The following is a 576,716-nucleotide window of genomic DNA, read 5'->3' as shown; positions in this document are numbered from 1 at the left end:
TTCTCCTCCCAGTATCTAAGTCCACGTTCGCCCCCAAAGTTGGCCTATCATGAATGTCGGCAGTGATCCTAATCGGGCTCTTAGTCCTGGCCTCAGGCTAAAAGCAAGCTTCAAGGCTCCCAGGTGACTCAAAGTTAGCAGACTCGGAAGAGTAGGGGTCCCCTAGGGCCAGGTGGATCTTTGGGATCCCCGGTATGGCACTGTTCGCGGGATCTTGTAACGTTACTTCCAAAGGTGAAGGGCAGTTTGAGGCCTGAAAGAATTGAGTGATAAGGTCTTGGGGGAGGGAATTGCCAGTGCCAGTGACCAGGTCCTGGGATTTTTGGGTACTTGATGCGTCTGGTTACCCTTCTTTGTGCTAGACTCTCAGGGTTCACTTCCACCTCATCCTCCGTGCAGGATTTAGTCTTCTTCAGCGTCATCTCTTTTTGCGCCGTTTACTGGGGCTAGGCTTGTTTGTGCCTATTCGTGCTGGGGGGAGGGGATACCAGTACTAGTGCTGATGTGGGCCCCTGTGTTGAGCTGTGTTTTTTGTTTTGAGGGCACGGAGGGGTGGGGTGGGGAGGGAGGGGTTAGCATGCGGTGCGCACGAGGGGGGCTGCAAGCTGGAGACCTAGTCTACCAGCCCCTCAGACCACACCCTCCGGCTCTTACTTAGCGGTGACCTCTAACGGCTGCCGCGCTTGCTCCACCTCTTACCTCTTGTCTCCCACGTCGACAGATGCACTTGACACTTCACGCCAGGTGCTCAAGGTGCTCCGGATGCTATTCGATAGAGACGGGAGCGGGAGCGGGGGTGTCCTCGTCTCGCTGCAAAGGGTGGCACTCAAGTGGAGTTCAGGTGATTTCGGCTCTGCTCTATGCTTGATGCTCCCTCCAGAATTCAATTTTTTAAGGGGCTCCCACACCGAGCTTAATGGTGAAACATGAAACGTGAAGCAAACCAGAGAAGGGCTGCACGTGCAATGTGGAAATCCTTGTGATGCTCCTGTCGCACACCAAGGGAGAAGCAGTAAATCGGGCTCAGCTGCTGCTGCAGACTGTCTGTTGTGTTTTTTAAGGGAGTGCCCGCAGAGTTTGCTCCTGCAATGACTACGGGGGTGGAGGGGAGGTGCTCCTGCCGCGCACCGAGGGAGATAGATGCACCGGGGGATAGGAGCTCACCTCCGCCCACTGCTCCCGCCGCTGCTCTCCTCTGCTCGTTTCTGCTCGCTGCTCACCGCGGCTGCGGCTGCACTCCTCCGGTCGCGGGACCCACCGCCGCTCTCCTCGGCACACAGCTCCTGCAGCTGCTCCTCCGGTCGCAGGACCTGCTGCTACTCTCCTCGGCTTGCAGCTCCCACGAGCTCCTCCGGCCGCGGGACCCACCGCTCGCAGCTCCAGCAGCTGCTTTCCTCAGCTCCTCTACTCTGTTGCTGCAACAGCCCATCACTTCCGGAATCCGGTAGTGGTGTGTAACAGCAGCAGCAGGTTCTCCTGTGCAGCCCGAAAGTTCCAAGCTGACACAGGAGGCGGGCGGGCGGTAGCGCTGGAGTCTCATGGTCTCGCCGGTGCTCCGTGCTCCGTGTTCTGCAGAGGAGTAAATGACCTGCCACCTGCCACCTGCCTTTGCACCTCAGTAGACCCCGATGGGGGTCCTGTCCGTGTTGAAAAACTGCGGTGTAGAGAACCAAAGCTACCGCGGGTTGATGGCGTCTTTGGAGCGTCCACCTTCTCTCCCCTCTCCTCTCGCTTGCACCGATCAGCGGCTGGTGCAGCCGCGAAAACACGGAACGGATTCCAAAGTGCACCTCTTGTTTTTCTTCAAAAATAGCATTTGTGACTCCCGCTATTAGGAAGAGGCGTCCCTTTCGAGTTGTAGATTAATATAAACTCAGTGCCCCTTCACAGGTGAAGGGCTCTTTGAAAGGTAATATCCCCCTTTTTAATTTCTGAATTCATAGAAGGGGAGGGGGAGCACCCAGGGTCACAGAGGTGAGAGTCCTGAGGAAAGCTGGAGCATTCTCAATTGCCGGCTGAAACATGTTGACACCCATGCAGAGTGGAGCAGGTGGAGTCTCATTATAAGCTCCTCTACCTAGCATCCACTCATTTATTTATAATCCTGGACAGGATTCCCTGGGACCAGCTTTTATTATCACTTTTTCTGCACCATTTCTCACCCTTGAATTTTCACTGTATGTTGTATTGTCTTCCCCTCCCTATTGCTCTACCTACAGTGTTGGGTAAACATGGAGGTGTGTCAGCAGCCTTATGATGAAGCATGACACAGCTTGCTGTGTGTGAGGGCAGTTTTTAAAGCAAGGTGCATTTCCCTTTCAATCACTTTTTGAAACCTATTATCATTATAAAAAAATGTTTTTCCTCTTCTTTTTGTGATTAAAGTCTGAGCGGGAGTTCGTAGAGGGACCTGATCCTCCCACCCCTCTGTTCTAGTGTGTTCTTTGCTCCATCCTCCAACACACGTGCTGCCCTAGTGGTGCTTGTGTAGTAGAAATGAAACATGGCTACTTTGAGATGAGTTTTCAGAATTTCATACTTTTCTACTTGTTTGCATGTACACAGTGCCCCGCAGGGAAATCTCTGCCTGAGGTACAATCTGCCATTTTACTTCATTTGCGGCACCTATGCTTTGTCAGCTATTAAAGTTAGTAATCGACTGGCCGAGAGAATGTGAATTATTTATCATATGTCAGTGACCGAGACCAGGATCTGAGGTATTATTTATTTAAGCGACGCCATAAAGCCTGAGAAAAAGCTTCCCTCTAACAAAGAATGTATCTTCAAGCCAACCAGGTCAGTAATTCTCACTTAAGGCATTTACACGTAGCCAGGAAACCTGTAAGGCATTTACACGTAGCCAGGAAACCCCTGTGTACATACAATAATGGGTACAGCCAACACTCTTTCTATTTATAAAAACATCAGTCACATGTTTTACACACTCCAACGATGTTACAAATGAATGAGGATATAAATTATGCAAAGAAGAATGACATTCAACTGCAAAGATTGATGGGACACAAAAAAAGGCAGCAACGTGCCTCCCAAAGCAGCCCCAGTGTTTATGACATTATAGTGCATTGCAATTGGCAGACGCAAGGGATTCCTTGTTCAGTAGGTAAATAATGGTCTTTTAAAACCGTGCAATTTTTTTTTGAAATCTTGACTTCAAACATTGATCTGTAAATCCAACTCAGAGTCCACTACAGAGGACACCCGCCTCGTTGAATATTTTGATAATTGGTCAGCAGCCTTATTGACTATCCAAACCAGTCTTTAATGTATCCAACCGCACTACACTAACCTTAACCCTCTCTACCTCTTTATCAGTTATGGAGAGGCTTGGTTTGTTCCGTCCCCTCCCGCCACCTCAACGATTTGCGGCGCAGGGATTGGGCGCACCCATAACTTTATGTTTAACATATGACAATACCACAGTGTGTAAGTCAAAGCGGATGGGCATTTAGCATCCAATGGCAGTCAGGTGATGTTCAATGTGATGAATTGGTACGGGTAAGAACTACACCATAATTTATCCGAGCAATCGGATATGCATATTCTTTTCTTCTGCAAATGTTATACCATGACACAACGTAGATGGGTTGTTCCACTATTGAAAATTATGGAAATTAATCGCTGTCGCCCTGCCTTTTTAGCTGTAAATAAATTGGATAACATTTTAACTATTGTATTTATTTCTTCATTTTTAAAAAATGTTTACAAATCACGTAAATCAATTGTATCCTGAACTGAGTTGAACAGACCTTTAGTACATTGGATGAACTAACTATATTTTATTATTGTGTTTTTATTTGTACTTTTATGGTTATTCTGTCTTAATAACCGAATAAAGGATTTTTGATTGATTGATTTGATGTTCAATGTGATGAACTGGTAAGGGTAAGAACTACACCAGAGCGCTCATAAATTTAGGTGGTGTATGTATGTGGGCATGAAGTTAATTTCTGGGATGCAAAGAGGGTGAGAGAACAGCAGGAATAATACTTACTGGAACAATGCTTGCTGCACCTTCAATGCACCAGCAACAACTGGGGTGCATTAGGAGCACTTTTGGCCTCTTTAACATCAATTATACTTGATGGTTCCTAAAGATGCATGTATGATTGGTTGCACCACAAATGACGGGTTGGGAATAACACTGGCACTTTGGCTGTATAAAATGAGTGCGACAACACAGGTTAGTAAAGAAGATGGGACGGGAGAAAATGCTATTTTTGTAAAAGGCACAAGGCTTCAGGCCACCTAGTGGTTGGTAGTGTGTGGTCGATGATAAAACTGAAAACTTCTTGAGCATGAACTTTTACTCCACATACCTTCTTTTCACATTAGTGTAGGGGTTGAATGGAGACAGAAGCGGCCATTCATTTATTTTACACCGAGCTGTCGAGCTCTGGCTTTTAACTGGCTAGTGCCACCCTAGCTGAATAATTTAAATGTGCCCAATTTAAGGAGGCGTTACCAGCTGAAATAATCTTACATGTGAACATTACATTACATGTTTGTTTGTTTTTGAGGAAAGCTTTTCTCCCCCCCTACCCTTACTGGTACTAGTAACTCTTGCTACTTGCAAAATTGGGTTACTTGAATATGAATAGAGATACCGCGATGACTCAACGAGAGTGTTCAGAATCTATTTCAATCCTTACAACACAAAAATATCTTTAAAAAAAATACAAGCAGCGTATTTTATTTACTTAGTGACAGCGCGTGGAAGGCTACTAATGAGAAGCACACACCTCTCAATGGAAGCATTAAGCCTGCATATCACTGATACATAGCGTTTTACAAAACAGATATACTCTCAATAAAGCAATCAACAATGATTAAATGTTTTTCTTAATTAAAAAGAAATTGCTGCCAAATTGCTGCCCCTTAATCCTTGCCACTCCAGCTAAATGTCTGGGAGTGCTACAGTGCAGGAATGGTCCTGGCAATCAGCTAGGGTGGCTGTCCACTGACCGCTTAAGAGCAGCTACAGTGAGTCCCAGGCAGTATAACTAGTAGTCTTTACTAACACTTACCAGCTTTTCATAACTTTCACAATTCTCTCTGTTATTTAAGGTAGCCAAGAATACACATTTTGACAAAGCTGTCCCAAAATATCTCCAGAAATAGGAGCTCTTTTTGAAAATATGTCCATAAGAATGTAATACCTGCTATCTCACTTTTTCTCAACTTATGTAAAAGCTGTAAAATCTTCAGTATTTTACTTACATTCAAGCTCGATGAACCAAACACCTCACAACTAAAATATCGATAAATGTACCCGTTTTTGTTTTTTGTGCAAATCGATAACACCTAACATCCTCATGAAAAAAAATAGGTATTTGTTGTTATTTCATCATCATAAAGCCTTAACTATTAGCACAGACCTAATCTAATTCTCAGTAAAATGCAGGTGTTTAAATCCCCACCGTTCCTTATCGAGCATAAGGCAAATCGACCTAATTAAGAATAACCCAAACTCCCTGTAGATTGGCACTGTGTTGTCCCACTCCAATATACTAATCACATTAAGTGGCACTGTATAATTTATGCATCTAATTAGCTAATATAAAAGTGCAGGTGCACGCGGCTCTGTGTCATATATATCTAAACAAAGGGAAAGGATACCCTTTAAGTGAAATAAATTAGACTAAATTATCCCGTCAGTGTTTCTCCAACCCTGACTGTACGCCTCACGGTGCTATTAACAGCCACAGAAATGCAAATCAATGACTGAAGTAATGAAACCAGACCGTAGAAGAAAGACTCAAAGTAAGGAACTACAAGCAATTGGCTGATCTAATGAAACCCAACCCGCAGTAGCAGAAGTCCCAGCAGCTCAACAATGAAACCGAAATCAATGCTGCACAGAAGAGGAAGAACACGGAGCATTGGGGACAAAGCAATTTCACTTAATTGTTACCCATCAGTGAAACAAAGTCAGGAGACTGAGCAAAACAGTTTTGTTTTTTTAAGGTCCAATTTACCTCCCAGCATCCTCATTATGGCAACATCATGATGCAGGGATACTGCGCGGGGGCTGTTGACAACAGTTTTGTTTTCTCGGGTGCTGTACTACACATTATGAATTCAGAAGGTCGCACTCGAGATAACGCGATACCGTGTTTTTCTCTCATTCCGAGCTGCAAACCTTCGAATACTTTGTTTTCCTCTTCAAAACTTTAGCCAGGTTTTACCCAGTGAAAGGTTTGTGGGGGAAACTGCATTCCGATAAGGCTATGCTAAAAGCACAGAAAAATGCACCAGTGGCAAAGAAGTTAAAAGTCATATGTGGGTTGCAGTGGGTATTTACACCAGCAAGAGCACCTCTGTCCTATTGGTTGGCTGCAGTTTAAAAGCAGAGTAGGGCCACGTGGAAAGGAAATGTGAATTGGCCACATAACAAAGCTTATTTTTGCATATTCGTAAGCTCTCCTAAAGTTTGCCTTGTAAGCCCACAGAGCAGGGTGCCTGATGTCATGATCACTAACTGTTTATCCATCCCAGCTGTTGGAATGATGTGGATCCCTCCACTAACTCGGTGCAGTGCGCACCATCTCTGACCAGATCTCAGTGAGAACAAGGGTGGGACACACGCCGTCGAGGGCATAGTGGTTGGGGCTGGAGGTGATGGTAGGTTTTACTGCTCAGACAGATGACTAACTCTGCTTAAGTTTCTCTCAGCTGTGTAAACATCGTCCTTAATCCTTCACCAAATGTTTCGTTGGCTCTAAAGTACGTTAATTTCTACAGGATTAGGACATGCATTATTAGCACTGATCCTGACTGCAGTTACAGATCTACACACATATAACAAAATAGGTTTTCCACTTTAACATGCATGAGTTGGCTTATACTTAGAGGATGTAGTAAATAGAAACACCTTTGTATGCTCATACCGACGTCAATATGATCTGCTCGTCTGCAATTCAGTAGGGTAATGGGATTACTGTTCCAGTTTGATTTTGGCAGATGTAGATGTTAGAAATTTAGGTTTCTGGTTGGCAGAGTATATAACCCTGTCCAAGCAGGAGCCCAATCCTAGTCAGGATAAATCAGATACACAACCTAAATGTACCTGTGCTCGCCCTCGGTAGCTTGGCACAGAACAGTCGGGCTAAACATAAGAGGCAATGTGTAAAGTATTTGTGCACACTAAAAATACAGTAACACAGTAGAAACAACACAAAAAGACTCCACAATGATGTAGGAGAATAGTGCGCTTTTTTAATACATTAGACCAAAATGACAACAATCCAATCAGTAGTTTTCCAGGTATGTCTTTTTAAACATTCCAGGTAAAACAGTGTTCAAAACGTTTCTTGTATTTCAATGATTATAGGCTGTCATGCTAGACAGATTCAGAGGGACAAAATCTTATCTGGGATCCTCCAGAGAGGTTACTACCCAGTATCTTGTTTGAAATATTCCAACACTATGGAGTAAGCAGGGAATCTGGGGTCCACTCAGTGTCAGGAATTGGAGCAATGTGTGCCTACTTGGAAGCCCACACTGCTTGGTTCAAAAGGACATTATGGACCAATTTCCTACCTAACTTCCTGTAAAGTGAGACGTAGCACTAGGGAGATTCGGTAGGGCCCAGGGAGGGGTGCCCGATGATTGGACATTGTCAGTACCTTCACGCAATTGCCGACCTGTGAGTCAAAGGGAAGGTAGCATAAGTTCTCCGGGTTCCCTCTACATTCGGCCCCCACGCATGATTTAGTCCTATGGTCAAAACTCCCCTGTGCTCCTACCTGTGATCAACTGCCTTAATGCTGGACATCTGGTGGTTGGCTCTGGTGTTATGCAGTATAGTTCCCTGTAATTCTCCCTATGGACACACCAGGCATGATCAGCCATGATCAAAACTATTCTGCAAGGTAATTACAATCATATTACACCTTCTCCTACTGGGTAGGGACCGCTTCCTACCTGCACATTAAACAGATACTTACAACATAAAATATACCCTGTCAGACAGCCAAAATAGTTAGTGGAGTCTGTCAATACAGGTAAGTAACACCAGGTTGTTTGTTATAAAGTAGCCCCAGATTAGGGCAAGTTTTAGTTTGTTGTCTCTGGAAAGCGTTCTCACCCTTTTCGCTTCACATGGTTTAACACACAAGACTTTGCAATCGTTATTGTTCCAAACATTGTTTAGGAATTGCTCAGTCCACTTTCACAAATCACTTTAGAAAACAAATGTCCAAATAAATATCACTTGTGCTGGGTACCTGGGGCCATATCCTTGCTGAACTCACTGTACTGTGTTTTTGTTTTTTTTGTTTTTCAAGAATCAGTGCACCAGTGGACTGTAGGGTCGAAGAATCCAGGATCAGAGGCTCTCCAGTACGCAGGTAAGATCGCCCAGAGGGAGCACACAAGGATGCTACCAAGTGCAAAGAATCCTGAAGGCAAAGCACCTTCTAGAAGTTAGGCGTGGTCTTAAATATGAAGGCCACCCCAACGTGGTGGTCGGATGTTATCGAGATCACGAGAGATCTCAGCCACGTTTAAATTTGGCAGATGATAATGAATGTGCCGAAAGGTCGCAACACGTGTGTCTGACAGAGTCAAATACCAGTGTTCATTTGCACTATTTGCTGAGCCCAAACCTAGCAGACAAATCCTGGAATAAACATGTGTTGATGTGGTAACAAGGACCTGATGTCTAAATACATGAAAAAAAACATATTTCAACACTTTGGCATGTCACATAACATATAGCAGTGTAATAATGACTAACATGTGTAACTAAGCATATTCACAATACTGTACCTACCACCCAACAAATGGTAGTGCTGATTGCATGGGATAGCAGTGGGTTTTACATGGAAAAATCTAGGACCAATGAGTCCTTTTCTGACTGTGTTCTGGAAGGGGTTCATGGTTCAGTAGTGGAGCTCAGAGAATCATGGCACTCATCCTGAAATAACAAAAATGTCTAAAGCTGCCCGCAAAGAAATGCAGACCCAGCAAAACATCTATTCAGGGCCTGCCGAGTCACAGTACCTTACAGAGAAGATTCGCTGATGTCAGAAAACCCTGGTCTCTGTCACAGCAAGAGTAAGGCTGTGGGGCTGTCTACAGGCAATGTGAGCGAGACCTGAGTTGTTGTGGCTTCCTGGACGGTGGCGTCGAACACTGTGCGTTGATCCTCTGTAGAGGCTGATGAGCCTCACGGCCTGGATTCACGTCTCTCCGGCACACCGCTGGTCACCTGGGCAATCCAACTTTGGAAGGCTCTTCTCCAGTATGGGCAAAGGGGAGGATCCGCACCCGCTGTCTTGGAAGCTTGCAACGTAAGTTGAAGATGAAGTGCTGAGCACAACAAAGCCCTTGGTTTCTCTCAGAAAGGTACAGTACGAGTTTAAAGATGAAGCACTGATCCTGAGCACAACAAGCGCTTGATCTGTAGCAAAATAAAGCGCTTGCTCTTTTCACAAAATGAGCTGGCAATCAGGCATGTTCAGATCCTTGTCAACGTTCAGCTGCTGAACTCACAGGTTGCAGATTGCCATGGCAATAGTAGGAAGAGGCAGTCCTTGATGGCCATGGGACTTCATGAACAGAGGGCAAGCCAGCAAGCCCTTGGAGTTACTTGGGAGTCAAAAGGTTGTAGAGATAAGGTTTAGTCCTTCTCACTGCCCAGGCAAGAGGCAGCAGGCCAACACACTCAAGCAAGTGGCAAAGTGGCACCCCCTCCATAGCACAGCAGGTAGCAGGCCAACACAGCATAGCAGTTAGCAGACTAGCAGTCCCTCCAGGAGAACAGCTCTTCTTCCTGGCAGAGTCCCATCAGGTCCCACAATTGAACTGAGTAAATGGTGTCAGAGGACCATTACTTATACCTATTTTAGTCTTTGAAGTAGGTAAACTTCGAAGAGACCTTTGAAACTCACAAGGTCCCTGCTCTTCCTTCCCTGACTCCAGACGCACTACATGGGAGTATGCAGCTCTTTGTGTGGGGACAGGTACAGCCCTTTTCAGGTGCAAATGTCAGCTCCTCCTTCTCACTCTAACTCGGGGAAACCCATCAGCCTGGTGATGGGTCATCAGGATATGCGTGGCACACCTCAGCTCCTTCTGTCTGTGACTTTTATGGGGGAATGAACAACGCCAAACTATCACCAAAACCAGCTGCGTATTCAGAGACAGTCTGAGGTACAGAATGGTTAAAGTAAGAATTTGCCAACTTTTGTTGAAGAATTGGGCCAGCAAGGGATTTTGTTTATATTATCAAATCTCAGCTAGTGCGGGACTTAAATTGATTGAGAACTCACACTGTTATGGACTAGTGGCTAAGGCAAATAAATTTATAATACAAGCAAATAATGTTACCACTCTAACATCATGAAAAATAATACAATAACCAGATATTTAGAGTCAAAAAAGTTAATCATTGATAAAATAGGGTACAGAAGAATGCATTTGAGATATACAGGGAGTGTATTAAATGTTCCACCAATATATCAGAAAAGAAAGTCTAAACTGCTGACAGATAAAAACACAATGATTTCAAATCAGAGAGTAGATGAGAATCAATCGTGGTAGGTGAATCGCGTGCAGAATTAGACACAGTTGTCGACGTTTCGGTCTCTGCGTTATTATTTCTTAAGACCATCATAAGAAAATAGATTTAGTGCATTTGAATGTTGACCCTCTGGAAAAATTTGACAAGATAACATAATATTATAACCTGGTTATATAATTAACATTTCATTTAACATTTCATTCATCGGTGATACATTTAACATTTTGAAAAAACGATTTTTAATTCCTACTTTAAAAAGTTGTTTACAAGAAAAGTTTCAAAAGTCGATGTGGCGACTTAATGTCAGGTTTAAAGTAGCTAGTTCAATCACAGTCATCCATAATAGATTGTTTATGAATGGATCTCACTTACTTAGAAAAGTATAACATACACTTCCTAGCCAGGTCAGTGATGCTGGTTGAGAATAAATCAATTGATAAGGACACTTGATCGAAGTTGAAATCTGCGACTTCAATTGAACGGACGCTATGGAACAAGGGTAACTGGTTCAAGTCAAAGATACTTTATGATTTGGCTACAACAAGTAAACCCTACTGACAGTAGAAGTTACCTTTGGAAATTGGTTCAGAAAAGCAATCAGGGCTCGTTCAATGGCTGTAAATGCGTTGTCACATTCTGAAAAGAAGGGAACGGTGGATTTAATTGTCTTGTCTGACTTTAAGTCAAATTTCACGCTAAACAGTCTCGTATCACCTTCCTGCTTTGTTGACAACTGCACGTTTATGAGCAAGACAGCATTAGCATCTCTCCCTCTTACACGGCTGTCAGACACTTTGCTCTCGTATGTAACACAGCTTGTTTTATCTTTAAGATACAACACTCTATTATTCCCTTACTGAAAATATCGATAATGACCCTCAAATCTTGGGTGTTGCCCATATACAAACGTTAGTTGCACTTGTATTTGGCATGGTTAGTCTCGATATCCTCAAACACGTGATATTCCGTGTGAAATTTGACAAGACAATTAAATCCACCGTTCCCTTCTTTTCAGAACGTGACAACGCATTTACAGCCATTGAAGCGCCCTGATTGCTTTTCTGAACCAATTTTCAAAGTTAACTTCTACTGTCAGTAGGGTTTACTTGTTGTAGCCAAATCATAAAGTATCTTTGACTTGAACCAGTTACCCTTGTTCCATAGCTCCGTTCAATTGAAGTCGCAGATTTCAACTTCGATCAAGTGTCCTTATCAATTGATTTATTCTCAACCAGCATCACTGACCTGGCTAGGAAGTGTATGTTATACTTTTCTAAGTAAGTGAGATCCATTCATAAACAATCTATTATGAATGACTGTGATTGAACTAGCTACTTTAAACTTGACATTAAGTCGCCACACCGACTTTTGAAACTTTTCTTGTAAACAACTTTTTAAAGTAGGAATTAAAAATCGTTTTTTCAAAATGTTAAATGTATCACCGATGAATGAAATGTTAAATGAAATGTTAATTATATAACCAGGTTATAATATTATGTTATCTTGTCACATTTTTCCAGAGGGTCAACATTCAAATGCACTAAATCTATGTCCTGATGATGGTCTTATGAAATAATAACGCAAAGACCGAAAAGTCGACAACTGTGTCGAATTCTGCACGCGATTCACCTACCACGATTGATTTTCATCTACTCTCTGATTTGAAATCATTGTGTTTTTATCTGTCAGCAGTTTAGACTTTCTTTTCTGATATATTGGTGGAACATTTAATACACTCCCTGTATATCTCAAATGCATTCTTCTGTACCCTATTTTATCAATGATTAATTTTTTGTCTTCAAGTAAATAACAAACTTTTTTGACTCTAAATACCTGGTTATTGTATTATTTTTCATGATGTTAGTGTGGTAACATTATTTGCTTGTATTATAAATGTATTTGCCTCAGCCACTAGTCCATAACAGTGTGAGTTCTCAATCAATTTAAGTCCCGCACTAGCTGAGATTTGATAATATAAACAAAATCCCTTGCTGGCCCAATTCTTCAATTGTTTATATGCCCAAGCCCGCAAGGGTATATTGGGTTGCTCACCTTTTCCTAACTTTCTAAAAGTGGCATTTTCAGGCTTACAATTGAAAATCAGACTTCAACATAAGTTGTGATTTTAAATTGTGAGTCCAGAGACACCAAACTCCAAATATCCATCTTTTCTATTACACTTGAAAGGTTAGTTAGGTCCCATTGCTAGAAATCACAAGCATGAAACAAAAAGTTTCATAGATATAGAAAAGCGGTTTCCAAATAGGAATTTAGATAAAATAGCTATTTGGAAATCGCTATTCCTACTTTTTTACATCTGGCCCATTAGCACACAACCACCAAAACACAACCTCTAGGCTGCCTGCTAATAAATAGGGGTGGCTGGAATTTGTGGAGACTCAGCGAAATTATGTGGAGTTATCTAAAAACTCAATGAAATTCCGCAGAGTTCCCAATGCTCCAGAATGCCGTCCAGTCCTATTTAAGAGCACCTAAAGTTGCTCGCGAGGCCCAAGACCTGTTAGGAGAGCGCTGATTTGCCAGGCTCGCTGCAGGAGACTCGCAAACTTTTTTAAGCGTGCTTGTAATTAAATCATTTGTTAATGTGTCTGAAAGGTGCAGTGTTTCACTGATACTCTGTCAGGGCTCCATATGAAGATCTGAGCTAATGAAAGATAATCAATTTGCGCAATTGAGAAATCTGTAAATGATTACATGTGTATCAGATCATCGCGTGGAGTGCAAGGGAAGTGCAATGCAATTAATACTTGTGTGTGCAGGTATCTCTGCTGCTCAATTTGTGGCTGTAATTATTTTTGCCTCCTTGTTGTGAATTTTGAGTACTTTGCCTTGGCCTATATGGCCTATATACTGCCAACGATAATTCACTGCAAAGTATTTGCAAAGCAAACTCGCCAGTGAACATATGCCTGAAAGCAGATCTAGGAGAGGGTTTAGGCCTGTAGTGTACTGTGGGGGCTGCGCTGAGTTGCTGTGTCTTGAAATCCTAGTGATTTCATCAATTTGCAAGCATAAAAAGCTCGGCAGACATGCTAAAATTAGAAAAAACTTTTGCCTTGGAAATTCTTCACATGCTGCATTAAAAATCTCAGACATATACCGCACCCATTTTTCTCCCAAGCGAAATACAAAATTAACGTGCTAGCCGAAACTGACAAACTGAATCTATGCATGATAACTGCGAGTCTCACCATCCCATAATTAATTTAATCTAAATTATACAAGGGGTGGAATTTAGTTTACAAACCAATCCCTAGCAGTGAGATTGGAGTATCCTAACTTCAATGTAAGTATTGAATAAGACTTAACCAGACTAATCCAACAGTGCTATGGAAGCATATAAAGCAGTGCAGAGAAGCATGGGCGGATAAACCAGAAGCTGAGGGGGGCAGGAAAAGGTGAAGGGAAGGGGAGCTGGGGAAAACAGATACAAACAGGAAAAAAACAGGTAGAGGATGGACACGGGGACCCACACAGATGCAGGAAGCGACGGAGCAAGGGTGGAAATGGAAAGTAGATAAAACAGCTGGAGAGCAAGAATAGGGCTAGGCTGAGGGGAGGAGCAATGATAGAGGAGGGACGTAAAGAAGACAAGAGTAGGGGTAGGTGAGCGCATGCCGGTGTTCCAACCGGTGCGCGGAGTGGCACAACTCAGCGATCTTCACCTGTGAAGCAGAGCTCACTACCCACCCCTACTAATAAATGGTTCAGCACTCTCTAAAAACAAGCACCACATCTATTGCCTACTTACGAATACATAAAGAGATTTACTCTTCATAATAAAATTATCGTTGGGAGATGACATGGCTCTAGTGTTGCTTTTTTTGCTTTTTTTTTTTAAAATATTTTTATTGATGTTAGCAGGATGGCAAAATAAGACGAAAACAGCAAAAGTTCATAGATAAATTCATGCAAATGTATACCCTAAGAAACCAGTAAATTATAAATGCTATAGACAGAATAATTCTGATGTAAAGAACACGGTAAAAAAGGAGTTCCATTTACAGAATTAAACCAGGGAGGTTTAGCAATCATACAACATTATAACAATATAAAGTTTTTAATCTAAAAAAGTGCCCCAGATTCTATTAAATTTAATCAATGAACGTGTTCCCCTGAGATTTGCTAAAGCTAGCTCCATAGCGTGAATTTCTGTTACTAAAGTCCACCACTTCCAAACCGTCGGTGGTTCTGGATCTATCCAAGCCCTGGCCTGAATTAGATTGGCGCATGAAAAAAGTATAGTAATTAGGGATGATTGTGGAGATGAAGAAGGGTTGAGATCTAGTAGGACCGAGGCAGCCGTAATGGCAGGAAGTGAAATGTTTTTTAGACTAAGTACACTCAGTATATCGCCCCAAAAGTTCTTGAGTTTGGGGCAGGAGTACAAGATATGAGCTAAATTAGCTGCTTCTATCGAGCATTTGGGGCATTTAGTACGACTACTAATAGAGGGGTTCGAGGACCATTTGGCAATTCTTTCAGGTGTGTAGTATAGCATACAGGTCGTTCTGTATTGTTGTAGCCGGAGGCTAGATGAGCGTACAAGATTGTTTATATTGACAAGGGAGTGCTCTATCTGATTAGGAGTGATATTTAAATTTAGTTGAGTACTCCATTTCACGGCCAGTTTATCACTATCGTTAGTTCTAAACATGCTGAGTATTTTATAAGATTCGCTAATAACTGATTTATTCTTGTTTGAGTAAAGACATGTCCAGATATCACATTCAGAAATATTTTGTATCTTTTTTTTGTTGATCAAATAATCAGGGATTTGCATGTATTTGAACCTTGAAGCTTCCGGTAGATCATACAACTGCTTGAGTGTATTAAAATCTAAAAACCCCTGCGAACCGTATAGGTCCTCCAAAGTCTTAATCCCAAAAGAGGCCCAGCTGTTAGTGATAGGATCTGTAAAGATAGCCGGGAGACCTGGGTTACCCCACAATGGAAGTTTTGGGTGATAGAAGGTTGTTTTGCAGAATTGTAATATATTATCCCAAATCCTAACGATATCTCTAGCAGACTTAAATCTTACCCTTTTGTAGTAGTTTGGGTCATTGATTCTGAGCAAGAAAAATAATGAGTCTTGTTTCAACATAAAAGAGTGAAAAAAAAGAGTTCTATCTCCATGCAATAGAGAACGTATACGAGTAAAAAACGAGGACCAAAAATATAGTTTAAAATCTGGGACATTCTGCCCTTCTTTATTTAAGTTATTTTTCAATATTTTTAATGACCTTCTGGCCCTTTTGTAGCCCCATATAAAGCTACTCAAGAGCCCGTCTAGATGTTGAGAGAATTTATTATTTATTGCCAGTGGAATAGATCGGAATAGGTATACAAATTTTGGTAGGACTTTCATTTTAATAAGGTTTATTCTACTAATCATATTTAAAGGTAATTTGTTCCATTTTTTCAAAATAAGAGTAGTTTTTTTGGTCAGATCATTATAGTTTATATTAATAATATCTTGTAGACTAGCTGTTAATTTAACCCCTAAATACGTGGCCTCTTTGCAGATCTCGGGAATAGGGACAGTGGGGGAGTAATTCGCTAAGACTTGCGTCTTCTGACGGTTAAGCTTATAGCCTGACACCTTCCCAAATTTCCCAGCCTCGATATAGATTCCTTTCAGTGCTTTGGCAATGTCTGTGGTATATACAGCAATGTCGTCAGCATAAGCTGTCATTTTCAGCTCCTGTGAGCTGGAGCTGAATGGGACAATCAGGTTTTGAGAGTGAAGGGCAAGTAAAAAAGGTTCAAGTGAGAGGGCAAATAAAAGGGGTGAAAGAGGACAACCTTGCCGAGTCCCACGCATAATAGGGAATTCTGATGAGGTCAGGCCCCCATAACTGATGCAAGCATTTGGTTTGTCATAAAGTGCTTTTATACCCTTCAGAAAGTTTCCCCCAAAACCCATTTTAGACAGCGCACACCAAAGATAAGTCCACCCCACTCGGTCAAAAGCCTTTTCGGCGTCTAGTAATATCATGCCGAGTGGGGTGGATTCAGCCTCCGCGATATCAAACGCTGTGATCGCCATATTTACATGCACTGTTGTATCTCTCCCAGAGATAAAGCCATGTGATTGCGGGTTAACAATCTTGGGCATAAATGGGGCTAATCTGTGTGCCATGATTTTAGCGAATATTTTTGCGTCAGTATTTATCAGAGAGATGGGTCGATATGACCCTCTCTCTTCCTTAGGTTTACCTTTTTTTAAAAAGAAGATTATTTTTGTCCTGTTCCAGGATTTTGGAGCCATTCCATTTAGTCCAATCGATTGTATAACTTCTAATAGTAGCTGTTCTAATTCTGGGCTACAAATTTTATAGAGTTCCAGGGGTATTGTGTCCTCTCCTGCCGCTTTCCCTGTTGGTAGAGAATTGATAGCCTGTTGTAATTCGATCAGTGATATGACGTTAGAAAGTGCGGCCAAGCCTAATAAGTTCCCTGTATTCACTGGGTATTCTTCTACATATTCCTCAATTAAACCTATATCGGCAGGGCTATCTGGAGTATATACGTTTCTGTAATATTCAGCGAATTGATCGAGTATATCTTGTGGCTGGCTATATAATTTGTTCCCTTGTCCTCGGATATTAGAAATTAAAGTATCTGCTCTATCTTCTGCAACTTTATAGGCTAGGATTCTACCAATTTTGTCTCCACCCTCGTATTGAGCTATTTTAAATTTATGGATCCTTGCACTGTTTTTCCTAATAAAGTCAGATTTTATATCAGTTTTTAATACGCTAAGTTTTAAATTAATTTCCATAACTGCTGGGGAGTTAAGCTGTAGAGCTTTAACTAATAAGTCTTCTTGTTTAGTTATACTATCTAGTAATGTGACCTTGTGTTGCTTCTGTTCTGCATTTTGCCTGAAAACATAGGCTTGAGTAAACCCCCTAATGCTTGCCTTGCAGGAGTCCCATACCATACAAGACCCAGTTGAGTTTCTATTAATAGTTATAAATTCGTTGAGATGAGTTTTAATTAGCATCACATAATTTAGATCGGAGAGTAAATGTCTTGGAAATGAAAATGGCCTAGGTGGTGTCCACGTGTTTCGTGTATCAAATATCATTATTAGTGCGTTATGATCGGGTGTTATCCGGGGACAAAGGATCATAGAGCCAGCCTATAATAATTTGTCGCTGACTAGGGCCATATCTAATCTGGTGCACATCTTGTGGGGTGCAGAGTAATATGTAAAACCAGGTACAGTTGGGTGCAGATGTCTCCAAGCATCTTTAATGTTATGTGTCCGACATATATCTAACATGGATATCCTGGTCCTGTGCATCCTTTGATGAGCATACGGCTTAGTTGTGTCAATTTTGTAGTCCATTTTGTAGTCCATAATGCAGTTTAAATGCAGTTGATTTCCCCCTCCCAGTCCAAAAGTTTCACATTTAATTGATCAAAGTGCTTTGGTTCATCTATATTTGGGCCATAGACTATGCATAAAACATATTTGGTATTTACATAGTTAATTTGCGCTATGGCCCATCTGCCATCCTTGTCATGGGCAGTTTGGAGTACTTCTACCCTAAATCGCTTATCCTTAAGGATAGCAACTCCTCTTGTAGGATTCCCGAAGGCAGAGCAAACCAAAACTTCATACCCCAATTGATTTAGGATTTTCCTATCTTTCCATATGATATAGGTTTCTGATAATAAGCAAAAATGAGGATTATGTAATTTCAGTTCCTCTGATACTAAAGATTTTTTGTTTTTGCTATTAAGCCCTGCCACATTCCAAGCTAGACATTTTATTAAATGCATTTAAATGTCAATTGAGATGCTGCGCCCCTCTTCAGATAACCAAATAATAAGACTTGTTCTCTCAAGCCTCTAAAGCGAACAATAATAATGCCATCAAAAAACAATAATTTGCGAACTTTATCAGATTGTTTCCCCTTGTCATCCTGCACACAATATTTACTATATTTCCACCCCCCTAGCTCCCCTTGCCCCCATCTTGTGGAGATACGATCCCTCCCCCCTCCCACCCCCCTGGCTCTCACCCCAGCCGGGGAAGAACCACCCTCCAGTGAACGCTGCCGTTGGTGAGGCAGCGCATGTGGTGACGCACCCTATGTCACTCCCACCCCCTCCATCTTCCTAAAGCAAACTTCGTTGTACGTGCTAAGAAAAAAGTAACAGAAGTCTTTTCTTTTCTTTCACATTTTCCCCCCCTCTAATTTCGTGGAATTTGTGCCCCCCAAACTCCCATTAGATAACTTGTTCGTCAGCCTTCATGCTGGTATTAATTATTTCTATGTCTAACTCTGACTAGAGGTAATGCTGGAGAGATAAATCTCTGCTTCCTTAACATCGTTGAAGGTATGTGTTCGTCCATTTCTTATAACCTTTAGGCGAGCAGGTTCTTGGAGAAATACTTGCCCGCCGTGGGCCTTAATTGGATCCATCAATTTACGAAACTGCCACCTCCTGTCCATGGTATCCCTACTGAGATCAGATCGTGCAAAGAATGAAAACTCTCCTACAGCTATTGGGGAGTTAGGGCGGGCTCTCTGCCAAACCGCTTGGCGTAGAAGAAAGTTGCCGAAATGAATTAGAAAGGGACGTGGGAATTGATTTTCTCTATTCCTTTGAAACAGAGGTAAACGATGAGCCCTTTGGATTTGTGAGTCCCAATCTACCAAGTCCGGAAAGGCCTTCTGAAGGACCCCTACAATATAGGCTCTAGGGTCTGAGCCCTCTGATCTCTCCGGAATACCAAAAAGTCTTAGATTGGAACGCCTTTGACGATTCTCCAAGTCCTCGACCTTTAGCTGTAGTACTTTCAACTGGTCGTCGTGTTTTTCCACTGTTCCTACCATTTTGGTGTTTGTCTCCTCCACCTGTACCACCCGTTCCTGTAGTTCTATAGTTTCTTGAGAAATCCCCCCCATTTTAGCAGTAAGATCTTGTAAAGAGGATTGCATCTTGTTATTGTCTTCTCTTAGTTGGAGATAGTATTCCTGTGCTTCTGCCCGTTGATTGCTCAATTGTTTACTCAAAATCGTAAGTATTTCATCCAGGGAGGGAATATCAGCTTCCGCGCTTCTTGAGTCCGTTGTAGGAGAAACTAGAGCCGGGCCCGAGGGTGTCTCCATTATAGAGGAAGAACTTGCTGTTGCATGGGAGGACGGTTGAGTGGCTGCTAGCAAAGTGTTGGCTTCATCTAATGAGGTTAGCTCCAAGTTATTAGGTGATCCGTTGGCCTGCTCTTGAGGTTGTAACTCTTCTATCTGATCCACCAGGGATGTAATATCAGGGCTGATCAAAATGCTTTTTTCCGGGAGATCGTTATTGGCAAAGAGTCTGTAGGGCTTCCACCTGATAACCTTAATGTCATAGTTTTAACCAAACCCTTTGCTACAATCCAATTTCTGAGCGGGCTTTTCTCTGAGATATGCTTCTTCAGGGTTAAATTATTGCTTGTCTTTTGTTTTAGCCGTTTGGAGATAGCGCCAGCCTTGTTGCTTTTCTTCGCCCTTGGTTTGCCCTTAATTTTATTCTTAGAAGTGCACCCCCCGATAATAGATCAGCTGACATATCATCTTCAGTTTCTGATTCAATCTCGTAGTCCTCATAGGAATCCAGCTCAGTATCCACTGAAATCAACGTGTGTACTATGTTTTCTTTTAAGTACCCCGAGCTCATTACCCTGATCTTCTGGTATCACCTCTAAGTTACTTATGGTTAAATCGCCGGAGGCTAGCTTGGGTAGTGGATTGAGTAGTGGCTCAGGGAGTGTCTGTGTTGTTTTGCCAATGTTGGCCTCTGATGCCTCTAATGCCATAGTTTGTACACACAGGGGATCAGTAGAGATTTTTTTGATGTTAGAGTCAGCATCTTGGTTGCTTAGAGTCATAAGTGTTTTTTTTTTGGATCTTGTGGGACGGTCTCTTCTGCCACCCCCCCCCCTCCGCTTTTGCCAGCATTTTTAACCCAGTTTTGTCCGTTTTAGGGTTTAAGCCCTTAATCTGTGACCCGGTTGAAAAAATGGGTGGCCTCAGTACCTGTTTAGTTGCACCGGTTGAAGGTTTCCTTTCCCCCGCTGAGGCAAAAGCTGAAGCAGGGGACTCGCTGTTTTCCGGTGAGGCACCATTGATGTGTGTCTCAGAAGTTTGTAAGGGGGTGGCGGCTACCGTCGAAATTGCCGTTGGAGATGCAGTGGCGGGAGCAATTGAAGAGGTAGAAGAGGTAACTGCCGAGATCGGGGCAGTCACTACCGCCGTTGTCGCCGTGGCCGTAGCTGCCACTACCGCCTGTTTACTATTCCGTGTCTGGCGTGGCGGCATTTGTGCAGGGTTCTTCGGAGACATCCTCCGGATCCAGTGCACGCCGGCAGTCACTCGCCGGCTGATGATGGGACCAGAGCAGCCGATCCCAGAGTTGCTGATCCGCGCTCCCAGCAACTGCCGTAGCAGCCAAGCAGCCTCAAAGAGCAGAAGCATTGGTTAGTCAGGACACAGAAGCCGTCGTTAGAGGGTCTATACGGGTCAGCTCTGGCGTAGCCCCATCAATGTTCCATCGAAGTTCTCTGGCCCCCGTAGGTTCTAGGAAGGAGAGGTGAGTGGAGCTCACAGGTGAGTCAGCCGGCACGGACCCTCACTCCGCCATTTTGGATCCGCCCCCTGACATGGCTCTAGTGTTGCATGAAGCCGTTTCTCAAGGCTATCAAACTGTCATGCATAGGTAAAAGAGGAGGTGGACTCTCTGTTATATTTAAGGAAACAATAAATCTTACAAAAGCAGGTGACATTTCCATACAAGGTTAAGGGGCCCTCAACCCAATATGCAACCCTACACCAACTTCCTCCTACTATACATACCACCACGTAACAATGCAACATTCTCAGGCATGTATTGTTTTTAATTAAGTTTCAAAACGTATGACACTACACTTCAACCTATGCATCCTTGGTGACCTAAACATATGGTTTGACAAACTCAATATGCTACATCCAAAAACTATAATCACTAGCCTAGACACAGTGAACCTTCGTCAGATCATCTACAAACCCACACACATCCCTGGACACATCCTGGATGTTGTTTTTGCGAATACAGAACTAGTTACCTTTAAAGATTGCTCCAGTCCCATGGTCAGACCACCATCTAGTAGCTTTCCAACACCAAACACCACAAATCAACACACCTAAGACTACCATACATGCATCCATTAATTGACCATGGAACAAATTCAATCTCTAATTCTGGAAACACAACTAACTTCCAACACAGATTTACACACAATCTATTCTGTTCAAAAACGTTATGAATTGCTACAGTAACATTCTTCCAACTGTCTCTGATTCCACACCACTAAGAAAAATCATCAATAATTCATTACCTACAGGGATCTTTTAAGAAGACTTAAAAACACAGTAGACCTGAAAATGGGCCACTGCCTTACTTCTCTTGGACCTTTCAGCTGCCTTCGACACAGTTGACCATTACACTTTAATTCAAAGACCCTACAAAGCTGGCATAGAGAGGACTGCTCTCAACTCAATCACATCCTACCTTCAAAACAGGACAAAAGTCATGCATATGCCCTCATTTCATCCAAACAGTACTTCTAAAAACCAAGATTCCCTCAAGGCTCTATTATCTCACCAATGCTTTTTAAAATTCTTAGAAATGGGGGACTCTAGTTGGCAGGTTGTTATCCTGTCCAAGTATGGACCCTTCTTCCAAGTCAGGATAAGGGGAGTACACTTCTAAAATAACCTCTGCTCACCCCCTTGGTAGCTTGGCATGAGCAGTCAGGTTTATCACAGAAGCAGTGTGGAAAGCATTTGCACATAACATACAGTAATACAGTGAAAACACTACAAAAGGACACCACACCAGTTTTAGAAAAAAGAACCAATGTTTTATCTGTGGAAAACAAGACCAAAAACAATAAAAATCCATCATACAGTTCTTAGCAATAACAACAATAAACTTAAATACAGTTCCTTGAAGTCGATAGCTCCTTCCGGACTACCACAGCATCATGAATAACAAATCCAAACAGTTCTGGATGACCACAAAGTCGCATGCCAGCTACCATGTGGGGGAAGACCAACTGTAACTTTTGAAATGCAGGGCGTCTGTGGCCTCACAAGGAACCTCAAAGAGCTGCTGTCAGCAGGCATCAGTTCCGGAGGTTAGTGCAGAAGTTATCGAGCTCTTGAAGTGGCGGTTGAGGTCAGGATTGCTGACATCAATGGGGGTCGGGGCTACTGTGCAAATTGCAGTGGTGCAGCCTGCTGTGTCGTCAGGTTGCAGTGCAGGCAGTGGCTCAGTGATGGGCGTCCAGCGGCATCGGTGAGACCAGCACTGCGATGCGAAGTGATGCTGTGCTCGTTGCGGTACTAGCAGGTCATAATGCAGATAGTGGCTTCTTCGTTGCTGAAGCACTGTAGTCGGCTGACAAATTGAGTTGATAGTGCCAGCGTTGGTAGGCCAAGGTTGAGGTGTTGGATGGGGTGGTGGAAAGTGTAGCTTACGAGCAATGTCCTCAAATCACGGTGCAATCAGTGGTGTAAATATACGCATGGAGCGACATTGTCGGGGATGCCAAGGCAGCGGTGAGAAGCAAGGCATGTGAAGAGCGGTGCCCACATGTCCTGATGCAAGCAGTGGCTCTATGGCAACATCGGGCATCCCCATCGGAGGTGGAGTGGCACCCTCTGTCATTCCTTCAGGGCACGGAGGCAGCAGCAGCATCAGTGACGGCTTCGGGTTTTTTGATCTTCTGTTGCAGCGCAAAACACACAGTTCCCAGTGCTGGTAGCAGATGAACTTTGCTGTTCCTGAGACTTCTTGAACAGGGGGCAAGCTCTACCTCGAGCCCTTGGAGAAACTCAAACAAAAGAAATTGCAGAAATTTAAGTGCAGTCCTTGCTCAGCCCAAGAAAAAAGCAGCCACTGCAGACCAACACAGCAGAGCACACAACAAAGTTGAAGTTCCTCCCCACAGCTTCTCTAGCTTTTCTTCTTGACAGGTCCCTTGATCCAAAAGACTTCTAAAGTCCTGGGGACAGGGCCCCAATATTTACATCACATTTTCTCTTTGTTCTCTTTGTGTAAAGGGTCTCTGAGCCCAGTCCAAACCAGTCCTACCCTCTCTGGCCCAGATTCACTATAGGAGGTGGAGACCATTCTGTAGAGGAGACACTGCCTAGTCGGGTGCAAGTGAAAAATCCTCTCACTACTCTAAATGCAGACCAGGCCTATTCAACTCTGCAAGGAGTCATCCAGGAAAGCCAGGACACCCCAAAACACCCCCTTGTGGCTGTCTACGGTGAATGCACATCCCTAGCCCCTTCCCCTGTCACTCCAAAACCAGACAGTCGACATACAAACCAGACGAGCCACACAGAATGAATAAACAAGAAAATGCCTACTTTCTAAAAGTAAACAAGAAAGTATCTAGTTGTTTTAATTCATTAAACAATTAAACAAATAAGGAGCCAATGTCTGTAATCCACAAGCTTGTGTGATTAATTCCAATTCTCTTTTTTACTTTTTAGAAAAATGTTAGATGTATTTTTATCATATCATCATAAAGGACAACTCAAAATTCCAACGGTTTAGGACATTAACATTTCACAACATTTCACAAATACACATTAGACCTAAAAAATATACATAAATACATAAAGAATGTATCCACATTTGAAGACAAAATATAGAGCACCAGTCCTTAACTGAAAAGTAGCGATCACACTTGGGCGGAGAATAACTAAGGTGTACAGACACCGAATGCAGAATATCTCCTGCCTGTGTGTGTAGCTCTGGGAGCTATAATTCTAAGTGTTGTCAAAAGGCAAACAATTAATTGTAAGCTTTCTCTCTGAGCACTCTGGAAGTGTCTTGTCCCAGATGCCCCGGTCAATGCATTTCCAACCCCGCAACCATAATGGGGTTTTCATGAGGACCTGGACATGGTGGTGTCTGTTCAAAAGAAAACAAGAAAGCGAGGTGTGTATAACTGACACCTGCCAAACAGATTGTATATTGTTCACTGCTGGACCCTAAAGTTATTCTAAATCTATCTCTTTTAGGTTGTTCTCTTCATAATAAATTTGGTGAGGAATCAAAAGCGTGGTTGTTTCCTGCCGGGAAAAATAATGAAATATTGTTTGTGCATTTTTTTCTTTGTGATGTATTAATCAAAAATGTTGTTTCTGCGGCAACTCAAAGACTTGCCTGGGTCTTCTGACAATGTAAATTCAATTGGTGGCAATTCTTTTTTTTAATTAATTTTTTTATCGAAAAGAAAGAAAAATAAGTACAGCACAGCCTCTTGCCTAAACCCAGAGGGCCGGCAGACCTTTAATCCACAATAGTGCACACAGCTTTTCGGCCAACAACCCAAAGGGCAAGCAGCGTAAATTGAGCACAGTAATCTTGAAGACATTCGCTCTTGGTAGTCATAGTGCACCAAACCCTCAAGTCATAGACTACTTACACTGTGTACAGACAGCATCTTAAAGCAATACTCGCCAGCAGCACGCTAATGTCAAAGATATGCACTGACATCCAGTAGATGGAATACCCTTCCGTACGAGTGAAGCTAAACCAAGCCTCTCTCCCTGAAATCCCGGCCCAACGACCAGGTGCATAGTTTCCCTTTTTAGCTGATTGGCCAGGGGTGTGTCACAGAATGTGTCCCTAGTGATGTAACTCAAGGTCCAGGAGCATGAGTGTTAGTGTCAGTAGTAGTATGGGCTGTCTCATCCGTGATGACCTCTTTGGTAAGCAGATATGAAGTGTATAATCCCCAGAAGTTCTTGCGTCTACTCCTGGGAGAGAGTAACTCACTAAAGGTCTCAGTTTAGGTACTGCAGTAAAGCATGTCATGTGACCATTAAGCCCTTCAGCCAGCACATTGCCACCCGTCTCTTCACCATGCCGTCTGCGGACTGCCTTAGATAGCCGTTTACAGTACCCCAAGAGGGCCAGGGCCAGGTCCGGAGTGAGTTCCGTGTCCACCACCTTCCACAGCTCCTGAAAAATAGACTCCCAATATCTATGCACTGCAGGGCACTGCCAAGCCAGATGTATAAAGTCTGCTGGCTGCACATGACACCTGTCACAAGATGAGTCCTCTCGCAGCCCATACCTGCATGGACTCTCTGGGGGGTAGTATGCTCTGTTCAAGTACTTGAAGTGGACAAGTCTATGCCTGCCGTGCAGCGATATTCACTGAGTGCTGGTACAGCAGTAGGACCACATAGAGTCATCTATCTCCAGTTGTTAGTCTCGTTGCCAAGCTAACCTAGCTTTGGTGTAGAGATTCACTCTATGAGACATTGCCAATTTGTATACGTTGGAAACCACCTTACGCAGCATTTTAATTTTAATAATGTAAGACAGTTCCAGCATCTCAGGTGGTTCTTGTAGGTCATCCCCCAGTACCTCTCATAGATCTCTGCATACCCAGTGGAACTGGAATCTCTGTAGAAGTGTGCAATCTCCGGTAGAACCCTCCACGCCCTCCTATGCCTTCGCCGCACCATCACAAAACAAGTCTCCCACAGTTAGTACTTTCAATGCCTGCAGCACGCGGATGACCCCTTTATCCCTTGATGGAGCCAGCCAAAGAGCCCATTCTATTGGCATAACCGGAGAGTACAACAGGGCCCCCGCCTGCCAGTTCAGTAAAGTATGCCAGGCATGGGGCGTCGAATTAAGTGAGTCCAGTATACCCGTCAAAAGGTTCATAGATCGTGGCTGGGAGGGGTAGCGGGTTAGCAAAGAGTCTTTCAATGCGGAGGAACGGGATATCTGGTGAGCAGTAAATCCTATAGTAAGCCTGAGCGTACTGTGCCGCCCTGTAATACAAATTCAAATCCGGCGCGCACAGCCCTTCATGTGATATGGGAGAGTGAGTATTTGCCAGCGTACCCTCGCTTGTTTGCCTTCCCAGGCTAATTTTATCAATAATGCAGTGACCTGATGGAAAAAGGAAACTGGTAAGACAATGGGGATGTTTGTGAATAGAAACAGGAAATGGGGCAGGTTCACCATCTTCATGATGGACACTCTAAAGAGTAATGATAATGGTAACTTAATTCAGGCCTCTACGTCGTCCTCCAGCTTGCTGACCGCTATACCGTAGTTTTCCCTAAACACAATCTCCGAGTCTGTATGGAGATGTATGCCAAGGTTACTGATCGCTTCAGCAGACCAGCATAGCGGGAAATCTGGTTCAAAGCGCTTTGTAGTCGGGGTGAGTGGGAAGATTATGGACTTGGACCACTTAACCCCGACAGCACTCCAAAATATACAACTTCTCTAAGGATAGAGCAGAGATTGTTCTCTGGGTCCCGGACGTACAGCAACGTATCATTCACATACATGGATACTACTATCTTATAGTTCGGAAAACTGATACCGTCGTGGCTATGATATTCTGCGCACGCCAACGGCTCAGCGACCAGTGCATGACCCATGAGGCACAGGGTCAGACTGATTTGCATATGGCCATGTCTGAACTGGGGTGGCAGAGTGGGCTACAGAACGGTGATGGATTAAACCCTGATCTGTTGACTGGGTGTGAGTGTTTGATTGGTTCAGATGCTCTGTCCATCACCGCCCCCTTTTGTACCGCTTTGTTCACCATAAGTTGGCAGGGTATGCTCAGACGTGAGTCCCTTGCTCACTTTGCCACTGGATTCAAGCAAGCCTGGCTGAAGACGGCTGTAATGCCAGAAACCGGTACTAGGAAGCTTGTTTCCGGTCCAGGGAAGGCATGGTTTGGCAGTTCGTGCTGGACTGTTCCCATGAGGCACAGGGTCAGACTGATTTGCATATGGCTATGTCTGAAAAGGTGTGGCAGAGTGGGCTAACGAACTGTGATGGATTAAACCCAGATCTGTTGACTGGGTGTGTATGTTTGATTGGTTCAGATGCTCTGTCCATCACCACCCCCTTTTGAACCACTTTGTCCACCATAAGTTGACAGGGTATGCTCAGACGTGTGTCCCTTGCTCAATTTGTCACTGGATTCATGCAAGATTGGCTGAAGACGGCTGTAATGCCAGAAACCGGTTCTAGGAAGCTTGTTTCCGGTCCAGGGAAGGCATGGCTTTGCAGTTGGGGCTGGACTGTTCCCATGAGGCACAGGGTCACACTGATTTGCATATGGCCATGTCTGAACTGGGGTGGCAGAGTGGGCTACAGAACGGTGATGGATTAAACCCTGATCTGTTGACTGGGTGTGAGTGTTTGATTGGTTCAGATGCTCTGTCCATCACCACCCCCTTTTGTACCACTTTGTTCACCATAAGTTGGCAGGGTATGCTCAGACGTGAGTCCCTTGCTCACTTTGCCACTGGATTCAAGCAAGCCTGGCTGAAGACGGCTGTAATGCCAGAAACCGGTACTAGGAAGCTTGTTTCCGGTCCAGGGAAGGCATGGTTTGGCAGTTCGGGCTGGACTGTTCCCATGAGGCACAGGGTCAGACTGATTTGCATATGGCCATGTCTGAAAAGGTGTGGCAGAGTGGGCTAACGAACTGTGATGGATTAAACCCAGATCTGTTGACTGGGTGTGAATGTTTGATTGGTTCAGATGCTCTGTCCATCACCACCCCCTTTTGAACCACTTTGTCCACCATAAGTTGATAGGGTATGCTCAGATGTGTGTCCCTTGCTCAATTTGTCACTGGATTCATGCAAGATTGGCTGAAGACGGCTGTAATGCCAGAAACTGGTAGTAGGAAGCTTGTTTCCGGTCCAGGGAAGGCATGGCTTTGCAGTTGGGGCTGGACTGTTCCCATGAGGCACAGGGTCACACTGATTTGCATATGGCCATGTCTGAACTGGGGTGGCAGAGTGGGCTACAGAACGGTGATGGATTAAACCCAGATCTGTTGACTGGGTGTGAGTGTTTGATTGGTTCAGATGCTCTGTCCATCACCACCCCCTTTTGTACTGCTTTGTTCGCCATAAGTTAGCAGGGTATGCTCAGACGTGTGTCCCTTGCTCAATTTGTCACTGGATTCATGCAAGATTGGCTGAAGACGGCTGTAATGCCAGAAAACTGTCCTAGGAAGCTTGTTCCCGGTCCATTGAAGGCATAGCTTTGCAGTTCGGGCTGGACTGTTCCCATGAGGTACAGGGTCAGACTGATTTGCATATGGCCATGTCTGAACTGGGGTGGCAGAGTGGGCTAAAGAATGGTGATGGATTAAACCCAGATCTGTTGACTGGGTGTGAGTGTTTGATTGGTTCAGATGCTCTGTCCATCACCACCCCCTTTTGTACCACTCTATTGAAAGGAAGCATGAACGATTGACGAGTGAAACTGTAATCTATTGGTTCCATGACTCTGAAGATATTGTTCCGACTCTAAGGGAATCAAGGTTGTCATGTTTATGCGGTTGTCAGAAACTCATCTCTTCTTGTTCATTCAAGAAAGTTTCTAGTGACCTCTGAGTTAGCTGACACACACACAATTAAGTTAAATGTACTCAATAGAGACATACTGACCTCAGTCCCATGTCAAATCTATAGTGTATATTAATCCAATGATCAGAGCCTATCAGGGATATAGGAACTACACAAAAGAACAATGTGAACATCAAACAGCCCCTCTCCCCGCACATCGTCCCTAACATAAACCTCAGCCTCGCAGTCCCAAGTGATCTAAACCGTTATAGTTGGGTAGAGTACCAATGGAGTAATAGAATCTATAGATCTGGTATGAAATGGCCCTAGATTCCGGGACAACTCATATCTGAAAAATCTAGGACAGGGTTTGTGTGGTCTCCGTTAGAGCGTTCCACCAAATGAACTACCCAGACTGTGAAGACTTAGTTATCGGGTGGACTCCCAGCGTAAACTCCAAGGATAGGGCTGATCTAACCTGCAGGTAACCCCATTTAGACAGTGGCAGTCCCACCGCCACTGGCCCCAATCAGCCGAGCCCAGGGGAACCAATCACCCCCCTCCGCTCCTGCCCTATAGTCCCACAGTTATACTTAGAATTCGCAATTAATTGCAAGTTCTCAAATTGCGATTGCATTTAAGGAATCGCATTTTGCAATTCCTTAAATGCAATGCAAGAACCACTTTGAAGTAGCGATTCTGCTACTAGAGGTCACAAATTACCATGAAGTTGAACTTCATGGTCATTAACAAAAACTATAAAAAATGCACTAAAGTGCATTTTTAAAAGTTGGAGGCAAAATTTGTGCCCAGATCAATTTCAGGAGTTCAACAGGGTGTCCTTTTAACACCCTTGCACCCTTGAAATTGCATGCGCAATTTGCGAGGACCTATTGGTACTCGCAAATTGCGCATGCAGTTTCCCATTCATTCCTAGGGGCCTGTAGGCCCCTAGGAATGAATGAGAAGCCATTCATTATTTGCGAATCACAATTTATGACTCGCATATAAGGAATGTGTAGGAATCACTATTTTTAAAGCAATTCCTACATGCATAGGATTTTGAAAGTCCTTAATTGCGATTTCTTAATAATCGCAAGTAAGGACTCACAAAATCCTAGCTTGATGCATGTGCCTGCATCTCCCTAAAAACATGTGCTATTACATTTTGAGTTCAGAGAGCATAAACTCCATTTCCCTCACTTGTCCCAATGGAAAGTAATACTTGTAAGATGTTACAGAGCAACTCCCATGCTAGTCTATGAGACAGATAGCCTTGCAATAGTGAAAACAGAAATTGGCAGTATTTTACTACCAGGACCTTTCACACACACCAAGACATGCCTTACTTTTCACATACACCGCACCCTAAGGTACCCTGGGCCTACTTGAGGTGTGCCTTACATGTAAGACAAGTGAAGATTAGGGCCTGACAAGTGGGGGCACTTGCTAGGTCAACATGGCATTTAAAACTGCACGCAGACACTGCAGTGGCAGATCTGAGACACATTTGAAAGGCTGCTTGTCTGTGTGACACAATCAGTGCTGCTGGCCCAACAGGCAGGATGTGATTTCCAGGCCCTGTGCAAACATGGTGCAATATACTAGGGACATAGTAGTAAATCAAATAAGCCAAACATGGAAACATCAATCCAAAAACACAATTTACAGTAAGAGCACTTGCACTTTAACATTGCACAGCAGTGAGAAAGTGCACAGAGGTACTAACCCAGCAGAACGAAGTCCAAAGTACAATTAAAAACATGAGGCCAAACGCAAAAAGACAGGTGAAATATGTCGAAAGATGCCAGATCTAACAAACATGTACATGAAGTCATTAGTCCTCAGTTCTGGAAAAGCCTAAAAATAATGCGGGATGGTCAGAATTCAAGCCTATCAGTGATCTAGACATTGCAAAGATCATCTTGACCATTAAACCAAACAATCACTACAACGATCCTTTACCTGAAAAGTGTTGGTCTTCAATAAACCAATTGCTCATCCCCTCATGTACAAAGATCATCAATGCATCACTGGCACAAGGCTCAATACCGGACTGCCTAAAAACAGGGCAAGTCACTCCAATCTTAAGAAAAACAACAGAGAACCCCTCTGACCCAACCAATTTCAGACCAGTAACAAACATCTCCATGCTAGCCAAAGCCCTGGAAAAACACCTACAACAACAATTGAGCCATCATATCTCTGAATTCAATCTGGTGAATGACTGCCAATCAGGATTTAGACAAAACAATAGTACTGAAACAGCGATTCTGAACATCGTGAATGACACTCTACTTGCCCTTGAGAGCAACGAAACCTGTCTCTTAATACTGCTCTACCTCTCTTCGTCATTCAACACGGTGAATCATGCCAAAATACTTGATCGCATAAAAAATAGGATGGGATTAGAGGGTACAGTCCAAAAATGGTTCAGAGCTTTCTTAGAGAATAGAACGCAAAAATATACAGTCAACCAAACACTATCAGCTTCGTCTAGAAATGCGATCAGAGTGCCTCAGGGCTCATCACTATTCCGGGCACTTTTCAATTTGTACATAGAGCCACTCACAGAAACCTTAAAACGAGCTAACATCTCTTTCCACATGTACGCAGATGACACATGGCTGTACATCAAGATTACATTGACAGAAGAGATAGATAGCTCTAAAGAGTATCATCCATTGGCTAACCAGTAATCACTTAAAGCTTAACCCTCGTAAAACGAAATTCCTGATGATTCACCCCCAGAAAAGCACTACGATCATCCTAGAGTGGATCAACCTGATCACAGCACTAAACTGTATGCCGAGGATTGTTGATTCTATCAAATATTTGGGAATTATACTAGACAAAAACCTGAATATGCTATTGCATATCAACACAATGGCAAAAAATGCAAAAAACTCAAATCCTTCCTAAGTGAGACAAACCTTAAAACTGCAGTCCAGGCACTAGTAATATCAAGGATCGAGTACGGTTGCACAACCCTAGCTGGTATCCCCAAGATTTCAACAGTCCCTCTGAAAGCCTGTCTCAATGCGGCCACAAGACTATAACTGGCTTCAGGAAATTCGACCACATTACCCCTCATCTGATCACGCTTAACTGGTTGCCTTAAGAAGCGAGAATACAACTGAAAATGGCATGTATTACCCATAAAGATATTCATATCAAAACATCAGCATACCTAGCCCAGAAAATAACACTATCAGGAAGATGCCGCGCATCCCTGAGTCAGGGAGATCTACTACAGAAAACGGCCCGATTCCATAAGAAAAATACTTATGACCGATCTTTCTCTGGTGCAGCGCCTACAATTTGGAACGCTCTTCCCCCTAACATTTGAAGAATTTCATCATTCTCTGCTTTCAAAAAGGAAGCTTTTTACAAGAGTAAATACCTACCATAATCATAACAGACTCGTCATTGTCGGGGATCCCCTATGATCATATGCATGCTACCTCTCACCGAACATTAACCTCTTTGGGGCTCTGTATATAAATGTGTTTTTTGTAAGCATAATTGTTTTTGCAAATAGTGTACAACTACTGATGACTTGGGAACAAAATTGTTGATACATATACTAATGTAAAGGGCTCTGATACCCCACTCACGGTCATGTCCGCGCTAAATAAAACACCAAATAAATAAATTACCGGCATTGATCAATGAGTTTCAGCTCACATGGTATAAATATGCAGAGGACCCAAGTTATACTTCTTCAACTGGAAAGCTCCAATAACAATGGAAACTCAAAGATCTTCAGTTGCCTCAGAGCAGTTGATGAGTGGATGATATGGAGCTGCCTGAAATTGTATGCCTCGAAAATGGAAATACTGACATGTGGCAACTGGAAAATTATGACCCACTCTGCGCCTGTCCTGACGATCTGGAGCTACCTCCTAAAGTATCTAAGGAAGCAGGAAACCTCGGAATTACTGTGGACTCCAAATTATTAACGAATGCCCAAGTGGACAAGTTAGCAAGATCAAACGTCATTATCATAAAACCTCTGCAACTCATCTTCCCGCACAGAGGACCTTCACACAAGATCCAGGCTGCTATCCTGTTTGCACTGGCTAAATGTGATTATAATAATGGCCTCTAACATGGATCGTCTTTATCAGCTACAAAAAATACCAACAAATTCAGAGCTCTGCTGCCAAACTACTCCTACATGTAAAGCCACAAGTCCACATCTTGCCTGCATTGAGTTACCAGTTGCCAGAAGATCCACCTTCAAGCTGCTATGTATCACCCACAAAGCAATACATGGATCAGGACCATTTTTTTCTCAGGGATAAAATCACCAAATACATACAACAAAAGAAACTTTGCTCAAGATTAGCACCTTCCCTCAAAACCCCAGCATACAAACAAAAAACGTGGGTGGTACATCTTTCTCTGTTCAAACAGCTAAGCTATGAAATTCATTATCGCCAAACATAAGAGCCACGGATAACTATCTTATCTTCAGAAGACTACTTAAGAGCTGGCTCCTACATGACCACCACACTCAAGCACAAATATAAAACATATGCCTCTAGATATGAACACATATGTAGAATTTGATTTTATGTTTGTATTTAGATATGTGCATTTCTTTGTACAAAATATATACTACTTAAGGTTTATAAAGATTTAGATTTTCTTTAGGCCTGTTTATGATTAACATACATACAAGTCACTGCATAGTTTTCATATGAGTTATTTGTGCTCATGGATCTCTGTTTATCTACCACAATATGGAAATATGATCTTAACAATTGGTATCTATAAGCTATAAGTGTTTCACTTATGAAATTTTGAGAGAAATAACATTTCTAACTATTCTAACTATATCCATACTTGCACAAATGGAACTTTATGCAATACAATGTTTTATCTCTTCATTATTTCCTTTATGCGTGTATACCCTTACTTTGTAGTTATATTTCTATATATTTTATTGCTTCACTCCTACTGTAGAAAGAAAAAAAGGAAAAAAAAACTCAACTCCCTCCAAGGCACTATTCTATGTATCATCCTATACCTCTCTCAATATATCCTCTACCTACACACTCTGGCTCATCCCTTATTGCTTTCTACTATCATGATCTCCCAAAAACCTTTCTTGACTCTTACCGCCTTTTTTCTTCCTTGTTCACCCCACACCTCAGTCTACTACTACGATCTTCAAAATAACTCTTTCTAAACTCTTCCTCCTGTAGCCCTTCTTGACACAACCCAAACCTTATTTTACGACAATGATCTTCAAAATAACACATTGTAGACTCTTCTCTCCTGTATCCGTCCTTTGACTCATCCCAAACCTCAATTTACTACTATGATCTCTCTAAAAACCATTTCTAGACTCTCCCCTTCTATCCCTCCTTTGACTCACCCAAAACCCCATCTAACTAATATAATCGAAATAACACTGTCTAGAATCTTCCCTCCTCAATCCCTCCTTTATCCTATTCAATTAAACTAACAGACTCACATGTCTGCCGCTCAAATTAACAACTTATATTTCCCTATTCTAGTCTCCCACTAATCCTTTGCGCTACAACGTAGCGCCAAAAAAGCGCTTGAATGCTTCGTCTGGGGTAGTAAGCGCTATATAAATACAATTACAATTATATATGTAACTTTGTTTTACTGCTGTGATGAAAAATAAAACAGCATCCACCTTTGGCGCAAATCTGCCTTTGATTTCCACAAAGTGTACATGTCATATAAATATTTATTTCTTGCATCACTTGTCCTTTCATCCTACTCGTTTGGGAAGTGAACCCATTTAATGATGGACACTATTCCAAAACAAAACCGTGCCGGCCAGGGAGGGTTGGTATTTAAGAAAGGATTAATACAGCTATTAAACAGTTAATTTATATTTTCTATGACTGGAATGCTAGCTTTATGGCCTATGAACTTTACACGGAATACTGTGTACAGCCACCAGGTCTCAGGTTCGAATCTCTACAGGGTAACTCATCGTTTCATGATTCTACGGTTTGAAAAATGAATTCCAATGAGTTGAATGTTAGTACTGCTTCTTATTTACATCCAGAAAATAAAAATAAACAATATACAATAATTAATTCAAGATATCTAAGAGAGATGTAAAACATGTGATGATTAAAGCAGGCATCTTGCTATTCAAGTAAAGGCAAATAAACTGTTAATTGATATAATTTCTGCTCAAATGTTAACAGATGATTTGTAAGCAAAAATCACCCCCATCCCAGAGAAGGCATTTCCTGCAAACCAGGGACTCAAACGTTCTTAATAATTTCTAAATGTTAAAAAAAATCTTTTTTTCTGCCCTGCTGGATCCCATACGCTATATAATAAGAAATCTTTTTTTAAAGTTAACATTCGTCCACTTGCATGTAGGAGCCTGAATGCAGCCGAGTCTTTTGTTGAACATAAACTGTGAGGTGAAGCAAAAGTGCTAAGTTTCAGAACACGAGCTGCAGTATTAATCCTATTAGTGGGAGCAGTGTCTCTGATCCCTGGGGCAGGCTGCTCTCTGCCACCCGACCAGCCTCTTGGCCAGTCTCTGCAACTCCAGGAAGCTAGTTAGGTTTTCCTTCACAAAAGCAATTTGAGGCGGGATTGCAGCACAGTTCAATAAAGAGGGGTTGATTGGGTGACATTTTTCATTTTACCAGAATGCTTTTGCAGCATGCAAAGATATAACATTCCGGTACCTTGGATTAGACGTCTTTTCTCGAGCTAGCCTTTGGCACTTCACAAGTCTGAAGTCTCAAATACCATTTAACCCTTAAAGAGCTGTACCTGGAGGCGAGGGCTGGAGAGATAGCATTCGACAATAACTCTGAGGACAGAATATCTCACTATGTGATATTCTGTGCTGCTAAAGAAATATATCTAGAAACATTTGATTGCCTTTTAGGAACCATTTTCCTCTGATCTGAATGCGTAACTACGAATTTTCCACAGATGTCACCAGAACAAATTATTCCAGGTTTTCAAGTTTGACAAGAAAATTAAGAAATACAACGTGAATTTGTAATTAAAAAATGTCATGATAATTGCATAGATCATATGAGAAATTGGTACGTCTGAGTATCAAGACACTTTTTCATGTTAAGACTATTAGCTATGCATTCAAATGGCTTGCTACCGGGGGGCCATAATATACGCATGACACCATCACCCACAAACAGTACACAACTCTATCCTATACCACTAACCAATACACTCATTACTAACACAACGCCAATCAACACCATAAGTAACTACATCCCACTCAGACACACTCTCCCTGCTGTAATTACACCTAACAGTCCACCTTGTATCAATAACAAAAATATAATGATCCTTCCATCAGTTGACTTAAAAAAAAATATATATATATATATTCTCTCCACAAGCGCCACAAGCGCCGGTAAACAGGTCAGGCTGTCAATGGGCGGTCCCACACGGCCACCGGCAGGCACGTAAATTATATCCAAATTTTCTCCGTATTCAAAGAAGAAATGCGGGACACCCAGAGCTTCTGTGATGGTATTTTTATTCAGGTGGACGAAAAAGGTCTCACGACGCGTTTCACCACTTAAGGCTTGATCACGCTCTTTGAATACGGAGAAAATTTGGATGTGGCGTCGTGAGCTGAAACCCTTCCTTGTGTGGTGGCTCTACTTGTGGCAACTTGTGGAGAGAATACTGAGCGGCTTGCTAGGTCGCGGAGCTGCCCCGCCGCTGTTGCGGATCCTGGGTGTTGGTTACCACGAACACCAGTGGAAAGGAGGGGGCCTGAGCCACGGGTTATTTTTGGGAAGCTGGAGCCATGTTGCAAGCACCTTTGCCCTAACGGGATAACATTGAGTGTGGTGGAATGAGCGAGGCACTTGCTTGGATGAACTACGGAGTCAGCAGGCATATTAAGACTACGACTACCAGCATGCTTGCAGTGACGCCCACATGGGCGGGACTCTTGATTTGAATAAAATATGTTCCAAACGCACCGGCTCTGTTCCAGCTCATTTGCCAGTGATCAAGAGCTCCTAAGCTCGAAACGCGTATGGCTACTGCAAAGGACTTGGGCTGGGTGTACAGCCTACTGCCTGTGGCGTCGTGAGCTGAAACCCTTCCTTGTGTGGTGGCTCTACTTGTGGCAACTTGTGGAGAGAATACTGAGCGGCTTGCTAGGTCGCGGAGCTGCCCCGCCGCTGTTGCGGATCCTGGGTGTTGGTTACCACGAACACCAGTGGAAAGGAGGGAGCCTGAGCCACGGGTTATTTTTGGGAAGCTGGAGCCATGTTGCAAGCACCTTTGCCCTAACGGGATAACATTGAGTGTGGTGGAATGAGCGAGGCACTTGCTTGGATGAACTACGGAGTCAGCAGGCATATTAAGACTACGACTACCAGCATGCTTGCAGTGACGCCCACATGGGCGGGACTCTTGATTTGAATAAAATATGTTCCAAACGCACCGGCTCTGTTCCAGCTCATTTGCCAGTGATCAAGAGCTCCTAAGCTCGAAACGCGTATGGCTACTGCAAAGGACTTGGGCTGGGTGTACAGCCTACTGCCTGTGGCGTCGTGAGCTGAAACCCTTCCTTGTGTGGTGGCTCTACTTGTGGCAACTTGTGGAGAGAATACTGAGCGGCTTGCTAGGTCGCGGAGCTGCCCCGCCGCTGTTGCGGATCCTGGGTGTTGGTTACCACGAACACCAGTGGAAAGGAGGGGGCCTGAGCCACGGGTTATTTTTGGGAAGCTGGAGCCATGTTGCAAGCACCTTTGCCCTAACGGGATAACATTGAGTGTGGTGGAATGAGCGAGGCACTTGCTTGGATGAACTACGGAGTCAGCAGGCATATTAAGACTACGACTACCAGCATGCTTGCAGTGACGCCCACATGGGCGGGACTCTTGATTTGAATAAAATATGTTCCAAACGCACCGGCTCTGTTCCAGCTCATTTGCCAGTGATCAAGAGCTCCTAAGCTCGAAACGCGTATGGCTACTGCAAAGGACTTGGGCTGGGTGTACAGCCTACTGCCTGTGGCGTCGTGAGCTGAAACCCTTCCTTGTGTGGTGGCTCTACTTGTGGCAACTTGTGGAGAGAATACTGAGCGGCTTGCTAGGTTGCGGAGCTGCCCCGCCGCTGTTGCGGATCCTGGGTGTTGGTTACCACGAACACCAGTGGAAAGGAGGGGGCCTGAGCCACAGGTTATTTTTGGGAAGCTGGAGCCATGTTGCAAGCACCTTTGCCCTAACGGGATAACATTGAGTGTGGTGGAATGAGCGAGGCACTTGCTTGGATGAACTACGGAGTCAGCAGGCATATTAAGACTACGACTACCAGCATGCTTGCAGTGACGCCCACATGGGCGGGACTCTTGATTTGAATAAAATATGTTCCAAACGCACCGGCTCTGTTCCAGCTCATTTGCCAGTGATCAAGAGCTCCTAAGCTCGAAACGCGTATGGCTACTGCAAAGGACTTGGGCTGGGTGTACAGCCTACTGCCTGTGGCGTCGTGAGCTGAAACCCTTCCTTGTGTGGTGGCTCTACTTGTGGCAACTTGTGGAGAGAATACTGAGCGGCTTGCTAGGTCGCGGAGCTGCCCCGCCGCTGTTGCGGATCCTGGGTGTTGGTTACCACGAACACCAGTGGAAAGGAGGGGGCCTGAGCCACGGGTTATTTTTGGGAAGCTGGAGCCATGTTGCAAGCACCTTTGCCCTAACGGGATAACATTGAGTGTGGTGGAATGAGCGAGACACTTGCTTGGATGAACTACGGAGTCAGCAGGCATATTAAGACTACGACTACCAGCATGCTTGCAGTGACGCCCACATGGGCGGGACTCTTGATTTGAATAAAATATGTTCCAAACGCACCGGCTCTGTTCCAGCTCATTTGCCAGTGATCAAGAGCTCCTAAGCTCGAAACGCGTATGGCTACTGCAAAGGACTTGGGCTGGGTGTACAGCCTACTGCCTGTGGCGTCGTGAGCTGAAACCCTTCCTTGTGTGGTGGCTCTACTTGTGGCAACTTGTGGAGAGAATACTGAGCGGCTTGCTAGGTCGCGGAGCTGCCCCACCGCTGTTGCGGATCCTGGGTGTTGGTTACCATGAACACCAGTGGAAAGGAGGGGGCCTGAGCCACGGGTTATTTTTGGGAAGCTGGAGCCATGTTGCAAGCACCTTTGCCCTAACGGGATAACATTGAGTGTGGTGGAATGAGCGAGGCACTTGCTTGGATGAACTACGGAGTCAGCAGGCATATTAAGACTACGACTACCAGCATGCTTGCAGTGACGCCCACATGGGCGGGACTCTTGATTTGAATAAAATATGTTCCAAACGCACCGGCTCTGTTCCAGCTCATTTGCCAGTGATCAAGAGCTCCTAAGCTCAAAACGCGTATGGCTACTGCAAAGGACTTGGGCTGGGTGTACAGCCTACTGCCTGTGGCGTCGTGAGCTGAAACCCTTCCTTGTGTGGTGGCTCTACTTGTGGCAACTTGTGGAGAGAATACTGAGCGGCTTGCTAGGTCGCGGAGCTGCCCCGCCGCTGTTGCGGATCCTGGGTGTTGGTTACCACGAACACCAGTGGAAAGGAGGGGGCCTGAGCCACGGGTTATTTTTGGGAAGCTGGAGCCATGTTGCAAGCACCTTTGCCCTAACGGGATAACATTGAGTGTGGTGGAATGAGCGAGGCACTTGCTTGGATGAACTACGGAGTCAGGAGGCATATGAAGACTACGACTACCAGCATGCTTGCAGTGACGCCCACATGGGCGGGACTCTTGATTTGAATAAAATATGTTCCAAACGCACCGGCTCTGTTCCAGCTCATTTGCCAGTGATCAAGAGCTCCTAAGCTCGAAACGCGTATGGCTACTGCAAAGGACTTGGGCTGGGTGTACAGCCTACTGCCTGTGGCGTCGTGAGCTGAAACCCTTCCTTGTGTGGTGGCTCTACTTGTGGCAACTTGTGGAGAGAATACTGAGCGGCTTGCTTGGTCGCGGAGCTGCCCCGCCGCTGTTGCGGATCCTGGGTGTTGGTTACCACGAACACCAGTGGAAAGGAGGGGGCCTGAGCCACGGGTTATTTTTGGGAAGCTGGAGCCATGTTGCAAGCACCTTTGCCCTAACGGGATAACATTGAGTGTGGTGGAATGAGCGAGGCACTTGCTTGGATGAACTACGGAGTCAGCAGGCATATTAAGACTACGACTACCAGCATGCTTGCAGTGACGCCCACATGGGCGGGACTCTTGATTTGAATAAAATATGTTCCAAACGCACCGGCTCTGTTCCAGCTCATTTGCCAGTGATCAAGAGCTCCTAAGCTCGAAACGCGTATGGCTACTGCAAAGGACTTGGGCTGGGTGTACAGCCTACTGCCTGTGGCGTCGTGAGCTGAAACCCTTCCTTGTGTGGTGGCTCTACTTGTGGCAACTTGTGGAGAGAATACTGAGCGGCTTGCTAGGTCGCGGAGCTGCCCCGCCGCTGTTGCGGATCCTGGGTGTTGGTTACCACGAACACCAGTGGAAAGGAGGGGGCCTGAGCCACGGGTTATTTTTGGGAAGCTGGAGCCATGTTGCAAGCACCTTTGCCCTAACGGGATAACATTGAGTGTGGTGGAATGAGCGAGGCACTTGCTTGGATGAACTACGGAGTCAGCAGGCATATTAAGACTACGACTACCAGCATGCTTGCAGTGACGCCCACATGGGCGGGACTCTTGATTTGAATAAAATATGTTCCAAACGCACCGGCTCTGTTCCAGCTCATTTGCCAGTGATCAAGAGCTCCTAAGCTCGAAACGCGTATGGCTACTGCAAAGGACTTGGGCTGGGTGTACAGCCTACTGCCTGTGGCGTCGTGAGCTGAAACCCTTCCTTGTGTGGTGGCTCTACTTGTGGCAACTTGTGGAGAGAATACTGAGCGGCTTGCTAGGTCGCGGAGCTGCCCCGCCGCTGTTGCGGATCCTGGGTGTTGGTTACCACGAACACCAGTGGAAAGGAGGGGGCCTGAGCCACGGGTTATTTTTGGGAAGCTGGAGCCATGTTGCAAGCACCTTTGCCCTAACGGGATAACATTGAGTGTGGTGGAATGAGCGAGGCACTTGCTTGGATGAACTACGGAGTCAGCAGGCATATTAAGACTACGACTACCAGCATGCTTGCAGTGACGCCCACATGGGCGGGACTCTTGATTTGAATAAAATATGTTCCAAACGCACCGGCTCTGTTCCAGCTCATTTGCCAGTGATCAAGAGCTCCTAAGCTCGAAACGCGTATGGCTACTGCAAAGGACTTGGGCTGGGTGTACAGCCTACTGCCTGTGGCGTCGTGAGCTGAAACCCTTCCTTGTGTGGTGGCTCTACTTGTGGCAACTTGTGGAGAGAATATATATATATATATATATATATATATATATATATATATATATATATATATATATATATATATATATATATATATATATACCCAAAAAAAATACTTCACTCTTTTGTCCCTCCACTATCCTTTTTCTATCAAAATTAACAGACTAACATGTTCACTTCTCAAATTCCATATTCAACTATACTAATATACTGCCCAAATAACTGAATAACATATCTACTACTCAAATTACTTCATATTTATACTATACTAATTTTCAACACTTATCCTTTATGCTTTTCGGAGTGGCGTGCTACTCGCCAGAAAAGCGCTTCAACACCCATCAGGGGTAACAAGTGCTATATGAATGCAAATCTTTCTTCCCCTTTTATCCATCCGCTATCCTTCTCACTCCAAAAACAGACTAATATCCACCACTGAAATTACCTCATATTTCACCATATCAATTCACCACTAATCCTTTATAGGCTCCCTGAATAGCATGTGTCAACAAGCGAGCGATAAATAAACACAAACCTTTGTCCTACTCTATCCTTCTGCTATCATTCCAAATCCAAATAACTGACTAACCTATCCACCACTTAAAATGTACTTGCATGTTTCACTATACTAATTCAACACTAATCCTCTGTGGGTCCCGGAGTAGCATGCTACCCGCCGAAAAAGCGCTTTGACGCCTCGTCAGGGGTAGTAAGCGCTAGATAAATGCACTTACAATACAATACAATGATTGTCAGGCTATTCATAACTAATAAAAGTACATGCAATCAATGCAAGTATGAAGGATGCCCGATGTCCCTGCAAGGGACCCCATGGGAGGGCAAACCCCGTAGTAGGGCGCAGGAAACCGAGGCCAGCCCTTGGGTGGGAGGGGGCGGGGAGGCGGGGTCACGCTAGTTCAGGCCACCCCTTCCCTTCCTTGGGAGGTTATTAGGTGAGCTCCTCCTTCACGGCGGCCTCTTTGCTGCTGCCCCTCCACCATTGTGGTCGCAAGGCTGTCCCTCGCCAGCCTTAGGCCCGTTAGCCCCTCCTAGGCCCTTTCCCTCACCCCACGACCCGGACGCGAGGCCCGCAATTTCAGCTCCATCTCGGCTGAGCGAGGTAAGCGGACGCTCAATTGCCTCCCCCTGGGGCCCCGTCCTTGGGCGAAACCCAAGTTGTACAAGGGCCCGGTGGCTATGACCACGGGGAGGCACGGGGTCCGTGTGTGTTGGTCGTGCGATGGGGGGGGGGGCAGTGAGAGCATGGATGCGGGGAAGTGTGGGGAACATGAGGAGGGAGTAGGTCGCGTACAGGCTGGCCTGGCCTCGGCCATGCGGCCAGACCGCGAACGGCCCCCGGGCTCTCCGGTTAAACTAACCCACCAGCACATCCGTAAGCAGATGCCAGGCTGCGGCCATGCCGCCAGACCGCGAACGGGCCCCGAGCCCTCCGGTTAAACGACAAACCCCCCCCCCCTTTTCATCACCTCCGTAAGCGGATGCCAGGCCTCGGCCATGCGGCCATACCACGGATGGGCCCCGAGCTCGCTGGTTATATTACTCCACCCACACCTCCCGATGATAGGCGCGATGTAGCGGGCGATTATGCAGGCATCGGGTTCATTAGGCGTGGGCGGCAGAGCTGCGGAATTTTCGCCTGATAGTATGCATCCCCATAGCCGCTTTTCACCCCCCCACCCCCTCCCCCACTTTGTTATTAGCGGTGTATGGCCATTTGTTTCGGTGCGTGTGGGTGAGGCGGCATGCGCCCGGGGAAATGGAGAGTTGGCGGCTCATGTTCCTGTCGGCTTACACAAGCAGGCAAGGCGTCGGCATCACAGATCATTGGTGGGATGCGACACTTCGTAAGGGGGCATAGCTGGGGGAGGTCGCTCAGCATTGCAGTGTCCGCCCTGGGTACAGCCTAGATAGCCCAGCAGTACCGCTCTCACCTAGCACTTGCGTTATGGCTGTTCGAGGCCCGTTTGCTACTCTAGCATCAAGTAAGGTTCAATGTGAGCAAATCAGAAGCCTCCAGTCACTGATCCGGGTTGCACGTGTGAAGTCTCCAGGCACTAATCGGGTTTGCACATGTGCCCACACTGGTTGGTGGTGGGTAGACAGTGCATACACAAGGTTGGGGAAAAATCCCTTGCGGCCGCCCTACCCCACTACCTCGGGGCGACCTGCACTTCACCGCGGCCCCCTCCCTCCTGGTCGGCCCTCCTTGCGCGTGCTAAATACAAACTGTCCACTTTGCGAGTGGTGGCGGGGGTGGGGGGTCGCGTTGGCAATTTGAGCACGGGTCGGGATGCCGTGAGCATTTTTGAACATCGGGCTGCCCATTCATGTGAGCCGCCCACCACCCCCCTTGGCGCGACGGAAACCAGGCAGGACCCACCTCATCTGCCTGACCAAGGGCCGTTGCGGGCCTCAGCGAGCCCCTGACTAAACAGCTACAGCGGCCTGCCCTGCCCCTTAAACTTGGAAGCAGGGGGATTCGAACTCAAACGTGGAAGGGGGGGGGATTCAAACTCGTCTCGCTAGAGAGACTGGAGCCTGGATCCAGCGTCTTAGACCGCTCGGCCACGAGGTACAGCAACCAGCAGAATGATCTAAACACTTTATAACATTGCGATAAATATATGAACGGGCCGCTAAGCCAGTCTCGGCCACACTCTCAACCATTGGAGACCAGTTGATACAGGTTAGCATTACTACACCCGAGGCGGGTCAATTATATCAAAAGCTGCCAAAACTCGGCGAGCCTAGCAATGTAGACCTCAGGGGCCGTACGGGACGGTTCGCATAATGTCGCACACCTGCATTTATTTCAAAGCAGGGAACGGGGGCCAATTTCAGTCAGGCAACACTGAAGGTTTATGGCGAGAGGAATACCGTATTGGGCCAACAATACATGCATCTAGCGGAGGGTGCGCTGCTTCTTAGCGCAGCAGGCAGCGCGTCAGAGGCATAATCTGAAGGTCCTGAGTTCAGGCAACACTGAAGGTTTATGGCGACAAAGAGCAACGCAGCATTAACAGCCCACCATCGTCCCAGCATCAGTATAAAATTTATAGGCACACCTTACGGTGCCCTGATCTGCAAATAATACAGAACAGAAGACATCTATATTAATTTGGGGGTAAACTTCCGTTAAAGCTAGAGCAACACAAAAGCAACAACAGATTCAGTTTTCTTTACTAATGTCGACCGGAAAGGACTTATCACTTAGCTTAATGACCGTATAATAGATTTATTATATTATCAGATTTTATCCAAAATCTTAGAGGCAGGAAATGCACCGGTCACACCGTAACTATTTGTTCACTGCAAAACAAGACGGACGCAGAACAGTTACACCACGCCAGGGCAAATAAACTAGTAAAAGTAACGCGATGCATCTGTGTGGCCAAGAATTACAGAGCAATAGATCAGCACATTGTCTCCGCCACATACACTTCCATAATAGAATAAAAAGCATATCCCCCAGCCCACATCGAGCCATACCAGCATCCCCAGATAGCTTCGGTACAATAAAAAAGGTACCATTTTGGGGAAATGCAGTGCTGTATATTAGGTGGGGGTGAATTACCTTCAGCTCAAAGTCATTTATGGGTTTCACAGCAAAGTCATTTATGGGTTTCACAGCCAGGCGTGTCACTGTGGGAGCAGGACGCACACCTTGTGTTTCTAACCGTCAAACTTGTCTACTTTTATCTAAAAAGCGCGTGCAGATTGTGTCAAGTGCCATGCCAAATTGGCACTGGTATAATAAACGTCTCTGTTGTGGGGCATCATCTCGCCCCAAAACAATCGCACAGCTAATTGTGCCTGCTAGGCAATTAATTGTTTATTAGTTCACCGTAATCACTATTAATCCATGTAAAAACTCTTATTATCCAATTTTATTCGAGCCCACACGCTGAGTGTACATGCCATTTCCTAATTTCTAATGTTCAAATTGTGCCCATCCGGACCTTTTGAATGATCATGAGCAAAGCATAAATTCATTGCAGGCAGCGTTTTCCTAATGCTACCCCATTTATAAAATACTGTATGATATCAAAAACATTTTTGCCACCTATAAAAGCTTTCCACAATGAATGTATTACAAAATACCAAACTGCCCAACTCATAATGGGGGCACCTACCAGCAACTTACATGAGCTCTTTCTAAATGCTCAGGTAACCATTAAACCGGTGAAAAGCTATAGGAGGTTGGAAGCCCATCCTCTCCGGAGCTCCCGGGTGATTGGCTATGGACCTCCGCTTGGAAGCAGATGGGCACACCTTAAGGGCTCATCATTATGAGAGCTTCGGGATAGGTTCGGAATAGATAGGTGCTTTAGAAGCAAGCCCTGTTTATAGCAGTCAATACTCCCAGCCCACGGCGTATGGTCCATACCATAGGCCTAGGGTGTCCACAGCCGCTGGCCAGTTTAAGGAAATAAAACGGTTTGCATTGATCTTGGAGTTCTCCATTGATGTAGGCGGTTGAGCCGCATTTCAAAGAATACCTGCAACCCAGGGGAACTAGTGGATGTCTTTGATATCTAATTTATGAGGGCTCCTAGCACAGAGGGATGAGGAAGGACTTGAGCACCTTGAGCGGCGAATTAGGACAGTGCAGCATACACTGGCCAGAAATACCCCCCAGACCTATTTGGCATGGGGCAGTATCACAAGGGGCATTGGAAGTCACTCGCAGGCGAGTCAAAGCAGTAATGCGGAAATTCAGCGAACAAAGAGGGGTAGGTTTCATTAGGCATGGCTTGCTGCACGCCAAATCCATTGGGTGTTGGGAATCTGATGGGGTGCACCTATCCAAAGTGGGCATGGCGATCTTCCTATTAGACCTGGGTGAAGCGCTAGAAAAAGCGGGGTGTAGATAGAGTAGGACTAAGGCTAGGTAGTGGGGGCCCTGGGCGCAGCGGGTGCCATGCCCAAGGCTGTGGAAAAGGTGGTAAGGCAACCCCAGGCAGGACAGGCGCAGGAACAGGACCTGAAGCCCACGTGCAAATGCACAGCGATGAGTCATATATAAGCCGAGGGGCCCTTCTCGGGGACTTGGTTCAACGGCACCCCGTTAGTCCTTAGGGCGGTTGTAAGCCTGAACAACCGGGGGTTTGCTAATAACGCCCCGCCTGGATGGGCAAGGTGTGAGTTGACTCTCCCTTGTCCGGAGGGTGGGCAGGTGGACGATAGGTCCACCGGTGGGAGGCTGGTGCCTCCCAGGATCGACACCTGGCCAGGGCCACTGTGTCCGCATCATTGGCTCAACTTCAGGCGCCCTGCCACGAGGGGTGGCGGGGCTTAGGGGGGTTGCCTGTCAGTTAACCCGCTCTGTTATTTGTATCACAAATAAACCTGCAACTTCTTATCCCCAACTTACTTGTCTGTGTATCATTTGGGCGGTGACAGTTGTGGGAGGGCGAGGTGTACCGATGCAACTACTATGAAGGATGCCCGATGTCCCTGCAAGGGACCCCATGGGAGGGCAAACCCCGTAGTAGGGCGCAGGAAACCGAGGCCAGCCCTTGGGTGGGAGGGGGCGGGGAGGCGGGGTCACGCTAGTTCAGGCCACCCCTTCCCTTCCTTGGGAGGTTATTAGGTGAGCTCCTCCTTCACGGCCGCCTCTTTGCTGCTGCCCCTCCACCATTGTGGTCGCAAGGCTGTCCCTCGCCAGCCTTAGGCCCGTTAGCCCCTCCTAGGCCCTTTCCCTCACCCCACGACCCGGATGCGAGGCCCGCAATTTCAGCTCCCCTCCCTACCGCTCACCCGCTGAAAGGGGGGAAGTGGTGAGGGGGGTTTATTAATATTGTTTATGTTTCTTTCAGGTTGCAGGAGGTGTTACAGGGCGATCCCCCAGGCAGGACAGGCACAGGAACAGGACCTGAAGCCCACGTGCAAATGCACAGCGATGAGTCATATATAAGCCGAGGGGCCCTTCTCGGGGACTTGGTTCAACGGCACCCCGTTAGTCCTTAGGGCGGTTGTAAGCCTGAACAACCGGGGGTTTGCTAATAACGCCCCGCCTGGATGGGCAAGGTGTGAGTTGACTCTCCCTTGTCCGGAGGGTGGGGCAGGTGGACGATAGGTCCACCGGTGGGAGGCTGGTGCCTCCCAGGATCGACACCTGGCCAGGGCCACTGTGTCCGCATCATTGGCTCAACTTCAGGCGCCCTGCCACGAGGGGTGGCGGGGCTTAGGGGGGTTGCCTGTCAGTTAACCCGCTCTGTTATTTGTATCACAAATAAACCTGCAACTTCTTATCCCCAACTTACTTGTCTGTGTATCATTTGGGCGGTGACAGTTGTGGGAGGGCGAGGTGTACCGATGCAACTACTATGGATATATGCATCATCTTGCAGAGTGAGGGGCTGTCCTAAAACACTGTGAGGATCTGGCTCTTTTGGACATACACTGAACACCCCTGTGCTACGTACTTGGCACAATGAAGCACTTTCCTATGAAAGATGCACCCTCTTGCTCTATTCATCAAATAGCAGAGTGTAGTTCAGGTAGAGTAGAGTGAAATGCTGAAATAATTCCCCAAACGTTCCAAAAGCAGCCACAGGAAGTCCAGTTTTTTTATTGTCTCACTGACATTATTAGTGCTAATTGGAAAATGACCTACGTGTCTATGACACATCCTGGCCTTGAAACCATTTTCTTGAGCACCTTATCTGAAACAAGACAACTGTCACGACAAGCCGACGTGTGAGGTCATATGTTTAAAAAAATACAAGAGAGTAATTACAGAGAAATGGAAGAGGATGGTAATAGCGTTCGAGCAAAAAATAATAATAATAATAATAACTTCAAAACTTTGGTACGAGGAAAATGCTGAAGAGTTTATTGATCAAAAAAATGGACACATAAAAATTCACAATGGCAATTATTTAGCTGACTAGTATTACTTACTCAGCACTGCAGGTGTTTTCCAATGTGCATGGCTCTCGCAAGGATTGTTATTTCCATGTCAGTCGTTTTTAAACAGTCAGGATGAAAATTGGTGTCTACGTACTGTTTGCTGTTTTATATTGTTGGACATGACTATTTTAACATGTCTTAGGCACGTGTTCATTCAAATACGTAAATTTGCTCTCGCCACATGGTTTCAAGCTCTCCTGCTCTTGTTCTAGTTCATCTATAAATTGTATGAGGCATCAAGGCGCTGGAACTCTAATCCCTTCAATCAGACCCGGTTAGTGGTGGAACTGACATTACTTCTTGTGTGGGCCATTGTGATGACGTCGTGCTGTTTGTACACTCTTAATGAGAATAAAACGCCACGCAAACCCAAACTACAATACCTTACACAGGAATTGTTCTGCATTTCAGGCTCGTCTAAACTTTTTGAATAGGGACAGAATAATATTCAATTCAGATTACTCTGTAATGAGACGGATGGACACATTCAGCCATGAAAGTGTATCATGAGTGGTTAAGAACGTTTATAAGAATTTCCATTGTCATAGTATAATGCAAATATAAAGGAAACCTTTCAGGTAGAGCAGGAAAATCCTTGACCTTATCCCCAAAGAAAACAGGATTCTATTTTTCTCAATCTCTTTAAATGGGCATTGAGATGGTTCGGGTATGGTTACCACCATAGGAGATAGGCTCCTCGTTCATCAAATGTAGATTAATCTGACCTCCACTGATGAGTCTCTTAAAATGATATAATATTAATGTAGGCTTATAGAGACAGTAAACACAGAAGAGGGAACTGGAGATGTTCAATTTCAGCATACAACCAGACTACATACCAAATGAAAACATGAAAGGGCCGGGCCTATAAATTCTATACCCGTTATAGAGTCCCACTCTGATGGTTCTTTTTCCCAGCATGAAAGTGTAAAGGAAAGAAAAGCTGGTCAGAAACAATCAATTAACCAATAATTCTCTTTGATATATAATTACTCAAGAAAAAATACTTAAGGTTAGTTATATTTATTACTGTGCCAAAAAGAAACTGAACATAAAGACACATCAACATGAGGGTATGAAAATACAAATAAATTAGCATGAAGCCAAATCTGAGCATCCAATTTAGTTGGTGCAGCATAAACAGAACAGTCAGTTCAAGTAGTCAGGAAGCATGAGTCCTATTTTCCCTGCATCAAGGGTTGGTACGCAAAAAGTTTAATTCAATCCCTACTCTAGCTCTAAAGTGATATCCCTAATTAAGCATTTTCAGAAAGGATAAAAGGTGTCAACATGTGGAGTCTTTCTAAGAAGTCTCTGCACGATCAATGGGTCACTTAGCATAAAGTTACCAAGACAGAGCTTGTTCCAAGATGCTCTCTCTTTGAAGGCAAGAAAGAAGTGGCGCGATATCCCTAATTCCAACATCCAGTTATTCCCAGGTAGTACTCCCATGGTGCATTTCGATTCACGCCATCTGGTTTGTGTGAAGTCCTGAAGGTATTTTTTCATAATGTCAACGGTGTACCTTCTTCGCTACAATTTGTCCTTGGTTCTCTGGCCTTCGCATGTGTGTATTGCAATGACCTCCCTTTATCGACTCAAGCCACATGATTGTAACGTCTTCTCTCCTTGCCTAGCTAGTAAAACAAAGACATCATTCTACCTAACAAGAGCGCTTCGTCACCTGCAACAGAAAACGTGAGAAAGAACAGATTCCACAGGACACATGACATTTAAACTGTTAATTCGAAAAGGAGAGTTTTCAGGGACTTGCACTACAGGCCTACAAATGTCAGCTAACATAAGAATGCACTATGAAGGCTTTACGAATTCACATAACAATTAATGCAATTTTAACTATACCTACATATGAAATAGTATTATTGGTAAGCACACGGAGGCTCTGCAGTCGTGGCTGACTGAAAGGCTGGACGATCTTGCCCCACTGGCAGCCCCGCGGTCCACGGCTGTACGGCAATCTGCGCCGTGGTTCACTGAGGCACTGCGGGTGGCCCGCAGCCAATGTAAGGTTGCTGAGCGGGCCTGGCGCCTTCAGTACAACGAGGTGGACAAACTCGCCTATAGGGCGGCTATTAAGGCCTATCATCGGGATATCCTAGATGCCAAAAAAGAATACCTTGCTAAGAGGATTGAGGCGGCGGCGAACTCCTGCAAGGAGATCTTCACGGTGGTGAAGGAGTTCACGACTCCCAGTGCCTACTCAGCCCCACCAGTGCCATCGGAGGCGTGGGCGTGTAATCTCGCCAGCTTTTTCACTAATAAGATCAAGGCAATTCAGGCCTCCTTCTCGGAGAGCGCGGAGGATGGTGGATCTGGCCCCGGAGCGGAACGTGAGCTACCGCCCATGCCTACCACAGTGTTGACAGATTTTCCAGCAGTCACTTGCGAGGCGTCGCGGGCGCTGCTTTCCAGCCTTAAATCTGGCTCGCCACTTGACCCATGCCCTGCCAAATTTTTGGCCGGGATGGCGGCGGTGGTGAATCCCCTGGTTAACCCCATCCTCAATGCCTCCTTGAAGGAGGGAAGGGTGCCTACCACCTGGAAGAGGGCGATGGTGATCCCCCTTTTGAAAAAGCCGGGCCTTGATGCCGAGGCTTTGGCCAATTATAGGCCAATTTCACTTCTCCCGGCTCTGGCCAAGATTACCGAGAAACATGTTCATGGCGTCTTGTTGAGCTTTCTTGAGACCAACCATCTGCTCCATCCTTCCCAATCCGGTTTCTGTCCTAACTTTAGCACGGAAACGGCATTGTTGGAGGTCTCCGAGATCATCAGAGAGACCTTGGATGTTGGTGGCAAGGCCATGCTAGTCATGTTGGACCTGTCGGCGGCCTTTGATACCGTCCCCCACGCGGCGCTCCTCGCCAGGCTCCACGACATCGGCATTAGGGGGACGGTGCTTAAATGGTTTACGTCTTTCCTGGAAGGCCGCCGCCAGACGATCTGGGTCTCCCAGAGCTCCGCCGAGATGCCGCCTCTGGGGGTTGGGGTTCCACAGGGCTCGGTGCTGAGCCCATCACTGTTTAACATCTTTATGTCCCCCCTGGCGGCGGCGGTGGAGATCGTGTCCTACGCCGACGACACGCAACTCCTCTTCACCTGTGGTAAAGACCAACCATTTGATGGAGAGAGTATCCGGGGTTGTTTGGGCAGGGTATTCGACTGGTTCCAGCATAACAACCTGAAGGCCAACTCCAGTAAGTCGGAGGTCCTATTCTTCGGCTGTGTCACCGACCCTGAGTGGCGGCAATGGTGGCCATCTGAAATGAGCCCTCCTGTTCAATCATCTGCGGTTGCTAAAAATCTTGGCGTCAAACTTGATAATAAGTTATCATTGAGAGCGCACATCCTGGGTCTGGCCGGAACCTGCTTTGGTATTCTGAAGATGCTCCGCAAGTTTCTTCCACTGCTTTCTGCGGAGCATAGGCGGATTACAGTGCAGGCGCTTATCGGGTCCCGGCTCAACTATGCCAATGCCCTCTTTCTTGGCCTCCCGGACTATCTGGTCCAACGCCTTCAGGTGGCACAAAACTCTGCTGCCCGTGCCATCTTTGGCCTGCATAGGCGGTCACGACCCTCTGGGCTGCTGCAGAAGCTGCATTGGCTACCTATCCGTAAGCGGATTATGTTCAAATCCCTTACGTTAATGCATAAAGCCCTGTTTGGCTCAGGGGCTGGGTATCTACGGCGTAGATTGGCCTTCTATCGTCCTGCCCGCTCACTGCGGTCCGAATCTCTTTTTACTGCCGTGGTGCCACGTGTGCGGAAGGCGCGGACTGGGGGCCGTTCTTTCAGCTTTAAGGCTCCCCAGTTGTGGAACTCTCTGCCACTGGCGCTACGCAGTACCTCTAATCTGCTTCAATTCAGGAAGAGCCTGAAGACTTGGCTTTTTAATGCTTAATTGTTTTCTTTGCTGGGTTCTTTCTTTCCTTTCTGTATTAGTTTTTTCTTGTTATGTTATTACACACGGAGCCGCCTGTGGAAAGCGCCGGGACACTCTTTTAGAGTAGCTGTGCGCTATATAAGTTTATTTTAACATAACATAACATAACATAACACATTTAATACTTAGATATTTGTCATTTGCAAAACACGAGTTCTGGACGTTAACGTTTTCTGCTAGTTACATTCATTTTCTACGTTGCTTCTCCATGCTACTTATCAATGGCATAAAAAACAACACCTAGTCATGGTAATACAATTTACAATTCTAACACTTCACGTTAATCAGTAAATGATTATATGGGTGTACGCTCTACATGTGATAATGATGTACCCCTACAAATGAAATAAGATTTCCTCTCCATCCAACCTATCTTAAAGAATGCTGCTCTCTTAGGTATGAGTCTGTGAATTAAAAAGATGAAGCAAAACAGAATCAGAGGACACTGTGCAGACTCCTAAACATAGTAGGTAGACATGGGCAATTCGGAAATACTTTCCAGTGTCTGCAAGACTTTCTAATCGTACTCCTTCTTTAAGCCAAATTTAAAATTCTGTCATTATTTCCTCATTGTCATGGTCATGATAAACTATTACACTGTGAGCCCAAAAGAGCAAGACTAGTCTAGAACATTGACACCAACACATTGCTCCTAAAGTTGGTTGTCTACCTGCTATCTGGCAGGTCCAGATATGTGATTAATGCAGGGCAATTTAGCATAGTTGAATAATGATGCCCGAGGGATCCGTTGCAGCAACAGTGGAGGTCACTCCTTCTCCCACCTCACCGCAAAGTCCTGGAACGACCTCCCACTTCACCTCCGGACCTCACCCTCTTTGCTGAAATTCAGGAAGTAACTCAAGACCTGGCTGTTCAACTGAACCCTCCCCTGCAGCAGTGCTATCAGTGCCTGAATACCCTATCAGTGATAAGCTGTGCTCTAATAATCCTAATTGATTGATTGATGTGATGAATGTTACACCACTGGTGTGACTTCACAAAAAAAAAAAAAAATAGGGACCGTGGAAGTGACTTCTCAAGCCTCTATACCTTGCTGATCACATCACATGAAGTGACATCATATGATGTTCAATTTGATAGAATAATGATAGACTACATACCATTTTCATAAATCCCTCTTTCAAAATGAGAAGCAATAGCATGTAATGCATCTTTATCATCACTGGAGGCCCTGGCTTGGTAGTTCGGGCTGGACTGTTCCACCTGGAACATGGTCAAAACTCATTTGCATATAGCTGGGTCCAAACAAAGGTGACATGGTGTGCAAAATAACTATGGACTGGAATGCGGCCTGAGAAAATTACCAGTTGCTGATATTAATTCAAGCATTCCCTTCATCCCTTTTTTGTATGCTTTGATGGGTCACTTTAATTGGGATGGGTATTCCCAGACGTTGGTCCCATGTCCACTGTCACTGGAAAAAAACTTTACAACTCTGATGAGCTCATAACTTGGGCAAAACCAGTTCTGGGTTGCTTGTGTTCTGGTTCAGGGAGGACTTAGTTTGGCAGTTCGGGCTGGACTGTCACCATTGGAGAAGGGTCAAGACTGATTTGATTTGCATTTAGCTGGGTCCAAACAGTGGTGACATAGGGGGTCATTAGGATCGCGGACGGACTTGAGTCCGTCCGCGACCCCAGAGCATGAGGGAACGTCCGCATGGGCTGCGGCGTTCCCTCTGTGCAGATTAGGATGTGACCGCAAGGGTTGCGGTCACATCCTCTATTTTTAACATTGCTGCGGGTGGAGCTTCAAGCTGCACCCGCAGCAATGTTAAAAATGCATGCACAGCATTTGCGTGCACAAAGCGGCAGGCACCGCGCGGTGCCTGCTGCATTGTGCACGCAAATGCAGGGGGGTACCATAGGTACCCCCCATGTGCACCCCCACCCCCCACTACACCTAGGGGGCCCGCAATGGGCCCCTGCAGTGCAGTTACACATGCTTTTCCTCGGCGGAAAAGCCGCCGCGGAAAAGCATGTTCCCAAGCACATCCTAATCTGGCTGACGGTGTCTAAGAGACACCTTCACCATTTTAGTGCTTTTCCGCCGCGGTTGTAAGCCAGCCGCGGCGGAAAAGCTGCGGACCTAAACCATGACCCACCAGCCATCCTAATGTGGCGGTGGGTCCTGGTGGGTCCGCAGAGGATTTTCCGCATCCTCTGGGCCGGCGGTGGCTTCCGCCGGCCCGGAGGATGCGGAAAATCCTCCATCCTAATGACCCCCATAGTGTGCAAAATGACGATGGACTGGAATGCAGGCCTGAATGATTACCAGTGACTGAGATTAATTCAAGCATCCCAGCCATCACTTCTTTGCCAACTTTGACATGTCACTGTAAGTGGGACTGGTATGCCCATATGTGGGTCCCATGCACACTGTCACTGGAACCAAGCTGTACCTGGCTAATGAGCCGATAACTAGAGTGAAAATAGTCCTGGGTTGCAGGGGTTCTGGTTCAGGTAGGACCTGACTTAGCAGTTCAGGCTCGACTGTCCCCATTGGAGCAGGGTCAAGACTGATTTTCATATAGCTGCTTCCAAACTGAGATGAAATTGTGTGCAAAATAATAATGGACTGGAATGTGGCCTGAGTAATTACCAGTGGCTGAGATTAATGTCAAGATTCAATCCATCACTTTTTTGTATACGTTGATGCATCAGAGTGAGGCAGAGGCAATTTCTATTTACCACTTTCTCCCAACATTCCAACCTGTGCTGCACTCCCATTTTGTGTTGGGTAAAGAATAATGCAGACAATTAAGAGTATTACTTCCACCACTTTGATTGCTGCTATGCTCTAGAGGATTACTGTGGAGGCAGGCCAGCTTTAGCCTTTTTTGATTGGATTGCCACATGTATTCTCCACTATGGTGGATCTGTTTAAAAGTGCTCAAATCTTGAGACACCTGTTCATGATGTGTGGATAGAGGAATGTCACTTAGGAGGTGCTGATAATTATGATGTGGACATGAGAAGAGGGGCAGTTGAGAAGGCAGTAGTGAGATCCCTGAGCATGGTTGGGCATGTGTGAGAAACTGGGTTGTTGGTTGAAGGGGGTGAAACCCTTCTCAAGCCTAGAAGCACAAGATGCCACTCGGGGATATCAGGTCATGTGAGACCGCAATCAAGTGCAGAACAGGGATCAGGTTACTCCACCAGAAAAAGTTGCCTCCTAAAGTCCAGTGTAAAGAGTTCTGCTCACAGAGGAGGAGGTCAAGGAGAGCAAGAAGAGCATTGTGAATGGTCATCGCTGTAGTAGTGTCAAAAGCAGGCTGGGCATTGTGGACAGCTGTTGTTGTAACTTGAAGATCCTGTTGAGTGTTGTGGATGCTCGTTGCTGAAGATTCAAATTGGCGTCCACCACGGTCTTTTGCTGCTGTAGTGCGAAGTGAAGATCATGCACTGCCAGTCATGGCTGGTGGTCACTGTCATGCAGAGTCAGGGTCAACGGTGCTTCTCCTTTGCGATCAGTGCAAGCACCATGATCTTGGCTCAAACAGACCTGTTCAATGCCAAGAAGACCCAAAAGATTTTTCCTTTTCTTAAGGGAGGAGCTCAACTGATGCCACACCAAGGGTCAAGGACCAGAGAGACACTTCTTGAGGATCAGGAACTCACTCCAGCAGAGGCCAGCAGGTACCAGGCAGGTCCAGTTGTATGTCCATGCAGGTCCAGTTGTAGCAGGTCAGGTGGGCAGTTGCCGAGACAACTGCCCTGTTGTGTCCCTAAAGCTCAAAACAGGAGGTCATTTCAGGCTGGGATTGAGGGTGCAGATCAAATCTTCTTTAACAGCGGGCAGGGCAGGCCTCAAGCAGCTTGGTGCCTGTCTTCTGGAGTCTATAAGTCCAGAAATGTACTGACGAGTGGGTCTGAGGGTTCTATTTTTACACCTGGTTCCCCCTTTGAAGTGGGAAAAGCTTCTGGAGCTTCCCCCTCGCAGAGGTGTCTAGGATTTCCTGTCTCCTTGCCCTGGTCCCAGCAGTGGTCAATTCGTAAAAAAATAAGTCCTGGGGCTCTCGTCAGGAGACAGCTTGCACCAATCCATTTCTCTTGTTAGCGCCACCTAAAACAGAACAAACTACTAACCATGGAAGTGGGGAGAGGATGTGGTTTAAGTTCTAGAGCTGTCAACTTAGGAGTTGGGGAATCAGGTTTGAGTCTCAGGTCGGCTCAACATCCTGTGATTGTGGGCAAATCACTTAATCACCTTGGAAATGAATGTGTCCTTAGCTGGTGCTCATGAAAAGTGCCAGTGTTGATGATTGAGTGCCGCTTCTGAGCACCGGAAACCACCGGCTCAAATTAAGCACTGGGTCTCAGTCTGTGTGGAGCACCATAGGTTACTGTGAAGTCCTTTGTGTATGAGCTGGGCCAGTGCCTTCGAAGTGCAAATGTGCTGTGTGACAGCTCTAAACCCAATCAAAGCAGGATGGCCCATGCTACTATTATTCAGACCTTCTATTATGAAACGGTCTGGGAGGAATACTCCAAGGCCAACTGCCAACTACACCTAGTCATGTAGCCCAGGAACAGGATAGAGGCACCAAATGGTTAGAACAAGAAATGCCAACTTTCTAAAAGTAAACAAATAAAACACTATACCTTGTCTGAAACAATTTAACAAGCAAAACAAGTTAGAGTATTGCATGATAAAGAAATGTGATTAGCATGACCACATTATTTTTTCATAATCTATTTTATAATATTTTCCATATCATATCATATATACCTGAATAGCATATACATACTTAAATATATGATATACTTATTCGTCCGACATCACATTTCAGTGTTATACTGAAATCTTTAATTATAAATGTTCAAAAGCAGACAATTCAAAATAAAACATCAATATTTGTGAGATATTAAGATTCACCAGTTTTCATCAATTGAGCACAAGGAGTAACATATTTTTCTCACTTGTTCATACTCCTAAGACAAAGCATTCACAGGGGTTGAGACAAATTTGTAATTGAACCATTGACAAGCACCCAATCTTTAAGAGTTGCCCCCACAATAAGAAGAAATACCTTCAACGCCCTAATGGGTAGTGTTGAAGCGTTTCTAACCCTGTAATTTTGGCATCTCCTCAGGACCAAGAACTGGGAAGAACTTCTTCTACTATCTAGTCCATTTGTGCCCGTTTTTTTACGGGGTTCAAAGCCATCGACATTATGCATTAGGTAGTAGTAAGAATCTCTTATTGTGAAAGCAACCCTTAAAGACTGCCTGCCTCTCCAACCTTGCTGAATATATAGACCCAACTCCTTGGTATAACGTTCTAAAAGTTACATTTTCAGCATTGTGACTTAAATGTAGACTAATAGTAAAGAGGGCTTTAAATTACCATTCCTCAGACTCCAAACATGATATTCATACCTGCTCCCAAACAAACGTTATCACTTATTAAATATAATAAGGTAACCAATGTTTTTCACTACCAGGATGCACAAAACTTAAAATCACATGACCAACTTTTTAACTACACAGCACCTTGCCCTCTGGGCTATTTAGGGCCTACTCGAGGGGTGACTTATATGCATTAAAAAAGAAGATTTCGGTGTGGCATTTTTTTGCCAGGTCAAAGTGGCAGTTTAAAACTGCACACACAGACTGCAATGCCAGGCTTGGGATATGTTTTGAAAGGCTACTTAAGCGGGTTGCACAATCACTGCTGCAGGCCCACTTGTAGCAATTATTTTACAGGCCCTGGGTAGCTATAGCACCACTTTACTAGGGACTTACAAGTAAATTACATGGGCCACTTGGATTTAAGCTAATTTTACCATGTTTAAAGGAGACAGCCCAAGCATTTTAGCACTGGTTAACAGTTGTAAAGTGTGCAGAATGCCATGGCCAACAAAAATGAATTCAGCAAAACATTAGGAAGTAAGGCAAAATATTTGGGGAAAGACCATCTTAAAGCTGACAGAGCTAACATATGTCTCTACCAACTGGATATGGGGAGAAATACCCAGCCTCCAAGGCGTCTCATCCCTAGGGCGGAGGAAACTGGATAGACCATCAGCACGCTGGGACCTAGGGTGGTGTTCCAACATAAAATCCATTCCCTGTAGGGAAGTGAACCATCTCAACAGTCTAGGATTCTAACAGCATTTGAAAGGCCTGCATTCTGTCTGAATCCGGGAGTGAGTCCCAAGCACATGTAATCTCAGCGTCTTCAGTACCCAGACAACAGAAAAGGCATCTTTTTCAATGGCACTCCACCTCTGTTCCCTGTGAAGGAACCTCCTGATGATGACTGCCACCGCTTGATCTAGGTCTTTCTAAGCCTTATGCCAAACTCCGAATTGTCTGTCTGCACAATCAATTCCTGGGAGAAGTCAGGGGCCTTGAGCACAGGTGCTGTGCACATGGCCTACTTAAGGGTGTCAAAGACTTTCTGGCAGGCCTCCATCCAAATCAACTTCTTGAGCTGCTTCTTAGACGTCAGCTCAGTTAAGGGGGTAACAATGGCGCCATAATCCTCTCCTTTAGTCAGTCATAAAACATCTTTATTTCAGCAATTTTGCCATAAAAAGCACAAAAATATCACAGTGGGAATAAACATAAATACAATTGGGAGTAAAAGGCGATTGTAGTCATTAAAACATTGAAAAGCCTGATTTTAAAATAATGTTAAAAAGCAGACACAACTGTAAATTTTAAGTATGCAATAAAAGCTTTACAGATTCATAAACATTTCTTATCTGAATTGCTTTCTAATAAGATATAAAACTGAAAAAAATATGTCTGTCATGCTTAACCTTTGTAAGAATTCCATTGATACCTGGAACTGTTAAGCCCTGCCTTAAGAAGCAAAGGAACTAAAAAGGAGCTTCTCAGCCCTGAATATAACAGGCAGTATAAATAAAGTGTCTCATGCTCTGTTTTGTGACATTATTACAATGACATGGTGGTGAGTCCCACTGCCACATGTATTTTGTAGGAAAGGCTACTCTAAAATGGATTAGGGTTAATCTAAAACATGTTAAAGGAAGACAATATTGTGCATTTTCAATCCAACCTGTTGGACTTGGCCCTTTTTGCAGGGTCATCCTACAACTTTTTGCCTTCCTCCTGTATATTTTTCTGACCTGTTGTTGGTGATTTTATGACTCTGGACACTTTACCACTGCTGATCAGTGCTAAAGTGCATATGCTCTCTTTTGTAAGTTGTGTTATGGATTAGTGTTTCCATGATTGGCTATTTGATTTACTTGTCAGACCCTAGTACAGTGCAAAATGTGTGCCAAGGGCCTGTAACTCAAATGCTGCTGGTGGGTTTGCAGCACTGATTGTGCCACCCACTGAAGAACCTTGTAAAATGTAACTCTAGCCTGCCATTGCAGGGCCTGTGTGCAGTCTGGGGCTGCCATTTCGACTTGGCAAGTGCACACACTTGCCAGTCCCTAAGCCTTCCCTTTTTTACATATTAGTCACCCCTAAAGTAGGCCCAAGGTACCCCTGTGGGCAGGGTGCATTGTATGTGAAAAGTAGGACATGCCCTGATGTGTGTGGCATGTCCTGATAGAAAAATACTTCCAATTTAATTTGTCACTATTGCAAGGCTACCTGTTCCCATAGGACAGAATCATGAGTTTTTGTTTATAACAAAAAATAAATATAACTGGCCCTGGGAACAAGGTAGAAAAATAAAGTTTAGTATGCCTGAGCTCAGAATGTTAAAGTGCATCTTTTGGTGTGGGTGATTTTTACATTCTGTGTTTGAAAATACCACTTTTAGAAAGTAGGTATTTTCTTGTCTAATCATCCAGTGTGCCTCTGCTAGGTTTGTGTATTGCATGTCTGGCTTTTGGATGACAGGAGCTGGAGAGGGGCAGCGGCTCCAGAAGTCCGAAGAGTCAGGGCTGGGCTGAATTGGCCTGGTCTGCATTTGGAGTGGTGGGAGGAGTAACAACTACACCTGAATAGGGCTGTGCCTACCTTCCAAAATGAGGGCTCCACCCCCCTTGGTGTGTCCCTAGCCAGGGCTCATACTGACAATGGAGGTTGCTGTGCACTTGCAAAGTGCTCCACAGAGACGGTTTTAGCTGGTAACAGACACTCTCTGCCTTCAGGGAAGAAAGGATTTTGGGGTATAAAAAGAGGGGCCCAGACCCCAGACTTTCAGAAAACTTCTGGGAAATCAAGAGGAACCTTTGCCAAGGAGAAACGCCGGAGAAACTGATGAGGAATACTTCCCTAGTACTGTTTGCTGTCTGGGGTGGGCCTGTAGTGGCTACTTGCTGCCAAGGAAAGGAGAAAAGGACTTTGCTGTTTGCTGTATCCCCTACTTGAGGAAGATCGCCAAGGGCTTGAGACTTCATCTCCAGCTCTCCTGAACTTCCTTTATTGGAGTTTTGACCTGCAAAGAGGTGGCTGCTGTTGCTTTGGACCTCTAGAGACTGTTTCCGCTGGAAGCTGAAAGAATCCACAAATCGTCCTCGGATCGTCACATTGCATCGAGGGGGCAAGTTTGTCGCATCGTTGGGGGACGCAGTAAGAAATCGATGCATCAACTCCCCACACAATAAGAAACTGACGCATCACCTCCTCTCCGGTAAGGAACCGACGCACCACCTCCCCTGTGCAGCAGTATGGAACCGATGCATCAGCTCCCCAGGAGAATGGAACCAACATATCACCTTCCCTCAGTGGGAGGAACTGACGCATCACCTTTCCTGCGGCTTGTTTAGTTTATTTGTGTGACTCATCCCTGGTACTTTGTGTGAAAGGTGTCGCATCCGCAATTTGCTTTGAACTGAACTATTTCTACCATCTGAAAGTCATATTTTTATTACTGTATTGTGGATTGATGTCATTTGGTCTTGTTTTAGGTCAGATAAAGATTACTTATTTTTCTAAACTGGTGTGGTGTCTATTTGTAGTGTTTTTACTGTATTACTGTATGTGTTCACAAATGCTTTACACATTGCCTCTGAGATAAGCGTGTCTGCTCATGCCAAGCAATCAAGGGGGTGAGCAGGGGTCATTTTGGAAGTGTATCCCCCTTACCCTGACTAGAAGCAAGGGTCCCTATTTGGACAAAGGTACCTACCTCTGCCAACTAGAGACCCCCATTTCTAACAAAACCCAAATATCGTTCATTAAATTTAACAGTTGAAATTTGCAGGCAATGCTTGACTATCTTCATGTTTGAGGAACCCCATAGGCCCTCCTCCAAACAATAATCAGCATGGTGAGATTTAACAATTGACGGTATTAGACAGCATATTATTTGGGGACGCGAACATCTCCTTTACACCCAATTTATAAAAGGCAGATTTTATGTCCATGAGCCAAGGTCTCTTCTTTGTATTATCCAGAGATAAGCAGTCTAACATGCATACTCTCCCCACACTTGCTTCCGGATTTTTCTAACACTTAATCCATAAAAGGAGTGGTGCAATTTTTAGCTGGTCCCCTATGTAAGATAGGCCCACCTTCTCATGGCATATAAGATATGCTGAGTTTTTCGGAACTGCGAGCATCCTGCATTTGAAACCATTTTCTATGAATTGGAGTATATCTGCTTTTTGGTAACCCCTACCCCTGCCCCATATAGAGTTGCGGAGATGCAGTTAGATTTATATAAAGCTATCGTCTCTGCAAGGGGTTTATGTTTTAGATTCCTTTCTAAACAGAAAACAGCCTCCAAGTTCCTTCCCATTTGCTGTGATTTTGAGGTTAGATGGGTTTTTCATTTTAATTAATTGCTAGCACTACCTCACTCACTTCAATAGGGACATTTCTGGGTGATGGGCTAGGTCTGGTTTATAAAGTGATATCTCTTAAAGAGGTGGTCATGTTTAGGTCTTCCCAGGCCTCTTCACCTATTTCCCTCTTCCTAGCCTCGATGGCACTCTGATAATCTTGTCTGGCTCTTTTGACATCCATGGGATTGCGTGGTGTTTAAGTGCTGTTTTTAAATGTCTATATGCAGCAGAGCAAGCCGCATTGAACCATCTATGTGGAGCAACCTCTAGGGCATGTCTAAGCATGACCAGGCTATCTGAAAGTGTTTCACATAGACTTTTGAATTCTGTTAAAACCAGGGTGTGGCTTGGATTATCTTCCAGGCACTTAACCCCATGTTATCATTAACAATTTTCTGTGTAAATCTAGAAGGATCCACTTTTGCCCATTTAATTTGTGGGCCTTTTTTTAAGTCCAGTGATATGCAGATAAGGTTGTAGACGCTAAGGAAATTGACCAGAGTCCGATGGTTCACCACTAGTGGGATAGCATCTGCTGGTATTAATATGAAATCAATATTACTCCCTGTGGTTTCTTCTGTGAATGCTGGAGTCAGCTTAATGGTGTTTAGCTAGGACTCAGACAAAACCAATAAATCATATTTCAAAACCAGAATATTCAGTTTGTGCCCCAATCTGGAATGTTTAAAGTGTACCATGTATATACATTCATTCCCCTGAAAGCCAAATACATGATTATTATGTGTAGAGCATAATGTGATATTAAAATCCCCTAACCATAAGAGAAAAATTTTCTTGGTCAAATGAAGGAAAAAGTAATCTAAAAAATCATCCAGGTCATTAATTCCATTACATTCTCCTTGATTAAAGATGTTGTTATGATAATTTATCAGTAGGATATCAAGATCCCCTGTTAATAAAATCAAGGTTACCAAGAATTAGGGTGAGGACCATTTGGCAACAACTTTAATCTTTTGAATTTAGAAAGAAACAAAAGTTGCAAGACCCCCTCATGCCCTTTCTGCTGTGGATGCAAGTGCAGGTTGGAAAAATGGGAAGAAAACATGTATATAGAATGGTTTGGTCATCCAGGTTTCTCCGGGGCAGAAAGTGTTAAAGGTCTAAACCAATATTAGCCAGTCTGATTTATTACTTTTTGAGGGGCACCTGCATTGCTCCATGTAGACATGATTTACCCTTCCTGATGAGAACTTGGCTTCCCTGCTACTTCATAAACTGACATTAGGTTCCCCATATCTTTGTCGGGTAATGTTGTGGCCTCGATGGCTTGTGTATTTGATATACAAGTAGATTCAGGCAAACCCCGAGACAAGGTTGCATTGGTAGATGACAGTTCAATGACACAGAGAAATCGGGAATGTTCAGAATGGAATTGAGGCTGTTGTAGGCAACTCCTTTAGAAACCAGTGACGCCCAGGAAGCTCTTCACCTCAACCTTAATTTTAGGGAGTTCAGGATGCTCTCAATCTTGACACTGAGGGCTGCACTCTGCCCCCACTCAACGAGGCATCCTAGATACACTACCTAACCTGTCTGATCAGGCACTTGCTGGCTTTGATTGTTAGACCTGTTTATTCCAGAGCCTGAAGCACACCTGGAGGTGGAACAAGTGTTCCTCCAGCTGGAGCTGTAGATAGCTATGTATTCCAGGTAGGACACACTGAACGTCTCCTTCCCCAGTGGAACCCTGTTAACCAACATCTGGAAGGTGGCAGGGGCATTATTCAATCCAAAGTGCATCCCCCTCAATGGGAAGCGTCCCTCTGGGATAGAAAAGGCAGATCTTTCTTTGGTCCCCTCAGTCAGGGCAATCTGCTAATATCCTGATGCCTAGTCAAAAGTACTCAGGAACTTGGCAGCTCCTAGTCTATCGATGAGGTCATCAGCTCAGGGTATGGTGTGAACATCAGTCTTGGTATTGGAATTAAGCCCCCAGTAATCCACATGCAACCTTAGTTCTGGGGTGATGGCTGGTGCGGCTTTTGATATTAAAACAGGGCTGAATCAGGAACTGCTAGAGTGTTCAATCACCTTCAATGCAATATTTTTGGAGACTTCCTCCTGAATGCTGGTCCTCACTTTGTCTGACAACCTGTACATTTTTCACAGACATACTGTCTCCAGTATCAATGTTGTTGGTACACAGGTTGTGTAAGCCTAGGGTAGAGGGAGAACAGAGAGGAAAACTGCCTACACAAATGGTGACTTCCTCCTGCTTTTCTGGAGTCAGAGTAGTGGAGAGGTTGACACCCTCTACTGACCGATCTTGCTCCTTGGAGGATAGAAGATCAGGTAGAGGTTTACTCCCCTCTTCCACCCCATCATCTGTCGCTAGGAGCATAGTGAATTTGGGCCTCTCAGAGCAGGGTTTAAGGCAGTCGACATAAGGGGTTTCTAGGGGTCATAAGGTCCGCCAGATAGGTGACTCCCCTGTAGGTTCCTTCATCTCAAAGGGCCCAGACCTGTGGTCTTGGAGTGCCCTGGGCTCCAGGGGCCCACAGCCCACACTTTTTGGCCAGGTTGAAGCTCAACCAGAGTGGCCATTTGGTCATAGCAGAGTTTCATAACCTCTTTGCTGGCCTCAAGATTCTCTTTAGTGTTCTTCCAGAAGCACTGCATCTGGTTTCAGTGAGCCAGTATATAGCTGAATACATCTGGGAGGGGCTTCGTCAGAGCTTGCTCTCACCCTTTCTTTACCTGACTGAGAGGTCTCCTAATTAGGGGTTTGAGGAATTTGTAATTCCACCTGAGGAATTGGGGTATTTTAGTAATTCTGCGTTACTCTTGTAACGCGGAATTACTAATAACTTCCACCGCTCCACTGGCAGAATAACCTTGTGTACTAGGCAGGGCCTGGGTAGCTGCCTGTGTAGTGGAGCCGTCAAATGCACCACTGTTTTCTTTCAGCACAGTTCACGTACACTCCTAGGTACGTATCTCTTCTATATCTATTGCCCTCTAGGGTGCGCACTTACATAACGTGAAAGTCATGTGGCATATGCTCAGCAGCAATTCAGAACTGCAGCACCTTTTCTGCATCACCCAACATGGCTGCTCTGGCTCTGCTCCTGCAGGTATTACCCAGCTGGGGTTCCTATAATACAAGATCTGCCACCGGAAGCACGCAGACTCTCTCCATTCCTCCCCCTTCCACAGACTGGCGTTGGACATCCAGTGCACTGGCAACATCTTTACTTGGCAAGCACGTGTCAAAAGCAAAAGGTTACAAAGACAGATTCCTGGAGGAGGAGGATCAAGCTAACCACAGGTATCCCCACCTCACACTTTCAGTATGCACACTAACTCAGAGTCTGAGGTCACTTCTCTCCTCTTTCAGAGCAAACCCCAGGCAGTGTTGTGTTGTCTCTATCTGGACTTACATCATAGGGTAAGGTCAGCTGAGGAAGTGTCTCTGCCCCTCTTTATGGGAGTTGTAGTCTTTTGATAAGGATATTGTGCCTCGGTAAAGAGATATCAGATGGTCTAAAAGTGAGTCTAACAGTGTATACAAATAGGTTTAGATTGAAAAATTCATGGTAACAGAATGACTAGCCCTCTTTGTCACTGCTCTTTTATTGTGAGTTTGTGCCTGTTTGTACATATAGTGTTAGCTGTACGTTTAGAAATTAGTATTTCCGTGTTATTTCACCTCTGGGCATTTGTGGTTTGCTGTATGTGTCTGTGTCTATGTCTGACTGTATGTTAACTTCGTCATGCTGAGGGGATGGGACGAGTGTCTTTTCTACTATGTTTTGACTGTGAGGATCTGCTATTTGGTGTTACACAGGAAAATGGTTGCTGCCTATATACAACCTCAATAGCAGCAGCACGTTTATCCTCCACGGTCCAATACAAAACACTGAAACATAACTAAACCTTGAACATAATGTCACTTTCACAGAATCTATGATGAATTAAAAAGAATTCCTCAAACTTTGACTTTTGGACAAGGCACAATCCATACAAAATGTACTACATGGCCAGGCCTCACCAATTGCATCACAATATTATTTTAACAGTTTTTAATATTTACTAGTGGAGACAGACTCTTTCTAAACTGGATGGGCAAGGGACACGAAGCCCAGGCAAAGGGAGTCATCTGCGGTTCAAAAGCCTTCTGTGGCTAACCGGTTCTATTGATATAATGATTTAGAGGACTATATGATATGAGGATGACTTTCCGTCAGTCTTTGCTTTAATGCTAACAGTGTCAAGCATGTTGGTACTGGTAGTTTCACAATCCCATTTAGTAGTATGGACCTACAAGCCCAGCATGCCTCTAATAGGTGCCAGAATCCATGTTGTCCCGACGGACTGTCCTGGGTGGTAGCATGCTGTCTAATGCCGGTGACAACCTCTGTCCTGTTGTCTGGCCCCTGTACCCTCACATGCTGCCCATGTGACCTGAAGCAGCCACTGAGTATTTGGTGTACAGCTGAAAGTGGTCTTCTCTCAGGGTAGGTCTGGAGAAGGACAGGCGCAAGTTAGGATTTGTGACTGCAAGGTCTGGAACCCTTTCTCATCAAATGCGCTCCTGTGTTTAAATGCAGCCTTCCGGTTCTTGGATTAATGCTGGAAACACCCAGGAACCACTAAAAGGCAGCATCTCCTGCACAGGTACAATGAGGCTCAGCGCATAGACGATGCACCTACCCTTGCTGGACCCACATGTACAGTCAGGGCCATGCTCAGCACTGGGTAGGCAAACAGCTCTCTACTATGGTACTGGTCCGGGCAGGGGACTCATGTTTAGCGCCCAGGGCAAGAGTGTGTCAGCTCTTGGCTTGTAAACAGCTCCTTATAGCGCAGTTTGGTACTTTTATGTATAGTGCTCTATAGCCAAGCCTGACCCAAACAACGAGTAGTGTTTTCATCACCGAAGCTCTAAACAACTCATTAAACCGTAACCTCATTAGGGGTGAGCTGAACTCCATGGAATCTCTCAGTGTTTTATTTAATTCCGTTGAATACTGCGCAGTAAAACTCTGCGATTATTGCCTACGTCTACTCCTAATAGGGTTGTCATAGAGGAGTTCAAATGTCTAACCCCAACTGCCTTCTGTGGTACCTCCCTGCAGGCAAAGAGCAGGTATGGTAAGAGGACGTCCCACTTCTGCCTCATGGACGCAGACAGGCCCATAATCATGTCTTTGAGTATCTTGTAATGTCTTCTTCATCCTGATGGCTTAAGGTTCTTTGGAAATCAGTTACTCGCTGGTAGCTGATGGATGGGGTGTTTTCCAATAAACCTCTTAGACATACCACAATCTTGTATGTCCATATTTTGCAGAACTGTTCATTGGCGACGAGGACAATTCGAGGAAAAGTGGTAAGAAAAGACACCTCAACATCAAGCTAAGTTTTAATATAATCGGAAAAAGAAAAATTGTGACTTTTCATGTTCTAATGAAAGGAGAATGAAAGAAAGGATAGAAAGAAAGAAGAAATCTTGTGTGGCTGAATGATGAGAGAATCTTCCCCAGCGGCAGTGTAAAAAAGGGAGAAAATTTTGTTTCCCCAGCGGCTGTTTGAATTAATTGGGAAAGTATTTGTATATTCAAAACGGAATAATCATATATCAACCGATGATTTAGTAAAATTCTTCTCCAGCGGCTGTTTTAAATAGAGAAGAGGATACTTCTCCAGCGGCTGTCACTTTTGAATTTAGACAAGAGAACATTTTAAAAAAAACGGACTTGGGATTTGTAAACAAAACAATCTGATCGTTAATTTATATATTTTAGGTTGTTTTCCGAAACTTAATGACTTGCAGCTCCATCGTGCTGTGATTCACCAAGAGTTGTGCTTGCTCTTGTGTGTAACGTCGTTTTCATTCAGGCCGTTGGTGAGCTCTGGCCATTTGCGGAGCTAGCGAGGTCTTCAAGCTTCAAGAGTCTGTGAGTAATGATGACGCATTAGAATGCGTGTTACCGTATTGGAGAACATGAACAAACGCGAGATTTGAGGAGGTGAACTGCATTGTTGTGTGGAACGCGAAAGTGATTTTATCTTCAGTGAAGTGGAACGCAGAGGAAGGGAAGCGTTCTTCGAGGTGAAGAGAAAGCGCTCTTTGAAATAAAATCTTTTAAGCGAAGGGGAGACACTCCTTGTACTGAAACCTCATCAAGCGAAGAGACGCTCCTTGTACTGAAGCCTCATTAAGCGACTGCTCATTTTCATATTGCAGAAGCAGGTATCTGACTAATGTGTCAAGAAAACATTGAGAAGAGGTTTATTTAAACATAGTAATTTTTGGTTATTTATAAAAAAACAACAAGAAGAAAGTGATATTTTTATTAATTTTAGTTTTAAAGAATCTATCTAAAAGAAATAGTATTTTATTTTGGTTTATGAAGAGGAAATACATTTTGTACTTAGTAGTGTTACGTATAAGGTTGTTTTTCTTGTAGTAAAAGTGCGTATTTTAGGTCTTTCATAATTTTAGGATGCAAAATGTTACTACTCCACCGTTTTTTCTCCCTGATCCAGGTGAACCAAAGGTAAAATGGAAAAAAAATGTGCACATTAAGCACGAGTATGTGGCACAAATCTAAGTGTGGAAAGAAAGTATTCTCTCTTAACACATTGTTTAGGAGGGGAAGGTCAGGAGGTGTTAGAAAATTTGCCTGAACTTTCTGTACAAGAGCAAAGGGGTTTGGATGAGTATGAGGTATGTTTATTGAAGTTGGATAAACATTATTTACCTCGTGTCAGTACTATTATGGAAAGGTATCACTTCGGGAAAAGAGAGCAAGGGAAAGATGAATCTATTGAAGAGTATTTATCTGCTCTACGAAAGCTATCTTCAACATGTAAATTTGGTGCGGTGAATGAAGAACGGTTGAGGGATCAGTTAGTATTGAAATGTAGAGAGGAAAAGATCAGAGAGGAATTATGGTTGAAAGATGAACCGCCTTTAGAAGAAGTTGTGAGTATAGCAAAAAGAGTGGAGCATATGTTAAAATGTGTAAATAAATTAAAAGGTGACAAGTTGAAATTTGAAACTGTTGTTGAGGACGTGAAAGAGATTGTTTGTCAGGTAAAAGAGGTAAAAAATGTTTCAAATGAACCTAGCAAAGAGAATGCTTCTTTTAATGCAATTTCATGTTTCAGGTGTGGGAAATCTGGTCATAAGGCAAATTTCAAAACGTGTCCGGCTTTAACCTTTGTTTGTCATTCTTGTGGGAAAAAAGGGCACTTTGTGAAATTTTGCAAATCAAAGGAAAGAAAGGTCTTTAGAAAAGAAATAAAATAGGTTATTTGTCAGGTTAAGGAAAGTTTGAATGATGATCATCCTGTTGACAAGGTGAAAATTGATGGTGTGGAAATTGACATGAAGTTTTATTCATGTTCTCCCATCACAATTGTATCTAAGGAAATGTATGAGGAACATTTTCAAAAGAAAAACAAGCTTTTTAGAATGGATCTCAATCCAGGAGGGTATGGTGGTTTCCCCATAAGTATGTTAGGTTATTTTATTGCTATGATTGAAATTGAAAAGAACATGATTGTTGGAAAGGTTTATGTCTCAAAGGTTGGTGATTCTTTGATCAGTTGGTCTCATCAGCGCATGTTGGGGGTGGTTTTAAATCCAAATTCAAATCCACAGATTCAGATTCAAGAAATAAGATCAGATGGGAATTCTTTTGTTAAGGAGTTCCCTCGTCTATTTAGAAAAGAGTTAGGTTGCTTAAAAGGGTACAAGCATTGCATACAAATTAAGAGGAATGCTGTTCCTGTTATTGCAAAAGTTAGGAGGATTCCTATTGCTGTTCAAGGAAAAGTAGAAGAGGAAATAAAGAAATTACTTGAGCAGAATATTATTGAAGCAGTTGAGGCAACTGAATGGTTGGCGCCAGTTGTTGTCGCCAACAAACCCAATGGGGATATTAGACTCTGTTGTGATTTGAGATCGCTCAATAAGGAGGTGGTAGTAGATACATTTCCTCTAACTAATATTGACGAGATTTTGACTTCTCTTGGTGATTCAAGAATATTTTCGACTTTAGATTTAGCTCAGGCGTATCATCAGATTGAGTTGACGCAGGAGTCACAAGACTTGACGGCTTTTATCATACCTTTGGGATCCTACAAATATAAAAGGATGCCGTTTGGTCTTGTGTCTGCTGCGTCAGTTTTTCAAAGGGTTATGGCATCAATCTTGAGAGGAGTTAAGTCAGTAAAATGTTATCAAGACGATCTGTTGATTCATGAGAGAAGTCAGGAAGAACATGATAAGATTCTGAGAATAGTTCTAAGGAGACTAGAATCTGCAGGTCTTACTCTGAAGTATGAAAAATGTAAATTTTCTGTGAAAAGGGTAAACTACCTGGGTCACAATATCTCTGCTTTTGGTATATCTCCAAAGAAAGATTTGGTAGATACTATTAGGAATTTGGAATGTCCTAAAAATAAAGAGGAAATTGTTTCATTTTTAGGCATGGTAGAGTATTATGGAAAATTCATTAAGGATTTAGCCAGTAAATCTAGCAATTTGAGAGCTTTAATTATAAAGAACAAAGAATTTGTTTGGACTGAAGTTTGTCAGAAGGAATTTGAGGGAATTAAGAATGATTTAGGAAATGCTCCTGATTTACAGGCTTTTGTTCCATTTGAAGAAACATTTGTTGTAACTGATGCCAGCTCAAAAGGGCTTGGAGCTATTTTGAAACAGAATAGAGGTGGAGATGAGAAACGTATTGCCTGTGCTTCTAGAAGTTTGCGTGGTGCAGAATTAAACTATTCTGTTATAGAAAAAGAAGCTTTGGCCATATTCTGGGCTCTTAGAAAGTTTAAATTTTTTTTATGGGGTCAGGAATTCAAGGTTTGCTCTGATCACAAGCCTTTAAATGAGATTTTCACAAAAAAAGGTTTGGATTGTGTATATTCATGTATAAGGAAATGGGTAATTGGTCTGCAAGAATTACATTTTTTTGTAAATTATATACCTGGTGTGGAAAATGTGACTGCGGACTGCCTTTCGCGATTGGTTGGAGATGCTAATGGTATACCTGAGGAAGAAGAGATCTGTCAAGACAAGGTGAATGTGTGTGAAATTACATCTGGTGTAATACTTGAGGAAGAGTGGTTGGAAGAATGAACCAACAAATCTAATAAAATACAATTCATAATTTTGTACCATGCACTTCGTTTCCCTATAGTTTTTGCTGTCACTTGTCCGGTCCTGTCCTTCATTTAAAACTAGTTCCTAATTACTTTTCTTTCAAATACTAATTGTAGAGGCTCATCAAGGTCATCTAGGAATTGTAAAAACTAAGGAAAGAATTTGTGGTTCTTTCTGGTGGCCTGGAATGGATTTGGAAATAGAAAGGGAAGTGAGGGAGCGTGTACATTGTAAAGTAAGGGATAAAATTTTACAACCAAGAACAGCACCTATGGTTTGTAGGAATTTACCCACCGGTTCTTGGGAGGATATTGCCATTGATATTGTAGGTCCTCTTTCTGGTGAACAGAAAACTCCTTTTTTAATTGTTTTAATAGATCTCTACTCTAGATGGGTTGAGGTTTCCTCTGTGTCGGAAGTCACGTCTTTTTGTGTGATTTCTTTTCTTAAGGATGTTTTCAGAAGGGAAGGATTTCCTTCGTCAATTTTAAGTGATAATGGACCTCAATTTTGTTCAAATATGATGAATGAATTCCTGTTGTCATGTGGGATTAAACATAAAAGAACGTCTGTATATCACCCAGAATCTAATGGCGTAATAGAAAGGTTTAATAGGGTTATAAAGGAGAATATTCAACTCTCAAGGGTTAATTGTTTGAATTGGAAAGAGGAATTGCAGAAATGTATTTTGGCTCATAGATTTTCTCCACAAACTACAACTAAAAGAACCCCTTTTGAACTGTTTAAAGGTAGGAATCCAAATACTAGTCTGTCTCCTGGTTGGATGTTTTGCGGTAAAGGACCAAAAGACAAAAATATAATGCTTGGAAAGAAAGAGAAGAGATAATGCAGTCTAAAAACAAGGTTTCCTATGATTCCAGGAAAAGAGTTAAGGAAAGTGTGGTGGTAGTTGGGGATTTTGTTCGTGTGAAAGCTCCAGTTGGGGCTATGTCTAGGTCAAAGTATTCTACTCCCTTGCGGGTAGTGAAATGTTTCAAGAATTCTGTTAAATTGGAGAATGGAAAAATCTGGAATGTGAATCGTGTTGTTGTGGTCAATGAAAATGTTTTTAATTCTGTTCCCAATGTAAGTAGGTCTTCTGATTTTGATGAGCCAAATGTTTGTGATAGAAAGAAAGCTACTCGTGTTAGGAAAATGCCTTCGTATCTCAAGGACTATGTAAGTTAAAGATGTCATTTCAAATGTGACTTATCTTAAGTTGATCTCTTTATACATTGTTCCTATTTATTTGTTTTTTCTTCTCATGCTTATGTTGTGGGCTAATGCTTTGTTATAAGAAGGAAGATGTGTAGTGTCCTCTTCATCCTGATGGCTTAAGGTTCTTTGGAACCTAGAATGTTATGCTTGCTGGTGTTCCCTGGAAATCAGTTACTCGCTGGTAGCTGATGGATGGGGTGTTTTCCAATAAACCTCTTAGACATACCACAATCTTGTATGTCCATATTTTGCAGAACTTTTCAGTTTTATTTAATTCCGTTGAATACTGCGCAGTAAAACTCTGCGATTTCCGCCTACGTCTACTCCTAATAGGGTTATCATAGAGGAGTTCAAATGTCTAACTCCAACTGCCTTCTGTGGTACCTCCCTGCAGGCAAAGAGCAGGTATGGTAAGAGGACGTCCCACTTCTGCCTCATGGACTCAGACAGGCCCATAATCATATCCTTGAGTATCTTGAATCTCTGTACTAGACCACTGATTTGAGGGTGATAGGGTGCGGAGAATTTGTAATTTACCCCACAGTCATTCCCACATGGACCTAACGCACGCTGACATGAAGTTGGTGCTCCTATCAGACAACATTTGGGTAAAAATCTACATCAGAGCCCTAGCCACTGCATTTACAGTTAGACCTCAGAAAAATGGCCTCTGGGTATCCAGTTGCATGGTTCAACAAAATCAGGATAAACCGTTGCCCAAGTCAGTATTGGTGTCCAGGGGCCCAGCAATGTCAATCCTCACTCTTTCAAAGGTAATAACAATTAAAGGAATGGGAAAGAAGGGAGCCTTCAGCTTTTTCCATGCTTTCTCACTGACCTGACAGGTGGGACATGACCTTCAGAATGTATCTTCATCCTGGAACGATGAGAATGGGCGACAAGTCCGGCAAAGGTCTTTCTTTTTCCAATCAGGTAGGGACTGGGTACCATTCCCTTGGAAATTATTTTGAGGGCATTCAGTAAACTCCTAATTAAAATGTTTTTTATCCCCTCTTTCTTATAGTGGTGTTCTGACCACACTTTGTGCTAAACATCACAATACAGCCCAAACGTAACCTCTAAGTTCTCATAATAAATATTTTTTCCCTTTATATAAAGTTCAACATTTTTTATTCATTTATTTTTGGGTAACGTAGTAACAAACAATCATATATTCATTTGTTAAAATTTATACACAGAAAAAAACATACAAAGTACAATACGACGATAAAAGTACACACAGTTCTCAAAGACCCACCGGAATCACACTAACGCCTAAATCAACTCATTCAAACTACCATTCACTGAAATCATACACTCCTGACCGACCTCACATATCAATCATTCTAACACCTCACACAGTTAATTGTCTATGGACAAGAAAAAAATCAATTCAGTGATAACAAATTATTCTGAATAAGCAAGAATTGTGAGATAATACATGACCAATAGTGTCTCCATTAGATAGTTGTCAAATAGGGCACTTATTTGTTTTGTTTGAGTGGTATTTGTCCCCTGAACCTGCTGGTATATCTGATTACAGGGGCATTCCTGATTTTAGTTTTTGTTGACAAATTGCGAGTAAGCCAATGTTACAATTGTTTAAAGGAGAAAGCACAATCACTTTAGCACTGGTTAGTAGTGGTAAGATTCCTAAGGCCAACAAATTCGAATTCAGCAAAACTAGAAAAGTCAAGGCAAATTGTTTGGGAGAAGGTCACCTTAAAGCTAACAGTATGTGTGTTTGTAGAACACATATATTCATAGTCTCAATAATGTATTTGAAGACTGGCCTGGCTTATCTGTCTTCAGTATTATTTAGCTAGCATGTTATGGTCACACTAGCATGCATTTTAACGTCATGGCTGTCAATAAGCGTACCAGATGCCTCTGTCTTCAGGGATACTATACTTTAGTCCATATTTTCTTCTACAAACTGTTGTTATTTAGACTTTTATTACAAGGCACGGAGGCGAGTATCATGCATTTATTTTCTTACTTAATTCTAATAGCAGACAAGATAAAAAAAACTACTTTTCCCAGGAGGCAAGGAAAAAAGCTCTATATTATGATGTTTCAAATGTACAACCAATCAAGAGAAACACACAGTAATAATAGTGTTGACTGTGAGCAGCAAGTCCTCTTTTATAGTTGCTTGCAGATAAGATAAGTATTTTTCATTACTGTCCACTGCTTTATGGTGGCTGGTTGGTTTTGTTCTAGACTTTATTTACCTACCATTCATTTGCTGTTCTTAACTTTACAAGTTCCCTATCTGTGCTGTTCGCTTTGGTCAAGCTTGCAAGCTGTTTTCTGAAGGTTCTTTAATCGAACACATGTGGCTCTTGCCTCCTGAGGCAATGTGCAGGGTTGATTTTTAACTCCACCTGCCTTTGCAGACCTTCCTTTTTGGTGATTTTGCTCTGTGTTGCAACCCAACTGTGACGCAATGCACTCCATCTCTTTCAGGTGGACCTTTGATTTTCTAATCTGCCCTAGGGAAGAGTTTCTGAGCTCCATACTGCCACTATCCAAAAAACGCTTGGAGTTTGAGTCTCCTGTCAGGATAGTCATTCTAATTGCCTAATTTTCCGATGCAAAATAAAAGTAAATATGAAAGTTATTTTGCTTTTAATTATTTTTGCTTTTTATAACTTGTTTTGGACCGTTTTTGCTTGTGAGCCTTCATACTAAATTATAAGTTCGATATTTTCTCCTGACTGAATGTCAAGGGACAGCATGTCATTAAATGAGGATAAGGAAGCGTACATTTTGAATTCTTGACTTCATCTGTGGGGAGTCGTTTGGCTCATTTTCTACCTGCATGGCAAAACATGATTTCGACCTGTGGATTCTACAAACAGCTCAAAGTTATTGCATAGATCTCTATCAAAGTTCCTTCCAAAAGCTTTCACCTCATGCACTCCTTTTCTCCCAAACACAAACACATATGTTTTCTATGGAAGGTCAAACACTTCTTCTCAAAGCGGTGATAGAGTTCTCAACTGTTTACCCTTCTGGTTTCTTAAACATGATTTTCTTGAGCCAGAAATAGCCCAAGGAATTTCGCACTGTAATAAGCCTAAAATTCCTCAACAAGTTTGTAGTGTACAAAAATGTCAATATGGAAACAATCATGCACCACAGAGACTCCCTCTCAGAAGGTGATTGGATGGTTCATCTGGACCTCAAGGATGCTTTTCCACTATTCCAGGCCATACAAATTTCAGGAAGTATTTACAATTCTCGGTCTCCCACTTCAAGACACTTCCTTTCGGTTTTTCTTCAGCACCATGATGCTTGACAAAGATAATGAGATCTACGGTACCCTATCTAATGCCTCAATGATTTTGCCCGATTGTATACCTAGATGATTCCATCAATATGGTCCAGAACAACGATCAATAAAATAATCATCTACACGTTTGTCTGCAGTTATTTCAAAATCTGGGCCTTATGATACAAATTGAGAAAGAATACTTTATTCCTTTGACATAAGTGGAATTCTTGGGCTTCCTAATACATACAGAGAAATCAATTCAGCGATCACCTCCTAAGAAAGTACTATTGAAAGAGAAAGAGATACAACAAACTTCATGTTTGTCAACCATTTCCCTCAGGTGTTTAGCATATCTGGTATGCCTCCTAGCATCATCAATTCAAGCCCTTTTCCCAGGTCCCTTTCACTATCAGGCCCTACAAATGTTGAAAATATGCAACCTTCGCAAATGCCTCTCCTACTTGGATATATCACAACCAGACTAGGAATCTAATGCCAAACTCCAATGGTGGTTAGACCACATAGGCACATAGAACCGCAGAGCAATTTCTTCAATAGCCCAGATCTTGTCTTAGAATCTGATACAAATCAGACAGGTGTGGGCACAAGATGTTTGACAGATCAAGAGTCATTTCTGCATATCCACTATTTAGAGATGTTTGCAGGCTTCTTTGCAATCAGGAAGTTTGGAAAAGCAGAATATGTTGCTCAAAATGGTTACAAATGGACAACATTTCAGAGGTGAGATATGCCAATCACCTAGGATGCACAAAATCTAAACCTCTAGCAGAACTAGCCAACAGGTTTGAGGAATTCTGTCTAAAATGGAAACTTTCTATTCAAGCTGAATATCTCCCAGGAAGCCTAAATGTAATTGTGGACTGGTGTTCTAGACACCCTCAAGATTCTAGATATCAGCATCTACACCCTTCCATACTCTGAAAGATCCCTCCCATGTCCTGTCCAATGTCAATCGATGTATCTGCTTCCCATTGGAATACATGACTCTGTTCTTCTTTCAGCTAGAAACCAGATCCCAAGCTTTAGTAACAAGTGCCTTCCTTCAGAATAGGTCCCAGAATTTCAATCACACCTTTCCTACTTTTAACACGATTGCTCAACTTTTAGTGCATATACATTGACAGCAAGCTCTGTTGGTTCTAATAGCACTCTTTTGGCATACCAGCTGTGGTCCCCTCTGTTTTTTGGGTTTTTGTTGTTGTAGAGTTATCAGTCAATTATCTGGCCTGGAAAGTTGCAGGTCATCCTGAAGAACCCTAGGAATTTCAGCATGGAATGCTAATGTTATCACTCAGTCTTGTGCTCCGGGAACTACCAAACTTTATAAATCCACTTAGATGGTTTAGAATAGCTGGTGTGTGGACAGGAATTCCAATCCCTCTTCAGGAGATATAACCATGATTGTCAATTTTCTAGCATCTCTTCCTTCCCAAGGTTAGCAGTATTTACTTACAGGTCTGCTATTTTACCTAAACATGTTAAAGTGGATGGAAGACCTGTTGGAGAACATACTATGATCTGCAAACTTTTAAAGGGAATACGATTTTCTAAACCTCTCTTCTCTAAGTATAGGCAGATGTGGGAAGATAATTTGAGTATGAATTTGTTAAATTCTTGACCTGATAGCTTACATGTTCCTTTTGTAACTATTTTTCAGCAAAGTTAACTATACAGTTATGTGTGTGTCCCTTAATATGCCTTTCAGGGAAAGCAGGAAAATGCTAACTTTCTAAAAGTCACATTTTCAAAATTGTAATTTAAAATCCAATTTCACCATAGCAGAGGATTTCTCATTACAGTTTCAAATCCAAAAACAAAAAACATGAACCAGGTACTTGTTCCCATTTGGAAGTTACATCTTATTAAACGTGATAAGGTAATTCTAATGTTATCCTATGGGGGTGGTAGGCCTTGTAGTAGTGGAAAACTAATTTAGGAGTTTTCAACTACCAGGACATGTTAAACTTAAATGTACATGTACAACTTTTAAAATACACTGCACTGTGACCTCTTGGTGGTTCAGGGCCTACCCTAGGGGTGACTTATATGCATTAAAAAGAAAGGTTTGGGACTGGAAAAAGGTTTATTTGCCAAGTCGAAATGCCAGTTCAAAACTGCACACAGGTTGCAATGGCAGGCCTGAGACAGGTATAAAGAGCTACTTAAATGGGAGGCACAATAAATGCTGCAGGTCTACTACTAGCATTTTAATTTACAGGCCCTGGGTTCATACAGTACCACTTTAATAGGGACTAACAAGTAAAATATTAAACCAATTGAGCGTAAGACAAAGTTACCAAATTTTAAAGGAGAGAGCACAAACATGTTAGCACTGGGTAGCAGTGTCAAAGTGTGCAGTTTTCTAAAGCTAACAAAATTGAAGTCAGCAAAAAATGAGGCTGGAAGGCAAAATGTTGGAGAAAACTAAACCGAGGATATCAGGTCCAACATTGGCTTGTTTTCTTTTTTTCCTGTCGTCTTCTAAATGGTCGTCTTTAACATGGTTGCATTTTGAGGGGCTACTAGCACCACAGCTCCTTACCTCGTATAATTGAATACACATAGGGAAATCAGTGCCAAACACTTACTCACATGCTCCACGTGATATGCCTTAAAAACATATAATCAGGAGTAAATCACTTCTTCCTGGAGTTTCAGGTGTCAGTAGTATCAATAAATCCAGATGGAATTACCGGGCTAATTTCTGGCCCACCAAAAATGGAGCTCTAGTTGTCACTGGGGTACTGATGCTCGCAGTCTGACCTGACTCTGGGTGTAACATAAGCCCCTGCAACACAAGGGGCCCCCAACCCTTCAGGGGTGCTCCATTTCACCCCAAGGCCATTACATATCTGTGAGATATCCATCGACTCTATGGCACTTCTTCACACTCTGCTGTACAGTATCATCATTTTATGTTACACCACTGCAACTGGCCTTGGTATAACAGGCATTCAGAGGCACTGAGATGCATTCTAGTTGAGCTCAAAATCAAACTACAATCCGCTCAGTCTCACATCAGTATCCTGACAGGTGCCCCCCGTGCCTAGGGGAGGGGCGCCCTTAGTAGCGCCACGGGGCTGAGCCTCCTCCGGGGCCCCTGGATAAGGAAGGGGGTTGGCTGGCCGGGTTGACGTAGAAATGAAACTAGCATGAGAAATGAAACCTATCAGGCAATTTAAGGCTGTGCCACGAGGGGTTTTGTTAAGATCTGCGAGGGGGCCAATGCAGTGTGCCGTGCCCGTAGTTGATGTAATGATCAGAATAATTTTCTAGCAAACTTACTGCAGGAATGGGCACGTATGCCTCGGGTGGAACCTGGGGATAAGCTGTTGCGAGATGGGGCCTGCTGGCACGCTGCACGCAGCTGACGTTTTACAAGGTATGCTTTCCACTGTGGGTGGACAAAATGGGCAGGTGGTTAAGTGATCCCTCATATCTTCTGGTGTATGTCATTTATACACCATCTGGGATGGCCTGATGGGAACATAAGAAAGGTTATGGCATAGCGAGGCCTGATGGCACACTGGGCACAGTGAATATAAATGCTAATTAGGACCCCTGGGGAAGGTTGTTGCAAGGCAGAGCCTACCGGCAGACTGTGCTCCATGAACGTTTCAAATGGTGTGTTCTATCTTAATGGTGAAGGACATAAACATATGGTAAATTTATCGCGCATATTTTCCAGGGTAGGCCATTTATACACCAGCAGGATGTCCTAATGGGAACCTGGAAAGGTGGTTGCAAAGCGGGGCCTAATGGCACACTGGGCGCAGTGAATGTAAATGCTGTTTATAAACAGGCGAGGGATCTTATTAGGACCCGGGCGAAGGCTGCGCAAGGCAGGGCCTACCAACATGCTGTGCTCAGTGGGCATTTTCAACAGGTATGTTTTTCATTAACCCCTTCGATGCTGATGACGAGCTCAGCTCGTCATCAGCCACCGGTGACGTGTGCGGATGACGTGCTGAGCTCGTCATGTAACGCGGTTAATCGAAAACAGCCGCACAGCGCAAAAATAACTGCAGCAGCGATGCGGTTAATGGTGAAGGACATAAACATATGGTAAATTTATCCTGCGTACTTTACGGTACTTACCGTTTACAAATAGGTAAAGGTGTCTAAATGGGACACATCGGATGTCACAATAATATGTGTGGGATATCATGGAAATAGAACAGAAAACAGGCGAGGGTCTACATGAGACTCTGGGTAAGGCTTAAAAGTTGTTGTAAGGCCGGGCATGCCTGATGGGAGAGGAAAGATGCATGGGGTTAAGTTGTCCCGTATATTTTCCGGGGTATGCCATTTATTCTAGTCAGGATTTTGGCGTTGTTCTGTAACAATAAAGTGCGTCTGTAAGTAAAAGGCAGTCGTTGTGAAGCATAGTCAGCGTCTGGGGGGGGGGAAGTGCGCCGGGGAGCTTCTCACCCTGTGGCGGAGCGCTGACAGTTAACAGCAAAGAAGGATGCACAACAATGGAGGTGCAGCCATTCCATGGACCCCACGTTTACAGTGGGTCGGCGGGGAGGAGGGACTGACCTGCCGGTAGTCCTGGACTCTACTGCCCTAACTCACGACACATGGACTGAGAACAATCTTGGGGAGGTTGCTTGTGGGCAGGCACCCCGGTGGGTCAGTGCGTTATGCAATGCCCTGGATCTCAAGTAGTGCAACTGTTGGCTGTAGCGCATTGGGGCCTGCCGGCACAATGTACACAGCAGAATTGAACATTGGTGGCCGAGATAGCCAAGTTCAAATGTACGGCCAAGTTCTAGTGTATGGCCAAGTTAAAGAGTTAAAGTGCAACTGTTGGCTGTAGCGCGTTGTGGCCTGCTGGCACAATGTGCGCAGCAGAGTAGGACATTGGTGGCCGAGACGGCAAAGTAAAATGTACAGCCAAGTTCTAGTTTACGGCCAAGTTAAAAAGTTAAAGTGTAAAGTTCAAATATACGGCCATATTATTCTAGTGTACGGCCGAGTTAAAGTTAAAATGTAATGTGGTACTTAATTTCCCTACTGCCGTTAACATGTTGATGCAGCTAAAGTGTGGGGCTATGAATAATTCTTATATATCCAAGAAGGATACTTTACTTGGTAATGGTCTGTGGTTAATTCCTTGGCTTGATGTGAATAAAAGGCTACGCCGTGGACAACCTACCTTGATCCTGAGATTTCTTTGGCGTAGTGGGGCAAGGTGACAGAATTTGAGGAGGAGGGAATGTCACATTGTGCGCTTACTATGTCTCAGTCAGAAGTTGCTTTAACTATCAAAATTCTGCTGTGCTTTTATTCAGAAATTCGTAATATAATCATTTCCATTGCCTTAATGTATGCTTTTTTCAGACATAAGTTTAAGAATCTTGGGTAACAGAACTTTCAAAATCAACCTGTGCAATTATTTGAGAGAAGCTACTGGTTTGCATAAGCCAGGGGACAGGTACTATTTTCTGTCGTCTCCAAAGGCAAGGAATAGCGCATAGAGCCAATTTCACTGGAATAGCTGAACCTCATCCTAAATATAATTCAAATCTCCGAACTCTTTACAGAAAGCAAATTGCGTTAAGCCTTTCGCTAAAATATTAATGCCGCATCGAGCATTCTTTCACACCTAGGATCATAATTTTAACAGTGCTTTGAAGACAAATAGGCCCAGGTACCTTACCGCCCGCACCCCCCGCTCTTTGCCCACATCTGTCTTGGCAATTAATTCTCCAAGATGTTTTTTTACGAGGTTATGAAGAGCTGTTATAAATTCTGATTACGTTCGCATATATTGTTCTGTTCTATAATGTTCGTTCTCGTGCGCTCCCATACCTTCCACCTTGATGGGATGCGCTCCCCACCAGCGGAGACGCTGTAAAATTGTTTGACGGCATTGAACGCCAGGTGATGAAAAATGCATCCTGTAACAAGGGCTGCATTATTCAGAGTTATGCCAATACGACTTACTGCGAGAGTCTCTTGCCAATATGTCACCATGGCAACCCGTTACCTGAACACCTGCTCTGGAGCTGTGCGCTAAAGGTCATGAGTGATGGCTGCGTCCCACATTTACCATTGAAATGGAGGATGCGACTCCAAAACTATCAATATTTAATAACACAATGTATTACCCAGAAAAGCGCTCTGTCTGCTTCTTAAAATGAGAGGCTGGAAGGAACTGCGACACATTAGTGTCTTAGATACCAGACGTTAACCAAGGATATCTTACACACACACGCATTTGCGCCCTGTGCTCTTTTACTGCATTTCTAAAAAAAAATATATATATATAACAATCCGGGACTGGTTTAGTTCCCGACACTTGTGGTAAATTACTCACCCACGTTTTACCATAGGATTCGTAGCATGATGCCCTTTTATGGCTGCAGCAGCAGCACAGGAGGAATCAGTAGGATCCTTTTAGCACCTGGAGTGCATACATTAACTCAAATTATTTGAAGATTCCTTCTGCACTGACGCAGCGTAGGAAATGACGTCATGTATGGCCTCAGCTGTTTCTGCTTCCTTAATGTGGTGAAAATGTTCACAAGACTGCTGTTAGGAAAGTTTGTAAACGATATTCACCATTTTATAATCCCTTCCTTTTAATTGGGTACAAATATTCATGAAATGATTGTTTGTCAAAATATTGAAGCCAAAACTAATGACCTTTCAAAAAACTACAGGAAAGTTACCAATATGCTGACTGTTTTTATCTCCACTTCTATGTACCTTGAGAGTATATGAACCATCCTATCAAGGTACACAGATGTAGCATTAAGTACAGTAAACCTATGCATACCTTTATATACGTACCTATAAAAAATATTAGAATTGAAATTAATTATCTTATCTAAAAAACATGTGCACCTTATAGGAATGTCTGGCTAGTGTAAAGTTGAAATTCTACCCTTTAATTAGAAATGAATTGAAAATGTTTCTAAATTAACTTGCACGAACATGCACGCATATTGCTGGGGAATCTTTAGAATGCATCTCGGTGTCCTTTTTTATTACTAAAACTGCCAATTTGTTTATTGAAAGTATTACTCTTAACAGTAGCGGCTCCTCGAGGGAGTGCTGCGGGGTGGTGGGGTGGGGCGGGGGAGGGTTAGGGTGGGGAGTAGTAAACTACGGCATACAGCCGAACGGAGGTAAGTAAAGAAATAAATAAATAAAACAAATTACATTGCAAACGCTGCAACTCCAAATGGCACATGAAAGCCTGCCATCTCACAGCCAAATGTTGACACCTGGGCAGGGCCCTCCTTTTTCTCACCTAGTCAGACAGGCACCAATTACACAATCACAATAGGAGAAGAGCTGCCCCCAGAACCGGCTTGAAGTCACCACACAGGAACATGTTCTCCTTGCCTGCTAATATCTGTGCACAAGAGCTCTGCCAAGGGCTTTGGTTGTAGGTAACAATGGGCACTGCTGGATTGTTTGCAGCAGGGCACACAGGAGCAGCTGCAAAAATGAGGAGGGTTACCCTAGGGAATTTTTTTTTTCTATTGGTAAGGGAGGGGCCAGAAGTCATCCCCAACACAGGCTAGAGTCAGGCACAATTCGACACCCCAGAGCACGCTCTTCAGAATACAACATTTGACTGATCTCATATTAAGCTACATGGGCACAGCAAGCTGCTAGATCTTTTCCTGAAGAGCCCAGCTGACCAGGTCCAACTGGACCTACACTGGACCCTCCTGGTGGCTTCTGTTGGAGTAAATCCTGACCTCGTAGTCCTTTTTTTTAGGTCCCGCCACCTTTGGCTCTATCAAAGTCTACTTCTCCTAACATTCTGGAAAACCTGAGACTTGGAAACTTTTGGTTCCAAAGACTTCCCGGGACTGGGACAAACCTGCCAAGTTAATCTAACAAAGCTGAGTTGTGGCTGGGCAAATGATTCAGGTGGCCCTTATTCTGAACTTTTCCAAAGTACCTAATCCATTTTATTGAGATGTTGTGGGGAAGGTATCTGGCCTCATGGAGCCCTATTTGGTTACAACTTGCAGCCTTGCCCCGATGGAAGGATCGCAGCTCCAAAAAAGTGACTTCTTCTGAATGTAGAAATCTATACCGGGCAAAGACGCTACAAGTATCTGGCTAGCAAGGGACCTTCCTCGGGTGCGAATTTTGAACTTCTCCCTCTCAGACCTTTCTCACCAAAAGTCAGTGGCTTCACCGGGATCAGGTCAGACAGCTATCTGGCGTATGAGTCCTTTTCGACCACAGCCTACTGCCTTGCTGCACTGAGGATATTTTACTTACATTTCAAAGACTAAGACAGAAGGTAAACTTCAAACCGTGGCAAACCTACTTTCTGTATCCGACCTGCACTCGTCAGCCTTAAATCATGCCTAGCTCCACCTCATTCATATCCATATGACCGTGGTTGGCACTTAAGGCTTTTAGATGCCATTTTCATTTCAAAGTTAAAAATTCTATTCTCTGGTTTCCCTTATTGGATTGTTGTCATATTGGTGTAATTTTCTTAATTTAATTATTATTCTGTTTTTATATACTGGAGTGGAATTTTTATTGTGCAGTGTTTTCGACTTCTGAACTGTTTTGGCTTCTAAATGCTTTACATATTTTCTTAATTTACCCTTATCTGCCATGTGACGGAGCAAACGGGTGAGCTCAAGTTTAAATTTCAGAAACTTTTAAAAAACCGAACAAGAATAGTCACATGTTTACTTGTTGTGGACTACCATCTACCCATTTAATAATCTACTTTTTCTCAGTGAGGTATTTAGGACTGCACCTTCATCCTCTATTTGTGGAGCTTTAAACATTAAAATGACTTTCATCAAAGTAATATATAAAGGCTAAGACGTTTTGTGGCAGCTTAAAATAACAAGGGAGTGGGCACTTTCCCTGATTGTTTCAATGTCTATTTCCGATTTTAGTATGTGAAGAAGACCAAAGTGATACGAAAACGGTATGTTTTAGCATTGTGGAAAACATGCCTGATGCCAAGCCAAATAAGTTATACCAAAGGCAAGGAATTTGGGGCTGATTCTTTCCAGTTTCACACTTCGAATTGACAATTTATAGAGTCGACCTTCTATAAAACGACTGGTACAAAATATCTCTTCTGCACTCATCAGTTGGTTGTGTCATTTCTGCCTAGCTTGGCTGTGCATTTACCATTTCAAATTGCTTCGCTCCTATTCAGAATTGTTGTACTTTTATTGCCTGTGCACTGGAAAACTTAAGAAATACTGATTGAATTAAAGGCATTGGGAGCCACATTCACAGCCTCGCACAAATCCCTATTCTGGTTCACATGTGTGTTGGCGCCCAGGTTTATTACTTTGTAATATTGAGGCGCCATGAGGGTATCTGTACGCCCCATTTTCACCAGGTAAAATCTTGAAATAGTTGTGCCGATGTCGGAAACCCAGAATGGTGCTGTAAGTGTCCACAGGGTAAATACTACAACGGGAGGTATCGCTGACACCGTTTTAGGATTTGTCGGATGTACAAGTACCCACACCAGTTTGTGCCTACACTTTCTTCTGCTGTGGCCCTTTATTCCAACTTGACACTGAATCCTTCTGTGGGCGTGGCTTGTCTATAAAAATATTCTCTCTCTCTTTGCGATCCGAGAAAGCCATGTGTACCCTTGGACAACTTTAGTTTAATTAGGGATTCCCTATAGAATGTCTCGAGAGCAATCGAGTGCTTCCGTTAGAGCCAGTGCAGTTTGAAGTTAGCAACTGCCAGCTGTTGTCAGAGCAGTAAGACCCCCCACTCGTGCTGGAGCCCCGCGCAAGCTTCCGCATCCTTCGTCCCCAGCAATAAACCCCATAGGGCCTCGGTTACCATGACAGTGCTATTCACCCCACCGTTTTATTGAGTTTGCCCAGAAAAGGCTCCTGTGAAGATTTAGTGCACATCCTGTGAAATTCTGCTTCCTACTTATGGTGTAATTTATTTACTACTAGTCCACTCTAACCCAGTCTTCTGTTCATGACACACTTAAGGAGATTGCTGAAGTGTGTCACGTCGATAAAGTATTTATTTTGCTGTTTATTGCTGTTTCTCATTAAAAAATGACATCAGTTCAGCTCTCCTTGCTGTACTTCAACGTATTTTTTTCCAAATGGTTTCTTACACGATTAGTTGTGAATCATATGGTGTCTTACAGCGAGTTGACGGCCCATTAGTTACCTCTGGCCTCTCAGCAAAACTGGGTTTGCTATATTTGCATTGATGTTCTGTATTGTAACATTTATAGCCCATTTACTACCCTTATGTGGGACGCTGAGGCACTGCCTATTTGGGTAGAGTGCTACACAATGTAGGGTGAGTGGCTGTAAGGATATTTTCTTTGTTTTTGTCCTTTGTGGAAAATGTTTCCATGATGTGGTGATGACCACCGAGGTCCCAGTTCAGCTCTGCAGGCTCCTTTATGGTATTTCTTGTGATCATAGCTTATTGATTACCCTACAGGGTTGTCCATTCTGAGATTTTGTTTCTGCTTATGGCCCTGAGCAGGCATAGTTTGAAGGGGGTCAGAACGTTCGACTAGGATAAACTTTGTTACAATCACATCTTAAAGATTGTCATTGTGAGATGTCACAGAGCGATCATAGTACATAGCTAGTTGGGGTGGCGTGTAGTAGTGGACTAAATTAGAGTCCTCCCATGGTCAGCTGTATGTGGTAGAACTCTTCAGTTACTCCATGACTGTTCAATTGATGCTGGGGGTTTGCCGCTGTGGACTGGTACACTACTAGGAGGTAGACATGACTTGCAGCAGTTCTGTGATATATGAGTGTAATACAGCCAATCAGTATAAGGGAATTATTATGCAGTGTGCTGGCACTATAAATGGCTGCACAACCGCTGAGCGCTGTAATAGTATTAGTATTAGTGAGCGCCATAAGAGGTCTGTATGAATTTGCATTACTGTTTAATAGAAAAACTAGATATGGGTCTTCCCTTCATAACTTACATGGGCACATAAAGCTGTTAGAGTCTTTTCAAAGATGTGTAGAGTGTACCGGTTAGACTGTTGCATATCAGTGGCCCCCATATCAGATGTGAAGGAGTGATTATTGTTCCCGATTCTATCTCACATTTATGGGATGGTGTAGTTATCTTGAAAACACCAATGATTTCACCTCACTTTTGAATTATAAGTGATCCTTGATGCTTCAACTCTTGGTTGGTGGTAAACTCGAGAGCTTGGTGGCACCACCAAAGCGGAACTTTCACTGGATTTCTCAGTTAGGCTATATTATGATATGTAGTGTAATCCTGGAGCACAATGTCCTAATTTGTTTGTATAGCCTGAAATAAATATGTAGGTCCTACGGACATCCAAATATACATCCTTTAAAACACATCCATAGCATTCGAAGGGGGTATAAATCACACCAATTAATCAATACATAACAGATCTAATAGTTAATACTTGATATGCAGGGGGATCTTAAAAAACATAATCAAACCGTAAAATAGAAAGAACACCTAGAATCTCAAGACTTATATCCACTGCCGCCAACAAAGCTGATCAAATGGCATGAAGTGTATTATCCCTGTTAAAATGCCAGGTTCTAAGATTCCTAAAAAGAAGGACAGATTGAAGAGATACAGCCAATTATATACTCCCTTTAAAGATACAGTAAAAATGCAGTGCCCAGATCTTCTTAAATGTCTTAAGAGCCCCAATTCGTGAAGTATAGGGTTGTTTGCTTCTTTTAACCTGGCCAATTTTCGGAACTCATTCAATTTTAGACGGAATTAAGGGCCAGATGTAGGTAAGTAACATTTACCGAATCTTAATTACCGAAAATTACCGAATTTTACCGATTCGGTAATTAAGATTCGGTAAATGTGAGGGGTTGGTATGTAGGGAATCCAGATGTTCCCTTTTACCGAATCGGTAAAAGTCGGTATTTACTGATTCGGTAAATACCGAATCGGTAAAGCCTATTGATTCCTATGGGCTTCAAAGCCCATAGGAACCAATAGGCTTTACCGATTCGGTATTTACCGAATCGGTAAATACCGATTCTGACAAGGGTGCAGGGGGTGTCACTTTGACACCCTCTAGCACCCCCAAAAAAGCTTCGGGGGCCATGTGGCAGGCATACCTGCCCTAAGGGCAGGTCTGCCTGTCATATGGCACAGGTGTGCATGCACTCATGTGCATGCACACCAGAATCATTATTTTACCATCAAATAGTATTTGATGGTAAAATACCGATTCTGTAATGCTTGTGGGACTCAGAAGAGTCCCACCTACATATCAATTTTACCGAATCGGAAAAAATACCGATTCGGTATTTTACAGAATCGGTAAATTTACCGATCGGTAAATTTACAGATTCTGTAAAATACAGGGCCCTACATCTCAAATTGCATTTACCGGTCGGTAACGGCCGAATTCGGCCGTTACCGACCGGTAAATGCCTACCTACATCTGGCCCTAAATCCTTTCGCCATCTTTGAAGTAGAAGTGATCTGGTGACAGCCATGCCAATATATACAAGTTTAGTCCGCTTCTCAGGTAACTGCAGATCTGGGTCATAACCCCACACTATCAGTCGATCGTTAAACCTGATTGATATAGAGTGTTTTGTTGCCAGATAGTCAAAAATATCATTCAAGAACTTCTGGATCAGGGGGCACTGTAATAATATATGAGTCCAGTTGGCTGCAGGATGAATATAGCATGGGAAGCACTGCCCCGATTGATTAGGATAAACCTTGGCTACAAAGCAAGGGGTTCTATACAATACCCACTTGCTAAAATATAACATCCTTCTCCAGTTAGCCACCCTGACTGAGCTATAATGAAAATGATTAATTGTAGACCACATATTTGCTGTAATTTCCAAATCTTCATGTTTACCCCATTTTGTTTTATCCTTGACTTCCAAATCTACCCCTTTAATTGCGTCTAAATATTTTTTCCAATCCCCAGCTTTTTCACTACCCTATCTTCCAGCAAGTCGAAGACTAACTGTTTCTGGCCACAGATCTGAAGCAAATCAAGTTTGCTAAAGAATTTACTAAGAATATTATATGACCCTAGGAGGAGGAAATCGCCGGGGACATTTCGCTTACATTCATCCATCTATCATTCCGGAGAAAATCGGAGAGTCTATGAAAACCAGCCATGGACCAATTTTGTGTAATTAAAAAAGAATCTCTAATACCTGCTGAGACAAGAAGATCAGCTATTGGGGTTGTGACATTAATAACTGGAATGGAATACCATCTAAAAAAATACCTGGCGTTTATGAAAAACCAGTGTAAACACTTATATTTTACTAAATTAGGAGATCTAAATATTGATAATGGGGAGTGGATCTGATTTTCTTTACATATTAAATTCATAAAAAAGTTATTAAAAAGACCAGACTGTGAACCTTGCTAAAATCTAGACATGTATTGTGAAAAGTACGCAAAATAGTATTCCCTCAAATTGGGGAGAGCTAAGCCACCATCTTCCAATTTCTCATATAAAGTGCTAAGTGCGATTCTGGGAATTTTCCTATCCCACATGATCGATGTAAACATTTACTCTAATCCCGTGAAAAAAGTATTCACTAACACACAGTGAATTGTTGAAAAAAGGAAATTGAACAGTGGAAGCACCAACATTTTAATCAGAGCGACCCTTCCTAGCATGGTTAAATGGAAAGAATTCCATTGTGTGAATAAGTCCTGGGCTTTTCGTAGCAATGGGATGAAATTTAAATCATAAATATCCGAAATAAATGGTGAAAACTAGACCCCTAAGTATCTCTTGGGGTTTGGATACAAAAACGGAAGAATGTTAAGGTGTAAAACTCTACATGCACACCCACACAAAATTGTTTCTGGTTTTCTCCTATTAATTTTGTAGCCACCGATCGACTCATAAAGATCAAAAAGCTGGAAGCTTTTGCCTGCACTTCCTCCTCCAGCTTTAAAATAAGCATAATGTCGTTGGCGTATAATTTAACTTTCCCCATGGTTGGAAGCGGAGTGCATACATCCCATTCTTCCTGATTGCTGTCGCAAGAGGCTCAATGAAAAAGTCGAATAGCACAGGGGATACTGGGCATCCTTATCTGGTTCCCCTTTTGACTTTTACTTGGCCGACCTGAGTGGCTTTGATGAGAATATTGGCCTCTGCATGCATGTATAGTTTCTCAACCAACCCTGTAATTTTGGAGGGTATGCCAAATTTTGTTAAAATACAAAATAAAGTCTCCCAAATAACCAAATCAAATGCCTTTTCGGCATCTAAAAAAAGTACTAATGCTGGAATCTTTAGAGTCTCAAAGTAGTCCAGTGCCGTCACTTAGAAATGCCTATTGGTTCCAAGCTGCCTTCCGGCTACAAAACCATTCTGATCAGGATGGATTAAATGCGAAACGCTCCCATTAAAACGATTGGCTAAGAGTTTAGTATTTAATTTGTAGTCAGAATTTGAAAGCGTTATCGGGCGATATGAGTTAGGGTCCTCACTATTTTGACCTTTTTTTTAAAAAGCTGACTACATTCGCTTTTCTAAAAGAAAGAGGTTTGGATCCTCCTTCAAGAATTGAATTTGCCAATAAAAGGAGATAATCCACAATTACACTAGCAAATGTTTTTAAAAACTCGGCAGGGAGGCCATCTGGCCCACAGGCTTTACCATTCTGGAGATTTTTAATACCCCCCCAGCTCTTCTTTTGTGGATGATCTCGCCATGTTCCTGTTTTTTAAGTCTGTTAAGACGGGTAACTCATTTTCCTGGAGAAAATCTCCCAAAGATGACATATCTATAGATTGATGTTGGCTATATATCCTCTCATATTATTGGACCATGATGTCTCCTACTGCTCCCCAATCCTCCAAACAGGCACCTGAAGTGGGGCATCTCAGTGCAACTATTTGATGGCTTACAGCCTGTTCCGTTGCCTGCCATGCCAGAAATCTGCCTATATAATTGCTTTCCTTATAAATCCTTTGCCTATCCTTCTGAAATAGAGATTCACTTTTCGCATAATATTTATCCGCCAGGTTCTGTTTACCCTGATTCAGCTGTCGACGGTTCACCACGGAGGGGCTAGAAAGAAATCTATCAAGATACCTTTGCACGTTTTGCTCAAGTATTTGTTTTTTCTCCTTCCTACTCCTTGAGTTCTCCACGTCTTTAGCTATAGCAAGCCCACAGAAAAAGGCTTTAAACTAATCCCAGACCACATGTAGTGGAGCTGAGCCATGAATTCACTCAAAGAACTCTCTGATTTCTGATTTAATAAAAGAGACCACATTTTCCTCAAATAAGTATTGTCGATTTAGCTGCCGTCTTTTGGCGGTTTTCTTGCATTCGCCCAGTTCCAACTCTAAAAAAACCAGTGCATGATCGAGAGCCCACTCTGAAGAATTTTTTGTGACTTAAAAACCAAACGCCTGGAGATAAGGAAAAAATCAATACTCAAGAAAGTATGGAATCTCCCTGAAAAGCAGGTATAAGCGATTTCAGTCGGAAATGAGGCCCGCGAAGGGTCAACTATATCAAGCATTGAGCTATAGCTTTGAACTGTTTAAAAGGTTTTTGCTTTAGCTGTTTCTTTGCATTGGTTGAGGAATACATTTTCAGATTCATTAACAAATTGAAACACCCCGCACAATTAGCTCACCTGAAACTAGAATTAATGATTGAAAGAACTCCTCATATGGGTGGGATTATCCTCTACTGGGGCATATAAACTAGCAAGCGTCAAATATCTGTGTCCTAACTTACAGGTGACCCAACACCATCAGCCACTTTGATCACTCGCCAAATTAACTACCTCAGCCTGAAATTTCTTACTGAGAAAAAAAGTTGTCCCCCTATGGGCTGCAGAAGATGAAGAGAAGCTCCTAGACGCAGCCCAGGATTTAAAGATTGAGAAATCTGCTATTTTCCCTGCTGGAATATGGGTTTCTTGTATCAGGATAGCAGAGGGGTTCTCTGTCTTAATCAAGGCTTCAATGGCCCTCATTTTCCTATTATTACATTAAAAGAAATCACCTTCAGTAATTCCTTATTTCCCATTTATCTTATTTCAGATTTGCCTTTTATGATAAAAGAGACACGCTTCTATATTCCCTGAAAGGTTAAAACATTTTTTAGAACTCCCACTTTGACACACAATGTACACCTCAAGGCAAGCAAGATAACTAGTCCCCCCTCTTCCTCCCGTCTTCATTTCTAAATAGTGATGGACAGATGTATTGAAGTCTAAAATATGTTTTTTTTCCCCACATGCTCCCTTTCAACCCCTGTGTTCCCGCCTTTGACCCATTGTCGCCCAAGCAGATGGCCGCCCCTGCTCAGAGCCAGACAACCTATCCCACTCACTCTTCTACTGGCACAATGACTTAGTGCCTAGTGCTGCTGATCAGCCCTTCCCCCTCTACCTACTAGAAGAAACAATAACAATCCTCTATGAACAAGTAGCTCTTTGCCTTTCTAAGAGAAAAACCCCACAACCACCTAGCTGAAGTCTAACTTAAAGCCATTAGGGTTTATCAATAGATATCTGCTGCAGTAATTCCTGTGCATCTGGGACACTGCAGAAGATGTGGAATCTACCCTTAACTAGCACCTTCAGCTTACTCTGCTGGGCTATCATAGCTTGCGCCCCTCGTGCCTTAAACAAATGTAACATTTTGAAAAATTATTTCCACCTTTTTTCTGCAGAGGCTGACATGACTGAAAAGATGCGACATACTGGCACGTCTGCAGAGGAAAACCAGACTGTGGAGGATGGCGGAGATGCTGATCAGTTGAGAGAGAGGCCACAACCACTCCCCCTCACTTCCCCTTAATGTCAAACACCAGCAACAGCTGCTAGGAGCCGCAAAGCCGCGAAACCGCCGACGACGACAAAGCCGAGGCTCCGGAGCCGTAGAGCTTCAGAAGCCGGTCTCTTTGATACTCTAGCGGGCAGGCTGAGTCTCAGCAACCAGCAACCTCTCTATTTCATTGAGGAGGGAAGGGATCTTTAGTGCTCCTTGTCTGGATGTCCTTTTTTTGTTTGGCTCCCAGTCTCATTAGGCGCGAGAAGCCAGTAGTGCAGCTGGAACAAAAGACTCTGGAGCTGGCGTCAGTGAAAACGCACAGCAAGATTCTCCCTGCTTTAGAGCCATGTTACTTCTGGTATTGGTTGGATTCCACAGGCGCTTACTGCTGAGGCCCCCGGACATGAGGATTGGAGATCATTTTTCTGGGGCTCCAGGTTTCTCTCCAAGAGGGGGTAAGTGAAGCTCTCGCCTTACTCACATTGGTTGAGGGTCGCTAGGGTTCGCTGGGGATGCCCCATAAGATCCCTTAAGTAAATTGGGCAGCATTGTTGGTCAGCGACTGATAGAGGGGCTTGGTAAGCAGTACATCATGCGAAAACTTACCAAAGGAGCTCAAGGGATTGCTCAGTCTGAGTCTCCGAATCTGGGCCAAAAAGCTAAAAAATGAGTCGGCCAGGTCGCGGCGCGGTTGAACAACGCAGCCGCATTCAGAAAAGACCTTCCCCGTCTATCTGAATTTGCTGAGATGGCATGTGCTGAGGTCACTAAACAAGACCTTCATGAAACAGATCTAGTAGATACGGACTCCTCCGTAAGCCCTAGTGAGATGGTTTCCTTATGGGCGGATTTACCAATCTCTGCTGCTTTGACTAAAGTAACCATGACATCTGATGGGGTAGTGGGGAATCTACAGAGTTTAGAAAATACCCTTTTTTTTTTAAAGCCAAACAGGGCGGGCTCTTGGCTGAAGCCGCGCAGGAGATGGAAGGGAACGACCTCCTTTTCGCTGATAACTCTTTGGACTTAGGCCCGGAAAACTTTAACACCGAGACTGGTAGTCATCCCTCCCTTTCAACCCTTCCATCCTCAGGTGTGTTAAACGTACAAGCTGGAGAAGGGTCCAGTGTGATTCTATTCTGGTGGCCCCAGAAGTATCTATTTTGATTTTACCAGAAGTGTCTGTGCTAGTTGATCCAAAGGTTTCTCAGGTGGAGGACAGGGCTAATGTAAATCAAATTAATCCTTCTCTAGACAGTAGGTCTTTTTCCATGCAATTGGACGCTAAGAGTCTCCTTGATTTGATTCTGGAAGAAATTCATGAGTTAAAAACCTCCCAATCTGCTAAGATCGCAGCAATCCATGCCCGCCTGACAAAGATTGAGGAAAACATGGCTCAGATCCCGGAACGGCTCTCGGAGGCCGAAACCAGGATTTCTCAATTGGAGGATCAGGTGTCATCTATCAATCTCAAAGTTGCCAACTTTCAGTCCCAAAGAACCACGCTGGAATTTAAGTTGGAGCAGTTAGAGAACCATTCCAGGTGCTTAAATCTTCGAATCTTGGGCATCCCGGAGGGCACTGAGGGTCAACAGATGCTACAATGAATTGACTCATTTATAAAGAAAAATATCCTTCCAGAATTTAATGGTGATCCGACGATAATGAGAGCTCATCGTGTTCCAGCACACCTCCCTCCTATTACCAAGTTTCCATGGACTATCTTGGTTAACTTTGGGGACTTTATGGTTAAGGAACAGATTTCATCAAGAGCCATTAAACAAAGACAGTTTTCCTCTGCAGACGTGCCAGTATGTCCACAATGGTTTTTTGAGGCCGATAATGGCTCGATTCTGCCAATCGATCAGTTTCGACAGGAAAAAAACATTTTTGTATGTGCAAATGCCCAATTTGCGATTCGGTAACCTACTGCCTATTCTTGCTTTCACTGTGTAGAAGATCATTCTTGTTGACATGTGGTATCAAAAATCGGTCTAAATCTATGTTTACCCTAGGTTTCTCAGCTTTATTGATAAAGCTGAAGGGGCACCAAGTTCCTTGGGCCACACACTATATTTATATATATAGGTAGGCTGGTGTTTGGCCATTGTCCACAGTTGATGTCTGTCTTTGCAATGTTGAGGTTTAGGTGGTTAATCATCATATACACATTTAAGGCACCAATGCATTTATGAATTCTTGATTTGTAGAGGTCTTCTGGGCCATCCATATTTAGAATAATTTGTGTATCATTTGAAAAGTTGTAACAGGTGAAGTTAAATGATCTACTTAGGTCTGGTAAGAAGGTTAGTTAGATGTTGATGGGCAGATGTGAAGGGTGGTAGGTATACCAAGCTTTGTCAATTTTTAGGTATGAGGCAGTCCTTTTCAAAGAATTCTAACGTATTTTGAGATGATGGTGTCTTTGTAGTAGTAAATCGTGCTGAACAGTGTCAAATGCTGCTGATGGCTATATAAGCAATAGAGCATCCCCCTGTTCTTGTCTATCACAAGTCCTAGGTCATCCCATATGAATGAAAAGTCTGAATCTGTTTCTCTACTTGGTCTCAATCCAGATTGTTAGTCGGAAAGCAAGTCACTTTGATCAGTAAATACAAAAATCTAAGGAAACCAAACTATTTCAAATATATTACCTTGGAACTAGCCATTAGATATTGGTCTATAGATTGCTGCGTCGGTTGGGTTGAAGTTCTTCTTCCTGACATGTGGTGTAATGTAGGAAATGTTTAATTCGGACAGGAAAGAACCTAGTTCCAGGGGCTTTTATGAGTGAGCCTCTAGCTATCTCCCCTCTGCAGGTCATGATAAGGATATCTTTCAAGATTTTTGCAGGTGCTGTGTTTGAAGATAATCCCGATGGCTTGCTTGAGATAATAATCTTCTAGAATTTGTTTTCTGAGATGTTACTAAAAGTAAGGCTTAGGAATTATGTTATTCCTTTTTTTGGTGGTTGAGGCATGTGTACGGGAGTGTTTGCTGTGTTCTACTTAATGTAGTTTTCTATTTTTAGATCATTTTAATGGAGAACTTGTCACAGAAGGCTTCAAAGATTGGGTTTTTTTTGCATTTTGGCACCCTGTGTTGCAGAATTCTGCTAGAATTGTGTGGTGTTCCTTTGACTGCCACTTCAATTATGTATCCATATGTGGGACGCAACAACAAGTTGGTGGCAAGTACTGATATACATATGGAAAAGTTGATATTTTTAATCGACGCATTGCTTTTTTAAATTTACACATTGTGATTTTAGCACATGGGACAAATTTCAATAAGTAGACTTCTGTGAGATGATTGGATTGATTGGTGAAAAAGAAACTGTATGTGATTAAAAAGAACAGGAAAGTATATATACTGTAGCAGCTGACTGAAGCAGAGGCAATGAAGGAAAGGTCACAGATGTCATCCTAAGTAAGGAATTTCTACATTTTTTTTATGTTCCACAGGCAGTATTAGTAATATAATAATAGTTAATTGTTAAAATTTTTAAAACCATTTACGATGGTGCACACAGATAAAAAATTATATTTTAAATTATAAAATTATCAACATATACTGTGCGGTATAGAGTCAAAATATCGAGTTTTTAATATCGACTACACATAATATTGAGTAAAAATATAGAATAGACATAATATCGACTAGACATAATATAGACTACCAAAATATCGACTAGAAAATGTTAATATCGAATAGAATGGACATAATATCAAATCAAAAATATAGAATGGACATAATATCGACTGGACATAATAGAGACAACAAAAATATCGAATTTAAGGTAAGTTAAAAATAATTTTTATTTTTTGTGCAATATAATTCTGTAGCGGGTTGTGGGTTTATAGGGGACTAGGGTGGAAAGTAATTTAATTATAATTAATTAAATATGTTACTTTTTTATTGCTATTTATTTAGAATTAATTGGTAATTAATTAAAATATAATTGTACTTAATTTTAATTGGTTAATTGATAAATACGTTAATTTTAGTAATGTATTTTCTGTAGCGGGTTGTGGGTTTATAGGGGAATAGGGTGGAAAGTAATTTAATTATAATTATTAAATATGTTATTTTATTTATTGGTATTTATTTAGATTTAATTGTTAATTAATTATTAATTGGTAATTAATTAAAATATAATTTGTAATTTATGGTAATTGATTAATTGATAAATATGTTACTTTTATTACATTATTTCCTGTAGTGGGTTGTGTGTTTATAGGGGAATAGCTTGGGAAGTAATTTAATTGTAAGTAATTATATATTTTAAATATTTTTTGTGTCTAATTATATTGTAAATTAATGTATTAGTAATTGGTAAATAATTAGTATTAGTAGGTCATTTTTATTATTAGTTAATTTTTATTTCTAATTTTAATTTATTAATTAATATATTTTATAAAATTGTAAAATATTTTAATTATTTTGTAATTGGTATTAATTTTTATATTATTTATATTTATATATGAAGTATTTACTTTCCCTACTATTGCACTCACTGTAGTGGGAATAGTAATTTTTACCCCTACGCTATCAAACGCTTTCCCTACTGTTGCACTCACTGGAGTGGGAATAGTAATTTTTACCCCTACGCTATCCAACGTTTTCCCTACTGTTGCACTCTCTGGAGTTGGAATAGTAATTTTTACCCCTACGCTATCCACCGCTTTCCCTACTGTTGCACTCTCTGGAGTAGGAATAGTAATTTTTACCCCTACGCTATCCAACACTTTCCCTACTGTTGCACTCACTGGAGTGGGAATAGTAATTTTTACCCCTACGCTATCCAACGCTTTCCCTACTGATGCACTCACTGGAGTGGGAACAGTCATTTTTATCCTTACGCTATCCAACGCTTTCCCTACTGTTGCACTCTCTGGAGTAGGAATAGTAATTTTTATCCCTACGCTATCCAACACTTTCCCTACTGTTGCACTCACTGGAGTGGGAATAGTAATTTTTACTCCTACGCTATCCAACACTTTCCCTACAGTTGCACTCTCTGGAGTGGGAATAGTCATTTTTACCCCTACGCTATCCAATGCTTTCACTACTGTTGCGCTCTCTGGAGTGGAAATAGTCATTTTTACCCCTACGCTATCCAATGCTTTCCCTACTGTTGCTCTCTGGAGTGGTAATAGTAATTTTTACCCTCTCACTATCCAACGCTTGCCCTACTGTTGCAATCTCTGGAGTTGGAATAGTAATTTTTATCCCTACGCTTTCCCTACTGTTGCACTCACTGGAGTGGGAAGTCATTTTTACCCCTAAGCTATCCAACGCTTTCCCTACTGTTGGGCTCACTGGAGTGGGAATAGTAATTTTTAACCTTACGCTAGCCAACGCTTTTCCTACTGTTGCGCTCCCTGGAGTGGGAATAGTAAATTTTATTCCTACGCTATCCAATGCTTTCCCTATTGTTGCACTCTCTGGAGTGTGAATAGTAAGTTTAACCCTCTCGCTATCCTATGGAATAAATATTGTATATGTTTTGTTAATAATATGTATATATATATATATATATATATATATATATGTTTATTTATTTATAGTAACATTAATTATTTATTAATTTTAAGTTTATTTAAGTATTTTAAGTATGTTTAAATTAATTATATTTATTATTATATTACTTTAAAATTACTTTTAAGATATTTAAAAAATTCGATATTTTGGAGTCGATATTTTTTTACTTACCTGTTTGTAGATAGGAAGTCGATATTCTGGCATTCTATATTTTTACCTCGATATTTTGGCAAGTCGATATTTTGACTGTCAATAATCTGTCAGTGATCCATACTGTGCATGGTTAACAAACATTTATGAAAGAGTCAAATAACATGTTTAACGTGCTCTTCCATAACAGCCACACATTTCAAAATACAACCAATTGTTTTCCCGAACTCTCATTGAGGCCAAATTTAGTCGCTTCCTTAAGTGTTCTCATTCCATAGAATTTAAACAATGGTTTTAAAAATCTTTTACGAATAAGCAATTTAGGACAAATGCAAATGCAGTAGTAACTATCTAGACAATAAGTTTGAATTTTACCTTATTTGGGAGAAGGCTCATATTAGATGGACTTCATGTATAAATTGTTCAAAATAAAGAACTTAGGGCAAAGTTTATCTTAGGAAATTTATAAGTTGTACCAAGGTTGAAGGTTATCTCATTTTTGATATGGGTCATTTAATGAAGGGGTCCAAGAAAGGATGATAGGAGATTAAAATAGGGCGATGGTATATCAAAGAAAAACCTCAGCCCATTACTCGGAATGATTTTAGGAAAGAGATTCATGGAGGGTACTATTTATCAGCGACGGCTCGTGGAGGGAGTTACGGTGGGGCAGGAGGGTGGGGAGGGGGAGGGGCAGCGCGGAGGTTGCTAAAAACCGGCATATGGATAATTGCAGGTAAGTAAACAATTTAATTAATAAAACGAATTTCGTAGCACGCACTGCATTGCATTTTGCGATGCAAGGCGCACTACGAAATTCGTTTTATTAATTAAATTGTTTTCTTACCTGCAATTATCCATATGCCAGTTTTTAGCAACCTCCGCGCTGCCCCTCCCCCTCCCCACCCTCCTGCCCCACCGTAACTCCCTCCACGAGCCGTCGCTGCTATTTATGTGCTTCTCCCGATAAAATAAATTTAGAAGGTCTTGTAAAGCCGACAGAGAAGGGTGGAGACATCAGTATTAAAGGGATATCAGGTTGAATAATAACAATGTCTAGGGCACAAGGAGAACATTTACTTAACATGATTATGGTTTCTTTGTTGAGATGCAGGGGATGCAAGTTATGGCTAAAAGTGAAGAGACACAATGGTTGAGATCAAATCAATTGTTATAGTTTTAGTAATAGTTAAATAATCCCAGAATCAAAAGTTACATTCTTATGCCACAGGACCAAGGTGCTTCCCGTAATTGACTATTGCTGTATGGTGTAACTAGGGTTCAGCAGTAATCCTTTCTTTGGGGTGGGGCACAGTGTATGGTGCTGGAATGAAAGGGGGCAGTTTTTGGACCATCCATCCCGTTACCGGAACAGAAACTAATTATGCGTTGGGATGGGAGTATTGGTTTCTGACAGTATTTGTTAAAACAAATCGTATGCATCCAAAAAGTTTATATTGTGAACGGTGTTTCTATGTTCATTGAGCTCCCAGACTAATTTTGCAATTCAAATAAACATAATATATGGTCAATATGCCGAGATTCCCCATTTTGGGTACTGTTTTTCCACAAGCCTGTTGGACCTGTCCCTTTTTGAAGGTTTATCCCTTTATGCCTTTTGCCTCCTATTTTTCCAACCTGTTTTGTTGGCTTTGGGACTCTGGGCACTTTACCACTGCTGATCAGTGCTAAGGTGCAAGTGCTCTCTGAGTAAATTGTAATTCTGGTTGGTTTTCCATGAACTAAACTGTCATGTCGACCTGGCAAGTGCACCCACTTGTCATCCCCAAACCTTCCCTTTTACTATATGTATGGCACTCCTAAAATAGGCCTGCAATACCCCTAGGGGCAGAGTGCATTGCATGTAAAAGGTAGGACATGTATTGGTGTGCTTTATGGGTCCTTATAGTGAAGTACTGCCAATTTAGTTTTTCACTATTGTGAGGACCAGCTCTCCTATAGGTTATCACTGAAGCTGCCTTGTAACATTTTACAAGTGTAACGTTCAATTGTGAAGAGATAAAGATTTGGAGTTCGGGCCCCCTGAGATCAGAATTAAAAAATACATACTTTAGTGAAGGTGTTTTTTAAGCTGTGTGTTTGAAAATGCCACTTGTAGAAAGTGAGCATGTTCTTGCTTTACCATTCAGTCTATGCCTGTCTGTGGAACCAACGTCTGGTTTAGACTGCCAGGGGCTGTTTGTGCATTCACTCTAGACAGTCACACAAAGTGAACTGAGTGAGGTATGTCCTGCATATCCTGATGACCCATCACCAGGCTGATGGGTCTACCTGAGCTGAGTGGGGGAGTTGTCATTGACACCTGATTAGGGCTGATCTGTCCTCTCAAATGCTGTCTCCACCCCCCTGGAGTGTGTCTGGAGCCAAGGCTAGGTAACACAGGAACTATAAAGACTTCAAAGGCCAAAAGGGGTATATGTACTGAACCTAAAACCCCAGACTTTTAGGACACTTCTGGATCCAGAGGAACCTCTTCCAAGACGAAGCACTGAAGAGCTGTGAGGAGGACTACTGCCCCTTTGCTGTATGTTGCTTTGCTGTGTTGGCTTGCAGTAGCTGCTTCTACCTTGAAGAGGAAAAGGACAGGACCTTTGCTGTGTATCCTGCTTGTGAAGCTTCTCCAAGAGCTTGTGTGTGCTTGCCTACTGTTTAAAGTCCCGGGGCCATCAAAGACTTCATCTGCAGCATCCCGGGGCCATCAAATACTTCATCTGCAGCATCCCTGCTGTGAGTTTTTCCCTGCCTTGTGGTGACAATTCCAGTTCTGGACTCTTGAAGGTTGTTCTACTGCTTGAAACCATCAACATTAATTTCAAAAGTGATTTTCAGGTGCTAGAAGGCACCCGGCAATATTTTACTTGAGTAGAAAATCTATTCAAGCAGCAGCAAAGAAGCAGCACTCTCTGGAGGACCGCGTGGAGCCATTCACGCAGATTTTGAAGTGTGAATCAGGGTCCTGGCGCAAATATTAATTGCAAGCAGCATGCCAGTTCCTACCCTTTTGCAGAACTCTAAGAGTTTTCATGTAACTCCGTGGAATTCCACAGAGTGAAACTCCGCGAGTTCCCCTTACCCCTTCTCAAGAGCAGGTGCTTCTGGTATAGGCCGTCTTCTGGGCTCCTCGATCGCTCAGAACACCCTGACTTTGAGAATTTGGCAGGTACAATGTTTCTCCAATACAGTCTGCAGTATCCTCTTTTATTAATCTCCAAAGTTTTTGGAATACATTTTTTATTCCTTTACTTTCTTTGATTTAGGTTAATACTTTTAGTGATGAGAACATCCGTTCGAGTTATCAACTTTGATCTTTCATATCCTCTCTGGGTGGATGCTTTTTTTAACCTCTTGAGACGTTGTTCAGTTTCCTCACAATTGTATGTAAAATTTCAAATGTTTGAACAATTTCTTTTTAGACTCAGAAATGCACCATATGGAATGTTTAATAGTGGTTTGGGAAGATAACTTGTGCCATGTAGAATAAAATTTGTAGATGTTTGTCATTTGGGCTATGATGATGTTATCTGATATACGGGAAGGGTCTGTTTTGGATAGAATGGGTGATATATGTCTCCATTAGAAATGATCATGATTGCCATCAGTGTTGGTTGACAATGACTTTTGCATACTATGAGATGGGACATGTAACTAACACATATATACACACTTTTTGCCTTAGTATATTTAATATGAAATTACCATTAGCATACAAGTGGGAATTAAGTTCTGTTTAATGAGATCATTTTGGACCTTATCCTCAAAGCATCATTTTTTATCTGTATGGCTATATTTGTACATGTTTAAATGTGATAATAATGTAAGGCTTTGTTTTAGTGTATGTCCTATAGCTGTAGCTCTGAGTCTCTCACCAGTATAGCCTCAAGTGAAGGTAGTACGCCCGAGAATAGTAGGTAAGAACTCATTGTGTGCTGATTCAGCAATGGTCTCATGAGCATTTGTTGAACCCCTCAATGGAATTTTGTTACACGTACACAGGAAGCATGACTCTCATTTTGTTTGTTTGGGGTGTACTGACCATATCTGTACACTTTGAAGGGACTATATGGACATGACATATAAACACTGATGAATGTGCGATGTTCAGGCGATATACTATTCTTTTTTCACAGGTACCCTTAGCGGTGGATCTCCTTTGCTCTTTGGTGACCACAATTTGTATCTGTATCTTTGCGATTTTACATTTCAATACATTTTATAGCAGAGTGACCTCTTATAGGTACTGATGAATTAGTTAAGGAGAGTACACAAAGCAGCCAATGTTCTGCCACTCTGAGTAAAGATTCACTTGGACAACCAATTACTCAAAATGAAGCAGCCATAGCAATGAGTTAGGTGGAAACTGCAATGCAACAAGCAAGAGAGGAAAATGTTACTTTCGAACACTTAGGCATCGATTCCGATCCAGTAAAATGCGCTCCGAATCGTTGTACGGAGCATTTTTCCCCGTACGAATCGTACCCTTAAACGTTCCCGTACGTACGACGAAGTACGATCCGTACCAGGAGCCAAAGTCCGTACGAGTCGTACAGGACTCCGTACGACTCAAATATCCGTACGAGTCTCACTCGGAACCCGCTGTACGTGACATCGCTACGGTTCGCGGCTGGTTTTTACGACCCAGCAAGTACGATTCGTGTCGGGTACGCACCGTACGACCCTTTTTTTATGGGAGCTGGAAACAGCCATAAACGCATAGTTCGCGCCGAAACAAGTACGGAACACCCCCCCGGGGACGCCGCGTACCCCCCATGATCGCCGGGGTTTGGCGCGTACCCCGGCGATCATGGGGGGTACGTGCCGTACACCCAGGGTACATGGGGTACGCACGGTACCCCATGTACGGTGGGTGTACGGCGCGTACCCCATGTACACTGGGTGTAAGACCCGTACCCCCCATGATTGCAGGGGTACGGCGCGTACCCCAGCGATCATGGGGGGTACGCGCCGTACGGTGTGTACGTGATTGTGCGCTTTTCTGTACGAATCGCCCTTACCTGGCGCGGACCGTACGAATAGCGTCCTGATCACCCGGTCCGGATCGTACTCGCCGGGTCGAACGGTGTGTTTACGAGTCGTACGGAAACGGCTACGAATACGAATCGTATGGGGGATTTTTTTTACCGGATCGGAATCGAGCCCTTAGTAGCACAACTGAACAATGAACAGAAAGAAATATATATTGAAGTAAGAGATAAAATAGAGCATGGATTTCTGGACAAGAAGAAATAATGTGAGAGTTTCTCATTTAAGCCAATGGTACTATACATCAGTGGTCAAGCTGGCACTGGGAAAAGCTTTTTAATTAATGTTCTCTCTGCTTATCTACAGAGGACTGCAGAATCAAATTTATAAAGTTTGGTACAGCAATAACTGGATTAGTTACACACAACATTAAAGGGATTACTTTATACCAACTACTTATGCTGCCTATTGAACATCGAAATAAACTGGAATACCAGAAGTTATATGGTGAAACTTGTCATGCAGTGTCAAGAGTATTGAAGAAACTGAAGCTTTTAACCATTGATGAGGTGAGCATGGTTTTGTAAACAAAATGTACAAAAATAATAAAACGAATTTTAAAAAATTGGTCTAGAAATTAATGCTTGACTATGTACAATTAAGAATGCAGCAGATTTTAAAAACAGTATGACATAATGTTTGGAGAAAAGCATTTAATTGTCTTGGGTCACATACTGCAACCTACCCCCATGAAAGGACAGCCTGTTCTCAGGACACTTCTCCCGATCTGAAAAGCTGCAATTAAGGTTTAAAATCTTACTTTTTTGTAATAGCTGGGCTCACTATAATTTAAAAAGCAGCCCGAGCCTCATCTCCAAGTAGTAATTCATATACGTCAAATGACCCGGTTTGGTTCCACTGCTCTTCTATTTTTCCTCCCATTAGCCCCCCACATTGACAGACCGATTGTATGGTTCCTGAGGCGTGAGCCGGGAACAGTGAATCTTTTTTAATGAAACTTTTTTAAATTTGTACATTGCGTGTTATAATTTGTAAAATCATTCCCTGAGCACTTCTCACCGTCTGTGCACGCTCGCACTTACCTCGCTGAAGTTGGGGCCACAGCAGCCAATTTAACGCTGCAAACAGATAACCAGCACCGCCATCTTGGGTGAGTCAGAGGGCGAGCAGATTACTTGCTCGGCCCTCCCACCCTGGCCGCTATAAAAAAGCCCATTCATTTGGTGCTTTCCACATTGACAGACCGATTGTATGGTTCCTGAGGCGTGAGCCGGGAACAGTGAATCTTTTTTAATGAAACCTTTTTAAATTTGTACTTTGCGTGTTATATTTGGTAAAATCATTCCCTGAGCACTTCTCACCTTCTGTGCACGCTCGTGCTCACCGCGCTGAAGCTGGGGCCACAGCAGCAGATTTAACGCTGCAAACAGATAACCAGTACCGCCATCTTGGGTGAGTCAGAGGGCGAGCAGATTACTTGCTCGGCCCTCCCACCCTGACCGCTATAAAAAAGCCCATTCATTCGGCGCTTTCCACATTGACAGACCGATTGTATGGTTCCTGAGGCGTGAGCCCAGAACAGTGAATCTTTTTTAATGAAACTTTTTAAAATTTGTACTTTGCGTGTTATAATTTGTAAAATCATTCCCTGAGCACTTCTCACCTTCTGTGCACGCTTGCGCTCACCTCGCTGTAGCTGGGGCCACAGCAGCCAATTTAACGCTACAAACAGATAACCAGCACCGCCATCATGGGTGAGTCAGGGGGCGAGCAGATTACTTGCTCGGCCCTCCCACCCTGACCGCTATAAAATGGTACCTCCTCCCCGGAAGCGCAGCGGACGGGTGCAGCGGGCGCGCCAGCGGCTCACCAAAGGCAAGCCCGTCTTCGCCTGTCCGAATCTATTCCGAGCCTAGGGCCACCCCCCATGGATCACAGACTCCTCATCCATCACGCTCAGGTATCTGCTATGATGCTGGCTACTTAAAATCTCTCAACATCAATAATGCCCATTGCACCTCGATCAACCTACATACTCTAAACTATGCTCCATATACCTGCCCCCATTGTTCATTTCATATTATGGACAACCCCCACTTATCAAATCTAGTTGTTACATCTTATAATAAACCCTCCAATACCATCAAACTAGCCCTTCTAAATGTGCGATCACCCCCGAAACCTAGGTATGAAATTGCATACCTTATTGAAAGTTGGCACCTCGATATCCTGTTACTCACCGAAACCTGGGGAGACCAGGCGTCCGGCCCTGATTTTACCTTAGCCACTCCGGAGGGTTTCTCTAACATCAGACTTGATGGATCGCTTAAAGTAGCAATTATATATTGCGATACTTTTCGCTTACGCACAGAACCTTTAAGAATTAACACATGCGAGGCTCTGAATTTCACCTTTGTTACTCCTTATTCCACCTCCTTTAGAAGCATTTTGCTTTATCGCCCCCCAGGCCCCAGCTCCACTTTTCTGTCCTCTTTGAGTCACCTCTTAGAGCCAATTCCTGGAGAAAACAACTTTACCATCTTGGGTGATTTTAATTTTCACCTAGAGAAGAAGGAGGATCCTGACACTAACTCCCTCCTCACTGAAATGAATGCAGCAGGTCTCATCCAACTTGTCCACTCCTCTACGCACCTAGCTGGACACACATTAGATGGAATTTTTTCTAATCTTAACTCCTTAACCATGGAGCATATAATACCACTCACATGGACAGATCACTCTGCTGTTTGCTTCAATATTCTTCCTCTGGCTCCAATCCTCACGAAATCTTGTAAACCTAACACTTTTAAATCCTGGAAAAATATTAATGTTCCCGAATTTAGTAATAAATTAGGTCCCTTGAAAGAAATTGACACTTCTGATCCAGAAGCCGCGGCCATCTATTACACTACATGTATTAAGACTGCTACTGACACATCCGTTCCCATAAAAAAACGTTCTGCCAACAGACTTTCAAACTCTGCCCCATGGTTTACTGAAGCACTCAGGTTAGAAAAACAAAGCTGCAGACGTCAGGAACGTAAGTGGCGCAATAACTATGACCCTCGTGAAAAAAGTTGCTACAAAGAGAAGCTAAAAAACTACAAATTATCGATCATCACTCAGAAAAGCATTTTCTTTAGCAATCAAATCGAATCAGCCCAAGATTCAATTGAACAACTTTTTCAGGTCATTTCCCATCTTTCCGGCCATGACAAATCCTCCACTACAGAAGCCTCTCAACCTATGTGCAATGCACTTTCTACTTATTTCCAAGAAAAGGTCTGTGATATCTACTCCAACTTTAACAAACTCACTAATGATACACATCAGACCCATACTCATACCATACCCAAATCCACACCCCCCAATCCTCCCAATTTTTCTTTCAATCACACTTTGCCTGAGCTAGTTCACAAACTTATGATGTCCACCAACTCTGGCTCACCCGAAGACCCCTGCCCACCTTCAGTTTTTAAAATGGTCCCAGAAATGATCTCAATTGTTCTTGCAGACATCTTTAATGCCATGATTACATCTTGCACTTACCCTACCATATGGAAAAAGACAGTAATCAAGCCACTACCTAAAACAACCACCTTAGATCCTTCCAAAGTAACTAGTTACAGACCTATAGCATGCATTCCCTACCCATCTAAGATCATTGAAAAAATTATGAATACTCAATTATCTGAATATATAGATACTAACAACTGCTTAGATGCTTCCCAATTTGTATTCAGGAAGGGACAGGGGACGGAAACGGCACTAATAAAAGCCTCAGATGAGATAAGAATGATCCTCGACAAAGGAGGTGCCGCGGTGCTCATATTACTTGACCTGTCCGCGGCTTTCGACTCGGTCAATCATTCTATTCTTATCGACCGTGTCGGAAAAGCCGGAGTCTCATCAAATGCCGTCTCAACATTTATGTGGCGGACTTAGCGAGGGTCATTAAAGCTCATCGTCTAGCAGTTACATCATATGCAGACGGTACGCAGCTTGTCCTGGCCATCAACAACAATGGAATGGAAGTTGCTAATAACTTCCAAAAAGGAATAATTGCCATATGTAATTGAATGAACTCAAACTGTCTGAAGCTTAACTCGGATAAAACCGAGGTGATGGTATTTGTGAAACTCATTACCGCATGGTCTTCCATCTGGTGGGCTCAAGATCTCGGCCCCCCACCTAACCCTGTCACCAAGGTTAGAAATCTTGGCGTAAGTTTTTGACAACAGACTCTCATACACTCATCAAGCCAATTCAATAGTCTCTGCCTCCTTTTTTACACTTAAAATGATCAAAAAACTTCAACCTTATCTTCCCTCAAACACCATAAATACTTTGATTTCAACTTTACTAATGTCTGAGTCGACTACTGTAATGCCCTTATGCTTAATGCTCAAGAACAAGTATGCAATAAGCTTCAGCTGGTCCAAAACGTGGCTGCAAGACTCGTTACAGGTACACTAAAATTTAAACCTATTTCAAATATCATTCGCAAACTTCATTGGCTACCGATCAGACAGCGAATTAAATTCAAAGCCCTCTGTATTGCTTTCAAACGCATTCATGAAAAAGCGCCTTCTTTACTTAAAGATGCTCTTTGTCCCTATCGGCCATCACGCACTCGCAGATCTGCTGATGTTAACCTTCTGAAAGTAATCAAAACTAATAAGGCTACTTGGGGAGACAGATCCTTCGCAGTAGCCACGGCTAAACTATGGAACACCTTGCCAGGAGATCTCAAGAACATCCCTACATTACTATCATTTAGGAAGCAGCTGAAGACCTGGTTATTTAATCACTAGATCCCACCATTTCTTGGGTTTAACCTTCAGTTTTTCTGTCAAAGCGCCAAGACACCCTTGGGTAAACGTGCGCTCAATAAATTGTATAAAAGTAAAATAAAAAATAAATATTGTAAAGCTGTGGTCCAGTATTAAAGTCTAAGAACAGGCACCCCCATCCTCCTCTCTCTCTTGCAAGTGTCACACATTGTAATGCCCCTCTAGTCTTCCCATGCACCCAGATAAACCTATTAAACATATTTTCCAACCCCTTACACCAATGATTCCTAACTTCCAAGGGTGTAGCCCTAAAAAGATATAGAATTTTGGGCACAAATAACATCTTGATTATATTGCATCGGTCTACAATGGGGAGGTGAAGGTTGTGCCACCTATTGAAAACCTTTTTCCCTTTCCTAATTATTGGGGCTATGTTTATCTCCACTATTTGTTCAAGCTCTGAGAGAATATTTATCCTTAGATAGGTGGCCACCTGGGTCACCCGTCGGCCCTCCTAAACAACTAAGTTGTTGATAACTATTTGTGTTTTCTGTTGATTGAGCTGTTATCCTGAGATCCTATCAAATGCTAGAGCTTCCTCCCCTATTGCAGCGATTGCAGTCTGGGGGTCAGGTGTAACGACCCCAGGTCATCAGCATATGCAAGAATCTTTGTCTCTCATTCCCGGAATCTCATAGGTTTAATAGTTCTATTTGCGTCAATATATGGATCAATGGGCCAATGTGTCATGCAAAGAGAAGGGGGGAGCACAGACACCTCTGCCTGGTCCCTCTTGCCAACCAACAGGGTATTATTTAAGCCCTGAATTGCCTTGATGAATCCACGCCTTCTCGGCATCAAGAAGAATCAATGCCATAGGGTTTCCTGAACAGTTTTGGGGTTTGTGAGGCGTACTCCTATTTGAACTAATTATTCACTCTAATCTATTGGTGCTGCAACTATTCAGGTTAGTCACGCCAGAAATTAGTAACAGGTTATGGTGAGTGGAGCACTCATCCAGTTGCGCACTGTGCACTTGGTGTTATCTTACACCTTAGTTATTCATACAATTTCTCCTGTGTACACTTGTGTAAATCAGTTATTTATTTTCATAATCTGATATCTTCAAAAATGTATCATACATTGTATTCCATATACATTAAACAATTATGATCACAATATTCTTACAATACATTGTTCAATGATCAACAATCTCTGCATGTACATTCTATAACCAATAATCACATTTCACATTTTATCAATTCCTGCCCAATGCATTTCCGCACTCCCTAGTGCCTTCATCAGGGGCTGATCTGAAAAATAAAAAACAAATGGTGTAAATGTGCTATGTTTAGTGTGTGCCATGGGGGTGATTACTTCTAAATAGAATTATTTCATACCTCTGTGTGTCGTATCTGTTATCAGTCAGCTGAAAATAAAAAACTGCGAAGCCTATTGTTATATTTTAAACACCATAAGTTATACGATGTCAAATCTAAACCATATAATCCATAACATCTTGCTTACCCAATGAATTCTGGGACTTGTGTTTCTCTAGGGAAAGACATATATAGAAGTAATCATACCTTTGTAACCAAGGCTAACTAGGTATGAAGAATTTAACAGGCAATTTATAATAGGTTCTACCTTGTCTTCACTGGTTATGACCTGTGAACGTATAATGGAACGTTTTAGATGTTTATTTGGCAGCTAAGTGGGATGAGTGCCCAGACTGTCGAGTTAAGGGGCGTACCTGTAAAATGACAATAATCTGCCTGGAAAGAAAATAAACGAGTAGGATAAGTAACGTTGTGTTGTGGTCGACTTATCAGACTGCACACGAAGAAACTAGAAGCGATTAGAAATACCTGTAGTTAATGCTGTCGCCGCTCGTAAACGTCTGCTCGCGTCGAGTTCACTTAGCGTACGCAAAGCATAATCCTCGCATCAAACATTAAACGGTTCACACACCGTGTTAAACACTAACGACGTACTAAAGTTTAAATGATATCGTCAACAGGTACTGTTTCTATGCGCCATTTTGAAGTGTGTAACGAACGTATGGAATAAGCGATTTCTATTGCAGAATTTACTGGATTGCTACAAAGTCCGTTCTCATTATTAAATGAAATGAAAGAACAAAGTATTCCTAATAAGATTGATCTCATGTCCGTCTCCGACTACTCAATCTCGTTTAAATTCGATTTGTAAAAGAAACCGGATTAAGGATATGTGATATCAGTCTTACGGATGATGAAAAATGTTATGGGCTACGTTTATTCGTTAATAAATGCTAGAACCAAATGTTCAAGCGTGTTAACTATATTTTGCTTGCGTTTTAACGTGAATCACGCTTTACCCGGTGTTAACGCTCAATGAACTGTGTGTTGCTAATTTTTAACAAAAGTATGAGATGTTAGTGAATACTAGGTTGTGTGTTAAATAATCCACAAAGAGATGTTATGCAGTACTATATGACATACTTATACCTCAATAAAATATCAAAAACTCATTAGTCAAATGTGAATATATTCAACATTGTCTCTAGTTCCAATATGTACAATCAATAAATCTAGTCATTTGTTCTTATTGTGCCACTTGTCGATATTACATATAACTAAACACCAGGTTACTAAATCTTCCACCTGCTTGTTGATATTGCATATAACTAAACACCAGGTTACTAAACCTACCCCCTCGACTGTGTAGTAAATTTTGATACAAATACCAATCTGTCTTGTCAGGTTTTTGGTCGGGGTTGAAACAGTGCACTCCTGTCTATCTGTTTGACTCTCTCTCTCTACTGTCCTCCACTATTTGAGTAGGGTATCCTCGTTCTTGGTATTTTTGAACAAACCTTTCCATGTTTGTCTCACAGGTTTAGTTTGTGAACAAATCCTCTTAATACGAATGAATTGAGAGACTGGTAAATTCATCACTAGTGCCCTCGGGTGAAAGCTGGTGTAGTGCAGTGCACTATTTCGATCAGTACTTTTTGTGTACAATTCTGTATTGAAACCCGTGGAGTGTTTGGTTATCCTCACATCTAAAAAATCTATTGTGTGGTGATCAATTTTATGTGTGAATTGAATCCTCGGGTTCACCTGGTTCAAATGTTGTATAGTATCCAATAGTGTTTGATGGACAGGAGTACACTGTTTCAACCCCGACCAAAAACCTGACAAGACAGATTGGTATTTGTATCAAAATTTACTACAGAGTCGACGAAAATCAAACGGATCATTAATCAAAGGTGGGAACTTCTATCTACAGAAAAGGAGTTCAATGGAATATTTTCACAACAACCTATGCATGCGTATACTAGAGGTCCAAATATCAGACAAATATTGAAGCGAACTGCATTGGATGAACGCAGGACCGACCACAAGGGTACCGCACGTTGTCAAAACTGCACACACTGCAACAACGCAAACATTGGCAAACACCTTTACACATCCAACTACGGGTAAAATCATAAAATTGAGACATACCAGTGATTGTAATGCTCAAAATGTGGTATATGGGATTAAATACCCATGTGGAAAGATGTATGTGGGGAAGACAGAGCGGAAAATCAAAACCAGACTAACTGAGCATAAGAGCAGAATACGTAACCAGCACTTATCATCACCATTGGCTACTCACTGGAAGGAAGCCAACCATAAGATTTCTCAATTGCGGTTTGTCATTATAGAAAAAGTGGAGATTAAACAAGGCATTGACAATGGAAAGGGGCGACCACTCGGTCCCCCCGAACGTATGGCAGAGTGCCTCGATCCCCCCGGGAAGCCATTTTGGGCGGGAGGCGCGTCTCGGCTGGTATGCCCGAAGCGGCGTAGCCGGGGCGCGCTTTTTCCCGCCCTAGAGTGGGCTGGCCTAGACACTGACGCGGCCGGCCACGCCCTCGGGGCAGGCAGGGGCGGGTTTACGCCCGCCCTGAAGATGGATAAAACGGACGCAAGACCAGAAGACATCCTCTTGTTCCTGTGCTCTGAAGCTGCACCTCCTCGCTGCACGTGAGCTCGAGACGGAACGAAGAGCCAATTTTGAGCGTTTTAATCGTTCTTGTTTGTTTTGCAGTTACTTTGTTGGAGAATGCCGAAGAAGGTGGGAAAGCGCATGACTACCGACCAGATGCTGCGTGTTCTCATGAAGGAGATGTCCGAGCTAAAGAAGAGGGTGGACAAGAATGAGGAAAGGGGTCCAAAACGTCCTTTGGCGGGAGCAGCCCCGGGAGGGAAAAACAAGAGGCCCAGGAGGGGGGCAGCGGGTGAAGACATCCCGGGTCCCAGTGCCCCGCTCGAGGCTCCAACTCCCGTGCCGGAGGAGGGGAATCCGATTCCCGTTGTGGTCACCCCCGTGTCCGAGGATGATATGCCGCCCGAGCTGGCAGCACAGTTGGCAGCGTGGTTGGGTAAAGGTAACGAGGGCGCCACGGCTGACGATGCACAGGCGCTGATAAAGCAATTGCGTGAGAAACGGGAAGCAGCCAAGGTGCCCGTGCCGGCTGCAGTAGGGGACAAGACACCAGGGACGATTGCGACCACAGAGGCAGCGTCAGGTGCAGGTAAGCGGCCATTGCCGATCGCGAGGGATGAGTCAACACCCTCTCGGAGAGAAAAGTTGGGGCAACATGTTCCTTTGGCAATTAAGGAAAAGATTTGGGCGGGGGAGTATGTGAACATTTTTTCATTGCTTGTCGATCATTATGAGGTAGAGCATGTAAAGAGTCAGAAGGATCTCATGCATCCGAGTGTTTGGCGCGCAAAAATGGCCGCCTTTAAAGTGAATGAGAATATCGGCAATTGGGGCAATGCTTGGGGAATCTTTACATCAATCTTGGGGGAACGTAGACCTGAGTTGCTTTCCGAGTTCCCAATCTATCAATCACGAATCATGGGGTACTCGACATCGCACCAGGGTAATCATTGGTTCTGTTATGATAATCTGTTCAGAAAGGAAAAGGAGCATAATAAAAGTTTAACCTGGGATTGTTATGATGCCTTGACTTGGGATAAAATGAAGGAGTCAGGAATGTTGAAAATGCCGTTGGTGGGAAGTAATGTTGGCGAATCCTCCCGGCAATATGCGGGGACGCCCTTTCGATCAGGTACGGGTGCCGACGATCACTCGAAACCTACCGGCAATACCGGAAAAAGGGGTTTCTGCTTTAATTACAACAGAGGTAAATGTACTAGACCCCAGGGATCGTGTAAATTCAAACATGAATGTAGTGGTTGTGGGTCGTCCCATCCTGAGGCCTCGTGCAGAGCCAGAACGGGTGATAACGGGGGGAGAGGAGGTGCCAAACAGGTCTAATATAGTCCGAGGGGCGCCTTTACCCACTCCGATTGATACCCTGGCGATGATTCCTTGGCTCAGTGACTACCCGGATCGTACTTCTGCTGGGGTGCTGCGGAACGGTTTTTCGTATGGTTTCCGCATCCCGGTAGGGGACTTTCAGGGTGTGGATAAGTGTAAAAACCAACTTTCCGTCCTGCAGCATACGACCGTAGTACAGGATAAGATCCGGAAAGAGGTGACTCGAGGTCGGGTCGCCGGCCCGTTTAGTGTACCCCCGGTCCAGAATTTTGTTTGTTCTCCCTTAGGGGTAGTCCCCAAGAAAGACCCCGGTGAGTTCCGACTGATTCATAATTTATCAGCTCCACGAGGTCTTTCCGTAAATGAGGCAATCGATCCAGAAGTGTGTTCGGTGCGGTACGCATCCTTCGATGAGGCCGTAGCCATTTTGAATCGCCTGGGGCCCGGGGCGCTGATGGCGAAGTCAGATATCGAGTCAGCGTTCCGATTGCTCCCGGTACACCCAGACGACCAGCGTCTCCTGGGATTCATGTTTCAGGGTTGTTATTACATGGATAGGTGTATGCCAATGGGATGCTCTATATCCTGTGCTTATTTCGAGAAATTCAGTAGTTTTCTACAATGGGTCTTCACAAAGAAAACGGGTTTCCAAGATGTAATGCACTACCTTGATGATTTTCTGTTTCTTGGGGCAGCCGGGGGTCTTGAATGTGGCCGGGCCTTGGCCGAATTTCGTGTGTTGATGAAACAGTTTGGTGTGCCATTGGCGCCGGGTAAAACAGTGGGTCCTACGACTTGCCTCGAGTTTCTGGGGATCGAGTTGGACTCCATTGAGGGGTGTTTCCGTTTGCCAGCTGAGAAAGTGTTGAAGTTCAGGGCTGCACTGCAAATGTGTATAAATGCATCAAAAGTTACGCTGCAACAATTACAGCAGGTGGTGGGACAGTTGAATTTTGCCTTGAGGGTAATACCAATGGCCCGCCCCTTTTCCCGTTCAATTGCCCAAGCGATGGTCGGCCTTAAAGAGGGCCATCATCGCACGAGACTATCGGCCGAGATCCGCCAGGACATGCGTATTTGGTTAGCATTTTTGGCGGATTTCAATGGTAGAATCGTCTGGAATGAACCAGCCGTGTCTTCTGAAGAGCTGGGGCTATGGACAGATTCGGCAGGAAGCATAGGTTTTGGCGCCATCTTCGGCACGAAATGGTCAGCACAAAGATGGCCGACATGGTGGCATGAGAATGGTCTGACGAGTAATATTGCTTTCCTGGAACTGTTTCCCATCTTGGTGGCCTTGAGAACATGGCCCGATGGGTTCAAAGATCACTCTGTCGTATTTTGGTCTGACAATATGACCGTGGTCGAGTGCATCAATAGTCAGGCAGCACGTTGTAAACTGATTTTAAGACTGCTTAAGGAAATTGTTTTACTGTGTATGCAATTGAACGTGCTATTCAGAGCAAAACATGTTCCAGGGGTGATGAATCAGGCGGCTGACGCACTGTCTCGTTTTCAAATGCAGGCTTTTTTGGGTTTCCTCCCCTCAGCGGACCCAGAGCCGGCACCCTTTCCCGAAGCTCTCTGGTCTCTCGGTGCCCCGAACTTCGTCACCTCGTGGGAGAGAGTCTAGCACCAAGGACGAGGAAGGCATACGAAGGGGCGTTTCGGGCCTATTTAGCCTTTTTGGGGAGTGATAGAGAGCGACTTTGGGGTCACAAGGAATGGGTAGTGAATTTCCTGATGTCCTTACGTAGGGCTGGGAAATCGGTGGCTACGGCCCAGAGGAATCGTGCTGCCATTTCCTTTGTTGCCAGAGCACACGCTATTCAGGACCCAACAGCGTCTTTCGTTGTACAGAAAGCGCTGCGTGGGTGGCAACGCCTTGAGGGTCGCAGAGTAGATGAAAGGCGCCCAATAGGTTTGGATAGATTGTCCCAGTTGTTGGCTACACTCCCGGCCACATGTTCATCTCAGTTTGAGGCGGTGCTGTTCCGAGCCGCTTTTACGCTAGCATTTCACGGAGCAATGCGGGTAAGCGAATTAGTTGCAAGGAACAAACTGGATGTGGCGGGGGGTTTGTGCCAAGAACACGTTCAGATCAGGGGAGAAACAATGACTGTCTCCTTTGTAAAGTCCAAGACTGACCAAGATGGGATGGGTGACTGCGTCATCATACGCAGGATTCCTGGGTCCTCCATATGTCCGGTAAAGTGTTTAGAGGATTACCTAGCACCAAGGGTGACATCATGGGGGGGGACTTTGTTAAGACACGCCGACGCCACCCCACTGACGAAATTTCAGTTTCAGCGGGTGCTTGCGATGTCAATTGCCGCTGCGGGCTTGAACCCGGGCAAATTTGGGACCCATTCCTTTCGGATAGGGGCTGCTACGGAAGCTACAGCCAGGGGTCTTAATGTTGAGCAAGTGAAACGAGTGGGGCGTTGGTCCTCCAATTGTTATAAAAGATACGTGCGGTTGCACATGTTGTGAAGCTGTAATAATGTACTCACGCTTCTTGTTTTTGTTTGGTTTTCAGTTACGCAAGCCTACGAGGCGGGGCGGACTATGCAGTCGACCCTACACCGGGCCAGCGGTCAGACATCACCGGCTGTGAAAAAGGAGGTGTGGGTCGTGGGCCACTCATACGTGAGGCGTGCCGCAGACGTATTCAAAGCAGGTGACATGATTCACGTAGCTGGGGAATACGGGTACAGGATGTCCTTCTACGGAAGGGGCGGTCTCTGTATTGACCAGTTTCAAACATTTTTCGAGGGTTTGTTAGGGCGGACAAGGTCACCGCCGTCTATAGTTATAGTGCATGTTGGGGGCAATGATTTGGTCACCATCGGGAGACGACTACTCCTGGAGGCAATGCTTTCCACTGTAAGTTGGTTGGCGAGGAGAGTTCCGGGGTGCACGATTGCATGGTCCCATTTGATTCCACGAAAGGTGTGGCGGGGGGCTATCTCTATTCCTGCTTTGAACCATGCTGTTAGAAAGCTTAACAATAAAGTGAGTAGGTTGTTCCGTTCCAGGACATTGCATTCTATTTCTCATAGCTGTATTAATGATGACAGTATGTATTTGGGGGATGGTGTGCATTTGTCTTGGGTGGGGAATGAGTTACTCTTAGGAGACTTCTTAGCATGGTTAAAATCGTTGAAACATGACCTTTAGGTAGGAGTTTTGTGGGGGGTCCGGATAGCCGGTCAACTATCCGGCCTGTGGCGGTAAGGTCATGATCGGTGAGCACTAATTGGAAGATCCCTATGAGTGGGCGTCACCCAACACGGATGGGAGCGCTCGGGGGAGGTGGCCTTTGGCCCCTCAACGGGGAGGCGGTCCCTTCTAAGGATGGGTCGCCGAAAGAAGAGGAAAGGCGGTCAAGGCCCCTTCCTGTGTAGGAGGGGTTACAGCCCCCTCCTGGGGAATTTCCCGGGGCCAGTGACATCTGCGACGGCAGATGCGGTAAGTTGTGTGGGGTTGGGGGGAGGTCTACGATACCTTCTAGATACCTCACACGAGTCTTCAAACGACCTTTAACTGGCGTCGAGTTGATAAGTGCCCCCGTCAAGTCAAGGGAAATTGGTAGTAGTTGCACTTGAGTACGCCTCAGTGCTGTCGCCCCTCCCAAGTGGGGGGGGTATGTCTGGTTAGGGATCTTGACACCGGTTACGACCTTGCCGTTGGCCCTTAAACGTTAGGATGTACAATTTCAATATTTCAAGTAAATGTTTTGTAGGATGTTAGTTCGGCTAGGAGAACCTCTGTATTAGAGAATCTGTTAAGGTTAGCCAAACATCGCAATGTGGTATGAAATTGTACATTAATGTTTAAATGTTTTAATTTTTTGTTTTAATAAATACGGCCGGGAGGGTCACTCCCTCCCACTTCCAAAAACTTCAAGAACTGTTTCCGGTTTCCCTCCTTTGGGGATTGTGTTGAGAGGGGGTGGCGGGTATCTCAGCCATATGGAAAGGGGCGACCACTCGGTCCCCCCGAACGTATGGCAGAGTGCCTCGATCCCCCCGGGAAGCCATTTTGGGCGGGAGGCGCGTCTCGGCTGGTATGCCCGAAGCGGCGTAGCCGGGGCGCGCTTTTTCCCGCCCTAGAGTGGGCTGGCCTAGACACTGACGCGGCCGGCCACGCCCTCGGGGCAGGCAGGGGCGGGTTTACGCCCGCCCTGAAGATGGATAAAAGGGACGCAAGACCAGAAGACATCCTCTTGTTCCTGTGCTCTGAAGCTGCACCTCCTCGCTGCACGTGAGCTCGAGACGGAACGAAGAGCCAATTTTGACCCACCCACCAGCCCCTGAGGACAGCCAGTTGTTTTAATAAAGTTGATCAATTATTCTATTTCATTTACAGGTTGTTTTAGTGTTATGTTGATATGGAATGTGTAATAAAGATTGGTCTAATTTTACAAGTTTGTGATTAAAGAACTTCGGATTTAAGGTCCATTTATAAACAGGCTTTTCGGTCATAGTGGCCAATGTAGTTTCGTTTGGTTAGCAGTTGTCGTATTTATTTTGGTTGGCCCTTAAACGTTAGGATGTACAATTTCAATATTTCAAGTAAATGTTTTGTAGGATGTTAGTTCGGCTAGGAGAACCTCTGTATTAGAGAATCTGTTAAGGTTAGCCAAACATCGCAATGTGGTATGAAATTGTACATTAATGTTTAAATGTTTTAATTTTTTGTTTTAATAAATACGGCCGGGAGGGTCACTCCCTCCCACTTCCAAAAACTTCAAGAACTGTTTCCGGTTTCCCTCCTTTGGGGATTGTGTTGAGAGGGGGTGGCGGGTATCTCAGCCATATAGACAGAGGCTCCTGCAATGTGAGTTATACTGGATAAAATACCTACAGACCATGCACCCAACGGGACTAAATGACAGATATGATCTTTCATGTTACCTATAGGATTCATGAGGGGTAGGTTTAGTAACCTGGTGTATAGTTATATGCAATATCAACAAGCAGGTGGAAGGTTTAGTAACCTGGTGTTTAGTTATATGTAATATCGACAAGTGGCACAATAAGAACACATGACTAGATATATGTACATATTGGAACTAGAGACATTGTTGAATATATTCAAATTTGACTAATGTGTTTTTGATATTTTATTGAGGTATAAGTATGTCATATAGTACTGCATAACATCTTTTTGTGGATTATTTAACAAACAACCTAGTATTCACTAACATCTCATACTTTTGGTAAAAATTAGCAACACACAGTTCATTGAGCGTTAACACCGGGTAAAGCGTGATTCACATTAAAACGCAAGCAAAATATAGTTAACACGCTTCAACATTTGGTTCTAGCATTTATTAACGAATGAACGTAGCCCATAACATTTTTCATCATCCGTAAGACTGATATCACATATCCTTAATCCTGTTTCTTTTACAAATCGAATTTAAACGAGATTGAGTAGTTGGAGACGGACATGAGATCAATCTTATTAGGAATACTTTGTTCTTTCATTTCATTTAATAATGAGAACGGACTTTGTAGCAATCCAGTAAATTCTGTAATAGAAATCGCTTATTCCATAGGTTCGTTACACACTTCAAAATGGTGCATAGAAACAGTACCTGTTGACGATATCATTTAAACTTTAGTACATCGTTAGTGTTTAACACGGTGTGTGAACCGTTTAATGTTTGACGCGAGGATTATGCTTCCCGTACGCTAGGTGAACTCGACGTGAGCAGACGTTTACGAGCGGCAACGGCATTAACTACAGTTATTTCTAATCGCTTCTAGTTTCTTCGTGTGCAGTCTGATAAGTCGACCACAACACAACGTTACTTATCCTACTCGTTTATTTTCTTTCCAGGCAGATTATTGTCATTTTACAGGTACGTCCCTTAACTCGACAATCTGGGCACTCATCCCACTTAGCTGCCAAATAAATATCTAAAATGTTCCATTATACGTTCACAGGTCATAACCAGTGAAGACAAGGTAGGACCCATTATAAATTACCTGTTAAATTCTTCATACCTAGTTAGCCTTGGTTACAAAGGTATGATTATTTCTATATATGTCTTTCCCTAGAGAACCACAAGTCCCAGAATTCATTGGGTAAGCAAGATGTTATGGATTATATGGTTTAGATTTGACATCGTATAACTTATGGTGTTTAAAATATAACAATAGGCTTCGCGTTTTTTATTTTCAGCTGACTGATAACAGATACGACACACAGAGGTATGAAATAATTCTATTTTGAAGTAATCACCCCCATGGCACACACTAAACATAGCACATTTACACCATTTGTTTTTTATTTTTCAGATCAGCCCCTGATGAAGGCACTAGTGAGTGCCGAAATGCATTGGGCAGGAATTCATAAAATGTGAAATGTGATTATTGGTTATAGAATGTAAATGCAGAGATTATTGATCATTGAACAATGTATTGTAAGAATATTGTGATCATAATTGTTTAATGTATATGGAATACAATGTATGATAAATTATTGAAGATATCAGATTATGAAAATAAATAACTGATTTACACAAGTGTACACAGGAGAAATTGTATGAATAACTAAGGTGTAGGATAACACCAAGTGCATAGGGTTTCCTGAGGCAGCTGCAACATCCAATAGCATTATCACCCTGCGAATCTGTTTAGTGGTACCTCTGCCAGGTATAAAGCTGTGCTGATGATGGTGAATCACCTTGCCAATGATTAGGCTTAATCACGTAGCCAGTGCTTTCGACAATATTTTCACGTCACTGTTCATAAGAGTGATGGGTCTGTAGGAGCCTGGTTCCCCCGAGGCTTACACTTTTTTGAAAATCTACAATTACTGTCAGGGCCCATGACTCAGGGACAGAGTTCCCTCCCTGAGCCTATCTAAGTGTTTTTATCAAGTTGAGCTTTGAAATAGGAAAGAAGGTTTTATAAAATGCTAGTGGGCTCTTATCTGGCCCCACTGCCATGCCAGAAGGAAGATTGATCAGTGCATTATATAATTCCTCATCTGATAAATAATTCTCCATGGGGTCTACATTATCAGAGGTAAATTGTTCTAATTGAACGTCTTCCAGATATCCACTAATTGCATTCTATGGTGCATTCTGCTCCTCCTGATAGAGTTTTCCTGTAGTATTTTTGAAATTCCTCCTGTATACCTGGAGACTCTGTCAACAGATTCCACCTTCGTCTTGTATCTCAAGTATCTCCCCATCACCCTTTTTTGTCTTGCCCATACTGACAGCATATGTCCTACCCCTTCATTGAACTTGTAACACCCCTGGCGCCTTGCGAGATATCTCATCACTGCTTTAGATGCCGAAATTTCCCCAATTTCTGATTTAGTTAATGCTATTTTTTGTGTTATACTCTCTGGGGGTGCCCCTAGCGCTACTGCAGTAATCAGCTCTTCTCCAATATCTGCCAAGGCTTTCAGCATTGAACGCTGTAGCGAAGTGTTTCCCCCTGACCCTGGCTTTGAATGTGTCCCAGACCACTCCGATACTTGCGCAATCCCTATTGATTTCCATGAAACCCTTAATCCAGCTGTTCATGTGTGAGATATATTCTGGGTCCTTCAATAATCCTCTCTCAAACATCCAGGCTGTCTCTTTCCTTTCCACCCCTGTGAAGTTAACAGTTAATACCAAGGGATTGTGATCCGACATAACTCAGGGATACTTTTCTATGCTGCCACATGAGGTCAGTTGATGTGAGGTGAGAAAGTAATCTAACCGTAATACCATTTTATATGGAGCACAATAGTATGGGCTCCAGGTATCGGTGGTTTTCAACAAAGGCCAAATATCCACCAGCCCTTTATCCTGGGTTAATGATACTAGGGCCCTAAAGAAATTGCTATTACGGCCTTCGTATTTGCCAGCATTTGCTCCCAATATCCCTCCCAGGCCATTAATTTTCAAGTCACCACACAATATAACTGGTGATGGCCATAATGCTAGTTCAGAATTCAAAAACTCCAAGACCTCAGGGCCATCACCTGTGGATCGGTACACAGAGCATAAACTGAAAGTATGTTTGTGATAGCATCACTCTGCCAGCACCCACCGCCCTAGTTTATCCAACTGGCAATTTTAAACCATTATGTCACTCCTCCAGGGGATGTATGTTGTTACAACGCATACTTTTACAACGTATACCTTTACAACACATTTTTTACAACGCAACATCCATTACAACGCATTCCATTACAACGCATGCCATTAGAACAAATTCTTTGAAACTACTTTTACAATGCATTCCATTACAACGCATACTACATTTACAACGTATACCATTACAACGCATACCATAACATTGCATGTATGGTAAGTATTAGATAGTGTAGGGGTAAAAATTACTATTCTAACTCCAGTGGGGTGCAACAGTAGGGTAAGTGTTGGATAGTGTAGGGGTAAAACTTACAATTCTAACTCCAGGGGGTGCAACAGTAGGGTAAGTATTGGATAGTGTAGGGGTAAAAATTACTATTCTAACTCCAGGGGGTGCAACAGTAGGGTAAGTGTTGGATAGTGTAGGTATGCGTTGTAATGGTATGCGTTGTAATGACTGCGTTGTAATGACATGCGTTGAAGTGGTATGCGTTGTAGTGACATGTGTTGTAATGGTTGTGTTGTAATGGCATGCGTTGTAATGGACGTTGCATTGTAAAAGTTTTGTTGTAAAGGTAGTGCGTTGTAAAAGTTGCGTTGTAAGTGTTGTTTACCTCCTCCAGGATAAGATAGTGACCCCTTTAGACCTAGCCCCCTGTATGGTATTAATCACAAAGTTATATCCAAGCTGTTCCATTAATTTACCCTTTGAACCATCAATATGTGTCTCTTGAAGACACACAATATCTGCCCGGAGCATTTTCAAGTCTATCGCCACTATTTGCCTTTTAGTTTGATCATTGAGGCCACAAATGTTTACTGTCGCAATTTGTATGTTCAACATCTAAAAAACAGGAAAACATTTCTTAGTATGAACAGAACCAGAGGAGTCCCAATTTCTTCTTAAATCCGCTCTCACATTGCCTGTATTTGTCTTATATCTCCAGTATCTGATGAACCACTTTTCCCCTGCCCTCAATCTCCTCTCCTCCTTCCCTTCCCCTCTTAACTCATCCCTCCCCCTCACTTATTAGCAAATAGGTCACTGTGTAACTTATGTGATGCCGCCTGTTCCACCTCCTTGAGATGCTTCCGTGTCCCAGCCCCTAAGCAAAAAGTGCACACACAAAAAACATCATCACCGATGCTTATTTAAATTTAGAAGAAATAGCTTCTCCCATAATTTAAAATCTATTTCATTATCCTTCAATCCTCTGGCCTGCCCCATGACCCATTCTCCCTCATTTTGGGGAGATCAACGCCCAGCTCTTCCGAGTCCTCACTGCACTATGTTACTGCAGCAGCAGCTTCTTTTGTTTCTTGGAGCTCCTTCAGGTAGTCTTGGGCCTTGATTTCTAAAGTTAGTATCTGCACCTTCCCCCTGTATACAACCTTAAGTCGCAGTGGGCTCATAAAATATGCTTTGCATCCAAGCGCCTCGAATGGAGAGATTAGCTGATGAAGTCTCCATCACCTTTCTATGTTGGCATGGCAAAAGTCTGGCTGTGCAAAGAAGGTATGACCGCCGAAAGAGCATTTAGTGTATAGTCTTGCTTTGTCTGATATAGCCTGCCGAAGGAGAAAATTCTCAAAGAAGACCAGGACCGCGCTGGGTTGTCCCGATTGACCTGCTGTGTTGTTTTTCTTTTGAGTCAGTGGGAAGCTGTGTGCTCGTTAAACCTCGGCATCCCAGTTCTAGTGTGATAGTTCGGGAAAGGCGCCTTTCAGGAGGTTTACCATGAATGCTCCCATGTCATTGCCTTCGAAGTTCTCAGCTAATCCTAAGAATCTGAGATTGTTTCAGCTCTGTTGATTCTCAAAATCTTTGAGCTTCCACATCACGTCCGTTGCCTGCTTGTCCTGCAGCTCCTTCTATGTCTGTAATTTCCAAATCTCACATTCTAGAACCATTGTCATTTCCTCAACATGAGTCACCCTTCCTTACATCTCTGAGCAGATTTTTCTCACTTACCGGATTGAACCTTCTAGTTGCCTGGTGCGCTCTGCGATTTTCTTGCCTAACTTCCCCTTGCATCTGCTTAAGGGTGGCATAGACCAAATCTATTATGGGACAGATTTTCAAGCTGGTAGAATCACCGGGATCCATTGTGGTTTTATCACCCATCTCTTCATTGTCGACCTGACTGGTGGCGGAATAGTCCCATCTTAGCTTGCAGGTTGTTTCCCCATTGCTGTCCAGTCGCTGCCCATTCACTTTAGATCTGGTTCTGCGTTTTTGGGTGATTACTTTGTCGTGGCCTTTAATAACAAGCAAATCCTCTGTCCCCGAGTCTTCTTCTGTGAGCCCTGGGCTTGAGGTAGACAGCTCAGACTTGTCTGTGAGGGAAAAAAAATTTCCCCCGGGATCCGGAGAGCCCATTGGATTTAAGCCAAGGTCCGACTAGTACACCCTGTGCTACTGCCCCAACCCGGTATGTGCAATGTGGAATGTTATTCCTTACCAGTGTTTCTACTGGCGGCTCTGGTTCTGTCGCATTCAGCGAGCTAGCAAATACATAAATGTGATTGCTAGCGCAGAACCTGTCTGTAGAGTCCATGCCTGAGTATCCGGTGGCTGTGCTTGCGCAGTGTCCTGATCAATCTGCTCAGCCTGGCCGGGCGAGGCAGACAGCAAGGCTCTGCCTAATCCCTCCGACCGAGCAGGAACAGCTGAGGCAGCTATGGTGGGAGGGGCGTTTACTGCATTCTCCTCCCCGGCCCCACGGAACAGAGGCAGGGGCTCCCTGGCTGTAGCTGTAGCAGCAACATGAGAGAAAGCCTCAGCAATGAGTGTCTGCCCTGCTCCAAGCTCCCCGGACATCCCACATCGCCTGCCTCGTCTTCCTTCCCACACTCTCTGGCAATTTGGGAATCGATCTCCTCCACTCATCCAGCCGCATTGCCACGCAAGGAATTACCCGCTCAGCGACCTGCCATAACTCCTACTGCTTCCGCCTCCTTCTTTCTGCACGTTGTTCATCTTTAGAGCCATATCCACAACCCGCACCAGTCTTCCTCAGGCAATGCCTACCAGACCCAAGGCGCTATGAAGGGCAGAAAAATCCAGCAGTTCCAGCCACTGCAAGCCTTTCTGTCACACAGTATCCGCAGGGCTCACATGGTAAGGGGATTCATGTTTTGTCATTGCCAGGTCATTCTCACACCCAGGCCATTCGCATTGGGGCTAAGCACAGGGGCAGCTCTCTCGTGGTGGTCAGTCAGCCGTCATCTTTGTCCACTCTGCTTTTTCTTTTAGAACAGGTTTTGGAGCGAAATATGTTTAGATGTATCAAGATACATCTAGTGCCACATGCATATTTGTTTGACATAGTCATGCAGAGAGTCTTTGTGTATAGAGAGCAGTTGATATCCTTTCCCACCAGTTTCTTTTACCAATAGGAATGTTAGAAAACTCCCCTGGAATTAAAAGCTGCTTGTATGAGCTCTGGCAACCAGTCCTAACTCACCAATGCATATCCACTTCTCCATCCAGGAACTCATGCACCCTCTCACTCACTCATATAGGCGCTCGTGCACCCTTTCACTAACTGATACAGGTACTCACGCACCTATTTACTCACCCAGACAGCCACTCACACACACTCACTCATTCATACACCAATCACTTACCCACTCACTCACCTATACAACCATTGAGAGATGCATTCACTCACTGATGCAGGCACTCTCCCATATACTCACTCACCCATACAGCCACTCAGCACCCTGCCACTGACTCATACAACCACTAACAACCCCCCACTCCCTCACCCATGCAGTCACTCATGCACCCACTCCTGCAGACACTCAAACAGCATCTCATTCACACATTAGGCTACTCACACATACTATTTACAAACATACATTTAACATATATTAATAATCTTTCTTAAACTGGAATAGGTGATTCTAACTAGAACATTTTTCCTGTATATTTTATAACACTTTTTAGTTTTTTGTATTTTGTAACAATTTTGTATTCTTTTGGTTTTCTTTTGTTACTCAGAGAAAACTAGAAGAGTGGTTTGGAAGAAGTACTGTGGTGCTACAAAACACATTTTGCACTTGTGTGAGTTAATAATGTCTTTCAGGGTAGATATTAATTGTTCTCCTACACTGAGAACTTTCTGGAATTTTGGGCAAAATTATCCAACCTTTCAGAATTGCAGAACAGTTAATCTGACATTTCAATTATGTTGTCCAGCAGGAGACGTGATTGGTTGTGTATCTCCACCAGCAGATGCATCTTGCTGGCTCTTGGTTTGTGCTCTTGCCAGACGAGTTGAGTACTTTGAGTGCAGGTGTGTACACATACTGGAAGTGCCTCAAGATAGTATTTTCTGGCAGAGATTACAAGTTCAACTAATCAATGGAGGAGGATCACTTGGGTATATGTGAATGGTTCTGTCAAACCCCAATAAAAAACCCTCATGCACGTGTTGGTTGGTGGTAACGTTTAGCGGTATATCTTTATTCTACGCTTTCCCTCACACATGTCTGCATAATCATAGGGTTTAGTGGTTATGCCACCTCCACCAGGAGGTGATACCCTTTGTTAACACAGTAGTGACCAGAAAAGGTGCTCTTGATTCAGTGAGGTGTGTTAAAAGTCTCTAGGTTCCAGACACAATTCCTTTATTCATTTTGGTTTCAAAGAGGCAATAAAATCAATATAGGTGATTTAGAGTTATTATGACTCTTTCACCCTAGAATAGTGAAGTAGGTCGGCATGTTTCAGCCCTCTGTCGCCAGTAGGTCGGTCGGGCTTTCTTTAGGACCAGGGGGTGATGTGAGAGGAAGTGAGAATTACTCCTAAGTACTGCTTAGTGTGAACGTCTGATGGAACCTTATTTAATTCTAGTTCCTAAAAGGGCCTATAGTACCTGTGAAAAATAAAAATTTTAAAATTTATATTACAAACCTTTACAATGGGATGTTTTTTTTCTTGGGTTATACAAATGTTAGGACTGGTATAGATTATATCAAGAACCAATAAAAATGCCCCTGAAGGTACATGAAATACTCCTTCATAATTCTTTAATGGTCTGTGCAAATGAAATTTAAAGAAACCCAATTATCTGAATTGTACGATAATAGAAATGCCTAAATGCTTATCGAGATCGATAAATACGATGTTTGCCACAATTGAGAGAGTTGACCTTGTCCATGATATAGGGAGTTAGATCTGATGTATCTAAAGTATACTCGCTCAATGAGTTGCTACATTTTTTGAGCATTTTTATTGGTTCTTGGTATAATCTATACCAGTCCTAACGTTTGTATAACCCAAAAAAAAAAAACCATCCCTTTGTAAAGTTTTTGTAATATACATTTTAAAATTTTTATTTTTCACAGGTCAGGAAACCAAATATAGCTACAACTGTGTCTATATTTTATTCTGCTTTTGAAATTACTTTAGCCATGGAAAACTGTTATTGATAAAGTACTAATCCCAAGGTCCATGGCTGACTTTTTTGGGTCCCATTGTTGTTAAAACGCGTAACGCTAGGCCCAACATAACAAAGTAAAACACCCAAAAAATACAAAATGGTCAGTTGCAATGATGGGTGTGAAAAATCATAGCCAATCCTAGAAGATGGAGGAAAGGGTTGCAACCTTTCTGTATTAATGATGGAAAGGTGTGTCCCCTATCAAATCCATTTGTTTATCTGTCACATGGGAGTAACAATGCTGTCCCACTTACGTCGCAGTGACAACGCAACTTCCCAAAATGTATTAAAACTACCTTTAAAATGCATTTTCTCTATAATTATATTACTTTTATTACCTAATTAGTAAACCGCTTACCTTAAACAAAGTTTAAAGCGTGTATATATCTATTTTACTACTGCAAACATTACGGCAGAGTCGTTTCCCCTGCGCTGATCCAAAAATACGTGATGGCACGGGGCGAGACGGTGTCACGGTTCTCTAGAAAGTATTAAAAAAACCTTTAAAATGTTTTTCTTCTATAATTATACTACTTAAATCACTTTTTTAGAAAACCACTTACCTTAAACTGGAGTCATTCCACTGCAACAGGTCACAAAAGGTTTGCAACTCCCAAAGGTTTTGAAGAAAAATTGTAATATTAAAATTAGCAATAATTTACTGTACACACCAGTAAAAAACCTCACCTGCAATGGTCTTCTCACCTTATGCCAGGATAAAGGCAGCTAACCAAAAGCTCCCTAATGCTCCTGATGCTGAAAAATAAGAGGATATTCTACAAAACAAAGTAGTTACCTCATATAGCTGAGAGGATGTTCTCATGTATGGTGGAGATTTACTTATTTGTAGTCTCTTTATGATCTTTCTAGGAGGATTCATGAATGTGCAGATTTTGCGGAAAGATGCAAGAGAGCACTCACATTGCCAAATGCACACAATGTCAGTGGAGACATTTGCTCATAGTCCATTACAAGGCTATAGTGTAAAATGCGCTCTGAACATTTTCCCAACAAGATACCACTTACTAACTAACCAGTATAAAGTACTCAAGTTGGGTAGACATTTCGTGTAAAAGTGTGTACTTTTGTTCAATAAACAGGCAGGTGAGATTCCATTCCAAGCCAAATGCACATTTCACAGAAATCAAACCTCAACAGGAAGCACTTACAAATGTAAACATAACAGGTTTGAAGTTCTACTTCTGTAGAGGACACATGATTCTAACTCCTGGGATTGGCAAAGGCAAAACAAGTTTTTTTTCTTGGCAAATCCATATTGAAAAATGATCTGCATTCCTTTGTGGATGTAAAATGCATTGTTGATGTATTAGAGCACAATCTGTAGTGACTGTGACGAGTGAGCTCTTTTTTGCCCTCTCCTAGCCACAGAAGAGTTGATCGTTCTCCCTTTAAATTACTAGGATTATGTAAATGTGCAAATCACCTGGAAGCTGCTACCATTTGGTCCTGGCCCACCCACATTGATAGTATGCAAAGGTCTTCTTGCCTTTTGCCAAGAAGATGGGAAGCTTACGAAAAGGCCCCCCAGTGATTTTCTCATTAATTGTTTGTGATGTATTGTGATGATGAGCAATATGAGGACATCTCTCTCAAACAAAGATGAACTTACATCATATAATTAAGAGGAAGGACACTTCTTTCTTACAGATTTATCTCTTTATTCTCCCATCATCTTTTCTATAGGAACATTCATGTTATCCCAAATTTCTGGATAGAGACGCATGAGCACCAATCACATTGCATTAGTAATGATATTTCCTTGTGCTGCATTACGTAGTTGTAGTGTAGAATGCATACTGGATATTTAGTCAAGGAGGTACTACTTAGTAATTAGCCAGCAGAAAAAGTGCTCTACTTGGATAGATATTTCAAGCAAAAATGTGGACTCTTTTTTATTAAATATGCAAATGATGTTCTGAGAACAACTAAGAGGTCTTTTGGTTTCCAGAGATGGGTGGGCGCACTTCCTGAGTATCCGCAAAGTACTATTCAGAATGTTTTAATGAGTCTAGGCAATGAGGCGGGCAGTAGTACCTCTAAACCGCTCAGTACGTTGACCGGGAAAGTGATCAACTGAAATTATAGAAAAACAGCTATGCCCCTGCACTTAGACATTTGTGTGATGACAGGTAGTGACTGTTATAGAAGTATTTCACAATTGACAGTTATTGTTTTTTAACAAATGCAAACATGTACTACATCTTCGAGAAAGAGTTCATAATCCTGAGTGTGGGTAATATCAGTAGAAACACAGTTCGTTCTTAGTGTAGGTACTTCAATTTAATGTTCCAATTCATAAGCCAACACATGTTTCATCGCAGGGAACAAGCTGTGAATCTTCAGGGCTGGATAAAAACATAAGGATACATTTTTCGGAGACATGTTCATTCAATAACACATTGAGGTAGTGACTTGGTGATGTCAACCCAATGTGAACAAAGCATGCCATGTTAAGTGTGACTTTGTACATTCTTAAATACTACCATAGTAATAACTATGGGTGAGAGATATGTTAAATGGTCATAGAGACAGAGAAAAACCGAATTTATGGGTGAAGTGGTGATGTGCAAAATTCATTTGTATAGTCAACGCGTGACCCCAAGTGACTTGTAATAAGTGCCTCCTTTTAACAAATTAGAAAAGAAAATAAATATGGACAAGTCATCGCAAATTCGAAATTGAGCATTCTTGAAAAGTTTTCAATCTATTTATTGCATAGATCTATCGTGCAGAGACCTTATAACCCTTACATGTGTGTAATCTATTGGGTACGCGTTATACCTGAATGAGGAAAAACTTGGAAGACTAGAAAGAATCCGTACAGATCTCTAGTCATCTGTCATTTAAAATTGGGTTGTTTGTTTTGAAGGTACACGGCTCTGTTCTATGTCTGTAAGTAATACAGAGAAAACAGAAAGAGAGCAAGGGAGATAGTATGAGACATGTATCTTGGATAAGCAGTTAGGAGATAGAGTGGAATTACTTAGGAAAGGCCTCTCACCCTCGTAGAAAATATTTACGGGATGATCAATCAAAAAGGAAACGCCCCGTCCGGGCGTTGCTCGAGAACTCCGGTCAAGATCCAAACCGTTAAATGGGTATCTGGGAAATATCAATTGTATATGACCCAGTAAGTACACAGTCTAGTTGTCACATTGTTGGGGACATACAAAAGCAGTGTTCAAAAAGACCATCAAAATGCAAATTCTCACGAGTGCCTACCTTGTTCTGCACCTTGAGTTGAGTATACCGGGAGGAGAAAAACGTTGCGAAGGAGGTGGGTGCGCCGTCTCGTCAACGTCGGCAAAAGTTCTGTTAAGAACATAAGTGATTTAGAATGTCCTTGTTTTCTATTATAATCGCTACTGAATCATATATCATTGCTATCATTTGTTTCTGGTTTGTGGCAAAGCACAAAAGATTTTGTGTAATTGGGAGAGAGTTCTTACTTTGTCAGTGTTAGTCTCCCTCTTTCAAGGTTCCCGGTTGCCGTGTTCCAGGTACGGACACGTGACCGGAAGTGAAACTGACTTAAGTAGTGCTCCCTCGTAGGAGAGAGTAAACAACTAGACCAGCAAGTGTGCTATTATCAATAAAGGTTGGCGTAGAGAAGAAGAAATACTTACTTCTCAATACAATAAATCGAATCAGCCTTAATTCAATTCACGATAGTAACGGAAAAGGTTGTTATTAAAATGAGCAGTGAGTGAAGTAATGAGAGTAAAAAGATATACAAACTTTCTGTATAAAGTTAAAAAAAAAGGGTGCGGGGGAAGGGGGGTGAAACAAATATTGTTCACTATTCTAACGATTCCAATGTGGTGCCGTGTAGTAAGATATCATTGTTAAAGAATAATAGGCAATGGACACTGGCATATAAAGATACGTGTATGTATCCAGTACTGTCAGTTACGTCAAAGAACATTGCGTGAAAAATAGAAATAAAGTAGCGTCTACACATATTTGTGTTTTTGAATTTTTGTTCGGATTTATAGGTAGCGTAAATGCTGGATCAAGTTTGGATAACCCGTAAGTTGCTGAGTCTTCTGGTCAGCTGAAAAAGGGAATTAATCCACTCCGAAAAAACCCATTCCGAAATCATTAATCCTATCGTGAACACCGAGTAAGTGATTACGATATAAACATTGTCAGGTTGCAAAGACAAGCGAAAACAAAGTTATTTGGAGATGACGTCGGACAATGCTACAGAAACAAAACATACTGTTGTTGTTGATAGAACATAAAGATTACTACAGGAATAGCAAATATTAGTTTATGAGTCACTAGGTGTTAGTCTCCTAAAAAGAATTGCAGTTCAGGATCATAGTTAAGACCCAGCTCTATACTACGCTAACCCATAATCCAGGTTGCTTCCTTGCGTCTAAGAGCTAGTTCACGATTACCCCCCCTGATACGGACAGGCATAGTATCAATTCTGAAAAAGGAAACTTGGAAGTCTTCCACATTAGGTTGACATTTGGCTATATGCAATGCTACTGGGTACTTGCGGTCCTGTTTTTGTATGGCCCTTATGTGTTCTGAAATTCTGTCCTTCAAAGCTCTTATAGTACTGCCCACGTATTTCTTACCGCATTGGCATTCTATGATGTAGACTACATATTTCGTAGTGCAATTGATGTTCATTTTGATTATGTAAGATTCTCCAGATGGGCCAATAAATTGCTTAGTTTTATGTTTGGCCCACTTGCACATTGTACAAAAGCCGCATTTGAAGAACCCATCGCTCCGTTGTGTTAGCCAGTTGGGGGTCATGTCACTTCGTGGAACCGTCGGACTCAACCTATTCTTGCGTGTTCTTCCTTTACGAAATGTGATTTGTGGGGTTGGAGGGATCATTTCTTTCAGTACCGTGTCGCCTGTAAGTAGACCCCAGTGTTTGGTCATACTGTTCCTGACAAAGTGGTGAAGTGCGTTGAACTCAGTGATCATTCTCATTGTATTCCCTGTCATCTCCTTGGTGCCTTTACTCTTTAAAGTTTCCGGTCTCTTGATTCTATTGAGTTTCTTTTTGGCCCCAGTCAAAATGTTTTTAGGGTAGCCACACGTCTCAAAACGTCTTTCCATGTCTACTAGGGTGATGTTGAGCTCCTCATCTTCACTGCAATTACGTCTGGCACGAAGGAATTCACCATAAGGTATGGATCTGATTTGGTGAAAGGGATGAAAACTATCTGCTCGTAAGATTGCATTACATGATGTGGGTTTCCTATATAATTTGCTACGTAGAGTATTCCCTTTTACATAGAATTCTAGATCCAGAAATTCTATTTTAGACTTGCTGTGATTCATGGTAAAACTAAGTTCCCAATTATTAGAATTGAGATGGTTGAAAAAACTCAGTAACAATTCATCTGTACCTGTCCATAACAAGATGCAGTCATATATACACCGCCCCCAAAATAAAATGGAGTCAGTATATAAGCTGCCCTTTCTGCCCCAAATGTGGTCTGCTTCAAATGCACCCATAAATAGATTAGAAAATGATGGTGAAAACTTCGAGCCCATGGCTACTCCTCTTTTCTGTCGATACCACTGTTTGTTAAAAATAAATAAATTATTATTCAGGATTAGGTTCATCATGGTAATTAACATTTGTGTATGTGCCCAAAGGGATGCCGGCCAGTTTGATAAAACCCGAGCGACAGCTTCTATACCTAAAGTGGGAATAATACTGGTGTAGAGAGCGGCAACATCCATAGTAACTAGTGTAGTGTCTTGTTGCCATTCAATATCTCCCAAAAGGCTAAGAATGTGTTTTGAATCCTGAATATATGAAGGTGGATTTCTAACCAGTGGGCCCAGAAAAAGATCCACATATTCAGCCAGTCTTTCAGTCGGGCCTCCGATACCTGAGACTATTGGTCTTCCTGGAGGAAAAGGAAGATCCTTATGGATTTTTGTTAAAGTGTAGAGCCATGGGTATGTTGGTTTAAAGACTTTTAGATACATATATTCATCTTCGTTCAAGAGACCTGCCTCTTTCCAATGTCGAAGGTTGTCGTTGATGGTTAGTGTCAGTGCACCTGTAGGGTTTTGTGCAATCGGTTCATAGCATGAGTGGTCTGCTAGCTGACTAATTATTTCTTCATTGTAGTTGCTTGCATTCATAACAACAATGTTACCTCCCTTGTCTGCCTCACGAATAATGATAGTGGGATTGTTAGTAAGTGTAGATAGGGCACTGCGCTCTCCTTTTGTTAGGTTATCTCTAAACAAAAAAGACTCATTCAGTTTCTTGGTATTGATCTTGTTTAAATCTTCCAAAACATGCCTATGGAAATTGTCAATATTATTGCCACCAGCAAGTGTGGGCGTCCATGTGGACTTGGATTTAAGACCACTGGTGACCCCAAGATCTGTTTCAATGTTAAGCTCGTCCAATAGTTGCTCCATCTCAAGAGGACTATCTTCTCTTTCAGTTAATGACAAAAGCAAATGAATTGATTGTATATCTTTTATTGTGTGTACATCACTTTCCAATAAGCTAGGAATGTTTTTGGCATTCTTTTTAGTGGGCTTCTGTCCTGCAAAGTACTTCTTTAGTTTCAAATTGCGAACAAACCTAAAGAGATCAATTTTGCTTTGACAAATGTCACCGGTGGAATAGGGATAAAAGCTAAGGCCCCTCGCAAGTAATTTAGTCATGTCAGGAGTAAGTGGGAAAGATGATAGGTTGATTACCTGGACCTCATCAATCTCATTGTTCATTTCCGTGTTACACCGGATCTTAGTTTTTTGCAATATTCTTCGTTGCCCCCCTCTGCTCCCCCTGTGGGTCTTTGAGTGGGTGCGCCTCTTTGGGATTGTACCCTGTTGCCCTTGCGGATGCGTTCCATTTCCACTAAAAAAGGAGTATTAGTGGTATCCAAGAGGTCCCCCATTTCTAATTCTGGTTCACTTGTACTTACAGTATTGAGGGATGTATTACTGGAAGATAGGGAGCTGGGTGCGAACGCATTCCCCATAGGTTTGTTGGTGTTATTGCGGGGAATCATTGTATCATATTTATGGGTGTAAGTAAAAACTCTACCATTACGGTAGTCGCCATCATCTCTTTTGAGTTGCCTTGCTTTCCTAGTCTTTATTTCTGTCTGGTGTTTGAGCAAGACCTCATCCAGAATCGTGTAATTCTTTACAGTAGGTTCTGGCAGGTTTAAGTCTTTTATTTCTTGCTCTAGGATGGAAATTTCTCCATGTAGTTTAATGGATTTGCGGTCCGCGCTTTCTATCAAAATGTCCATCAGGACAAAGGAGTTATTAGTCACAGAATCTTCCCTCTTTTTCATAAGATCCACATCGAGATCGTCATATGTAGGAAAAATTTGGGAGCGCAAGCCCCTGGGTATTTGTTTCAAGCGCATGTACTGCTTGAGAGTAGTGGCATCCCACCATCGTGAGTTCTCTTGTTTTTTCAGTTTCTCTAGCTTCTTGAATTTGTCCTTTAGACCCTCTTTGCAAGGAAGACCAGAATTGGCAGTTGCTGTGTGTGTGGGCATGCCCTTAGCTAAATTCTCGAAGAGGTCCGCAGCTACTTTGTCTCTATCCATATCAAAGATAGAGAAGTTCGGATTTGTGTAAATAATAGGTCTATATTTAAGTGAAGCAAGGTGGCGGGGGCTGCCCTGTCTGGAATTCAAAATTACAATGAGAACAACTAAGAGGTCTTTTGGTTTCCAGAGATGGGTGGGCGCACTTCCTGAGTATCCGCAAAGTACTATTCAGAATGTTTTAATGAGTCTAGGCAATGAGGCGGGCGGTAGTACCTCTAAACCGCTCAATACGTTGACCAGGAAAGTGATCAACTGAAATTATAGAAAAACAGCTATGCCCCTGCACTTAGACATTTGTGTGATGACAGGTAGTGACTGTTATAGAAGTATTTCACAATTGACAGTCATTGTTTTTTAAACAAATCCAAACATGTAATACATCTTCGAGAAAGAGTTCATAATCCTGAGTGTGGGTAATATCAGTAGAAACACAGTTCGTTCTTAGTGTAGGTACTTCAGTTTAATGTTCCAATTCATAAGCCAACACGTGTTTCATCGCAGGGAACAAGCTGCGAATCTTCAGGGCTGGATAAAAACATAAGGATACATTTTTCGGAGACATGTTCATTCAATAACACATTGAGGTAGTGACTTGGTGATGTCAACCCAATGTGAACAAAGCATGCCATGTTAAGTGTGACTTTGTACATTCTTAAATACTACCATAGTAATAACTATGGGTGAGAGATATGTTAAATGGTCATAGAAAAGCCGAATTTATGGGTGAAGTGGTGATGTGCAAAATTCATTTGTATAGTCAACGCGTGACCCCAAGTGACTTGTAATAAGTGCCTCCTTTTAACAAATTAGAAAAGAAAATAAATATGGACAAGTCATCGCAAATTCGAAATTGAGCATTCTTGAAAAGTTTTCAATCTATTTATTGCATAGATCTATCGTGAAGAGACCTTATAACCCTTACATGTGTGTAATCTATTGGGTACGCGTTATACCTGAATGAGGAAAAACTTGGAAGACTAGAAAGAATCCGTACAGATCTCTAGTCATCTGTCATTTAAAATTGGGTTGTTTGTTTTGAAGGTACACGGCTCTGTTCTATGTCTGTAAGTAATACAGAGAAAACAGAAAGAGAGCAAGGGAGATAGTATGAGACATGTATCTTGGATAAGCAGTTAGGAGATAGAGTGGAATTACTTAGGAAAGGCCTCTCACTCTCGTAGAAAATATTTACGGGATGATCAATCAAAAAGGAAACGCCCCGTCCGGGCGTTGCTCGAGAACTCCGGTCAAGATCCAAACCGTTAAATGGGTATCTGGGAAATATCAATTGTATATGACCCAGTAAGTACACAGTCTAGTTGTCACATTGTTGGGGACATACAAAAGCAGTGTTCAAAAAGACCATCAAAATGCAAATTCTCACGAGTGCCTACCTTGTTCTGCACCATGAGTTGAGTATACCGGGAGGAGAAAAACGTTGCGAAGGAGGCGGGTGCGCCGTCTCGTCAACGTCGGCAAATGATGTTCTGTTGTGGCCCAGTCACTGACACAGCTGCTACACACCAATACAGACACTTAGACAGCCAATCACGCACTCAGGCACTCACATAGCCAGTAACAGATTCACTCAGACAGTCATGCACCCACTCATATAGGCCCTGAGACACTTGCACACCCACTCACACAGCCTCTCATACACCCACTCACAGACATACTCAGACACTCTCATACACACTCATAATACTCACACAAGCTCCTGTACAGAATCCCTGAGACACTCTCACATCCACTGACAAAGTCACTCAGGCACTTATGCATACACTCACAGAACCATTCACTGAAAAAACAAAGGTTACAGGAACATTATAATTAGGAAAAAACTAAAGTTTACAGTGATGTTAAAGTTATGAAATAGAATTAAAACTTAGAAATTCACACAAAAAGTCACAGGGCGCTAAAATTAGGAAATAGAATTTAAAAAGCTTTAGAAATTCACTGAAAAAACCAAAGGTTAGAACGTTATAGTCAGGAAATAGAATTGAAAAAATCCTTAGAAATTCACTGAAAAAATAAAGGTTACGGACACGTTGTTGTGAGAGCCATATTTCACTGGTATAAAGCCACAGAAATTCAGCAGTTATATTTCCCTGAGCTAACTGTAACTTGCACCCCCGCAATGCACTGCCTATGACCTCATATATTACATCACTCATGACATGGTCAGTGACATCACTCATGACATTACTGATGATATCGCAAACTACATCACTGATCACATGGGCATGGCACAATCAGACAGTTTGACAGAAAAACATCTTCTGCATAAACATACACATCCAAATATTGCTGAATTACCTCCACAGTGGCAGGACAGGTAAATTAACTACAACAGTGTATTGCAAATCCAACCTCCAGCCAGCTCAATCACTTTATCCAGAAGATGAAAGCGTTCACTGTGGGATTCGCAGAAAAAAAATACTAGCGAATTCACCATCAGGTGCTAATCATGATCTAAATCTAGATGGGGCAAAGTGGGGTTTGGAGATGGAAGGGTGGCTAAGATTTCTTAGGTGCAGTGCATAGGTTGTAACATAGCTGACAAAAGATATAATAAGGTCTCATGTACAGCCTTACAGACATTCTGTTTGCATATGTTTTGGAGATTCCATTCTCTGGGCATTGCTGTGGTATTTTGTGGAAAGTTACATGGGTCTTTATGAAGCCTTCTATGGTAACCCATTTGATGTCCTGCCATCCTTTCAGTGTCTCTGAGCCCCACAACGCTCCCCTTCTATCCCAGTGCAGAATGTATCCCACAGCCACTTACTGCCATTCTCTCACTAACACTGGCATGCTGCTGCTTTGTTTTTTGCCGATAATTTCTTCACAAATATTTGCAAAGCTGAGCCAATCCAAAATGGCTGGCACACATGCATGTATCTGCATGGTAATCACCTTGTAATGGGCTAAAAAAGCATAAGAAAATCTAATACAACATGGCTACCATGCATGCATGGGCATGAACAGCGGCCATCTTGTAAAGTGTATCTTACTTTTGTTTTTATTATTTGTATTATGGCTGTCTTACATGTCCGCACATACTCAGCATCGATCTGGTGTCACAAAAACAATAGTAAAGCCAACAAGTTGTGCCCTATAGCAAAGGCAAGATCTTTCAGCTTTTTCAATGCCTGTTGATACGTTTTACATAACTTACGTTTTAAACAATGACTCATTTGAAGGCATTCATTTAAAAGTTTTCTTTAGACAGAACCAACAACCACTCAAATTCTAGTGACTTTTAAAAACTCTCTATTTCTTACAAATAATCTGGTCCATGTGTGCTCTGTGGCAAATGTTTGTGATTATGGTTAAAGACAGTTGGTATATATCTAACAAAAACATCACTCATATCCTCGTATCCAAGCAGTTTGTATCCATGCCAGATTTTAAAGATACCCACAAAAGATACACTATCAATCATCAAAGAGTCTAACTGGAAATCATTTACATAATCAATTGTTATTGCATTGATTATGTGTTTCACTTAAAATCTAGTGCATTTTATCAGGCTTGTTTTGTTTTGGGATTCGTGTATTAATCATTTAAAGTAGGAAGTATTAGTACGGATTGGAATTATTAGTACGCGTTGAAACATCCATTGGGAATTCTAAACAACAAACATATGTTGGCCACCGAACTAACCCACTAATGGTTCGAGCCCCCAAGATACCGCTTTTCATCGCTCATCTTCCAAGACTGCTGCATTCAGGCGGCGGAGGAGGCCTCGCAGAGCTAGGATACACGTGAACGAGCATCTGCTCCATGACAGTAAACATAGGAAAAGGTGTAGCTTCTACTTTGTATGTATGTATCTATTATTGCGATAACAGGCATTTATGAAGCAGACATAACAGAAGTTGCTCCAGCTAATGTTTTGTCTCAAGTTTAAAAATAGATTTGTTTCTGGTACAGTGCTTAATAAGCAATTGTCAGTGTTAAAATAATACCAATTAGCTTAATATAAAACCATTTAGAATAATACAATTGGGAACATAAACAGCATGTGAAAATAATGCTATCAAAATGTTCAACTAATTTATTTTACACTTACCTTAATAAAGAGTTGTTTATAACAATTACTTTGCGCTCGCCTCATAACCCCAACCCGCTTACCTGCACGAGTAGCTATTGCTTACTAGCAAGTAAATCTTCACCCCTATTTGTCGGAAAATCAATAGTAGCCATTTCCATCTTGTATTGGACAAAATACCATGACATGATCACCTTATTCGTTAATCCCATCTCAATGCACACAATTTACAGTCGTAGGTTTCAGTGAATTGTGCGCCAATAACAAAATACCTAATCTAATTTTCGTGAGCTGGGTTGGGGCCACCATGTGTTCGATTTAATCATCAACTGGATGATCTCCCCACGCTGCCTCGCTGCACCTAACACCACCAAGAGAGTGTTCTCCTGAGCTTCCTGCGATTTTCTTTCCACTTAACAACACCAAACACACAATGCGCAAATAGCATCACCAACCCACTCTCTCACACAGTCATATAACCACCTACAAAGCATTCAGCACTCGCCATGAATGCTCCTGCCCCCTCACACACTCATCAAACATGCTACAGATATCTGGGACATTCTGCATGTCATAGCCCTCACGGAAACCTGGCTGAACCCCAAATTGGTACCTGACATTGCCCCAGCCACCCCCATTAGCTACAAGATTGCCAGACAAGTCGGACCTCACAAGGCCAGAGTACAAATCACCATCTTCCACAACAACATCCTGAGCTGCACCACTTCGTAGACACGTCATCCTCCAACATGGAAAATCGGTTATTCATGCCACAGTAAACTTCGCCCTAAGAGCTGAATTCTACCTGAAAGAACACGCGGACTCTAACTTAAAAGCACTCATCGAAGACCTAGGAGGCCTCGGCCTCATTTAGTGAATAACAAGACCAATCCACTTCACCGGACATGTCTTGCACCCTTAATTGGAGCTGGCAATCTCACACGTCTCCTGGACAGACCACATCCCCATCAATTTCAGCATCCCTTTCCCAATTCAAATGCACCACCACATACCAGCGTGCTGAACAGCATCATTAACAAGGACTGGTAGAATGCTCTCAACGTCAACGCCCACAAACCCAAAGACAGCAACCGCCTTCCTACAGCTATCAAGAATTGCAAGTTTGTTGTCTGATGGAGGGCATGTACCATTATGTTTTTGTTTTTCTTACATTTTTAAATTTGATTGTGTATTACCCTGGATTTGCAGTAGTGGCCTATTTTGCATTAACTTTTTAGTTTTTTTAAAGGGAAAAACAAAATGGCCCTTTGCTTGCACACCGCATGGTGTTGTTTGCACTCCTTTTTAGCACAGAACGCACTACTAATGCTAAAATCGGAAGGCAAGCTGTGCAACATGCATTTTCCACCCATTGGGGGAAGTCAGTGGAATCTCCTGGAGTTTTTATGTAACTCCCCAAGATTCCGTGGAGTGAAATTCCATGGTCGGCGCTTGCCTGTGGCCTTAGAAAAATTTCAGTAAAACGTTGCTTGAGAAGGTAAAGTTCCGCAGGGGAAGAGTGCAGGAGGAGTCCGAAAGGGTGTGTCATCATTAGGGAGCTGCTAAACAAAGTAGCAGTGAAGATTTCTACATTTGGACTTAGGTCCTGCTTATGACTTTTGTGGTCTCGCAGTGGACCGCCACACCAGCCCTTAGGCGTTTTCTACTAGTTTGGTGGTCCTGCGACAGCAGTTCCAAAGTGGTCCCTGTCAAAGGCTCATATGTGAGCCTTAGAAAGACAGCGCCATGGGATCCCCACAGCACGTTCCAGCACAGCAAGGACTGTGAACTCCATGCCGTACTGAAAAATGGGGGTACATGCATACAGGAGGGGGCACACCATGGGCCCCTGAATGGATCCCCTGGCCCTTAGGCAACAGGGGGCGAAGTAGGGACTCCTTTGTTTTCTTACCACTACACTTTCCATTGCAGGCTCACAGCCATGAAAACTGCGGCATGAGGACATTCGAAATATGCTTGGCAGTGCCTAAACATCACCACCAAGCACATTGCAGAGCTCGGACCACTGCGCTACTGCGGGGGATCTGGGATGCAAGGTAGCTGCAGCTGTCCTTTGGTGGTCCGACCGACAAACTTGTAATGGAGCAGTCGGACTGCCGGTGTGGTGGTGCCTGCACCACCAACGCAGCTGCGCCAGTCCATAGGACCACTGTGGTCATAATTAGCCCTTTAGTCTCTTTATTGTAAGTGGAAAATCTCCATCAGGATGAGGCTGGAGGCTGCAGTCAACAAGAGTTCCACAAGGTTGGATAGCCTTTTTGCAAAGGACCACTGAAAAGGATTTTCTGCTGTGGAGAAAAGCATAGCAGAAGCCGCCATGAAGTCAAGTGGATCGGCAATGCACCTTGGGTGGATAGACGAGCAGGTTGATCCCAGTCTCCTCTCAATTCTCAGATTAGTTATTAGCCAAAATTTGTTTATACATTTGTATTTGTAGAGCGCACATTCACCCCTGACCGAGCATCTTGGCACTGAATAACAGATGTTTATTGTTACCCAACTCAATGGTACTCATTTTCTCGACCTCAGATGGATGAAAGGCTGAGTGGACCCGCCGGGATTTGAACCTGTGATCATTAGGTCAAACACTGGCCGCTGCAGTGGATGCATTAGTCCACTGAGCCACCAGTTTGGGATTTTGGCTATTTGGGCACCTTTAGCATCACCACCAAGAGTCCAGGACTAGATGGGCACCACTTTGAGGGTTTGGACTCACTCAGACTGGATCCACTGCAGGATCAAAATGTCTGAGGAGCTGGAATTGGGCTTTTCTGTCCCTGAGACTTTGATCAGGAGGCTAAACGATTACCCCTTGGAGTCACTGTTAGTCCTGCATTCAGCAGTAGAGCAGGGCTCAAGCAGCAGGAAAGTCCTCTTAGGGTTCAAGGCAGACTTCAGGCAGCATATTAGTGCTTCCCAGGGCAGCAAAGCAGTCCTCTAAAGTACACAACAGCAGGCAGTCTTCTGGGATTCCTTTCGCAGGTCCACAAGGAGAACTGAAGAGTGGGTCTAAGGATCCTATTTTTATCCCCAGTGTTTTCAAAGTAGGAGAGGTTTTTAGAGAATTCACTTTGAGGTTCTTGACGTTTCCTGACTCACCTGCTGGCTGAATGAGCAATACAGTTATGACAAGTCCTTTGTGTGAAGACAGTGCACAGCCTATTTAATTGCAAGTGGGGCTGTGCACATCTCTGTCTCCCATGCTGCAAGTAATGGCCCATCCACGCACAGCTAATCCCTCTATTGTGTGGCTGCCTGGGAGGAATACACTAAGTCTGACTTACAACTACACCTAGTCATGTGAACCAGGAACAGGCTGCAGACACCAAATAGCTAGAGCAGGAAAATGGCCCCTTTCTTCAAAGTGGCATTTTCAAAATTGTAACTTAAAACAATTTTACTCTTAAAGGGGATTTTAAATTACAATTTCTCAGACACAAAATGATTACCTGTTCCCAATCACAAGTTAGCACTTATTAAATGTAATAAGGCAACCCAATGTTAGCCTAAGCAAGAGATATAGCTCACTGAAATCAAATTGAGCAGTTTTTCACTACCAGGGCAGGTAAAGCTTCAAAGATAAATTTCCAACCTTTTAATTACAATGCATCCTGCCCTATAGGTTACCTAGGGACTACATTAGGGGCAACGTATATGCAATAAAATACATGTTTAAGGCTTCTCAAGGGGGGTATTCTTGCCAAGTTGAATTGGCAGTTTAATACTGCATCCAGGCTGTAAATGTAGGCTTGGGGCATGCTTTAAGGGTCTATTTAGTGGGTTGTGCTACAAGGGGTATACAGTTCCTAGGTGGGATGAGGAAGACAAGTCTTTCTTCGTGATGCCCTCACACACACCGAAGGCTGTAATGCTTCATCATTGTGCTTTGCTCCTCGTCGGGCCGGCGCTGCAATGCCCGACAAGCTCACCGTAAAAAAGGGCTCTTTGGCAGAGATCTTTTTTTGAAGAAGCCGTAGGGTGTGTACGGGTAAGAGGGCAAGGGTAGTGCATGGAGGTGAAAGTTAAAATAAGTCTGGAGCAGTCCTAAAGTAATCAAAATTATTTTAATGTTCAAGGTAGTCCCAGCCTGATTAAAAGTAAATGGATGCCCTATGTGGATATAATGTTCCTAGAGGGCTATCTCTATAAAAGGGGTTGACATGTTTCGTGCCTCTGTTACTCCTAACGAGTCATGTGGCACTCCATCAGGACCTAAGTAATTAGTGTGGTGCACTACTAGATGCCTGGCACCTGAATAGTGGGGTGGTAACCAGACAAAGAGAGTAACACCCTAGTAGACTTATACTGGGCAGTAGCGTAAGACCTCGAAGGGGTAAAAAAGGGGAGGAAGGCAAAAGGGGGGGGACAACACAATGGCAATTAAAACCTGAGAAATACAGGGGGTGTATCTCTGATATGACTGTGACCTAGCACCCTACTGAGAGTGCTGTGTCTGGGAATGCGCTAGAAATTGCTAGCATGAAGGTGATAAGAGAGGTTGGTGATGGCCATGTATGAGGCCCGTACTTGTTCCGAGTGACGTTGGACTGGGATTTGGGGTGCCCATTCAAGTGTGTACTTGGTTAGGTCGAGTGCCAATGTGGGCTAAAGGAACTCTCTTTAGCCAATATACGGAGGTTTTCCAAGGTAGTGCGTGAGATTATACATGCGGGGGAAGTCTCTTTTGGTTAAGGCATCCAGTGGTAATGATTGGGATGTCAAGAAGGACATAGTTCAACCAGTGCAACTACGTTGTTTGAAAGTGCCCGCAATTACATCGCGTGGGTGAGAGGCAAGAGGTGGTATACCAAAGACTCAATGTGGTTGTTCAATAGAGGAAGGGCCCCAACAGAATGCACGAGGTCTGGCAGAGCCAGTAGACAATAGTGCTTCGAGGACTTAAGTTCCAGTTACGTGAGCGACAACTAATACTGAGTGGTGCTGTCGACTAGCAGCTTAGCCCACACATTGTGCGTCATTAAGAAGTGAGGCTAGCAGGTTAGTGAGGCTTAACAAGGTATAGGGGGGTCCAATCTGGGGGTCGAGATAGACGACGGTCTTACCTTGAAGCCTCAGGTGTTGAGTCTTGTTGGCAAATGCTTCGGCATTATTAAGGTGCTGAGAAAATTTCTTCCTCTGCTGGCCCTCTGCCACCGTAAGGTTCCTGTCCAGGCGCTCATTGGCTCTCGCTTGGACTACTCCAATGTTCTTTACTTGAGCCTGCCGGAGTTTCTTCTCTCTCGCTGCAGGTCGTGCAGAATGCTGCCGCCAGAGCCATTTTTGGGCTTCATCGTAGAACCAGTGCGACTACTCTATTAAAAAATCTCCACTGGCTCCCCATTAAAAAACGAGTGATTTTCAAGGCTCTCTCACTGACTTTTAAGGCGCTTCATGGCACAGGAGCTAAATACATCAGGAATCGTCTGGCATTTTATCTGTCTACGAGGACGTAAAGGTCAGCTTCCCTGGCTCTGGCTCAAGTTCCATCAATCAGACGGGCCAGAATTGGTGGACGCTCTTTCCGCTATCTGGCGCCCAAGCTCTGGAACTCTCTGCCAGTGTCCATGAGACTTAACGCAGGTCTCTTACGTTTTAGGAGGGAGCTAGAGTTTTGGCTTTTTGTCCAGTAGGCCCACATGTCTGATCCCCTTTCGCCCCGTTGTCTGTCTCCTAGTTTTTATTAAAGCGCCGGGACACTCCCCGGAGTAGCCATGCGCTATATAAAATCTTTTAACATTAACATCAACATAGGGGTTCATCAACCATTCACAATACGAACAACCGTTGCATCATCATGTAGTCGGTACAAGAGAGTGTCAGGTGAGTGGCGCCGTCGACTCACAAATCTGCACACATATTATGCATCATTAAGGGTGATACTAGGACAGGTCGAACAATCTTAAAAAGGTATACAGGTTGTTTTATCAGCAATTCACAATACAATAACATGTCAGGTAGTTGCTATCTCGCTATCCAATGCGGCAGAGGTGGCTATCTCGTTATCGATTGTACCCAAAGGCGGAATAGTTTGGTCGAGCCACTCACCCTAAGTACAGAGGTCTACAGCCTAACGGAGACGGTAACAGAGCACATAGTTACTTTGTAGCTGAAAAAGAGGGAATTTGCATACCAGTTTTTCACAGGGCTAGTGGCAAAGCTTACCGGTGGTATCCAAGTTACGTTCTGGTGTTGTATACTCACGGCCCTGGAACAGCAACTAGATGTGTTCCTACCCTCGCTCCTCAGGGTCTGCGTCTTTATTGCACGACCATGACTAGAAAGGCTAGAGCCTTAACTCATAGACCATCTTGGTGGTAGCGGTGTCCTCGAAGAGTGTGTTATGGGGGTGGGGTACTCAGTAAGCCTGCTGTTTTTCTTTTGTAAAACTTTATTGGGTGTCAAGTACTACACCGGCATTATCAGTATTTGGTGGGTATTGGCTAGTCAACGGTGGAAATGCCTATTTACATTAAAACTTCATTGAAAGATAAAAAAACACGGGGGAATTTTTTAATCACCGACTTCTATCTTAGAGCGTGTCTGGTGGTAGGAGTGACACTGGTGGTAAGTGGCAAGTGGAAAAAGGATCCGCAAGGGGCTGCTATGTCTCAGTTGTAGACGTAGCCATCGTTAATCATGTATGTGGCAGTAATCACACCCACACAATGGTGGCTAGCTAAATGTAGGGAGCACTTTTGCGAAGTGAAACTAAGGTCTTCACTAGTGTGCAGGAATAACTTGGTAATTGTGTTTGGCTTGTGTTGAGCTAAGAAGTGCTCTTACATAGTCTGAGGAGTGATAGTAAGTGGGTCTTTGTGGCCATGTAAGGTGTACTTGGGTACATTGGCTCTATCACCGATGAGGCATGTATAGGTCCTATTTCTCAATTAAGTCCATGGGATGAGGCATGTCGAGGTCATATTTATCGATTTAGTTCTGCCCATGGGACATTGTTGTTCAATCCCACAATATGGGCGGACAGTCTAAACACCCAGCGTTGTTCTTTCCTGAAAAGTGCCTTTTTAGTAATACTTCTACATGTTTCCAAAATAGTCTTATTGAGGTCGCCGTAGTGAGCACACATCTTGGTGTTGGTCGTGTTGTCATGCCAATGTATTGGCGTCGGCAGAGACATGTGATCAGGTACACACAATTGCTGGTGTTGCTATTGGTGTGTTTGTTTTGTTTTCATACCCATGTATCTGTCAGTGCATTGTTTTGCTTGCTTTCGTCAAAGGGCATGCAACACATTGCCCACAGGGGTAATGACCCGTGACGAGTGGTAGATCTCAGAGTGTGTTCTGTGGTGTGTTATGTTTTCTGGGTGTTTTGTTAATCAGTAGGTCCTTAATGTTCGCTGTGCATTTAAATGCGAACCTTGGTTTGTTAAAAGATTGTTCCCCTACTTGTAGGATTTTCCAGTGTTTGTTAAACATACTCTTGATCATGTTTGATTCTGGGGTGTAGGTGGTCATGCAAGTTAGATGATCGGACTGTTCTTGTTTTGGGCATTTTTTTTTTGCATTTTCAATTTGGTTTGCTGGGTAATTTCTCTGTGCCAAATTTGGGCCTAGTTCAGATGACTGTCTATTGTAGTCTTCTAAGTTACTACAATTTCTGCGTATACGTAGAATTTGGCCATAGGGCAAGTTTTCCCTGAGGGCTTTGGGATGGAAACTTTGGTAGAGTAGGGAACAGTAGTTGTCTGTCAGTTTCTTATAGGTTGTGGTCATCAATTTGTCTGGCAGTTTTGTAATAAGTAAGTCCAAGAAGGGGATCTCGGTAACTGAGCTGTTTGCTGTAAAGTTGAGTTATGGGTTGAGACTGTTGATCCAGGTGAGAAAGGCAGAGATGTTGTCTCTTGCAACTTAAATAACAATGGTGGTGCACAACTTATAAAGTTCAATAGACCAAAAGTATATGAAAAAATCACTGCTTTATTGGATCAAATTGTTTCAATTTGAAACCAGTTGAATCAGACTATCAGCCAACGCGTTTCGCTCCCACATTGAGAGCTTCCTCAGGGCTGAAACCAAAGATAGACATACAGATATATAAATACCAATGTAAAAACAACACGTATAGCATATAAACATCAAAACAAATACACAGAAAAACAGCACAAGAACATCAAGAGAATCACTACAAAGTATACAGAAAGTTGTCATAATACATTCTTTTTTTTTTTTTTCATTCATTCAAAATGATGTCATGAATAAAACGAAGCATTGGTTAAAGAGACATGAAAGGCACATAGCACATGGACATGTGTTGTCATTTCACCTTATGAAGAGTAGAATTAGCATATCTCAAGAATCTGAACAACTACCAGGACTTTAAAGAAAAGGGGGAAAAATGATAAAATCCCTAGTAGGAAAACAGATCAAGAGAAATATAGATACAAGCAGAAAAAAGTGAGGGATCAGGTAGAGCCCAACAGAAACGGAAACGAAAAGAAAAAACAGAATTCCACACTAGAAGAATGTCTAGATGGCGAATTCATCTTGCTCCATCTGAAGTACGGGCACAGAACCCCGAGATCAGTTGACCCACAGTGGTAAGGATAATGCCTCGCAGCTTACCATAAATAATGACTTCAATCTGTTGGTTTCAACGAAAAAAGAATACGAATAATGATGATGCTAATACAACCAAAAGCAGCGCAGTAGGAAAGACTGGAGCCTGTTGTTGTTCAGACGGTCCTGTGCAAAGTATCAGGTAAAAAGAAAGACAACGTCAGTGTCAACTAACAATTATAGTATTCAAAGGAGGGGAGGGCGATCAATAGATCAACGGGGCACTTATTACCACTTAGAAAAGTGGAAGGTCCAGTATCAGCTCGTGCCCACAGTGAGTACCCACAGTGAGTACCTGGGAACAAAATGGGTTGCTGAACCGTTCCTGAGTGAAGAAATTATATGTATTTGGCGTGACCGACGAGGAGCAACGCCTATGATGAAGCATGACACCCATTCGGGTGTGTGAGGCAAATATATCCAACAAAATGGATGCCCAAGGGTGTCATATTTACACCCCCAGTCACGCCAAATACATCTAATTTCTTCACTCAGGAACGGTTCAGCAACCCATTTTGTTCCCAGGAACTAACAATTATAGACAGAGCACATACTCCATCCCCAAAAAGGGCAATCAAAACAAAGACGGACCTTGGGGTCATAAGAGATCAAATAACGTTCCTGCGGTTAGGGACAATAGTGGAGAAGCAGTAGTCCTGATCACACCAGTCCCACGTTTCTAAAAGGAATAAAAAATAAAAGATCAGATTGACAAAAGACTGCCCGAATAACCGGTCCACATATGAGAAAAAGATACAATTAATGTCTTGTATGCACTCAAAATGTGCAGAGGAAGACACTGAGAAGGCAAGGCACAGTTCACCGGTCAACCCACCTCAGAGTCCAACCATAAGCTTCCAAGGACAAGGTTCAGCGTTAAAGTGGTACTCGAAACATCCAATTATTTTCCTATATTTTCACACGGAGACCTCAAGGGAATCTGTGATAGGGAAAAGAAGGGGGGAGAGTAATACAGAAATGTAAAATACCAAAAAGTGACAGCAGTGGTACAGATAAGTGAAAAAAGACCTTCACAGGGTAAACCCCATCAGGCCCTATTAAATAGAAAGATGAGTTCCATATAATATCCCCCCACTGGGAACAATACCATGTCACTCATTTGAGTTAAAAAGTCAAGTTCCATACCTAATAATTGTAAAAGGAATTTGGTCCAAGTTGAAGGCTTGCAATAACAAGCACAAGTAATTCTCCTCACACTGTAGATCCACAGGAGAGACTAACGGGGCAAGAGAAAAAAGTGGCCATTCCCAATTGAAATGGAAAGAACAAAACAAAAATAATTCAGCACATGCCTTCCCCGCATTGGAAAACTTCTCAGACAAAGAATGCAACTGAGCCAGCAAGAATGTGATATACCTGTAGTGGACATGTATTATCTCGCACTGTCGATCCTTCCAGACCTATCAGAAATAAAAAGACATCCATAAGGTAATATGCATACTGTGCATGTGTAAATATACATCCCACAGTCATAGGCCATTTATACATTTGACGGGAAAACGCAAACAGTCGCTTGAACTTCAAGTCGCAGAATTCCCCATCAGGGGTGCTGATCTTGCGTATGCGATTATATGTGCCGCGCATAGCAAGCATCAAAAGTGATATATGTTTAACCCGGTTTAACAACCTGAAAAACACCTAATCAATCATAGTATAAACAAGCAAGAGGGTAGAGTACCCATTGCTTGTATGATAATAAATACAAAATCCTCAGCATTCTACTCATGATACAAAAAAGACAGAGATTACTGTGTAAAGGTTGCAATCGTGAAAGGCATATAGGTGGTTTTACTTATTATGAGAAAAGGGCAGTGAGTGCTGTAAGATGGTAACAGTCATACACAGCACATGGGGGAAGAACGGACGAACCACCATAAACCTGCTTCGTGTATAGCCGTATTAAGAAACTTGGACCAATAACATTTAACCCCAAGGGCCGCCCAACTCCCAAGCCATGGCGGTCCCCATAACGAAGGTATGGCAGGTCGACCCCCACATAGAGGGTGGCAGTCCGCAAACAATACTCAGGTCATTAACTTCTTCCCAAAGTACTTACATGATTAGTATGGCGCAGCGTGGCATGGCGTGTAGCTCCTGTGCATGAGGTAGAGCCCAAGTCTCACCCTGTTTAAATAGCATGACCTGTAATCAATTAAGAGGTCCCATCCATTCACAATGGAGTACCCGCACCCGCACCCGCCCACGGCCCCGGCCCAAACTAAAAACATCCCAAAACAGTAGTAACCATCGCCAAGGTCGAAATGTTGCGAAAAGGCAGTCAGATGACCAGGGTACTTGTAAATGTAACAGTCATCTAATAAATATGTAAAACAAATTTATTAACAGTAAAACAATCAGTGATTGAGTACACGAAATTGAGACCGAAAATAGTAAGCGTGGTTATAAGGGTTATCATGGCGATATGTACTGAGTAGCGCATGCGCCCATAATCGACTTCCTTACTATTGTTGAAGTTACCATTAACGATCCATAGTGCACTGTACATGCGCAAAAACAAGAGGGCACATGGAAAGAAAAAAGAGACAATTAAGGCAAAGCAGTCCATGTAAATCAAAAAGGACCGTCTAAGGAGTATTTCCGTAGGGTGGCAGCCTCATCAGGCTCTTGTACCTTTCCAAAACAAGAGGATGTTGTCTATGTAGCGTCGCCACAATTGGACATTGTCCCTGAATGGGTTTGTGTCGATGAGTACCTGTTTGCCCTCAAACTCTGACATGTAGAGACATGCCAGGCTTGGAGCAAAGGTACTACCCATAGCTGTACCCTTCAGAAAAGGGGGTGGTGATGAACAGAGTGTCTGAATTAAGCAGACCACTCTTACCCAGTCCAAAGATCAGGGCTTGATCCATCACCGTTATTTAGCTCACTGCACCATCCCAGCTCAGAACCTGGCTATATGCAAATCAGTCTGTCCCTGGCCCAGTGCATCATGGAAACAGGGCAGACTAAACTACCAAGCCAATTCTTCACCAGAAAGGAGACAAGCTTCCGGGGACCGGTTTCTGGCATTTCAGCCGTCGTCGGCCCGGCTTGCTTGAATCCTGATGGTGCAGTGAGCAAGGGACTCATGTCTGAGTATACCCTGCCACACCTATAGTGGCCAAAAATGATCCAGAAAAGGGGGTGGTGATGAACAGAGTGTCTGAATTAAGCAGACCACTCTTACCCAGTCAAAAGATCAGGGCTTGATCCATCACCGTTATTTAGCTCACTGCACCATCCCAGCTCAGAACCTGGCTATATGCAAATCAGTCTGTCCCTGGCCCAGTGCATCATGGGAACAGGGCAGACTAAACTACCAAGCCAATTCTTCACCAGAAAGGAGACAAGCTTCCGGGGACCGGTTTCTGGCATTTCAGCCGTCGTCGGCCCGGCTTGCTTGAATCCTGATGGTGCAGTGAGCAAGGGACTCATGTCTGAGTATACCCTGCCACACCTATAGTGGCCAAAAACGATTCAGAAAAGGGGGTGGTGATGAACAGAGTGTCTGAATTAAGCAGACCACTCTTACCCAGTCCAAAGATCAGGGCTTGATCCATCACCGTTATTTAGCTCGCTGCACCATCCCAGCTCAGAACCTGGCTATATGCAAATCAGTCTGTCCCTGGCCCAGTGCATCATGGGAACAGGGCAGACTAAACTACCAAGCCAATTCTTCACCAGAAAGGAGACAAGCTTCCGGGGACCGGTTTCTGGCATTTCAGCCGTCGTCGGCCCGGCTTGCTTGAATCCTGATGGTGCAGTGAGCAAGGGACTCATGTCTGAGTATACCCTGCCACACCTATAGTGGCCAAAAACGATTCAGAAAAGGTGGTGGTGATGAGCAGAGTGTCTGAATTAAGCAGACCACTCTTACCCAGTCCAAAGATCAGGGCTTGATCCATCACCATTATTTAGCTCACTGCACCATCCCAGCTCAGAACCTGGCTATATGCAAATCAGTCTGTCCCTGGCCCAGTGCATCATGGGAACAGGGCAGACTAAACTATCAAGCCATTTCTTCACCAGAAAGGAGACAAGCTTCCGGGGACCGGTTTCTGGCATTTCAGCCGTCGTCGGCCCGGCTTGCTTGAATCCTGATGGTGTAGCGTCGCCACAATTGGACATTGTCCCTGAATGGGTTTGTGTCGATGAGTACGTGTTTGCCCTCAAAATCTGACATGTAGAGACATGCCAGGCTTGCAGCAAAGGTACTACCCATAGATGTACCCTGGCTTTGTCGAAATAAAGTATTTTCAAATTGATTTTTTTTTCGGTGAGTGCGATCTGGGCACATTCCATGATAAAGGAAATGGGAGTGGCCGAGGTCCATGTCCCGCTGTGTAGGATGGAGTCCACTACCTCCAGTGTGCTTTGTTGGGGATGTTGGTGTAGAGGTCCTCTACATCCAGAGTTAGTAGATCATCTGGAAGTAGGCCCTCTTGATTGGCGGCCTCAATAAGTTTGAGGACATCCCTGGTGTCCTGTCGGAAAGTTGGTGTAGTGTGGATCAAGGGTTGAAAAAAGTGGTTGCAGAACTTTGATAGTGGTTTCAGAACTGACCCGTTGCCTGACAAGATTGGTCAGCCAGGTGGTGGGTTTATTCCTTTGTGTATTTTCGGCAGCGTGTAAAAGTTGGGTAGTCTGGGGTTGTCATTGATTTGAAAATTTGCCTAATTTTTGGTAATCCACGCCTGATTGAGGGCTGCGGAGACCATAGATTTGATCTGAGTGATCAGATGTGGTGTTGGGTCTTCAGTGAGGGGTGTATAGTAACGTTCGTTGTGTAGTTGGCAGATACACGCATTTCTGTAGTCGGTAGTTGCCATGTTCACCATTGTTCCCCCTTTATCTGCCTCCTTGATGGTGATAGTTGAGTCAATGGCCAGCCGTTTGGTTGCCTCTGATTCAGTTTTTGACTTGTTCATGAAAGTGGATTTTTTCCTTTGTTTGTCTGCTATCTCTTTAAGGATGACTTTTCAGGAAAGAACAACGCTAGGTGTTTAGACTGTCCGCCCACATTGTAGGACTGAACAACGACATCCCATGGGCAGAACTAAATCGATAAACAGGACCTAGACATGCCTCATCTCATGGACTAAATTGAGAAATAGGACCTATACATGCCTCATCGGCGATAGAGCTAATGTACCCAAGTACACCTTACATGGCCACAAAGACCCGATTACTATCACTCCTCAGACTATGTGAGCACACTTCTTGGCTCAACACAAGCCGAACACAATTACCAAGTTAGTCCTTCACACTAGTGAAGACCTTAGGTTCACTTCGCAATAGCGCTCCCTACATTCAGGTAGCCAACATTGTGTGGGTGTGATTACTGCCACATACATGATTAACGAGGGCTATGTCTAAAACTGAGACATAGCAACCCCTTGTGGATCCTTTTTCCACTTGCCAATTACCACCAGTGTCACTCCTACCACCGGACACTCTCTAAGATAGAAGTGGATGATGAAAAAATCCCCCCATGTTTTTCACCTTTCAATGAAGTTTTAATGTAAATAGGCATTTCTACCTTTGACTGGTCAATACCCACCACATACTGATATCCCCTGTGAAATACTTGACATCCAATAAAGTTTTACAAAAGAAAAATGGCAGGCTTACTTAGAACCCCGCCCCATTACACACTCCTCGAGGACACCGCTACCACCAAGATGGCCGCTGAGTTAACGCTCTAGCCTTTCTAGTCATGGTTGTGCACAAAAGACGCAGACCCAGAAGACTTAGATACGGGGCCCAGAGGGAGGGTAGGAACACAGCTAGTTGCTGTTCGCCACGCCGTGAGTATACAACGCCAGAACATAACTTGGATACCACCAGTAAGCTTTGCCACTAGCCCTGTGATAAGCTCGACCTAACTATTCCGGCTTTTGGATACAATCGATAGCGAGATAGCCACCTCTGCCACAATGGATAACGAGATAGCAAATACCTGACGTGTTATTGTATTGTGAATGGCTGATAAAAAAACCTGTATACCTTTTTAAGACTCATCAACCTGTTTTAGTATCACCCTTAATGATGCATAATGTGTGTGCAGATTTGCGAGTCACCGGCACCACTCACCTGCTGCTCTCTTGTACCGACTACATGATGATGCAACAGTTGTTCCTATTGTGAATGGTTGATGAACCCCTATACCTATCCTGCTAGCCTCACTTCTTAATGACGCACAATGTGTGGGCTAAACTGCGAGTCGACGGCACCACTCAGTATTAGTTGTCTCTCACGTAGCTTTTGCTTAAGTCCTCGAAGCACTACTGTCTACTGGCTCTGCCAGACCTCGTGCATTCTGTTGGGACCCCACCCCTTCTTTTTAACAACCTAATTGAGTATTTGGGATACCACCTCATGCCTCTCACCCACGTGATGTATTGGCGGGCACTATCAAACAACGTAGTTGCACTGGTTGAACTACGTCCTTCTTGACATCCCAATCGTTACCACCGGATGCGTTAACCAAAAGAGTTCCCCCGCATGTATAATCTCATGCACTACCTTGGAAAACCTCCGTACATTGGCTTAAAAGAGTTCCTTCAACCCAACTTGGAACTCGGCCTAACCAAATACGCACTTTAATGGGCACCCCAAATCCCAGATCGACGTAACTCGGAACAAGTACGGGCCACATAAATGACCACCACCAACCTCTTTTATCACCTTCACACTAGCAATTTCTAGCGTACTCCCAGACACAGCACTCTCAGTAGGGCGCGAGGTCACAGTCATATCAGAGATACACCCCCTGTGTTTCTCAGGTTTTAATTGCCATTGTGTTGTTTACCCCCCCTTTTTCCTCCCTCCCCCTTTTTTCCCCATTACAGGTCTTACGCTACCGCCCAGTATTAGTCTACTAGGGCGTTAATCTTTTTGACTGGTTACCACCCCACTATTCAGGAGCCAGGCATCTAGTATTGCATCACACTATTTACTTAGGTCCTGATGAAGTGCCATATGACTTGTTAGGCGCAACAGAGGCACGAAACATGTGGACCCCTTCCACAGAGATAGCCCTCTAATAATAATAATAATAATAATAATAGGGAGATTTATAAAGCGCCTGGTTACGCGCACCGGTGTGTTCCCGCGCTATGACAAGTGGAAGTGACAGAATCAAGCAGCCAACATCAGTTGAACATTATATCCACATAGGGCATCCATTTACTTTTAATCAAGCAGGGATTACCTAGAACATTAAATTAGTTTTGATTAGGACTGCTCCAGACTTATTTTAACTTTCACCTTCCATGCACTACCCTTGCCCTATTACCCTCACACACCTGAAAGCTTCTTCAAAAAAAGATCTCCCCCAAAGAGTCCCGTTTATGGTGAGCCCATCAGGCATTGCAACACCGGCCCTAGGAGGAGCAAAGCCCAATGATGAAGCATGACATCCTTCTGGGTGTGTGAGGGCATCATGAAGAAAGGCTTGTCTTCCCCGTCCCACCTAGGAACTATATACCCCTTGTAGCACAGCTTACTAGGAGCCCTGTATACAGGACCTGCTTAAATAACAGCTCCCGGTCCCAAACCTCCCCCTTTTTGATATTTATTTAGTGGGTGGCACAGTAGATGCTGCAGGGACACTAGTAGCATTTAATTAACAGGCCCTGAGTATATGGTATAGCACTTTACTAGGGTCTTACAAGTAAATTAAATATGTCAATGAGGTGTAAGTCAATTTAACCAAGTTTTAGGGAGTGAGCACTCTGGCATCAGTTAGCAGAGGTAAAGTGCACAGAGTCCTAAGGCCAAAAAAAACAAATTCAGCAAAGATAGGAGGGGTAAGGTAAAGCATTTGGAGGAGAACCTGCAGCAGGACAAGTCCAATAAAGTCCATCCACTCATGGGCCCATGGGACCCCACGCCCTCCTGCACCATACATCTCAGATACCCACAACCTCCTCTGTAGAGTTCATCAAGGATCCTCCGTGAGTCCAACCCTCTTTAACACATACATGATCTCTCTAGCCAGAAGCATTTGCTCTTGCGACAACAACTTCCTCTCCTATGCTAATGACATGCAAATCATTCTCTCCCTCACGGGCAAGGTTCCCTGTATCCAGATCTAGTTCAATTTCTCCATAACTGAAATCACCCACTGGAAGAAGAGCAACTGTCTGCAGCTAAACACTAACAAGATCAAAATTGTGATGTATGTATGTATGTATGTATTGGTGCTTTTATATAGCGCAATGACTGTCACCCATCGGGTATCCTGGCGCTTAGACTTAGATGATACAGACACAGTGTTAAACAGTTGCATGGCTTGCAGAGAAGAACTTTAACAAGTTTTGGGAAACAGGTACGTTTTCAAAGCCTTCTTAAAAGGAATAAAATTGTCGGTGCGGCGTAGGCCTAATGGTATAGAGTTCCACAATTTTGTCGCTGTGAATCTAAAGGATCGGCCTCCCATCCGAATCCTCAGAATCTTGGGAACTATCACCATACATGCTGAGGCCAAGCGGAGAGATCTAGATGGGACATACCAGGAAAACAGGTTTTGCAAAGAAGAGGGACCCTGTCCATGAAGGGCCTTATGTACCAAGCAAAGGGCTTTAAACTCAATCCTCTGGGGGATTGGAAGCCAAGGGAACTCCCTAAGTGCTTTTGTTGAAGAGTCAAGGCGACTACGCAAGAGGGCCAGCTTGGCGGCGAGATTTTGAACACGTTGCAATTTTGCCACCAGGGTCTTTGGTGCCCCCAGAAGTAGTGAGTTACAGTAGTCAAGCCTACTTAGGATGATACTTCTCACTACTTCTGGCCTGGATTGTACCGGGAGCATCAGTAATATTTTCCGCAACATTCACAGAAGAGCCATACAGGTGGCCACTGTTTTATTTACCAACAAAACAGGTGATGGACAGAATGTGGATCAATGTCACACATTCACCCCAGTCCAAATCCATCGTTTTTTTGCACTCCACACCACCCTGGGTTAGACAATGGTGATATGGAAATCAGCTCTGACCCTGTGCCCCATGGGAACAGTCCAGTCCGAACTACAAAAGCTGTTTTATTTACCGACACATCTAGCTGCAGACTGGGGTCAAACATCACCCCCAAGTTTCTGACTGATTCGGCCGGCAGACTGGTGTCCTGAAAAGATGGAAGCCAAAAATTCGATGGCAGAGGCCTAGGGGAACGGTCCATGGAACAGTGCAATACCTCCGTTTTGGAACCGTTGAATTGTAAAGAATTGAGACTTTACCATTCCGCCGTCGTGGACATGCACTGATGGAAAGTCTCTTGCGACACTGCCTCCTTGCCTTCAAATGAGAAGACAAGTTGGGTGTCATCAGCATAGTTGGTGACTGCTATGCCATAAGATTTTATCAACTGGATCAGGGGACGGAGGTAAAGATTGAACAGGATCGGACTGATGGCCGATCCCTGGGGTACTCCCTACCCCGCCCTTCTGGTGTTAGATTTAAAGGGCGGCAGGGCAACCATTTGGTGTCGGTTGTCGGCTGTCGAGATAGGACAGCAGCCAGTCCAGAGCCAGTCCCGATACCCCTATTTCCTCCAATCTCCTAATCAGGATCGTGTGGCTGACCGTGTCGAATGCGGCCAACATGTCGAGTTATACGGGAAAAGCATGCGATTCCACCTGGTGGCCAACAATGGAGGTGAGACACCTACCCCCAGCTCCAACGCCAAGAATCTTAGGATTATCATTAACAGTGTGCTTCCACATCGTGAGAATGCTGAGAAAGATATTCAAATGGCTTCCAAGCAGCACCAGGAAAACTATCAATGCACACCCTTGCTGCTTACAAGTTAGATTACGGTAACACCTTCTATGCTGGGATCGACAAAACAACTCACCAGAAGACTGCAGACCAGTCAGAACTCCGCAGTCACCCTCAACCCCCATACCACAATCACATCACACCACACCTGAAAGAGCTCCACTGGCTTCACAAACACAAACAAGCACAATTCCAACTCACCCACACTTTCAAGGCACTACATAACACTGGCACAGCATTCCTCAACAATCGCACCTGCTTTCACAAATATTCCAGATACTCCGCTCATCCATACTTCTATTTGTACACATTCCACACATATGGAAAACCAGATCCAGCCCTTGAGGTTTCTCTTACATCACTTTCAAAATGTGGAACAACTTGCATCTATACGCATTTTGGTCACTTCTTGGATTCAGTAAGAAGCTAAAAACCTGGCTTTTTGAGTAGACCCATTAGGTTCTAGGTTTGGCTAGACTCACACCTGCTCAGCACCAGGGTTCCCCTCAGTGTGATAGAGTGCACTACCAAGGTGCTAACTAGGTACTGTAATAACAGTGGGCTACACTGGGGCTGAAAATAATGTTTTGATGCAATCCATGCTACATTATCAATCACACCTATCAAAAATTTAGATTTTGAGATTGCATCTGGATGTTGGATGTTTCTACATTTAACTGGGGCCATTAATCAGAGATTCATTTAGAACTATTAACTTCGAGGTAGCTAATTGATGGAGTACACTGTTCAGAACAAGTCCCATTCTGGGAATTAATCTAAAGCAATCATACAAAGCCAGTGCACCACAGTGTGAAATGTGGGCACACACAATGCTGTCAAACCCCAGTTCATGATGTAATGGTACAGAAAATGTGCATGCTGAAAGATATACAAACCACTAACAGAATTAATGTTCAATACTGGGGAACTGCTGCAAGTTATATATGTTAGGGTACAGGATCAGCAACAGGCAAGGCTGTAAGCAAGAAGCAACAGAGCAATGCCTCATTAATGAGACTCCATCAAAGATGGCCCTCAAACATCAACACGATTAGAGTATGTCCCTCTATGAGCCCTGCCCCTTTTCTGTCATGTGGTTTCTATTCAGAGATCAGTCCCTTCCTGTCAGCTGGTTTCTACTCTAGCAGTGTATAAAGAGGTTCTGAACATTGTACTAGTGCCTCACAACTCCTCCAGCTCGTTCTGCTGTTGGATCCTTCACTCCTGCTCTGCTACAATAATTCTTGTTCCAGCTCCAGATCTGTTTCAATCCTGCCAGCTGTTTTCCACCTCCAGCTCTGCTGTAGATATGTTTCAATCCTGACTTCTCTAGTTGTGACAGTGTTAGCTCTACTTTAGTCCTTCCAGCTCTAGATCTTGACCTGCTTCAGGCAGGATCTTATCTAGATCCAAAACGTTTGCTTTGGAAAAGCTGTCCCAAAACTGAGACCTAGCACTTTCAGAAGTTTTAGTGTCTTTGAGCTTGTTTACCTTTTACTTTAAGGCACTACTTTCCCCAGGACAACCAATGTTGCATTCAGGACAGCCGATGTGACTTCGAGAAAGGGTAGTCTTCTCTCCAAGAAAGAGGTGAAGGATCGCTCCAACATACAGCCATTGACAGTATTCAGTTTGAAAGAGTTTCTAGTCTCTCTTTCTTCATGATAAAAATGCTCCCATGTTTCTTTTTCTAGCACCCAGCAGCAGCAAAATCTGATTCAATGAAGATGCTTCTTGACGGCCAACCCTAGTCAAATAACTACTCATGAACCCACCATGGCCATCCCAGCAGGATTCACATTCAATGGACATCCTCTCAAGGAGAGCACTCCAGGATGCCCTCTTCGTTCAGTTTACACTTCATCCAGTCCAGTTTCGATTGGATCAATCCAAGGTTGGTTATTTACAAGTAGCCTTATATGCTCTGCCTTTTCTGTACTCAACCACAGTAATCGCTGCTGAGCCCAATGTGGATGATTATGCTGTCTTCAAAGCAATATTCAAATGTATGTTTGCTCATTTTGATGCCAAGACTTTTGCAGAAGAAGCACTTTGGGATCTCTAACAAGGCACAGTGGATGTCATAATATATCAAAAATAATTATTCCTTTATGTCTAGTAAGGATTATCGAACCACCCAGAGACATGTTGGATGAGACTCTGTTAACGTTACTGGTGCTTTTATGCTATTTATGGGCACTGTATGCAAGTGCCAGCATTTCAGTGACTACTTTCATACATATTAACCTGATCTGGTTGAAACAACAGTCCAATTCTACTATCTTAAAGAAAATTGCAGACTTGGTACAGGAAGTGGATGGTGCACGGTTGGCTCAAGTCCTGTAAATATCCAAATAAAGTCCTTATGAGTAACCTTTAGAAACTGCAAGGAAATTCTTTCATTTGAAGAAATTGCCACATGCAATCATCCTCTGATTTTTGGTTTGCCTCGGCTTGTAAGCCACAGCTCATATATTATTTGGATGGCCAGGATCATGGTTATGTTTTTGTTTGAATGTATGTGTTGGACTAGTCATTTTTGGCTTGGTTTCCCCCTAACTGTTTGCCTTTAGACTTCCTTTTTGGCTGGCCTTAGGAGTCTGCACGCTTTACCGCTGCTAACCATTGTTGAAGTGCTTGTTCTCCCTCCTTAAAACATGTTAATTTGGCTTATACCCAACTGCCATATTTGATTTTCGTGTAAGACCATAATAATGTGGCACTACCTTTGCTCGGGCATGTACATTAAATGCTACAAGTAGGTTTACAGCATTGATTGTGTCACCCACCAAAGCTGCTTTTAAACATGGCTCAGGCCTGCCATTGCAACTTGTCATTGTGCATTTTTGAACTGCCATTTCTGTCGTAATTTGACGATGGCCGGGTTAGCGCTTAGCTTTGCTACACGTTTTCTCTTAACTTGGCCATATTAGAATACGCCATTTTGTATGTTACGGTGGCCATATTAGGAAATGAGCGGCCTCGTGGTCAGCATGCCCTTTAGTCCTTTGTCCGTGCCGCTGACCACTCGAGTTTGCCCAGCAACAGGCTATTTTTAGTAACGGTCAAGCCTGTACATGCGCAGTCCCAACTGACCAGTCACCCCTCAGGAATGTTCCGCCAAACTGACCAGTGGAGTTGTAACCCCTCCCATGAGTTGGCTGTGTTCCAAAAATGACCATATATGTACATAAAGCACTATAACCTTGTACCGCCTATCTTTTATTACCTGTAAAAATGTATAAAAGAAGGATTCGCACCAACGTTCGGTGATACTTCTTGCATTACCGAAGGGTGCTGTAGGAACGTACCACCACCCCATGGGGTCTTAATAAACTTGTCTTTTGTACTTTTCAGTTTCCGTGCCAACAGTTCTTTGGTGTAAGTGGGTATTTCTGCGGAGCATGTAGGCCTTGGGAACCCAATACCACAAATTGGCGACCACGAAGGGACTCCAAACCGTGAGATGTACGTGAAATTCGGCCTTCCCCCTATACTGTACAGTAAATTGTGGCATAAATACACTAGGGCTGATCCCGAGTTGCAATGGCCACTACATGGGTCGTTTGATTTACGAAAGGTTCAGTTTGTGGAGCAATGTTTGTTTCAGCGCAGGTCTAGACAGAATATGTTTGATTGTGTATGAATGTGGGAGAAAGCGGTGCGTGAACGTATGAAACGTGAAGTTGCCTTGGCGGACAAAGAGCAGCGCAAGGCTGCTCGAGATAAAGCTTTACAGCTTGAGGAAAAGGAGGCACAGGAAAAGAAAGAGAGGGAGGAACGGGAACGTAATTTGCAAACGACCGGTCAATTTCCTATTCGACGACCACTTTATCCTGTCCTTACTAATGAAATTGATGATTTTTCGTTATTAGATCGATCACTGCCTCCGTACGTTCTTCCTACGGCTCCGACTGCAGATTCTGATGATGAAGGACAGGATCAGTCGGAAAAAGGGGATAAGTCCGGTGTCAGGTTATCTGCGGAGAAAGCCGCGGACTTGCTTAGTTGGGCCCGTAAATTGAATTTAAATTATGTAACTGTGTCTGACGTTGTTGCCGAGAGGGGTAAATGGACAGAACGAGAACTGATGTGTTTTTTGAATACTTTTGCTGATGAAGTTGTTACTGCATTTCGTAAATATTCAGATACTTTAGAACCTAAGGCTGTGTCGGTTCATCGTGAGAATCTAGATAAAGGTCTATTTGTTGTTGCAGATGTCGATACATTTTTCAAACAACTGATCACGCTACGGGATGAGACGTCCAAGTTGCGGGAAGAAAAGAAAAAAGAGTCCGCGCCGGGGCCAACAAAGCAGACTAAGCAGTGTTCTCTCCGGGGTTCAGATAAGAATATTAAAGTGCATGTTATGCCCATGCGTGAAGCTGCACCTTTGTATGTTCCACCAAAAGGGGACGGTACAGATGAGGATAAAACATCGAAGGATGCGAAGGGGTATTTTATATATAATTGGGTGTATACGCCCTGGAATAGAGCAGATGTTATGGCGTTAAAAAATTCCTTACCCGATCTTCGTAAAAATCCAGCCGCATTCTATGAAGGGGTGGAGGGGGCCATTTCCTCCTGTGTTATGACTCTTGTTGATATAGATCTCTTTTTTGGGTTAATTCTTCCGCCTGATATGTGGAGATTGATTCGTAAAATTATTGATGAAACAATGCTTGGGGGAACGTGGAAAGAAATAAACCAGGCTGATTTAGACAGGGAACCTGCATGTAAACCATGTGATTTGATTCTAGACCTCCCAGCGGCAATCTTAACTAAACTAAAAACGCTTGTTCCTTCTAAAAAGATTGATTGGACCATGCTAGCTTCGTGCAAACAAAAGTTAGATGAAACGGTATCTGATTTCTTTACACGCTTCGAAGAGGCGTTTCACGATTACAGTGGTCAATCGTTAACCGATGATACGGGTAGGCATTTGTTTGTAGATAAGTATGTGGCTAATCTCCTACCGGAGATTGCAAAACGATTAAAGACGAGTGAAAGTTCCTGGGCCACGGCGACCCCTGCGTTTTTGCTAACTATGGCTCAGTATTATGAGAGGCAGGAATTGGAGGCTAAAGAAAGTGTTGATAAGAAGGTGAAGGAATTGAAAACGAAGGTGATGTTGGCACAGGTTCGTGGAACGCAATCAAGAGGGAATGATAGAGGTAGACGAGGAGGGAGTAATGCGTCGTATGGTCGTACGGATATAGCGGAGGACCAATGTGCCTATTGTAAGGAGTTTGGGCATTGGGCTGAAGATTGTCCGGTACTTCGTGAGCAACGTAGTCAGCGTGGTCGAGGAGGTGGAAGGTCGAGGAATAGTTATTCGGGAGCGAGAGGTGGCGGAAGTGATCGTGGTAGGTTTGAAGAGAGGGGCCGTGGCCAGGATGAACGTAATACCTTTGATAGACGAAATCAATATCAGATATCGGAGGGTGAGAATGTGGAGCATCAGGATTATGTGCATGCATAGGACTGCGTAGGATGGGGTACGGAATCAGTTGAAGTGCCAGTAGATCAGAGAGGTCCATATGTATCAGCGGGCATTTTGGGTTCTACTGATCAGTTTTTAGTCAACACAGGAGCTACTCGTAGCGCTTTGTCCAAAAACTTGGTTCCGAGGGCTCCCCTGTCTGGCGAAACGATAACATGTATAGGGTTTGATGGCACACCCTCTCCTAGCCCATTATCACAACCTCTTGCACTTTGTATTTACAAATTCTTTAGTTTTGGTCCATTTTTGTTGTCACCTCATACTCCAGATAACATTTTGGGCATTGATTTGCTCAAATATTTTCGAGCAACGATACGCTGCGCTCCCGAGGGAGTGCGAGTTATTTTGAACGATAATTATCCAGATTCAGACAGATTTTGTACTATACAAGAAATTGAAGCATTAGCCTCTCTCCCGCACACGTTATGGGCGATCTCAGACACGGATGTGGGACAGATGCTTATTCCACCTATTCGAATCACTGTAAAGGAGGGAGTACTTTTGCCACGTGTGCCACAGTATAAGATTTCCAGGGAAGGTGAGATTGCCCTGACGCACATTGTTCAAGATTTGATGATTGCAGGAGTAGTGGAGGAGGTTCCTTACAATGTTTGCAACAGCCCTATTCTTCCGATTCTTAAGAAAGATACTGACGACAAGGTCTATCGATTTATTATTGATTTGAGAGAAATTAACAAAATTGTCATTCCCCAATATCCGGTGGTGTACGACATCACGACATTTCTCACATTGGTTCCCCCAACGGCCACGACCTTTAGTGTCATTGACCTCAAAAATGCGTTCTTTTCCATCCCCATCCATCCTGATAGCAGATATTTATTTGGCTTTATGTTAAATAATAAATCGTATAGATTTTGTCGTGTTCCTCAAGGGTACACTGAGAGTCCTAGTATCTACAGCCAGGCGTTAAAAAGACAGCTTGATTCTTTTGAATTGCAATCTTATACAGTATGTTGACGACCTCTTGTTAGCTGCAGACACCTATGTACGATGTGAGGAGAGTACTCTCGCTTTGCTTTCCTTCTTGGCTCAGAATAATCACAAAGTTTCGAAGAAAAAGCTTCAATACTGTAGACCCAAGGTGACCTACCTCGGTCATCTTTTGTCTAAGGAGGGGCGTGCATTAACATCAGATCGAATTCAGGTGATTTTAGATACACCAGTCCCCCGCACTCAGAGAGATGTACGTGCCTTTATAGGATTAACGTCCTTTTGTAGACAGTGGATCATGGGGTTTTCGCACATTATAAAACCTTTGTTAGCGTTACTGTCCAAAACTACACCAATGTCCCTTGAATGGACAGATGAATGTCAGAATGCGTTTGAAAAATTGAGGCAAACCCTTTGCTCTGCCCCCGTTCTAGGTACACCAGATTATACAAAGATTTTCACATTGTACGTGCACGAGAAAGATGGGTGCGCGTTATCAGTGTTAGTGCAAGCACATGGGGACAAGCAGAGGCCATGTGCGTACTTCTCAGCCATTCTTGATCCTGTAGCACGAGGGTTACCTGGGTGTTTCCGAGCAGTTGCAGCAACAGCGGTAGCTATACGGCAGAGTGAGGGAATAGTTTTATCGCACAAATTGTTGGTGTTAGTTCCCCACGCAGTAGATGCCCTGTTGAATCAAACGAAAACACAGTATCTCATGAGCACACGTTTGACAGGATATGAGCTCACACTTCTGGCGCCACACATCACATTGAAAAGATGCGCTACCCTGAACCCTGCCACTTTATTGCCTTATCCGGTGGAGGAAGGTCGGGAAGAAAAACATCATGATTGTGTTTTCCTGACCGAAGAACAAACAAAGGGTCGTGTCGACTTACAGGATATGCCACTTCCAGATGTGGATGGGGAACTGTGGGTTGATGGATCATGTTTAAGGCTGCCAGATGGCACGATTTCTGCAGCATATGCGATCACGACACTTAAGACGGTGGTAAAAACAGCACGAATACCACAGAAATCGGCTCAGGCAGCAGAGCTGATAGCTTTAACAAGAGCCTGCGAATTGAGTGCTGGCCTATGTGTGAACATCTACACAGACAGCCGGTACGCTTTCGGAGTAGCGCATGATTTTGGCTTGCTCTGGAAAGAGCGTGGGTTTTTGACTTCTCATGGAGTACACATTATGCACGGAGAACTGGTGCGTGATCTCCTTAACGCGTTGCTTTGTCCAAAGAAAGTAGCGATAATTAAATGTAGTGCTCATAAAAAGATCACTGATAAAGTGGGTCAAGGCAATGCTTTTGCAGACAGCATAGCAAGACAAACAGCTATGTCCCGAACTGACTCTCCCATGTATGTAACAAAATCACAGGCCGAGCGATGGTATGATGCTAGAGCGGAGATACTATGCATCCAAAAATCAGCGACTGAAGCAGAACTTTTAGTGTGGGCAGCAGAAGGGGTGCTGGATGACGAGGGTTGTTGGAGGAGCAAGGACATGGAGAGATGGAAATTGCCTGCAGCTTACTTGCAGGCGATGGTCCAGATGACACACGGATTAGCGCATGTGGGAGCTCTTGCAATCACTCGATTGTTAACACGAGTTTGGGAACATCCAGAGATTGCCAATACTGCTAAGAGAGTAGTGCAGACCTGCTTGATATGCTTACAGCACAATCCTGCAAAAGGGACCCATACTCCGAAAGGAGGGTTCGTTCCACCTTCTGCACCATTCGAGGTACTCCAAATGGATTACATCCAGCTTGAGCGTTGCAATAACCTTAAGTATGTCTTAGTGGTGGTGTGTGCTTTTAGCAAATGGGTTGAGGCCTTCCCCACGAAAGATAATACAGCTTTGACAACAGCTAAGGTGTTGCTCAAGCAGTACTTCCCTCGATTTGGAGTTTGCACATTTTTGTGGAGCGATAATGGGCCTCATTTTGTTGGAAAAATAGTGGAATATGTGCTAAAAGGACTGGGGATTCAGCAGAAGTTTCATGCTGTGTTCCATCCTCAGTCCGCAGGTCTTGTTGAGCGGTATAATGCCACATTGAAGCTTAAACTGGCTAAGATTGTGGCGTCCACGTCATTGAAGTGGCCGGATGCCTTACCACTAGCATTGCTCTCTCTTAGATCCGTGCCCCACTCTCGAACTGGCCTCACACCGTATGAAGTGGTGTTTGGGAGGCCTATGAATATATGGGGAGTTCCTAAGCCGCGATTGTTACATGATGTGCCGTGTATAATGATGAACGATTATTTGGCACGATTAACAAATGATTTGCTTTCCATTCATCAACAGGTTCGAGAAGCGCTCCCTGACAACTCTATCGGAGAGGCACATAGTCTCCGTCCTGGAGACTATGTGATGATCAAGTCGTTTGAGAGGACGAACAGCTTGGAACCGAGGTGGTGTGGCCCTGAGCAAGTCCTCTTAGCAACTCGAACGGCTGTACGAGTGACCAACAGAAAGCGGTGGGTGCATTCAACTCACTGCCGCCGCATCTCTCCTGATTTGGTGAATCCTACTGTGCTGTCCGACTACAAAGAGATCTTGGATAACGAAAAGAGCCCAGCTGTGACGTCGGCCGAATCTGAGGGAGCCTTCCCGGACCACACTGTTTCTGGACGACAACGCTACGATTTGCGGCCAAGATAGGAGGAAGATTTTCTTTTTGTGCGAGACTGGTTGGTTACCGCTCTGGGGTTTGTGAAACGGAAGCCGGGAATCTCAAGGGGTGGGGATCAGTTCTGCCAAGAGTAGCGACACCCGTCTTGACCCCGGAGAAGAAAACAACGGCTACATCGGAGCTCAGCACCATTGTTTTTAATTTTTGTAGTCAAACATTTGAGACATTGTGAACTCTTGAACTATGGCGTCTTCTGCATCACGAGATAAAAGAATCCTTGGTGCCATTCTGTTCGTACTGACAATCGTGGTGATAGCAGTAATAGCCTGGGTAGTAGAACTTGTGGTGCCTGTATGAGAACATTTGCTGTCGACTACCCCGGCTCCATCTGAACATTTTCACTTCACCTTGCCCTACCATGAAGAACGGCACCGACAGACTTACCTGAACAATATCTTCATTCAGATCTTGCATCATACTCATAATATGACGAACACTTCAAATTGTTGGGTGTGTGGGATGTTGCCTGGTCATCAAAAGAAAGGGGGCACCCCGCTCATCCCACTCCCATTTTCCCATAATGGTTCCTGTAACGCCTGGTATACTCTCCTATTCACTTTACGATGGCCAACGAAAGGGGGGGTGCTTTTCCATCTGAATAAAATATGCTACCATGACAAGGATGGTTATCAACGAGCTGAGGGTACACGATTTGAATGGGAGGAGTATCGCCCTGATAATATGTCTGCACCCCGAATTTACAGTAATCAAAGGAACATTAATATGTCTAGCTCACATGTTATAAATGTTATAAATACTAAGGCTGATCTGTGCATACGTAATAAAGGTACACTCCCGGTTGGAAAAAGTGAATGTAACACTACACTAACATCTGACAGTCCGAATGGCATCTCGTTTGTGGCATCCCGTAATACCTACTTTATTTGCGGAACTAAAGGTTATCATCAGCTCCCTTTAGGGTGGTTAGGTACGTGCTATGTATCTTTTGTATTGCCCCCTGTATTCATTGCCCCACCAATGTATCACCATGATTATGTGCTTTACCATGATTTTGTGCTGAATCGAGTTAAACGAACTGTGGTCCTGGACGATATCGACCAGACCGATACTGCTTTACAGCAATATGTAGACTTTAATTTGGGACTGTTTTCCTTTGTGGGGGCTGCTTTGAATAGTCGGAAAATACGACGACTGACTCGCGTTGTCGAGGCTGTAGCCAATGACACTGCTATTGCATTGGGAAACATAACGGAAGAACTGCAGATTTCTAGAATTGTTATGCTCCAGAATCGTATGGTTCTGGATGTGGTTCTAGCCGACCGTGGGGGGTGAGGTTCCGTGACGATTGTAAGTGGTGTTTTTTTAACTCGCACGAATATGGTCGAGTCTGGTATCTATGAACCGCAAATGATGAGTTCAGTAAGTGTGCGCAGTTTCGCTGTGCTAACTTAAACCGTTCGTTTGTTATGTGGGTTTTTCATCTGTACCCACAGGTTCCATCTTAGATACGGCATCCATTTTGTCTCTTGCCCTCAAGTAGCCAGCGAACGGACGTTGTCCGCTTCGCGACCCTGGGACTCCCAAGATATTTGCGGAAGACACATGTTCTTTGTAAGTGTCTTTATGACGAGGGGGATGCTACTGTAAGGCAGATGGTGCCGCTCGAGGCTCATCTTGCCGCACGGACTTATTGTCTCAGCCGTGCATCTCATTAGGCACGTCCCTTTGATGCCTGTATCTCGTGTTTCCCGATACCTCCCCTTTTACACCCTTTCCGATCTCCCCACTGTCTCCGTCTTCCTCTGCACCTGTCTTTGTTCCTATTTTCGATCTATTTTACTGCTGATTGGAATTTGCTAATGGTGGGAAGATGGTTTTTACAGTTGGGAACCGCCAAATGTTTCCGCACTTATGTTCCGGACCTGATGTGTTTCAAAGTGACCAAAGTGACCCCTCTGGGGGATAATTGTGGGAACCGGGTTGTAAACTTTTGTGCTCAATGTAATCCTATGGGTAAAAACTGTATAAAAGGAGCGATCCACAGAACCAATTTGAAGCAGTCTCCCCAAGTTGCACGTGGTGTACTTGTCGTGATCTCTGTGTTCCCTGCAGCAAATAAACCTTGAATCTTTGACGCCGAAGGAAGTGTCCCGTGTCTCTGTGACTTGTACGCCGGAGCAGGTTACCCACGAAGGTTTCAGGTGTTGTGCCCTGGCACCGCTGGGTCTTAAAGAACCCAGTCCTTCAGTTGGCGCCCAACGTGGGGCTGCATCAGTGGTACCGGTCCAAGCCCGACGATCGTGAGGAACTTCGTGTGAAATCTCCGAGGGAAGGTGCACTCCGCTTCATCGATCCTGTTGTCGAAATAAGTGGCCCGAAGACTTTTCCCGCGAAGATTCCCGCCTCCTGACGGCTGCGACGGACTGCTGCCCTGACTGTAGACCTGTTTTGGCGCCTGGCGTAGACCTTGGTATAGCGAGACGATTGACGGGCCTTCCTGGTGACGCCATCGATCTTTGAGTTAAGTATTTGTGGGTCGCTCCCAGAGTTCTTGGTTGTGGTTACTTAGTGGTTGCATGGTTCCATTGCATTTGTGGTTCTTGGTACTTTGTTGTGTTGTTTGACGACTGCAGCCGCCAAAAACCGAGGGTTTTGTTCTTTGCTGGGACTTGGTAAATCCCGTAACCCTTGAAGTTTGTGAAACTCGGCTAGTGTGCAAGATGCCTGGTCGCAGTACTTTGTTCAGTTGTTTTAGACCTTGTGGTGCGGATTCCCGACTGGAGGATTCGTGTCCGATACCTCCGGTTGGAACTCCTACTTATGACTTGTATAGTAAACATGGGCTAGGCCCGATTACCTTTAATGATTATTGGATTAAATATACAAAGAAAGACGGCGACCTTCGTTGGCCACCTCACGGTAGCTTCGAGGCGTCGATCTTAGATAATCTAGAAATGAAGTTGTTCGAACGTAAATCAAGGCCGGCCATGTTTGATGCCTTTCGGTTGTGGCGCAAAGAAGCCCGACAGAAAGAGATCAGACAGAATAAACGTAGTCAGCGAGATAATGTTGCTACCATAGTGAAGAAAGCTGAGCAGTTCCAGCGTGATAAGGAGAACAAGGATAAGGAAGTGTTTGAAAGACTACAGCGTATGACCATAGATAAATGTTATCCTGCTTTGCCTACGGAGTCGGATAAGAAGGAAGAGGCAGTTGAGGATCCTTTAATGTCCTATCTTATGAAGTTGCCACCTCCGTACGTACAGGGTACCGCAGTTCCTGTGGTCCCTGCCGTACCTGTTCTTCCACCTATTGTTCCTCCGCCTGTTCCTCAACCTGCACCTGTTCTTCCGACTGTTCCTGCTCCTTTGTCTGTTGCTATTCCTACTGCTCCTCCGCTTCCACATACTCCTGTTCCCGCTACTGCTCCTGCTACTGCTCCTGTTTTGTTAACCCCTGCTGTTGCTACTGTTTCTACTCCTTCTCTTGTTAGTCCTGTATCGTATGCTTCTCCTTCTGTTCGTAGTCGCAATTCTCCTCTTGCGGCTAGCTTCTTTCATTCGCTCGGACCTGTTCATGGGTCCGCTGGTTCTGATGGTCCTCAGAGACGTAGTCAGCTTCCTGGAAACAGAGAACGCGTTGCGTTATATAATATGGCGATGGGTTGGATGGTAAACCCTCTTAGAAATCCACCCCGTGTTGTCCTCGAAACGTTTTGTCAATTTAATATACCAACCCAGAGATACGTGTTTGATGAAATGTGCAAGTTCCTTCATGATCAGATAGCGGCCGATGCGCCTGACGAGGTGCTGACCGCCCTGTCCGAGCTTCGACTTCAGTTCGCAACTGGACTGATAGTAGATACTAACGTCCGACGTGCTATTGAGCGGTTACTATCTTTCCGTCCCGCTCCAATACCTCATGCATTGTTTGTCGAGGATATTGAACACCAACCAGACGAGTCTGGCCAATATCCTATGCGTGAAGTTCCGCCGGTTTGGATACCAGCTGATCCTAATGCTCAACCCCCGGTATTGGCGCATTTCCAGCAAGTGTGGATACATCTCCCATGGAAACGATCGGAAGTGCTACAGGTGAAGCAATCTTTGCCCGATCCTCGCAAAAATCCTACTGGGTATTACAAGGAATTATCGCAGCTCGTAGATGCTACGGTAATGAATCTTGCCGATATCGACATGTTGTTTGGCAACGTCGTACCGCAACCGGTATGGGCTAAGATTCGCCAGCAAGATCACGCAAATGAATTAGGCGGTGATTGGGCTGCCATTATAGCAGCAGATGCTGGACAAGTGGCTGCTACTAAACCCGACCAATTGATTACTGCTCTTCCTCAGCGAATAATAACATTAATGAAGACTCTTATGCCAGCTATGAGGGTAAATTGGGACAAATTGTCAGCTTGCAAACAAAAGAAAGACGAGAGTGTTTCCGACTTCTTTACGAGGTTTGAGGAAGCGTTCATTGACCACAGTGGACAGGATATGGGTACTGAGGGTGGACAAAGGTTGTTTGTGGATAAATTTGTGTCAAATTTGTTGCCCGATTTGAGCAATAAATTAAAGAATTCAGAGAGTGCATGGGCCGTTTCTACCTCAGCTCAGATATTGGCTACGGCACAATATTATGAGAATAGGGAGAAAGAGGAGAATGACCGTGCTGACAAGAAGACGAAAGAACTGAAAACTAAAGTGTTGTTGCAACAAGCGTATCCGCCGCGTTCTAATCAGAATGCGCCCCAACAGAATAGATCGCAGTCGCAATCGAATCGATCGCAGTCGCGTAATGACTCCTCCTCCCAAAGATCCTCGTTAGGGTACAATCAATGTGCTTATTGTAGACAGGAAGGACACATTAAATTCAATTGCCCTGTTTTAAATGAACGTAATAGTGGTAATTCGTCCAAAGGAGGTCGTGGTGGTTCACAGCAGGCATCGCGTGGTAGAGGTCGTGGTGCTCAAAACGATCGCTCAGACAACTCATCTAATTCTAATAACTGTTTTGATCAACGCGGATCGTCGCAAGGGCGATCTGCGCAGTACAATGTGGACGATTATTACGTCGATCAGGGAACTGACGACAGTAATTACTAGGACAGCCAAAGACAAGGAGAGGGAGTGGTATCAGTTCCGGTTGATCAGAGAGGGCCTTACGTCGCAGTTGCTACATCGGGCGTCGTTGAGCCTTTTCTGTTGGACACTGGTGCAGCGAAAAGTTCTATCATGCATTCGAAACTCCCTGGCGCACCTTTGTCTGGCTTAACAAATGTTTCCGTTGGATTCTCTGGCGCCCCCGTTAGCAATCCAGTTTCGCGCCCTTTGCCCCTTCAAATTGGGCCACGTGAGCTCCAAGCTCCGTTGATTTTAACCACAGGTTGTGGCGAAAATCTTTTGGGCCTGGATTTGCTTAAACGTTTGTACGCAACTTTGTATTGTTCTCCTGCGGGTGTAAAGCTTACGTTAGGAGAGAGGGTAGTCTCTCCCATGTATATGTCTCTCGATAAGCTCCCACCGGAATTGAGTTCTCTTCCTGCGTCTTTGTGGGCAACAGGTCCAAATGACGTGGGCCTGCTTGATATCTCCCCTTATGTTGTTCAGTTGAAAGCTAATGTGCGATTGCCACGTATTCCCCAGTATCGTATCTCCCTTGATGGTGAACGAGCTTTGTTAGCGATCATTTATGATTTGATCGAGAAAGATGTAATTGAAGAGACTCGGGGAAACGTGTGCAACAGCCCTGTGCTGCCCATTCTTAAACGTACTGATCCTTCAAAACCGCCTGTTTATCGTTTTGTTATCGATTTACGGGAGGTAAATAAAATTGTGGTTCCTCAATTTCCTGTTGTGCCTGACATCACGGCGCTACTGACTCTGATTCCAGCTACTGCATCATGGTTTTCGGTGATTGATTTGAAAAATGCGTTTTTCAGCATCCCGATTGCCGAAGAGAGCAGGGACCTTTTCGGTTTCTCTCTCGGTGGACGTAGCTTCCGGTTTAAACGCGCTCCTCAGGGCTACTGTGAAAGTCCATCTATTTACAGTCAAGCCTTGAAGGGTCAACTGGATGCGTTTCGGTTGCCGGTTGGTGCGGCCTTAATCCAATACGTCGACGACTTATTGGTGGCTGCTGATACTCAGGACATTTGTACAATTGCTACGGTGTCGTTGCTGCAACATCTCTGTGAGTTAAATCACAAGGTGTCACTTTCTAAACTCCAATATTGTTGTCAAGAAGTAACCTATCTAGGTCACTTATTGTCAAAGGAGGGAAGGAGATTGACCCCAGAGAGAATTGCAGCGATTGCGCGAATGGCTGTGCCAAAAACCCAAAGAGATGTGCGTGCCTTTCTAGGTATCACGTCGTACTGCAGGCAATGGATTCCTAATTTTTCATTGCTAGCGAAACCATTGGTGGCTCTTACGTGCAAGGATGTTTCAACTCCTTTACCATGGACGGAAGAATGTCAGAAAAGTTTTTCTGAACTGCGTGATTCATTGTGTTCGGCTCCTGTGTTAGGTACCCCTGACTACGGTAAGCCGTTCACGTTATATGTTCACGAGAGGGAAGGTTGTGCTTTGAGTGTTTTAACGCAACCTTTTGGTGGTAAGCAACGTCCATGTGCATATTTTTCCTCGACCTTAGACCCAGTAGCTAGAGCATTGCCGAGTTGTTTACGAGCAACAGCGGCAGCTGCGGTCTCCATCCGACAATCAGCAGGATTGGTCATGGATAATATGCTTACGGTGATGGTTCCGCATGCAGTCGATACTCTTTTGAATCGAACGAAAACTCAGCACTTGACGAGTGCGAGGTTGTCTGGGTACGAATTGACGCTCTTGGCAAGCCACATTCAGATAAAACGTTGTAATGTCCTAAATCCGGCAACTTTGTTACCAATTAGTGCAGAGTCAGATGAAGTAGCAGAACATGACTGCTACTTGAGGACTGAAGAGGAAACGAAAGGTCGAGTGGACCTTAAAAACACCCCATTGGAAGATCCGGATGGCACTCTGTACGTGGATGGGTCATGTTTTAAGTTACCGAATGGCGATGTGACTACCGCTTATGCTGTTGTAACATTGAATACTGTTGTTGAGACTGCAAGGTTGAATCAGAATTCTGCCCAAGCTGCGGAGCTGATTGCTCTCACTAGAGCATGTGTGTTAGCGAAAGGGAAACGTGTGAATGTTTTTACCGACAGTCAATACGCGTTTGGTGTAGCGCATAGTTTTGGACGATTGTGGCGAGAGAGAGGTTTCTTGACGTCGCACGGTACGAAGATACAGCATGGCCAGCTTGTGAACGATCTTTTGGATGCATTGACTTTGCCTACGCAAGTTGCGATTGTTAAGTGTAGTGCGCATCGTAAAGTGACGGATGATGTTGGTCGTGGTAATGCGTTTGCGGACGAGACTGCTAAGGAGACTGCCCGGAACCTTAGCACTCGAATGTATGTGACGAGTTCGGTTAGGTGGCCTACAGAATCGAGTATGTGTGAAGATACTATCGAGAGCGTGAAAGCAATTCAGAGTGAGGCCACTGAGATTGAAAAGACGAAGTGGAGAGAAAGTACGGGAAAGTTGGATGCGAATGGTTGTTGGATTGATTTGTCGGATCAGAAAAGATGGATGTTGCCTGATGCGTATGTGCTGGCCGTTGTGACAATGGCACATGGGTTAGCACATATTAGCGCGAAAGGTATTTGCAAGTTGCTGGCTGCTGTGTGGAAGAATGATGGTATTACGAAATGTGCTGAACGTCTGGTGAAGAATTGTATGGTGTGTATAATATACAATCCTGGCAAAGGAACCCCAACTCCCCCTGGCAGTATTGCTCCTCCTTCGTATCCCTTTGAGGTGATTCAATTGGACTTCATCCATATGGAGCGATGCAATAACCTGAAATACGTTTTAGTTGTGGTTTGCGCATTCTCCCGATGGATCGAGGCTTATCCCCTCAAAGACAATACTGCTTTGTCTACTGCGAAAATCCTACTGAAGGAATATTTTCCTCGGTATGGAATGCCTAGAGTCGTGTGGTCAGATAACGGAAGTGAGTTTGTTGGAAGTGTGATGAAGAGTGTGTGTAAGGGCCTTGGAATAAATCAAAAATTCCACAGCGCCAATCATCCCCAGTCCGCTGGATTAGTTGAGGGGTACAATGGCACCCTTAAACTAAAGCTAGCAAAGATTCAGGCTACGACTGGTCTTTCGTGGCCTGACGCTTTACCTCTAGCATTACTGTCAACTAGGGCGACTGTACACTCCCGAGTAGGGCTTAGTCCCTATGAAATAGTGTTCGGCCGTCCTGCGAATGTGTGGGGGGTTCTTAGGCCAGGAATGTTTTCTGATCTTGAGTATCCAATGTTGATTGACTATTTACATGACTTGACTGCTAAACTGAGGTTAATTCACCAACAGGTTTACGACGCATTGCCGACGCAGACGGAGGGTCCAGGCCACCAGCTCCAGCCCGGAGACTGGGTGGTAACACGAAACTTTTCACGCAAGAATAATCTGGACCCGAGGTTCACCGGACCTTACCAGGTGCTCCTGGCCACGAGGACTGCCGTTCGTCTTGAGGGGCGTAAAAACTGGGTGCATGCCACCCATACTAAGCGAGTCCCTATCCCTTTGCCGGCAGACCCGTGGGTAAGGAAAGGCATTGCATCAACAGAAACAGAAACATTGCCGGCGTTTGTGCCTTTCAGCGACGCACAGCCTGTTGGAGAATCCTCAGCGCAGCAGAAAGCCACTGTTGAAAAATTGTCAGCAAAAGACTCAAGACCGGAACAATCAACTGATCAGCAGGACGCTGTCCCTTCGACGGACCCTTTGTTCGACGAGCAGACACGTCCCGGGAAACACCGATATTCTTTGCGACCTCGCACTAAGGACAAATAAAATTTTTTCTTGCTTTGCTGAAATTGACAACTGCATTATCCTCGTTTCCCGTGATCAGTTTTGAACTTTCGTATCACTGTAATTATTTGTGTACATATAGATATTGAGTTTCCTCCCTTGTATTCTTTTTTACTTCCACAGCCGAGAGACTTTGTGCGTGTATATACATATTGTGTATTGAAGGCCGTAGGGCCGCGCGCGTACTTCCTTCTGGATAGTAGGTCTTGACGCTAGGTTAAAGGCCGTCGGTTCCTAGGAACTCCTAGGGATTGACTATTGCTACACAGAACGAAGTGCGTCAAGAAACGTTGCGGACGGTCGTAGGGAATGGCATTCTCGAAGCTGAATGATTTGGAGGGAGCTCAAGTCCATAGATTCAAGCTGCAGCAACTCAGTCGTACCAAATGCTTCATATTCCAACTGTTTGTATTGTTTTTGACTGCTTCTGCATTATTGGCGGGTGGGGTGTATTACACGATGTCTTATTTCTTACCTGCTACACCTACTCCTACTCCTTACCCTAACCTTACCTCTACTGCTTCTCCCCATTCCTTTCACATGTTACCGGAACACGAGCAGGCTAGACGTGTAGAATTCCGCAACAATTCCTTTATTCAGCTCCTTCATCAGCATCAGTTAGTGGTTAACACTACTAATTGTTGGGTGTGTGGGTTGATGCCACATACTACGGATAAGGGAATTCCATATCTGGTGTTACCGTATAGTTCCCAAGGGTCAGCTCGTGCATTTCAAACAATGTTTCGAAGCGCACTGGGTTTCCACCCCATTCGAGAACCACGTTCCCCCTACTCTGGTCCTACCTCGTACCAAAAACCTTTGTCGATAGCAATAGAGGATTTAGATAGTGAGATCTATGATCCTTCGCTTATTCCCGAAGAAGAGGTACAGGCCTATAGAGTCCTAAGTAGAGGTGAATATAGTGTGTTCACTAGCGAGAAGCAGCTTAAAAGCTCGCCTCCTATATGGGTCATACCCCACACTGGTAATTTTTGTCTTATGGGTCGTGGCCGAAGATCGCAAGCCCGACTTGGAGCGAGTGCTTGCACTGAAAATTACATTCTGCCGATGTCCTCGTCCCCTGTGTTTCTGGCTGCCAAGGGTACATACTTTATCTGTTATGATCGTGCATACACATGGTTGCCCGCAGACTTCATGGGCTCATGTTTTATTGCAAATTTGTTGCCTCCGACGTTCACTGTAGATGCCGATTATCATAAGACTAGAGTTGTGCGAGGCGTAATTAGTGAAGAGGATACTGCTGGTCAAGAGGCAGGAGACTTTTTCAAGGGTTTCCTCCCGTTTTGGGGACCTATGGTCAATAGTAGGAACCTGAGACAGTTGACTCGAGTGGTAGAATCGACGGCTAATATTACTGCCAGTGCCCTTGGTAATATCACCACAGAACTTCAGGCGGAGAGACTTATGACGTTACAAAACCGTATGGTTTTAGATGTCATTTTAGCAGATCGCGGTGGGGTATGTAAGGTGATCCATTCGAGCTGCTGCATTTTCATTCCAGATAATGCTCCTACTGTCTACCAAGCCATCTCGAGGTTGCATAAGATCTCCGAATCCATACACGTGGATGTAGGGGATTGGACGCTACTTGGATGGTTTTGGGGCCTGATGTCGACTTGGGGTTGGAAAATTCTGATGATCATTGGAGTTGTGATAGTGTTCCTGTTCACGTGTTGCCTTTGCGTGCAGTGTGGTCCTGCCTTATGTGGCCTCTGTGCTACGACGTGTATGAGACAACCATCTGCTACCAAGGGGACTCGGTTGGACAGAGCTATGCTACAGCAACATCTCGATGGTGTGATGAATATCGAATATGATTCCGACTAGTGCTTGCCTACATGAGGGCAAAAGGAGCGTCTGAGGTTCCGTGACGATTGTAAGTGGTGTTTTTTTAACTCGCACGAATATGGTCGAGTCTGGTATCTATGAACCGCAAATGATGAGTTCAGTAAGTGTGCGCAGTTTCGCTGTGCTAACTTAAACCGTTCGTTTGTTATGTGGGTTTTTCATCTGTACCCACAGGTTCCATCTTAGATACGGCATCCATTTTGTCTCTTGCCCTCAAGTAGCCAGCGAACGGACGTTGTCCGCTTCGCGACCCTGGGACTCCCAAGATATTTGCGGAAGACACATGTTCTTTGTAAGTGTCTTTATGACGAGGGGGATGCTACTGTAAGGCAGATGGTGCCGCTCGAGGCTCATCTTGCCGCACGGACTTATTGTCTCAGCCGTGCATCTCATTAGGCACGTCCCTTTGATGCCTGTATCTCGTGTTTCCCGATACCTCCCCTTTTACACCCTTTCCGATCTCCCCACTGTCTCCGTCTTCCTCTGCACCTGTCTTTGTTCCTATTTTCGATCTATTTTACTGCTGATTGGAATTTGCTAATGGTGGGAAGATGGTTTTTACAGTTGGGAACCGCCAAATGTTTCCGCACTTATGTTCCGGACCTGATGTGTTTCAAAGTGACCAAAGTGACCCCTCTGGGGGATAATTGTGGGAACCGGGTTGTAAACTTTTGTGCTCAATGTAATCCTATGGGTAAAAACTGTATAAAAGGAGCGATCCACAGAACCAATTTGAAGCAGTCTCCCCAAGTTGCACGTGGTGTACTTGTCATGATCTCTGTGTTCCCTGCAGCAAATAAACCTTGAATCTTTGACGCCGAAGGAAGTGTCCCGTGTCTCTGTGACTTGTACGCCGGAGCAGGTTACCCACGAAGGTTTCAGGTGTTGTGCCCTGGCACCGCTGGGTCTTAAAGAACCCAGTCCTTCAGGGGGCATGTAGAATCATCGGAAGTAGCTGCTGCGTGTACGTGCCTGATAATTCGCCTTCTGTTTATGATGGCATCTCAAAGCTCCACAAAATAGCTGCTGAAATACACCCGGACAATGGTACTTGGACTCTTTCGGGGTGGTTCTGGTCGCTGCTTACCACTTGGAGTTGGAAACTGCTGACGATTTTATGTATCATTGTTGGGATATTGTTCTTTGTATGTTTATGTATACAGTGTGGCCCTGCCTTATGTTCTATGTGCTTATCAGCTTGCATTCCATCCAGACGAACTCTTGCTCAAAATGAAATGATGCTTCATAAAGAAGTTGCTCAAATAATGTTAATTGATATCGAAGATGAGTATCCCGACTACGTTCACTATGAGGTAGCTTCAGCTAAACGCTAAAAGGGTCGTCTGTCGTAATTTGACGATGGCCGGGTTAGCGCTTAGCTTTGCTACACGTTTTCTCTTAACTTGGCCATATTAAAATACGCCATTTTGTATGTTACGGTGGCCATTTTAGGAAATGAGCGGCCTCGTGGTCAGCATGCCCTTTAGTCCTTTGTCCGTGCCGCTGACCACTCGAGTTTGCCCAGCAACAGGCTATTTTTAGTAACGGTCAAGCCTGTACATGCGCAGTCCCAACTGACCAGTCACCCCTCAGGAATGTTCCGCCAAACTGACCAGTGGAGTTGTAACCCCTCCCATGAGTTGGCTGTGTTCCAAAAATGACCATATATGTACATAAAGCACTATAACCTTGTACCGCCTATCTTTTATTACCTGTAAAAATGTATAAAAGAAGGATTCGCACCAACGTTCGGTGATACTTCTTGCATTACCCAAGGGTGCTGTAGGAACGTACCACCACCCCATGGGGTCTTAATAAACTTGTCTTTTGTACTTTTCAGTTTCCGTGCCAACAGTTCTTTGGTGTAAGTGGGTATTTCTGCGGAGCATGTAGGCCTTGGGAACCCAATACCACATTTCGGCCGGAAAAATAAACCTTTCTCAGGGCCCTTTTTAATGCATAAGATGTACATCTAAGGTAGGCCCTGGACAGCTCTGAGTGCAGGAAACAGTGTAATTAAAAGGCTGGACATGTACTTTTAAGTTTTACATGCCCTGGTCATGAAAAACACATACATTCCTATTTCATTACTGCAAGGCCTACCTCTCCTGTAGGATAACATTAGAGCTACCATATTTTATTTTATAAGTGTCCTTTCCGAATGGGAATAGGTAATCAGATCATGTTTGGTGTCTCTGCCAACTTTGAGCGAACAAAGCAAACACAAAGAGATGATGGACAGAGCGCTGAAACTTTTCAAACATTCACCCCCAGTCACAGATCTGGGTTGAATCCATCATTGTTCTTTCGCTCACTTCGCCAACCCAGTTCTGACACAGCTATATGCAAATCAGTCTTGACCCTGTGCCTCATGGGAACAGTCCAGCCTGAACTGCCAAGCCATGTCTTCCCTGGACCGGAAACAAGAATCCTGGTACCGGTTTTGGGCTAACAGCCCTTATCAACCAGGCTAGCTTGAATCCAGTGGCAAAGTGAGCAAGGGACCCACGTCCAGGCATACCCTGCCATTTTAGGGCGAACAAAGCAAACACAAAGAGATGATGGACGGAGCACTGAAACTTTTCAGACACTCGCCCCCAGTCACAAATCTGGGTTGAATTCATTATCGTTCTATTAGATTTTGGCATTTTCTCTCCGTAGCCATTTGTTGCTTGCGGCCAGTTTTGGGTCACATGACTGGGTGTCGGTGAAGATGGCCTTTTATGTATTCCTCATTGACAGCCACACACAATGGGAAGCTTACGTGTGACTGGATGGGCCGTCGCTGGCAGGATGGGAGGGAGGAACCAGGACTAGCCTCATATACACTTGAATAGGCTGTGTCCTGTTTCCACACAAAGGGCTGCATACCACCTGTAGATAGTCTGTAGTCAGGGCATCTGTACACTTCAAAGGCATGCCTCTAGATACTTCACCACACATCAAAGCCACAACTGTGGATAAAAGAAGGACTGTTGTGCTGTTAAAAGGACTGCCACTGTGATGGACTGCTGATCTGAAGGAACTGCTTCCCTGCTGTGCTGGCCTGCTGCCCTCTTGCCTGGGGAAGAAGAACAGGACCTTCAACTTCATCTTGAAGTCTGGGTCCTAGAATGACACAAGGGCTAGTCTGCTGGCCTCCTGATCTAAGCCTCACGAACATAAAAGGCTCCCCAACATGCTGCACTAGCCCCTGGTCCCAGCTGAAATGAGTCATGACCCTCATGTTCTGGGCACTTGATGTGCCTCAGGGGTGCTGAAAGCAAGCTTTTGGTCCCATTTGCACCGAGATCTTGTTGCTCGCACCACAAACCAACTCTTCACACTGAAGCATCGACCACTTGCGGGGTCCAGCAACGTGAAGCTCCAGCAATGCCCATCCATGACACTGGCTTCAAGTTTTGCTGACTGCCTCTCGCGACGCTCTTCCTGCTCTTCACGACCCTCTTTAACATGAATGGGACTCTTGCCACGAACTTGAGAAGATAGAATTTCAGCAGCCCTAACCTGTTGACTGTATCCGACCAGCACTCTGTTGCGATGGGTCTGAATGTGTGACTTTGAGCCAGACCATATATCCTGAGTTGGCTCTTTGTGCTTTTTGGCAAAATTTTTACTAAATTCTTTAAAAATTCATATATTTGGTTCGACTAATTGGATTTTTGTTGTTTGGACCCTGTTTCACTTATTAAATTCAGCTCTAGATTTGTAATCATGCATGGATCCTTTTGTGTGGTATTTTATTGCATTACTGTTTGAAGTGTTGAATTAAATACTTTACACAATGCCTCTAAGCTAAGTCTGATGGCTCTATACCAAGCTACCGAGATGGGAAGCATAGGTTAATCTGGGGTTCGCTTGTGCCTTACCCGAACAAGAAAATTGGGTTGCTGCTTGATCAGGGCTTAGGCTTCAGTCAACCAGTAACCTCAATTTCTCAAAGTATGTATGTATGTATGTCTGTCTGTATGTATGTATATATGTATGTATGAATGTATTTATGTGTGTATGTATGTGTGTGTGTATCAATCAGTCAATCAACCAAGGATTTAAAAAGCGCTGAAAATTGCCTGTGAGGGTCTCAAAGCGCTGGAGTTGCTAACTTCTTCGTGGTGATCTGTTCATTCGAAAAGACGGGTCTGGAGGCCTTTCCAGAATTCCCTAAGCAAGGAGACGTTCCTGAGGTGCAGGGGAAGGTCATTCCAAGCTTTGGCTGCCAGGCGTGAGATGGAATCTCCTCCGCTGTGGTGTCGGCAGATCTGGGGTATGTCTGTGATTAGAAGGAAGGCAGATCGTAGGTGTCTGGTTGGTTAGTGGAAGATCATTCGTTGTTTGATTCTTGTCCTTCATTGTGCAGGTCTTTGTATGTGTGGGTCAGCATCTTGAACTGACATTTTTTCTGTATTGGGAGACAGTGAAGCTTTTGAGGCGTGGTGTAATGTCGGCCTGTCTCGGGAGGTCGAGGATGAGTTTTACAGCTGAGTTTTGCATTGTCTGTAGGCTCTTCAGGAGGCATGTGGGACTTCCTACCCAGAGTCCTGTAGTCCAGCCTGCTGGTGACGAGGGCCTGCGTGGTGGTCCTTATGATGTTGACTGGGAGCCACCTAAAGATCTTGCAGATATGTAGCATGTGTTTACAAATCAAATATGAAAATTAGAAGAGCTTTTTCTTGCTGTTTTACATTAGACATATCTGTTGTTCTACTGTCGTATTAATTTGGCTGTTTAGTCCAGAATATAGAGTTTATTTTCATATTCAGGGACTTTGATTGGAAGATTATCACTCCCCACACTTGGAATGTCCATGAAATCACCCTCGTTCACTGTAGATCCTTCTGGAACATGAACATTTTTGGTATTAAATATTTATTCATTTTGATAATCATTAGTCTCACCATGTTCTGAAGAGAGATATTGGTCCTTCCGAAAATAACAATTACACAAGTCACACTGACAATCCTGCCAAATCCACAGACTACAGGACAAGCTAGATTTTTTATTGCAAGCCTGTGATTCAAGGTCACTGCACCCTTTTCCATGCAAATATATCAATGGCTCTTTATCTACATAGAATTCGGTTTGGTCATTCAAATAGTCCAGTGCCATCCTCTCTACTGTCATAGTTGGTGAAATTAGCTGTTTTCAAGTTTATTGCACCTAAGTGCTCGATTTAAATTCTGGAGCTGCAAAAAGTCAGCCCATTGCAGAGGATGACTGACGTAATGCGGTTGCTGTTGGTTATGATGTAGCAGGTGTATCTTGGAATGGGGATTCTTTTACCACTGGCAGTTGGTGCTTTTTCAGTTCTGACATGTATCTGGGCTTGGAGACACCACCGGGCTCTTCAGAAGATGGTGAAGACAGCACTTCAGTTCTTCTGTACCCTCAAAGTTGCCGTTTTTTTTATCTTCCAGTTCAATCACTTTCTTTATAATTCAGTTATTTACTAAAAAAGGAATGACAGTAGATAGCCCTTGTTTGTACCATCTATGAGGTATAGTATTCATAAGAGAGTATGTAATCTTTTGTTGCAATCTGAGATTTGTATCAAGACAAATGATTCTGTTGTTGACCAAACCAGTGATCAGTATCTCGTGGATAACTACTTCTGTTTAGCGGAAATCCTGTACAATTAGGCTGACACTAAAAGCTAATCATAGCAGTTTAAAGTTTCCTCCATCTGTCATGGCTTTGACAAGATTACTGTCACTTTCAGTAGCAACATATCAAATGCTGAGACCTCTGGGTTGAAGCCATTCATAGACTTTTGTTTTAAATTCTTGCGGAGTGTTGGTTGCTTTGTGTGCTTTCTCCAATGCGAACATTGCAAGGGTTGCATAACCTATAATGTTTAAAAAAGCATCATTAATGGTGGCACCAGCAGGTAGCCTTTGTTTAACCCTCAGTGCAGAAGTCACAGTGATGCACATTTAGTTTGTGGCTGGAAAATGCTCTGTAGTGAGATATATGGATGGCCCGGCAATCTCTTTTTTTGCGTCTGCAACCAATCCTAGCACCTGAAAGTTCAACTGTGGTACAGCAACAGCTGAAAAATAGGTCTAGCTTGGACCCTTCCATTTTAAACAAAAGGCCATTACAAATGCCAGAAGAACCTCTCCTGCCACCAATGAAAAAGGAAGGAGGTCAAACACTAATAATGTGACAGTTTCCCACTGTATAAATAAACTAGATTATGAGTTTGGTGGTACAGTGAATCCTTGCTGAATGTATCCTTGATAGCGGCTCTTCTGTTTGTATTTGTGTGACAATCTCACCTTAAGTGACCTCTCTGAAGACAGAGCCGCATCTCATGATGACCTCCTTCCATATGTCCAGGGACTTCTCTCTTCTAAGGTGCTGTTCCCACGAGATTTGTTTGTAGTTTTTCATTTGGGCAATTGGCTCCTATACCATAATGTCCAGCAAGCTTTTCACTATCTGCTGGTCTGTGCCAAGCTGTGCAATTTGCAACGTGTTCTTCTTTCGGCCTAAATGAAAAGAAGTCCAAAACCTGGGAGGAGACCTTCCTAATAGAGCCAAAGCAAGAAGTGGAATTAAATAACATTTGCAATTCCTTTGGGCTGGCTGTGACTGTGATATGAACTGCTGCTGCTGTTTTTGGGATGTTTTGAAAAGATAGAAGCAAGTGGTGAGGCTACAGGAGAAGGAGGAATAGAAGGGATCTATACTTCATCGGGTGTCTCTTGACAAGAAAAAATACTGGTCCATCTTTCTTACTGCCAACTTGGCTTTCTGGATCCTTCTTTTCTCCATGTCTCATCTGGAAATACTTAGTGATCCACTTCAAGTCATCTTCATTCAAGGATGGGTGAAAATGAATGGGGGAGGTAATTTATTTAAAAAGTTACAAACGAGTGGCTGGATGGTTTTTTCTATTAGCAGTATCACTTTCTAGCCTGTTTGAAGTCACAAGGCCGCCCACCAATAAAAAAAGTGTTGTTGCAAATGAGCCATAAAGTACTTACCTGTATTCGTTTTTTTAAAACAACGATTATTCTAGGTGTTTAGGAAAAAATAATTAAACTTTTTAACATCACTATTTGCGCTGTGGCGTCCCTCAAGAGTAGCCATACAGCTACAACAGATTACAGTGTTTATTTTTCATCGTTACAAATGTATGGTTAAATAAATAAAACTGGGCTCCATAAAACTTCGGTGCCTCGTATGAGCTGTAGTTTAGGTTCTGCGGAATCATGTAAAGACATTATTTCTTTCCATTTTATTCTATTGAAAAAATCTTATTGGCCCCAATTACTGTAAATAAACTGAACAGTAACGTTTTCATCTGATCTTTATATTTATCCAATTTTAATATCTGTGTGTGTTACAGTTAGATGTTGTAAGTAGTTCGAGAAAATATAATGGTTAGGTAAACATTCACCTTTTTTGCAAATGCGACTAACTTGTGCACTGTGCAATAACTAAAACAATCAGATTTGTGACAGTTAACCACATTAAATTAATTGGAAGTAGGCAACATTGGCACTGAAACATGTGCAGAATGTTTTATTTAGTAAAAAGGGTGTAAATGCATTCTCCTTTTTAAAAAGAGATTACCCAACTACGAACTTATCGTCCTTAATTTGAAATGTTGCAAATTAACTTAACCGCAGTCAGCATTTACAAAAATATTGTATTATAGAAAAGATCTGTGTGTCAACCTTGCAAGCAGGATCATAATGTGTTAGGAGTTATAAGTAATGCACTGGGTATTTTTCAATTAGTCTAAATTTAATTTATTGTAGGTTCTGATTGCTTGCACAGCAACACCAAGTCACAAAAAACGGTATTTCATTACAAAGTGTGATAGTTCAAGGGACTTTTCCGTTTCAGTTTACTAAAGTCTAATAGCCTCATGCATCATTGTAGGAATTTGCGATTCCTAAATTGCGAAAATTAAGGAATCGCAATTTAGGAATCGCAAATTCCTATGCATCAAGAAAATGCATACGTTTTTGCGATTTCTTAATTATCCTTATTTGCGATTCCTTAATTGCGAATCGCAAATAGGGAATCGCATTACATTGATTCCTATGGGCCTCTAGGCCCATAGGAATCAATGGGAAGGCATTCTCATTTTGCGAATTCGCAATTAAGGAATCGCAAAATGAGAATGCAATTTCAAGGGTGCAGGGGGGTCCAAAGGACCCCCCCCCTGCACCCCTGGAATGTCATGTAAGTACATTTTACTCACACACATGTCCCAAGGGAATGTGTGTGTGTAACATGTAAGTTTCAAAAATGCATTTATTTGCATTTTTGAAACTTTTCGCAAATTACCATGAAGGTTTACTTCATGGTAATTTTTGTCTTCAAAATTGCGAATTCGCAAATTAAAATTAATCATGCATAGCATTTAAGGAATCTCAAAATTTGCGATTCCTTAAATGCTATCGCAATTTGAGAAATCGCAAAAAATTGCGATTTCTTAAATTGTGATTAATGTAAAATGAATGATGCATTCCAAAATATGATTTTGGAATCGCAAACGGCCGAATTTTGCAATTCGCACCGTTTGCGATTCCAAAATCGCTTGATGCATGTGCCTATAAGTACTGATCAATTGGGTCAAAAAGAATTTGTAACAAAATGTGTACACTGATGTGAGGTAATGATAAACTGAAATAAACAAGTGTTTAAAGACTATGTTCTTATTTTCAAAACTTTCCCCCAGATTCATCATGCTCCTCTTTTGCGAGTCCTTAATAGCAATTATTAAGGAATCGCTATTAAAGACTCGCAAAACGGGATGCATGTAGAAATCGCAAAATTTATAGCGATTTCTACATCTTCCTTATTTGCGATGCGCTAATTGCTAATCGCAAATAAGAAATGACCCCCCATTCATTCCTGCGGGCCAAAGGCCCATAGGAATGAATGGGGAGTCAATCCTTATTTGCGATTAGCAATTAGCGAATCGCAAATAAGGAAGTGATTTCAAGGGTGCCATGGTGTCCAAAGGACACCCTGTAGCACCCCTGAATTGGTGATTTACACTGGTGTTGCGCACACACATTTCCAAAGGACATATGTGTGTGTGTAACATCCAACTTAGAAAAATGCACTAAAGAGCATTTTTCTAAGTTTTCGCTATTTACCACGAAGTCAGACTTCGCGGTAAATAGCGGCCAAAAATTGCGTATTCGCAATTCTAAAATCGTTCATGAATTGCATTTAAGGAATCTCAAATAGAGATTCCTTAAATGCAATTCTTTGCAATTTAGCGATTTCAGATTTTGCGAATAGTGCATTTGGGATGATGAATAAAAGCGCTCGCAAAGGGCCAGATTCGCAGAATCTGGCCCTTTGCGAGCCGATGTTTTCCTTCATGAATCTGGCTGAGAGTTCTTTTAAAAGGCATTAAATAGGTAACTGAGTTTCAGAATTTAACAAATATATGTTGAAAAATTGATTTAAAAATAAATGTAAATATAAAAAATTAAGGGCTAGATGTAGGTAAATCTAATTTACCGATTCATAAATACCGAATTTTACCGATTCAGTATTTATGAATCGGTAAATTAGAAGGAGGCAGATGTAGGTAATTATTAAATCACAATTACCGAATCTGTAAGATTCGGTATTTACCGATTCGGTAAATACCGAATCGGTATTGCCCATTGATTCATATGGGCCTTGAAGCCCATAGGAATCAATGGGAAATACCAATTTTGTATTTACCGAATCGGTAAATACCGAATCCTGCAAGGGTGCAGGGGGTGTCGCTTTGACACCCTCTAGCACCCCAAGTACAGGCTTGTGTGGCATGTGGCACACATACATGCCCTAAGGGCAGTGGCGGTTTTACCGTGGGGGCGTTTGGGCGCCGCCCCCCCTGTTTTCTCGCCATGCGAGAAGAAGGCAGAAACAAATGGTAGTTATTTATTTATAACTACCATTTGTTTCTGCCTGCCCTTCTCGCACGGCGAGAAATCAGTCAGCAAACTTCCTCGAGCTCGAGCCTCAGGCCAGGGGGGGAGTGGCTTGGGGGAGTGGCTTGCCCACTGTTGTGAATACGGACTGTTTGGACAGCCTGAGAGGCTGTCCAAACAGACAGTATTAGCAACAGTGGGCAAGCCGCTCCCCCAAGCCGCCTCCCACTCTCCATTCTGCAGCATGCAGACCAAGAGGAATGACGTGTTTAGGGCAGCCGGCCGAACCAATCAGCGCCGGCTGCCATGGAGGGGAGGGAGGCTGCCTGCAGCCTTCAGTGACAACGAGGCATTCAAAAAAATCCAGGATGGCGCGCGGGAGTCTACAGTCTCGGCCCTCGGGACAGCACTCGAGTCGAGAGCCAGAGCGGGAAGCCAAGCCAAGGTACGTTTTTTTTTACATTTATTTTATTATTTTATTATTATGAGGCTGTCTGTTATTATTGTCCAGCCACCGCCAATTTTACGCCCGCCTATTTCAAATGTCACCAGCCGCGACTGCCTAAGGGCATGTCTGTGTGTCACATGGCACAGGTGTGCATGCACACCTGAATTCAGTATTTTACCACACAATAGGATTGGGTGGTAAAATACCGACTCTTAAGGGCCTGTGGCACTCTTAGGAGTGTCATCTACATATGGATTTACCGATTCGGTAAATATACCAATTCGGTATTTTATCGAATCAGTATATTTACCGAATCAGTAAAATTACTGAATAGGCCCCCTACATCTGAAAAGCCAAATACCGGTCGGTAACGGCCGAAATCGGCCGTTACCGACCGGTATTAGGGCTCCTACATCTGGCCCTTAATCTTGCTTATTTCCCTTCTTAAACATATAGTGCTAGAAAGGGTTGACTTATAATAGACCTGATTTGAAATTTATAATAGACGTGCAAAGTATTTCTGATTAGGTCTGTGGATTGTAACACATTCTGCACTTAAATTAGATGAATGGCAATGTGCCTGGGGTGGCTCCTCCGCTAAGACGGAGGAGACTCGCCCCACTGCCTTGCAGCAGTAAAAAAGGAAAAAAGAAAATGATAATAACGTAATGTTATTATCATATTGTTGCAACAGCTTTGTGTGAGGGTGCGGGTGGGTTTGCAGAGCAGGAGAGGAGTGATGGAACCCTCCTGAGTGCACTATGACTGTTTGGTCAGCCCTCTCGGGCCACCCAAAACAATCATGCGCGCTTTCCCTGTTCTCCATAGAAAATATGCCTAGGCCCCCAGTCCCTGGCTGAGAGCTAAACCACAGCTAAACCACAGCGCTCAGACCAATCACAACACTGCATTGCAGCATTGTGATTGGGCAGGGGAACCTGGGTGCTTACCAATCACAATGTTGCATGGCAGCGTTGTGATTGGTCAGGGGTGCGTGGCTGTTTCCTGAAGTCCGAGATGGAGGGAAGCAGAGAAGCAGGACCCTGAGCAAGGTAAGTGTATTTTTAAATTTTAAAATGTGCCCCACGCGGCCCTCCGGCTGCTCACCCCCCTCGCCCGCACCACTAGCCACGAGCCGTGCCGGCTGCTGCTGCAATGTGCTGAACTATAAACAGGTTCACCAAGGCTCAGCTGTGCAACTCAGGCCAAAAAGATCTACAAAACAGTGTCTGCAAAATTCCTGTGAGTTCTATCTGTTCTGTATGGCCATAGCTGAGGCCCTTCTTGAACCTTCTCTATCATAAGAGGCTACATCTTTAGCAAAAGTCTGCCGCTTGTGCTTTGGTAACCGAACCCCACCCCACTGGGGTCCTGGAGGGCCCCTCCTTCTCTTAGAAGAACAACAGCAGGCCCACACAACACTGTATATGAAACAACAAGACCAATTCAGCCTGCATGGTTTGAATCTCAAACTCTGTAACCAATGGGGCCACACCTCATATTGGCTCACCAAGAAAAAGTTAAATTTAACCAGTGCTGTGTTACAGGTCCGGACATGCCTTAAGATATAACAATGTAGAAGTGTACAGGATCACCCACAGAAAGAAAAAATGTGAGAAAGCAAGGAAAGTGCCTCACGGACGTAACACCCGAGGGGGTTCCCGGTTTGATAAATCACCGGTATACCCACTTCTCATCATCGGTTACTTTCCTTGCTGGGAGGATGAAACAAGTGCAGAAAGAATATGCACAGGACAGAATAGAGAAAGAAACAGACAAGGAGTGTACAAATACACTGCCTGGTAGGACAGAAAAAAGTGCTCAAAAGAATAGCGTATACCTACACCCAACAACCAACAGATATAAAAATGTGAGGTTTGGCTGCTGAATCGATTTTATTCTGGTGCTGCCAAACATCACCTTTAAAAAATGGTTATGTTGTTACCATTTATTTCGTAACTGAACCGACATGCTTCATTGCCTTGTCATTGGCAATTTCGTCAGGGCAAATGGGTGGGTCTCTATTCACAATCCTCCATTTTTCATATGAGGACCTTATGCTCGAGAATGGTAACCGTACCGTCGAGCATCAGAAGACAGCGCTTCCGACGTCGGAAGCACCGGAGGGTCTCGGCAGCGGTTACTCACACCTAGGAGTTTCCGTGACGGCTCGTGATCTTTGACACGCCATCTTCTGATGCTCGACGGTACGATTACCATTCTCGAGCATAAGGTCCTCATATGAAAAATGGAGGATTATGAATAGAGACCCAACCATTTGCCCTGACGAAATTGCCAATGACAAGGCAATGAAACATGTCGGTCCAGTTACGAAATAAATGGTAACAACATAACCATTTTTTAAAGGTGATGTTTGGCAGCACCAGAATAAAATCGATTCAGCCAGCCAAACCTCACATTTTTATATCTGTTGGTTGTTGGGTGTAGGTATACGCTATTCTTTTGAGCACTTTTTTCTGTCCTACCAGGCAGTGTATTTGTACACTCCTTGTCTGTTTCTTTCTCTATTCTGTCCTGTGCATATTCTTTCTGCACTTGTTTCATCCTCCCAGCAAGGAAAGTAACCGATGATGAGAAGTGGGTATACCGGTGATTTATCAAACCGGGAACCCCCTCGGGTGTTACGTCCGTGAGGCACTTTCCTTGCTTTCTCACATTTTTTCTTTCTGTGGGTGATCCTGTACACTTCTACATTGTTATATCTTAAGGCATGTCCGGACCTGTAACACAGCACTGGTTAAATTTTACTTTTTCTTGGTGAGCCAATATGAGGTGTGGCCCCATTGGTTACAGAGTTTGAGATTCAAACCATGCAGGCTGAATAGGGCTTGTTGTTTCATATTCGTTGAGTGGGGGGCTGCCCTATATAGCCTTTCTTCCCCCTTACATCCCTCTTTGATCGATCCACACAACACTGTAGCAACCACCCACCAGATCGCTAAAGAGAGTGCACTCCTGTTGGCAGCTCCTACCCCTGGGCCACTGTTGAAAATATCAAAATGTACAGCAACAGATATGAAACATGGGAAACACTGCAGGGCCTTTTTCCCACTGCCTGTTTGGCCTGATGTAGGCACAGGAGACATCTATAGGGCCAGAATTAGACTCAAACCAGGCAGCCTAGAATGAGACAGTAAATACAATTTACATCATTATTGTTTCTATTAACTATACTCAGGACACTTTAGAATCCAAGATAAATGCAGTGCCATTGGATGTAGGTCTCCTGAGGCAGGATCCATGAAAACTAGTATACTGAGGGAGCCAGACAGAAAATATGCTCCAGACACTCAACTTCCATGCTTTAGGGATTTTACCGGCAATACAAGACCTCACAAACAGGATAAGATTTCTGGAGGGCAAGATGGAAAACTCTGAGGGCAGGTCCTGAAAAAGTAACATGTGAGTGGTGGGCCTGCTTGAGGGGGTGGAAGATAACGACTTGGCTACTCAAGGGTTATCATCCTTCTTGTCGCTGAAGTGAACACATAGGGTTCTAACACACTAATTATCCCTGGAAAGACCCCAATATTGACTGAGGCCAAATTGCAACACTTTAAGGATCACAATATCATCTTGCAATCGCCAGAAAGAGCAGGCCACTTTATCAGAGAAGACATGACTTTCCTGATTACACACTGGCATTCCAAAGTCAAAGAGCCTCCTTTATGGAAGTGAGAAGAGGCTTGAAAAGATGGGACTGAAGCATGCACTGCTCTTCCCATATAGGGCAGAAGTCCTTGTTTTCACAGAGCCTGAAGTGGCTTGGGATTAGGAAGAGCTACAACCCCCCAACAGAACATACAGGATCTTCAGCTGAGTGGGAGCCATCAGAAAGAAGAAGAGATCAGTTTGGACAGAGTCCTGGGCACATATAAAATGAAACAGGAAGGCTAGCAGCAACTGTGCAGTAGTCCAGAAGGCTAGTCAGGTAGCTCTGTTGACAACAGCAACTCAACAATAGGCAATGGCGGACGCATCCACAAATCCAGGAGCAACAAGTGGGAATGACACACTGACAAAATCTGGATCATCTGTTGAGCCCAAATCACTAGCAATGGTAGTCAGGGCACACTCATAAGGAACATAAACAACAAATCTGAATACAGATGCTCTCCATAGCCTATCCTGTCAAACAAGTGTCAATGTTTTGTGACTCCAAATCTTTGAGTGAACCCTAATGTTGATAAAAAAACCCTTGCAATAGCTCCAGCACACATCCAGCTTGAAAGGTCTAAAGGAATATAATAAGCCAGCTCAATCAAAACCAGTATTAAGGCATTCACACTCTAAACCAAAATTACGGACACAGCCCATGTCTTGAGAAGACCTCACAATTACAAGATCGAAACACATCTACAAATTGAAAACTACAAAGATTGAGGAGATTGAGGAAATTGGGCCAAAAACAATCACTGATGAAGTTTCCTAAGATGATCCTTGATAAATTATAAGAGGCCCTCTACCAAATATCATCCTCCCAAACTGAGGACATTAAAAGTGAAGATATAGTAATATATGAACAATCCACACATGAAGTTTTAAAACTTAGAAATGGTGTTTGAAAATAACATTAATTGCCCTAGCCGTTGTCCTATGTGTACATAGCATCTTCCAGAATTATTTTTCTGCGATTTATGTCCTCATAGGTTTTTCACTTTGGTGATTTTTTTTCACTTTTTATGGATGTTCTCTGATTGTATTGTTTGGAGCACACAAAAAAGTAGCACTATAAATGTGATTAACAACAACAATGTACATTATGATGAATTGACATATTCATATGACTTCTTCTGTCTGTATAAATGGAATGTAAATTTAAATAATCCAATGAAATACTAAACGTTGGTTGTGACATTTAAAACAAGATACAATAGAGTCATGTTTATTTACAGAAAATATCACAGAAGCATAGAGGAGGAGGGAGGCGCCCATATTTTCCTTATATTCTGGAAAAGGAAAATGCATAAAATGTATGAAGAACAAAGATAATATGACTGCTTATGAGGCACAGACCGGGTTCACAAAATGTAGATAAGTTCAAGGCATTGAGAACAAAAAATGGCCTCCTGTGAGGTACACATTACTCACACAAAATGATGGATAAGAACATAGCTTGGAGGGTGCATTGAAGCCAAAGAGAACATGGCTGCCTGTCCTCACTGGAGCACCTTTATCCTTCACCACCAACAAACAGTTACAGCATTGCAGGGAAATATTTGCATAGAAAATATACCTAAAATATGCCTTTTTTATGTGATCGGCATTTCAGGTAGATTGTTTTACCCAAGCAGATTGATGGGGCAACTTTTCAGTGTGAAACTACAAATTCAAACGGCAGTGCTTTGAAAATGAGTGGTAGTTCCCTTAATGGTGGCTATCAACAAACATTTCAGGTAGACTTTTTACCTGAGTGGACTGTTTGGGTAATTTTTTTATGCAAAACTATAAATCCAACCAGGAGCCACAAAGTTTGGTAAGCGAGCAACCAGAAACTAGTTGAAATTACATTTTCAAGTTTTTCATTTCATTGCATCTCTATTTCAGAAAAATGCCAAAAAAGCAGGTGACACAAAACATGAATGAAATTGAATATAAGAGTAGTAATAATCAATTAAACACATTCAAAATTTATATTAAACATGTATCTCTAAAATCCAGGCAAAGGTTAGTTCTCACTTAAAATGAGTCCTCAATTAAATTTTACAACCTCATTATGGCCTCTAATCAGGAACGCACTCCTAATAAAATTTAGCAATGCATGGCACATACCTATTGTGATTAGTTTTTGCAAAAATTCCATAGGAGGGCGATATGGCCCGATCTCTACCTGGCGCAACAAAGCAATCAGAAAGGTACTTTGGACCTGCATAAAGTAGAGAAAAAAGTGACGTGCTTTGTTTGATGTCTTATCTCAGGGACACGGGTAATTCCCACTGCCAAACACCTTGTAACAGAAAAGCCACTTTAAAGTGAATAAAATTAAGTCTAAAGTGTGTAAGAGGAGCAGGTTAGTTGTATTCTCAATCCAGCCCAGATATGGTCCAATTAATTTGGCTGTAAAGATTTGCAAGTAATGTTCAACTATTTTCATATCCAGGGTGCCTGGTAACCTTTCCTCCACACAGTGGTTGGTGTACTTGGTTTTCACAATCATCTTGGCATTTCAATGGGAGAGGGATAGGAGTTTTGAACATTTCTGTTAAACCCAATTTGCGAAACCCTGATTTTATATACATCAACCAAGGTTTCTTGTTCACATTATCTAGTGTTAAATAGTCTGACAAGCATGCTCTAACCAGAACCGCCTGTGGGTTTTCCAACACGTAATTTGCAAAAAAAGTGGTGCCATTTTCATTTGGTTATCTATATAGGAAAGGCCCAACTCCTCATGGCATATACAATTTACAGTATCTTTCAGGACTGCAAGCAACCTTTGTGTGAAACCATTCTTCATTTATTGAAGGTTGTCTGTTTTTTTATATCGCCATACCTCCGCCCCATGTATGGCAAATGTAATACATTTGTCTTTATACATGGCTATCATCTCTGTCAAAGGTTTGTGTTTTAATGACCTTGCAAAGAAGAACATACCATCCATATTCTTTCCAATGTTTTGGGCTTTGTTAGAACTGGGGGTCTCTAGTTGACAATGGCTTGCACCTTTGTCCAAATAGGGACCCTTCTTCTAGTCAGAGTAAAGGGGCTACACTCCTAAATAACCCCCGCTCAACCCTGTGGTAGCTTGGCATGAGCAGGAAGGCTTATCTCAGAGGCAGTGTGTAAAGCATTTGTGAACACATACAGTAATACAGTGAAAACACTACAGATGGACACAACACAGGTTTTATAAAAATAAGTATTCCTTATATCGACCTAACTCAAGACCCAAACGACAAAAATCCACAATACAGTATTAAATAAATGACTTTAGGATAGTAGAAATAACTCAGTTCACTTTGGATGGTAAATGCAACATGTTTGCCACAAAGTACCTTTGGATGTGTCACGCAAGATAAACAAAAGGTTTGCAGGAAGAACAATGCGTTGGTTCCTTGCTTCGGGGGAGGCAATTCATCTGTTCCTCAGTGCTTGCGCAAAGTAGGCGATGCATCTGTTCCTTACCGGAGAGGAGGTGATACGACAATCTCGAGGTGTGGCCCGGTTGCGATACGACAAAATGGCACCTTGCTGCGATGTGAGGATCTGGTGAGATGCGAGAAGATGGCGCCCTTGATGCGATGCAACAACGTGAAGATGATGCGTGCACACTTGGCGGCCATGCGGCGACTCTGTAACTTTGGAACTGCGACCGGCCCTGCGACACGCTTCTCCGGTGATGCGACCAAGCCCTTGCAGTGGCAACACGCTTCTCCGGTGATGCAACGACACACAGCTGCGACGGAGACAAGCTTCTCCGGAGATGCGACGGCGACCCTTACGGTGGCGACATGCTTCTCAGATGAAGTGACAGCGACAGCTTAGGATGCGACACGCTTCTTCTCGTTGAGTCACGCTTCCAGCTCCCAACAACACGCAGGCTTCTGCAGATAGAATTTCCAGAAAGGAAATTCAGGGGGGAGCTGGTGGTGAAGTCTTGTATCCCTGAGACTTCAGCAGGAGGTAAGCACAGTTCAAGTCCTTGGAGATTCTTCTTCAAGATGATGAAAGTTGCAGATAAAAGTCTTTCTCCTTTCCTTGGCAATAAAGAAATCACTGCAAGCCAACCCCATAAAGCAACACACTGGCATAGGCGAAGTCAAAAACATCTGCAGATTCACTGGTTCTTCTCCTTGGCAAAAGGTCTGTCTTGATGTCCAGAAGTGATCTAAAGTTCTGGGGTCTGGGTCCCCTGTTTAATACACTCAAATCCTTTGTCTCTGAAGGCAGAGAGTGTCTGTACCTAGTCCAAACCAGTTTTGGGTGCATTTTGCCAGGGTACTACTTCTTCCTTTGTCAGTGTGGGCCAGGGTCATCAGACGCACCACATGAGGTGAAGCCAGGATGTGGAAGGCAGGCACAGCCCTATTCAGATCCAGGTGCTACTCCCCCCACCACTCCCAATGCAGATAGGTCTATTCAGCCTTGGGCTGACTCACCCTGCCTACTGTAGCCCCTTCAGCCCCTGTCACTCACAAACCAGACATGGAATACACAACTTAGTTGGATGGCTAGGCAAGAAAATACCTACTTTCTAAAAGTGGTATTTTCAAACACAGAATGTTAAAACCAACTTCACTAAAAGATGTATTTTATCATTCTGAGTTTAGGCATACTAGATTTGTTTTCCTACCATGTTCCCTGGCTCAGTTAGGTTTATAAGATGTTATAATCAAACTGCCCATTCTGGCCTATGGGAACAGGTAGCCTTGCAATTGTGAAAAACGAAATTGGCTGTAATTCAATATCAAGACATGCTACACACACCAGGGCATGTCCAACCTTTCACATAAAATGCACCCTTCCCTAGGGCCTACCTTAGGGGTGGCTAACATGTAGAAAAGGGAAGGTTTAGGGAATGGTAAGTGGTTGCACTTACCAAGTCGACATGGCAGTACTAGACTGCACACAGGCTCTGCAATGGAAGGCCTGAGACACACTTTACAAGCTGCTTCTGTGGGTGGCACAATCAGTGCTGCAAGCCCACTAGCAGCATTTGATCTACAGGCCCTGGGCACACATGGTGCACTGTACTTGGGTCTGACAAGTAAATCAAAAAAGCCAATCATGAAGTCACTAATCCATTACAGTAATTTACAATAGGGAGCACTTGCACGGTGGTACTGAATAGCAGTGGCACAGTGCCCAAATCATCTAAACAGCAAAAACATATCAAAAACAGAGGAGACAACAGCACAAAAATGGAAGGGAGACTCACGCCAGTGATACCAGGTATAAAAGCATTGCATAAGAAGGTGTCATTTCCAAACTAAAGATAAGCTAAAAACAATGCCTAAATAGCTCAAATCATTTTTTTCATTTTAGGATACCCCCCATTTTAAAATGCTGGTATTTTCTGTGTGGTGACCACATGTCATAATGTATAATTTTAAATAATTCACTTTCAGATCCAGGCCTTCCATATACTTGGTGAAGAGATCTTGTAACTTCAGCAGTGTGTTTGGGGTATGTGCAATCAGGACTGCTTCATCTGTGTAAATGTTCTATAATACTTTTGATATATACCAGAAACAAGAAAGGTGCTAAGATACAACCCTGTATAATGCCTCTCGAGGACCTTATTTGGGACGATAATTCTCCTTGTGGGCCCTATCAGACCGATACTTTACAGTCATGATGTAAGCATTTTATTAAAATAAGCAGATTCTGTTGCAACCCAATTTTCTGCACTATCTCCCATAATTTGTCCCTATTGACTAGATCAAAAGCACTTGACATGTCAATGAATAGCACATAGATGGCACTCCCTTTATCCCTCTCATATTTACTGATGATCAGGTTTAAGTTTAATAAAATTTGTTTAACAGTCCCTAAACCGGGCCCGAGCCCATACTGAATGGGCGTTAAAACCTTGTTCGCTTCTGCCCATGTCTCAAGTCGGGCAAGAATTATCCGTCTCATGGTTTTTGCTGTTACATCTATTAAGGAAATTGGCCTTTAACAAGTTGATTTGTCTCCCTTTTTGAAGATAGGGGACAAGGATGGACGATCTCCATGACTCAGGGATTTTTACCACGAAGGTGCTTCCTAGGACATTTGTTAATACTGGACCTCCTAGATCCGTGTTTGATTTTAACAAGTCCACTGGGGCCCCATCGAGCCCTGGAGCTTTTCCAGGGACAGATTTACCTAGTTGAATTTTAACCCATACAGGTCATTCCGGTAATGGTAACTTTTTGAGTAGGAGATGCACTTAATGTAATTTTGCATAATTGTGTCATTTTGCTGTAAATACGCTACAGGAAATTAATAATGATTCACATACCGCTAATTAAAGCAAATGAAAAGGTCTGGCCAAATGACCCTGGACTCTGGGAGGTTCTCCCATTCACAGCCATCAACAGGCATACACAGGCAACAAAATAGCTTATATTTGGCATGGAATCGAGGCAATTCATCTACCCCTAAATATCTCTAGCTCAGTGACAGTTTAATGTTAAAATTCTACTACAAAACAACATCCTTGGCCTACAACAGTATACATCCGCCAACAGTAAAACACCACATTACAATTATATATCTGTACAAAAGCATAAGCAAAAGGAGATGAGTTAATCCTTTGCCTCCAGCTTCTCATTATGTCCAGTACCCTTACACCTTTATCCATTAAGCTCCATATGAGCCTGCCCTGTGTACCTTAATCCAACCTCTAATCTATCCATTAAAAACGCATTCAAAATGAATCCAAAAAATTGAATAAATGGTTGGGCATTTCTGCCCTAATGTATTACACATTTAGCAAGGTATTGCATTGAACTTACTTGGTTTTCAAAACACATGTAAACATTCTAAGGGCAGATGTTGCAGAAGAAATTGCACACAAAGGATAAGTGATGTGTTTGACACATGGAAGGAGCATTTACTAAGTTTTGCAAATAATGTGTTTTCCTGCAATTTCAGTAGCACCTTTTTAACATGTAATACATGCTCTTTTCCATTCTCAGAGTAGATCAGAATGTCACTGATGTAAATTATGACAAATATATCCTAGCATTCTCAGAAAAAATTCTTCACAAAGAATTGGAACACAACTGGTGCATTGTAAAGCCCATATGGCATCCCTAGGTATTCATAAAGATCAAATCGAGCCTTAAACGTCATCTTCCATTCATCTCCTTCCTTCACTCAAATCAGGTTGTGAGCTCTGCAAAGATCCAATGTGGTGTAAATAGTTGCAGATTTCACCTGATAGAGAAAAACTGCGATTAGTGGAAGCAAGTCAATGTTCTTCACTGTTACCCTGTTCAAGGCCCTGTAAACTATACAAGGTCTCATCTCGCCATTTGGCTTGGGCACAAAGAATAATGGAGAGGCTGTGGGGGACCGCGTTGGCCTAAAGAAACCAATAGTAAGATTAGCTTAATGATACTTTTTAAGTAATAATTTTCTGCAGCACTTAAGGTGTACACTTTAGTTGAAGGGATTCGTGCCCTTTATGCCAAATCTAAATGGCAATCAAAAGGACAGTACTAAGTTGGATATTACGAGAAGCCAAGAAAGACATCAGACGCCAACCTCCTTAACCCCTGCGCTAACCCACTTTCCATTTTTGAGTAAGGACCACTTAGGGGCGCTGGCTGTCCTTAACCCCTGCGCTAACCCCCTTTCTACTTTTGAGTAAGGACATTGTTCACATGCTCATGGGGAAGATTAGATCAGGCGCTCCATTAGACCCGGCCTCTCCCCACATACTTGCTAAGGCCATGGAGGCTATTCTGCCATCAATAGTGGATATTCCGAATCGTTCAGTACAGACAGGCAAAGTTCCGAAAGCCTGGAAACATGCAATAAAAAAAAACGAATGAAGACTCTGCTCTACTAGAGAAGTTTCAACCTATAGCACTCCTTCTATTTAGTGGTAAATTGTTGGAGAAACATGTAAATGGGATCCTGTCAGAATTTCTGAAAGACCACCTTCGGCCTCATCCCATACAGATGGGTTCCCGGGCACAGTACAGCATGGAATCTGCATTGTTAGCAGTATCCGAAGAATTAAAAATGACCCTGGATCAAGGTGGTTGACCCGCGATGCTACTCTTAGATTTAAGCGCGTCATTCAACACGGTTGATTACTCTTCTCTATCTAAACGACTTGGGGAAATCGGCATCCAGGGCAAAGCACTGGAACGGTTAGGATCCTTCCTGGAGGAAAGATCCTTCCAAGTCACGGAAGCCAACGTCTTCTCAGACAAAAGCCGCTGACATGTGGGGTGCCACATGGCTCGTCGCTTAGCCCTACTTTGTTCAACATTTATATGCAGCCATTGACTGACATAGTCCAGGTATATGGCATCGCTAAAATATCATACGCTGATGATACTCAGTTAGTTGTTTCACTTAATTCTAGGATCAAGGATGAATCAGATCAGCTGGTTCCATGTCTGAAAAGTGTGGAGAAATGGATCACAGGGAGCTGTCTGAAACTGAACAGGGACAAAACTAAACTGACGGTCCTCGGAAACTCAGGAGTCCCCAGGCCTGTAACTAGATAGCCAAGTTCCTTAGGGATCGCACAAGTCCCGAGTGCTGCTATAAAAAATCATGGATTTCTGATGGACAAGGAGCTGACCATGGAGACACAAGCAAACAATGTGGCAGGTACTAGCTTTGGGTTGCTCAGAATGCTCCGCAAGATCCTTGAGCGTATTCTCTTACAGCTAAGATGGTTATACATGCTCTAGTCACATCACGTTCGGATTATAGCATCTCCCTCTTTCTGGGAGCATCTAAATATGTTATCAAGAAGTTACAAGTAATACAGAATACTTCGGTCAGACTTCTGTGTAAGATCCAATTCAGGAACCAGTGGGAAAGCATCGAAGAACTCTACATTGGCTCCCAATTGAGGTTAGGGTCACATTCAAAGCACTCTGCCTAATGCATAGAGCCAAAAATAACAAGGGACCTTGTAAAATCAGAAATCTGGTGGGCCTGGTGTCTTAGATCTGGCACTGAGCGCCTAATAAAAACAACCAGAATAAAAATAGCCAATTGGGGTGGAAGATCTTTTTGCAATCTGGCATCCAAGCTATGGAATTTACTACCTCTGGAACTCAGATTCCTAGCCACAGATTCAACCTTCAGAAAAATCTGAAGACCTGGTTGTTCCACCACTTCTGCTAATCTCATTTCCTGCTGTCTGTACCATATTTTATGCTTAGCACTGGGAAGCCTTTAGGCAGCAATGCGCTCTACAATACATAACGTAACATAACAGTGAGGCCAGAATGTCTCAGCCTCTTTTTTGTCGAATACATCCAGAAAGGAAGCATAGATGGCTGGATGCTCTACAGTAGTTTCCTCACATGCGGCTATAACAAGTTCCACTCCATGAGTTTCAGGTAGAACTCCTGAAAAATATTACTCTTAATAAAAAGACCTAAAAACTTTGGATCGTGAATCCTGTGGAATATCAGGATCGTGACGGGTTAGCCAAGGAATACCTACCAGAATTTTAAACTGTGGGGCATCAAAAACCTAAAAGGCAACAACCTTTTGCTGAGCTTGCTCTAGACAACAAAATATGACATTAGTTGTTTTAAACTTTATCAAACCACAGAACAGTTTGGCTCGTCTTACTGCCCTTATTTCTGGCTGTATTTCCTTAACCAATGGGAAATATATTGACTGAGCAACTGGGCATCAATAAAAACTCTTGTTACACCCAAGTGAGCCATTATTACAACTTTGAGTTCTTTTTAAGAAACCTCTAATATTCCAGGTAAGGTACGAATGGCATAGTATCTGGGAGAATGGCTTCTTTAGCCTCCCGACTCTCCCTCTATGATCAGGAGCTGGAGTTTCCTATTGTGGTAGAGTTTTTTGGTTTGATGGGACATTTAAATACGAAATGTCCCCCTTTACCATAGTATAGACGTAACTTATATCTTTGTCGGCATTCCGATTGTCCTTAGTTAAAGGGTTATTCATTACAGAACCTTATTGCATTGGTTCCTCTTCAGATTTTTTCTCTGGTTGCAGTGGTGGAAACTGGAGGTCTCTCTTATGCCATTCACTCTTCCGCTCAAATCAAGGCACAACAAGGTTAATTAATTTGGGACAAGTTTGAGGTTCAACATGAGAGCCAGCATCTTTTAAATCATCTCTCAACCATCCATAGAATACATATGCCCGCTTTTATTCAGACCAACCAAATTGTCTATGAACTGTAAAACCAACCATCATTCAGATTCAACTGAATTCTCAGAAGAATTTAGCCCAAATAAAGAGAATAGGGTCATCATTAGATTGAACAAATGGCACTGCCCATGATTAGGCATCACCAGATAAATAAGAGATCACAAATGCCACCTGTGTCTGATCATCAGGGAACAAAAGGCCCTGCATATAAAGTGAAGCTAAATTTTGGTCAAAAATTGTTGAAACTTCTTAGCCTCCCCTGAATAACACCCAGAAGTGGCCAAAGGCACAGGAGGAACATCCACCTCCACAGGATTGGTGACACATGTTCCTTTGTCCCAAAACAAAGAAAAGAAGGGGAGGCAGCAAGGTCTGCTGCAAAAAAAACGAGGAGGGCTGCGAAGATCTGACAGTCACTAGGTGTAAACACCAGGCATTGTGGAGGACAGTGCAGCTGAGAGCATGCAGGTTGAAGTGGTGTAAACAATGATCACTTTGCAGGTGTGAGTCATTTCCTAAGGAGCAGGGAGGATGCAGGGACAGGTATCAATGCAAAGGATTTCTACCACAGACCTTTCTTTGAAGTGGAGTTTACAAACGAAACAGGACAATTAATTCCTAGTTTCCAACCAGTCATTCGTCTGTGCCCAGAGCAGTTTACAACAGAGGGATGGGGAGGTTCTCTCATTTCCCCGAGTATGTGTGTGAAAAAGAATACCAGTCTCCTACAAGGGAAAGTAGACTAGGGCCATCTTGGAAGGAAGAAAAGAAGTGAAGGAAAAGGATGCTGATTTTTGGTGGAACAGGTACCATAATTGGCTATAGGAAAATAAAAATGGTACCTCACCACCACCATCAGAACATGAATGAACCTTGTAGAACAGTCCAAAGAAGAATCTTCTTAACTGAAGATTGAAAGATAGCGGAGTCTTTCTAATACATACAGACTTACATTATTCTCCAAGGGTTGCCTGATTGGTCTCCTGCTGCACCTACAGGGAAGGAAAAGATAGAAAGAGTGGACTTGAAGACCTGGCTGCCCATAAGTTGACGTTGTGGTCCTTGTGCTATATGTAGGACCAGGAGTGATTTTCCCAGCATCTAGAACTTTTGGGATTTAGACATTTTCTCTAGGCCACCAGAGAACCAGAACAAAATGTTGCAATTACCGTTTCAGGTAATGCTTGAGTAGCAAGTGTACTGTATTTGTCCCACTCGCTGAATTATCTGTGAAGCAAAATGATTCAGCAAAACCTTGCAGTGAAAGTAACAGGCCTCGTTAAGCCCTACCTAGATACAGTGTCCTGCTTCAACTACTGGAGGAGCTAGAGAATTAAAAAAGTAACTAAAGCAGAAGGCACAACTTGGACCTAGGGTGAGGGGGAAAGTGTCCCAGTGGTGATCAACCTTGAAAGCTACCAAATTGATTGTGTACAGCTTGGAGCATTGGAAACCAAAAATTATGGTTTTAGCAGAAACACAGCTACAACTTATTCAACTTCGAGGGACCCACAGCAGCTTAAATATAAAGCTATGTAGGATTTAGATAACCAAAATATTAACAAAGCTCACGGGTACAATCTTTGATCCATTCAACTTGATAGGCGTACTCAACCTCTGCTCCATCATAATCTGCCAGAAATCACACCAAGGTACCAGTCTACAGTGAATATTGACAAAGTAGCATGATAAAAGTACAGCTTCACCCTTCATGCTGTTCAGTGCTCTATATTACAATATATAGTTCACTCCATAGGCTTCCCTGTAACAGAGAAAAATATGAAGGAATACAATCTAGTAGATGGGTAAGGATGAGGTGGCATAAGGAAGTTGTGAGGGAAGGAAAAATAGGTCACTTCTATCAAACAGACCTCTGAGAGTTATGGATAATCTTTCGAAAAATCTAATTGCCACCTAAGGAGGATAGACCAATATGGGTTGAAGGGAAGTTTAAAACATTGTTGTTAACTTTTTGAGTTTTCAACTCAGTCAATCAGAGATGCAGCAACAAAGCACACCTAATATGGAATAGAAAAGTTCTCAACAAGGGACCTAGGCAGTGTGATGGAATGGAGGATTTCTGTGTCTATCAATAATCCTTTATCCATGTGTCCTCCGTAACACCACTTTTAATCACTTTAGGGGGGTCTTGAAAGGACATTGATCAATTTTTTTCTTGTTCTGTTTCTTTTACCGCTAAAAGAACCTCCTAATGAAAACACAGCTCAGTACTCCCCTGGCCACACACTCTGAACCCCTATGATACTGTGAAACCAACGAATCTCTAGTCCTGTCAATTCAGATAAATACAACCTCTAGAGTAGTTTCAAAAGCAAGTGTGTTGAAAGATGATTCCCTTCTGTTCACCAAAATGCTTAAGATTTGCCAGGAAACCCAGCCCCACCTGGTGGGGAAGACCTAAGGCCTGGCTGTAAAGTGGCAGAGCTCTCACCTAAAGTCACAGTTCCCCCAATTTCTTTAGAGGTGGCCCACCTCTAGGTTTCTGAATGTGGAGGCTCAGCTAGCTCTGCTGTCATAAAAAAACTCTTTGACTGCCCACCCACCCATGCATTGTCACTGAGGAATGACCATCGAAGCCCTTATATGGTTAGGGCAATATTTTTTATTTTCTAGAACTATCATGAGAGGCACAGTGTGCCTTGGGAGAGTCATCAACAGCTCTCATGCGCAGTAAGAAAACTCCCCCGAGAGCCAAGGCCTTTATTGTTTTCTTCAGAAAGAGATACACCCCCGTTTTAGGGGTTTGCTTCAGGAGAACAAAAGAGTACTCTGCGTGTTAGTTTTACATTTTGGATAAAAGCGATCCACTTGCTCGGCAGGAGCGCTTACATCATACATTTCAAACCGGAACCCTAAGGTCGGGTGTCAGCAAGGTATTTGCCAGTCCAGAGACAACTTTCCAGCCTTACTGCATCAGACCCCTGTGGTGCCTTTAGTTAGTGAGTAAGTGGGGCAGAGAATTATTGTAGCAATGGAGTGGTCTTGAACCTTTGAATTTACGAGGAGTATTTCTGTTTGGTAAGAACCAAAAATTGATATTAGACTCAATTATTTAATAAAATGCTGTCTCCTCACATCACAATAAAGGTCTGTCATTTCTATATGCATACTGTTAAAGCTGAATTTAGGACTTTAAAACAGGTTTGCATTTCTACTACATAAATAACCCACAACTTAAATTTTGTTTTCCAGGAGAAATGTTGAGGTAACCATTTATATACTGATTTGTCACCCACTTGTCATAGAAATGTTTATTGGTGAAGTTGCATTCACAGCTCTGACTGCTGCAGCTGAAATGTAGCCTGAACATACTCACCGTACCGTAAATGCCAAGCATTCCTGCATGCGAGCTGCTGGGCTGGAGACAAAGAACTCTAGTTGTCTCTGCTCCCTGCCCTTTCCCACGAGTTCACACAAACATCCCCTGACATTTACGGTTGACGGTGCACTTAGCCTGCATGCAGGATAACTGAGGAATGTAATCAACAATTCCCATGTACACAATTAAAAAGGAAGACCCATCAATTACTGGGGTGTTTATTTGCTTAGCTGTTAAATTGTAGCGCTGGTGGAATATTGAGCGGATTCATGTGAAAGTGACTTCTTGCTGCTACTTGCACCGTACACGAGCACTACACAAGCACAGCAAAAAACACACGGTGCGGATGGTGTTCCACCAGAGGAGTGTCCTCATAAAAAGATGTACAGTAACAATCATTTAAGTCGGATTCAAGTCCAAAACAAAAAATATTATGTTACAAATAAAAGAAGGCATGTCTTGCCGTGTTTATTTGAATAGAAATAGGTGGCCTAGTGGCCACTGGGAATCTGTTTATGCTTTGTCCAGATGTTACATTGAGGCAAGTGTGCAGTATTGTATACTTTTCGAAATATGTTGTAATTGGTTCTGTTATGGAAACTTAATTAAAAAAAATAATAATCTTTGCCCTTTGTCCTTTGAAATGTGAGAGATGGTATGCGATTATGAGTCAGGGATTTCTATCCGAAATCCGGTCTTAAAACGTTGGAGTTGTTTGTTGATGTTGAAAAAGTCGGTTAATATGAATAACGATACATTCATGTATAATAACGAAATCATATCTTTATTGATGATTTTGCCCGTTGTGAAATCGACGTCAACCTCAAATCAGAAATACATAGTAGGGGAGGCCCTGAGACCCAGGCGTGAGGTCACTGATTGACAGATCACAGGTGGGGTGACACATAGCTGCAGACAAACACGCAACCAGGAAATGCCATATCAATCCCACAGACAGGACCAGCGACACCACAATGGTCCAGGAGATTGGCGGGAAGAAAGCACATATGGCACGCGCACACAGGGTGCGCGTGTTCCTAAAACACCATAAAGTCAGATGCCATATGAAGGTAATACCACTTAGCCCCTCAGGACACTGCACACACAGTGATCACGCACTCCCCATACTGGCCATGTTACCCACTGGCCGCATTGTGGACATGCAAGGTCGTGGCCCACCTGGATTCCACATCCAATACATTCATTTATGGCTGACTCACATTCCTTACCAAAAAAGGATTGCATTCAGTGAACAGTATAAATCTATGTTAGTCCGACAGCAAATTGAGACAGTCCTCCTATCCAATACCTGTGACTGTGTTCCCAGCCGCATTATTTAATTAAACAACCTCTTCTTGTTGTGCCAAATGCCTCTTGTCTCTTGTTCTTTCAAGATATTTCATGTTCAAGCAACATGTTAATGGCAGAGTAGTTCTATATTGAGGATCTCACCAAGTGATGCGTGCATCTTAGGCTACCCACAATGTGTGAGAATTGATGGCTCTTACGACCCTTTGATGCATCTACTGTGTGTGACATTCAGAGGGTGCTCCAATCGTGTTGCAGAAAATTGGTGGCTGTACTTATTGAATGAAGCAGTGGTATGTGGGAGAGATAGTGATGTGTTGTTAAGTACGTGACATTTTTCAAGTGATTGAGTAAGGAGACAACCCAGTTGTCGTGTCTATTAGAAAGAGCATGGGCCATTGGTTTAGAGGGTTGTTCCTGGCTACACTTCAGAATGGTTTGTTTCATGGACTTTTTGCTCAATTACGTAATTTGTTCTTAAACTTTTATTGAGTCTTTGTTTAAATGCATTATTGTCTGCTCACACAGAAAGAAACATAATATGGGGCTGACTCCATATCCTGAAGCAAGGGAACTTTCAATAACCACCACAATCAGATTGTAGTGCACAGCATGCTCAAACAGACACAATTACACATTACAATTAGGGGTTTAATAATTCTGTTTCAGTTGCAAGCTCCCATTTGCATCTGGAATGAGATTACAGGTCTGGTTTTAAATGCCTGTGCCCTAATTGTAGACATAGGTGCTATGAACTCATGACTTAATTGAATAATTTGCACTACCTCAAGAATCGGGTTGGCAAATGGTGTGAAATTCTAGACCCTGGCACACTGTGAGTTGGTTTCACAGTAAGAGCAAATGCAATGTAAGATTCCACGGGGCTGCTGTATTATTACTACACAATTGCTCAGAGGGACAGGCCATGCATTGGGTACATGGACAAACAAACAGACTCAGTGGTTAGTTTAGAAATGTGATATATGCATCAAAATGCCTAACTCAGTGATCTTTATAACCCCAAGTCAAATTGTTATGGGGACCACGAAACAGCTAACCTGTGCTGAAAAGCTCTCCATACTGTCAGTCAATGTGTTTTCTGCTCCTGTGAGTGTGAAGAGACAAGGCACAATAATGATAGCCAGGCAAGAAAATGCATTGTAATTGGATAGCCACGAATTCCTTCCTGCCTGTCAATGTATGTCTTTACTTGCCTGTCCTGTATGTTTGTTAGGCCACTTAGAGAGCTAACATCAGAGTATACAGTTGCATTCTGCATTCATATCCTCAGCCGAACTAATACCCTCTGCCAATCTTCTCTTGAAATCAATGTTTAGATGGTGCATGGGCTGCCTGGTGTAAGGTTTATTTTGGAGACTGATTACTAAATGTAAATGTATGCATTTTATTTGTTTGGGAGAAGAATATGAGGAAATGTGCCAGGGTTTTTTTTGGGAAAGGGTGTTGGCAGAATGATAGGCATTTGTTTTGCGGGGGGGGGGGGGTGTCTGGAGGGGTTGGGGGTGATGTGGGAGCTGATTCCAAGTACTAGTGTTTTCTTGTCAAGATGTGGGCTAATATGTGCAGTGAAAGGTCAGGTAATGTGTGTGGCATGGGGGACGGCGCAGAACACTAGTCGTGGGGCGTGCGCTGGGCCAGGGCACTAGTACAGGGCTGTGTTTAAGAATGGTGCAGGATGGTTTCTCTTGGTAGAGTCAGACGCCATAAATGATGTTTGTTTTGAGGTGCGTGTGAGTGTGGTCTCTAAGCAATGGAATGCATGGGATTAAAAGGGACATCATGCTAGCTATATGTGTTGCTATATGTGTGGCTGAGGTTAGGAATCAAAAGCCATGTAGCAGGTTTATTGGGGAAGATATCCACATTTGGGGTTTGAGTTGGATGGGGAAAGATATCACTTATGTGAGTGTTTGAAGTTGGGAGTGAGGCAGAGGTAGAACAGCATGAATGTGTGAGTCATAGTATGGGGATCCATCATGGTGTTAGGTATAATGCTTGGGTGCAACATGTCAAGAATGGGGAAATTTGGGTGGTTGAAGGAAGAATAGATTGCTTGTGGATTGAGAACAGGGCACCCGGAGAGTGATACGTTGACATTGACAAAGCAGGACACTTGGGTTTGTTTATTAAGTGTGGGACACGAAATACATATTTGTTTCAGGTATGAGGAGTGGTAGGATGCTAGGTGTGATGCTTGTTTATGGGACACTCAGGGGGAAAGTATTAGACGCGCCTGTGGATGGTAGAAGAGGGAATGCCAGTTATCTGTATGTCTTAGGTGCTAGGGGGGTGCAGGACATAGACAGGTGTGTTAAAGTTTGTGTGAGGGTTACATTTTGTTTCACCAAAAACCATTGTCTTATGATACTTGTAGTCTTGGTTCACTTCAATCCAACCAAATGAACGAGACCCTTGATATTTCCTTGCCTAATTAACATCTTGGTGATATGGTAATCATAGACTTGGGTGTGCTGACGGTTACAGTAACAAAGGTTGCCAAATGCCCTGTAAAATATTATTCAGATCTAGAAATGTTAAAATTTCGTGCTTCACCTTGCTGCAAGACATGTTCAATGTTAAATTTGAACTCAATTTCATATCTCTTGAATTTAGAGCTTATCTTGCTTTGGTATACAGAGATGCGCCAAGACACAAATAATGTTTCAGAATAAATTACACTATTTTGAGATGTTATGTTATGTTATTTCCATTTTTAAAGTGCACAGCTGCCCCAGCAAAGGGGCGCCCCGGTGCTGTGTCTGGAAAAGAAACACAACTCAGTCAGGGCGAGAAAAGAAACCAAGCGGAGAAACCCTAAGAGCCAATGGGAAAGATGAAGGTCTTAACGGCTCTCCTAAATACCAGTAACTCATCCAGGGCGCGATTATGGGCAGGAAGAGAGTTCCACAGCTTGGGTGCCAACACTCTAAAAGAACGACCACCTGCTCTGCTTCTCTTAAAACGTGGAACAACAGGCAAATTTTGCCCAAATGACCTCAGCTGCCGAGGAGGAGCATAAGGAGTAATAAGATGCTCCAGTATCTGAGGCGAAGATTGTTTCAGAATTTTAAAAGATAGACATAAAGTCTTGAATTCAATCCTCTGAATCAGGGGTAGCCAGTGAAGCTTATGGATAGTTTCTTTTGCCGAACAAAATCTAGGAAGGCCTACCAGAGCCCTGGCAGCCGCGTTCTGAACGCACTGCAACCTGGTAATTTCCACCAGGTTAGCTCCGAGCAAAAGTGAGCTCGCATAATCAAGTCTAGATAGTATGGCAGCCTGAATTATCAGCTGTCGAGTAGGGGCGTCAAATAATTTCAGAATCGGCCTAAGGCCGCGTAAGATCCCAAAGCAGGTGGCTGCTACTTTTTTTGTATGGATGGAAAAGCTAAGGGAGGGGTCGAGCCACACCCCCAGATTTTTCACCTCAGCTGCCGGAGTGGGGATGGGTCCCAGTTCTAACGGCCACCATTTGTCGCCCCAAAGATTGCTCTGCTTGCCCACGATCAAGACCTCGGTCTTTTTAGCGTTAAGCTGTAAGCAATTGGCTGTCATCCATCTGCACTGAGACCCTCACCAAATCTGGTAGCCTCAGGGTCTGAATCCCCACTAAGTGCGACCGCCAGCTGCGTGTAATCAGCGTAGGAGACCATAGTCAGGTCCCAACGCTTGGCGACAGCAGCCAGTGGCTGCACATAAAGATTAAACAACGTGGGGCTAAGTGCCGAGCCCTGCGGGACTCCCTGTTCAATGGTATAGGGTTTCGACTCGAATAGTGGAGTAGCGACCCTAAAGGTGCGATCGGTAAGAAACGACCGAAATCAGTCAAGTGCGACACCATTGACACCTGCTTCTCCCAGACGCTGCAAAAGTATTGCGTGCAATACAGTGTCGAACGCGGCACTGAGGTCGAGTAATACCAGTGCCGCAGTTTGACCCAAGTCCAACACGGAGCGCAGATGTTCTGTAATGGAGAGAAGTGCGGTCTCTGGACTGTGTCCAGCACGAAAACCATTCTGCGAAGGGTCCAGAATGTTAGCAGACTGAAGATGGTTAGACAGAATGCCATTAACATGGGCTTCTGCTACCTTCGCGACCCAAGGGAGTAGGGAGATGGGTCGATAGTTCTCTAGTTTGAGAGGGTCCAGTGCAGGTTTTTTCAAGATGGGAGTGACATAAGCATGTTTCCATTTGGAGGAATTATGCCCGAGGAAAAAGATAGACTTATAAGTTGGCTTATAGGGGGTAGGCATAGTGAGGCTAGTTCTTTAAATTGTGCTGGTCTAAGGGGATCCGCAGGTGACCCAGATTTGACTTTGGCTACCAGCTTGTCAAACTCCTCCTCCGATAAGTCAGGGAGTGTGGATAGGGCCAGGTTAGCACTAGTAATGGAGCACTGATCCTCCATTGTCAAACTAGTACTAGGAAAAGAGCGATATATATTAGACACTTTTTCCACGAAGAAGGCCGCAAGATCTTCACAATGTGAAATTGAACAGATCTCAACCACAGGTATTCTGTTGGCTGTAAGATCTTTTAACACTTTGAAGATCAACTTTGTGGGATTAGAGATAATATTAAATTCATAAGAGTAGTAGGCTGCCCGCGCCCTACAAATAGCTCTATGATAGCTCTTAACTTTTGCTAAATAATAGGTTTTTTGCCCAGCCTCATAGGTCTTACGCCAAGCTCTTTCTGCTTGCTTACACATTATCTTTAAAAGCCGAAGAGAGTCATTATACCAAGGGCTAGGGTCTAACAAGCGACTTTTGCTCCAAGCTGCAGGAATCAAGGAGTCAAGGGCATTAGTGACCCATTCACAAAAAAGGTCGTAGCCAGACTCGACACCCTCAAAAGAGCCTAACAGGAAACCACCGAGAAGATGATGGAAATCAGCTAATTTAAGTTTCTTCCAGGGACGCCTAGAAATGGCTCTATCTGATACCTTAAAAGGACGATCCTTGATCGTGACATGAAGCTCTATCAGATGATGATCAGTCCAAGCTATAGGTCTTGGCAGGAGGACCTTAGCCATAGTCAAGTTTGTGAATATCGGGTCCAGAATATGCCCCCCCCCCCCCACGTGAGTCGGGTGAGTGACCAACTGGGGAAGCTGGAGGGCCTCCAGGTCCGCGAGAATGCTACTAATCGCTGGGGTGTGGGGAGTGTCGAAATGAAGATTTAAGTCCCCGATAATGCTAAAAGTAGCCGACCCCAGTGCAAGAGAACTTAGGAATTCTGGGAGAGCTTTCCTAAAAGACACATCACTACCTGGTGGTCTTTAGATCAGCAAACCAGACATAGTGAAATGATGGCTGATCGTGATGCAAAAATATGCACTTTCACAGCCAGCTATGTCCAGAATTTTCCAGGTACAGGGGTAGCATGATTTAATTGCCATAGCAATCCCCCCTCCCCTTGAGCTTCGATTGTGCGTGAAAATAGAATATTCCAAGGGGAGTGCTAGATTTGGCACAGCCATGACCTCATTGCAATCATGTCTCGGTCATGAAGAAAATATCGGGTGTCTCATCAGATAGCAAGTCTAAAATGGCCTGATGATGCTTGGCCAGAGATCTGACATTAAAATGCCAGATTTTTAAGTCACAAGGGAACTGAGAGATTATAGGCGGGGCGACTACCGGGGCGTCACCTAAAGAAGGATGCATCGTATGAGCGGAGATGGGAATACAACGAGGAAGTGACAGCTTACCACAAGGGCACAGGAAAGGGCCACAAAGTGGATCAAGGGGTGCATGTTTACAAGGTATAGAGAGGCTCCGTAGCCTAAGGAGGTCCACCCTAGAGTACATGCCTACCGTCGAAGAAATGTGCAGAGTCTCTGGCGCCCGGCGCTTCCTTAGCGCTGACGGGCGCAGACTGGCAGGACTCTGGCATGACTCAGGCGCGATGAAGGCGCGCCCACTGCGCGCTACCGCTGCGCGCTAGGCAGACTGGTTTAAGTAGGCTGTCCGCGTGGCTACCGGAGCACTAGAGCACTCAAAATGGCGCCCAAGAAACGTCCCCTCTACTAGCAAGATGTCGGCCGATTCTTGCAAAAATCAGAAGCCCCAGGCACGGACCGGCTAAAGCAGCGGTGATCAATCGATTATAGTGCGAGTAAGTGGGAGAATGCCAAGTACATAAAATCAGTTGATACAGAAATAAAAATAAACCAAAATACAAAAACGGGTAATTTAAAATACCAAGCGCGCCTACAGCACAGCGCTAGGAGCGCGAGAGTCCTGAAATGCTCTGAGGTGCTAGGGTACCTTGTCCAGAGATGTAATGGTAATTCTGTATCTCCTACAATATGTGCTAGTTCTCAGTGGCTACATGTAATGACAAGTGTACACGTTATCTGTCTGAGGAGAGTAGAGCTGAAAGAAGAACAAGACACTGACCACGCTCTAGATGAGCTTCCACAACATAAATCAGGCATTCAACGCTGCCCCTAGATCTCCTTTCAGTGGTTTTGGAGGATCGTAACGCATGGTACTCTAAGAGATCCTCTGAGATGCAATAATCACCAATCAAATTACAGTATATGTATAGATAAAGAGCTTAAATTACAATCAAAATCTATGACTTAGTTAATGCAAAACTGTTTGGGTAGAAACAGTAGTTATCAAAAAAGACATGGATATTTGTTTTGGAGGCACTACGGGAGTATAGAAAATGTTAATCATTTCTTTCAATTCTGGCATCAATTGCAATCCACAGAAACATGAGACTATGTTTGAAAATGTTACCTGAGACTCTGAGGAATTCTTGGAGTAGCATCCCCACAAGTGGTGACATTTCATTGAAATTGTCAAAACCATACCAAAGGCTTCAGACTGGCTGCTGAGAAGCATTCAGTGAAAATGTGTTGAAGTGACGGAAGGATGTGAATCCACAGAGGGGGCAGTAGCATGATACTCAACTAGTAGATATGCAAGATATGTTTCCGGTATTTTCTCTATGGAAGGCACTACATTAAAAAATATCACTCGGGCATGGTGTAAATGGTGTCAAGAAAAGGCCCCACAATAGCCAACCAGCTCTGCAGGACCTCGCAGAGAAGGATCTCACAGTTGAAGAAAGTTTTTAGAGTGGGCCATTCCTTGACAAGGAGGCTCCTGTATGCTACACTCTAGAATAGAAGCAGCTCTCTGTCACTTTATCTTATTGGTGTTTTGAGACAAAGTTATTTTTTAAGCGATTGCTGGATGACCATTGTTCAAAGCAATTTTAAAACTTTTCGAATCTGCTCTTTAATTGACCTTGGCTGAAGGAAGTGGGAAAAGAGTAACACTTTTGAATAAAGTTGACACCTCCAAGGACAGGATAATTAATAATTGCATCTGATTACAGTGTTTAAATGACAATATTTGCCCTAACCTCAATCCACCTATTGACAGTTCCTAGCTCGGTATGTGTTCTGGGCATCGAGCCTGCAGGCATCATTATTTCTGGACATGGAGGAGCTCATCTGCTAATCTCTATGAAGTTTGCTTTTATCCTAAAGAGCCTGGCACCAACATTACCATGCACTGCTCGCTAAGCTTACATTCATTTGGGCTTAACAGTAAAGTAGGTTCAAACCTACATTGTAGTGCTGAAAAACTCAACGGCCATAGATGTGGCTCTAAGGAAGAGGTTATGGAAGCAATCATTATTCAAGTAGGCAAGTGAGATAACCCTTATGCTGGCAAGAATGTTTGGAACCTCTCTTTCAAAGCTTTCCATCTTCAAGAGTCATTCTATACCAGTGGTGGCTCCTCTACAATGGCGGAGCAGCGCCGCCGCCCCCTGCAAAAGCCAGAAAATGAAAAATAAAATGATACTTAAACAACCTTATTATCATTTTATTTTTCACTGTCTGTAACCTGATGTGAGCATACAGCGGGGTGGGCCAGGTTAACAAAAACAAGGACTGCGACTGTGAGGAAGAGAAGTAGGTGCACTTAAGTGCGCATGTCAGTTTGGCCGACCACCTTAGGCTGGCCAAACTGACCTGCGCACTTAGGGTTCTCCACCCGAGCTCTGCTGAATTGCCGGGTAGAGAAAATACCCAGGCTCCTAGTCCCTGACCGAGCATCAAAGCCGCCTGCTCAGGCCAATCCCCACGCCCCTCTCATGTTTGGTATGTATAGCATGAGAGCAGAGTTAAGATTGGGTGGGAATTCTGGGAGCCTGTGCCAGGAGCAGAGGAGCACCGAGGTGGCTGGCAGCATAAGGTGTCTATTTTTTTATTTATTATTAACCCCCCAGCAGCCTCTAACCTGCCCACCCTTGAGCCCCCTCCCACCCCCTCCCTCGCACCCCCACCCACCACCTATTACATGTATTAGCTGCCACTGTTATATTCTTTGACAATGGGATGTCTAAGTTCCTAAAGTAATGAAAAATTACAGTTTCCAACCTGCGGAAACCATTAACCTTTTATGGCCAAATGAGTGTGAGGAAACTGCTTATGAGCAGAGTATGTGGATGGAGTTCGAGCAAATCCTGATCCTCCCCATCAAACGTGTGCAGGGATAGAGGGTACAGGTCTCTGAACAAAGGCATTAGGAGAAAATAGAGGAGGGGAAGCAAACAGTGCAGCCAGCTCTGTAGAGGGCTAGTCTTCACCCACTCCCAATGCAACCTCAAGTCAGTTTTGTATGGAGGCAGAGCAAGATGTGAATCTCGAAAGGAAAAATGCAAATTAGTCAATAATTAATAAATATAGACTTTAATGCTATAACAAGTGCAGAAGAAGATCCTCAACTGATAACAGCCTGCATGGAAACAGAAGAAAGAAGGTATAAGGAATAAAAAGGAACCCCTAGCTGTTAGGGACCATAGAGAAAGAAAGGATAAAATGTGCAATAGAATGCAACAAACAGATGTGAAGAGATGTGCCCTACACAAAGTTATAGTTTCCAGACAAGGAGGGACCTGAAGAGGAGGCTTATTCTGTCCCAAAAGAACTAATGTACATCACTTCCCTCTGATTGTGAACATGCCATGCAGTCTTACCATGACTGGTAGCCATCTCTGCCAGTGTGTAGGTCTGTGCCGCAGTCTTCCGTGCCGAACTGTTCGAATGCTTCTGCTTCCCATCAAATAGTTTGGTCAGTCCCTACAGCCCTTGTGATCCACATCACCTTGCAGCACTTCATATACCATACACTTTCTGTCCAAGAGGAGGTCTGTTTGGCCTCGCAGCACTGGACACTCAAATCCAAATTCTTAATATATTGCACTAAAACTAAACAAGCAAAAGAAAACATGCTAAAAAACATACTTTTTGAAATAGTTACAAATCCCTTGATCAACTGGTACATGTATATCAGCTTTGCATTGGAAAAGCTAGAGGTCCAAGAGGTATGATCTAATGGCCTTCCAGTGCCAATAGTCTCTAGACTAATAACCAAGCAAGCAAAAGCAATCTCCATAGAACAGGAAGTCCTGACCATTAAGAAATTGGCCAATGGCTTCTGTGCACCCATACTGTGGGAACCAGGTTCCCTGCAAATGTGTCTTTCTCTACTTTTTAGTTTGTCCCTAAAACAGTAGCTAATGAGCTTGGCTTAATTTCACTAAAAACGTACTGGTATGGCAAGAGAAATCTTGATGAGTTTGACAGACAGTGCAGAGCAGGAAGAAACATTAACTCAAATCCTTTGCATTTGTGAAAAGCTGCTCCATCTGAGGATATTTTGGATGTGTCCAATACGACATGCCTAACATTAGAAGTTGTTGAGCAGCCATCGAAGGATGCCTGAAAAGTGAGTCCTCACAGTTGACAGCTCGATTCCTGAAGTTCCTGAGAGCAGTTTTGACTTCTCCAACATGTGTACTTCATAATACACCCTAATAGACCAGGTAGAGCAGTCAACCTCGAAGCTGGGGAACTGCGTTCAAGTCTCAGCAGGGATGCTCAACATCCTGTGATTCTGGGCAAATCACTTACTCTACCCTGCCTAACAAAATGAATGTGTCCATCTGTAATGCATCTAATGCTCATGTAAAGTGCTCTGATACCTTCGGGCCGAGTTTGCACTATATAAAACTCTTCCCAAAAAATGTCTTTCAATGCTTAACTTCGATGGTGAACCCTTTCCCCTTCTTTATTTTGGCACCATTGAAAGACAATTCACTTGAGATAAAGCTTGCCCCCTATGTTTTTGTGACGCTACCTAGCAACTGCATTTTCATATGGGCATAGCTAAGAGGCTCCGCACATGGACAGATCACCTTTATGAGCTCCTGGCTCTTTCCCCCTTTATTTTTAACTTCTTATGAAGACTATTAGTGATAGCATTTGTACTCCTAGATTCTATGACATCATTTAGCAATTGCATTTCAACCAGGACTCTGCTAAAAGGTACTGTGCATGGATAGCACCGTGATATCCCAAATCGGGTGAATGTCCTGCTTATAAATAAATAGATAAATAAATAAAAATAAATACATAAATAAGCTATCTTTTTGACTTGACCTCCAGCCAGGTTTTGACTTTGCAATTGCACTTTACTCCAAGGTGTCAAGCAGTACTATGGATGGTTATGGGGCCAGCCCTGTACCACATCCAGAGAAAAAATTGCACTTTTGACTTCTCGGGCACCGTAGTATCTGCACATTATATTTGTGTATTTTTTTTAAGGCATAGTGACCTTTTTAACCATGTTCTCTAAATGTTATTGATTTTTCATTTGCTCAAGTTTTATGTCCCCTCAGGCCTTCGTAACCACTGTTATATAGTTGATATGTACAAAACAATACATCTATGGCTCTTTATTGTAATGATTTTAAATAATCGCACAAAATAATTTACTTTTTACTTCACTTTCTGTCAAGGTCTTGCTTATATAGAAGCAAAAGTTGATTGGAAAGCATTAGCAACATTGTCGATTACTAATGTTGAGCTTGGATATGTTGTGGCCTAGCTGTTCTTCAGCTGGGTGTCCTTTCACAGCACAAGCATACAAATACTGTCTTATATTAGGACATCAAAATATACAAAGCTAATCATGTTAAGGAAATTAGTGTGAGAAATATATGTTTTGTAATAACTATGATTTTAGCCGAGTATGTCTTAGCAGTAGATTTTGTTGACTAGTATCTGCTGGGGAATTTAACCACTTAATGGCCCTGCACTAATTTCCTGCAAAAGTCATGGGACAGCACTAGTTCACAGATACTTCCCACAAGTAGGAAGTACAACAAAGAGAAGACAGCAATTTGGTCATCGCATCATGGTAACTGAACAGCAGAAAGATAATTTGCATTGAATGACAAAGATTTGTCTAAATTATTCCCCCTTTTAGGGAAGGCAAAGGAGGCATTGTGCAGAATGAGTAGGCCCGATTCACAGAAAAGGGTAGTAAATAAGCCAGGGCAGAGTTTGCAGAGTCCCCCTATGCGGAACTCCGCGAAGTGATAAAAAACTCAGCTGCACTTCGCAGAGTTCCACAAGTGGCAGAGTGCATTAGGGTCATGCCGTTCGCAGCGATTTTCAGTGCTGGGTGTTTCTCCCATGCTGGAAAATCATCGTAAATGGCACCATGCGCAGTGCAAGAGGGCACTGCTTTCCTTCTGCTGCTCGGTTAGATTTTCTACCTGAGCAGCAGCTTTATCAACGCAAATGGAAGGTTCCTCAACACGAGCGGTCACGAGCATACGCGACCACTCTGATTGAGAAATCTGACCGCCTGCGTTGAGAAATCTTACCGGGAGGTTGATTTTCCTCACTCCCTGTCGCAAACTAGACGCTAACGAGCATGAGCAAAAGCTCAGCAGAACCTGGAGTGTGGCAATCTCCACAAACTCCGCAAATGGAGTGGAGTTCACTATCCAGGCTTAGTATTAAATCTGCACCCGTCATAGTACTCCTATATGCAAGTGCAAACTTACTACTTTTCAGAATTCACAAACATTACAAGTAGCACACCTGGAAAGTTGCACTAAACAATTCACGTTCATGTTCCTTGATTTTCAATTTCCCCTATGCAGGAACCACACAAATAGTGTACATCTCCCACCTGGGAAAATGTGCCACATGTGAAAATGCACATTTTTGCATTAATTTCTCTACATGTAAAACATTTTCCCCTTTGAGAAGCCCTTCTCCTACACCTCACCTTGTTTAGTTGTGATCCGTTCCCCTTCCCACCCTAAAAAGGGAGTTACTCTAGCCCTTTGCTGAAGTAAAATTCCATTCATTTCCGAGGTGGGAAAAGTGGGTGAATCATTGGTTTGGACTGCGCACAGACTCATAGGTTTACGGGGGTTCAAACAAATAAAGCAAACCACTGCTTGATTCGCACACTCACTGTCATTTGAATATAGTTTACTATTGTAGATTTCTCAAAATTCGAGAGGCAGAGAATGAACTCCTGAGAGACATAAAACGAGTTATTTTCGATCTTTTTTTTAGTTTAAAATGCTTTATTGAAATGATAAGAACAATGTAAAACATCATTACAAAATATTAGCAGAAAATAGGAAAAAATAACAACTTGGAATGCATAACAAAGGCAAAGAGATACAATATCATATTAATAAAAAAACTGCACTTAGTAACAAGAGCATTTTGGAAAAAAAAATTAACAGAGAAAAAAGAAGATGAAAAAGAAAAAGAGAAAGAAGAGAAAGGGAGAAAAGAGCGAAAGAAGAAGAGTAGTAGAAAAGAAAAAATAACCGTAATCAAAATTGCAGTAAGAAATATGTAACAATTAAGAGATAAAATCAACATAAGTCAAGTTAACTTCCAAGACAACAAGGTAGTTAGGGGTAACCATAATATCTCTCTTGATTAACAAGGAGGTGGAGTTTGCATAAGCTCTGTCCATTCTATGATGATGACATAATAAGTTCCACCAAGCTTGATAAGAAATTTTAGAAGTGTCCTTCAAATTAACAGTAATGCTCTGAAATGAGATTGCTAAAAAGAGGTTAATAAAAGGGGCAACCTCTTTATGGTTGGCAAAAACTGGAGAGAGACTGCCTAAGAACACATTGTGAAAATGAAAGGGGACATGTAATTGGAGGATATCATTGAGTTTACTTCAAATAGTGGTCCAAAAGGTGTTTGTCAAAGGACAATGGAAAAAAATGTGTAATAAGTCTGCCTTAACATGGGGACATGACCAACATTTAGGGGAAATGAAAATGATGAAGGTAACAAGGGGTCAAAAAAAGTCTATTATAAAAATAATATAGGGTTTGTGTTGTACTAGCAGAATGGGAGGTAATATGAATCCTGGACCAAAGCAATTCCCAAGTATGTATAGGAAGATCAAGGCTTAAATCTTTTTACCATTGTAATTCTAAGGGAGATTTAACTCTTGTGACCTGGGGATGAGATAATAGTTTATATATAGTAGCTGCTTTAGATTGAGTGGAAATATCAATAGGGTTGGGGGGTGAGGTAACTGGTCAGGAGAGGTAGTGGGAGTGGAATGCGCAGGAGTATAATAACAAGTGAGGACATCAGTGAGTGCATTATAATGAGAAGCATAATGTGAGGAAATGTGATAAAGAGATTGAAGAGCAGAGAAGGGCATGAAAGCACCATCTTTCATCAAGTGTTGAGGGGTTAAGATACCTTTATCAATCCACTCCTTCCAAAACAAGGCGCGATTATTAATCTTACAATGTTTATTATACCAGAAAGGAATGTTAGTGGAAGTAGAATTAAAAGAGGGATGAGCACGTAATGAAGAAAGAGCTAACGCCTTAGTATGAGCAAAAGTGGGGAAAGAGAAACATTTTGTAGGTGCAGTAATCAAAATAGCAGAGACAAGAGAAAAGGGAGAGTACTGGGCCTGTTCTAAAGAACTCCATGAAGTACAAGAAGAGGAGGTAGAGTCGGAAAGGAAAGTCCAGATTTGTTTCAAAGTGAAGGCTGCGTGACATCTTTTAAGATTGGGAAAATTAACTCCCCCAGAAACCTTAGGGAGTTGGAGTCTAGCAAGGTGCGAAAGCACTCGATGTCTTTTAATGGGATTACGCAATCCCTTAACATTCCAGGTTATAATGCGTAAACCTTTCATAAGAAAGGAGTAGAAAAAGATAGATGATTAAAAAGAGGAAACATTTTAAAAGTAAAAGAAAAAGTGAATAAAGTCAAATAAATGAGGTAAAAATAAAAAGAGAAAGATGAACGGTAAGAATGAATAAAAAAATGCAGAAATGCAAGGAGAGAAGATAGTCATAAAGAGTCATAAAGAGGTAATACAGCACACGTAGGACTCCTATGAGGGCAACAATGAAGGGGAAACCAGCAGCAGGACTAGGAAAAAGTACCTGAAAAACAAAAAGGTAATGGTGAGGAAAAACAGAACAAGAAACAGGGAAACAGCATACAACGAATAATAAACAATGGCAGGAGGCATAAGAAACAACAGCAATTAAGACAAACTACTGAGTCATCATGGCTTGCTGAGTTCCATCTGTTCCCCTTTATGCGAATGAATAAACTTGCGGAGGTCTGCTGGATCTTCAAAGCTAAAAAGTTCTTTCTCTGTAGGTAACCTTGAAGAAAGCGGGATGAATCAGTCCGTAACGAGCATTCATTGAGCGAAGTACAGGTCTCAGATCAATGAATTCCTTCCGACGACTGGCACTAGATTTGGAGACATCTTGGCTCAGGAAGATTCTGTGACCGGACCAGACAAGTTGTTTATGCTGTTTCACTGCATTGAGAATAGCCATGAGGTCTGAATAGAGGAGAAATTAAGCAATTATGCAGCTTTGTTTGGAAGGAGTAGAGGTATTCCGAGACCCAAGCCTATGCGCCCTCTGGATGTTGAAGTCCATAGTTTTAGAAAAACCAACAAGCAGAAGAATTTGTAATTTCAAGAATGTTATTAAGTCATTACCTCCGGAATTTTCTGGAATACCATAAAAGCGTGGATTATTGCGCCTTTTTCGATTTTCCAAATCCTACGAAGTCTTTTGCAACTGACTGACTCCTTCTTTAGGTTTTCGACTGGAGTCACCACATCTTGGACATCACTGACCCTCTGCTCTACATCAGATAATCTGGAGTCAAGGCCAGTCCATTTGTCCTCAATGCGCTGTATGGTAGCGGCAGTATCAGACATAAAGGGCTTGAGAAGGCGCAATTCTTCCATAATGTCTTCCAACGTGAGTGGGAGAGGCGACTTGGAGGGAGATGGCGGGTCGTGTTTAAGGCGTTTACTAGTGCTAGCCTTAGTGTCCGTAGGACCCCCAGTTGAGGAACCCTGAGATTTCTGTGAGAGTTCCATGGTAACAGCAAATGTAGAATGACAAGCAAAGCAGCGCTGCATCGGAGTCTAATAAAAGGGCAACAGTGAAGATCCAGAAGAAAATGGGAGGATTCCAAGACATTATGAGGAAAAACAAGATTATCCAGAGGAGCAAGCGCACAGGAATACACACAATGAAGGCAGAAGCAAAAAAAATTACTGCGCCATGGTAAAATACGTGTGATCCTTCAATTGCAGCAATGAAAGTCAAAAAATGAAAGCTGGGGACAGAAAGAAATGAAGAACAACCATGTTGCCCCACAAAAAGTACCAATATTGAGCGTTAAGAGGAACAAAATGGGGCGAAAGAGGAAAAAAAGCAGCACCGCAGCATCACACTGAGGAAGGGTTAATTGAGCAGATAGAAATACCTAAGATGGCGGCCGCTGAGGCTCCGCAAAAAACGGGAGCAAAAAAAGGTACAAAATGACCTCCCAGAGGTCTGTTAGGTGAAGAGAGCAGTCCCCATATGTTCCGACGTCCGGAACCACTGTCAGAGAGATGTGAGGGGGTGCCGAAAAGGTCCCTGTCAGCCGAGCGCTGCTCGAAGCGGCGGAGACTCCCTAGGTGGTGGCCATCTTGCTTCGCCGCGTGCCGCTTCCCCAGTTATTTTCGATCTTAAACGCACTTTTCAACTGAAAATGACACTGTGGATCTGCACACCTAATGCTTATGTGTAGGTCGCTGTCCACGGCTCTGAACTGTGTTCCTATCCATATTCCCAAATGGTCCTTTAACAAATATCCACAACAATGTCCCACGTCCTCTTGGCTTTCCCATAGTGGGCTGCAGCACGACCATCCAGCTTCGCAAGAAACTCCCCTTATAGTCTCCAACCTCTTTCACTATCACTATTCTGCAGTCTAAATCTCAGTGTCACTCAATTCAGAATTATCCCTTATAAGTTGTCCGAGAGGTATTATTATTTGGATAATAAACACCAAACACGGATTTTATTTTACACAGTTCCGCCTTGATATGGCCCATTTTTAGCAGCGTTTCCCAGGACAGGCTCCTGTTTGCTACGATTCCCTGTTGCCATTGTGATGCTGCCTCTACCCAATCCACAACGCACTTCATACTGTTTTGCACATTATATTGCACTATAAGATTTCGTTTTTTACGCCCCATTTTAAGCACCAAGAATCTCATGTCATATCAAGAAGGATTGTATTTTTTCAAAGCTTGTCCACCCCTACAACTTGTTCTGTTTTAAATTATATTCTTGCTATTTTAGAACTGAAAATGCATCTTATAATTTCGTCCCAGCTACAATGTAACTTGAAATATTTGCATGACTTAATATTGTAGGATTATTCGCCTATATTGAAAGACCTTTTGTAACCTGTACACTAATCTAATAAATTTAAAATGTTTATTCCGAGTCTCAATTTTACAGGAATTACTTTTTATCTTCTCATTACAATAATGCTTGGCCTGTTTTATAAGCTGTCATTTAGAATGATTTCCTTGACCATATGATGTATCTATTTTGAAAACATGCAATATTATTATTAATTTTATGTTCGTTTAATTATGTATTTTACTCTGTGCTTTTATGGTCAGGTTCTGACTGAATAAAGTTTGTAGTAGATAGTGTAAGTGAAGTCGGAGGATGACGGGCTGGGAAAGAAGAAACAAGAGCATTATTAAAGGAAAAGTTTGGGTCAGGAGGAGCGGCTGAATATAAGTGCAAAAGGAGAAAGACGAAAATAAAAAATGTGAGTGCAGGAGAGAGAGGTACAGTGAATGTGAACATAGGGAATGGGTGTGAGTACATGGGGAAAGTGTGTGATGATCGGTCTATAGTGAGGTGGAAAATAAAGAGGTGAACATTCATTACACATCAGTTGTAAATGGGTATACAGAATGGGGAAGCACAGCTTTAGGAGGGAGAGAGCCTTAGTGCAGAAGGAGAAAGTGAACATGAATGCAGGAGCAGAACACGTTCAAAACGAAAGGCAATTATTTAAAATTTGGTGGATGGCCTGCCATGCTGCCACTGTGGCTGAGGTACGACCTCTGTAAGCCTTCCAGAAGACCCCCATCCAGAGTTAGACACATCCATCTGTTGGGGAAAACATCTGTGCTTTTGAAGCAGCCATTGTCATGGCAGCTCTTCTGAAAGTGCTGCAAGTTTGCTAAGTGTCTCTAAGGGTGCGGGAGCCATTTGTTATTTTTTTTCCTTGCGGCCATCAAGCTTTTACAGGTGGTCAGAAACAGGAAAAAAAGTAGGCCATTCATAGGGCAGCGGTCTATGATACCTACACTGATAGGATGCTGCTCCGGGGGCCATTGGCCTAAGGTTTCCCGTGGTCCAGCCAGCGAAGGCTAAGCCAGAAGAAACATGATGGTGCACCCAAGTCTAAGTAGAGGAACTGGACTGTCGGTTTGGCAGAAGAGTATTTGACCACTGTTAGAACTGGGGATCTCTAGTTGGCTGAGGTAGGTACCTTAGCCCAAATAGGGACCCTTGCTTCCAGTCAGGGAAAAGAGGGACATACTCTTAGATAACCCCTGCTCACCCTCCGGTAGCTTGGCATGAGCAGCCAAGCTTATCTCCAAGGCAATGTGTAAAGTATTTGCAACCACACTCCCAGTAACACAGTGATAACACCACAAATGGACACCACACTGATTTAGGAAAATAGCGCTATTTTCATCAAGAAGAAATACGATAAGACCAAACGATGAAAATATCCAGCATATGAGTATTCGTAATATTTCAGTGGGCTGGTTATTAGGCCAACAATCACTTGTAGGTTCTCGTGGTATTAATGAGCAGGTCACGATGATCTAATGCAGTCCTAATACAATGCTATGCAGTTCATAATGCAGTTCGTAATGTAGAAATAAGGCAGTCCTTAATGCAAGTACTAATGTGGTTCGTAAAGCAAGTAATAATGCAGTCTGTAATGCAAGAACTAATGCTGATCGTAAAAGCAAGTAATAATGCAGTTCGTAATGCAAGTACTAATACAGATCGTAAAAGCAAGTAATAACGCAGTTCGTAGTGCACGTACTAATGCAGATCGTAAAAGCAATTCAGCACTGATCACTGTGCTAGAGAAGGTCTCTATGCAAATCTTGGCTGACTCGCGGTCAGTGACTTCCAAATTTTGCCCCCAATACTGCTACCAAGGAAACAAAGTGCATCTCCACAATCCGACCCAGTACTGCTACTCCTTGGCGAGTACGGGCCGCTATACTGAGTAGAGCGGAGGCTTGCGCTGAAAAAAGGGAAAGGCCAAGAGCGGTCTCTCATAGCACGCACTTCGCCCCAGGCGGAGACACACACATGCTCGCTGAGCGTTACCTGGGGGGGGTGCAGTCTCTCTCGCCTCTCCTCGCAGCTTGGGCGTCATGCTGTGCGGCTTTAGGTTGGCGGCGGCTGCTCCTCGCAGTGAGAGTCGGGCTACCAGTGGCAGCTTGGCAGCTGATCGGCTCCCAGTGTGACTCCGTTGATCTTGGTCAAATGACCTCGGACCCATGATGGTGAAGTTTCACAGGTCTCTCCTTGGCAAAGGCAGGCTCGGGCTGACGGCAAAAATTTCTCACGCCTCCCCCTTGAGACGACGGTCTGGGCTGATGGCGATAATGATCACAGCACTTCTGGTCACTCTGTCAATCGAAGCAGACCGCCAGACTGCTCCGTGGCACATGGCCACGGGGCAATTCTTACGAAGGTCTCAGGCTGCAAAAAGCACACGCACACAGCGTTGCTGAGACACATTTGGAAACTTTGATGTTCCTGAGTTTCCACAGCAGGGAGCCAGCTCCTCTCGGGCCCTTGGAGACAAGTTACTTCAGTACACAGCACACAGCACAGTCCTTTCAAGCAGGGAGACACAACACACAGCAAGTCCCTTGTCCTCTCCTAAGTCACATCAGCAAACTGCAGGCCAGCTCCCAACAACACAGCATGGGTAGTCCTTCTCTTTTCAGCTGTTCCTCTTTGGCAGAGGTTCCTCTTGGAATCAGGAAATAGTCTCAATCCCTTTTTAGGCTTGAGTTCAGTCTTGAGCTCAAGGGTTTCAGCTCTCACATTTATACCCCAAATGCCTTTGTGTTCAGGGGGCTCTAAGCCCGGTCCAAACCAGTTCTGGGTGTCTGCCTGCCAGGGCACACGTTCTTTCTTTTTTTAGTGAGGGTCTGGCCTCAGACACTCTGCAGGAGGTGGAGCCATTCTTTTGTGGCAACAGCACAGCCCTCTTCGCATCAAAGGGGCTACTCCTCCCACCACACCAAAACAGGCAATCCTGTTGCTGCCTCACCTACTCCTCGTTGGTGTCAGGACATTCCCCAGACCCTGTCACATCTAAACCCGCACAGGCAATACTCAACCAGGCAGAGGCACGCAGGATGGTTAGGACAAGAAAACAGCCACTTCTAAAAGCGTGGCTTCTAAACACACAATTTAAAAACCATTTTCACAAAAAGATGGGTTAATAAATTCTGAGTTCAGGCACACTGAACTCCATCCCTCCATCTTATCCCTATGGGAAGATATGCTGGAAACATGTGACACAGATTTCCCCATTCTGTCCTATGGTCAAGATGGGGAACATCACTTACAACGCATTTTTTACAACGCACTACCATTACATCGCAACCATTACAACGCATACCATTACAACGCATTGCGCTGGGGGGGCGCTCTAGGATAGGGAATATATTTAATTTACTATCCAACACCTTCCCTGCTATCCACGGGGACTGGAGTTGGAATAGTAAATTAAATAATTCACTATCCAGCGCCTAAAAGCATTATGCGTTGTAATGGACTGCGTGGTAAAAACCGCGTTGTAAAGGCATGCGATGTAAAAGCATGCGTTGTAGTGACACCAATCCGGTCAAGATGGCCTTGCAACAGTGAAAAACAAATTTGGCAGTATTTCACTGTCAGGACATGGTACACACCTCAGTACATGTCCTACCTTTCACATACACTGCCCCCTGCCCAGTGGGGTACCTTGGGCCTGCTATAGGGCTGTCTGATGTGCATAAAAATAGAAGGGTATGGCCTGGCAAGTGGGTGCACTTGTCAGAACAACAAGGCAGTTAACAAACTGCAAGCAGGCACTGCAATGGCAGACCTGAGATCTCTTTTTAGGGCTACTTGTGTGGGTGGCACAATTAGTGCTGCAGGCCCACTAGTAGCATTTGCATTACCAGCCCTGGCACACATAGTGAACTTTACTAGGGACTTTACTAGTAAGACAAACATTCCAATTATGGACAACCAATTACCATAAAACTTTATACAGGGAGCACTTGCACTTTGACACTGATCAGCAGTGGTAAAGTGCCCAAAGCACCTAAGCCAGTGAAATGAAATCCATCACAGCATCAAAAATAGAGAAAGTAGAGTTTCAAGTTTCAAGTTTCAAGTTTATTTTATTTTGATTTGGAACTCCGAAGAGATCCACAAAATGAAAGTACATAGTCACAAAAATACAGGTTGTATAATAGAAAGACGCAATTACAAAGTATCATTATCTGTGCGGAAGGACCAATACGGATTTCATAATCATAATACCTTAGTTCATACATTGCAGGGAAAGGCCCCTCAATAAATATCTAAAAAACATTTTAAAAAGTTAAAAACATTAAAACAGAACATCTCATTGGGAGGGTTATTAAGGGCAAGTACAAAAGCATTGACGGTTAGAATACTCAATTTCAAACAGATGTGGCGCAACCATTTGCGTCGGGAAGGAAGCAGAGAGGGACATACAAATAGTACATGTGTCAAATCTTGCGTAGGGAAGTTGCAAAAATTACAGGCTGCGGAAGTACCATACCATTTGGCCAAAAGTCTGTTTAAAGGTAGAAGATCCTGTCTTAGCAGGAACCAGAACCGCCGGACACCATGAGATAGGTTCCAGGATATATAGGGTTGCCTGTATGTAGAGGAAGTAGAGGCAAAAAGTCAGGGGTAACCATGCCAAGAAATGCCAGGTCTAACAACCACATTTGTAGTGAAGTACCTAGTTCAAGGAACTCTACATGACCCTCAACGTATGTAATTGTAGAGAGATTTACTGCAAATTCTGAAGACAAAAGAGAATGTAAGCTCATGAGGAGAGAGTGAGTGTATGAGGGTCAGTGCAGAGGTAGATATTGAGGGAGCATAAGAGAAGGGAGACCATGAGTACAGAAGGAACATGAGTGTGAGAGAAGGAGGAGGAGGAGAATTTGAGTGCTGAAGTAGCCAGGATGAATTTAATTTAGAAAACACTTTTTGGAGCCTCAGCACATTTATTTTATTTATTTATAGAGTTTTGTATAGCGCGAACATGACCCAAAGGTATCAGAGCGCTTCACAGTTACATGTGTTACAGTTAGAAAGCAAAATGTATAGTATTGTTAAAATAAGTTAGATTCCGAAATGTATGTCTTTCTTAGCATTTTCAACAGAAACACATTTAGGATCTGTTTAATTTACAGCGGTGTACCCCTTATCCTCTCCAAATGGTCTCGATTTGTATTTCCATTAAGACCCAAAGTGGTACAGAGGAAAGTCTTGTTTAAGAGAGGAATTTGTTCATTAAGAAGATCTTCACTTCCCTCTTGAATGCTGCCGTGTTTGGAATTTTTCTAATGAATGGAGGAAGTGAGTTCCAGATTCTGGGGGCTGCTCCGGAGAACGCTCTGTCATACGTTTTCTTCTTCCGAAAGATGTGTGGTTTCAGCAGCATCTCCTTGGCACTCCTAGCTGGTCTGCTTCCCCCTGATATCTCAATTTTCTGGGTTAAATACCTTGGTGTTTCGTAGTGGAGCGCTTTGTGGGTAATACAAGCCATCTTAAATTGGATTCTGGCTTCGTATGGTAGCCAGTTTAATGCTTTGAGGTATGGGGTGATATGGTCATATTTTCTAGACCTAGTAACGTGTCTTGCGGCCGCATTGAGACAGGCTTTTAGTGGTGCTGTAGAAGTGTTTGGAAGCCCTGCTAGCGTTGTACATCCATATTCAATCCTTGAAATAACTAAGGACTGAACCGCCAGTTTGAGGTCCGTCGCAGTGATGAGTTGTTTCATTCTTCTGATATAGTTCAGGTGAAAACGGGCACTTTTCGCCATTGCATTGATGTGGGCTTTCATGTCTAGGTTCTTATCCAGCGTTATTCCCAGTGATTTAGCTGAGTCAACTAGGTTAGGGGTGCAGTTTAGCGCTGTGATAAGATTGGTCCATTCCTTCACATTTGTGGGGTTCTTTGGAGGTCAAATTAAAAGGAATTCAGTTTTTTGTGCATTTAGCTTCAGGTGATTGTTAGTTAACCATTGTAGTGACACGTTTAAGGCCTCATTCATCGTCTTGATGTCTTCCAGTGACGTGATCTTGAGGTAGATCTGAGTGTCATCTGCGTACATGTGATGAGATATGTTTGCGTCTCCGAGAATTTCTGTAAGGGGTTCAACATACAGGTTGAACAGTGATGGTGATAGTGTTGATCCTTGAGGAACTCCAATCGAATTCATGCACAAAGGGGACAGCGTCTGATTGACCAGGAACTTTTATGCTCTGTTCTGGAGGAAGGATTCAAACCATTTCAGAACATTTCCAGATATTCCCATCCTGCCTTAAAGCCGTGCTAGCAATTTTACATGATTTACCGTGTCAAATGCTGACAACAGGTCAAGAAGGACTAATAAACATGTTTGATTGTGATCTAGGGCCTGCAGCGCATCATCCACTATATGTAAGATTGCTGTTTCCGTACTGTGGCCTGGTCTGATTCCTGATTGGCAGTCGTCCAGTAGATTGAAATTAGTAATGTGGTCACTCAGTTGATTTTGCACACATTTCTCGATAAGTTTGGCCAGGAATGGAATATTTGTTACTGGGCGAAAGTTATTTGGATCTGCCGGGTTTGCTGTAGGTTTTTTAATCATGGGGAGGACTTGACCTGTTTTCAGGCATTCTGGTAGGATCCCTTGAGATAGTGATGCATTCATTATTTTTGTCCATATAGGGACGACGACATGGTTGATTCTTTTTAGGCATTTTGAGGGGAGAGGGTCATTGTAGTGGTTATTTGGTTTGATCTTCGATATAGTTTTTGAAATGGTATTCTGGTCATAAAGTTTGAAGATTGCCCATTGTGCATTGTTTTTTGAACTCTCAGGATCGTTTTTCGTGTTAGCATTGTACAGCTGTGGTATTCGGCTAGCGAGGTTGTCGGCTGCCATCCTAAGTTCTCTTTCCAGATTGATGGCCTTGTCCGTGAAGAATGTTGCGAATTCCTCGCAGCTTAGTTGCGTTTTAGCTGTCTCTTGGGCAGATTTAGCTAGCATATAGTCTAATAATCTAATAATCTAATATAGTTTCCGGGGTCTGTTTTTGGTGTCATCCAGACTTATCTAAAAAATTCCTTTTTGAAATTGAGGACACTTTTGTTGTACTTGTTTCTGATTTTTCTGAGAGTTTTTAGCTGGGGGGATGATGGATGCTGCCTCCATTTTCTTTCTGCTAGTCTAAGTTTCCGTCTGTCTTCATTCAGTGCCGCATTGAACCATGGATGTTTATCTTTTTCTGAGATTCTTTTTAGTTTTAGAGGCATGGTGGAGTTGACTATATTCGTCATTGATGTAGTGTAGTGATGAGTGAGTTCGTTGAAGTTTAGCAAGTTGCTGGGCGGACTCAGGTCCTTCTCACATCTTTCAACTAGTAGCTCCATACTAGGGTCTTTGGTGTCTCGAGTCCACTTTTTAAGTTTCACCTGTTGTGTAGTCCTGGTCTTTTTTATGGTGGGTATCCAGAAGGTTATGGCATGGTGATCCGACCAGTCGCACGGTATAATCGAGTGGATTGTAACATCCTTCGTTCTTGATATTACCCAGTCTAGGTTTGCCCCTTTTGAGTGTGTTGGTTCTGTACAGGCTTGAGTAAGGTTTAGATGTCCTAAAAATTCTTTAAGTGCGTTGACTTGTTTGTCATTATTGTCGTCCCAGTGTAGATTAAAGTCTCCTAGGAATATGTTGTTTGTGTGACTGTTACAGTTGGCTGTGATAATCTCCATTAACTGGTCTGTGAAGGTGGTAATATTGCCTGGTGGATGGTAGAGCACATGCAAGTTGCACCTTTGATTATCTGCAGTTCTTATACCGATACCAAGGTATTCACAGTATTTAAGAGGGTCCGATTGAATTCGGCTAATTTCGATGTCAGATCGGTGTATACAGGCTATACCGCCTCCAGTCTTTTTTTGTCTGTCTAATCTCACAATGTTATAGTGAGGGGGCACCAGTAGGTCCATGACTGGGGAAGAAGATTCTATAAGCCATGTTTCTGTTAAGATTGCCACAGCAATTTCCTGGTTAATGATGATGGCAGCGATGTCTGACGCATGTATTGCTGCGGATCTGCAGTTGAGCAGCAGGCATAGCAGTGGTTTCCCTGAGGCACTAGGGTTTATCTCCTGAGTATTTGTGGTTATCTAGACTTGTTTTAGGTTGTTGAGGTTCGGTTTCCTGTTCTTCGGCCAAGATGTTCTATTTGCATTGATCGGGACTGATCTAATTTCCTCACCTCTGTTGTCATATGACTGGAGTAGGGTTTCGGTTTCAATCTACGATAAATATTTAATATTTCTGTACGGTCGATTATGTCTGTTGGATAATGGCATAGCTTTCACTTTATTCTTTCCTAGAGTATCATGTACTGATTTTTGAATGCGCTCGACTTTGGAGTGAGTACTTGTGGTGATTTTTAGTATTTTTTCCATAACTTGCATTGCTCTTCGAATATCTTGTGCCATATTGTGCACTTGAATTTGAAGGGCTTCAATTTCTTTCTGTGCCTGAGTTGATCTATTAGGAGCATGCATCTGCTTATTTCGAGGTTTGTTTGTGTCCCAGTGCTCTAGAACTGCGGAAGTGATGGAAGTGATGTCGGCTTCCCCATCTTTCATTGTTAGATGGTCGTTACCATTGAATGGCATACGTGTGTGATTAAGCAAATCCTGAGGGGGATGCGCTGATTTATACCGATGTACCGGCGTCGGGGCGGTGTTTGCGTCAATTATTGGTTCTCCTCCTATCTCTGCAGCACTCCCGTCCACTGTGCCTCCTTTCAAATTTGATTCACCTGACTGCATTGTAGGTTGCAGCTTTAGGGGGTCTCCAGGTATACTGATTGTGTTAGCAATGCTGATGGTAGATAGGGTGGTAGCTTGTGTGGACTGTTGTTGTTTAGACCTTGTGTTATCTACACATTCCTTTAAGGTTGAAAACAGGTTGTCGAATTTTTCTAACTCGTCGTTGGCTGCTTGTATAAGCACAATATCGTTCTTGTAGATGGTTATGCATAGTATCACTCTTAATCTTGGTGATGGGATGATGGCAAATCATGTAAATGTATTTTCAGTGGCAAATGATCTAAGGCATTAGTTGCAGAAGGACTTTCAAAATAATTTATAAAATGTCCCCTTGGATACTGAGCACTGACTTTGGTACTTGCACATCTGAGTAAATTGATAAACTCCGAATTAGATATTCCAAAAACTACAGAATATAATTTAGAATACAATAATCCTATATGCTTTTGACTATGTGTACGAAGTTGGTTTGTGCTCAACCCCTCTATTCGTGTATTGCACTTATATGCTACACTATTTCCTCTTGCCTTGGCATACTTTACGCTCCTCTATCGTTTCCATTACTTTTCTTATCATTGTTGTTGTTTTTTACCTGCAACTCTGTTTGTACCTCTGTACATCTGTAAAGCGCTCTGATACCTGCTTGGGTCACGTCGGCGCTATATAAAACTTTATATAAATAATCCTTGACTATAACTCAAGTCGTCTTATTTTTGCTAAAAAACAATGGTTCATACAATGGTATACTTTCAGTGGCTTCACTGACACATGGTAAGTGCAGGTAGCAGGAAGTGTGCTGAGAGCTGCTGTACCACATGCAGCCCCATTTGCATGAGTGTCATGATGGTGGGAATATTGTTTTTAAAAAAAATCATTTTAGCACTCCTACCCTAAAAGCAGTTTTAGAATCTAATGTTCCATACCCACCCTTTTTTTTTTTTTATGGGGGAGGGTTGAGCTGTGAAGGCCACCAAAGTCCAGGTTGAGGGGGGGATGGCTGATTGAAAAACAGTACTTCTGATTTATCGGCATTAAGCTGCAAGCAGTTTTTGATCATCCAAGTAGAGATATCTATAAGATAGTACTTGAACTTAGTAAATGCAGCCTCTGAATGATCTTTGAAGGAAAACATCAGCTGTGTGTCATCAGCATATGAGATGACACTAACGTCATGTTGCTCAATGAGTGGGGCCAGGGTGGCAAGATAAATATTAAAAAGGGTAGGGCTAAGGGCCAAGCCCTGTGGGATTCCGCAAAACAGGGGGCGGGGTGACGAGACGTGCGGCTGCATTCTTATTCTTTGGAATCGCCCCTCAAGAAAGGAGTTAAACCACACCAAGACCGTCCCAATAATTCCTAAATGCCTGAGCCTGTCGAGGAGAATCTTGTGGGACACCTTATCAAATACCACCAATAGGTCAAGCAGCACCAGCATTGCACAGCTGCCTTTGTCCAGGGTTTCCCGGCTAGTTTCAGCTACCTCTCACAGTGCTGTCTCAGTGCTGTAAACAGCCATTAATCCGCACAGCGTATCGTGCAGTAGTTTATTGGATTCTAGGTAGCTGGATAGCTGTTTCTGTACCTCTTTCTCCAGAACCTTAGCTGGTGCTGGCAGTAAGGAGATGGGTTTAAATGTTTTTAGTATGGCTGGGTCAGCATCGTCTTTTTTGATGATAGGTTGAATCAGTGCAGTATTCCAGATGGACGGGTAGGTGCCTAATTTTAATGATGCATTCCAAAGCAAATTTAAAGGAGGGTTGATCAAATGGGCGAATAGTTTGAAAAACTGGGGGGATACAGATTTCGTTTTTTCCAGTTGCCTGAGAGAGATGTCAGCATTGATTCGGCAGAAATCAAACCATGTTTCTGTGGGCGAGGGTGAGGGTGTTTTAGGGGTCTCCGTCTCAGTGAATGAGGCATAGATATCTTGGATTTTTTCTTGGAAAAAGATCGAAAGATTCTCATAGAGGGTTTCAGACAGGGTGATGTTACTTTTCATACCTTTGTGTAGAGCATGTAAATATATCCCAAATCACCTCTAAGGCATCACCGTTTACTTGGATGAGGTTGTGAAGGGCAGAGGTTACCCTGGTCTCATTGTGATTGGTCAGTCTAGAGCAACGCCCACTGACCCTTAAGCGTGGTACCGATGCCCCAGCAGTGTGAACTGACCGGAGCCCATCGATCTGGCCCTACCCAGGTCCTCTCCCAGGTCATAATTCAGCACAAAAAGCCTGTAAGCAACAACAGTTACACTTCCCACCTACCAGTCACAATAAACAGTATCCTAACATGTCCAGCCCCAGGTGTGAATGTTTAATCATCCACAGGGTTTTTACTACTCGGGGTCTTGTTCGCACTAGAGGGGATTATCGAAAGCGTCAAACACCGAGAGACCATGAAATCCAGCGTTTCCTTCATATCTGCGAACACAGGCGCCAATCGCTGTTGATATGTATTTCTTTCAAGCCAAAGTTATCATATTGTCATTCCGGGACACCACAATGGGATCATTGGCATATTTCCAGAGTCCTTCTGGTAAGAAACCTTTGAACACATTTAATAAACTATCACGCAGTGACAGGGAAAAACAAAATGTCCATTTACAAAGCCGATGAAACAGTCTATTTTTACAGCCTCTTATCAAGGATATGCCATCTCAAAGAATTGCAGAAAGCATACCCACCAGAGTGAGCAGAGGGAGCAAAACATGATTGTAAGCACTGCTAAATGCACACGAGGAATAAAACAACAATGAAGAAAACCCCACACAGGCAAATGCAGGGAATGCATAAGCCACAGAGTCACCAGAACAGAAGCTCAGCAGGTGCACAACAACATGTAGCCACCTCGTATAGATAGCTGCACAGAGGGAGAACATCAACAAAAGGAGGAAGCGGGAAAATCAGGAGGAGCCTTAGCCAGTAAACACACACACACACAAAAAGAAAAAAACACCCTCTGATGCACCGCGTACAGACAGATAAGGCTAGATCATTCATAGAGTTAGACAGTATATACATCCAGCTGGAATAAAAAACTAAGGGTGCGTAAAATCACATACTTTTTTCATTCACATTTTCATGAAATCCTATGAAAATAGTATGCAATTATGCTTTTCGTAGCAAAATGGGGTGTATCAATATCTTGTCTCACTTTTCTTTTACATGAGCATAGAGTCTCGCAAGATACTAGAAAGAGAATGGTTCTAGTAGAAAATGTCTCTCTTCAAACCTGCATTTGAAGGGGCTCCCATGTGTACAGGTTGTCCAGTCTACCAAATCTAGATAGATGATGGACTGCTGTGTGTAAGATTTCTCACGTGTACCTCTACCCTTGCTTCCATCTTTTAACATTCTAATTCATCTTTGTATTTCATACCGACTTCAGCTTTTTTCTCCTCCAAGGTTAAGGCTAGTTGGATTGTTTTGCCCACAGTTGTTCTTGGTAAGAAATTATATTACAGTTTGTGTGGGGTGGAACCCTACTCAAGCAGCTACCGAAATTCTTGTCAGGGTGAAGTCACAAGCAAACCACCAAATTAACCCTTGCATAATCGTCATGCAGCTTGCCACAGAAGCAGTCAGGCTTAATTTAGAGGCAAAATGTAAAGTATTTATGCAGCACTTCAAACAGTAACAAAGTGAAACACAACACAAGAAAAATCCCACACCAATTTAGAAAAATAAGTACGATGTAATAAATATTTTGAGACCAAAATGACAAATATCCAATCCGAAGAACTGTAGTTATGCAATTTAAAGTTTTACGTGTAAATAGTGCCAAAAAACATAATTGGGCCATCATCTCCTTTCCCTTCCCACAAAGCCTGCATTTGACCCTTTGGCTGTTCTAGACCAGGGAGGAGCCTGGTCCAGGGTTGGCTGGGTGCTAAGGTGCAGACATCCAAATGCTAACTTCAAACGAAATGATTATCATTTATCAAGATAAGGATGATGGGAAAAAACTTTGTAAGCATGCGTTTTCTTTGCCAGGGTAGCTTTATCCCCCTGTAAGGAAAGTAAATTGGTGATTCGACTAATATGTCTGATAAATTCTTTAGGCAATATTTGTAGATTCCATATGTTTCCTGCATGGAGGGAGTAAATTGCTTCTTTTTGATAGTCATTGCAGGAATTAAGTTCCTGCCAGACCCGGGCTGAGACAGTTTTGTTTTCAGCAAGGGGAAAGGTGTGGAACATCTTCTAGAAGGATTTTTTAATAGCCCAGCTTTGTTTCATAAGGCCAAATTAGAGGTGCAGCTGAGCAGTTTGAAAGTTGAGTGAAGGTCTTGGCAGTTAGTGTGTCTAAAAGTTGTGCCATATACTCTCCCATGATTTCGAAGCTGTGTGCTACGGTGGGCAGGAGTGTATCTGCCATCACCTGCTGTACAGGTCTAAGAATAAGACTATGCATGCACATTTTTTGTGACCTGCCAAAAACCTGATGTTAGGGAGGCTACATTTAACTTCATGTCTGTCATATGCAGGGTAAAAGAGCCTCTGGAGTCAAACACCACTCTAAGATACTTGAACTGTGAGGTACACACAAAACCGGAACAGGCAAAAGTCCAGGCGAAAGGAGCTCTAATTTTCTTCATGAATTTCACCACTTTAGTTTTGGTATCGTTCACTTCTAATTTGTTCTGTTGTGTGTAGAAAAAGAGATTATTTAAAAGGCGCTGTAATCCTACCAGTGTCAGGCTTAGTAGTAGCAAACCGTCAGCGTACAGGATGTACGTCAAAGATAGACCACCATGTTTTGTGGGGTGACCATTTAAGGAGTTTAAATCATGTTATAAGTCTGAGATGTAGATGTTGAACAACAACGGAGTGACAACACACCCCTGTTTGAAGGCTGTTGTCGTAAATATCTTCAGAGAAACTGTGGTGTTGTCTCCCAGCTCAACACGGACCCATGTTCAGTGTACAAGAGTTAAATAGCTCCTCGAATATTGGTTGGAATCCCGGTGTAAGTTAATTTTAACAATAATAAATTATGTGGGCCTTGTTAATAGCCACCTAAAATCGTCCGAAACGTGTAAAGCATGGTTTTAGAGGTGAAGGCGGATCTTACCCAGGTGTTAAGGGCAGTAAGATCTGATGACGTGCCCTGTCCTGTGCAAAAACCTGATTGATTCTATGGAATAAGGTCAAGAATGTAGCCCATGCTGCTAGGTCTTGCAGGACTTTGCGAGTATTTGGAGCTAGGGTCTAATAGGGTTATTAGTCTGTAATTTCAGGGATTGCTTTGCTTTGCAGCTTTTATCGGTGGGTGTATTATTGATGTAGGCCATGAATGAGGAATCAACTAGTTTTCAAACACTGAATTATATAAGATGTTGAGAGTGATTGCCCAGTATTATATAGTGTGCCCATGGAGAGTGCCTGGATACCCTCATGGGTGATAAGCCATGCTATAAAAATCTACTAACTTAACTAACTTAAGAGGACAGCAGTCAGCACATTGGGACCCGGTGCCCTGTCTTCCTTGCTCTTCTTAATAATGTCTTCCAGGATTCTTAGATTTTGGTCAGAAAACTCAAAAAGGCAGTTTCCTAGCCAAATACCGACAATGGCCTCTCCTGAGATTATGCTTGTTGGACTGTGAACTTGCTGCATATGCTTTTTTTACAGCAGCGGTATCGAATGTACTGGATTACCTGAGCTACTCTATATTTTAATGGCAGGTACTTTTTTGTCGTCTTGTGTGGATTCCATAATAGAATTATGCTTCCTCAAATGCTGAAGGCATGATTCGTTGGGACTATTTGTGTTGTTGGAGGATGTTGGGTCCTCGTCAATTTAATTTATAATTTTCCAAAAAGTTTTTGAGTTATCTGCTTTGCATGTATGGAGCACCGTAGCTCAAAATGTTTCCAAGTGATCTTTTTAACTGTCAACACGGCCCGCCGAGGTATGTTCATATTATCCTTTTTTAGTTTTCGATATTCTCTGTATTATGGTTTCTTTGTTATAATGAGGTGTTTGGTTATTTAAGAGTAAGGTTTATTTTTGATGGTTACCGAATACGCCAAGATCTTCTTCTTACATAATTGCTTTAACAACATTTCGCAGTATGGTTCCCACATTGTGACCAGATTGTGTTCTGTGAGCTGCAGCTTCTCTACCAGCTCTATGTTGTTCGCACAAGTTGTTCATGCAAGTTCCCTTGCCGCCTCAGTCGCTCCAAATTTTGTGCAGTGGAGTTAGAAGTGAAACTGTTAGTGGAGTGCTGTATGCAAGTGCAGAGTAATAGCATTATTGTCTTAAGGTTATGGTCATTGCCCTTGCATTCCTCAATCCAAAAGCTGCCAATATATTTGAAGAGAGGTAGAGTTGCATCGGAGTAATCTATTATGGACGTTGACCTAGCTGCAAAATGTGAAGGGTGTATATCATACTCTATGTACCTTCCATTCAGAATTCAGAGACCGGAGCTGTCAAGTGAACATGCAACCTGCAGGCCCGGGGATCCTTTCATCCTTATGCAGGTTTTTATTTGTTCCGGAATGTTCCAGAGTAAATATCGATTGATTATGTTCTCGTCTTGTGTCTCTGATTGGAGCAGTTTTGAATAAAGAAATCTCCTGATATAATTAGATATTGTGCTGTAGTGTAGTTCCTATTTTCTGAATAGGCTCTGCGCATTGGAATAACATAAACAATAGTTTAGACGTAGGACTGAGGTCGACTAGGTCTCTATTGAATATGTTAGACTTAATTTAGGTTTGCCAGCTAGCTCAGAGGTCACTAGAAACGTTCTCGAATGAACAGGGAGGAGTGAACTTCCCTGATTAGACAAGAAGAGATTCAGCTTCTGACAACCGCATAAACATGACAACTTTGCACCCCCAGAATAAGGAGTATATCTTCAGAGTCGTGTGAAAACAATAGATAGCTATTTCACTCAGTCAAGCATGCATACATAGTTTCACCAGAGTGCCGAGAAATAGAGAGACGGGCGTTTTCAATAAAAGGTGTTATTTATTGAGCAGTCTTCTTTCTCATGCAAGAGAAATTAATTGCCACAATTGCAATACTTCTTATAAAGTAAAGTGCGTACAGTACAAGGAGTATTATGAAATAATACTGTAAAAGCATTGATATGGTTTCTGAGCCATATGATACTTAAAAGGTATAAAATATATACAGTTACATACAATGATAAAAGTTTGACTAAAAGTACTCAACTGGTGCTTCTAAATACGCCTACCCCCGTGTACCTAACCTAAGCCTAGTACGTGGGAGGGAGTAAATGAGGTGCAGTTTAAATTAAGTTAGTTATAGCCAAGAGTCTGACCCAAGAATTCTCTAAGGATCTAATCAGCTCCGTACCTTGGCTTTAGAATGAAGGAGGTCTTGTATCTCGCTCTCAGGACCGATCTCCCAGTAAACCGCAAGGGTGACTGGAAACACTGGAGCTGGATTTTCTCGGCAGGAGAAAAAGACAGCGTCTTTCTCAGTGCGTCAAATGGGAGAGACGGCTTCCTTCGGCACTCGCATCAGCTGAGCTTTGGATAAGTAGATAGCCGCTCTGCTCCACACCACCGTGTGTTGCTTAAGGCAAACGCTGATATATTTATACCTGGAAGATGCCGTGTTTGACGTAAGGTTGGACATAAGACGTCAATAAAAGATGTCACTAAGAACTGGCCGTTCTTTCAGTGCTCGCAGGAGTTCTAGGACAAATCAAAACAAAAGCATGGGGAATTCCCAGGTTGCTGGAGGTTTGGTCTGTTGAAAGAACTCGTTGTACTTTCTAGGAGTCTAAGGAAGAAGCCTTGCCATATTTGGTTTGCATTGGCTATTACTAAATATGGATTCGATTCTTATGCCTTTATAAGGGTATGGTTTGATATAACCACATAAGGGCATAAATCGGGAATATTTAATTAGGGTCCTTGATGCGTAATACATAAACATATAGGTATGCATGTGTTTTCCAGCCCACCCCAAAATACATCAAATGCATTTGAAATGGTATAAATACACGAAAATGTGTATTATACTGTACGCATTCAAGCAGTTGTATCATTCAGATAATGCAAATATAAATATCAGCTGAATGAATTGCGAAAATTACATTTATAAAATGGCTCTTAATACAGAAGAGAAGGTTGAGACCATTTCATCACATATTTATACAAGATTGTAAGTGTGCTAGAGGCTGATTCAAAATATTGTCTCTAGAGTCTCTAGGAATAGAAGCTCTGTTCTCTAAGAATAGGTCTACTTTAAGCAGAGTACCTTGTGCCAAAAAAAGGTAAATATTTTGGAATTTGGGAAAAATAATTTTTCTTTCAAGGAAAAAAAATAGTTCCAAGTGTTTTCAGCAGGGTTGTTTATATAAGCTGAAGGCCGAATTCAGAGTTCAGGGAACGCTGTGTGCTCGCTATTTTAATTGTTATTCTCGTTGTTAGGAGAGAACATTACCTCAGGTAGACCGGCAAAAAATTGGTCTACAACAGTAGGTGAAAGTTGGGCCAACGCTGAAAAATCAGATATAGTGCATATATGCGATGCATTGCCATCATCTGTGTTCAGATCAACAATGTTCACAGAAGGTTGTACCTGTGTGGTGTCGCTTTCATCTCTTACTCCACCGCCACCTAATCGTAATGGTGAAGTCTCAATGAATGCCGTCATCAGAATCGGTAGCCGCTGGGGACAACAAGTTGCGTGAGTCGTTACCGGACAAAGCAAAGCATCGACATCCATTGGTACTGTTGATGGTAGTGTAAGACAGACGTCCAACACGCATTCTTATCCGCATAGCAGACATCGAAGCACAGGTAAGATGCAATTTTGCCAGATCGGTCTGAATGAAAGAAACCAGGTAGTATTCAGATTTCTTAGCCGGGCCAATCCGAGGACCTTAGTGATACGGTCTTGGTATCGTATTGCTAGGATCGTTTCTTCCATCGTAGCCTAAGTTTTGTCTGTGACTTGGCTTGCCATATCGGAGCAGAAGGAACAAAAATAAAATTCCTGCTACGAGTCCCAAAATAAGAGGCAGGCCACCGAAAAGAGAGTGCACAAAATTTGGGAAGATGCCCTGAACCGTTTCAAAACGTGTAAAAAGTCCTGAAAATATTGTCTTATATACATGTGCGATTCCACTGGTATCTGACATGTTTAAAATTTGGTCTAACATTTCTACGAAATGCACGGGCAGTTTGTTGATAATAGGGTATGTATCTCTGCTGCTGTCCTTGCAGCCTGCTGGTTATATGCCTCTTTGGACGAGGTTAAAGGCACAGTTGTCTGTAAAAGAATAGACTTCATTCAGTTTAAAGTATCAATTCGAATAGAAGAGATATTCACAGAAGGCCACAATGCCGCCTCCATGTCTGTATTGCTGTTTGGATACAATACTTGCATACAACAAATGACCTTGGAAGTAACGCTCACGAGATAGGGTTTTCCTGGCATCATGCCACAACAGCTGTGGTCACTTAATATAACGTAGCTACCGTTGGAAAGATGTCTGAAAAATGGCTCTATCAGTGTAGCCGGGGTACCGTGCAGATGACATGAAAGGTTGTTTGATGAACCTCTGCAAGATCCATGCAAGTTTATACCTTCGCATAGGAGTGTACCGCTCAGTGATGTTTTACAATTAGTACCACTAAGAAATACCTCTTTCTTGCCCCCACGCCAACATCTATGTGTAAAAGGTAAATTCCAGGTTGATTTGATGTATCCATTACCCAACCTTTCATACAGGCCTGCTGGTATATACTCTTGGCAGTATTGAAATTGAAAAGTTGTTATTGAGATTGTAATGGTGCCATGTATTATCCATTCAATGACAGTTCTTTCTGACATTGTCAATGGTAATCTCTCAAGTTTTTCAATGCTGAGCAACCCCATATAGTCTTCTCCTTTTTGTTTCAACGAGACTTGTCTATCAGTAAGGTTAAAGTAAGTAAGGTTAAAGTAAGGTTAAAGATAGAAAATAATGATGTTATGTTGATTAGACGCCATGGCATGTGACCTGAATGGAGGTTTTGTAACGTCCAGCCTAGCTGTACAATAGAACGCAATTGGGACTGACCATGTTGTAACATTATCATATCCTGTTCTATTATATCAATAGCAGATGATTCAATGCTGTCCAGTGAATAGATTCTGAAGGACATAGTTGTTAACCTATTGTCCACTACAGAAAGTGTTTTTTCCAAATTAATACGATCAATTTCTCGTATTTTTTCAGCAGTTTCAATTTGATTTAATTTCCAAGCTTCATTGTATGCTGCGTATATACCGGCGCATTTGAAATGTTTTTGACGCTGTTTGCGAGGTCCCAGTATGAAATCTCGCAAGTCAGCACCTTCTTTAAGTAAAGTTAAGTGTTGCTTAAATTCTGGAAGTGTGGCTCTCTGTAGCCAGTCGAGGCATCGTTTTCCTACACTGTATGTTGTAACTATCCCTGGATGTTGTCTCTGGGAATATCTTGGGTCTGGCCTGTTCTGTTTGAACCCCTGTATTTTGTTCAGGAATCTATCATGACAGTTATTAGTGTCTGTGGGCCAGATCAACAAATTATTCCAGTCAGGAAGTGTTCTGTTTTGTTTTAAAATATAGGCCACGTCTAACCCTTCATCTGTAGTGGTGTTTCTATCAGGCACTGGCTTAGGTATAGACGGGTTGTTTAAATCTTTTATCTTGGCTAAACCAAGACAGGTTGTTTGCTGAATTGTGTCATTCAGGAACATTATTTGTTCTGGGATCATGCAGGCTCTGAACAATGCTTCTACACCTTGTACCTGCCATTCTTTTGTACCCCAGATGGTTTTTGTCTCAATGTTGTGTTTCCAAAATTCAAAACCAAATGTAGACATTTTCTCATAAAAATTTTCAGAATAAATCAGTTTAGTGTTTGTCAACATGTTTTTCACTCCTGTCTTATTTAACATTTTAAAATAGAATGTGTCAGGATGACACTAAACCCCGAGAAGTATGGGAATTTCTCATAACATATTTTTGAGCTGCCTTTTAGCGGGGTTGGGCAATGTTCCCATTGATTATAACTAAACATATTTCTAGGATTTGCAGATTTATGTAGATAACGATGCCCAAAGTGGTTGAAACAGTACATTTCCTCATAATTCGACAAACCCTGTAAATAATCATGTGCTGTAAATTTGGTTGACATTTCTAAATCTGACATCATATTATTAATATTTTCGAAGTCCCAATCATCAGAGAAACTACTAGGTGATACAAAGTCACTTAAAGAAATCTTAAATTGGTGTGGATATTTCAAGAGCTCAACCGGGCCATAAATTTCATAGTCAGTTTTGTCACATGCTATACCACTAGGTATGGGATGGCTGTGATGTTCACTGATGACAGTTCTCTTTTTTCGATGTGTGATGATCTGTGTGGTTTCAGGACCAAGTTGATGTTCTGACTTGCTGTGTCCATTGAACTATATTTTCCATCAATAAATCTACCCAAACATAAAACCAGGATGAGCCATAGAAGGAGGAAAAGTACGCCTAGCACAATCCATATTTTAATCCATTGTGGAGTTAGATATGTTTCTCTGAGTTGTGGAAAGAGTTCTGTAATTTTTTTCTTTGAATGTTCTTGTTGCTGGCTTGTCTCCATGTTCACTTGGATCATCGGAAAAGTCATCAAAGTTGATAAAGTAGCCTGGTGCAGTTCTGTCAATTGGTGGGATTGCTTCTGAGTTTCCATTGATCTTTGCATTTTCTTTTGTTACATTTGTATAGTCCGAGGCTACATTGTTGTAGACTGGTGTTTCTTGTTGAACTGTTGCAATTTGGGTTTCAAGAGGCACAAGTTACATGGCTTTGTTGCATAGTCCTTTTTTAATTACTGCAGGTTTGTCAAATGTGATTAATCTCTCAGTTTCAACCTCTTGGATTGTAGCAAGATTTGGTCTTCTGCTATTTCTTGGGAGTCCACTGGGCCTACTACTTATTATTGGCCACATGATTGTGGTTTCACCAGGTCGATTGATACAACTCCGTTCTCCTTTTTTCCAGCAAGTGGCCGCAGTACAACTGATCTTGTTCCGCTGACAGCTAGGACAGGTACTGCTTTTCTGTAAGAAGGCCCAAATTCCTTCTTCACCGCGATCTTCTCTCTGACCAGATCCCCAATCTTTGGAATCCAGACAGGTCTTGCTGGGACAGGTGGTTTTTCTTCAGGGGTAGTTGGCTTTAGCTTTTCGTTACTCAGACTTTTTCTTGTTTCATTTAAGACCTGCCAAACGATCTTTGATATCAAAGGCTTTTTGTTGCGCCACTGAAGTCTGACAATCCAAGTCCTGAATGATCATTCTGGTACCAAATAAAAGTTCATACGGACTGATACCTCCTAGAGAATTTCTTGGCATATTATTAAGACTACGCTGTCCAGCCTCCCCGACCCCTACTTAATGGCGGCCACTGCGGGGACAGGCGAGCAAGACCACTGACTCATTGTCAGTGAAATTGCTCTCCCACCCTCGCAGATCCACCATTAAGTGAGGTGCCCCTGCCCCTGCACTTTTGAGTGTTAGTGATCGAGGCCCTCCTCCACCCGCATGTTTCCCTGCGCCTCATCCCTGGTGGTCCAGTGGACCTCTGTCTCCTTTCTCTCACTCTGCTCCTTCACTCGTTTTTCTACCCTTTCTATCTTTCACCCTTCTGCACCTTTCTGCATCTATGCTCTTTTGTGCCTTTTTTCTGCCCATTTTCCCTTTCTCTCCCTCTGCTCCTTCACTCGTTTTCACTCGTTTTTCTACCCTTTCTATCTTTCACCTTTCTGCACCTCTGCTCTTTTTTGCCTTATTTCTGCCCATTTTCCCTTTCTCTCCCTCTGCTCCTTCACTCGTTTTCACTCGTTTTTCTATCCTTTCCATCTTTCACCTTTCTGCCCTTTTCTGCATCTCTTCTCTTTTGTGCCTTATTTCTGCTTATTTTCCCTTTTTTCTTTATCCCTTCTTTCCTCCCTTTACCTTTCCCTGCCGCTGCTGCCCCCGCGGCCCCTCCCCCCCAGCGCGACCGGCCCAATCCAGCTCCTCTCCCCGCTCCCGCCTCCCAGCTGTCCAGCCCTCCCCGACCCCTACTTAATGGCGGCCAGTGCACGGCCGCGCAGCGGCCGCGGGCTACGGGCGCCCCGCTGGTGCACCGAAGGCGCGTCAAAGGCAAGCACGTCTGCTCCCGTCCGCGACCAGTCTGCGACCAGCACCAGGAACCCTGGACCTCCGCCCGCCAATGCTATGACCCAGCAGCACTCCACGCACTCAACTCAAGTTGCAACAACAACTGCAAGCTAGCATCACCAGCCGACACCCATGGACCCTTCAGCTGTCACCGCTGCCGGCACACCTGCAGCACCGCCAAGAACACAGATCCAGCACAACCCGCCCACAAGAACACAACGAACCGAAGACCCTGCAATCCATCCTCCTCAACGTCCGATCCCTCCACAAACACGCCACAGAAATCTGGGACCTCCTCGACAGCACCACCCCGGACGTAGCATTCTTCACCGAAACCTGGACCAACGCCACCTCAGGACCGGACATCGCCATCGCCATCCCCCAAGGATACAAGATCTACAGGAAGGACCACCCCACCCACCCAGGAGGAGGAAACGCCATCGTCCACAAATCCAGCCTCCACCTGAGCACACTCCCTGACGAGTCCACAGAACTGATGGAACACCTTCGCTTTAAGATACTGGCCAGCCCCACTGCCGCCCTCCGACCCCCTGGACCCAGCGGACCCTTCGCCAACTCCATCACGGACATTATCTCCCCGCAGGCCATCGCATCTACCAACTACACCCTGCTGGGAGACCTCAACTTCCACCTCGACAATCAACTGGACCCCAACACCACATGCCTCCTGGACAACCTCCACAACATTGGACTCTGCCAGATCGTGACCGAGCCCATGCACTCAGCAGGACACACCCTCGACCCCCTTTTCACTACAGGAAACTCCATCACCCTCAGCCACACCACGGAATTCCCATGGACCGACCATCGTTGCGTCCACTTCACCTTCAGAACACCCACCATCCACAGATACCAGCACCTGCTTCCACAAAGAAACTGGACCAAAATCACCGACGACCAGCTCATCTCCTCACTCAACAACTCCACCCCAACCATTGCGGAAAACGACGACCCCAACACCGCAGCCCGACACCATAGCCCCCCTCAAGAAAAACAACAATACCCGTGCCAAGAAAGCCAGATGGTTTACCACCGAACTTCGAGAGTCCAGGCGCACATGCCGCCGCCTCGAAAAGACCTGGAGAAACACCAAATCCACAGAAGCCCACAACAAATTCAGAGCCGCCACCAACGCTCACCATCAACTCATCAAAGAAACGAGGAAAAAAGCGATTGAAGACAGAATCTCCACCCACTCACACAACAGCAAGGAACTCTTCAGCATCATCAAGGAGTTCGCCCAACCCACAAGCGAGTCTACCTACATCCCTCCCTCACAAGACCTCAGCGACAAACTCAGCACCTTTTTCCACCACAAAATCAAGAGCATCTACGACAACTTCGACGAAGACAACCAACACACTGAACCCTCACCAACCACCCCCGACACCCGGAAACCAGCGATTGATGACTGGACAGCCCTCACCACCTAAGACACACTGAAGACAATGAAGTCAATCCACTCAGGGGCTCCCACGGACCCCTGCCCCCACCACATCTTCAACAGAGCCGCTGACACCATCGCACCCATGCTCTGTCACACCATCAACCGCTCCCTGGCGACCGCCTCGTTCCCCGACGACTGGAAACACGCCGAGGTCAACCCCCTCCTGAAGAAACCCTCAGCGGACCCCACCGACCTCAAAAACTACAGACCCATCTCCCTGCTCCCTTTCCCAGCGAAAGTCATCGAGAAACCCATCAACAGCCACCTCGCCACATTCATTGAAGAACACAACATCCTCGACTCCTCCCAATCCGGCTTCAGAAAAAACCACAGTACGGAAACCGCCCTCCTCGTCGCAACAGACGACATCCGCACCCTACTGGACAAAGGAGAAACAGTAGCCCTCATCCTCCTAGACCTATCAGCGGCGTTCGACACAGTCTCCCAGCGCACCCTAATACGCAGACTCTACGACGCAGGAATCCAGGACAAGGCCCTCAACTGGATCTGCTCCATCCTCTCTGGAAGGTCGCAACGGGTCAGACTCCCCCCCTTTCCTCTCAGACCCCACACCTACCACCTGCGGAGTCCCCCAGGGCTCCTCCCTCAGCCCGACGCTCTTCAACGTCTACATGGCTCCACTTGCCCCCATCGTCAGAACCTACGGACTCAACATTGTGTCATACGCAGACGACACCCAACTCATCCTCTCCCTATCCAACGAGCCCAACACCGCCAGACGCAACTTCGAGAAGGCATGGAAGCCGTCGCCAAATGGATGAAAAACAGCTGCCTACAACTAAACACCAACAAAACAGAAGTACTCATCATGGGCCCAAACCCCGACTCCTGGAGCGACACCTGGTGGCCCACCGCCCTCGGAAACTCTCCAACCCCCACAGACCATGCACGCAACCTGGGAATCATCCTGGACTCCGAGCTCAAAATGGACCGCCAGATCAACTCTGTCTCATCTTCCTGCTTCCACACCCTCCGCCTCCTTCGTAAGACCTTCAAATGGATCCCCCTCGAACACTGAAAGACAGTCACTCACGCCCTGGTCACCAGCAGACTCGACTACGGCAATGCACTCAACGCCGGAATAAACAAAAACCTTATCCGCAAGCGACAGAACATCCCGAACGCCGCCGCAAGACTGGTCCTCAACCTGCCAAAACACTGCCACATCTCCCAGCACCTGCGCACACTCCACTGGCTCCCCGTCGAGGCGAGAATCACCTTTAAGATGCTCACCCACGCACACAAGGCCCTCCATGGCACCGGACCAGCATACCTGAACAGAGGGCTCAAATTCCACGCACCCCAAAGGACCCTACGATCAGCCCAGCTCTCCTTACGCCGAGGTCACCCGCACCAGAAAGACCAGATCGGGAGGCCGCTCCTTCTCCTTCCTCGCGGCCAAAGCATGGAACGCCCTTCCGCTCCACCTGAGACAGACAACATCGCTCCCCATCTTCGCAAGAAACCTCAAAACCTGGCTCTTCGACAGACCCCCTCCTTGATGGAATGGAATGGAACCCCCCCACCCCTAGCGCCTTGAGACCCTTACGGGTAAGTAGTTGCGCTTTAACAAACTCTGAATGATTGACTTATTAGATGTTTGACCCGCCCATCACCCGAACCTAATACCCTCGCTGTTATAGATTGCTTTATGTTCCGGTTTTTTCTCTCCACTACCGCATTTCCCTCGGGATGGAATGGACTAGAATACCGCAATGCAATGCCCATGCTAACCATGGCCTCCTTGTAAGCCCGAGAGCTAAACGCAGGACCCTGGTCAGAATGTAGCATGCCAATTGCGTATGTGCCGATAAAGACTCGCAAATCTTTTATAACAGTTCTGGCGTCAGCCGAGCGCTGGGGCCACATCCAAATGAATCTCGTCTTAATTTTTATGGGACTGCATTCGTCCGGTCGGACATTTGTGCATAAATAGCCTGATGCTGTCTAATAGTGGTGTCTGGGCTGGTGTCTGGTCCGGTTCACAATTCATTGCAAATTTATAAATGTCTAGGCTCATCCCATCCACCAGTATTGTGATTGTAATTCTATTAGAGATTTCAGGATCTCTTGGTGCCTCAGACCCAATCCCATGTGTGCCTCTTGTATCAAGAAGACTCTCCGGTTCGTGTTTGGAATTACTCTATCCCCCACTCCAGGGATTTGAGCAAACGGAATGGAGTTCGCATCATTTATGTATGTATTGCAGAGTGGATAGTTTAGAGGTAACGCCACATAATTGCCTTCCATTAAGGTTTTCACAGCAAGCAGCGTTTTGCCATCTATTTGTTTTTTCTTACGCTTTTTTGTGGCTATGGAAGGCGAGTGATCAGCTGCCGCTGTGGCTCTGTCAGCCAATGAATTCCCTGCAACGTGAACGCCATCACGTTGAAGACTCTGCGTATGTATCACGTGAGTCTTTTGTAGTTCTTTCCGCAAAAGAACTATTTGTTCCCATAGTTTTTTATGCTTTAATGTGGCACCTTACTCATCTTTGTAACCATTTTTTATCCAGGTCTACATGGAATTATTGTAAGATCGGACGCAGTAATGTGAATCGCACACTATTAGTGTAAGGAATTCGCAATCAGCATTTTCCAGCGCCATCTTTAGAGATCTTATTTCAGCTCACTGAGCTGTGCAGTTTCTGAGAGATTCAGTTTTAGTGACCATCGGTCTGAATTTACCGAAGCGCCAGCGACCTTTAAAAATCGGTCATGCTGCATTGTAAATCTGTTTTTCCACAACGTAGTGTTGTGCAAATCTGTCTGTGTAGATTATACAGGTGTACTGTTCGAGAGGCAGAATTTCGATCGGTAGAGGACATTCATTTTCATATTCCAGGTATTCTAGTTTTTTCATTTTCGGATCAAATGCGTGTGTCACGTCTTCTGTTTCAAGAGAAGTTTCCCATTTTATCCAATTTTTGATCTAGAGCTTTAGCATTACGATTGCCTGGTATTGTTACTGCCTCAAGGGCTGATAAAGCTGTTAAAACAGATATCCTTTTTCCCTGGGCTAGGGCTCTTTCTTTTGCTAAAGAAGTTTGAACCGCAGTTCAAATTTTTTCAGTTGAACTGAATTTCATTTCAGCTTGTGTGTACAAATGTGATCTGTAAGCTATTGGTTCCGTTTCTCCCTCATTAGAGGTCAGGTATGTGAATCCGAATCTTCCTGGGATTACTCGGATTACAAGGTTGCGTTCATTTGCGCGTGTTTGCAGTTTTGTTTTAGTTAACATATCTGCCTGTAATGATCTTAAAATTTCTGTGTGTTTTTGAGTCCAATTAATTGGTTTAAAATCAGGTTTTATTAGTTTGTAGAGAGGTTTAACCCTCTTTGCATAATTTAGAATGTATGTTCTTCCGAAATTCAGGAAACTTAGTATTGATTGTAAGTTTTTCAATGTTTTTGGAGCTTGGAGTACTGCACACTTCTCTAAGAAGTTGTCTGCCAGGCTTTTGCCTTCACTTGATAATTCATATCCTAAAAATAGGACAGTTAGATGGGCAATTCGTGATTTATTGAAGTTAAATTTGTACCCTTCAGCTGCGAACCCAAGTATTATGGTGTTCACTCTTTCAAGTGAGTCTCCAGGTCATCGTCTGTAAGATAGATGTCATTGACATAGGATAATGCCTCATCATCATACATTTGTAGTAACTTTGTTACCCCGGCTGAAAATAATCCTGGGCTGTTCTTGAATCCCTGTGGGAGACGACAAAATTGTTTTTGGGTCCCTATGCTTAAGAAAGCGGTCAAATATCTGCTTTCAGGTGCTATGTTTTGACAGAAGAAACCATTTGAAATATCTAATGTCGTTTTATATTTTTTGCGCACAATATTATTCATTAGTGCTGCACTGTGAGAGTTTTGCACTGCAAAAGTTTTACATCAGGAGTTTAGATGTCTGTAGTCCAAAACTAGATGATCTAAAATTTCTTTTACTTTTTTTAGCTTCTTGCTTAACAGGATACTGCCTCTGTGCAGTAGGTTGATATTTTAACTGGATTTTATGGTGAGGAGAATCCACATCCCATCCTACATGATTTTTATATAATGCAGGGGCTTGGGCCACTGCCATTTTCTAACAAGTGTGTATTTTTTATGAATTGGAATGTGATTTGAGAAGGCAGGCATAATCATTTCTTCGCCATGTGGGCACTCCCTGACAAACTCTGGTGGCCAGTCTTTCTCTGCTAGAAGGATTTCATAGCCTTTAGATAGATTCTCCCAAAAGAGACCTTTTATTTTCCTAGTTTTATCTCCCTCTATACGAAATGTTATTTCATATAATTTATGGGGCACGCTCACTCGGGTGTCTGCAGTTTCCACTTGAATGTATTCATTCGTGTCCACTGTCTCCAGAAGATTCATCAGGATCTTGCGAGCTATGCTCACTTCTGCTGTGCTGTCTAGAATTGTCTGGGCCCACTCTCCGTTTTTCAGTTGTGTCCTCAAGATTCTCGGCATGTTTTATTTTAATACTCGCTACCTTCTTTCTGGGAAATTGTTTTTTTTTACTTTGGTAGAGCAGGTTCTTTATCTTTGGACTTGACGTGCTCTTCTTTATGTTCTTTGCTGAAATCTGAAAAGATTGAGAGGAACGTGTATCAATATCTTGATATCTGTCAGGTTTTCTCAAATTGTCCCTATTTCTAAGGTTGTATCTTTTTTCAGAGGGCTCCCTCTGGGGAGACTTGCCCCCCCCCCTTCTGGAGATCTATTTCTCCGTTGGGGAGACCTACCTCTGGACTGAAATTGTTTTTCTCTGGGAGTTGTTTGTTTGTTACCCTCCCACTTCTTCTTTTGAGAATTGAGATTATTTTTAATAAAAGATTTTTCAGGATTTTCAATTAGTTGGGGTTTTAGTGGTTTACCACTCAAACTATCATCATCAACACCTCCTTCGACACCGCTACCTTCCCTGAGAGCTGGAAGCACGCTGAACTCAGCGCTCTACTGAAGAAACCATCAGCGGACCCCACCGAACTCAAAAACTGCCGCCCCATCTCGCTCCTCCCGTTTCCGGCCAAAGTCATCGAGAAGACCGTCAACAAGCAGCTGGCCGCCTTCCTCGAGACGAATGGATCCCTCGACCTCTCGCAGTCTGGCTTCCGGGCCAACCACAGCACGAGACCGCCCTCATCGCTGCCACCGATGACATCCGAGCCCTGCTTGACAACGGAGAAACAGCGGCCCTCATCCTCCTGGACCTCTCAGCGGCATTCGACACTGTCTGCCACCGCACCCTAGTGCAGCGCCTCAGCAACATCGGAATCCAGGAGAAGGCACTGGAGTGGATCATCTCCTTCCTCGCCGGAAGGACACAGAGAGTCCGCCTTCCCCGTTCAGATCAGAAGCCACCGAAGTCATCTGCGGCGTTCCTCAGGGCTCATCGCTCAGCCCCACCCTCCTCAATGTCTACATGAGCCCCCTTGCGGCCATCGCACGCCAACACAACCTCAACATCATCTCCTACGCCGATGACACTCAGCTGATCCTCTCCCTCACCAACAACCCCGCCACTGCCAGAGCCAACCTACACGAAGGGATGACTGACGTAGCCGAGTGGATGACGACCAGCCGCCTGAAACTGAACTCAGACAAGACGGAAGTTCTCATCCTGGGCTCCTCACCCTCCGCCTCGGACGACTCCTGGTGGCCCCCCGCCCTGGGCAGCGCACACAAACCGACAGACCACGCACACAACCTGGGCTTCATCCTGGACACCTCCCTCTCCATGACCATACAAGTCAACGCCGTCTCCTCGTCTTGCTTCAATATCCTGCGCATGCTACATAAGATCTTCCGGTGGATCCCCACCGAGACCAGGAAGACGGTCACCCAGGCCCTCGTCACCAGCCGTCTAGACTACGGCAACGCCCTCTACGCCGGAACCATCGCCAAGCTCCAGAAGAGACTTCAGCGGATCCAGAACGCCTCAGCAAGACTCATCCTCAACATCCCCCGACACAGCCACATCTCCGAACACCTGAGAGACCTGCACTGGCTCCCGGTCAACAAGAGAATCACCTTCCGCCTCCTCACCCACGCTCACAAAGCCCTACACAACCAAGGCCCAAGATACCTCAACAGCCGCCTCAACTTCTACACTCCCACCCGCCAGCTTTGATCGACCAGCCACGCCCTCGCCGCCATCCCCAGCATCCGAAGAGCCACAACAGGAGGAAGGTCCTTCTCCTACCTGGCCGCCAAGACTTGGAATTCCCTCCCGACCCACCTCCGCCTGACCCAAGACCATCTCGCCTTCAGGAAGCAGCTCAAGACCTGGCTGTTCGAGCAGTAGCGGACCCTCCCTCCCCAGCGCCTTGAGACCATCCGGGTGAGTAGTGCGCTATATAAATGTTCTGATTGATTGATTGACTATCTCTGCCTAATTCTTCATAGGATTTTTCAATTATTTTAGCAAGCTCAAAAGGTTGGTCTGTTATATCTGTCTCCTTCAATTTTTGGCGGATTGCCACACATGCTGCTTCTACTTTTATGTTGGCTAGTAATATAGCCGAGACCTGCTTAAAGTCCTTCAGTAATTTCATACCCAGAGTTAAAGCAGGTTCTGGACCGTATTAGTTTTGAATCTCTCTTAGTACATCTGGTATAACCGCCATGGACGGAACACCATGTGTTTTTGTGTAGATAGAAGCAAAGACTGTGCCCCAAGTGTCACAGTCCTCCACATGTGGTGCGATCTACATTGGAAGACAGATAGTCAGAATTCTGTGTTTTTCGTGAGGGGTAGTATCAGGAAATACTGCCTCGATATGAGTGATTTTTTGCGCTAACCAGAATGGAATTTGTTCCCGTTTTGCGGGTGTTTTACCAATACATGATTGTATATTCTGTGGTGTAATCTTGTTTGCGTTCCACTATTGAGGGGTGTTTTGTGGAATTTTAATTGCAGGTTGGACTGTTGAAGTCCGCATGACATATTGGACAAATTGTCTATGAATTTTAATTAGTTGTTTTAACTGAACTAACAGTTCTCTGTCTGACATTGTTTCAATGTCCGGATGTGGTGTGTAGCTGGCTAGAACCGGCCATGTGGCTCCTGGTCTACCTAGTGGACCGAGCCTGCTAATGTGATTTTGATGTTTTAGGGCGCCATTAAACAAGAGCAGGTGCTCTTGGTATGTTAGTGGATTTTCAACTTCCTCAAAAGGAGAGTATTCCTCTGGAGATTCCGCTATTTTGTAGTAGTGGAACTCATGTGTTACAGCGTGTGCTGCTGGAAAATTTATCCAGGAATAGAATACCTCTGTCTGCCGAAATTCATGTGCCTCTACCAAAAATATGACTGTACCACCTCTTGATGATACTCCATTTTCTATAAGTTTTATAGTTATGGTTTTCCTTATATTGACCGGCATGATTATTGCATCATGGTGATCTTCATTGAACCCTGTAGGGTCTGCACCCAGTTGATTCGCATTTACTGTGGCTTCACCGGTTTCGTTGTTGTCACTGTGATTTGACATTGTTTAATGAAAGTCTCTTGCAGAGCAAGCTTTTGAGGAAACAAAGATTAGGTGCACAATATTTTGGAACACTGTATCCTTCAGCGTTGACTATACCGTAAACTAATACATAGGATTCTCATCCTACTAAGTTTCGGTGGATATTAACCTTTCACCCATTCCAGACGTCTATTGGAGTTTTTACAGGAAAAGGGGTCTGTGTGAAAAAGCACGACTGAGTTACTCTAATATCTTGCGTTAGATTATCGCCTTACCAAACGTTGGGCGCCATGTAGTGTAGTTCCTTTTTTCCCAATAGGCTCTGCGCATTGGAATAACATAAACAATAGTTTAGACGTAGGACTGAGGTCGACTAGGTCTCTATTGAATATGTTAGACTTAATTTAGGTTTGCCAGCTAGCTCAGAGGTCACTAGAAACTTTCTCGAATGAACAGGGAGGAGTGAACTTCCCTGATTAAACAAGAAGGGATTCAGCTTCTGACAACTGCATAAACATGACAACTTTGCTCCCCCAGAATAAGGAGTATATCTCCAAAGTCGTGTGAAAACAATAGATAGCTATTTCACTCAGTCAAGCGTGCATACTTAGTTTCACCAGAGTGCAGAGAAATAGAGAGACTGCGTTTTTAATAAAAGGTGTTATTTATTGAGCAGTCTTCTTTCTCATGCAAGAGAAATGAATTGCCACAATTGTAATACTTGTTATAAAGTAAAGTGCGTACAGTAAAAGGAGTATTATGAAATAATACTGTAAAAGCATTGATATGGTTTCTGGGTCATATGATACTTAAAAGGTATAAAATATATACAGTTACATACAATGATAAAAGTGTGACTAAACGTACTCAACTGGTGCTTCTAAATAAGCCTACCCCGGTGTACCTAACCTAAGCCTAGTACGTGGGAGGGAGTAAATTTGCTGCAGTTTAAGTTAAGTTTGTTATAGCCAAGAGTCTGACCCAAGAATTCTCTAAGGATCTAATCAGCTCCGTACCTTGGTTTTAGAATGAAGGAGGTCTTGTATCTCGCTCTCAGGACTCAATCTCCCAGTAACCCGCAAGGGTGACTGGAAACACCGGAGCTGGATTTTCTCGGCAGGAGAAAAAGACAGCGTCTTTCTCAGTGCGTCAAATGGGAGGGACGGCTTCCTTCGGCACTCGCATCAGCTGGGCTTCGGATAAGTAGATAGCCGCTCTGCTCCGCACCACCGTGTGTTGCTTAAGGCAAACGCTGATATATTTATACCTGGAAGATGCCATGTTTGACGTAAGGTTGGACATAAGACGTCAATAAAAGATGTCACTAAGAACTGGCCGTTCTTTCAGTGCTCGCAGGAGTTCTAGGACAAATCAAAACAAAAGCATGGGGAATTCCCAGGTTGCTGGAGGTTTGGTCTGTTGAAAGAACTCGTTGTACTTTCTAGGAGTCTAAGGAAGAAGCCTTGCGATATTTGGTTTGCATTGGCTATTACTAAATATGGATTCGATTCTTATGCCTTTATAAGGGTATGATTTGATATAACCACATAAGGGCATACATCGGGAATATTTAATTAGGGTCCTAGATACGATCACAACAGCGCATAATTCTCCAGTTTTGTTTTTATTACCTCTATAAGCTTCATTGCATCACCTTGACCTTGGAGCTCGGACTGAATTATACATTAAGTGAAAAGAGTTGTTGTTTAACTCCCTGCGTCCAATTCTCTATTTCACCAGCCTGCAGTCAGTTCTGGGCGACGTTGATTTGATCCATCTTAATTTTGAGAAACAGTGAAATGTATATCGAAAGGCCCCCTTTGGATCACCCTTTGGGGCTTGTCCTCTGTGCGTGCTTATAGAATTCCACATACCCTATCATGGGTATCAACTGCTCAGCCCAGCTTTCCTGCGGAAGGATGTTGTAGAACTTACTGAGATACTGCATGACCACGATATCGCAGTCTGTTTTGGGGAACCCAGATGTATTTCATGAGCAAATAAGTATTGGAGTTGGTAGTGAGCTGAGTGTGGGCATGGGCACTGATTCCCCATTGAGCGGAATGCCGTCCCCTGTTCATAAATTCCTGTTAACTGACATGGCTTGGGGGAACCCCGACCAGTCATATTTTGCAGGAGTTGTGGGCAAGTATAACCCTCCAGTAGTCAATAGCTCACTGTTGCAAAGTCATCCTGTGTGCCCTGTGCATCCCCATTTTTTGTATACTGGTACTGGTGGTAACTGCCTGTGGCTGTCCCAGGGCCCGTACTATTGTGAGAACACAGTGAAAAGACAGACATACATAAGTATGTAATAGGGTACACTTATAATTGGCATGACCTACCCTATAAGGCCCTAGTACATAATAGGGCAGGAGGATTAAAACTACCTTTAAGTCCCTAGTAAATAATAGGGCATGGACATTTAGAGGCCAGCAGCCTTTGCTGCGCTTGCATGTGTGAACTGCTGAGAACCTGAGGTCATTTTAAAAGCAACTCTCTGTTACAACACTGCTTTTAAATGTAAATTGTGCCCAAACTTGACTTCGCTGGTAGGGAAACATAACATGTGTATTTGCAAAGCGCACGTTAACCCTTGGGTATCTTGGGCGCTGAATAACAGATGTTTATGTTACCCAACTCAATGGCACTTAAAGAGTGATAAACCACACTATTTTGTCACATTAGGTACCCACAGGGTCTCCTAGATGTCCCAGGGATGGGGGGTAATGTACTTAGAAGGAGCACCCTTTTAAAAAAGTTTTTATATGCCCAGGGGATAACAAAAGTGCACACTTCACTCCCCTCATTGTAGTAAAGTGCTTTTCAAAATCTACTTATGTACTAGGAGCACTGTGGAGTGAGGATCCACACTATTTCTGCATATTCTGAGCCCTTATAGCCTCCCCTAGGTGTTGCAGCAGTGGGAGGGTAATGTAGCTGTGAGCAAGGTCCTTAAAAAGATGTTTTATGTGCCCTGGTGTTGGAAAAATTGCACATTTCATTTCCCCCATTATAGATCTACACCCACATAGGATAACATGGCAATAGTTTATTGATGCATAACTACCACTAGGATTTAAGAGAAAATATAATTCAAGGACTTAAGAGAATGGTATTGATAGATCCAACAATATGCTATTGTTCAATGTATCCTAAAATATACAGAAAATAAGTGACAAGACTTTCTTGAATGTACTTACAATCCAGCCTTCCTGCAGCATCCTCTGATTGGTCAGAGTTAACAGGAGTAGCCAGGCTGCTTTGATGAAGTGATGAGTGGTTTGCCCAGAGAGAGGCTATCTGTTAAGGAGAGCTCTCAGATCTGCTGCTTGAAACTAAGAGAAAATGAAGGATTGCCAAGTTGGAAACTTCATTTGCACCTTCATTCTGTCTGACTTCACCTGCTGCATTATCTGGAATTACAGCCCTTTGAATGTACCTTGCTTCAAGAGGAATAAAGAGTGGACTCCCCACAAGCTACAGGTTAACAGAGTTTACCTGGGCCATCACCACCAAGAATCCCCAGCCTGGAGTGCATCCAGTGAATTGGTAAGGGTTTTGTCCAAGTGGATTGTGGAAACTGATGTCTCAAACTTTCAAGGACTATCTTGGAGATTCCAGACCCTTGGATTGTCTTTTGGACACTTAGGATCCCCAAGAAGAACTTCAAGAAGAAGTTCCAGAAGTTTGGAGATGTTTGGAGCAACTTTGGAAAAAAACTCCATAAGGGGGACCAACACAACCGTGAGAACCAAGACGGCCACCATCAACTGAGAGCTGGCCTGCCCTGTTGGCTCATTCCACTGAAAAGCTCCGGAGATCCAACTTCCAGAGTTTAACTGAGAGCTCCATAGAAAGCCAGCCGGTGAACCCTCACCGAACCCGGACATGAAGAGCATTGAGCATCAAGGGACCCCAGCAGAAAAAGCTCCAGAAAAGCTTCTAAGTCCAAAGGTAAAATCTCGAACGAAGCCGACCGCGAGGGGTATACAAGCAGGGCTCCATCATGTTTGACCTGAAACACACTTTTTCCCAGTCAAGCACGACCACATACCCCATTGTGGCGCTATATGTTTCTCAGTGCTATATAGTGCTAAGGGCCAGATGTACGACCATTCAGTTTAGTGAGTTACAAATTGTGCAGAATTGTGACTTGCAATTTGCGACTCGCTAAACTGAATGTACAGCAGTGTCTCAGACACTGTTTGTTATTCCCAATGGGGTCGCAAATTGCCTCATCAGTATTCATGAGATAAGCGCAATTTGCGACCCCATTGGGAATGTCTAGCACTGACAGGGATAGTGGCCTACTGGGGTCAGCAGACCACCATGTCTGAGACTGATTTTTAAATAAAGCTGTTTTTTTTAAAAAAAATGCAGCCTGTTTTCCTTAAAGGAAAAAGGGATGCATTTAAAAGAGAGAAAGGAAAGTTGTCAGTTTCATTTTTTAAGGGCAGGCAGTGGTTAAAATGTTCGCACCCAATCACCCATTCGTTTGCGAGTGGTTTACCACCTACTTGAAGTAGGTGGTGAACTGTGATAGTTTTGCGACTGCAAATTTGGTCGCACAACAATCATACATTGGTGTTAGACTCGCTAATAGAATGGACACCCTTGTCATGCCCATGCCTAATACTGAGTCGCTAACCATATTTTGCGAGTCGCTAATGTGTTAGTGATTCACAAAATATGGTTTGTGCATGGGGCAGACCAATTTTGCGGTCGCAAACGGGCCAAATTTCCGTTTGCGACCACAAAAGACGGTCGTACATGTGCCCCTTAATCTTTACAAATTCATATCTCTGCTTCTCTATATTAGATTTTTGTTGTTTTGGTGTCATTTTAAAGATTACTATTTCCTATTTTTATCAATTGGTGTGGGATTTGTATTGTGTCTTGTGTCTTGATTATTTACTGAATTGGTTTATTTAAATGCTTTACATACCTCCTAAGTTAACCCATTCGTTGTGTGCATCGGCCAACGGCTGTCGCGAACACTACCTCTGTACTGCTGCGCACGTCCGTTGGCTGACGCGGTCCCGCCCACGCACGGAAACGCCTGCACGGCGGCGGATTCTACACCACGCTTAAGGGATTAAGCATGTCTGCTCACAGCCAGCTACTAAGGGTTGAGCATGGGAAATGGTGGGTGGGAGCAACATCTTCTATTTTTAAGTACTGATTTTTTAACCTTTAATATTTTCGCTCTCAATTCTCCTTTTATTGAAACAAACATGGACAGCTCGTGGGAGGTAGTAGAGGTTAGGGATGTAGTCACCAGGTCCAGCTCAATCCTATTCATTTTCTTTTAACAGTGAATTAGGATTTTTTATGTATAATTCAAACAATTACTCCTTGATAGCATAAATGAGATCTATGATGCAATTATCCTACAATAGTGCTCTTTACATTCTTTAGACCAAATTGATGAAGAGCACCGTCGAATTAGGAGAAGAATTGGGTGACATACTAAGAGGAAGACATTAAATGAAACCATTTTAAATAGTAAACGCCACAAGACCTACGATCGCAGGTAGGAGAGCCTCTTCTTGCTTCTCTAGGTTTTAGGCAGATATTGGATTTCACATTATTTAGAGACTCATGGTCCTTTTGTATCACGCAGATTTTATATGTAAAATTTTGGGCGTAGGAGAGTGGCCGCCTTCATAGCGAAACCAAACGAGATGATGGACGGATGGTTGAACATTGCAAGCACTCACCCCAGTCAACTGACCTGGGTTTAATCCATCATCATTCTTTAGCTCACTCTGCCACCCCAGTTCAGACATGGCCATATGCAAATCAGTCTGACCCTGTGCCTCATGGGAACAGTCCATCCTGAACTGCCAAGCCATGTCTTTCCTGGACCAGAAACAAGCATCCTGGGACCGGTTTCTGGCTAATCAGCCGTCATCAGCCAAGCTATCTTGAATCCAGTAGCAAAGTGAGCAAGGGACCCACGTCTGGGCTTACCCAGCCAACTTAGGGTGAACAAAGCAAAACCAAAGGGGATGATGGACAGAGTGTTGAACATTGCAAGCACTCACTCCCAGTCAATTGATCTGGTTTTAATCCATCATCATTCTTTAGCTCACTCCGCCACCCCAGTTCAGACATGGCCTTCATAACACCCTTTGAACATAAGCCACAAGAAAGGCATCTACAGAAAACTTTGCCATTTCCATTTGACCTAACCTCAAAAATGACAGGTGTGTATTTAAATAAGTTCTCCTTAGATGTAACTAAGCCATAATGGAATATTGACATCCGCGTAAATAAAGTCTAATGGTGATAGGTCTGCTATAATAATATTGATTGTGACCAGTACAGCTGAAGGGACCATTTAGACCTTAGTGTTTTATCTGCCACAGGTAGCATCTAAACATCTTAGCACAGAATATAAGGTGAGAACATTTTCAACCAGCCATTGGAGTATACCCAGTATTGTGGCTCTCTAATAATAGAGGAAAGCATCTTCAATGGACAATCAGGCCAGTGTTTTAATAGCATGTTTTGGAAAATGAATGTGTTGTATGTGTATGAATGGTGGAGAGTGGTGTTATGAATCGGGGGAGTCCAAGTATGTATGTTCAACCATCGGGCTAACACAATTAAATAGTTATGGTATTCTTTTTTTATAATATTTTGTTTTTTTAATACAAAGGTGATTTAACGTGGCCTTGAAAAATACACATATATAAATGTGATGTTACAGCACCAGGCGCAAATGAGTTGGAGTTGCTGTCTTCTGTTTATATGTCATTTGTTGTGAACACAGTATGTGAGAAATGTATACTTATACATGTGTTTCATAATACAGGTATACAGCCTAATACTGGCATCATACAGGTGTTGTGTTAGTCATATTTTGGTCTTGGCAAAGATCGTCTAATTGGAATTTCACCTTCGAAACGCGTCAATGCTTGGGTAAACAATCCGTGTTGTGGCTGGAACAACAGGTACTGAATAAGGGACAACTTTCGGGTTCCAGGCCCAAACACGGATGTGTTTCTTATGTGTACTCTCCATGACAAATTGTGCTATCTTTTCTTGGGTACTTTTCTTGCTTTTACTATGTGTTATCTTGATGAGTTGTCTATAGATATATTGATTTTTTCTTCTTAGCCACAATGAAGTAGAACTTAGTCAAATATATGTATGAATTTGAAATTCACATAATTTTTATGTGTAATACTTTTTATCTTGTTTTTAATGATCAATCGATTTTGATATGTTTTGTATAGGCTTTTAATATTAAAATATAGATATATTGTCTATTTCTTATGATTTGGACGGGTCTGCAACAAGAGTCCCCTGTGTATAGCTGATGTGAAAATAAGTGGATGGTGTCTATTTGTGAGTGGTATATGCAATCACGCAAACCAAAGGAAGCCTTGATTTTTAATTGTTCTACGGGCCCACAAGGGTTTCATAATACTGAAAAAGTGCAATGGAGGGGGCTCTCTTTGATGGTTTGCAGGTTTGCAGAATTGTTCTTTGTGTTTTTCTATTATATGTAGGGGTGGCCCCACTTGATGATTGCGGTTGTTGCAGCAAGCACCCTGGTGAGTCTTGCGTTAATGGTTCAGGGGAGGATGTTTAAAAAATTGTTGGATAGTGATTGGTAAAATATGGCATGATCTTAATGCCCCATCCCAAAATGTGTCTTTGTCTTGTAATACTCTTTGGGGCCCATTATGATGTCGGGCGGATTGCCTCCACCAGGCTGGCGGTGGCCACCACCGGCCTGGCGGAGGCAATCCGCCCGACATCCATGTCCTGATTCCCCCCCGCCAGATTAGGAGGGCGGAGGGGACAGCAGCGGACGGAAAGACCGTCCACCGCTTTACCGCCGCAGTCACCTTTCGACCGCGGTGGTAATAGATCAATATGGTGGCGGTGTCCAATGGACACCGCCAGCCATATTACAATGGCTATATGCAGAGGCCTTTCCGCGGCGGCAATGCTGCCACGGAAAGGCAGGCGGCAATTGCTGCGGGGGTCCCCTGCGGGGCCCCCAGGTGATGACAGAGGTGGAGGGGGACATGGGGGGTACCTATGGTACCCCCCCACATTTGCATATGCAAGGCGGCAGGCACCGCGCGGTGCCTGCCGCTTTGCATATGCAAATGCGCAAAAGCATTTTTAGCATTGTGGCGGGCGGTGCAGAGTGCACCGCCCGCCTCAATGCTTAAACTACAGGATGTGCCCGCTACAGTGGTGGGCACATCCTAATTCCCCCCACGGGACCCCCGCCCTTATGGCGGGCGGTCCCGTTCTCCGATAGGGTGACGGGCGGACGATGTCCGCCCGTCATCCTAATGGGGCCCTTTGTGTGAATTCCAGGGTTGCATATGTTATCAAGGCTGGCCTTGTCACTTGCATTCCCCCAGATTAGAGGAATGCAACAGATAGAATATCTGCTGATTTTACATTTTCTAGGATCATACTATAGTTGAATAGTTTTAGCACATTGCCGCGATTCAGCACACCATGTCTCCTTTTTGAGACATACTGCAGGGCAAGTATTAGTTTATTATCAGTTAACCATGTGTGCTGCAGCTGATGGAGGCACCTTAAAACTGTCCTTCCATTGCCCTATGGGGTGTGGTTAATTTGCCTGACATGCTATTGTTTTCTGCAAGGGCCATGTTGGAGTGTCCTTTAACAGCTTTAAAAAGTCAGGTTTCAGAACTTGATTGATATGTAAGTTTGGATGTGTATTTGCTTCCTGTGGGGCTGAGGTGGAGACAATATTGCCATTGTTGTAAGGGGTAAGATGGAGTGAGTCACAAATAGATGAATTAGAGTACTCTTCAACTGGTTTTATGTCTTGATCGGCAGGCAGACCAGCCTTATTGTCCTTGCACAAAGTCAGCGATATTTTCTGGAGTTCAGGTGACAATGGGATGCTGCCGCTTGGCACCCGGGCCTTCCTTTTGCCCTCATTCACCCCTTCCAGTGTGCCCTCTTTCTTTCAGAGTGCAATGGAAGTTGGTCCCATCATACTGGACGTGATTCCAGTGGGGTGGCCTTTGGCGAAATTCAGAAAAGGTTTTCTTTGAGGGTCCTTGCCCATTTGTGGGATGTATGTCACTACAACGCATACTATTACAATGCATGCTATTACAACGCATTTTTTACAACGCAAGTACCATTACAACAAATGTTTTTACCACGCATACCATTATAATGCGAAATACGAAAAGTAAAGGAAAAATACCAATACAACGAGAAAAAAAATACAACGCATACCATTACAACGCATATTTAAATTTAAAAAAAAAAAAATTGTAAAATAACTCCTGGGACAGGTTGCAAGGAAAATAGGGGTTTTGGGTGGGGAAGTGTATTAAAAAATAGTAGAGTACTGAACGTATATTTTTAAATTAGCATGCTTAAAATAAAAAATACTCCAGTATCAAAAAGGGTACTCGAGTAATTAAATAAGTACTCAAGTATTAAACGATTTTTAAATAATGTAAACATTTGTTGAAATCATTATCAGTAATACCGAAAATAATATTATTAATCAGAAGACCATGCAAATTATTTAAGAAAACAGCAAAACAAACATATAGCCGCCATTTTGGAGATAATGCCAAAAATGAGTCATACAACTATTTTCATGAAACAAACGCAGAAGCATAGTAAACAAAATGGTGGTCAAAACGAGACACTGCAACATATAAAACATATAAATACGAGTAATACTCCATTTTGAATTCAGTAGTAATTCTACTATCAGAGAGAGCAGTCGCGACTTTCGGACCCTCTGACCTCTTGCCACAGTGTCGAACTCGTACTTAAAAGATACAACTCCTATCGTACAAACAAGTAAGTTTAAACACAAACCCAAGTAAAGATCTGTAATTGAAAAATGAATTAATAACATATTATTAAAACAAAAACATTATTGTTTCAGATTTTGACTAACATTTGCCATCACTGTAAAAAACTCTATTCATTTTTACAAAGTGAGAAGAGATGTAAGTACGTTTATATTTTAATAAAATATTATTTCAACAATTTTTTAAAGTGTCACATAATAAAAAGTTTTCGTTGTGTATTTTTAAATTACAACGTGATTAAAATAAATCCAAAATCAAATCTAATGTGTTACAATCAAAAACATAAAAAATATTTAGTAAGCTTTACGTTGTTTAAATTTTAATTTTTCAGCTTACTGAAATTTTCTATGAGGACAAAACATCGCCATCCTTAAAAGATTAAAAGAAAAATGAACAGATTCTAAAATGTCTTCATAAACTAAGGTAACCAATTGAAAGTATTGGCAATGAAATTATTTTTTCAAAAAATGCTTATGCATGTCTCTAAAAAGTAAAAAACTATGTTTAAAAATAAATAAATATTTTGATTAATATTTCTCAATTTCTCACACAATTTTAACTCATTTCAAAATGTTTACAATAACTACGACATTTTTTACTCAAAATAGTAGGGTTTTTAAAGAACGAAAATAACCTCCATAAACTCATTTCTATCCCACGCAGATAATACAAGTGTTTTATAAATTTTTTAAGAATAAAAAGGACCCTCATTTTCGAAGCCTACAAAGACTTAACACACCAACATCAAAAGGACTATTTGTAATCAGGTAAAAAATTTTGAAAAAGTACCATAAACCTGTTTTTTATTAATAGCTTTTTAATCCACAAACAGTTTGCAAACGCTATTACACCACAGTAAAGTAAAAAAAAAATTCTAATATATATATTTTTCAGATTGTGAAAACCCACCATTTGCAATCCATTTATAACCAATAAATCCTAAGAAGCTATCAAGAAACGTTTAGTAATATATAAAAGAAATCCAATTTATAAGCTTCTTTAAAAAAACAGACCTAGCAAAAAAACAATGCCAATAGTTTTTTTTAAAGTAAATGTTGTAAAACTCTTTTGAAAACAACTGCATATTCCGTGAACATAAATCAAAAGAAAAAGAACATTACATTTTCGAAAGTCCAATATTTTTTTCAACCTTATGTAAAGAATATTTTTTACAATGCAGTACATTAATTACATTTTGTATATAATATTACAGACTAACCATCATTTGAAAAAAGAAGTGCAACCAATAACAAAAACAGAAAATATATTTGCCAGCAAAGCGTCTACAAATCCATTCCAAAAAAGTAAAATTATCAATTTGAAATGTAAATGTGATTAAAAATCCTATGTAGTTTAAGAGTGTCATATACTATTGTAACACCAGAAGAGTGCAGCATTAGAGAAAGTGATGGACAGTGTAGGGGTATGATTTACTATTCTAACTCCAGGAGGGTGCAGCAGTAGGGAAAGTGAGGGATAGTGTAAGGGTATAATTTACTATTCTAACTCAAGGAAGGTGAAGCAGAAGGGAAAGTGAGGGAAAGTGTAGGGTGTAATTTACTATTCTAATTCCAGGAAGGTACAGCAGTAGGGAAAAGTAGGGATAGTGAATAGGTGTAATTTACTATTCTAACTCCAGGTAGGTGCAGCAGTAGAGAAAGTGATGGATAGTGTAGGGGTGTAATTTACTATTCTAACTCCAGGAAGGTGCAGCAGTAGGGAAAGTGAGGGATAGTGTAAGAGTGTAATTTACTATTCTAACTCCAGGAAGGTGCAGCATTTGGGAAAGTTAGGGATAGTGTAGGGTGTAATTTACTATTCTAACTCCAGGTAGGTGTAGCAGTAGGGAAAGTGATGGATCGTGTAGGGGTGTAATTTACTATTCTAACTCAAGGAAGGTGCAGCAGTAGGGAAAGTAAGGGATAGTTTAGGGTGTAGTTTACTATTCTATCTCATGGAAGGTGCAGCATTAGGGAAAGTGAAAGATAGTGTAGGGGTGTAATTTACTATTCTAACTCCAGGAAAGTGCAGCAGTAGGGAAAGTGAGGTATAGTGTAGCGGTGTAATTTACTATTCTAACTCCAGGTAGGTGCAGCAGTAGGGAAAGTGATGGATAGTGTAGGAGTGTAATTTACTATTCTAACTCCAGGTAGGTGCAGCAGTAGGGAAAGTGTTGGATAGTGCAGTGGTGTAATTTACTATTCTAACTCCAGGAAGGTGCAGCAGTAGGGAATGTGATGGATAGTGTAGTGGTGAAAATTTTGAAATGTTTAAAAATGTACAAGACAAATAAACATTTTATCACAAAATCTTTTTCTTTCTCTTTACAGATAATGTCATCTGACAAAACAGCAAGATACATCAAATCCAACAACGGAAACAGACTACTGAAACATGCAGGATATATATATTGTAAGGAGAGAATAAGTGAACCACGAAGGCATTGGAGGTGCGTGCAATATTACTCAAGCCATTGCAAAGGCAGAGAGGTTACTCTTGATGAAACAATCATAAGTACACCTGAGCACAACCACTCTGCCTCTGCAATGGACAATGAAATTAGAGAAACTATAAATGAGATGAAAGATATTGCAAGCACCTCCAATGACACTTCAGGTTATATTTTAAAGGAGGTTGCTCAGCATGTCCCCAGTTATATAGCTAGTAGTATGCCTATAATTACAAATCTGAGAAGAATAATTCAAAGACAAAAGCAGGCAAGTAACACAAATGCAACCACTCCATATACCTTTTCTGACATTAACATTCCACAAGAACTCACTATTTCTTTTTCTAATGAACTTTTCCTCCTACACGACAACCAAAACCTCAAAAACCTATACTTATCTTTAGTACTTCCGGTAACCTTGTCAAATTAGAGAGTAGTGAAATTTGGATGATGGATGGGAGGTTCTAAAGCACACCCCATCCATTCACTCAAATTTACGCTATTCATGCTAAAATTAACAACAATGTAATCCCCTTAGTCTACAGTTTGCTACCTGACAAACAATTTACAACCTACACTGAGCTTTTATCAGTGATTAAAGCAAAACCTCAAACAAAAGTCCTAGGAAAATCATTATTGATTTTGAATTTGCAATGATCAATGTGATCACCAAAATGTACACGGATACCCAAATTCAGGGATGTTTTTTTCATTTTTTCCCAGGCATTTTGGCGTAAACTACAAAAAACATCCTTGGTTGTAGATTATTCTAAGGATAGCAAACTACAATACGAACTAAAAAACTAAGGTCTCTTTGCTTTGTTCCTCCTGAAAGTGTAGACGAGTACTACACTGCAATTACAGAATATGATTTTTTTTACTGAAAATGAAGACAAATTGGCACCCTTACTAAATTTGTTTGAGGACACATGGATTGGGCATCTAAGCAGGTCGGCCACAGGAGGAAGTCACGTTTCCATGTTGAGTGGTGGAACTGCTACACAAGCTGTTTAGAAGGAGAAGCAAAGACAAACAGTGCCATAGAGGGGTGGCATAACTCCTTCAACCATACAGTTGGAAAACCTCACCCAAGTTTCTATCATTTTTTGGAAACTTTGAAGAAGGTGCAAAGTTTCCAAGAAATGAGAATCTCACAAACATTAACAGGTAGTCGAAATCCACTAATCTCCAAAAGATCAAAAGAAATGTCTGAGAGACTATTAGCTTTTAAACAATAATTTTCGTTGTGTGTGGCTTTAGAATACCTTTATAATGTTGCTAACATACTAAATTTCGAACAAAAATAAAAACATTACTTTCCTACTTTGCCCTAAATTTATATACCATTTCAATATAATTGGCATTTTTCTGAAAACATTTTTCTAAATATTAATGTCGGGTCACTTTACCTGAAGATGTCTTCTATCTTCATTTTTTTCTTCTTTTTCCCCAAAATATATCCATAGAAAAGAGTAATCCAACAAGAAAACCACTCCATATTTTCTTAAATTCGATTTTCTAAAAAATGCCCATGTTCTGTATCCTTCTTTACATTCTCCATAGATGAGAACAGCATTCCTTGTGTTTTAAAAAAAAAGGCATTCCAAGATCCAATTCCATTTTAAGAAATTAAAAACAAAATCCATAATGTTTTTTAAGTCTTCCTTCTTCCAAAACCATCTTCCAAATCGGAAAAAAATCCATCTCCAATCCTTTGAAAAAAATGAAAAAAATCTTCTTCCTTACCAAAATGATCTCCCAATTCGGAAAATAATCCATCTCCAATCCTTTAAAAAACAAATCCAAAAGAAATCTTCTTTTCCAAATTGATCTCCAAAATGGAAAAAAAAATCTTCAATCCTTCGAAAAACAAATCCAAAATCCATCCCGATTCGGCCAAATAAATCTTTGCAAACAATCATCTTATAATTGGTTTTATCCAAAAAGAATAATCCTTTATCAATGTCCATTAAAAATAACTCAAAAACATTCCAAATCCACGAATACGAACTTCTTTTTGCCTTTTTATTTTGTACGCATGTTAATTTCACCGTAAACATTACATTTCATTATATAAAGTATACTTTAAACTTTTTTTTACAACAATAAATAACATTATTTAACAGTTCAAACTCTAAACAGGAGACCCGACAAAAGGCATACTCTAGCTAAATGAATGGCGACGTGCTGAAATAGCAAGCATAACATAAAACCTAACATTTGTAACCTCCCCTTATTCTCTCCTTACAAGATATATAGTTCTAATCAATAAATTGTTTATAAATAAAGTTTTAAATGTTTCCTACCTGAGCGCAGATCTGCTTGCTGCTGCATTGTGCAACAACGCTCTTCAAAATGTCCGCGTCTATGCTCGTTTACGCGTCTACGTCATCTTTTGCAACTAAAAGAAAAAAGGACAATTTATTATTAATATGTATTATTATACATTAAACTTGAATTAAACATTTATTTAAATATGAAAAATACTTTTTATTTTTTGCAAATGTTCCAATAAAATTATTAAAAATTATTTACAAACTAAATATATATTTTGTTAATAAAAATAAAGTAAAATAATTAATTTGTTTGTGTTTTAATATATTTTTTACGATATTTTCTATTTTAAAAATGCAAATACATCTTCCTTAATTAATATTAAACTGTTCTTATCTCTTTACTTAATCAATTTGGTTCTCATCTGTCCCGCAAGTAGCTTCAAATGAACTTAGTAAACTGCTCTCTGGAATACATACAAGCTGCTATAGAAATAAATGAAGGACATAACTTTCCATTGAGCTCTATGATTAATTATAATATATGTATTATTTTTTCAAATTCTAATAAAATCTATAATTCCTTTACTTTTAAACATAGATTCATTTTTTTGTTTAATATTTTTTTTGATAATTTTTTTTGTAATTTTTTTTTTATAATTCTAACTATGTTTAATTTCATTCCCTAATTTTTCATTATAAATAGTAATAATTTATATATTTACTGTTCATTTTTAACGTATATTAAACAAGAATATTAATACTTTAGTATTATCTTTTTAAATTAACTCAATTTTATTTATTTTTTATTTAAATTTATTTTATAATTTACTTATCAAATATATACATTAATTAAACAGAAGTATTAATACATTTTTTTATCCCTTACTTTTTAAATTTCTAAAATAAATTATTATTAATTTTCTTTTTTATATTTACATATTAATACTTATTAATATTTATCATTACATTAGTATTTTTTTAATTTCTCAATATATAAATTTTTTATACAGAAGTATTAATACTTTATTATTATTATTTTTTTAACCCTTACTTTTAATATTTATTAAATAAATTATAATTCATTTTTATTTTTATATTTCTCAATTTAAAACACAAAATACATTATTTTAAATATAATATAATAATAATACTATTAAATTAAAAAACAATAATACTTACGTTGTAATAGCATGTGTTGTAATAGACTCTGCGTTGTAAAGGCACCTGCGTTGTAAAGGATGCGTTGTAAAGGTACTGTGTGGTAATAGTTGCGTTGTATGTTCCCCCATTTGTGTGGTTGGACTCAGATCGGGATTTCTTGTCTTTTGCTGTCTTTTATGTTGTCTCTTTGTCATCAGTACTGGTGGTTTTATTGTCATCTGTTCGGTGGATCCTGTTGGTGCATCAGTCATTTTGGAGTTGTTGGTCTGGGCTTTATGTGTGAAGTCTTGACTGGAGCCTTGTCAGCAGGAGGTACGTTGATTTCTTTTTGTATTACGGCTCGAGTTGCTCTGCTTGTTCAGTGACACGCGATTAGAGGATGAGAGAGGACAGCAAGGGAGTGAGAGAATTCGATTGAAGAGGTCCAGGATGAGGAGAAATGTGAATTGCCGAAGAGAAGTGGGGACACGCAAGAAGTGAGTGTGAGCCAAAGATGAGGGCTTCTGTTAGAGCAAAGAGGAGATGTGAAAGTTGAATAAGAAGACTGGAGAGGTGTAAGATACAAATAGACAAAAATTTGAATGGAGAGACGAGGTGAATGAGAAGTGCTGAGGGGCACTGAAGGTGACGGGACTAAAGAGGCCATGAGATAATTGCGAGAGACTGTAAGAGATGAGGGCAGTGAAAAGAGAGAATGGCAAGAGGTGATTAAAGGTGAAGTGAGAGGTTGAATGGAGAGAGGTCAGAAGTTGTAAAAAAGGGTGAAAGAAAATGGCCTGCAAAGTGAGAGAGGGACTTGGGGTTAGGAGAGGAGAAAGGTATGGAAGGGAGGGGTGAGACGAAAGCTGCATGGGTGAACTGCGTAACTCTGCACAAAACCGCCAGGTTTTTAAAGGACCCCTGCTTCTCCCGGCCAGGGCCAGGTGAGCTTCTAATGTGGCAGAATGTATTCCTGCAGAGTAAAAGGCCCTTCTCAAAGGTTGACTAGAAATCTTTCTGATGTTAATTGCTGTATTTTGGTTATAAACGGGTGTTGATGGGGTGAAATGTTACCATGTGTAAAAAACGTCAAAATAATGAAGCAATGCTATCCCAAGATACGCGGCATCACATAACATCACTTACATTTTCTTCCCTCACAGTTTAGTCAAGCCTGTCGCATAATTTGGTCCTCACCTGCCTCATAATTCTAGTAGCCCTGCCTACAGGTTTAGAAATTTTTGTCAGGAGGGGGTTCTTACGCCTCAAAATGTTGACAGGGCGGTCTCGGCATCCAAAAGTTTGAAGACCTCTGCTCTAAGCAGTTGTCTGTCCACAACTGGGGAGGTTGTCATTGTCCCTGTTGATGGATGACACGAGGCCTTCAGGGGCTGGTACTGCTTTCCACTTGTATGGGGAAGAGGCGCCTTTAGAAAAAAGATTTTTCCGATTGATGTATGACCTTCCCTCTCCAACACACTGTCTATTTTTGAGGGAGAGGGTATAAGTGTTTCTTTCTGAACTACATTCGCATGAGACAGTTTTTCTTCATGTTTTGAATTGCAATCTACGGAGTAGCATATTTGGACGCTTTGTAAATGTGCTGCAGGATGGCAGTCATTTGCAGCTTTTGTGGCTTCCATCAGTTGTATGGATTTTTGGAGACAGCCTTTAGTTCATCAATCAGACTGTTAAGAAATTGTGGGAGTGTGCTCAACTTTTCCAAAATTCGGGTGCAGTGGCACATGATGAATTCGGTCCCTGAGTTTCTCTGGACTCTGGAGATTGCACTATTTAATGCCTTTAATTCAGTGTCTGTGCCTGAGATAAAGACAACTATTGTGTTTAACAGATCAAACTGCATGTCAAGTTTTAAGGAGTGAAAGTTCATTGCTTCAACTGTGGGTTATAATGTATCCAACATGGTTTCCCAGTACTAATGAGTATTGGCAGAATCCATCTTAACCAGACTCTTAAATCCCTGCTCATATACCTCCTTTAAACTCTGGTGCAGAGGTGATGTATATCAAGGCATTGTACTGATCCTAATGAAATCAGACTAGGCTGATGAATTTAGGTTCTGGCTCATGAGTTGAGTGGATACTGTAGGAATGCCTAATTTTCGAAATGCCCTTCACTGTTGCACCATGGTATTATGTTATGTTAAAATGTTTTGTAAAGTGCTTGCTTGGCCAATAGGGTGTCATGGCGCTAGCTGAGTAAAAAAACAGAATTAAGATGACAGTTATCCAGTAGAGAAGAGCCAAGTCTTTAGGGCCTTTATAAATGCCAAAAGATTTTGAAGGGACTTGATGTATAAAGGGAGATCATTCCAAGCCTTGGCTGCTCCATTAACTAAGGGGCATATGTATGAAGCCTTTCACCCATTCGCAAATGGGCCGATTCACAGAATCGGCTAATTTGCGAGTGGAAAAAAAACTTTTGGGATGTATCATCCAAAAGGCCCTCGCAAAATAGGGAATCGCAAAATTTGCAATTCCCTGTTTTGCGAATGCATTTAAGGATTTGCACATTTCGATTCCTTACATTCAATGCCTTAAGAAATCGCAAATTACTACCAACTTCAAGTTGATGGTAATTTGCGTGTTGTTTGAAAAATTCACTTTTTAGCATTTTTCAAAGTGCCATGTGGCGCACATACATATTTCAGGGGTCCAACAGGGTGTCCTTTTGACACCCTTGCACCCTTGAAATTGCATTAGCAATTTATGAGTACCTATTGGGTACTTGCAAATTGCAAATGTCTTCTCATTCATTCCTAGGGACCTTTTTTGCCCACAGGACTGAATGGGAAGGTATTCCTTACTTACGAATCACAATTTGCGATTCTCAATTAAGGAATATTAAGGAATCTCAATTATTATTTCGACTCCTACACACATAGCATTTTGTGAGTCCTTAATAAAGATTTGCTAAAAATCGCTATATGGGACTCGCAAAAAAGACTTTTGAAACATGTGCCCCAAAATCTCTCCCTCCCCAGCTGGCATATCTGAATCTAGGAATAGTGAGTAGTTTGGCAGATGAAGAACATAGAGATCTACCTGGTACTTGGTGCACTTGAAACATGTGGCTTGAGACTCACTCGCCCCCTTGCTGTCCATATCTTATCTGCCATCCTTACTCAGGGACAGGGCTTCTCAAGTGTCATGTTTAGGATTTTGAGAGGGTGAACATTGGTCTCTGGTAAGAGAAGAAAAGTTTACCTTTTAGTGCATTTCTGAGATATTTTTTTCGAGTGGCATATTGGAATCCATATGTTGATTAATTCGCGTCAGTCATGTAATACTGTGTTGTTCTTTTTTTCTGGTTGTGAACTAGACATAGTAGTCTGTATCCCATGGGTATTTATTGTTTTCTGCGTGTCACAGTGGCCCACTGGGGCAGTGTAAACCAGGTTTTTTGTTGATCTTGATTATCACTGATTGCAACAGGGCTGTGTAGCTCCAAATTGGTTTGTGACTCGTCGCCCTCACTTCTTTTGTACTTCTCGCTAAGGGCGCACCTGCACCCTCATCCTGGTGTTTATCTGTTCTTTTAAAGAGGTTAAGTACGGAGTAAAAGTAGGGGCTGTTCATGTGCCAGCAAACTACCCTTGGAGGCACTGTGGTGGTCCTGTGCTTATGATTCAAGTTCAGAGCTTCTCACTCAAGCAGAAGGGCAGCAGGGCAGCACAGCAGGGTAGCAACATGGCTGTCCTTCTTGCAGCAAAGCAGCACATCATTCCTTCTTCCACAGGTCCAGATGTGTACTTAAGATTTGGGGGTCTGAGGTCCAGTATTAATATATGGTGTCTACTTTGAAATAGGAGAGGTTTCTAGAGACTTCCATGCCTCCTGAGGTGTTAGGCATTCTCTTCCTCCCTTCCCTTTGCCCTATCTTTTCTGGGGGCACAAAATACTAGTGACAAACCATTTATGAGCAGGCTCAGGCAGAGCCTTTGTGGTGTGGAAGTGTGAACTGTGACAGCTCCTCCGCCTCATTAAGCTAGAGTGGCCCATCCTGACCATCCTGCTATTTATATAGTACTTTTTCCCCTGTTGCTAACCAGCAGGATTGGGACTAAAAGTTTGAATTTACCATTAAAAAGAACTGTCAATTGCAATTCTTTAGACACCAAATTTGACTGTCCGCAGCTCCCAATTGAAAGTTATTACTAAGTCAATGTAATAAGGTAACCCAATGTTATCCTAAGGGAAAGGACAGCCTTCTGGCAGTGAAAAACACGTTTAGGAATTTTTCACTACTAGGGCATGTAAAACTTGAAAGTACATGTCCAACTTTTTAAATACACTGAACCCTACTCTCTGGGCCAGTCAGGGCTTACCCTAGGGGTGACATATGTATTGAAAATGAAGGTTTGAGCCTGGTAAAAAGTTATATTTACCAGGTCGACATGGCAGTTAAAACTGCACACAAAGACTGCATGTCAGGCCCTAGACATGTTTAAAGGGGTACTTATGTGGCTGGCACAATAAGTGCTAAAGGCCCAATAACAGCTTTTAATGTATAGGCCCTGGGTACATGTAGCACTACTTTACTAGAGACTTAGAAGTAACTTAAATATGCCAGTTGGGTGTAAGCCAATTCTACCATGTTTAAACAAGAGAGCACAAGCACTGTACTACTGGTTAGCAGTGGCAAAGTGCACAAAGTCCTAAGACCAACAAAAATGAGATCATCAAAAATAGGAGGAGTAAAGGCAAAAGGTCTAATTTTCTCACTTATTTTTCTGATCATAGGACATGCCACCCTTTGAGGAAGAAGGTCCAGAATACCACTGCGGAGTCACCATTCACCCAAAATTAAGGAGCTATTCTCATACTCTTGAAAATCCAGAGGTAAAACCTCCACACTAGGATTTGATCCGCTAGGGACTCCAAGTGATATAATGAACATCCCAGGTCTGTTTTTTCAATTTACTGTGTGAATAATGAGAGGCAGAATGTGATGAGACTCTTGTAATTGGGCTGTATGTGGGAGCAATGAATGGGGCTAAAAGTTAAAACATGCTCAGGAAGGGCCATTACTATAGATGTGTACTCCACAGAGCATGAGGGGAGCTAGGTATTCTGAATGTAATGAGTGCCCAGCAGGAACAGTAAATGCAACTGGGGGGGAACACCTTGTCAAAGATAATAAATGCCCCCCCCCCCATATTATTGATAGTGGGACACCTTTTTAGGCCCATCTCCATTTTGAAAAAATAGTGCACACGTTCAAGAAACGTCATGAGCTGACCCATATCTTGACAGACAGCTCATAGACCACAGCCTAAAGGAACCTCATCCAAACAAGTCAATGGCTCAAGGGGATGACCCAAAGCTACTGTTCGGGCTATGTGCATCTTATATGTATGTTATTTGTGTTGTATGGTAATATGAGTTCTTGCCAGAACGCTAACAGTGTCTGTAGCAAGATCCAAAATTTGGGGACCTCTACAAAATAATGGCCTTTCTTTATACCAGCAACCTACAACTAAAGTTGGGGCAAATCTAACCATCCCCCTGGGAGTTGACATCATGAAGATGGTATAAAGTGTATATCATCATCAGCATTGGGGTGATCAGCCTCATGTCAGTGTTCCACCATAGTCCAATCCCAGACGTGAGATGGACCACAGCAACACTGTTGAATTATCTGTTGTATCAGTATCGGACATTCGTGCAGTTTACAGTTTGTCAGACTTGCAAACAAGCCAAAACAGGTATGGCGTCAGTCTCCTGAGGGAAAACATGACCCAAAAGTAATCTCTTTTAGTGTCTTTCCTCTGGTGTTTCTCAGGTGGTAGCCAGGACAGGTAACCTGTCAGGGAAATGCTGCTAAAAATGGGCCATATTATGTCGGAACTGTGTAAAATAAAATCTGTGTTTGGTGTTTATTATCCAATTTAAAAAAACGTTATTCTAGTAGAAGTAGAAATAGGGACATAACGAATACATAAAACCATATCAAGTGCCTTAACTATTCTAGCCATCTCTGTGTCCTCAAAAAACCTTTCTTTTATCATCATCTTTGACTGGGAGTTAATACTTACTGGAAAGTCAATAATATTGCTCAACCCCAAATTAGAAAAGGTGTTCCTAACATATACTAACCAGGGGCTAGCAATCATGTGACTAGAATTCATATAATCCTCTACTACTTTACATGAGCAACTAGTTTCGAGGGTAGACCATAATTTAAGCCACAGTAAAAGGGGGACAATATACTCGGTCCTCAAAGTAGACGAGGCCAAGTTCTTGATGTGAGATGAGACTTGGTGTGGCTTTAGGAATAGCCAAAATTCTGCACAGAAATTTATTTTCAGCTGTCTGTAAATCACCCAAACCTGCATATCCTCATACGTCCACTCTATATGTACCAGATGAGAAACATATACTCTTATAAAGTGTGGATTTCTCCCTAAGGGACTTGTGGCCTAACTGTTTTGCAAATCTACAGATCAATTCACATGAAGCCACCATATTCTGTGCTTTTAAAATATTTAGCCTTTCCCAGCTCGAATTTGCATCAAATAAAATGCCCAAATAATTACAACTAGGCACCTTAGCAATAGGAGTTGTTCCAATGAAAACACTCTTACATCTTGTTTTCTTTGGTCCACAGGTCAGTATAAAGGATTTTTGATGGTTAATCTTCAAATTTAGGTTTCCCATAAAATCATTAAAGACATCTAAAGACAACTCGCTGTACATTTGCTGTACGTGCGATAAGAGCCATAACATCTACGTACAAAAGTACAGGGACCAAGCAGGAACCTATCTTGGAAATATCTTTTACGCAATATACTAAAACTGACTCAGGGGCATTAATATAAAATAAGATAATAAAGAGGTGCCAGAATGCATTCCTGCTTTAACCTTCTTGTGACATTAATAGAATGGGTACAATCACCATTTTGTGTATAGCGGATTTTTGTGGGTGTGCCCCAATGGAGATGCCAAAGAAGATCCATTGAAAAGGGCTCAATACCAGCTTGGTCCATTAGCACCCTTAGTTCCCCCTATCGTTTAAGTCAAAGGCACAGGAGAGGTCCATGAAAGTCATATGTAAGATACCTCTCTTGGCCCTGTCCCTGGCGCATTTTCATAGGATTAGGGATAGATTAAGTGCCTGTTCAACAGTGCCTAAACCGGGCCGGTACCCACATTGACCTTCAGAGAAAATTGAATTTTCATCAGCCCATTCTTTCGAATTACAGAGAATTACACACCCTAAAATATTTGCAGAGGAGTCTAATAATGAAATAGGGTGGTCACTGGCTGGGAGGTTCCTGTCACCCTTTTTGAGTGTGGGCGCTCTAATTGATTCACTCCAGGAGTCAAGGGGACCATTCTGAAACACAACTCTCAATACATTAGTTAATAAAGGAGCCCAGTAAGCTGGGTTGTGCCTAAATAGGTCAATTGGTGACCCATCCGGGCCCGGGCCTGGGTATTCCCAGCCACTGCATTCAAGATAGCTTTTGACACATCTGCTATGTCAATTGACACCTCAAGCAATTTGCCATCAACTAGGGGGAGATCTACACCACCTATCAGGGAAGATTGTTTGCGACCAAAGTACTTGGGTTAAATATTTGGGGGAAATTAGCATTTTAATTGCCCTTGGAATGTGACACTCTATGTCTGTAACCAGGCGGTCTGAGAAAAAAGGGCGATTTATGATCTCCCAAAAGGCTCTATTGTCCTTCATCTCCCAAGCTACCTAAATGTCCTCAGGATTACATGGTATCAGTTAGTAGCTTTTTAAGGGCTTTAAGAGCACTAGTGCATGCCTATTTAGGTCTTATGTACCATCACCAGCACCACAAATCTCTATAAACTTTTTGCAGATTTTGGTGGGGTCAGCATAAGGAGAGAGACAACAGGCAATGTCCTCATAAGTATCTTTAACAATATCTTCAAAACATTTGATCGACTCCACTGATTCCAATTTCATACAAACCCCTTTATTAACACTACGTTCTTCTGTACTCAGCCATTAACTTCCACTTGCCTGTCTTCTCCCCACTACTCTCTATTCCTGAGCATACTCTATTCCTATTGTACTGTATCTGGAGAGCCTGTGAATTACTTAGATCTGGAATCGTGTGTAAATTCAATTAAAAATGTAAATAATACATTAAAGGCCTTATTTATGAGGCCCCTTGCACTGCTGTAAAGTCACTTTTTGTGACATTACGTGGCACAGGAACTTGCTCCATATTTACGAGGCACAACTAAGTCACTTTTGTGGCGTAATGCTGTCTCGTGAATATCGTTCCCTTTAACACCGTTTTCTGCATTAAAGGGGTGTGCAATGGGTGTTGCTGGGGTCATTCCCAGCAACATACATGGCTTTTTGACACTGCCCCAGATTTACGAGAAATTGTAATTCTGAGACAGAAAGTGGACATATTTATTTATTTCTCTTCGTTTTTCCATTTTCTAGGCCTGCTGCATTTTGCAGCACACATAGAAAGAGGAAAAAGCCTCTTGTGATTGGTTTTGTTGAGGAAGGTTTCTCTTCCTGCACAAAGCTACTTATTCTCGCAACACAAGCACCCTTGCACCACGGTGCAAAGGTGCCTGCGATGGCGCACAGCAGCTCATTGTGCATTGGTGCACAATAAAAGGACAGGAATGCGCCATATCTGATAGATATACGGTGCATTCCTGCCCTTTTCCTTTGACGTAGGGCAGCACAGCAGAAAGGCCTGATGCCCTGCCCTACAGTAGAACCTCATAAATTAGGCCCAGAGGGGCTTATTTATAAGCCCCTTGCGGCGTTGGTGCGTCGTAGATTGTGACGCTGCGGCAGCTTAAAAAATATGCCATATTTACAAAGTGGTGCATCTAGGCAGATGCATCACTTTGTAAACCCCTGCGCTACATTATACCTGTGACAGGTATAATGTATGCAGGGTGGGGGTTCCAATGCAGAAAAGTCTCGTGCAAGTGTTGCAGTGAAATCTACAAGATTTCACTGCGTCACTTCTATGGCGTCACTGCATCAAATCCTTACGTCTGCTTGAATCAGATTTAATGGGTGACGCAGGCCTTTTCACATGGGGATAGAGTTGCGTCTGTTTCCAGACACACTCCAGCAATGTGCTATTTTTGCGCTGACAGATATGTCAGGATTCCTGAAGTATCTGTCAATCCTTGCAACATGGAGCGCTGTAAAGTAAATACTGTACAAAAGGGGGTGGTGATGGACGGAGCATCTGAATCAATCAAACACTCACACCCAGTCAAAAGATCTGGGTTTAATCCATCACCGTTCTTTAGCCCACTCTGCCATCCCAGTTCAGACATGGCTATATGCAAATCAGTCTGACCCTGTGCCTCATGGGAACAGTCCAGCCCGAACTGCCAAGCCATGTCTTCCCTGGACCGGATACAAGCTTCCGAGGACCGGTTTCTGGCATTCCAGCCGTCTTAAGCCTGGCTTGCTTGAATCCAATGGCAAAGTGAGCAAGGGACTCACGTCTGAGCATACCCTGCCGCACTTATGGTGGCCAAAAGTGGTACAAAAGGGGGTGGTGATGGATGGAGCATCTGAATCAATCAAACACTCACACTCAGTCAAAAGATCTGGGTTTAATCCATCACCGGTCTTTAGCCCACTCTGCCACCCCAGTTCAGACATGGCTATAGGCAAATCAGTCTGACCCTGTGCCTCATGGGAACAGTCCAGCCCGAACTGCCAAGCCATGTCATCCCTGGACTGGAAACAAGCTTCCGAGGACCGGTTTCTGGCATTCCAGCCGTCTTCAGCCCGGCTTGCTTGAATCCAGTGGCAAAGTGAGCAAGGGACTCACGTCTGAGCATACCCTGCCACACTTATGGTGGCCAAAAGCGGTACAAAAGGGGGTGGTGATGGACGGAGCATCTGAATCAATCAAACACTCACACCCAGTCAAAAGATCTGGGTTTAATCCATCACCGTTCTTTAGCCCACTCTGCCACCCCAGTTCAGACATGGCTATATGCAAATCAGTCTGACCCTGTGCCTCATGGGAACAGTCCAGCCCGAACTGCCAAGCCATGCCTTCCCTGGACCGGAAACAAGCTTCCGAGGACTGGTTTCTGGCATTCCAGCTGTCTTCCGCCTGGCTTGCTTGAATTCAGTGGCAAAGTGAGCAAGGGACTCACGTCTGAGCATACCCTGCCACACTTATGGTGGCCAAAAGCGGTACAAAAGAGGGTGGTGATGGACGGAGCATCTGAATCATTCAAACACTCACACCCAGTCAATAGATCTGGGTTTAATCCATCACCGTTCTTTAGCCCACTCTGCCACCCCAGTTCAGACATGGCTATATGCAAATCAGTCTGACCCTGTGCCTCATGGGAACAGTCCAGCCCGAACTGCCAAGCCATGTCTTCCCTGGATCAGAAACAAGCTTCTGAGGACCTGTTTCTGGCATTCCAGCCGTCTTCAGCCCGGCTTGCCTGAATCCAGTGGCAAACTGAGCAAGGGACTCACATCTGAGCATTCCCTGCCACACTTCTGGCGGCTAAAAGCAGTACAAAAGGGGGTGGTGATGGGCGGAGCATCTGAATCAATCAAACACTCACACCCAGTCAAAAGATCTGGGTTTAATCCATCACCGTTCTTTAGCCCACTCTGCCACCCCAGTTCAGACATGGCTATATGCAAATCAGTCTGACCCTGTGCCTCATGGGAACATTCCAGCCCGAACTGCCATGCCATGTCTTCCCTGGATCGGAAACAATCTTCCGAGGACCGGTTTCTGGCATTCCAGCCGCCTTCAGCCTGGCTTGCTTGAATCCAGTGGCAAAGTGAGCAAGGGACTCACGTCTGAGCATACCCTGCCACACTTATGGCAGCCATTATGTTTCCGGTCCTCGGAAGCTTGTTTCCGGTCCAGGGAAGGCATGGCTTGGCAGTTCGGGCTGGACTGTTCCGATGAGGCACAGGGTCAGACTGATTTGCATATAGCCATGTCTGAACTGGGGTGGCAAAGTGGGCTAAAGAACGGTGATAGATTAAACCCAGATCTTTTGACTGGGTGTGAGTGTTTGATTGGTTCAGATGCTCCGTCCATTACCAGCCCCTTTTGTATCGCTTTTGGCAGCCATAAGTGTGGCAGGGTATGCTCAGACGTGAGGCCCTTGCTCACTTTGCCACTGAATTCAAGCAAGCCAGGCGGAAGACAGCTGGAATGCCAGAAACCAGTCCTCGGAAGCTTGTTTCCGGTCCAGGGAAGGCATGGCTTGGCAGTTCGGGCTGGACTGTTCCCATGAGGCACAGGGTCAGACTGATTTGCACATAGCCATGTCTGAACTGGGGTGGCAGAGTGGGCTAAAGAACGGTGATGGATTAAACCCAGATCTTTTGACTGGGTGTTAGTGTTTGATTGGTTCAGGTGCTCCGTCCATTACCAGCCCCTTTTGTACCGCTTTTGGCAGCCATAAGTGTGGCAGGGTATGCTCAGACGTGAGTCCCTTGCTCACTTTGCCACTGGATTCAAGCAAGCCGGGCTGAAGACGGCTTAAATGCCAGAAACCGATCCTCGGAAGCTTGTTTCCGGTCCAGGAAAGGCATGGCTAGGCAGTCCGGGCTGGACTGTTCCCATGAGGCACAGGGTCAGACTGATTTGCATATAGCCATGTCTGAACTGGGGTGGCAGAGTGGGCTAAAGAACAGTGATGGATTAAACCCAGATCTTTTGACTGGGTGTGAGTGTTTGATTGGTTCAGATGCTCCATCCATTACCACCCCCTTTTATACCGCTTTTGGCCACCATAAGTGTGGCAGGGTTTGCTCAGACGTGAGTCCCTTGCTCACTTTGCCACTGGATTCAAGCAAGCCGGGCTGAAGACAGCTGGGATGCCAGAAACCGGTCCTCGGAAGCTTGTTTCCGGTCCAGGGAAGGCATGGCTTGGCAGTTCGGGCTGGACTGTTCCCATGATGCACAGGGTCAGACTGATTTGCATATAGCCATGTCTGAACTAGGGTGGCAGAGTGGGCTAAAGAACGGTGATGGATTAAACCCAGATCTTTTGACTGGGTGTGAGTGTTTGATTGGTTCAGATGCTCCGTCCATTACCACCCCCTTTTGTACCGTAAAGTAAATACGCCACCATCCATGGTGTCGCAATGAGGGCGCACTGAATAGTGTTGCATCGCTGTTTTACTGCAGTGTTGCAACACTTTTCCTAAATGAAATGAGGCAATGATGTTTTTTTCTGTTCTAATGGAGATTTAATTGCAGTCTGTTAGCTGTTAGCCTCATTCATTTATCATCTTTGTTTATTTGTTGCAGTTGCATTATCAGCATTTGTAAAGTCACTTATGCTACGTTTTACCTACTGTAAAGACACAGGTGAGCTTCCTGCATGACAACAATCCTCTGAGTAATTTTCCTCTTTCTGCTTGTGATGCAGTATGCAGAATATGTAGAAACAGGAAACAATAAGGGAAAATAAATCTATTTCTCCTCAGTATTTGTCCCCTAATAAAGTGCTTTATTTAGCCGCATGAGAACACCCACTCTCCACCTATGGAATGGCTCACTGGACAGGCTAATGCAAGTCCTGTAAGATTAAAGACAGCCCAAATGTCAGGGGCAACGTGATCTCAATGCAGTTTCAGATGTGGAGTTATGGAAATTGCTCCAGCTCACAGGCTGTCATCACTCTCAACATACTTCATACAATTGCCTATAACACAATGGCCCGATTCACAAAGGTAAACTTACACTTTGGAGTTTGCAGCCCCGACTCTGGAGTCTCTGTAGTCGTAAAGTTACTATTAAATCATTTATTTCCGAACACCTGAAGAAAAAAATACTTACAGACAAGGGTATGTTTATTTTTGTGAATCAGGCCGATTATACCCTCAGCTTTCTGTTTGTAAGACCTAATTGGTGGGTAGGGAATTGTGTCATCTTGATATGCTTTTCTCCAGTAGGCAAAACCAAAACGGATGATGGACGGAGTGTTGAACATTACAAACACCCACCCTCAGTCAACTGATCTGGGTTTAATCCATCATCATTCTTTAGCTCACTCCGCCACCCCAGTTCAGATATGCAAATCAGTCTGACCCTGTGCCTCATGGGAACAGTCCAGCCCGAACTGCCAAGCCATTTCTTCCCTGGACCGGAGACAAGAATCCTGGCTCCGGTTTCTGGCTAATAAGCCGTCATCAGCCAAGCTAGCTTGAATCCAGTGGCAAAGTGAGAAGGGACCCACGTCTGGGCACACCCTGCCAACTTAGGGCGAACAAAGCAAGACCAAAGGGGATGATGGACGGAGTGTTGAACATTGCAAGCAATCACCCCCAGTAAACTGATCTGGGTTTAATACATCATCATTCTTTAGCTCACTCTACCACCCCAGTTCAGACATGGCCAAATGCAAATCAGTCTGCTCCTGTGCCTCATGGGAACAGTCCAGCCCGAACTGCCAAGCCATGTATTCCTTTGACCGAAAACAAGTCTTCTGGGACCGTTTCTGGCTAATCAGTCGTCATCAGCCAGGCTAGCTTGAATCCAGTGGCAAAGTTAGCAAGGAACCCACGTCGGGGAATACCCTGCCAACTTAGGGCGAACAAAGCAAAATCAAAGGGGATGATGGACGGAGTGTTGAACATTGCCAGCATTCACTCCCAGTCAACTGATCTGGGTTTAACCCATCACCATTCTTTAGCTCACTCCGCCACCCCTGTTCAAACATGGACATGTGCAAATCAGTCTGACCCTGTGCCTCATGGGAACAGTCCAGCCCAAACTGCCAAGCCATGTCTTCCCTGGACCAGAAACAAGCATCCTGGGACCGGTTTCTGGCTAATCAGCCATCATCAGCCAGGCTAGCTTGAATCCAGGGTCAAAGTGAGCAAGAGACCTGCGTCTGGGCATACCCTGCCAACTTAGGGCAAACAAAGCGAAACAAAGTGAAACCGGTCCTCAGATGCTTGTTTCTAGTCCAGGGAGGACCTGGCCTGGCAGTTCGGGCTGGACTGTTCCCATTTGGCACAGGGCCATGACAGATTTGCATATGGCTGGGTCCAAACTGGAATGGCATGGTGAGCAAAAAACGATGGATTTAGGCCCAGATCTCTGTACTGGGGTGAATGTATGCCATTGTTCTGCATTCTGTCCATCAATAGTTCTTTTTGCATTTCCCCAGGAAGCTGCAATAATCTATCTCAAGTGCAAAATTCAAATGGGTACATTGGTAGTCTTGTAAGCTATTTTCCCCTTAGTCCCTGATTCTGATATGCACAGTCCTGCTGGGGAAGTATATGTGCACAGAGATCTACAATTACAATACAGTATCCACATCAGTACTTTGCAATTACAAGTTGAGCCCCACGTAAAGGGGAATGGCCGCCTGAGAGTAGAATTACTGGTTTTGAAACAAACAGAATTCTCAATTAAGTGGGGTTTAACCCATACATTTACCACCTGTTATGTGCAGATAAGTTCAGATAAATGATTATCCAACTCCAGGCTGTACTATGGCTCACACCTGTTACATAGTTTGAATGTTATAAAAGTGAATAAGAAGCACAAAAGTAAGTTTCAAGCTACATCAGAATATATTGTGAATTAATAAGGGACTGTGCCCTTAGTAGCTGTCCTACTGTCAAGATACTATCTGCTGTCAGTAATATTGTAGACTATATATATCTAGAGACAATAACTGTTTATGAAATACACTTTAAAATGTTATTATGTACTTTTTTACATTTTTCACTAGTAACTGACCTTGTCTGCTATTACGTAGCAGTTGCACAGTTCCTACAGATGCACTTGTTACTTTGGCCCTTATTACGATAGCGGTAGGTTTGACTGCCACCGGCTGTTGTGGTGGTCAGAAAACCACCCGACAAGCAGGCGGCGGTCTGACCATCACATTACGATGCGACTGCCGGGCTGGCAGTCATAAAGTATTTATTTTCATGGCGGCTTGTGCTTCGGCCCAGGAAAAGTGATGCAGCACTAGCCGCCGTGAAAAGGAGCACTTCCTGCACATCCATGCACAATGTGCCATGCACCATGTGGTGATTGGCACGCGATGCATGAGGTGAGTGGGGCACAACATGTGCCCCCCTGGGACACTTCATAGTGGCCCGGGATGGACATGGGCCCTGTTTGGGGCCCCAAATTGAGTTACCAACAGCCTTTCCATGGTGCTGTTTCTGATATGAAAAGGCTTTCGGAAAGGTATATCTTAAACCAGACGATGGTGCCTGCCTCGGTACGGCCCCCATTCGAGACTACAATTCCGACAAATGCCCCGTCAGGATCCCTAATCCAGGCAAAGGCAGCAGTCTTCCCCCCAACTGCTGTTGGTCTGACGACTGATTTTGTAATAAGACGGTCAGACGGAGGGGCTATCGGCAGTCAGACCTCCACCATCGGCCTGCCGGTGGCGGTCCAACCACTATTGTAATAAGCCACTTATTTTGGACACTATCAGACTGCAGACTAAGTGGTGTAAAAAATTTAATATTAAGGCACTAGACAGTTTCCATCTATATACCCAGAATATGGACTAACATCCTCATTTCCATCAGAATTCCCAACGTTGCTCCAATTAAAAAAAAAACTGAAGACTCCCCTCTTTAAAGAACACTACATCACAATGCATTAAACGACCATTACCCAGGTACTTCTTCTGTCACTTGTTGACTTTATGCTTGACGTTGACCCTATAAAGTGCTCCAATGCCTTTTGGCTAGGTTTATACTATAGAAATACCATAGATATACATATGCATACACACATGAATACTAGTTTGAATCTTGTAAAAGTGAATACCAAATCAATAAGCACGTTTTAATTTGCATTAGTACATATTGTTATTTAATAAGTGACAGAACTTTGAGCAGGTGTACTATTGGCAAAATATTTTCTGCTCTGAGTAATATTGTAGTGTACTTTATAGAGACTATAACAGTTTATGAACTGTACTTGAAATAAATATGTAATGCCATGTAACATACTTGTTTAATTTATCAAAATTATGATCCATGTTTAGGGACTGGAACATCGGCTAAGTTGTTTACTGTAACGTTTCACATGCAGACCATTAAACAGCCCACTGTGATAATACCATATGCTGATTAGATTTTATAGAACATTGCAGTCATTTCGATCTCACTAATTTGCAAAATGAATCTGCAGGGATTCAAATCAGTGAGAAAGAGACGGTGATCATGGAGCTCCCATTTAAACACGTTTGTGTCTGTGAAATAGCTTGTTGGCTTGAAGGCAGGTTTGTACTAGATCAACTGCGTCAAATAAAATTAAAGTTGCAAGCACAAATTGTTCTGTATTCTATGATAAAGTAAATGTCTCTGTGAGTCCTCGTATTTGGCAGCGTTATCTGTAAAGAAATCTGATCATCAAGAACATCCCTGATTGCAGCAGTCGATGCATCCTCTCAAGTTGGACTTCTATTAGATTGTCAACAGCTTTGTCAATAGTTGAAGTGCCTCAGGACTACTTTCAAAGCTACTTACACAAGCTATTACACTGATGTAGGAGTGAAAAAGCACATTTCAAAATCAGAAAAATTATTTTCTTATGAGTAAATCTAGGTGAAGGGTTGGTAATTGGTCAACGAGTTGGTGCTATGGGTGCTACGGGTCGGGAATGGCAGGTAGGTTTATGAATAGTGTTTCCCATTGAGAGGAGGCCATTATCAGAAGATGTTGAACATCGAGTGGCAGTTGAGGACATCCCATCAGTGCCAACCACCACCAACTCTAGTACACATTCCTAAAAGAGTGGCGGTAATGGAATCAAGTCATGTCATGCTGCAGGCACAGTCACAAGATTGTGTAAGTGCAATCCAGACATTGGTACACACTTACAATCGTTCTCTGAATCCCTAGGGCAGTTTGTTGAGAGCTCAACATCAAGAACAAAGAGCTTCGATCCGCTGTCTCATTGAAATGTGATGTGGTGTTTTTGAGTTCTGCCAAAGGCAGTGCCAGATCGATCTGGCCGAGCAAATACCCAATAGAAGATCTATCTGTCAACTGACCCTGGCTGTCTGATAGGTTACCATTACCACAATATTTGGAGAGGGTCAGTTGTTGCTGCAATTTTCCAGTGATGAGACATATGTGCATGATCATGATAACAATCAGCGAGTACATGAATGGTACTACTTGCAAACATTTTCCCCCTTGTCGACTACTGTGTGGACACCATGACATTTGGCTGGTCTGTTTTCATTTCTTGCCTGTTGTTAGCATTTCTTTATCTCTAATAGAAAGTGTGAAGTTCCTAGAGATAACGTAAAATGCAGATATTGTCATTGTCGGCCACTCTGTAGGCTATGTTTTTTGTTTATTTTAATGGATGCAGCCATTACAATGTAGCTTCCTACAGTGTAAGCTTATCGTTTACTATGAAGGAGGTTTACTATCAACATGTGGATAAGGCTGGCGTATTTTGTGGCATGTTAGCTTAATCAGTAATCTCAGGGGTATATTCACAAGAACGTGTGATAACTACCGCAAGAGTAGCGTAACACAGCTTTCAACATCACAGCCTATCGTGGGAAAATAACCCTGTGTCAATGTGGAATTCACAACACGGCGGTAGCATGCAAGATAAACACCTAATAACGCGGCACATGTCCGCGCGAAAATCAACACCAGGCCACAAAAATGCAATACGCGAATGCAAAAAAACATGCGATGAGGCCAACCGCGATACAAAAAGTAGTGAAAACCAGCCACAGGCCTGCAAATCCCACACATCTGGCGGGACAATGCACCATAAAAACCACAGAAAAATACGACAGTAACAAGCCAAAGCACGTAGCAACATGGCTGCACTCTGACCCAGCGATGAGGCCAACTCGAACGCCACAACCCCCACAGACTACCAGCAAGGAACAATGGGGTCGGGAAAGGCCAAGGAGAAGAGGGAGAGGAAGACGAGGTGCAGACCGCAGGAAAACAAGCCCAGCGCCATGGAGGTGACAGAACACTACCAGCAGCGGACCCACTAGCAGACCACCTGGATTGCAATCAGAGTGCTGAGGAGTCCAATCCAGGGGGCCAATAGGCGCCAGCATGACGTGACTACCAAAACCAGGCATCAACCCGCTGCCAACAAGAAGGCAGCAATGGCGACAGGAATTGGAAGTCCAGCACCACCAGAGGAGCTGGAGGAAACCCAGGTGTGAGAAAGTGCAATCTTTCTTTCATGGTATGCCCCCACTTTTTGCTGAATTGCTGATGTGCTTTGACTGAGTGTGCCCTGGGCTCCTGCCAATGAGGTGCCCAGGGCCTGTGTTCCATCCCTAAAACTGTATTGAAGCTAAAACCCAATTGGCATCTCTGGCCACATGTCAGCCCCTGATAAATGGTACCCTGGGTACCCAGGGGATTGTTACCAGAGAAGGCCACTAAGGGCGGCAGCACTTATTGTACCACCCTTAGGGGCGCTGCACCCTGAGACCCACACCCTGCCTTTGCAGACTGAGTGTTCTGGTGCAGACCTAAACAAAGAGTCGACATGGCACACATCCCTGTGTGCCATGCCCACAAATCCACTGCCCTGGCATACCTCAGTCACCCCCCTAGCAGGATGCCCTATGCCAGTGGTGTGGGCACAGGGACATGAGCCCCTACAGTACCCTTTCCTGGGCACTGTAAGTGCAGTGATGCCATTAAAAGTATGGGGTGCTGGGAGGTTGTCATTACGAACTCCACAGCACCATAATGGCTACACTGAAGACTGACAAATTTGATATCAAACTTCTCAGCACATTAAACCCACACTGATGCCAGTGTGGGATTTAATGTAAAATGCACTACTGAGGGCATCTTAGAGATTCCCCCTGAAACCTAACCTACAATCCACGTCTTGTCTGAGAGGCTGCCTAGACTGCCACACAGCAGCGATGTTGCTGGACCCCAGGGTGGAGAGCCCCCAGTTTCCTGGGCCTGCAACAAAGCACATCCTGGGCGAGGTGCTAGGTCTCCTCCCCCAAGATGGGCAGGGGGAAGCTTCAAAGGCATACCACCTTTGGAGCTTCTCCAGACCATTTGCGGTACTCAGCAACTGGCCCCCACCAGTTCTGACCCCCACTCTGTGCGGAAGACTGGCAGGAAAACCTACATGAGGAAAGGGGGTGTGCCAGCCTGTGCCAACTCCACCCCTCAGGTGGAAGAGGCGAGGTGAAGCACAACTCCACGCTCTGGCCATCTTGAGGATGGGGAGTTCTGCCCAATCAGAGATAGGCTTCTGCCCCCCTCCCACAGGAGAGGAGCAGGATAGGGGGTGTACTCACCCCAGGACAGGAACCGATTGGTCCCTGCCCCTCACCTACCTGTAACGCCCCTAAATGTAGCATTTAGGGGAACCCTGAACCTTCCTTCCTCAGATCCTGATTTTGAAACAAGAAAGAAGACCAAGAAGAAGAAGACCTGCTGTGCAGCTGCTAAGAAGAGGACGACACCAACTGACTTGGCCCCAGCCCTACAGGCCTGTTGATCCTTGAACCTGCTCCTGCGAAATCCCGGCATCTCCTGCGGACAGCAACCTCAAGAACCCCGGAGGACCTCCCTGCCTTCACCCTCTTAGAGACTGAGGCTCCCATGAGCAGTGGTTCTGCTCAAACAGCAATACCCCTGGTGCCAGCCAGGAACCGCAAATCCAGCCCACTCTGCACCCGCCTAGCTCGGCCTGTGCCCAAGTGGATAAAGACCCTGAGGACGTCCCCCCGGCTATTCTGACCTGGAATCCAGTGTCCAGGGACCCTCCTCAACGACCCAGACACCTACAGACTCAGAACCAGGGACCCCTACTACCGCGACCAGCAGAGGGTAAGATGTCCCGACGTCCAAAGACACACCTGCACACGGCGCCCCCGGCCTCCTGTGCCCAACTCCGGGGTGCCTACCTACCCTCCGAGATCCCAACTTACCCCTCGAAGTGTTGGTCGCTCCAGAAGATCCACTGTCCCCGAGCATGCTGCCTTTATTCCCTTCTCAAGATCTCCATTGAATAACATTGAGCACCCAATGGCTCAAACGCACCCTGCACCCAGCCTCCTGAGTGCCCCCGGCAGTGCACCCTTTGTCCTATCCTACTTCCCCATTTGCCCTGAGCAAGTGACCAGGAGCCCAGCTCCCACAGCTGCGTGGCCTGCTAGCCAGCAGCCCCCAACAGAAGGCCCCCTGCCTCTCATTGGATAACATTGGGCCTAACTACCTCTGCACCCGGCTGCCCCTGTGCCGCTGAGGGTGTACCGACTGTACCTACCTGACCCTGGGAGACCCCTGAGTCTATGCCCAGAATCTTAACTCTGCCAGTGGAGTACTTACCTAAAAGCCGATAACCCACTTTCCTTTCATAGGCTAACATTGACTGGTTTCACTTGGAAATTCTTCAAAGTGTGGAGCTTTGGAACTTTAAAATATTCATCTAAAATCAGCCGAACTACGAATTCCGATTTACTCACCCGCTTTCAGGAGAGACCTCAGTGCTACATCTTTGAGCCCAGTACTGACCCTGAAAAGTAATTCTAACCGTACTTACCAGTAACTTGCATTTAATACAATAGGATATAATTGTCTGTTTTTTGCTGAAAAAGTTTTTGGGTCGATTTTTGAAACTAACAAATATTCATCTAAAATCAGTCGAACTCCGAATTCCGATTTACTCACATGTTATCAGGAGAGACCTCAGTGCTGCATCAATGAGCCCAGTACTGATCATGAAAAGTAATTCTAACTGTGCTTACCAGTAATTTGAATTTCCTTCCATAGGATATCATTGCCTGATTTTTGCTGAAAAAGTTTCTAATTGTTGATTTTTTAAACTTACAAATATTCTCTAAAAACCGTGTCAACGATGAAAACGTAATTACTTGGTTGTTTTAGATAGAGGTCCCAGTGCTGAACCTAGGAGTCCAGCACTGGATTAAAAAAGTAACGTGAACATACTTTACATGCAAATTGAAATTCCTTCAATAGGATAACATTAATAATTTCAACTGAAAAAGTTTTTGTCAACTTTTAAAATACAATATTATTCCTTAAAAATCACTACTGTAACCAAAACGCTTTTACTTAACTGTTTACAGCTCATGTGCCGGGACTGAATCTAGGATCCAGTCCTGTGGTTAGAAAAGTAATCTACAAAGTAACTAAATGATTTAACCAGAAATTCCTATTGAGTTCAATGTTGCATTGTGTTTGAAATTGTGTTGCCTATTGCAACAAACTGTAACTATTGCATGCAAAAAGTCTATTTCCTATTTGACAAGTATTTAACTAAAGTAACTCATCCTGAGAAAGTATATTTTGATACCCTGTTCGTTCTAAAATAAAACAACTATCCCATAGATTCATCAAGCATCCATTTTGCGATTCAGTATTAGCGAAAAATAAGGATTCACTAATAAGGAATAGCAAAAGGCTATGCAGGAAGAACTCGCTAAAAAAATAGCGATTTCTTAACATTCCTTAATTGCGACTCGCTAATTGCGATTCGCAATTAGGTAATACCTCCCCATTCATTCCTATGGGCCTAGAGGCCCATAGGAATGAATAGGAAGACAATCTCAATTTGTAATTCTCAATTAGAAAATCACAAATTGAGATTGCAATTTCAAGGGTGCTAGGGTGTCAAAAGGACACCCTGTTGCACTCCTAAAATCTGCATATGGGTACATCTTGCACACATACATGCCCTAAGGGCATGTTTGTGTGTAAAATGGAACTTTGAAAAATGCACTTTAGTGCATTTTTCAAAGTTTTTGCAAATTACCATGAAATTCAACTTCATGGTAATTTGCTCCCGCTATTAGCGAAATCGCTAATTATTTTAACTTTAATGCATTGCATTTAAGGCATCTCAATTTGAGATTCCTTAAATGCAATAGCAATTTAAGTAATCGCAATTTTGCGATTTCTTAAATTGCGATTTTTGCATTTGGGATGATGCATCCCAAATGCAAAAATACCGTTGCAAAGGGGCAGATTCTGAGAATTTGCCCCTTTGCGAGCGTATTTTAGCTTGATGCATCTATGCCTAAATCTTTTGATACAAAACCATTGGCCTAGAGTTCAGTTCTTGAGTGTGTATGACCATTTGCTGACTGGGTGTGTACAACAAATGCTTTACACTGTCCTCTGATACTGCCTTACTGCTCGACCAAGCTACTGAGGAAACAAAAAATTGTATGTGGCCAGTCTGTCCCCCACTCGCACCCTATCCATGTACCTATGCCCCATGTATGTCCATATTATCATGTGGTTCCCTTCTCATGCCTGTAATAATAATGTCTCTGCATTTCCGTTCAACATTAGCATGTCAGTTATTAGGCCCTCCATGAATGAAACGTTAATTTCACATTGAGGCCTACGTTGCCAATGCATTTACATGGTACACGTTTAAAAGTCGAGATGCACACGTTTTTGTGGCCCAGCCGAGCCAGGCCCTGAATTCAGGCTCCGAGCCTCTTCTGACTCTGAAAGCTGCAGTTTAGTTATGCATCCCTGACCTCTCCCTTACTCCCTGCTCAGCCGAGAGGTGCCCGGCCTGGCCTGCCAAGACGGTATTTTGCCTACAGTTATCTGCTCAGCTCTGCAAAAACACATTCCAGTCTAGTGAAAGGGGTAAACATATTCTGCCTGCAGAGCATAGGGCCTAGCCTTCCTGTCTCCATTCAAGTGATTTACTGAACCCGTTGCCATAGAAGGCCCATGGCCCCCACGCAGTGCACGAAGAAATATATGCACACACTAGCATTTAGTGATGAACAGCTTTTGCTCGAGAGACCTTTACTTCAGACAATACATCCTCCAAACACAAGATATCAGATATGCCAAAGGTGCAGGTCGTTCTGACATCCCAGACTCCTCTTCTAGTGCTAAAGTCAGCTCCCCCCAGCTCTCCCCAGTTACACGTCAGTTACACGTCATGACCAGTTTTGCGCGCACAAGTAGGGTAAAGGTTCCTGCTGACCCTGCAGACCTCCTCTATGCATCCACCCACCTATGACTCATCAAGTGAACACCCACGTGTACGCCTCCTTACACGCCTTCTTTCACGCCCATGTGTTCTTATCTCTCTCTCTTTCACTTGCTCCGCCTGGAGCGCTCCGCCTTCTCTATTCAATGCAATTGTATGGTTTTACTATATATAATGTGTTATGTGAATAAAACTTTAGATGACGACCCTTCCTGAACCTTAGTGGTGATGGAACCCGATTCTCCATTGACTCGAGTCATTGTATTAAAGCCCTTTTGAATCGGACACCACGGACTCTGCCTCTCATTTTATGAGCTATCCTTATTCCTTATTAATGTATAGAAATTATGACAGGGTAATAACTTTATTTACCACATTAATCTGGCGCCCGAATAGGGACGAGTCCCCTTCCCCACACGCCGGCGATGTAAGCGCAGCCCCCTGACCCCTTCTATAGCCATGACGGACTTCAAGTGTACACGTCAGCGGGATTTCCTGCCAACTCCCTCAGGCCCACGGAGGAGACGGAGACTGCGACCAGGCATCCACACGAGGCGGTGAGGATTGCGGACCATCCTGACCAGAGCCCAAACCGAGAGAGCAAGGTCCGAGGTATCCCGAGGCCCACCTGTTCCATGGCGCATGCGCAGCAAGAAGCCGTAGCAGTCCAGTCCAGTATCGAGTTTTCCGAGGCCTTCAGTTTTGCTTCCCGGTGAGTACCGTTGTTGGGAACGCATAGAGACGGGTTCATTTATTTGAGCCCGGTCAAGACGGGTCTCGGTACACAGATCCGGTACAGACGTGTCCATTTAGGTGGATGCGGTAAAGACGTGTCTCTTCATAAGACCGGTATGACTGTACTGTTCTAGCAGTGCATACAGTAACAAGTAATTCAGGATTGTGTTTATCTATGTACTAGTTAGGATGTATCTGTTTTTAATGTTTTAATGTCGTGGTATGAGTGATTGTTTCCAGTCTATTCTTGTGCTCATTGTGTTTTCGTTCAAGTTAGTTCAAACATGCCGCTGTTTCCGAAATTACGTCAGATAGGGACCAGGAAAGGGATACTCGAAGAGGCAGTTCCCGTCCCGCCTAGGGACACTCCTGGTCATGTACCAGCAACATGGGCTAGATGCCATACTGTATTTAGATTTATGGGTAGATTACACGAAGGATCTGGAAGAGAAATATAGATGGCCTGTCTCAGGGACATGGGATGCTGATTGCATCATGAGAGTAAAGGAAGCACTGTGGAAAAAGAAAGCTAGACAATCCCAGAAAGATGCCATAGAGTTGTGGCGTAAAGAAGCGCATAGAAGAACAGAGAAAGAAATCCACAAAGCAGAGAGAAGTAGAGAAGCATTAGAAAAAGCCAAGGAAAAAGAGCTAAAGGAAGAAGGTGAACGGGTTAAGGCAGAACAAGTAGATAGACAAAGAAATGCTCTTATTAAAGGCATGTATCCTGTCCTCGCCGAAGAACTACCTAAAGTGACCCCGGAAGTACCCAGTAACTTGCCGCCACCACTGATCCCGACAAAAGTCCATTGTCATAAACAGACAGCAGCGGACATTTTTCTTTCCTCCTATCTAGAAGACGCTGCTCGGGATTATGTAAATGCAGATTTTCCTCCTCCTCCTCCTGTCAACAACCCTACCAATCCTTTTCGCCAACCACCCGTAGCACAAGATCAACCCGCATTAGCAGTAGCACTGACAGTCAAAGACGATTCAAGCCAAGGCGACTCCAGTCTAGGGGCATCGGGAGGGGGGGCCACTAGAGACATACCACACACACCGCACACCCCACCACCACCATCACGAACACTATGAGAATTAGCACTACAACGCACGCCAAAAACAACAATGACAACAGCATCTCTTAGACAATCACTTTCCAATTGTATATATGCTCCAGTACCAGGTGTGGGCGCAATGCTCACATACTCAATACGTTTAAGACGCGTTGCAGACTATTTGGTCACTTTGCCAGACATGAAGGAACATTTAGACAGAATATACCACTTCGTTAGAACGGGTGAGGGACCAGAAAGTATACATGAGGCCATGGCAAATAGAAAGGTGGAGCTTCAAAGCATGCTTTTACGATTTTTGATTAATTGTTTGATCAGGGAACAAGACCAGCCAACTAGAGAAGTAACTAAAGGTATGATTACTTGGAGTGACAACATAGCTGTCGGTAAACATGACACACTGTCAAAAATAGAATGCATGTACAGGAAAATTCGTAAAGAAATTCTGAATATACACAAGAAAGAGCAGGCAGAGAAAGAAGACGAGGTAGTCACAGATGAGGAAGATACAGAATCAGAGGAAATAAATAAAATGAATTACGTAGGCAGGACAAGACCGTTTGACAGGCCCATAGGCCTAGATTACAGTAAACGTTCCCTCTCTCCAATACCAGAAAGATATTCTCTCGAACACCTATTCCAAGCTACTGAACATGCACTGAAAAAACGAGTAGGGAGTAGTGAACTTTGTACTATGCATGAACAGGAACTAGCCCGGTCAGCAGTTCAATGGGCTTGTAATTCTAACATATATAAGGATGACATAGTAGCGCAAACATTTTTGAGTCTTCCTCCGGAAGAACAGCGTTTAGCTGGTATTTACATGGTTCAACATCTCATCACATTGTACGAGAGTCAGCATTCTGATCCAGGTCCCTTGTATAAATTACTGGACGATTTACTCCTAGCAAGATGGAGAGGCCTAGGTGCCGAGTTAATTAATGTTATTCTAGATCAACGACATAAATATTTGACTTTTCTGACCCCGCACTTGATTCCTGCCCCCCACCGAGAAAGAAAGACCTTCCACATAGACAGACAGAACCCCCTACAAGAGGTTCATCCCATTAGAACTGCAGGGGGTGAGCTTCAACGAGTATATGTTTACATCCCCTTGACGAAAATGGAATTATTGGAAATGAAAAAATTACTGCCCTGTCATGATAAAGACCCAGGAGGGTTCCACCGTGAATTAAAAGACATGCCCCGCATAGGGGATTACACAAACGCTGATATCATTAAATTATTGAAAGTACTGTTACCAGCAGGCCTTTACGAAAAGCTTAAAGAAAAAGATTGGGAAGTGGGAGAGAAAAAGATCAGTTGGACAGAATTAGAAGACGAGGATAAACGCCGAGGCCCTGGTGTTGGTCTTGGGGACAAAGCTAAAGAACTACCCGAACTATTGATACAGGTTTTGCCGAGATTATTGACTACTAAAAAGGAAGATTGGGATGCTATTTCAGCTTGCAAACAGAAACAAGATGAAGACACTAGTGATTTTTATTCTAGATTCGAAAAATGTTTTACTATTAACAGTGGCCTGAAGCCAAGTAGTGAATCGTACCCACATCTTTTTGTGAGCAAATTAGTAGAGAATTCCTTACCTCAGATCAAAAATAGAGTACTGAAGGTTGAGAGTACCTGGCAAGCAAATAGCCCTTCCCAAATGTTACAAATGTTACAGTATCACCAGAACCGAATTAGAGAAGAACAGGAACACGAAAAGAGACGCATGAAAGATACGAAAATGAAAGTACTAGTTGCTCAATCAGTTCCAGCTGATGGCCATAAAAAGGGCGCGGCACCTGTCAAAGGGAACTGTAATTACTGCAAACAGCCAGGTCACTATATAAATGAATGTGCTGTCCTGAAACACAATATAGCTACAGGCAAGACGAAAGAAAGACCGCGTCCTCCTAGACAGGATAACATCCCGCAGAACACGCAAACGCCACAGAACACGCAACAGACAGTAGCTGTACCCCAACCCATTGCTGCCACACAACATGTCACGCAACAAATGTACCAGTATGCACAGTCAGACTATCCAGACTATCAACAGTACTCATGAAACAGCCTAGAGAGGGAGGTTGGCTTGCCCCTTATTGAGGTTCCTGTAGATCAAGAGGGTCCCTATGTACATAGTCGTGTATTGGGAAAAGACAGAAAATTTCTGATTGACACAGGGGCGAGCAGAACTACCATCAGTCATGACGAGGTTCCAGGGGCACCCCTCTCAGGCTCACAGAATGTTTCCCTGGGATTTTCAGGAAAGCCTATTGTTAACGAAGTGTCAAAGCCAGTTTCCCTAGGAGTCGGTCCATTGTCCCGCACTACAGACTTGTTGCTTACTAAATCATGTCCAGAAAACTTGCTTGGTATAAAGACATTGATAGAACTAGGAGCAGTGATTTGTTGTTCTCCGGAAGGAGTGAGATTGTTTTTACGTGATTTTAAAGGACATTATGTGTTGAGAGATTTTGACTCCAGAATGTACCACAGCATTTATGGGCGCAAGGTCCGACTGATGTAGGTTACATGCACATTACACCACACCGTGTCACACTCAAGCAAGGAGTTGTACTGCCACGAATCCGACAATACAAGTTACCACCTGATGCTGTAGTTGTATTACTGAAAATTGTTGACGAACTCATTGCACAGGGAGTGGTTGTAGAGACTAATTCCAATGTATGTAATTCTTCTATCATTCCGATTCTTAAACGAACTGACCCAAATGCACCAACGGTCTACAGACTAGTGATTGACCTCCGAGAATTGAACAAATGCATAATACCCCAGTACCCAGTGGTCCCAGACATTTCTTCACTATTGACTGCAATTGATTCCGAAGCGACGTTCTTCACTGTAATAGATCTCAAGAACGCCTTCTTTAGTGTCCCGATCCATCCAGAGAGCCAATACCTCTTCGGATTCTGTTTAAATGGACGAAGCTTCAAATTTACGAGGGCTCCTCAAGGGTTCACAGAAAGTCCTAGTATTTACAGTCAAGCATTGAAAAGACAACTAGACAGTATTCACATGCCTACTGACACTGCATTGCTCCAATACGTGGACGATCTTTTGATCACAGCACGAACAGAACGAGACTGTGAACGTGCATCACTGACAGTCTTATACTTCCTGGCAGAAAAGGGACACAAGGTGTCCCCTTCAAAGTTACAATTCTGTGCCCAGCAAGTGGTGTACCTTGGACACTTGCTGTCCAAGAGGGGTAGACAGTTGACACCTGACCGCATTCAGTTAATTGCACATCTTCCACAGCCCAAGACACAAAAGGAAGTACGGGCCTTCATTGGCCTCACTTTTTACTGCTGACAATGGATCCCTCAGTACGCATATCTAGCCAAACCACTCATACAGTTGACAACACAGGAGGCAGCGACTTCGACTGTCCTCCCTTGGACTCAAGAACATACACTTGCATTTGATGAATTGAAAAAAGCTCTATGTCAAGCACCGGTTTTAGCGACACCATGTTACAGCAAACCTTTTACACTTTTTGTCACTGAACGCGAAGGCACAGCATTATCTGTCCTTACACAGGATCAAGCAGGAAAACACAAGCCTTGTGCTTACTTTTCTAGTACATTGGATCCAGTGGCCCAGGCTCTGCCTGCGTGCCTAAAATCAGTTGCAGCAACAGCTCTAGCAATCAGACAAAGCGATTCCAGAGTGTTAGGACACCCCCTGACAGTACAGGTTCCACACTCAGAGGAAGTTCTCTCGAACAGGACACAGACACAACACCTGACTATAGCAAGACTGACAGGATATGAACTGACATTGTTCCAGCCACACATAGAGATCAGACGATGCAATACTTTAAACCCTGCTACACTCTTGCCCTCAAGCACAGCGGACCCTGCACCACATGACTGTGTGGAAGTAATTAACACAGTGACGAAGCCAAGACAAGACTTGACAGACATTGCACTATCCGACCCAGAACAGACACTTTTTGTAGATGGTTCATGCATGAGAACAAGCACAGGAGAGTTAGTGGCCGCATATGCAGTGACCACTGATACTGAAGTCATAGAGACACATCGAATTGACACCCTGTCAGCCCAAGCAGCAGAGCTCATCGCTCTGACCCAAGCCTGCATACGAGCCAAGAACTTGGAAGTAAACATAAACACAGATTCACAGTATGCCTCCGGAGTCGTACACGACCTCTCATGGGGCCAAAATTCAGCATGGTCCCCTCATTCAAGCTCTGTTAGATGCAATACACTTACCTACAGCCATAGCCATCATGAAGTGCAAAGCACATACGAAAGTCACTGACACTATTTCCCAGGGTAACGACCTGGCAGATCGAACAGCTAAACTTACAGCCCAGACTCAAACAGACATTCCAGCTGACACGACAAAGACTGAAGTACCATCACTGACGAATTGCATGACAGTCAGGGATCCCTCACAAGATGTACTCGACATACAGACACATGCCACTCCAGACGAAATCAAGAAATGGACTCAACAAGGAGGGGTCCAGACAGATCAGGGATGGATGACAAAAGGCAAAGCCACGTGGTTTCTCCCTGACTCCATGGTTCAAGCTATCATAAATACAGCACATAGTCAGGCACACTTAGGAGAAAAGGCCATGTTAGACAGTTTACAGAACATCTGGTTCAACAAGCATTTACGTGCAGCAGCGAAACAGAAAGTGCGTACCTGTATGATCTGCTGGCAGTTCAATCCAGGCAAAGGCATTCCCGTGGAACAAGGTGGATTTCATCCTCCTGACCATCCTTTTGAAGTCCTTCAGATGGATTATATTCAGATGGACAGATGTCGAGGATTCAAGTATGTCCTCGTAGTTGTATGTGCCTTATCTAGATGGACAGAAGCGTACCCAGTCCCAGATTACACTGCTGTGACCACTGCCAAGCAGTTGGTCCGAGAATTCTTCCCGCGATACGGCTTACCCCGTGTTGTGTACTCAGATAACGGGCAGCCATTCTCTTCTGAATTGATGAAACAAGTATCTCTTCTGTTAGGGTACCAGTGGAAATTCCATTGCGTACGACACCCAGAGGCAGCAGGTCTCGTAGAGCGTCACAATCAGACACTCAAATCCAAGTTAGCGAAGGTCTGTGCAGAAAAAGGCGTGGATTGGATGGTAGCCTTGCCAGTTGCCCTCTTTTACATGCGTATGGTAGCTCATTCCAGAACCGGACTATCCCCGTACAAGGTGGTTTTTGGAAGACCGCCGAATATGTGGGGTACGCCTATGCCGAGAAAAATAACTGATGTCGACAGTACTGTGTTGACAGATTACCTGGCTTCCTTGATGTCTGCACTCCTTTCTTGTCGTTCACAGGTTGCAGCTGCCTTCCCCGACAACACCCAGGTGAAGAATCATTCGATTGTTCCGGGAGACTTGGTGTTTGTTCGCAATTTCGATCGTTCAAGTCCTCTGGAGCCCCGCTGGCGCGCACCCAAGTTGGTTCTTCTCACAACGAGGACCGCCGTCAAGGTCGAGGGGAGGAAGGGCTGGCTCCATGCCCATCACGTGAAACGCTTCCATGGACTTGGTTCAGTAAAAGACTCTAAGGACTGCTCTGAAATAATTGACTCTAAACTCCCTTTGCTAGAAAAGACTCCGCAACAAGAGTATAAACAGAAACTACGGTCTAGTAAGTCAGACAGCGTTTAATTGTTTAAGTCCCCCTCGGGTGAAGCGGTTAGACAGGTTCCTGACATGTATAAGATCGTAGACCCAAATAGACAGAGAGATAGGCAGAAAGAGATGAAAAAGAAATACTGCAAAAACTTACGCAGCAGATGCATAGTAACTCTGATCATTATGTTTTTTCTAAGTATATCGATTATATGTGTAAGTTTGACGCTACATGTTTTCTTTCCTCCTCTTGGTTCACATATACATTCTTCCTTCAATGACACTGTAGAGCACACATTTAGTGACCTGCCACCCCATGAATTGTCATATCGACTAGCACTGCGCAACAATACTTTTATTCGTATGTTACACCATTCTCATCAGACCAGCAATGTCACAGTTTGCTGGGTGTGTGGCCGACTCCCACCTTATCAGAAAATGAAGGGAGTTCTGCCCCTCTTTCCTTATCCGTTTTCGCACAATGGTTCGTGCGGAGCTTGGTTTGCTTTAATGTCCTCAACACAAGACAGAAAGTTCACAGATTCCCAGAGTGAATGGATTTGGGGGGACCTGAATATAGTAATGAATAAGGCATGTTTTCCCGATAAAGATGGTTTTCCCCAAAGGAAAGGAACAGATCTAGAAAATGAAGTGTACGAATTAGGAAATGTTTCCCTTAGCCTCATGATTCTGAACGTCCAGTCCGAGACAAATACAGGTTCACCGTTTATAACAGTCTTACCAGTAAAAGGTGAATTATGTGTTAGAAAGAATGGTTCAGTGCACTTGGGACACAGTGATTGTAATACTGTGGTCGAATTTAATGATAAAGGAAAGTCTACTTTCAAAGCTTCCCGCCATTCCTATTTCATTTGCGGTCAGACAGCCTATGTACGTCTGCCCTTAGACTGGGGTGGAACGTGTTATATTGCGTTCCTACTGCCACCTGTTTTTCTAGCCCCATCCCATTATCATCGAGACTCCCGACTCGTACATGTAAGACACAAGAGGGAGACCGAGTCCCCGGTTGTCGATCAGACTGAGACAGCGTGGGAGCAATATACAGATTTCAATAAAGGATTCTTTTTCTTCATAGGTCCCGTCCAAAACAGTAAATTAATACGGAAATTAACCAGAACTTTGGAAGCAGTAGTGAATGAGACTACTTCTGCCTTAGGTAACTTGACAGAGGAACAGTCTGCTATGAGACTTGTTGTTCTTCAGAACCGCCTTGTTCTTGACGTCATCCTGGTCGATAGGGGCGGGGCTTGTAGAGTGATCGGCTCCAGTTGTTGTGTGTTTATTCCAAATAACGCACCATCAGTGTATGCAGCAATAACAAGGCTCCATAAGATAGCTCACGAGATACACCAGAATCCAGGCACCTGGACTTGGTCCGGTTGACTCTGGAGTGTGATATCAGCCTGGGGATGGAAAGTATTGTCATTCCTAGGAATAATACTGCTCGTAGTATTCAGTTGCTGTCTCTGTCTGCAATGTGGCCCAGCGATTTGCGGCTTGTGTGCCACTGCCTGTATTCCCCGTCCATGTTCATGTTCCCGTGCACAAATGAAAAAGGATGAGCAAATGATGCTATATGAACAGATAGATGGTCTCATGAATATAGATGTGTCCTGAAGGGCACAGTAGGGGACAAGGAGGGAATGAGGAAACAGAAAATTTTATGTGGCCAGTGTGTCCCCCACTCGCACCCTATCCATGTACCTATGCCCCATGTATGTCCATATTATCATGTAGTTCCCTTCTCATGCCTGTAATAATAATGTCTCTGCATTTCCGTTCAACATTAGCATGTCAGTTATTAGGCCCTCCATGAATGAAACGTTAATTCCACACTGAGGCCTACGTTGCCAATGCATTTACATGGTACACGTTTAAAAGTCGAGATGCACACGTTTTTGTGGCCCAGCCGAGCCAGGCCCTGAATTCAGGCTCCGAGCCTCTTCTGACTCTGAAAGCTGCAGTTTAGTTATGCATCCCTGACCTCTCCCTTACTCCCTGCTCAGCCGAGAGGTGCCCGGCCTGGCCTGCCAAGACGGTATTTTGCCTGCAGTTATCTGCTCAGCTCCGCAAAAACACATTCCAGTCTAGTGAAAGAGGTAAACATATTCTGCCTGCAGAGCATAGGGCCTAGCCTTCCTGTCTCCATTCAAGTGATTTACTGAACCCGTTGCCATAGAAGGCCCATGGCCCCCACGCAGTGCACGAAGAAATATATGCAAACACTAGCATTTAGTGATGAACAGCTTTTGCTCGAGAGACCTTTACTTCAGACAATACATCCTCTAAACACAAGATATCAGATATGCCAAAGGTGCAGGTCGTTCTGACATCCCAGACTCCTCTTCTAGTGCTAAAGTCAGCTCCCCCCAGCTCTCCCCAGTTACACGTCAGTTACACGTCATGACCAGTTTTGCGCGCACAAGTAGGGTAAAGGTTCCTGCTGACCCTGCAGACCTCCTCTATGCATCCACCCACCTATTGACACACCTATGACTCATCAAGTGAACACCCACGTGTACGCCTCCTTACACGCCTTCTTTCACGCCCATGTGTTCTTATCTCTCTCTCTTTCACTTGCTCCGCCTGGAGCGCTCCGCCTTCTCTATTCAATGCAATTGTATGGTTTTACTATATATAATGTGTTATGTGAATAAAACTTTAGATGACGACCCTTCCTGAACCTTAGTGGTGATGGAACCCGATTCTCCATTGACTCGAGTCATTGTATTAAAGCCCTTTTGAATCGGACACCACGGACTCTGCCTCTCATTTTATGAGCTATCCATATTCCTTATTAATGTATAGAAATTATGACAGGGTAATAACTTTATTTACCACACTACCACTTTAGGGAGTAAGGTTATATCTAACTTTAGCCTCTGCCAAACCTCTGGGGACTTACACACTGTACCTTACTTTGGTCCAGTATATATAGAGCCACTTTCCTACACCAGGCCACAGTCATCAGTGTGGAGACGGTGCAAGGAGTAGGGAGTACGGACACAGCTCGAGAGGACCTGACACAACCTCAACAGGGAGTGCAACAAACAGGGACTAGGGTGACGGAGGGAGATGGGCACAATGGCATATATGCACAACGATGTGTAGCACACTGCACGCCCACAATCACCCAGGATCATGTCCCAGATCCCCTTGGCATACTGCAGCACACACACATAGCACGAACAGCACACCCACATTGACGACAACGTGGAACAACACGCATAGCTGACACTGCAGAACAGAGGACACAACAGGCTCCACACATGTACAGAAACATGCCTACTACATCTGACAGAGCAGGAAACTGTGAAATGGAAATGTACGTGTACGACCTCACATCCATCATGTAGTCCAAATGTACACTGTCCCGCAGGAGAATCCAGCACTTCCCAAACAGTCACAATGTACATTGCCATACAGTCTACATGCAAACCAGCACAATGGGCAAGCATACATGTCAACACAAAGTCAACATGCACCTCCCCTTCACATCGCAGAGGGGCACACAACACCTTCAGCAGACCACAGAATACAACACATCAGTGATGCCTGAGAGGACCACCAAACCCACAACACCAACGCCCTACAACAGCCCACAGATATCTCGCACAACCACCCACCAGGACCCAGCCAGCCAAGCTATTCAGAGGGGAACACCGAGCTTGCAACAGACCGCACAGCAGGAAGTACCCACAAGCACAGCTGGCTCACAACAATTCACCCACCCACACATGGCACCCCAATGCCATGTATCAGCACACCAAAAGGAGGTGGGCCAACAGGTGTGGGTGGGGGCCGAACCCATGGAATGCAAACCATTAAATATACGTAGGTGTCTATCACCCTTCAGGGCCCACTCAGACCCCACTAAGGAGACCCACACTGCCATGGAGACACATGCTGATGCACATTCACAGTATGGAACCACGCCCAGGGGCGTTCAAATAGCAGTCACTCACCCATGTTTGCTATACGTATAACGGCCCTTGCCTCTACCCTCATGAATTGTTTCGGTGACAACAAAGCTACATGTCCAAGCTCCAACCAGCTGCCTGCGGTGACATGTCTGCATCAGATGTACACAGCACAATGTAATGTCGTAGGTCCCAGGACCCTCGTGCATACAACAAGACAACTGGGACACACGCAGATATCAAGTTGAACTGGCTACGGGCACATGTGCCCGGCCCCTTTATGGCAGGGCCACATGTACAGTGACATCTGTGCTGGATGTGTGTGGGGTGAGTGTAAGCCGTTCTGCAGGGAATGTCTTGTGCTGGCAAACACTTGAAGATTAGACACCAGGGCAACGGAAACAGAAAACACATGCATAACAGAGTCAACTGCTGAGCAACATGGAGTGAGCTGGAGAAAGTCCAGAGGACAGTCAAGATGCAAACAGAAGTGTTTGTGAGTTGCAGTGCACTGGGGTTGGCACACTAGAGATGAGCGTGCTCATGTGAAGAAGTAGCCTCGGATTGTGTCCTTTCGATATGTTCCCAATGCAGATGCAGTGGTGTGTGTTAGACCTGCATCATCTTCCCCATCAACGTCTCAGGCCCCCCACAATGTTTGAGGTGACATAGCTGCGCAACTGCTCCACAGCACAAAACACAATCAGCAATGGTCAATGACCTGGGGTGCACTGAGTCTCTGGAACCTGGAGTGCTGAGCGGGGTATCAGGCTGATGATGGCATCCACGACAGGCCTGAGCCACTGCATAAGTCTGTCAGGACCACCGTTTCAACTCTGGCAGATTGTGGTAAATTTTAATTACCTATACGGAATTTATGCGGTAAAGTTCAATAAGAATAACTCAGTTAAAATAAGAAGGCAGAGTCCGTGGCATCTGAGGTTTAAAAGGGGTTTTATTCCTTAAAAAGGAATTGGTTCGAACCAGGTACAATGACCCGTCGCCATGAGGGTTCAGGGTGGGAATTGCAACGGACATGTACAATGATTTATTAACAGGAAATCATATATATAGTCATTTCATACAGTAATATTGAATGCAGAAGGCGTAACAGCTGAGAGAAACGAGATAAGAGCAGAAATACGTAACAGAAGGCGTGCACTAGGGCGTACACGGAGGTGTGTGCTAGAAACGTCACATAAAAATGTCATAAGTGGGTGGATCCCTAGAAGGATCCTGCAGAGTCAGCAAAAACATGTGGCAGAGATGCGCGCGCAGCAGCATGACGTATGATTGACGTGCAATTGGAGGGTGAAGGGGACTTGACATTTAGCCCTACATGTGGAGACAGAAGTCTGGAGTGTCAGAACAACCTAATCCTAAATCATATCTAATATCTTGTGTTTGGAGAACTGTATTATCTAGAAAGAAAGGTCTCTCGGGCAGAGGCTATTCTATACTGACTGCTAGTGCGTGCATATGTGACTGCGTGTCTATGTGTGAAGCAAGGGGGCCATGGGCCTACCATGGTAACGGAGGCTATGAATTACTTGCATGGAGACGGAAAGGCCGGGCCCTTTGCTCTGCAGCTGGGAAGGATGTTTACCTAAACTACTAGACAGGAATGTATTTTTCGAGGAGCGGAGCAGATAACATGAAGGCTGAATACAGTCTTGGCAGGCCGGCAGGCTGAGCCAGGCACCGCTAGCCGCGCAGGGAGTGAGTGAAAGGTCATGGATACAGATGCAGGTCTAGGCTGCAGCTTCCAGAGGCAGAAGGCAGGAGAAAGCTTGAATGGCAGAAAACAAGGCCCAACTCGCCAGGGCCAGAATAACGTGAAAGTGTACCATGTAAAGACGTTGGCAAGGCACACTTAGGAACTGAATATCGGACCCATTCATGGTGGATCTGAAAGAGGACATGTTAAAGTTGGACGCAAATGTATTTGCGTCTTCATAGCTGGTTGTGGAGGGAACTTACATGTACTAGAAGCGCGTACATGGAGCCGTTGGGGTCTACGATAGGGGACACAATTGACCATAAAAAGTCATATTACCTCATTCCCTCCTTGTCCCCTACGGACCCTTCATGATATATCAATCCTCATTAATCTATCAATTTGTTCATGTAACATCATTTGCTCTTCTTTCTTCTTACGACGTTTTGAAGGTGTACTTGAATGAGGAATACATGATGTGGCGCACAAGCCGCAAATCGCTGGCCCACATTGCAGACATAAGCAACAACTGAATACTATGAGAAGGGCTATACCTAGGAAGGATAGGACTTTCCATCCCCAGGCTGACAACGTGGTCCAGAACCAACCGGACCAAGTCCAGGTGCCTGGATCCTGGTGTATCAGACTTGCAATCTTATGAAGACGGGTAATGGCTTTATATACTGATGGCGCGTTTTCTGGAATGAAAACACAGCAGCTCGATCCGATGACCCTACAGGCTCCGCCCCTATCGGCCAGGATGACGTCAAGGACAAGACGATTCTGAAGAACAACAATCCGCATAGCAGACTGCTCCTCTGTTAAGTTGCCCAGGGCAGAAGTAGTTTCATTCACTACAGCTTCAAGGGTTCTAGTTAATTTTCGTATCAGTTTACTATTAAAAACAGCACCTAAGTAGGGAAAGAAACCTTTATTGAAATCTGTGTATTGCTCCCATGCCGTTTCAGTATAGTCGACAATCGGGAGATCTCTCTGCGGTCTATTGTGTACTAGATGAGTGTCTTTATGATAGTCAGGAGGGGCTAGAAAAACAGGTGGCAGAAGGAATGCAATGTAACAGGTGCCATCCCAGTCTAGAGGTAAGCGTATATATGCGGTATGTCCACAAATGAAGTAGGAATGACGTGAAGCTTTGAAGGTAGACTTGCCCTTATCACTGAATTCGATCACAGTAGTACATCTACTATGACCCATGTGTACTGAACCATTCTTTCTGACACATAATTCACCTTTGACTGGAAGTACGGACATGGCGGGCAAGACTGGTTCTGTTTCGGATTCAACACTGAGAATCATGAGGTTAAGTGTAAAGTTACCTAGTCCATATACTTCATTTTCTAGATCAGTTCCTGTCCTTTTGGGGAGACCCTCCTTGTCAGGGAAACATACTTTATGCAAAACAGTGTTCAGGTTTCCCCATACCCAGTTACCCTGGTAAACTACGGAATCTGAATTCAAGGAATTAATCAAACTAAACCATGCGCCACAGGATCCATTGTGTGTGAATGGGTACGGAAAAAGAGGCAGTACTCCTTTGTATTTCTGATAGGGAGGAAGTCGGCCACATATCCAACAATTAGTAGCATTGCTGGACTGATGGGAATGATGTAACATACTAATGAATGTATTGTTGCGCAGCGCAAGTCTGTAAGACAATTCATGCGGGGGCAGTTCGCTAAAAGAATGCTCGGCAGTAACATTGAAGGGAGACTGTGCACGTTTGAATATAGGATAGTATATGTGTAGAAGCACACTTGCAGCAATAATCATAAGTCTCAGAAAAAACATAATCAATAAAGTCACGATGCAGTGGCTGTGAAGAGATTTGCAATATTCACGTTTCTTGAGCTGTTTCTGTCTATCTCTCTCTCTATTGGGGTCTAGGGGATACATGTCAGAAAACTCGTTCAACCGATTCAAACAATTAAACTGTCTGACTTGCTAGACCTCAGTTTTTCCTTATACTCCTGCTGTGGAGTTTTCTCTATCAGGGGAAGTTTAGAGTCACTAGAATCTGGACAGTCCTTAGAGGGGGAGGGTGAGTCAGTCTCTGGCAATGCATGGAATTTCTTCACATGACTCGAGTGGAGCCACCCTTTGCGGTCCTCGACCTTGATTGCAGTCCTGGTGGTGAGAAGTACCAACTTCGGCGCCTGCCAACGGGTGAAGGACTGGGTTCTGTAAGACCCAGCGGTGCCAGGGCATAACACCTGAAACCTTCGTGGGTTACCTGCTCCGGCGTACGAATGACAGAGACACGGGACACTTCCTTCGACGTCAAAGATTCAAGGTTTATTTGCTGCAGGGAACACAGAGATCGCGACAAGTACACCGCGTGCAACTTGGGGAGACTGCTTCAAATTGGTTCTGTGGATCACTCCTTTTATACAGTTTTTACCCATAGAGTAACATTGAACACAAAGGTTTACAACCCGGTTCCCATCATTATCCCCCAGAGGGGTCGCTTTGGTCACTTTGAAACACATCAGGTCCGAAACATAAGTGCGGAAACATTTGGCCGTTCCCAACTGTAAAAACCATCTTCCCAACATTAGCGAATTCCAATCAGCAATAAAACAGATCGAAATAGGAACAAGGACAGGTGTAGAGGAAGACGGAGACAGTGGGGAGATCGGAAAGGGTGTAAAAGGGGAGGTATCGGGAAACACGAGATACAGGCATCAAAGGGACGTGCCTAATGAAATGCACGGCTGAGACAATAAGTCCGTGCGGCAAGATGAGCCTCGAGCGGCGCCATCTGCCTTACAGTAGCAACCCCCTCGTCATAAAGACACTTACAAAGAACATGTGTCTTCCGCAAATATCTTGGGAGTCCCAGGGTCGCGAAGCGGACATCGTCCGTTCGCTGGCTACTTGAGGGCAAGAGACAAAATGGATGCCGTATCTAAGATGGAACCCGTGGGTACAGATGAAAAACCCATATAACAAACGAACGGTTTAAGTTAGCACAGCGAAACTGCGCACACTTTTTAAACTCGTCATTTGCGGTTCATAGATACCAGATTCGACCATATTCGTATGAGTCGAAAAACACCACTTACAATTGTCACGGAACCTCAGACGCTCCTTTTGCCCTCATGTAGGCAAGCACTAGTCGGAATCATATTCGATATTCATCAGACCATCGAGATGTTGCTGTAGCATAGCTCTGTCCAACCGAGTCCCCTTGGTAACAGGTGGTTGTCTCATACACGTTGTAGCACAGAGGCCACATAAGGCAGGACCACACTGCACACAAAGGCAACACGTGAACAGGAACACTACAACGACTCCGATGATCATCAGAATCTTCCAACCCCAAGTCGACATCAGGCCCCAAAACCATCCAAGTAGCGTCCAATCCCCTACATCCACGTGTATGGATTCGGAGATCTTATGCAACCTCGAGATGGCTTGATAGACAGTAGGAGCATTATCTGGAATGAAAATGCAGCAGCTCGAATGGATCACCTTACATACCCCACCTCGATCTGCTAAGATGACATCTAAAACCATACGGTTTTGTAACGTCATAAGTCTCTCCGCCTGAAGTTCAGTGGTGATATTACCAAGGGCACTGGCAGTAATATTAGCTGTCGATTCTACCACTCGAGTCAATTGTCTCAGGTTCCTACTATTGACCATAGGTCCCCAAAACGGGAGGAAACCCTTAAAAAAATCTCCTGCCTCTTGACCGGCAGTATCCTCTTCGCTAATTACGCCTCGTACAACCCTAGTCTTATGATAATCGGCATCTACAGTAAACGTCGGAGGCAACAGATTTGCAATGAAGCATGAGCCCATGAAGTCAGCGGGCAACCATGCATATGCACGATCATAGCAGATAAAGTATGTACCCTTGGCAGCCAGGAACACAGGGGACGAGGACATCGGCAGAATGTAATTTTCAGTGCAAGCACTTGCTCCAAGTCGGGCTTGCGATCTTCGGCCACGACCCATAAGACAAAAATTACCAGTGTGGGGTACGACCCATATCGGAGGCGAGCTTTTAAGCTGCTTTTCGCTAGTGAACACACTATATTCACCTCTACTTAGGACCCTATAGGCCTGTATCTCTTCTTCGGGAATAAGCGAGGGATCATAGATATCACTATCTAAATCCTCTATTGCTATCGACAAAGGTTTTTGATACGAGGTAGGACCAGAGTAGGGGGAACGTGGTTCTCGAATGGGGTGGAAACCCAGTGCGCTTCGAAACATTGTTTGGAATGCTCGAGCTGACCCTTGGGAACTATACGGTAACACCAGATATGGAATTCCCTTATCCGTAGTGTGTGGCATCAACCCACACACCCAACAATTAGTAGTGTTAACCACTAACTGATGCTGATGAAGGAGCTGAATAAAGGAATTGTTGCGGAATTCTACACGTCTAGCCTGTTCGTGTTCCGGTAACATGTGAAAGGAATGAGGAGAAACAGTAGAGGTAAGATTAGAGTCAGGAGTAGGAGTAGGTGTAGGAGGTAAGAAGTAAGACATCGTATAATACACCCCACCCGCCAATAATGCAGAAGCAGTCAAGAACAATACAAAAAGTTGGAATATAAAACATTTGGTACGACTGAGTTGCTGCAGCTTGAATCTGTGGACTTGAGCTCCCTCCAAATCATTCAGCTTCGAGAATGTCCTTCCCTACGACCGTCCGCAACGTTTCTTGACGCACTTCGTTCTGTGCAGCAATAGTCAATCCCTAGGAGTTCCCAGGAACCGACGGCCTTTAACCTAGCGTCAAGACCTACTATCCAGAAGGAAGTACGCGCGCGGCCCTACGGCCTTCAATGCACAATATGTATGTATGCAAAAACAAAGTCTCTCAGCTGTAAAAGCAAAAATACAAGGAATGAAGCTCAATATATACACATACAAAAATAATTACAGTAATACGAAAGTTCAAAACTGATCATGGAAAACGGGGTAATGCAATCGTCAATACAGGAAAGCAAGATCTTTTTATTTGTCCTTAGTGCGAGATCGCAAAAAGTATCGGGTTTTCCCAGGACGTGTCTGCTCGTCAAACAAAGGATCCGTTGAAGGGACAGCGTCCTGCTGATCAGTTGAGTGTTCTGGTCTTGAGTCTTTTGATGCAAATTGTTCAACAGTGTCTTTCTGCTGCGCTGAGGATTCTCCAACAAGCTGTGCGTCGCTAAAAGGCACAAACGCCGGCAATATTTCTGTTTCAGATGACGCAATGCCTCTCCTTACCCACGGGTCTGCTGGCAAAGGGATGGGGACTCTTTTGGTGTGCGTGGCATGCACCCAATTCTTACGTCCCTCAAGACGAACAGCAGTCCTTGTGGCCAGGAGCACTTGGTAGGGTCCGGTGAACCTCGGGTCCAGGTTATCTTTTCGTGAAAAGTTCCTTGTCACCACCCAGTCTCCGGGCTGGAGCTGGTGGCCTGGACCCTCCGTCTGCGTCGGCAATGCGTCGTAAACCTGTTGGTGAATTAACCTCAGTTTAGCAGTCAAGTCATGTAGATAATCGATCAACATTGGGTACTCAAGATCAGAAAACATTCCTGGCCTAGGAACCCCCCATACATTCGCAGGACGGCCGAACACTATTTCATAGGGACTAAGCCCTACTCGGGAGTGTACAGTCGCCCTAGTTGACAGTAATGCCAAAGGTAAAGCGTCAGGCCACGAAAGACCAGTCGTAGCCTGAATCTTTGCTAACTTTAGTTTAAGGGTGCCATTGTACCCTTCAACCAATCCAGCTGACTGGGGATGATTGGCGCTGTGGAATTTCTGATTAATTCCAAGGCCCTTACACACACTCTTCATCACACTACCCACAAACTCACTTCCGTTATCTGACCACACGACTCTAGGCATTCCATACCGAGGAAAATATTCCTTCAGTAGGATTTTCGCAGTAGACAAAGCAGTATTGTCTTTGAGAGGATAGGCCTCAATCCATCGGGAGAATGCGCAAACCACAACTAAAACGTATTTCAAGTTATTGCATCGCTCCATATGGATGAAGTCCAATTGAATCACCTCAAAGGGATACGAAGGAGGAGCAAAACTGCCAGGAGGAGTTGGGGTTCCTTTGCCAGGATTGTACATCATGCACACCATACAATTCTTCACCAATCGTTCAGCGCATTTCGTAATGCCATCATTCTTCCATACAGGGGACAACAACTTACAAATACCTTTCGCGCTAATATGTGCTAACCCATGCGCCATTGTCACAACGGCCAGCACATACGCATCAGGCAACATCCACCTTTTCTGATCCGACAAATCAATCCAACAACCGTTCGCATCCAGCTTTCCCGTACTTTCTTTCCATTTCATCTTTTCAGTCTCGGTGGCCTCATTCTGAATTGCTTTCACACTTTCGATAGTGTCTTCACACATGCTCGATTCTGTAGGCCACCTAACCGAACTCGTCACATACATTCGAGTGCTAAGGTTCCGGGCAGTCTCCTTAGCAGTCTCATCCGCAAACGCGTTACCACGACCAACATCATCCGTCACCTTACGATGCGCACTACATTTAACAATCGCAACTTGCGTAGGCAACGTCAATGCATCCAAAAGATCATTCACAAGCTGGCCATGCTGAATCTTCGTACCATGCGACGTCAAGAAACCTCTCTCTCTCCACAATCGTCCAAAGCTATGCGCAACGCCAAACGCGTATTGGCTATCGGTAAACACATTCACGCGTTTCCCTTTCGCCAACACACATGCTCTAGTAAGAGCAATCAATTCTGCAGCTTGGGCAGAATTTTGATTCAACCTTGCAGTCTCAACAACAGTATTCAATGTTACAACAGCATAAGCAGTAGTCACATCGCCATTCGGCAACTTAAAACATGACCCATCCACATACAAGGTACCATCCGGATCTTCCAATGGGGTGTTTTTAAGGTCCACTCGACCTTTTGTTTCCTCTTCAGTCCTCAAGTAGCAGTCATGTTCTGCTACTTCATCTGACTCTGTGCTAATTGGTAACAGAGTTGCCGGGTTCAGAACGTTACAACGTTTTATCCGAATATGGCTTGCCAAGAGCGTCAATTCGTACCCAGACAACCTCGCACTCGTCAAGTGCTGAGTTTTCGTTCGATTCAAAAGAGTATCGACTGCATGCGGAACCATCACCGTAAGCATATTATCCATGACCAATCCTGCTGATTGTCGGATGGAGACCGCAGCTGCCGCTGTTGCTCGTAGACAACTCGGCAACGCTCTAGCTACTGGGTCCAAGGTCGAGGAAAAATATGCACATGGACGTTGCTTACCACCAAAAGGTTGCGTTAAGACACTCAAAGCACAACCTTCCCTCTCGTGGACATATAACGTAAACGGCTTGCTATAGTCAGGGGTACCCAACACAGGAGCCGAACACAATGAATCACGCAATTCAGAAAAACTTTTCTGACATTCTTCCGTCCATGGTAAAGGAGTCGAAACATCCTTGCACGTAAGAGCCACCAATGGTTTCGCTAGCAATGAAAAATTTGGAATCCATTGCCTGCAGTACGACGTGATACCTAGAAAGGCACGCACATCTCTTTGGGTGTTTGGCACAGCCATTCGCGCAATTGCTGCAATTCTCTCTGGGGTCAACCTCCTTCCCTCCTTTGACAATAAGTGACCTAGATAGGTTACTTCTTGACAACAATATTGGAGTTTAGAAGGGGACACCTTGTGATTTAACTCACAGAGATGTTGCAGCAACGATACCGTAGCAATTTTGCAAATGTCCTGAGTATCAGCGGCCACCAATAAGTCGTCGACGTATTGGATCAAGGCCGCACCAACCGGCAACCTAAACGCATCCAGTTGACCCTTCAAGGCTTGGCTGTAAATAGATGGACTTTCACAGTAGCCCTGAGGAGCGCGCTTGAACCGGAAGCTACGTCCACCAAGAGAGAAACCGAAAAGGTCCCTGCTCTCCTCTGCAATCGGGATGCTGAAAAACGCATTTTTCAAGTCAATCACCGAAAACCACGATGCAGAAGCTGGAATCAGAGTCAGTAGCGCCGTGATGTCAGGCACAACAGGGAATTGAGGAACCACAATTTTATTCACCTCCCGTAAATCGATAACAAAGCGATAAACAGGCGGTTTAGAAGGATCAGTACGTTTAAGAATGGGCAACACAGGGCTATTGCACACGTTTCCCCGAGTCTCTTCAATAACATCTTTCTCGATCAGATCATAAATGATCGCTAACAATGCTCGTTCACCATCAAGGGAGATACGATATTGGGGAATACGTGGCAGTCGCACATTACATTTCAGCTGTACAACATAAGGGGAGATATCAAGTAGGCCCACGTCATTTGGACCTGTTGCCCACAAAGACGCAGGAAGAGAACTCAATTCCGGTGGGAGCTTATCGAGGGACAAATACATAGGAGAGACAACCCTCTCTCCTAACGTAAGCTTCACACCCGCAGGAGAACAATACAAAGTCGCATACAAACGTTTAAGCAAATCCAGGCCCAAGAGATTTTCACCACAACCCGTAGTCAAAATCAACGGAGCTTCGAGCTCACGTGGCCCAATTTTAAGGGGCAAAGGGCGTGAAACTGGATTGCTAACGGGGGCGCCAGAGAATCCAACGGAAACATTTGTTAAGCCAGACAAAGGTGCGCCAGGGAGTTTCGAATGCATGATAGAACTTTTCGCTGCACCAGTGTCCAACAGAAAAGGCTCAACGACGCCCGATGTAGCAACCACGACGTAAGGCCCTCTCTGATCAACCGGAACTGATACCACTCCCTTTCCTTGTCTATGGCTGTCCTAGTAATTACTGTCGTCAGTTCCCTGATCGACATAATAATCGTCTACATTGTACTGCGCAGATCGTCCTTGCGATGATCCACGTTGATCGAAACAATTATTAGAATTAGACGAGTTGTCTGAGCGATCAGTCTGAGCACCACGACCTCTACCACGTGATGTTTGCTGCGAACCACCACGACCTCCTCTAGACGAGTTACCGCTATTACGTTCGCTCAAAACAGGACAATTGAATTTAATGTGTCCCTCCTGTCTACAATAAGCACATTGATTGTACCCTAACGAGGATCTTTGGGAGGAGGAGTCGTTACGGGTTTGGGATCTGTTCGATTGCGGCTGCGATCTATTCTGTTGTGAATTATTCTGATTCGAACGTGGAGGATACGCTTGCTGAAGCAACACTTTAGTTTTTAACTCTTTCGTCTTTTTGTCAGCACGGTCGCTCTCTTCTTTCTCTCTATTCTCATAGTATTGTGCCGTAGCCAATATCTGAGCCGAAGTAGAAACGGCCCATGCACTTTCCGAATTCTTTAGTTTATTGCTCAAATCGGGCAATAAATTCGAAACAAATTTATCCACAAACAATCTTTGGCCACCCTCGGTACCCATATCCTGACCACTATGGTCAATGAATGCTTCCTCGAACCTCGTAAAGAAGTCGGAAACACTCTCATCTTTCTTCTGTTTACAAGCCGACAATTTGTCCCAGTTTACCTTCATAGCTGGCATAAGTGTTTTCATTAATGTTATTATTCTTTGAGGGAGAGCAGCAATCAACTGTTCAGGCTTAGCGCCACCAACTTGCAACCCATCCGCCGCTACAATGGCCGCCCAATCACCACCTAGCTCATTTGCGTGATCTTCCTGACGAATCTTAGCCCATACCGGTTGCGGTACGACATTGCCAAACAACATATCAATATCGGCAAGATTCATTACCGTAGCATCTACGAGCTGCGATAATTCTTTGTAATACCCTGCAGGATTTTTGCGTGGATCAGGCAAAGATTGCTTCACCTGTAGCACTTCCGAACGTTTCCATGGGAGATGTATCCACACTCTCTGAAAATACGGCGGAACAATAGGAACAGCAGTAGCATCGCCTGGCATCCACACTGGTGGAACTTCACGCATAGGATACTGACCAGACTCGTCTGGCTGTTTTTCAATATCTTCAACGAACAATGCATGAGGGATTGGAGCGGGACGAAAAGATAGCAATCGCTCGACAGCACGTCGAACGTTGGTATCCACTATCAGCCCATTTGCGAACTGAAGCTGAAGATCAGACAAAGCGGTGAGCACCTCGTCAGGCGCATCGGCCGCTATCTGATCATGAAGGAACTTACACATTTCGTTGAACACATATCTCTGGGTTGGTACATTGAACTGACAAAACGTTTCGAGGACAACACGGGGTGGACTTCTAAGAGGATTTACCATCCAACCCATCGCCATATTATATAGCGCAACGCGTTATCTGTTTCCAGGAAGCTGACTACGTCTCTGAGGACCATCAGAACCAGCGGACCCATGGACAGGTCCGAGCGAATGAAAGAAACTAGCCGCTAGAGGAGAATTGCGACTACGAGTAGAGGGAGAAGCATACGATACAGGACTAACAAGAGAAGGAGTAGAAACAGTAGCAACAACAGGGGTTAACAAAACAGGAGCAGTAACAGGAGCAGTAGCGGGAACAGGAGTATGTGGAAGCGGAGGAGCAGTAGGAATAGAAACAGACAAAGGAGCAGGAACAGTCGGAAGAACGGGTGCAGGTTGAGGAACAGGCACAGGCGGAGGAGGAATAGGTGGAAGAATAGGTACGGCAGGGACCACAGGAACTGCGGTACCCTGTACGTACGGAGGTGGCGACTTCATAAGATAAGACATTAACGGATCCTCAACTGGCTCTTCCTTCTTTTCCGACTCCGTAGGCAAAGCGGGGTAACATTTATCTACAGTCATACGCTGTAATCGGTCAAACACTTCCTTATCCTTAACCTCCTTATCATGCTGGAACTGCTCTGCTTTCTTCACTATGGTAGCAACATTATCTCGCTGATTACGTTTAGTCTGTCTGATGTCTTTCTGTCGGGCTTCCTTACGCCACAACCGAAAGGCATCAAACATGGCCGGCCTTGACTTTCTTTCAAACAATTTAATCTCTAGATTATCTAGGATCGGGGCCTCGAAGCTACCATGAGGTGGCCAACGAAGGTCGCCGTCCTTTTTCGTGTATTTAATCCAATAATCGTTAAAGGTAATTGGGCCTAGCCCATGTTTACTATAGAGCTCATAAGTGGGAGTTCCAACCGGAGGTATCGGACACGAGTCCTCCAGTCGGGAATCCGTACCACAAGGTCTGAAACAACTAAACAAAGTACTGCGACCAGGCATCTTGCACACTAGCCGAGTTTCACAAACTTCAAGGGTTACGGGATTTACCAAGTCCCAGCAAAGAACAAAACCCTCGGTTTTTGGCGGCTGCAGTCGTCAAACAACACAACAAAGTACGCTAGCAAAGTGTCACCGACAAAAACACTCACACAGCGTTAACAACAAAAACACTCGCTAAAGTGTCAACAACCAAGAACCATGGGAGCGACCCACAAATACTTAACTCAAAAATCGATGGCGTCACCAGGAAGGCCCGTCAATCGTCTCGCTATACCAAGGTCTACGCCGGCGCCAAAACAGGTCTACAGTCAGGGCAGCAGTCCGTCGCAGCCGTCAGGAGGCGGGAATCTTCGCGGGAAAAGTCTTCGGGCCACTTGTTTCGACAACAGGATCGATGAAGCGGAGTGCACCTTCCCTCGGAGATTTCACACGAAGTTCCTCACGATCGTCGGGCTTGGACCGGTACCACTGATGCAGCCCCACGTTGGGCGCCAACTGAAGGACTGGGTTCTGTAAGACCCAGCGGTGCCAGGGCATAACACCTGAAACCTTCGTGGGTTACCTGCTCCGGCGTACGAATGACAGAGACACGGGACACTTCCTTCGACGTCAAAGATTCAAGGTTTATTTGCTGCAGGGAACACAGAGATCGCGACAAGTACACCGCGTGCAACTTGGGGAGACTGCTTCAAATTGGTTCTGTGGATCACTCCTTTTATACAGTTTTTACCCATAGAGTAACATTGAACACAAAGGTTTACAACCCGGTTCCCATCATTATCCCCCAGAGGGGTCGCTTTGGTCACTTTGAAACACATCAGGTCCGAAACATAAGTGCGGAAACATTTGGCGGTTCCCAACTGTAAAAACCATCTTCCCAACATTAGCGAATTCCAATCAGCAATAAAACAGATCGAAATAGGAACAAGGACAGGTGTAGAGGAAGACGGAGACAGTGGGGAGATCGGAAAGGGTGTAAAAGGGGAGGTATCGGGAAACACGAGATACAGGCATCAAAGGGACGTGCCTAATGAAATGCACGGCTGAGACAATAAGTCCGTGCGGCAAGATGAGCCTCGAGCGGCGCCATCTGCCTTACAGTAGCAACCCCCTCGTCATAAAGACACTTACAAAGAACATGTGTCTTCCGCAAATATCTTGGGAGTCCCAGGGTCGCGAAGCGGACATCGTCCGTTCGCTGGCTACTTGAGGGCAAGAGACAAAATGGATGCCGTATCTAAGATGGAACCCGTGGGTACAGATGAAAAACCCATATAACAAACGAACGGTTTAAGTTAGCACAGCGAAACTGCGCACACTTTTTAAACTCGTCATTTGCGGTTCATAGATACCAGATTCGACCATATTCGTATGAGTCGAAAAACACCACTTACAATTGTCACGGAACCTCACGGGGCTCCAGCGGACTTTTCCTGTCGAAGTTCCTTACAAGTACGATATCTCCTGGAACAACGTCATGCGGTTTCACCTCGGTGTTGTCGGGAAAGGCTGCAGCTACCTGTGAACGACATGATTGTAGTGCAGACATCAAGGAGGCAAGGTAATCTGTCAACATATTACAATCGACATCAGTAATTTTTCTAGGCAAAGGCGTCCCCCACATATTTGGTGGCCTCCCGAAGACCACCTCGTACGGGGATAGCCCTGTTCTGGAATGTGCGACCATTCTCATATAGAAAAGGGCGACTGGCAAAGCTACGATCCAGTCGACACCCTTCTCCCTACAGATTTTGGCAAGACGAATTTTCAGGGTCTGATTGTGTCTCTCTACGAGACCTGCTGCTTCAGGATGTCGGACACAGTGGAACTTCCATTGGTAGCCTAGCAGGAGTGATACCTGCTTCATAAGCTCGGACGAGAATGGCTGACCGTTGTCTGAGTATACGATACGGGGCAAACCATATCGAGGGAAGAATTCACGAACCAGCTGCTTGGCAGTGGTCGGAGCAGTGTAATCTGGGACTGGATATGCTTCTGTCCAACGGGAGAGTGCACATACAACTACGAGGACATATTTGAAACCTCGACAGCGTTCCATCTGGATATAATCCATCTGGAGGACTTCAAAAGGGTGATCGGGAGGATGAAAACCACCTTGTTCTACGGGAACGCCTTTACCTGGGTTGAACTGACAACAAATCATGCAAGTACGCACTTTCTGTTTGGCTGCTGCTCGTAAGTGTTTATTGAACCAGAGGTGTTGAATACTGTCTAACATGGCTTTTTCTCCTAGATGCGCTGGACTGTGTACTGTATTAATGATAACTTGAACCATAGAGTCGGGGAGAAACCATGTGGATTTTCCCTTCGTCATCCATCCCTGTTCTGTCTGGATCCCTCCTAGTTCAGTCCATTTCTTGATTTCGTCTGGGGTAGCATGTGTCTGTATGTCAATTACATCTAGGGCGGGATCCTTAACTGTCATGCAATGTGTCGGTGTCCCGACTATTGTCTTTGTCAGATCAGTGGTGTGAATCTGATTCTGAGCTGTATGTTTTGCGGTTCGGTCTGCCAGGTCATTACCCTGGGAAATAGTATCTGTAACTTTTGTATGTGCCTTGCACTTCATGATGGATATTGCTGTAGGCAGATGTATTGCGTCTAACAGAGTTTGAATGAGGGGACCGTGTTGAATTTTGGCACTGTGAGAAGTCAAAAAACCTCTCTCTCGCCAGAGGACACCGAAGTCGTGTACAACTCCGAATGCATAACGGGAATCTGTGTATATGTTAACTCTCTTGTTCTTGGCTTGAATACAGGCTTGTGTCAGAGCGATGAGCTCTGCTGCTTGTGCTGACAGGGTGTCAATACAATTTGTTTCTATGACTTCAGTTTCTGTTGTGACTGCGTAGGCGGCCACTAATTCTCCTGTACTTGTTCTCATGCATGAACCATCCACATAGAGTGTCAGGTCTGGATCTGGTAATGCGGTGTCTGTCAAGTCTTGTCTGGGTTTCGTCGTGATAGTAATGACTTCAATGCAATCATGTGCCAATGGGTCTGTTTCAGTTAATGGCAAAAGTGTAGCAGGATTCAATGTATTACAACGTCTAATTTCTATGTGTGGCTGAAATAATGTCAATTCATAACCTGTCAATCTTGCTATAGTCAAGTGTTGAGTCTGTGTTCGATTTAAAAGAACTTCCACGGAGTGTGGAACTTGTACTGTCAATGGATGTCCTAACACTATTGAATCACTTTGTCTGATTGCTAGAGCTGTTGCTGCGACTGATTTCAAGCATGCAGGCAGAGCCTGGGCTACTGGATCCAATGTACTAGAAAAGTAAGCACACGGTTTGTGTGAACCTGCTTGGTCTTGAGTGAGGACCGACAATGCAGTACCTTCACGTTCTGTGACAAAAAGTGTAAAAGGCTTACTATAGCATGGTGTCGCTAAAACTGGTGCTTGACATAAGGCTTTCTTTAAGTCATCAAAAGCTTGTGTATGTTCCTGAGTCCAAGGGAGGACAGTCGAAGACGCTGCCTCCTGGGTTGTTAACTGAATGAGTGGCTTTGCTAGAAATGCATACTGAGGGATCCATTGTCTGCAGTAAGAAGTGAGGCCTATAAAAGCCCGCACCTCCTTTTGTGTCCTTGGTGGTAACATGCCTGCAATTAACTGGATGCGATCAGGCGTTAGCTGTCTCCCCCATTTGGACAGCAAGTGCCCAAGGTACACCACTTGCTGAACACAGAATTGCAGCTTCGAAGGGGACACCTTGTGCCCCTTGTCAGCCAAGAAGTGTAAAACCGTCAGTGACGCTAGTTCACATTCAGGTTCACTTCGGGCGGTGATCAGTAGATCATCGACATACTGGAGTAGGGCAGTGTTCTCAGGCATGTGGATACTGTCGAGTTGTCTTTTTAGTGCTTGGCTATAGATGCTGGGGCTTTCTGTGAATCCTTGAGGTGCGCGTGCAAATTTGAAGCTTCGTCCATTTAAACAGAATCCGAAAAGGTATTGGCTTTCCGGATCAATAGGGACACTAAAGAAGGAGTTCTTCAGATCAATAACAGTAAAGAACGTCGCTTCAGAATCAATAGCAGTCAATAGAGATGAGATATCTGGGACCACAGGGTACTGTGGTACAATGCATTTATTCAATTCGCGCAAATCAATAACTAATCGGTAAACTGGTGGTGCATTGGGATCTGTACGTTTAAGAATTGGAATGATAGGAGAATTACATAAATTCGAGTTGGTTTCTACAACCACTCCTTGTGCAATGAGCTCTTCAATGATTTTCAGTAAAGCCACTACAGCATCTGGAGGTAACTTGTATTGTCGAATTCGTGGTAAAACAACACCTGGCTTGAGTGTGACTCGGTATGGTGTAATGTGCATACAACCTACATCAGTGGGGCCTTGCGCCCATAAATGTGCAGGTACATTCTGTAATCGGGGATCAATATCTCTCAACACATAGTGACCTTTAAAGTCACGTAGAAACAACCGTACTCCTTCCGGAGAACAGCAAATAACAGCTCCTAGAGCTTTCAGAGTCTTGATACCTAACAGGTTTTCTGGACATGACTTTGTGAGCAATAAATCTGTAGTACGTGTCAATGGACCAACTGCAAGGGGAAGTGGTTGCGATACTTCATTAATGATAGGCTTGCCTGAAAAACCAAGGGAAACATTCTGTGAGCCTGAGAGGGGTGCCCCTGGGACCTCGTCATGACTTATCGTTGTTCCGCTTGCCCCTGTATCAATTAAAAACTTTCTGTCTTTCCCTAATACTTGACTGTGTACATAAGGACCCTCTTGATCTACAGGAACTTCAATAAGAGGCAAGCCAACTTCCCTCTCTAGGCTGTTTCATGTGTATCGCTGATAATCGGGATAATCAGTCTGGGCATACTGATACATCTGCTGTGATGCATGTTGAGTTGCAGCAATCGGTTGGGGCTGTGGTACCGCTACTGTCTGTACTGTCTGTTGTGAGGCTTGCATAGGCTGGGTATTCTGTGGTACTTGTTGTTGGACCTGGTCCTGTCTAGGAGGACGCGGTCTCTCTTTAGTTTTTCCAGTAAGTATATTATGTTTCAAAACTGCACAATCGTTTATATAGTGACCTGGCTGTTTACAATAGTTGCATGTCCCTTTAACAGGAGCTGTTGAGTTATTAGACTGTGTCGTGCCCTTTTTCTGACCGTCAGCTGGAACTGACTGAGCAACTAACATTTTCATTTTCGTGTCTTTCATGCGTCTCTGTTCGTGTTCTTGTTCCTCTCTAATTCTATTCTGGTGGTACTGTAACATTTGTAACATTTGTGAAGGCGTATTTGCTTGCCATGTGCTCTCGACTTTCTGTACACGATTCTTAACCTGGGGCAGAGAATTTTCAACTAACTTTGTTACGAAAAGATGTGGATATGGCTCGCTACTCGCTTTCAGGCCACTATTAATACCAAAACATTTCTCAAATCGGGAATAAAAATCGCTAGTGTCTTCATCGGGTTTCTGTTTACAGGCTGAGATTGCATCCCAGTCCTCCTTTTTAGTTGCTAATAAACGTGGCAATACTTGCACTAACAACCCTGGTAATGCTTTAGATTTGTCCCCAAGCCCTGTTCCTGGGGTACGAGTCTTTTCTTCGTCTTCTAATGCAGCCCAATCAATCTTTTGTTCTCCCACCTCCCAATCTTTTTCTTTGAGTTTCTCGTAAATACCGGCAGGCATTAACACTTTTAATATTTTCATAATGTCGGGATAGGTATAATCCCCCATGAGTAACATATCTTTGATTTCGCGGTGGAAACCTGCTGGGTCTTTGTCGTGACTGGGCACTAATTTCTTCATTTCTAACAGTTCCATTTTAGTTATGGGCGTGTACACAAACACGCGTCTAAAGGTATTATCAGCATTCTGGACTGGATGCACTTCTCGCAAGGGGTTCTGTCTGTCTATGTAATACATTTTTCTATCTACGGGTGGAGCTGGAACAAACCGTGTATTCAGAAAAGTATTATACCTGCGTCGATGTTCTAGAATTACTTTAATCAAGTCGGTACCTAGACCTCTCCATTGTGGTGAGAGTAGTTCTATTAAAATATCAGGTAAGGGACCTGGATCGGAATGTTGGCCTTTGAATAATGTAATGAGATGCTGAACCATATAGATACCAGCTAATTTCTGTTTGTCAGGGGAAAGGTTTAAAAAGGTCTGCGCTAAACCATCATCACTATATTTATCAGGATCGTCAGTCCATTGTACGGCTGACCTGGCCAATTCTTGTTCATCCATGGAATTGAGTACATGGTACCCCATGCGTTCTTGAAGTATTCTATCGGCAGCCTGAAATAGATGTTCAGGGGTCTTTGGAGTTGACATAGCAGCTTGAAAGATTCTTTTACTTTCCGGACGTACCGGACGCATTGAATTATTATAGGGTCGTCCCTTACCTACATATGCTATCATTTCTCTAACTGGCAATTGTGATTGTCCTGTTGCCGTTTCTGGCTGTTCCTCCTCCGAAAATTCATTCTTGTCTGAATCTATTTCTGGTGCAGTCTGTCTTCTTTCGTGTATCTGTTCTACTGCCTTCCGGATCCTTCGATACATATTTTCTATGCTACTCCGTTTATCATGTTTTCCATCGGCTATATTCTGACCCCATTTATTAAGTGCTTTCATTTCTTCCTGGTCTACACCAGGCCTATCTTGTTCTCTTATTAGGCAATTTATGAAAAACCGTAATATCTTGCCTTGAGTGTCAACTTTCTGGTAAGCCATGGCCTCGCCAATACTTTCAGGGCCTTCCCCCGTTTGAACAAAATGATATATTCTGTCTAGATGATCAACCATTCCTGGTAGTAACAATAAAAAGTTTGTAACTCGTCGTAGACGTACTGATGCGAGCATCATTCTGTCGTCTTTACCGGGTACTGGGTCATATCTACAGTCTGTGAGACGTTCTTTAAGTATGTCATAATCGGCTGATTGCGGTGTACGTTGTTGCGCTAAATCCCTATATGTCAGTCTATGTGTTTGTGGTGGCGTTTGAAAACCTCCTGTCGCACCTCCCGAGGTGCCAGGTCCAAAAGGATTTAATGGGTGAATGATCGGAAGAATAGGTGCAGGAAGGGTTGGGAGAACAGGTGCAGGGGGTAGACCGGGAGGGGGAGTTCGTTGCGGAGGTGGGAGTAGATTATTTCGGGGTGGAGTACCATCAGCGGGTGGTGCTTGAACACGTCTATTTACATATGCGGGAGCTACGTCGTCAAAATAGGAAGAAAGGAATATGTCTTTTGTGGTCTTGTGATGTACTTTAGTCGGGAGCAGTGGAGGGGGCAGATCCTTCGGTATTTCCGTAGTGGCCTTAGGTAAACCCTCGGCCAGCAGAGGATACATACCATTCATAAGAGTGTTTCGTTGTCGGTCTACTTGTTCTGCTTTTACTCGTATCCCCTCCTCAACTAATACGTTTTCTTGGGCTTTGTCTGAATCCTCTTTATGTTTCTCTGCTTTTTTGAGTGCTTTCTCTGTGCGCCTGTGCGATTCTTTATGCCATAGTTCAATGGCATCTTTCTGTGACTGTCTGGCTTTCTTTTTCCATAACGCTTCTTCTACTCTCATGATGCACTCGGCATCCCATGTCCCGGTAGCGGGCCATCTATGATTCTCTGCTAAATCTTTAGTATAGTCTACCCACAAGTGGAGATATAATACAGCATCTAGGCCGTGTTTGTGGTACATAAAGTGCCCTGGAGTGTCCCTAGGTGGAACGGGCACTGCTTCTTCTAGAATCCCTTTTCTAGTTCCTATCTGTCTTAGTTTGGAAAACAGCGGCATGTTTCAGCCGTGCTACTCTGGACTTGATACTTACTCGAGTTTGAACACAACTACATACAGTAAACACAATAATACAGATCGAACAATCACTCATACCACGACATTAATACATACTAAAACATTTCGGAACGAACAATAATGATTAGAATAAAACTAGCTAATATCATACTGGATATACTGCTAAACAGTACAGATACACCGCTAAACAGTGCAGACCGGGTCTGCGTACCCAAACCCGTCTTGACCGGCACAAATTAATGCGCTCGTCTAGATGCGTCCCCAGCAACGGTACTCACCGGGAAGCACGGAACAGAAGGCCTCGGAAACTCGACACTGGACTGGACTCGACTGGACTCGACTCGTGACGTAAGCACTTTGGAACTTCGGAACTGGTGGGCCTCCGAATACCTCGGACTTTGCTCTCTCAGCTAGGCTCTGGTCGGGATCCTCCGCACTCCTCACCGCCTCGTCTGGGTGTCGATCGCAGCCTCAGTCACCTCCGTTGGCCTGAGGGAGATACAGGAAATCCTGCGGGTACGCGTAGTTGTCCGTCAGTGCTGTGGCAGGGGACCGGGCCTGCAACGCACCGCCGGCGCGTGGGGTGGGGGAGGGGTCCCTATTCGGGCGCCAATTATGTGGTAAATTTTAATTACCTATACGGAATTTATGCGGTAAAGTTCAATAAGAATAACTCACTTAAAATAAGAAGGCAGAGTCCGTGGCATCTGAGGTTTAAAAGGGGTTTTATTCCTTAAAAAGGAATTGGTTCGAACCAGGTACAATGACCCGTCGCCATGAGGGTTCAGGGTGGGAATTGCAACAGACATGTACAATGATTTATTAACAGGAAATCATATATATAGTCATTTCATACAGTAATATTGAATGCAGAAGGCGTAATAGCTGAGAGAAACGAGATAAGAGCAGAAATACGTAACAGAAGGCGTGCACTAGGGCGTACACGGAGGTGTGTGCTAGAAACGTCACATAAAAATGTCATAAGTGGGTGGATCCCTAGAAGGATCCTGCAGAGTCAGCAAAAACATGTGGCAGAGATGCGCGCGCAGCAGCATGACGTATGATTGACGTGCAATTGGAGGGTGAAGGGGACTTGACATTTAGCCCTACATGTGGAGACAGAAGTCTGGAGTGTCAGAACAACCTAATCCTAAATCATATCTAATATCTTGTGTTTGGAGAACTGTATTATCTAGAAGGAAAGGTCTCTCGGGCAGAGGCTATTCTATACTGACTGCTAGTGCGTGCATATGTGACTGCGTGTCTATGTGTGAAGCAAGGGGGCCATGGGCCTACCATGGTAACGGAGGCTATGAATTACTTGCATGGAGACGGAAAGGCCGGGCCCTTTGCTCTGCAGCTGGGAAGGATGTTTACCTAAACTACTAGACAGGAATGTATTTTTCGAGGAGCGGAGCAGATAACATGAAGGCTGAATACAGTCTTGGCAGGCCGGCAGGCTGAGCCAGGCACCGCTAGCCGCGCAGGGAGTGAGTGAAAGGTCATGGATACAGATGCAGGTCTAGGCTGCAGCTTCCAGAGGCAGAAGGCAGGAGAAAGCTTGAATGGCAGAAAACAAGGCCCAACTCGCCAGGGCCAGAATAACGTGAAAGTGTACCATGTAAAGACGTTGGCAAGGCACACTTAGGAACTGAATATCGGACCCATTCATGGTGGATCTGAAAGAGGACATGTTAAAGTTGGACGCAAATGTATTTGCGTCTTCATAGCTGGTTGTGGAGGGAACTTACATGTACTAGAAGCGCGTACATGGAGCCGTTGGGGTCTACGATAGGGGACACAATTGACCATAAAAATTCATATTACCTCAAGATGGTGGTTGGAGGTGGCGTGTGCCTCCTTTGGTGATGCGATGTCTGGACCGGTCTGTACTCACTTTGGTGTGTGAGCCCTGGTGGGACGCATTTGAGCCTGGTAGCTGCGTACAGCGTAAGGCCACAGAGAAATTATGTTGATGACCTCAAGGCCTACACTTCAGGGGCCATCCAATGTCTCCGGAGAAGGGATCCTGGACCTGACCAGCACAGAGTTAGTGGCCCAGGATGCACTGCGGAGGGCACAGGCACCCAGCCACGGGACAGTGACTTGCGGGGCAGTCAGATGGGCCATGCGACCTGAGCGGGTCACCATCAATGTCTGAGGTGTATGTTGCAGAGGAATACAGGGGACAGTGGAAGGTGCCCTCCAGGCCATGACGCCGAAAGGTTGGATTTTATCCGGAAGCAGCAAATGGAGGAGTGGAATGCGACAGCCTCGTTGCCACCACCAATCCTATATCAGCTACATGAGTATGAAAACTGCCCCCTAGTCCATAGGCTCAGACGCCACCAAAGTTCGACCAGAGAGTGTCCATGGATGTCGGGGAACAGACTTAGTGGCCACGAGTCTGAGAGAGGATGCAGTCTACGATGATACCGGTACACTGATATGAACTCCACCATTGCTAAATCATGACTCCGTGACCTACTGGACCGTAGTGTAGGCCGGAGGCAGCTGTCAGCAGTGGCCCAAAGCCATGTGTTGTTGGCTCACGATGCACAGCGCTAGTGACACCAGGGCAGTTGTTGGTAGAGTACGAACACCTCCGTAACGATGATCTTTTTCTCTCCACCAAGATGCAAGGCGTCATCCTCTTACACCTCTCCTTGCATGCAATGATATGTTATCTGCCTTTGCATACTCAATGTTCAGTTCCAAATTTGTGACCTACTCAAGTGCAGCCTAGGCCGAGAGCAGTGTAGGCTGGTGGCAGCGCTCAGCACGGGCCATTCACCGAGTGTTGCTGGCATATGTTGGTGGTACCACTGGCCTGTGTAGTTCAGGTTCAGTGGCACCATGTGTTCGGTCACCTCTGTGACAGTGACCCGGCTTTCATCCGGACTGTGCCACATCATCCTCTAACTCCTCTCCGTGCTACCACTTGTGTGGACTCTGCCATTTGTGATTCGCAACTAGGTGCTGGATGTGAGACCTACTGGTCCTCAGAGTGGTCCTTGTCCCTCATCCATGTGTCGCCGGCTGGCGTTGGACAGGGTTTGTGGCAGCACGTGTCGCTGTATGGTGTTGAACAGGGTTTGTGGCAGCATGTGTCGTCGGATGGCGTTGAACAGGGTTAGTGGCACCACATCTCGCAAGATTCCCATATGGAACTATGCCTCACGGATTGAAGGGAGTCTGGCGCTGTGGCTGCTGGACTGGATTTGGGGTCACTGCCATTCAGGAGCCAGGACACAGTTCCACATATGGGATCCACTGGGCCGCAGAGGACCACAGTAGAATAAGTCAATGAGGAAGGAGTACTGTGGACCAGCATCGGGGGCCAGTGATGGACTGAAAGGCTGGCACGGTCACAGGCCTCAGGCTTGGAGATTTCACAGACACATAGTGGGCCCTCCTTGACACACGCTGCTTTTGACTGCTGATCAGTGTGGCCTGGCTGTGCAGGGGCGGGCCCGACTGGTTTGTGGTCCGGCCGCCAAGGGTATGACAGGCGCAAAGGATCTCAAGCAACTCCACTAACGAGGACGGCATCGGCCTTGTGGCGGGGTGGGAGGTGCTGCCCTGGTAGAGATGTTGGGCTTTCTAGAAGAGGACCACGCCCAGGGCTATGTGCTTTTTATTCACACCCCTACGCTGGCTTGGCGTATGCCGGGCCATCCCACTCAGCTCATGCTTACAGGGGTCGTAACAGGCAACATTTCCGCGAGGACCCCCACTGGCTGGTGTGACATAGTTGCGTCCACTACACTCCATACACCATCAGTGTATGTCGCCCTGGATTTGGTTGTGTTCTGCATTCTGTGGTGTGTTCAGCACATTACCGCCACTCTTGGCATTGTGTACTTTCCCAATCATGGGTCTACTGCATCCTTCACACATGCCTGGTTGCCACCACTCCCCACATTCGGATATTGTGGGGCTGAGGTGCCATGCTCTTGATTGGTCATGTTCACGGCTTGCCCAGGTTACCATTGTAAGTTGTTCTATCGTGTCTGGTGGGTGGGCATGTTGTTGTGCATGTTGGTTGTGAATTTGTGACATGTGCACTGCCAGAGTTGTGGATTGCATGGTTGTGAAGTTTAGATGAGTGGGGTGTTAATTGGGAACTTACCAAGTTGCTGTGCATTTCCCTTGGTGCCATCCTGGGAACACTGGTTACTGATGGACTGTCAGAGGATGTAGGAATCATGCACACTGGCTGTGTATTTGGAGGCAACATTTGTGAAGGTCCCAGGGTGTTGGGATGTTGAATGCACATTGATGTGTGACGTATGCTTCCTGTTGCACTGATTGTGTGCTGTGTCACAAGGGGGCACATGTGGAACATGTGTGCAGTGGGTTGCCCCCAACACGTGTGTGCATCTGGCTATGGCGTACAATCCATGCTTGGTGTCCGGCGTTTCCTGCGCATTGTGTTGGACGTATGAGGCCTGGGGTGCCAGGGTGATGGTGATGTCCAGAACAGGTGTGGGGGACTTGGATGTGGCTGGCTGTGAGACTCCTCCTACTCTGGCTGGTGTTGGTTGGGGTGTGCCAGGGGCCAACAGGTGCAGCACAGCCAGCAGCTTGGTGTGGAGTGGGATGATGGTTGTCCGCTGTGTTGGTGCCGTTGGCCTGTTGGGGGATAATGGCCAGGATGCGTAGGATGGTTGTCCCGTTCAGCCTGTAGTGGACAGTGGTGAAGTAGTGTGGCTCACTGGTTAGAGGCGGCAGACCCGAGAGCAGAGGACGGCCCGGGACCAGGGTTCGATTCCCGGCGTGACAGGTTTCGGGACCAGGGTCAGCGGACTCGATAATTCTCTCGCCTCGGTGCCCACTCTGATCAGCGTTCACACTCGGCAACTCTGGGCATTAGCTTGCCTCATCTTCACTAACGGCCCCACCAGACCGCCGGGGATGCCTGGTCTCACCCTGGAGATGCCCATTAAGGGACCATCTCTCAGGGAAGCCAGGAAGGGTTTCGCAGCGGTCGAAGCGCCTTGGGACCCTATGGGTAAGTAGTGCGCTATATAAATGCCTATACATTTACATTTACATTTACATTACAGTGACATTGTCAGATGTTGGGCCTGTGAGGCGGTTGCGTTTCCTGGGGTGCCACTGTCTTTGTCTGTGCTGCCTTTGTTGTGGTCCAGGGGGTTCCGGGTGGGTGTTGTGGCCCTCTTGGGTGTCCGGGCTGCATGATGTGTGGCTCCATGGCATCTGTTGCCCTTCCGAAGGTACCCTGGGCTGTGCTCCCTTTTGTGGTGCAGGCTCTGGTCCGACTTTACACCAGGTTAGAGCAGGTGTTAATTTCCTGCTGCTACCGCGCCTTATCGCGTGTTTTGTGTCGTTTTCGCCGATCTGGCTGGTCCTTGTGAATGTTGAGGTGTCGTGTTTATGTAGCTTTTTGTACGGGACGCCTTCTCTGCATCTCATTAGCGATGGTTGCGGAGGTCCTCTGTGGCGATGTTTTTTGCGGCTGCTATCACAGGAAAACTAGTGTTGTGAGCTGTAAGCACCAGCTTGTGAATGGTGAGGTAAATTTATCATGACTTTGGCTGCGCTAAAGTGCCGTTAATTCGGCAATCACTCCTTGTGAATATGCCCCTCAGAGTCTCAACCCCCGCTATATTTAAAACCATGTGGTAAAATCAGTGACGGTCAAACAGTATATAAACCCCGGGACTTGGTCATTGATTAGGAGATGTGCTCATGCTAGGATTATTGCAAAACGTCATACCAGGTTAGCAAGCCAGCTACTCTCAGTCAGATAACTGATTTCAGAAACCATGCAGAAGGTGCCCTTCACCAGGAGCACATATTTTGTTACTTCATCAGAACTCTGATAAAGAATAGCTGAAGCCAGCTTTTCAAAGGGATGATGTGAGATCCATCCTAAAAAACTCAAAAAGGAAGGCAGGTTTTCTATTTAACACTTTAGCTAAGATTAACCATAGTGCTTAGAGATAGCTTTAGGCTGTCAGAAACTCATTAAAATGTTAGAAACGTTCATGTTGTTTTTATTGACCATTACATCTCTGACTGCTTTTATTTTTGTATTCTGTGTGGTTACCATTCAGGTTTTATGCACTAAACTAAGGTTTTTAAAATAAACATTTAAAGTTCTACGTCCCGATGTCTTAGTGCTATCTCTGAATGTGTTATCTGTAATTGAAAGATTGCTAGGATTTCCACTGTGACCCTGAACCCAGCAGAAGGGACTGATAGTAACCAAAGAACACTGCCTCCTTAAGACTGCTTAGCAGGCTTCTTCAGGGCTGCTGTCCAACCGCCATTTTAATTCAATGTTGGTGCATTGAACTGAGTCCTTGCTTCCGAGGGTGAGAAATCTGATCCCTACGGCTCTGCTGATCCCCCATATTTATTATCAGCACCATTTTAACATTATCCTGACAGGTGTCTCCAGTTTGTTAGAAGGAGGCGTGTACATGTAGCACAACATTCTGACCACTCTGCTCTCTCTACTTGAAAAAAGTTAACCCTAAACTATATTTACTTGATATAGGTTTTGGTGTATGTAAGTATATTTGTAAAAATATTTCATATTAGTAATTTTCTAAATTATTTTCTAAACATTGTATTGCTTTAAAAATTAATATTTCTGACAAGGGGAGGCATCTCTTTGGCATTCTTCACATTCAAAATAATAATGTGTTTAAGCAAAAGATTTGTTGTTTTCTTAAGAAGAAGTAATGGTTTAAAATCTGGTGTCTTACAAGAAGAGCATGGAGAGCCTGTTGATGGTGTTGTCCTGCTACATGTGCTTAATATTCATCAACATGTTATTCAGGTTGTTCATGGCTATCTTTATATTGTTGCAGTATAGGCATGCGTCTACACATGGGAATGTTATGTAACCTTGGTAGTAATTATTGACAGGGGTGACTTGGGAAAGTAATGCTCTGTGGCAAATGGTGGGGTATGACATCCTATGTAGATACTCAACCATACTGTAGACGTTTAATGTTGTTTGGTACTGTTTTAAATTAAAGTAAAAAAAAAATTCCAAAAATTTAAAAACTAAACATTTTCAAAACAGATAGTCAAAATATAAAAATGTAAAACATTTTAGTTTGTATCAAATCATTTTTCATTTTTTTATCTACTTTTGAAACATTTACCTCCTGCTCTGTGAGGTGGTAAATTTAGGTGATAATTCACCATGAGGAAAAGGTTTTCTCCAAACTTGTAAATCAGTTTCATTTACGGAATGTGATTTTACTGCACATGAAAACCACATGTGATTTTTTTTCTTTTTTCTTTTTTTTGTAGGCAATTTTTCCGCATTGTAAAATTGCATACCGAAAACTGTATTCATAGTGAGAAAAATTAATGCATAAAAACATACAGTAATGGCATTCTGTGTGACCCATAACAGAATACTACAAAACGAGTACAAAAGAAGTGCAGAAAAAAGCAAAAGAAGTGCAGAAAGAGGCAAGAGGGGTGCAGAAAGAGGCAAGAGAGGAGCAGAAAGAAGTAAGAGAGGTGCACACAGAGGCACAAGGGGTACAGAAATGTGCAAGAGAGGACTGAGAGAAGCAAGAGAAGTGCAGAAAGATGCAACAGAGGTGCAGAAAGAGACGAGTGGGGGCAGAAAGATGCAAGAGAAGTGCAGAAAGAAGTAACAGAGGTGCAGAAAGAGGCAAGAGGGGTGCAGACATAGGTAAGAGAGGTGCAGGAAGAGAGGAGGGGTACCGAACGAGGCAAGAGGGGTGCAGAAATTTGTAAGAGAGGTGCTGAAAGAGAGAAGAGGGGTACCAAATGAGACAAGAGGAGTGCAGAAATTTGCAAGACAGGTGCAGAAAGAGGCTAGAGAAGTGCAGAAAGAAGTGACAGAGGTGCAGAAAGAGACAAGAGAACTGTAGAAAGAAGCAAGAGAGTTACAGAAACAGGCAAGAGATATACAGAAAGAGGAAACAGAGGTGCAGAAAGAGACAAGTGGGGTGCTGAAAGAGGGAAGAGAGGTGTAGAAAGAGGGGCGAAGGGTGCAGAAAGAGGCAAGAATGCTACAGAAAGAGGCAAGAGGGGTGCAGAAAGAGGAATAGAAGTGCAAAAAAGAAGCAACAGAGGTGCAAAAGGAGGCAGAAGAAGTGCAAGGCAAGAGAGTTGCAGAAATAGGCAAAAGAGGTGCAGAAAGAAGCAAGAGCAGTGCAGAAAGAACCAACAGAGGTGCAGAAGGAGGCAAGAGGGGTGCAGAAGGAGGAAAGAGGGGTGCAGAAAGAAGCAAGAGAGGTGCAGAAATTTACGAGAGGTACAGAAAGAAGCAAGAGCAGTGCAATAAGAAACAACAGAGGTACGGAAGGAGGCAAGAGGGGTACAGAAAGAGGCAAGAGCAGTGCAGAAAAAAACAAGAGACATGCCGGAAAAGGGAAGAAGGGTGCACAAAGAGGCACATGGGGTGCAGAAAGAAGGAAGAGAAGTACAGAAAGAAGCAAGAGAGGTGCTGAAAGAGGCACACAGGGTGCAGAAACAGGCAAGAGAAGTGCAGAAAGAAGCACTAGAGGTACACAAAGAGGCAAAAGTGGTGTAGAAAGAGGCAAGAGAGGTGCAGAAAGAGGCAAGAGAGTTGCACAAATTGGAAAGAGGAGTGCAGAAAGAGTCAAGAGGAGTGCAGAAAGAAGCAAATGAGGTGCAGAAAGAGGCAAGAGAAGTGCAGAAAGAGGCAAGAGAGGTATAGAAACAGGCAAGAGAAGGGTAGAAAGAGGCAAGTGAGATGCAGAAAGAGACAAGAGAGGTACAGAAAGAGGGAAGACCAGTGCAGAAAGACACAGCAGGGGTGCAGAAAGAAGCAAAGGAAGTGTAGATTGAAGCAACAGAGGTGCAGAAAGAGGCAAGAGGGGTGCAGAAAGAGGCAACCGAGGAGCAGAAGGAGGTAAGAAAACTGCAGAAAGAGACATGAGAGTTGCAGAAACAGGTAAAAGAGGTATAGAAAAGGGAACAGGTGTAGGAACAGGTAAGAGGGGTGCAGATATGGGCAAGAGGGGTGCAGAACTTTGCAAGAGAGGCACAGAAAGAAGCAAGAGCAGTGCAAAAGAACCAACAGAGGTGCAGAAAGAGGCAAGATAGGTACAGCAAAAGGCAAGTGAAGTGCAGAATGAAATAAAAGAGGTGCAGAAAGATCCAACAGTGGTGTAAAAAGAAGCAAGAGGGATGCAGAAAGGGGTAGGATAGGTACACAAAGAGGCAAGAGGGGTACAGAAAGAGGCAGGAAGGGTGCATCAAGAAGGAAGAGAACTGCAGAAAGAAGCAACAGAGGTGCTAAAAGAGGCACGAAGGGTGCAAAAAGAATCAAGAGAGGTGCAGAAAGGAGCAACAGAGATACAGAAAGAGGAAAAAGTGGTGAAGAAAGACAGGTGTAGAAAGAAGCAAGAAAGTTGCACAAAGAGGGAAGAGTGATCCCCAAAACAGGCAAAAAGGGTGCAGAAAGAAGCAAGTGAGGTAGAGAAAGAGGCAAGAGAGGAGCAGAAAGAGGTAAGAGAGATGCAGAAAGAGGCAAGAGAGGTGCAGAAAGAGGGCAGACAAGTACAGAAAGAGACAACAGGGGTGCATAAAGAAGCAAGGGAAGTGCAGAATGAAGCAACAGGGATGCAGAAAGAGGCAAGAGAAGTTCAGAAAGAAGCAACATAGGTGCAGAAGGAGGCAAGAGAACTGCAGAAAGAGACAAGAGAGTTGCAGAAACAGGCAAAAGAGGTACAGAAAAGGGGAACAAGGGTGCCGACAGAGGCAAGAAAGGTGCAGAAACAGGTAAGAGGGGTGCAGAAATGGGCAAAAGGGGGGTAGACATTTGCAAGAGAGGTGCAGAAAGAAGCGAGAGCAATGCAGAAGAACCAACAGAGGTACAAAAAGAGGCAAGTGAGGTGCAGAAGGAGGCAAAGGAATTGCAGAAACAGGCAAGAGGGGTGCAGAAAGAGGGAATAGGTGGGTAGACTGAGGCAAGAGAGATGCGGAAAGAGGGAAGAGCGATACAGAAAAAGGCGAGAGAGATGCGGTAATATGGAACAGTGGGTCAGAAAGGAGCAAGAGCAGTGAAGAAAGAACCAAAAGAGGTGCAGAAAGAGGCAAGAGGGGTACAGAAAAAGGCAAGTGAAGTGCAGAATGAAATAAAAGAGGTGCAGGAAGAACCAACAGTGGTACAAAAAGAAGCAAGAGGGGTCCAGAAAGGGGTAGGAGAGGTACACAAAGAGGCAAGAGGGTTACAGAAAGAGGCAGGAGGGGTGCATAAAGAAGGAAGAGAACTGCAGAAAGAAGCAACAGAGGTGCTGAAAGAGGCATGAAGGATGCAGAAAGAGACAAGAAAGGTGCAGAAAGAAGCAACAGAGGTACAGAAAGAGGCAAGAGTGGTGCAGAAAGAGAGGTGTAGACAAAGCAAGAAAGTTGCATAAAGAGGGAAGAGGGGAGCAAAAACAGGCAAAGGGGTGCAGAAAGAAGCAAGTGAGGTACAGAAAGAGGCAAGAGAGGTGCAGAAAGAGGCAAGAGAGGTGCAGAAGTAGGCAAGAGAAGTATTGAACGATGCAAGAGAGGTGCAGAAGGAGGCAAGAGAACTCCAGAAAGAGGCAAGAGAGTTGCAGAAACAGGCACAAGGGGTGCTGAAAGAGGGAACAGGTGGACAGACTGAGGCAAGAGAGATGCAGAAAGAGGGTTGCAGAAAGAGGCAAGAGGGGTGTAGAAAGAAGCAACAGAGGTGCAGAAAGAGGCAAGAGAAGTGCAGAAAAAAGCAACAGAGGTGAAGAAAGAGGCAAGAGAATAGAAAGAGGCAAGAGAGGTGCAGAAGCAGGCAGGAGAGGTGCAGAAAAAGGGAACAGGGGTGCAGAAAGAGGCAAGAGGGGTACAGGAAAAAGCAAGTGAGGTGCAAAAAGAGGCAAGAGAGGTGCAGAAAGGCGAGAGAGGTACAGAAAGAGGCAAGAGAGGTGCAGAAAGTAGAAGAGATGAGCAGAAAGAGGCAAAAGAAGTGCAGAAAAAAAAGAAAGGTGTAGAAAGAAGCAACAGAAATGCAGAACGTGTCAAGAGAGGCGCAGAAAGAAGCAAGAGTGGTTTCCACACCATTAGTACCAATTTAACACCCACATTCAGCAATAAGTAACATGTGACCATTCTAGGTTTGCAAAGGGCCTTCCACCACGCTGTAACACTTGTCACTGCATTTTTGGTAGAGTTTGAACAGTTTTAGCAAAAAACAAGGTTTTTTTTGTTGAAATCTGCAGATTATGGATTATGTGGCAAATGCATAAAACTGTATAATCATGCGAAAGTTGGTGCAGCCAAATAGTAGCATAATTCCAGTGGCCCTGCTCATAGCTCTGACTAGACCTGGAAGTGCTCTTCAGCGGTTCCTTCTTTTTTTGTCTCATTGAGTTTATAGTTTAGTTTCTATGGAAATAAGGAAGACTAAACCACACTCCACAACACAGACTACCATACCACATGATTACTCTCCAAAACACATAATACCACTCTACATAATTCCTATACACTAAATACCACATACTTTCTATCCACATAAAAGTCAAAGTCACAACCAAAGCCTATCCACAGAATTTCACTGCACATCATACCATATAATTCCACTATACACAATCTACATCCACTCCACTCCAAGAAACATTAGTAAAACACTTTTACATTCACAATGCCAATAGCTCTAACTCTCGCAAATGTTAAACCAATTACATTTCAAATGCTTCTTTAAGTATTAGTCACGTTTGCAGAGAGGTGAAGAAAGGGGGCTGGACCTCCAACCAGCGCTCAGGAATTCCACTGCGTAGGACTTACAGGAGGTACCAGGAGTGCTTCCACGCCGAGCTGTAAAATGACAAAAGCCATTTATCACTCCAGGCACAATATTACAGCTTTGAATTGGTAAAATACCATCCAAGCCAACCTGATATGAATAAAAGCAACCCCTGACACAGTCTGGGGCTGCTAATTTTCTGCCATTTTTGGGGACCCTAAACAAATTCCACAGAATTATTTTTGGGGCTTTGGGGTCCCTGTAGGACCCTGTGAGCAGCCCTAGGGGATCAGGGTGTTTCTACACTGCCCCTTTTCTTCATTGTGTATATTTTATGACCTTTTGACCACAAGATGGCTGCCAACACTTCTTGGTTTGGAGTGTTGACAGCCAATCAGAATGAAGCTCGTGATCGGGAGGGTTTGCAGATCCACTGCGGTAACCAGATATCAATATTATTTCTCAGGAACTACTAAACGGATTTACACCATTTAAAGGAAAAAGTGCACTCTGGACCAAGAGCTACCTTTCCGCCAAATTTGGTGTAATTCCGTTCAGTGGTTCTGGCTGTAGCCTCAACAAAAGTTCCTATTGAAATTCGCATGGAGAAAATGCATTTTGGGACCCCCCTTTTTTCTCTGCCCCGACTTGACGAATCTCCCTGAAACTTTAAAGACAGGAGGTAACCAGAGCGCCCCATTCATTTTGACAATTTCACGAAGATTCGTCAAACAGCTCCAAAGATATTGGCAAACCAATAAAAAAAACACTTTTCGTATGGAAACTTGGTCCTGACTATATATATATATATATATATATATATATATATATATATATATATATATATATATATATATATATTTAGAACACAAGGAGGGCGGCACAACCGGATACTCATTCAGAAGCCTTTATTAGCACTTCACAAACACTCCACTGAAGTGCTAATAAAGGCTTCTGAATAAGTATCCGGTTGTGCCGCCCTCCTTGTGTTCTAAATTGAAATTCGGGCTCTGATCCAGCCTTGGGGACGAGCACACACTGTTGAGCGCTCTCTTGCATCAAAAGGATCGTTTTTGTGTGAATATATATATATATATATATATATATATATATATGTATATATTTTGACCCAGTGACTGTTTCTTTAATACAACCCAGGTGTGCACTTTCACTATATGTGTATACAAAGAAAAAAATGGCGCAGTTTGAGCTGAATGTGATCAAGGGAAGTATAGCCTGAAACGCGTCATCGTGAGAGGTGATCAATAAAGTATTTCTTAAACTATGCTGCAGGGGCCTGAGTCTCCTTCCTCGCCAGGTGCCTTCTGGAAGTGGTCGGGGTTATCTTCGGATATATATATATATATATATATATATATATATATATATATATATATATATATATATATATATATATATATATATATATATATATATATATATATATATATATATATATATATATATATATATATATGTTGTGGATTTCATATGGTAGCTAGGTCCTACCTATATATACCTACTGGCTATCGCTAATATATGGAGAAACTGCATTTTGGGACCCCCCTTTTTTCTCTGCCCCGACTTGACGAATCTCCCTGAAACTTTAAAGACAGGAGGTAACCAGAGCGCCCCATTCATTTTGACAATTTCACGAAGATTCGTCAAACAGCTCCAAAGATATTGGCAAACCAATAAAAAAAAAACTTTTCGTATGGAAACTTGGTCCTGACTATATATATATATATATATATATATATATATATATATATATATATATATATATATATATATATATTTTTCCACCAAGTTCCCAACGTTTCGAGAAGGCACTCGACTCTGCTCAGCTATCCGGCAATTAACTGCAGCCTGCTTCCATGCCCCCACTGGTTTGTTTTTGCCAACGCGTTTCGCGGTCCTGCGCCGCCTCTTCATGGGCTGCTCCTGAACAAACACTGATGCACGCACTTTTGTTGTCAGCTGGGCTTTATTAACATGCTCGCAGTGGGCGTGTGCTAGAGAGCATACCTTTGTTGTTGCATGCTGGGCTATTGAGTTCCCAAATGCGTGTCACGATTCAGTGTGTGTCCACAATTTTGAAGCAATTATTGTTTTAATCCTTTAGTAAGGGTCGGAGCATTTCTGCAAGCTCATGTGCATTTTTAAGCAGAGTGCTTGATGATTCCGAGCGGTTCGAAATCCACGCCTCTATCAGCTGGATGTTCTGTTTTTCCAGCTGGTGATGGTGCCCCCTCCACGGCAGGGATGCCGTGCAATTAGTTTTCCACCAAGTTCCCAACGTTTCGAGAAGGCACTCGACTCTGCTCAGCCATCCGGCAATTAACTGCAGCCTGCTTCCATGCCCCCACTGGTTTGTTTTTGCCAACGCGTTTCGCGGTCCTGCGCCGCCTCTTCATGGGCTGCTCCTGAACAAACACTGATGCACGCACTTTTGTTGTCAGCTGGGCTTTATTAACATGCTCGCAGTGGGCGTGTGCTAGAGAGCATACCTTTGTTGTTGCATGCTGGGCTATTGAGTTCCCAAATGCGTGTCACGATTCAGTGTGTGTCCACAATTTTGAAGCAATTATTGTTTTAATCCTTTAGTAAGGGTCGGAGCATTTCTGCAAGCTCATGTGCATTTTTAAGCAGAGTGCTTGATGATTCCGAGCGGTTCGAAATCCACGCCTCTATCAGCTGGATGTTCTGTTTTTCCAGCTGGTGATGGTGCCCCCTCCACGGCAGGGATGCCGTGCAATTAGTTTTCCACCAAGTTCCCAACGTTTCGAGAAGGCACTCGCCTCTTCATGGGCTGCTCCTGAACAAAATTGTGGACACACACTGAATCGTGACACGCATTTGGGAACTCAATAGCCCAGCATGCAACAACAAAGGTATGCTCTCTAGCACACGCCCACTGCGAGCATGTTAATAAAGCCAAGCTGACAACAAAAGTGCGTGCATCAGTGTTTGTTCAGGAGCAGCCCATGAAGAGGCGGCGCAGGACCGCGAAACGCGTTGGCAAAAACAAACCAGTGGGGGCATGGAAGCAGGCTGCAGTTAATTGCCGGATGGCTGAGCAGAGTCGAGTGCCTTCTCGAAACGTTGGGAACTTGGTGGAAAACTAATTGCACGGCATCCCTGCCGTGGAGGGGGCACCATCACCAGCTGGAAAAACAGAACATCCAGCTGATAGAGGCGTGGATTTCGAACCGCTCGGAATCATCAAGCACTCTGCTTAAAAATGCACATGAGCTTGCAGAAATGCTCCGACCCTTACTAAAGGATTAAAACAATAATTGCTTCAAAATTGTGGACACACACTGAATCGTGACACGCATTTGGGAACTCAATAGCCCAGCATGCAACAACAAAGGTATGCTCTCTAGCACACGCCCACTGCGAGCATGTTAATAAAGCCCAGCTGACAACAAAAGTGCGTGCATCAGTGTTTGTTCAGGAGCAGCCCATGAAGAGGCGGCGCAGGACCGCGAAACGCGTTGGCAAAAACAAACCAGTGGGGGCATGGAAGCAGGCTGCAGTTAATTGCCGGATGGCTGAGCAGAGTCGAGTGCCTTCTCGAAACGTTGGGAACTTGGTGGAAAACTAATTGCACGGCATCCCTGCCGTGGAGGGGGCACCATCACCAGCTGGAAAAACAGAACATCCAGCTGATAGAGGCGTGGATTTCGAACCGCTCGGAATCATCAAGCACTCTGCTTAAAAATGCACATGAGCTTGCAGAAATGCTCCGACCCTTACTAAAGGATTAAAACAATAATTGCTTCAAAATTGTGGACACACACTGAATCGTGACACGCATTTGGGAACTCAATAGCCCAGCATGCAACAACAAAGGTATGCTCTCTAGCACACGCCCACTGCGAGCATGTTAATAAAGCCCAGCTGACAACAAAAGTGCGTGCATCAGTGTTTGTTCAGGAGCAGCCCATGAAGAGGCGGCGCAGGACCGCGAAACGCGTTGGCAAAAACAAACCAGTGGGGGCATGGAAGCAGGCTGCAGTTAATTGCCGGATGGCTGAGCAGAGTCGAGTGCCTTCTCGAAACGTTGGGAACTTGGTGGAAAACTAATTGCACGGCTTCCCTGCCGTGGAGGGGGCACCATCACCAGCTGGAAAAACAGAACATCCAGCTGATAGAGGCGTGGATTTCGAACCGCTCGGAATCATCAAGCACTCTGCTTAAAAATGCACATGAGCTTGCAGAAATGCTCCGACCCTTACTAAAGGATTAAAACAATAATTGCTTCAAAATTGTGGACACACACTGAATCGTGACACGCATTTGGGAACTCAATAGCCCAGCATGCAACAACAAAGGTATGCTCTCTAGCACACGCCCACTGCGAGCATGTTAATAAAGCCCAGCTGACAACAAAAGTGCGTGCATCAGTGTTTGTTCAGGAGCAGCCCATGAAGAGGCGGCGCAGGACCGCGAAACGCGTTGGCAAAAACAAACCAGTGGGGGCATGGAAGCAGGCTGCAGTTAATTGCCGGATGGCTGAGCAGAGTCGAGTGCCTTCTCGAAACGTTGGGAACTTGGTGGAAAAATATATATATATATATATATATATATATATATATATATATATATATATTAGCGATAGCCAGTAGGTATATATAGGTAGGACCTAGCTACCATATGAAATCCACAACATTCTATTGGGAATAACTTTTGCGCCGGTTGGGGAATTTGCGTGTATTTTCCAAAATTTTGGCCAGCTCCGCTGCGCTCCTTCCCTGAAAGTTTCGGGGGGATTCGTGAAGTGGGGGCTGAGACAAAAGGGGGGTCCCAAAACGTGTTTTCCCCATGTTCATTTCCATAGGACGGTCTGACAAGTCTACAGCCTGAACCGCTGAACGGAATTACACCAAACTTGGCAAAATTGTAGGAACTGGTATGCAGATGTGCCTTTGCTATGTTTGATGAAAATTGCTCCAGTGGTTTTTATGAAAATTAACTTCAAAAACACAGATATATCTATATGAGCTTACCCGTACGCGTACCGTACGCATGCGGACGGTACGCATACGTGCGCGTACCTCTACGTGCACGAGCGGCATGCTGATTGGCTGCCACTGTCTGTAAACACTCCAAAACAGAAATTGTGGGCAGCCACTTTGTGCCTCGGTAGAGTGAGGTACAGGAAAGCAGAAAAACAAATGTGTAGAACTCAAAAAGGGGGAAGGGTAGAAGCACCCTGACCCCCTAGGGCTGCTCAGGGGGTCCCACAAGGATACCCAAGGCAAAAAAAAATAATACCCGCGATTTTATAAAAACAATATATATATTTTTTGGGCCTGGAGGGTCCTTGTGGGACCCCCTGAGCAGGCCTAGGGGGTCAGGGTCCCTGTGGGACCCCCTGACCAGGCCTGGGGGGTCATGGTACTTCTACCCTGGCCGCTTTGCGAGTTTCACACCTTTGTTTCACTGCTTTCTTGTGCCTTGGTTCTACCGAGGCACAAGATGGCTGCCAACACTTCCTGGTTTGGAGTGTTGACAGACAGTGGCAGCCAATTAGCATGCCTTCCCGAGAAAGCTGCATGCTCATTGGCTGTCAACACTTCTAACCAGGAAGTGTTGGCATCCATCTTGTGCTAGTGTTGACAGACAGTGACAGCCAATCAGCATGCCTTACCGAGAAAGCTGCATGCTCATTGGCTGTCAACACTTCTAACCAGGAAGGCGATTTAAAAAAATATATATATATATTTTGGGCCTGGAGGGTCCTTGTGGGACCCCCAGTGATGTCACTGACCATGTCATGAATGATGTAATATGTGACATCATCAGCAGTGGATTGCGGGTACGCGAAATATAGTTAGTCCAACTAACTATAAAGGAGCAATTTCAATGGTTTTGTATGAGTGAAATGTCCAGCTAACTATAACACCCCTAAAACTTATAGTTTATTGAGTGAATTTCAAAGGTTTTTTAAATGCTAATCGTAACTATATAAGGCCTGAAACCTATGTTTTTTCAGTGAATATATATATATATATATATATATATATATATATATATATATATATATATATATATATATATATATATATATATATATTATATATATATATATAAATATATTATAATTTTACAGCTCGGCGTGAATAGCACTTTGCTAATCCTATGCTTAACCCCTTCTGTGCTCATGACGAGCTCAGCTCGTCATTAAGCACAGTGGTCGTGGGCTCATGACGAACTGAGCTCGTCATGACCGCACCCGTTTCTATTATGGTCCAGCACATCAGGCAAATATCTCAAGCAGCCAAGGTGTTAAAGACTTTGCTGTACAAATGGCAAAAGACTTTGTCCATTTCTATCTCGGCATGGATAGCACTGTGCTAATCCTATGCTTAAAAACTTTGATAGAAAAGCAGACATTTGAGGTGAGCAAATTTAGAATGTCACTGGTGTTGAGGGTGCTCTACACAGGAGCTGCCTTCCACCTAAACCTGGGAACTACCCAGAGTTCTCTCCTCTTTTGCATAATGTATGCGTCACTCTATGCCTGCAAGGGTATTGCATTGACTTATACTGGGTGCTCCCTTGTGTCTGGACAAAGCTAAACCTCTGTGAAGAGCTGTAATGACAGCGAAACACGTGTCAGGGGTTGCTTTTATTAATTTCAGGTTAGCTTGGATGGTATTTTACCAATTCCAAGCTGTAATATTGTACCTGGAGTGACAAATGGCTTTTGTCATTTTACAGCTCGGAGTGGATAGCACTTTGCTAATCCTATGCTTAAAGACTTTGCTGTACAAATGGCAAAATACTTTTTCCATTTCTATCCCGGCGTGGATAGCACTGTGCTAATCCTATGCTTAAAAACTTTGAAAGAAAAGCAGACATTTGAGGTGAGCAAATTTAGAGTGTCGCTGGTGTTGAGGGTGCTCTATACAGGAGCTGCCTTCCACCTAAACTTGGGAACTACCCAGAGTTCTCTCCTTCTTTTTTGCATAATTTATGCGTCACTCTATGCCTGCAAGGGTATTGTTTTGACTTATACTGGGTGCTCCCTTGTGTCTGGACAAAGCTAAACCGCTCTGAAGAGCTGTAAGGACAGCGAAACACGTGTCAGGGGTTGCTTTTATTCATTGCAGGTTGGCTTGGATGGTATTTTACCAATTCAAAGCTGTAATATTGTGCCTGGAGTGATAAATGGCTTTTGTCATTTTACAGCTCGGCGTGGATAGCACTTTGCTAATCCTATGCTTAAAGACTTTGCTGTACAAATGGCAAAAAGACTTTGTCCATTTCTATCTCGGTGTGGATAGCACTGTGCTAATCCTATGCTTAAAAACTTTGATAGAAAAGCAGACATTTGAGGTGAGCAACTTTAGAGTGTCGCTGGTGTTGAGGGTGCTCTATACAGGAGCTGCCTTCCACCTGAACTTGGGAACTACCCAGAGTTCTCTCCTTTTTTTCGCGACTGATCAGGGTGGTTGCAGCACCTTGCTATATCGTTTGGGAAAGGCGAGCAGACTGCGAGAGACTCTCTTCTGCTCACTCGCTCTTCGCAGCATTACTGCAATAGCTCATTTTAAAAAACAGTGTTTTACGACCAATTGATTTAATAATTGTGCTGTGTGCTGTATAATTCATTGTACCGTTTTTAATACTTTGTACGCTGCCTCCCGGCCTCCCTGTGCCCCGTTCCACCGCGGCTTGCTGGTGCCGATTGCTGTGGAGGGCCAGGTCGGGCGCCATCTTTGGGGAGTCCCGGACCCCTGCTGGACTCGAGTTAGAGGTCCAGCTGGGGGAGGGGCTTGGGCCTCAAATAGCGATGCACCATCGAACGCGCAGCGGTCTCGCACAGCGGGCGCGCCGTCTGTGCGCCGAAGGCCGTGCCACGGACGGGCCCAGGGCCAGCCATTCTGCCCCATATCCACCCAGTCGTAGCTTGCCCGGCAGGATCAGGTACTCCCGCTAAGACCTTTTGAAGCTTAATTTGCCAGCTGGAGGGGGCCTCTGTATGCGGGCGGGGTGAGATTGCACTATTGTGAAGTGCAAAAATTGTGATTTTCTGCCCCAGCCTATTTTACCCACACGATTAGGTAGTGGAACAGGTGCTATGACGATTAGGGCTGGGTTAATCAATGCTAGATCTATGGTAAAACACGCGGCTGATATTTTTGAAACGCTCGCTGATGGACAGCTAGAGCTCCTTTTCATCATGGAGACATGGCTTACCAACACATGCGCTCCGATCATGGAACTCGCTGTCCCCAGAGGTTTCAAGATTGCCAGAGTTGATAGGATTACAGGCAGAGGGGGTGAACTAGCAGTAATTTACAGGGAGGGGTGGCACTTCTCCACTGAGCAGTCCGATGCAGTGGCCGATGGAGAAGTTCTCCACTTCTCTTTAACCATCAATTCTCATTTCACCCTGGGAGGTTCATTGATCTATAGGCCTCCAGGCTATGCTAGCCACTTTATTGATGTCTTGGAGGAATGTATAGTGCAATGGGCCCTGAGCTTTCCGAAATTTCTCCTGGTTTGGGACCTCAATATTCATGTAGATGTATCTGACTCTACTCAGGCCCGCCGCTTGGGGGGAGGTTTTCGACTTGGCTCAACTTAAACAGTGGGTGGTTTCTCCAACCCATGTTGGTGGTCACCTTCTGGATCTAGTCTGCTCTAATTTCCCCATCAAGGCACCAAGTTCAGAGAAAGTGACGTGGTCTGATCATGATCTGATTAGGTTTTCATGGGAGTTGGAGGATGTAGGCAGATCAGCTTCTGCACTGCCCATAAGCCACCCCCAGAAGGTCAATTTGGTTGCCTTCGGCCAGGCTCTATCTAGAGCCCGCCCGGCGCTTATCCCTGAGATAAGCGAGGCGGTTGGTGGCTTCAATGGGTGGGTGCTGCAGGCGGCTGATGCCTCTACGAAACATACTACTATGTCAAGGCTCCGCCGCACTCCTTCTCAACCCTGGTTCTCACCCGAGTTGAGGGTGTTGAAACTGAGGTGTAAAAAGTTGGAGCGAGCATGGAGACTCGAGTATAGTTCGGAGACAAAGGCCGCCCTGCGCACAGCCCAAAAGGACTACTATACCGCTATTAAGACAGCTAAAGGCAGCTACTATGCAGGGAGAATCGCCAGAGCCGAAAATAACAGCAGAGAGATTTTCTCCATTCTTAAAAGCTTTTTATCCCCTGTTGCTGACACAACCATATTACCTTCCTCGATTCAATGGTGTGAGGAATTGTCTGACTTTTTTATTAATAAAATAGCTAAGATTCAGAAGGACCTGCTTTCTGCGCTGCCAGTGGCGAGCTCACCGGCTGGCTCCTCCCTTATGCCATGTCACTGTGATATTCAACAGTTTACGGATTTTTCTGTAGCTGCTAAATGTGACATATTGCCACTTCTTCAGTTCCTCAAATCGGGCTCACCTTCAGACCCTTGCCCTGCCCGGGTACTCTCTGAAGTAGCCAGTACAGTTTGCAGTGAGGTCACCCAGATAGTGAATCTTTCTCTATCCTCAGCAACAGTTCCCACAGGTTGGAAGCAGGTAAAGCTTTTGCCGCTCTTAAAAAAAACCAGGGCTGGACGCTGCTGTTCCAGGGAACTACCGTCCTATATCCCTTTTGCCAGCATTGGCCAAAATCTGTGAGAAAGTGGTTTTTCGCAAACTCCAGAACTTTGTTGAGACCTCTAATGCCCTGCATCCAGCTCAATCAGGTTTCAGGGCGGCCTACAGCACGGAGACAGCTCTGGTCGAAATGGGGGAGGCAATCAGGGAGTGTTTGGACGGTGGCGGCAGAGCGGTCCTGATTCTTCTGGACCTCTCTGCCATGTTTGACACCGTTCCTTACGAGCTCCTCCTCGCCAGGCTGTCTGCGATTGGCATTGGTGGTTGCGCCCTGGCCTGGCTGTCATCATTCTTAACAGATAGGACACAACAGGTCTAGATGCTGCCCCATGCCTCTGAGCCTAAACCACTTCTCAGGGGGGTCCCTCAGGGCTCCACTCTTAGTCCCCTACTGTTCAATGTTTACATCACTCCACTGGTTTACCTGGCGGAACAGTACGGGGCTAAGATTATTGGGTATGCCGATGACACACAATTGTTGTTCACCTGGCTGGACGACCATCTGGATACCACAGCAGTCCAGCTCTGTTTGTCCTCAGTCTTTCGCTGGTTGACTATGGCCCAGCTGAAATGTAATGAGGACAAATCTGAGGTCCTCTTCTACGGTTCTTTCCCTTCCAGCTTTAAAAACTCACTGTGGCCCCCGAACATTCGAAGTCCCAAGGTGATGGGTGGCCCCGCAAAAAATCTTGGTATTTGGTTTGGGGAGGACCTAAGATTCGAGGACCACATAAAGAAACTATAAGGGACATGCTTTGCTACTCTGAGAACACTACGAAGATTTTTCCCATTGCTCCCCAGAGAAGCAAAAGAGACTGTTGCCCGAGCTCTCATCTTAGCAAGACTGGACTATGCGAACGCTCTGTTTAGCGGTATCCCTGCTTATTTGGTCAAACGCTTGCAGGTTATCCAGAACGCCGCTGTCCGCCTCTTGTTCAATGTTCCAAGATGGAAGAGCATTCGCTCTCACATGCGCAGCCTTCATTGGCTGCCAGTGTCTCAGCGCATCTTGTTTAAATCCCTAGTGCTCTCGTTTAGAGGAATCCACGATCAAGGGCCTGCCTATTCGAAGAAACGGTTTACCTTCTATGCCCCTCCACGAGCTCTCAGATCGTCCTCACTGTTCAAGATGACTCTTCCTCGCTTCGAGTGAACCAGACTAGGGGGTCAGTCTATAGCCGTGGTTGCTGCCCGGGCCTGGAATGCCCTTTCCCTCCACCTGCGCTCCATTCAGTGCGTAGGGCAGTTTAAGAAATGTCTGAAAACCCATTTATTTACCAGTGTGGCATAAGCTGGTCTCTGCTCTGTCCTCTCTGCCTTTCTCCATCGCGCCATGATACTCCCAAGTAATAGAGCGCGCTATAAAATGGTTTATACATACATACATATACATACATAATTTATGCGTCACTCTAGGCCTGCAAGGGTATTGTTTTGACTTATACTGGGTGCTCCCTTGTGTCTGGACAAAGATAAACCTCTCTGAAGAGCTGTAATGACAGTGAAACACGTGTCAGGGGTTACTTTTATTCATTTCAGGTTGGCTTGGATGGTATTTTACCAATTCAAAGCTGTAATATTGTGCCTGGAGTGATAAATGGATATTGTCCTTTTACAGCTCGGCGTGGATAGCACTTTGCTAATCCTATGCTTAAAGACTTTGCTGTGCAAATGGCAAAAGACTTTGTCCATTTATCTCGGCGTGGATAACATTGTGCTAATCCTATGCTTAAAAACTTTGATAGAAAAGCAGACATTTGAGGTGAGCAAATTTAGAGTGTCGCTGGTGTTGAGGGTGCTCTATACAGGAGCTACCTTCCACCTAAACTTGGGAACTACCCAGAGTTCTCTCCTTCTTTTTTGCATAATTTATGCGTCACTCTAGGCCTGCAAGGGTATTGTTTTGACTTATACTGGGTGCTCCCTTGTGTCTGGACAAAGCTAAACCTCTCTGAAGAGCTGTAATGACAGTAAAACACGTGTCAGGGGTTACTTTTATTCATTTCAGGTTGGCTTGGATGGTATTTTACCAATTCAAATCTGTAATATTGGGCCTGGAGTGATAAATGGCTTTTGTCATTTTACAGCTCGGGGTGGATAGCACTTTGCTAAATCTATGCTTAAAGACTTTGCTGTACAAATGGCAAAAGACTTTGTCCATTTCTATCTCGGCATGGACAGCATTGTGCTAATCCTATGCTTAAAAACTTTGATAGAAAAGCAGACATTTGAGGTGAGAAAATTTAGAGTGTCACTGGTGTTGAGGGTGCTCTATTCAGGAGCTGTCTTCCACCTAAATTTGGGAACTACGCAGAGTTTTCTCCCCTTTTGTATAATTTATGCGTCACTCTATGCCTGCAAGGGTATTGCTTTGACTTATACTGGGTGCTCCCTTGAGTCTGGACAAAGCTAAACCTCTCTGAAGAGCTGTAATGACAGCGAAACACATGTCAGGGGTTGCTTTTATTAATTTCAGGTTGGCTTGGATGGTATTTTACCAATTCAAAGCTGTAATATTGTGCCTGGAGTGATAAATGGCTTTGGTCATTTCACAGCTCGGCGTGGATAGCACTTTGCTAATCCTATGCTTAAAGACTTTGCCGTACAAATGGCAAAAGACTTTGTCCATTTCTATCCCGGCGTGGATAGCACTGTGCTAATCTTATGCTTAAAAACTTTGAGAGAAAAGCAGACATTTGAGGTGAGCAAATTTAGAGTGTCGCTGGTGTTGAGGGTGCTCTATACAGGAGCTGCCTTCCACCTAAACTTGGGAACTACCCAGAGTTTTCTCCTTCTCTTTTGCATAATTTATGCGTCACTCTATGCCTGCAAGGGTATTGTTTTGACTCATACTGGGTGCTCCCTTGTGTCTGGACAAAGCTAAACCGCTCTGGGCTGGGGAGGCCCTCTGGGGGGCCCCTGAGCCCCCTGCATATATTCAATTAGAGCCCCGGGGTGGTGGTCCCCGGGGCTGAGGGGGTGGCGGTCCCCGTGGCAGTGTGGGGGGGGATTAGGACCCCCCACTTTTTTTTCAATAATGCCCCCAGGATTTGGCCCCCCGAGGCCAAATTTACATATTTTCCGTGGGAGTCCGCGTTTCTTTTTTTTTAATATCTCTAGGATTTGCGGATCCTATGCGAATCTCGCGAGTTTAAAAAAAAAAACATGTGGGACCCCCTGAGCAGCTCTAGGCCCCCTTTTCTCGTTTTGCGGCGTTTGTTTTGCTTTTCTTGTGCCTCGGTTCTACTAAGGCACAAGATGGCTGCCAACACTTCCTGATTTTGACAGTTGTCAGTCAATGAGCAATCAGCTCATACACAGCAGGGTTCTCGTAGGCTGAGCGCAGGGTTTACGGATACTATTCCGGATGCTCTGCGTCCATAGATATATAAAAGACTTTAACCGTAATTTTCTCAAAAACACATGAACAGATTGACACCAAATAAACGAAAGACACAGGGATCGGAGGACTACCTCTCTGCCAAATTTGGTGTAATTCCGTTGAGCCGTTCGGGCTGTAGCCATGGCTAAAGGTCCTATGGGAAACTGCATGGGGAAAACACATTTTGGGACCCCCCCTTTTTCTCGGCCCCCGTTTGACCAATCAACCCCAAATTTTCAGGCAAGGAGCGAAACTGGGCTGGCCAAATGTTTTGTGCAGATTCATCAACCGGCGCCAAAGTTATTGTCAATAGAATGTTGCGGATTTCCTATTGATAATAGGTCCTAACTATATCTATCTACTGGCAACCGCCATTGGGTAATATATATATATATATATATGTAGTCTTTTTTGAGCTTTTTCCGTTGGAAACAATTTGAGATTTTTTCTATTAACTTCAATGAAAATTTTTTTGTAAATATAATACACATATTTATTTATTTAATGTAAATGGCTATTTATTCATAGTCTTTCGTTTGTTTCATGTGAAAAAGCCTAATGAATTACTAGTAGGAGGCGGTAATGTTGAAGTCCGCCCTTTGTGTTGATTATTTAAATCCAATGCAGGTAATGTGACCTTACCATGTGATCAAGACTGTAGGAACAGTCGAAACGCGTAATGGCGGACAGGCTCAGCAACATACATCAATAAAGCACCCTGTTGTTTAGCACTGAAGTTGGGTTCAGCTCTTCGTTCTTTTGACCGATTGATTACAATAATTGGTGGCGCAGACTTGTGCCGGGACGAGTTGTGTCTCACATATATATATATATGTATATATTACCTACTGGCGGTCGCCAGTAGGTATATATAGTTAGGATTTTTTCCCTATGGCATTTTTGAAAATTCTATGTCTAATAACTTTGGCGTTTGTGGACGGAATCGGCTGAAATTTTCAGGAAAATGGCACATTTTGTTTCTGAGCAGCCCTTGAAAATTTGGGGGGGTATCCTCAAGGGGGGGGCGAGAAAAAAGGGGGGTCCCAAAACGCATTTTTCCCATGTTAATTTCCATAGGGCGGTTGGACTCACTTTTAGCTCGAACGGCTGAATGGATTTGCACGAAACTTGGCAAAATTGTAGGGACTGTTAGCCCGATGTGCCTTTGCTAGGTCTCAATATATGTGCTCCAGTAGTTTTTGAGAAATTAACGTTCAAAACAAGATATATATCTGTAACAGCGCTCCGGGCAGCGATCCGGTCCGCTTACTTTTCGCGAAACGGAACTTTGCGCGCAGAAAGCTGATTGGCTCTCCGGTGTCTGTCAACATTCTAAACAGTCCGGAGCGGCCGCCATCTTATCTCTCGGTAGGATCGAGAGAGAAGAAGAGGTGAAAAACGAAGGGGGAATTTAATGAGAGGGGGCAAGGTATACCCCTCTTGACCCCCTAGGATTGTTGTTGGGGTTATTAAAGGGTCCCGTGGGGAAAATAAAAAAAAAATGATTTTTCACGGTAGAAGCGCTTCACGGGCCGCGAACTGGGCCGCAAACTGGTAGCGAAACGGGAATTCGCCATTTTGTGCTTCGTTTTAATTGTTTAGAGACAAAAATTATCGCCGCACATTGGCCACAATGCATGAATATCGCTGTAAAGTCAGCGATATTCATGCATTATCCAGCAAATGATCTTAGCCATGTTATCCACCTTCCATTGGATAACAGAAAGCTGATTGGCTCTCCGGTGTCTGTCAATATTCTAAACAGTCCGGAGCGGCCGCCATCTTATCTCTCGGTAGGATCGAGAGAGAAGAAGAGGTGAAAAACGAAGGGGGAATTTATTGAAAGGGGGCAAGGTATACCCCTCTTGACCCCCTAGGAATGTTGTTGGGGTTATTAAAGGGTCCCGTGGGGAAAATAAAAAAAAAATGATTTTTCACGGTAGAAGCGCTTCACGGGCCGCGAACTGGGCCGCAAACTGGTAGCGAAACGGGAATTCGCCATTTTGTGCTTCGTTTTAATTGTTTAGAGACAAAAATTATCGCCGCACATCGGCCACAATGCATGAATATCGCTGAAAAGTCAGCGATATTCATGCATTATCCAGCAAATGCTAATAGCCATGTTATCCACCTTCCATTGGATAACATGGCTAAAAACTGCTCTGTGCGTGAGCTTTTTTTTTTTTTTTTGCTGCGTGACGTTTGTTAACGTTCGATTCGATGGAAATCAGGAAGTGTTGACCACCATTTTGTCACTGCGAGTAAATATTTTGTTATAAATGAATCCTTATTGATAAACATTGTCTGCGCCATCTTGCGTTTTTGTCCAATGCCACAATTTTGTCGTGCACGGCAGCCATTTTAGATGCCTTGACCAGGGCCACTCTCTGCACGCCGCCGATCCTCAGCATGGCTCCCCACCCTCGCAAGCATCTCTTCCACGCACTGGTCACCCCCGCTGTTTCTCTCATGCATGGGCCATATACTTCCCCCCATCTGCGCTGCTCTTCTCTGAGAATCACACCCTGTGCCCGCCCGACACCTCCCTTTCACCCTATTCACTACCGCACCCTCTGACACTTCTCTTCCTCTGTGTCCGATTGTCCAGGCCGGACCTAGGCTATCACCTAGCCCTGCGGATGTAGTTTATGGCCCCAGCTGTAGAGTATCCAGACATGCCAACCCTCCCGATTCAGGCGTGAGACTACTGATTTCAGTGCTAGTCTTCCGCCTCCCGATTCCTGCAAGCAAAAAGCCGGGGGCATATTACCAACAACTAGCGATAATTTTTGTCTCTAACTTGTTTAGAGACAAAAATTATCGCCGCACATCGGCGAATTTTATCGCACATAAACCTTGCTATTAGCAAGGTTTATCGCAAATGCGATAAAAAACGGCCGCAATGCATGAATATCGTTGAAAAGTCAGCGATATTCATGCATTATCCAGCAAATGCTTTTAGCCATGTTATCCACTTCCCATTGGATAACATGGCTAAAACTGCTCAGGGCAGGTGTTAGGTTTTGGAGATATTCGCGCTTAGCGCGAATATCTCTAAAAGTTGGTAATAGGAGATAGCGATGGTTAGGGACTGTTTCCAGTTGCTAAAATCTTGGCACGCCCACTTTGCATGTCATTAGTGATAAATATCACTGATATGCAAAGCGGGGCCCAAGATGGTCGCTATCTCCTTTTAGCTGGTGTTAGCGACAGCTTGGTAATAGGGAGATAATTTTATCTCTTTTTTTTTTGGCTTTTAAAGCCAAAAAAGCGGAAATAACCCCCCTTGATAATATGCCCCATGATTTCTCGGGGGTTTCAGCTGACAGGGCTTGGTATTGTGTTACGTGCTAATTCTTCCAGGAAACGTCAGAGGGTCGATGCAGGGGTTCTAGAAGGGGTGATAAACCATTTAAGCCTCATGAACAAGCGCATGGTCTTTTAAAGATTTATGAAGTACTCGGGGCGGCGGTGTGTGTGTGCCCTCTTTCAGGAGCGGGCGGGGGGGGCACTGCCAGCAACTTGCCAGGCCAGGCAGTGTTCAACACGTGCATCACCCTTTCTCTGCCTGCTATTGCGCTCCATGCTTCGGAAAGGTAAGAAAAAGAACGTGCATTTGAGTTTGAAATGTCCGATCTTGTAGCAGTACACTTGCAAAGCCCACACATGACAATAACCCGATTCAAGGCCCCATTCACTCGATTTTTTAAACATATATAGCACTCCAACAAAGTTAGATTTTAAAACTTTATTAACATTTAACTATAATGAACGGAACAAAAACTGTAAAAACATTTAAACATTTTTCACCCAAAAAAGCAACAATGGTCAGAAGCTGTCTTTTGTGCGAATAGTCCCAAGGCAGCACAACGTGCAGAGTTCTGGACGGCACCCAGGTGATGTCGCCTGGGTGCCGCACTGGTTTTGGGATCCTACAATGCTGCTCCGAAAATTGGCGTGGGGCGTCCCGGGTGGGGCGGGGGGAGGCCTTGTCAGTAGCGGTCTGTTGTGCGAATAGTCCCAAGGCAGCAGAACGCGCTGAGATGTTGATGGCACCCAGGTGATGTCCAGTAAACTGCTGCACTGGTTTTGGTATCCTACAATGCTGCTCCGAAAATTTGCGTGCGGCGGCCCCGGGGGGGGGGGGGGGGGGCGTGGGGGAGGCGGCGTGAACGGGCCTCCCCAGGTGGCGGCCATCCAGCTGAGTTGCGCCCGCTCTTGCGGCTACAGCGTCTCGCTCACCATGTTGTTGAGTTGCTCCCACTCTTGCAGTGCAGCGATAGGCGCCTGCCACATGACTCTTAAAATGGCGGACGGCTCTTCGGTTTTGGGCCTGGTCCACTGAAATGGCCCTGGGACACCTTGGAACTCGGACGCTTGCCTGCTAGGGCTTGGGCTCCATTCTCGAAAAGCGTCCCCTCAGCCGTGAAGATTCTACAAAAGTCTTGGGGGTCCCCGACTCCCGCAGGCTTCCGGTGGGGAGCGGCTGCCATGATTGCTCGCGGAATGATGGTGGTGCTCTCATGCTGACGCCAGCTTCAGTCTGAATGATCCAGAAACACGGTGGGGCTTTCATCGTTTGGGAAAAAAAAAATTTCTAAACCAATGAAAAGTGTTATTTTTAGGTCATATGACCAAGCCTTCCATCTTTAGGAAACCAAAAGTAAAATGATCCAATGAAAAGTTTTATAAACAAGTCACATGACCTGTTATGCGGCATAGGGCTACAAAAAGCGTAGAAAATCCGTTGGCACGTGAGGCGGCGTCAGTAGCGGACCGATGTGCGAATAGGCCGAAGGCAGCACAACGCGCTGAGATCCGGATGGCACCGAGGTGGTGTCAAGCAAATTGCCGCACTGGTGTGGCCATCCTACAATGCTGCGCCGAAAGACGGCGTGTCCAGCTGAGTTCCGGTCACTCTTGCGGTACAGTGACTCGAACGCTCCGAGATCCGGATGGCACCGAGGTGGTGTCCAGCAAGTTGCCGCACTGGTGTGGCCATCCTACAATGCTGCGCCGAAAGTCAGTGTTGGGTGCCCCGTTGGCTTATGAGGTGATGTCAGTAGTGGACCGATGTGTGAATAGGTCGGAAGCAGCACAAGGCGCCCTGCACTGTTGAGCTTTTTTCAATGCCTGTTTTTTGTTGTTTCCCCTCCATCAAAAACAACAAAAAAAATATAAAACTGTGCAAAAATACAAAAAAATGTTTAGAAAAGCAGTGCTTGTAAGACTGTCTGAAGCTCTTTTGCACCTGCTGCAGCTTCACTATTGCCCTGGTGTGGACAAAGATCGCCCATGACTTAGGCTGATTGAGAGTTTGTAGAAAAATGGCTTCAGATTTTCCACATATTACTCTACAACATTCTTCCTAAATGTAACAATGTGAGACTCACTAGGAGAACGGCTGTTTATCTTTCCTTTCAAAATGCTGCCAACAATATTTTCTGAATGGAAGACACCATCTTGTAGCATAAAGGGCCGAAAGGGGTTCTGGTCTGGCCGATTGTTGGTGAAGACATTTTGACTATATCTTGGACCTGCCCGGCCTCGCCCAAAATGGCGCCGGTATAAATGGGACTCGTAACTCCTTGCCCGCAAATGTATATCTAGAAAATGTTATTGTAAGTGGCCCTGTCTTATTTTAATTACAAAATGTACGTCCACCGATTCCGCAACTGTTAGACACCTTAGTTCTTGCAACCTAATGGCCCGCTCGTTACGTTCCTCTACAGTGTAAATGTCTCCTCATCATATACGATTTCAGTTTGCTCCGTGGCCGGCCCACGTGGTTATAGGCCCGTATTTGTATACTGATATTTTCACAATAAAGGTTTTTAAAACAAAACACGGTAGTAGTATTTACATTGGTAAAGTTTTTACTTTTAGTCACTGTTTTCGAATCAGTAAAAGGCAAGTGAAATAAAGCAGTCCAATTACATGACGGATAAAAGGTATAATATGTAGGAACGCAGTAAAGATAAATGGTCAAGGGCAGTTGTGTTTTTCATTTCTGCAACATAAAGTGATCGATAAGAATCTGATAATCAGGCGTATCGGCGACTAAGACAGCAGGCCGAGTCTCTTTTACTCAACGGCTCCGTCATGGAACGAAGAAACGCCCTTTTTCTCGAAAAAGGAATATATTTTACTTGCAGGACAGTTGTAAATTTTCCGGGAAAGTACATTAGCCTGGAATATTATAACATATATGTTTTAAAAAAAATAATGTTCGAAAAAAATAAAAAGCGTCATTTTTAGGTCATATGACCAAGCTTTTCATCATTAAAATAACAAAAGTAAAATGAACCAATGAAAAGTTTTATTAACAAGTCACATGACCTGTTATGCTTACGTTACGCGCTGCGCGCCGCGCCCCGGATCACTTCCGGGTGCGCTAACGCAGCGTGTCATATAACGCATTACGCGACAACGTAGGTCAAGAATATAGTCAAAATGTCTCCACCAACCAGCGTTCGGAACACAACCCCTTTCAGCAGTCCAAAAAGTTCTGTTAAATGACAACAGAGGGGACAGGCAACAAGAACCATCAGTCAAAGAGGGGAGGGCAAGTTCTTCTCTTCCGGGTCATGTTGGGGCGCTACCGGAACTGATCGAATTGGTAGTCTACAGTGTTTCTGGATGTTTCAGACTAAAGCTGGCGTCAGCATGAGAGCACTACCATCTCGTAGCTCCGTCGTGGCCATTCCACGAGCAATCATGGCAGCCGCTCCCCACCAGAAGCCTGCGGGAGTCGGGGGCCCCCAAGACTTTTGTAGAATCTTCACGGCTGAGGGGACGCTTTCGAGAATGGGACCCAAGCCCTATCAGGGAAGCGTCCGAGTTCCAAGGTGTCCCAGGGCCATTTTAGTGGACCAGGCCCAAAACCGAAGAGCCGGCCGCCATTTTGAGAGTCTTGTGGCAGCCGCCTATCGCTGCACCGCAAGAGCGGGAGCAACTTAACTACATGGTGAGCGAGACGCTGTAGTCGCAAGAGCGGGCGGTAAACAGCTGAATGGCGGAAGAGGCACAGTGTAGCAAAAGCGGGCGGAATGGCAACTAAAACGGTAAAGGGGCGCCCCACTACAGCGTGTCTTCAGGTCAAACGGATTGTGGGACAAAGTCCAGAATAGAAGAGTCATCAAAAGGCAAAAAGTTCCGCCGGACCCCGGGAGCCGGCCGCCTATGTCGGGGGCGATCTCAGGCTACACCAGTGCTATAAGACTTGGGGAGGGGGTCGGAGACAAGCGTCTTCTCCGAGTCCGTGTCATCACACCGCCCCTCGGGGGCCTCCGTCAAGCGGTTTAGGGAGGTACCATATAACATTGTTTTCAAATGCAGTCAGGTCCACAAACGACCCTCACTTACTTTGGAATAGTGAAGCTGCAGTAGGTGGAAATAAGCTTCAGACAGTCTTACAAGCACTGCTTTTGTAAACATTTTTTGTTTTTTTTGTATTTTTGCACAGTTTTATATTTTTTTTTTGTTTTTGATGGAGGGGAAACAACAAAGCACAGGCATTGAAAAAGGCTCAAACTCAGAACTCTGAACTATGGCACCCAATATCCAGGACTTTCCATCCGGATCTTGGCGCCTTGTGCTGCTTCCGACCTATTCACACATCGGTCCACTACTGACATCATCTTATAAACCAACGTTATGTAAATAGTTATTTAATAAAATGTTTTACCCTGTTTCTTTGCTGGTGTGTTGTCTATATTTTTAATATTTGCATAGGGTTTGTCGTTATTTTGGGCGGGGTGGGTGACGGAGCCGAGCTGTCTTGCAGCCCTCATGGTGTGGAGCTCAGTTCATCTCACTATTTTCGTATTTCTCATGAAGGGTTGTTTATAATATTTCTATTTTAGCGAGGTCAAAAAGAGATCCAATTAGTGGTCTACTGATTTTGCTCGATTACTTTTATTTTTTTACACGATTTTTCACGATCTGCAAAGACTAAACAGAGTATTGCGACTTTGTGCTTGTTTGTAAATAGAGAATGAACCAAAGAGAATCAATTGAAAAACAGTAAATGCTTGGATAATAATCAATCAAATGGAGAGACAAGCAGGCAGGACGGATTACAACGGGGGTAAAGGCCTGCGTTAACTACTCTTCACTATCTGCAAAGAGAGAGTACTACTAAGAGAAAAGAGGGGAGGGGGGCAGCGTTCAAAGCACATCAGCGTGCATAAATACGAAAATGTTTTTATCTATCACGTACTTGACATTTTAAAGCTTTTCATATTTGCTATTAAAAAACCAATGAAATTCACAGAAAAAACCATAGGTTATAGTGGATATATAGTTAGGAATTTGCATTTACAAAACCTTGAAAATTCAATGAAAAAACCATTGGTTTTAGGCCATATATAGTTAGGGATTTGCATTTACAAAACCTTATTTTACTCGCATAAAACCATTGAAATTCCATATATAGTTATAAGCGCTAACTATATATCGCGCACCCGCAATCCACTGCTGATGATGTCACATATTACATCATTCATGACATGGTTAGTGACATCACTGATGACATCACTGATGACATCTCAAATGACATCACTGATGACATCACTGAAAACATCTCATTTGACATGACTGATAACATCACTGATGATATCATTCATGTGATAATACCATGAACCTCTTCAGACTCTAATATAACCTTAGATACAATCAGTGTAAACAGACAGTCACAGACTGTCACTCATCCATGGAGTTACTCACACACCTAGTCAGTTATGCCAAAAATCAATCACACCTCCATTTTCTCAACTATACAGTTATACACACCTTACTTATTCAAACATATACTAACACATATTTACTTTACTCTCTTATACAATCTCTGATACATGTTCACAATGATCCATACAGCCACTCACACATTCACTGGCTCTTATGCACAGTTATTTATAGATGTCAACTCTCACATGTACTGTGTTTTACATATGTACTTAATTTGACATGTAGCACTGAGATATCCATTCACTCACTAATACACTCATGCACAGTCAACCGCCCATACAGCTGTTTGCACATGCACTTTTAAATCTATACATATAGTGAATCAACTACTCGCACATCTATGTACAGAGTCACACACCTTCCAGCCACCCATACACACACACTCAGTTTCCCATACAAATACTTGGACAACCAATCAATAACCCATACAGTTACTCATATAGCTACTGATCAACATATGCAGCAGTTTGTAGAACAACAGATATAATGATGCACAAATTAAAACAGTTTAGTCACTAACCCATGCACTCAGTGAGACACATTTAATCACTCACTCAATCAGTCAGTCAGTCATGCACCTAGTAAATCCTTCATCCAGACACTTATATATCCACTCATTCTTCAATATGTAAAACATATTTTAACTTTACAGAAACATACAGTCACTGGATGTTGTAATCAGTGATGTCATCAGTGATGTCATTTGAGATGTCATCAGTGATGTCATCAGTGATGTCACTAACCATGTCATGAATGATGTAATATGTGACATCATCAGCAGTGGATTGCGGGTGCGCGATATATAGTTAGCGCTTATAACTATATATGGAATTTCAATGGTTTTATGCGAGTAAAATAAGGTTTTGTAAATGCAAATCCCTAACTATATATGGCCTAAAACCAATGGTTTTTTCATTGAATTTTCAAGGTTTTGTAAATGCAAATTCCTAACTATATATCCACTATAACCTATGGTTTTTTCTGTGAATATATATATATATATATCAAAGCTTGTTCCAAAACTCGATTTCAAAAGAAGGAATGTCCGGGCCAGCTTGTGCAGTTTAACGAGCTTTTAATAATAGCTCCACTCAACGCGTTTCGATGAGATTTCCTCTTGTTCGTGAGTGTGAGTGAACAGGTGATTTAAATACAGTCACATGACAGTTCGAAATGGTGAACAGACTCCCAGGAATTAAACATTGCGAGCTACAATGCACAACTCACATCAACAATTTAAACAATACATTTTCAAATAAACATTGGCATACACGTTTAAAAGTTCTGGCAGACAAAATGTTTAAATAAAGCGCATATCGCGTCTCCAAAAACAAACATTGTGTGTGAGTAAAACACTTAAATGAACAGTGTTAAATCACAGTGTGTCTCTTGCCCAAGTGGGCATAGTATTTCGCTGGATGCCTGAAAAAGATTGTCCCAGCCGCATGATGTATGCTCATGCGAGTTCATGTACAAAATTCAAGCAATTCCAGTGTAGATAACCACTTTGAGGAAAAAATGCCACCATGAAGCCCAAGTGGGCAAAATATTACCAAGTTCATGCATGATTCCACTGTCACACCAGTGGGCAAACAGCTGCATATTCACTCAGGCATCCTAAAAAAGTGGAAGAAAAACCGCCAGTTCTCCAATTCATACGTGCTCAACTGCCATACGTGAAGTGAAGTCAGATGACCGTGCAATGAAATCTCTTGTTACTCCTCACAGAGATCTGATAAAAAATAAAAAAACATAGTGACTTGATGTGCAAAAGTGGAATAGGTCAAAATACACAATGTAAAACACAAACATCTCACAGACCATTAAAATTGTTACGAGCTTGAATGGCACAAAATCACATCTAGTAGTGATATGAAACAGAACAAACAGGCAGCTACCCTAGGTGTACTTCCAGTTCCTCATCATAATTGTGTCCTTCTGGCTGCATAGTGTGGTACTTTATGATGAGTTTTGACTCGAGCCTCCGAAGTTCCTGAAGTCTGTCCCCTCCCCTCTCTCTGAGGGGGACCGACGCCAGGACACAGAAAGACAGGAGGTTGGCATTGCTCTTGTGATGGGACTCAAAATATCTAGCTATAGGATAACTCCTATCTCTTTTCGTGATGGCCCTCATGTGCTGCAATACTCTGTCTTTGGCTGGAAGTTTGGTGCTGCCAATATAGTTCAATTTACATGGGCATGTGAGGGCGTAGACAGCATGATCGGTGTGACATGATGTGTGTGTCCGGATTTTGAAAGTGTCAAGATCTTTAGACAGTTTGATCATCTTGGTGCTACCACTGTGTTTGCAGGCCTTGCATTTCCCACAAACAAAAAATCCCATCACTGGATTTATTGTCGTTTTCTTGGGAATCAGTGTGGTGCAAACAATGTCTTTCAGCGATTTGGCCCTTCTGAATGTGATCTGGGGATAGGATCTGATTCCTGTGGCAAGGTCTTTATCCAATTTGAGGACATTCCAATATTTATCAAAGGCTTTCCTAACCTCTCTCACTTGACCGTGGTAGTCAGTGATGAATCTGGTTGTGGTGGTTGCTGGATCACTCATGTCATTGCTCTTTTCTTTAAGAAGATTTTCCCTGTCTAGTGTGTTGACTTTGGTGATGGCTGCTTTTATGCATTTGTCGCTGTATCCCCTAATTTTGAACCTTTCTGTCATAACCATGACTTCTTTGGTGTAATCTCCTTCATTGGAACAGTTACGTTTTGCTCGAAGGAATTCACCCACCGGTATTGAATTGACAAGGTTCATGGGATGGCAGCTACTGGCGTGGAGGAGACTGTTGCCTGCTGTCTCTTTCCTAAAAAGAACTGTGGTCAGCGCATTATTAACCACCTTTACCTTGAGGTCCAGAAAATTAACCTCTAGACTGTCAACATGGCACGTGAAAGAAAGGTTGAGTTCATTTTTGTTGAGAGTTTCCACGAAATCCATGGCTTCGTCACTGGTGCCATTTCAGATGACGAAGATGTCATCGATATATCTAAGCCATGTAATGACTTTGGATTCAAACTCCTGGGACTGTCGGACTACCTGCTCCTCCCACCAGCCTAAATACAATCCAGCAAAGCTGGGAGCGAAGCAAGATCCCATTGCAGTCCCAAGGAGTTGACGGAAAATCTCCCCATTGAAGATGAAATTTTTTTGGGTAAGACACAATAGGGCCATGTCCAAAATCATTTCTGTGTGCATCAGGTATGATATTGATCTTGCTTCTAAGAAGTGTCTGCATGCCTGTATCCCCAAGTGATGTGGGATACAGGTGTAAAGGCTGTTGACGTCAAGGGTTACAAGTTGCCACCCTGGCGTCCATTCAATGTCATTGATCCTTCTCAGGAAATCTCCAGAGTCTTTTAAGTATGAGGGGAGATTTTGCACAAGTGGTTGCAGGAAAAAATCGACATACCGTGAGGTATTCTCCCAGCAACTTCCCCTGGAAGACACGATAGGTCTGCCCGGGGGTTTCGTGAGACACTTGTGCACCTTGGGTAAAAGGTAAAGAGCAGGCAGTTTGGGGTTCTTACATTGGAGAAAATTAAATTCTTCTTTTTCAATCAAACCTCTGTCTTTCCATTCACACAATTGATCCTGATATTTGTTGCAGATTGCTTTGTAGGACACTCTATTACTTTTTTCATACTTCTGTGTGTCACTAAGTTGGGAGAGACCCTCATCAATATACATTTGGAGTGGCAAAATCACTATATTCCCACCCTTATCGGATTTCTTGATTATGATACTTTTATCTTTACTCAGCCTATCAATTGCTTCAAATTGTGCCTTGGTGAGATTCTTTCTACCATATTTGATTTTTTTAGACAGTTTGTCAAATTCCTTAATGACACCTCTTTCAAACACATCAATTGAATCATTTACAATCTGGGGAAGGAAAGCAGACTTAGGTTTAAACCCACTACGTGCACTCTGGTTGATGTCAGTGTCATCATTAATAAAATCAAGAATCGGATTGACAACTGGGTTGGAGTTGTCTCCCATTTCATACATTGTTCTTAAAAATTCAAGATCTTCTACAAGAATATTACTGGGCTACCGCCATTAGGTAATATATATATATATATATATATATATATATATATATATATATATATATATATATATATATATATATATATATATATATATATATATATATATTCCCACGTTATAGTTAGTCGGACTCACTATAACTTGCGCGTGCAATGCACTGCTGATGACATCACATATTACATCACTCATGACATGGTCAGTGACATCACTCATGACATCACTGATGACACCATCCTTGTGACACAGTCACAGACCTCCTCTCAGTGTAAAGTAACCCTTGAGACACATATTCAAAAATAGAAACTGAAATTTTTAAAAAATGGACATACCTATATCAGTTACAACAAGCAATTCTGTACTTCCACTATCTATATACACATCCACTCATTCACCAACAGTTCTATATAGTCACTCATACATATACTCACTCATCATAGGAAGAGATACACCTATACATCCTGTTACACACCGACATTCATCCAAAAGTTACTCACACACATATTCACACGTGCAAATAAACTATTGAACAACCATTTATTTGAATATAGAGTTATACACACACTTCCACCTTACTTCTACTGAAAATTACACATATTTATTCTCTTAAACAATCACTTATAGAAACACATACTTATTTAAACAGGAAATCTTACAATCTCTTACTCTCACATATACTCACTTATATACATCAATATTCATATATACTAGATTAAAACATATGTAGTTACTGATAAAGACACTAGTGAGACAGTCATTCACTCACTAACAAACACATATAGACACTCATCCACCCATACAGTCCTGTACATATGCTGTCTTCAAAACACATACAAACAAAGAGTCAGTCACTCATGCATCTATGTGCTAAGTAATACCTCCACCAAACCACATAGACACTCATACTGATACTACTAAAAATATCAAATAACCCATATACATACGCATGTAGCTACTTATCAACACATGTAGCCACTTATACACAAAGTGAAACACTAATATATGTATTTAAATATTTAAACATAACTCACTAATATTTATTTTTCAGAAAGACACATATTCACTGGATGGTGTCATCAGTGATGTCATGAGTGATGTCACTGACCATGTCATGAGTGATGTAATATGTGATGTCATCAGCAGTGCATTGCACGCGCAAGTTATAGTGAGTCCGACTAACTATAACGTGGGAATTTCAATGGTTTTATATCAGTAAAATTTCCAGCTAACTATAACTGGTGTGAAACCTATGGTTTTTTCAGTGAATTTAATAGGTTTTTTAAATGCTAATTCCTAACTATAACTGGTGTGAAACCTATGGTTTTTTTCAGTGAATTTCAAAGGTTTTTTTAATGCTAATTCCTTACTATAAGTTTCACTTTATAAATAAGACTGTTAGCACTCTAGTTGTTCTTTTTAACACTCTGGTACATTCTGTCATTGGGCTACAGTTGGGCTACATCTAGTTGAATTTTGGGCTACATTTACAATTTTTGATCTCTGGTGGCCATCTTTGGGCTACATTGGGCTACTTTGGGCTACATTTGGGCTACATTTTGGCTCTAACATATATTAAGCCCAATGTAGCACAATACATATTTTTATAAAGTTAATTTTTTTACAAACCACTTCAGAATAGGGCTACCTGTCTCTACAATTATCCCATTTTTTTTTTTTTAATTTTTGGGGGGAGCGCTCCCAGAGCGCGCCCCGGAGTGCGCCCCGAAAAGCGTATTTCTGAAAAGCGCCCCCGGGCGCGCTCCGGGGAGCGTCTCGTGAGCGCCAATATCGCAAACGAAAACATGATCGTGACGTATCGCGTAGCCGCGACCGCGTGATACGCACGGCATAAGCGCACCCGGAAGTACTCAAACGAATACGATCGCAAAACGTAAACTTCCGACGCGCTTACGCTGCGCGCCCCCGTGCGCGTAGCGTAAGCGCGTCGGGTCATGTGAGCAGAAAATAACACTTTTCATTGGTTCATAACAGTTTTAGTTTCATAATGATGAAGCCCCTGGTCTTGTGACCTGAAAATAACACTTCTCATTGGTTCAGGACAGTTTTTTTTTCTAAATGATGAAAGACCCCACCTTTTTTCCTTATTCTGACTTTGTCCTTTGACTGAGGAAGACCTGTTTGTTGCTCTCTCTACTTTTTTGCTCCAAATAATGGCTTCAGTAGTAGCATCAGCTGGTGCATCTGCCCCACCACCACCACCACCACCACCAAGAGGACCAGCTCCAAATGATATTGGTGGTCAAGAACAGGAGGAGGAGGAAGAGGAAGAGGAGGAGGGGAGAAGAAGATGGCTGCCAGAAGAAAATACACCTTACAAACCCAAACCACACATTGTTTGGCAGTTTTTTTCAATTCCAGAGGGGAAAAAAAAGGTGAATGCTCCCAAGGTGACTTGCCTCATCTGCAATGATGAACTTTCACGGGGCAACCCAAACAAGAAATATTCTTTTGGTAACTATACCATGATTCGGCACATGACAAGAAAACATCCAAACAACTACTCTCGTGCAGAGTTCCGGGAACTGGCCAGTAACCTCCCCCAGTCATCAAGGACCCCCTCCCAAAGAAACCAACCCACTTCCTCGCAACCAGAAACATCTGAGGTGATGCCTTGCATTCAGCCGAGATTTGCTGATTTTAAAATTACTTGTACTGCTTGTGGCAAGCTTATCTCCTATGGGGAACAAAGTATTAAGCTCATCGTCCTTGCAGGTGATAATCACAAGTGCCCCAAAAAGAAATAATTTTTTGGGTTTTTTGTTTTTTTGCTCCAGTTGAGCCAGTTTCAATTCCCTTTTTTTGTTTCTCCCCCTAAAAAATACAAAAAAATATATAAAACTGTTTTGAAAAGCCAAAAAAAGTTCAAAAAGTTCCAAAAACACAAAAAAAATATAAAACAACAAAAAGAAGAAAAAAAAAAGTTCTTTTAAGAACTACCTCCAATTTCTAAATAAAAACTTCATTTTTTTAAAACTCTGTCATCTTTTTCCCTCATTTTACGCTCCCCGGTGCGCTACCTGGTGCGCGCACCGAGCGCTTCCCCCGCGCAAAATGAAAAAAAATATATATATTTTAAATGCCCCGCGGGGCCCTTTTATAGCCCCCACATCAAACCTAGGGGCTCAAAGGGGTCTATCCCTGACGCCTTATGGTCAGTTCCCACTTTGTTTTAGCCACCTCTTATGTCTCGATTTTACCGAGACACAAGATGGCGACCGCTCTGGACTGTTTGGAATGTTTACAGACACCCGAGAGCCAATCAGCTTTCCATGCGCACCTCGCGTGTCGCGCCTGGAGCGCACTCTGGTGCGCGCACCGGTGCGCTGCTATAGATATATATATTTTTTTGAACCTAAATTACTCAAAATCCACTGGAGCACATATCTTGAGACATAGCAAAGGCACATCGGGCTACCAGTCCCTACAATTTTGCCAAGTTTGGTGTAAATCCATTCAGCCGTTCGGGCTAAAAGTGAAATCGACCGCCCTATGGAAATTAACATGGGGAAAACGCGTTTTGGGACCCCCCTTTTATCTCGGCCCCCGCTTATTGTATCCCCCCCAAACTTTCAGGGAAGGACCGGAGCTCGACGAGGCCATTTTCATGAAATTTTCAGGCAGATTCGTCAACCGGTGCCAAAGTTATTCCAAATAGAATTTTGAGATTTAACATTGAAAAAAATCCTAACTATAACTACCTACTGGCGACCGCCAGTAGGTAATATATATATATATATATATATATATGTATATATATATATATATATATATATATATATATATATATATATATATATATATACACATTACCTACTGGCGGTCGCCAGTAGGTAGTTATATTTAGGACCAGCTACCATAGGAAATCTGCAACATTCTATGGGGAATAACTTTGGCGCTGGTTGAGGAATTTGCGTGTAATTTTCAGAAATTTTGGCCAGCTCCGCTCCTTTCCTGAAAGTTTTGGCGGGATTCGTGAAGTGGGGGCTGAGAAAAAAGGGGGGTCCCAAAACCTGTTTTCCCCATGCAATTTTCCATAGGACGTTCTGACACGGATACAGCCCGAACCGCTGAACGGAATTATGTCAAACTTTGCAAAATTGTAGGGACTGGTACGCAGATGTGCCTTTGCAATATTTGGTGAAATTTGCTCTGGTGGTTTTTTTGAAAATCAACTTCAAAAACACATATATATCTATAGGCGCGGTCCAAGCGCTCAGCGGTACGCATACCGGGGAGTGCTCCCGGCGCGCTACGGGAGCGCGGGAGCGGAAAGCTGATTGGTTGTCAGATGTCTGTCAAAATTCTAAACAGTCCGGAGAGTCCGCCATCTTGTGTCTCGGTAGAATCGAGACACAAGAGGTGAAAATAAAAAGGGGGAAATGTTTAAAAGGAGGCAGGGTACACACCCTCTGACCCCCTAGGTTTTCTGAGGGGGGCCTAGAAGGACCCTGAAGGGTAAAAAAACTTTTTTTTGTTTGCAATTTTCGCGAGGTAAGCGCTGGGTGCGTTCCCATGTACGCTCACCGGTACGCGCACCCTGAGCTCACCACTTCACTCACTCCTTCACAATATATAATGAATATAGCTCTTTTTGGAGAATTGGAGGTAATTCTGGAAAGAACTGGTTTTTTTCTTCATTTTTAGTTTTTTTTTTTTCTTTTTAGGAACGTTTTTAATTTGTTTTGGTATTTTTATCAGAACAAAAACAAAAATAGGGAATGCCAAATTGCTCAACAGTAGCAAAAAAAAGGGGAAAAATTGGGGCTGGGGAGGGCAGCGGTGTTCTTCCCTTTTGCGAACAATCAGGAGGATACTCTGTTCTCCAACACAAAGCAGTTTATTACACTGCTTACAACGAATTTTGCACTCCACTTTTGGAGCATTAACCTTTTTCTCTCCTGGTGGAATAGTAAAAAATTTCCAGATAAAGTGCTCCTTCACCTTTGGTTGAGGAGTTTCTTCCTGGATAAACCCATCAGAGTCCTCACTGCTGCTAGGTGATCTTGCAGCCATTCTTTCTAAAGTGATAAAGAGAAACAGAGAACAGGTCTTGCTCTCTCCAAAGTGAAAGAGGTAGTGTAGGAAATGGGTGGGGTTTTCATTAGTTGTAAAAAAAGCTGTAAAGAACCAATGAAAAGTGTTATATTAATGTCACATGACTTGACGCGCTTACGCTGCACGCACCGGAGCGCTTTCGGGGGCGATTACGCGGCATGAACGTAGGCGCTTCCGGGGGCGCTTATGCGGCACGAACGTAGGTGCTTCCGGAAGCGTTACGCGGCGCGCCTAAATGACGTTTTGCTAGCTTTTCAGAAATACGTTTAAAGTTAAAATACGGGTATTTAAAAATCAAAAATAGTACTTTCATAAGTATGCCACTAAATGTCTTGCCTTATTTTTTACTTTAAATACAAACGTTTTTTTCTCGCACGCAGAAATAGCGCTTTCACTGCGCTCTCGGGTAAGCTCACCGATGCGCGCACCCTGAGCGCTCCGAGACAAAATGATTAAAAAAAAAAACCTACATGAAAAATACATTGAAAAATAAATTTTAGAAAAAAAATTATAATAATTAATAGTTATAAAAACAGCTACTAAAAAAAAAAATAATTCACTTTAAAAATCATAGGTTACAAACTCGATATAGTAAGGAATTAGCTTTTAAAAAACCTTTGAAATTCACTGAAAAAACCTTAGGTTTCACACCAGTTATAGTTTGCTGAACATTTTACTCATACAAAACCATTGAAATTCACACGTTATAGTTAGTTGGACTCCCTATAACTCGCGCGCCCGCAATCCACTGCTTATGATGTCACATATTACATCATTCATGACATGGTCAGTGAATTCACTGATGACATCTCAAATGACATCACTGATTACATCATTCATGTGATAATACGATGCACCTCCTCACACTCTAATCTAACTTCCCTTGCTCACTGCACCATCAGGATTCAAGCAAGCCGGGCCGAAGACGGCTGTAATACCAGAAACCGTCCCCGGAAGCTTGTTTCCTTTCCAGTAAAAGAATTGGCTTGGTAGTTTGGTCTGCCCTGTTCCCATGATGCCCTGGGCCAGGGACAGACTAATTTGCATGTAGCCGGGTTCTGAGCTGGGATGGTGCAGTGAACTAAAAAACGGTGATGGATCAAGCCCTAATCTTTTGACTGGGTAGGAGTGTTCTGCTTAATTCAGATACTCTGTCCATCACCACCCCCTTTTCTGAATAGTTAGGAATTAGCATTTAAAAAACCTTTGAAATTCACTGAAAAAACCATAGGTTTCACACCAGTTATAGTTTGCTGAACATTTTAATCATACAAAACCATTGAAATTCCCACGTTATAGTTAGTTGGACTCACTATAACTCGCGTCATGAATGATGTAATATGTATGCTGATGATGTCACATGTAATATGTGACATCATCAGCAGTGGATTGCGGGCGCGCGAGTTATAGTGAGTCCAACTAACTATAACGTGGGAATTTCAATGGTTTTGTATGAGTAAAATTAAAATGTTCAGCAAACTATAACTGGTGTGAAACCTATGGTTTTTTCAGTGAATTTCAAAGGTTTTTTAAATGCTAATTCCTAACTGTAACAATTGTGAAACGTATGTTTTTTTTCAGTGAATATATATATATATATATATATATATATATATATATATATATACATATTTTTATCAACATATTAAAAAATAATATAATGCAAAATAAACACTTTTATTAATTATGTTACAATATATGTATATATTTATATGTATATTTCTATCAATATAAACACGTATATATGTATGTGTGTGTGTATAGTAGTATATATTTATAAATAGCATTACATTTTTATGGAATATATGTATTTTATGTTATATTAAAATTATATATTAAAATATTTAACAATTATTATTTTAACTCTATATGTAAAAACTGATATTTTTGTCTATTTGTGGACAATATTAGTGTCAATGATATTATTTTTTCTGATATATTTGTACTTACCATTAACAGTACAGGATCATATTATTTTGGTAAACAAGCAAGCATGCATTAGATTTATATAACCTACTCTCTGATGTTAAACCCATCTGTCTGTTTCTCACGGAGACATGGCTGGGCGATTGCTCGGGTCCTGACATCGCCACGCTCTCCCTCCCAAATATGTTATTTTCAGGAAGGATAGGGCCATTGGCAAGGGTGGAGGTGTTGCAATGGTGGTGGACAAGAACTTTGCTTGTTCTATCATCCCTACAGATGATATTCATGGGTCTGAGGCCCTAGGATTCTCCCTGTCATAGTCACTGCATCAATCATGCATGGGACTATTGATTTACAGGCCTCCCGGCCCGTGGGCTCTTTCTACGAAGATCTCCACTCGGTTGTTTCATCCTTATGCCTAAGATCGAAGCACTGTCTACTTCTGGGTGATTTTAACATCACATGGATGCGGCGAATGCGGTCGACACTATTAGGATCATCGACAACACCACTCCACTGGGACTTATTCCTTATCTTTCTGAACCCAGTCACAACAAAGGCCACTTATTTGATCAGATCTTCTCAACCATTCCCATCGATGTAACTACTCCATTACCAGTTTTGTGGTCAGATCACTATCTGGTGACATTCCAGATCACTCGTCTGGACAGAATATCTTTGACTGCGCACGGCCGTTTATCCCTGACTTCACGAGCCTTCCACCGAGTATCCTCTGATATGCTGGCCCAGGCCTTGTTATCTTATCCTTGCCAGTTGTCGGGCAATCTTGAGGCCGATTTTGACCTCCTGCAAATATAGTTCAGCCAGCTCCTGGACGAATTAGCCCCTCCCTTGGCTGCCCGATAAAATTCTTTACGGGTTTCAGCCCCTTGGTTTACACCAGCTTTGACCGAGAGGCGACGGCAATGTAAGAAAGCTGAAAGGTTATGGCGCTGTCATTATGACTCATTATCCAAAGAGGCTTATAGGGAATCCATTAAGATTTATCACAGAGATATCACCCTAGAAAAAGTCTTACTTTGCTAGAAGAATTGCGGCAGCAAATAACACCAGCAAAGAAATTTTCTCAATAGTAAGGGAATTTACTTCTCCCTCATCGAGCATACCCAAATCATCCCATTCTGAATTATGGGTCACTCAATTAGTCGATTTCTTTGCTAGCAAAATCAAAAATATACAGGCATCTTTTCTGCCTTCTGGGGCTGCCACGGTCTCCTGTGTTCCCCCCCCCCGTACCCTCCTTGGCTGTCAAAGGCCCCACCCTCTCGAGTTTTCCTTCTCTCTCTTTCTCAGTTTCTTTGGATCTCCTCACTAAACTAAAGTCAGGCTCCCCTCTGGATCCCTGCCCGGCCAAACTTTTTGCAAAAACGGCGCAAGTGATTAATCCTTTAATCAACCCAGTGCTTAATCTATCTCTCAGCACTGGAGTGGTTCCTCAGGCTTGGAAGCAGGCCCTTATTCTACCACTATTAAAAAAGCCCAAACTTAATCCTATGGTTCACGCCAATTACAGGCCCATTTCTCCTCTTCCAGCCTTTTCCAAGGTTGTAGAGAAGCACGTTCACTCTTCTCTCTCCGATTTCCTGGAGGCTAATGACATCTTATACTACACCCTGTCTGGTTTCCGCGCAAACATGAGCACAGAGACTGCACTGCTGGAAGTGACGGAGGCAATCAGGGAGGTTTTGGACTCTGGGGGAAAGGTGATGCTGGTGATGCTAGATCTCTCGGCGGCTTTTGACACCGTCCCCCATAGCCGTCTCCTCTTAAGACTCCGTGAGATCGGTCTGAGGGGGACGGTGTATAGCTGGTTTGAGTCCGTTCTGATGAACCGTCAACAAACGGTGTGGGCCCCCCCGTACTCAGCTTTAGTGCCACCATTGGAGGTAGGAGTTCCTCAGGGCTCAATTTTGAGCCCTACTCTTTTTGACATCTATATGGCCCCTCTGGCGGCGCTTGCTGAGTTCTACGGTACCCAGATCGTGTCCTATGCGGATGATACCCAGCTCCTCTTTTCCTGTGATAAGAATTCAGATTTCAATGGAGAGAGCATCAGAAGATGTCTTGAGGCTGTTTTCAACTGGTTCAACTTAACAGCCTCAAATGTAACTCAGACAAGTCGGAGGTGCTTTTCTTCGGTTGCCCTCCCGACGTGGGCTGGAAGTCCTGGTGGCCAGCGGCCATGTTTCCACCTGCTGCCGCTACTTCTGCGGCCAAGAATCTGGGAGTGAAGGTAGACAATGGTCTTACCTTAAAGCCCCAGATCCTTGATCTGGTCGGAAAATGCTTCGGTATCCTAAAAATGCTCAAGACGTTCTTGCCACTACTATCTTTCGCTCACAGAAGAATCACTGTTCAAGCGCTGATAGGCTCACGTTTGGACTACGCCAACGTATTGTATCTCGGCCTTCCTGAATTTCTGTTATCGCGCTTGCAAACGGTGCAAAACTCTGCTGCTCGAGCAATCTTCGGTCTTCATCAGAGATCTAGTGCTAGAGATCTTCTGAAAGCCCTCCACTGGCTTCCAATACGCAAACGTATCACCTTCAAAGGTCTTACTTTGGCCTTAAAGGCACTCCATGACAAAGGTGCCAAATACATCAGGAAAAGACTTGATTTCTATTTGCCATCTGGGTCGCTTAGGTCGTCCTCTCTGGCCTTGGCTTCTGTCCCGGCAATTAGACGAGCTCGGATCGGAGGTCGCTCTTTCAAACGCTTGGCGCCACAACTATGGAATGCTTTGCCTTTGTCCTTAAGGAAGAATGTCAATCTCTTAGCCTTTAGGAAAGACCTCAAATCGTGGCTTTTTGTACAGTAAATTTGTCTATCTCTCCTGCTCTGCACCTCCTTGGGTTTTAAGCGCCGGGACACTCTTCGGAGTAGCTGAGCGCTATACAAAACTCACAGTAACATAACATAACATAACACAGTTCTGTCTATTTGCACTAATCGTCTATGAATATTCCCATTTTAGATGTTTTGGGAACTCACAAAGGCATGTAACGATGCGTAAAAGATCTGCAGGAGCTCTAGTTTATGTACTCCAAAACTCCTCTGTGAACAGTCCCACTTGATTCTGTGACCGGATTCCATTACTACCGCTCCCACCTTAGGACAGACAAGGAGCAGAATTCAAGAATGCAGAGTAACAGCGAACAGTTCATACCGCCGCTCACCATAGTTAGTACAGCATTAAAAATAAACTTTTCTAATTTGTTTAAAGTCTCAGCGTGGCTCCGCCACACAGCATGACTGAACAGTAAAATGCAGAAAAAGAAGAACCCGGCGAGGTGTCTGCTAGCACAACTAGGAAGATGACAGGTGAATATTGAAGCTGGCAACTGGAGGCAGATCCGAACAGGTGCTGCGGATGTTGGTGGATAATCACAAATGCCAACAGGCAGATGGGGATGCTGGCGACAGGAAGCCTGCTTGAGACGCATGCCAGCTGAGATGAGGTAGAAATAGCTACACTGGGTGATGGGGGTCAAGAGCCAAGAGCTGAAGAAAAGACTAAATCAGAAGACATGTCTTGGGTATTTCAGGAGAGCTAATTAGTGTAAAGGAAGTTGAATGAACTGCATATCATTCCCAGAAACGCAAACAATTCTGTACATAAAATTCATTCTAAAGCCCTTCTGCGGTCTGGTGACATTGGGGTACAGGTGCTGTAGGCTTGTGCTCTGTTGGGTTGCTGTACTTAATCACTTTTACTTAGAAAAGTCTTAATAGGAAGGTTTGGCTGTATTTATCTTTTATGTTACATGCAGATATAAAGCAAGGCTTAAGAATGTTCCTAAAATCGCGCTTTTATTGTGGATTGAATCGCGGCATCAATAATAAGCTTGCCTGAGAAAATAAAATAGCTACTACATCAAACATATTACTGTTTTCATATCTCATCTGGAAAGTAAACTTTCTTGTTTAGAAAAAAGCAAATCAGTATTTTTTATGGGTTCCTCGCTTGAAAAGGGGAAGAAGAATAACTAGTAGTGTAGCTGAATAAGGCTGTTATGGCCTCGCTTTCCATTGGTCCTGAAAGGAAATATTGCATCACCAAGAATGTAAGATTCACAGTCCAGGTATGAAGAAGGTGCATAGGCACAGTCGCTCGAAGACTTACCCGCCACCAGTCCTCTGCCCGATCTGGGCCCTTGGGGACCTGGCTCCAGCTCCTCAAAGCACCCGCTTCTCCTCTCCCTCTTGCTCACGCTCCCTCTTTCTCTTCGGTCTCTTTCTCTCTCTTTCTCTTTCTCTCTCTCTTTCTCTGACTTGTGTGCCACTTATCACACTCTTTCTGCATTTTCTCTTACTGCAACGTTTTTTGGCCTTTTTTTAACCGGGTTTTGTGCCTTCTCTCTCACTCTTTGTACCTTTCTCTCTTCGTGACTTTTCCTCTCATTTTTACTGTGACTTTTCTGTGTAGGTTATCTCACTCTTTTTGTCTCTGTGTCATTTCTTTCACTCTTTTCTCAATCTCTCTATGACTTTTATGTGGATGAGAAGCCAGCAGTTTATCTCAAAGCTGGCTTCCACAACAGGCCCAGGAGAGCATGAAATAGATGTCCCACAGATTCTTTTCACATAATTGTGCTCAATTTATCCCTTCCTATTACACCCTTTCAATTGTAATTTTTTTAAATGTACAACTATTTACAATATCTATGAACCTTTGAATGTATTCATATAATTCCTTAAGTTATATTATTATTACCTTGAAGATTTTTGTATATCAATAGTTTTCTTAAATATCCTTTTCTGTTTACTATGCATCAGTAAATGATTGCCTGTATGAAGTATTATTTTTTGTAATTACAATAATTTCTAAATAAACCTGTACTTAAACTTATAAAAGAAGTCCCACGGATTCCAGATCACATCTGCTCGCAAATAGCCCCTGTGGCAGGTACTTCTCTTGAGCTGGGGAAGATTCCCCACACTTTCAGAAGGAAATGTTACTAGAATAAGAGGGGGATTTGGGGGAAGGTTTTCTTTGACATTTAGGGGGTCATTAGGATGGCGGACGGAAGGACGTCCACCGGCATGAAGTAGGCGGAAAATGCATTTTTTCAGTCCGCCAGCCGCGGTCTGTCCGTCTGCCACATTAGGATGGGAATCACTGTCAAATGTACGTACGCTGCAGAAGCACCGCCGCGAAAATACACCCGACCCCGCGGCGTACGTAACCAACTAGAGACACCGCCGTACGGAATGACGTCTCCGACCGTCCACGTAATTACGATAGCGGATAAGACACAGCAAATCGCAGCGGAAAAACCACCAGCCTGAACACGGCAGATTCACCACAGCGGAGAGCCAAAACATTGCAGAGAGATACCCACCACAGGCAGATCTCCGTCATGGACCCAGCTCTGAACGCATTTCCGATCCTCTTCGTGCTCCACCACCACCAAGTCATGGACCGTCGCCAACGACGCCGCAGGTACGCAAACACAACAATCAATGCCGGAAGGGGAGTACCTGCCGGGGCCATGACGTGGGGAGGGGGGAGGTGTATGTTGGGTAAACAGCATTTACGATACCACCAATATATCAACAATGCAAGTAGACAACCAGGAATGACACACAGAAACCACTACAAACGATTAGATCGTTTTATTGCACATATTACTAAATAACTCCTAGAGTAGGCAGGAGCATGGGCACTGGATACAACAGAAAAGGAACACCTGAGGTAGCACATGAGAGGGCACAATGCAGTATCATAACAGCAACAGGGAAGTGTACATAACAGAGCAGAGGGGCACAGAGCATCAACAGTACATGGCAAGGCACAGAGCAGGTACATCAGAGGCAGCACATGAGAGGGGCACAGTGCATCAACAGTCCATGGCAAGGCACAGAGCAGGTACAACTGAGGCAGCACATGAGAGGCACAATGCAGCATCCTAACAGCAACAGGGCACTGTTCGTAACAGAGCAGGGACATCTGAGGCAGCGCATGAGAGGGGCAAAGAGCATCAACAGTCCATGGTACAGAACAGAGCAGGTACATCTGAGGCAGCACATGAGAGGGCACAATGCAGCATCGGAACAGCAACAGGGCAGTGTTCACAACAGAGCAGGTACATCTGAGGCAGCACATGAGAGGGGAAAAGAGCATCAACTGTGATGGTACAGACCAGGTACATCAGAGGCAGCACATGAGAGGGGCACTGAGCATCAACAGTCCATGGCACACAGCAGGGACATCTGAGGCAGCATATGAGAGGGGCACAGAGCATCAACAGTCCATGGCACACAGCAGGGACATCTGAGGCAGCACATGAGAGTGGCACAGAGCAGCAACAGTCCATGGCACACAGCACGGACACCAGTGGCATCACATGAGAGGGGCACAGAGCATCGACAGTCCATGGCACACAGCACGGACACCAGTGGTAGCACATGAGAGGGGCACAGAGCATCAACAGTCCATGGCACACAGCAGGGACATCTGATGAAGCACATGAGAGGGGTGAAGTGCAACAACAGTCCATGGCAAAGTACAGGTACATCTGAGGCAGCACATGAGAGGGGTGAAGTGCAACAACAGTCCATGGCAAAGAACAGGTACATCTGAGGCAGCACAAGGACGTGTGTCAAGCGGCCCGTCCCATGGACATAAATAATGCAAGGGTGTTAACAATGGACTATCTACTCACCAAGTAAAATGACATGTGAGTGATGTGAACTACACCTCACAACACTGAATCTAGTGGACTGCTCGACCTAGTAGCCTCGGACACAGTGGCAGGATCTGATACCGGATTGGGAGACACAGCCATAGCTCTAGTGACTGACACATGAGCCATAGACCCAGACACACTGCCAGCACCAGAAACAGGAGTGTGGTACACAGCCACAGCTCTAGTGACTGACACATGAGCCATAGACCCAGACACTCTGCCAGCACCAGAAACAGGAGTGTGGGACACAGCCACAGCTATAGTGTACCGCTTTTGGCCGCCATAAGTGTGGCAGGGTATGCTCAGACGTGAGTCCCTTGCTCACTTTGCCAATGGATTCAAGCAAGCCGGGCTGAAGACGGCTGGAATGCCAGAAACCGGTCCTCGGAAGCTTGTTTCCGGTCCAGGGAAGATATGGCTTGGCAGTTCGGGCGGGACTGTTCCCATGGGGCACAGGGTCAGACTGATTTGCATATAGCCATGACTGAACTGGGGTGGTAGAGTGGGCTAAAGAACGGTGATGGATTAAACCCAGATCTTTTGACTGGGTGTGAGTGTTTGATTGATTCAGATGCTCCGTCTATCACCACCCCCTTTTGTACCGCTTTTGGCCACCATAAGTGTGGCAGGGTATGCTCAGACGTGAGTTCCTTGCTCACTTTGCAACTGGATTCAAGCAAGCCGGGCTGAAGACGGCTGGAATGCCAGAAACCGGTCCTCGGAAGCTTGTTTCCGGTCCAGGGAAGACATGGCTTGGCAGTTCGGGCTGGACTGTTCCCATGAGGCACAGGGTCAGACTGATTTGCATATAGCCATGTCTGAACTGGGGTGGCAGAGTGGGCTAAAGAACGGTGATGGAATAAACCCAGATCTTTTGATTGGGTGTGATTGTTTGATTGATTCAGATGCTCCAACTATCACCACCCCCTTTTGTACCGCTTTTGGCCGCCATAAGTGTGGCAGGGTATGCTCAGACGTGAGTCCCTTGCTCACTTTGCCACTGGATTCAAGCAAGCCGGGCTGAAGACGGCTGGAATGCCAGAAACCGGTCCTCGGAAGCTTGTTTCCGGTCCAGGGAAGACATGGCTTGGCAGTTCGGGCAGGACTGTTCCCATGAGGCACAGGGTCAGACTGATTTGCATATAGCCATGTCTGAACTGGGGTGGTAGAGTGGGCTAAAGAACAGTGATGGATTAAACCCAGATCTTTTGACTGGGTGTGAGTGTTTGATTGATTCAGATGCTCCGTCTATCACCACCCCCTTTTGTACCGCTTTTGGCCGCCATAAGTGTGGCAGGGTATGCTCAGACGTGAGTTCCTTGCTCACTTTGCCACTGGATTCAAGCAAGCCGGGCTGACGATGGCTGGAATGCCAGAAACCGGTCCTCGGAAGCTTGTTTCCGGTCCAGGGAAGACATGGCTTGGCAGTTCGGGCGGGACTGTTCCCATGAGGCACAGGGTCAGACTGATTTGCATATAGCCATGTCTAAACTGGGGTGGCAGAGTGGGCTAAAGAACGGTGATGGATTAAACCCAGATCTTTTGACTGGGTGTGAGTGTTTGATTGATTCAGATGCTCCGTCTATCACCACCCCCTTGTGTACTGCTTCTGGCCGCCATAAGTGTGGCAGGGTATGCTCAGACGTGAGTCCCTTGCTCACTTTGCCACTGGATTCAAGCAAGCCGGGCTGAAGACGGCTGGAAAGCCAGAAACCGGTCCTCGGAAGCTGGTTTCCGGTCCAGGGAAGACATGGCTTGGCAGTTCGGGCTGGACTGTTCCCATGAGGCACAGGGTCAGACTGATTTGCATATAGCCATGTCTGAACTGGGGTGGTAGAGTGGGCTAAAGAACGGTGATGGATTAAACCCAGATCTTTTGACTGGGTGTGAGTGTTTGATTGATTCAGATGCTCCGTCTATCACCACCCCCTTTTGTACCGCTTTTGGCCACCATAAGTGTGGCAGGGTATGCTCAGACGTGAGTTCCTTGCTCACTTTGCAACTGGATTCAAGCAAGCCGGGCTGAAGACGGCTGGAATGCCAGAAACCAGTCCTCGGAAGCTGGTTTGCGGTCCAGGGAAGACATGGCTTGGCAGTTCGGGCTGGACTGTTCCCATGAGGCACAGGGTCAGACTGATTTGCATATAGCCATGTCTGAACTGGGGTGGCAGAGTGGGCTAAAGAACGGTTATGGATTAAACCCAGATCTTTTGATTGGGTGTGAGTGTTTGATTGATTCAGATGCTCCGTCTATCACCACCCCCTTTTGTACCGCTTTTTGCCACCATAAGTGTGGCAGGGTATGCTCAGACGTGAGTCCCTTGCTCACTTTGCCACTGGATTCAAGCAAGCCGGGCTGAAGACGGCTGGAATGCCAGAAACCGGTCCTCGGAAGCTTGTTTCCGGTCCAGGGAAGACATGGCTTGGCAGTTCGGGCGGGACTGTTCCCATGAGGCACAGGGTCAGACTGATTTGCATATAGCCATGTCTGAACTGGGGTGGTAGAGTGGGCTAAAGAACAGTGATGGATTAAACCCAGATCTTTTGACTGGGTGTGAGTGTTTGATTGATTCAGATGCTCCGTCTATCACCACCCCCTTTTGTACCGCTTTTGGCCGCCATAAGTGTGGCAGGGTATGCTCAGACGTGAGTTCCTTGCTCACTTTGCCACTGGATTCAAGCAAGCCGGGCTGAAGACGGCTGGAATGCCAGAAACCGGTCCTCGGAAGCTTGTTTCCGGTCCAGGGAAGACATGGCTTGGCAGTTCGGGCGGGACTGTTCCCATGAGGCACAGGGTCAGACTGATTTGCATATAGCCATGTCTAAACTGGGGTGGCAGAGTGGGCTAAAGAATGGTGATGGATTAAACCCAGATCTTTTGACTGGGTGTGAGTGTTTAATTGATTCAGATGCTCCATCTATCACCACCCCCTTTTGTACCGCTTCTGGCCGCCATAAGTGTGGCAGGGTATGCTCAGACGTGAGTCCCTTGCTCACTTTGCCACTGGATTCAAGCAAGCCGGGCTGAAGACGGCTGGAAAGCCAGAAACCGGTCCTCGGAAGCTGGTTTCCGGTCCAGGGAAGACATGGCTTGGCAGTTCGGGCTGGACTGTTCCCATGAGGCACATGGTCAGACTGATTTGCATATAGCCATATCTGAACTGGGGTGGCAGAGTGGGCTAAAGAACGGTGATGGATTAAACCCAGATCTTTTGACTGGGTGTGAGTGTTTGATTGATTCAGATGCTCCGTCTATCACCAGCCCCTTTTGTACAGCTATAGTGACTGACACATGAGCCATAGACCCAGACACACGGCCAGCACCAGAAACAGGAGTGTGAGACACAGCCACAGATGTAGTGACTGACACATGAGCCATAGACCCAGACACACTGCCAGCACCAGATACAGGATTGTGAGACACAGCCACAGCTCTAGTGACTGGCACATGAGCCATAAACCCAGACACACTGCCAGCACCAGATACAGGAGTGTGAGACACAGCCACAGCTCTAGTGACTGACACATGAGCCATAGACCCAGAAACACTGCCAGGACATGACCGTGCACAGTGACCAACAAATACCATGCCAGCATCTGAGATATGAGAGTGGCGGACACACACATTGGTAGCACCTGAAACAGGAGAGGGCACAACTGACATAGTGCTACTACATGAGGCATGACAGCGAACAACAGACACAGTGCCACTATCTGACACATGAGAGTGAACTGCAGCTGACCCACTAGGACCACTGAAATGATGAGCCACAGGGCTGTATGGGCCAGGAGGCAGGGTGGGTCTGGTAGCTGGGGACAGTTGTACTTGAGCGACATTAGGGTAGGCAGGTGTCACAGGTGTGTGTCTCCGTTTCTTTGGGATATGGAAGGGCACCCTGGACATGACTGGACTGGTAAGTGGTGTGGCTTCATCATGAACATCACCCATCAAAGGTGGATCATGTGCTGGTGTGTGTCTGCTCTCTGGGGGCGTGCTGGACCCTGCTTGACGTTTGCTGTGGCCCTGCCTTCTGCCCTCTGCATCATGTGTAATGGGTGATGCAACAACAGTGTACTCCTTCCTCTGCTTCTGCGGGGTATGGATGGGAGTAGAGGTATGGGGGACTCCACTGCTGACACATGTGTTTTACGTTCCTTCTCCAACATCAGCCTCAGGGCATCCAGGGGTGATGTATGCCTGTCCTTGATGGTGCTGGTGTCCATGGGAGAACCCTTGTCCCTGGGAGGTGCCTTGCCTGTAGGATGTGTCCTGTCTCTGGAATGTGCCTGAACCGTGGGCGGTGCCCTGTCCCTGGGAGTTGGCTTGTCCTTAGTAGTGTCCCGGTCCATTGTAGTCTCCCTTTCCTTTGCAGTGTCCTTGTCCTTTGCAATGTCCCTGGCCTTGGGAGGTGCCCTTTCCTTTGCAGTGTCCTTGTCCTTGGGAGTGTTTCTGGCCTTGGGAGGTGCCCTTTCCTTTGTAGTGTCCTGTCCTTTGCAGTGTCCCTGGCCTTGGGAGCTGCCCTTTCCTTTACAGTGTCCTTGTCCTTTGGAGTGTCCCTGGCCTTGTGAGCTGCCCTTTCCTTTGCAGTGTCCATGTACTTGGGAGTGTCCCTTTCCTTGGGAGGTGCCCTTTCCTTTGCAGTGTCCTTTTCCTTGGGAGTGTCCCTGGCCTTGGGAGCTGCCCATTCCTTTGCAGTGTCCTTGTCCTTGAGAGTGTCCCTGGCCTTGGGAGGTGCCCCTTTCTTTGCAGTGTCCATGTCCTTGGGAATGTCCCTGGCCTTGGGAGGTGCCCTTGCTTTGGGAGTACCTTTGGAGGGGATGCCTGTGTGACATGTGAATCCCTGTCTCCCAACACCCCTTGATCATCCTGTGTGTCAACTCCAGGGTAGCTGATGTTGTGTTCTGTGAAAGATTTCCCTGTCCTAGGGGATGGTGTCTGTGCCCTCCGTGCCCTGCCTTGCTGCCTGTGGCTGCTTCTAGTGCAATATCCCAAAAATGAGCCCTGCTCAGAAATGTCACTCTCCGCTGACACATCAAGTGGTGTGGATGGGGGAACTGAGGTAGAAGCTTGTGCCTGCAAATTTTGAATGGCTGCAGACACTGTGTTGGTTAACTACTGAACTGTTCTGTGTAGACCAGCAACATCGCCATGCATCCCCTCCATGAATCTCATAAATCAATTGGGGGTGGGATCACTTGTCCTGCCTAACCTGGGTATACAGGTGAATTGTATGTCCCATGGTAAAAAACCCTCATGCACGTGTAAAGTTGTTCGTATTAGCGGTATATCTTGGTTCTCCGCTCCTTTATTCATGTGACTGCATAATCAATGGGTTAGTCGATATGCAAACTCTACCAGGAGGTGTTTACCCTAGGTTAAAAGCAGTAGTGACCAGTGATAAGTGGTGAATGTGAGGTTTAACATAACTCGGACAGCCAGATAGTTAAATTTATTGTCCTGGATTCGAGTTAGGAGTGAAAATATTGTAGATATGCGTAGGGAGAATGGTTAGGATTTTTACGCAATCAATTTTCGTGTTCTGAAAGGTCGACATGTTTCAGCCCTCTGTTGCCTTGGTAGGTTGGTCGGGCTTTCATCAGGACCATGTGGTATGTGTGTAGTAAAGTGACGTATTAGTCCTCTACTTCATGGAGGTCAATTTGTGCCTGTGGATACAAATAGTGTAGATAACCAGGGGAGGGGTAGTGGGACATTGTGAATAAAACATTTCAAACTGTAAATGCAACTTTAAGAATGGCAATACTTTATTGATCACTCGCCTCCATGAATGCTACCACCTGCCCAAACTTCCTATTGTGGTATAGAAATGCATTGATCATGTTGGTCTGCCCTACACACAGCTGTTGAAGCAGATCAACTGCCTCAGCACAAAGGGCACTTTGTGTCACAGGGGCAGGGGCAGCGGTGCCTGCACTGAAGGCCACTCTGCTCCCCTTACTCTGGCGAGCACGAGCAGTACTTGTTGCAGTTGTTGGCATTGTTGGCCCTGTGTGCTGTGTACCGACTGAAGGTGTATATTGCCCACTCCCTGTGTCTACCAACAGTGCTGACTCACCAACACCGTCTGCAGATGAGGACGATGGTGTCTCCACATGGGAGTGCTCAGGGACAGTCCTGTCCCCCTCTCCGGGGCTGCTCTCTTCAGTCTCAGTCTGCATGTGTGTGTTTCCAGATTCTGATGCATTGCCACCACTGAGCTCTGTCGTTTGTGGTTCAGTGCCCTCGGCCAAAGCTGAAAGAGAGAAAAGAGGTATACGTAAGTGCCACACTCACATACTGAATATTGCAAAAACAAAACACCTTGACTGCTGACCAACATGTAGCCCCCATCCTGCACAAGAGCCACCCCTACCATACATCTTTATGTCAAAGAACGGGGGTGCCTGTGAAACATGTACTTCTAACTAACAGGGGAAGTGCATGCCGACCACCACACAAGTGTTGCCATGAGAACGCAGACCTCAAGGGCATGTCCTGAGACCCTGCACTACAATGCAACTGGTATGTCCACCTGGCTGACATGGATGTCAACACACACTCCGATAATGGCACCAACATGCTATTGCAGCACAACATACACACAAGGATGTCAGGACTGCATCTGGCATCAATACATGCATGCACTCACAAGTCACAAACACATTCAGCCTGCTTACCACTAGTTTGCTGCTGACCCCCTCTCAACCGGGCGGACAGGTCAGGATGCGTCACTGCAATGATACAGAGCATCAGAGGGGTCATGGTGTGTCGTGTAACCAGGACGTATGTGGAATCTGCCCCAGTGTCATCTCCACCACATTCTTGCTGAGCCTGGAGATGTCGTCCCAGCGCTTGTGGCAGTGTGTGTGTCACCTATTGCACACCCCCACTGCCCGTACATCACGTGCTATGGTCCTCCACACGGCCTTGCGAAGGTGCAGCTTGACCTACCATGATGGGAGACACAATGGGAAAGTCAGTGGACATATGGACAGCCACACAGATAGGAGCAACACGTATCCTGCAGCAGCCATGCACAGTACAGCACATGTACCACAGCACACTGCCAAGATTGCAGAAGCCATGAGTCAGTGACCACCTCATACACACCAACATGTCCCCCACTGCACTTACACCCTGTCAGGGGGCACCATAGAGCCGGTCATAGTGGCGGAGTACACCGTCCACAAGGACATCGAGCTCCGCTGCGGTGAAGGGACGAGACCAGATCTCTCGCATTCTCGACATGGCAGGGTCCCGGACTGTGGCACAACAGCAGCAGTTGGTAGATTGGTCAGCAGCAGTAGGTAGAGGTGATGGTTGCAGGCAGCAGTTGGCGGATTGGTCAGCAGCAGCAGTTAGAGTTGATGGTTGCAGGCAGCAGTTGGCGGATTGGTCAGCAGCAGCAGGTAGAGGTGATGGGTGCAGGCAGCAGTTGGCGGATTGGTCAGCAGCAGCAGGTAGAGGTGATGGGTGCAGGCAGCAGTGGCTGGAAGCAGTGAATGTGTGCTACAGAGATTCACACATATATAGGTCCCTGAGCTGATATTAGTGGCACACTTCTGCAGCAATTGGTTTTCCCGGGCCGCCTCTTTCAAAAAGAGCCAATGACCGGCCCTGCTGTGGCGGTGCACTGCTTCCGCAATTTTTTGAAATCGCTTACGCGCCCCGCGTAACCTGTTTCCATTGGATACATGTTCGAGGACCGTCACGGTCACACACCGGCAACCGCATGTGCGCACTACTGCGATGGTGCATCATTTGAAATTCAACACTCACTGGCGTCGCAATGGCGGAGCACGCATTCCGCGGGGGCGGGGCAGGCTAACACATACATTGGAATGTGCAAGTGGGAATGGCAGTTGGTACCCCCCTTAGAGTCACATTGCATCACCCACCGCACACTGCCGGGCCTGGCCGCTCAACCACTGCCGGGTGCAGGCGGTGGGTGACTGTGGGGTGCAGGCGGTGGGTGACCGCCGGGTGCGGGCAGTGGTGAACCGCCCTGTGTACAGATATCAGCCTGGCATGGTTGCCCCTGGCCACTCACACACTGCCTGCACCCGCCGGTCACCCACCGCCCGCACCCGACGGTCACCCACCGCCTGCACCCCGCGGTCACCCACCGCCGGCACCCGGTGGTGGGTGAGTGGCCAGGAGCAACCATGCCAGGCTGATATCTGTACACAGCGCGGTTCACCACCGCCGGCACCCCGGCAGTCACCCACCGCCTGCTCCCCGCGGTCACCCACCGCCTGCACCCACCGGTCACCCACTGCCCGCACCCGGCGGTCACCCACCGCCTGCACCCCGCGGTCACCCACCGCCGGCACCCGGTGGTGGGTGAGCGGCCAGGAGCAACCATGCAGGCTGATATCTGTACACAGGGCGGTTCACCACCGCCGGCACCCGGCGGTCACCCACCGCCTACACCCCACGGTCACCCACCGCCGGCACCCGGCGGTGGGTGAGTGGCCAGGGGCAACTATGCCAGGCTGATATCTTTACACAGGGCGGTTCACCACTGCCCGCATCCCCCCCGGTCACCCACCGACTGCTCCCCGCGGTCACCCACCGCCTGCACCCGCCGGTCACCCACCGCCTGCACCCAGCGGTGGGTGTGCGGCCAGGCCCGTCGGTCTGCGGCGGGTGCTGCTATGTGACTGTAAGGGGGATACCAACTGGCATTTCGACTTGTCCATTCAAATGTATGTGTTAGCCTGCTCGGCCCACGTGGAATGTGTGCTCCGCCATTGCGTTGCCAGTGAGTGATGATTTTCAAATGATGCACCGTCTTGGTAGTGCGCACATGCTGTTTGCGGGGTGTGACCGTGATGGTCCTTGTCAACTCAGCAAATGTAATGCACTATTGCAGTGTCAAGGATCATCTCATGTGTTGTGAGAAGGCGTACCCAGATGTTGTGTGTACACACAATGCATGTCTCCACACACATGTTATGTTCATAGTTGCACATGTGTGTCAGGACATGTCCGGAAATCGACAGTAATCATTATGTAATGTCAATGGCATGTGTACACGTGTATCAGTTATGTCCATTGTTGACATGTGTGGCCATACTATTGACCTAGCCAGTGTTGAACATAGGCCCGTGATGTGAGCCCAAGTTGTGTCAGATGTTCATGGCTATGTGTTTACGTCTTGGTTTTGAGGTAACACGTTTCTATTGGTACACATTTACACATTACATCACGGCTGTGTACCTACATCCAGAAGCTGTCGTGAGTGTGGTCTTTGTGTGCAAGTCGCATTGATGGTGGTATACATGCATACTGGGTGTGCATCTGAGTGTCGCTTGTTGTATGCCCATGCCTCTCATGTGAGTATGCAGAGCATTGTAGGTGGGGTAATGGGTGCATGATGTCAATGAGGATGTGGTCCATGTTCGTGTTGTGTGTGCACGTCATGGTGTGTTTTTGGGGACGCTTCTCCAAACTTGGGCAATCTGTCATGTTATGTTGGCAGTCCTTTCAACAAGTCTGTACATGACCTTTGACATTTTAGCAAACCGGTTGTTGTTTCTGGATGTACGTTGTGTGTGTAGTCAGCTGTAGTGCCTTATATTTTGGTCACTATAATTAAACAACAGGGGGTGGTGATGGACAGAGTTTCTGAATTAAGCAGAATACTCTCACCCAATCAAGAGAACAGGGCTTAATCCAACACCGTTTTTTAGCTCACTGCACAATCCCAGCTCAGAACCTGGCTATATGCAAATTAGTCTGTCCCTGGCCCAGTGTATCATGGGAACAGGGCAAACCAAACTACCAAGCCAATTCTTTCACTGGGAAGGAAACAAGCTACCGGGACCGGTTTCTGGCATTTCAGCCGTCTTCGGCCCGGCTTTCTTGAATCCTGATGGTGCAATGAGCAAGGGACTCACGTCTGAGTATACCCTTCCACGCTTATGGTGGACAAAATAATTAAACAACAGGGAGTGGTGATGGACAGAGTTTCTGAATTAAGCAGAATACTCTCACCCAGTCAAGAGAACAGGGCTTAATCCAACACCGTTTTTTAGCTCACTGCACCATCCCAGCTCAGAACCTGGCTATATGCAAATTAGTCTGTCCCTGGCCCAGTGTATCATGGGAACAGGGCAAACCAAACTACCAAGCCAATTCTTTCACTGGGAGGGAAACAAGCTACCGGGGACCGGTTTCTGGCATTTCAGCCGTCTTCGGCCCGGCTTGCTTGAATCCTGATGGTGCATTGAGCAAGGGACTCACGTCTGAGTATACCCTTCCAGGCTTATGGTGGACAAAATAATTAAACAACAGCCATCACCACCCCCTGTTGTTTAATTATTTTGTCCACCATAAGCCTGGAAGGGTATACTCAGACGTGAGTCCCTTGCTGGACCAACCCCCGCCCCACCCTCCCTGTGAACATGGGGGCCTGTTGGTAGTTGTAGTGCTGGACCAACCCCCCCACACTCCACCACCCTCCCTATGAACATAGGGGCCTGTTGGTAGTTGTAGTGCTGGACCAACACCCCCCTCCACCCTCCCTGTGAACATGGGGGCCTGTTGGTAGTTGTAGTGCTGGACCAACCCCCCCCGCCCCACCCTCCCTGTGAACATGGGGGCCTGTTGGTAGTTGTAGTGCTGGACCAACCCCCCCACACTCCACCACCCTCCCTGTGAACATGGGGGCCTGTTGGGAGTTGTAGTGCTGTGTGATAGTGGTCATTGGATTGTCCTTACCAGCCTCAAGTCCCTCTTCTATTCCTTCAAGGCTCTCAGGGTGCAGTATGCCCTGCACCTTCTCCTCCCATTCTGAAAATGGTATGGGCTCCGGGGGAGTGCCGCCGCCAGTGTGGTGTGCCCGCAGGTGGTTCTTCGCCCTGATGCCTTTCACCCTTGCCTTGAAGTCGTGCCACCGCCTCTGGATCTCGTGTTTGGTGCGTGGCACGGTCCCTGAAGCATTCACTCTGCTCACTATCCTGTTCCACATGTTGGTTTTGGTTGCCAAGGTGGTCTGCTGGACTAGGTTGCCGAATAGATGTGGTTCCACACGGATGATTTCATCCACCATTACCTTCAACTCAGTGTCTGTGAACTTGGGGTTTTTCTTGGGCGCCATGGTGTGCGTTGTGCAAGGTGTGGGTGGTGTCTGGTGGGGTGTGCAGGTGTGTGGTATGTAGGGATGGTGTTGTGGAGGTTTGTGTGGTAGGTGTGCTGGTGTGCAGGTTCTATGTGTGTGTGTGTGTGTCTCTGCTGTTTGTGGTATTCTGCCTCTTTCTTCCAGGTGTGCTATGATGCAAAGGATTGTGGTAATGGGAGGGATTCCTTTTATACTCTGTGTGGTTCTTGTGACCCAATGGTTGTTGGCAATCAGGTTTTCTGTGGGTGTGGTGACTTGGGTGCTCTTGTTTGTGTTGGGAGGGGGGTGGGCCTTGGGGCGTGTAGTTGGTGGTGGTGGGTGTTTCAGGTGGGTGGGTGTCCTGTTTTGTGTGTTTTGTATTTACTTCCATCCGCCATTTTAGAATCGGTTTGACGGCAGGGGTGATGTTCGTTTGGTCCTTCCGCAGTCATGCTCCGTTTTCCGATCATTCCACGGCGGTCGTGGGAGCTGGTGAGTTCCGTTGGGGTTGCGGGGTTATCCTAATCGTGCGGCCAGACCCTCCGCAGGTCGTGCGGCGGTTGGCCCTGTTTCGGCGGTGTTTGCGTCCACGGTGGAGGGAATTTATGTAGCACCGTCCGCCTGTGGCTGTCTTTCATGAGATCCATCCGCCACTGTCGGTGTTTGATGTGATCCGTCCGCCGCGGTCGTTGTTTGCTGTCAGTTATATCCTAATCGCTACCGCGGATTATCCACGGAGCGGTCAGGAGTATTTTTACCGCGTCCATGGTGGATGGAACACGTTTCCGTCCGCCATCCTAATCGGCTTCTTAGTTGGGGTAAATGGGTTACTCCAGGTGGAGTTTTGAAAATGAGGGAGATGAATATAAGGAAACCAATGTTCCACTATTTAATGTTTTTTATGGTGCAAGGGACTGTGGGATAGATTTTGCGCAAAAGCATATCCTTTAACAAGGCACCTGGTTGTTTAGCTGCTCAAGATGGAAGGAGAAGCCAGGAAGCATCAGTTTCATTTCCTTTGAAGTGATCTATGGTTTAGAGTCAGTTCGCACTCCTAACTGCCCTTCCTAATCCATGCTCAGCAGATTAATCAAAGGAATGAAGCAGTTTCACTGCCTGCTCCATTGGAGAATCTCAGTGTACCTGCCAGAAGCCTGTCGAGAGATTTAGATCTCATTTTCTCATGAATCCGAGGTCTAGGGTCAATATTCTTTAGCGGACCCCAAGTGAACAAGGGTCCAGGTCATGCTAGTAAAGCTTCTTCTTTTTTACGATATTTCTCATGCAACTGGAGAATGAGGTTAGTCATGAGACAGGGAAAGCTGTGGCTTCGTCTTCCTAATCCATGGCTTTTTCAATCCATTCTCATCAGATTAAACCTTCTTAATCCATCATCAGCAAATTAAACAAAGGAATGAAGCATCTTAACTGCTTGCTAAGAGTCATATTGTATAAAGGTTCCAGTGAATACCAACCATTTACAACTGAAAAGGTGGAAACATACCTTTGCTGCAGCTTGGCCAACTTATATGACATCAATCAGTCTGATTCTATGTCACAGACTGACACACCCTGCTCGGGGGCCATGTGGCAAGCAGGGGTGACTGGGCCTCAACCGTGGAAATTGAGACTGATTACCTCTGATGTATCCAGATCCAGCCAACTGTGGCTCTCCAAAACTGGGCCAAGTACAACCCTTCAGGGTAAAAAATACTATTCCCTCCAGTGAGTGCAACAGTAGGGAAATTGCTGGATATAGGAGGTCTAAAAATTACTTTTCCCACTCCAGTAAGAGAAAAAATTGAGAAACCGTTGGATAGCGGAGCGGAAAAAATTACTATTCTGACTCCAATGAGTGCAATAGTAGGGAACGTGCTGGATAGCGGAGGGGTAAAAATGACTATTCCCACTCCAGTGATTGCAACCATAGGGAAAGTGCTGGATATCGTTGTTGTAAAAATTACTATTCCCACTCCAGTGAGTGCAACAGTAGGGAAAGTGCTGGATAGGGGAGGGCTAAAAAATTACTATTCCCACTCCAGTAAGAGAAACAATAGTGAAAGTGTTGGATAGCGGAGAGGAAACAATTACTATTCCCACTCTAATGAGTGCAACAGTAGGGAAAATGCTGGATAGCGGAGGGGTAAAAATTACTATTCTCACTCCAGTGAGTGCACCAGTAGGGAAAATGTTTGATAGCAAAGAGGTAAAAATTACTATTCCCACTCCAAACAATGCAACAATAGGAACAGTGCTGCATAGCGGAAGGGTACATTTTTTTATTCCCACTTCAGTGAGTGCAACAGTAGGAAAAATTTTGGATAATGGAGAAGTAAAAATTACTATTCCTACTCCAAAGAGTGTAACAGTAGGAAAAGTACTGGGTTGCAGAGAAACAAAAATTACTAATAACATTTAAACAGTATAATTTCTTTTTAAATCATAAAAATAAATAAACACTATTTAAAAAATATACATTTAAATATATTAAACATATAAAATAAACACATATTATAATATAAATTACTTTTAACAAAAAGCTACAAATATTATATAAAATACATTAATAAATACATTTAAAACCAATAATTATTTCAAAGGAGCAAATATTAACAGAAGTATGTAAAACATAAATGTATTTATTTTGTTTTCCTACCCTAGAAAACCACACCAATATTAAACATTTTATTTAAATGTATTTCCATAATTAACATAATAATAATAATAAATTAAAAAATATTATTAATAAAAAATAATTGAATATTCATTAAATACACATGCTTTAACACTATAATATCCACAACACACAACTAAAACTAATTAAACAATTAGCATTTTTCATTTCTAATTAATTAATTTAAATTAATTAACTAATTATTAATTTACCAATTACAAATGAATTACTTCCTACCCTTCCCACCATTTATACCTATAAACACCACAATACACACTAAAAACTATTTTAAAAATGACCATATTAATTACTAAATAATTATTTAAAATTAACTAACAACTAATTATTAAATCATAAATTAAAAGTAAATTACTTCCCACCCTTCCCACCATTTACACCTATACATACCACAACACACACCTAAAACTAATTTCAAAATGACCATAATTAATTACTGATTATTATTTTAAATGAATTAACAAATAATTATTAAATCATCAATTAAAAATAAATGACTTCCCACCCATCCCACCATTTACACCTATACATACCACAACACACACCTAAACCTACTTACACAATTACGATAATAAAGTACTAAACAATTTAAAAAAAGAATTCACAACTAATTATTAAATCATCAATTAAAAATAGGTTACTTCCCACCCTTCCCACCATTTATACCTATACATACCACCACACACACCTAAAACGAATGACAATGACCATAATTAATTACTAATTAATTATTTAAAATGAATTAACAACTAATTATTAAATCATCAATTAAAAAACTTTACTTCCCACTCTTCCCACCCTTACCACCATTTATACCTATACATACCACAACACACACCTAAAATGAATTACACAATTACCATAATGAATTAATTAAAAGTTATTACCAGCAAATTATAAATTCATTCATAAAAAAATTACTTCCCATATTTAGCACTATAACATCTCAATTAAACAAATATTCCTAAATAAAAAATATTCAATACATTTAATTTAATTATTTTAATACCTATTTCCCTATAAACTCCCAACCCGCTACAGTACTAAAAATGCAAAATTCAAATATAAAAGATGTAATAACTACTAAAAATAATAATACATGTAATATGATTACATTTCATCCCCCCATTCCCCTATAAACCCACAAGCCGCTATAGTACTAAAAACAAAAAACAAAAAATAAAAATAAAACAAATGATTAACTACTAAAAATATATCACATATAATAAAAATACAAACAATTCTTATACAAAAAACACATCACATACATATAAAATATATACTAAAATACATAACATTAATGAAAAATCGATGATTTTAACAGCTATATATTTGCAAACGATATTAAACAGGGGGTCATTAGGATAGCGGGCGGAAAACCACCCCGACCGCCATGGAGGCGGAAACCAACCGCCCTCCTGCACCGCGGATACACCGGCGGCCACATTAGGATCAACAGCCACTAAAGACTGACCGCGGCGGTAGCGGGCCAAGCAAAGCCGTCCGACGCGGGCGGTGACGGCCAAAAATCGACCGCGGCGGTCAGAAAAGCTGCGGAAAAGCTACAACCCGCAGCAAGGACAGCGGACACACCGCACGGGAAATTGTGATAACCCAGAGGGTGTCGTGGTCGGAACCGCTGTTACCGACCGCCGCGGTCGCACACAGGAGTGAATGGGAAAAATAGCGGAAGAGCTGCAGCTTGGCCCTGGCAGCGGACGGGTCATGAAAAACATGGCGGATGATGCCAAAACACCGCAGTGATGCCAAACAGTGCACAAATAAAATCAGCCATGACCCCCAAATACGTAACACACATACAAATAAAACAAATACAGCAAAAATTTTAATTAAAACCCTGGACAACTCCCACAACACACCTGACACCCAAAATCCACTTGGACACACCCACACAGCTGAATATAAATCCACCCCCTTCACAAACCACAATCCTTTGCAACACTCCAGAATAGAAGGCCATACCCCACATCTAACAGGAGAGGCAAAAGAGCACAGCACACACACACATCCACCACCACCATCACCTTTACACCAGCACAAATAATTCCACAGCACACAACACACCTCACCCCTCAACACCATAGCCCTGCACCCATACCCCTGCACCCACAAACACCTCAACCACCACACACCATGACAACACAAAAAATGCCCAAATTCACCGAGAATGAGTTGACAGAATTGGTCAATGAGATTGTAAGAGTAGAGCCACAACTGTTTGGTAGCATGGTCCAACAGACACCATTACCCACGAGGACACAAATGTGGGAAAGGATAGTCCAAAGGGTGAATGCAGTAGGGACCATCCCAAGATCCAAGAAGGAGATCGTGAAGCGGTGGCATGATCTCAAGAGGGATGTCAAGCAGAGGAGGAGTAAGAACTGGACGCTGGCGACCGTGACTGGCAGTGGCCCTCCCCTCCCACAGAAAACATTCACACCATGGGAGGAGAAGGTGCTTGCCATACTGCTTCCTGAGAGTCTCACAGGAGTAGCGGGGGGAGCGGAGGCTGGTAAGTACAAACAAATGCCAAACAACACACTGAGAACTACTTCCTTGCAATACCAAAACACCATTACAGTGTCCACCCTCACACAACAGGTAGCTAGCCATCTTGCTTAGGAGGCCTGTATGGGGGAGGGAGGCCTGCACTACCACTCCCAACATGCCCCCTGTCCCACAGCTGAGCAGGATACAGGCCTCTCCCACCCAGGAGCAAGTGTCAGCCATTGCACAGGTCAACAAACAGACTTACAGGTCAGTATCCATTTTGTATTGGAGCACAGTTTGGGGGTGGGAGGCCCTGAATCACCACTCCCAGCATGCCCACTGTCCCAAACTCCAGCAGCATGGAGGCCTCTCCACCCAGGAGCATGTGTCAGCCATTGCACTGTCCACCCTTACCTAACAGGTAGGCAGCCATCCTCACTGGGAGACATGTTTGGGGGTGGGAGGCCTGCACTACCACTACCAACATGCCCCTGTCCCACACCCCAGCAGCATGGAGGCCTCCCCCACCCAGGTGCAAGTGTCAGCCATTGCTCAGTTCAACAAACAGACTTACAGGTCAGTATCCATCTTGTATTGGAGCACAGTTTGGGGGTGGGAGGCCCTGAATCACCACTCCCAGCATGCCCTCTGACCCATACTCCAGCAGCATGGAGGCCTCCCCACCCAGGAGCAAGTGTTAGCCATTGCACAGTTCAACAAACAGAATTACAGGTCGGTATCCATCTTGTATTGGAGCACAGTTTGGGGGTGGGAGGCCCTGAATCACCACTCCCAGCATACCCTCTGGCCCACACTCCAGCAGCATGGAGGCCTCCCCACCCAGGAGCAAGTGTCAGCCATTGCACTGTTCTCCCTCACTTAACCGTTAGGTAGCTATCTTAACCCTTACTGATGTGTGTGTGAGAGACCTGCATCCCGAAACGCAGCAACACTTGCATGCAATGCATTAACATCCAACATGTATGAGTAAATGATGTTCCTCTGCACTATGAAATTACACGCAGTGTTGCCATGAATTGTACTACTGGTTACTTCATATTTGTGTAGTGTACAGACAGTTGTTTATACGCAGCTGACACAATACTTGCACAGTGCCCAACACTGACCATTCCCCATCTACTCCACAGGTGATGAAGTACTCACTGCAGAGGACCACACCAACGATCAGCAGAGCCAGTCTCCACCCCTGGCACATGGACTCTCAGATGTGGACTCCCATTACAGTTTGGAAGATGAGCTCCAGCCCGGCCCATCTGGTGTGCCACAGACCCAGAGGTCCCAGGCCCCCATCCTCCCCACCACCACGTCTGCTGCAACAACAGCGCAGCAGACCCCTGCTGTCACAGCCTCTGCCTCCACCGCAGCCACCACCATCACCACCGCCACTGCCACTACCACTAGTACCACCAGTACCACCTGCAGCACCCTCCCTGTCCCAGGGGATGACCAGCCCACAGCAACTACTGTGGAGGGCAGGGAGAGAGCGCGTGGACTGACAGTGGCGAGGCAAGAGGTCCGTGGCAGAAGAGCAGGTGGTAGGGCCAGGGTCACCACCAGACCTCGGGAGGAGGGACACCATCCCTGGACCACTTCACCAGAGTAGTGGAGGCATACCAAGAGGTCCAGGGACAAAGTGGCTGGTCGGATGAACTTTTAAGGGAGCTCATCCTGCTGATGAGGTCCATAGACAACCGCCTTACACAGATGGTGGACCTCATGGGCCAGCAAGTGGCGTTGCAGAGGGACAGGCCTGTGTCCCAACCACCACCTCCCTCCCCTCCTGTTATGACGCAGGATGACAGTGCACCATCCTCCCCTGCGCCAACAGAGAGGGGCGAGTCCCCTGACGCCGCTGGCCATTCAGCAGGCCCCCCACTGCCAAAAAGACCTAGGGGGCGTCAAAAGAGGAGCCTGGGAGTCTCCGGAGGCAAAGCACCTGCCACAAGCCAGTCACGGAGCCAGCCGTGATGACAACCCTCTTCCCTACTGCATTGACTGTTTGGACTGTCTTTACCCACATTTCCTTGGCAATTTCACCTGTCTGTTGGACTGGGTCACCACATCCATGTGGACTCTACTCTTGCATCTCAGCGAACAGGACTGTCAACTCACTGCTCATTCCCCACTGTCATGTAAATACCCCCGCACAAATCACATGTCCACTGTCAAAATAAAATACCTGATGCACCAGATGTTGTGCTGTATCGTTTTTAGTGCAATATTTACAATGTAGACAATGCCCATGATGTGTCCAAATGATGTACAGTATGTAGTGCAGGATTCGTCTGTAGCACCTAGGGAGACACAACAGAACAACAGTCACTGGTCTCATTGTGCCATCACAGGCAGAACACTACACAACACATACACAAGACACTACAGGCATACTAGACAATGGGCTGCAGGTGTGAACAAATAGGGTCCAGCATACGTTCACATATGGAACGTCAATGTCACTTTTACCACACACAGGTGACTAAACGTGTGCCTGTCTGTTACATCCGCGCCTAGCCCTTCACAACAACAGCAACCACACCACACAATGTACACCTTGTACCTCGTCACCCACCTTCAAGTGAAGAAGCGTTCGATGAGCTGCTGGCGTAGGTCTACTCCTTCATCCTCTTCATTGTCCTCATCACTAGACTTAGGTCCTTGACCAGGTGGTGGCCTTGGTTCCTCACCATCGTCCAGGAGCAGGGGGATCCCCTTGTGGATGGCCAGGTTGTGCAGCATACAGCATGCCAAAACTATCTTGCATACTTTCCCAGGCGAGTATGCCAGTGCACCTCCTGTCCTGTCAAGGCAGCGGAATCTAGACTTCAGCAGGCCAAAAGTCCGTTCGATTACCCGTCGGGTCCTTCCATGGGCGTCATTGTAGCGGATATCAGCCGGGGTCCTGGGATTCCTGAGGGGGCTCAACAGCCATGGTCGACTGGGATATGCAGAGTCACCTGTGAATGACAAACACCCATTGCAATGTTGCACAGCCAGAGTGCAGCAGGTAACACACAGCACACCATATCAGTAGGCATACTCACCCACAATCCAAGCACGCTCGGGATGCAGATTCTCCATCATCCGGGGCACCATGCTGTTCCTCATGATGTACGAATCATGCACCGAGCCAGGATACTTCGCACACACATGAGAAATGATCATGTCTGCAAGGCTAACCACCTGCACATTGATGGAATGATAATGTTTGCAGTTCCTATATGTGCTCCATTGCCTGTGGTGCCACCAGACCTACATGGGTGCAATCAATGACACCAACAACATGTGGGATGCGCCCAAGGGGATAGAAGTCACCCTTCACAGCAGCCAATTCTCTTCCCCTAGGGAAATGGATGTAGCGATTCCGATTACAGCATCATGGCAGCAAGAACATCCCTCAGCACCTTGCTGAACATGGGCTGTGACATCCCTCCAGCACTAGCCACAGTCTACGGGAAGGAACCTGTCGCAAAAAAGTGGAGTGCTGCCATCACCTTGTATGCCGTAGGATAGTGACGGCGAGGCTGCAGGTGTGGCTCCAATAGATCACACAGGATCTTCAGTGTTGGTCCGTCCAGGAGGAATTTCCTAATTAATCCAATATTCTCCATGTCCTCCAGCACTGTCAGGTGACGTAGGAGATTTGGCCTCCTCTTAGTTGATAGGTAAAATTGAAAATGTTAGTGACAACCATCATGAGATGGCCACAGCACATACCATCAATGATGTAATGGAAAAACATCGACTGCCTGAGAGATGCATGGCACACCAGGTTACATGGCTGGCCTTTTGATATACACAGCGGGTACACCTCTCCACTGTCAATACACAAGTGCCACAAACACATCGGAGAATGTGAAAGCGCACATACTGAAGATCACAATTCACATGTGCAGGCAAGGTGCAGCAACATCAGCCAATGTTTTGGAAATTACCATGCCTGTATCACACCCATCTGCTGTACCTGTCACACCTCAATGCATCATCTAAACTCTGCACACATCCATCAACACAATGATCACAGTATCAGGAAAACGTTCAGTTATGTGCATGAGCTGTTGTGAATGCACCAGTCTAATACGATACAATGCAGTGACACAAGCCTTGTCAAGGTCATCACTGACCCACAACAAATGGATTTGTACCACATCATGAACACCACCTCAAGAGTGTCAAGCATTATCAGCCATGAAATGCATAAGTAACATGGCAGGGACCACAGACCAAAGTGTGTCACACTGAACGTGCCTCCACCTGTGGATGACATGGAAGTATGGCATTGTGTGTACAATGATGTGCCCTTCACCATGTTGCTGCTGTGTACTGATACAGTGTTCCGGATTGACATAGCCGTTAATGGTCATGAAAATAGCGGTACCTACCGCCTGTCCCCGGCGGTGTGACACCAGCACCACCCCTTCACAAGTGCAGAAGCCATTGGCATATGGACATGTGTACATGGCGGTGGGCATGCTCCGCCAACGCGTAGGCGGTCATTGGATGATTTTGAATGATGCACCATTGCGGCAGTGCACCCCGGGCACCCGCGGTGCATCACCATCATGAAGCATTGCCCACAGCCAATGGGAACGATGATCACGGTGGCATGATGCACATTTGAAAAATGCAGAAGGTGTGCTCCGCCAGCGCGTAGGCGGTCATTGGATGATTTTGAATGATGCACCATCGTGGTAGCGCACCCCGGGCACCCACGGTGCATCACCGCCATGGAGCATTGCCCACAGCCAATGGGAGCGATGATCGCGGTGGCATGATGCACATTTGAAAAACGCGGAAGGTGTGGTCCGCCAGCGCGTAGGCGGTCATTGGATGATTTTGAAAGAGGCAGACCTGGACAACCAATTGGTGCTGCTTTGCAGCTTACAGACGATGCCAGGGGGCTATAAGTGTGTGGGAGTGAGCCTCACATTTCCACTGCTCACAGAGCTTGCGGCCTGGGACCCTCTCCTGCTGCTGCCTCCTGAGCCTGCTGCCTGGGACCCTCTCCTGCTGCTGCCTCCTGAGCCTGCTGCCTGGGACCCTCTCCTGCTGCTGCCTCATGAGCCTGCTGCCTGGGACCCCTCACCACTCACTTCCGCCACAGGTGTTCCATGTCCACAGGGATGGCAAGGACAGAGAAGATCCATGCCAGTCCATTCACCAGCGAGGAGATAGAGGTCCTTGTGGATGAGGTGCTGGCACAGTACCCAAGGCTGTTTGGTGGTCCCAATGTTGTGGTAAGTCACCATGAAGGTAGCTGTCGGTCAGTGGGGTGTCAGACGTGTAGTTGTGCTGCTGCAGTATATGCCCGAGGGTGTGGGGTTGTGTCAAACACTGACAGACAAGCTGTCTCCAGGGCAAGGGAGTGTGTGTGTCACAATGTCACTCTTTGCCATGCCTGCTCCTGTATGTGTGAGTGGGGAGTGTCACAGTGTCAGCTATACAGAGTCACCGAATGTTTGCCATGTAGGTGCTAGGACAGTAATTGCTTGTGTGAGTATTTCTGTGTTCCCCTGTTGTCAGACTCAGTGTGACCCAGAGAGTCAGACCAGTGGCTGCCCACACAAACGAAAAACACCACCATACTTACATGTTCCTTGCACCAGTTCCTTCCCACTGAATATTACATATGCCACATCTGTGCCCTGTGTAATTGCAGACTTACACACTTCTGTCGATGCATATTATGTTAATGCTTCTTGCATTTGTGAGATTATCCTGGACCCTCTACGCCCCAATGTGTGCATACAATTATATCTGTGTGGGCCATGCTAAGTGCCCTTGTGAGGGGTCCCCCAGTTTGGGAGGGAGGGAGGTTACAATAGGTCCTGAGTCTGGGTCTTGCTGTTGGTACCTGACATTGTGGAACTGGTCATTAACCCTTCTTTTCTCTCATACATGCAGCTCAAGGTAAACCAGCGTAAGGCCGTGTGGAGGGCCATTGCGGCAAAGGTGCGAGCCCTGGGGGTATCCAACCGCAGACGCACAGACTGCCACAAGAGGTGGGACGAAATCAGTCGGCTTGCAGAAACCGTGGCTGAGATGACATTGGGGATGCTACCACGCACAGGGCGTTTGGCACAGCATGACTCCAGTGATGGCACGCATCTTGGCAGTGACTCATCCAGACCTGGATGCACGTCTGAAAGAGCATGGCAAACAAGGCAGCGCTGGTGAGTATCTGGGGAGCGTGACTTTTGCTTGGTGTGGATGCATGTGTACAGGGCCTGTGGCAGCGGTGAGCCATGCGATGTGCGTGTGTTGCTGTGCTGTGCTATGTCATGTGAGTGGCTGCTGTGATGTGTGCTTGTATCAGGTACTGTGCCACCCTGGCCTTACTGAGCAGATCCTCCCTGCTGGACTTTCCCATTGCTAGATGTGTTGGGCTCCACATGGTCATTCAGCGTTGGGATGGTGTGGGTGATCTATTATGGGGTGAACAGCAGTGTCCACTTGCTGATTGTAAATTTATGTATGCCGACTTTGCCTGCACCAGGAACGTTGGTGCCCCAACATCTGCAAATCATGTGCCCCAGATTACCAGATGGTGCTTGTTGTGGCCTACGTGGCATTGGGGGCTGTGATGTCCTAATAGGTGTGTGTGTTGTCCCGTCCTGTTCCCTGAAGGTCTGTTAGTGGTAACAATTGTTGTACCCTCATCATGCCCCAAGGTGTGGGCAGGCCAAGTTGTGTGTGTGGTACACTTCATCTACGGGCAGGGTGTAGTGCTGTGTGGCATCAACATGGCTCACTCATGGCAGATATTCAGTGTTGCAGGCACTGTTGTGGTCTATGTTGTGTGTTGCTGCACAGTAATTGCAGGGGTGGTGGTTACCATGTAGATTTGGGCCTCTACTGTAATGCATTGTCTTGAATTCGTGTGACCAGATGAGGACACTTACACAACCCTGTATCTCTCTCTCATGCAGATTCGCAAGAGACCATGGAGGAAAATGAGCCCGAACCCAGTGGTGCCAAGAGTAGCACTACAGCTGCAGCAGAGGCCAGTGATACAGAGCCCACCAGCGCATCTGAGGGAGACAGAAGTATGCAGGAGGAATCCGTGACTGAGACACAGAGTAGCACTTCATCTGATGCCAGCGGGGATGCATCCATGCTGGCAGGCACAGGGGATGGGCAGTCTGCATCATCATCTACCACCCAGCGACCAGTGCCCAGCCTCCCATCCACTTCTTCTGGTGCAGCCCGTATCCGTGTCACTAAGAGGTGACGGGTCACATTCACACCTGGCACCACTGCCCCTGCACCTGTCCCCCCTGCTGCCCTCACTGCAGAGTGTGTAGAGCTCCTGCGCCAGCTCTGTGTGGGCCAGACCGCCCTGCTCAATGCCTTCAGTGACCATGACAAGAAATTAGGCCAGGTGGTTGCATACATGGAGGGCATACACTCTGACGTGGGTGGGCTACACAGTACAGTACAGGCATTGTCATCCACAGTGACGTCAGCCCTTCGACAGGCACATGCACCCATTGCAGCTCAGGTGCCTTTGTCCACCCCCCAGTCAATGGACACATCAGGCGACAGTGACCACGGTTCGCCTGCGTCACCAAAAAGATACAGCACAAGGAGAACACAACAGACACAACCCAGGCACTCCCGCCCACAGACACCATCCCCACTGAAGAGCAGGGCCACCCCACAATGCACAGACAAGAGCCAGTCAGGGAAGATCAAGGCCAGGCAATCAATGAGGCAGACATCAGGCTCACATGCCGCAGAGGCATCACCAGCAAAAGACTCTCCTGTCACTGACACTTCACACAGACGACCTACATATGCAGTGTCTGTGTCCATTGAGGAGGTATTTCATATCAGGGGTACACCTAGGAAGAGCATAGGGACACATTCACCCACCACATCTACCCCAATTCCGAGTCCATTGAAGCAGGTGGAGGAGGGCACTGTAGAGACCACCCCTGGCAAAAAGTCAAAGCAGGGCACTGTAGACACCATCCCTGGCAAAAGGTCAAAGCAGGGCACTGTAGACACCACCCCTGGCACAAAGGCAAAGCAGGCCACTGCAGACGCTACCCCTGGCACAAAGGCAAAGCAGGGCACTGTAGACACCACCCCTGGCACAAAGGCAAAGCAGGGCCCTGTAGACACCACCCCAGGCACAAAGGCAAAGCAGGCCACTGTAGACACCACGCCTGGCACTAAAAGCAAAGCAGGGCACTATAGACACCACTCCTGGCACTAAGGCAAAGCAGGGCGCTGTCGACACTAAGTATGAGCGTAAAATCCGTTCCACTCGCAGAATTTGTGGATTTTCGGCAAATTCGCAATCCGCGAATTCTCGCGAATTTGCCGACAATTCGCAAATTCGCACGCAGCGGATTTTTTTGCTTGGTCGCGCTTGAAAAATACAATATTGTGACGCGTGGCGTTCACTTACCGTCATTCAGCGTTTGAAGAGTTGTTTTTTTCCATGTTTGCGTGTGCTGCGCCATTTTGGATCTTGCTGCGTGATCCCGCAGGAGTTTGTCAACCGCGATTACGTTATCGCGGCTCGCCACCTTGCACAGCGAGAGTTTGTCATTGCGAGTACGTCATAAAGGCTTGTGATCACGTATCGCGGGAGTAAACAATTGCGAACTCGAAGATGCGGCGGGCAGCAACAATCTCGCACTCGCGCAATTGCAGAATTTGCAATTCTGCACAAGAAATCCACCAGCAGGCAGCATAAACCTTCTGAAAATGATGATTTTGATCAGAATAACTCCTCAGGTTGACATTTGCCTGCACTTTTTTTTGCAAGGAGTTCATTTTGGGGGGGGGGGGGAAGTGCCCCACAGTCTCCAACTTCCTCTTCCTGTCCAGCAGGCTCCTCCCAGTGCTTTGTTCATGTCCTGGTCACTTTGATTTGGATCTTGACCTGAAAGGATTACTTTTTGTGGATGCTGATGGATATTTGGATTTGAGGCCTTTTTGACTTTGTTTGGATCACTTTTGGATGAGAAATTTCACAAGTAAGTTGATGTTGTTTGTTTGGGAGCATGGATGGCATTGGGTTGGGGTGATTTTTGTGTGTTTTTCGATTTTGTGGCTGTTGTTGGGACCTTTTGCCCAGGGTTACTCAGTGGTGCATGGACTGAGTCTTTCTGTGCGGTGTCTTTAATTTCAACATGATTGAGGGCATGGATGGCATTGGATTCTGGTGATTTTTGTGTGTTTTTCGTTTTTTTGGCTGTTGTTGGGGCCTTTTGCCCAGGGGTACTCAGTGGTGCATGGACTGAGTCTTTCTGTGGGGTCTCGTTAATGTAAACATCATGGAGGGCATGGATGGCATTGGATTGTGGTGATTGTGTGTTTTACGATTTTTTGGCTGTTGTTGGGGCCTTTTGCCCAGGGTTACTCAGTGGTGCATGGGCCTAGTCTTTCTGTGGGGTGTCTTGAATGTAAACATCATTGAGGGCATGGATGGCATTGGATTGTGGTAATTTTTGTGTGTTTTTCGTTTTTTTGGCTGTTGTTGGGGCCTTTTGCCCAGGGGTACTCAGTGGTGCATGGACTGAGTCTTTCTGTGGGGTCTTGTTAATGTAAACATCATGGAGGGCATGGATGGCATTGGATTGTGGTGATTTTTGTGTGTTTTTCGATTTTTTGGCTGTTGTTGGGGCCTTTTGCCCAGGGGTATTCAGTGGTGCATGGACTGAGTCTTTCTGTGGGGCCTCTTTAATGTAAACATCATCGAGGGCATGGATGGCATTGGATTGTGGTGATTTTTGTGTGTTTTTCGATTTTCTGGCTTTTGTTGGGGCCTTTTGCCCAGGGGTACTCAGTGGTGCATGGACTGAGTCTTTCTGTGGGGTCTCTTTAATGTAAACATCATGGAGGGCATGGATGGCATTGGATTGTGGTGATTATTGTGTGTTTTTCGATGTTTTGGCTGTTGTTGGGGCCTTTTGCCCAGGGTTACTCAGTGGTGCATGGACTGAGTCTTTCTGTGGGGTCTCGTTAATGTAAACATCATGGAGGGCATGGATGGCATTGGATTGTGGTGATTATTGTGTGTTTTTCGATGTTTTGGCTGTTGTTGGGGCCTTTTGCCCAGGGTTACTCAGTGGTGCATGGGCCTAGTCTTTCTGTGGGGTGTCTTGAATGTAAACATCATTGAGGGCATGGATGGCATTGGATTGTGGTGATTTTTATGTGTTTTTTTATTTTTTGGGGTGGTGTTGGGACCTGTCCATGTGGGTGCGGGCCATTTTGAGGCCTGGTCCAGGCAGGGCCTGGCCATGTGGGTGGGGGTCTAGGGGCCATTTTGAAGCCAGGCAGTGTGCTTTGTTGTGCCATAGGCCTGCACCCAGTCTGCCATGCTTTCATCCATTATGCCCAGGGGTACTCTGTCAGTGGTGCATTTTATTGGTCTTTCCATTTTGGGGGGTGGGTATAATAAAAATGCTTACTTGCAAACTATTAATTGAAGCGCTACATATGCAACATTTATTTAACTGATGTTCCTCTGGCTTCGTTTGCTTTTAGGTGCAGAAAGACGAATCATCGGCCTCATCTTTCCTCATCAGTGCCAGGAACAAGTCCTGCTGCGGTGTGTGCAGCACAACGTCACGTGTGGCCACAGACAACTCTGCAACTTGTGCAACTGCGGCCTGCTGTTCTGGCATCTGAAGAAGATGGCCCCCAAAAAGTTGCCCGTAGCTCCTCTAGCAAGAAAGTTGCCAGTAAGGAGCAGAAGAAGCAAGTGGCACCACTTACCAAGGAGACTGGTGTGCCGACTGCCGCATTTTTTTGGGGAAAAAAAGTGCGCCTGCAGCAGCAGCGGGGTCTGCTGGGGACCAAGCTGGGAGCAGCACTTCCGCTCCATTGGGCTCAATGCCACCACCTCCACGCCAACTTAGGTCCAAGCCCTTGAGTGCTGCAGAGGCAGCCAGTATGATGACGCTGAACAAGAAGTGGCGTATACTCCTGCTGATGAAGACTCTCACAACGACGACGCAGTTATCATAAACGTCACTCCAGGCTCAGCGGGCATGCAGCAAACAGACATTTTTACCCTATCCCGAAATGCTGCTGAGCGTGATGTTGGTGACGTGGCAATGGGACCACCACCAATGCAGTTAACTAGTACACCACCACCTACCACTTCCACACTTTCTCGCCAGCAGGGACCTCCATCCACCTCGACCTCCATTTCCTCAATTAGTGGTGCTGCAAGTGCACAACGTAGTAAATTTCGGCAACACACATCCGCCACTTCATCTGGCAGCAGCATTCCCAGTATCGCCTCCTCCGCCCCCCACAGACATTTGAAGTCTGCAGTTTGGGACTTCTTTAGTGTTAGCCCAACAAGGGAAAGCATAGCCATTTGTACCATTTGTAAGGTTCGAGTTAGTCGTGGTAAGCTTGTCACCAACTATGGTACTGGAGGCCAGAGAGGTCATCTTGAGAGACAGCACACTGTCAAACGGCATGCGCACCTAAAGTAGATCAAGGCGGCCCGAATTTCAAGTCAACAAATTGTATCCGTTGATGTTTCATCTGATGATGATGAGGAGGAAAAGCGTCAAACATTTCTTCACTTACACCCAGTACCCCTGTCAGCAGCACACCCCCTGCAAGATATATGAGCCACACTAAGAGTGTGGGAGAGAGTGAGACACCAATGAGAATAAGTTCATAATCACTGAGCGTAACTGGGTTGAAGAAGTCATCATCATCCCGTAAAATGGTCCAGCCCACCATTAGAAGCATGTTGTTTTCAGATGCGCCATTTGAACGCAACCACCCAACGGCGCGTCTGTATAACACTAAGCTGGCTAAAATGCTAGCGCTGGACCTTCTCCCTTTTTCTTTTGTGGAAGGGGTGGGTTTTCTTGAATTAGTGGCAACGCTCTGCCCTAAATGAAAGGTTCCTAGCCGGTTCTATTTTGCCAGAGTTGCGGTTCCAGCACTACATGAAGATGTGCTGGAGGTGATTTGGGCAGCTTTTCAGAAGAGTGCTGTTCACACTATACACCTGACAACAGACATGTGGACCAGTTGCCAAGCCGTTGATTACATGTGCATCACTGCACACTGGGTCTCTTTTTCAGGGGTTAGAGCAAAGGTAACCGCAGGTGTTGACACGGACAAAGTTTATAAAGCTGCTCGGAAACATGCAACACTAGCCATGTTTGCCATGGAGAAAAATCATACAGGAGTAAACATTTTGCATGAGTTTAACACAAAGGTCTTTCAATGGCTGTCCCCAAGAAAACGCATGATTGGTTATGTTTCCACGGATAATGGTGCCAATGTAGTTAAGGCCATGGATAAGGGTAACTATTTCAGAGTGCCGTGTTTGGCGCACTGTATAAACCTGGTTGTTAAAAAATTCTTGAGTGAAGAAAGTCCAGTGTGCGAATTACTGACCACCTGCCGAAGAATGTGCACACATTTCAACCATTCTTTTAAGGCCCGGAAGCAGCTGAGGTGCCTGCAATATGAACGTAAAGTGCCAGTGAAAGCACTCATCCAGGAGGTGGTAACACGTTGGAACTCAACCTTCTACATGCTTGAGTGTCTGTATGAGCAGTATCCGGTAGCCGATCAGTATTTCTTTATACTGGGTACACCTATGATTGGCCTGAGGAGGATACAGGGGGAGCAATGGCAGCTAGGTAAAAGCCTGACAGGCATGCTTCCTCCTTTTGAGGTCTTCACGCGTGCAGTCAGCAGGGAGGACTGTAATTTGGGAAAAGCTATCCCATTGTTTACGGCCCCATCACGCCCTCTCAGTGAGAAGCAATGTCAAGATTTAGCCCAATTCTTCTCAGACAAAATCAACAAACTAATTGTTGAGATTGACAAAAACAACTGCAACACCACCTCGACGGAAAATTGGGAATACAACCCCATTATAAATCAAACTCTACTAAATTGGCCGCCCATTACAACTGATACCCTTACCTCTCTCCTGAAATCAATCAAATCTGGTTCCCCACGTGACCCTATCCCTGTCAATATAATAAAACTTCTTGAAACTCCTGCACTTAATATTATTGCAGATACCTTAAATTCATCTCTAGAGTTAGCCACAGTTCCTCCCCTATGGAAGCACGCCATAGTGACCCCACTGTTGAAAAAACCTACTGCTGACCCAGAACAATTAGCCAATTACAGACCCATATCACTCCTTCCTGCATTTTCCAAATGTCTGGAAAGACATGTACACACAGCCCTCAACCGTTTTTCTGATGAAAACGCCCTCCTTCACCCCACCCAATCTGGTTTTCGAGCAGGTTTCTCCACGGAAACGGCTCTGTAAGGAATTTCTGAAACCATTAAAAAACTCCTTGATGACGGTCAAACGGTTGCGCTTATTTTACTTGACTTAAGCGCAGCCTTTGACACTGTGTCACACAATAGGCTACTTACCACACTGGAAAAGAATGGAATTGGTGGAATGGCACTGCAGTGGATCAGATCCTTCCTGAGCCAACGTACATATCAAATTACATCTGCCACCGCAAGCTCGGGAAACTTCAACTCCCCTCATGGGGTTCCACAGGGCTCCATTCTTAGTCCGCTCTTTTTCAATTTATATCTGAGACCCCTGGCAGACTTAGTGGAGAAAGCTGGACTCACTTTTATGACTCACAAATTGTCTTTTCACTATCCAAACCCTAATCTTCTTCGTCGTCTTCTCTCAAAAACGGTTTTCTGAACATCTTTAACTGGATGTCAACTAACCAGTTAAAATTAAATGGAGACAAGACGGAGATCCTCCTCTTGGGCAAACAGCCAGAGCTCTGGAATACAACACACTGGCCTACACAGATGGGTGATCTTCCAACGCCAGTGACCCATGCAAGAAACCTGGGAGTAATTCTAGACAACTCCCTGTCCATGAAGCAACAGGCAAGCAAGGTAGTGGGTCTCTGCTTGACCATTATCAAATGGCTCAAAAAGATTCTGTGGATGCTGCCAGTCCCCATGCAAAAAACAGTAGTCAATGCCCTAATTACATCCCGGCTTGACTACGGGAACATCTTGTATTTGGGGGCTAACAAAGCAGTCATAAAAAGACTACAACTTGTTCAAAACACGGCTGCCCGACTTCTCTGCCACATCCCCAAAAATACTAACGTGTCTCCTTACTTACGGGAATTACATTGGTTGAAGGTAGAAAATCGCATCAGATTTAAAGCCTTAAACTACATGTTCAAAATTAAATCAGGTGCCGCCCCGAAATATCTTCAGGCACTTGCACTTCCCTATGTCCCTACAAAAAACCTACGGTCCCTATCAGCAGAAAAGTTCTGCGTGCCAAGATTCAAGCTCGCCAGGATGGGAGGAAGATCCTTTTCCCACTTGGGCCCCACTATATGGAACTCACTTCCATTGCACATACGCAAGGAGGGTAGCCTCTCCAAGTTCCGTAAAGCGATAAAAACATGGTTGTTCGATCAGTAACCTGAATGTGCCAGCTATACTCGTCCATCCTTGAGGCTGTGTTATCAGGCGCCGGGAAACCCTTCTTGGGTAGCTGTTGCGCCATACAAGCTTACAAAATAAAAATAAAATAAATTGTTGCGCATGCTAGAGCACCAACTGAAGGCGGTGTCTTCTACGTTTCAAAAAGATGGAAAGCAAGAAGCATTTGAGTTGGCGGGGAAGTTATTACGGCGCCTACTTTACGATGAACGTCTTCAAAAGATCCACACAGAACAGCATTACATTTCTGCTACTATTCTGGATCCACGGTACAAAAAGGCAATGGCAGGCAGAGTATTCTTTCCTTTTGATGACGCAGATGTTACAAAGTACAAACATTGGCTATCTGTGTCAGCCAGTCGGTTTGAAAGAGAACGGCAGGAAATTGAAGGAAAAGGCAGTACATCAGCATCAGCAGGCCATCCGTCAAAAAAATCCACTTCTGCATCTGTGGCTGTGGCAGAAGTGAGTGATTTTCCCTCTCAGCCGTTAACGACACCAGCAACCGTATCATCTGCACCAGACACAACAGTAACATTGTGTGAAGAAGAGGATTGGCTAACTCAGCTTGGGTTTGCTTCTCAAAAGGTCCCAGAAAAAAGTAAGCAAAGTGGAGGAACCCTGGAGAACCTTGAGTCGATGGTGTAGGACTATCTGAATGACTCAACAGAGGTCTATGTTCATGTTGACCCATTGGCGTATTGGCATGGGAAAATAGATGTGTGGCCAGAGATCACCAACCAGGCTATAAATTACTTGTCTTGCCCACTCACAAGCGTGTCTTCTGAACGTGTTTTCAGTGCTGCTGGTGGCATTGTAACTTCCAAAAGGACCCGCCTCTCGCCCAAAAATGTGGAGAGGTTAACAATGATCAAGATGAATCAGCACCTCATACCACCAGATTACAAAATACGAGAATGCACGCAGAAAGAAGATGAGGAGGACACCAACTTAGAAGAGGGAAGTTCTTCTCTGTTAACTGACCTACTCCCGTCTGAATTCGCAGAGTTTGAGGACGAGCTCTTCTTCCCTTACACCGAGCCCTGAAAATGAGTCAATGAATCACTAACTTTCTTTTTCGTCCTTATTCACTTTTTTTTCCTGTGTGTCTGTCTTTCTTTGTTTTGCAAAATCTATATAAAAAAACTTTAATCACCTAATCACAAAAACATGCCCATCAGCAGAACTGTCTTCACTTATTTGCTTATTGATTTGAAGGTGCCACAGTCTGCATTCCTCAGGTTCACAAGTTCAAGAACATGCTCCTCTATCCTTCTCCTCCAGACTTCTATTTCCCTCAAAGCAGATGGCTGGATTACGCCCAATGAAGAAAGACTCTGCACCGTTGGGGGTGTTCCACTTCTTTGCGGGTGAGTTGACGGGTCTGAGGCATTGCTGTGAAGGTCTAATACCGGATAAAAGTGGTTTGGAGAAAATCGGAGCAGAAAAAGTTTTTGCGCTTTTGATCACTTGCCTGTCTATGGGGTGCTGTTTGGGGCGGGCTTAGGTTTTTGGGGGTGGGTTTTGGGGTCTGGGAGCACTGTTGGCACAGTCTAATGTTGATGGAATTTGTTTTTCAGGAAATCCATGGTGGAAAAGGGGAGTTAGGGCCTAGCTGCACAGCGTATTTGGACTGAATTGAAGGTAGGCCCATGTTTGCTTTTTGCCTGTTTGGGGGTGTTCTGCTTTTTTGCAGGTGGCTGCAGGGGTCTGGGGGCATAGCTCGGAAGGTCTAATATCGGAATCAAGTGTTTTGGACCAAATCCATGGTGAACACGTTTTTGCGTTTTTGCTCACTTGTCTGTCTTTGGGGTGCTGTTTGGGGGGCTTCCAGGTTTTTGTGGGTGGGTTTTAGGGTCTGGGAGCAATGCTGGCACAGTCTAATGTTGATTGCATTTGTTTTTCATGAAATCCATGGTGGAAAAGGGGAGTTAGGGCCTAGCTGCACAGCGTATTTGGACTGAATTGAAGGTAGGCCCATTTTTGCTTTTTGCCTGTTTGGGGGTGTTCTGCTTTTTGCGGGTGGCTACAGGGGTCTGGGGCATAGCTCGGAAGGTCTAATATTGGAATCAAGTGTTTTGGACCAAATCCATGGTGAAAAAGTTCTTGCGTTTTTGCTCACTTGTCTGTCTTTGGGGTGCTGTTTGGGGGGCTTCCAGGTTTTTGTGGGTGGGCTTTGGGGTCTGAGAGCACTGCTGGCACAGTCTAATGTTGATTGCATTTGTTTTACAGGAAATCCATGGTGGAAAAGGGGAGTTGGGGCCTAGCTGCAGAGCGCATTTGGACTGAATTCCAGGTAGGCCCAAAGATTTTTAAGCGTGGCTTTTCCCGGGTTTTGCCTTTTGGCTTGTTGGGGGTGTTAAACTTGTTTTCGCCCGGGTTGACAGTTCTGGGACCATTGCTAGGTCTAATACCCGAAAGAAAGTGTTTTGGAGACAATTCCTGGGGAAAAAGTTTTTGCATTTTCTGAGATTTCACTCACTCTACCGTTTTCGGGGGGCTGTTTGTGGGGGTTCCTGGTGTTTGTGGGGGGGTTTGCGAGTCTTGGAGCAATGCTGGGTATGGATACTTTTCCTTGCTTGCAAGTGGTTTGAATACAATCCATGGTGGGTAAGGGGGGATTTGGACCTACTTTACTTTCAAAGTACGTTTTGTCACCATTTTCTACTAGGCCTCGTTTTTGGAGATCTGATTGGGGGTCTTCTACATTTTTGCGACTGGGTTTAGTAAGGGTCTGGGAGCACTGCTGGGAAGGTCTAATTTTGTTCTAAAACACAGTTTACAGTACACCTAGCTTGAGGGTAAAGATCCGCTAAATTAATTCGCCCATACTTATTTATCCTTCAAAAGGAGACTCAGACGCACTTTCAAAAATATTGTACTGTCTATTAGAAAACTAAAAGTGTGACTTTTTGCACTACTCAGCGTACATACCTTATTTTATTTTATGCGATTTTTAGAGCGCGCAAATACCCAGATGGGTGTCTCGGCGCTATCGTAACAGAACTCTCACAGTGGACGGAAAAAAGTAAATTATACTGAGAACAACCAGGTCTTGAGTTTTTTTCTGAAGTTGAGGAGTGTAGGAGCAGTTTTAATGTGGAGGGGTAACGTATTCCAAAGTTTGGCTGTCGAAGTGGAGAAACATCTGTCTCCCCAATTGGCCCTTCTTGTACCTTATATTTATTTGTCAGTGGTTCTAATATCACTTCCTGTTTTTCCATCTATAATTACAGGCTGGGTTTCAGCCTGTGCAATGGGAAAAAAAGGATGAGGTCAGGCTTCACATTAGCGAGCCGCAATTCAGCATCCGCCAGGCAGGCAGTGAACAGGGTGTCTTCTGGTCACCAACATTGATGGACGGAGCATCAGATGGAATGGAGGAGTCCCGCTAATAAGAGGAATGGTTGGATGCATACAACTTACCAAATTCAACAGGACAACTACAACAGCATACACATACAGTATCCGTTCTTTTCTAATTATATTTTAAGTAATGTTAATGTTATGGGTGTCTTATATAGCGCTCGGCTACTCCAAGGAGTGTCCTGGTGCTTTCTACCCCACAACAGACTGCAGAGGGCAGGCAAAAAGGGGAAAAAGAGCAAGCAAATTACTGTCCATAAAGCCACGTCTTCAGACCCTTTCTGAAGGCCAGCAGGTTCGATGTACTGCGGAGTGACAGAGGAAGGGTATTCCATAGCTGGGGCGCCAAGCGTTTAAAGGAGCGTCCCCCCACCCTTGCTTTCCTGACAGCAGGGACAACGGCAAGGCCAAGAGATTCCGATCTTAAGGATCTAGTTGGTTTATAGAAAGCAAGTTGTTTCTGAATATATTCAGCTCCCACAGCATGGAGTGCCTTATGCGCAAGCGTAAGTGCTTTAAAAACAATCCGCTTCCGAATAGGCAGCCAGTGTAGGGAATGTAAAAGGTCCGAGGCTCTCGCACGGCGATGTAGGCCAAAAATGGCCCGTGCCACCAAGTTTTGGACCACCTGGAGTCTTTGGAGTAGGTATTCGGGTAAACCCAAATATAAGACATCTGAATAGTCCAGCCTTGAGCCAATAAGGGCCTGGACCGTAGTCTTCCTATGCACCAGCGGGAGCAGGGGAAGGAGCTTACGTAACATTTTAAGGAGGCCATAACATGTGCCGGCAAATCCAAGGATCTGGGACTTAACCGACAAGCCGTTGTCAATCTTGACCCTCAAGTTCTTGGCAACCAGAGAAGAAGACGCTGGAGGGAACATGTTCACCGGCCACCAATCCTGCCAGCTCGGGTCAGACTGACACCTGAAGAAGAGATTTATCTGGGTTGCACTTGAGGCTGTTTCGCTGAAACCATTCGAAAACAGCCCCAAGCCACCCACGGATGCTCTCTCCGTCAAACTCGGCCCCCTTCCCACAAGTGAAAAGGAGCTGGGTGTCATCGGTGTATGACACGATCTGAGCCCCGATGGACTCCGCCAGCACCGCCAGAGGGGTCATAAAGATATTAAAGAGAGTCGAGCTCAGCACCAAGCCCTGCGGGACTCTGACCTCCAGAGGCGGTACTTCGGCTGAGTATCAAGGGGCCCAGACCACCTGCTGGTGAGTGACCGGCTAAATAAGATCGAAACCAGCTCAACACCGTCCCCCTCAGACCGATCTCATGGAGCCTGCTGAGGAGACCCTCATGAGGGACGGTGTCGAAAGCCACCGACAGGTCTAACATTACCAACATGGCCCTTCCTCCTGCATCCAGCACTTCCTTGATGGCCTCATTGACCTCCAATAGCGCTGTCTCTGTGCTTAGGTTGGACCGGAAGCCAGACTGGGTGGAGTGCAGCAAGCTATGGGTTTCAAGGAAAGTAGAAAGCACAGTGTGCACATGATTTTCTACTATCTTTGTGAGAGCCGGCAGGAGGGAAATCGGCCTGTAATTGGCATGTAGCTCAGGGTCTAGACCCGACTTTTTAAGGAGTGGGACAACCATCGCCTGCTTCCAAACCGCGGGAACCACACCACTAGTCAGTGACAGGTTAAGGATGGGATTAATCAGCGGGTTCAAAACCTCCGCTACCCTAGCCAGAAATTTAGCAGGGCAAGGGTCAGAGGGTGAACCTGACTTAAGCTTGATCAGGAAATCCTGAGAAGCGGAGTCAGAGAGGGATGGAAACTCCGAGAGAAAGGGTCCAGATCCAGCTGTCAAATTCAACTGGTCCCCCGGGATGGTGACATCGCTCGGACCCAAGGAAGAAAAAGAGTCCTGAATCCGCTTGATCTTAGTGGTGAGAAAGCTAGCTAGCGAGATCACCCACGGCTCTGAGAACTCATGATGCGACGCATTAGCCTTAGGAGTTATAAACTCCTTCACAATAGTGAACATTTCCCTGCAGGAACTTGAAGCAGTCTCAATTCTCGCAGAGAAATAATTCTTCTTTTCGATCAGAATGTCCACATGATAGACCTTGATGGCGGCCCTATAGGCAGCCTTGGCCCTAGGATCATACTGCTGGCGCCAGAGCCTCTCTGCTACCTTACAATTGCACCGTGGCAGCGCCAAAGCCTCCGTAAACCAAGGAGCAGAGGTCCATCTAGAGGTTTTCCGGGGAACAATCTCAGGAGCTAATTCATCTAATCGCTCCTCTAGCCACTCCTGCAGCAAATCGAGATCCCTCTCTAGGTCTCCTGATAGAGGACAGGGATGAACCAAGCAGGCCTGGGCCAAACTTTCAGGGGTCACCCGATGATATGCCCGACCAGTCTGCCTAGGATGACTCGACGTTGCACAAGGTGATTTACTAGTACCCAAAATCTGAAACCTAATCAGAAAATGGTCCGACCAAAGGACAGAGACAGGGCTGGCCATATCAAGTGGAGTGGTGGAGAACACCTTATCAAGGGTGTGGCCCTTGTTATGAGTCAGAACAGCCAGGTGGGGGATGAGGCTCAGGGGGGAGGTGACATCATTGATTTTAATCGTGTCACCATCTGTCCCCACGTCCATATGAATGTTAAAATCCCCAAGCACAATACAGTGTTCTATCTTCAAACAAAGCGCCGATGCCAGCACCTGCAGCTTCACATGAAAAGACCCCAGCTGACCTGGTGGTCTGTAGACCAGGAGCCCAGAGAAGGATTGATGGGGAGATAGGGCTATAGAAAATGCCAGGGATTCGCAGCCGGGAATGGTCTCCATAGGGATAACCACACATAAGGCAGATCTCCTGACCACAATCGCCACCCCTCCACCCCTCCCGTTCAGTCTGTCGTGCCTAAAAATCACATAATCAGGAGGAATAGCAGTCGCAATGTCCGGATTGGAGGACTCCCCCAGCCAAGTTTCAGTAAGCATTAAGCAAACAGGCTTTTCGACATCTAAAAGCTTGTGGATATCAAGAGCATGCCTGCTCAAAGAGCGAGTATTAAGTAAAAGGCACAGATATTTAACATTGGCCTTAGGGCTGGCAGCCCCCACCACCGGGAAATTGCCTGGTATCCAACCGCATCCCTGACACCGCCTTTTGCCTCTGTATCGCCCAGGAAAGACCACACGACACGAATCCTTACCTTTCCTAAATGAGAGTAGATCCGATGCCGAATACATGAGACTTTCGCCAGCCCCTCCCGCCACTCCGTCCGCCTCCGGGACGTCGACGGGCGCAGACGGGCTGAACTCAGGCATAACTCCGGTGGTACTTCGGCTATCTCGCTGCGCGTCAGCATGCCCGCCTTAAGTGAAGGTCAAGCGTCCTACAAGCGACTAGCCCGGCAACCAAGATGGCGCCGCCAGGCGTCCTACTATCCCCCTAAGATGTCCGCCGAAGTTGAGGCGAAGGACCAGGGCCCGCCAAAAAGCGGTGGGTAATCGATTTTTAACGTGCAAGTCAGAGGGCTATTAAAACCAGGGGATACAGCAAACACAAATAAAATTATAAAGAGACAAAACAGGAAGTTTAAAATTTCACGCCGCAAAAAGCACTGTTGCTCCTCCAGGCGCAGCGCGCTGAGCAGTACACTGCAGGTTGTAAATTCTAAGTAATGTTATTGCTGTGAACTTCTATGAGTGTCACTCTGCATTTCTTTGATCTCTGCTTCTAAATTCATCCCTACAGCCATTGTATAGGTTTTACTTCTGCTATTTTTCAAACCTAATTTAAAGTACGAAGTGTTTCTCTGAGTGCAGAGATAGGTAAGTGAAAACGCATAATTATTACTTCAGCCCTGTACTGTCGCATTCTTTCATTCACGGTTGTCGAAAGTACTACTTACTTTTCAGTAACCATGAATGCAGTAGTGCATGCACTTCCTTTATGTCACTTAAAAGATTTATGGATAGCTTTGTACCCAAAGATTTGTTTATCTTCAATTATTGTTTGTCCATGCTGTGCTTTTCTTTTCTTCTCTCAACAAAACTTTCCCAAAAACCCCCATTCCCATCCATTTTCCAAACCCTAACCCTCTTCCCCCGGGCTGTGTAGTTTTGATTGATGTGTGACTAAATGACAGCAATAATTCCACACACTTGCTGGGGAGGATAAGGTCATAGCAACAGGCTGGTTAAGGAATCTGAGGATATATTCTTACTCAGCTTGACACAGAGTCACTATTGGTAAATAAAAGCAGATTTTCATGTGCGCCATCAACTTGATCGGTCATCAAGAACATCCTCCTCCTAGACGTGGCAAATTATTACGCTGCTGTGTCCTTCACCTTCAGTACTATTTCTTGTAGTAGTAGCCAATGTCAAAGAAATTCAACGGAAGTACTAGTTATACTTTCAATACTTTACCATTTGTTAGGCTACATTGTGGCACTGTTCTAGTGTACTGTCACCTGCTATATTCTCTATCGTACCGTTCTGATGCTATGGTAAGGACAAACAAGGTTTCATTTTCTTTTTTTTCATATGCTGCAACTGCCACTGTGTAACACCACTAGTACCACCGCAATGATGACATTTCATCCGCCCAGAATTGCCACCCTTAATCGCCATTTCCCGTGCAGCCAGCCCTGTGCCTAGCCCTATTTCCAAACACAAATTACAGGTAAGATAAGTGTTTGGGGGGAGGTAGTATAATGGAGTATTAGGAGAGACGAGAGACTGACGGTAGTACTAGTAAAGTCCTAGGACTATTGAATTCACTTACTCTGTGAGAGGCACTTAGTTTTGAAAACAATTGGTCAATTAGTAATTACTTACACAACTTGAATCAAGATGCCACTTACGTTTCTGGAAAACAAACTTACTGTTAAACCCCCACCCACCAGCCTCAAAAGCAGTAAAAAACATGTATGCTAAGATAAAGTTTAAAGTATATTTATATCCCTAACATAAATAATCTCCCGCAATACCCAACCCACCCCCATCCCTAACCCCAATGAATGTCCGTGAAAAGTCCAAAAAACCCAACTCCCAATTCCCACCCCCAGAAGTCTTTAAGAAGGGGCAAGGGACAGTCTCCTCCTACTGCTGGCTGCTGTTCACTTTTCGGGCCAGGTCGGCATGCTCCTTGCGAAGGGTCTCGAGCAGGGTTTTGGTGTTCAACAGCTCCTGCTCGAGGTAGGACACCCTAAGTGAAAGGCGGTGCAACCTTTTTTTGGTACTGCTGTGGGGGGCAGCTGATTTGTTTGCAGCTCAGCGGTGGCGGGTGGCTGCGGTACCCCGGCTCCGTACCGCTAGAGACCTACTGCGCTGACTGTCTGACCCAGGGAGCGCGGACGAGGATGCAGCTGTCCCGGTAGATGTTGTGGTCGACTGCATGTCCCCCTCCTCCTGGGCCACCAGCCGCAGATTTTCGGTGACAGTTGCCTCCAGCCTCCGTTGCCGGGCCCTTTTAGCCAGCTCCTTCCGTGTTGGTTTGGAAGGAGCATCTATATGAAGAAAGAAAGACATAGTCTGTAACCAATGCTCTTTAAGATTAACACAAATTGATTCAGCAGAAAGTTGTGTCACAGTAGAACTAGTAACTTGCAAGCGCAGTACATAACTATTGTGGCCAGTATCTATCTAACCTCCCACTTCTTCATCCTTGCTCTAACATTAGTGGGAGTTTAAGGAATCAATTCTACGAGCACTATGGACTCACTCCATTAGAGTCGACTATGACAGTACACCAGTCTTCTTCTTCTTCTCTCTTGTTTACCAAAATTGGTACGTTAACTTCTGCAAGCCGGCATAATGCCAGCGCAGTCAACTTGCACCTGAGAAAAACAGACGCCCGCCCTGATGATTGAGACAGACTTGCGTTACTGTACCAGTCCAGTACATGCAGGTGGTGATGCTCTTACTTTTCTATTACGGGTGGCACTGAGAATACTCTGTTACAAGGGCTACTGCTTTATTAATTTAACTTTCACCCTACAGTGCCAATGAATACTAGAAAAGGAAAATGAAGAAGATAAATAATCTGATTATCTATCACTGCACATGGTATGTATTTGCTTACATATGGGATGACTTTAGGTGCTTTGCTTTTTATTGAGTGAACAGTGATACATCCACACATGAATGACCGAGTTCTACTAAACTTATTAACAGAGGTAGTGAGTGGCCATCGTAATAGCCGGATATATGCTGTGATTGCAATACAAACTACTGCTACTATTCATGGTAGTATTCGGACAAAATTATAACTTCTTTTCCTTGCCTTTCCTACACTGGGACGGACGTGCGTGTGCGGTGTTACATGCTCTTCAAAGTAACACTTAGTTCATCCAGTGACCGTCTACTCTCTTTAGATAAACATATGCTATCTAAGAGTCAGATAGTACCATGATCCAGGCATCCATCTATTCAAATTATATGTCAATCATTCTTCTTCATGTCTCTCATCTGGACAAACCTTAAATTTTCTCACGGGAAAACAACCTTTTCATTTTATTTGGGAAACCGCAAGCCATGCATCCGTGCTTGACTTGCATTTGAATTTCAATCAAAGCGTATATTGCGCACACATACAGTTTCTGTGTCACCCACTCAGGCTGTTCTCCTTCCACCCATCCTTGCTTCATCCTTCACCCAGCCATGCATCATATTTCTTCCCAGCCACCTCGGGCACCAATCAAACACGTATCATTCTTCTTTGTCAGTCATCATTACTTTTAACTTGCTCGTCCTTCCACACTTACTTACACCCTTCTTTCACTTTTCGTTCATCCCATCCATCAAGTTCATCTCAGATCTGATTTGGATTCTCGAACAAAAATTCACAGCTGAGTTGAAGTAAATTAGAGGAGGCTACTACCTGGTTGATAAAAACTTTGTTCTAAATTTGAAAGTCTGCTTAACAGTATAGTAACTCAACTGTAGAACATATATACTACACCCGTGCAGAGAGCATACTCTGCAGTCTGCAATCTCAATAAATAAGGAATATAAGAGCTTACCACTCCCCGCCACTATCGTGGCAACCCGCACAGCAGTTTCCTCCGGCACTTGCACCGCCTCCTCCCCAGAAGTGTCCTCCTCCACCTCCGCGCTGGGCCCATCACCAAATGTTCCACCTACAAAGTACATTTAAGACTTCTAGATGTCATAGACATACACCACTCACTAGTATTTTGTCTAGGAATGAAGAAATGTGAATACAGAAACCAATCTAATAATTTGTAACTGTCTACTCTAAAGTAAAAATGTCCCTTTTTCCAGGGAAGGGTGTTGTCTTGCTGCACTTTTTGGCACAACTGATGAATGCTTGCTTTTTAACACGCACCATTTTTCTCATAACAGACAGAAGCTTCACTTCTAAGAACAAATCATCATCACTAGGACGGAGTGACCAACGATTCAGCACCAAAAAGAAAAATTAAAGTTCAAACCAGGTGAGGGCTTGGCTCACCCACAATAAATGTGTGAAATAAATCACTAAGCACTTTTCCATTTTGAATCAACCGTTTATGTTTTAAGACAAGCTTGATTTTAATAAATATTTTTACTTTTAATAAAGCTTTAAAACTTAAATAGACTCTGTGGTTTTTGGTCAAGAGTGAATGAGCAAAAGGTTTTGCAATTTGCAAGCATGAGTCCGTGCCTCTGACACTTCTGGACTCTGACTCCGTACTCTTGTCCTGAATTTGGGAGCTAAATGACTCTGCCACACTATCTAGTCAGTAAGGAGATTGGGGGTTCTTCAAAGTCTGATATCACTGAGGTATGTGGAAAGTCTACCTGTGCCTATTATAATTGATAAACAATGCACTATTTAGTGTCCATAGCTCTGTTTGTGCAGATTTGTCCCTGCAACAGTAGTAGTATGGATTGTCCTCCTATCCAAACCAAAAGTAAAGTAGTATCTTATTCTTTCTTGGTGGTCATTCACATTTTATTGCTGGTAATTGTCAAAGCATAAACATTTAGAAGACTTATGGACAATCCCAGAGGACTGCACTGCACTGCAAGAATAGGCGTCGACGCGTTTCGATGGACTCATTGGATGTGGGCCATCTTTTTCAAGACTCTATATTGTACAGACTGCTATCTACCCCCCCTCCCCATACAGACTGAAGGTGTGTTCAATGATACTGAGGAACTGCAAAAAGAACAGATCTGACTTCAAATAATAACTGCGATGCAAACATCTTCTGACAAGGAATCTATCAGAATGAAGTTCACAAGGACCATGCTATAAGGTTCTCCAGGCATAGGCAACCACCCAGTGCCTAAACAGGAGAGAAGTACAATATAGAGTCTTGAAAAAGATGGCCCACATCCAATGAGTCCATCGAAACGCGTCGACGCCTATTCTTTGCACAATTTAATAACCAACTCACCCCACGAACATTGAAAAAAAGACAAGTCTGGGTTTGAGTAACATTGAGGGATATAATGTGCACTATCATATGACAAACTGTGAATGTCTGTGTCTTTTCTTCTCTCCCCCTCCCTTTCCATCTCACACTGTATGAATTAGAATATGTTTATAGGTGTTTATTTTATACATTTTTCCAGCATTTATGTCTATATAAATTGTGTATGAACTGTAGGATAATTATTTGATAATGTCTAAATGAGTAGCGTAAAGAGTGACAAACTCTATTTTAAGCTTTGTGTATGTGTTTTTTAGAACTATGAAAACATTGTTTTAATAAAATTATTTTCTACCTTTTTACATACAGTGTTGTTGATGTTTATATTTGTATTGATTTGAGTTTTGTGTCCAAGATCAATATTTGGGCTTCAATTCTTTAGACACTTGACCAAGGGAAACTGTTTAACTCTACGATTTGGTAGCACCCTATTCCCCTGGTTTCCTAAGGGGTCTCTCTCTAATCATTTTAAGCTCTGCTGTGTTGGCCTCTCCCCTGCCATGGACACTGGGCCTGTTGCTCTGCTGTGTCGTGCTCTCACCTGTGCCTTGGACACTGGCCCTGTTGCTCTGCTGTGTTGGCCTCTCCCCTGCCATGGACACTGCGCCTGTTGCTCTGCTGTGTTGTGCTCTCACCTGTGCCTTGGACACTGGGCCTGTTGCTCTGCTGTGTTTGCCTCTCCCCTGCCTTGGACACGGGCCCTATTGCTCTGCTGTGTTTGATTCTCCCCTGCCTTGGACACTGGCCCTGTTGCTCTGCTGTGTTGGCCTCTCCCCTGCCATGGACACTGGCCCTGTTGCTCTGCTGTGTTGCCCTCTCCCCTGCCTTGGACACTGGCCCTGTTGCTCTGCTGTGTTGGCCTCTTCCCTGCCTTGGACACTGGCCCTGTTGCTCTGCTGTGTTGGCCTCTCCCCTGCCTTGGACACTGGGCCTGTTGCTCTGCTGTGTTGGCCTCTCCCCTGCCATAGACACTGGCCCTGTTGCTCTGCTGTGTTGGCCTTTCCCCTGCCATGGACACTGGGCCTGTTGCTCTGCTGTGTCATGCTCTCACCTGTGCCTTGGACACTGGGCCTGTTGCTCTGCTGTGTTGGCCTCTCCCCTGCCTTGGACACGGGCCCTGTTGCTCTACTGTGTGGGCCTCTCCCCTGCCATGGACACTGGCCCTGTTGCTCTGCTGTGTTGGCCTCTCCCCTGCCTTGGACACTGGCCCTGTTGCTCTGCTGTGTTGGCCTCTCCCCTGCCTTGGACACTGGCCCTGTTGCTCTGCTGTGTTGCCCTCTCCCCTGCCATGGACACTGGGCCTGTTGCTCTGCTGTGTTTGCCTATCCCCTGCCTTGGACACTGGCCCTGTTGCTCTGCTGTGTTGGCCTCTCCCCTGTTATGGACACTGGGCCTGTTGCTCTGCTGTGTTGGCCTCTCCCCTGCCTTGGACACTGGCCCCGTTGCTCTGCTGTGTTGGCCACTCCCCTGCCTTGGACACTGGCCCTGTTGCTCTGCTGTGTTGGCCTCTCCCCTGCCATGGACACTGGGCCTGTTGCTCTGCTGTGTCGTGCTCTCACCTGTGCCTTGGACACTGGGCCTGTTGCTCTGCTGTGTCGTGCTCTCACCTGTGCCTTGGTCACTGGCCCTGTTGCTCTGCTGTGTTGGCCTCTCCCCTGTGCTATGGACACTGGCCTTCCTGTTTGTGTTTCACCTGTGCATGGTATATAGCATTTTTGCATCATTTTGAGCTTTGCTGTTGTCTACTATTGTTGTACCGCTGCATCTGTGCAATATGTGAATAAATACAGTTACTTCTGGTGTGTGTTTTGTTGGAGTCCTTGCTGATTTAAGTTCTGTTTCTGTTCGCATTTGATTGCCTGTGCACCATGCTCCATGTATCACTTCAACATTGCAAGGCTCTTTGCAGCCATCATAATTTTGGGCAGGGGTGACAGGGTCTTGAGTCCATTCTGAGCCTGAAAACTGTGTGATCTGTGAGGGCTATTTTACCTGGAATGCAGTCATCTTGTTAGTGATTTGCAGTTGTTGCCTACACTGTTCACATGTCTGGTTGGCGGACACTGCCAGCAGAGGGTGTAATGCTGTGCAAATGTATCGAAGCTGGGTGGGATATGTAATGAAGTATGTGTGTGGATTGCTTTCTGTGTGCCCAGCCTTGTATGTGTATGGTCATCTTGTGTTGGGCCTTGGTCCTGGTGCCATGGCCTACATGAGATGCTTGGTGTTGGGTGTAGCAGAGGTGTGCAGTGGGAAGGGTGTCAGTTTGTAGTGGATGTGTGTGTACCCCTGTATTGTGTGAGACACATGTTTCACCCAGGAGTAGTATGCCTGTTGTTTGTTTTGTCTTGCCCTGTGTAGAGGATTGTATGCACTTGTGTGAGCTGTTTGTAGTGCACTGTGCTGTGTGTTTATGTGTTCATGGTGTTGTGTGTGACTCCTCCTTGTTGTGTTTGTCAGTTTGGAGTGTACAAAGTATGTGAGTTGCACATCAGTGTTGTGTTTGATTGATCCTCAATGTGTCTTGGGTGTTTTTGTGTGAACTGTGTGGTCCTGCTGCTCTACACTGGCATTGTGTTTGTGTTTGTCATGCATTGTAGGCACATGGTGGTTTGGCACACCTGTATGGCATGGTGTGTGTGGTTTTAGGCCATCCCCTATGTGTGCCACTTGTGCCTGCCCATTGTGGGTGTTCCATCCCTCTATTTATGTGTGGTCACCCCTTACATGTCTGCTACTGACAGGCAGGCTGTTTGACTTAGATGTCAGCTTTCCCCTTGGTTTCCATGTGTGTGTGCCTCATATGTGGGCTTGTGCTTTGTGGTGCAGTTCTTGGGCCATAAGTGTTGTTCCACTCTGGACATGGCCCCAATGGTTTATGTGTGCTGTCCTTGTGCTATTGGTCATTCTGTAGTGGTCATGTGCACTTCAGCTGTGTGTGCTGGCCAGTGCTCTGGTGGAGGTGGCTGTGCTCTTGTATTCCAGAGTGGTGCATGTGTAGTTGTTGTGTTGGATGTGTGGATGAATGTCTGACATATTATCGACAGAGAGAATATCTACATACAAAAAAATCGATACAAAATTATTGACAGCAAAAATATCGGAGTGATATCTTCATCAAGGTAAGTACAAAAATATCGGAAAAAAATATCGTAGTACAAAAATATCGAAATTAAAAAGGTAGTTTTTTTTATGTATTAATAATAATTTTAAAATAATTTAAAAATACATATAATTTTACTATTATTACTTTAAAACATTAAAACATATTTTAAAATTAATACCTAATACATATACATTTTAAATTAATTAAAAAGTGTACATCTAAATTAATATATATACTTACTACACATATTGCAACAGTAGTAAAAGCGTTGGATAGCGTAGGGGTTTACATTACTATTCCCACTCCAGAGGGTGCAACAGTAGGGAAAGCGTTGGATAGCGTAGGGGTAAAAATTACTATTCCTACTCCAGAGGGTGCAACAGTAGGGAAAAGGTTGGATAGCGTAGGGGTAAAAATTACTATTCCCACTCCAGAGGGTGCAACTGTAGGGAAAGAGTTGGATAGCGTAGGGGTAAAGATTACTATTCCTACACCAGAGGGTGCAACAGTAGGGAAAGCGTTGGATATCGTAGGAGTAAAAATTACTATTCCCACACCAGAGGGTGCAACAGTAGGGAAAGCGTTGGATAGCGTAGGAGTAAAAATTACTATTCCTACTCCAGAGGGTGCAACAGTAGGGAAAAGGTTGGATAGCGTAGGGGTAACAATTACTATTCCCACTCCAGAGGGTGTAACAGTAGGGAAAGCGTTGGATAGCGTAGGGGTAAAAATTACTATTCCCACTCCAGAGGGTGGAACAGTAGGGAAAGCGTTGGATAGGTTAGGGTTAAAATTATTATTCCCACACCAGAGGGTGCAACAGTAGGGAAAACGTTGGATAGCGTAGGAGTAAAAATTACTATTCCTACTCCAGAGGGTGCAACAGTAGGGAAAAGGTTGGATAGCGTAGGGGTAAACATTATTATTCCCACTCCAGAGGGTGCAACAGTAGGGAAAGTGTTGGATAGCGTAGGGTTAAAAATTACTATTCCCACTCCAGAGGGTGCAACAGTAGGGAAAGCGTTGGATAGCGTAGGGGTTTAAATTACTATTCCCACTCCAGAGAGTGCAACAGTAGGGAAAGCGTTGGATAGCGTAGGGGTAAAAATTACTATTCCCACACCAGAAGGTGCAACAGTAGGGAAAGCGTTGGATTGCGTAGGGGTTTAAATTACTATTCCTACTCCAGAAGTTGCAACAGTAGAGAAAAGGTTGGATAGCGTAGGGGTAAAAATTACGGGGAACATCACTTACAACGCATTTTTTACAACGCACTACCATTACATCGCAACCATTACAACGCATACCATTACAACGCATTGCGCTGGGGGGCGCTCTAGGATAGGGAATATATTTAATTTACTATCCAACACCTTCCCTGCTATCCACGGGGACTGGAGTTGGAATAGTAAATTAAATAATTCACTATCCAGCGCCTAAAAGCATTATGCGTTGTAATGGACTGCATGGTAAAAACCGCGTTGTAAAGGCATACGATGTAAAAGCATGCGTTTATAGTGACACCAATCCAAAAATTACTATTCCCACTCCAGAGGGTGCAACAGTAGGGAAAGCGTTGGATAGCGTAGGGGTAAAAATTACTATTCCCACACCAGAGGGTGCAACAGTAGGGAAAGCGTTGGATAGCGTAGGGGTAAAAATTACTATTCCTACTCCTGAGGGTGCAACAGTAGGGAAAAGGTTGGATAGCGTAGGGGTAAAAATTACTATTCCCATTCCAGAGGGTGCAACAGTAGGGAAAGCATTGGATAGCGTAGGGGTAAAAATTACTATTCCCACACCAGAGGGTGGAACAGTAGGGAAAGCGTTGGATTGCGTAGGGATAAAAATTACTATGCCTACTCCAGAGGGTGCAACAGCAGGGAAAATGTTGGATAGCGTAGGGGTAAAAATTACTATTCCCATTCCAGAGGGTGCAACAGTAGGGAAAGCATTGGATAGCGTAGGGGTAAAAATTACTATTCCCACACCAGAGGGTGCAACAGTAGGGAAAGCGTTGGATAGCGTAGGAATAAAAATTAGTAATTAATTTATTTAAATAATTAATATTATTTAATTACTGATTAATTATTAATTAACAATTTAAAAAATGTACATAAATTAGCACAATAACTCTAATTATTGTAATTACCTAATTAATAATAATTAATTACCAATTAATTATTAATTACCAATAACAAATAATTCTTTTTATTTGCACATTAACTCTAATTACTGTAATTAACTAATTAATATAAATTAATTACCAATTAATTATTAATTAACAATAACAAAAATACATTATATTAGCACATTAACTCTAATTAATTTAATTAACTAATTATTATTAATTAATTACCAATTAATTATTATTTAAAATATTTTAAAATATGTATTAATTAATTATTATTAAATTACTTCCCACCCTATTCCCCTATAAACCCACAACCCGCTCTGATACTAAAACGCAAAATGTAAACAAAATTACTATTTTTCAAACATACATTTAATAACATATTTAACAAACATATAAACAACATAATAAAATACAAAACACTAAACATAATTTCGATATTATTAAATTTTGATATTAGTAACATACATACCATAAAAACGATATTCTGTCTGTCAATATTCTGGACATCGATATTCTATACCATTGAAATTAAAACATCGATATTATTGTATATCGATATTTAAATTTCGATATTTTGTCTCCCCACCGTGTGGATGTAGGGTGTGGTATTGCTTCAGTTCCTGGGTGTGGTGTTGTATTTGTGCAGCGCTGATTTGTGGTGTGTGATGCAGTTGTATCAATCATTCCTGTTCTGCAGACAATGGTTGTCTTGCATGCGGTGCTGTGTGTATGTGGCCTTGGCATTGCCTGATGTGCACCCCCTGATGTCTTGTGGTGTTTGTTGATTGAGGTTTCATGTGCATCTGTGATGGGTGTGCTGTGGCTGTGTGTGTTGGTCCAGATGCACTTCTTGTGTGATTTGTGTTATTGTGTGTTTGTTTTGTTCCTGAGTGATGTTGTTGTGTACTCCTGTTGTGTGTGTTCTCCCATTGACTTTCCCCAGTTTGGCTGACAGGGTATGTGTGTTTCTGTTGGAGTTCAGTATGTGTTCCTGTATTGTTTGTGTGTTGTTCTTGTGCAGGCATCGGTTGAGGCATCCCTGTGTGTGTGTTGTGTTTGTGGCTACACCCAGGGTGTATGTTTGTTTGTGTGTGTGTGTGTGCTGGTAAGGATTGTGAGCCTTGAGTGTGTGTGGCAGTGGTGTTGTGTGTTCCTTGTCGGCCACACCTGCAGTGGGTGTCTCCCTGGTTGTGTGTTGTGTGATGCAGGGAGTGTATATTGTGCTTGCTGTTGCAGTGCTTGTTGGTGTGCATGGGAGTAGCCCTGGGCGTCCGAATCGGCTATGCCCGCGGAGTAGGCGTAGTGTTGCCTCCTACGCATTTTGCGTAGACAGCGTAGCCGGGCAACACTACGCCCACTCCGTGGGCGTAGCCGAGTCGGCCGCCACCCGCCTCCCTCCCGCCCTCCCCTACATACATTATTTAAGCAAGATACCCTAAATAAACAAGTTTAAAGCAGTTACCGTGTCCGGGGCTCGTCCGGGGCTCCCTATTGGAATAGCGTCCCGCCATAGACACCAATGCGCTTGCGCGGCCGCCCGCGCATGCGCATTTCTCTGGAGAAATGCGCATTTCTCTGGAGAAATGCGCATGCGCGGGCGGCCGTGCATGCGCATTGGTATCTTTGACGGGACGCTATTCCAATAGGGAGCCCCGGACACGGTAACTGCTTTAAACTTGTTTATTTAGGGTATTTTGCTTAAATAATGTATGTATTGGAGAGCGGGAGGGAGGTGCGTAGTGGGGCTACGCGGAGTGCGGGAGTGGGCGTAGCTTCTTGCCTATTCCGCGTAGCTCCGCGGAGCCCCACTACGCCCACTACGCCCAGGGTTACATGGGAGTGCACGGGATGGGCACCTGGCCTGTGGGTTGATTGGGTGTGTTGCTGTGTGGTTGGGGTCTGTGCGTCCCTGTGGTGTTTGTGCCCTGCCCATGCCTTGATGTGGCCCTGCCTTCTGCATAGTGCGCATGTGTTGACCACGGCGGTGACGTGCCCTGGACCAGGACGTTGCTGTTGGTTGGCAGTCGATGTGTGTCCCGGATGCTGAGGGGTGCCTTGTTGTGAGGTGGGTGATGTGCGGTTGCCCGTGTGGATATGTTGTGTCCCCCAGCAGGGTGTCTGTGTGGTGATTGAACCCTGTGTCGGCCTGTGTGTTGTGTGTTGCATATGTGTATTGGCGTACCTGCAGCGGCATCCACGGCGGACCATCTGACGATAGTGTTGTAGGAGGAACATCACCGGATGCATATGGAGGGCTGGGTTCATGGCGGTCAGGACCGGGTATCGGCTATCTTGCTCCGGTGTCGAGTTTCCGCCTGCTCAGGCTGGGCGGTGTCTCCGCTGCGGTGCATCTGCTTGTTTGGGCCATCCTAATTTGTCGAGCGGGGCGGACGTCATTCGGCACGGCGGAGAGTCTCGTTTGGCTCCCGCCGTCACGGTGGCGGGCGCCCTTTGATGGCGGTGCGCGTAGCTCCGCAGCAGATGGGAAATGACCTATGTTTACCTATCCTAATGTGGCGGACGTGAGTTCCGCTGGTCGCGGACGGAAAAAGCTGTTTTTCCGCCCCGCCACCACCGCGGTGGTGCCACCGCCCGACATCCTAATGGACCCCTTAGATATTTTAAACAACAATATTTCTGCAACGATATTAAACACTTCGATATTTTAAACATTGAGATTACTTACCTAACAATCGATATTCTTGATCACAATATTTTTTCTACCGATATTTCTGACCCACAATATTTTAACATCGATATTGCTTAAAGTTGATATTTATACATCGATATTAAGTCTCAGCACCGTCTGGGCCTCTGTCCACGTTTATATATAGTATTTGTAATTGTATTTATACAGTTCTTACTACCACTGACGAGGCATCAAAGTGCTTTTCAGCAAGTAGCACTCTACTCTGGAACCCAAAAGGATTAGGGGTGAATTAGTATAGGGAAATATGAGTTAATTTGAGCAGTGGAAATGTGAGTCTGTTAGTTGGATTGAATAGGATAATGGAGGGATAGAAGAGGGAAGATTCTAGAAAGTGTTATTTGGGAGATCAGTTTGGGATGATTAAAAAGGAGAGATGGAGGAGGGAAGAGCCTCTAGAAAGGGATTAGGGCGATCATAGTAGTAACATGAGGTTTTGGATGAGTCAAAGGAGGGATACATGAGGGCTGAATTTAGGAAGGGTAATTTGGGAGATCATAGTAGTAACATTAGATTTGGGGTTTTCCGGGGAAGTTAGAGGGGGGAAGAGTCTAAAAAGGGGTATTTATGATATCTTAGTAGTAGATTGAGGTTTGGAATGCGTGAGAGAGTAGAGGTAGAGGATATATTGAGAGTGGTATAAGGTGAGACAGAGTAGTGCACAGTGGAGAGTGAAAGTATATATTTGTTTTTCTTATTTCTTCTATAGTTGGATAAAAGTAATGGATATATAGCATAGATACATGACTACAAAGAAAGGGTATACATGTATAAGGAAGATAATATATTTCGATTTAAAGTTGTACTGTATAAACAGACTGTCATGTGTTTCTATGCTTGAAGCTAATATATTTTCTATTTTGTACAGCTCAATTTTCTATTAATTTTATCTTTTCCTCAATTTTTCAGTAGTGAGGCACTACTGTTTCTGTTCTTCAAGCTAATTTATTTTTGCATTTTGTATAGCTCAAGTTTAATTTAATTTTATCTTTTCCTCAATTTTTCAGTAGTGAAGCACTTGTAGATAAAATAGTTATGATAATATTTACATATTGATATATGTAAAACTGAGACCCATAAGCATCTAATCAAATAATTTGTATGAAAAATATGCGGTGACCTATAAACATGTTAAGAATATAATACTGTATGTATAATACTATATCTATATTTAACCATAAGTAATTTATACATTTGATAAGCAGACCTAAAGAATATATATTTTAAAAACCATATTTATTATAAATATTTATATAAAGAAATACACATATCTAGATACATACATATAGTCACATTTTAAATTTTAGTTTTGAGGTGATGTGCCAATCCTGAGCGAAGGTTCCTTTGTTGAATGTATTTGGTGATTTTATTACTGATGAAAAACCATTGTGTTCTATGTATTGCTTTGGGGGTGATACAAAGCAGCTTGAAGGTGGATCTTTTGGCAACCGGTAACCAATGTAGGGCCCTCAAGGCAGGGGAGATGTGCCGTGTGGCTTTACATGTAGGAGAAATCTGACAGCAAAGTTCTGAATCTGTTGTAGTCTTTTCATAGTTCATAAAGCCGATCCGTGGTAGAGGTCATTGCGGTATTCATCATGCCAGGCACAGAGTGGGTCATAATTTGTCTGCACGCCACATGTGAGTATTTCAGTTTTGGAAGCATTCAGTTTGAGATAGTTTTATGTCATCCACTGAGCAATGGCTCTGAGGCAACTGAAAATTTTTGAGTTTCAAATGTCTTTGGGGCACATGATAGATTAGCGTGACACCATGTCTAAAATCAAAACCCAGGAACACTGATGTATGCAGTCTGGCACTCAGGGTACAGGAACGTGATGTACACAATGCAAGGGACATTTCATCCCAACACAGACCATATCTTAAAGCAGCACTAGGCAAGCTCACTTTTTGATACCTACAACTACATGGCACAACTAATACCCCTTACCTCATCTTTAATTGTAATGCACCACATTACATTCAACTCAGACCATTACTAACTTTATTAGTATGTGTATATGAAAAATTTTGAAATATTTCCTAGAAATGATATATAATCTTCATGTCTCACCAGCAAGCATAAATAGACTTCAATCTATATATATAAAAACGAAAGTATGTCTGTTTGTCCTTTATGCATTACTACACCATTCATCCGATCGCCATGAAACTTTGCGAAATTGTTGAGTACACTCCAGCGAAGGTTTCTGGCAACAACAAAAAAAAGAAAAATGTGTTAAATATTGGCCCCCCCGGCCCCCCAGGGCCCTCATAATCATAATCATAATCTTTCCAATAGTGAACGTTTACAGTTTACGGTGCGACTCGCTTTTGCAATGACAGTCAACAAAGCACATGGACAATCGCTGCAAGTGTTGGACTAGATTTGGAGAATCCGTGCTTCTCACATGGACAACTGCATGTGGCCAGCTCACGCATCAGAAAACCTTGATTTATTCGTGTACGCACCAGACGGAAAGACAAAAAATACTGTGTATCCACAAGCACTCGTATAAATAAACAGAATTAAAACAACACTTTAAAATGTTTTCCATATTAAAATGAATAGGTTTCAATAAAAATGACACAATGTAAATTTAATGTTATCTTAACAAGTTTCCTTAAATTTCCTTTCTTCTGAAACCGCAGCAACACGCGACGGGTAAGCTAGTGTTTTATAAGATACTATAGAAAAATGGTCATGGGTTCTGATAAATCTGCGCAATATGCCATGTTTACTTGAAAAGGGATACCTATTTTTTTTTTTATATATTTATATTGGTTTTTCATCACAACCTCAAGCAGTTAATGCAGAATAATAGTACTCAGTAATCATCATATCAAGATCCCCCATCAGTCAGCAGTCCCACTGTACATTACCGTCATGATCATGTGGAGTGTATACATACATTCTATAGGCTAGCTCTCGCCGGCCACATACCGTTATAACGGACAACATTCCAGTGGAGTCCCATCATTTGCTTGAAACTAGGGCGTGTCTTTGATATTTAACTGAGTAATAGAACAAAAAAATAAGCCGACCCATGAGGGATACCTCATGGGTAAACATTTGTTTATTTGTACAGCAAGGTCAGCAACATCTGGGATTGCTGTGATTCTCAATTAAATCATAGAATTGTAAAGGCTTTGTGAGGTAACCTTAGCTTTAGTTTAATCTGCCTCTCAAGCTGGCTTCTGTCCACCTGACTTGGTGTGCCGCTAGATTATCATTCTGATTTCTTCCCTGTCAAATGGACAGGGTCTTGAATCTCCAATATTACCATCTGTAGGAGTCAGAAGTGGTATTGAGAACTAGTATAAGATAGAGATGTTTTAGTAAATGTCCAGTGGTTGTGATTCAATATTTTATGCAAGATTAACATAATCAATTACATGTATATTAATTCATTATGAGGTAAAGGTCAACTTCTTTCAGGGCAACTATGCATTCCACCTAGTGCTTTCATAAGGATATAGATTCATCCCCTTCACCAAACAGTTTAGCCATCTGAATTAGAATAGGAAGAGTTTGTTGTGGATTATTTGTTAACACTGCAAGATCGTCAGCGTAGGCCAGTATTTTACTTGAATAATCATTGCATATCACTGGAGCTATCTCTGGGCAGTCAAGAATACACTGTATAAGGGGGTCAATATACAGCGCGAATAGAATAGGGGAACAGGGACAGCCTTGCCGAGTCCCTCTTTTTATATGTATAACCCCTGATTTCTCGCCCATTGCTGTTACCTTAGCTGTTGGTTCTACATACATGGCTTTAAGGGCCCCTATAATATTGGGACCAAATCCCCTTGCCTCTAAAATAGCCCAGAGAAAGCTCCAGTCCACACGATCAAACGCCTTCTCTGCGTCGAGCAGGATCATAGCGACATCCCCCCCCATGGCAGCCTGGGCATCAAACAAAGATATTGCCCTACAGGTATGATCCGTTGTACCCCGACCGGGGACAAACCCATGCTGCCATGGGGATACTAGACCGCCAATGACCCTGCCCAACCTCTTTGCCAAAATTTTAGAATAAAGCTTAGTATCGGAATTTATTAATGAAATGGGTCGGTAGGACCCCGCCTTTTCCGCTGGTTTCCCCTTTTTATGGAAGATTGCTATATATGGCTAAACTGTTTGGTGAAGAGTCAGGCTATCTTCTAAATGAAACAAAAACGCAGGTTATTTGCTCTAAAAATATAGCCAAAACTGACTATAGATTCGTCGACTCTGCCATATATTTAGGGGTTAAAATTAATGCCAATGTTGAGAAAATTGTAAGTGAGAATTATCTGCCACTTATTAAGGATATTGAGAAGGAATTAAAAAGAATAGATGTGCTACACCTCTCATTAATAGGAAGGGTAAATGCAGTTAAAATGTCTATGTTCCCTAGAGTTCTCTACTTATTTCGGGCTATCCCTTTAGCAATAGAGGACAGGATCATGAAACATCTTGAATCTATGTTTATCAGATTTGTATGGCAATATGGAAGGGTAAGGCGATCTACAAACTTAATGGCACTGCCCAGAGAAAGGGGTGGGATGGGATTGCCGAATCTAAAGTTATATCATTGGGCCTGCTTGCTAACCCAAATGACTACTCTATTTCAATCTACATCTGTACCTGCTATAACACCTGGGTTTGTAGATCAACAATGTCCGCCCCAGATATATAGGATGTTATTGGGTGAAAAGACTGTAAATGTATTTCAGTGTGAATTGGAACGAAGCTTCTATAAAAAAACAAGATTGAAGACACTGATTGGCGCATGGAAGGTTTGGAAAGCAATTATGAAAATGTTTAATATCCCGAAAATCAACTCCTTTTTGCAACTGTATAATTCATCTCTCTTTCCTCAACTAAAAAATGATAATAATTTGCTGATGTGGAAAAGGCTGGGGCTTAGATCCTTGGGAGATTTAATGGAAGAAGGTGAAATTCTGGGGTTCGAAATGCTGCAGGAAAGATTTGGTATTCCAGACAGTCAATGGCTGGTGTATGGTCAAGTTACCAGGGCAATTAAGGCAGTCAGGCCACAGACTTCACATACAGCGGATTTTCCACTGATTGAGTTATTAAATAGAGGCTGTAGGAAGATTAAGATTTTATATAATTGCTTATTGGACCAAATCCCGGATGATATTGAGAAGGTTGAGTCTAACTGGGCGACAAAATTAGGAGATTCTGATGTCGATCTGGATCTTGCGCTTGTATTGAATAAAAAAATATTCCGGGCATCAAACCTTCGCGCACAACACTACAAGACTATTTTTAATCTTTACCATACACCCGCGAAGATATTCGCCTGGGGTCTAAGCGAGAATGATAATTGTCCCAGATGTAATGAAAGTCATGCTGACATTATACATATGTTTTCTTCCTGCAATCAGTTGGAAAATGTTAAAAAAGAAATAATTAAATTTATGGAGGGGCTGCTAGGTCAGTCCATCGACTTATCCCCTACCTTAATTTTACTGGGTACAGACTCTAAGTTGTGTTTAAGCGAGGCGGAAAGAGATCTAATGTTTTTATCTGTTGCAGTACTTAGAATTTTAATTTCTGCGGCGTGGAAAGATACGAACCCTCCATCCTTTCAGATGTGGCTCTCGAGATTTCTAGGAATTCATAACATAGAATCCTGCCTCTATGAATATAAAGGCATGAGGCAGCGTAAGGAGGGTATTCGCCTATGGGCTCCTGTAACTAATTGGAGAATAGATAGAAATGGATAAAAAAATTTGTTCGTCTCCAATTAATTGAAACTGATTTCTAACCCTATTTATCGATTTATTTTTCTCGTTCCCGCTAACAAGATGTAATTAAAAATGTATGTAAATATATCAAATATTAATCAAATTCTTATCATGTATGTAATAATTGCTGAAATTTGTCCATCTATGTACCATCTTTATCAAAAATAAAAAAAATAAAAAAGGATATAGATTCATCATCTACACAAATCAAACGGTTTTCCAAGGGTGTGTGCGAGGCCTCACAAAGGGCAAAAGATTCACCATATACATGTATCTACACCTTCTGCATTCAAGTCAGGATATTTTAACTTGTGGCCTCTCTAATATTATAATTTTCAACAATTAGGAGGGGATATAAATCTCTGCAGCATTCATGTCATGCCAGCAGCTTGCCATCATGTAGAGTCACAGGTGAATGCCATGGATGGTCTCTTTGCAGATCTGGTGTGTCTCTGGCATATGGTATGTTATATTAACATTATTCAGCACAATTACATGCCATCAGTGGTAGGTACAGACCCTTTTTACTCCTGTATCATGGAAATTGGTTTGAGGTGGCTGTATTATGAATCAAGAGCCTGTTTGCATGTTAATGAGCTAGGCAGAAGTTAGCTTACACTAAAGCATCCCTAAATTACAATACCACAACAAAACACACCATAAAATAACACCAACAAAACACAACCCGCCAGTATTACAGCGACGATACAATACACCGACACAATAGCACAGCCACAGTCCTTGCAGGTAAAAGAGGGGGGTGGTGCGGTGGAGCTGGATGGGGGGAGATTTCGGCAGATGATGACGAGGGAAAATTATTCATTTATTTACTTACCCTCGTGGGAGTCTGTCGAATCCCCCCCAACCTGGCCCCACCTCTCTTACCTGCAAGAGCCGCGGTTGCAATAGCACAAGGGAAAAATGCACTAACATGACAAAATATAACAGCCTTCAACAACACATCAAGACAACACAACATCCTAACACACCATAACAACAAAATACAATACATCAAAAATATGACACAAGAACACACCACAAAATCATAATAAAAAATCAAATCACAACTTACCAACAAGACAAGACAATAGCTGAAAAAAGACATTTAGGGTACCCCTTCTTCAGAAACCTTGTGCAGGTCCTTCAACACAATCTAATTTCAGATCTAGATTTCAGAACTACGGGGTCTCTATTCCTGCTAAAGAAATTAAACTGTAGAAAATGTGATTAATGAGCAATTTCCACAATTTATTTAGGCCAGTTCAGTCCTGGACACTTCCCAGGCAGGCTACTGAAGTGGTTCTTGCTTCCGTCCTAATTTGTATAAGAATCTCATCCTATTAGATTTACCCACATCTCTTGATACAGTCTCCCACCGCATTTTGCCTAACCACTTGTGAAAGAACAGTGCAACAGGAAAACCTCTTGCCTAACAGATAAGGTACAGGTTTCCTCCACTTCATTCAGGTCTAAATTTGAAAACCTTCAAAATGAATGTTGGGGAATGGATCATCCAGGCACAATATATGACGATGAAGGCACCCATTTATGGGGCAGTGCAACACCAAGCCTTAGGAAATTTAGCAGTACACAGAATAAATAACTGAAGAAACCACAGTTCAAAGTACTTTTTATAGTAGGTAATGGGATAAATGCCTGTCTAGGAGTTTAGCCGAAGGTGTCAACAATTGGGGTCTCTTTTCATCACATATCAGTACAATATTTGCCTAGCATCTAGTAGTTGCCCAGTAGACCATAAAACATAAATTCTCATTCCAGAACCTAGCTTAAATCTTTTTTGAACTTCAGAATTTGTCCAATAACAGTGCCAGGCAAAATAGGTCCCAGAAAAAAGTTCTGAAATGTGAAAACGAGACGTGGACATTGGGGGAATCAATCTGACACCACACCTTGTTATGTGGAAAAGGCCACTTTGGACTCACAATACATACATCCTTTGATCATGCTGTACACTTTAAAAATCCCTAAACAACATACTAACAAATAATGACTTAGCCTTCCTCCTATCTTTCAATTTCTCACCCCTACAAATCCCAGCACCTCTCATTCTTAACAAAATAACATTAAACATTTAACTAACTTTAAATGTTCGTATTCCTCTAAACTCTTTATCAGTGCCTACGTCTACTACACCTAGTGTTCTAGCCTTACCTCCCTGCGACCAGTCTTATTTTTAGACATGCCTATATGATACAAGCAAGCCGGGCCGAAGAAGGCTGAAATGCCAGAAACCGGTCCCCGGTAGCTTGTCTCCCTTCTGGTGAAGAATTGGCTTGGTAGTTTAGTCTGCCCTGTTCCCGTGATGCACTGGGCCAGGGACAGACTGATTTGCATATAGCCAGGTTCTGAGCTGGGATGGGGCAGTGAGATAAATAACGGTGATGGATCAAGCCCTGATCTTTGGACTGGGTAAGAGTGGTCTGTTTAACTCAGACACTCTGTTCATCACCACCCCCCTTTTCTAAATCCTCCCTTCCCCACGGCACCGCCCTGCAGGAACTCCTATTGCCGACCGCGGCTGAAAGGGAATCTCAGAGGAAGAAAGAGAAATATAGGCATGTCTAAAAATAATACTGGTCGCAGGGAGGTAAGGCTAGAACACTAGGTGTAGTAGACGTAGGCACTGATGAAGAGTTTAGAGGAATAAGAACATTTAAAGTTAGTTAAATGTTTAATGTTATTTTGTTAAGAATGAGAGGTGCTGGGCAACTTTGCATTTTATTACCCATTTTCTGCTAATTTAAGCCCTATCATTCCATACAGTATTGAATACTAACATTGAAGGTTGAGCTAAAGAAATAGACATGGGAAACATGGAGAAAGTTCACGTTCCCCGGAGTTGCCCATTTCTTAAAACATCTCTCAATTTTCAATATTTTTATTGATACTTTTTTTTAAATAAAATCACAAACTCTGACCCACCCTCCCCATCCAAGCAGAAAAAAATTCAAAGCTGGCATACAAAAAAGACACTAAAGGGTCTATTATGATGTCGGGCAGATCGCCACCGCCTGCATGGCGATGGCAATCTGCCCAACATCTTCCCCCGCCCGCCACCCATTTCCCCTCGCCATATTATGATGGCGGGGGACCGCGGCGCACCAGAAGACTGTCCACGGCTTTTCTGCTAGACACCGCATCCATATTATGTTATGTTATGTTATATGTTATTCTGCATTTCTAAAGCGCACAGCTACTCAGAGTGTCCCGGCGCTGCTACCATGAAACCCCCACCAACCAGCTAAGCAGGAAGAGCCTCTAAAAGAATGGGCTCAGAACAATAGTGTTTTTAAGTTCTTTTTGAAGACAGCCGGATCAGAAACCCTCCTGAGAGCAAGAGGAAGCTCATTCCAGGCTAGGTCTGCTTTACGGGTGAAAGAGCCGCCACCTAACCTCTGGCGCAAAAAGCGCGGGATCTGGATGAGAAGTTGGCCCGAAGACCGCAGAATCCTAGAAGGGATATAAAAAGCAAAGCGCTTCTGCAGATCGAGTGGGCCCAATCCATACAAGGCACGTTGGACAATAGCCAGCATTTTGAATTTCAAACGGGCCTCAACTGGGAGCCAATGAAGGTGGCGGAGATGGACCCGCACACTCTGCCTGGAAGAGAGACCCAGTAGGAGCAGGGCAGCTGCGTTTTGGACTACCTGTAGCTTTTTTATCAGATAGCCTGGACATCCAACTAAAAGCGAGTTGGAATATTCCAACCGAGAAAGAATCAATGCCCGGACAACTGTTTCTTTGGCCTCCGCAGGCAGAAGGGGGAGGAATTTTCGCAGGGTTTTAAGTATGCCAAAACAAGTCCCTGTAAGTTTTTTGACATGCGTCGCAAAAGTCAAATATTCCTCGAACCAAACCCCCAAATTTTTTGGAAGGCCCTTATCTGATTGAGGGGGCGGAAAGTCCGGAGGCCAAAGTCTGGCTCTAACTGACGTCTGGCTACGCTGACGATACTCAGCTGGTGGTGACGCTCTCCCACCCCAAGCTAGAACCTTCCAACCTCCGTGACTGCCTCTCCAATGTACATCAATGGATGAGTGATTCAGACCTAAAACTAAATGGATCAAAAACGGAGATCCTGCTCCTAGGACATAAAACCATGAACCTCCCCCCCAACATCTGGCCCGCCTGTATGGGTGAACCCCCTACCCCCAAGACGGAGGTTAAGAGTCTGGGAGTGTGGTTGGAGACAGATCTCACCTTTAGAACACAGGCAAGAAAAACAGCCGGCATCTGCTATGGCCTACTCAGATCATGCAGAAAGGTGCTCCCCCTACTCCCATTCCAGTCCCGACTTCTGCTGATCCAAGGCCTAATCTTATCCAGGCTGGACTACAGCAACGCCATTTACCTAGGAGCGCCGGAATCCACTCCCCAGACACTACAAAAAACCCAAAATGCCGCAGCCCGATTACTCACGAACACCCCAGCCAGAACATCAGCCAGACCTGCACTGAGGAAGCTACACTGGCTCCCAATTAGGGAAAGAGTAACTTTCAAGGCCCTTTGTCTGGTCCACAAGGTGCTGCACAATGCAGGCCCCCCTATTCTTAACAACTGGATCACACCCAACAGACCGGCAAGAGCGCTTCGGTCAGAACAGGGAAACTTTATCATGATCCCCAGGGTACACAAGACCCGCGTAGGCGGCCGCCGCTTCTCAGTCAATACAGCAAAAAAATGGAACGCACTCCCCTCGAGTCTCAGAGCGGAACCAAACCTCCTACGATTCAGGAAGTCCCTTAAAACCCTACTCTTCCCCTGAGTCGTCAACAATCCCCTACTTCCAACCCTTAGGAGCCTGAGGTTTAGCGCTGGGATACTCTTGGGTGACTACGCGCTCTACAAAAACCTAAAATAAATAAATAAATAAATAAAACCCGCAGGAAACGCTCCAAACAGGAGCACCTCCGATTTCTCCTCATTGCACTTAAGTTGTGCATTGGCCAGCCAGTGAAACACCGCAGAAAGACAGCGCTGAGCCGTGTTGACCGAGTCCTCGCCCCTTCTCCGGGTGAACAATAACTGCGTGTCGTCCCCAATGACTCCGCCAGGCAGTGGGAAGCAGCCTTTCCATGGCGGCAATGAAGGCATGCAATTTCCTCAGTTGGGGATGTTGGAGAGGTAGGGGCACATGGACAGCACCTATAGTACCACCCTGTATTTGCATGGACGACGTAGCAGTCGCCTGCCACGTTGTGCATGCAAATGCGCACATGCATTTTTTGTATTGTGGCGGGTGCTGCAGACAGCACCGCCCACCGCAATGCAAAGAAATGCTGGATGCGCCTGCCAGTGTTGCGGGCGTATCCCAATTGCCCTTGCGGGACCGCCGTACCCTTAGCGGGCCGTCCCATTTCCCAGGGCGATGATCATAATAGACCCCTATGTATTCTACAACCATTGAGAATTCATCACATATTTTAAAGTTCAGATATACATAACTTAACTTATCTTAATACACCACTACTCTCATCATAGGGATTTCCCACTCATCAAAGTGTGTTTGTACATCACTTCCTGTTAGCGGGATTGTGTACTCAATAACCCACACCACCATTGCCTTCAGACATAGTCCTTGAAGTTTCTCCCACAAATTGTGCCACCATCCATCCATTTCCTCAATGGTGCCCAGGCTCGTAAACCTCTTTTTTTTAACTGTCTGCCTTTTCGAGCATACACCGCCATTTCTATATGATAAATAGATATAAGCTGGGCCAACCATTGGTTGCAAGATGGAGGGACAGAGTCTAACCACGCTGTTGCTAGACACAACCTTAATACTGCCCTAGTGAGGAAGATAAAGGGTTCAGAATAGTGGGGGCGAACCTCTTCTTTTTGAACACCCTAAAACATCAGTGTGGCTCCCAGCAACAACATTCAAACAACCAAAAATCCTCATCTAACCTGCTGATAACAGCTGGGACAGAAAATTCAACCAGACGCCAAAATAAAGTGGCCCCCATTAGTGGATTCGATTACTTTAAAAAGTGTCCTACATTTGCTAATTGAGACAGTTTTAAACTTGCAAAGACATGTTGTGTTTATGTTTTGCAAGGTATGGAAGACTGCATGGAGTTGAGCTTGCTGCAGGCATTGTTTGTTTTAATATCAGAAAAATCATCAGCAAAAACCGGTCCAGCAAACCATAGAACCGGCCCACAAACAGTCCAAAAAAATGTCCCACACACTGATCTGTCAGACCAGCCCATCGAACACTGCCTGATTGGTCTGTAGGCCAGCCCGACCCTGGATAACAGCTTCATTCCATGCACCAGGGAGGCAGGTCGGTGTCTTACTTGCAGAGGGGGAAAGGGAAGATCCCTGCTGCAACGTGATGACTTTATGCAATGTCTGTCCTGCCATCGCGTCACCACTGACCCCATATGCCCTCTCCTCTGAGGTTTCCTCCAAAACTCCTGAGGCAGAGAAGGCAGTGTGGCGGCCTGCTTAGGTCTAGTGTGGTAACTATGCTGTCTGTTAGCTGCGTGCAAATGACGACACTCATGCACCAGTCGTTGCTGTACCGGAAGTAAACCTCGAGCGGTTCACTACTATTTATTAACTCACCACTGGCCAGAGGAGAACGTGCCTGTACATCTGGTGGGTGGCCCTTGTGACGGCTTGGTCCATTTCGTTGGCTTGTGCTACCAACAGATCATGCGTTTGCGCCAAGATCCGGATGTCTTCTAGGCTGATGTTGAGTTGGTTCAGGATTAGGCCTCTGAGCACCTTGTCTCAACATCCTTGGATGACCTGCACCCTGATGTCCTTGGGCTGGTCATCCGCTGTGTAGGTGATGGCTAGTTCAAGGAACCTAGCATAGAAGGCGTTGATGGACTCTCCTTCTCGTTGTCATGCTTGGTGCAGCTTGAACTTCTCGAACTCCGGGTTGAGCTGTGGGTCGAAGTGGGCATTGAGTGCTCCCACTGCTGCATTGTAGTCTGTGGCAACAACTGAGTTTGGTAGGTGTTTGAATAATTTATATATTTCTTATCTGACATAGTGGAGGCGCAGCGACCTCCTGATGGCTCTCTTGTGGCGACAAAGTAAATCTGCTCAATCCAGATTTTCTATCTTGGGGATGCTGTCGCCGGTTCTTCAATCTTGTTCACTGAATGGTGGCAGCACCCCAGTGAGGGCGTATTGCACCGGGGTTATCTGCTTGTGCCGGCCTCGAGCTTCATCCGCCATGAGAAGTCATCCCTCAGAGTGTCGCCTTGACTTGTTTGATTCGGTTACCTTCTTGCTTTATTTTTCCCTTCATGTTCCTTTCCTTCTCCTGCTTCTTGGGGCCTGAACGAGCTTGTTGGTTGTTGTGGGGCTTGCGCGGTCATGTTGTGACATGACCCTTGTCTTCGAGGGGCCTTTTCTACTGCGTATTGTTATTTTCCCTTGTTCTTTTTTTTTCTTCACTTCTTGTCCTTTCTTTACTTTGTGTGCTTTATATATATATATATATATATATTTTCTTCCCTTGCTTCCTTTCTGCTCTGGTTCTCCTCCTCCTCGCTTCAGGCAGAGAGGTCGCTCCCAGTGTCTCTTGCAGGCATCTGGTATTGTTGCGCTGCACTGCTTAACTTGCTTTTAAAAAGCGCCTTCTCATTGCCTGCTGTGTTAATTTTATCGTAGCGCTGCTTTGCTTAACTGCTTACTGTGCAATTTCATACCATTTTCTTGTGTGGTTTATATCGTAGCGCCGCTCCGCTTGGACTGCTCTAACTGTGCAATTTGATTCAGATTTTACTACATTTCGCCAGCTGTGTAGCTTATTCCCGCTCTGCTTCGCTAGCGCTTGATTGAATAATTTCCCTCTGCTATTTTAGCCCTGTTAGCGCGTTTGACTCCAGCGCTCCGCTCTGCTCCCCCCTCCGCCTCCATTTTGTTTGTTGTTGTCCTCGTGTGCCCGCCCCGCCTCCCAGCTGAGACGCCCTCCCACAGAGTAGAGATAGCGCTCCTCTCCCTACACTCGTTGTGACTCGCTCCTCGCTTCAGGCAGAGAGGTCGCTCCCAGTGTCTCTTGCAGGCATCTGGTATTGTTGCGCTGCACTGCTTAACTTGCTTTTAAAAAGCGCCTTCTCATTGCCTGCTGTGTTAATTTTATCGTAGCGCTGCTTTGCTTAACTGCTTACTGTGCAATTTCATACCATTTTCTTGTGTGGTTTATATCGTAGCGCCGCTCCGCTTGGACTGCTCTAACTGTGCAATTTGATTCAGATTTTACTACATTTCGCCAGCTGTGTAGCTTATTCCCGCTCTGCTTCGCTAGCGCTTGATTGAATAATTTCCCTCTGCTGTTTTAGCCCTGTTAGCGCGTTTGACTCCAGCGCTCCGCTCTGCTCCCCCCTCCGCCTCCATTTTGTTTGTTGTTGTCCTCGTGTGCCCGCCCCGCCTCCCAGCTGAGACGCCCTCGCCCCTCCCCCTCCACTCTCCATATATGACAGGAGTTCCCGCGCGCAGCGTTTACGCGCAGCGTCCGCGCCCAACCCGCGCCGAAGGTGCGCCAAAGGTAAGCCCGTCTATGCCCGTCCGCGCCTGGACCGCGCCCAGCGCCAGACCCCCTGCCCCTCGCGCTGCCCAGCCCTCCCGCATTACCTACGATGCCGCTTCCCTCCTAGCCCTTAACCCCGGTCGCGCCCCCAACTGCGTCCAAGCTGCTCCTGGACACACCCATGGACCTTTCTCCTGCTACTCCTGCAAATTCATCGGCACCGTCAACATCTCCGCTACGACCACTCCACAGATTCCCGACCCAAATCACCTACAATGCATCCTTCTCAACACCCGATCAGTCCACAGGCACGCCATTGACCTATGGAATCTACTAGACACCATTTCTCCTGACATCGCCTTCCTTACGGAAACATGGATGAATTACATCACCATTGCCATCCCTGAAGACTACAAGATCACTCGCAAAGACCGTACCGGCCACACAGGAGGAGGAATCGCTATCGTCCATAAGAAATCAATCCGCATCTCAACCAGCTCTGACGCCAACCTCGCCAACTCCGAACACCTTCACTTCCAGATCCACATCGACCCCAAAACCACACTCAGAGGCACCCTCCTCTACAGACCACCAGGACCCCGCGCAAAATTCAGTGAAGACATCACGGACTTCATCACTCCACACGCACTCCCCTCCAAAGAATACATCCTTCTGGGAGACCTCAACTTTCACCTTGAAAAGATCAACGACCGCAACACCGCCACCCTCGTGGACAACCTCGCCAACCTCGGACTCAAACAACTGGTCACTTCCCCCACCCACATCGCAGGTCACACACTCGACCCCATCTTCACCTCCAGCAATCATGCCTCCTTCAGCCACACCACGGACCTCCTCTGGACTGACCACAGCTGCGTCCACTTCACCTACAACAAGCCAAAACCCACCAACCACCTCCAACCAACTCTGCAAAGAAACTGGAACAAAATCACCGCGGACCAAATCTCCGCATCACTCCTTTGAAACTCCCCAGCCCTCTCTTCTAACGCCAACGAAGCCGCCGCCAACCTCACCCTATGGTTATCCAACACCGCCGACACCTTAGCACCTCTGAAAAAACGTCAAAGCAAACCTGGCAGCAAGAAGTCCTCATGGTTCAACGATGAGCTCAAAAAGTCCAAGAAACTCTGCCGCTCCCTTGAAAAGGCCTGGAAAAAAGACCCAACCACTAGCACCAAGGACGCCTTCAAAAGCGCCACCCGCACTCACCACCAACTGATCCGAAAAGCCAAGAAAACAGCATTCAAGGATCGACTTGACAACAACGCACACAACAGCAAGGAACTTTTCAACATCGTCAAGGAATTTTCCAATCCCTCGGCCAACTCCAACGACATCACCCCCTCTCAAACCCTCTGCGACTCCCTAGCCTCATTTTTCCACAACAAGATTGCAGACATCCACAACAGCTTTGACAACCAACCCGGAAACCAACCCACCCTACCATCTGCTGATCATCTTCCCCCCGTGAACACCCTTAACGACTGGAACCCAATCTCCACTGAGGACACCATCCGCCTGATGAATTCCATCCACTCAGGATCCCCCACAGACCCATGCCCTCACCACATCTTCAACAAAGCAGACTCCGTCATAGCACCGCACCTCCGAGACGTCATCAACTGCTCCTTCAACTCCGCCACCTTCCCGGAAAGCTGGAAACACGCTGAACTCACCGCCCTTCTGAAAAAACCAACAGCGGACCCCACCGAACTCAAAAATTACCGCCCCATCTCGCTTCTTCCATTCCCGGCCAAAGTCATCGAGAAAGCTGTCAACAACCAGCTCGCCGCCTTCCTCGAAGCCAACAAATCCCTCGACTCCTCACAATCTGGCTTCCGAGCAAAACACAGCACTGAGACCGCCCTCATCGCAGCAACAGACGACATTCGAACTCTACTGGACAATGGAGACACAGTCGCCCTCATCCTCCTCGACCTCTCTGCAGCTTTCGACACAGTATGCCACAGCACCCTTTTACAACGCCTCAATAACATCGGAATCCAAGGAAAAGCTCTTGAATGGATCACCTCGTTCCTCACCGGAAGAACCCAAAGAGTCCGCCTACCACCATTCAAGTCCGAGGCCTCTGAAGTCATCTGCGGCGTTCCACAAGGATCCTCACTCAGTCCCACCCTCTTCAACGTATACATGAGCCCCCTCGCGGCCATCGCACGCCAACACAACCTCAACATCATCTCTTACGCGGACGACACTCAACTGATCCTTTCTCTCACCAACGACCCCAGCACCGCCAAAACTAACCTACACGAAGGAATGAAAGAAGTTGCCGAATGGATGAAACAAAGCCGTCTGAAACTGAACTCAGACAAAACTGAAGTCCTCATCTTAGGTACATCCCCCTCTGCATGGGACGACTCCTGGTGGCCGGAAGCCCTCGGAAAAGCACCCATCCCGACAGACCACGCACGGAACCTAGGCGTCATCCTGGATTCTTCACTCTCAATGAACAGACAAGTCAGCGCCGTATCCTCTTCATGCTTCAACATTCTTCGCATGCTCAGAAAAACATTTCGCTGGATCCCCTCCGAAACAAGGAAAACAGTCACCCACGCTCTGGTCACGAGCCGACTGGACTACGGAAACACCCTCTACGCAGGTACTACCGCAAAACTCCAGAAGAAACTCCAACGAATCCAAAACGCCTCAGCCAGGCTCATATTAGACATCCCACGCAACGAACACATCTCTGGGCACCTCAAAGACCTCCACTGGCTACCCGTCAATAAGAGGATCACTTTCCGACTGCTTACCCACGCACACAAATCACTCTACGACATCGGACCAGATTGCCTCAACTCACGACTGTCCTTCTACACCCCCTCCCGCCAACTACGTTCTTCCAGCCAAGCGCTCGCCACTGTACCTCGCATCAACAAGACCACCATGGGAGGCAGATCCTTTTCGTACCTGGCTGCCAAAACATGGAACTCACTCCCCGCTTACCTTCGCCTCACCCAGAACCACCTAGCATTCAGGAAGCAACTTAAAACGTGGATTTTTGACAAGTAATCCTCCTCCCCTCCTAAGCGCCTTGAAACCCTCTGGGTATGTAGTGCGCTATACAAATTTCTTGACTTGACTTGACTTGACTCCCTCTGTCCTTGGTGGTGCTGGATTTCAGGCTCCCTCCCTAGGGATTCAGGCTGTAATCAGCACCTGTTGCGTACCTGCAGGGCCTTCTCCAAGCCGTTGCTGCTGGCAGGGGGCCATCGGGAGTGTACGCTGCATTTCGCAGGGTGGGGCTTGCTCACTGCTCACTCAACAGGAAGCCACTCTCTCGGTAAGGGTCGGACTGGCTGTACCGGGCACCGGGCGTTTCCCCAATGGGCCGCCAGGGTGGGGGCTGTTTTGGGCCCCTGGGGGCCGTTTTCGTTAGGGGGGGGGGGCAGCAATATCGGCCCCTGTAACAAAATCAGCCGAGACCGGCCCTATCAAACAGTTCGGCTGCACAAACCCCTGCCCCACAGGGATGGCAGCCGAGCAGTTTCCAGGGCCGGTTTCCGTTCCCAGTCCGGCCCTGCTCTCAGTTGACGGGGAACCGGCTGCCTCTGAAGCATTCCTGGCCTTAGCTGAGTTTTGTCAGGTGCGGAGGGTACTCGTGGCAGCAGCGTGGATGCGGCCACTGGCCAGGATTGTGCTCCGTTCTTCACAGGTGGGGAGCACTGCACTTTTCCTTGATGAGGGTGCACGACCCACCCTCATCGCCAGTGTGGGGGCCTGCTTAGGTCTAGTGTGGTAACTATGCTGAGTGTTAGGTGCATGCAAATAACGACACTCCTGCACCAGTTGTTGCCGGAGATGAGCCTCGGGCAGTTCACTCCCATTTATTAACTCCCCACTGACCACGCCTGGCCAGAGGATGGCGTGCCTGTACATCTGGTGGGTGACAGCGGCAGCTTGACCGCTGACCTGCTACAGACAGTTCCCTCCCTTCCTCCTGGAGTGCATGTTGGTCCAGAATGATGACTCCCATGGTAATGCCCTGTTCTGTGGGAATGTCTCAAAATTACCGCACCTCACATTACAATACTTTTCGAGTCTGATGTTACAAAACTGCGAATCTCAAAAAAGTTAAGATGAGCGTAAGAGGGGAAAACATGTGAAGATGTAGAGAATATTCAAGAAGGGCAACTAGTCTGAGCAAAACTATCGTCCAGATGCCATGTTAACAGTCGAGGTGTCCATAATCCTCTCTGCTTATTTCCCGATAATTGGAACATTTCAAACGATTTCGTAGGTTCTCTTTATTGAAATGCACGATATGAACAGTGAAGTGGCTGTATTTTGTAATTTTTGTATCGAGGTAAACAGCTCCGAGTACACTTACAAAGCTTTATCAAAATAAATCATTATAATGCTTAGCCTTGAAACTGAACACGGAAGTAGGTTGGTACTTTGAAAAGGCAGACTATTTATTGCACAATTAAACTTCGCAATTACTTTGATTAATATGTTTTGTTCTAGTCCAATAATGCTCAAAGGGTAGAATCAGAAAACAAAAAGGAATACAGTTTTTGAATGTCATTTGGATCAAGTGCAATCACAAAGCAAAACTGGCTTAAATTAAGGACAAGTATGCCCTCTGCAGTTTCTGCGCAGCATTTATTTTAACTTGCAGAAAGGGGTTTGCTTTTCCTCGGCAGTTAGTTAAATAGCACATGCAGTGCCACTGGGGCCCATTGGCCTTAGGCCCCCCTGAAACGTTTTGGTGGCTTTCATTTCCTAGCCAAGCAGTGGACACATTTTCTTGCTTGCACCAGAGCTCTTGGCACCCCTGTTACATCTCAGCTGTTAGTACTTTTTTCTCCTGAACACTTTGGAAGTATGTCATGCACACGGGCAACTCTTGTAACTGAGAGGAATGAAATTTCAAAGCATTGCAAAAGATCCAATTTTTATGTGAAAGCCCAATTCACATCCAGCTTCTCGGCCTTTGCATGTGTTTTGCGAAAAACATGCACAGGTGGCCGGAAACTTCAATCACCTCTCCCTACAAGTTGCAGCGAATGCAATTAAGATTTAAGAAGCCTATTTGCCGGAGTTATTTAGTCAGAGTAAAGTTGTTTCGAATCATGACAGTTTAACTAGTATATCAATGGGGCATCTCAATAAAAAGCAATATATTCTAGAATTATATGAAATGTTGTAATACAGGGCATTCAAATAATCGGATTCTAAAACAAGTGTAAAAACCACCTAATATATAATTAGGCTAAATGTTTTTAAATAAACATCATTTGATACAAGCCTCTTATGCACTTCACAGCATTTTTTAATTAATAATTAATTACATGCTGTCGTTTTCATCGTGAGTAAACAGAACGGCTGCTAGGTTGCTCCTCGGAATAGCGGGCCCCGGGTCATCAACTCCTAAATGCATCGTGTCTACGAAAAAATGTAAAATAGCAGTAAATTTGCCGAGACAGAAATATTTCCATTTTGAAAATCGTCAAAGCCATAGTAAACTAAACATAGGGGCAAATATAGGGCCTTTTTCTTTCCAAAGATATTATATTGGTTTTACAGGTGTCAAGTTACAACACAAAACCATTTTCTGGCCCACAGTTCAAAAGATTGAAAAAAAACAAATACCCTCGCTTATTATCTCAAATTACATCTTGTCGTGAAGGTCCTTACATTCTGCCAGTTTCATAGATCTCAAGGATCTCGGGCACATCACATTTATCACGTGGCCCGCTAACAAGTAATCTGGTAAATATTTCATATTTGTGACTCACTTCTTGTAAGGGACCACAATTTACTCGCCCATGTGTCTGGATGATGGCCGATTTCCATTTCTGTAGGATCAATTCAAGATAACGTTGGCTGCTCTGCTCCAATCCGTGTTAGTAAGCGGCTTTGTAGTCTGTGGGTGTGAGGTGCTCTCAATGATATCAAGGTCAGGCCTCAATGAAAAACCCAATGTACTGTTGCATTGATATCTGATACTGCAAAATATTTTACTACCTCCTCATAAAAGGGCCACCATGGTCTCTCGGGATATGTAGTCGTTAGTACCAAGTGGATTTTGGAGATAAATCTCTTCGGGGATGTATAGCTAGGGAAAAGTTTTTCCCAATCTGTAGGCGGTCTAATGGCTGCAGCTCCGTTTACAGGGTAAGTGCCTCAACTGTCTGTGCTTTATGTAATTGTTTCCCTCTCTTTTAAATATTGCACTATATTTTAAAAATGTTAAATGTTTTTGTCTTCGTTGACAAAAGCATATAGCATCCTTCCACTGCCCATTTGCCCATGCGCTCCCTCAAACTTACCAGTGTAGCGTTCGGGTCTCCCCATTGAGGAGTATATGGGGATAAGAACAATGTCAAAGCCTGCTTTATAGGTCTCGCCTACGAAGCGCGCATGCTCAGCTTAGGAGAACCTTTAGCCGTCGTTCTGCTCTTTTTCAAAGCACATACTCGTACTTGTGGCGGCATTCACCTTGCGGGAGCAAGCAGGGGCGCACCACAAGCACAAGTATGTGCTTCAAAAAAGAGTAGACTGCGCGTGCACCACTCCTGGGCTTGTTAGGTCTGGTCTAGGCCAATCGAGACACTCGCGCTTTACTTTGGTAAAACTCGGATGTGCACTTGCTGCAAAAGTAAAGAAAGAGATGTTTTTTTCTATTTCTTTACTTTTGTAGCAATCGCAAGGGAATCCCGGCACCCACGCTTTACTTTAACCATGTTAAAGGTAAAGAGCGGGTGCGGCGATTGCTACAAAAATAAAGAAATAGAAAATTGCAGCAATCGCGGCACCAGGGCTTTACTTTTCATCTTGGCAATATACCTAGCAAACATATTTGTATTGACCCAGGGTAGATCTTTGATAACTTTTTAGGCGTCAAGTGTCTTCTATGTAGGAAATTAAACTGCATGAGCTTTAATTGTGCATTAGGAAACACCTGTTTATCTTGGTTCCATGCTTTTTTTCATCCAGCACAGTTAACTCCTTTAGGCCAACACTCCAAGGATCTCTCATTAATCAGTTTAACCTTCCTACTTCCAGGTGTTACTAAGGCCTCATGTAGGTGAGTTATCAGTCACTTGCAAACTGATAGTTTCAGTAGCTGCATCTTAATGGCATGTCCTTGTGGCTTGTCAGGGAATGTGCTCCAAATCATACCAATAGTGTGAACCAGCCGAGGTGCATCCATTGGGGCGTAGGGGCGTAGCCCCACCAGCCCATGGACCCGCCGCGGCTGCAAGTATAATAATAATTGTCAAAACTCACTAATGTATTTTTATAATTAATTAATCAGCGATTATCCGCCTGGAATCCGGGCAGCACCTGACTGAAATGGGATGCGCAGGGGGATGGGCCGGCCGGACAGTCGAGCGAGAGTCGAGACCAGGTCTACGTCAGGATCTACATCAGAGGAGTCAGACACAGCAGGGCATGTAGGCATACTTAATGCGCATATGCTGCGTGGAGCTGAAACTAGCCCGCGCATGCGCGATGAAAGTTCCCCCATGATATATAGTGACATGGGGGTGCTGGTTAAACCAGGCAGGAGCCCCGGCGTTAACAAGGGCGACAGGGCGAGCAGCTAGTGTGCCCCCCAAGCCAATCCTGGCACTGCATGCAGCGCCAGGATTGGCCGGTCACCGTGCAGCAGGGCAGGGCAATCCATCATTGGATGCCGCGCGTTGGTGGCTCAGCCACACTGCACCATGGCCAATCACTGTGCCTGACTTCATGTAGTCATGCAGTGATTGGCCATTTGCGGTGCGCGGCGCTGCTGACAACGTGGTTCTGGGCTGGGCCCTGGGACTCGCCTCGTGGTGTGCTGTGGAGTGGTCGTGTGCGCTTTCTACTAGAGTGCTCTCCGAGTATCATCGTCATCACGATCACGAATCACGATCACCACTACTAGAGTACTCTCGTCTCGACTACTCTTATTTTAGTGAGTATATTGTAGGAGGCCCTCTGGCCGCTGTTTGCTAATATATTCAATGAGCACCGTCCACCACCCCACTCCCACTTCTTACTCCAACTAGATTCGCTCCCTTTCTTCCCTCGGACTATATGGTTTTCTAGGAAATCTAAAATCATGACCGTCTGTCTTGCATTATTTTATCGCCAGTTTGAGAAGGATGAGTCTTGTAATATATGAGCTAGTATAACGTAACCACTGGATTACAATGTAATTAGACGGCCAGCATTGTAATATCGCAAGTTAAGCACCCCTCTTTCTTTTACAGGATGAGGGTGCTGAGGTGAAGGGGGCTGGCCGACCCCGCAGGCCGTGCACCGGTCCCGGTAGAAGGAGGAACACCTATCTTATAAAGATCACATTTTTTAATTTTGTGGCATGCTAAATTTACACAATTATGCACATTTTGCTGGTGTGAAATTTTCCACACTTTCCCCTGTTGGAGGCTGCCTCGAGAAAAAAATGTCTTGAACGAGACATTATCGACTTGTACCTCGAGCAAACATTTGACTACAAGTTATGCCCCTGAAATGTATTTTACAAAATGTGCCGTACTTTTGTGTCGTTCTTGTGAAATATTATAAAACACTTGAAAAATATTCACAATTGTGCACACTCCCAATTGACATTCTATTCGTGAAAGTTGAATTCATTGCAATTAGCTCAGAAGTAGCTTGAATGAGCACTGATTTTTAACACAATATTTCAGTGCTTCGTTCTCCTCTTTACTAAAGGCAAACCGTACAATCTCTAGTAGTTCACTTACATGTACACGCGGATGAATTAATGTGCATGGTTCTGTTTAGCTTTCATAAATAGATTGTTGTTAAAAACAAGTCTCCATAATTATTGATTCTGTGACTGCAGTGTTTACAGAATATTTATTGTGGAACTGAACTTAACTTGACACATAATTTGCCACATAATTTTCAGATACGAACAAAAAATGGTTTCTACCTCAACTGGATCAAATTAGTTCTACCAGAGACTACCACAGAGAGCCATAAAATTATCCTTTTTTCTTGACAAAAAATGTAGATAATCCTGACATTTAATTTCATCTTCGTTTCCACATAATCCTTGTGGCACAGACAATGGTAAATTTCTGCACAGTTGGGCCGGTGCTGTCATTAAGATGGCAAAAGTAACCCACGTTTCACAGAAACCTTTGAAATATGTTCAATAATTCACAGTTTACTATTTAATTTTGTGTAATATAACCACCCTGACAAGTTTCTATGTGTAGCGCTTGTACCATGGTGTGTGTGTCTGCGCGTGTGCGTGTATGAGAGAGATAGCGCCTCTTTAGTTACCTTTATTTTGCTATGCATATAGTAAAATCATTTCTATTTGCTATTAACATTGGCTCACTGTGACATGCCTGTATTATCATATTTCACTTTACTTTGATTCTTTTAAAAATTAGTGCAGTTTAGTTTGATGGCGGCGGAATTTATTGCAAATGGTCCAAAAAGTGATGTTTCCATTTTGATTTCCAAAGGGAAGAAATACTGGTCCTAATGAGACTAAACCTGGAAACCCCCTTATTCAGTGTATTTTTGAATGTGTGTGGGTTTGATTTTAAACAAGTGAAATATAAACTAGCAACAAATCGAAAATTATACAGTATACACTTAGCACTCATCATCGTCCATGGAACACTCCCTTTTAGTCGTACAGCAATGTAGATGTGGACACAGCCATGGGGTGCAAAAGGAATCTTCAAACAGAAAATAGCTAGAGGAATCAAAGAAGTGCTGCCTTCACTTCTCATGATGTGAGTCCAGGGGAACAAGCCATTGCTTCAGTTCATGAGGAAATAAAGGGTGTTTGGGGCTAATACTATTTGTACCTGCCCATAAGATCTAGCATAGCCATGTCCTCCCAATTAGTAGCCCAGGGATCAGAGTCCAGCTTGGCTGTCCAGTTAAAATCTCACAATGCTAACTCATGGGTTCTGGAATGTCAGATTGAGCCTCAAAAGCCTCATAATGGGACAGTTGGAGAGACAAATCAAGGTGACAGTTACATATTCAGTTATAAGATTGGACAAGAGAGAAAGAAAGGAGTTGAGTTGCGGAGCTGCTGAGCAGTTTGATAATTTAGAGAAGCAAATAAATCTACTACCCTTTGTAGAGATTCATAGCTAGACATGTCATGTCATTCTTTTCTAGACCTCTGACAATTGAGAGAGGGTTTTCTTCAGTAACTTTGACAGACTTGTTGAGCTGTTTGTGGGGAGCCAACACGTAGGGGTGGAGAGTAAGCATGGGCCGAAAATCCGTTTCGCTCGCGGATTTTGCGGATTTTCGGTAAATTCGCAATCCGCGAGATTCGCGAATCTCCCGCAAAATCCGCAAATCCGCGAGCAGCGGATTTTGCTCGCACTGCTCGCACTGTTCGCGTGAGTTCGCGGCTTCCCAGTACAACTTCGCGCCCCGCGAATAAGTGCCAAATTGCAGAAATACGATCTAATCAAAACTGAAACTACTTACCAGGTTCAAAAGTTCAGGCTCATCATTAGTAGCCATTTCCTGTAGTGCTTGCTGAGGGGCCCCTCCAGAGTTCAGTTGCCAGTTGCAACTATTATGTTACCCTGCTCTGAACCTCAGAATAGTTACACATATGCCACAAAGGTCCTGAATTACAGCTAAGGGAGACAAGCAGGAGCCAGGCTGGCAGTTCAAATCCATTAATCAGCCCCTAATTCATTATTGTCAGTTGGGGCAGGGCAGGTGTTGTAACTAATTTTGCAACAATGAAAGCACTTAGCAAGTGCAAATGTTCACTAATCAGGAAGCACTAAGGAAGCAGGTGCCGGCTAAAAAAATATTCTGTGACACATTAATCAGCCCCAAATTAATTCAGGTCACTTGAGGCAGGGAAGGTGTGCTTGCGTTGCCACAATAATGTACACTGACTGGACAACCAGAGGGTGCTGTGATGAAACAGAGGGTGGCATGGGTGGGCCAGAGGGTGGCATGAGTAGTCAGAGAGTGGCAGTGGTGACAGAGAGTGGCAGTGATGAAGAAGAGTGTCCCAAACAGGCTGGACACGTAGAAACAACAAGTTCGCGAAACTTGCGACCCGACAGGTAAGTTCGCAAATTGCGAAATTGTAAAAACCCTCGCGAACTGGCAGAAACACGGGCGAACACAAAAAAAAAAAATCCGCAAATTCGCGGGAATTCGCGGATTTTGCGGATTGCGAGTTCGCAAATCCGCAAAATTCGCGAACGCGAGATCCGCAAAATTCGCCCATGCTTAGTGGAGAGGAAGAGTGAGGAATGCCATGTCCTCCACTTAGAAAAGGAGAAAGGGTGAAAAAAGAATCTCCCTCCACGCAGATAGCAGAACGCTCTAGCGGATTGTCCCCACCTTCACAAAAGGTGGATCAGCATCAATCAACAATAATCTTATACCTCTGACCACGGAGCTTTTGATTTATAAATATCAAACCCTTCCCGGGTCTGATCATACTTTCATCAATTTCTTCATTGGTGAAGTGACATTCAAAATCAAGACACCCTTCCAAAGCGAATCAGTCTTGCAGCAAGACATTGATCTATATTTAATTCTTCTTCTTTAATCATGCCTTTCAAGCTCCCAACAATCTTGATACACCTTCAAATCCATTAAAAAAAGTTCTACTTTATGGAATTAACAAACAAATCTGTGAGATTGCGCGGCATTCTGCCAACGGGTGCAAAATATGCAACTTGTGCTGCAAATCCTCTCAAACGGCAGCCCTCTGACCATGAATGCTAACAATACTTGCAGACACCGGCGACCGCCCACATAATAAAAGCACACTAGGGTCGCCAAATCTTACTCACGCTTGCCAGCTTACATATCTTGGAGCCTTGCAGGCGAACAATTATGCCACATAACCACTTGTAGAATTTGGCCAGAGCTCCATGTTAAAGAGTAACACAGAGTAGCCAAAATTCCATCAATTCTGCGGGCATAACGGAACATGCTGCCCACCCTACAAAAGACTATACAGACTCTTTAGGCCCCATGGCAAAACAGCTCTAAGACTTTTTCACAGGACTGCCCCAGGCCTCTCTTCGGTTGCCTTCAGGCCCTTCAGCTCTAGCTTAAGCTAAAACGACCTCTATAGCAATCGCTTTGGAACATCCTAAAGAAGCCTTGCTAGACTTGTGGAGAAGTGTGGCTCACTGGTTAGAGGAGGCAGACCTGGAAGCAGGGGTCAGCCTGGGACCAGGGTTCAATTCCCCGCTCGGCGGAGTCTTGAGTCCTAAAATATCCATGGACTCGACAATTCTCGCTCCGGTGCCTACTCGATTCACGGGTTCACACTCTGTGACTCTGGGCAATAGCTTGCTAAATCTCCACAACGGCCCATCACGGCGGGATGCCTGGCTTTCACCTTATGGATACCCTGCTGGGGTTATCTCACAGGGGAATACCAGGACGGGTTCCCTAAGTAAGCGCTTAGAAACCGGTGGTGATTTGCGCTATATAAATTCCTGTACATTCACATTTACTCCCTGGCCATCAATCCGGAGGTGGTTGAGGAGGAAGGGTCTCTGGAGAATAGAATATACCTACAGAAGCCTGATGGAAATACTGATGAATTGGACACTAAAGATCTCAAATCCTAGCTCCCAGGCCCAAAGGAGAGAAGACAAGAAGAGCTTGATGCAGGGGACGGCTGCTCAGATTCCCAATCTTAATATCCCCTGTTGCTTGATACTTTCGACTCAAAGGATATCAGTCACTTTTCTAACTCGACATCATCCCCTAAGAAGGCAGTGCATATTCAAAGCAGGCTATGCAAGTCAATTTCCAAAGAATTCCAGAACCTGTTAAGGACGGAATGTCCCCGACTTTCCCTGTTGGACAAAGTAGCCATGACTCCCGACATAGACCCTAAATGTTCCTCTTTTCTGGGGAAGCTTGTAAAGAGCCCACAAAAAGGTATAGATGGATCCTGGAAAGCGTGCCAGAACAATCTTTTAAATATATCGGGTTCCCAGGCAAAAATCTTAGACATGGCCTTTACGGCCTAAGAACAAGGTTCCACATTTGACCCAAATGGGGGCGAATAACACAAGATGCACAAGTTCTTCAGAAGACAGCACAGGGCATCCATCTGAAGTTCTAGGCGACCCCTTCCAGTCCTCAATTTCAAAACAACTGCATTTCACTACTCACAAACAACAATTCATGGAACAGGAGATAACATCCCTTCCTTTAAAACAAGCTATAGCTCCATCTGCTCCCCACCCCAGAGGCTTCATAAGCAATATCTTTCTAGTGGACATAAAATCCTAGTGGACACAAAATGTGGAAGGTTCAGCCTAGTAGTCAATCTAAAGGAATTCAAAATCTGAATCCTTTACAGACATTTCAAATTGGAGGGGATCCATATGGTGAGAGAACTTTTAACTTTATGATCCAATTGTACTTGAAGGACACCTATCTGAGAGGTTTGGTTTTCCCACCACATCAGTGCTTCTTGCAGTTCTAATGGAGACAGTTCACTTACGAATTCTTGGCAATGCCCTTTGGACTCTCTTCAGCTCCTTGGAAGTTTACAAAGTTGCTCAAACATATGTGGAATACTTGAGAACCAGAGGTATTCGAATCATCATCTTCTTGGGCGACTTTCTTTTGATGTCACACAATCCAACCTTACTCAAACAACTCTTACAGTTTACAATCTCCTTCTTAGAAGGGCTCGGCTTTGTCATCAACAACACCAAATTCAACCTTCTTCCTTCTCAACAAATGATATTTCTAGGTTTCACTACAGACACCATTCTTCCACGCTAGTGCTCCTGGTCCAGATCAAGGTGATAAAGAAAGAAATAGACAGAGCTCTTCTGCTGTCTTGCGAGACTGGTGGGCCTTCTGGCATCTTCCATACAAGTGATTTTTCCGGGCCTCTTCATTATCATGCCTTGAAAATCTCGCACTTGCAAAAAGGCATGTCTTACTCAGATCAGTTGGGACTCTTCCCGGACGTGCATTTGGAACTACGATAGTGGCTTGATCACATGGACACATGGATGAGAAGGCCATTTTTGTTCTTGTTCCGGACATGGCGATAGAGCCCGACACCAGCTTGTGGGGCTGGGGAGCTCGATGTAGAGACTTGACAACAGGTGGCAGGTTGTCCAAAGCCAAATTCTTATTACACATCAATTATCTAGAGTTAAAAGCAGGTTCCTTTGCAATTTGGTCTTTTTCTCTCCATCAATATCAATGTTGTGTCCAATTGAAAATGAATAACCGCCTAAGGAGGATGAAACTGTGCCTTCTAGCATAGATTGCAAAAGATCTCTGGCATTATTGTCTCCAACATCAAATCTCGGTGATAGATCTTCATTTCCCAAGCAAACAGAACTCAGTAGTCAATTGGAATTCTCGCCACATTAGAGTCTCCATAAAATGGAAGCTAAATCCGTCCTTGTTTTCCAAGATCATGAAGAAGTAGGGTCTGTGTCAGATATATACTATTGCATCTCAACTGACATACCAATTATCATTGTTCTTGAGTTGGAGACCAGACCCATGCTCTAGCTTTGGAGGCTTTCATACAGAAATGGACAGGGCCAAATTACTCCTTTCCCCGTTCTCCATGCTCCTGAGAGTAGCCATCCAGGACAGGAGAAAATTGGCAGAGATGGCTCTGATCTTTTCCCTTGAATAATGCAGAGTTGGTTCCCAATTCTTCTGGAACTGTCTTGTGACTACTCCTTTATGCATCCTTAGTTCCCAAATCTTCTTCTTGGCCCTATGTGACAGCAACATCCTTAAGTCAGAGCCCATCAGTTGATGTTGGTAGTATGGAGACTTTCGGAGATGCTGACAAGATCTGGGACTTTCAGAACATGCTTTTGACCTAGCTGACAGAGCCTGGGCAAACTCAATTCATAAGAGGTACCAGGCAGCTTGTAGAAGGTGGTCATGCTGGTGCATGCAATTGGGTTTGGATCCAGTGGCAGCAGAAATAATTCACATTACAAACTTTCTAGTATCCTTAGTTTCAGACTGCCTTTCCTACAGAACTGTAAGCTCTTACAGGTCTGCAATTTCCACTGGGCATCTCCCTATTGCTAAAGACCAGTTGCAAAACTTCCTTTAGTGTCTAAGTTGTTGAGGTGTGCTAGGTTTTCTGCTCCACCTCAGCCAAAATAGTCCTGTCTTTAGGATGTTTCCCTAATCCTAAATTATTTTCAGGCATGGTCAGATATTTCTTCCTTATTCAGGAAACAGCTTCCACCAAACTCACTCTCCTCCTCAGTCTGGTCTCATGCAAGAGGGTGTCTTACGTTCAAGCACTTGATTTGGCAGGCAAGACATTCAGCCCAGAAGGAATGTCTTTTATAATTTCCAAAGAACTACATTTGCTACTAGACATGTTTTTTTCCCAGCCCTTTGCAAGGCCTATTGTTTCCGTGACCATGAGAGAGTTACTGCATGATTTAGAAGCTCCCCTGTAGGTCAACTATTACTTTCATTACTACTTCCTCCTATTCCTTTGTCTTGTCCTACACAAGTATATTGGGAGAGATGGCTTTTATCAAAAGGAAGGGATGGACTCTTCCATTTTTGATGTTCATTCAGTTAGACCTCAACATTTTTTCAGGTGGGGGTGCAGTTGGGAGAAGTTATTCCTTTAGTATATTGGTCATCGGACTCCATGCTTAAGGAGTTCTACAATAAACCAGTAAGTAACCTTTTTCGATGGTGGTAGATAAGCTTCCTGCCACAGAATCGAAATTTAATAACAATTGTGATCAAGAATGTTCAATTTTATTAAGGACACAGAGGTGAAGATTATTCCACATGTCTGTTCTATGTAAACGTTAACAATGTATGATACTAGAACAGTGAAGATAGTGCTCATTATTGGTAACGCGTTAATGCCTCATGACATTTCTTACATAGTGGAGTGGTTATGTCTGCTTATTCTTTTCAGTTTAAGACCAGAAGCAATAATGAGTGTTGGATTTTCTATGCACTGTAGAGGCCTTTCTCCTCGCAGCAAGAAGAGGAGGTGTTACTCATCCTGTTCATACAGCCTCCTAGAGCCTAACTGGTTAATAGATTGTCTACCATTGCGACATGTATTTTTGTTTGGAAATATGGGTGTTGTAGTTTTTCCAACAAATTCTGTTAATATATTACTGTGTACATGGCTGCTGTATATTAATAAAACAAGGAAGCAAATGCATAATCTTCGCCCTCATGTCCTAAAGAGCAGAAACACCTCAACACAAAGAAGACCAACTGACTACCACAGGAGTCACAACATGATGCAAGAGGAGGGGATAAGAAAATGAACCCCCAACTAATGATCAATCTCTCTAACAAATTACCTCCGGAACATCAGACCCAAGTAGTAAAATAAGGACTATCCTTGACCTCTTTAAATCACTTGAAACTCAAACTGGAATCATTCTTCAGTGACAAATCCTGACAATCAATACGAGAATTACACATTGTTTATAGTACCTCACAGTTCAAGACCTGGAAGACATACTCTTTCCAAAACCAAAATCAAAACCACTAGTTCAGCATTTACCAAGGCACAGTATATGGGAATCTACACCATCTATGCCATGATTAACATCATCTAAAGTAAATTGAGTTTTACCCCACAACTACCACCTGCGAATACTACATATGGTTGTCTCACACGATTTGGGCAAGGAATTTAAGAATTACAAAAAAAGAACCAAATTCCTGCATAAAAAAAGGAGTCATAATGAGAGAATGGCTATAAAATCATTGCAAAATAATGAGGAACTGGTTATCAAGGAGCCAGACAAAGAAGGCAACGTGGCCCTTTTACATAGAGATGCCTATATTGGATAAACGCAGAGACAATTGTCTGATAACAGCTGCAATTAGAAATAAAAGACAACCACACAAGGAACATCCAAATGACACTAAAAACTAAACTTGAAGAAAGCTACAATCAGACCTTCTTGACATGGGAAGGGAAAAAAGACATTTACATCAAACATCACACAGTGTCAACTTTCTACCTACCTAAAGTCCACAAAAGGGGCTTCCCTGCCCCTGGATATCCTATCATTGCAGACATCATTTAAAGCTGCTCAAGCATAAGAGGGTACATAGACCACAATCTTCAACCATTTCCGAGGAATATTCAGGATTCTAAAGACATCTTAGGGAGGAAGATTATATATTAAAGATGTTAGACCTGACAGCCTTAGGGTGGTCTACCCTTAAAGCTTTTGCCTCCCTACCTCCAATTTTGCTGAATTCTTTTCGTTGGCCTTAGGACTCTTAGCACTTTACCACTGTCAACCAGTGCTAAAGTGCATGTGCTTCTCCCCTAAAACATGGTTTGATTGACTTATCCACAATTGACACATTTAATTTACCTATAAGTCCAGAGTAGAGTGTACTACATGTGCCCATGGCCTGCAAATTAAATGCTACTTGTGGGCCTGAAGCATTGATTCTGCCACCCTGACAAGTAGCACTTTAAACATGTTTAGGGCCTCTCACAGCAGAGCCATTGTGTGTAGTTTATATTAACATGTCAACTTGTAAACAATACCCATTTGGGGTGGATCAGCGCTATATAAATCAATAATAATAATAATAAAACATATTGCCAAGTCTTAAACTCCCCTTTATTGCATATAAGTCACCCCTAAGGTAGGCACTAGGTAGCCCACAGGGCAGGGTGCTGTGTAATCAGATAGTAGGACATGTTCTTTTCAGCTTTGCATGTCCGGGTAGGGAAAAACACACACATTCGTTTTTCATTGCTGTGAGGCCTACCCCACTCATTAGGTAACAATGGGAATTCCTTATTACACTTATAAGCTGTAATTCCTGATTGAAAAGGAGTAGCTCTATCATGCTTCAAATCATTGGAATGGTAATGATAAGTCCTCTTTACTGGCAAAGATACATTTATCACTACCCTTTTAAAAATGCTGTCTACAATACACGTCTGGGCTGGGTGACAGCTGGGTGATAGCTTGACTTAGTGTGTGTCTAGACAGCAACACACAAAAGGAGCTTAGGTGTGACTGAGAGGCCATCCACATCCTGATGGGTTATCCTGGGCAGGATGGAAGGGAGAAACTGACACACCTGAATAGGCTGTGCGCTGTCCCCACACAAAGGGCTGCATAGCCCCACCCCTTGAATGAGTCTGAGCTAGTGCCGGGAGGGAGGACCTCTGTGCACTTAAAGCCCTTTTTGAAGCCACCCCCACAGAGGGCTGCACCTGGGCATAAGTACAGGGTCTCTGACCCCACCAAATCAGACACTACTGGGCCTGTCAAGAACTCTGCCAGAAGGAAGAACTCCTGTTCTGCTACAAGGACTGCCACTTTGGAAGAACTACTTTTCTGCTGTGCTGTCCTGCTGCTTACTACCCTCCGCCCTGCTGAGAAAGAACTGTTAACTGGCTACCCTATTGGAACCCAGAGTGATCTCTGAGGGCATGCTGGCTTGCCTCCTGCTTTAAGACTAAAACAATATCAATGTATTTCACCCTGCTCCTGTGCCTGGTGATTAGAAGTGGATCCAGGTGCTTGCTCCAGTGGAACCAATGCATCTTATGCTGTGTGAGCAGAATCAACGCATCATTGCTGTTGCAGGAACAGAACCGGTGCATCGCACCTGAAACCAGTGCATCACCATCAGAACCGATGCATCGAAACCACTGCATCACTGCCACTGCAGTGAGAGACGATCAACACATCTCTTTGAGTGCATGGAGAAACCCGGCGCTTCAGCTTCAGAACCAACGTGTCTTGGAGCAGGTGCTTTGTCTTCGGAACTGGTGCATTGCCATTGTTGCGCTGAGAAAATAGATGTATCCCCTTTGAGTGTGGGATTGACATCGGTACATCACTCAGCTGCACCCCGCATCTTCCTGTTCAGGATCTGGGTACGTTAGTTCAGTGGGCCTTGCGTGGCTCCTGTATCTGGCCCATGCTCCACCACTGTCAGCCTGAACTCTTGACTTTGCCCCGGTCCAGCGTGACCAGATTACCCTATAGGCAATTATTGCTTCTAAGTGCCATTTTTCACTTATTTTCTTTCACAATTCATGTCTTGACTTCTACTTATTGCATTTTTGTCTTTTTGGTCTTGATTTTTTTTTAGAAAATCATAATCTATTTTTCTAAACTGATGTGGAGTGGTTTTTTGGCGTTTTCAATGTCTTACTCTTATACATGTTGAAGGACTGGGTTATTTAAGACCCAGCGGTGCCAGGGGACAACACCTGAAACCTTCGTGGTTAACCTGCTCCGGCGTACGAATGACAGAGACACGGGACACTTCCTTCGGCGTCAAAGATTCAAGGTTTATTTACTGCAGGGAAACACAGAATTCACAGGAAATACAACGAGTGTAGTTCGGGGAGACTGCTTCAAATTGGTTCTGTGGATCACTCCTTTTATACACGATTCTCCCATAGGTTAACATGGTACACAAAGGTTTACGACTTGGTTCCCACAATTATCCCCGAGAGGGGTCGCTTTGGTCACTTTGATACATTCAAGGTCCGGAATATAAGTGCGGAAACATTTGGCGGTTCCCAACTGTAAAAACCCATCTTCCCACCATTAGTACATTCCAATCAGCAGTAAAACAGATCGAAGAAGGAACAAGAACAGGTGTGGAGGAAGATGGAAACAGTAGGGAGATTGGAAAGGGTGTAAAAGGGGAGGTATCGGGAAACACGAGCTACAGGCATCAAAGGGACGTGCCTAATGAGATGCACGGCTGAGACAATAAACCGGCACGGCAAGATGAGCCTCGAGCGGGGCCATCTGCCTTACAGTATCATCCCCCTCATCATAAAGACACTTTCAAAGGACATGTGTCTTCCGCAGATATCTTGGGAATCCCAGGGTCGCGAAGCGGACAACGTCCGTTCGCTGGCTACTTGAGGGCAAGAGACAAAATGGATGCCGTATCTAAGATGGAACCCGTGGGTACAGATGAAAAACCCACGTAACAAACGAACGGTTTAAGTTAGCACAGCGAAACTGCGCACACTTACTAAACTCGTCATTTGCGGTTCGTAGATACCAGACTCGACCATATTCGTGCGAGTCGAAAACACCACTTACAATTGTCACGGAACCTCAGACGCTCCTTTTGCCCTCATGTAGGCAAGCACTAGTCAGAATCATACTCGATATTCATCAGACCATCTAGATGTTGCTGTAACATAGCTCTGTCCAACCGAGTCCCCTTGGTAACAGGTGGCTGTCTTATACACGTCGTAGCACAGAGGCCACATAAGGCAGGACCACACTGCACACAAAGGCAACACGTGAACAGGAACGCCACAACAACTCCGATGATCATCAGAATCTTCCAACCCCAAGTCGACATCAGGCCCCAAAACCACCCAAGTAGCGTCCACTCCCCTACATCCACGTGTATGGATTCAGAGATTTTATGCAACTTTGAGATGGCTTGATAGACAGTCGGAGCGTTATCCGAAATGAAAATACAGCAGCTCGAATGGATCACCTTACATACCCCACCTCGATCTGCTAAGATCAGGTCTAAAACCATACGGTTTTGTAACGTCATAAGTCTATCCGCCTGAAGTTCTGTGGTGATATTACCAAGGGCACTAGCAGTAATATTAGCTGTCGATTCTACCACTCGAGTCAACTGTCTCAGGTTCCTACTATTAACCATAGGCCCCCAAAACGGGAGGAAACCCTTGAAAAAGTCTCCTGCCTCTTGACCGGCAGTATCCTCTTCGCTAATTACGCCTCTCACAACTCTTGTCTTGTGATAATCTGCATCTACAGTGAACGTCGGAGGCAACAAATTTGCGATAAAGCATGCGCCCACAAAGTCGGAGGGCAACCATGCATACGCACGATCATGGCAGACAAAGTACGTACCCTTGGCAGCCAGAAATACAGGGGACGAGACCATCGGCAGAATGTAATTCTCGGTGCAAGCACTCTCTCCAAGTCGGGCTTTCGATCTTCGGCCACGACCCATTAGACAAAAATTACCAATGTGGGGTACGACCCATATCTGAGGTGAGCTTTTAAGCTGTTTATCACTCGTGAGCGCACTGTACTCGACCTTACTCAAGACCCTATAGGCTTGTACCTCTTCCTCTGGGATGAGCGACGGCTCATAGATATCTCTATCTAAATCTTCTATCGCTATGGACAAAGGCTTATAATACGAGCCAAGGCCAAGGTAGGGAGAACGTGGCTCTCGATGGGGTGAGAATCTAGTGCGGTTCGAAACATTGTTTGGAATGCTCGAGCTGAACCCTGGGAACTATACGGTAAGACCAAATATGGAATTCCCTTATCCGTGGTATGTGGCATCAACCCACACACCCAACAATTAGTAGTATTTACCACTAACTGGTGCTGGTGAAGGAGCTGAATAAAGGAATTATTGCGGAATTCTGCATGTCTAGCCTGCTCGTGTTCGGGTAAGATATGAAAGGAATGAGGGGATGCAGTGGAGGTAAGTTTGGGGTCAGAAGTAGGAGTAGGTATGGCAGAAGGTAAGAAGTAAGACATCATGTAATACACCCCACCCGCCAATAGTGCAGAAACAATCAGAAGCAGTACGAATATTTGAAACATAAAACATTTGGTACGAGTAAGTTGTTGTAACTTGAACCTTTGCGCCTGAGCTTCTTCCAAGTCCATCAGCTTCGAAAACGCCATCCCCTATGACCGTCCGCAACGTTTCTTGGCGCACTTCATTCTGTGTAGCAGTAGTCAATCCCTAGGAGTTCCCAGGAACCGACGGTCTTTAACCTAGCGTCAAGACCTGCTAACCAGAAGGAAGTACACGCGCGGCCCTACGGCCTTTATTCACAATGTATATGCAAAAAAATGTCTCTCAGCTGTGGAAGCAAAACACATATGGAACGAAACTCAATATATATACAAAAATGATTACAATGTTACGGGTGTTCGGACTGATCGTGGAAAGCGGGATAATGCAATTATCAAGGGGCAGAACGGGATTTTTTATTTGTCCTTAGTACTGGAACGCAAAAAGTATCGAGTTTTCCCAGGACGTGTATGTTCATCAAACAAAGGATCCGATGAGGGAACAGAGTCCTGTTGATCAGCCGAATGTTCTGGTCTCGAGTCTTTTGATGACAAATGGTCAACAGTGTCTTTCTGCTGCACTGAGGATTCTCCGACAGGTTGTGCGTCGCTGAAAGGTACAAACGGCGGCAATCCTTCGGATTCAGATGAAGCAATGCCCCTCCTCACCCACGAGTCTGCCGGCAAAGGAATAGGAACTTTCTTCGTATGGGTGGCATGCACCCAATTTTTCCGGCCCTCTAAACGAACGGCAGTTCTCGTGGCAAGGAGGACCTGGTAGGGTCCAGTAAACCGGGGTTCCAAGTTCTTCTTGCGGGCAAAATTTCTGGTGACCACCCAGTCTCCGGGCTGGAGCTGGTGGCCTGGACCCTCCGTCTGCGTCGGCAATGCTTCGTAAACCTGTTGGTGAATTAACCTCAGTTTAGCAGTCAGATCATGAAGATAGTCAATCAACATTGGGTATTCGAGACTGGAGAACACACTCGGTCTAGGGACCCCCCACACATTCGCAGGACGACCGAACACTATTTCATAGGGGCTAAGCCCTACTCGGGAGTGTACGGTTGCCCTAGTTGATAACAAAGCTAAGGGTAAACCATCAGGCCACGAAAGACCAGTCGTAGCCTGAATCTTCGCTAGCTTCAGTTTAAGGGTGCCATTATACCCTTCAACCAAACCAGCTGACTGGGGGTGATTGGCGCTATGGAATTTTTGATTAATTCCAAGGCCCTTACACACACTCTTCATCACACTCCCCACAAACTCACTTCCGTTATCCGACCATACAATCCGAGGCATTCCATACCGAGGAAAGTATTCCTTCAGTAGGATTTTCGCAGTAGACAAAGCAGTATTGTCTTTGAGGGGATAGGCTTCAATCCATCGGGAGAACGCGCAAACCACAACTAAAACGTATTTCAGGTTATTGCATCGCTCCATATGGATGAAGTCTAATTGGATCACCTCAAAGGGACATGAAGGGGGAGCAAAACTACCAGGAGGAGTTGGGGTTCCCTTACCAGGATTGTACAACATACATACCATACAATTCTTAACCAATCGTTCAGCACATTTCGTGATACCATCATTCTTCCACACATGGGACAGCAACTTACAAATACCTTTCACGCTAATATGTGCTAACCCATGCGCCATTGTCACAACAGCCAGCACATACGCATCCGGTAACATCCATCTCTTATGTTCCGACAAATCAACCCAATAACCATGCGCATCCAACTTTCCCGTACTTTCTTTCCACTTCGTCTTTTCAGTCTCGGTGGCCTCATTCTGAATTGCTTTCACACTCTCGATAGTGTCCTCACACATACTCGATTCTGTAGGCCACCTAACCGAACTCGTCACATACATTCGAGTGCTAAGATTCCGTGCAGTCTCCTTAGCAATCTCATCCGCAAAGGCATTACCACGACCAACATCATCCGTCACCTTACGATGCGCACTACATTTAACAATCGCTACCTGCTTAGGCAACGTAAGTGCATCCAAAGATCATTCACGAGCTGTCCATGCTGAATCTTCGTACCATGCGATGTCATAAAACCTCTCTCTCTCCACAACCGTCCAAAGCTATGGGCGACGCCAAAAGCGTATTGGCTGTCGGTAAACACATTCACACGTTTCCCTTTCGCTAACACACACGCTCTAGTTAGAGCGATCAGCTCTGCAGCCTGAGCAGAGTTCTGATTCAATCTCGCAGTTTCAACAACAGTATTCAATGTTACAACAGCATATGCAGTAGTCACATCACCATTCGGCAATTTAAAACATGAACCATCCACATACAACGTTCCGTCTGGATTTTCCAAAGGAGTGTTTTTAAGGTCCACTCGACCTTTTGTTTCCTCTTCAGTTCTCAAATAGCAGTCATGGGCTGCTATTTCATCTGACTCTGTGCTAATGGGTAACAAAGTTGCCGGATTCAGGACATTACAACGTTTTATCTGAATGTGGCTTGCCAACAGCGTCAACTCGTACCCAGACAACCTCGCACTCGTCAAGTGCTGAGTTTTCGTACGATTCAAAAGAGTATCGACTGCATGCGGAACCATCACCGTAAGCATATTATCCATGACCAATCCTGCTGATTGTCGGATGGACACCGCAGCTGCCGCTGTTGCTCTCAAACAACTCGGCAATGCTCTAGCTACTGGGTCCAAGGTCGAGGAAAAATATGCACATGGACGTTGCTTACCACCAAAAGGTTGCGTTAAGACACTCAAAGCACAACCTTCCCTCTCGTGAACATATAGTGTAAACGGCTTGCTATAGTCAGGAGTACCTAACACAGGAGCCGAACACAATGAGTCACGTAATTCAGAAAAACTTTTCTGACATTCGTCCGTCCATGGTAAAGGAGTTGAAACATCCTTGCACGTAAGAGCTACCAATGGTTTCGCTAGCAATGAAAAATTTGGAATCCATTGCCTGCAATACGACGTGATACCTAGAAAGGCACGCACATCTCGTTGGGTTGTTGGCACAGTCATTCGTGCAATTGCTGCAATTCTCTCTGGGGTCAACCGTCTTCCCTCCTTTGACAATAAGTGACCTAGATAGGTTACTTCTTGACAACATTATTGGAGTGTAGAAGGTGACACCTTGTGATGTAAGTCACAGAGATGTTGCAGCAATGACACCGTAGCAATTTTGCAAATGTCCTGAGTATCTGCGGCTACCAACAAGTCATCGACATATTGGATTAAGGCCGCACCAGCCGGCAACGTAAACGCATCCAGTTGACCCTTCAAGGCTTGACTGTAAATCGATGGACTCTCACAGTAGCCCTGAGGAGCGCGTTTAAACCGGAAGCTGCGTCCACCAAGAGAGAAACCGAAAAGGTCTCTGCTCTCTTCTGCAATTGGAATGCTGAAAAACGCATTCTTCAAATCGATCACCGAAAACCACGATGCAGAAGCTGGAATCAGAGTCAGTAGCGCCGTGATGTCAGGCACAACAGGAAACTGAGGAATCACAATTTTATTTACCTCCCGTAAATCAATAACGAAACGATAAACAGGTGGTTTCGAGGGATCAGTACGTTTTAGAATGGGCAGTACAGGGCTGTTGCACACGTTTCCCCGTGTTTCTTCAATAACGTCTTTCTCGATCAAATCATAGATGATCGCTAACAGTGCTCGTTCACCATCAAGAGAGATACGATACTGAGGAATACGTGGCAACCGCACATTAGATTTCAGCTGAACAACATAAGGGGAGATGTCAAGCAGGCCCACATCATTGGGACCTGTTGCCCACAAAGATGCAGGAAGAGAACTCAATTCCGGTGGAAGCTTATCGAGAGACAAGTACATAGGAGAGACAACCCTCTCTCCTAAAGTAAGCTTTACACCCGCAGGAGAACAATACAGAGTTGCATACAAACGTTTTAGCAAATCCAGGCCCAAAAGATTTTCACCACAACCCGTAGTCAAAATCAACGGAGCTTCTAGCTCACGAGGCCCAATTGTAAGGGGCAAAGGGCGTGAAACCGGATTGCTAACGGGGGCGCCAGAGAATCCAACGGAAACATTTGTTAAGCCAGACAAAGGTGCGCCAGGGAGTTTCGAATGCATTATGGAACTTTTCGCTGCACCAGTGTCCAACAGAAAAGGCTCAACGACGCCCGATGTAGCAACTGCGACGTAAGGCCCTCTCTGATCAACCGGAACTGATACCACTCCCTCTCCTTGTCTATGGCTGTCCTAGTAATTACTGTCGTCATTTTCCTGATCGACGTAATAATCGTCTACATTGTACTGCGCAGATCGTCCTTGCGACGATCCACGTTGATTGAAACAATTATTGGAATTTGATGATTTTTCTGAACGGTCATTTTGAACACCGCGACCTCTACCACGTGGTGCCTGCTGAGAACCACCACGACCTCCTCGAGATGAGTTACCACTGTTACGATCGTTTAAAACGGGACAGTAAAATTTTAAATGACCCTCCTGTCTACAATAGGCACACTGATTGTACCCTAACGAAGATCATTGGGAAGAGGAGTCATTTCGAGGTTGTGACCTATTTGATTGCGACTGCGGTCTCTTTTGCTGCGAAGCATTCTGATTCGAGCGCGGAGGATACGCCTGCTGTAACAACACTTTAGTTTTGAGTTCTTTCGTCTTTTTATCAGCGCGGTCGTTCTCCTCTTTCTCTCTGTTCTCATAATACTGAGCCGTAGCCAATATTTGAGCCGAGGTAGAAACGGCCCACGCACTCTCAGAATTTTTCAATTTATTGCTCAAATCGGGCAATAAGTTAGAGACAAATTTGTCCACGAACAACCGTTGACCACCCTCAGTGCTCATATCCTGACCACTGTGATCGATGAATGCCTCCTCAAATCTCGTAAAGAAATCAGAGACACTCTCATCCTTTTTCTGTTTACAAGCTGGCAATTTGTCCCAGTTCACCCTCATAGCTGGCATAAGTGTTTTCATTAAGGTAATTATTCTTTGAGGGAGAGCAGTAATGAGCTGTTCAGGCTTAGCCCCACCAACTTGTCGCGTATCGGCCGCAGTAAGAGTAGCCCAATCGCCACCTAATTCGTTTGCGTGATCTTCGTGCCGAATCTTAGCCCATACCGGTTGCGGTACGACATTGCCGAACAACATGTCGATATCGGCAAGATTCATTATCGTAGCGTCTACAAGCTGCGACAATTCCTTATAATACCCTGTAGGATTTTTGCGAGGGTCAGGCAAAGATTGCTTCACCTGTAAAACTTCTGATCGTTTCCATGGGAGATGTATCCATACTCTCTGGAAATGTGGCAGGACAATAGGAACAGCATTAGCATCACCTGGCATCCACACTGGTGGAACTTCCCGCATAGGAAACTGACCGGACGCATCTAACTGCCTCTCAACATCCTCAACAAACAAAGCTTGAGGTATAGGAGCGGGACGGAAAGATAACAACCGTTCAACAGCACGTCGAACGTTAGTATCCACTATCAGTCCATTCGAGAACTGAAGCTGTAGATCAGACAAAGCGGTCAACACCTCGTCAGGTGCATCGGCCGATATCTGATCACGCAGAACTTTGCACATTTCTTCGAACACGTATCTTTGTGTCGGTACATTGAATTGGCAAAACGTATCAAGTACAACACGCGGAGGATTTCTAAGAGGGTGCGTCATCCAACCCATCGCCATATTGTATAGCGAAGCACGTTCCCTGTTACCGGGAAGCTGACTACGTCTCTGAGGACCGTCTGAACCAGCGGACCCAAAAACGGGTCCGAGAGAATGGAAAAAACTAGCCGCAACAGGAGAAGTACGACTACGAGTAGATGGAGAAGTATAGCACAAGGGACTAACAAGAGAAGAGGTAGAAACAGAAGAAGCAGCAGGAGTAAGTAAAGCAGGAGCAGTAGCGGGAGCAGGAGTATGTGGAAGCGAAGGGGCAGTAGGAATAGCAATAGGCAAAGGAGCGGGAACAGTCGGAAGAACGGGTGCAGGTTGAGGAACAGGTACAGGGGGGACCACAGGAGCTGCAGTACCCTGCACGTACGGAGGTGGTGACTTCATAAGATAAGACATTAAAGGATCCTCAACTGATTCGTCCTTCTTATCCGACTCCGTTGGCAAAGCAGGATAACACTTATCTATGGACATACGCTGTAGCCTATCAAACACTTCCTTTTCCTTAACCTCCTTATCACGCTGAAACTGCTCTGCTTTCTTTACAATGGTGGCAACACCATCTCTCTGATTACGTTTAGTCTGTCTGATCTCTTTCTGTCGGGCTTCTTTACGCCACAACCGAAAGGCATCAAACGTGGCCGGCCTTGACTTTCTCTCAAACAATTTAGTCTCAAGATTATCTAAGATCGTTGTCTCAAAACTACCATGAGGTGGCCAACTAAGGGCACCATCCTTCTTAGTGTAACGGATCCAGTAATCATTAAAAGTAATCAGGCCTAGCCCGTGTTTGCTGTACAGCTCATAAGTTGGAGTTCCAACCGGAGGTATCGGACACGAGTCCTCCAGTCGGGAATCCGTACCACAACGTCTGAAACAACTAAACAAAGTACTGCGACCAGGCATCTTGCACACTAGCCGAGTTTCACAAACGTCAAGGATTACGGGATTTACCAAGTCCCAGCAAAGAGCAAAAACCCTCGGTTTTTGGCGACTGCAGACGTCAAATATCACAACAAAGTACCAAGAACCACAAATGCAATGGAACCATGCAACAACTAAGCAACCACAACCAAGAACTCTGGGAGCGACCCACAAATACTTAACTCAAAGATCGATGGCGTCACCAGGAAGGCCCGTCAGTCGTCTCGCTATACCAAGGTCTACGCCAGGCGCCAAAACAGGACTACAGTCAGGGCAGCAGTCCGTCGCAGCCGTCAGGAGGCGGGAATCTTCACGGGAAAAGTCTTCGGGCCACTTGTTTCGACAACAGGATCGATGAAGCGGAGTGCACCTTCCCTCGGAGATTTCACACGAAGTTCCTCACGATCGTCGGGCTTGGACCGGTACCACTGATGCAGCCCCACGTGGGGCGCCAACTGAAGGACTGGGTTATTTGAGACCCAGCGGTGCCAGGGGACAACACCTGAAACCTTCGTGGGTAACCTGCTCCGGCGTACGAATGACAGAGACACGGGACACTTCCTTCGGCGTCAAAGATTCAAGGTTTATTTACTGCAGGGAAACACAGAATTCACAGGAAATACAACAAGTGTAGTTCGGGGAGACTGCTTCAAATTGGTTCTGTGGATCGCTCCTTTTATACACGATTCTCCCATAGGTTAACATGGTACACAAAGGTTTACGACTTGGTTCCCACAATTATCCCCGAGAGGGGTCGCTTTGGTCACTTTGATACATTCAAGGTCCGGAATATAAGTGCGGAAACATTTGGCGGTTCCCAACTGTAAAAACCCATCTTCCCACCATTAGTACATTCCAATCAGCAGTAAAACAGATCGAAGAAGGAACAAGAACAGGTGTGGAGGAAGATGGAAACAGTAGGGAGATTGGAAAGGGTGTAAAAGGGGAGGTATCGGGAAACACGAGCTACAGACATCAAAGGGACGTGCCTAATGAGATGCACGGCTGAGACAATAAACCGGCACGGCAAGATGAGCCTCGAGCGGGGCCATCTGCCTTACAGTATCATCCCCCTCGTCATAAAGACACTTTCAAAGGACATGTGTCTTCCGCAGATATCTTGGGAATCCCAGGGTCGCGAAGCGGACAACGTCCGTTCGCTGGCTACTTGAGGGCAAGAGACAAAATGGATGCCGTATCTAAGATGGAACCCGTGGGTACAGATGAAAAACCCACGTAACAAACGAACGGTTTAAGTTAGCACAGCGAAACTGCGCACACTTACTAAACTCGTCATTTGCGGTTCGTAGATACCAGACTCGACCATATTCGTGCGAGTCGAAAACACCACTTACAATTGTCACGGAACCTCAATGTTGCACTGGTAATTTACACATTGCCTCTTACGTTAAGCTTATCTGCTCTGTACCAAGCTCCCAGAGGGCTAGTACTGGTTAATTAAGAGTGTGCATCTGACTTACCCTGTGGCAGGGAATGCCAAACAGTAGTACGCCACTGACCTTCTGATGCCAACCAGCAGGGACGAGGGTGCAAAGAAAGCCCCCCTACTCCCCTCAGTGTAATCTCCCACAGAGTACAGTCACACTGCCTCGAGAGTGAACACTGTGGGGAAAAGGGAAGTGGATAAAATAATAAACGATGCTGCATAGGCCGGTGTCTTCTTGTACCTATCTCTGGTCAAGTGCATAGGTGTATCTTCAGAACCACACCATCCAACAGGAAAGTACTATAGGTAGGAAAGAAGATAGAAACGTGAGGCACAGTACTGTTGACAACATACACACTTAATATTAAGTTGCACTAGTATATTACGCATCCTCACAAACAAATTAACAGCAACATTTTATTTATTTATTTAAAAGGTTTTATATAGCACTTGCTAGACCCAGCTGTATCAGAGTGCTTTAAATGGGTATCAGACAATAAATTGCAGGTTACAGCTTTACAAAAGTTATACAGTTATTAGAGCATGGCAATTTTAGATACACGTAAGGTTGAGACAAACAAAAAGGGACATATAGGTAGGGAAAAAGCTGGCAAGTGGAGATATTCCGGGGAGTAGGGGGGTAAGAGCAGGGACAGTAGACAGACGGTGGAGGAGGGAAAGAGGAGGGGAGGGTTAGAGACACGACATGGCAAGAGGAGGGGAGCTGCCTGCTATCCTCTTGCCAGGGTAAGAAGAACTGGACCTGCAACTTCATCTTGAACCCAGGACCCCAGAGTGACTCAAAGGTCTAGTCTGCTGGCCTTCTGGTCTGAGCCTCAGGGACAGAAAAGGCTCACAAACAGCCCTGGACTCGTCTTCAGCAAGTTCCTGGCCACTAAGTCGTGTTCCTCAGGTCCTGAAACTTTTGTGTAGCTCAACAGGCTCTTAAATCAAGCTTTTGGGCTCTTCAGAACCACACGCAGGCCCGTTCGCACATGAACTGTGCCACTCGCACCGAAGTTCAGCGGGAGCCAAAGCTCCAGCCCGCCCATCCATGACACCTGACATGCTCTTTGCGTTACACTGACCACTGCCTGCAATGCTCTCCTTGCTCTCTGCAGCCCTCTTCAGTGAGAACGGGACTCTTTGCAAAAACATGAGAAGGTAAAACAACAGCGGGACTAATCAAGGTCAGCCTGAACTTTCATTTTGACCCAGTCCAGTGCGAACAAGATAGCAGCAGTCGGTGCTTTTTGCTTTTAGGTGCCATTTTGCAGTTTATTCTTTAAAATTCAGAACTCCAGTTCTACTGATTTGATTTTTGTTGTTTTGGTTTCATTTTAATTACTACATGGTGTGGGATCTTTTTGTGGTGTTCGTGTTTTCACTGTATTACTGTTTGAAGTGTTGCACAGATACTTTACACATTGCCTCTAAGTTAAGCCTGACTGCTCTGTACCAAGCTACAAAGGGGTAGAGCACAGGTTAATATTGAGTTTGCTTATGCCTTACCCTGAAAAGGATTGTGGTTGATGCTTGACCGAGGCTCACACCCCAGTCATTCAATGACCCAATTTCCAAAATTAATTCAGTCAAATGATTCAATCTTTTGATAAGTGGTAAAGGTGGCATCAATTAAAGTGAGTTTTCAGATTGGGCCTTCATGACAAATTTGACACAACCACTGTTACAGTGTTGCAAACAGGTCATCATAATCGCTCATCGATGGCAAACTGCATATGTGATGTTTGTAGCACGTCTGCATTGCTTTACAATTTGTTGTTCTACATATATAGAATGCTACCCTGAATGTTAGCTTCCAAAGTAGTCCTACTGCTTGGCCACCTTTACCTCTTTAAGAGGGAGAAGCAGCAATACAGCCAAATGAGCAGCACAATTTCCCTTGAACCAAGGACTTTAGGCATACAGGACCTGTCATAATATGGTATCACATAGCTCAATGATGCAAAATGTTCACACAGTGGCCATTTATTATACTAATACACAGGCTAACCAGGAGAATAACCACATTCTTATATCCATTCTGAAAATAATTACTTGTTGTGAGATTAGTACATATACCATATTTTTCTCATAAACTAAAAAATAACAGAAAGCAAGCAAGAAGAAAGGCGATTTTGAGATAGGTGTGATGAAAGATTTCCTAAATTTGTTTGAAAGGTGGTGAGCAGCATTTTTTTTAATCAAATGAAGAAAATGTCTACAAAGACGTAATATCCAATGCGTCCAGACGTAAGACTACAGTTGAAAAGCAATTGTCAATTTAACAATCTATCTTTTTATTATATTGCCAATTTCCTCCGTGCAAAACATTCTACATCCACAACTCCACTTTGCACTAGCTTTCAAGTCATAGAACATATTATGCACTAAGGTGGATCATAAGCCATATCAAAAAGTCACTAGCATGTTTTAAATCCCAACAGGTTATATATACGTGCCCTTTTTTATACAACAAAACAAGAAACTCAGAAAACGTAATCATGAGAAATCACAGTGGACATGCACTAAAATGGCACGTTTTCACTTCAAATAAATATAAATTGGTTTCCACTTGAAAGGGCAGCTCAATCAATCAACTAGTTCAATATAAATTGACAATGATGTAAAGTAGGTTGAAATTGGATGTCAAATAGAACCAGGTTAATGGCCGAGATAAATGTATACATTGTAAGTGCCCAGGAGTCCATTTTACAGTACTGGAAAAATGTTAGACAAGAAAACGCTACAAGGTTAAAGTCACCGACAAAATGTAAACTTTGAATTTGCTTGAGATTTCGGAATGGTTAGTGTGTCTAAGCCTGCCATTTCCTTCCTGACGTCCAAAAAGATATTTTGTTTAAAAGCTTGAATGAGTTTTCAAAAATCAATTCTTAATAGATGGCGATATATACAAAGGCTCGTGGAGGTGGAGAGATAATTTTCAGAGGCACTGGACATTCAGTGAGAGGAGACTGATGCTATTGGAGCGTGCCCACCGCTGAGACGTGTGTGTACCACATGTAGGATCATATACTAGTCTCCATCTATGAAGCAAATACAACAAATGTTCACGCTCAGGATGAGAGGTCAGAAAACAGAGCACTCTGATTTTTAGTGCTCATACCCTGTGTATGTTCCAAGTACCTACAAAAATAAACAAAACCAGATGATTTTTAGAGTACATTTTGGGACTAAACTCGTACTGTAGATGATCCTTTATACTTTTTTTACGTTTAGAACAGAAAGATGAGGGTACACTGTTTGCATATCTTAGGTGTTGGACCTTGCCCTTTCTACAGGGCCATCCCCAAATTTTTTGCCATCATCCAACTGTTTTCTGAAACCAGTTTTTGCTGTCTTTTAGTACTCTGCGCACTTTACCATTGTAACCATTGCTTAAAGTTCATGTGCTCTCTCCTTTAAATGTGGCATAATTGGCTTACACCCATTTGGCATATTCAGCATACCTGTAAGTTCCTAGTAAAGTTATACTACACGTACCCAGGGCCTGTAAATTGAAGGCTACTAGTGGGCCTGCAGCACTTATTGTTCTACACATTTAAGTAGCCTGTCAAACATGTCTTAGTCCTGCCATTGAAGCCTTTGTGTGCAGTTTTGAACTGCCATTTCGATCTGGCAAAATAAACTTATTGCCAGGTCCAAATCTTCCTTTTTAATACATATGTCACCCTTTGGATATGACCTGAACAGCCCAGAGGAAAACGTGCAATGCGTTTAAAAAGAAAGATATGGACTTCAAAGATTTACATGTAGTAGTAGTGAAAAACTCCTACATTTTTTTCAGTACTGCATGGCCTACTTCTCTTGTAGGATAACATTGGGTTACCCTACTACATTTAAGAATTGATAACATTCAATTGGGAGCAGGGGGACAGGACAAATTTTGTGTCTAATGAATTGTAATTAAAAGCCCTCTTTAATGATAAAGTAGAATTTTAGTCACAGTTCTGAAAATACCACCTTTAGAAAGTTGCCATTTTCCTGTCCAAACCATGTGGTACCTGCCGTCTGTTCCTGGCTAGTTGTAGCTGGTAGTTGGTATCTGTATATTACTTCCAGACATTGAGACAAAGGGAAGCTAGGTGTTGGCAGGATGGGCCACTCTGAGTTAACGTGGGGGAGGAGTTGTCACCTACAACATGTGCACATCCAAAGGCTTTGCCTGAGCACTCCCACAAAGAGTTTGACACTGGTCTTTTGTGCCCACAGACAAGCTGGGGCCAGAACAGGAAGGATGCGAGAATGCCTGAAATATTAGAGTGGTAGAAACCTCTAGAAGCTTCCTCTATTTCAAAGTGGGCACCACACATAAATATTGGGCTCAAACCTCAACTCTTCAGTACACTTCTAGACCTCTAGACTCTATAGGAAGAAGGACTACTGTTATTCTGAAAGACTGCCACTGTGCTGGACTGCTGCTCTGAAGATCTGCTGCCTAATATGCTGATCTGCTGCCCTCTTGCCTGGGGGAGAAAGATGGCATATGCATCTCTAAACTGAGTAACACGGAGAGACCCAAAGGCCTAGTTGGCTGCCCTCCTGATCAGAAGCCTCTGGGACATAAGAGGCTTATAATAACCTATAACCCAGCACCTGGACTCCGCCATCTGTGAGTTCTGTGATACCAAGTGGTGCCATTCCAGTCTTGGACCCCTAGAAGTGGACCTGAAGGGGCTTTGGTAGCCCATCTTTGAATTCAGCTGTACCAACACATCTCATCCATAGCGCATCTCCCACAGAACCTCACATTGCTTTTGCTGCTCAATGCATCACCTATGGAACCGATACATCGCCTCCGCTGCACAAATTTCCCTTATGCAAGGACTTCACATCACTCATTTTAGCCCATCAGACCCGGTGCATCTCAATGCAAGGACATCGCCTTGCCCTTTGCAACTCCCTGGAACAACCACTTTATGGAGTAGCTACACAGCAGGACATTGCCTCTCAGCTACTCTGAACTACTGCTGCACAACGCATCTCCTCACCCGGACCTCACATCGCCTCTGCTACACAATGCCTCCTCTACCCGGGACTCCGTATCTGTTTGCAATCAGGATTAAGGTACTGTGTTCAGTATTCTTAAGTGGGTCCCTGTAGCCAGCTCACACTCCATTGTGGTCAGCATGAACTTGTGACGTTGTCCCCGTCTGGCGTGACCTGATAACCACAGTTGGGTCTTTGTGCCTTTTTGACGCTCTATTTACAGAAATCTTTAAACTTGCATAGCTCTGCTTCTATTAATTGGATTTTTATTATTTTTTGGCTTGATTTCTTTATTAAACTTGACTCTATTTTTCTAGATTGGTGTTGGATTTGTTTCTTGTGTCGTATTTTCCTTTTAGTCCTATTTGAAGTGTTGCCCAAATACTTTATATATTGCCTATAAGTTAAGGCTGACTGCTCTGTGCCAAGCTACCAGTGGGTTGAGCACAGGTTAATTTGGTTTTTTTTTGTGACTTTTCCCTGACAAGGATTGTGATTGCTGCTTGAGTAGGGTTTCACGTCCCCAACCAGTATTTCAATAACTAACATTGGTAATCAGCAGTGAGGATTAGGACTTGCGTTTGTGCAATGCCTTACAGTGGTTTTGTGTTACACTGCAAATCCAGATAAATGACCTGAGGCCATTTAGAGTTTTATTTTATTCTTCTAGATTGACGTTTTGCTTTATCCAAGTTCCCTCTAATTCTACTTGACTGTTATGCCTTACACTGAACATCCCAAATAAATAACTTGAAACCAATTTATTTTTTAATTTTTCCTTGATTGACATTTTTGCTTTTTCCAGATTTCCTCTCATGCACTAAAATGGCACATTTTCACTTCAAATAAATATAAATTGGTTTCCACTTGAAAGGGCAGCTCAATCAATCAACTAGTTCAATATAAATTGACAATGATGTAAAGTAGGTTGAAATTGGATGTCAAATAGAACCAGGGTAATGGCCGAGATAAATGTATACGTTGTAAGTACCCAGGAGTCCATTTTACAGCACTGGCAAAATGTTAGACAAGAAAACGCTATAAGGGTGAAGTCACCGACAAAATGTAAACTTTGAATTTGCTTGAGATTCGGGAATGGTTAGTGTTTCTAAGCCTGCCATTTCCTTCGTGACGTCCAACAAGATATTTTGTTTAGAAGCTTGAATGAGTTTTCAAAAATCCATTCTTAATAGCTGGCGATAAATACAAAGGCTAGTGAAGGTGGAGAGATAATTTTCAGAGGCACTGGACATTCAGTGAGAGGAGACTGATGCTATTGGAGCGTGCCCACCGCTGAGACGTGTGTGTAGCACACGTAGGATCATATACTAGTCTCCATCTATGTAGCAAATACAACAAATGTTGACGCTCAGGATGAGAGGTCAGAAAACAGAGCACTCTGACTTTTAGTGCTCATACCCTGTGTATGTTCCAAGTACATACAAAAATAAACAAAACCAGATGATTCTTAGGGAACATCTTGGGACTAAACTCGTACTGTAGGTGATCCTTTATAATTTTTTACTTTTAAAACAGAAAGATGAGGGTACACTGTTTGCATATCTTCGGTGTTGGACCTGGCCCTTTCTGCAGAGCCATCCCCAAATGTTTTGCCATCATCCACCTGTTTTCGGAAACCAGTTTTTGCTGTCTTTTAGGAATCTGGGCACTTTACCATTGATAACCATTGCTCAAAATTCATGTGCTCTCTCGTTTAAATGTGGCATAATTGACTTACACCCAATTGACATATTCAGCATACTTGTAAGTTTCTAGTAAAGTTATACTACACCTACCCAGGGCCTGTAAATTGAATGCTACTAGTGGGCCTTCAGCACTTATTGTTCTACACATTTAAGTAGCCTGTCAAACATGTCTAAGGGCTGCCATTGAAGCCTGTGTGTGCAGTTTTGAAATGCCATTTTGATATCGCAAAATAAACCTATTGCCAGGCCCAAATCTTCCTTTTTAGTACATATAAGTCACCCTTTGGATATGCCCTGAACAGCCCAGAGGGAAACGTGCAATGCATTTAAAAAGAAAGACATGGACTTTTAAGTTTTACTTGTAGTAGTAGTGAAAAACTGCTAAATGTTTTTTTTCAGTACTGCATGGCCTACTTCTCTCATAGGATAACATTGGGTTACCCTACTACATTTAAGAAGTGATAACATTCAATTGGGAGCAGGTGGACAGGACGAATTTGGTGTCTAATGAATTGTAATTAAAAGCCCTCTTTAATGATAAAGTAGGATTTTAGTCACAGTTCTGAAAATACCACCTTTAGAAAGTTGCCATTTTCCTGTCCTAACCATGTGGTGCCTGCAGTCTGTTCCTGACTAGTTGTAGCTGGTAGTTGTATTTGTATATTGCTTGCAGACAGTGAGACAAAGGGAAGCTAGGTTCTGGCAGGATGGGCCACTCTGAGTTAACGTGGGGGAGGAGTTGTCACCTATAACATGTGCACATCCAAAGGCTTTGCCTGAGCACTCCCACAAAGAGTTTCACACTGGTCTTTTGTGACTCCAGACAAGCTGGGGCCAGAACTGGAAAGACGCTAGAATGCCTGAAACATCAGAGGGGTAGAAACCTCTTCAAGCGTCCTCTACTTCAAAGTGGACACCACAGATAAATTTTGGGTTCAAACCCCAACTCTTCAGTACAATTCTAGAACTCTAGACTCTATAGGAAGAAGGACTACTGTGTTGCTGAAAGACTGCCACTGTGCTGGACTGCTGCTCGGAAGGTCTGCCGCCCTAATATGCTGATCTGCTGCCCTCTTGCCTGGGGGAGAAAGATGGCATATGCATCTCTAAACTGAGTAACACAGAGAGACCCCAAGGCCTTGTTGGCTAACCACCTGATCAGAAGCCTCGGGGACATAAGAGGCTTATAATAACCTATAACCGGGCACCTGGACCCCGCCGTCTATGAGTTCTGTCCTACCTAGTGGTGCCATTCCAGTCTTGGACCCCTGGAAGAGGGCCTGAAGGTGCTTTGGTAGCCCATCTGTGAATTCAGCTGAACCAACACATCTCATCCACAGCGCATCTCCCACAGAACCTCACATTGCTTTTGCTGCTCAAAGCATCACCTATGGAACCGACACATCGCTTCCGCTGCACGAATTTCCCTTATGCAAGGACTTCACATCACCCATTTTAGCCCACCAGACCCGATGCATCTCGATGCAAGGACATCGCCTTGCCCTTTGCAACTCCCTGGAACAACCACTTTATGGAGTAGCTACACAGCAGGACATTGCCTCTAAGCTACTCTGAACCACAGCTGCACAACGCATCTCCTCACGCAGACCTCACATCGCCTCTGCTGCACAATGCCTCCTCTACCCAGGACTCCGTATCTGTTTGCAACCAGGATTAAGGTACTGTGTTCAGTATTCTTAAGTGGGTCCCTGTAGCGAGCTCGAGCTCCATTGTGGTCGGCATGAACTTGGGACTTTGTCCCCGTCTGGCGTGACCTGATAACCACAGTTTGGTCTTTGTGCCTTTTTGACGCTTTATTCACAGAAATCTTTAAACTTGCATAACTCTGCATCTATTAATTGGATTTCTATTATTTTGGGGCTTGATTTCTTTATTAAAATTGACTCTATTTTTCTAAATTGATGTTGGATTTGTTTCTTGTGTCGTATTTTCTTTTAGTCCTATTTGAAGTGTTGCCCAAATACTTTATATATTGCCTATAAGTTAAGGCTGGCTGCTCTGTGCCAATCTACTAGAGGGTTGAGCATAGGTTATTTGGGGTTTTCTTGTGACTTTTCCCTGACAAGGATTGTGATTGCTGCTTGAGTAGGGTTTCATGCCCCCAACCAGTATTTCAATAACTAACATTGGTAATCAGCAGTGAGAATTAGGACTTGCGTTTGTGCAATGCCTTACAGTGATTTGTGTTACACTGCAAATCCAGATAAATGACCTGAGACCATTTTGAGTTTTATTTTATTCTTCTAGATTGACGTTTTGCTTTATCCAAGTTCCCTCTCATTCTACTTGACTGTTATGCCTTACACTGAACATCCCAAATAAATACCATTAAACCAATTTAAGTTTTTTTAATTTTTCCTTGATTGACATTTTTGCTTTTTCAAGATTTCCTCTCATTCTACTTGACCGTTGTGCCTAAAACCACACCTGCAAGGGTGGAGTTTGAGCTTGCCAACATATATGCCTATACTATATCTGAGCTCAGGGAGTTTTGCAAGGAGAAGGGACTTCCAGCTGAATGCAACACCATAAAACTGGAGTCCCAAAAGGCAATGAGAGGCTGGGCGGAAGTCCTTCACTTACTGGTTCCAGCAATAGAAGCTGATGATGATGTAGAAATTGTTGTGTAAGTTATGACTTTGGCGTAACTCTACAAGGTGTGTTTTCCACCCACGGGTGGCACAGGTTGACTTGGATCAATGCACCAACGATGAATGTGAAAGACAAGTTATTGTAGACCTGAAAGATAATATTCAGGCTGTAATTGATATAGAAGTATTGCTTTTGAGTTACTAACAATACCTTAAAGGGATCAGGGGCACCATGGAAACAGCAAAACATCATTTGTTGCTATTCACAATATCACACATACTGCACTAAGAAGAATGAACACTTTTAAGTTAAAAGCATTTATTGGTACAGGAACAATCTGTTTCTTAGTACATCTAAAACAACTACACAAAATACTATAAAAACAGCAAAATACACCTTATAAATAACAACAACAAAATGAACATTTCCAGCATTGCGAAAATGTCATTTAAAATGTAATCTAGAGCCTAACACCCTAAAGACTACTTCTATGTACTATACTATGAGAGCATGAAAGGCAGAGCAAATTGCAGTCTAGAGTTTCTTAGGGAGTTGAGTTGGATTGCTTACCTTGTTGACAACAAAGGCTGTCTTTATTAGCGGAAGCGCGAAAACCCACTTTGGTAGTCAGTCGGTCTCCCTCTGGGATTTGGCTTTATCAGCTTCAGTCTACAGAGGAGATGTACCATATGCAAAGTGTGAGCTGCACTGGCAGCAGCTGACACCATCTCTGCCAGCATCTCAGGTAATAATCTGGGCAAAGGACCTCTCCTGACAAGTGGTCAAGTGCAGTACTTATATATTAAATTGGAATTCCTGACATAAGTTTAGGAGTGTCTGTCCAATACAAATTTGACTAATGTGCAGAGAAATTCATGCTCTCAAGTTATCGTCTACAGTTATGCAGGATAAACTTCATGTCTAAAAAATGTATGAGTAATATACTTGTATAATATAAAAAGCTATTAGTGCATTGCAAATATAAAAGACAAATAAAGCATATGTGATAATATATAGTTTACATAGAGAAGCATGAATATTTGTAATCCTTGAGTTTCTTCTAATAATAACAAAATCGTATTTCATAATCTATCTACAGCATGTTATACGTGTTGGTGAAAAATCATACCAGTGATAATATGGATAGGCCAAATTAAAAATAAGCGATATAAAAACCTAAAATTAAAAGAGTCCATTAAAAAGTTTTTATTTTCAGTTGTTAGTTCGTATAGACTTTATGGTACAAATTTTGGTACAGATCATGGTTTGTAGGTCGACTTACTTTTGTGTTCACTCCTCATCAGAGGACATGTCGACATCGTCAGGTGCACCTGCAGCATATGTGTGGTCTTTGCAATTACCATATAGCTCTTTTTTGCAATTGACAGTTAATGTGTTAGCTGGACCAGAAATTGGTTGCTCATCTTAGGCACTCTATGTTAGTTGCGGCTCCTCACCAGGGGGCTCAAAGAATCACAATGAGTCAATATATTTGTCATGAGCTGTGTTGAAAAGTGCCACGGGTGATACTGCTCTGTCATAGGTGGCATCCCGTAGAAGAGACAGGTGAATTGCTCGGCATTGTTTCTGGTACTCATGTAACGTTTGCAGGATCATTTCCATATCAAGATAAGCCACTGGGGGCTGCTCCAGCTGTAAGTCCAAGTTGGTGTTAGTTGGCCAGTTTATGCACCGAAACACAAGTTTTACTTCTTTAACATTCACTTTACGAAAGGTGAGCATCCAATGCTCGCTGAGTGCAGATAGACAAGCATGTCCTATGTAGCATGATAAAGTCTCTCTCCACCTTTGCTCAGTTGGATATGGGTACTTTATTTTGTTGAATTCCTTGGTGGAACAGGAGAAAAATTATGATACCACAGTCAATTAGCAGCATTTTTATCGGAAATCCTCCAACAATGCTGGATAACAGAGAATGAAAAAATTACAAAATCTGTCCAACTGCTGCCTTAAATCCAGTCACTAGACCAGAACCAATATCCTTAAAAAGATGCACAACACCAGTTGTTACAGATGAATTAAATATCTTTTGTTCGATATCTGGACAATGTGCAGGATATTGTGTGTGCAACAGTCACTGAATCTTTGAAGCAGTCCTCGATTCTGCAGATTATAAACTTTAACTGCTGAAGTCAAAGGGTCTTCTATTGGTAAGAGAACAGACAATAGTTTGTTCACGTCTCCAAAATGCTTAGATTTCATGCTTTTACTAGACCAAGGGATGTTCCTAATACCATTTCTAGGTGGACAATACAAGGTCCTTCTACAACACTGTATTGTTTATGAAATCGTTATCAGGTACAGCTGGACAGGTTCCAGCCAACAGCAAGTAACATTTATTCAAAACAAATAAGAGCCGTTATTCAAACGTTCATGATGCAGGAGAATGAATGCACGGGGTAAACAGATAAGATACAACTTAACCCTGGCACTAAAACGCTATTAATTGGATGTATGATAGTACAACTCGATCATTTTGATCGCTGTACTTTACATCGCAGATTTTACAATGCAAGTCGTTACAACAACTTGCGTTGGAGGGCGCGGATTGAGGATTATTATAATTTTCTATTCTAACACCAGTCCACGTAACAGTAGGGAAGGTGTTGGAATAGAAAAGTACAATATTCCTTAACCAACAGTGCCATCCAGCGCAAGTCGTAGTAACAACTTGCGTTGTAATGGCAGCGTGGTAAAGGTCATGCGGTGTATTTCCCCTATTAATTCCATGCAAAGATGTGGTGTCACACAGAAGGGAGTGTCCAAGAGGATTTCTGCAATTTACGGTGCTCATATACACTGGGTCATCCTCCTTTTCATTTAAACAGATGTGGGAAAAAGGACATTTCCATGAATATACCAGTTGTGTATTGTGCATGGTTTCGTACCAAGCAATAAATTCATAGTTTTGACAACCATGAAAATGAAAGGTTTTTATGGGTAAGGAAATAATATCATGTATTAGCCAGGTAAAAGGTGTTGTGTTGCTGACTGTAAATGGTGCCTTTTTAACATGTTCTTACTTAATAGAGTGTATGTGGATTCTTTCTTTGTCATCGTTTTTTGAGTCTGCGTCAAATTATACGATTCAAATAAGGCCATTTCATTAAGGCTTTGCCAAGGCACAAAGCCTGATTGAGGTGTTTGTATTGCCCAATTTAGTTGTATAATTGTTCTTAACTGAGCCTGCCCATTTTGTAACAATTTCAGGTCTCCCTTCATGAGGATTTATGCTGAGGAAAAATTGTGATTTAGTGAGTACACTCTTTTAGAAAGTGGATGCATTCAATTGTTAATAACTTTAAAAACAGTTTGCATGTTTTTTAATCTATTTACCTAATTCTTTTTTGCAACTTCTTTCTCTGAATACCTATTTATTTAATTGTAGATGGCATATATTGATGTATCAAGGAATCTATTATTTCTGATGCGCAGATAATCCAGGCTGTGTCTTTATAAGGTGTATAACACCAAAGGCCCCAACCACACCAGCAGCCAAAAACAGGTCGGCTTCACCCAGTCTCCTCCAACAGAATTCTACATCCCAGGAATGATGCAGTGGTTACAGAATCAGGCAACATCACCTGGTTACAGAACGCCACTTCCTCTCTCTCACCCAGTACAACCACCCCAAAAAAAAATTTAACAAATTAAATTAACACTTAAAATAAGTATCTACAACTACATTAAATATCTCACATAAGATACCAGAAGCGATATAGAAATACAGAAAAACATCAAGACCATGAAAAACAAAATAAATTTGTACTTTTAGACATAGTCTTATAAATGCACCAGCTTTCTTCTACTACATTGTGGTCTCACATTTTGATTTTCTAAAGGGCCCACCAACAAACCATCAGCCTTGGGCAAGGGATTCACCAATGAGCCACCAACCTCACGCTCCACAAGATAAGATCTTGCTACCCTGTTGAGATTCCAAATTCTGTGATCACTTGTTTTTATTGCATTTTTAAACAACTTTAACACCTTGAAGGGTTGACTAAATTTGGAATCTTTACCATCCTGCCAGGGAGAATTAATTTTTATCCAGGTCTCCAACTTTCACAGGAGTCTCCTAGCACAGCCTTCCGCATAGAGCTTTTCACCTTATGCCTACTTTACATGCTCTCGCTCTCCACAATTCAACATTTCCCACCCGATCATCCACTTCCTTTCTTAACTTATTCACCCACCCAGGAAAAGTTTCACAACTGGGAACCCTTCCTTGGAACAATTGAAATGGAGAAACCACAGTGGTGGAGTGTAGTGTCAGGCAGTATTCAAGCACTTTCCCACTCATCTAATTTTCTCAAGCTGCCCCACCCACACTAAAGACTCAGGGTGGTACCACAATGCTTTCTTATGCTTAATGCCTCTATCTTTCAAAAATATTTTCACCGCCTCAGAGGTTAGTTGGACACCGTTGTCAGTGGGCATGAAGGAAGTGAAACTATTGCTCTCAAAAAGTTCCTCTAAAAAACCTATGATCTCCCTAGACTTTACTGAATTTACAATCTTGATCTCTGGCAACCACAAGAATATGTCAATGCAAACAATAATATATCTATTACATGATTTCACCTTGACAGGGACTCATATGTTAACCACTGTATCCACCGAAGGCCCGGTAGCCTCCTCTCTCACCACCATAAATGGTGTCTTACATTTGAGTAGTCTGTCGCTTCGTACACATTCCATACAGTATCTTACCTCCTTCTCTATCATCAAATCCATGGCCGGCCACTAGTAATTTTCTCTGACCCTTTCTTTAGACTTGGATATGCCACTGTGACTGGCCTTGACATGATCTACCAATATTTTCCTTACACTATGCAGCGGAACCAACTTACTGCCCCTCAACAACAACTCATGTCCTCCAACTAACTCACTCTTCACTTGCCAGTACCCAAGAATTTCATCATCACACCTGTCTTAAGTACACCAACCCCCAACACCATCACCACCATTTTTTGCAACACTTCACCTTTCTGAAGCTCTTTCTTTCATTCATCTTCCTGAATCACCCATTAGTTATCAAACACACTTTCACCTCTTCATCATAATCTTACTCAGAAAATAGTCAATATCCCCTGAATTATCTTCCTCGTATTCATGGCATAACCTTGAGAAACAGTCAGCTTGTAAATGACATGCACCAGGAATATTGGCTACTTCAAATTTAAATGCCTAAAGTGCAACCATCTATTTGTGGATGCAATGAGACACCAAATCATTTCTTTAGTGGGAAATACCTCCCTAAGAGGCTTGTGATAGGTCTTGATCTCAAACCTTCGCTGCTTGGAAAAATTCCTGAGCTTCCTTACTGCCCAATACACTCCCAAGCCTCTTTCTACCCTCAAGACAAACAAAATCATTCTACTCTGGCCACCTAACCTGTGTCAAAACCGCCCCTAAGACTTTTGAACTGGTATTTGTCATTATCACAGTTTCATCATTGGTGTCAAAGCTATCCAAATCTAATGCATCCTTTAGGCTGATGTTTACATCCACAGACTCTTCTTCACATGAATTGTACCAAGCAAAGTATTTCCGCTTGCTAAGTTAAGCCCTCATTCACAATGTTCTCTCAGCTAACCTGGAAACAAACATTTGTGACAAAAGGTGGTCAGCTCTTGGGAAGAGGGGTGAAACTTAATCTGGTGATATGCTGAAGTTGCTGGAGAGAAAAAATGCTTAGCACTATTGAGGTAACATAACATCTCATTGATATTGGGAAGTGGATAATTGTCCACCACCACCGATTTGTTGAGTTCCCTAAGATCGACACAGATCCTAGCCTCCTCAATGGCATTGTGTGCCAACACCACTGGTGCAACCCACTTCATAGCTTCAATTACCTGAATAATCCCATTGTCAATCAACTTGTCCAATTCCTTCCTCATGCTTTCTCTCACCAACAACAGAACACCCTGTACTTTGGCAGCTTTAGGTTAAGCCATAGACTTAAGCCTGATCAATTCATGTGGTCCTTGAGGCATTCCAAACTCTTCCTGAACACATCAGGAAACTTACCCAACAACACATTACATCTACTTGAGATCCTCACAACAGTGGGAACATCCTTAATCCTCCTTGTGATTCTAAAAAGAATGGGGGTACAGTGAAGTTCAGGATGACACACAGGAGAAAATAATAGAAAACAAAAAGAAGTGAAAAGTACATTGATATTGAACTTAGACCACACCGGTATCCAACACTATACCAGAGACTTTGTCAAAAGGGTCCCCAAAGGAATCCCAAACTTTTCCTGAACACATCAGGAAACTTACCTAACCACACATCACATCTACTCGAAATCCTCCCAACAGTGGGAACATCCTTAATCCTTACCAGGGATCCTCATTAGGATCCAGATAAACATTCAAGTCACGTTAGTGGAACGAACTAATGAGGGAATTCCCTTTGATTGAAGACATATATTTTCCCAGATACAATTTGGTGATTAAACTAAGTGGTTCCCCAGAAATAATCTAGTAACTTAATCGGTTCTACACCATACCGTTAGGTTTCACATCTGGTTGCACTAGTTTCACTTTGGTTTTCAAATTTCGTTCATAAATCATTTTAGGAATAAACGTTATTTTAGCACCTGAATCAAACAAAATCCTGACAGATTCACCATTAACCTGCACTGTATCAGAGGGCCTATCAGCTGTACCCTCCTTAGTTTGGAGTGTACTGACCTCCCCAAACAATTTATCTTCATCATCATAATACTCAACCTCTCTCACTATTTTAGACGTTTGTAGATTTACAACACCTTGCGAAGTGACCCTTTCTCTCACAATTGTTGCACACCATCTTCCACCCAGGACATTCCTTCAAATTGACCATGTGACCTGCATTTCCCCACTGGAAACATTTCCCTGCAAATGTTTTTGTGACCTTAGCACCAGCTTTTTCCTGTGTTACCTTGCCTTTACAAGATTTGTCTTGTACTAATTTTACTGCTTAATTTTCTGCCTTATCTGTATCAATAGCACTACCACAAATAACCTCCACGCACACATTGGAATGCTCATATGTTTTTGCCGTTATGAGCACTTCTTATAAATAGGAATTGTTCGCCTGCCAAATATTCTCTTTAGCCTTTTCTAACTAACACCCCAACATAAATTGGTCTCTCCTCACAGGTACTACCAAAGCTACTGGTTAATGACAACCTGTGCAGTTCCGTTAATTATTGCTCGATTGATTCCCCTTGTTGATGAACTCTCTTACCAAATTGGTAGCGCTCGAGCACTGTGCTCAATTTGGGCAGAAAATGCAGGTCCAACTTTTTTTGGCAGATTTCATAGTCATTAAGATTAGCAGAGTCACTATCCAACATGTTAGGGAGATACTCAAAGACCTCCCGACCTTCGGTACCCAGACAGTGCATCAACAACGACATTCCATGTTCAGCACTGAGTGATGTGCCACAAGCCCTTACATAGTGCCTGAACACTTTCTTCCATTTCAGCCATGGTAGTGGTGGGTTATCAGGTGATACTAAAAAGAATGAGGGTGCAGTGATGTTCTGCATGACACACATGAGGGAATAATAGAAAACAAAAAGAAGTGAAAAGTACATTGATATTGAACTGAGACCACACCGGTATCCAACACTATACCCAAGACTTTGTCAAAAGGGTCCCTAAAGGCACACAAAGTACTGACAGAGCACAAGCAGTACCAATAATGTGCACTGTGTCAAAGTATGAATCGAAGATGCTCCAGGTGTGGCATACGATCCAGAGTCAAAAACAGTATCACTAACATGCCTTGTGTCTATGTAAAAATAAAGGATACTTCAGGTGTGACAAACGATCCAAGAAACACTGTTGTAGTATGTAGTATGCAAATGCAGTGAAACTTAAATTTTACCACAACCAGTTTGATCAAAGTGGCACCTTTTCAAAAGGAACACTAAAGAACTGGCAAAAGGCAGTCACCTTGAGTTAAAGAACTCCCCTGAAACATACACGTGCAGCATACCCACGAAGAACTTCATTGAAGCGCACACGAAGTGCAAGTCACACTAGGCTACAGAGAGTGCTGACAAAGCTCTACCAGCCATGCACTTCAATACTTCATGAAGTTTCCACCAGAGTTGCTAAGCAACCACTTGCCAGGGCACGTTGTTATGATGTAACGCGCCATGCACGCCGATGCATCCTGGAGGTTCACAAAGCTTCTGCCAGAGTTGCCCAGAAACTGCTTGTCAAGGTGCATTGTTAGGACGTAACACACCGACAGTCCCTGGAGGTTCCCTTGGCATTGCTATGGAACAGGACGCAGCCGCCGTTAGGCAGCCAGTGAAGCTGAGTAGAGAGTTGTGATGCCAGTGCACAGTGTGCGTGTACCTCCCCCTACTACACTCATGCATTCCTCGTGCCACAAATGCTGTCTCAAGTGCCTTTTAGCTGTTGGCTTTTTCTGCCACCCATGGACTTTCAAGGACTCTGTTAAAGGGTACCGCTCCAAGTCTTGTTATAACTTCCGCCAGGCTGTTTTGCCGGTTGTGGTGGGGCCCTGAGTAGCAGATCAAATCGCAGTGCGTCAATGCTGTCGATGTCTCAAATCGCTGTGAAATGACCACTCACACATTGCGAAACCAAATGTGAAAGTATACTCCAGAATCAGCAGATAATCCATGCTGTGTCTTTATGAGGTGTATAACATCAAAGGCACCAACCACACCAGCAGGCAAGAACAGGTATGTCTCTCCCAGTCTCCTCCAACAGATCCTTAGGCTTTCCTGTTTTCAGTTTTTATTTTTGGTAAATTCGTATAGGGTTTTTTCAGTGTTTCCATACCTTAAAAAACAGTGGTTACACATTTTTGCACCATTGAAATAAACAGAAACAGTGCTTTTTTGGTGTTTATGGAATGTTTTGCTTTTATTAGTGCTTGCTTTCTGCACTGATAGTGCATAGTATATAGACAATGTGGGTACAATGTATCTAAGGTCCAAATACATTTTTATGAATCCAACTTATTGTAGTACGCCATTCAATACTTCTTTAGTGAGCACTTGGTCATGTGCACTCGCTCATTCCTTCCCACATAAACTTTTCTCTGTGAAAAGGCCCTCTCAACTTTTGGCACTTATGACGGGCAATGCCAAAACAGCCAGTACACAATTTGCTAACTCTGGCCACTGACATAGTTTTCCATGCCAATACTGGTGTACCTGAAGATTGGGATTCAATGGGACAGGTTCTGCAACATATGCGTTGAACTGGGCGCATATGTCCTCAGAGATATTGAGGTGGTCAAAAATGAAGCAGTACTTTTCCCTTTACAAAAAGGATCTAAAACTTGTGCAGAGTACCACAATGAGGCTTCATAGACCTCAAATGCCATGGTTGATAAAGGGACATTTCTAAGAAAAATCAATAGGAGTGGAAGAGTAGTTCGGAAAGGAAGGGGCAACACCAAAATTGTTGTAAGACACTCAACAGTGCTGTTCTGGCAGAGGTATATTTTCCGCTGGCGCACTTAATAACCGATCGTCACATCATTGGGTCTTTCCTCCAACATGAGGGATTGTCTCTGGAGTCAGAGACTGTGTGGGATCAACTGTGTGAGGATTTTTTCTTTAAAATGCCTCCTATCTTCAAGAATATACAATTTATTCAGACGATATGATTAAAAGAATAGATGATGTGGATGGAGAGATAGTAGGTGTCTCTCATATCTATCTCTATGACATTTCTTTGCATCATTGAAAGCCATTTCTCATGCATTGTAAAATAAAATGTCCTGAATTGCTCCTCAATATTTCTTTTCTTACCAAGTGGCAAGCATTCTAACATGGAACATGTTGCAGTGCCAAAGTCCCTAAGACTCTCAACTAGCTTACTCTCAAGGAGATGTTTCACATGAAAAACAATTACGCCGAACACTTGATAGACAAGGGTGTTTTTAGACTCTAGTGATTTTTATTATGTCCACTACAACAGTCATGTTTTCTGTAAAATTCTAAGAATACAGTAGGGTGTACTTTTTTCACATCACTATCAATATGCAAGTGAAGATCTTCACATTTCCTGCCTTTGGCATCACCACTAAGCAAAAATTCTGTAAACGGTCACCGCCTGGATAACATGATTCATTCTTTGATGCCATACAAAATGAGAAATATTTGTGTTTTAATTCCTGCGCATAACGAAACAGTGCACCGGAATGGACTACAAAGTCAATAGCATTCTTCATTAACTCTGAAGATTGTAAATATGCTTTCAGCATACCATCTAACGAGTGGCAAGGATCTCTTACAGGAATGCATTTCAGCTCAGGTATCGATTTTGACAGGACATCTCAAAACTTGGTTGGTGACTGCACTCTTTTCACATATACCTGTCACTACACCTTGTATGAATGTTTAAAGCCTGGAGTGTTTGGCAATGTACCTACTATCAATACTGACGCGCTGAAAAAGGGGGCTGATGTATCAAAGCGTTTCACCCATTCTCTGCCTGAGGGTAAATGTGATGGTCCATATTAGGAAAGATTCCTATAAAACCAGCTATTTTACCTATCAGTTAAAGAATCAAATATAGCCAAAATATAAAATATGATTTTGATATTGCCTGATCCTCTACAGTAAATAATTAAATAGAACCTAAAACATCTGCATGCTGCATGCTGCATCTTTAGACCAAAGACCACAAAACTGAAAAAGCATTCTCCCTTCAGTGGGTTTTATCAGTTATTATAGGTTTAAACCTAAAACAGGATACCCTACCTATGTTTCAGGGATGATACAGCAGTTACAGAATCCCTATTATGTCGTGGTCAGGACAATTCAGTTTTGGTTCCTAGAGTGTTGGAAAGGAAACGCTGTATTCATGTTTTAGAATTATAAGGCTGCACCTTCAACAGAGAATTGTGTTGAATGATAGGTTTCATTCTGTATCATATCATTTATATCTGATTCAGACATATTCATTGAAAATTGCCAATTTTTAAACATAGTCAGATTGACTTTTGAAAAAGGTTTATTTAAATCATTCATTGTTCCGAATCTCAGACATGTAGTCTGCTTAATAGTTTTGTTTAGAATGATCATTTCCTTTGGTAGTATACAGGCATAAAATAAGACTTTTTTACCTTGAATCTGCCAAAATTTGGCTCCTCAAAGACTTTTCTCATCTACATTTGCTTTTCAATACTCTTATCCTTGAATAGCCTTGTTTTGACTAAAATCAGTGGAGTAAATCAGCCTGTTGGTAGTGATTAGATTTTTTGGAAGCTGCTGTGGCTTCTGTGTAAAATAGAAGGCTAAGGGGTATGAGGAGTGTGAACTTTCAGCATTCTGAAAGTAAGGGAATTTCGTTAATAAATTAGAATTGCTCTCTGGAGGTGGAGCCTCACAATTATCCCATTGTGTCTAATTGTGAATGTCTCTAAGATAACTAGTCCTATGTATGTAGTTTGTAATTTGCTGGATTCAAAAAAGGATCTTCATTATTCACAGTGGCATATCCCTGTAAATTAGACATCATTTTTAACAGTTTCAATGTCCCAATCATCTGAAATAGAACCAGGTATTATGACATTATTCATTGAAACTTTTATTACATAAGGCAATTGCAATCTCTCAGTGGGTTCCATAATCTGATATGGAACCTTTTCTCAGGCTCTGCCATCGGGCACAGACTGTAATGTTTGCAGGGTAGAGTCATCTTCGGGTTCTGTGGGATGAAGAGTGAGGCAATAGTTCTTGCATGTACGAAATGTCTGCTGAGTAGCACTAGAAAGACGAATATTGTTGTCAACCACTTGATGAGAAGAAAAGTTCTAAAACGGATCCAGGCATAGAACCATGGAGAAATCATATACTTGTCACGAAACCACTGACAGGCAAGAAGTAGCCTTTGAAAGTCGTTGAAAAATCTTCTAAGAAATATCCAGAGTCATTTTCATCATTGTTGATTTCTCTGGACTCTCAAAAGGGTACCAGTTCAAATGACACAGCGACAGATGGAATTTCATAGTGGACCATGGAATTATGTTGGACAGTAGTCAGTGTCATATTGGCAGCATCAGTTGTGTTTATTGCATGAAGTGTTCTGCATAGAGTGTTACGCTCAAACATCCACGGGTAGGAAGTCGAGCTAGGATTGTTACTGCTTTGTTCAGGGGGTAGATTATTCAGAGTATGGAGAGACTGGGAGATACTACTCTAAATCCTTCTTGTTGTCTGCAGTGACTGGCTTTAGAGGACTGGACACATAGGGACATATGCATGAACACATTTTCCCATAGACACAGAATGGGCAAAACCCTTTGATGTATCTGGCCCATATTGTTGATTAACCTGGCCGATAGACACCTGATTGTTTCTTCTTTATCCAGATAGAGGAGGCAGGATAACCATGCTGTTGTCTTTTACCACAAGAACAGTGACAGGTGGTCTGTAGGATGGGTCAAAAGCTTGCGTGTTGTGGATTTTCTCCTGAACTAGGTCCCTAACTATGGTAAGCCACCCATTGGCATCAGTAATATCCTTCTCTTCACAGGTGGTGGTGTCAGAGTGGTTTGTGTTAGATAGATTGTCTCTGAATTTTGGAGACTCAATAAAACATTCAAACATTTCTCCAAGTTAATTTTACCTTCATCCGCCACCCTCCCAAAATTATCTAACCCAGGCCCATACATAGGAGCTTCGAAGAGAACTTTGTACGGAGTGTGTCACCCCAATACTCATCTAGGCAGGTTATTCAATGCTCTCTGAGCTCCCTACAGATTATGGTACCAACTAAGACCTGAACTTAATACCCCAGCAGTCAAAGCATGTTTAATTATGCTATTGAACCTCTCCACAACACTATTTGATTCAGCGTTGGATGGGTTGTTGAATTGCAGGCAAACTGAAATTGAATCCCTGTAAGACTTGGAAACAAATTCAGGACTGTTATCCGAATAAAATTAATGAACTGCTCCCATTGACACACAACCCTGCAAATCATTTATGACTGCTAAAGCATTTGCATTTCTCTGTGCCAACCCAATACGAATTGAAAACATGAATCAATACCTACCAATATGTTCTTATATCGGTTAACGTAATTTTGGGGACAGATGTGGTCCAAATAAATTATCCAGAAGGGGATATTTGAGATCATTAGGCCAGCTGGCAACGGTCTTTTGACAGTGGAGGGTTTAATCTGCTGACAAATGTCACATTGTCTAACATAGTCCCTAGTCTGTTTATGTAAACTAGGTCACCAGTAGTGCTGCTGTAGCATTGCTATGGTTGCATTTATTCCTGCATCTGCAGAGGCCAACTATTAGTGCGCTTCTATGGTTAATTCTAATCTAGACAGATTATTAGGTATTTTTCGCTCTACCACTCCTGGTATCATAACTACCAAATGTTTGGGGGGCGTGGCTAGGCACGCAATGGTGGAAGACGCACTTGGGTAGAGCTCCGACCTGAGCTCCCCTTCCCTGGGCCAATTCTCCGTGCAATTTCCCTGTAACTGGCTGGGAAAGCAAGCGGAGCACTGCGGCCACGACATCTACCTGCCAGCCGACTTTGGTGCCGATAGCTTGCTCACGGCCGCACCGGCACATCTCGGAGGCTTCCTGTGGCATCCTGTGCTGCCCGGACGGCTGGCGCAACTACGTGAGATCGCTGTCTCGACCTGAGCATTAGGCCTGAACGCGCGGCCCACGAACCGTAGTGTTGGAGACCTCCTGCCTACCCGCGTCTAGACCTGCAGGTATGTCCGGACTCCCTCGGGGGCTCGCTAAAGATTTGACTCTGTGGGAGGTGGCGGCGTCTACATCCTGGCTGTTTGACGCTCTGGTGGAGGCCCGGGACAAGGGCACAGCTGAGCGGCCGATGAGACTCACGGCTGGAGACATCGCGACCCCCTGAGAAGACGTGCCCACACCTTTGGCAGGACTGGGGCGCCATGATTGGAGACCTGCCTTGTGATATCGCCTGTACATTGCCAATGTGGAGAGAGGCCCCGTGCTACGCACTTCGCCATGAATTGAGGGCCGCACACTAGACGACTTTCCCGGCCTGCCCGCCCGACCGGATGCTCTGGGGGCCCACTGGACAGACCTGGACCCTACGCATAGCCTCTTCGGACCCCTGCGAGCCGCCTGGTTCACGTATGGAGCTTGAGTGACCAGCGATTTCGTCAGGCGGCTGGACTTGGTGTCGCGGCCTGTGCTGAGTGACACCGGAGGCCTACTGGAGCCTTTACACTGGAGCGGGCCGGGCGCTCGCAGGCCTCGGAGATTCAGGGTGCCCTCCGGAACACACCGACACTCGGATCCTCTGATCCCCCTACGAACTGATAACCTGGGAGAGCTTGGAGGATAGTATCCCACCAGACGCCGGCTGTGAACCGTGGTTGCCGAAGATACGTCTGCCTGACGAGCACGGCCCTCATGCTGGTGAGTGAGTAGGGGCCCCGCGTTGACAGAAGTGAGCCGCGACACTGATAATACTGTCGACAGCTGTGCAGTGTGGCTGCCTAACTCCCCACGGCCTGCCACAGAGCTACGATGCTGAGACCACCCGCCTCGGATTCCCCTCAGACTCCCTCCACGGACCTTGCAGCTGCAGTGGCTCCTCCGGCTGGCACCTGTTGATCACAATGAAGGGCCACATTACTGAACATCGCCACCATTGCATTGGTTGCGTGATCCCTCCGCACGCCATAAGGCCACATCTCGCCATTGCCTACTTCTAAATGTCAAACGTAACTACCTGATCCACTCACCCACTGTGCCTACTGTTGCCTAACCACACGGCGACACCCAGCAAACTGCGACAGAAACGCTGTCTGCCTTGGTGGCCCTCAGAAGCCACTACATCTCCTAAAGCTGCAACCTAGGGCGCGCCCTGCTGCTGAGGCCCCTGCAGACACTGCCTCCCCCTTTAACCCATCGCCTTGCTCATGTCTGGAGGGGTGAAAACGCGCACTGGCACTGGGGGAGCTCACAGAAAGGGAAAACTGACAAGACATCGAGGCTGATGACACCGATCACGTGATGACGAAGCTGGACAATGTGCTTGCAGCCATGGAATGCCCGGAAGAGTCGCTCCAGCTAACCCGAACCTCACTGGAAACCAAAATAGACAGTGTTGCGATTGACCTCACCCATCTGAGGGAAGATCATAAAAAACTAGCGGACCGCACCAAGGCCCTGGAGGGAGCGGTGACAGACCTTGAACTCCGAGTCTGACAGATAAACAAGTAAAAGACCTCTTAAATAGGGTTGAATTTTTGGAAGACCGTGCTGAGGAGGCGGAAGGGCGGGCACGTAGAAACAACATCAGACTCGTGGGAATGCCTTTATCTAACCAGTCAGAGAGAGCAGTGAGCCGCTCCCCGCCTGCAGATCTGGTTATCCTGGAACAGCAAGATGCACTCCGCAAAGTCACCGAAATTAGCAGTTCCCCAACATCGAACACCGCCCAGGATGCCAGCCCACGGACGTTCCCAAGCGATGATGAAGCAATATATGGGATACCAGATTCTCAACTCTCCACGGACCCACCGGACGTCACACCACAGACAGCAGACCATCTGGACAGCGCCGTCTTGGCCGAGGCCCGGACACACACCGCTGCGAGGCTGCGGCTTTGCGGCATTTGAGGAAGCGTCCCCACCCCGCAGAGAGACGGCGGAGATGAGACAGAGTGAGTACTACTCTTGCAGCTCGAACACTGCCACTGTGCTGCAGTGCGGGAGCCTCCCTGTAACCCCCCTGCCTACCGAACTTTGACTATTGGTGGCTAGCCGCACACATGGCTTGTGGCCTGCGGCCTGCCTTGACCTGCTCCTTAATGGCTGGCCAGGACGAGACTTTTGCACAATAGGTCAAGACGAGATAGCCAGTGTATTTTAGCTGCGCGATGCCTGAATCGTAAGGCCTAGGGAAGGACGATGCCTCCTTCTTTGACCACGTTGTTGTAACGCTGTGACTGTGCCTAGCACGTAACACCCCCTAGAATTGAAAGGTTACTCATCTCGCTTGAGAGTTTGGACGGTGGTATGTTTGACTACTGCCCTTTTGGTATTCCTTATTGGTTTGGCCTCTTCTGGCCAATTCTGTTTTTTGATCTGTGTTCCTTTACTGTTTTCGAGGATATTATACTAGTATGAATGGAGATGTCTTTAAGTGTAGACGTTGAGGCTGTGCAGAGAGTCCGGGGGAAAGCTGATGTGGTGGGGGGAGGGGGATTGCCTAAATTGCTACAATGACCGCAATTAAGATCTGTACCTGGAATATTAGGGGCATGCACACGCCATCACGTAGATATTAAATACACTCCTACCTTAAACGCCACCGGGTCCACATTGCACTTTTACAAGAGACACACTTAAGCAGGGCGGAAGTGCTAACACTACGCTGTTGATGGCGTGGATAACTCTACGCCACGGAATACTCCTCAGATGCACGCGGAGTACTGCTGTGGGTGAGACCTGGAACACCCTTTGCGATGACACATTCCCACATTGACCCGGAGGGTAGGTTTGTGCTTGTACATGGCCGGATGTATGGGCAGCCTGTGGTTCTGGCTTCCCTATACTCCCCCAACACAGACCAGGGGGGGGTTTTCACACACTTATCGGCGAAACTGGCGCCCTGGCATGAAGTTCCTTGGATACTAGTGGGCGATTATAATTGCATACTGGACACAACACTGGAACGTTCCACCCCACCCCGAGCCGGTGCACCGACATGCGGTGCTATGAAGGCGCTCATTACCTGGACGACGCAATGGGGCCTACATGATGCCTGGTGCACTCGCAACCCTACTTCTAAGGTGTACTATTACACTGGAGCACACGCCCTACATGTGCGCCTGGACAGATACATGGTGTCTTCAGAACTCCTACCGCTCATTACAGACACGCACTATATGGGTTGCACCGACTCAGACCACAACCCACATATACTGGATATAACATGGGAACGCCCACATCTGCCCATCCCTACTTGGCGGCTACAGCCCGCCCTACTGCTAGATACCCCTTTCCGAGATTCTCTACTGGCCCGTGTAGCACAGTACTTTGCGGACAACTCTGGCACAGCATCCTCTCTGCAGATCGAATGGGACGCCTTCAAGGTTGTGATCAGGGGGCACTGCTTAGGTGCGCAGGGACATATGCAGAAACAATTAGAGGGAGACTTGCAGCGTGTGGAGGTTGACCTGCTCCGACGAGATTACTGTATCAAGGGCCCACTGTACGGGTGCGTATGGGCAGGCTGCTCTCGGATGCGGTTGGAGTGCGAACGGCAACTAGACAAGGCTGCCCCCTGTCGCCGATCCTTTTTTCCCTGTCCATAGAGCCTCTTGCGGCGTTATTGAGAACACGAGGAGAGGACTGGGGGATCCCATTAGCAGACGGATTGCATGTGGTCTCGCTTTATGCTGATGACCTGCTCCTGTACGTGTGAGACCTAACCTGTGTGCCGCAATCCTTATCAGATATCTTTCAGACTTTTGAAAACATGTCGGGACTAAAGGTCAACTGGGCCAAGTCAGGTGTATACTCCTTTAGCCCTGACACACAAGAATGCGACATCTGTATCAATGGCGGGAGGCTCGCCTGGTACCCCACTACGTTTAAATATCTTGTGATACACATCTACAGGAACCCGTCTGACATAATGGAGGGAAACCTGACGCGTGCCATCTCTTCGCTACGTGCACAGATAGCTTTCTGGAGGACCCTGCCCCTGAATGTGCCTAGCTGGATAGTGCTATCCAAGATGATAGTACTGCCGAGATTACTATACCACTTTGCCAACATTCCATTATACGTCCCTACCCGAATGTTGACAAAACTCTACGCGTCCACTGAGGCTGGAGGGTTGGCAGTCCCCAATTTAGAACTATATTATCTGGCAGCGCAGCTGCAATGGGTATCATGCTGGCTGGGTGGAAGAAATCTGGAGGATACCGCCACGGACGCCACTGTCTGGACCCACACGCAAATCTGCACATTGTTTCACCCCCTGACCAAGGGGCCCTGTCCGTCACAATTGCACGTTGCGGTGGCTCGCAGATGCTTCCTGCGTAGCCTGAAATTGACCCGAGAGGTGAAGCCTTACGCTCCTGCATTCCCCCTGCTGGGCACTCCCAGGCTGGGTGGAGTGGCAAATCCGGCTATGCTGGAGAGATGGACGGAGGCTGGTGTGGAAACCATGGGAGATCTTTATGTAGATGGAGCCCTGCTTCCTTTTGAAGAACTGGCAGAGAGCACTGGCCTACCGGCCGGACAATTTCTCCTACATGCATCGATATTACGCATGTACACGGACTCCTGGGGAGACATACATGAGGAGTCGCAAATGCATCATCTCATACAGTACCTACATGTCATGAGTAACGGCTCCCATATTATCCACTGGCTAGGCACGGGCCCTCCTCGTACACACACAACGCTCCACACAGCCATTGCGAGATAAATGGGCGACGTCCCGAGGGGGGGGATGGATGGACAAGGAGTGGGCAATGGTGTTGGCTAGCCCTGTTCACATCCCGCGCAACTCCCGTTTCAAAATTATACAATTTTATATCCTACATCAAGCATATATATCACAGGATAAGATTAACAAATATTTCTCAACCACCACTGCTGGCTGCCACCGATGTTCATTGGTTGGTGCGGACATTTTACATATGCCCCACCCTTGTCACATATTGGAATGTGGTGACGACCCTATTAACACAAAGCGCTGGCGCGGGTCTCCCACACACATGGGAAGCCTGCATCCTGGGGTTGTATAAGCGAACTAAATTGAATAAAGTGCCAGCTAGATTCTGGGACCTAGGACTTATCACTGCCAAACGCATGTTCACCAAATGCTGGAAAAAGGGTGAACCCCCACACGCTAAATACTGGTGCACCTCCTTCACTAACTGGGCAAGAGCTGAAAGCATCACACTACACCGAGAGGAAACAGCAGGCTTGAGGAAGTTCCCAATTGCGCAACTCTGGGATGATACACTGAGATCCTTCCAGCAGGCAAGCTTCGATCAGGGAATCACTTAGCTGTGACCACACCTAGGCTGGCCCTAGTCGACAGGCGCACTGGAGGGCCCTGTTCCTGCCCCGTCGATGCCCCACTGGAGGTAACCCACGGCGTATACCTATACAATGAGGCACTGCTGTGCAACTACGTCATGTTATCTCCCTGGTACCCGCATACCCCCAGCGTTAGCGCCTTGGCACGGATAGCTCGGCCTCCCCCCCCGTCCAATAGAGCGGGGCTCTCATCATACGGAACACCTGACACTCGTCATATTGATCTCGGGCTCGGGCACTTGCCCTCACGGCTGCACACTGACTCACCTCGCGACACTACAGTTCTATTGACACGACTTGTTCCCCCCCTATTATTTCCATCTCCCTCAGCCATCACCTCGTGATGCTAGAGACCCTATCCCTTTTCCCTGTTTTGTCCTGTTTAGTTTTTTGTCCCCAGCGGTTTTGTTTGGATGTTACGGTGGTTGTTTCCACTTACATATTTGCTGAAATATTGGGTATGTTGCATTGGTGGATGGTATACGTCTGACATTCGGTACTCCTGTTTACACATCACAGCTGGTGCTACATCACACACTGTCTATTGGGAAATATGTGAATACAAAACAGAGCCACTAGAACAAGCCACCTCCTACTGAACCTTGCCTCACAACACCCTAAGGTTGCATTGCTCTGAATACAGAGTGTCTTCACACCCGTTGCAGCCCTACCGCCTATCTATATTGTCCTAGCATTTCTGCTACACGAACTGGTATGCATACTGATTGTTTTGCTTGGCGCTGTCGTTGTATTGTATTGCTGTACCATTATCATGCAATGTATGTGACTTATTCCCTTTTCTGCACTGCATATCTGTGTATTGATTGTTTGAATACATAAACCAATAAAATATATTTTAAAAAAATAACTACCAAATGTTTTCTGAATTGAGGGAGTAGGAGTATATCAAAGGAAACCTTGCAGGAGGTTTCCCAGCTTGCTTGGTTGCATTTATGGCTGTTAAAATATCTGTGTCGAGCTTTGTTTGAGATCTGTTTAGGACTGCTACTCTGACAGTCTGAATTGAAGCTTTTGCCACTTGGTCAGTTGCACAGTTCCCTTTAGTGTGAATACCACCACACTGATGGTCCAAAACCTACCTCAAATGGACCAATGAAAGCTTGTTTTGTAAAACAGCTACTTTTCCCCAAAGCTGTTTATTATTTATAGGCATGCCCTTTGAATCCTTGTATCCATTCAATCACCAGTGTTACAAATCAGCATTGAAGCCTTGCACACGGAAATCTGGGACAGACTCAATGAGTCTGGGACATGCCAAATTAGTCTTTTGTAATACAGGTAGCAGGGCATGTAATTCTGCATGTTGTGCAGTACTATAAGAGTTTTGTGGGAGAGCATTGTGGGATTAACTCAACATCCTACACTACAGCTTGCACTGCTTTACAGGCTGCACAGTACTTACATTTGGTTCCTACCATAGTTTGGGCAGAGACATCTATGTGAAAGAGGCTCTGGTAGGACTCCACAGGTAAAATGTCTGGAGTCGGAAAAGCATCCTGTTCATATTGGAGAAAAGCTTGTGTACGGAGAGAGGGATGATACTGAAAATGTACATCTGCTGCGCTTAAAGAAGAGGCCCACTTTACAGATCTTGTGAGAAACAATAATAATTAGGACCAGTTTATGGTATTTCTTTTTTTTAACATTTGCGTCTTCATCCATATTTATTTTTATGCCATCTTATTGGTATTTATCCATATTTATTTTTTACTTTGTGAATGAATGATACGTAAAATTGTATATTTCTACATGTGTTTAACTGATAAATGTGCACTCATACTTATGATGCCTGCCGAGTTTTAGCAATTTAAGTAGCCAAATATAACAAAACAATACATAAACAGCTAAATGTTAGCATTTTATTTCAAATATTGACATATGCTGGAATTTATGGATATCGCATTCTCTTTTTTAACTCCCCATGCCATCTATCTACTCAGCTGTTGGCCTGGAATTTATCAAAGACAACATGGAGAGTCACTTAAAAGAAGTCTAATTTTCTGACTTTTTCCACTTTTAAAAGTAAGTGTAGATAGAAAAACATTGTTTTCTGTCTGTATTTATCTATAAAAATCAGTAAAAACAAAAAACTAAGGACCTTAATAATAATGTTTTGCCTGTGCCAAGGATGCTCACAAAGCTTCACAGTATTGATGTACTGATACCTGGTTTATCTACCTTACTCTTACTCACCTCTACCTGATACCCACCAAATAGCACTAATACATTCAAGGGCAATCTAATTTCAATACTACAGACTCACCTAAAACTATCTTGGTTTGGCTAACACTTCACTTTGATCCTGCATTATCCAATGCAACACCCCACTTTTGCTTAAATATCACACAAAATATCAAACACAAATATCATTCGCAAATTGCTCTGTGGGTACACCATATTAGCTCTTACCCACCTTACACTTTGACAAAGAGAGATGCCTCAACTCCTTGAATCTTGGTCCTTCCACTTTTGGCCACCACAGCCCATTCCCTACTTTAAGCCCACTTGGTACCACCTTACGTTACCCAGGTATATGTTACATTTTCTGACAATACTTCCATACGATCTACTTCCTCTTTTCACTTATACTCTTACTTTCTTCCTTCCTCTATACATCTCTCTAATCCCCTTCTCTCAAGCTCTTACCTCCTGCCCTATGCATCCCTCTTACACCTTTAGACCACCAACCCCTCCTCTACTCTGCACCCACACCCTCCCACCAACCCCCAACCCCTCTCCACTCCCTACTCCCCAGCATGATACTTGGGTCAGCTCTAAAATAATCCACACTGCCCCCTCAAGCATAACCTAAAGATTCTCTCTATGGATTTTAAGGGATTGAACCACCCAACAAAAAGACAGAAAGTTCTGGACTACACACATAAACTCAAGGGTGAAGTAATACTCATACAAGAGACAAATACACCCCTAAAAGAAACTCTACAACTAAAGAAAGCCTGGTTGGGTTACTTTTCCTGTGTCCCCACAGTCAACAAGAAAAATGACCTAATTGCTCTCATCTCCTCTGGTCTCCATAGTACCTCATCTGAAGCTGGACCTAAAGGCAAATGTCTGGTCACTAAATTACAAAGACAATACTGACTTTGCAGTAGTGAACATCTACGCTCCCTATAGCGATACCCCAGGCTTTTTGACTAACCTTAGCAAACAACTCTCACTTCTGCCTACCCACTGCAGACTCATTATGGGTGGTGATTTCAACATCCCATGGGATGGAGTACTAGACAGAAACAACGCTTGCTCTTTTAGACCTAAAAAGTCTCACAAACAAATGCTAAACCTCTATAATACACATGAACTTAATGACGTTTGGAGACACTGTAACCCTACAGGCAAGGACTACCTGATCTTCTCACACCCACATTACTCCTTCTTGCATATCGATTACATTTTAGTAGATGATCTACATGTTGCAGCTACCTCAAACCCCACCATTGAACCAATAATGGTATCCGATCATGCTTGCATTTACCTACTATATGATATCTCTTGTGCCACATCTACAACTAAAATGTGGAGAATGAATGACCTCCTTTCAGAAGACCCCATACCTAAGGATTCAATCAAAAAAGAAATTGAACAATACATAGAAACCAATGAATACTCCGTCTTTAATCCTTAAATCATGTGGGATGCGTTGAAAGCCACAATTTTCAGGCCATATGATTAAACTAATGTCTAAGAAAAACAATCTAGCTAATAAAACTTAATTTTGAATAGCTCATTTTTATTATCTTGTTTTGAAGACATTAAGAATTTTAGATGATTTAAAGCAGTTATATTTCTCTTGTCTCCTTAGTTCAATCGCCGTCGCTGATTAAAGCAAGGGGTTTGTTTCAATGTAAAGTTGTTGCAAGTTTGACCTAACAAAATTGCAATTATCTGCAATGTAGAGGGATAAATGATAAACTGGTTCCATAGGAAAACAAAACTTATAAACAAATTATATAATCAGAGTTGCTCTCTTTCTGAGTGCTACCCCCTGTCTTTAAATGAGTTCTCTGGAGAAAATGCAAACTCTTACAAGTTTCTGTAGTGAACGGCATCAAACGAGTGGTTAATCATGGTACCATGGGGTCTAGGTCTCCCCCATACATAACTGAGGATGATTGTACTAAATACAACTGGTTGACCGTTGCACTTAATGGTGCCCATACATCGAGCCCACTATTTATATCTTACAGTTAATAATAACTTAACAGTGGTTTGATGGAATGCAGTGGGTTTAATGAGCAAACCAGAGAAATTGAAATTTCCAAAGCTCTAAAAGCAGATTTAATCTGCATCCAGGAAACTTGGTGCTCCCCTGATTTTGTGTATGTTGGATACTTTGTTTTAAACTGTAACTCAATGCCATCCCGAAAAGGACAATCTAAGGGAGGGATAGATATTCTTTTAAATAATAATATTAAACAAAAGTATAGTAATTCTCACAACTGTGTGTGAGAGTATGAAGAATTCTATTTTGACAGTAAATGCATATATCCCCCCAAACTCATATTATAATAAATTGCTATATGACTTCTTTACTTTCATAGGTGAGATTAGGGTCACAGGATGAACTTCAGTTCATTTTTCTGGGAGACTTAAATTGTAAGGTCTCTAACCATTTGATCAGCCTGTTTACTGGAGTTGAAATCGTAGAAGCGTTAACCATCTCTCAGAACCATTTCGCATCAAAAGTGAGAACAGACAAGAAAGGACAGTTACTTCTTGGCCAACTGAGAAAGCATGATTTTGGGATTGCAAATGGTAGATTTGCTCATGACTCTCCTGCCGAATACACTCATAAATTTCAGTTGGACTGTTCCATAATTGATTATTTTTTTGCTTCACACACACCGCCTTTATTCTTTTATCTGATCTGAAAATTATAGATACTCATTTAAGTGATCAAAGAATTTTAGTCTTTTCTTTTGAGGTCAGTAGGGCCTCGGAGGCCTCATAGATAATTGACGGTTCCAACTCGAAGTTTAATTAAAAAAATACTGGTAAAACACAGTGGTCCCCTATCAAGGTTTCCAACCTAAAAGGGGTGTTGGGAAGGGAAATAATGACCTAGGCCTCTGGAAAAGTGATGTTTGTAGCTTTTTTGTCAATTCATGAAGCAGATTATTAATAACATGCCCCCAAAATTTACCAAGTCTGCTCATGATCCTATATGTCCCCCTCTTCTCTCTTTGAACAGGAAATGAATCTATTGATTAGAACTCAGTTTCTGTCCTTCTCAAAGGAAAGAGCTAAACAACTTTCACTACTGAAGAGGAAAAGTCATTTAAAGGCTGGTATAAAAAAGCATAATATAGATCATAGAGGGATTGATCTAAGGGAAGCAGCATACAGGAAAAACACAAGAAAATTCTGGAAGAATATTGCAGACTGCTCTGGGTCAAGAGTAAGATCTTACCTCTCCCTCATTAGTGAGGACATATTGAGTAGTTTTTTTCTGGAATTAAAAGCAGACAATCTGGGGATTGAATTTTACTCCAAACATTGCCCAGTAAGCCCTGAGTTGGTAACTGCTAGTTACGCACCTCTTTAGGTGAGAGTAAAGCATCCATCCACACAATGCAGACATCGGGTGCAATGGGTCCAGACGAAGTCCTGATCTCAGTCACGAAGTTAAACTTTGGGCAATTATACTATTTCCAGTCTTGGAATAATGTTATTGTAATTTTACCATACCCTCCTTGTGGACCAGAAGTGTACCGCTATATAAAAAGGGTGACTGTAATTAGACTTGCAACTACTGACAAATTGCACTAGTAGACGAGGCAGACAAGGTTTTCACTAGATGGCTATTGGAGCAAATTAATCCTGGGTTGAGGCAATATGATTATCCCTTTAGAACAATCAGATTTTAGGAAACATCATGGCACTTTAGATAATATTGTAGCTTTGCAACTTATTAGTAACAAATATGTGCCTATTAAGGGCTTCCCGGTATATGTTGCTTTCATTGATTTCTCCACAGCTTTTGATAAAGTTGATCGTCCAACTCTGTAGAAATGTTGCTCTAGTCTGATTTCCTTAGAAAAACAGAAGAAGCGTTTGTGAGAAGTTGGCCTGGTATATTCTGTCCACTAATTAAAGTGGGCACCTTGCACCAGTCCAAATGACCCTTACTGATGATTAGGTCAAAGAAAACCTTTAAATAAAGCTATCCTAGTGGTAGCTGTGGAGAGCAGCCTTCAGGCTAAGTCTCGAAGGAATGTAAAGCAGCTTGTTTTACCAGATTAGAACCTCCTGGATAACCAAATAAAAGGAGAACCACACAAGAGATATATAACATATATGTATTTATTACTAGACCCTCTCTAATAACCTCTATACAAGATTAGAGCACAAGGCACACAATTATTAATCAATAGAACAACAGTAAATAGCACAATACACAGCGGGCTTCAGGAGGAGACCGAACCATATACTAAGAAAGTGGTATAACAATCACGACTTGACTATACACAGTGTCTAGATCACATAGAATCGCTGGGACCCCAAGGAGCCACCCAAAGTAGTGACACAGGGGATCCACGAAGGACGGGTGCAGTGTGTGATAACAGGCGAGAGTTCCGTGCAACTCTATGGGAAAGCCGCGGTTGGAAAATCACATATTAACCACATCGCTGCTGTGCATTTTCCCCCCCGGTGCTGAAATCTCAGATTCCCCAGTGTTCATGACGAGCTCAGCTCGTCATCAGCACAGCTCAACCGTGCCTCATGACGAGCTGAGCTCGTCATCAGCATGGAAAGGGTTAAGGACACTTCGGAGAAGGATTCACGCAAAGACTTTGAAACATAGAAGGTTCTAAGGCCAGCACCCTTGTGAGTACTGAAGTACCTGTGTTACCTATCCCAGGGGATCCGGATGAAAATATGTCAAGTGATGTCGGAAACCTTTGTCGTTTTCAACGGCATGACTCAAAGAAGTGCTGCTGCTGGGAAGATGAAAAGAGTCCGGTGGAATCCAAGCCTGGATCCGAGGTGAGAAGAATCTGAAAGCAGAGTGGACAGAGTCTGGGTCACTTCAGGTGACCAGGGTCTCGGTAGAAGAATGCCCACCGATGTCGGGTGCTTCAGGTGACATGACAGGATGCTTGGCTCTGCAGCCACAGGGACTAGGAGATGTCGACAATGACCAAAGTCCGGAGGTGAGGTGTCCCATAAAGGATGACAAGTGCTGAGGGATCATTGTCCGAATTGAACACCAACAAGCTTTGGCAAATACAACCCAAGCAGGCAGAAGAAACCAGTCACGATGTGGACCAACAAGGTCTAGGAGACTCTACAAGGTATGGGGAGTCAGGGCATGTCTAGAGCAACCAGGAAAGCCCAAGAGGAATCAGTTACCTTCACAGGGACCCACAGGCCAACGGACCAGGGATTGCGAAGGGACCTCAAGCTGAATCACAAAATACCAGCCCACGGAACACTCATGGAATGTAGGCCGGATATCTTCAGTGCAATTACTGCTCGGGGTCAGGACTACACGTAGCCCAAAGCACAGCCTCAGGGATTGCCAAAAAGCATATGCTTCTGCAAAAGTATATGGTGCACAGGGGTTCGGGTTGCACGGTCCCCATGAGGGATACTGGTCTTAGAATTGCTGAGAGGGCAGATCAACCGTAGGGACACTCGGGAACCCACCTCCTGTGTTGCAGAAATCTTCAGGGTCCTGAGAAGCTTGGGACATGCAAACTGGTCAGATGCGTTGAAGGTGCCTGCCTTGCAGGGGAGTAACTCCTTTACTCCATGGGAGATTCTTCAGTCATCCAACACAGTGTAGATCGTCATGTCATATAGCTAATTCTTTTCTATATACTGTGTTAAGTCAGCATGAGCTTATTAAATGTTTAAACGCCATTTTACCTTTCTGCCACATTTTGCACATGACACATAACTGTTGTTTTAGCTTTCAACCCAGAAGAGCTTCGTGATTTACTTGAGAAATAATATGTTATTGCTCTGATATCAGTTTTGCTTGGTACACTGTCTGCACAGTGAGTGCTGAAGGCTGCAAGGATAACTAGACACGATATTGTTGTGAGGTCTGATCTTCGCACCTCCATAGACATAACGCACATGCTGCTGCCAAAATCTGGCTCTTGGCGGGTTTTATATTGTTGTGCTGAACACACACAGAACACACTTGATGGTGCTTCGCATGCAGAGAGCTGGTGGAAGATGATGTGATCCTCTGCCACTGAGATTTTGAGGTATGGGCCCGCCCTGCTAAAACCCAAATGAGACCTTCATAGATATAAAATACTATGCTAAATAGGGAGGGTGTGAATTAGGTATTGTTAATTCCTATTCATTTCAGCATCTTAGTATGCTGTCACCATTCGCCTTTTATGGACTTGTAACTATGCTGATAACTTTGTTGCTTATAATATGTTTGCTAGTATTGTACAAGATACTGCGTTTGAGAACCATGCATTAGTAAATAAATATTTCAAACATGCACGTATCCTCATTTACTCCATGTTCTGGTTTCAAATGATTATATAACAAAAGAGTGTTCATGTGTTCCACGATACCTGAGGTAATCTAAGTTCATGTTCTGGTCTGTCTAAGCATTGGGAGTTCGTATGACCAATGAGACACTGTAGCTAGCTCGGTAAGGGGATTTTGGGTACTGAGGTGAGTTTTGGGCCATCCTAATTCACCGAGGTTCCAGGTCTCTATGCACACATCTGTAGGAGAACGGAATTCCCGCTACAGTCAAAGTACTTTACTTTCTGCTTGCAGAGTTTAGTCCAGGTAAAATCTAAAGTCCTGTAGTCAGGGTTCCTACTTTATACCAAAGGAAGGGGTTGGACAATCTTTGAAGACCCTCCTAGGGAAGGGACAGGACAGAGGGGTGGTTACACCCAGGTACTTTGTCCAGTTTTGCGCCAGAGCAGGAGAAATGGCTCCTGCAACCGGTTTGAGCTAGACAATGCACAGGGACACCAATTGTGCCCCCAGAGCAGACTTTCAAGCACTCACAGAGTGCACCCACCCAGCCCCAATACAGTAAAACCTGTCTGGGAGGTGGTCACACCTCCCTGTGACAGGAAACCAATTGTCCAACCTTCCCCTGCTCGAGTGCAGCTCAGCAGCAGGGGGGCAGACTTGTGTCTGTGGCTAGCAGCATCCATTTTGTGTTCCCCAGGTTGAGAAAGCTGGTACCGGGTAGACCGATGCTCCATAGTAGTGGTTCTACAAGGGAGGAATCATGCGTATGATTCCAAGGTGTTTGACACCAAACACGACATGTTTCTAAGCAGCCGTTTTAAAGTTGCAAACACAACAGGTGATGGACCGAATGTGGATCAATGTCACACACTCAACCCAGTCCAAAGATCTGGGCCCAAATCCATCGTTTTTTTGCACTCCACACCACCCTGGGTTAGACAATGGCGATATGCAAATCAGCTCTGACCCTGTGCCCCATGGGAACAGTCCAGTCCGAACTACAAAAGCCATGTCCTTCCCAGAACGGAATCAAGCATCCGAGGACCGGACCGGTTTCGAGGTAACACCTCTCATCAGCCCGGCTAGCTTGACTCCAGTGGTGTGGAGTGCCTGGGACCCACGTCTGGGCATCCCCAGCGCACTTAGGGCGGAATATGCAAACACAACAGGTGATGGACCGAATGTGGATCAATGTCACACACTCAACCCAGTCCAAAGATCTGGGCCCAAATCCATCGTTTTTTTGCACTCCACACCACCCTGGGTTAGACAATGGCGATATGCAAATCAGCTCTGACCCTGTGCCCCATGGGAACAGTCCAGTCCGAACTACAAAAGCCATGTCTTTCCCAGAACGGAATCAAGCATCCGAGGACCGGGCCGGTTTCGAGGTAACACCTCTCATCAGCCCGGCTAGCTTGACTCCAGTGGTGTGAAGTGCCTGGGACCCACGTCTGGGCATCCCCAGCTCACTTAGGGCGGAATATGCAAACACAACAGGTGATGGACCGAATGTGGATCAAAGTTAGCATTTACTGCAAGGTAATAATGCACTTTAGGTATATATGGTTTGACTGCATCATAGACAACCTCAGAGAATAGATTCCGAAGGCTCCAGAGAGGCTCTGCTCATGCAGGAGCACCCTCTCACACAAAACCCAGCACTCTGCCTTCAGGATTGATAAGGTCTGCCATAGGAGTTACTGATAGGCTTGTATGTGCAGTGATTAGAATAGATATAGGGAACCTATATCTAAGTATGGGGTGCATGCACCACCTTACACAGGCTGCAGTAGCATTCATGTGGTGTCAGTTTGAATGGTCTCTCAGGGTGGCATAATACATGTTGCAGCCCCTGGGAGGACTCTGGGGTACCTATGCCCTGGATACATGGTGTACCATATACCAGGGACTGATAAGGATACCCCAGTATCCAATCTGGAGTGTATCTAAAGTACATGCAATCAATTTAGTGGAGAAAACAGCTAGGCTGGGGTCCTGGATAGCAGGATTCCTGCCAGTCTAAGTCGAAAACAGTGAAACATCAGCAAAAAGTGGGGGTAACTATAAGAAGCAGATCCTACTCTCCTACAGCATTTGGCAAAACAGGAACAGTTTGTTTAATTAAACAGTTAAACCAGGAAAACAATTGCAGGCACCATGTCTAAGGACTGTCTCAATTTACATCGAGTTTGAAGCTTCAATATACTTTTACAAAAGCCATAAAAGGTTTCTGGTGTACCATATATGGTGAGGGATGTTGGTTGCTACCTTTAGGGTAATAAATTAATGGTCAATGGTTACTACAGGTGGGTCTTGACCTGTGTGGACACAGTGTGGCCAGTTGTGAATGTGTCCTGATGTCCATCAGGGGGACCACATGTTCAATACGAGTGCTAGGCCCTGATTGGTTTAGGGTTTCTAACTTACATGACGTCTCACTTTGGGGTGTTTTTAGGAGTGTGTACCACTCCCCCGGCCATGTGTGCTTTATTGTGGCAATCACCCTTGACCATTGTAACATTGCTGAGCCTATCTGTGGAATTGATCGAGAATTTCCCGCCTGAGTGTTCTCCTGCCAGCTATACATCCTCGCACCTGTGACCCACCAATCAGTAATCCCAGGCCTAGGTTGCATGGCTTGCCTGGCTACATACTTGTGTGTTGAGGTAGATGTGGAGTTCAGAATGGGTGATACTATTAATAAGGACAATAGCTCATTTTTGTAAACAAACAAATAGATATCCGTATTAACATTCCACCCTCTGGTTGATTCTTCAGCACTATCTAACTTATGCATTTGTGCCAGTATTTCATTTGGGTCCTACTGCGCCTTATGCTCACTCTTGACTATGGAAACCTTCCTAATCACATTAATTTTACCTAGTATGAGGACTGTGGTTTCACAGTAGGTGATCCCCAATTGTATAACCCTGCAAACCAAAAGAACACAATAAATGGCAACAGTGATTTACACAGACCGGACATCCGCTGCAGGAGCCCGGAGAACCAATTTGAGAACCACTCCTGCTCAGGGACACCTCCTTCGTCATGCATGCTTCTCTGTAGGTTATACAGTGCTTGGAATGCAAGTGTCAATGTTCCATTGTCCATATCATTCCCTGGCACAAATGTGCAACAGGTGGAGCCTATCTTGGTGCAGAGTCCTCCCTCCATTGCGGTTATTAAGTCCAGCACATATCTGTGCTACATTACCCATGAGGCGGATGGCTCGCATTTCTTCCATGATTGAATTGAGGCGAAGTGCAGTGCTGTTCATCATCATGAGCATTTCCCACCAATTGATCTGGAGCCAGTGGACGTTGGCTTTTGTCTGTAGGGTGAAGAAGGATATCGACCCCTGTGCACCCCTGCTGTGCTTCCGTGAACAGCCTGAATTCTTCTGGAATGTCTTTGAACTGAGCCCAGACAAAATAGTCCACTGCTCTCTTTTTGCAAGGTTAGAGCAGCAAGGTGTTCTTTTCCTTTAACGAGTGCTGGTACAACTGTGTTAGTTTTTCTCCAGGAATGGGCAGAGTTGGGGTGTGCAAGGTCACAAGGGAGTACAGTCCCCTCCAACCGGGAACCAGGTGGGTATAGGCGTGTTCGCCACACTGCCAGTATAAATCCATCTGCGTGGAGGTGCCCCATTGCATATCTGGGATGTGCGAAATCACTCTGCAGTTAGCATTTGTGCCCATTGGAAGTGTTCCATTTCCTCTGAAACATAAGGTTTCCATACAATCAAGAGTTGAGCCTTTCCTTCTAGCCAAGTGTATCCACCCTCCTCGATGTCCCAGATTTCCTGACAAAAGTTAGCCATACTTTCATTGAATCCTCCGCCATATTACCCTTTCCCCGTTTATCCCATTTATCCCCGAGCTGGAATTCCATGTGGGGAGACCACTTGTTGTTAACGAAGACTGCCACAAATATGCTTAGGCCCGCCTTCAGTCTACAGATGGATGCTGAAGTGAATGTGTTTGTGCACTTATTTGGGGCTTTTGCTACCTCCTAGAATCTCTTCTCTTGGAAATCTTGAGGCCAACCAGTATCTTCCCCTGTGGTTCCCTTCCTGTGCAATCTATCCAGCTCAGTTTAGATATCATTGGGTTCAGTGAAGAGGTATAACGCTGTTGGGTTGCTGTTGAAACATGTTACAACTACCCTATGTGGTTCTATCTTGTTAAGCTGGATCTTGGCCCTCATCCTACATAAGTAAAGGTGAATGAGGCACTTTGTTTTTTCAGGGGCTACCTCTTGGGAAAGGTAAAATCTATCTGTGCCTACCACATGTGGGATTATCAAACAGACATAACATGACCTAGCAGATACTTGGGATCCGACTGTGGTCATGTGTTGGTACCAAGTGTTGTGTAGGAGAGCGCTATATAGTACGTGGAGGAGGCTAGTGTTCAGTTTAGTGTAATGGAAGTTGGCGCACAAGAGGTCCCCATGCAGCCACTATAGTTCCCCATTTGTAAATCTCTTTTGACCGAGCAGTTCCTCAATAGTAAGGTGTGGAACTACCCATAGTAGGCAAATCATACTCAACCATACAAGTAAACATAACTTTTGTTGTGAAATCGTAGTTTGAGGGGTGAGTCCCATTGGAGCCATCTGTGCTCCTCTGGTGGATGTTTTTCTCCTGACCAATTGGTAAATGTTTGCAGTTTTTATTTCAAAGGCATCGCCGTCATAGAAGAGTCCCATCGTAATTGGGACGATGCACCCATGCAGGTGTTAACCACTGAGGGCCCATTAATACAAGTTTGACAATTTCCTTTTTCCTTCACGATCGTGAAGGCTGATAAGACAACAGCTTGGTGCACTTACTGTTTTGGTTGTTACATATTTTGAAACAAGATTATTGTTTGTTAATTCAGCTAGCATTCAGTTAGTCAAACGTGCTCTGTTAGTAATAGTTTCTAGAGACCCTGTATTTTGCCATGGAGGGTGGTCCCATCAGCCTATTAGATGCAATTTAGTGATGTATCGGAATGCAACCCCTGTTAAACCATCTTTTGATGGTTTGGGGAGTGAGGGTTATTGTTATATCTAGGATGATCTTATTAGGTCGAGGCCCTGAGCCAGCGTGCAAGCGCTGCTCTGAGGTTGATCTGTGGTAGTTCAGTACATGAGGGAAGCCCCACCCACTCCCCCACCCATCTTTTTATTGGCTTGTGTCTTTGTCCTTCCTAAATGCTGCCTTCCGATTGGTTTATAAGCTTGTTAGTCCCTCCTTATGACGGCCATGTCGTCATTGTATCCTTTAATGGCTACTGGCGGTACGTGTTATTTAGATTGTGAGCACTATTTTCTTTAATGAGGTTCTCTTATTGCCCATGCCTCCTCCCCTCCCTCCCGCAGTCTATGCCTTCTCACCCCCTGCCCACACTCCTGTTGTTCGTGCCTGCACTTCCGTTTGCAATGCAATAGGTCTCGCGTAAATGCGAGTCCTATTGCATTGCAAATGCTTGTTAAACTTGTCCTGAATTTTTTGTCACTCCCGAGAATTTGCCTTCATGCCATAAGGTCACCATAGTTGAACATTTTATATTGACTCTCCCGGAGGAATTTTTGATTAAATGCATTGAATAATTCTGTTTTTTGTTCTGCAGAGTCACAAGGTGCCTGGGTGCAAGAGCTGCCTTGAAACACTGCTGTCCCTTCAGAAGGCGCACGGGTGCCTGGTGCTGCTGTCAGATCTGCCTCATATAATGTTACCCACTCCTGGTGGTTGCTGTAACGCGCTCTATCCCTTCCCCCGGTTTGACGGCAGGCCGGTGGCACACAGTGGGCATGAGCCAGAGCCGGAAGAGGCACCCCCAGGAGCTGCCGCGCCCGAGAAAGAGGGAGCACTGCCAGTCTCAGCAGCTACCCGAGCCGGGGTGGAGGAGAGGAGACCGCACAGCAACATGGTGAGTGTCCGCCACCCTGTCTACCCGCTGCCGACCCTCACCGCCTGTGCAGGGAGGCCTAGAACTGGAAGGATGCATGAGAGCCATCAGCGGGGGGAAAAGATTCACTGCGTCACATCAGCAGCCTCGACTAGGCCCAGAGCGCTGGGTGCAGGCACCGCGGAGGGGGGAGAGGTGAGGGTCAGGGTCCGTGTGTCCACCTGCTTGGGGGCATTGTGCCCCCAAGCCGAGAGGGGAGATGCCCCATCTATGCTGCACTCCAGAGGCGGGCTGTTTTTATCCATTCACCAGAGAGGTGGTTGTGGAGCCTCTCAGGTTTAATGCAGAAGGATTGCTTGCCCTCTGCCATAGAAAAGGCCAGCGCTCTTCACCACCACCTCTGCAGCAGACCACGATTCTCCTTTAAGGCTACCCGTGCTGACAATTAGGACAACAAACCCACTGTACAAGTTACCGGGTAACTCCACATTTCACCCCGGACATGGTGTTCCACGCCTGGAGGCCGATTCCGACATCTGTACGGTTCGCGGCTGGTTTTTATGACCCAGCAAGTACGATACGTGTCGGGTACGCACCCTACGACCCTTTTTCTAAGGGTGCTGAAAACAGCCATAAAAGCAGAGTTCGCCCCGAACAGGTACGGAACGCCCCCCCCGGGTACAGTGCGTACCACCCATGATCATAGGGGTACGGTGCATACCCCTGCGATCATGGGGTGTACGAGCAGTACCCCATGTACGATGGGTGTACGAGCCGTACCCCATGTACGATGGGTGTACGAGCCGTACCCCATGTACGATGGGTACACCCATCGTACATGGGGTACGGCTCGTACATCCCATGATCGCAGGGGTACGCACCGTACCCCTGCGATCATGGGGTGTACGGATCGTACGGTGTGTATGTGTTTGTGTGCTTTTCCATACGACTGGCCCTTACCTGACGTGGACCGTACGAATCGCGTCCTCATACCCCGGTCCGAATCGTACTCATCGGGTCATACGGCATGTGTACGAGTCATACGGCATGTGTACGAGTCGTACGGTTCACAGTTTTAGCCTTGCAATACGTACGGATCGCGACGATTCGGACGGATTCACGGAATACGGATCGCACTACGCGACTCGGACGGACGGGTATGATTCGTACAGAGAGGGCTCCGGATACAAATCGTACGGACGTTTTTTTTCCAGAATCGGAATCGGCCCCTTGGTGTTTAGTTTAAAGCAGTGCCTTCTGGGAGTTGTAGTCTTTCATTTGATCCAGTGTACTAACGTTTCCAAAAATAACGATCTGTAAAAAAAAGCAAAAGACTCTACCATTGCTGTTTGGTGACATGGACACATCTGGTACCCTTCCCACTCTGCGTAATATTATAAAAGCCATAAGCCCACATAAAGGGGACTACCATGCAGGGCCGGTTCTAGGATTGTTGGCGCCCTAGGCAGAAAAGGAATGTGCGAGGCCCCTTTAAATTGCCCCTGCTCCTGAAGCTGCAGCTCCTCCCTCTCAGCCACACAGCCACATTTCAGCACCTCTTAACAGCTCATCAAGGGCTGAAGGTGTGAGGGTTGCTTATCTCCAGAGAGGGTTAATACTGCCAGGGAGCTAAACAGCAGGGCTCTAGCCATCCCGCTGTGATTCTGTGTGGGTGGGGGCCTAATTGCTGGACAAACCTGAGGCATGTGTCTTCTTGTAACTGGGAATGGGGGTCCCCCTCGGGTTCCCCTTGCTACACCATAGCAGTGAGGCCAGGGGATGGGGGCCCTTTTAAGGTGGCTCACTTGCACAGTGGCACAGTGGTACCTTCCTGCAATGGTCTGACTGTGTTGCACTGTTGCGAGGCCCCAAGTTGGAGGGCTGACTACCGGACCCTGGGGAACTACCCATGCCTAGCCCCGGCCCTGCTACCATGCTCCGATATACCTGCCACTGACCAATGTTATGAGGACCAGCCTCTTTTATAATGGATTTTTCATCCAACAACGCCTTGCATGCTGTGGGTTGTAATGCTGATGTTTCCATAATAAGTATGAAGAGACAGGTCCCAGCAGGCAATATGTTTCTGGATAAAAAGTCAAGACTGGTTCAAGGTGGCCCATGTGACAAAGAATCAGTGCACAGCTATTTTTCCACTTCATATGGGCGCAATTTGCTCCTTGTCTGCGACTGCAAAGTGGCGCAGCCTAGTACCTACCACAAGCAAGCATTTGCAATGCGATAAGTCTCGCATTTACGCTAGTTTGGGCTATTGGCATTGTAAATGACTATGCCTTTTATTTAGGTTTTGTTTTAAAAAACATTAATAAAATTCATTGTCATTCACAAAGCCAATAGCTTTAACTTCTGTGAATGCGAAACCTATTGCATTGCAAATGCTTGCTTTTTATATGACTTTGAACCGCCCTGCTCCTGCTCCTACTTGGGTGGTCTTTTGGGCCTTTAACATTTCTGAGTGATCAGGCTGATGTTAGGTATGTTTGCTAGGGAGTTCGCATGAGGACAGGGAGTGATGGGGCTGTGGCTTCTAGGAGTAGTACTATGAAGGAGGATCAGTATCGCTATAGGTGCATGGAAGTGTAAGAGGTGGGGGAATGTTGTCGCATGTTGTTGCTGATCTCTGCAACGTCCCCAGTGAACACATTTTTATGCCTGGGTAGCTCTCTATTCCCAGTACATGGTGGGTAAAATGGCCCTTCCTTTGTGGCCTCAGATAGCTGGTTTAGCTGATCTCGACCCTGTCTTAGATCTAGAATCTTCCTTTTGGGCTTGTTTTTGGGCATTTCAATTTTGACCATTTTCCTTGAGCTGCAGTATTCATTGTTTTCTATTACCCTGTGTAGAGAGGGTCTGAGGCTGCTCTGAGGTCCCTTCCCCCTCTCCTAAACTGCAGCTGTGGTGTTGCAAGTTCGGGCCATGTTTCCTGGATGGTGCTTGCAGGGTCGGAGCGACATGAGTGGACTATGGCCATAAGGGTTTGAGTCTGGCATGGGGTGAACCCGATACCCTGCTATGCTTCTGGTGCCCAGGGTAGAGACTTGGAGGCCTCTGACCCTGGCACCCCCTCCCCTTGGACCATACCCCTCCTTTGAAGGCTCGGCAAGCCTCCGACTGTAGTCCTGAGCTCGCTATTATGTTGAGGTACGGCAAGCAAAATCTTCTCCAATTCCAAAATTGGATTTTTTTTACAAAAAAAAGTAGGAATAAATATGGGCTAAAAAGGCCGGTCCAGTGACCCCCCCTCACCAACAGGACCATGGAAAGATTGGCAGGTACGGATGGCTCAAAAAGAAAAAATAGAACTCTCTGAGCATATCTGAGACGTCTGGTCACCCTATACTGATGGTTCTGGGTTTATTGACTCCTATGTGGGGGTGGCCTGTGGAGTTTTACGGTTTTGCCATCATAGGCACAAGACGGCCATTGGTTCCCGACACCGAGGATGGATTCATTCATAGCTGAGAGGGAGGCCTGCATTGCATTGGAGGTTTTTGGAGCAATTATGTGGTGCTGTTGGAAACTGCACGCCATAAAGGAGACGACGAGCCTGGGCGCGAGGGCAGATGAAATGGTGCTCTATTTGGAGCATGTCCCCTTAGACTTTGACTACGGGACCTGGATACATACTTTCCACACCATTTTTTGTTTTTTTTCTTATTCTGCTCCCTCGCCGCACTGCCCTGCCCATGGAGAGGTGGCCAGCCAACCAGTCCCTGGAGAGTGAGTCAGCAGAGTGGGGCCTTGTTTTCTGTGGGGCACTTTGGGCATACTAGGCTATTCTGTGTTCCCATGGACTCATCGTTTATAGCTGGACTTGGTGTGGCTATCTGGTCAACTTGGCCCACAATACCCCTGATTTCCTGGAAATTAGTAAAACTTTTGGGCCCTCGAATTCTGTCTGCAGCTTTTTTCTTCTTTCTGTTCTGAAAAAGAGGAAATGAGATGCAGATTGTCTTTGCTATTGCGCTATACTACTGGGGTTAGGGCATTGATATTATTTATCTCCTGTCTTCGTCTACTGAGGGGAGGACCAACTTTACTGTTGATTTTGGTTTTGTGAATGCGAGAAGGTGTGTGTGTGTTTGTATTTTATATAGCGCCTTCCACCCAGAGGTATTGTAGCGCTGTATTCATACCGCTGTGAAACCCTTCCTGACTTTTCCTGTGAGATGTCCACTCCTGGGCACCCCCAGGGTGAAGCCAGGCATCCAAGCGCTGCTGGGGCTGTTCTGCTACCTCCCCTCACTGTCATCCCTCCCTGCTGGGGCTATGGCCCAGTGCCTGTTGTTCTAGGTTTTCTGTCTGTGGCTGCCACTGTTACAAGTTTGCTGGACCCCTGCTGCAGTTTGTGAGGTGAGCGGTGGACCTCTCTGTGGCTGAGCATAGGTCACGTTCTGATCACCTTGTGCTTGGTACTGAGGGGCGTTTGTGGTGGTTTGTGGTGGCTGGCCCTGGTTCACTGACCTCTGGTGTTTCTGCTTCTCATGGTATGCCTTTATCTGGCACCTTTGTACCAGGTGACCCCACCTGTGGCAATAGTAGCATTCTCAATGGTCTGGTTGAGACCAGCCCTCCTGGCTCACACTACGATAATTTGGTTGTGCTCCTGGACTGCCTGTTTGATACCCTCTAAAGTTTTGCCCTCATTGTGACTGGTGACATCTGTACAGTTGTGGTCATCAGTGCCCCCTAGAGGACGGTCTTTTTCAACTTGTGTTGTACAAGTTTTGTGGTGTCTCTTGGCCCTTCTCCTGTTTCTCTCGATCCTTCTCTTCCCTTTTCTTGTGGTAGGGGAGTATATGAGCTTGTATCTCCTGTCAGGGTTTGGTGTCTAGCCACACTACTCTGTCCAGTCCACTTTATATCTCTGTGGGTAACCCTTTTTTAATAATATTGTCCAAAAATGTGACTTATAGGCCTTAATCCCCATATCGCCCTCATTCTATTTAGGAAATGGTGTATGCTCGGGCTGGTCTGGGAATAATTGCCCAAGGGCGGTCTCTAGACCTGGTGCTGGTGTGTATTAAATGTGGCCCTGTCATGCTGGGAATCTGTTAGCGTGTTTGCTGTAATGCAAGCTTGGGCGTCTGCTCCACAATTACACTGCCCAGCAGTGTCTTAATATCTCTTATCACTAGGCAGATACCTCCTGTGTTCTTCTTGCAGCATGTAACCCACTTCCCTGCCCCATCCAGCAATGGCAGTAACTTGGTTCTCAACCCCTCTTTATCTATCTGGGCCCATGACACGTATACAATCGGTGCTGCACCCTTCTGTAGTAATGGGCACACTCTCACGCTAGGCGACTCTAAGGGTCTACCCTCCATATAGCGTTCCCATCTCGCAAGGCATCGCTGCATTTAGAGAAAGTCCCACTTAGGGTTTCTTCCTTCATGCCTGATGCAGTCCTCTGCCACCGCCATGTCTTCTGGCTCAAACGATCCTTTCCTTGGCCAAGGCCTGGCATAGTTGGCCCTCTCCTCATTCCAATTGGCTAACATGTCGCAAAATTGGTGCACAAAGATCTTGCCTTACTAATTATTTTCCTTGGGGTTTTCCTACCTTTGGAGTGCGGAACAACGCATATCCTCATTGCTTCTTCCCTTGTTTTTGCGCACTGGTGCCATGTTGTTTTTTCTGCATCGCTAGTAAGTAAGTACCAGGCTGCCTTGTTCCTTTATCTCTTGGTCAGCCTCTTTTCAATTCCTGAAAAATGTGGCTCTGAGCCCTGCTAACAGCCTTTCATGCACCTCAGACTCTGCCCAGTGTGGCCTCCTGTTCCTGACGTTGCTTCCCTCATGAGGAGAATGTGCTGGCCAGTAGCCTCGCTCAAACTCCCTGTTACATGACCTTTCTCTCGAGCCTCAGGCACACCTCTCATCTTCGTGTTGTCTGGCCTGCTCCCTTTGCTCGGGCTGCATGCTACTTTAGTTAGTCTGACTTCATCCTCAAATGTGTGTTCCTTATCCTACTCGGCTCCCTGGCTAACCTTGTGACCCCATCCTCATCGTCAATTCCCGGGAGACTGGGCCTCCCTTCATCTCCTGAGCTTGCTGCATCACTGTTGAGGACCGCAACAAACTTCCCTGACACACTTTTGCACTTGCCCGACCTACTGGGAATGCATATTTTGCCTACCTTTGAGATGTGGTGTGTCAAGTGTGGTGAACGGGGAGTCGGGCTTTTGGGGACTTTGCCTAGAAATGTGGGTATTGTTGGCGGAGTCTGAGCACACTTGCTTTTAGATTTTTCCAGCTTGAACCTGTCTGACCTTCTTCCGGGGGGGGAGGGGGGGGGGGGTTTGTTGGCTTCTACTACTATTGGGTTTTAATATCCTAATGCAGGGAGCGGCTGTGAGCACGTCCATCCCTGAATATGGTGGGGGAGGTACCAATGTCTTGCTTTCTATCAGCATAGTTGGATTGAACTTCAAAAATAGCCCACAGTTCTAACACTGCCTCCCTTTTGTCTCTTTTCTGACCTGTTTATGTGGTTTTAGATGTGTTTTTGTATGTTAATTCTGTTTGTGTCACATGTTCCCCCCATAGGCCAGGGAAATGTGTGTGCCTTTGTGTGTAAATGCCACTCTTGGCCAAATTTATTATGTCTTTTTATTTGTTTGGGGAACGTAGTCCCCATGTGCTTTAAAGGGGAATCCATTGCAAGATTAGTGATTTGGATAATACAATTCAATTGTTGTCGTCCTAATTTTGGTTTGTCAAAGTGTAGGGGCAATTCGTACGTGGTGCACTCTTCCAAATTACGTACAATGAGCTCGGCGCTTACACTTTTCACATCAAAACAGTTTAAACTAGCATTTCAATGAAACAAAATAAGATTGCATATGTAGTATTGTAACATGGGGCGAATATCCTATGTGTTAGAAAAAAACCTGCATAAACTCCAATTGTGATTGATTTAGTTTTTAAAGACAATCAAGGCAATATCATCACATAGAATAACACATACAATGACACAATTCAATAACTATTGACAGAGAAAAATTACTTTGGCAAAAAAACTCAGTTATTCATTGCAATGTATCCTCTAGCAAGAGAAGACAAGTATAGAACACTTTCCTAAGTGGGCTGTATAGTCTGCCACTATCCGCTCCTAGACAAAGGTGATAATTATAGACACAGTTTAGTAATAACTCTGGAATCACCGGCCCCTCTTGGCCACCCACGAGTTACGGCCAGTTTTCTGGGTTCACGTTTTCTCCATATGTATTCCGCCTTCTAGCGCCAAGAGTCAAGCTAGATACACCTCCCACACTCCTTCCAGATACAACAGGTGTTAAGAAACCACATTAGCACTGGTAAACTGTCTGGGTGGGTCACCTTCCTTCGACTGCAGTAGGGTATGATTTGATTTGATTTGACTATTTGTAAAGCGCAACTATCCCTCCGTAGGGAGCATCCTGGCGCTATAGGTCCAGATCCTCCTAGGATGGCTCACCAAAATGTTGCCCGTATCGGATTTCTTCACAAACAGAAGACAAGAGGCATTTAGCAACATTGGAACAGTGTGTTTAATTAGACATTTCATCCGGGAGAAGAGTTACAGGCACTAGGTCCAAAGACTGTCTCAATTCACATCAAGTTTGAAGCTTCTTTAAATACAATATTACAACAGCCATAAAAGGTTTCTAGCCTAACTTACTACAGGTCGATCTTGACCTCCATGTATCCAATGTAGCCAGATGTGCGGCATGAGGAGCCCATGTTCATTACATGTGCCAGGCCCTGATTGGCTAAGTGTTCCTAACTCATATGGCATCTGACTATATGTTGCTTTTAGGTGTGAATATCCCCCCGGGGTATGTGCATTACAGGGACAATCTCCCCTGAGCATTGTAATGTTGCTGAGCCTATCTGTGGAATTGATAAAGAGTTTCCTGCCAGAGTGTTTGAATGCCAGCTATACACCTTCTCAATGGAAACCATCAATCAGTAATCCCAGGACTGGGTCGCAGGGCCTGCCTGACCACGGACTTGCGTGTCGAGGTAGATGTGGATTTCAGAATTGGTGATTCTAGTAACAAGGACGTAGTTAATTTTTTTTCGACAAACTCATCGATATCCATTCTAACAGAAAAAGCTATCCTATCTCGGCATTCATGGGGCCCTATTACATCTAATTATTTGCCTGCATTCTTCACTTCAACTTGGTGCCAAGTCCTGTTTGGTGGGGATCGGGGGTGAACTGCGAGTTTCCCTACAAAAAATGGCTTGAAGCAGGAGTGCCTGGTAGCGCCACTGTTATTTTCTCTCTATATATATATATATATTTGAGCTACTTAGTTTTCTTCAGAAAGATCCGGACTTCCCCTCAAGTATCAGGTGTCCTGTTTATTATATGCTGATGATATTTTACTTTTTTGACATAACCCTTAAAGGCTTAAATAGCTATTTGTCTGAGTTAAAGCACATTGCTGGTTTACACTTTTTGAAGATGCATTCTTTGAACAGCGCAGTTCAATGCTTTCAGGGTAAAAGAGCATCCAAGTATTGCAGAAATTAGAAATGGTTAGGTCTTATACTTTGTTGCAGGGATTATGTTTACAAACAGAACTATGCCTGAGATCCTAGAACGTCAGCATGTAGGGACTGAGTCCCCATACAACATCAGTACCTGTGGGACCGAATACTGACTAGCTCATAGTGCCTCACCTGTCCTCCTAACCTTCCCAGAGTCTCAGGTAAGTTGAAACTCCAGAACACAACACTCTAGTCCCTTCATTGAACTGTGGCAATGGGTCATTACCTTTCATTCTTTCACTCATACATGTCCATAACAAACAAAAGAAAGTTACGAGGAACATCACCACATTTATTAAAACTATTCTGGTCTATCATGTAGAAACTGTGCTACACTTAGAAAACATATGCAACTGAGCAAAGTAATTAGCATTAGTAATAAACTGTAAACAATTAAAAGCCCTATCATGGCAAATGACCAATTTGCCTAGGCCTAACCTCACTACATGAGCACAGAGATATATCAGAAATCTCTGGGAATAAAACCAAGCCCCAAACCTGGCATTTTCCGCTAGCTGGTCTGCATCTCAGATTGTGCAGAGCTGGTGCATTCATTCCGGGACCTTTTGTCTGCTAAAAATCCTCCTCTCTATGTCCAAAATGGCAAGTCCCGGCTTATATGATAAGAAATGCCATGCAAGAAAATAGCAGCTGGGTCTATCTATTATGTCTATGTGTTAGAATGTATTAGTGACCACCTACAAAAAAAAACACATTGTTGTTCGACCTTGTACTAATTGGAACAACAAAACACATGCAACCTATTTTTAAAATAATCGTGTGGCACAAAAACAAATGTGTTACTTCGTAACGTGCGCAAAGCAAAAGTGGCCTACAACCTGAAGTTAGGCTAATGATAGAGCACGCAGGTCACCCGACTATAAATTTACCATACTCACCTGGGCCCATAATCAATTTTCACGTTTACTTAATCCAGTAACCCGCGCTCTACTACCAGATACTTTAACTAATAGGTCCTATACCATTGACATACCAATCCTTGTCACTGGTACCTATAACCTCTTGGATCAGGGAGTTAGTTTTAAAGTAGGCAGTCAATAATACAATAACATTTGCACTCATATAATAACCACAGACTCGGGAAAGTTTTAAAATCTTTATCTAAATCTCATCATAAGTCATGATCCAAAGATTAAAAGCAATAAGACTATCAATGACCAAGATCAGAAATAGTGTATAACTATGCAAAAGATATATTATGCCAATCATTTAGCAAAATGAGATAAAGGGAAGGTAAGAACAAGGAACATGCTATTATATTTCACAAACTTGCAGAATTTTATTAAGGTGGGTAAAGAAAAGGAACATACTAAATTATACAGTTTAAACGATTATTCAAAGGGTAGGTAAAAAGAGAGAACACAATATGCAATGGCAAAAACAATATTCACATATAACTATAGGGAAGGTAAGAAATGGAACACACTATTAAATCGAATAACCGAATTTAATCACTTTAAATGGAGGGTGAAAAAGGAAACACTTATGCAATTATGAGAAACGATTTAGCATTCAACTATAAGGAGGGTAAAAAAATGGAACATGCTAATAAACTGCAAAATACAAATTTATCATTTACCAAGGGAAAAGGTAAGAAACGGAACATATGTAATCAAAGCTTTAGCACATTTAGGGAGGGTAAAGAAAATGACGCAAAAATATATTAACGATTACCCACACAGATTTATATTTACCTAGAATGGTGTGAAGACCAACCCTGGCCACAGGTCAGTTGAAAGGACAGAATAACCCCAAAGAATACAGTTGCCAGGAGGCCAGCAGGTGCAGATTGAAAATCAGGACAGGATAAACCAGATTTGAATCAGGACCGGACCACCAAAGGTTAAGACCAGCACCCGCAGTTCAGTTGCAATGCCTGCGCTACTCCCTCTCTGCAAGGAATCAGCTAAAACCCAGATTGGGTTACAGCATTCACCAGCAAAGTGCTTCGCCAGCACTTCAACTTCCCAGAACCCCGATTGGGTCAGCAAATCTTCTGACAGAATGCTCCGCAGCCCTCAGCTCTTAATCACCTATTGAGTGCGTTGGGTCAGTGACAGGTCAGCTATTCGGACAAGTTTGACAAATTTACTAGCTCAGCCTACTCTAGTTATACTGTTTTCCAGGTCAGTGTACCACCCCCCAATGTTGCAAATGTAAGGATCCCCAATTTCGATTGGACAGAAAAGGAGGACAAGTCATCACACCACCTAAATTTTAGACTTTTACCATCTCCTATTCAAATTTCGTTCCCGCCCATCAAATTTCAGGTTCTCGTGAAGTTTTTTATTCCACTCAACAATGGATGTTCTATTGACCAATACATTGTTTAATATTGTATAAACTTGGGTTCACAAGTGCACTTTCCCAGGAGCATCTTCTAGTCAGTCAGCTCCTTGGCTATAGTCCAAAGGTCACTGTTCCCGAGACTTGAGAATTTCGCGTAGCCTCAGTTTTAACAAAGATGGAGTACAGCGGTACTAGCCAGGCCAGTTTTCAAAGTGTAACATGAAATGGAAAAGAAACAGTTTTAGAACACAGAAATAAATGAATTCACTGTATACCATGTATTTCTACACTATACCCATTACTTTATAATAAACTATAGCATTAGGATTAGACAGAACGAACAGCTTAGCAAAAGCAGCAGTGCAAGCTTCTCGCGTGTGAAAACACAGAGCAGCCATATTAACACTAGCGCGCAGAAGCGACAGTTTCCCTCCAAAGCTGAGAGTACGTCATGTCACGTGAGGATGACAGACGCATGCGCAGTAGAAAATCCCGCGTAGCAGCAGCTATTTTAGGTGCAAGCGCATTAGGATTAGTAAAACACATAAGCAAGCTTCACTCGGACACCCAATTTCAATGTAAAAGGGGCAGAATTAATTAGACAAACATGTTGGTTAATTCGTTATTGTTATTTGAGGCTCATGAATACGAGCAAGTCGCTTCACATGCGAATCTTTGCTCCATCACTAACAGAGGTGAACTACAGTTGACCATATAGGGAGCTCATGACAATTTTCTGTGTCAAAATCATGTGTAGCACATTAAATGATTCAGAGCACATTTTGAATAATGTCAGTATGGCACAATCACAGGTGAAGGAATTGGGTGCATTTTGTAATGCTGTAGGTCAGAGACATTTTTCCCATCTTTTATTTGTGTATCAGGCCAAAATACCTCCCACCTTACTCTATGTAATGGAGTTAATTTACGTGGCAAATAGGGATATCTTGATAAGACTGAATGGCAAATATTAAGGAGAGTGTCAACATGCAATACACTAGCAGTCACTGTAGCTTTAAGATTAGAATTTGGGATTAAACACTCATTTGCCCAAGGCTTGTTGGGAGTGGTGCTCATTGCCTCCTGAGAAGTGAAAAAAAACTCCCTAACTTATTTTATTTATGTGTAAGGAAATGTTTGAAAGGAAAAACTAATTATGTTTTTTTAGGAATTGTAATTATGAACTAGAGCAACTAGATTTAGAGCAAAGTATGGTAGTATCTACTTAACCAGGCCAACTAAAAGTCCATCTTAAATAGACCACTTAATCTAAGCCTTTGTTTGGACATTGAGACCTTTACTAACAAAGGGAACCAGGAAGTAGTAATGAACTCCACTATCCTGAAAAAGCCACAACCATATCTGCCATGAAAGTTGGCCCATGAGGTCAGGCTTTTCTGGATACTAATGCATTTTGATATATTACCACTAAATATAATGACGTCTAAATGGTATCGATCATCAAACATATATCATTTTTGTCAACAGGGAGTACAGGATCTGAAACGCGCATTCTTTGTTTGTCCTGCCTTGCTGTTACATCGTCGCAAGATGTTGAGACCTCTTTTCTTGAAATTCTCTGTTCGAGCGACTGTTGAAGCTCTGCATTCATTACTTAGTCCTCCACATGAAATGTTTTGTATCCAAGTTTTTAACTTTTTTAATGTTTTTTACATTTGTACTGTAAGGTTTTTTCTGCAGTTGGGAATTGGTTTAATAGGTTTCATTGAACAAGTTTTATGTGGCCTATCTTCTTTACTCTTTGTATTCTCTTGCTTTATGTGGACCTCTCCGGAGGGCCAAATCTTGAATTAAGCTTGATTAGGAGTGGCTAGGAACACAGAACACAGGGCAAGGTGTCTGCTATAACAGGCGCAGAAGAGTGCAGACAGGAGACTATGATTAATGGCTAGCACTGGAACAGAGATGCAGGAAAACAAGGGACAAAAACAGCTACTAAATATAGCCAAAACAGGAAAATGGGTGCAGGGAAAATTGGAGACAGAATCAAGGAAAAAGCCTCTAATAGCAGCAGAAGGAATACAGCAGAGCACAAGGAGACTCAACTGAAGTCAGTGGCAAGCCGCTACTCTCTGCGCTCACAGGGCGTAAAATAACTGGAGATCCAGGGGAGGAGCAAAGGTGCAGGAAGAGAGCCACTTGCAAGGAATTAACCAGGTGAAAGGAACATGGAACCACTAATGAAGGGAAGGCTCAACTGGGAACCTTGAGACACAAGAAAGGGAATAGGAAAACCTGGAATGCAGTATGAATTGGTGCAAACATAGAGAAGGGCCCAGAATGCAGGTATAAAGGGGTCAGAACAATCATAGGGTCCAGGAACAAATCCAGTTAACAGAAAACCGCCACCAGGAAGTGATCTAGGAAGGTTCTGAAGACAGAGGGAACTACAGGGACCATAATGCATCAAGGAAGTGGAGCAGAAACCTGGACTAAATGGTGATGCAAAACTAAATATGGTAAGTGGTTATGTGCATGTTGTCCTATAAAGATTTAAAGGTGTGTTCTCAAAGGGCCCTACTGAGTGACATCTAGTGCAGGATGGCAGAATCCTGAAATTAGTCAGATAAGGGAGATAACTTGTCTCTATAGCTGGAGCACCCTGCCACAGCAGTGAGCAGTGTGTGTTCTCAATGCCTGTCCCCAGTGAGTTGGCAGACAGGAAGGCCAAAAGGGAGTTTAAGCTGCAGATAGTCCAGTTAAGAATGAAGGAAAATAAACTGGCTACGGAGGCAGAGCAGAAGCAGGCTGAAGCTGAGTGGGCCTTAGCAAGGGAGAAACTGGCCTTGGAGGACAAAAAATTCTTAGAAGCGGTTGGCCCGTGAGAAAAGCCTTAAGGAGCTGGATATCAAGGCCAGACAAGCAGGATGCAGCAGTGATGTTGGCAGCATACCTACAGTGCCCTCTTGAGATAAAAGACCACATTCCTAAAAGTCTGGGGCCTGACTTTTTTGAGGTGGCAGCATTGACAAATGGTTTGAAGCTTATGAAGTACCTTTACAGATGCACAGAATCCCCCAGATGGATTGGGGGGTGTTAGCCTCTGGGCGTATATACCTAGTGGGGAGGGATGAGCTACCAGCCCTAGAGAAGGGGGGCAGGGTGAGGTATTCCCCCATGAAGGAAACCCTTGTCAGGAAATATGGTCTCAACTCTGAAAAGCATAGACTAAAGTTTAGGGACAGTCAGAATCGGGCCCATTAGTCCTGGGTAGATTATGTACATTCCTTTTGCAAGGCACTGGATGTGAAGGATTACCAGGGTCTGTATACCTTTGATTGCAAGAGAGTACATGTTTAGTCCTTGTTTGGAAGATCTGCACCAACACCTAATTGATAATAAGCTCCCTAGTACCAGGGAGCTTGCTAAGAAGGTGGATCACTGACTCAGCACCAGAAGGAGTGACCCCCTGGAAGGCTGGTTCAGGTTCACCCTATGGATGGTTCAGGTTAACCCCAGAAGAGTGAGGGGGAAGTTAAAAGTGAACCAGACAAACCCAGAATAAGGGAGAAGAAAATGTTTTCCATGCTCCTTCTGAGAAACAGGGAGGAAGTTTTGGTGGGAGGTGGATCAGAGCACCCTGTTTCATACCACACTGCTTTGAATGTTCCCAACTAGGACACATGCATTGGACTCTGTCTGTCCTAAGAAATCATCCACTGGTGGGACCTCTACAGGGTAGCCAAGGGTTAAGTAGTCCGCAGGGCCCGGTCATAGACCATGCCATGATTTACCTTAGTTAGGAGGTAGATTCTGAGGATGAACTGCTGATCCATGAGGGAGTCCATGGGGGAGGGAGTTACCACTTCCACCAGGTTGAAGTGAACTGGATCCCTATCATTGCTCTGAGGGACACCAGTACTAGCCAGACCATGGTAGTGGAAAGGTTAATTTTCCCAGAGCAGTACACAGCCAGGTGTGTAGGGTAACTCAGGTCCTGGGGTAGGACTTTTTCCACCCCTTGGCCCTGGTATCCCTGGAGTGGGGTGGGGAGGGGAGGTAACCCAGAGAAGGGTCATACCCATTGACAGCATTCTGAGGAATGAGCGTCCCTGGTGTCAAGAGAGCTGGAAGGGGTGGCCAACCATGGCGCCCTGATAATTCAGTATTCTGGGAGTAACCACTCCTAAAGAGAGGGTATAGAGGCCGCGATGGAGGGGCAGGAGGTGGAAACAGTCCACAGTGAGAGGACCAGTGGATCATGAGTTGCCAGATCTGAGAATAAAGCACCCCAAGACTGACTCTGTTGAGGCCACTCCTGACCAGGAGATGCTCCCTGCTCTGTCATGGAGACAGAGAGTTGGAGACCTGCACCAGGCAGACCACTGCATGAAACAGACAAGGTGTGTCACAAATGAGTGAGGTGGTGGTTCACCCCTAGTAGTCCTGGCTCGTCAGGCAATTTTTCAGTATCAGTGTATACACCCTGAGCTGAGTAGCCACCCCTGTATTGGTGGGAAGGAGAGTAGAAGTAGATTCTCCAAGTTTCCAAAGGAGGGCTGGCATCTCTTACAAAACATGCAGTGGGCTCTGCCTAAATGAGCCTCAGGCCAAAAGGCTCAGAGCAGACTCATATGAGAAGCAAGACTTGGGTAAAAAGGGAGCTATGTCCAGGAATCTCTTCATGTAGCTTTGGCACATTCGTGTTTGTTGTCAACTTGAGTAAAGGATGAACTTCATTGCACCTGCAAATAGCAGGCCATTATACATCGTCAGATAGAATAAGATTATAAAACAGTGGAAAGATGTCAATAAGGCTGCTTCTTCTCGCTTTCTGAAAAAGAGATACTTGATTAATACATTTGATGAGCAGTTTCATAAGATTCCTAACACAAATATGATTCTCTACTAAATGGCGTCCTTCTCCTTTTTGGCCTCAGAGAATGCTACCCTACCGAATGTCAATGGAAGAAAAGTAGATGCTTCCTTGAGGGGTAGTACTTATGCAGTTTACACAGCACAGGTACTTCTGAAGGGCTTTCAGACACTCTTTGACTGTTTGCAGGAAGGTTTGGATCATGTTTCAGTCCTGGTAAACATGGAATTTCTTTGCCAGTTTCTATTGGATGTGACATTTGATACATTTTGATCCAACACTTCTTCTGCATGTACAGCTATCCACGGGAGAAGGCTATGGCTCAAGCTTTGGAAGCTAGATGTAGGCCAGAGCTCGCTGATTGGTAAGTGACCCTTTTCAGGGCCAAAGTTATTTGGTGATGACATCAATGTCATTGTGCATAAGCTGGGTGAGGAAAATAAGATTCTAATACCAGTTAAGCTCTATGATTGCAAGAAATACTATGTGCAAAAAAGGATAATGCAAAATCAGAGAGAGGCCAAACCTTCCTTTTGTGGCCAGGGGCCGCCTTTGGGAATAAATCCCTGCTTCATCCTTCTCAACCCCAAGAACAAGGGCAAAAATAACTATATTAAGGTGGGAAAAAAGTTAAAAGATATTTTTCTTCAAAGGTCAAATGTATTTGAAGATGGATGAATGTTCACCAGTATGCAGGAGGGTTATCACAGTCAGTTCAAACAGAACCCTCCAGAACCTTGATTCAAGTGTACAAATACAGCCAGTGAAGAAACAGCAATGCTTCAAGGCATCCAATTTTTTTCCCAAGGGAGCTCTAGGATTCTACTCAATTCTGTTGTTAGTACCAAAAAGGAATGGACGTTTCAGCCAGTACTCAATCTCAAAAATGTAAACAAATTTCTGTTGGTCGAGATTTTCAGGACTCTAGACTAACAGGTCACTTACTTTTATGTACCCTTTCATCCAGAAAGCCAGATCTATCTAAGGTTTCCAACACAAGATGATCATTACCAATTTCAAGAACTACATTTTGGCCTCTCCACATCACTGAGAGAATCCAGGATATCAGTGCGTTGTGCTGCTTTCTTTATTTTCCAAGTTTGCTAATTGTGTATTTTTAAGAGCAAGAGGCTATGTTGCTATTGAGCAGGATTTAAGTGTTTACAGTTGTACAGTCTTCAGGAAGTCTGAAGGTGCCACAAGATTAATGCAGGTGGGCAAAACATAGGGAAAGTGCGAGATATCCGGGAATGTGAAAATACAAACTTTTGGGGTAAACAAATCACCAATAACTTCTACCTTTTGCATTCCAGCATTGCCCAGACCTGATCCTATACTCTTCCTCCTACACACTATTAAATTAACACAAAGAATTCACATATATATATATATATATATATATATATATATATATATATATATATATATATATATATATATATATATATCAAGTCTTGCCAAACTTATCCGATAAGAAGAAGGCGCTGACACCATGAATCTGAATCCAAACTCGATTTATTCACTCAATATCTGCTATATATATATATATATACTGCCAGGAGTGTTAGTATTCACAGTTTGGGGTAATTCTCTTTATATTGTGTTTTCCTAATGTCCAGCTTAGCGTGCTCAAACATTGACGTACTACAGCAGTGTCCTGGGTGGTGCTTCTTCTGCAGTTCCGGGGTTATCACGGAGGAGTGTCTTCCCATCCTTCCCTTGTTTCCCTTCTTCTCATGATTACCTTTTGTTGCCTAGTTTCAGACGGGCACAGGAGGTGGTTGAGGGAGGTGGTTGAGGGAGGTCGTGGACCTTTCTTCAAGTTCCCTGACGTTCCTGTAGAAAAAACAGGTGAGACCCTGACAGATTAGCTCTTATAAGCTTCTGCATTTCTGAGGCCTTGCAATATTTAGATATAGCTTGCAGCCTTCTTCTTCGCGGTTGGGCCTGGTAGTCAATCAAAAGAAATCCAGATTGCGGCTGCACAGGAAGTGACTTTCATAGGTACCTTCTTCAACACGGAAATTGGTCAAGTCCTCCTAAAGAAAAGGGCTTCTGCTCTTTACGCAAATCTTGTCCAATTGCTCTCACATCAACAAGCTCAGGATAGGACTTTTTTATAAGCCCAGAGATTCATGGCAGCAACACATGCAGTGGTTCCCTGGGCTCAGTTCCACCGAAAGCCAATTCTAAATCTCCTCCTGGATCAGTGGGATCAGTCACCTCGGGATTTCAGTTGCTTGGTGTCAATCATTCCCAATTTTTTCTAAACCTTCAGTGGTGGTTAGGGGAGGAACATTTGTTAAATGTGTTAATTTGTTGTAATGCTTCATTGGTATTACCAACTGATGCAGATCTTTTGGGTTGGGGAGCAATACTTTAACATGAGGAGGCGAAGGCCAATGTCTGAGATGGAGATGGGCCTGTCATCTAACTGAAGAGAGTTAGCTGCAGTATCAGAAACGATTCAGGCATTTCACCGTCGGCTGGAGGGGCAGCTGGAGGGGGAAACCTTGTAATAAGGGCAGCCAACCAAGTTACAATGTGTGACCTCAACAGTCAATGAGATGAAGAGCTGGAAGCTCAATGAGTTGGCAAGATAGAATTTTTCTTGGGCAAACGATCATCTAGTTGCATTAAGGGCATTGTATATTCCGGGGAGACTGGATTTACAAGGGGCCTCTCCAAGTCTCAAACTTATGTCATCAGTAACATTTCACATCTCTCAGCTTCAATTCAACCAGATATGTACCCGATTAGGGGGTGCCCAAGATAGAACTGTCCACATCTCTGCAAAATTTGATGCTTCTTCTAATTATGCACAGAAATGTTGTGCCCTGAAGTCAATGCAGTAGATTCCTGTCGGGATCCTCCGTCCGAATCCTCAGGATCGTGCTGATGCTCAAAGGGGGCCCACCTCTGAACTACCCCAAGTCTGGATTACAGATGAGCACACAGACTGTTGAGGTAATTGAGTGTGGGGAGGAAAGGGAAGGAAATGTGGGGAGGGAGATCTGTGAAGGAGACAAGAAAATAACGTGAGACCTCTTTTGTCTACTCTCCCTCTCAAGTACCTTATCTCTACACAGCCTTCTCCTATGAACTACAATCCCTTCCTGTAACAAAGGAAAAAATGAAGCGATGATCTCAGAAAAGAGCAGAGGGTGATGACACATTTCAGAACACCTTCTATATATGTAATATAAAACGAGAGACACAGTTTAGTAAAGGCTTCTTGTTCCCTTCTAAGCCCTTGCTGTGCTTTCTTCGCAATGAATGAAGAATCCACCTACCAAGACCTTACGTCCCTTGTACTGTGATGTCAAGTCATGCCCTCTGTAAAAGACCTCTCTCCTGAACGAACTACAAAGAAAGAAAGAACAACCAAATGACACGAGTCAGAGGGTGTTCTCTGGCTCAATCACAGCTTGACTTCTTTACCATTAGTGAAAACCACGCAGGGAAGTAAAAAATCACATGGATCCCAGACTTTTTACCAGCCTTTTAGGATTAATAAGGAAGTTCAAGCAATAGGAATGTCGGGCCCCAGGGAAGCACAATCGCAGACTAGTCTTCCCCCGGGGTCATTCGCGCAGGGATAGGACAGGCAGGGTAAGGGGAGGAGTTTAGGTGGGGGGTATAAGGCACAGGGGAGGAAGGGAACTTCCTCTTCCTGTTGCCTGGCACCATCGGGAGGGTTGTTCAAGAAGGATAGCGGGTTAGTGAATTAGGGTAGGCCGAGGGTCTTTGGAAACTTTTGTCATCGCAAGCTGTCTGCCGGCAGCTAGGGTCCCAGCTCACGCTTGTTTCTGTCCATACGGCCATGTCGGGCGTTTCCGCGGAAGAGTTACGGGCGGCCTTATTGCTGTTGGCCCGCGCCGGCAGGGAAGACCTGCTGCCGCCGGGCGTTTTGGGACAGGCGTGGGTGGGGGCTTTGGGGGCCCCGCGCGCGGCCTCGGCCGGGGTCGCTGCGGCGGTCCTGGCATGTCAGGACGACGTGTTGTCTCAACATGGGCAGGTGACCGAGCGGAGGGGGGGCGGAGTGCCCAGAGACTCAGCGGGGGCGGGAAGCGCAAGAGCCTGCCCCCGCGAGTCTTCCCTCCGCTCGAGTTCCTGCCTGGGGCCTCTGGGGCTGTGTCCGGGGGCGTGGAGTCCCTGGTGGCATCGCCTCAGCACACTCGTGGGCCAGAGGGCCCGGTTGAGGGGGCGGGGCTAGGAGCTGGGCCTTCCATTTTTCCTGAGGTCTGTCCTGAAGCTGGGGGGGCGGCCATGGGCATCGGGGGTGGGGAACCAGGGGCAGGATAAGACTAGTGTCCAGATCAGGTTTGGGGCACTGAGGTGGTAGGCGAGGGGCAGTGGGATGATGCTCCCATCAACCTGTCCACCAGTTCCAGAGCGCCTACCCCGCCGGGGCGGGAGGCGGCAGGGGGGCTAGGGGATTCAGTTGGCTCTGGGTTCCTGGGGGTTGGGGGGGTGGGCTCCAGGGCTGGTCCATGGGGCGTACAAGCAGCCAGGTGGGGCGTTTACGAGCTACTGCCCGCCCCAGCCCCTCCCAATCTGGGGTCCCATGTCCTGGGAGGACAGGGCCAGGGAACAGATAGAGCAGATCCAGGAGGTCAGGTGGGCGGAGCAGACCAGGTCCAGGGTGGGTGCAGTGTGGGGGATGGAGATAGAGGGACCACCTACCCCGACCTCTGAGGAGGAGAGGGCGGCAGAGTTAGAGGAGGCGCAGAGGCATGCAGGGGACAGGACAGTGACAGTTGAGTGTCCCAGGAGCAAGATGGCAGGGGTAGGGACGGCCAAGACGGCTCTGAGGCCCGATGGTGCTGGGGCCCGCTCAGGCTGGAGCAACCTGAGGGGCGGGAGGGGATCCAAGCCGGCGGCTGTGGGCAGAGCCCGGGGGTGCCTGGCGCGGCGCAAGACGGCCATGAGACGCAGGCCGGAAGCAGTAGGGCAGTCCGCGGCTGCTGTCCCTCCTCCGCAGGCTCATGTACCGGCGGCGCATGGTGCAAATGTGTCTTGTGTGTCAGTCGGAGTGCAGAAAGGTGTTAAGCGAGCAGTGAAGGATGTGTTGAGTGCGTCTGTGGAAGTGGAACCGGTGCCTAAGTTGGACTATGGCGACGAGAGTGAGGAGCTTGAGGAGGGGGAGGTGCTGGATGACGCAGATGGCTCGGGCGCGTTGGACAACGGCGCACTTGGTGTCTTGCAGGCCCCGACTACAACGAAGAGCAGAGACAAGGCGGTGGCGGTCCAGGCGGTGGCTCCCAGAAGACGGCCCCAAGAGTGGATCCCTACAGTCACAGGTGAGGGGTCATGGTGGATGGCCTGGGACGACGGTCCACGAGGGGGGAGGAAGAGGACATGCAGGTCAGTGGGCGTGGGGGAGGGGTCGAGATGGGAGCCGGAGAAGCCAGCGGGCGGTCCACCTGTGGAGGGTAAGAAGTTGGATGGTGAGTCGGTGACTACAGGGGTGCAGACGGGCAAAGGAGACGGTAAGGAAGAGAAAGGGGGTCAAGCTGCCGAAGAAACTCCCCTATATGGGTTTGGCGATGCCCTTGGGGTCGCATCTTTCAGAAAAGGTCAGGACACGGATTTGGAAGCACGAATTTGTAGATGTGTTTAAGCTGCTGCATAGGGAGGTTCACGCCAAAGAGGGCTCGAAGGAAGAGGAGTGGAAGCTGACGAGGCGGCCCAGGGTGCCAGTGACAATGGAGAACTGGACCTCGGCATTCTTGATTTATGCCAGCATTTATTGTGAGAGGGATTTGGATCGGGCTATTGCGTTGTTTAAGGAACATCATTCGCAAGGCCCAGATGCAGTTTGGGGGTTTCGCCTGGTTGAGTTATGATGAAGAATTCAGGGCAGGCGTTAGTGCGTATCCAGACAAGAATTGGGGGGAGGTGGACCCGGAACTCTGGGTGCAGTGGATGGCGTCCACGCACTCTACTGCAGCCACACACACGGCCAGCGGGTTGCCGGTGGTGTATCAGTCCTTTCTGCCGCGTCCCGCCCACAGCGGGGTGGGGGGAAGTGCGGTGCCTAATACCCTTATCTCTGGTCAGCCCAACAAACCAGGGGGATATTCGACGGGGGCCTGTTGGAGCTACAACAGGGGGTACTGCTCGAGATACCCCTGTAAGTTTAGACATGAGTGCTCCAAGTGCGGTGGGAAACACGCCCTCTCTCAATGCCTTACACTTGTCACCCCCTCGGAGCAGTGGCGGAACTCCAAAGGGCGGGGCCACCCTGGGCAGAAGGGTGCCTACACCGGTTAGGGTGGAAGCGATGGCCCCGTGGCTCTCGTGTTACCCGGATCAGGAGGAGGCATTGCGGCTTTACCGGGGTTTCACGGAGGGCTTTAGGGTAGGTTATCAACGCCCCAGGGTGCGTCGGTGGGGGGACAATTTGCGGTCAGCGAAGGAACTGCCAGGAGTGGTAGCCCATAAGTTGTTGAAGGAGGTTGAGGAAGGAAGGGTAGCCGGTCCGTTTACTTATTGGCCTTTGGAAAATCTGTTCATTTTTCCACTGGGGGTGGTGCCGAAGAAGGAAGAGGGGGAGTTTCGGATGATTCACCATCTCTCGTGGCCGGAGGGCCAGTCAGTGAACGACTTTATTGCTGAGAAGGATTCGAGGGTACTATATGCTTCCGTGGATGACGCGATCCGTTTGGTGAGGGTGTGCGGGACGGTGGCTGAATTGGCGAAATGCGACATCAAGTCGGCCTTGCGTCTGCTGCCTATACATCTGGCGGATTTCTCGCTCCTGGGAATGCAGTTTGGGGGGCCATCTACGTGGACAAGGTTTTGACCATGGGGTGCGCCATCTCTTGTGCCTTGTTTGAACTCTTTAGTACTTTTCTTCAATGGGCAATGGTGAGAATTAGTGGGTGCCGTGAGGTCACTCACTATTTGGATGATTTCCTCTTCCTGGGGAGGGCGGATTCTGGTGATTGCGGCAGGGCCCTGTCGCGGTTCCAGGAGATGGCTTTCCATTTCGGTGTTCCTTTGGCGCCAGAAAAAACGGCTGGTCCCAGCTGTCGCCTGACGTTTCTGGGGATTGAGTTGGACTCTGTACAGTAGCTGGCGCGCCTTCCGGGGGTCAAGGTGGCTGAAATTCTGGCATGTCTACAGTGGGCGATCGAGGAGAAACGATTCCCTTTGAGAGCGGTGCAGAAACTGTTGGGTTTCCTGAACTTTGCGTATAGAGTGGTAAGAGCAGGGCGGACATTCTGAAGGCGGCTCGGCATGGCCATGTCGGGGGCGGTGCTTCCACGCCACAGAGTCAGGATTTCCATGGGGGTGCGGGCTGATTTGAGGACCTGGATAACATTTTTGACTGATTTCAACGGAGTGTCCCTGGATTTTGATGAGGAAAGGGCGGTTTGGCAATGTCAAATTTTCTCTGATGCAGCTGGGCTTTGGCATCTTCTGGGACGGGAGGTGGTGCGCTGAAAATTGGCCTGCTCACTGGTTAAAACAAGGGAGGAGCATTGCTTTCCTGGAATTCTTTCCTTTGCTGGTGGCGCTGGAGATTTGGGGGAGTGAATTTCAGAATAGATCAGTGCTCTTCCACGTTGACAAAATGACGGTGGTGGAACTGGTGAACCGCCAGAGAGCCAGGGACCTGAGAGGCCTGCATTTGTTGCAGAGATTCATGTTGGCTTGCCTGCGGCTGAATGTGGTGTTTCAGGCAAAGCATGTCCCTGGGGCGAATAATGACATTGCGGATGCTTTGTCTCGTTCGCAGTGGCAGTGGTTCCGGCACCTGGCACCGGGAGCGGATATGTGCAAGACCGAGCTGCCGGGCGGCATCTGGGCTTTGGGGGAGTGAGGATGATTGGCCTGGTGGAACGTTCAGTTGCAGATACCACGAGGAAGACGTATCGGCTGGCATGGTCAGAGTTTGGTGCATTCATGGGTTGGAGTCAGGAATCAAGTATGGGTGACCGGTCCGAGCTGGAACAGGGTGTTAAACGTTTTGTGCTGTGTTGCACTGATAAGGGATTGACTGCGGCTACAATTTCTGGAAAACTGGCAGGGATCTCCTTTTACTGTACTTTGTTTCTGGGGTTTGATCCAACGAAAGATGTGATTGTGAGCAGGATGCTCCGTGGATGGGGTAGGGAGTGTGGGGGTGGGGGGAGACTGCGTGAGGCAGTTACATTTGAGCTGTTGGTTCGGCTGGTTGGGGTGTTGCCGGAATGTTGCTATGATCTTTTTGAAGCGGGAATTTTCCGTTTGTGTATGGTGTGAATGTTTTTTGGAGCATTTCGGGTGTCTGAATTGTTGGGTACGAGGACGACGGCTGGTAGGGTTTTTGAGGAGATTCGTGTGGATGGGGGGCGCCTGGGGATTTGGTTGGGGTGCTCGAAGACTGATCAGATGGGTAGGGGTAAGTGGGTGTGGCTGAATGAGGCGGATGGTGGGGTAGTATGCCCGGTGGCCGTGTGGCGGGCTTTCCTGGGGGCTGCGCGTGTGATGCAAGGTGCATCTGGGGCACGAGTGACTGCTGGCCAGTTGTTGGCGGTGTTGCGCATGGCTTTGCGAAGGCTAGGTTTGGATGCTTCTGGTTTTGGGACCCACTCCTTTCGTATCGGGGCTGCGACAGCTGCGGCCCGTTTGGGTGGTCATGGGATAGGATTAGGCGGATTGGAAGATGGAAGTCGCGCTGTTACAAGCGGTATGTGAGGAAGTGAGGCGGTCGTAGGTAGTCAGTTGGCTTAGACGTGGGTTTGTGTTTTTGTGCTAACATATTTTTCTTTCGTAGGATGCGTGGGTGGACCGGGGTCTAAGACGGTGACCTGGATTGTGGGGCACTCCTTCGTGCACTGGGCATCTAAATACGCGGAACAGCAGGTGTACGGCCGTAACCTGGGACTGAAAGGACAGTTACATGAGGTACACTGGTGGGGAAAAGGAGGCATGCAATGGGGGGCACTACTGCCCTGGCTCGCGAAAATGGTCCCGCAAAAAGGATGCCCGGACCTGTTGATTATTCATCTGGGAGAGAACGATCTGGTGCAGCTGTCAGGTTTGGAGCGTGTGCAGCTGATGCAGAGGGATCTGGAGGTATTGAAGTCAAGGCTTGCAGGGACTTGCATTGCCTGGACGGAGTTGGTGCCCTGGAAAGTATGGAGGGGTGCAATGAAGCACGGGGCAATTGAGAAAGCATGGTGAAAACTCAACAGGGCAATGAGACTTTTTTGCAGTGACAAAGACATTAAAGTGATCTCGCATGGAGGCATTCAACTGGAGGAACCTTTAGTTTTCAGGGATGACGGAGTGCACCTGTCTTGTTTGGGGAATGCGTATTACATGATGGAGAGGAGAGATGTGGTGAGCAAGTTGTGGAATTAGGCGATATGGTGTTGCAGGGAGTGAGTGTGGATGGGGAGCTGGTTGCGTGGAACAGCGGACCCGTGGGGGTTCCCTGGTTGGCGGTACTTGAAGGGAGAGGGGGGTCAAGAGCAGGCACACCCATCCCTTGGGGGGGAAGTTCGAATGGCAGCTAGAGGCATGACTGGAAGGTCACAAGGACCGGGCACGATGACAGGTGATTGGTGGATATGAATGAGGTACGGTATGGGGCATGGAGTGGTTCATGATGATGTAGAACGGGTGAAGCGTGTGAATAGTGAAGTGTTGAGTTGGGGTTTTGAAGTTATTTATTTGTTGATGTTTATTGTTATGTAAGATTACGCAGCCTGGTCTAATAAAATGGCCTTTTACGCTAGACACTGTGTGGTCTGTTTATTGGGCGATGTCGGGCCCCGGGGGAAGCACAGTCGCAGACTAGTCTTACCCCGGGGTCATTCGTGCAGGGATAGGACAGGCAGGAGAAGGGGAGGAGTTTAGGTGGGGGGTATAAGGCATAGGGGAGGAAGGGAACTTCCTCTTCCTGTTGCCTGGCACCATCGGGAGGGTTGTTCAAGAAGGCCACCCACCCGCCCTGCAGTTTGGGGCACGGTTTTGGGTTGGTTTGTGGCGTGCCAGTTTAGGCCAGTGCTGCACTAGGCGGTACTTGAAGGGAAAGGAGGGTCAAGAGCGGGCACACCCATCCCTTGGGGATGGGGAAGTTCGAATGGCAGCTAGAGGCATGACTGGAAGGTCACAAAGACCGGGCATGATGACAGGTGATTGGTGGATATGAATGAGGTACGGTATGGGGCATGGAGTGGTTCGTGATGATGTAGAACGGGTGAAGCGTTTGAGGAGTGAAGTGTTGAGTTGAGTTTTGAAGTTATTTATTTGTTGATGTTTATTGTTATGGTCTAATAAAATGGCCTTTTACGCTTAGACACTGCGTGGTCTGTTTATTGAGCGAAAACACAGCGTGAAATATGAACCTGTAATGCCTCGGAGCTTTCCAAATAGCTGTGAGCATAAACAAGGTTGTAAACAATCCCGCAATATTTCACTCATACCGTGGATCATCGCGGGTGCTACGTCTTTCCTGCAAGAAACGGGTGTGCAACTCATGGTTTCGCCAACCGGGAAAGAGCAACCCAAGTGCCTCAACCGGCACCTAAGCTCCCCTGCAAGAGACCGCAATTCAGATGGTGAGTCTCGTCCAACGGGGAGTACTTGGAGCAAACGGTGTACTCACCACTGTTCTGATGCATATACTGACGGCTAGAAGGTTGGTGCACCAGCACCCTTACCGCCAGACTAAACCCGTAGGTTTCTCGGAGGAAACCACATCTGTGTCCCCAGTTGAATCATCGGCGGCGATTTTAGACTTCCGCCGTTCTTTATTTCTTCAGGTGTAACGTCTGAGTCATGTGATCGTGACTTAGCATGGTATGCCGGGAAATGTAGTTCTATCGCAGGTGTCTCTAGACGGGTCCGCACTAAGAGGGCAGACAGTGTTTACCAGCGTACTGATCCTGACAATGCCTTATTAATCCCATGGCCCAATGACACTCTACATGCCTTTCCTCCAATTTCCTCCTCCCAAAGGTACCGCATAAGATTCAGGAGGATATGCTGATGGTGATTTTAGTTGCTCCTTTTTGGCATAGGCTTAGGTTTTTCAGATACTGAAGATGTCCTTGGAATTTAAGAGGGATGGGCTTGACTTATGAGGCTCTTCAAAACAGATAGCCCTAGAGTTCCAGGCATGAAAAAATCCATCTACCTTTATGCTTTACATCAAGTCTGCAGACTTTGAACTCATTCCAATCTTAGTGTACATAAAAGATTTTAAATCCCACATCTAAAGATCCTTTTCGAATCCTGGCACTTTTAAGGGATGGTTTTCTTAAGGATTTAGCCTCAGACCCTTTAGCATCATAGTGGGCAGCAGACAAAGCCTGCGGTGATTCATCTGATGACCTGCCAACAATTTCACCCTTAGTTAGTCACCTCCTTAATATGTTTTAGGCTTAAGACACCAGAGATTAGTAGAGCATCAACCTGGTCAACCACGCATACTTTTCTTAATCATTATAGACTTGATTTGACTCAATCCTCTGTGAAAAATGTTGGTTTTGTTATTATTGATTGAGCAATGAAGTAACTTTTGCATTCATAAATACACCTTATTTTGGTATCAGCATCAATTTCTTGTAAGTGCGAATGTTACACTTGATATTCCTGCAATGTTGTTAGGAATGTGACGAGGAGGATGGATGACGAGTAATGAAATACATTACTTACCCATAATCTTCAATACCTTGAATCATAGTCCTCCTCGCCCCAGTCCAAGTTGCCTCCCCTCTCCCCATACTTTCCTCCTCCTATAATGTGTGTTTTACTTCTTACTGACTGGAGGTTGGGAGGGGAAGTGGGAGGTCTTACACAACATGGGCGTAGTAATAGAAATAAGACTAAAAGCTTCTTTTAGCTTTAATTGTTGACTTCTGTATGGGAAGTGGGACTCCTAAATGTTGTTCGGACAGGTTAGAGGAGGACTATGATTGAAGGTACTGGAGATTACCGCTAAATAATGTATTTAATCAACTACATGCTACACAATACAATGAGTGCAAACAAAAGTACATTTATAACAACAAATGCACTATCTGCTCACCATCATGCACCTGTGAGAGTGTGGTATCACTTGTGATGTCATCGTTGACAGCTGTAAAGTCATGAGCAGTGCATTTCCACACGTTCAAACTAGGGCTTCTTTGGGTCACTGTTAAAGTTTTATTTTTTTTAAAGTACCATGCAACTTCACCATAGTAAAAAAATATATACACAAGACGCTCAATCTTTCTTTAAAATAAAAACAAATGAACATAAAAATAATGTTTAGTAATAAATGTGCGAGATTGCAAGTTTCCTGCTGGAAAGCCAAAGCAACACAGTAGGTGCACACATATAAGGACAATGAAAAGAAGTGTTGCACATCGAATAACCTACAGAAGAATGGAGCTGAACCGAAATGATAGCTGTAAAGGTTCTCTCTGCCCACAGCACTGGCGTTTCGGGATCATTTGGGAACCGTGCTCCCATAACGCACAAACCAACCGCTGGGTCTGTGGAAGCAGAGAGGTGATTACGGCATCTGCTCAAAGAGACCCTGGCAGGAAGTCACCACAGAACCTGCATCCCTCTGGCGGTGCAGAAAGCCCCCTTACCACCTTCCCGCCCCTCCCACCACCACCCACAGTCCCCAACTAACAGTGGCAGCAGCGTGGCACGCCAGGCTCGTTGTATTTTATAAAAGTGGCTGTGAATCAAAATGTGCTGAGGGGCAGAGGCGTAGCTTCCATTGGTGCAGCAGGTAGAGTGGCACCAGCCCCAGAGGCCCAACTGAATCCTGATTATTGCTGTACTTTATAATTCAAACAACGAGCAGGGAGTCTATTTCCTTCCTCGCGCGAGGGCTCGTGACACACTGGCTACGCTCCCGCGCAAGGGGGAAAGGGTGAGCTCTGTGTGAAGACGTTAATTGCTAGTCTGTCTTTTTCTGTAGCACATGAAGTCACAAGAGGTATCATCAGTGCAAATGAACAATCAGCAAAGTTATTGCAAAAAAGAGCTAATGTCGACTGTTAGTGCTATTAAACCCACACATCTGAAAACTCATAACGTAAATTGTTCTTCAGGATGATTATGCATATTAAAAATGCATATGCCTAGAACTGGAGCAGGTCGCGGGCTGAACTATTCATTTACCAGATTTGCATGTTTTCTCTATTGTGTGTTGTGCTAAAATGACCTTACTTTTCAGATAATCCTTGATCGTCTCCCCACATGGGAGAGTGAGGTCTCAGCGAGACAACTACGGATGTCCAGATTCCCACTTTAAAGAACAGCATTGATCATTCAGCGGAACAATCCCAGGGCAGATACGCTCTTCAATGCAAACAAAAGGAAGGCACTGGCAGAAAAGGTCAAATAGACACTTTATATATACCATTTATCCAGAACAAAGGGTACTCTAAGAACAAAATAAATAGATTTAACATGAGAAATGAAGAAAAAGAAATGTAGAGAACAAACAAAAACAGAAGGAAAGAGAAAAGTAATGAAAAGAGAATGAGAAAAAATGGACGTGGGGCAGAAAAGTGTGATAGGAAATATAATGAAAGAAAGCAGACAATAAAAGGGAAAGAAAAAGAAAGAAAGACTGTTCAACGGAAAAGAGAATGGGAGAGTGACAGATAAAGGAGAATATATTAAAGAAAGAGTGGAAATGGACAGCAAATAAGAGAAGGAAAAAGTCACAGTGATAGAAATAAAGAAAAGGAGAATAACAGAAAAACAGAAATGGAAAAAAGAGAGAAAAAGGTAAATGGAAGGAAGAAACAAATAATTAAATGAACAAAATAGTAAAACAAAAAAGAAACAAAGAAATGAGAAAGAACAAATAAAGGAATTTAATAATAGCAAGGTGACATCCGAAAAATACATGCGTAATTTAATTAAGTAATTAAATATGGATTAATGAAAGAAGTACAATAACAAAAAAGAGAAATTTAATATTTACTTCACCTACCATTTTATTGGCCATTTGAGGTAGTGGCAGGAGGCATTACAAGTTCAGTCGGGACCAGAATGTTGAGAAACCTTAAGCTCATCACAGCACATGTCCCATTTCTCTCTCCGGTGAAATAGTTGTGTCCTACTCATTTTCGTGTCCGTACCTGCAAAAGCAGAGGGCTCACCTGGTTCGAGAGTGTATGGGAAGGGTTAATAGTAATACCCCTGCACACAGGTGTTTGCAGTCAGCAAGGTATGCCCGGCCACCATGCAGTGCTCTTGTGTCGCTGCACGTGTCCCCATCCGGACAGGACAGCACTTCCCCACACTCTGTGGGATTTCAGGTAAGGCAAACGAACGACTGGAGCAGGACCCTAGGTGCTGCTGACTTTTACTGACTTGGATGGGGGCGAGGCTGGTTCTTAAAAAGGGGGCTTCATTACTTAGCTCCGTGTATAAGACAAAGCGGCTTGACATTAAACAATGAAACTGTTTCTGGAAAAGAAGTGGCGCTCCACAGCATAGTCCGATTGTGTTAGCATACACATTTTAGCGTACAAGTTTCTTGTAGATTTACTACTGTGCGTGCAAACTGTCTGAAAACATTTCTAATAACCTTCTGAATGTATCCAAGGAGCTGACGAAGGCATGGAATATATAATATATATATATTTAAAGTTTAATGTAAAGAAGGGGAGATGCAGTTTTCATGGAGTACTATAGATGTCAGAAAAAAACATCGATTTGTAAACTGAAAACAGGGCCAGAAGGTGCAGGTAAACATCATGGAGCCTGCTTGAATGTAATTATCAAATTTATCGCAGAAGCGGGTACCTTGATATTCAAGATCAATGCACTGGGCTTCCTTGAACAGGAAGTTAAAGATAATCAACGTGTTTCAGTGCTCTCATCACTATCAGTCAGGTCATAGAATGGATTAAAACATTTATTGATTGCGTTTTGTTGGGAAAACAATTAGCTTTTGCACATATTAGTTGAGAATTTTGATTATGCTGTCCCCATTATGATATTGGGAGGAAACCTGTTCACCTCCAAACCCAAATGCCCGGTTGTGTACTCACTGGTAATTTTCATTACTCCAAGTCTTGGTCTTCCCATTCCATTCCTTAACAATGAGCAGCTCGTCTGCTCCGCAGAAACCTTATACCGAAGAGAGTTCAATGACACCATGAAAAACCTGAAAATACCAACGAAACTCATAGAATAAAAAACACTAAGCAATCACCAGAACCAACAACAGAAAGGGAGGGAAGAGCTCAGGAATGGAACGGGAAGACCAGAATTCAAGTAATGAATATTACCGGGCAGTAACCGGACTTTACCTCCTCGTCCATCTTCCCGTCCCATTCCTTAACCCCTTCGATGCTCATGACGAGCTCAGCTCGTCATGAGGTACAACTCTCGTACACTCATGATGAGCTGAGCTCGTCATGAACAATGGGAATAAATAAGGGCCAGCACAGGAGGGGAATACCATCAGCATTGATGGTGTTAACAATGAGCCCATACTCAAGCACATGGTGATTGAAACACAAAGGTCAGAAGGATGCAGCAAATCAACGGGTAAGTTTAGTAACAAAGCAAGCAGTACAAATCACAACTCATGTACAGCAGACAAAACATGAGCGCCAGAAGTAGCCAAAGTTGCCATCCCCAACTTAAGACAGTAATGGGAAACAAATGTATGGGGAGAAACCCACGTAGCAGCATTACAAATGCTACATAATAGAGACCCCTGAACATGGCACAGGAAGAGGAAACCCCTGAGTAGATCTGCCCTGGACAGAAGAAGTAAGAGCACAGTGAGCAGCCTTGTAGGACAAAAGAACAACACGTTTCACCCACTGAGTAAAAGTGGACAAGGAAGGTCTGAGACCCTTTCTTTAGAGATCGTAGGTAACAAATGAGGAATCCACCTTCCGAAAATCACAGTGTTGATTCAGATATATGCAGAGAGACCTCAGCACATCCAAAGAATGAAGAACCTCCTCCTCGGGAGAAGAGGGTCAGGAAAGAAACAGGAAGGTCAATATCCTCTTGACAGTGGAAGGAAGACAAAACCTTGGGCCCAAAAAGCTGACTAGGACACAAAATCACCTTAGCAGAGCAAAACTGCAGGACAGGTAGAGGAGCAAGCAAAGCCCCAAGCTCACCTACTCATCGATCAGAGGAAATGGCCACCAAAAAAAAGAACTTTGACCGAAAGAAACTTAAGGTCAACAGAAATCAAGGGTTCAAAAGGAGGACAAGTCAACGCCTGCAGAACCAATGGAAGATCTCAGGCTGGAACTGGAGGATGTGAAACAGGATGCTGAAGTAAAAATCTCATGAAAACAAAAAACTCCTTCTCCTGAGTTTGGCAAATGATTAGTGATGCTGGATTCCCATGGGGGGCTGTTTGCATCAGAGAGAGGGTTTTAAATATTGCGTAGGTCACCAAATTTACAACTTAATATGTATCAGACCACAAGATAGCATAAAAACATTGCATACACAAAAATTAAAAGTTTCATTCATTTATTCAAATAATTTAAAAATAATAACACATTATTTCATAAAAACAATCTTGTGCACATTCGACTTTGCTGTTAGTCAGCTTTAAAAAAAACTCCAATTTAAAAAAAAAAATGCTGTTTAAGCATTGTTACACAAGTCTACATATACATCATATTTATTATACAATAGGAACAAACTGTCGACGCGGATTAAATGTTAGATTAAATATTGGACCTAATGAAATGCATTGTGATATGTTTTTTATAGATATGATTTAAATGAACAAGTCCTGAAGAAGGTGCAAGATTATTTGAGGCATCGAAACGCCGCGTCGACAGTTTGTTCCTTTTGTATAATAAATATGATGTATATGTAGACTTGTGTAACAATGCTTAAACAGCATTTTTTTTTTAAATTGGAGTTTTTTTTAAAGCTGACTAACAGCAAAGTTGAATGTGCACAAGATTGTTTTTATGAAATAATGTGTTATTATTTTTAAATTATTTGAATAAATGAATGAAACTTTTAATTTTTGTGTATGCAATGTTTTCGTGCTATCTTGTGGTCTGATACATATTAAGTTGTAAATTTGGTAACCTACGCAATATTTAAATCCCTCTCACTGATGCAAACGGCCTCCATGGGAATCCAGCATCACTAATCATTTACCAAACTCAGGAGAAGGCGTTTTTTGTTTTCATAAGATTGTTGACCCAATCCTTTTCCTGTCAAAAGGGTAGCTCCCTCTTTATCTTTTGAAGTAAAAATCTCTGAAAAAGGAGTGCCACCAAGTGAGAGACATTGGCCACATCAGAACCCAGGAAGGCAAGGATGGCTGTCTTCAACTCCCGCCAGTTTTAGGACTGGAGAGAGCCTCGACACGGGACCACCAGCCCTGGTCCTTGGAAACCACCAGAACTGCATCCCACCATGTGAAGAAGATCAAAACCCCTGGAGAGACTCTTAGGTGACAACCACCACTGAAGGGAAGCCAGAATCTCCAGAGACACAGGAATAAGGGTGTCATAGGCCTGAGAGGCAGGATCCCAGTAATTCAGAATGTGATGCAGGAGGAGATATAAATGAAGATGGGACCAAGTGAGGATATGAAGGGTGGAGGTCATCTCCCTTTTACTCCACAACTAGAGCCGGGCAGACACCTGAGACTGAGAGAGCACCCAAGAAAGATGTTTGAACAGAGTCAATTGTCTTTCCTGGGACAGGAACACCATCCCCAGATCCATCCAGAAGAAAGCCATGAGGAACTCCAGAGTCTGGGAGAGCAGAAGGGAGGACTTCCTGTGGTTAATGAGGAACCCAAAAGGATCCAGAAGATGGCAGATCTGAGCCACATCCTCCGTTGCCTGAGAGAAAGAAGGAAAAACAAGCAACTAATCATGAAGGTAAGGAAAAACATGAATGCCCCAGGGATGGAGAATACCCACCGGGTGGGGGGGAGGGTGGCAAGACCTTCGTGAAAACCCTTGGTACCAATAAAAGGCCAAAAGGAAGCACCTGGAACTAGAAGTGCTGGGTGCCCACCACAAAGTGGAGTAACCGCTGATCCACAGGATGGAAGGGAACATGCAGGTAGGCATCCATCAGGTCGAGGGAGGCAAGGAACCATCCCGGGTGCACAAGCTAAAGGATAGACTGCAAAGTCACCATTTTGAAATGACGATGAGAAACATAGAGATTCTCCCACCTTCAGATCCAACCCAGGGTGCAAGTCCGTGGTATCCTTGTTTGAGAACAGAAATAGGATGGACTAACAACCCAGCCCCCCTTTCCAGGGGTGGAACCTCCACTATCACAGCCTTCTCCAAGATAAGCCAAATGCCCTCCAGCAAGGCCAACTGCATGAGGATGATTGGCAGAGGAGTCTCCCTGAAAACAGGAGGGGGCAAGATGAAAACTCGATTCAGTAACCAGAGGTCACCAACCGAACTGTTAAGGCATCGGAAAGACCCAGCCAGCAATGACAAAAGAAGCAAAGGTGACCCCCAACTGGAAAAGGTGGCTGGTCACTACTTTAGAGAATGAGTTACGGCAGAACCACCGGACTGGGACAGGGACTGGGACTTGTCAGCTCCATGGGCCCCCTGGCCACAACCACTGCCATGAAAGGTCTGCTGGACACCCTTGGCTGAAGGAAAGGCGAAAGCGCTGCGACAACCAAACCCCAACCCTTAGTCGGAGGCCAAACGGGAGCTACAAACCTACAATTTTCAGCTGAGTATTTGATTAAGTCCTCCAGGTGGGGGCCAAACAGTTTGAAATCCTCAAACTGTAATTTGAGCAGGACAGACTTCTGAGAGGACTCCGCCTTCTAAGTCTGCATCCAGATATGAAGACGAGCAGCAATGGTAGCCTTGAAACAGCTTCTGCGGAACACAAATTATCAAAGGAAATGTACAGAGCCTTGAGTTCCAAGAGAGCCAACAGAGAGGAGGCATCCTTCTCCTCATTCAACCAAAGAGCCAGAGTCTGGAAATCCTTCAACTGGGACTGGACCATGTAGTCAGAATAGGCCAAAGCCGGAGCAGAAAAGTTGAAAGTGGCGTAGAACCGCTTCACAGCACCCTCCACCTTCTTATCAACTGGGTCGGAAGGAAGGACATCATCAGACAGAACTATGGCCTGTGAGGAAAGGTGAGCCATCAAATTGTCAGTCTTGACTAATTGAGGGAACTGCACAGAAAAAAACCATCCAAAGGATAACGTTTACCCAAAAAGCGTGGAAAGACAGACTTGTCAACATCCCACCATTCATGGGTCAGCACTTTGCAAACAGCAGCATGCAAAGGCAAAGAGTCAGCACCAGGCTGGTGATACTGAGGGAAAAAATCATCCTCCAACCCATCAATCACAGGTGGAAGAAATCCCAAAATACTGCTGACTGACCAAAAAAGTCAGAAAGCTCCGCTCCCTGGACAAAGCGACCCCTCACACCATCGTCATCCTCAGGGTCAACAGCATCAGGCCAGGGAACAGGGCGAGGTACTTTCACAGGAGAACGCATAAGAGGAGAAGGCAGGCCCTGAGCCAAACAGGCACATGGACCCTCAGCGCCGCCGCCTGAAAAGAAATACAATGCCCGCTGGAGCGGGTGAACAAGGAGCAAAGCAAACAGAAACACGGCCACTAAAGCAAGTCGCAGACACGGACAAAAACAAGTAAGAGCAAAACACTTACCCGACCTCTGCAAGGAGCGATACTGCGAACGCAGAAAAAAAGTACAGGTTGTCATTGTGACGCACATTCCCCTTAATGCATGCCAGGTAGGTAGCGACATATTGGGAGACGAGTTTGAACTGTGCTAGGCATAAAGTTTCTGTGGAGCAGAAGAGCTGCTTATTGTTGAGGAATGGGATGGGAAGGCGGATGAGGAGGTAATAATTGTTGTATAGTGTTCACCACCACGGAAAGGCAACCAGAAGTCACGCTTTATACCAGAAGTCAAAGATTTTCCTTCTCTACAAACTCACATTTTCCCAATATAAGAGGCCTTACTTGTTAACATTGTTGTTCCTACATGCAGGGCCAAATGAGATGCCATCAGTGGCCAGGACAGGATGCATGTGCCACTCAGTTTCAAAATCCAATACGATACCTACCAGCATTTGAGCTACTATACAGCAACTATTATATACATGCATGGCTAAGGTAGGAGTAAACTTTAAAACACAAGACTGTTGATTAAATAGGCACAAGTTGAGAAATTAGGAACAGATGTCAATGGACCAGAATTACATTTATAGTATTCAGATTCGGTTTCTTTCAAATATGTGTTTTATTCCACTGCATTTTGTGCAATCAAAGCCTCCAAATATAGAATGCATTGTAAAATCACTTGACAAAGAAGCCTCCTACACTTGACAAAACAGCATTGCATACATTCTATATGTAGATGTTCCGAGTGTAATATGCAGTGATTTACCAATGACACCAGAACCTCGAGATGGTAATAAAGAACCATATCATGTGTTACCCTTAACTTTATTTCGTGTTGTTAGCTTTAAAAAATGCAATTACTGCAAGAGCAGATATAATAAAAGCGCACATCTGGAAAACTTCTCATTCACCTAACGAGAAGCCTTATCTCAGACAATGAAGCTAACCCCCAAACCTGCTACAAGCAGAATGATCTGAGACACTGTCATTATAGACTATATAATCTGTAAACATGGCAGAAAAGGATCCAGAAACCACTCACAAGAAATGGGGCCTCTCTCTAGTTAGCAGAGGTATACACCCTGTCCAATTAAGGACCACCACCCTCGTCAGGGTAAGTCAGATACACATCCTAAAATAAACTGTGCTCACCCTCCGGTAGCTTGGCATAGAACAGTCAGGCTTAATTTGAGAGGCAATGTGAAAAGTATTTGGGTAACACCTAATACAATAAAACAGTGAGAGCACTACACAAAAATAATCCACACCAGGTTAGAAAACAAGACCAAAACGACAAAAAGCCAATAAGTTGAACTGGAGTTATGAATTTATAAAGAATATCTTGAAATATAGTGCTTAGAGTCTTAAAGGGTCAACCGGGGCTATCTGGTCATGCTGGACAAGGTAAAATCTGAAAAGTCATGTAGACCGCGAAGGAGCATGGGTTGCATACAGAAGCCATGCAGGCCCTGCTGAAAGAGTACCTTCACAGAGAAAAGCGTCGACATCGAGGAGCAGCTGCGAGGAACGAAGGAGGCGATGCATCATTGTTGATCCAAAGGATAGTATGCAATGTATTGATTCCGAGTCGCCCCAGTTGGGTGTGCGTCGCCGTCGAACACTGGGAAGTGAAGGCATTGCGTCATCATCTAGCCATGCAGTCAATGCAGTGGAGGCTTTGAAGCAGTGCTGCTATGGCGTCGAAGGCGAATGTGTCAGTTCCGAATGGCGCAAAGCAGGTGATGCATGGATTTTTGCAGAAGCAGTGGCAGATTCCAGAGACTGCAGCACGATTGAATGGAATATTTGATGTTTCTGAGATTTCAGAACAGAAGGCAAGCAAGCAAGTCCTTGGAGTCACTTGGTTCTGGGGATTTAGCGATTTAAGTCCAGTTTTTCCCACCACCAGACACCTGTAGGCAGCAGGGCAGGCACATGCAGAGCAGGAATCTAGCAAATCCAGCCAAGTGTCAGTCCTTTCATCAGCACAGCAGTTCTTCTTCCTAGTAGAGTGTCCTCAGGGTCCAGAGTGTTTCTGAAATGGTGGTGTCAGGGTCCAGTACTATTACCTACCTTTGAAGTGGGGTTCATCAAGATGTGAATGTCGCACCTCAGTTCCCTTTCTGTGTGATTGTCTAGAGGGAATGCAATAAGGCAATTCAAATGTTAACCTATGTGCAAGATAGGCCTTGAAGTATTGAACAAGGACTGTATGATTTTTTCACTACCTGGACATGTAAAACTTAAAAGTAGATGTCCAACTTTTTAAATACACTGCACCCGGCCCATGGGGCTGTCCAGAATCTACCTTAGGGGTGGCTCCTATATATTTGAAAGGAAGGTTGGGGCCTGGCAAGAGGGTTAACTGGCCAGGTCAACATAGCAGTTTAAACTGCGTGCACAGGCTCTGCAATGGCAGGCCTATGACATGTTTTAAAGAGCCACCGAAGTGGGTGGCACAATTAGGGCTGCAAGCCCACTATTAGCATTTAATTTTTAGGTCCTGTGGACATATAGTGCACTTTACTATGAACTTATAGGTAAATTTAATAGACCAATTGTGGATACGTCAATGTTACCTTGTTTTAGGGAAAGAGAACCTGCCCTTCATCACTGGACAGCAGCTGAAAAGTGCCCAGAATCCTAAAGCTAGCAAAAATGAAGTCAGCAAAACAGTAGGTCAGAGGGCAAAAAAAAGTCAGGGGAAATCATACCAAGCACGCAAGGTCTAACATGTGTCCCAACAGCTGAAAGTGGGTAGAGCTACTCAACCCCTTGGGAGATCTCTTTGCTAAGGCAGAAAAACCTGGAGAGACCATCAGCACAAACGTGTTCTGTTCCAGAACAGTGTTCCACTGTAAAGTCAATTTTCTGTAGCGAGATGGGCCACCTCACTCCTCATCTGTATTAACCCTCTGAGGGATCTGTGGTCTGTCTGAATCCGGAGGTGAGCACCAAACATGTATGACCGTAGCTTCTTTAAAGGCCAGACCACAGCAAACACATCCCTTTCTATTGAGCTTCACCTCGGTTCCCTTGGAAGTAGCCTTCTGCTGATGAAGACTAAAAGTTGATCCAGGTCCTCTTTATTTAGCAGTGAGAGCACGGCCCCTACACCATGTTTAGAGGCATCTGTCTGGAAAATAAGTTAGTGGGGGAAGTCAGGGGACTTGAGCACAGGTGCCATGCACATGGGCTCCTTCAGGGCATCAAAGGCTTTTTGGCCCGCCTAGTCCAGATCACCCGACGTGGCTGCTTCCTGGAAGTCATGTCTGTCAAGGGGGCAACAAAGGTGCCAGACCCCTTGACGAGTCTCCTGTAATAGGAAGTGAGGCCTAAAAAGTCTCTCAATTCTGTTTGGGTCTTGAACTGGAGGGGCTGCACCTTGCCACCTCCCACTTGGTGATCCAAGTAGATCACAGATCCCTGCCCTGTCTGGCACTTACTGACCTTGATAGTCAGACCTGGCCTCTGCAGAGCATAAAAGAGTTCCCTGAGGTGACACAGGTGGCCTTCCGAGCTGGAGCTCAATACCACAATGTCATCTAATTAGGCACCATTGAAGTTCTCTAACCCAACCAGGACCTGGTTGACCAACCTCTGAAAGGTGGCAGAGTCATTCTTTAACCCGAAGGGCATGATTCATAACTGGAAGTGTCCCTTGGTGTTGAGAACGCTGGCTTCTCTTTTGTCCCCTCGGACAAGACAATCAGCCACTACCCAGACATTAGGTCAAACGTGCTGAGGAACTTGCCAGTTCTAAGCCGATCAATCAGTTCATCAGCTCTGGGGGCGTGGTGTGTTTCAGTCTTAGTGACTGCATTGAGTCGACGGCAGCCTTGGGGATCAGCACCACTATGTTGGAACAGGGACTGTTTGAGGACTAAAAAACCCTGAATGCAAGCATTTGGGGACCTCCTCCTTAATGTTAGCTCTCACTTTGTCAGACAACCTGTACATTTTATTTTTCACAGGTGGACTGTCCCCAGTGTCAAAATCATGGGTGCACCATGTAGGAGCCCTAGGGTAAGTGACAAGAGAGAGGCAAGCTTCTCCAGCAACTGGCAGCAGTCTCTCTGTTTATCTAGGATCAGTGTAAGGGAGAGGCTGACACCGTCCATGGACCCATCCTTCTCTTTGGAAGATAGGAGGGCGGGGAGAGGTTCACTCTCCTTTTCCACCCCATCCTCAGTTACCAAGAGCATGGTAATCTCAGACCTCTCGAAGTGGGGCTGGAGGCAAATAACATCAGGACCCTCAAAGGATCCTAGGAGTTTTGAGGTCCACCAGGTAGGTGACATTACTCTTGTGCTCCTTTACCTCATAGGGCCAAAACCAGTGGTTTTGCAGAGCTCGGGACTCCACGGGCTTCATAATCCACACTTTTTGGCCAGGCTGAAACTCCACAAGAGTGGCATTCTGGTCATACCAGCATTTCATGCCCTCTTGATTCGTTTTCAGATTCCCCTGGGTGAGCTTCCCAAAGTGGGCTGTTTGGTTGTGTAGGGCCAACATTTAGCTGACCACAGCCTAGGGGGCTCTCCCTGAACTTGCCCCCAGCCCTCCTTTATCAATCTGTGAGTCCCTCTCACAGGGTGCCCAAATAGAAGTTCAAAGGGTCTTAAACCAACCCCTTCTGCGGTACCTCCCTTTATGCAAACAAAAGCCATGGCAGAAGGACGTCCTTCTTAGGCCTCATGGTGTCTGAGAGACCCTTAATCGTGCCTTTGTTTGAACCTCTCAACCAACCCATTGGTTTGGGGGTGATAAGGAGTGGTGAATTTGTAGGTCACCCACACTCCTTTGTTTGACAAGGCCTTCATGCAGCAAGACATGAAGATGGTACCCCAGTCAGATACCACTCACTTGGGGAAATCCACATGGGTAAAGAGCTCCATTAGCGCCCTGGCTATGACGGGTGCAGTCATCGTCCTCAGGAGGATAGCTCCGGGTACCGGGTGGCATGGTCCACCAAGACCATTATGAATCTGCTGCCCATGGCTGTTTTGGGGTCCAGAGCCCCATTGATGCTGATGCCCATATTGTCAAAGGGGGTGATAACCACAGGAAAAGGTTGCAGGGAAGCCTTGCACTTCCCCTCGTCTTGCCACTCATCTGCCAGGTAGGGCAGGACCTATACAATGCCTCTGATGCCTTCTTCGTTTGGGGGTCAATAAATGTGGGTGACAAGCCTGTCAAAGGTCTTGTCTTGCCCCAAATGACCTGCAAGTGGCACATCATGAGCCAGACTCAGTAGGAAGGTCCTGTAGCACTAGGGGACCACCAGCACGTGTGTTGCACCAGGTTCAGGAGCCTTAGGCTCACTGTGCAGGAGACCATCCTCCCAGTACATCAGGTTGTTCCGAGAGGTGTCATCAGCTGTGTGGGCCTCTGTCTGCTGCCACAAACTTTCAAGAGAAGGACATTCCTTCTGCACCCTGCAGAACTCCTCTTGGTGGATCCCCCTTCCTGCTGCCAATTGGTCAGCTCCACCAGGTTACCCAGTTTGGCAATTTCCTCCCCAGTAGTTACCTGGGCGTCCCCCTCATATTCAGCTTCTTCCTGGCTGGCACAACCGGCCAGGCACAACTACCCAGGCAACTCCAACATCTCCATGTGGGACCTGAGCTCCACCTCTTTCCAGGCGGTATGCTCCAGCTCGTTACCCAACAGACAAGCTGCTTGCATGGATGGACTCACAGCTACCGTAGGAAGACCTGAGACCCCCCACTCAAAGGAAATTAAGGTTATCAACCGCAACCACCTCATGGAACACATTAGGGACTACCTGCTCTGAAGATACCAGATGACACCTAACAGTTTTCATGCTGGCTTCTATGTCTCTCAGAGCCTCCACCCTCTGCCCATTGATGGGGACCCACTGACTGTACTTCCTTGTATTATCAGGCATGTAGGTTCTCTGCACCATCTCTCTGTCACCTAGGAATACTAGAGTAACCTCTGCACTATCCCGCAAACTATCTGGGACCATCTCCTCCCCAAGCCCTACACTAGTCAACACCAGTGACTGTCCACCATTGGAGGGCTCTGCCCGCTTGGGACACTTGGGATCACCTCGAAGTGCCCTTCCTGCTGACACTCAAAGCACTTCAGGGGACTCTTCCCAACAGACCTACTGTCAGGGAACCACTTCATCTTTTTCTCAGTAGGGCTATGGGAGAACAGACCCCCAGAAATAGTTTACAGTCCTTGTTATGATTTCTGTCCCCCTCTCCTTCTTCTAATGAGGACCCTGCTCACTCTTGTGGTGATCCCCCCAATACCTTCTTATGGACCCTGATGCTGAGCCAGCGGTCCTCCTACTTAGGAAGCTTCCTGGGGTCAGAGAGCCTAGTGTCAACAAGGTATTGGCACAGATCTGGTGCTGTACAAAAGGAATCTACACAATCCACCGAGGTCTGTTAGAAAAAACCTCTGACTATCCATGAATTTCTTTCCTTATTTTTCTTGGGTCAGACAAAACGTCTTGATTTGACCCTCCTTCTTGATCGGATACCTCATCTTGTCATCCTCTCTAGGGTCAGCACAGTGTCCATAGACACCAAGCTTCATATTTGTATCTTGTCCCAATGTTAATCTGTGCGCAAGATAGGCCTTGCAGTAGTGCAACACGAATGTAAGTCTTTTTCACTACCTAGACATGCAAAATGTAAAAGTATATGTCCAACTTTTTAATTGCACTGCGCCCTGCCCTTGGGGCTGTCTAGGGCCTACCTGGAGGATGACTTATATGTATTAAAAGGAAAGGTTTGGGCTTGGCAAGAGGGTTTACTTGCCAGGTAAAATGAAAGTTTAAACTGCACACACAGACTTTGCAATGGCATGCCTGAAACATGTTTTAAAGGCCCACTGAGGTCAGTGGCACAATCATGGCTGCAGGCCCACTAGTAGTGTTTAATTTACAGGCCCGGGGCATATGTAGTGCACTTTACGAGGACTTATAAGTAAATGAAATGTGCCAATTGTGGATAAGCCAAGGTTACTTTGATTTAGGGAAAGAGCACCTGCACTTTAGCACTGGACAGCTGGGGTAAAGTGTCCAGAGTCCTAAAGCCAGCAAAAACAAAGTCAGCAAAACAGGAGGCCTGAGTCAGGCTGAAACAGAAATGGCAATAAATAAACTTGTGCTCAATCCTCTGGTAGCTTGCCACAAAGCAGTCAGGTTTAACTTAAAGGCAATGTATAAAGTATTTTTGCAGCACTCATCCAGTAACACTGTGAAAACACAACACAAGAAATATCTTGATTCCTAAACTAATTTAGAAAAACAGAGAATGTTTTCATAAATAAAGTGGCACCCACATGATAATAATTCAATCAGCAGAACTGGAAATATGATTTTTTAGATCTTGACTTTAAAACAGCGCCAAAAAACGCACAGCACAAACCGCAGTTATCTGGTCGCACCAGACTGGGTCAAATTCAAATATTACAGCTGACCACAATGAAGCACAGGCTGGATACAGGGATCAGTTTCATCTCATGGGAACGTTTACCTTCTGATTTAGAACCTTCTTGGGAGAAAAAGTGGTCACAGGCAAGTCAATGGCAGGGCAAGCTAGATGTGACGTGGGGCTCAGCAACAGCTGGTTGCTGAAGAGCACAGTCCCGGTGCAGTCTTTGACGAAGGTAGGAAGGTTCCAAGCTGGTGAAGTACAAAGTCTATGTCCAGGAAGACCTCGAAGGGTTGCTGCTCGGCATCGGTCAAAATGAAGGCCTCTACATTCGGACTTATAAAATAGTAATATATAATCCAATTTTACCACTAAGGGCCTGATTCCGATTCCTTTAGGGAGGCCTACTAATGGCATTTGCTCCGTCCACATCGGATCAGGAACGTGTCTTTCCGACCGACTCAGAAAGGTTTCTAACCGACCGAGTATAATGCGAGTTAGGTGTTAGAAATATCCCAATCTGAACCCGACAGCATTTGGTATGACCGAAGCATACGGAGCAGAATCGTACGTCTCTACAGGACATGTTTCCGAATGACCGAGTACGATGCTTGATTTGGACAGCCTTTTCAAATCATGCCGTCCAACTCGAATTGGCAGTCGGAATCAGACTTTGGGGCCTGTAGTGGACCCCCTGCACCCGGAGCCTTCCCAGTCAAGCACGTGGGGGTACCCATGGGTCCCCCCTTACCAGCCATGGACAGTGTGGCTGGCACAAGGGGGTGCCCGCCACAGCGTGCCCGATTCTCCCCAGTCACCCCTTTCTTCAATAGAAGCCTATGCATTTGGTCGCAATAAAGGCTCCCATTGAAGTCAATGGGAGTCCAACCAAATTGTATCTGGAAGCATCCGGATGCATCGTACTCAGTCGATTGGACTCTCCCGATCTGATTCGGTCAAAAACCATTCCCAAACCCATTCGGTCAGGAAGCTTTCCAAACCGCATCAGAATCGGGCCCTAAGTTGGATTTTAGACCACCATTAAAATGAGACCGTGAATCATTTTCCTTGCTGCTCCCAAACTGAAATCAAGAATTATAAGTTATTATAATGTAACCCAGTGTTTTCTAAGGTGTAAGGCAGCCTTGCTACAGTGAAAAATGACATTAGGGGGTTTCACTGTCAGGACATGTAAAATATTAAATATACATGTCCTACTTTTTAAATGCCACACACCCTGCCCTATGAGCATTTGGGAAGTACCTTGGCGGAGACTTATAAGTAATAAAAAGTAAGGTTTAGACCTGGCAAAGGGTTTACTTTGAGAGGTTAAAATGGAAGTTTAACACAACATACCCGGGCTGTAGGGTCAGGCCTGGAGGCATGCTTTACCATGCTACTTTAGATGGTGGCAGAATGTGTGTGACATCCCACAAGTATCATTTCATTTACAGGCCTGGGGTACATGTCATACGATATACTAAGGAAATATATATACATTAACTATGCCAATTAGGAGTATGTCAATGTTACCATATTTAAAGTTAGAGCACAAGCACTTCACGGCTGGTTAGGAGTAGTAGAGAGTGAAGAACTTGCAAATAGTCTAACCACAGGAACACATCATGACTAACAAGTCATTAAAAGGCTAATTACTGTCTGCGGTTGCTTGTGGTCCTTTTTGGATGGGGCCTTTCCTGGCAGTTTGGGGTGGACTGTTCTGATGAGGAGCAGGGTCAAGGTGAAATCGGCTCTATCTAGAGTGGCACAGCAGGTGAAAACCAATGGATTGGAATGCTACCCCAAGTGATTGCCCGTTGTTAGACTATTTACAAGCATTTCTCCCGCCATTAGCTCTTGTGTGTTTGATGAAATGCCCTAAGTGACCTAGGGCATTCCCCAACATGGGTTCCTTGCTCACTGTTACACAGGATCCAAGCCATACCTCCTTAAGGAGGCCTAAAAAGGCCCAAACTGGTCTAGGGTTTCTTGTGGTCACTCATGGAGGGGATTGTGTCTGGCAGTTCAGGATGAACTGCTCCCATTAGGAGCAAGGTCAATACCAATTTGCTTAAGTCGGGGCTCAGTAGGTGAAAAACTATTTGTTGTATTTCTACCATGAGCGATTGCTATTGGTAAGACTATTTTCCATCACCTTTCTTGTGAGTGATAGTATAATACCAGATTATCACAACCACAATATTGTCTCACAGAATATGGTGTCCCAAATGCTGTTTATAAAAATATTGCACCATTGGAGTAAATACAAGAAAATCTATACCCAGTGAGACCATTTTTTCGTAAATGGTTTTAGGACATACTAGTTCTGCAAGATAATTGTGGAGTTTTCTAAATGTAGAATGTAAGGCTTGTTGCTAGGGTAGAATTTTAGTGTTTGAAGTGGCAGGAGTTAAAGCTGGGAAGCTGGTGGAGGAAGCTGGAGGTACCTGCTCTCATCTTCTACAATAAAGATGTCTTTCTTCACATCCTGCGTGGAGTGGATCTTTACACTGGCGAGGAGTTGAACCCAGTCTGAGCAGGGGGCAGACAACTTGTACCTCCACCCCTGGATAAACCTTCAAAAGGAACTGAATACTCTCCTCATTGTGAGTACCTACTGTGCTTTTCTACTTGCCAACATACTTCAGTGACTTGTTCCCCTACTCCCTCTCTACTGACCACCTCTTTGCCATACTCTGCGGAGCTCTTGCTACGCTGTGGTCTAATTTATGAACTGCAGTGATAGTGAACCCATCAACGATTTGTAGCACCCTCTGCTGTCCTGTGATACTCTGCTCACGTTATGGACTGCCTCTCTGCGCTTACTGCCTTGTGACTGTGTACTTGTATGTATACACTCTATTATTATTGTTCATCGTGGTTCCTGGTGGAGAACGTGGGTTTTTGGTGGGGAAATGTTTGGTGCATCCTGCCTCTACGCTTACTGCCTTATCACTGTGATTGCATCTATGGAGTACAGTGTAGTTGGATGAGTGTAGCGTGTGCACAAAGTTCGTTGTTACCATTCACCGTGATTGCCAACAGGTTTGTGATTGTTTGTAAAATAATCTTGCCATAGCAATTTAGAACCTTATCTCACTCATGCGGTATCCGGTGTTTATGCCATGCTTCTTGACTCGCGCTGAGTCCAATGCACTGTGACCGCTTCTACGTCTGTTTTATGCACAACTTCCTTCAAAAAATCTGACGCAAGTGGCATACAACTGCGGCCATTTTAAGAGGTTGGGAAAACCTCTCTCCTAAATATACAAGTTACGACATTCTCCATTACAATGAACTTAATCATCGCAAAGGGCATTATCTACTCGACGAAACTACTTGAACAACTGCACAACTATTACTTGAGTTGACTGAACTTTACTCCAACATAGCAAGGTTTTTATTTTTTCTTTGTTGTGTTAATTTGTTTTGTGAACTAACAATTATTTCTTACAGGTGGGACTTTTGATATCTAACATTTTCCTTACAGGTGAACTTTTTTCATACAAGGTTTACATTAATTACTGCCTATTCTTAAATGTATTGCACTATATTGCGAGTATGGCTGACCAGGGTTTAGCTGCTCCTCCTTCTTTTCTTCCTACTCCTGGTGATTCTACTATTCCTTGGAAGGAATGGAAAAAGCTGTTTCTGATATACATATTAGCAACTGGTGCTGATAAATATGGTCCTGTGCGTAGGCAAGCCATTTTGCTCCACCATTTGGGAGTTGAGGGGAGTTGCCCATGAGAATCTTCCTGAAATTTCCCTTGGTATGGGCGATGATCAACCAAGTGATGTTTATGACATGACCATGCTAGGTTGGCACCATCAAAAATACCTGGGCATTGTACTGAATCCTAATGCTACTGAGACAGTCAAATCTACTGTTGTGCATGATGTTAATAGTTATAAAACAACTGTGATGAAGAAATTCTCCAAGGTTTTCTCTGATGAGTTGGGGAAACATAACCTTTTCTCACAAAATTATTCTTAAGAAAAGTGCAATACCTATTATACATAAAGAAAGGAGTGTACCACATCTCATGAGAGGTCCTCTCCAAGAAGAGCTTGAAAGAGTATTGAGCCAATTGAGGCTCCACAATGGTTGGTGCCCATTGTAGTTGCGCCCAAGGATGGGGGAAGATTTGTTTGTGTGTTGACTTGCGTGATCTGAATAAAAATATATGGGTTGACAGAAACAGCCCCTGCCTAATATTTCTGAAATGTTGACTGCCATGGGTGGAGGGCCTGTGTTCAGTACAATTGACATGTCTGCAGCTTACTACCAAATTGATTTTAGTGAAGAATCAAGACATCTTACCCCATTTGTAACACAGGTGGGTGCATTTCCCTATTGTAGAATGCCATTCGGTGTGGCATCTGCCTCAGCAGTGTTTCAAAGGGTTATGCAACAGATTTTTGTCGTATTGAAGGATGTTCTGTGTTTTCAGGATGGTGTGTTGGTTGTGGGCAAAGCCTACGAACACCATGACAAAGTAATGAATGAGGTTCTGACTCGTATGGAGGGGCACAGATTGACCATAAAAAAGGAAAAATGTCAGTTAAGGGAGGATTGTGTGACATATCTGGGATATTTCCAAAACAAGACCTAGACCGACCAGGCATAGAAAAACCAATCAGTAGCTGGTGCACCATCAACTGCAAAAAGATTTTGCACAATACTCCTCTCTTTTAATTGTTGAGGTAGGAGGTACATCCAAAGTATGCCATAGTATAAAAACAACTGCCCAAACCCTTGAGAAAACAGTAAACAGTTGTGAGACAACAGATAACACACACCTATGTGCCTAAATAGGTAAATGAAGAAAGGTAGAAAAAGTGTGTGTGAGCGAGATGGCGCCTCACGGGCGAACCACCAACGGGAACCTGGCAGGTACTCACCAGGATTTCCCTGATCTCATCATTGGCGCCATAAAGCGCAAAAGAAAGATAAGTGTCCACAAAACAAACAAAACAGTGTTTGTGAGGGAATGCAGTGTGTGGGATAAAACAAACAACCACTAAACGTGTGAACAAACGAGTACGTAAAAGACAACAAGCAACACGGAACTTATCTTTATTCTGTTACTTTAGTATTGGTCATGGGATGTAAAAAAGTGAGAATGCCTAATCCCTATATAGCCATACTCCACTTGCCGATATGTTTCATTGCCACTTCCATCTCGGGCAATTTCTTCAGGGCGTCACAAATTTTTGAGTCACTGCATGAGGACAAACATTGTCTTCACAACCTCAAACGACCACTTGTGCTCATACCAGTCGCGAGGTCCAAACCAAAAATGGTTTCAGGGTGATTCCAGATGATTTTTTTTATTTTTGTGTTTGCAAGGGTTTCTGCCAGTTCGCGAGGGTTTGGTACCAGTTCGCAATTGCGAACTTACTTGTCGGCTCGCAACGGTCGCGACTATGTTGTTTCTACGTCTGGTTCATCATCACAGGTTCCCAGCACCCTCTGTTTAACCACTGCCACCCTCTGTTTCATCCATGCCACCCTCTGGTACATCAATGCCACCCTCTGGTACATCAATGCCACCCTCTGGTTCATCATCACTGTAGATTATGGGGGGGGGGGAAGCAAGCACACCTGCCCTGCTTCAACTGACATCAATTAATTTGGGATTGGTTTACTAATGTGTCACTGTTTTAAAATTCCAGTCTGGCACCTGCTTCCTTATCTGTAATTTGCTTTCTGTTGCAGTGCAACTTTTTTTTCCAGGACCTTTGTGGCCTACTTGTAGCTATTCTATGAGCCTATTGTGAGGGTCGGAGCAGGGTCATACAATTGTTGCAACTAGCAACTGAACTCTGGAGGGGCCCCAGTCAGGAAGCACTACAGGGAATGGTTACTATTACTAATGATGAGTTTGAACTTTTGCACCTGCTGAGTGCTTTCATTTTTGAAAATTCATTTTTCTGCAGAGCAGCAACTGTAATGTCCCAAACAAACATAGGCAACTGAACTCTAGAGGGGGCCCTCAGGAAGTACTACAGGGAATGGTTACTACAGATGAGTGAACTTTTGCACCTGCTGAGTGCTTTCTGCAGAACAGCAACTGTCATGCCCCAAACAAACTTACTTATGAAAGTTGATTTCTAATCCAAAAGTGATCCAAAGACAGTCAAAAGGCCTCAAATCCCAAAAAGTGCAGGCAAATGTCAACCTGAGGAGTTATTTTGATAAAAATCATCATTTTCAGAAGGTCTATGCTGCTTGCTAGTGGATTTCTTGTGCAGAATTGCAAATTTTGTAATTTCGCGAGTGCGAGATTGTTGCTGCCCGCCACACCCACATGTTCGCAATTGCGAACTCTCGCGATGCGTCGCCAAACTCCCGCGGGATCCCGCAGCAAGATCCAAAATGGCGCAGCACTCGCAAAAATATCGAGAAAAACAACTTGGCAAATGCTGAATGACGGTAAGTGAACGCCGCACGCCGCAAAATTGTATCACCAAGAAAAAAAAATCCGCTGTGTGTGAATTTGCAGATTTTGCGGGAAATTCGCGAATCTCGCGGATCGCAAATTTACGAAAATCCGCAAAATTCGCGAGCGGAACCGATTTTCCACCCATGCTTAGTTACATTTAAATGGGATATCATATGTGACAAGGCGTTCAACAGGGTAAAAGCTGGTATTCTTCATGCACCTACTCTCGGACATTTCAATGTTAAGGCTAGGACTTTTATTACTATGAATGCTAGTGCTGTGGGAATTGGTGCTGTCCTGACTCAGGTGCACGATGGAGTGGAAAAGATCATTGGGTTTGCATCTAGGAGACTTCAAGGAGAGGATGCATTGTAATCTGTATTCGCGAAGGAGGCTCTGGTGTGCTGCTGGGGGATTAAGCACTTTAAGTATTCTGTCTGGGGCTTACCTTTTAAAGTTCGTACTGATCACAAGCCTGTTGTGCATTTGTTTAAAGGAGGCAGATGTCTTGAGGGGAGTGTAACTCCCAGGATTTCCAGGTGGATATTTTCAGTACTTGAGTATAACTTTAAAGTCGAGTATGTGAAATGTGGTGGCTGACTATTTATCTAGAATGCTAGTGGATGTTGTTTGGGAGGAATTGGAAGTTGCTTTTGATGTGATTAGGTGTAATGAGGAACAAGCCTTTGACAAGGAGGAGTGGGACGCTGCCATGTTATGTTATGTTATGTTAAAATTTTCTTCTATAGCGCAACGGCTGCTCCAAAGGAGTGTCCCGGCGCTTTGGCGAAGAGGTCAGCAGAGGGCAGCAACATAACAGAAAATAAGGAAAAATGGGGGGGCCCTAGTTGGTGAATAGCCAGGTTTTTAAGGCCTTTCTGAAGGACATAAGGTTAGGGATCTGTCTCAGAGAGAGGGGAAGCTCATTCCAAGCGCGAGGAGCCAGGTGGCGAAAAGAGCGGCCACCCAGTCTAGCGCGTTTGATGGTCGGGACTACCATTTTGGACAAGGAGGCAGACCTTAGAGCTCTATTAGGTTTATAAAAAGCAAGGCATTTTCTGATGTAACTGGGGCCAATGTCATGTAGGGCTTTAAAGGTCAGCGTCAGACTTTTGAAAAGGACTCTCTTAGCTATAGGAAGCCAGTGCAATTCTCTTAACAGATCAGAGGCACCAGTACGTCTAGGGAGCCCGTAGATGGCATGGGCAGCTGAGTTTTGAACTACTTGAAGACGCATCAAAAGGTATTTTGGGAGTCCCAAATACAGAGCATTTGCATAGTCTAATCTGGACCCAATGAGTGATTGAACAATGACCCTTCTATGATGGAGTGATATCAAGGGGAGAAATTTTCTGAGCATCCGAAGGATGCCGAAGCATTTCCCAGAAAGGCAAGATATTTGGGGTCCAAAAGCTAGGTCACTATCAACAATGATTCCCAAATTTTTAGCTTTGATGGACGCATTTACAGGCGGAAACAAGTCTTGCGGCCACCAGCATTTCCAATTCGGTTCAGTGGCACAGCCAAAGAAAAGCAGCTCCGACATATCGGAGTTGCATTTCAGTCCGTGCCCTCTAAACCACCCAAAAACTGCCTCTAGACAGCTTCTGATAAGAGTCCCGTTAAACATCTCATTCCTGCCACATGTAAACAAGAGTTGGGTGTCGTCGGCGTAGGACACGATCTGAGCACCGAAGGACTCCGCCACCTCTGCCAGGGGGGCCAAAAAGATGTTAAAAAGCAGGGGGCTAAGAATAGACCCCTGAGGGACCCCTACCTCCAGAGGTGCCATGTCGGCGGAGTGCGGGGGCGCCCAGATCGTTTGTCAGCGGTCGGCTAGGAAGGATTTGAGCCAATTCCGCACCGTCCCCCGAAGACCACACTCCCAGAGTCGTAAAAGAAGGGTGTCATGGGGAACGGTGTCGAACGCCGCCGACAGGTCCAACATGACCAACATGGCCTTTCCTCCAACATCCAGCACCTCTCTGATGGCGTCTGTGACTTCAAGTAACGCAGTCTCCGTGCTGTAATTAGCACGAAAACCAGATTGAGTGCTGTGCAACAGATGGTTCTCCTCGATAAAATTAGAGATAGATCTGTGCACATGTCTTTCTGCCACTTTCGCCATAGCAGGGAGGAGAGAGATTGGCCTGTAGTTGGCATGGACGGTAGGGTATAGGGCTGGTTTTTTTAGGAGTGGAAGAATGAGAGCACACTTCCAAGCCCGAGGGACTACACCAGAAGACAGCGAGGAGTTGAGAATAGGATTGATGAGTCCATTTAGGGCCGGAGCTATTTTGTTGAGACATGAGGCTGGACATGGATCAAGGGGTGAGCCCGACTTCAGCCCAGACAAGAGGTCTAAAGAAGAATCAAGACTCAAAGGGGGGAATTCCCAGAGAGTGGGAGCCAGATCAAGTTTTGAGGAGGTGTGGACGGCTGGTAGGTCTACATCAGTTTGTTGGGAATAAACAGCAAGGGAAGCTTGGATGGACGTTATTTTATTAACAAAGTAAAGGGCCAGTTCACCCAGCCAAGATTCTGAATGGGACTGGGTCGGGGTGCCTAGGGACGGTGATGTAAAGTCTTTGACAATTCTAAAGATTTCCTTACATGTGTTTCCAGATTCATCGATGCGACGATCAAGATAGAATTTTTTCTCTTTCCACATCAAATTATAGTAGGATCTAGTCATATTTTTGAACTTTACTTTCTCCAAGGGATTATAGTCCCTCCTCCAAGCTCTCTCAGCTCTCTTACAATTTTGGCGAGCTTCCCTGAGCTGAGAAGTGAACCAAGGGGCTGAGGGCCGTCTGTCTCCGGACTTAGCTATTTTCTCTGGGACAAGAATCGACAGTCTCGTCGTGAGCCAATCGACAAAATAGGCTAGGTCATCTTCTAAGTTGCCTGACAAGGTACAGGGTGCACAGTCAATAGCCTGCAGCAGCATCTCATTAGAGAGAAGATGGAAAGGTCTGGAAGTACGCTTAGGAGAGGCAGTGGGTTTGATCCTAGAAGATGGAACACTAGAAAGGAGAAAAGTAATTAAATAATGATCCGACCATAACACCGGCTGCGGTGCTTGGATGCCAATAGGAATAGTGGAGTAGACTTGGTCCAGAGTATGACCCTTGTTATGAGTAGGTTATTGAATAAACGGTAGCAGTCCTAATGAGGTAGTTATATCCATTAGTTTCATAGTGTCTGGGTTAGTGGCATCGTCCAAGTGTATATTTAAATCGCCTAGAAGGATGCAGTGCTCCGACTTAAGACAAGGGACTGAGAGTGCAACTTGTAATTCGTCCAAAAAGGAGCCCAAAGGGCCAGGGGCTCTATATATAAGAATACCGGTACAAGCCTGAGAGGGGGAGAGGTGGAGAGTAAAACCAAGGGCCTCGGTGTTCTGGATGTTATCAACCGGAAATGTAGAACAATGCAGCTGTTTGTTAACTATAATAGCCGCACCGCCCCCTTTCCCAGATGATCTATCCCTCCTAAAGATGGAATAGTTGGGAGGGATGGCATTGGCCAAATCCGGGGCAGAGGAGTGCTAATATACTGAATGCTAATATACTGAAGCGGGTCATGAGTGGTGTGTCGGAAGGATGGAGGGGCAATCTTGTCCAAGATACCCGTTTCAGAATCTATTGCAATGTTGAAACAGAGTTAAGTGTGAGTGAATAGAAGTTGTGGAGAAGGAATCAGTTGGTGCCACCAGCAGCTCTTGGGACTAAGGTTGTAAATATTGCTCATGAGGGACACCTGAACAGGAGCATGACAAAAAGACATGTACATCGGTCATTTTGGTGGCCTGGCATGGACAAAGATATTCAGAAGTTTGTCAAGGAGTGTTATGCTTGCACTATGAGTGACAAGACGAAGAATGTGCGGCAGCCTCCTCTTGCTTGTGTGGAGTTTCCTAAGCATCCATGGGAAAGGGTAGCAATTGATTTTCTTGGTCATATCTCTAAACTTGGTTCACGTTGTAAGTTTTTGATGGTTCTAGTGAACTACCCCTCCAAGTGGTTTTTTGTTGAGACAGCTGATTGCCTCGAAACTGAGAAAGAGATTGGCTTCATGGAGAGAATTTTTTTGAATGAGGGAATTCCCATGGTACTTGTATCTGATAATGGAGTACAATTAGTGTCCAAAATAATACAATAATTTCTCTGCAAGTTGGGTGTTAAGCATGACAGCGTTGCCATGTTCAAGCCTCAAGGGAATGGCTTGGTCGAGATAATTAACCGTCTGATCATGGAGAATATTCAACTATCAATTTCTAATGGATTGTCGTGGTCCAAGGCGCTTAAGAAATTGGTGTCGTCCTACAGAGTGATGCCACATTCAGTGACTGGGGTGTTGCCCTTTGTCTCTCTCAAGGGGTGTGAACCCGGCCTGAAAGAAGATCCTGGATGGCATAAAAGTAGGGATTGTGTATGGGTGGATCGTGCTGCAGTTGAGAGTGATGTTGAGAAACAGCAAGTGACTGCCTCAAATCACTACAATATTAAGAAAGGTGTCAAAGTTTCTGACATAAAGGATGGTGACTGGGTTGTAGTAAGGCATGGGGGAATAGTTACTAAAGTTGACAGCAAATTTTCTAAGCCTATACAGGTTAGAACAGTGAACAAGAACATTCTCATTTGATTGATGGGTCTGCTTGGAGTATTGGGAATGTCTCTATATGTCGTGCTCCCCAGCCAATTCTTTGTGATTAATGTTCATGCGATTAACTCTATGTTCTCTTGTAATATTGTTATAGTAGCACATTGTGATAGTGTAAGTAAGTAAGAGAGTAAATTTTTACTGTTTGGTCAATTAAAACTTTAACAATTTAAAAGACATGTTAAAAAATAAAAATAAAGACATTAAAGAAGAGGAGAGACAGTAAATCAACTTTACATCTATAAGAAACACATAAAATGTCATTGTTTGGAAATTTTTAGCCAAACTATTGACCCCCTTTTGTTTTTTTTCACTGCCAGAGTTCCAGTCCTATTAACAAACTTTCATTTTTTTCTTCAGTCATTACCACCTTCGATGTCGCTTTTTTTATGGTCAATTTTATGAGCCTGGTCAAAAACTTTGAGGAATTTGATCAATTTTCAGTTCAGTTGTGGATCCGATGGATTTAGACACACAATTATTGCGGCTCTGCAGGACCTGATGCCTCTTACATTAAAAATGTGTCTGAGTAGGGTGGCTCAAGCATTGTAGAGTTTTTTGCACATACAGATTACTTGAATGAAATCTTAGTTGTGGTAGCCACAGAGTCGACATAATTTTGGCCCTTTGTGAACCCAGGTAGGTTTATCCGCTGTTGATGGTAAATTTCCGAAGCGTATTGCTATTAATTGCTTTTTAATAGAATTTGAAAATGTTGTGTTCAAGTAATGGGCGGGTGGCAGTGTCTTGTAATTATTAATCACCATCCAGGAATGTGACCTTAACATGAAGATGTTTTTATCAATTTGCTCCTTTATTTATTGCTTGTTTAAAGGACTGGTATGGCAGGTTTTTGTTCCATAAATCATTTGTACAGGTTGTTGACAAGGATTTGTATAGGTATTGGTTAGAGGGTGATTTTCAGTCATCATCTCCTTCGATCCAGAGGGCTTTGTTGATTGATGATGTGGCCGCATTCAGTTGCAACCAGTACCAAAGCTTTACAGTGGCATACATTCTCCCTATCGTTTCATTTGTTAGGCCGAATTAAAGACGAACCTGTTCCGGAGAAGCTGACCATTCTACCTGGAAAACTTTTTTATACGTAGAAACTATTAGTTGGTTTAAAAACTCTGCATCTTTGCCATGAAAAGCGGCACTAGCGTAGGTTATCGTAGGAAGAATTTTTGCCGCCATCACCGCTAGTAGTGGTTTATGTGATGGACCATTCAACTTTTTTGCTAGTTGACTGAAGGCAATTGTAAGCGCACTAGTTTTCTGCGTCATGTACTTTTTTTGCTCTATGTGGTTTTGTAAATTGTCTAAATACAATCCTAAGTATTTATAGTTCTTTACTTCCTCTAATTGATTGCCACTGAGCCAGATGTGTTGCTTGCGTCTCCGGTGACTTCCAATCACCATTGTTTTGGTTGTTATTATGTTTATTTCTAGATTGTTCTCTGAGATGTAATCTGACATTCCATTTAAAACTCTTTGTAGGCTGATCTTTGTTAGACTCATTAACACCACATCGTCAGCATACGAGAGGTACGTGAGTGCTAGCCTACCAAGTTTCGGCAGATGAGAATTAGTGCAGTCTAGCCTCTGTGCAAGGTCGGACATAAGCAAATTAAAAAGGTGTGGTGCCAATACACAACGTTGTTTGAGGTCTTTTGTAGTGATCAGCTTTCTTGATAATCTGGTGCCGTCTCCTATCTTGATTCTTATCCATGTATTGGAGTAGAATAACAGTATTCCCTGCATTAACCTTTCGGGAACGTTCCAGGATCGCAATTTTTTCCAAAGGGGGTGACCATCTACACTGTCAAATGCTGCCTTCAAATCTATAAAGCAGAGGTAAAGTTGTTGCTTCCTCTGTTTGCATTTGTTTGCCATTAAAGATAGGGCTAAGATGTTTGATATTGTCCCTACACCTTGCCTAAAACCTATCTGATTAACTGGAATAAGATTGAGGTTGTCTAACCATTCCTTGAGGTCTTCCAAAATGAGTGTGGTGTGGTATTTGGCTTCGACATCCAGGAAGGCAATTAGCCTGTAGTTTGATGGATTCGTTCTATCTCCATCTTTAAAAATGGGTGTCAGTATTTCTTTGTATAGCTTGAATAAATGCTTGCTCCAAAAAGATGGACCATTTTTAAAATTAGATTGTGGAATTCCATTTGGTCCTGGAGCGCCATCTCCTCTACCTTTATTAATTATGTGTGTTACTCCATCGGCTAGCATGGAGGACTCGCTTGTCTTTGCATTTGGGGAGTTGGTGCCATTTTATTCCGGAGTTTTAGTTTTGCCTCAATTGACTTCGATCCTGGGACCTTTTTATGTCACTGACCCGTTGTTGACACATTTTTTTCCCCAGGTTGCTCCTTGGTGTTTGCCTCTAATATTTCATGGGTTGCTATTTAAGCAAACTTTGTGGTTAGAAATCTAGCCCACTCATGTTCTTGAATGTTTGATGATAACTCATTCACCAGCCTATGTATTTTATTTATGATTGCCCAAAATGTGTTCGAATTAGTTTTCTTAGCACTATAATGCAATTCAGCCTAGAATTTATCGTTGCTTGATCTTTTTTCTTCCCATTGCTGTTTTTTATAAGTTTTCCTCAGCTGACGTACATTGTCCCAGGCTACTTGGTCGTGGCACGTTGTTTTTAGCCTCCTAATGGCTTTTTTGAGTTCGCTTTTTAAGGTTCTCAGCCCAACCGTTGATTTTTGATTGATTTCATTTCTATTTTTTTTCATTTTTGGTCTGTTGTTGTATACTTGGCATTAATGTTGTGAGGTCCGAGGTGAATTTTACTCAAGCTTGAATTATGTTTGGGACCTCTAGTTCGCTAGCCGTTATCATCATCTTTAAATTGGTCTGAAGTGTATCTATCATTTCATTTGACCATTTTAAGCGTTTTAGGTCAATTGTATGGATACTTCCTTCTATTTTCATGTTCGCTTGATGTTTTACGAGTTTTAGCCTGAACTGTATGTGCTGGTAGGAATGATCACTCTTGGTTGTGTACTCTGTGGAAAAATGAGCGAGAAATGGCATCAATGCTACTGAGATTGCTGTATAATCCAGTCTTGATCGTGTCTTGCCTCCGTGAAATGTGTGGTTTGGTGGGAAATCATCTGTTGTTCTACTGTTTATCACTCTCAGACGAAGGAATTCTAGAGCATTTGCCAGTCGTCGACCTTCAGGGTCCGGTGTTGATCTCTTTAGCTGATATTGCTGTGGAACATTCCAGTATATATTGTCGGTTGCTAACTTCTAATCTTCATCCAGGGTATATATTAGGTTAGAATTAAAATCCCCTGTCAGTATCATGTCCCATGTGGGGTGTGTACTCCTCATATCTGTAATTGTGGTGATCAGCTGGGCGTTGTGGGCTATTTCTTTCTGTGCTAGCAGATGTGCCTATGTATTAATCAGAAGGACGTTTTTTGTTCTGCCGGCGGTCCCTGGGGTTAGTTTTATCAATTGAATATTTGGATCTGAAGAGACAATCTGTTCCGATTCAATATTTAGTGCTGTGGATATATAAACTGCAAGTCCCCCTTTGGGCCATCCAAAAATTTTGGTTTTTATTGCAGGGACTGTGTAGTGTATGTATTTTGCCAGGGGGAAATCTTACAGTGCCCATGTCTCCTGCAGTGCTATTAAATCACATTTTTCCCAGTTATAAGGTTCGCAGCCATTTTCTAGCCATTTTTTTGCCCCCACAATGTTCCATCAGAGCAGCTATATATTTCCTAAGACTTGCTTGTCTGTTGTCTCTTCCAATGGTCAGTGTCCTTTATCTGAACTAAGCGCTCCTGACAGCTAGCTCCATCTTTCCTGGCATGGGTTAATTTCAATTATCTGATCATTCTGCAGTTCTCTCCTCAGCGAGGTTGGGAGGTTACTACCTTTAGGTCCTTTAAGGACTGTATATTTGTACTGGTTATTTTGCCTTTGAATTTGTCCATAACTCTTTTTGTAGTTAGAGTTTACGGTTAAAGGGCCTGGATAGCATGGTATTGTTGGCCTTGATAGATTAATTCCCCAAGCTTCGAATTGCAAATTGGAATTCATGATGAGCTGGGTGTCTTCTTCTGACTGCTAGTAAGTGTTTGTTTTATATTTTTTTAATTTCCTTTTCATATAAATTCAACTGCCAGTAAGTTTGATGAGTTCAAGTGTTTTAAGGCTGGAATGTTAGCTATTAGTTTCAATATGTTCCTCCTATTCAGTGTGTCTTGTGTAAGGTTTGGGCGTAGTCCGTGTAGTGGGGCTACGCGAAGCTCCGCGAAGTGGGGTGGGCCCTAAGCCCACCCACACACTTCGCGTAGCCCCACCACTCGCCGCCTCCCTCCCGCCCTCTTATTTTACTGTATGTAATATGAAAAATAGGGTTGTAGAAGAGGGCGGGAGGAAGGCAGGTGGCGGGCAACTTCGCACCGCCACAGTGTGGGCGTAGTGTTTCCTACTATGCCTACTTTGTGAAGAGCGAAGTAGGCAACACTACGCCCACTCCGTGGGCGTAACGAAGTGCTACGCCCACGGTTTGTCTTGTGGCCCTTTTGAGTCATATTTCAGTGTTAAGAGTGTTTGCTATTTCTGGAGATAATGCCATTGCTCTATTTGAAGGAACATCCTTTACGACACAAATTTTACTCCGCAGTACTTTTACAACGCGTCCGTTACAATGCAAGTCCTAACCACGACTTGTGCTGGAGGGCGCTAGAGGATAAAGAATAGTATATTTACTATTCCAACACCTTCCCTAGTATCCACGGGGACTGGTGTTAGAATAGTAAATTATACGATTCACTATCAGCGCCCCCCAACGCAAGTCGTTGTAACGACTTGCGTTGTTAAAGACGCGTTGTAAAAGCACGCGTTGTGACGGTACGCGTCGTACCATCATACATCCCTCTATTTGTAGCGTTGGGTCCTCATTCTCGTTAACAGCTTTAATTTGTTTCTTTTCATCTTTTATTTGGACTCTTAGGTTTACGTATTGGGTCATGTTTCCCATTCTGGTGTTTTGAGCTGGGAAGTCTAACAGTGCCATGTGCTCCTGATTGATCTCTTTGTTGTGGTTAATTGCTAATTCCTACCCTGAGGTTCCTTGGTTGTTCTCACGTCTATGTACCAGTTGAGGTTTTGGTTGTACTTTTTCTTTGGGCTATTTTCTCCATCGTCGAGGTCATGGGCCGCAGATTTTTCTGTTATTGGTCCTGCCGAGATGCAATTTCTGTAGTTGGCAGCATCTGGGTTTAAGTTCTCTATTTTTTCATATTCCATTTTAGGTTCTCGCCCTCCAGCCTCACGGGTTTCTGTCGATCCGTGTCCGTTTTTCGGGCTTTCTTTGTTTTTTGCGGCCTTATTGTCAGCATTTTTTCGAGCAAGGGCACTGTGATCCGGTGGTTTCCTCTCTATTTTTTTTCCGTTGTTTGGATCGATGCCTTGCCTACTTTTATTCCGTGGCTGTGCCCCACTAACTTCCCTCATCTGAGTTGGTTGCTTTTTTCCTGTTTTATTACCGGTTGCTGTGTGTTTTTTCTCAGATCCATATGTTTTGTCCTGAGATCCCCTGCGGTCTGAACCTGATACTGGGTTTATGTCTGCTCCACTTCCTGGTGTCTGGTTGGCTTCACCAGTTTTGTCCTTGTCTACCTTTTCCAACCTTTTAATGCTTATTAAATCCTCCTTTATACTTGTTGTTAGACTAGCCTGGCCTGTTGCGGCCTTATTCGTCCCGGCCTAGCAGAAAATTGGATAAACCTTGGTGGTCTGTTGTTTCGTTAATGAAGCCATTTTGTTTCTTGCTTTCCTATCACATTTGTTTTGTTTCCATGACAACTTTGGTACTTTTTTTTTTTATCCAGGTTTATTACTTCAATGCTTTTCGATAACTGGTATAGAATTTCTGCTTTCCGTTGAACCTAACTTGTTAGATCTTGCATATTTTCTGATTTAAAGTCAGTTTTAGTTTATTTGAGCTCCTCTTTTGATGGAGGCTTACAGAGTTGCGAGATATTGACTATATTCTTTTTTTGAACTTCAGGGTTTGTGATAGTGTATCTATGTGTAAAGCGGGATATGTGTGGAGTTTTCTAAATATAGAATGTAAGGCTTATTGCTAGGATAGAATGTTAGCAGTGATGTCATTTGAGATGTCATCAGTGATGTCACTGACCATGTCATGAATGATGTAATATGTGACGTCCTCAGCAGTGCATTGCGGGGGCGCGAATTATAGTTAGCGGAACTAACTATAATGGGCAAATTTCTCTGGTTTTGTACGAGTGAAATGTCCAATTAACAATAACATCCATGAAAGTTGTGGTTTTTTTTGTGAATTTCTATGGTTTTTTAAATGCTGATTTCTAACTATAACGTCCTTGAAACCTATGGTGTTTTTAGTGAATTTCAAAGGTTTTTAAAAGCTAATTTCCAACTATAACGACCCTGAAACCTGTGGTTTTTTCAATGAATTTCAAAGGTTTTTTAAATGCTAATTTCTAACTATGCCTACAGAGGAAGGACATGTGCAGAAAGAGGAAGAAAGGTGCAGAAAGAAGCCAAAGAAATGCAGAAAGTACCAACAGAGGAGCAAAAAGAGGCCTTTATGCAAAGTCATCCTGTGCCCCCAACTTTTTGCTGATGGGTACTGGTGGTAACTGACTCTGACTAACCAGGCTCAGAGCCAGTGCTATACTGAAAGACACTTAGAATACAGTAAAAACACCTATCTAAACCAGGGCACACTATCAGTTGAGGTACCCCCGTGATTGGCATGACCTCCCCTGTAAGGCCCTAATACATAATAGAGCAGGTGGGTTAAAACTACCTCTAACTAAGAGGTACATAAGGAGGCAAGAGAAGTGCAGAAAGAAGCAACAGAGGGGCAGAAAGAGGCAAGAGAGGTACAGAAAGAAGCAAGTGAAGTGCAGAAAGAGGCAAGTCAGGTGTAGAAAGAAGCAAGAGCAGTGCAGAAAGAACCAACAGAGGTGTAAAAAGAGGCAAAAGGGGTGCAGAAAGGGGTAGAAGAGGTGAACAAAGAGACAAGATAGGTTCAGAAAGAGGCAGGAGGGGTGCAGAAAGAAGGAAGAGGTGTGCAGAAAGAGGCAAGAGAATTGCTGAAAGAATCAACTGAGGTGTAGAAAAAAGCAAGGGAAGTTCAAACAGAGAAAGTAAGGTGCAGAAAGAAGCAAGAGCAGTGCAGAAAGAACCAACAGAGGTGCAAAAAGAGGGAAGAGGGGTGGAGAGATGCAAGAGGGGTACAGAAAAAGGTCGGAGGGATGCACAAAGAGACAAAAGAGGTACAGAAAGAGGCAAGAGGATGCAGAAAGAAGGAAGAGAAGTGCAGAAAGAAGTAACAGAGGTGCTGAAAGAGGCACAAGGGGTACAGAAGGAGCAAGAGAAGTGTAGAAAGAGGCAAGAGAGGTACAGAGAGAGAGACAAGAGAGGTACTGAAACAGGCAGGAAAGGTGCAGAAAGAGGGAACAGGGTGAAGATAGAGGCAAGATAGGTACAGAAAGAGAAAAGAGGGGTGCAGAAAGAGACAAGAGATCTGCAGAAAAAAGCAACAGAGGTACTGAAGGAGGCAATTGAGGTGAAGAAAGAAGCAAGAGAAGTGCAGAAAGAAGCAATGGACGCGCAGAAAGGAGCAGCAGAGGTGCAGAAAGATGCAAAAGGGGTTCAGAAAGAGGCAAGAAAAGTGCAGAAAGACGCAAGAGAGGTACATAAAGAGGCAAGAGAGATGCAGAAACAGGCATGAAAGATACAGAAAGAGGGCACAGGAGTGCAGAAAGAAGCATGATAGGTGCATAAAGAGGCAAGAGATCTGCAGGAAAAGCAACACGGGTGCTGAAAGAGGCAAGTCAGCTGCAGAAATAAGCAATAAAGGTGCAGAAAAAGGCAATAGAAGTTCAGAAAGAAGCATCAGAGGTGCACAAAGAGGCAGGAGAGGTGTAGAAAGAGCAGAGAGAAGTGCAGAAAGGAGCAACAGATCTGCAGAAGGAGGCACAAGGAGTGCAGAAAGAAAGAAGAGAAGTGCAGAAAGAAGCAATAGAGGAACTGAAAGAGGCGTGAAGGGTGCAGCAAAAGTCAAGAGAAGTGCAGAAAGAAGCAACAGAGGTACAAAAAAGGCAAGAGTGGTGCAGAAAGAGGGAAGAGGGGTGTAGAAAGAAGCAAGAAAAGTGCAGAAAGAGGCAAGTGAGATGCAGAAACAAGCAAGAATAGTACAGAAAGCGGAAAGACGACTGCCGAAAGAGACAACAAGGTGGCAGAAAGAATAAAGACAGATGCAGAAAGAAGCATACAAAGTGCAGAATGAGGCAACAGGGGTGCAGAAAGGGGCATGATAAGTGCAGAAAGAAGCAACAGAGGTGCAGAAAGAGGCAAGAGAACTGCAGAAGGCAAGAAAGGTGCAGAAAGAGGCAAAAGAGGTACACAAAGAGACAACAGGGGTGCAAAAAGAAGCAAGACCGGTGCCTGAAAGAAGCATGGAAAGTGCGGAATGAAGCGCCAGGGGTGCAAAAAGAGGCTGGAGAAGTGTAGAAAGGAGCAAATGAGGTGCAGAAAGAGCCAACAGAGGTGCACAAAGAGGCAAGAGAGGTGAAGAAACAGGCAGGAGAAGTACACACAGAGGAAAGAGAATTGCTGTAAGAAGCAACAGAGGTGTAGAAAGAAGCAAGAAAAATGCAGAAAAAGGCAAGTGAGATGCAGAAACAGGCAGGAAAAGTACAGAAAGAGGTAAGACGAGTGCAGAAAGAGACAACAGGGGTGCAGAAAGAAGCATGACAGGTGCAGAAAGAAGCCTGGAAAGTGCAGAATGAAGCAACAGGGGTGCGGAAAGAGGCAAGAGAAGTGCAGAAAGAAGCAACAGAGGTACAGAAGGAGGCAAGAGAACTAGAGAAAGAGGTAAGAGAGTTGCAGAAAGAGGCAAAAGAGGTACAGAAAGAGGGAACAGAGGTACAGAAAGAGACAAGAGATGCAGAAACAAGTATAAGGGGTGCAGGTAGAGGCAAGAGGGGTGCAGAAATTTTCAAGAGATGTACAGAAAGAAACAACAGAGGTTCAAACAGAGGCAAGTGAGGTGCAGAAGTAGGCAAGCGTACTGCAGGAAGAGGCAAGAGAGGTGCAGAAACAGGCAAAAGAGGTACAGAAAGAGGTAACAGGTGGGCAGACTGAGGCAAGAGAGGTGCAGAAAGAGGGAAGAGGAGTGTAGAAAAAGGCAAGAGTGATGCAGAAATTTGGAACAGAGGTGCAGGAAGAAGCCAGAGCAGTGCAGAAAGACCCAACAGAGGTGCAGAAAGAGGCAAGAGGGGTACAGAAAGAGGCAAGTGAAGTACAGAACGAAGCAAACGACGTGCAGAAAGAATCCTAGAGAGGTGGGAAAAGAGGCAAGAGGGTTGCAGAAATGGGTAGGAGAGATGCACAAAAAGGCAAAAGGGGTACAGAAAGAGGCAGGAGGGGTGCAGAAAGAGGAAGAGAACAGCAGACAGAAGCAACAGAGGTGCTGAAAGAGGCGCAAAGGGTGCAGAAAGAGACAAGACAGGTGAAGAAAGAGAGAGCAGAGGTACAGAAAGAGGCAAGAGTAGTGCAGAAAGAGAGAAGAGAGGTATAGAATGAGGCAAGAGAGTTTTACAAAGTGGTAAGATGTGTGCAGAAACAGGCTAAAAGGGTACAGGAATAAGCAAGTGAGCTGCAAAAAGAGGCAAGAGAGGTGGACAAAGAGGTGAGAGAGTTACAGAAAGAGGCAAGTGAAGTGCAGAAGGAGGCAAGAGAACTGCAGAAAAAGGCAATAGAGGTGCAGAAAGAGGCAAGAGATGTGCAGAAAGAAGCTAGATGAGTGCAGAAGAAGCAACAGAAATGCAGAAAAAAGGGAAGAGGGGTGGAGGGAGAGGCAAAAGGGGTGCAGACAGGTGCAGAAAGAAACAAAAGAAGTGCAGAAAGAAGGAACAGAGGCGCAGAAAGAAGCAACAAGGGTGCAGAAAGACATAAGAGGGGTACAGAAAGAAGCAAATGAGGTACAGAAAGAGGCAACAGAGTGCAGAAAGAGGAAAGAGAGGTGCAGCAAGTACAAGAGATTTGCAGAGGAGGCACGAGAAGTGCAGAGAAAGAAAGAAACGTGCAGAAAGAAGCAACAGAAATGCAGAAAGAGGCAAGAGAGGTGCAGAGGGAAGCAAGAGTGGCTTGCACACCATTAATACCAATTTAACACCTACATTTAGCAATAACTAACAGGTGACCATTCTAGGTTTGCAAAGTGCCTTCCACCACGCTGTAATACTTTTGGCTGCAATTTTTGGT

Source organism: Lissotriton vulgaris, chromosome 1_1, assembly GCF_964263255.1.
Source record: "Lissotriton vulgaris chromosome 1_1, aLisVul1.2, whole genome shotgun sequence".
Classification (NCBI taxonomy): domain Eukaryota; kingdom Metazoa; phylum Chordata; class Amphibia; order Caudata; family Salamandridae; genus Lissotriton; species Lissotriton vulgaris.
This window is presented reverse-complemented; position numbering follows the sequence as displayed.